The 576,716-nt window shown below is 39.3% G+C and overlaps 1 protein-coding gene and 1 pseudogene across 7 annotated transcripts; both read left to right on the forward strand.

Annotated features, from left to right (window-relative positions):
• Positions 1 to 16,562: 16,562 nt before the first annotated feature.
• Positions 16,563 to 460,582, forward strand: SLC8A1 (solute carrier family 8 member A1). Of its 7 annotated transcripts, none has more exons than XM_043918165.1 (11): positions 16,563 to 16,770; positions 106,162 to 107,996; positions 371,088 to 371,194; positions 374,253 to 374,273; positions 374,717 to 374,734; positions 374,848 to 374,862; positions 378,586 to 378,654; positions 383,505 to 383,635; positions 387,780 to 387,879; positions 415,213 to 415,488; positions 457,162 to 460,582. In XM_043918165.1, exons 2-11 carry the CDS (start codon positions 106,198 to 106,200, stop codon positions 457,536 to 457,538), a joined length of 2,913 nt encoding a protein of 970 aa, XP_043774100.1. In that variant the 5' UTR covers positions 16,563 to 16,770; positions 106,162 to 106,197; the 3' UTR covers positions 457,539 to 460,582. The 7 variants fall into 7 exon arrangements, with proteins under 7 accessions (XP_043774100.1, XP_043774102.1, XP_043774099.1 ...); XM_043918167.1 differs by having other exon boundaries at positions 106,165 to 107,996; XM_043918164.1 differs by lacking the exon at positions 16,563 to 16,770 and adding an exon at positions 83,305 to 83,422 and having other exon boundaries at positions 106,165 to 107,996.
• Positions 460,583 to 522,744: 62,162 nt separating this feature from the next.
• LOC122703134 lies at positions 522,745 to 526,945 on the forward strand (annotated as a pseudogene).
• Positions 526,946 to 576,716: the final 49,771 nt, after the last annotated feature.

Here is a 576,716-nt window from a genome sequence, read left to right on the forward strand (position 1 = left end):
TTGCCTGGGAAATCCCATAGACAGAGGAGCGTGGTGGGCTAAAGTACACGGGGTCACAAAGAGTAGGATGCAACTGACTAGGAAACAACAACAGTTTCTATTTATCTATATCTGTGGATAAGACATTTGTTTTTTGGGCCAAAGATTTTCTCCGTCCACTATGGTTAAAATTTTACATGCAGTATGAAAAGACAAAGAAAAGTAGAGTGATTTACTGAGCTTGTTTCCTTTAGAAAGTGGTCTCATTAAAGTAACTTGCAGATAGTTCTTACATACCTTAACATAAGTGCTGGTTTGGAAAAATATACATCTTCATGTAACCTCTGTGCATTTTTCTAAACACATGTCTGTGACTTTTTCCTGAGTTAACGAATAGCTTAGATGACACATATAATAATCAATGGGATTAGATGGCTCTGATGAGACTCCAGGCAGGATAGATCCTAAGAAAAGTTTTGCAACCTGAAATTTTTGCAAAGTCTCTTCACTTTTTCTTTGGGACCAATGGCCAGGTGTGTTTGAAGAAATGCTTTCCTACCTTTTCAGCCCCATCACCATCACTCACTTACCCCGAGTTAGTATCAGCCTCACTGGATTTAATCTGGTCCCAGCCAACTTGACAGGAGGCCCTCTCATCCATCCCTGCCTGCCTGCCTTTAAATCACCCTCCTTGCAAAAAAAAGGGTGATTTTTTTGTATATATTGTATATATATTATATATATTGTGTGCATGCCAAGTCACTTCAGTTGTGTCCAACTCTGTGACCCTATGGACTGTAGCGCTCTGTCCGTGGGATTCTCCAGACAAGGATACTGGAATGGGTTGCCATGCCCTCCTCCAGGGGATCTTCCTGAACAAGGGATCAAACCTGTGTCTCATATCTCCTGCATTGACAGGCGGGTTCTTTACAAGTGCCTCCTTGGAATGTGTGTGTATACATATATACACACGCATACATATATATATTCCCTGGGGCCCAACTATGCTACTGAAAGAGAATGTAATAAGGCATTCTCTGCTCAGTTGTCCAACAACTCTAGTCAAAATACCTTGAAATTGCTTACCCTAATTTTAGTTCATCTCTTCAAGCTCTGTCTGCTATAACTCAAAAAAACCTATGTCCAAAAAAACCCACATCTTCATGGTACTTTATTTTAGCATTAATATTGCTGCCTGTTCCACAGAGATAAGCCCATAGACATAATCATGCTTAATGAGGCTGTCTATATAGGAATTTAGAATAGACTTTAAATGATACACTATTATAATTAGTAAAGCTTTTTAACCACTGATTTTTAATAGTATCTGGTGAAAAATAATCTTAATAATAGCAAAATCTGAGTGAACTAAGAGAAGTGTACTTAATATTTCTTTACAAAATTATTTATTTCTTTAGGAAGTCATTTATTTAAGAACAGAACACTATGTTAGGTATTATAGATTACAAAGTACATAATGGGCTCAGATTCTGAAGTCAGGAAGATACTAATCCACTTTGAAAAGGAGAATCTACAGTCCCAATAGACAGCAAGAAATAATTGAATACTGTTTTGTTTTCCTTATTTTTTAAATGAAATACAGAACTAAATTGTCTAATAATTATAATGTTCTACCACAGCCACGGGTTTCCCTAGTAGCTCAGACAGTATAGTATCTGCCTGCAATGCAGGAGACCTGGGTTTAAACCCCTGGGTCAGGAAGATCCTCTAGAGAAGGAAATGGCAACTCACTCCAGTATTCTTGCCTAGAGATTCCTCATGCACAGAAGAGCCTGGTGGACTACAGTCCACGGGGTCGCAAAGAGTCGGATACAACTGAGCGATCGACACACACACACCACCACCAAGGAGGGGACGTCCTTGTGTGTCACATGAAGGCAGAGAGTATCATTGGGCATCTGTGGTGGGCTAGACGCCTCGGCACCCCGAAGGAACTTGAGATGACTTCAGGCTTTTTATTCTTTTGTTTGGGGGCTCATAAGTAGAATCTTTGCACTGTTCACTCAAGAAGGCTTTCTTATCTCTCCTTGCTATTCTCTGGAGTTCTGCCTCCAGTTGGGTATATCTTACCCTTTCTCCTTTGCCTTTTGCTTCTCTTCTTTTCTCAGCTTATTTGTAAGCCCTCTTCAGGCAGCCAGTTTGCCTTCTTGCATTTCTTTTTCTTAAGAATGGTTTTGGTCACTACCTCCTCTACAGTGTTATGAACCTCCATCCATAGTTCTTCAGGCACTTTGTCTACCAGATCTCGTCCCTTGAATCTGTTTATCACCTCCACTGTATACTCATAAGGGATTTATTTGATTTAGATCATAACTGAATGCCCTAGTGGTTTTCCCTACTTTCTTCAACTTGAGCCTGAAGTTTGCAATACAAAGCTGATGATCTGAGCCACAGTCAGCTCTAGGTCTTGATTTTGCTGACTGTATAGAGCTTTTGCATCTTTTGCTTCAAAGAATATAATCAACCTGATTATAGTATTGACTACCTGGTGATATCAATGTGTAGAGTCATCTCTTGTGTTATTGGAAGAGGGTATTTGCTATGATCAGTGTGTTCTCCTGGCAAACTCTGTTAGCCTTTGCCCTGCTTTATTTTATGTTCCAGGACCATACTTGCCAGTACTCCAGGTATTTCTTGACTTCCTACTAAAGTGAACAATGCAAAGAAATAGGGAATAGTGATAGAATTAGAAAAACTAGAGATCTCTTTAAAAAAAATTGGAGTTACCAAGGGAATTGTTCATGCAAAGATAGGCGCAATAAAGAACAAAAGTGGCAAGGACCTAACAGAAGTAAAGGAGATTAAGAAAAGGTGGCAAGAACACACAGAACTGTACAAAAAATTTCTTAATGACCCAGATAACCACGATTGTGTGGTCACTCAACTAGAGCCAGACATCTTGCAGTGTGAAGTCAAGTGGGCCAAGGGAAGCACTACTGCAAACAAAGCCAGTGGAGGTGATGGAATTGCAACTGAGCTATTTCAAATCCTAAAAGGTTATGCTGTTAAAGGGCTGGATTCAATATGCCAACACATTTGGAAAACTCAGCAGTGGCCAAAGGACTGAAAAAGGTCAGTTTTCATTCCAATCCCTAAGAAAGGCAATGCCAAAGAATGTTCAAATTATAGTACAATTGCACTCATTTCACATGCTAGTAAAATCGTGCTCAAAATCCTTCAAGTTAGGCTTCAGCAGTACGTGAACTGAGAACTTCCAGATGTACAAGCTGGACTTAGAAAAGGCAGAGGAATCAGAGATTAAATTGCCAACATCTGTTGGATCATAGAAAAAGCAAGGGAATTCCAAAAATCCATCTGCTTCTGCTTCATTAACTACTTTAAAGCCTTTGACTGTGTTGATCACGACAAACTGTAGAATATTCTTAAAGAGATGAGAATACCAGACCACCTCACAAGCCTCCTGAGAAACCTGTATGCAGAACAAGAAGCAACAGTTAGAACTGGACATGGAACAACAAATTGGTTCAAAATTGGGAAAGGAGTATGTCAAGAATGTATATAGTCACCCTGTTTATTTAACTTATATGCAGAGTACATCATATGAAATGATGGACTGGATGATTCACAAGCTAGAATCAAGATTGCTGGGAGAAATATCAACAATCTCAGATATGCAGATGATACCACTTTAATGGCAGAAAGTGAAGAAGAACTAAAAAACCTTTTGATGAAAGAGGAGAGTGAAAAAGCTGGCTAAAATTGACCATTCAAAAAAACAAAGATCATGGCATCTGATCCTATCACTTCATGGCAAATAGATGTGGAAAAAGTGGAAACTGACAGATTTGATTTTCTTGGGCTCCAAAATCAATGGGGACAGTGACTGGAACCACAAAATTAAGAGACGCTTACTCCTTGGGAGAATAGCTATAACAAACCTAGACAGTGTATTAAAAAGAAGAGACATCACTTTGCCAACAACATCCACATAGTCAAAGCTGTGGTTTTTCCAGTAGTCATGAATGGATGTGATAGTTGGACCATAAAGAAGGCTGAGTGCCGAACAATTTATGCTTTCGAACTGTGGTGCTGGAGAAGACTCTAGACAGACCTTGACAGCGAGGAGATTAAACCAGTCAATCCTAAAGGAAATCAACCCTGAATATCTGTTGGAAAAACTGTTGCTGAAGCTCCAATATTTTGGCTACCTGTCAGAAAGTGCCAACTCATTGGAAAAGACCCTGATGCTGGGAAAGATTGAGGCAGGAGAAGGTGGCAGAGGACAAGATGGTTGGATGACATCACTGACTCAATGGACATGAGTTTGAGCAAACTCTGGAAGATAGTGAAGGGACAGGGAAGGCTGGCGTGCTGCAGTTCATGGGGTCACAAAGAGTTGGACATGACTTAGTGACTGACCTAAAACAACAAGTGGAACCTTGAACAATAACCTGGCAGAAAACAACAAAATGTTTCTTTTAAATCATAGGACATGAGTTTGGAAAGAAGAGGAGGCAAGAGTGTCAGTCATTTGCAAATGACACAAAACAGGAAAATCAAGCCCTGCAAAAAGAGCAAAAATGAAATGGATTTACCCAAGATCATCTTCTTGGATACTGCCCGCTCAGTTAGAGTCAAATTCCCAATAACAACTTCAAATCACCAAATCATGTAATCTGAAATACAAGGATGTATAACACAAATAATCAAAGGTTTTAACAATAATACAGCAAGTAAATTTAATATGCCTGTTGTGTAGGGCTATTAGAATTATTTAAGAGACCTCTTAGATGCAATCTATTATGTTAAATACAATGATTCTGCTTTCCAATGCTCTGGGCAGAATTTACAAAGCCAGAAATCATATTAGCATAGCAGATCAATTTTCAAACCAGCTGAAGCCCCAGAACTTCACTTTGATTTACAGTGTTGGGTTAGCTTCAGGTATACTGCAAAGTGATTCAGTTATGCATGTTCTAAGTTGCTTCAGTCATGTCCGACTCTTTGTGACCCCATAGATTGTAGCCCTCTAGTCTCCTCTGACCATGACTTTCCAGGTAAGAAAAACAGGGTGGGTGGTGATGCCCTCCTCCAGGGTATCTTCCTGACCCGGGGATCGAACCCACACTTCTTACCTCTACCTGCACTGGCAGGTGAGTTCTTTACCACTTGTGCCACCTGGGAAGCTTATCCATATGCCTATCCTCATTCTTTTTCAAATTCTTTTCTCATATTGCTTATCACAGACAATTGAATACAGTTCCCTGTGCTATACAATGGGTCCCTGTTGGCTATCTCTTTTAAATACAGTGTGTATATGTTAGCTCCAATCTCAGCAATTTCAACAATGCCATAACTCCTCCATTCAACACATTCAAAATCAAAATGCTGATAAGCTTGCCACTTGAGGGGTTTTGGGTTCCACTATCCCCTACAATCACCCCAAGAATTAGCCAAAGTGGACCCCTCACAACTAGCCAAACATACTCTATACCATGTTGCTTCTCAGCTATTACCCCAACACTTCTGTCTGCCTGATACCCCTGCCTTCTCACCATTATTCACTCAGAGTCTCAGAAAACATGTACTTGGCATGTGATTTATGCTTGTCTCAATCCTATCCCTGCTTCAGAGTGAGGAGTATAGGGCTTCCCTTGTGGCTCAGTAGTAAAAAAAAAATCCACGTGTTCGATCCTTGGTCTGGGAAAATGCCACATACCGTGGAGCAACTAAGCCCATGCACCACATTGAGCCTGTTCTCTAGAGCCTGGATCCACAGCTGCTAAGCCCATGCATTGCAACTACTGAAGCCCATACAGCCTTGAGCCCATGCTCCACAACAAGAGAAGCCACTGCAACGAGAAGCCCTTGCACCATAACTAGAGGGTAGCCCCCACTTGCCACAACTAAAGAAAAGCCAGTTCAGGAAAAAAGACCCAGCACGGCCACAAAGACCCAGCACAGCCAAAAACAAATAAAATTTTAAAAAAGAGAGAGGAGTATAATTCAAAGCCAGGCAATTATTCCATGAAATCTTTCTTTATTCTTTGAATTGAGAATAATTTATTCATCGGTCCACTTAGTCCCTTATTCAGTTATATATTGTATTGAACACCTATTGTATGATAAGTTTTAATGATGCAAGTAAAAATGAAATCCATTTTCTGACTATATGAAACTTAAAGCCTAACTGAAAAGCTAACCAACAAAATAATGATTACACTACGGTGGAAATTGAGTGAAATGTCGAGTGGAATGTCAGGGTTGTACAAAGTATGCCTAATATGCCTCAAAAACCTAAACAGAAGAGGAAGAATCTTCTCCCCAGAGAAGAGAACAGTTGATCTGAGCTTTGAAATTCAAGGAGTTAGCTAAATAAAGAAGAGAATGAATGATAGTTTAGGCAAAAGACATGCAGGAAAATAGCATGTGAGGAAAACCAAGTTATGCAACTGGCCAGGATGCACTTGTACACAAAGTCATTTATAATGAAATGAGAGAAACTTTGATGGTGAGTGACCAGAGAAGTAATTAAGATGTGAACAAGTGACTCTCAGAACATTTTCAAAAACTAAGAAATTTATATTTTATCCTGAAAGTTTAGGATAAGTATTGAAAAATGCTGAACAGGGAATGGCAAGTTAAGAATTTGGCTTTAAGTAGTGCCATCATCCACCCAAAACTTAAGCCAGAAATCTAAGAGGCAAACATGCTACAACACTTCCATTTATAATGAGAAGGAGCCAATTCATCAGAGATATATAATAATTATAAGGATAAATTGGCAAACATTTAGCTAGCTTGACCAAGAAGAAAAGAGACTCAAGACATTAAGAGGGGATATTACTGATCTTCAGTTCAATTCAATTGCTCAGTCATGTCCAACTCTTTGTGACCCCATGAACTGCAGCACGCCAGGCCTTCCTGTCCATCACCAACTTCCAGAGTCCACCCAAACCCATGTCCATTGAGTCGGTGATGCCATCCAACCATCTCATCCTGTCGCCCCCTCCTCCTCCTGCCCTCAACCTTTCCCAGCATCAGGGTCTTTTCAAATGAGTCAGCTCTTCACATCAGGTGGCCAAAGTATTGGAGTTTCAGCTTCAACATCAGTCCTTCCCAGGACTGATCTCCTTTGGGATGGACTGGTTGGAGAGTAGGAGAGTCCAAGGGACTCTCAAGAGTCTTCTCCAACACCACAGTTCAAAAGCATACCATGGCCTTGACTAGATGGACCTTTGTTGGCAAAGTAATGTCTCTGCTGTTTAATATGATGTCTAGGTTGTTCATAACTTTTCTTCCAAGGAACAAGCGTCTTTTAATTTCATGGCTGCAATCACCATCTGCAGTGATTTTGGAGCCCAGAAAAATAAAGTCAGCCACTGTTTCCACTGTTTCCCCATCTATTTCCCATGAAGTGATGGGACCGGATGCCATGATCTTTGTTTTCTGACTGTTGAGCTTTAAGCCAACTTTTTCACTCTCCTCTTTCACTTTCATCAAGAGGCTCTTTAGGTCTTCTTCAATTTCTGCCATTAGGGTGATGCCATCTGCATATCTCAGGTTATTGATATTTCTCCCAGCAATCTTGATTCCAGCTTGTGCTTCATCCAGCCTGGCATTTCACATGATGTACTCTACATATAAGTTAAATAAGCAAGGTGATAATATATAGCCTTGACGTACTCCTTTCCCGATTTGGAACCAGTCTCTTGTTGCGTGTCCAGTTCTAACTGTTGCTTCTTGACCTGCATACAGATTTCTCAGGAAACAGGTCAGGTGGTCTGATATTCCCATCTCTTTTAGAATTTTCCACAGTTTGTTGTGATCCACACAGTCAAAGGCTTTGGTGTAGTCAATAAAGCAGAAGTAGATGTTTTTCTGGAACTCTCTTGCTTTTTTGAGAGCAACGACATTTCGAACGGATGTTGGCAATTTGATCTCTGCTTCCTGTGCCTTTCCTAAATCCAGCCTGAACATCTGAAAGTTCATGGTTCATGTATTGTTGAAGGCTGGCTTGAAGAATTTTAAGTATTACTTTACTAGTGTGTGAGATGAGTGCAATTGTGCGGTAGTTTGAGCATTCTTTGGCATTGCCTTTCTTTGGGATTGGAATGGAAACTGACCTTTTCCATTCCTGTGGCCACTGCTGAGTTTTCCTAATTTGCTGGCATATTGAGTGCAGTACTTTCACCTCATCATCTTCCAGGATTACTGATCTTACAGGTATAAAAATGATTGAAAGGACTATTATAAACTATTGTATGCCAATGAATTGATAACTTAGATAAAATGACTAATTCCTCAAAAGACTAATTTAAGAAACTAAACTAATTTTTAAAAAATAGATAATCTGAGTTAAATTATAACAAGTGTAGAGATCAAATTAGTTCTCAAAAAAAAATTACCTGTAAAGAAAACAAATGTCCAGGTGGCTTCATTTTCAGTTTGAAAATGAAAGAAAGAAGACAATTCCTTTCACAATAGCAGCTATTAGAATAAAATATTAAGAAATAAATTTATCCAAAAAGTGTAAAACATACTCTGAAAACTAAAAAACATTGCTAAAAAATTAACAAAGATCTAAATAAATGAAAGCCTCCCGTGTTTATGGATCAGAAGATTGAATACTATTAAGATGGCAGTACTCTCAAAGCTGACCTACAGATTTAACACAACTCCTATTAGAAATTCAGTTGCCTATATTATAAAAACTGACAGTCTGATTCTGAAATTCATATTGAATTGAAAGAAATCCATAACAGGGCTTCCGGGGTGGCTCATATGGTAAAGAAACATATAACAGTCAAAATAATTATGAAAAAAGGAAGAAAAAAGTAGGAGAACTCACTCATAATTTCAAAACTTACTACAATATAATGTAATGAAAACAGTGTCTTATTGGAACAAAGATAGACATATAGATCAACAGGAAAAAGTTGAGACTCCAGAAATAAATCTAAATACAAATCTAAATAAATACATCTAAGGTCAACTGGATGGCATCATCGACTCAATGGGCATGAGTTTGAGTAAACTCCAGGAGTTTGTGATGGACAGGGAGCCCTGGTGTTCTGCAATTCATGGGGTCACAAAGAGTCGGACACGACTGAGCTACTGAACTGAACTGAACTGAAGGTCAACTGACAACCAACAGGATTCAATGAGAAAAAGTATGCTCAACAAATGGTGCTGGGACAAATGGACATCAATTTACAAAAGAATGAAGTCCATTTCATACAGAAAAGTTAACTCAAAATGGATTAAATACCTAAACATAAGAACTAAAACTATAAAACTCTTGGATGAAAGCATAGGCAGAAAACTTCATGCCTTCAGATTTGGCAAAAGATTCTTAGCTGTGATAACAAAAGTATGAGGAACAAAAGAAAAAATAAATTGGTCTTCATCAATATTTAAAACTTGTTCCCCCTAGAGTGCCCCTTTTACTTACTTTTACAAGAAAGTAAAACAAACAAACAAAAAAATCACCACAAAATGCAAGAAAATATTTGCAAATCATGTAGCTGATAAATTTGTACCTGGAATATATAATGGACATTTACAACTAAATTATAAGAAGACCACCCAATAAAGAAATGGGCAAAAAATCCAAACAGGCACATCTTCAAGGAAGATATGCAAATAATCAGCAAGTACATGAAAAACTGCTAAGCATCATTAGTCATCAGTGAATGCAAATCAAAACCACAGTGAGATACCATTATGCAAACACAAGCATAGCTAGAATAAGAAAGTTAGAGAACAAAAAATATAACAATTTTATGGAGATATTGAACCCTCATACACAGCTAACAAGAATATAAAATGCCACAACTGCTTTAGAAAACAATCTGCTAGTTCCTCAAATGATGAAACATAGAATTACCATGCATGCCTGTTTGCTAAGTTGCTTCAGTTGTGTCCAACTCTTTGAGACCCTATGAACCATAGCCTGCCAGACTCCTCTGTCCATGGGATTCTCCAGGTGAGAATACTGTGGTGGGTTGCCATTCCCTCCTCCAGGGGATCTTCCTGATCCAGGGTTTGAACCTGCATTTCTTACATCTCCTGCATTCGCAGGTGGGTTCTTTACCACTAGCGACACCTTGGAAGAGAATTACCATATAACCCAGCAATTACATTCCTGAGTATACATCCAAGAGAAATTACAACATGTTGATATAAAAAGTTTTACACAAATATTTATAGCAGGATCATTCATAATAGCCAACAGGTATAAAACATTGAGATGTTCATTAACAGATGAATGGATAAGCAATATAGGGTATATCTACACAATGAAATATTACTCAGTCAAAAAGAGAAATAAAGTACTAATTTATGCTACAAATGGACGAATGTTGAAAACATGCTAAATGAAGGAAGCCAGTCACAAAAGACAATGCATTAAAGTCCCGAATAGAGAGTTCCATTGAGACAGAAAGTGGATTACTGGTTCCTTAGAGCTGGGGAGGATGGAAGGACAGGAATGAGATGAAAGTGTTTAAAAATTGATTGTGGTGATAGTTGCGCATATCTGCAAATATAGTAAAAACCATTGGGTTGTACACTGGCTCAGTGAATGATCTGGCATGTGAATTATATCCCAATAAATGTGTGTATAAGAGAAGTTTGGACATTATGCTGAGAAAAAATTTAATCACTGTGTCAGTGGTGATGCTGGAAACAAGTCAGGTAAATCTATTTAGAAGAAGCAATGTTTGAAGTGGTTCTTCAAGGATAAGTAAGAACTGTGTTCAATTGCTTTAACTTATTTCTCATCTTGAAAGATAGACTGGATTTGCTAATAATTTGCCTTGAAACTTTTGAAAACTTGCTAAGTGCCTTAACAAGACTATCATAAAAGATTTCCTCTATGTCCTTAGACAAAAGAAGAAAATATTTTAATCACCAAAAATTGGATATTTCTGCTCTTTTTTAAACATTACAATCCTCATCTCCCTCTTTAATACTACTAATTTGTGTCAGACATCCACTCTATTTTTTTTTCCCAATTATTTTTACTAGTTGAAGGCTAATTACTTTACAATATTGTAGTGGTTTTTGCCATACATTGACATGAATCAGCCATGGATTTACATGTGTTCCCCATCCCGATCCCCCCTCCCACCTCCCTCCCCATCCCATCCCTCTGGGTCTTCCCAGTGCACCAGCCCTGAGCACTTGTCTCATGCATCCAACCTGGGCTGGCGATCTGTTTCACACTTGATAATATACATGTTTTGATGCTGTTCTCTCAGATCATCCCACCCTCACTTTCTCCCATAGAGTCCAAATGTCTGTTTTATACATCTGTGTCTCTTTTTCTGTCTTGCATATAGGGTTATCGTTACCATCTTTCTAAATTCCATATACATGCTTTAGTATATTGTGTTGGTGTTTTTCTTTCTGGCTTATTTCACTCTGTATAATGGGCTCCAGTTTCATCCACCTCATTAGAACTGATTCAAATGAATTCTTTTTAATGGCTGAGTAATATTCCATGGTGTATATGTACCACAGCTTCCTTATCCATTCGTCTGCTGATGGGCATCTAGGTTGCTTCCATGTCCTGGCTATTATAAACAGTGCTGCGATGAACACTGGGGTACACGTGTCTCTTTCAGATCTAGTTTCCTCGGTGTGTATGCCCAGGAGTGGGATTGCTGGGTCATATGGCAGTTCCATTTCCAGTTTTTTAAGGAATTTCCACACTGTTCTCCATAGTGGCTGTACTAGTTTGCATTCCCACCAACAGTGTAAGAGGGTTCCCTTTTCTCCACACCCTCTCCAGCATTTATTGCTTGTAGGCTTTTGGATAGCAGCCATCCTGACTGGTGTGTAATGGTACCTCGTTGTGGTTTTGATTTGCATTTCTCTGATAATGAGTGATGTTGAGCATCTTTTCATGTGCTTGTTAGCCATCTGTATGTCTTCTTTGGAGAAATGTCTGTTTAGTTCTTTGGTCCATTTTTTAATTGGGTCATTTATTTTTCTGGAATTGAGCTGCAGGAGTTGCTTGTATACTTTTTAGATTAATCCTTTGTCTGTTTCTTCATTTGCTATTATTTTCTCCCATTCTGAAGGCTGTCTTTTCACCTTGCTTACAGTTTCCTTTGTTGTGCAAAAGCTTTTAAGTTTAATTAGGTCCCATTTGTGTATTTTTGCTTTTATTCCCAATATTCTGGGAGGTGGGTCATAGAGGATCTTGCTGTGATTTATGTCGGAGAGTGTTTTGCCTATGTTCTCCTCTAGGAGTTTTATAGTTTCTGGTCTTACATTTAGATCTTTAATCCATTTTTAGTTTATTTTTGTGTATGGTGTTAGAAAGTGTTCTAGTTTCATTCTTTTGCAAGTGGTTGACCAGTTTTCCCAGCACCACTTGTTAAAGAGGTCAGACATCCATTCTAAATGATATGTTGTTAACATTGTGGCCTGCTGCTTTAGGTAACTGAAAACATTAGATAATTTGCCCAGATAAACCAAAACAATGTTGATATTTTTTGACACTCTGTTTTTCTGTCTTCTTTGAGTTGGCAGACACTATCCAGATGGTCAGTGAGGGTATTTGAGCTTGTCTCTTTCTTTTTTTTTTTTTTGGCTGTGCAGGGTCTTCACTGTAGCATGTAGGATCTAGTTCCCCGACCAAGGGTTGAACCCTGGACCCCTGCATTGGGAGCATGGAGTCTTAACCACTGGACTAATAGTGAAGTCCCTATTTGAGATTCTTATACCTTAAACAACAGGGAGGGCTGACAGGCTAATAAGCACTGCTGCTGCTGCTGCTGCTGCTAAGTCACTTCAGTCGTGTCCGACTCTGTGCGACCCCATAGACGGCAGCCCACCGGGCTCCACCGTCCCTGGGATTCTCCAGGCAAGAACACTGGAGTGGGTTGCCATTTCCTTCTCCACTAGTTGAGAGTTAATTATCATCTGTCCATTATTCACTCACATATCAATGCATGTAATTATTCAGCAAACTTGTCAAGTTACTGTAGAAGAGACACTGCATTGGATGTTGGGAATACAAGAACGAATAATATGGTGCCCCTGTCTTCCAGGAGCTTACAGTCTAATGGTCAAGGGTGAAGAGATCAGAAGAGGCTAGAGTATGCCATTTGTGCCTTGGAATATCTGGTAGTGAGGTCTGGAAAGACTTCAGAAAGGAAGAGACACTGAGCTGAATCTTAAAAGCCTGAGGATACCTTCATCAGGCAGACAAAGGTAAAGCATATGCATGAATGTGCCTCCTTTGGGGGGAAGGTACAGAACTTTCCATTGAAAGGAACAGGCTGTGCAAACCATCCCATAGTGAAAGAGCATGCCCAGATGCACTTCTCTGTGGAGTTAGACAAATTTTTTGATGTCAATACATTAAATCCTGACTTCCTCATTTGCAAGTGTCATGAAGACCAATTTAACCTCTTTCTCTGAAAGTATAATAAGACTTGAACCTCCTTAACAAGAGAATCTTTCCTTATATACATATCCCAAGACAACTTTCAGCATTGAGGAAAATCTCCCCAGCCAAGAGTACTGATTACCCAAGCTAAGCAGGAAGCTGGCCCACTTCCACAGCAAACTTCATCAAGAACATGCCAACTCAGTTTGGCCAACCCAAAACGGGCAAATGCATTTTGGAATACACAAGCTTCTCATACCTTGGATGTTGCTAAAAATTCCAAGAGGTCTTAAGTTAAGCCTATCAAAGTGTCTGTGAGTTCTTTGAACAGAGAAGTCTCCCAGGCCCTGGTATACATAGTCATTGTGGGTCCTAATGTAGTAACTGCTCTGCATATTAACTAAACAATGTCAAACACATTAATTCATAGGATAATTAATTCATAGGATAATAATTCATAGGATAAAGGTCAAGAGTTTTCTTGAGAAACTAACAGAGGAAGAATCAGAACTTTGTGATATGACCAATGTCACAAAGCTAGTAAGTAACAGAGTCAGGACCAGAGCACTGTCTTTTCATTTGAATCCTGAGTTGATCATCTAGAATCCGTCTTGTATTCATTATGGTTTTCTTTTTTTCCGCTGATAAGAGGTGGACAGCTTGAGATTGCTATAGCGACTCAAGATTGTTGGCCAGAACTGACATTGTTTTGTCTGTCTGCTTCACTTTCCTTGCTTTCCAGGCCTTTGTCCCTCTGCTTGTCCCCTCCTGGTCACCAAATGGCAGCTGCAATTTCAGGCAGGCCTTGAATTTGCTCTCTCAGAAGGAACAAGATGGAAGGAGTAAAAGGACAAGATGGGTAAAAGCTGAACCTGTCCCTTTTTATTTTTTAATTGGAGGGTACAATATAGTGTTGGTTTCTACCACACATCAACATGAATCAGCCATAGGCATACATACGTCCCCTTCCTTCTTGAAGGAAGCTCCATCCCACCACCCACCCAGTCCCACTCCTCTAGATTGTCACAGAGCACCCATTCGAGCTTCCTGTGTCATATAGCAAATTCCCACAGGCTATCTATTTTACATATGGTGATGTATATGTTTCTACATTACACTCTCAGTTCATCCCTCTCTTTCCCCTGCTGTGTCCACAAGTCTGTTCTCTGTGTCTGTGTCCCCACTTCTGCCCTGCAAATAGTGAACCTGTCCCTTTTTAACAGATTAAAAAAAAAAAAAACCTTTTCTGAAGTCTCACCAAAGGACTCCTGTTTACCCCTGCTTGGCCAAAACAATGTTACATGGTCATCCCTAGCAGCAATGGATGAGAAAAGAAGAGCTTTGCTTTTGAATTTCTACAGTAGAAAAAGGCAAGGGAAGAGAGGGTGCTGAATAACTCCTGGGAAAGGTCATCTTCTACCATGCCCATCATTGGTCAGCTTGTTAAATATCAATCTTAAGTTTCATTAGGTATTATTATTATACAGAATATATATTATTATATAGATACTAGGTAATTGATTATTATGCAGATCTATATAATTTGTTATATAAACATATAAAGAAAAACTTGTATATAAATATATGAAATTTATATATGCAGTATTTATATGCATATACTTATTTACATATATGCAATTGCTAGTAGGGTGGGAGAGGGAGATTGGAATTTCAGAATATTTTGAACAAAAAACAACTTTGCCTCTTATTGTTCTGACCTTCATGTTATTATACAGAGATTACTAAAACCTAGGAGTGCTCTAACTTGCCATAAATATATCAGTTAGGTATCCTTCTCTTTTCTTCTTCTATAGAAATATTAAAACCTACACGAGATAGAGAAGGTAATAATGAACTCTAGTCACAGGTTGATAGGTGTACCTATAGGCTATCTGCAAATATGATCATTTTGTTTGTCATGTTTTGTCTTTTTCCTCAGGAATATTTTAAGCAAACTCATTTCAATATACTAAAATGAATTATGCCTGTGTGTCTCAAATTTCTTTTTTCTAACGAGAGACTCTAAGGAGTTTTAACATGATTTTGAAAAAGTTAACCAATGGGAAAATGTTATTTGAAAGGTCTCTTTCTCTCTCCATATTTTGACCTCTTATTACATAAGCAACAACAAATTGAGAAAAGAGAGAGGCAGATAAACACCTTAAAAGCTAGATTTCAAAAGAACTGGGCATCCTAACGGAGTATGCATCACCTCTCTACCACAAAGAGCAGGATTTGTCCCCCTTGTCCCCCCACCACTTAAAATGTAAGTCACAGTTATGTATCATTTAAAGTACCACTGAAGTTAACAAATGTAATAATTAGTATTCTATTCAGGTTTATATTCTTTAACATTAAAGAAAAAAATGTTTCCTGAATCTCAAACCATATGCTAGATAATCACTTCTTTGGAATTGCCTCAATTATCCTAAGTGAGAAACAATTCCAATAAGAACCTGGCCTTTCCTCCTCTTATTAGAGATTTTGATTACTTTGACCTGCTGCTGCTACCTTATCCTTAAAGACAGGGGTCCTCAACCTCTAGGATCTAATGCCTGATGATCTGAGCTGGAGCTGATGTAATAATAATAGAAATAAAGTGCACAATAAATGTAATGCACATGAATCATCCTGAAATCATTCCTCCCCACAACCCCCACCCCCCCAACCCCAGTCCGTGGAAAAATTGTCTTCCATGAAACTGGTCCCTGGTGCCGGAAAGGCTGGGGGCTGCATCTTTAAGACAAACTATACAGAGTATTAAAAACCATCCCTGGTTAAAGAAATACCTTATGTATTTATTCATCCCTGAACAATGTTATCCATTGTTCAGACATCCATTCATTTCCTAACATTTTTTGGGTCTCATATCTGTTTCTTATCACTGAAATCTTTAAGGATGAAAACCCTGGTAAGGAATTGTAATCATATCTCTCTTTTCACAAAGCTCAGGAAACCTACATCCTGAAAACTCTATGTGAGAATCAGGTTAAAAATTGGTTGTTCTCTAACCATCTAGAGAGTAAAAATGTAGAGAGTAAAAATGCCAATCTGAATGTGTGTTTGTGAAAAGGCATAGTGGCAGGATGGCAGGGTGGGAAATGGGCCTGGCTGGAAGGATCTCTATATGTGTATTTTTATCATCCATGTGTTGGATGAAGCGGAGAGCTGCCAGATAGCTTCTTTTCGACAGCTTGGAGTTACTGTTGGGAACAGATCCATGTATGGAAGCGAAAGCCGAAAGGCACAGATAAGCAGAGATCCAGCTATGCAAACCATGTTTAGAGACACTTAAACGACAAGCATCCCAGGTTCTTTCTTTCTGGTAAATTTGGAGAAGCCATCACCCCGGGTCTTTTTTCACATCCAGCCCATGCGGACTGATCGGCCAGGCTCAACCAGAGGTAGGTGCAGGGCTTTTGTGATGAAATGTTTCTAAAGGGTCATTTGTGAATATTCCCTCCCAAGCTCTTGAGGTCCCTTAAGGGAAGCTGCCAAATAATATTTTGAAAAAAAGAAAGATTTGGTTTGGGGCTGGTGACTAAGAGGTATTTAACAGTTCTGCCTTCACAAGACAGGGCAGCTTGGTTACAGAGGGAAAGTGGCAGCAAAGAACTGCTCCCAAATAGAATTCTTTTCTCTGGGGCCACTTACTGTTTGGATTTCTGTGGATATGAATCTCCCTCAATATTGCCAGCACCTTGGAAACGGGCCCCAGCTTCCCGTGGGTTCCGATACTGTGTATTTTAGGGGAGGGAGGTAAGCTTTGCCTTCTTCCTTGCTTGCTCGTCGGAATCCAGCATAAACTCACATGTGTGGCTAGTTCTTCCTTAGACCTAGGAAGAGCTGCTTGTAAATGACATTATTATTTTTGGCAGCTGAAGTCATTTTTGCAGTGTTTCTCAGGAGATGGGAGGTTGATTACATCCCGTTCAGAGATTCTTGGGTTGTTTTCACAAACATGGGGTCTTGCGCAAGTTGAAATTGCTGCAACCAGCTGTAAGCACTAGACTGTTAGTACCTTCAACGTTTCTCTCTTTGTTGATAATGACTGAAAACTAAGGAGCTTGAGGGGAAAGCTATGTGATGAAGATTTTGCCATCAGTGATGTTCAGGGGATGGTACATTGTGGCAGAATCACAAAAGCTAGATGTCTTGGGGTCCAAAGTAAAAGCAAGAATATGAAGACAAGAACAGTGTCAGAATCACTATGACTTTCATTTCCAGGATGCTGGTTAACTGAGCCAAAGCTTATCAGATGCATGTTGAAATGCTACTCCAGCTAATTACCGAATGGTAATCATTAGATCATTAAGCATTTCTTTTAAAAGTGTCAGCAAAATCTATGAACTTCTGCAAAACACAAACGTGGGGGCAGGGGATTGCAGCTCATAACTATAAAATGTCTGTTTGTTTTCAAGATTGAATTAAAAGCATTTTTACACAAGATAATGGAATTTAAATTCAAAATTTCGCTCATTGAGAATATTGTGTCTATATTTCACGGAAGATTTGAACCAACTCTTCATTTAAGTATGTTTTTAATCTTAAGATAGAACATGAGAAGGAAAAAAGAAAAAGAAAAACTAAGTGTGATTTTTCCTTCTCTGATGACATATATGACATAGAAAATAATTAATAAATAAATGTTAAGAAAATAATAAAAACAGCTTGTAATACTGACCAAGGAGATGGTCTTTGGATAAATTACATATCTGGGGAAAGGATATAGGCAAAGTGACTTAAATTGTGTGTTGGGTTTCTTCAAGTTGTGGATGTTCTCTAAGACCAAAAAATGTGGCAGGGAAAGAAAAAACAACGTTTTATTTCCATAAGAATATGTTATCATTACTAAAATAATTATCATTCTAAATTTTCATCAAATTACTCCTTTTTATGTCTAGTCTATTTAAACTGACAGCATGTTATATTAACAACATATTCAAACTAACCCTTTCTATATCCCTAAAATAAGCTATTTTACTTTATCTAAAAATACTAATATTCTATATCTGCAGGCGAGAGAGAGGAGAGAGAATAAACTATGCCTTCTCTTTTTAAACTAACAGAGCTAACTAAACTGTCATAACTTCAGCTAAAGTGGAACAGGCCTTCAAAAGGATGGAGTTAAAATAATTAAACACTTCATACCAGTCGGCTTCCGAAAGAAATAGCAACCAGCAAGAGTTTTGGCAATTTTCAATATATAAAAGCTTAATCTAAATTATGTCACTAGTGTTTGTGATTGGATGCAATGCATATAAGACATATACTGTTTCTCATTTGCTTATTGCCAAGTGCGTTTCAAGTGTGTACCCTTCGTGAGAAATGTCTGTTCCTGTTTTTCTTTAGTAAACAAATTTATGAAGTATAAGTAATAAAGAATTACTTACTGCTGTCTTTATTTATAGTATGTAATCTATGAAAAAAATTGACCATAAACTACTTGCCCTTTTGACTTATGACTTCTTAAGCATTTGGTGATGACTCTACGTGTTAGAAAATCTTGAGCTCATATTTTGAGAAGAAAATTGGAAGTGTTGATGATCTTATGTGAAAAAAATATGACTTGAATGCTCTATGCTATAGTTAGCTGAGGTAGAAGCAAATTCACAGAGGCCAAGAATGATAGAAAAGTTGAATTTTGTCCTGAAAGCATAGAGCACAGATTTGAGGTGTCTGTCTGTGAAGAGCCAGGCCAGATAGCTCTTGAGCCTGGCTGCTGCAAAGAGAGCAGGAGGAACAGATGTTTTTAGGGGCTTTGATGTGAACAATATCCCTGAAAATGTTTGGGGAGAATTTGTATAAAAGTAAGAGTAGAGATTCGCCTTTCCAGAGACATGGAAAATGGTGACCCAGAGGAGAGGCCTTTAATTTTCAAGGAAATGAGAATGACTACTCTAAGGAAAAGAGAATCTATTGGGAACTTCAAATAAAATAAAAATTTCTCTAATGATTAAAACTGGACATTCCATGGCAGATAATTATTAAAGTATCTTTAAGATATAAAAAGTATCAATTTGAAAGTATCAGTTCTTTAGCGCTCAGCCTTCTTTATGGTCCAACTATCACATTCATACATGACTACTGGGAAAACCATAGCTTTGACTGTACAGACCTTTGTCAGCAAAGTGATGTCTTTGCTGTTTAATACACTGTCTTGGTTTTTCATAGCTTTTCTTCCAAGGAGTAAGCACCTTTTAATTTCATGGCTGCTTTTGAACTGTGGTGTTGGAGAAGACTCTTGAGAGTCCCTTGGACAGTAAGGAGACCAAACCAGTCAATCTTAAAGGAAATCAACCCTGAATATTCATTGGAAAGATTGATGCTGAAGTTCCAATGTTTTGGCCACCTGACGTGAAGAGCCGACTCACAGGAAAAGGCCCTGATGCTGGGAAAGATTGAGGGCAGGAGGAGAAGGGAGTGACTGGGGATGAGATGGTTAGAAGGCATCACTGACTCAATGGACATGAGCTTGAGCAAACTCCAGGAGAGAGTGAAGAATGGAGGAGCCTGGCGTGCTGCAGTTCATGGGGTCGCAAAGAGTCGGACACAACTTAGCAACTGAACAACAACAAAGAAATGAAAGGGGACAAATTACCATGGCACTTAGTCGGCTGAGGAGAAAATGACCTTTTCCATTCCATTGACACTTTCCCATGAAATGAGCCATGGTTCTCAACTCATGAAAATCACTGGGTGAGGAGTAGAGGAGGAGATGTCCACTATACCCTTGATGAACTAAATATTCTCATGGGAGTCCAGGCAAAGGTAGCTTGTTTTTTTTAATCTACCCCAGGAAATTCTAATGTGCAACCAACACTGAGAACCAGTTTCTTTTTGCAATAAAAAACTGGTCATCAGTCCAGTTTATCTTGTTGGGGGTAGTTAACAGAACAGCTGAAGATAAAAAAACATGCTGTTTCCCTGAAAGGTGATTTCTTGGAAGTTTGATTGAAGTAATATTTTCTGACAGAAAGCACCTATTGAAAAGTTATATTTAAAAAGCTTTCACTAGATATAGACCTATTTCATATCACTCATATCCCCTGGCCTGAATGCTGGCCACAATTATTGAAAAGTAAAAATATATGTATGTATATGTGACGTTATGGATCTTAACTACAGCTGCCAAGTGAAATTTCATATTGTTTTTAGCTAATTATCAAACAGCCATCTTGAAAGGGCATATTAATTTTGGATAGCAACAGTTTTCTAAGGATTAGGAAAATCATTGCCTTTTTTTGCCTTTCTAAGTGTCAAGAACTTTGGCGAGAGGGTGAATGATTTTATGCAGATGATATATTAATTTATCATGTATCAATACATATGAATAAGAAACTAATGCCAGCCACAATACTAAGAGGCTGTGTAGGGCCACACAAGACTCCTTGCACTTGTCAGTAAGAAACGAAGACTGGGCTCTCTGAGCCCTGCAAAAATGATTCTGGGTTGAATGCAGATAGAGGATAAATTACTCTTTTAGATTTCAGCTCAGATTACAGAGGACTATTTGAGAAAGGGGGTGGAAGCAGTGATTAGAATGATGACTGCTGAGGATAACTTCAGTCTCACAGCCTAGGTTTCAGGTCTGCCTTCAATGTATTAATGGCTATGTGAATTTGGACAGCTAACATCACCTTTGTAAGCCTCTATTTCCCTCTCTGCAAATTGTGGATAGCAATAACCATATCAAAGGGATTAAGTAGCAAAGAGCAAAAAAAGAGTTTAGCTTAATTGCCTGTAAATGGTGGTACCATCTTTGTAATCAATATTAAAATCAGATGTATTGTTCTTACGAGACTCATTTCCCTGTTATTAGAAATACATGACAAAAGAGTGATCACATTTTAAAAAGAGTATATGAATTCTTGAATTCCTTTCAATTCAGCTTCTAAAGTTAACCCACCACTAATACTGCTCATTTGGGAGATACTGATTAAATACTATTTAATCAGTTGATAACAAACATTGACTTTCCCTCTTACTCCAAATCATATCATGGTGAGTCTGGAAGCTATAAGAACAGCATGTATACTATCTATGGTGAAACAGATCACCAGCCCAGGTGGGATGCATGAGTCAAGTGCTCCGGCCTGGTGCACTGGGAAGACCCAGAGGAATCGGGTGGAGAGGGAGGTGGGAGGGGGGATCGGGATTGGGAATACATGTAAATCCATGGCTGATTCATATCAATGTATGACAAAACCCACTGGAAAAAAAAATAAATAAATAAATAAAAATAAAAAATAAAAAAATAAAATTAGTAAAAAATAAATAAATAAATAAATACAGATGTATATTCACTCACAAATATGAAAGACATACAAAAACTATATAAAAAAATGAAGTCATATCATAATAGAAGAGAAGGGTACCACTTAAAAAGACATTTCTTTAATCATTTTCTAAACAAGGTCTGTTTTACATAGAGATAGATGAATCCATTGAATATTTACCCTATTCAGAGCAATGCATTATATTCCAATTAATAATATATTATTATAATAAAGTCTCATCAACAGTTTGCTCTCTCAGAGATAAGATGCAATCATATGTAAAATGGCATATGTATACTATTATGCTGTTATTATGCTATTATCAATTGCAAGCTATTGTTGAATTACATGTAAACAAATAGAATATTAACAAACTATTTCTAAATCTTAACTTTACTGCTGCTTTACCCATATAGATAAAATATTATGAAACAAAATTCTTTTTTTTTTTTTGGTTAAAAGCCTGAGTTCAAGATTCAGACACATCAATAAAATCCCAACTATGCTTCTTATTGTCATTCTAGGCAAGTTACCTAATAACTGTCTTGAGGTGTGTTGAACTCTACTGTTTTCCAAACATACTTCTAAGGAAGTCATATATATTAATTTATAAATTCTAAAAATGACCCTACAAGATTGGCAGTCATTTTGCTAAAGAAGAGTGATTTTAAGTCACATGCCCAAGGTCACACAACAAGTAAACAGAAGAGGAAGAATTTGAAGGCTATTCTTAGCCTCTGTATTTTGCAGTCCCACAACTGTTTCTCTGCCTTTAAAAGATAGAAACAAATATATTAATGCTTAAAAAATTAATGTACGAAAAATATACAATATAGTGTCTGAAAAGAAGTGAGCGCAAACCATGTTATTCTTCTTAGATTCAGTTTAGTCACTCAGCTGTGTCCTACTCTGCGACCCCATGGACTGCTGGACGCCAGGCTTCTCAGTCCATCACTAACTCCCAGAGCTTACTCAAACTCATGTCCATTGAGTCAGTGATGCCATCCAACCATCTCGTCCTCTGTCGTCCCCTTCTCCCACCTTCAGCATCAGGGTCTTTTCCAATGAGTCAGCTCTTTGCATCAGGTGGCCACGTTATTGGAGTTTCAGCTTCAGCATCAGGCCTTCCAATGAACACCCAGGACTGATCTCCTTTAGGATAGACTGGTTGGATCTCCTTGCAGTCCAAGGGACTCTCAAGAGTCTTCTCCAATGCCACAGTTCAAAAGCATCAATTCTTCGGCTTTCTTTTTAGTCCAACTCTGACATCCATACATGACTACTGGAAAAATCATAGCTTTGACTAGATGGATCTTTGTTGGCAAAGTAATGTCTCTGCTTTTTAATATGCTGCCTAGGTTAGTTGTAGCTTTTCTTCCAAGGAGCAAGAGTCTTTTAATTTCATGGCTGCAGTCACCATTTGCAGTGATTTTGGAGCTGAAGAAAACAAAGTCTCTCACTGTTTCCATTGTTTCCCTATCTATTTGCCATGAAGTGACGGGGCTGGATGCCATGATCTTAGTTTTTTGAATGTTGAATTTTAAGCCAACTTCTTTACTCTCCTCTATCGCTTTCATCAAGAGGCTCTTTAGTTCTTCTTCATTTTCTGCCATAAGAGTGGTGTCATCTGCATATCTGAGGTTATTGATATTTCTCCCAGCAATCTTGATTCCAGCTTGTGCTTCATCCAGCCTTGCATTTCACATGATGTACTCTACATATAAGTTAAATAAGCAAGGTGATAATATACAGCCTTGACGTACTCCTTTTCCTATTTGGAACCAGTCTGTTGTTTCATGTCCAGTTCTAACTGTTGCTTCTTGACCTGCATACAGATTTCTCAGGAAGCAGGTCAGGTGGTCTGATATTCCCATCTCTTTTAGAATTTTCCACAGTTTGTTGTGATCCACACAGTCAAAGGCTTTGGTGTAGTCAATAAAGCAGAAGTAGATGTTTTTCTGGAACTCTCTTGCTTTTTCAAGAGCAACATTTCCAATGGATGTTGGCAATTTGATCTCCGCTTCCTGTGCCTTTTCTAAATCCAGCCGGAACATCTGGATGTTCACGGTTCATGTACTATTGAAGCCTGGCTTGGATAATTTTGAGCATTACTTGGCTAGTGTGTGAGGTGAGCGCAATTGTGCAGTAGTTTGGCATTGCCTTTCTTTGGGATTGGAATGAAAACTGAACTTTTCCAGTCCTGTGGCCCCCTTTGTGTTTTCCAAATTTGCTGGCATATTCACTACAGCACTTTCACAGCATCATCTTTTAGGATTTGAAATCGTTCAACTGGAATTCCATCACCTCCACTAGCTTTGTTCGTAGTGATGCTTCCTAAGGCCTGCTTGACTTCGCATCCCAGGATATGTGGTTATTGTCCACTTAATCTGATTAATGAGGAGTCTAATCATTTGAAACAATGTTTCTGAGTACCAACTATATAAGAAATAGTTTGATTGTCCTTTATAAGCTAACATTTATAAATTGTTGGCTAGACACTTTTGAGAAACAGAGGTCAAATGATTATTTTGTGACTGTATTCCATTCTCTTTACATAATCGTCTCTCTGTTTCATAATACCTACTTTTCCAATAAATGTGTCAAAACTTGTATATCCTTACCCCCAAGTCTTCACTGTTATACAGCAGAAATGATTTGTATAAAAATGATAAAGGGAGATAAAAATTCTTTAAATGAAAGTTAGTATTGTATTCAGGGTCCCATCTCACAGACAGATTAAATCACATTTAAATTTCAATTCAAAATTTTAAATGAAGAACAAGAGATATACTCAGCATTCAACCTACATTTTAGATAATGCTTATGAGCATCAGACTTCCAGGAATTCAATATATAATTTTCACCAATATTATAGAGTGATATATTCATTTATGAAAATTATAATTAAAATGTATTTATCTGTGGTAATACAACTTGTACAGAAGTTAGTAGCTTATTTTTTTGCAAATAAAATGGAACGAAATATTACCTTTTTTCCCTCTACTTTTTATCAGGCATGTGCAAAGGATTAGAGTTCAAACCCACCTTCTCTCACTCTATGTTTATGCTATTACACATTCAAGAATATTTATTATACTGTTTCCCCAGAGATAATTTTGCTGCTATTAATTTGAATATTGTTTGCCTTTAAAAGATAAATATCTATTGTGATTCATGTAGGGGATAGGGAAAACAAATAAAAGAATGAGTGATTTAAACAAAAACAAAAAAAAATGAGGTGTAGTTCCCATAAGTCTATAGTCCCTAATAACTTACAATTCTTAAATTATCACCAATCAACAATGCTACCAACAAACAACCATAATAATTAGTTAACTTAAAGCACATAATTTCTTGAGCAATATAAAACATTGAAAAACTAAAACAAAAGCACAGCATGCTAAAAATCAGACACCCACTATTTCATTATAAAGAAACAAAATTGAAGTAACACTTAGATACTGAGTTTTTGTTCAATATGTGTTTACCAAAGCCACAGTTTAGGATCTTTAGGGTAACACAGACTAAATAAATAACTAGTAGAGAAAATATATGTCCCAAAGCTCTTTTTTTCCCTCAATAATCCATTTGGGTTAAGCTAAAACAAAATGTGCCCAATTTACTGGATCATTTTGTGTTTTTCAAAGGGATATCTAATAAATATTCACTGAATAGTTTGAGAACCAGTTCTTCAAAAGTTCACTGAGCTTGTGATCTTCCAAACTACATCTTCCAAAATGCAATCAGAGAAGGAATTATTCTTCAGCATCTTTGGTGCAATAAGCAGTCTTGTTATCTAAAACCAGCGCCTATGATATATTGTATAAAATGAATCACCATCTCAGATAATGAAGACAGGCTTACATGCCACTAGGTCTGAGAAATCTTGCAGATAGATAATATGGGTATGACCTTGTTGTTAAGCTAAATGATGGTTTAGAATCCAGATAAAGTGTAGCCCATCCCTGACCTTGCAGCATCCATGGCAGACATCAGTCATGTCATTGTCATTGACTGAGCCTAGGTTGGTCTCAAAGTCATTCTCACTCAGATTATTGCAGGCAGCCATGGCTAATTGGCCAGAGTTAATACATAGGATGAAATGTGGCTGTCATCCAATCATGCAACCATCTCCTGGAAGTAGTTAACCCTGAAAGAATTGATTAAACCCAGGCCTCTGGTTTTAACACAAAGGACAAGTTATTTAACAGTCTCTATGTGACATAGTAGAAGAGTGCCTAGCTTGTGTGTGTGTGATCAGGGCTTCAGTCATGTCTGACTCTTTGTGACCCCATGAACTGTAGCCCATCAGACTCCCCTGTCCAGGGGATTCTCCAGGCAAGAATATTGGAATGGGTTGCCATGCCCTCCTCCAAGGGGTCTTCCTGACCCAAGTATCAAACCCTCATCTCCTGCATCTCCTGCATTGTATGCAGATTCTTTACCACTGAGCCACCAGGAAGCCCTGTATGCTTAGCTTATGGAATTGCCAGTTCAAGTTCCAACTTTAACAACTTCATCCATATATATGCATAGCTATTCTAAAAGCATAGGAAAGTCTTTTGAATATTGTTTTTGTTGTTTTGGGAGGTGATAAAGGTACAAATCACCTAAGGGGCTTCCCAAGTGGCACTGGTGGTAAAGAACCCCGCTGCCAATGCAGGAGCTGTAAGAGACACATGTGTGATCCCCGAGTCAGGAAGACCCCTAGAGAAGGGAATGGCAACCCACTCCAGTATTATTGCCTGGAGAATCCCACGGACAGAGGAGCCAGTCAGATACGACTGAAGAGACTTAACACACAATATTTCACACCAGTGAAATTATGTGACTCTGCTGTTATACTAAACCTGTTGGGTTCCTGGAGCTACATTAAATACCAGGAGACACAATGCTGAAGACCTTGGTCTTGTGGGGCAAAGAATCACAGAAACAGGCTGTCACAAGGCAGTTTCAGAAGAACTATAGGAAAGGGTTAATAGCACAGGCCAGTGGAGACTCAGGGAGGTGGCATCATTTGCAAAAATCTAGAAGGAAGAGAAAAATATGCCACATTAGGGATAGGAAATGACAAATAGTTCAGCATGGCAAGAGGTGGTTTTTGGTTGTTTTGGTTTTGGCTCTTTATGGAAGTATAATATTCCCACAGAAACATGTGGCAATGCATTTCATAAACAGAATCCACTCATGTGTCCATGTACCCAGCACCTAGATCAAGACACAGAATCAGTATTAGCACCTCAGAAGGTCCCCTGATAACATTTTCCAGACATTTTTCCCCTCAAAGGTAATCACCAGACTGATCTCTAAGCAGTGTTTTGCTATTGCTAAGATTTGAGGTGTGGACTAGCCAGAGATGAGGCTGGAGAGGCAAAGGCAGAAAAAAAAATTCTCTTTTATCTTCTGAAGAAGGTGGAACTTTGCTCTGAAGGCAGTGGGAATGGGAGAGCAGCTGGGAGCACAGAAAGGTTCTAGCCAAGACTGACCAGAAACGTGACACCTCTTAATTTTGTATCTCCACTACCATTTTCTGACACAAAATAAATAATTCATTTTGAATAAATTAATTTAGTCAGATGAATAATTGAGTGGATAAATGGATATTTTTATTATTATTATTGTTACTATTATTATTTTGGCTGTGTTGGGTCTTCTTCATTGCTGCACAGGCTTGCTTTAGTTGCAGCGAGCAGGGGCTACTCTTCGTTGCAGTGTGCAGGCTTCTCATTGCAGTGGCTTCTCTTTTTTGCAGAGCATGGGCTCTAGGGCATGTGGCCTCAGGAGACAAACGGGCTCAGTAGTTGCAGTTCCTGGGCTCTAAAGCACAGGCTCCACCGTTGTGGTACATGAGTTTAGTTGCTCCACAGCATCTGGGATCTTCCCGGATCAGGGGTAGAACCTGTGTCTCCTGCATTGGCAGATGGATTCATTACCACTGAGCCACCAGTGAGGCTCCCGAATAGTCTTTATTTACTCTAAGTAATGTATTTATTATTGAAAGATATGTAAAAGCATACACATATTCTAACAAGTCACACGTAAAAGGGATACAAAAAAAAAAGAATTTTAAAAGGATTACTTCATTCTTCTTATAAGAACCAATGAGATAAAGCATGTAATACGTTTGGTTCCTAGCACATAATAATTGGTCAATAAATGGTAGCCATTATTGTTATTCATTTAGTAAGCATTTATTAAGCATTTTTCTTTTCAAATACTGTGTTTTGTATATAAAATGATGACTAAGACATAGCCCTTTTTCTCAAATAATGTATTAATAAAGATCCAGGATATAAAGATGAAGAAAAGAAAATTTCCAGACAGGCACAGGTGCTCAGGTTCCCACAGACTCCTTTCTCTGGAAAACTGCAGTGGCGCTCTCCCCCAGGAGAGGCCTTGGCAGGATGCTGGAGGGCCCGGTCTGCCCTGTCTGGTCTCTGGGGCCAGGGCTGGGTTTCCCTCATGTGTGGCAAGAGCCCTACGCATGCTGTGCTTCTTCCCCTTGGCATACAGCTCACAGCTCTTTGGCCAATAGCAGCTGTGGAAATTGACACTCGTGTGCTGGAGGCGGCCGATGGGACAGATGTTCGGCTAAACTGCACTTCCTCCTGCTTTGCTCCTTTGGGTAATGCTCTCATGGTGACCTGGAATTTCAGACCTCGATATGGAGGCCCTAAACAGTTTGTTTTCTACTACCACGTGGAACCCTTCAAACCCATGAGTGGGCATTTCAAGGACTGAGTGGTCTGGGATGTGAACCCAGAGCGGTATGATGTCTCCATCCTCCTCTGGAAGCTGCAGTTTGATGACAATGGGACATACACCTGTCAGGTGAAGAACCCACCTGATGTTGATGGGCTGATCAGGGAGATCCAGCTCAACATTGTGCAAACTGAAAAGAAGAAAAACTCAACCAGGAGGGAAAAAAAAGGCTTCTGTTTCTTTAGAATACACAGACAAATATTCTTATATGGAAGCTGAAGATTTCCCAGAGCAAGAACCCTAAGAGTCAATGGAAGCTTTTCTTTGGCTTTTTCAGTTGTGATCTGTCTTCCAACCAGCGCTGCAGTATATAGCCACCTAGATGAGCAACGTTCCTCTGGAGCCAGCATAAGGCTCTTCTTGAGCAGATACCACCAGACTCACAAACAGCTCTGCTACTAAGGTTTTATTTAATTTTAGAGTGCAAATATTTTTCAAATGCTCACTAGCTTTTGTATACTAAGAAGCTATATTTTTGCCCTTAAACACTCCTTGTGGACTATGACTTATATACTCATATACTGGCCTCAAATGAGATAAAAACCAAATTGTCACATTTCCTTTGGTATATTAATTTCTTTAGTGCAGCTTTCTAGCCACTAATGTTGACGTGTTTACTCTTCTCACATTCTCAATTAAAAGGTGAACTAATTCTCTCAACAGTTGTGGATTAATTAACAGAAAATCCTACATTCAAACTGTTAAATAACAGTTTGATTTTTATGACTTTCCTTAAGTATGAGACACATCTTATTTTATTGAATTTCTTTCAATACTATAGATGGCAGGTCTTTGTTTTTGTTTGTTTTTGGTCAGTTGATCCAAGGTTTATGGTAGCACAAGCCAGAACCCCAGAGTAACTAGGGAGGTGACATAAATGCTAATAGATAGACAAATGCCACCTCAAGATGAAATGCTTGTCACCTTTTTTTTGTGCTCTGACAATCAATCAACAGTTCTGATTTTTCACAAGCAGTGAATGACTGTTTAGCTTATATATTCCCCACTTCCAATTCAGTTATTTATAACAACAGAGGAAAATCTGTGTTCATTTGTAGACTGGAATCATTATGCAGTTAAATGGAAGGATTCTGAAATAATATATTTCAATTTAAAATTTAGGGTTAGTGAAAAAAAATCAATCCTAAGTGATGATAATTTTCTCTAGTGTCATACAAAGCTCTCAGAACTGGAAGAGATTATTTAAATTTTTTTCTTTCTTTTATTTATGTTTTGTTTTAATACAACTTGATACTTTCAGTTTTCACCAACTAGGCTGAAGATGTTATTTCTTTTAACAAACTGGAATTTCAAAATAGTTTATTGTATTTAAAGATGATGAACTTTGATATTTTTTTCCCAATACTAAAAAAAACCCCACCCTGGTATAATTTACACATGAACTTGAAATGCTTTCCATACTTGTCTCATTTTGCCTTTTATGCTGTCTAAAAAAGTAGTTTCAGTACTCAGTTTTGAAACTAAAAATCAGATTCAAAATCCATATTACCTTTCATTCACATTTTCTATTTTTCTCTACAATTCAACCTTTGAAAATATAATAACTGGATATATTTTCAAACAGATGGCCTGGATGAAGTGTAAAGATGTAGTTAAAAACTCATGGAAGGTGTTTCCAGCAAAACTTGTAGTTTCTGTGTCTTGGCTAAATACTCAAGGGTTAATACAGCCACATTGTTCAGTGTCTCCTATCAGTAATAACTATCAGTAATAAAGCATTGCAATTATAAAAAAAAAAAAAAGAAAATTTCCAGAGATTGATAACAAGGCAATAGTCCAGGACAAGTCAAAAGGAATGTAAAACTGGGAGGGAAGGTAGAAGCCAAGCAAAAAGTTTTATGCCTTCCTCAGTGGATCAAATTGTGATGTGATAAAAGCGAAGATAAACCACAGAGTGATGAGCAGGAATTGTTCTAAAGAAAATTTTAAGGTGACTACACCTTCAATAATATAGCATTTATTTCTAGAGTTATATCTACCTTGTCTGTTTTTGTCTTTGTATTTATATGCATTAGTCTAGGATGAACTAAATGGAATGGACCAAAATCCTACTAGGGAATGTTTGCTGGGAAAAGAAAGGATTTGAATCCCGAGGAGGCCAGTGTTAGAATGATGTCTAGAGATCATAAACACAATTTTTACTACATCACAGTAAGAGCTTAATATGAGATAGAGAGTAAATCAGAGTGGAGATATAGAAAGAAACCCAGTAGAAAGAAGTTTCTTTGATACTTTAATCTCCTGGTTATAATATTATCTGAAACTCGAGCTATTCACTGCATCCATCGGGGATGATTTATCCTTCTTACTAAGCATTGGGTCAGGTCCGCCCTGTGTAGGAGATGAGATGGGGCCACAGGGAAATTAAAATCCGTGCCAGGTGGGCAATGGGCAATTTCCAAAAGGCTTGATGAGGAACAGATCAAAGGTGACAGATGTCCCTATACCTGTTGAAGGTCTTGAAGGAGCACTTCCCTTCTTTAGTGTGCTTCCCTGCCTTATTTGGAGTCTGTACTGGTATATAGAAAGTCTCTGCTTCCAAGTGACTCTGGCTCAATTACAGATCAATTTGGAAAAACAAGGAAACAAAGAAAGTGTTGATAGATTTAATCCATATGTTTCAAAACACTGCATGCATGTCAAAAGAGAACACTTACCAATCAAAATACCTAGAACTGAGGGAGATTAATGAAATCAGCAAATTATTTTTAAAATGTCAGTGTTCTAAAAAGAGCAAGGGGGGGGAGTAATTTTTAACTGTTTTGCTAATTTATGTTGAAGCATTTAATACTACAAAAATGGTGTGCAAAGAGGACCTGTATAGTCCAGTGGAGGTTTGGAGCACTATTATAACTGCAGTGTTAGAGAGAGAACTCAAACAATAGCAACACAAACAAAAACCACAGCAAGATAAGGAGACAGAGAAAGAGCCTAGAAAGCACTTTTTGATAGGGTGATCAAAGGAAATGAAATGTGAGCAGAAAACTAAAAGCTATGAGGAAACAAGTCAGGTGAATGGGGAGAAGGTTTCCAGACAGAGGGGAAAACCAGCAAGTGAAAAGGCACTGAAGTAGAGCATACTTTATCTGTTCTAGGAATGATTGAGCCCAATGAGACTCGATAAAAAGTAGAAGAGTGACAAAAAATGACATCAGAGATATAACCGGCAGCTAGTTCACTAGGTCTTTGAAGCCCATAGATTTGGAAGACTCAGTTAAGAGACTAATTCCAAGAGGACCAGGAACCCATTGGAATATTATGAGCTGAGACATGAAATGAACTAATTTACATTTTAACACTTAATTCCAGCTACAGTGGGGAGGATAAACTGTAGAAAGGTAATAAATACATAAATAAACCAAGCAAGCAAGCAGGTGGTAATAATAGACACCTTTATAGGTTGATTGTCTACATAACTGGTCATCAGAATCAGAACATTTTTTAATATAAAAAGGGGGAAGATGAGTTATCACACTGGATCAACAGCAGTGAACTGGGAATGTCACAGACAAACTGGGACATATGCTCGCCCTAATTAAAGGGCTGTTTTTGAGAATAAATTAGTACTGAGTAGGTGTTCAAAGAAAAGCAGCCAAAATCAGTAGCTCCCAAACTCTTTCACCAAATACTAGTGAACTGAGTATTAATGGACTATAAACTAAAAATAATTCTATGAGAGAATAAACCAGGGACTACTAGGTTAAACTCAGGTAAACTGGTTCTTTACTAAAGGAATTCTGGAGTTTTTAAGACACTAAATACCTAAGCACTATTGATCGTATACAGTGTTTATCCATGTTTCCATCATTTGTCTATAGATTTTATTTTTTCAAAGAATTAGTACCTTGTGTCCCCAGTCTTCCATGGAACTCAGTATGGTGAGTAATGGTCCAGGAGAAAGGTACAGTTCAGAAAGAGTGGGATGAATGATGGATGGATATGGTTTAGAGATTTGACCCAGGCGTTTTAGTTATATTGGGCTTTCCTGGTGGCTCAGACAGTAAAGTGTCTGTCTGCTATGTAGGAGACCCAGGTTTGATCCCTGGGTCGGGAAGATCCCCTGGAGAAGGAAAGCGCAACCCAATCCAGTATGCTTGCCTGGGAAATCCCATGGACGGAGAAGTCTGGTAAGCTACAGTCCATGGGGTTGCAAACAGTCAGACACTACTGAGCAACTTCACTTTCTTTTTAGTTAGATTAGTGGGTAGATAACTCAGTGGAATGAGGCACTCCAAACTGTAATTTAAAAGCAATGTCAGGCTGATTAAGTAGCTACCAAAATATCCAGGTTGTTCTTATCCTCTGTAGATGCAAAAAAAGCCTGTTTTCATTGTCCATGAAAATCTATTTGCTGTGTACTTGTGGTTCTATGGACCTAATTTTTTTTTAATTTTAATTAATTAGTTTATTGTTTGGGCTGTGCTGGATTTTTGTTTCTGCACAGGGGCTTTCTCTAAGCTGCGGTGAGAGTGCTGCTCTTCTTGTGATGTGTGGCTTCTCATTGCTGGGGCTTCTCTTGTTGAGGAGCACAGGCTCTAGGGCAGGGGCCTTCAGTAGTTGCGGATCCCTCGCTCTAACGCACAGGTTCAGTAGCTGTGGTCCACAGACTTAGCTGCTCCACAGCATGGGGAATCTTATCAGACCAGGGATTGAACCCATGTCTCCTGCATTGGCAGGCATATTCCTTACTACTAAGCCACCAGGGAGTTCCCTCTATGGACTTAATTTTATGCCTGGGAATTTTTTTAAAGTAAAGACTTCTTGGTGCCCTTTCTCGCTCAGTAAGCACTTGGGGTCAGAGTGAAAGGCAGTGGGCCAGAAAAACAGATTTTGAATTGCCACTGATACACACATGCCAGAGACATGCCTGGAAAACCAAATATGTAAAGTATGAAGGCAAGAAGATGAGTTCAGAAATGAAAGAAGTACCTAACCTTGTCAGATACCCAAGCAGATGGTTTTCCTAGGTCCTAGAATGGAGGCTATTGTTTGCAACTGCTTTTCATACTCTCTGATGGGAGTTGTATGGGTGAGTCAGCAATCAGAGTGCTTGGGAGCTGTTACCAGCTTCTAGATATTGGCTCACGCATGATCCATAAATTCTTAAAAGGTGCTCAGAGAATGCCTCTCTAAACCTTTTTTCCTATTTAATTTTTTCTTTGGAGGGGAGAGGTGGAGGATGGGCTACCCTCTATGTTCCCTTAACGACCACTAACAATGGTAGGTAACAGGTGAAACAACTTCTTTCTGTTTTTTGTTTATCTTTCTTTTTAGCTGCATGATATGTGAGATCTTAGTTCCCCAACCAGGGATTGAACCCACACTGCCTGCACTGGAAGCATGAAGTCTTAACCACTGGGCTTCCAGGGATTTCCACATAAAGCAATTTCTAGGTGCCAGGCACTTTCCTCAGTGCTTTTACATACATTAACTCATTAAATCCTGACAGTAACCTTATAAGCTAGATCCTACTATCATCTTCATTTTCAGGTGAGGAAAATGATACAGAAAGACTAAATAAATCTGCCTAAGGTCACACAACCAAAAAATAGTAGAGCTGAACAAATCTGGTTCCAGAGTCAATGCTATGATTCACTCCACTTTGGGCAAATTCTTCACAGAAATTAATGGAGAAAGTTACCTTTTTAATCTAGTTCTAATCCTTATGAGCAAATAGAACATTTCTCCTATTCCACTGATACCATTAAAGTCTCTAAAGACCCACAGTTATTATATTTCTCTCAAAGTTTATAGCTCTAATTTCTTAGATGCTCTTATGACATGTATGTGAACTCCTACTTAATTTAATGGCCGAAAACTCACCTTTGAATGTGCACTAGCTTTTTCTATTTTGTTATTCATTTAGTTAATGTGTTGACAGGGTTGAGAGCTACAACTCAGTCAAGGAGTACTTGCAGATGATCTGAGAGCTCCAGGTTCAGGACATGAAAACCCACCCTTATTAAGTTGCATTTATTAAGATCTCTGTGAATCCAAAATGTCATCCAGCCTGTTTACATTCTTCAACTTTGACATCTATTGCAAATGTTGTGAGAATGGTTTTTTATGTCTTCATCTGATACTCTGACAAAGTATTTGGCCACAGTTAAGGACAGTGTCATGTAGCACATCACTCACTTTCTATCCTGCCTGAGTTAGCAATCTTTGAGCATTGTTATTTAGTCAGGGGGCTTCCATGGTGGCTCAGTGGCAAAGAATCTGCCTGCCAATCAGGAGACGTAGATTTAATCCCTGGGGTGGGAAGATACCCTGGAAAGGGAAATGGCAACCCACTCCAGTATTCTTGCCTGGGAAATCCCATGAACAGAAGAGTCTGGCGGACTACCACAAAAGAGCTGTACATGACTTAGTGACTAAACACCACCAATTTAGTAGAAAGTGAAAGTTTAGTCACTCAGTCGTGTCCAACTCTTTGTGACCTCATAGAACTGTAAACTACCAGGCTCCTCCGTCCACGGGATTTTCCAGGCAAGAGTACTGGGGTGGGTTGCCATTTCATTCTCCAGAGGATCTTCCCAACCCAGGGATCAAACACAGGCTTCCCATATTGTAGGCAGACGCTTTACCATCTGAGCCACCAGGAAGGGACTCCACCTAATTGCATTATCAGGCAGTCCATATTCCTCCATTTGGCCCAAAGTGCTTTCGTGTAGTTATGCAAATCATTCTGATGAAAGTCAGAAATCATGTACCAATAGCATTTTTCTCTTCAGTTACTTTAAGATCCCTCAGTGTCATAAGGTTAGTGTGACTTGACTTTGAACATTGAAACTCTTTGTCTCTTTGCACTTCCACGGCTCTTCCTCCAACCTCCAGAGTTGCTATAGAGTATTGATTGGCTCAATGTTCTCTAATAAAAACGTTTCATACACTGGAGTGTAATTTACTTATGCAAAGTATCTGAACAAATTTCAGCAACCAGGTACTTTCTTACCATCACTTTTACCTTTGCCTCTAGTTTCCCATTACCAATATTTGCTGTCCACCCTCCTGTACATACATTCAATTGTCTATTCCACCCATTTCCACAGATCCTCTGACTCAAACTTTGTTGCTTAGTCGCTCAGTCATGTCTGATTCTTTGTGACCCCATGGGCTAAAGCCTGCCAGGCTCCTCTGTCCATGGGGATTCTCTAGGCAAGAATACTGGAGTGGGTAGCCTATCCCTTCTCCAGGGGATCTTCCCAACCCAGGAATTGAACCAGGGTCCCCTGCATTACAGGTGGATTCTTTACCAGCTGAGCTACCAGGGAAGCCCTAGCCACTCCCAATCCTAGCCACTCCCAACTATCCTCCACTTGGTTACCAATGTGATCTTGCAAAACACAATCTTGATCTGGAATACACATGTAAAATCTTTTAATGAATCCATATAACTTCCAGGATGAAATCTAAATTCATTCATTTAGTACCAAAGGGCTTTGAAATTGGAGCCCTGCCTACGTTCCTAAGCTTGGCCCTTTTCATCTGCTAATAAACATTCTTTGTCCTAGCTTTCTTTACCAGACTATTTATCAGTCGGTTCACTGAAATAGCCGAGTGGTTCAGATCTACTTTTTCTGACGTGTTCATTACCTTCTTTCTTCAGTGTTTTTTTTTTTTTTTCCCTCTTTTCACTTAATAAACCCTGCAGTTCCTTTAAGACTCAATATAAGAACCATTCTCTCTGCGATGCTTCCCTCCCCATTACCTAACTCTGATTTGTATTCTTCCTTTGTGTTCCTGCTGCACTCTGCTCTATCTCTGTGATAATACTTAGTATTGTCAATATCTACTTTCTCGCCTCCTTATTAGACTCTGTGCAACTTGGTGACATATACTTATCTTGCTCTTTATATGTGAAGGACTTCATACATAAAATATCTGACATACTTTAGGTATAATCTATAAATGTTTATTGAATCATGAAATGAGTAGGTCAACATCATTCTCATTGGATGAAGAACTGGAAGAGAATATTCTCTAAGGAGTTACATTTTCCTTTTGTCTTCCACATGCCCCAGCAGGTAGTCTATTCCTTATTTAACTCAAAACTGTTGAGCTAATTTAAAAAATCTTACTTGTCCTTTATGTTCTAAGGTCTACCTGACTAACTTACAAACATATTTTTGTAACATTACTCATTCACGTGATGTGTGGACTTGTGTGGTTGATGAAGTCCAAAATATAGAGTCTGTTTATTGTTACACTACCCAAATTCACCAATCTCAAAAGGAATCAGCCTCAACATGAAAGGATTTACACAGAAGAGAGGGTGATTGAAATCTCTCTCTTTTAGATGACTATTCTTTTAAATTATTTTATCTTCCACTATTCACAGATATTCTGAGAATAGCTTTTCCAAAATAAAGCACTGGTTTATCTAGTTATAAAGGGCAAAAATAACACATGGTGTTAAGGAGAACCTTCCATTAGCATTTGTAGCAACGTTATCCAGATCTTGACCAAACTGTTTGAAGCACTTGTCATGAGCAGTATTTTCTGTCTTCACCAATTCTGAAATTCTTTTGGATAATATTTTGAAAAATGGATTTTAATCAAACAAAACTGGACAAAACTTGGGTAATACCTCGACTTGGATCTGGAAACTTGCCTCGGTTTACCAATGTGCAAATGGGATATACCACGTATTCCTAGTTACATCATCTGTTTATTTAGAGCAATGTGGTGTCCCATGTAGATAACATTTAAAAATAAAGATAGAACCTAAAATTTTACTTTAGGCTTTGTATTTTTCCATTTATTAGAGTTAATGTTGTTTCCTACCAATGAGGGGGGAAAATGATAAAGAGTAAGTGGTGAGTGCCTCGTAATTGCTGGAAGAGTTTTTCCCAGAGCTCTTCATATGTACTCCTGAATGGGTCTGCTTTATTTTGGAGGAAAAACAGAAGATAAAATGATACTGTTTGAGAACCAAATAATTTTTAATATCTAACAACTAAAGAATAACTAATAGTCCTTTATGACAAAGATTAACCCTATCAGCAAAGGAGGTATGTCTTTAAACAGGTACTAGTTTGTTTTTTGGCCCTGTGGCACTTGAAATGTTAGTTCCCCAACTGGGGATCAAACCCACGCCCTCTGCAGTGGCAATGTACAATTCTAATGACTAGACCATCAAGGAAGTCCCAAATAAGCTCCAGTTTCAATACTTGAAGATTAAAAAAGAAATTATTACACTCAAAATTCTATGCCCTGTATCCAAGTTCCAACTCTGTCACAAAGCTTATAATTAGCAAGTCACTGATTTCCAAACCCTATTTCCTCTATGGGATAAGGTAGCTGGACTTTGTAACCCCTGAAATCCCTTCTTGCTGTTACAGTTCTGATCAAAAATTGCATGAGATGATGGAGTCATAATAGACTTATAACAAGGTTCTCATTGTACATGGTGATTTTTTATCTGCTGATACATCTGTGATTTGTTCTGACACCCACTCATTGTTCTTGATGTTGCTTATCATTTTTACATAACTCGTCCTAGTCATTGTCATCTGATGAAATAATAAGGAAGCATAATTGGAAAAGAAATTAAAACATGCTTTAAGAGTTTGTCCTGAACTTGGACCTTTCTCTTTTCTCCTACACATTTAATATAGGATATGGTATTCCTTAGAAGACCATTTACTTTCAGACACAAAGAAAATAATAATAATAATTATTATTATGACTCATTTGTTGAGCCACTAAATTCTAGGCAAAGTCAGAATTTGAACATATATCTTCCTGACACTAAGATTTATGGTTTTTCTACCATGTCTTATGACTCGGATAATCACTGTTCAAAATGGCATTTTTTAATTCCATCAGCAATAAAGAAATTGTGCCTATGAGCCATCATAAAACTGTGTATCACCTGATGTATAGCTTTTCAACTTAATCTTTAGTTTATCTATCATGATGCTTATGTTAAACAGACAAATCTGGTATCAAATTTCATCTCCCAGCAATATGACTTGTTGCTCAAGTTTTAACTTCAGTTCTTCACTTATAGTGAGCTTCCCACATGGTGCTAGTGGTAAAAAAAAAAAAACAAAAAAAAAAACCCTGCCGCCAATGCAGAAGATGGAAGAGACATGAGTCAGTCCTTGGGTTGGGAAGATCCCCTGGAGGAGGAATGGTAACCCACTCCTACTTGCCTGGGAAATCCCATGGACAGAACCTGGCAGGCTATAGTTTGTGGGGTCGCAAAGAGTCAGACACGACTGAACACATAGACTTCATTTGTAAAGGAAAGATAGTAATATAGTCTTCACCGTTTTGGTGGGGGAGGGATGGCCAAATGAGATCATGGGTGAGAAAACCTAAAAGTATGATGACAAATAGTTCTCCTTTACTGTTTCCCCATGTCTTTCCTTCTACATTAAAATCATCAGACAGAAAGGCAGAAATTCTTACCTCTGCTCTCAGCTCTGCCATTGACTGACACAAATTACACTTAAGGATGAATGACATGAGCTTTCTTGAATATCAGCCAAAGGAGAGATGAAATAACCTCTAGGTCCCATTTGGTTTATGTAATTTATTTAATCTCAAATGCAATTTCTCATGCTTGTGTTTCCTCTTTGTAATCTGGGGTTTATCTTTAGTGTAACAAAAAATATTTCCAAAAGAGTATTGGATTAAGGACAGAAAATATCCAGGTACATAGAAGAAATTACAAGGAAAATAGGTGGATCACCAATAGGCAGAGGGACAGCCGGACCTGTTGGGTCTGTTTGTTATTAGAACTTGGGCCAAAAGATTCAAATATTTGATTGTAATGATTGCAGAGGCCTGCAGAAGGAAGGCAAACGCACATTTGGGTAGATCAGGTCTGACCTCATGTTTCTTAAAGTTGCAAAAAGGGAAAAGTATCAATTTAAAAAAAAGAGAGAAAAAGAAAATGAAGAAGTAGAAAAATCCATAACAGATGCAGAATATAGCTCTTGAAGCTTGTCCATTGACATAAACAATGTGATAAAGATCACCAGATGATGATGGTGGGAGAAGAACTGAAGTCTAGGCTAGGTTCTCCAACTTCCCAGTTCTGTCATCTCGGTAAATTTATTTTCATTTTCTAGATCTAAGTTTCTCTGACCATGAAATAAGAGCTTGAGATGGTTGATGACTAAATATGCCTCACAATGACTGAATTTTATGCACAGGAGAAACAGGTATTATGTAATATTATCCTTTTTTTTCAATATGAAGAGAACACTTTTTTGTGTGTTAGCCTTTGGGCCTTACAAATGCAGAGTATAAATTCTATATTTTATCATAGGGCTTTTTATTTTCACATTCTAATACTGCAAAAATATAAATTCGGTAGGAAGTATAGTGAATGGCAGGATTTTCAAGTTCGGAGTTGAGAAAATATTGCTTATTGATTCTTTGTTGTTCTTGGCTTGTAAAGATTCCTATTCTGTCTCTAGTATAAAATGTTTCTCTATGATATATAGAGATATAATATATTATTATTATATATATTATGGAGATATAATATAATTAGCATCTGTGTTCATATGTCCCAATTAGATATCAGTCACGTAAAGTTATGTGTGCTTTATACAGTAGTTTTTGCTTCTTTTCACTGATATTACTGATACTTTGTATTCAACATCTTTGTTAAACATACAAGTCTTTCATCTCAAGTTTTATTCATGGACATCCCTGGTTATATGAATAGATAGTTGTGAATTCATGACTTTGTCCCATTCCCCACAAATCATCTCAGAACATTACCATGTTATGTGCAATTTCACACTTTCAGCATACACACAGAAATTTTCATTTATTGGTTTCATTAAGTACCTAAAAGATACTCATCTTTGTTTCCTCAACACTTAATGGAATGCTAGGCATATAGGAAATTTTAATCAGTCTTGAATAAATTAATAGATTTATATTTATAAAAAGCACAGTTTATGTATTCCATGTATAACTGGAAGATTTAGAAAAACAAACAATCAGAAGATATGAAAGGAGTAAATGAAGATCTGAAAACTATACAATAAAAATTATTCTGTGTTTATTACCTTCTGAGATACCAAAGTTTCTATTTAGAATCAAAACCAATAATCAAAGGTTAAAACAATAGCAAGAAACTAATCTCTCATGCCTTCCAATGAGTCATATATTTCAAAGTCAAGCACACTGGGTCTATCCTCATAAATCAAAAACATTCCAAGTGATTTATAATATTTAAATGATGCATATTTTCCTTGGATATGAGTAAAATATCCACACCCTTTCTCTAGTTTCTTGGTGAAAGAAAAACTGATACATATTTACTGTCATCAAAGCTCTGATGAATGTACCTTGAGAGGCAAAGAATAAGCAGATTTTTGTGTTTGTTTTCAACCTAAGTATAATGGCACAAGTGTAAAATGTCAGAAATTTATCATCATATCCCCTTTCCCCACCCTTGGAAGTCACCATTCTACTTTCTTTTTTTTTTCCCCTTTTTTCCCTTTTTTAGTATCTATTTTTCTCCTTCTATCAGACCTCTGGTAACTCTCAGACCCACATTACTATGAACTCAGTTTCTTCTGCTGTTTTGTTTTTAGTTTTATTGAGAAATAGTTGGCACCCGTGACTATATAAGTTCAAGGCTTACAGCCGGATGGTTTGATTTACACACATAGAGAAATGATTAGCACATGTTCAGCTAACTTCCATCATTTCATATAGATACAACAAAAAGAAAAGAAAGGAGATACATGCAGAATTTTTAGATTCTTAGGATTTATTGTCTTAGTAACTTTCCTACATATCATACATCAGTGTTAGCTATAGCCGACATGTTGTACATTACCTCCCAGGTGCCTATTTACCTTATAGCTGAATGTATGCACCTTTTGACCACCTTCTCCAGTTCTCCCCCCTCCTCCCTCTGCCTCTGGTAACCACCAGTCTGGTCTCTTTTTGTACGAGTCTGGTGTTCTTGTTTTGTTTGGTTTTGGTTGTTTTAGATTCCACATGTAAGTGAGATAATACAGTATTTTTCTGTCCATGTCTGGATTATTTCACTTCGTATGACATCCTCCAGTTTCATCAATGTTGTTGCAAATGAATCTGGAGGTGAATGATGGTGATGTTTGGACAATAATACAAATATCCTTAATACCACTGAACTAACTACACTTCTAAAAACAGTTAAGATAGTTTTATTTTATGTATGTTTTGCCACAATAAGTTAATTTAAAAAATATTTAGAGAAACGGTCATCATGTGAAGGTGAGGGAGTTTTCTCACTTCACATTGGGCTATAAAATCTGAGAACTGCATTTTTCACAAGGTGAGAACTTGGTGATTTAAGGAAAGTGTTTTGTTGGCTAAAGTTTGGAGATTGTTCTTATGGGAGAAACCTGCCAACTGACATTCTGATGCTTTCCTACTCAGAGATTAACCCCCCGGAAGGTTGTCAGGAAGCCATGTAATTGCTCTTGTTGGAGCAGAAGCCTAAGAGTTTTAAGTACTGTGTTTGTCTTAAGGAAGAGAACTGAGTCTGCCTGTTCTTCCACCCTCAAGCTTTGTTCTGTCTCCTCTCCTTCAACCCAAGTGCTCTAACCCCACAGTGAAACAGTCTCCCCGCTACTTCCCCTTCCAACAATACACACAGTCCTCTTCCCACCGGAGTAGAAAAAGCTGCTCTGGTGTCTTAAAGGAGTAACACAATGTCAGAAAAATGAGACAAGATTCTTAGATTCTTGAAAAGACTCAGAACCATGACCTTGGGAAGACAAGCCATCCCTCCTCTACTCTGCCCTGTACCCCACCTTATGAGGACTCCATTTCCCATTCGGCACCTGCTGTATAAGTCATGCTGACCTTAACACAAATGTTTTTTATTTCTTCTTCTTTTTTTTTTTTTTTTTGGCCATGCCTTGTGGCATGTGGTATCTTAGTTCCCTGATCAGGGATGGAACCCATGGTCCTTGCCTTTGAAGCGAGGAATCTTAACCATTGGACCACTGGGGAAATCCCAAAACAAATACTTATGTGTATATATTTCCTTTTGCTTTGCAAGGCTCATGTAGTCCCATTTAAGCACAGCAAAATTTGAGGTACATTTTACTTTTGTTTACAGATGGTAAAACTAAGCAGACAGATTGATTTCTAACTCAGTGTGTGTTCTAAATCGCCAGCAATGTGTCCCCACAGGCCGCTCTCTCTAGTTCACTAAGCCTCAGTATTCTTTTTGTGAAGCAAGGGCTCCTGATCATCTCCTAGACTGACGCAGCAGCTACAGATGTGTGTAAAACACTGGATGCTGTGCCTGACACAGAGTAAGCACCCAATCAATGACAATTATCCTCATTAGAGCCTTATTGTTACTATAATTATGATTATCTCATGGGATGCTAACACAGATCATTTCCAAACCCGAGATTCTTTCCTCTCTCACAGCGCCCTAGGCTTGCACAATCCTGCAATCCACCCCGGTGCAAATGGAAGACTCAGTCTCAGAGCACCATGTCCCCTCTCTCTGCTTTCAGAGAAATAGTACACGTGGAGAGATGCTGTGGAAAGATGCTGTGAAAATATGAAGAATTCTAAGACACGAGTCACAAAGAGTCAGACCCAACTGAGCGACTAAGCATAGCACAGCCAAGACATGAACACAGTCCTAAAAAACTCAGTCAAGTAAAGAAATCCAATGTTATGTAATACTAAGATGACACAAAGAACGAACTCCTGTGAACTTAAGTAACCTTTGTGCTCAGTGCTTAATGCTTAGTTACTCAGTCGTGTCCCACTCTTTGCCACCCCATGGACTGTAAAGACAATTTGGGGTGGGAGGAAGACAAAACATGAATGAGGAAATGAATGGCTTTAGTGCAGAAATCTTTGCTGTGCTTCTCCTCGTCCCCACCCTCTTCACACTCCCCTCCTCCACCCGCCCCAGCCTTCGGTCACTTTACTTTAAACAAACAAACAAACAAACAAAAAAACAGTTGGTTTTGTTTAAAAATACATTGTCAGATGAGACTTTCCTTTTGACAGTTAAAAGGAAACATGCTCATTCTTTCCACGTGCTGAACAAGCTCTCAAGGAAAAAAAAAATACTTGAGAGTGAGCAGTTTGGGAACCCTGTTTCAAGAGGATTTGTCTGCATGTTTGTGAAATGAGATGGCAAGCGTCGATCCTAAGAGAATTTTGATGACCTAAATCTCCTAAATTCTGTCTCATGGCAATTCCCTGTCATTTGCAGTCTTTCACCAGCTTTCTCAGTGTGCCTGGCGGGAGATGAGAGAGGAGAAATATGGATAAAAAGGCTTCACTTTTTTTCAGTCTATTTCTGCCCACAGAAGGTGTCCCCCTTGTGGTAACAGCAAAGGCTAGTCTAGCATTTCATCTAATCTTGTGATATTTCACTCGTGTACAAAGGCCTTTGTGTACTCTGTCTATCCATCCTTTTAATAGCTCTTGCTTCTAAAAGAGCAAAGGTTTACGTAAAGACTCATTCCTACCTGAAAGTTAATGCTAAACTCAAAGCCAGATATGCAGTCAGCTGGCTCTAAACTCCTTAACCCCATTTATTGTTACTGTTATTTTGAACTTCCCCTTCCTTAGGACTGGTTGTATTGTTTTTCCATGAAGTCGTATCAGAGATTAAGATGGTGTTATCTATCCATTAAAAGTTCACTTACTGGAGCATGAAAAAGTGCTTAAGCACCGTGTCTGTTTCAATGTGATAGCCGACCATTAAGCTTTCTCAATTATGAAACCCAGCCCTTGCCTTTTTAGCAGCGATGGGAAAACTGGTCTGAGTCAGCAGGCACTGCAAAGGGCTACTCTCACTCCTTATTACTCCCTCCTTGGACTCAGAGTAAACACTCAAGTGGTAAGAACTGAGAGTTTTGCTTCTTTTTTTAAGGAACTATCTCAATTGAACCACTGGCTCTGTCTTGAGTAGTGATTAAGAATTGACTGTTTTTTCTTCAGCCTACTGTATCAATATATCCTGTTATCTTCTCCCAAACTGCAGGAATAGGGAAGGTTTATATGCTGCTTTATTCAAGCAAAATGAAAGGTTATTAAGAGCTCTGAGACATTAGTTTTATAAAGGAAATTGAAACTAGACTCTATTGTAATTGGAGAATTTAAAAAAGTAGAGAAATGTGAAAAATTCCTCTCAATCAGCCATCTTCTATAACTAAAGTAATCTCTGAGATACTTAGGCAAAATGTACATTATGAATCTAAAGAGTTGGAAATTGTCAGATATTAAGGAGAGAATCTGAGTAGTGCAAATCAGTATTTAGTTGTATGGAGGCCTACATCTTGTGTATTTTGTCTCTAATACTACCTCCTCAAGAAATCCTGATAGCACACGATTTTTCACCATTGACAATTTTGTGAATTTCCTACATGCAATACATGTTATTTATGTTATAGCTGAAAAAGAAACTGAATATTTCAACAGTACTTTTTAAAATGCATACCACCTTCTTCCCCAAAATAACATATGCAACTTCCATTGAAGCTTTTATATACAATAGACTAGGGTAATAACCATAGAAAACCTCATTCATATGGCATCCTTGGGCATAATTCCCATTTTCTGCATATTCTTTAAAACTTTTATTCATCCATATGTTATCTTCTATTCTTTCCAAAAAAATGTGACAATTTTTTTAAAAATCAAACAGAATTTTTTGTTAGAGACAGAGATATATCTCATCATCTAGTGGTAGAATTAGGTTTCATGGGACATGATCTGATTAAAAATCCAAATCCAAGGACATGCTAAAATAAATTCTACCATATTTGATACTCACACTGAAGCAGAAGATATCAGTACTTTCTTTTCCCATCTTTATTATTTCTCTTGTCTCAGGATTGTATTTTTCTGGAAGGTATTATTTGAATAAATTTGTTGACCATTTGTTTGAGAATCCATAGCATAAACTATTGTATTGTTTAGTATCACCAGCTTGTCAAGGTGGAGAAGGTGGAGCAGACATTTATATGACTCCAAAGCAATGGTTGATTGGTTCATTATCATTGACATTTGTGAAGGGAAATGAATTGGTAAAATATAACTGTGCCTCCGCTAATTACTGGGCTATTCATTTTTTTCTGTGGCAATGGTCACAGTCTAATGAAACTAGTGTGTTTATCATTCCTTGTTATCTTAGGACAAACTGCCAATGAGTTAATATTGAATCTTGGTATCTTTATGAAGTTCATATGAGGCAAATTCCCACTGTTCAAAGCACTAAATTGACCATCTGGGGAATACTATGTTACTTTGGCTACCACATTTTAAAGAGTTAAAATATAAGTAAGCAGAAAGGCAAAACATTTGATCAGAACTGTAATGATAAACAGGTGAAAGAGCCATGGATGTTTACATTTATTTGAGAAGGTGTAAGAGCTTCCTGCCAGTAAAGAAAGGTCCATCATACAGAAGTTGAGAGTTTTGTGTAGAGTATGATACCTCCATCCAGGAGAGTCCTGAATAACACAAAGAAGCTTCCAGTAGTTTAACAGGTACAGCCAAGTATTGGGCTTCCTTGAGAAGAAGTGAGTCTCTTTAGGGTGATTACAAGTGTTCAACAAGCATCAGATAACTGATTTTGAGATGTGTTACTGAAGAAAATGATTTATTACCAAAGAATTTGGACTATATAACCTCTAAGGGCACTTCCAAGTCAAATAATTTAGAATTATTTGATTAGAAGGAAGATACCAAGTTAACAAAGAAATGCAAAATTCAGAAGATATGTTAATCTTCACACATAAGTGAAAACAAATACTTATTGAATAAATAAAGGAAAAATATTCTGAAGAACCTTGAAGTATGAAATTGGCACTTTCAAATGAGGTAGAAGACCAAGAAAAATTGGTAAGTCAACCAAGAAAAAAATGACCCCAAATCAAACTATGACTATTTTATCATTTGCAGTTAAGGGGAGCACAAAAGAGGTTCTAAATGATTATTGTTGAATTCATTCATTCATGTAGTCATTTATTGCACCTCAGATAAGCCAGGCAACATGCTAGTGTACCTACTTTGTGTACCTGCTATGCTAGATGCTTAAGAATCTACCTGCAGTACAGAAAGCAAAGAAGAACTAGAGAGCCTCTTGGTGAAAGTGAAAGAGGAGAGTGAAAAAGCTGGCTTAAAACTCAACATTCAGAAAACTAAGATCATGGCATCTGGTCCCATCACTTCATAACAAACAGAAGGGGAAAAAGTGGAAACAGTGGCAGATATTACTGAACTGAATTGAACCTTCAGTGCAGGAGACCCAGGTTTGATCCATGTGTTGGGAAGATCTCCTAGAAAAGGGAATGGCATCTCACTCCAGTATTCTTGCCTGGGAAATCCCATGGACAGAGGAGTCTGGTGGGCTACAGTCCATGGGGTCACAGAGTTGGATACAACTGAGTGACTAAGACTTTACAGTAAGGATACAGGTCCAGTGTGAAAAAATTACATCTTGGAAAATTTGGGTTGATTATTAATAAAACATTCTTAAAGATCCCTTCCACCTCTAAAGCTAGATATCTATGAGACAATCAAAAATGCAACTAGTTAGGATAAATATGGAAAATGTTTAACTGTGAATCATTAACATTAAAATTACAAATAATCAATAGTTATTGTTGCTGTTTAGTTAATAAGTCATTTATGACCCCATGGACTGTAGCCCCAGGTTCCTCTGTCCATGGAATTTTCCAGGCAAGAGTACTGGAGTAAGTTGCCATTTCCTTCTCCAGGGGATCCTCCCTACCCAGGTATTGAACCCACGTCTCCTGCATTGGCAGGAGGATTCCTTACCGCTGAGACACCAGGAAGCCTCAATCAATAGAGTACTGAGAGATTTTTAGATTCTATGTCATTCTCTGTAGTATTGATCCCTTAATGGGCTTTCAATAAATAATTATTGAGCAACTGATTTGTTCCTAATACTTGAATTAATTTATTTAGAAGAAACAGACTTTCTCTTTTGGGAAAGATTGTGCTTTGTTAGTTTATTTAATTATTAATCCCCCCAACGCTGTTGTTTTACAATGTGGCTGACTGATGTTTCTTGAGTAGTATTGGCTCTTCAAGCATGAATTGGTTAACTTTGCTCCTATGATCCATCATCCACTCCTTCCTTCTACACACTACTTCCTCTTATCCTGTAAAAGTGATTCACTTCACACTGTCTACCAGTTTCCTCTGTATCTCAGATGTTTGCATCTGTGTCACATCCACCAACTGTGCCATTTGTAGAAGAGCAATTTATTTACCATTTATTCATTCAGCAAATACTAAATGCCTGATAAACTCAGTTCATATGTGAGATTTTCTACCAAATATGGTGGGAAGTTGCCCTATGTAAAATGCCTTCTCTCTGTCACTAAAAATTTCAGCACTGATGGATTACTTTGTATTAATATTTCCAGGGTAATTATTCTACAGTAGAAAGAGAAACAGTTTTAGCCATCAATAACACAGTTAAAAGTATTAAATTTTAAAAGTTTGTTTACTGTGCATTTAATTTTAGTTTTATGTTAGCAGAGTGTAGTTGATTGAGGGCTACCAAGGTGGTACAGGGTAAATAATCTGCCTGCCAATGCAGAGACCCAAGAGACTTGGGTTCTATCTCTGGGTTGGAAAGATGCCCTGGAGTACAAAATAGCAACCCACTCCAGTATTCCTTCCTGGAGAATTCCATGGACCAAGAAGCCCGGCAAGCTATGGTCCATAGCGTCACAAAGAGTCGCAACTGAGCACACACACATACACACACACACAGTTGATTTATAATAGTTTATAGTTTCAGATGTACAGCAAAGTGATTCAGTTATACATATACATATATCTATTATTAAAAAAATTTTTTTTCCCATTTGTGTTTTCATTTGATGGGAGAAATCAGAGGAAAATAACAATGATCCCTGAGATAAAGAGGAGATGATGACCAAGGTGAAGAAGAACATATCACCAGCTTCATTGCTTGCTTACCATCCCCTTATATTTAAAAGTAACTGACCATTTGAATAAACAGGACTGACAGGGAAGGATCATAAAAGCAGCATTATTTTTCCTGGCTCAGTTCTTTTAAACCTAGATACAAGCCTGGACAGCAAGTGGTAAAAGGCAATTGTTAAGTGCAAGTCCGACAATCACTTCAAGACATTAACATGGTCCCAATTCAGAAAATAGGAAATCTGGTCTCATATAATGATCAGTTTAAGTTGATACATTGATACATTGTTGAGTGCTTTCCCTGGGCTCTGTTGAAAATGGCTGCAGGCTGATGACTTGTAGGATGAGGGCTGGGAAGGAGGGTAGGAAGATGGTTGTTCCCTCCTTGCCTGCTGGCTTCCTTACTCCTCCTCCTTCTAGTTTTGCTAACCTAATCCAAGTTAGAGTTCTTTAATAGGATGACTTCTCATAGTCGGGCAGGTGTCTGACTTTCGGGGATTGTCTTGGATTCTTAAGAGATTCCACCAGGGGATAAATTAAATTATGATTCCCAACGTGCAAGCAGTTGATTGTATTTTCTTGGGCTGGCTCTTCCATCTTCTGCTGTGTCCTTCCCCTCAGGTTCCTTACATACCAGGTGGGGTGACCCTAATGGATAGAAGTTAATGTGACCCAACCCAGCTCTCTTGTCAGTGGCCCATGTCCAGTCCACAAGAAACACTTAACATATCCTTTGAATGCTGCCTGTGGTTGTTCACTTAAGTCCCAAAAGTAGACCTCAGCCCTCTCTCCCCTCACCCTGCTAACTCGGGTGATAGTAACTTCGACCCACCGTTGACTTTTTGAATGTATGTCACACATTCTGGGAGCTTCCCAGGTAGTGCTAGAGGTAAGAGACTTGGCTTCCATCCCTGGGTGGGGAAGATCCCCTGGAGGAGGTCCACTCCAGGATTCTTGCTTGGAGATTCCCATAGACAGAGCAGCCTGGCTGGCTATGGTCCATAGGGTCACAAAGAGTCAGACATGACTGAAGTGACTTAGCACACACACATGCTCACATAGTCTCCAAATTCCAGAAAGACACATTTCAAGCTCCCCAGTCCTTCTCACTAGATTTGGATGATGAGGACAGGAGGTGCTGGGAGTTTCTGTTTTTGTGGAATCATCAGGGAAGGCTTCTATGATACGGCTATGCAAAGATAATTTATTGTAAGGATCCTGGGAAGCTCATAGCATCCTTGAGAAGAGTGGAAAAGGAGGTGGGAAGCATGGGTAGGAACAAGGGAAGAGTGGATAGCCAGACTCGACTCATGCCAATTCATCACAATCGTCCTGGGTGCCAAGCTGGCCTCACCCCTCTTCCTTCCAAAGGGCACTCTTATCACTGCTATACCTGGAAATTGGATATTGCTGCCGCTCCCACCACTCCAGAATGGATGCTCCATTGTTTTTCTCCACTGAGAGGCAGAGCCAGGTGCCTTTGGCTGATGGCAGGTTATGTGCCCATATTCTTGGTGCCTGGTGACTGGAGGCAAGTATCTAGACTCTTCAACATCTATGGTGTAAAGCAAGCTGTGCCTTAACTTTCATTGGCCAAATAATAATTACTGAACACCTATGATCCACCAGGCTCAATTATGCATAAGACTCTGGGGTTGAGCAAGGCAGTAAGATACTGTCCCTCCTCTCATTGAGCTTCCCTTCTAGAGGAAGGCATGGAGTAATGTTAATAAGTGATGCAGGGAGCCCTTTATTCAGGAGAGCTTTCCTTTTGGGGAACCAGAACACTTCCTCATGCCTCCATGTTCAGATCCACACTACAGGAAGACAAAATTCCTTTACTCCATATATCTCTTCATCTGGCTGTTGATTCATATTCTTTAATATCTTTTTACAATAAATAGGTAATCTAGTGAGAAAGAAAGTAATGCAGGGGAAAATAAATCCTGATAGAAGACTGCAGAAGGCAGAAGATGTTACCCAAACATGTAAGGTAGAGAATTTCCAAAAAGCGAAGAGTATCAAATACTGAAAGCAAAAATCACCCAAGAAATATCTACCCTAGGGATCTAATTTAGTAAGGTGTCTAAGAAGTCATTTAAACAAAATTCCAAAGGAAAATCTCTGACACTAATTTGACTAGTAGCAGTCCAATTGGAACAATAATCATATTTTCTCCAAAAGTGACAGTTTGTGAGGACTAATTTTATTTGGATGAATAACAATAATGCATTTTTGAAAAATGTAGTCATATAATGTTAGTTACATTTATGTCTGCTTTATACAATGAAATATTTTTAACAGAACAGTGACTGGAATGAGCAGTCAAAATAGCAGCTTTTATTAGTTAGCGTTAAATTTAGCTGCAAATGACAGAAACCAAAAAATAAATGTTTCTTACAAAAGAGAGTGGTCTGTCTCTCTCTAATGGACATATTCTGGAAATAAACAATTCAGGGCTGATAGAGTGGCTTTGTGATCACTAGGACTCCTTCTAGCTTGATGCTTTGCCCACCCTTAATTGCTGTCACAAGGATCATCACGCTGCTCAAATTCCAGTCCTCTGTCTGCATTCAAACCAGCAGAAAGGAGAAAGAGGAAGAGAAAGAGACAAAGAGAGCATGTTAGCTGACTTTTAAGAGGTTTTCTGGAAGTTGTCACATGACAATTGTTTCCATCTCATCAGGCAGAACTTAATCATGTGGCCACACTTTATTGCAAAGTAGACTTTATTCTAAGCGTTTAAAGTTGAGGGATCTGTTACTAACTGAATATTAGATTAGAAGATAAGCAGTCTCTGTCAGTTTGCTTTTTCTTTGGTTTTTATTTAATGGAGCTATTCTTTTGTGGCAATTAGTTTTCTGTTTTCTCTCTTCTCTGAATACTGAAGCTCCCCACAGAATTTCTCATGTTCCTTATACATTTTAGACTATCATACACCCTCCCATTCTAACCCACCTTTGATTTATGAGATTATAAGATTCTGGGGGTTAGAGATGTAACTTCTCATACTTTTCATCACTCAAAGTCTTCATCAATTATTTATTTCTCAATATATACTTTGTGATGGTATATTTTAAATTTAGATTTTAAAATATGAAGATATTTAAGTCAATAGAATGACCTAATAGTTGTTAAGAATGCATAAATATTTGACTAATTATTGTATATTTTCATTTATTGTCATCGTCACTTTAGCTCATCTAGAGTGTAACTATGATGCCTCTAACTCAAATTAGGAGAAGCATCGTCTCTATGGTTTTCAGAAAACAGGAAGTATCAATAAGAGGCATGATGTTGTCTGTTGTCATAGTAAAGGAACCAAGTCTCTGGAGGCAAGCTGTCTGGATTCAAACCCCAGCTCTGCCACTTACTGTGTGACCACAGCAAGTTACTTAACGTCTCTGTTCCTCAGTTTTTTTGATTGTCTGAAATGGAGACAATAACAAGGATGAATTGTCATGGTAGTACTCAGAAGTGGATGGTGAAGCTGAGGAATCTTCTGCCCAGAGACCCTCATATTCAGGGTTCCCCTCCCAGGTCCTGGGAGAGATCCTGGCAATACGTTCATATGATTATTTGCTTTGGCAAGATTTATAAAAGTAAGATTTTTTTTTTTTTTAAGTAGACTCCCAAACTGTGTAATAGTCAGTCCTTACAAAACTTGAAGTCTCTCCTGGCAGTTTTGCATTGAATTGGGAACCATAAACGACCCTAAGGCTGGGTGAATCCTTGGATTACACAGCCTTCAGGCACTGGTGCTCCAAGCCAACTGAATCAGAGACAAGTGGGACCTTGTTTTAAAAAGTACAGGAACTTGGAAACTACACCTTCAGAAAGAGAACCTTTAGAGATAGGTCTTACAAATCTCCATTTTAATCAAGCTTTTCAAGTGATTCTAATGTGCGTTAAAGTTTGAAACACTAATGTAATACCTCCTCCAACTTTGAAGTTCTTCAACTATGCAACCCTGGTTCTGGAATCTCCAACCTAAAGGCTGTGGAAGAACCAGAAACCTAACCCCCTCAGTCAGAATTTGCCCAAGGCAAGGAATGCTCTGAATTTTTTTTTTTTTTTTTTCAGAGTTTTGCTGTTGTTGTTTGGCCAAGTTAGGTGGCATGTGGGATCTTAGTTCCTGGACCAGAGATCGAACCCATGCCCCCTACATTGGGAGTGTGGAGTCTTAACCACTGGACTGTCAGGGGAGTCCAGGAATGTTCTGAATTATAAGAGAGACAGAAAGAAATAGAGCTGGAGGAGTTGCGGGCCCACATTTCAGATAAAGAAACAACTTGTCTGAAAGGGTTAAGACTTCTGAGCCATTTGTTTTCCATCAGTGTATCTTCAAGAATAAATCAATTATTCCATTTCCTCCCGACCCATGAGTCCAGTGATAAAGATTATGATAGTTCTCTTCAGTATGAGATTTTATTAGCTCAAATTAAGCTATGTTGTTTTTTTATGGACAGACAAGAGGAATCTAAGAGTGATTGGCTGCTACTCTTTTCCAGACAAACTGCTAGATGTTCTACAAATGTTATCTCCTTGAATTGTTATAACAATCCAACAAGAAAGGTGCTATTCCTATTTTATGAATGAGAAAACTAAAATACAAACAGGTTAAATAATCTTGGGTAAAATGACACAGCCAACATGTGGCAGGGATTTAAATCCAGGTATGGCTGAATTCATTGCCTGTTTTGACACTCCACCCCCTCAACAGTGTGGTGTTTACATATAAACATGACACTCATTTGCATGTGAGGTGACATTCAGAGCTTAAACCTTGAAAAGACATGATACAACATGCCACAGAACCAATTACTTGCCCTCTTTTCTATATCCCTTCCCTTGTGGTTCAAACGGTAAAGAATCTGCCTACAATACTGGAGACCTGGGTTCAATCCTTGGGTCGGGAAAATCCCTTGGAGAAGGACATGGCAACCCACTCCAGTATTCTTGTCTGGAGAATCCCATGGACTGAGGAAACTGGCGGGCTACAGCCCATGGGGTTGCAGAGTCGGACACAACCAAGCGACTAACACTTTCTTTCACTATATCCCTTACTCCTCCCCATGTTAACCCATGAGCTTTAAAATACTAAGTGCCTGTGCACATATGCAAATGCAAACACAAGAATATTTGCTTCCTTTTAGAAAATGAATCAATCAGTGAATGATGTCCTGCCTTTTTTTTTTTTTCTTTGCTATAGTTGTATCTAAGGGCAAAAATATGCACTCCTCTTTTCTCTTCCCACACTAAAGGATGTCGCAGTAGTTAAAAGGTTATGGTTGTGATCTTTTGCATTTTTAGGCATTCGTGGTTAAATATCATTGATGAAGTTATAGACAGAGATCTGTTTAAAATATTAAGATTAGATGGTGGATAGGTGGTCTCACAGGTGCCACAAACAGCTGAGTCTTCATCTCTGAGCATGCTCTGAGCTCCTTCATTGTGTGTTAGTCACTCCGTCGTGACTGACTCTTGTGACCCCCTGGACTGTAGCCCACCAGGCTTCTCTGTCCATGGCATTCTCCAGGCAAGAATACTGGAGTGGATGGCCATTCCCTTCTCCAGGGGATCTTCCTGACCCAGGGATCAAACCTGGGTCTCCTGCATTGCAGGCAGATTCTTAACCATCTGAGCCACCAGGGAAGTCCTGAGTTCGTCATTTCCTGATGAGTTATGACGTGGGCAGAGAGGTGTTTTTAGAATAGTTGGTGCACCAGCACAACTTGAATGTTAATGTGCCTGAAACCCTTTCACCCTAACAAGCCTTGTTGGTTAGGGTTCAACTAATACACTCAACCTCTTTCATCTAAGCAAAGTTAGGGCAGCCTAAGCTTTGGAGGCAAAAGGTGGTCGCTTGGGAAAGAAAGCAACTTTTGACTTCCTCTTTCAAGATTTCATGTGGTTTTTGCTGTAAAGGACAATGTTTGTGGCCTATCTCCAGGCACCAGAGAAAATCAGAATTACAATTTGAAAAAAAACAAAAAGACAAGAAAAGGATTCTACTTTTGCATTCTGGCCTTTCCTCGTCCTATTTTCCCCCATTCCTCAGTAAAATCAAGTCTCTCTGGAAACCTTATCTCAGTCCATTTTCATAGCTACATCAACAGATCCTGGCGTCAGGAAGAAATTGCCCGGTGCATTAATTACCGGTACATGGGTGGGGGCCAGAGCTTAGCAGCTGCACAACTACAAAATGGACCACTCTAAGGAGATAAACAATGAAGGGAGGTGTAATAGGCTTGTGTTTCTCTCCCAGTATTAATGATTTTAAAAATGTTTTTCCCCAAACCAGAAGTATTAGGATGTCAAAGCACCTTGCCATCAAAACCAAAATGGAAACTCTCATTTATTGTTAGTATTTTAGCAGTGATTTTCCCCAGATACAAATAAAAAAAACTAGTGTTATAAGAGATAACATGAAAACCCTACTTATTACCCTGAGATATTTTATTTTTTTAACCTAGACAAGAAATGTCTGTGTGTCCTTTTCTGTATCTGTCCTATATGTAGGAAATAGTCGTCACTGTTATCTCTAGATCAGGCTACATTGAGGGAAAAAGTGGTTATTATTCACAAGTAAAAAGAGTAAATTTCACACATTACCAAAAGATGAAGAAATCTGCCACTTTAAGCTCCCAGTTCTCCCAGGGGCAAACACTGCGATCATTGCTTCTATGTCTGTCTAAATAAATTCTTCATGTATATGTGTGTTCTGTATCTTAAAATTCATTTTGTGTATTTGCTGGTCTGCTAATGAAACCGAGCAAGACCCTATGGGGCACCTAGGTACAAATCCTTTCTGTGTCCCTTGTTTCTTGTTTGTAGGAGAAAGGCTTCATTCAGCCAAAAAAAAAAAAAAAAAAGTGGTCAAGTGGAAGATCTTTATGAGTTTAAAGAACATTTATGAATTCCCTAAGCCCAAGAAAATTTGTGATCAGAAGACAAATAGCATATCAAGAATTTGAGGTTCAGGTTCTAGTGGGACAACAAATTCACTGGGACCGTGTGATATAACATAAAATAATTAGACAAAAAAAAGTAATTTTAAATATATGAGTTAAAATTACATACAAAATACCAATTATGGCATCTCCTGAAGGTTTATCTTTGAAAGATGCTGATTTAGATTGAATTTCTACCAAAAAGGAGATGAATTCAGTCAAATGTATTTTAGATGTTTATTCAACAACAATCTGCACATTTGTACTTTCTGAATTACTGGCCTGAATTAATGAAGATTGAAAGTTTTCCTGATGTTTAAAATCAGTTGGTTGATAATAAAATGCAATATCCCTAATATAAATTTCCTTTAAGAAAGTCCATCAAAGAACAGATTTGTGGTTGCCAAGGGGGAGGGCTGGTAGAGGGCTGGGAGCTTGGGATTACCAGGTGTAAGTTATCATATATAGAATGGATAAAAAACAAGGTCTTACTGTATAGCACAGGGAACTATATTCAATATCTTATGATAGGCCATAATGGAAAAGAATATTAAAAAATATATATACATACATATATATAAAAAATGAAATCACTTTGCAGTACAGCTGAAATTACCACAACATTGTAAATCAACTATACTTCAATTTAAAAATGCTTTAAAAGTCCATCAAAGTATAAAATCATATTGAGATTCTATTATTTCTGAGATCCTTTGAAACCCATCCAACTCAGGTCTCCTGCATTGCAGGTGGATACTGTACCATCTGAACCACCAGGGAAGCCTGAAACCCATCAGAGACTCATTTTTTTTTTCAGGAGAGAGAGAAATGCACACTAAATATACAGGGATTAGTCAAGAAAAAGAATAAACTACCTTAGTTTTTCACTACCCAAACAAAACCATAGACTTTTAAATGAGTGATATCAATACATTTGGTTAACTCGTGTTGCTTTAAATAGTACTTCTTTTTTTTTAATGTTTGGATTTGCAGATACAAAGATGACTGGCTATTGCAATTTGTTGGGATGGTTTAGCCTCTGTAAAGGTCATGTTGAGTTTAGTCAGCCTCAGCATTATGTAAACAGAACATGAAAGATACTTGGTTCAGCCAGCACTCTGTTGATGATGCCTCAAATAATGATTGTCCTTACTGTGACAGGTAGAAGTGCCTTAAACAGGTGGCCTATTTTGTTTTTCAGCAAAATGGTACATGTGTGTGCATGCATGTATGGGTAGAAAACAGTGTGTGTGTGTGTGTGTAAACTAATAAAACTGGGAAGGGAAAGTGCTTCTGTAATCCCCAACCAAGACACAGCTAATTGTGAGAAGGCAGAATTAAGAACATACCATTCAAACAAAATTAATAAACAGGAAAAAAAGGTGTAAAACAACTCTCCAGAAATTGTATCACTGGCTTCTCACAATTTGATGCCAAAATACGAGCCAAAGGAGGTAGATTGGAATAATAACAATGCCACGTTATTTATATACCACCTTCTTCTGAGATGTTCTTAATGTATTGATCATCTGGTCTTTACCTGAGCTGCCGTCCAAAGAGCTTCTGAAAAGTTCTGGGTCAAACTATTCTGGAAAGTCATTACACCATGGCAAGTCACTCTAACTCAGGGATAGACATTTACTAAGCTTTTTTGGGGGGGACCCTTGAAATTTTATTAACCAGTGTCTTTGTATACAGTTCCCACTTTGACCATATCTCCCCCTCCACACACACACACATCTTTACTGAAATTCAGTAGTTCAACTCCAGGGCAAATTACTCATGTGGCTTAAGTGTACAGAGCAGAGAAAAATGCCTAAGTTCATCTTCAGTCAGAGGAAGGAAAACTTTCCGAGCCAACTGACCCCTTTTCTTTCTTCAGCAAACGGTCAAAGAGTCCTTTGCATTTGGATGGTGCCTAAAAATTGAGGGATCATTTCTAAAGTACTATTTAAGTGGCAAGAAGTTATCCTCTTTTTAATAATGTGGGACAAAGAAATATTGAGGGGACTGAGGGAAAAGAGAAGGCAGATCATTTTACCAATAAATAACCTGAAGCAAAGTGGATTGGACTGATTTACTTGTGTGCATTCTTTCAGAGGGTTCTAAGAATAGGGAACTACTGATACATAACCTCAGCTTTCAGTCTAGGACTATATCATAGGGTCTTCTGTCTTTTAAGATAATAAAAACCTTACATTTTCTTTAGATTCCATTGCAGTTCAGCCTACAAAAAATAAACTAAAAAAACTAAAAGTAAATAAACAATTGAAGAAAGATCATGTTTCCCAAGAAATTCACATGTTTATTTAATGAGCTCTCTGTTCACATTTTCAGATAATTACATTATGTTTTTTAACATTGAGTGTTTCAAAAAGTGCATGACATCGTTATTGCCAATATTATGTTGGCTAGAGATAAAAATGCACCCACAGATTAATTATAACAATATTTTCCAGACCAAAATGTCAGAGAAATTAGTCTGGTAATTTTTCTTCATTGATTTACTGTTTCACTCACCCCTTCAAAAATTTAACATGTACTTAATATCAGTAGTAAGCTTCCCTTGTGGATCAGCTGGTAAGGAATCTGCCTGCAATGTGGGAGACCCAGGTTCGATCCCTGGGTTGGGAAGATCCCCTGGGAAGGGAAAGGCTACCCACTCTAGTATTCTGGCCTGGAGAATTCCCTGGACTGTATAGTCCATGGGGTTGCAAAGAGTCGGATGTGACTGAGCAACTTGAACTTTCATTTTTGAGCTTCCCTGGTGGCTCAGACAATAAAGTGTCTGCCTACAGTGTGGGAGACCTGGGTTCAATCCCTGGGTCAGGAAGATCTCCTGGAGAAGGAAATGGCAACCCACTCCAGTATTCTTGCCTGGAAAACCCCATGGATGGAGGAACCTGGTAGGCTACAGTCAATGGGGTCGCAAAGAGTCAGATACAACTGAGTGAATTCACTTTCTTTCTTAATATCAGTAGGCGTTAGGTTTGTGCTCCAAAGAAAGGAATGAACCAGACAGGCTGTGGAAAGATGATTATTTAGAAAACCTGAAATGGGTGATCACTATTCTTGGGAGCACAGAAATCAAGGCAACGTTACATCTCCTCTATTCCAGTTACCTTCCCTGAGAAAAAAGAAATGTGTATTTCCCATGAGATACTCTACTCTTCCTAACACTGTCATACCATCAGGACAGAAGTTCTCAGTGGACAGAAATGCATACATTGTCATCCAAGTGTGTGTCCCACCTCGCTTTTTGGAGATTCATTCATAAGTTTAGAAAAATTAAAGTCCTTTGTCTATAGGAGGTAAGCATTAAACTTCATTAAAGGAAGGATTGGATTATCTAGTCTAAGGATGGTTAAGAATTTTCCTTCATTTCACATCTGAACTCCATAATTGGCTATCATAGCTCCTTAGGAGACCTTCAGTTCAGTTCAGTCACTCAGTCGTGTCTGATCTTTGTGACCCCATGGACTGCAGTACGCCAGACTTCCCTGTCCATCACCAACTCTCAGAGCTTCCTCAAACTCATGTCCATCGGGTAGGTGATGCCATCCAATCATCTCATTCTCTGTCATCCCTGTCTCCTCCTGCCTTCAATCTTTCCCAGCATCAGGGTCGTTTCAAATGAGTCAGTTCTTCACATCAGATGGCCAAAGGACTTCAGCATCAGTCCTTCCAATGAATATTCAGGACTTATTTCTTTTAGAAATGACTGGTTTGATCTCCTTGCAGTCCAAGGGACTCTCAAGAGCCTTCTCCAACACTACAGTTCAAAAGCATCAGCTCTTCAGCACTCAGCTTTCTTTATAGTCCAGCTCTCACATCCATATGTGACTACTGGAAAAACCATAATTTTGACTAGATGGACTTTAGTTGGCAAAGTAATGTCTCTGCTTTTTAATATGCTGTCTAGGTTGGTCATAGCTTTCCTTCCAAGGAGCAATCGTCTTTCAATTTCATGGTTGCAATCACCATCTGCAGTGATTTTGGAGCCCAAGAAAATAAAGTCTGTCACGGTTTCATTTCTTTCCCCATCTATTTGCCATGAAGTGATGGGACCAAATGCCATGATCTTAGTTTTTTGAATGCTGAATTTTAAGCCAGATTTTTCACTCTCCTTTTCATCTTCATTAAGAGGCTCTTTAGCTCCTCTTCACTTTCTGCCATAATGGTGGTGTCATCTGTGTATCTGAGGTTATTGATATTTTTCCCGGCAATCTTGATTCCAGCTTGTGCTTCATCCATCCCAGCATTTCGCATGATGTACTCTGCATATAAGTTAAATAAGCAGGGTGACAATATATAGACTTTTGTGTAGATAAAACTCTCCATGAGTTAAGGTCTTATGTTCAAGCCTTAGAATTCATGGCAGAGATCTACAACCTAAAGCCCCACCTAAATTGCCACAGTTTTGACACCTCAATTAAAATGTCAAGGTTGGATTGGGATGGCCTATGCAACCCTTTATTTCTCATCACTTTGCCACATTCATTAAGCATTCTAGACAAACCAAACTTCATTGCACATCACAGGAGGTAAGTTGATGTCTTATGTATTGTGGTTTTGCCTGTCACTGTGTCCCCCCACGAGTCTTCCTAGAAAACCTCTGGTGGTCCTTTAAGACTCAGTGGCACCATCAACTCCTGAAAGCCCTATTTGATATTCTTCTCATCATTTCCTTCCTCTCTGTGCAGAGCAGACACCCTCTTCTCTCTACATGGCATACACTCAGATCATACCTCCATTCTGCATTTGCTTGCTTGCCCATCTGTCTTTCCCCACCCTCCCCCCACACTGCCTCCATGTCAAGCTGGAAGCTTCTGTAAGGCAAAGAATTCTTTTAATAATTTTATTTATTTATTTATGGCTGTCCTGGGTTTCATTGCTGCATGGGCTTTTCTCTAGCTGCAGACAGCGGGAGCTATTCTTTGTTGCAACGGGCAGTCTTCTCATTGTGATGGCGTCTCTTGTTGGAGGGCACCGACTCTCTAGTGGGCGTGGGCTTCAGTAACTGTGGTTGCCAGGCTCGCCAGTTGTGGCACAGGGGCTTAGGTGCTCCACGGCACGTGGGATCTTCCCAGATCGAGGATCCTCAAACTCATGTCTCCTGCATAGACAGGCAGATTCTTTACCACTGAGCCATCAGAGAAGCCCCAAGGCAAAGATTTTTATTTATTCACTTCTGCCTCTTCACAGACCTAGTTAGGAGGACTATAGTAAAAATTCATAGGGTATATGATTGGATTGCAAAACAAAGGAAACCAGCATTCCCATGAAAGCTGAGAACTCACTTTCCCTTACCCTCTACTCTTGCATACTAAGAGCTGGATGTCTGGGTCTCCACTAAATCTGCAGTGTTTCTGGCAATTTCCAGTCCTCAGGAACCTCACCATTTTCCCAGTTTGCCTGGAGGGGGTTCTCTACCCTCAGAGAAAAACATCAGCGGTGGTGTAAAGCATTCTCACGGTGTGACAGCCACTCTTTCTGAGTCTGATAGCAGAACCTCAGAACCATTCCTTATACTGTCATTTTTTCTTTATGTCATTAACTTCCCACCAGGCACTGAGGCCTCAGGGATGACCCATGTGAATTCGTCCTGAACCACAATGTACTCCCTACATCATTTATGCCTCACCTCCTTCTAATGCCTGGTTTTCTTCACTCATCTGACAACTCCTGCCTTAAAACATACATTTCCCAGCCTGACCCTCACTTTACTTCCCTGTGTAGACTATGGTCCAAAGTCCCACCCATGCTCTTTCACTGGCACTGACAATCCACAGTAATGGACAGCCCAGAATACCAGTATCACCTACCTCTCCTTTCCGCTGATCCAGCGCCTAGTACATTCTTTTATCACTGCGCTTAGAAAATATCATTTTTTATTGAATAATTATAGCTAGTAGAGTTTTGCTATATGACCACACATTAATGTCTAATTCTCGAAGAACCAGAATAGGAGGTATTATGCTTAACCCTATAAGATGCTCAGTGTAATTAGTTTTTCCTTAATGATCCACAAGGCTTTGGGGACCACATGTTAATTTAAGGACATCATTATGAACATCAATTATTTTCCCATAAATACGAAAAATATTCAGTGAATACAATGGTCCCAGAAAATAACTACAGTGCAATTATCTTGCTGTTTTTTGTGGGTTTTGGGGTTGAATACAACAAACCAATTTGTTTTGAGTTGATAAATATGGGGCTTGTTCATTAGCAAATTTCTTTGTAAATTGTCAGAAGGGATGAGCTTTGAGCAGTTACAAGGTCACTCCTGGTCTGTGACATCTAAAGCCTGCTATGGCACAGGGTAGGGGCAGTCTAGAAAGTGGGAAAGACCAAAATAAAGGCAGAATAACTCAATGTGATGTCTTAGGTGCAGAATCCAGAAATGGCAAAGCCCCTGTTTTTCTAAATGTTGGTATCTCTTGGCTCCCAGGACATCACAGTTCCTTTGTTGTCCTCCTAAGTCAGTGGCTGTTCTAATTTCCTTCTCTAGGCCCTCCTCTTTTTTTCAATCTTTTAATATAGGAGTGCTCTGGCCTCAGGCCTCAACCCCCTTCTCCTCTTCTTTCTGCTCTCACTTTATTTCACCCAGTGCCATGGATTTAATGAACATACATATGCCAATAATGCTCAAATTTTCAATCTTAGGCCACAATACTGAGTTCCAGACTTACAAACTCAACTGAGAGATTCACATCCCTACTTGAATATCTAGTAGGCATGGCAAACTTAATACATTCCAAACAAAATTTTTCATTTCTAGCCCCTGGATTCCCTACCTTAGTAAACTGCAGCTATGTTTACCCACTTGCTCAATAGAAAAATTTACTCACCCCTGTTTACTTTCTTTCTCCTATAACCCACTTTTGGTCCATCAGCTAACCCTGTTGTCTCCACCATCTAAATAGTTCCATAATTGGACCACTGTCCTCCTCCTCTTAACATCCTAATGAAAACCACCAGCACCCGTCTCCCCACAGTCTCCTTGCTTCCATCATGTCCCCAGGCTGATTCTCTGCCTGTGTTCTTGGAGGGAACCTCTTAAAACAGGATACTCTTCTACCCAAAACCTTCCAGTCACCTCTAGCACTCTTAGAATAAATTGTAACAACTTGTCATGGTCTTCATCTCCTTTCCTCTATATCTAGAACTTGTTCTTTTGGTTCCAGCCACTCTGGCTCCTGCTGTTTTCTCAGATGCAAATAAGCCAAGTTTCTTCTGACCTCAGGCAATCAATATTTTCTTTGACCTCTGCCAAGACTGCTTTTTTTTTCCCCCCTTAGAAATAGCCTTCTCTGTCACCTTATTCAGGCCTCTGGGCAAATGCTACCTCCTGAGGGGTCCTTCCCTGACCACCTTACCTAAACTCCTTCTTTGTCATTCTCTAGCCTGTAACTCAGAGAAGGCAATGGCACCCCACTCCAGTACTCTTGCCTGGAAAATCCCATGGACGGAGGAGCCTGGTAGGCTGCAGTCCATGGGGTCACTAAGAGTCGGACACGACTGAGTGTCTTCACTTTCACTTTTCGCTTTCACGCATTGGAGAAGGAAATGGCAACCCACTCCAGTGTTCTTGCCTGGAGAATCCCAGGGACGGGGGAGCCTTGGTGGGCTGCCGTCTATGGGGTCGCATGGAGTCGGACACGACTGAAGCGACATAGCAGCAGCAGCAGCCCATAACTTGCTTAACTGTTTTCTCAGCCTTATTGCTACCTAATGCTACATTATATCTTTGTTTATTTTCACTCTTCCCTAGCTAAAGGCAAGTTTCATAAGGGTAAGACTTATTTCTCTGTCCCTAAATAAATGAATTGGTTCTTGTAGTTATTGAGAATTCAGTCTTTTGGCAAATGCAATCAGGCAAGAGTTTGGACAACAGGACCAGGTAGTCCTGGGACACTGAAACAGAATTTGGCTTTAGGTCTCAGGTCCAGAGTCTCGCTGTGTGTGTGAGTGCATGTTCAGTCGCTTCATTGTGTCCAGCTCTTTTTGATCCTATGGATGGTAACCTGCCAGGCTCCTCTGCTCATGGAATTCTCCAGGGAAGAATATTGGAATAGGTTGCCATACCCTCCTCCAGGTAATCTTCCCAACCCAGGGTTTGGAAGCTGCTTCTCCTGCATTGCAGGCAGATTCTTCACCACTGAGTCAGTGGGGGAAAGAGTCTCTATAGGGTCCCTGAGGAAGACCAGTGAAGATAGATTGTTATAAATTGAGTGATAAGAGTAGGGAAAAGTCATGATTTCTGATGCAGAACTTTACACTGTCATAAAAAAACTCAAAATGTTCTGAAACTAACCTCAAAATGCTTTAATTAACTTGTAAATAATGTTTTTAATTTCTCATTACTTATTTATTTCCATGCTTTGAAATAGAACAAGAGTCCTTAGAGGTAAAACGAATCTGAGAATATGTTAAAGTTGTTAACTATATTTTGAATAGAAAATTGCTTAGACCAGAGAATTTCCCCCAAGCCCCTTAAAAATTCTGAATGCTATGTTTGGGAGGAAAACAGAACTTTTAGGAGAACCTATGGTTTGTAGAATCATCTCAAGGAAGCCCTAAGGTTTATTTTGGTTTCCTTGTAGTCAGTCATTCTAAGACAACAGTTCTCAAAGAGTAATCTTGGGACCCCTGATCATCTCAGAGACTAGTTCAGGAATCCATTAGGTCAGTGCTATTTTCATAATAATATGAAGATGGTGTTAATATTTGCCTTTTCATTCTCATTTTCTCACAAGTGTACATAGCAGTTTTCTAGAGGCTACAGGGTATGTGATATTGCAACACACTAAATGGAAAAGCAAAGATGAAAATCCAGCTGTCTTTTCTGAAATCAATCTTTAAAAATATTTGCATATATTGGAAACAAGAGCATTCTTCTTGCTGAATATTTTTGTTTTAGAAAATGTATTTAGTTTGTATAAATGTTCATGTTCATGTGTAATGGGTATATTTTATTGAATGAATAAATGCTTAATAAATTATTTTCATGAATGACCAAATGTTTAATAAATTCTTACTTTTAATTTCTAATAAAATAAATATCTATAGATAAAACCCATATAAGCAAAAGCTCTTTTGGATCCTCACTGATTTTTATTTATTTATTTTTTAAAGATTTATTTCTTTAATATATGTATTTACTTAGGCTGTGGTGGGTCTTCATTGCTGTGCATGGCCTTTCTCTAGTTGTGATGAGTGGGGGCTACCATTCATTGCGGTGCACGGGCTTCTCCCTGTTGTAGCTTCTCTTGTTTCAGAGCATGGGTATAGGTTCAGTAGTTGTGGTGCTGGGGTTTAGTTTCTCTGCAGCCTGTGGGATCTTCCCTGAGCAGAAATTGAACCCATGTCCCCTGCATTAGCAGGTGATTCTTAACCACTGGATCACCAGTAGTGGTCCACCACTGGAGACCACCAGAGAAGGCATTAGACTCTTAAAAATTAGTGAGGGTTCCTGGTAGTCCAGGTGATTCTTAACCACTGGACTACCAGAAACCCTCACTAATTTTTAAGAGTCTAATGTTGACCACCAGAGAAGGCAATGGCACCCCACTCCAGTACTCTTGCCTGGAAAATCCCGTGGACGGAGGAGCCTGGTAGGCTGCAGTCCATGGGGTCGCTAAGAGTCGGACACGACTAAGCGACTTCACTCTCACCTTTCACTTTCATGCACTGGAGAAGGAAATGGCAACCCACTCCAGTGTTCTTGCCTGGAGAACCCCAGGGACGGGTGAGCCTGGTGGGCTGCCGTCTATGGGGTCGCACAGAGTTGGGAACGACTGAAGCGACTTAGCAGCAGCAGCAGCAGCAATGTGGACCACAAAGTTAGTGCTGCTCTAAGATATTAAACTATCAACAAATAGATCCTTAAGTAAATATTTTATAAATCAAATCTAAGATGATGAGGATATAGTAAAATAAAAAGCCTTGACCGTTCTAGTTAAATGTATTTCTCAGGTCTCTGAAAATCATTTATATAGGCTTTTTTTTTTTTTTTTTTTTTTATATAGGCTTTGATGGTGGCTCAATAGGTAAAGAATCAGCCTGCAATGCAGGAGACCTGGGTTCAATCCTTGGGTTAGGAAGACCCCCTAGAGAAGGAAATGGCTACCCACTCCAGTATTTTCCCTGGAAAATCTCATGTACAGAGGAGTCTGGCAGGCTATAGTCCATGCAGTCATAAGAACTGGACATGACTTAGTGTTTAAACCAACACATGTATGTATGTATATATGTATGTATTTGACATCCATTATGTCTTCCTGTTTCCAAAATGTTTTTAGTGTACACGTAGACAATTGTTTCAGCTTATTTGCACATTCAGATAGCTAAAGCTTTACAAACATGATTCCAAATGGTAAGCCATGGAAAACTTTAAGGTATAGCATTGTGGCCATTAGCTCAGATTCCCAAACCTAACAACCTAAATTTATTCAACATTTCTATGCTTCTATTTCTTTAAAATATGGATAATATTAGTTCCTAAGCCAAGGGACTGGTAAGCAGATGATAAGTTCATACTCTCACCAACTCCAGGGGCATGGTATGGTAGGATGGAATGCTTCATTTCTATTTTCTAAAAGGAACAATTTTATGAAGATCACAGAGATTAAAGATTATCTGGGGTGATGCATGTTAGAACGTCTTTGTCTTTATTCTACAACATGTAAATTAAAATTCTGCATGTGAAATGGACATATTCTTAACATGTGCCCGTCAGAATGTCACCCTGCACAGCATTTTGCTTTTCATGTCACCTTAATTGCTTTGCTTTCATGCCCACATATATAATCCCCCTGGCTTAGATATAGGTCAGGTCTGTTTATGGTCCATCTCAGGCTACTCCTTTCCCAAGACAGAAGTGTGCACAGTATTATAGACTTGATGCTCTATCATTTTCATTTGTTAGATGATGCATCATAGCTGGGTAAACATCTTCTAAATGTTTCAAGATTTGCCAGCATGGTATATTATATGTGGTATACGATATATTAAAATTTGGTGTTAAGTTTCAGTTAAGAATAAGTCTTACCCTATCTTACTAAAGCTATCTGATATTTGTAATTTAAAAAAAAAACCTGTTTCAACTCACTGCTATTGCAGATCATTTCAGATTTTCTGTCAACTTTATTGCCTTGGGGTAAATGAATATGGTATTTCCATACAGATGCCTGAGTTCAGTAACTATTTATTTTAATGAAGGGTGCATTTCCTCTATATGACTGATGGAGAAACATTATTTTTAGGCAGAAATAGCAATTCAGTGTGCTTAGCTCACAATTCATTACCATCTCAGTACATAGGATGATGGGGGAAGTAGTCTGTCCCTGTCTAACAGGGGCTGATATTGTGCTGGTGCCATGGGTTTAGATGTTGATGCATAAGGTCATCTATTCCAGAGATATGGTGGCAGCGAATTAAGTAAGATATTCTCTGTGTGGTTAAGATTTGTCAGATAAGACCTTCAGGGCAGAGAAGAAGTGAATGAGAGTCATATGGAAACGTAGTGTCAAGAAGGCAAAAAATAGACTTGAGCAGATATTCCTGGGTTCAAGTCCCAGCTTAGGATTTTATTAGCTGTGTAAACATAGGATTTTTTCTCTCATTTGTAAAATAAGGTTATCAATACTTGCATCAGAGGATGGTTCTGAAAATGATACAATGTACAAAGGCTCCATGTACCACAGAACATTAGCACTAGAAAAGGTTTCTGTCTGAGCAACTGAACCTTCAATGTAAAGCTGCCTTCTAGTCTGGTTCAGTAGAAAATCAGCAATTTCACAGGTGATAAGAAGCATCAAATCTAGACATAAGACTTTAAAAGTTGGCTTGTAGAAATCATAGTATATAAAAACCACTTATCTGTTTGTAATCTGCACCATGAGATTTAAGTGTAAGAAGAAACAGTGGTACCTGCTAGTCTTGAAAGAGAAAGTGAAGTAGCTCAGTCATGTCCGACTCTTTGCGACCCCATGGACTATACCCCACCAGGCTCCTCCGTCCATGGGATTCTCCAGGCAAGAATACTGGAGTGGGTTGCCATTTCCTTCTCCAGGGGATCTTCCCGACCCAGGGATCGAACCCAGGTCTCCCGCATTGCAGGCAGACGCTTTAACTTCTGAGCCACCAGGGAAGCCTACCTGCTAGGCTTAAGTGACTAGAAATCTTTATTTACAAATTAAAAATTGATTTATTGTTTTTTTTATTAAATAAGTGTCTATCATTGATTGAAAATGCTTTTTTATTCATAAAAATAAATAAAATTAATATTTATTTTCATGGTTAATTGTGAAACAAATTCATGTATTAATGAAAGTAAGTAGAGAGAGTTACTCAAATGCTACCATCCAGACATTAATAAATATAAGTAACATTCAAAAGGATAGTTTTCAGAATTTTTCTATGCATTTATCAACATATCTGTATCCATTCACATAAAATTATTCATTTTACAAATAAAACATCGAGCTATTTGTAATATGCTTTTAACACAACACATGTGCATGTCAATAAAGATCAATATTCCATACTGATCTATATATGAATCTTTTTATGTCAACACAGAGCTGTAATTCCATCTTTAATGGCTGCCATTATGATTGTCATGTGTTAGACAGTCGATTGTTAGACACTTAGATTGTTTGCAATAAGTTTTTGCTACTATAAACAATGCTGTGTCAAATTTCTGTGCATTTATATTTGTACAGACTTTTCAATGATTGTCTTGAGATAAGTTACTTGAAATAGACTTACTTTGACTAAGGGGCTGCACAATAAAAATAAAAAGGTTGCCAGATTGCCCTCCAGAAAAGCTATTTAGATTTAAACATAAAAGGAAATTTTTAAAGTTTCCATGAAGTATGGAGCTTTAATTAAATTAATGTTATTTAACATTTTTACTTACATCCTGTTTTCCAAAGGAACTACATAGACTTGTATATTATTTCAAATAAAAGAAAATAGGGAAAGAATGTACACAGGGAGAACGTATTGAAAGTATTAAAACACCGCTCAAATTGAACTCCAGGGTAACCAAAGAGATGATGAGAGGGTAGGGGAGGAATAACAACTTTTCCTCTGTACTGTAGGCTCTTGGCTGAGATGCCTGTGATAAGAGACTGATTAAAAGGTGAAAAGCAAACAGAAGTTTAATAACCTGTTTATCCCCTGTATACATGGGAGATACCCAAGAAAACCGAGCAAACCCCTGAAATGGTTTAAGCCACCACCTTAAATGCCTTCTCCAGTGAAAGACAAAAGAGAAATGTGATATCCAGAAGCGGCTTTAAAATAATCAAACCTGGGGCTTCCCTGGTGGCCCCTGCTCAGCCAGTGCAGGAGACATGGGTTCGATCCCTGATCTGGGAAGATCCTACATGCAGCCAGGTCACTAAGCCTGTGACCCACCACTATTGAGCCTGTGCTCCAGAGCCCAGGACGTGCCTCACCTATTGAAGCCTGCATGCCCCAGAGCCTGTGCGCCGGAGAAGCCGCCGCAATGAGAAACCCCAGCACAGCAATTAGAGAGCAGCCCCTGCTCACCACAACTAGAAGAAAACAGGGAAGACCCAGCACAGTCAAAAATAGATAAATAAAAAAAATCCTAAACATATAAAAAAGAAGAAGAAGAAGAATCAAACCTGTAAGGTAGAAGGGAAATCTGTATGCACAAAGCTATTTGTCACTAACCAGTGAGGCTGAAGACAGGTACATGGGAACTGGTTCTATATCTCCCTGTCCTTTTATACATATTAGAGATTTACTACAATAAAACATGAAGAATGTATTTAAATACAGATTATGACATAAAAAAGATTTATGTACACTGTAGAGCTACTTCAGTTAAGAAGAAATTAAAAATAGAAATGACAATCCAAAAGTCCCTTCTGTTTCAGAAGGAGCAGAGATCCATGTGGAAAGACATGAAAAGTCTTCATAATCAAAATAATTGAGTGTTCTTGATTTTAAAAATAACTGTTTAGATGACTAGGAAACTCAATAATAGTAAATAGTAAAAGAGTACATAAATACCACTTATTTTTTAAAAACTAAGTACCACTGAAGTTAGTATTATCTCAAAGTTATCCTTTCAGGGAAAATGAATGACTATAGTTTGAACAAAATTTAGAGAATTCCCAGTCATGAAGGGAAAAGTCAATAATTACATACCACCTCTCTTAGGCACAATGTGGATCAAATAATGTGAAGTAAACTTTGAAACCAGGAGTAAATAGTGAGACTTTATATCATGGAATCTCAATGTTTCAATTGAAGGAAGAGGCAGAGTTCAGTTCCACATTCTCATTTTATAGATAATCAACATGAGATTGAAGAGGCTGAAACAATTTGCTTAACGTTATACCCATACTCGAGTAATTAAATTTATTTTTGCACAATCATAAGGTCATATATGAAAAGTCTTAAATCCAGTTTTGTTATAAACAATTATTTTGTGAAGATTATGAGTGTGAGAGCCACAAAAATTCAATATCATTTAGTGTAATAGATAAAGATGGTGAACACACATGCTAGTGAATCCAAAAGTATTGCAAAAACCACTAATGGGGAAAAATGGTAATTAATCAGGATTTAATTAAAGTGGACAGCATTCTGAAAGGAATAACAAGGACAGAAGTTATTTATGTGAGTGTCATATGCAAAGAGATATGTCTTTTCTTTTAATTAAGGCAGAAATTGCCTCTGAAAAGAGCAGAAAGGTAGCAAATCATCATTCTGCGGGAGAAAATAGGAGACAAAGACAGCAGCCACCAATATTTTTAATTAAGAGGAGAAAGATATTTTAGAAAAGTGTGGGAAACAGTTTAGACATTTGTCTTCTCTCCAGCCATATGTAACAGCACTTAGCAACATCACCCCTTGTTTAGGAGGGCAGTGCTACCGTGCAAACTATAGGATGATGCTCTATAGAGCAAAACCTGTCACATCGAATTGTTCCTTTAGTAGTGAGGCTGAGTCCATCAATCCCCATCACATTCTCAGCTTTGGACAGAAGGAGACTTTTTCAAGGTGGGCAGCTTGGGGTTAACAGTGAATGGAGGTGAAAACTGAAGATGAACAATTGAGAAAGCTAAAAAAGCTAAAAAAATTGAAACTGACCCTCCTGAGGGTCAAATAAGCATCCTAAGGGACAGAATAAACACCATGTTCTAACCAGTTCAGCCTCCAGCCAGCCTTGGGGATCCACTCCACTCCTTTCAGAAGACTTAATTAGCTTCCCTCCTGGTATGCACCAGGTGGGATTTCACTCTCAACTTAATTCACCTTTTAGGACTTGTACCCTGCTTCTTTCTTTCCCTTCATATTCTGTTTTTTGACAACCAAGTCCAATAACGTTTATGATTAATCTCAATACCTAGGCACTATTAGATTTAATGCTCTCTTGGGCCATTTAGAAATAATTTAATTATGTCAAGTAATCATAAATAGGTTTCTTCAGGTACATAATACGTGTGAGTTAACTTTCTTGCTTTGCCAGGCAAAAGGGGCCACAACAAGATACTGCCCTCAAAATTGTGTGTCCCACCCTGCCTGGCAGGGGTAGTAAGGAGTCTTATATCATTCAAGGAGCAGGGTGTGATCAACATGTGGACAGTCTTCTGACTAGTTAGTGGTGAGGTCATTGGAAGTCAGCATCATCACCTTCTGGTTCCAACTGGTCTGGGGTAAATGTGCTTGTGAGCAGCATACAGTTAACTTCTTCCACCTGGTGAGGGCTTCAGTATCTGCAAAACAGCTCAAAGGACAATACTTTGGCCACCTGATGGGAAGAGCTGACTCATTGGAAAAGGCCCTGATGCTGGAGAAGATTGAGGGCAGGAGAAGGGGGCGACAGAGGATGAGTTTGAATAGCATCATCGAGTCAGTAGACATGAGTTTGAGCAAACTCCAGGAGATGGTGAAGGACAGAGAAGCATGGAATGCTGCAGTCCATGGGGTCGAGTTGGACATGACGTGGCGACTGAATAGCAGCAACAGCTAGCCACCCAACTGGATGCAATAACTGTAGAAAAGAGCCTTGAGTCATTTTCCAAGGAAAGCCTCCAGTGGGGCTCTGGGGAAGCTCTTCCTAAAGAGTATATATTAGTCCAGAAAATTTTCAGTCCATTTTAGTTATTGAAAGAGCCTCTTGTAATTGATTCATTCCCTTTACTTTTAAATTTCAATCTGATTATCACAATTGATTTAAATTTCTCTCCCAACTCCTGCCCTTGCTTGCCATAGCAGCCTGCTTTTGTAAGTCCTAGAGAGTTACAAACTTGAAAAGGTTATCATTCCTTCAGACCCATCTTCCCCTTTTGTGAAAATGCATTGTAGCAACTTTTTCAACATTCTGAAGTAAAATTACCTGATACTTTCCTGGTGATCCATGGTTGGGACATGGCACTTCCAATGCAGGGGGCATGGGTTCAATCCTTGGTCAGGGAAGTTCTGCATGCTGCAAGCTGTGGCCAAAAATAATTTAATTAATTGAAAAAAATAAGCAAGTATGAAGCACTTTCCAGTTCATAACAAATGATAATATAACTATTTCCTGAATATAACCTATTTCCTGAATATTTCTTTTTTCAAATTCTACCTCCTAACTCTGATATCTGCCAATGTGTCTGCTTATTCGCCCAGTTGTGTCTGACACTTTGCGACCCCATGGACTATAGCCCATCAGGTTCCTCTGTCCCTGGGGTTCTCTAGGCAAGAATACCAGAATGGGTTGCCATGCCCTCCTCAGTATCTGCCAATATTTTCTAATAAATCAATGTTTTTTTGATTTATGAAACTTGGGTCTCACCCAAGAAGATATGATGGAGCAGCAGGGGCCTGTCCCATGATGTAGCACCACCCCAAGGGCAACAGCTATAAATGCTGATTAACAAGTAACACTGGCATTGGTGAAGTGATTTTCCAAAATGGTGACTAGCTCTTGTTAAATTCCAAATGAAACAAAGTAAAATCTTTTCTCAATATACACAGCAGTTATAGTCCTGGAAAAATCAATGTAAGTTGAAACGTGCAAAAGATACTTGATTCATACGTTAAAAACCAGAGTAAGGTTCTACTCTTTGATAAAAATGCCCCATAGAACATTTGAAAGGTATGTGGAATGAAGGACAAATATTTATCATATGGGGCCATCTTACACATTGCAAGATAATGTTTCATCCTTGGTCCAGCCCCATAAATATCCATGGCAATGTCCGTATTATTTTGACAACAAGACATCCCAATGGATTTCCAAAGTGCCCCTTTGGAGCAGTACCATCTTAGCTGAGAACCACTACTTGAGAGACTTAGAGAGGAAAGGGATACAGGATATGGTCTGCCTTCTCCCCACCCTCCTTCACATTCTTGTGGTAGTTTTGCAGGGAAGAGGGGAGGGAAGACCTCTTGCGGCAAGGTTGTATCTCCTTCATGTTGGTCCCTGCTACTGACCCATCTCATCAGTTACATGTGCAGGATGGTTAGGTAGAGTCTGCCACTGTCCCCCTTGGACAGAACCCTTTACTCAGCATCTCCTCCAGACTCTGGGGAACTTCTGTGTGACTAGAGAACTATTATTTTAGATTGACTCCCCAAGGATGGCTTCACACAAAATCCACCTCATGTCCTGAGTCCTTGGGAGGTCTGCAGACCCTATCTCCTTTCCCCACTAAAGCCCCACTTCAGAGACCACCCCATCCCATTTCTCCCAAGTGGTCTTTCCTCCACTCCAGGAGTACATGATTCAGAAGTAAACTGATACTGGGAAACTTGATACCAGTCTCACCTTTTTACAATTTTTAAAGCAATTTTTTTGGGAGCCTTCTCTCTTGACCTCAAATAGGAGAAACCAGTTGAATACTATCCTTTTACAACCCATCCCTGAATGGCTAGCTTACTGGACATAATCAATAATTTGTTTATATAATACAATGCAGAAATGTTCACAGCAAATAAACAGGTGAAAAGATAGGAGTGTTTGAAAGTCATAAAATGCATTGTCTCCACTCCAGAATTGAGCCAGTGCTTTTTTATTCACTTTGGCTATCAACAGTTCTTCCTATCCATGAGTTCATGAAAGTAATTTAGAAGAGCATGTCTGGAAGATATGTGGGCATATAAAGAATGGGACTCTATCGAATAATCTAAAAAGCAAACTAGTAGAGAATTTGAGTATTGATAATCATACAGGTGACCCCTGATAAGGCACAACAGTGATAAATAAAATCATGTCTAAAACACATAACTTAAGAAATTAAGTCTCTCCCTTAATACCAAACTTGGGAGGATATGTGTGAGTCAGGAGAGTAGGAAAGTGAAGGGAGTTTAGTACTTACAAAGCTAATTGTTTCATAAGAAACTAAAAGAAGTCCTCAGAATGAACAGGTAAATTATCTTGATCTTAAGAATGAGATCAAACACCAAACACTATAGTACTGCATTGCACTTCCTACCCTGTAGCCCTGCTCACATCTCTCTCTCCCTCACTTTTTATGCTTCACCCCCACCTCACATTCCCACCAACCTACTAACAGTACTAGACTGCTCCTTCTCAACACAGGACCTTTGCACCTGAAGTTTCTTCTGCCTAAGACTACACTGAATTCATCCTCCTCTGCCTTTAGCCAGTTCCTAGCCATTTTTAGACCTTAACAGACTCTCCTACGGTCAGCTCCCTCTGTTAGAAAGTTGTGTAATTTTGCTATTTCCTTTTTTTCCCAAGATAAAAGCCCCATTTGTTCACATGTTCACTGATGACCCCTTTATGTCTAATACAGTGCTCTGCTTAATAGTAACTTTGAAATTCTAAAATGAGTGAATGAATAATTATCTATAATTGTATGAAAATGAAAGTTGCTCCATCATGTCCAGCTCTTTGAGACCCCAGGGACTGTACAGTCTGTGGAACTCTCCAGGCCAGAATACTGGAGTGGGTAGCCGTCCTCTTCTCCAGGGGATCTTTCCCAACCCAGGGATAGAACACAGATCTCCTGCATTGCAGGCGGATTCTTTACCAGCTGAGCCACAAGAGAAGCCCAAGAATACTGGAGTGGGTAGCCTATCCCTTCTCCAGTGGATCTTCCTGATCCAGGATTCGAATTGGGGTCTCCTGCATTGCAGGCAGATTCTTTACCAACTGAGGTATCAGGTAAATCCTGGAGTAGGAAATGGCAACGCACTCCAGTATTCTTGCCTGGGAAATCCCATGAGTAGAGGAGCCTGGTAGGCTACAGTCGATGGGGTCACAAAGAGTCAGACATGACCGAGCCACTGAGCAAAGCAGGTAGATACCAAAATTCAAGCCCATGTCTGTAAAATCAAACTGATATCTGCTCTGATCATAAGACACTGTCTCACAGAAAAAGAAGATTCCAAACTTGTCAGAAAATTCATTATGGATTTTTCTAACATTAGTATTTATATATAAATAACTTTTAAAATTTATTCAAATAAATGTATTTAATTCATACTTAAATGTTTTAAAATTTTACACAAATAACATTTTACCTTAATACAAGGAATGAAGATAAAAAAAAAGCCTAGCCTATGCTTTCCATTTAAAAGATAAGTCTTAAATATCAAGTGGTATTAGTGATAAATTGACACTAGATTTCCCATAATGACAAATGTACAATTTTCTAGTTTGTGTTAGAGTGGCTCAAACGGTAAAGAATCTGCCTGCAATGCAGGAGACCTGGGATCAATCCCCGGGTTGGGAGGATCCCTTGGAGGATCGCATGACAACCCACTCCAGTGTTCTTGCCTGGAAAATCCACATGGACAGAGAAGCCTGGCAGGCTACAGTCCGTGGGGTCGCAATGCAAAGACTCAGACACAACTAAGCAACTAAACGCAGCACAAGGGCGTGTCACAAGAGATGTAAGAAACACATACAGAAAATCAAAACAGCTTTATCTTTCTTTTTTTTTAATCCAACAAATAAGATTGCTTTTAGCAAACAATAATCTTTCGAATATATACAAAATCAAAAGATAAAAAGATTTGATTAAATGTAATGATTCCATTCAGAGTCCCTTCACGATTCTGTATATTTCTAAAATAATATTAAAAGAAGCTATAGTTAAGGCAAGCAAGAGGCTCTTTATAAAGTCCATACTTCATCAAAATTGGCTCCATTTGGCTTTCACACACAGCAGATTTAAATGTCTGGAGATTTACTCATGGAGAGGCAGGTAGAAGCGAGTAGGAGACAGAATCTTTTCACCTGTTCCCTGGTTACAATTAAGCTCTAGCTCTCATACAAACACAACCAGATATTCTTTGCTTTCTACAACCAGTTTAAAAGACAGCCGCACATCCAGGGGACTAGGCAGTGGGAAGAGTCAATTTAAGGCACAAAGAATAAGAGGGTGCAAAGTCTGCAGAGAATGTAAACACGATACTAAAACCAACTAGGGGTCCTCTGCTCTTCATCACCCCTGAGCAGCTTCTTGGGGTGAAGTGCTTCCTTGCCTGCTGGAGAAGGTGACCCTGCCTCCCACCGTGTTAGCAGACCACTTTAAGGAGAGTTTCTAGAATACTAACAGCATTATAGAAGTCAGATGTGTTCCAAATGAAATCATCCATGATGATTCCTCTGAAAATGAAAATTCAGTTTTTGTTTTTGTTTCTTTTTAAATACTGGGCTGAGTAGGGGAATGGGCCTCTGCCAAAAATTGAGCCAAGGCGAAAAATAACTATTTCTTGCCTTTCTTCTCCAGTCACTGTTTCACTTGGCCTTCTGTGGGCTGATTGTGACTATCTCCTTGTAGGTCTCTTTATCCTTGACCACACCACTCTTACAGGTCATCCACTTAAGATGCACCTTCTTAAAGCATGTGTCTGGTTTCAGGACTCACAAGCTCAAAAATCTCCAGGGTCTAGTTCTAGCTCTGAGACTAAGTTCCAAGAGGTCATGGGCAGTATGTAATTCAGTTTTTAGTGACCACAGGACTTAGTTCATGCTGCTGAATGGAATAGTTGCTTACTATCTGCTGCCTGAATAATTTAAAAATTCAGTTATCTGTTACTAAATTTTCTTTAAATGACTGCCCTATAATAAGGCATGTCCCATGAATTTGCATCATTTATTTAACACATACTTACTGATCATTTCATATGAGTTAGGTAGGCATTTGCAGTGTTGAATAATTTTTCCATCTAAAATCTGCCTTTTCTTGAGCAATATGTACATTCAGAGACAGCTTTTTTTTGACAAAAGAAACCAGAAAACCAAAAAATATCTTTTAAGATCCATAAAATATGAAATTCAGGTATTCTTTTTAAGATTCAAATCTATTGTTGTCATCTCAAAAGAGAGCAATGAATAGGCCATAAACTGCGTTAGCCTGTGAGCTGTTAAGTAGACTTGAAACCAAGTATAGAAGATCTGGCAAATAAAAGACTATTCATGCTAAATAAAAGTAGAAAAGAGTGACAGGTTGGCTATTCTTTCCATATTTGCAAATGGTGATGCTTCCAATAATTAGATACTTGGCCACAGTTAAGATCCGTGGATATGAGTGACTGTGTTTGTGTGTGAGTGTGTGTGTATATGTGTGCAGGTGGTATCCGGATTGTGTAATGTCAGATAACAATGTAGGAAGAAGGAAAAAGCAGGCATGACAGACTCATGGAAAGAAGCACCGGAACCATCAATTTACACGTAAGGGACTCCCCTCCCTCCGCTCCAGAGGTGTTAATTGTGTGGCAAGCGGATTACCCATGAGAGCTCACTTGTGTAATGTTTGCCATCCAGATGTATTCATTACATGCTATTCTTTAAATGAAACCAAAGGGGAACTTAGAATTCTTGCTGCAATTCTGCCTTGAAAGGAATATAACCATTTTATGGGCAGCTTCTGGCAGCAGCCTTGTCTTTATGGAACAGCTCTTGGGTCTATAACACATACACAAGCTCTTGACTGCAGAGGTACAAGCCATGTGGCTAGGCCTCTGCAGCTAGCCCTGATGAAATTCGGGAGCTCTGAGGTGGGAATTCCTAAAGGAACCTCAACTCAAGGCAGGAACAAATGATCACTCAAAGCATAGTGCTCTATCATTTCTTTGGTCTGGGACTCTCAAAAAAAGGATTCAAGCTGTCAGTGAGCAGTCTTAACTCTGATCTCTGAAAAACGGACCACCTAAACTAGTACTTTCTCCCCAAAGTCTCTTATCTTGTTTTCCCTGCTTCAGTTCTTTCATGGGAGTATCTCCATCTGACACTATGTGTTAATTTGTTTATTTTGCTTTCTGCCTGTTTCTCTAGTGGAATGTAAATCCTAGGAGGGTGGGTACTTTTATTAATGTTTTGACTTTTGTGCCTTGAGCATCTGGGACAGTGCCTGGCCCAGCATAGGTCCTCATAAATATTTTTTGAATGAATCATAAAGAGATGAATGAAAAAATGAATTAATATGACTTCTCAACTGTGTTTTGTTTCTGCTCTCCCCAGTTATGTTGGCTTTTTATTTGAGTTGCTTAATGACTGGTTTTAAACCTCTCAGGAAATCCATTGGTTCCTTGATTTTCAAAAATTAATAAATGAAATTATAAGCACAGTATCCATATAAGACATACCTAAAGAACCCCTCTTAATAGGAAATAAGAGATTCTCTGACATGCTTATAAACTGGGTCAAACAAGAGCTTAAAAGTAATTGCGGAGATAACTGACAAGGGGTCAGCTTACAGGCTCCAGCCTGAGGCTTGGTCAGATTGCCATCTCTGTGTGGTCTCCTCCTGCTCTGTCATCACAGAGCAGGTGGCCAGGCAGCACTGTCAGTGTGGATATGGTGACTATTGTCAGTTGCTAACTAGGGTCTGCACTGTAGCTAGCAGATGACTGCTATTAAGTTGCAGTTTGCACTGGACAGGGGCCAAAGGGTTTATTTTCCCCTATGACCCAAACCCCTATTTGGTCCACATAGGTCAGCCCCCCATAGGTCAGGGGACAGTTTTGTGCTTCATTAATTTATCTACTATGAACCCAGAGCTGCTCTAGGGGTCTGACAGGTAGAGGCCCTGCGGTCGTAGACTTTGCTTTATTGATCATCTCTTCCAACCTGCTCATCTATCTTTGTAAGGTCATTTACAATACCCACTTGAGTCTCTTAGAGACTCAAAAAAGGCCCTAAAACATTTTAAATTTCTCTTAAATTTCCAAGAAGAGTCCACATCTTTGTGTTCTGTTGAATACCAATGTTCAATGTAGGAGCAGGATAGAAACAGAATTATGGCAGATGTAAAGAGAAGTTTTTCACTTGTCTTTATCACTAATTAGCTATTTGAACCTAGGCTAGTGGTTAGCTCCAGCTGAACCTAGAATTAACCAAGAAACTTAAAAAAACTGCCAGTGTCCACACTCCAGACCAGTAGGAACAAAATCTCTAAAAAGTGGATCTGGACTTCAGTATTATTTTGAAACAACTGATACGTATGTGCAGCCAGGGTTGGGCAAATCTCTGTAGTTTCTCAGCTTGTAAAAATGAGGGTAATCATAGTCCCCTCATTAGTGCTTAAGAATTTCTTATCTAAAATTTAGGTTGTAGATGTCAAATAAATTTAATATCTATACAACTAACTGGTCTACACTCTTATTTTGGTCTGCACTCTCAGAAATTCTTAAACAAATCCAAAGATGGCAAAGACTTTTGTGAGACAGAATAATATTTTAAAAGGAAGGGGAAACAATATAGTTTCTGAACTTTCCTTCCTTGTAATTGCTAAGGACACTTTAGGTCATGCTGTGTAAGATTCTGAGTTTTTAAAGAGATAAGAGCATATAATGTCATTATTTCCAGACACTCCAGTGGTAGCAGAATCACCAGCATTAAGACCATGGTTTAAGTCACCCACAAATTCAGTCCATATCTCCCTTAGGTATCTTTGTTATGACCATTTTCAAGGGCTACTGTCTGGGCACTGTGGTCACTACTAAAATATTGTCAGTTCTCAGAAGAGTCTAATCAGTGGTCAGCAATTGAAGATGCAGTGAGGGAGCTATAGATCATAGGCAATGCCAAAGAAAGGAGATTTATTGAAAGAACTAAAGTACAATCTTTCAGGGACATTGCTTCAGAACTGGATTCTGAGGAATAAACTGCCTGGTACAGAGGACTCTGGGGATTTCATCCTGAGTCCCTATTGATGGAGTCCTTGAATCGATGTTGATGAAAGTTTTGTGCAAACTTAGTGAAAAAGTTTATGTTCCCTAGATAAGGTTCTCTGTTAAGAAAATTAATGTGACAAAAAAGCAAAATCTTCTTTGTACTGGAATTTGCTGAAAATGGCTCTGTTGGAAATTAAACCCTGAGATTATATTAGAGAGGGGATCATAGGAAAACAGGAACATATAGGAAAATAAATATTGTAATCCAGAAAGGATGCAGTATCCCTTTTATTGATTATGTAACCACACTCTGCATTTATAAAATTGGAAAGCGCACAGCAGCTTCTTTCATTATAGAGAGGGAAACTACCCTCAACTATAGGGACATCCGTTTTCCTGGATTATTCATTGTGTAGGATTCCATATAACGAAAACCACATCATGAAAATGAAAGTGTTACTCACTCAGTTGTGTCCAGCTCTTTGCGACCCTATGCACTGTAGCCTGCCAGGCTCCTTGTCCACAGAATTCTCCAGGCACAAATGCTGGAGTGGGTAGCCATTCCCTTCTCCAGGGAATTTTCCCAACCCAGGGATGGAAGCCAGGTCTTCTGCACTGCAGGCAGATTCTTGACCATCTGAGCCATCAAGGAAGCCCAAATAACAAAAACCACAGCATAATCATTATCAGTAATGAGATGGCCTGATTATGTTGAACCTAATTATATAGAAACTTATTTTTTGCTTCATGGATATAATTTTTATGGAAATTTACCAATAATAATGATACCATTTATTGAGTAATTTCTGTGATCAGGCAAGCACATATATGTCAAGCACATTATATACATTTATCCTTTCCATAATTCCCTGAAGGAGATTTATGATCTAGGTTTTCCAGAGAAAGATACTGTGGTTAAAAAAAATTCCCAAGGTCACACAGGCAGAGGTGAGATTCAAACCCAGAGAGTCTGACTCCAAAGCCTCTTTCTTAACCAGTCTCTGTTCTTCTCTGACCCACTAGTCGATCTAGATAATGATTCTGCCATTGAGTTACTGACTGGTAACTCACCATTGGTAAAGTTTGGGAAGTACAAACTAGATAATGTCCTCATTGTACCGAGGCAGAAATAAAAAATGAAAGTGTCAGGATTTTGCACAAGGTCAACTGTTGACTGTAAGTTACTCAAATGCAGAAGTGCAGGTCTCTGGTATGCAGAGACTGTGACAAATTCAGAGGAAGTGGTTGACTCTACAGTGACAGAGCACTGAGGAAGAACGGGTTATAACTGAGTCTGCTGGGAAGGCTGCTCCCACCCACCAGCATGGGCCACTGACGAGACGGGGTCCGACTGTTCAAAACAAAATAGAGAAGTAAACATTTAATTGCAGGAACAAGACCCCAGGGAGGAGGAACATAGCACTTAGAAGTCACCAGGAATCCCCACAGTCACCCTTGAAGCAAAAACCGTGGGTCCAACTAGCAGCAAAGAAAACCTGGTCCAGTGTTTCACCTGAGGTCCCTGTGCAGGATAATGGCTAAAGCTAAGCTCCACTCTCTGGCTGGCCAGGCTGGGATGCTAAAATGCTTTTTTCTTATGAGGAAATCAGTATCAAACCAAACCAATGAAGAAGCAGAGAGGTGAATGGTGAACATAGGCAGAGTAGGAAAAGATGTGGGGGATGGTTAGAGCTATATTAATACACTGAAAAAGCTCCAAGTGCTGAAAAACACAAAACCAAAAACAACGATGGTAGATGGTAACCTGACCTAAGTAATTCAAAGTGAAACGAATCACAATGAAGTATTTGTTTTCCTCATGATGAAAAATTGTTGACTGCTTTACTACAATATTAAAATTTGGGATACCCCTGATCACATGTCTAATTTTCTTATAGGCTGGACAAACGAGTAGAGTAGTGTCTAATTCACAACATTTTCATTTGGTTTCAAATGAGCTTGCAAAAAAATCCCCTGAAGGTTTGTAGGCAAATCATTCTTGAAAATCTGAACCACCTTTAGAATATACCAAATCTTAATAATATCCCTATGGAGTCTGCAAAATGGTTATGCCAACTGTTTGGGATAGATAACAGTGAGGGTCCACAACTGTTTCTCAAGTCCAAAGGAAAGAATGGCAATCAATACACAAGAATACAATTAGGAAACAGTATTGCCACTGGAATGTAAATCACTGTCTTCCTCCATACAACATTTTTTCCTTCCAAAGTCACAGCCTGAACAGCTTATTTCCTTACCTAGAGCTTTGTGCCAGTGATGTAGCCTTTGATAATTCTTGTAATAAAAATCCAGTCATGTATGACATTTAGGAGGGAATGAAAGGTTTGATTTGCCTTGGGGCCCAGGAACTCTTATAAAAATGCCTTTAGTGAGAAATGAAAGGAAAAAAAATTAAGGGGTCATAAATTGAGCCAAATCAAAAATGGTGCCAAGTCACTAGGCTACCTTTCAATGGTTCTAGGAAATAGAGAAGACCATTGCATGTAGTTCCCCCCTCAAATATTAAAATTAACCGAAATAGTCTAAATTGGGGGAAAAAACAAGAATAAAAAGAATATGATGTTGTCTTAATGCCTTCTCAACTGCTGACAAGATAGATTTGGGGCCCTACTGGAATAAGGACATTTAAGAACAGGGCTTTTATCACCCCATGTGTCACAAGCATGCTTACACTTTGAAGAAAATCTGAATTTTCACTAAGTGGTCCATAATAGCAATAACAGGCCGCACCCTTTCTACAAAATCCATTCCAATGAAACGTACTCACATTTTCATTTAGCTGTTGCCTTCAGTCAGCTTTGTCCTATTTCCTATGGGTGGAGTCTAGTTATATGCCTTTCCCAATGTCATTTGCAAAGCAGTCACTTTTCTCTTCAAGCCCCTTTCCTTGGGTGTGAGCCAAATGTCTGCCTCTCACACTCTTGAAGTCAGGACCCTAAGTAATTTTTGTCTGAGGACATATGCTAACAGGGAGGTGGCGACCTTCTGTGTCTCCCCACATGTCATTCTATTCATACCCATTAGTCAGTGCAGTCTAAAAACGCATTTGTGTGAAGAGTGGCTTCCAACAAAGTTTAACTCACCGCAGAGGAGAGGAACATGTTCTTGGGGAAGAATTATTCCTGGGAATATACAAGTCAAGAAGCTTGGAGTTGCCTCTAACAGGCTGAGTATCCACAACCACCAGGAGGAGGCTGCATGCCTCTGTTAATTAAAGAGTGGTCCTCATTCAGGCAGCATCACCATCACTTGTGAGTTTGTTAGAAGTGCAGATACCAGGCCTGTTTCAGATTTACAGCATAAGAAACTGCAGTCTCCAGCTGATTCATATGCAGGTTCACGCTTGAGGAGCATTGGCTTAAGAACATGATTCTCAACCTTGGTTACACATGGGCACCAACCAAGGAAACGTAAAACTTAAAAATAATTATTGATGCCTGAGCACCCCCACTCCGCACCCCCCACCCCCACCCCCTGCCCCTTGCAAGAGATTCCAAGATACTCTCTCTGGGGTGTGGCCTAAGCATTGGGATTTTTAAAAGCTCCCCAGGAGATTCTGAGGTGCTGTCAGAATTGTGAACCACTGGCACAAAGGCAAAGGAGGGCTACTTTTCCTACCCCTCACACTCTTTGCCTCACAGTCAGACAGCGGGCTTCCTGGAGTCAGAGTTTCTCTTTTCCTGTGACCTGGCGGCCCAGAGCCCCGCTGTAAGTACAGGGGTGGGGGTGGGGGGAGTCTGCTAAGGAACGTAACTCTGAGTCGGATCCTCCCGTCTCCCTCCCACCCTCACCCCCGACACAGCTGCCATTGATCTTCCACACTTTAGCAAACCACACCAGTGAGTGGCGAACACCAACTCGTGCTTGAAAAATACCAACTTGGAGCCCGGTGTGAGAAGCTACATCAGAGTCTCGAGATGCGACGCTACAATCTGCATTTTTCACTAGCTTCCCAGGTGTGTCTGATATGCAGCCAGGTTTGTGAACTCCACCGCGGGTCTAGCCTTTCATCCTGCCAAATCATTAAGGGTTCTTCAGGATGAATGAGCTGTCAAGAGAGTGAGGGCCTGGTGCAGTACTCCTTTATTAATTATGGCGAAGTGATGTATTGGCAATGATAATGCTTCTCTTGGAAAGGGCAATGAATGGTTCGTCGATTGCTGCATTAGATGTTTCCCAGCTTAACCTTATTGCTCAGCTTTTACTCCTCTCTGTAGTTTTAAAAGCTTCAGGGCTCTCTCATTAAACAGCCTCTTGGTCTTTATTCTCAGGTGAGCTGCAATCTTAGAGGGAAACACCAACAAAGGAGAATCTTTCGGAGTTCTTGGCTGGGGAATTACCTCCCCCCTCTTCCTTATCTGCTTGTGTCAGCAGCTCCTAGCTAGCGTATTTCTGGACAGTTCCGATAAGTAGGAAAAACACCGAGTGAGGATTTCAGAGAAAAATCATTGATACATCCCCGGATCCCCTTGCTAAAAGAAAGCTTTCTTTAGCAGAGGGATAGAAAGTGGAGGAAGAAAGATATATCTGGATGAACAATTTCAGAGGTGAGAAACGGGTAGGCAAGCCGGGGTTGGGGTTCTGCCTGTGGGTGAGGCGAGGAAGGCGGCAAAGAAAAGTTGCAGCGCGGGTCTGCGCGTGTAACCCACGGGCTGGGCGCCGGGGAAAGCGCTAGCGCGCGCGGCCCGAACGCACTGCAGGGCCGAGAGCTGGGAGGACGTCGACAAACCTCCGCGGCAGAGGCTGGGAAGCTGGAATTGTTCCCCTCTGGCCCGGAGCTTCAGAAACGGGCCAGCTCCGCTCGTCCGCGGTGGCCGAGGGCGCCGGCGTGGGGCGCGCGGGGGGCCCGGGCGCCGGCGGCGGCTGGGGGGAGCGCGCGTGAGAGCGAGTGCGAGGCTGCGGGCGGCGGGCGGGCGAGTGTGCGCGGGAGGGAGGGAGGGAAAGAGGGAGGAGAGCGCGCGCGCCGCCCGGGCCCCGGCCCTCCCAGCCTCCCGGCCTCCGCGCTGCCTCCCGCCCGCGCGCACCGGCTGCCCGCCGCCGCCGCTCCTGCTCGCGCCGGCGCTGCACCGGAGCCTCCCCGCCGCCCGCTTTGTGCTTCCCCCCGAAGATGGGAGCGACCTCTCCCAGCTCGGGAGCTATTTAAAAAGGAGGGAGTGCGCCGTCTTTCCTATTAGCGTGGAGGAGCCGGAGAAGGATCCAGTCACACTCCCCCAGACCAGGTAGGATCTTCTGATGGGCAGCTGAAGGGATTTGGTCAGATACCGCCAACTATTTTCCATTTGTTCAGAAGGCTCCACTTCCCTCCGCTTTGGCAAAGGACCGGCTCCTAAATTGTGTGTGTGTGTATGTATCCCTACCCATATCTGGGGTGTACGCGCTGCTCGGAGAGTGAAATTGCTCGGGCTGGTGCGCCCGGTCGTTGAGTGTACCCGCCTGCCGAGGGAAGAAAGGGCTGCTAAGGAGGGGTGCTGCACCCTGCGCCGCCTTGGGCTTGAGGATTCAGGGCGCTGAGAGCGAAGTCCACCCGGAATGCAGCGCTGCTGGGGATCCAGGCGTCCCCACCCACTGGGCTCAGCTCCGTGGTCATCCGTCCCCCTGGTAATCCCTGGGGTCTTCCCCAAACCCACACTCGCGAGTTTCCTCTTTTCCGGCCAGCCCTGGGTGCTCCTTCAGTAAGGACTGCGGAAAGGAGGGAGGTGTGGCCGGGGCGGGGGGGACAGGCGAGGGAGGGATGCAGCGGCGGGTTGGGGTGGAGGGGAGTGGGCTACAGGGTCCCAGGCTTTGGACACTCAGCTAGAGGGTGCGTTGGGGATGCTACGCGCACAGGCATCTTGCCCCCGAGATTCGAGGGGAACTTTGCCGCTGCATTATCTGCCTCTGCCTCTGGAGCTTTGCTGGCTCTTGGGGAAATGGTCTGTGTTCTGAGATGTGAGGATATCCTTCTTGGCTCCTCCTTAATGAAGAAGAGGGAGGTCTTATGGGTGGACAGTCGGCTACGGAAACCAAATCCGCACAGGCGATGCTTTTAAAAATACAGTATGTGTGCATCCTTGGCGTATAAAATCCCCCTTCCCTCGTGGCTTCTGGATGAATGGCTTGGGCTGGCAATTCGTATTTCCCTCTCCAGACAATGTGGCAATGGTTGGGTTGAGAGCAGAGTGATCTAATGTAACAAAGAATTTTGTGAAGAAAGCTTTGTGCATGGTGTCCGCAGTCGATGGAAAGAAAGTCCGGTTTTGCACTAGGTATTTATTTAACCCCCCTATGCCTGGCTCCCTTGTAGGCGCTATCTCTCTACTGCTAGTCAGCCACTAGTGGTTGTGAATATAACAATACAAACTTTGTCCTGCTGGAGGTGTAAAGACTAAAAACACACACAGAAAGAAGGATATCAGTAGGTGTAGTGGAAAGAGCTTTTTAAAAAATGACGGTGGTAAAGACAGTACAGACATCCGTGTCATGGAGGAGCTGGTGGAGTAGGTGGAGAGCCTGATCAGATCTGGTTAAAGGCATAGCTTGAGTTTCTCAAATGAGAGCAATTGAACATCCACCCTGTAGTATCTGTGTGAAGATATCCTGAGGGAAATGGAGAGCAATCAGGAGGGGATTCTGAAAGCACACCTCCCATCCAGAACCCCGTAACATACACACTCACTCCTCACTTGCAGGTTTCTCTTTCTCAGAGCTGCTCCTGCAGCAAGTCAGGCAAAGAGGGAGGAAAATATATTTAGATATTTCATTCATTTCAGAAAAGAAAACAAAGCTTTTAGGTTCCTCTTTGTTACTTGGATTTACCTCTATTGGTTTGCTTAATTTTGAGGTTAGCATGAAAAAAGAGGAAGGAAGAGAACTAGCTCGCTCCATCTTTGGGGCCTCCTGAATGAGAAGGCGGGGACAGATCCGCTTATTTCATCAGAAGCATAATGTATTTTCTTAAATGGTTTTCATTTTAGGGACTATGCCTGCTTGAAGGATTCCATTTGGATCTGAGGGCTAGTTCGTTATTTCTCCCACCTACTAAAGAAGGAGCCTTGATTTTTCTCTCCTAAACTGGCTCTTTGATTAAATATGGCATGACCAATTCCTAGGGAAAAAGTAAAGCCAACAAACAACAAAAACCTGCACAGAGGTAAACTGTTCTTCACTATTGAGCTGTGTAGGGACAGCAGAGGATGTGAGTGTCCGTGACAATCAGACTTCCCTTACTCTGCCTTGAAGCCTTAACAGGGCTAAAAGAGGAGTGTAATGAATTAGAATCTGAAGGCTGTGCTTTACATCTGTGTGTCTACCTATTTAATGGTTTCTACTGTATCTTTTCAGATTAAGTACTGGATAACCCTTATGTTGATCATGAAAGGGAAGAAAAATGCATGGCCCCAGCAGTGGTTTAACTCCAAATACAATGACAAAAAGAAAGTGAAATTACAAAAGGAAGGTGAAGTATAGTCAGTAACACCTACAGGACTATTTGTAGGAATTGTATTCATTGCTCTCTCTAATAACTCACTATGTTTTGAAAATTAAATATTTCAAGAGAGCTTCAGCATTTTGTTAGCAAGCTATATTTAACATGTTTTTTACCAGACAAAAATAGTTTTATTTATCTTGCAAAGTAAACGCACATATCTCCTTCCCTGTAAGTACTTAATCTGTTTCTTTGACAAAATAAATGGTGAAAAAATCTCTGTAGATCCTACCAAGTTGCATTTCCCCTTTAAAGAAAGTATAAAGCATGCATTTAGCTTATGGATGGGTTATTCTCAAAGTAAGTGCATTTGGGGACTGTACCATCTGGTTTTCATGGTGTAGTTCAGTAACAGGCCCTTTCTCTGGGATGCCTTCAGGTAGAGGGAGAAAAGCAAGTAGGTGAGAAGCAAGCAATCTGTCCCGTCATCATGGAAATACACAAGATCTAAGTTGAAATAGAAATTAAATGTGGAAAAAGAAGCATAACTAAAGAGGATGGTAGAGCACATAGCTTGCACATTTGATATTTTTGCAGTGTGTATCTATGTTGCTTTTCTTAAAAATTGTTGCTTGACATTGGGCTGACAAAACTTAGGAATCAACGTGCTGAGATCTCGCTTCTTCTTGAGCCTTCCAACTTCTTTTTTTTTTTTCCTCTAAGGGATAAATGTCTCTTGTCAAAATGTCTTTCAATATCGTAAATACCTCATGGTCAGACCCCTCATCATAACCTGTACCAAGTAGTCTCCCATCTGATCAGATTCTCCTGCTCCCTCTTGTGGCTAATGTTCTCCTGACTTTCTCTGGATTTCAGAATCCATTCCCTCAGCCTATCAGTTTGGTTCTAATTTTCAGTGGTAACTTGGGGCTAACAAAGCTAGTAGATTGCTGAACTAGCTGTTTCCAATTTTCTCTCTTAACAAAGGGAGATCTACCCCCAGAGATGCGGAGACGTCCTTCAGGTTTAGTGGATGCAAATGTCACTTGTTCTCTGACTCTTTAAGATGGACTAGGTTCTGGGAAAGTGAGCTTGCAGAGTCTTGCTCTGAGATTTTATCCTGGACTCAGGGCCTCATTAAGTGCAGTGGGATTATTTTCAGTTTTCTTTTTTTCTCTTCCGAAAGATAGCTCTCCTTGTGTGAAAGTGTCTGCATCTCCTGTCTCTTCCTGCCTCCCTCTGTCCTCAGCCTCCCGTGCATGTGGGCATACACACACACACTCTTCACAAAAGATATTTTATACAACACGTATTTTGAAAACTTCAACTAATAAATGACTTAGATTCTCAGCAGAGTTTGAATATCAAGCTGCTCTTTTTTCCGAACTGGAGACTCCTAGGGTAAACTACTCTTACTGATATGTTTTCATCACCAGCAGTTGAGAATACAGATGAGATCAGGCGTCTTTTACTAGTGTGTTGATTCAATTTGGAAGACAGTTGCTCCCAGCTCTTGTGCTTCAAGTGTTTTCTGTAGGCTCTCTTTGCTGACAACTCTGTATTGAACCCTTAAGTGTTTTATGTCTACATTTGTGATTTCTCCTTTGATGGGTGCAGTCAGGAGACTATAGTAAGTACAAAGTTTCATGAGAATCCCTTTTTCTCTTCATCTGAAACTGTGTAGCCAGTTTTCAGGAGGAAGAGGAGACCATGGGGGAGGGGAAAAGTGCTGAAGTGATGAAAAGCAGCTGAAGTGATGAAAGTGTGTTTGTGAGCAGGGGCAAGTACATTGTAGGCAGCTGCCTAGAAAGTGATTTGGGAAGCCCAAAACATGCCTGAATTCAAAGCATTTATCTGGCGACCAGTGTAGGATCAGGAATTCTTACTATTACAGATATTCATTTGAATAAAGTAATTCTGTCTAATAAATCCCTAATAGAACGCAATGGGATTACCTAGAAAAGAGTTCCCATTCATCCCCCAAACCATTCGCATCTGTTCATTTATTAACTTGGATTGGTTTATCAGATCATCTGGCAGATAGAGAAGTCCTGAGGACCTAGAACACAGGAAGGTGGAGAGGAAGTGAAAGTCCTGTCCAGCTAGTGCCCCTAGAGGGCCCTTCTGGTGGGGAAGTGCCCGGGAACTGGAGCCAGGCTACTGAAGTTGAGGGCTAGAAAGTAGCCATACAGAGGCAAAGATAAACTGGCACCCTGAAATTTTACTTCCAGGGCAGCAAATGTAACAAGTTTCTTGAAAATTTAGCTTAAGTCTTCTGAGAAATGGATGAGATATGTCCCTTAGTGTGAAATGATATCCTTAAAATCTTGAATGGCTTCTGCTGTGTCATTTTGGAGTATTCATACCATTCACCTAGAAAACTAGTGTGATACTCCTTCAGACAAACATTTTTGCATATGTAATAGACATAGAAACAAAATGTAAAGATTGGAATCCATCTTAATTTTTTAGAAAAGACAAAAATTCATCACTTTATAGATGTCATTGTGTGTGAAGTCAGAAAAATAATCTCATGGTTGAACCTAATGTGAGATGAAGTCTAACAGACATGAGGGTGATTCAGCAATTTAACACAACTATGACATTTATTGAGCACTTAGTGTATGCACTGCACTGGGCTTTTCAGAGAATGCAGATGCTAAAGAGGAGTTATTTGACATTTGTTGAACACCCAATATGTTCCAGACATCAGTCTAGGCACTTTACCTATTTTCTCATGTAATACCCATGCAAGGAAACATCCTGATCCTGACTTAAAGATGAAGACTATGGTTCAGTTAAAAAACTTGTCCAAGAGTGAGTAGGTGATGGTACCAGTTTTTGAGGCTTTTCCAAAGTCTTGCTCTTTGTTCTTGTTGATGTACAGTCTAGAACACCTAAATACTGGGTCGAATAAGATAGGTGGCTGTGGCTGTCTAATAAGCCCAGTGCTCTAGAGTTGAGAGGAAGAAGAGAACACTGGAAAAGGTTTCTTGGAGGAGGAGGCATTTTAGTTCATTCTCAAAGAATGAAAAGGCCTTTGAAATAAGCAGAGTCTTGCTATTTTTAAAACATGTAAACAAGCCCCAGCTAATTTATGACAAGGACCACCCCAGAGCAAGGCTAGGGCCATTTCCAAATATCAGACCAGCTGCGTATCCCAGTCAGGACCACGCCATGGGGCCTGTGGATCTGGAACAAGAGATAGCAGAAGCCATTGCACACATGTGTTTTACATGGGAAACCAAAGTGGATGATGAGTTTCCAGCACGCCTTGAAGGAGAGACGCTGTATCGGCCTCAGAGGTGAGGCACGGAACACAGCCCCTGCCCACCTGTCCCTTCCTTATATTTGATGGGTGTGGGTTCTGCACCATCACAAGTGGTTTTCCTTTCCCTCTTGAGCACCAAAAGGCTCTGGTGCTTTCTCCCTGAAGCTTTTTCAGCTGCCCACTTCTGCTTCCCCTTAAGGCACAGGACCCAGGGCCCCCTTTGGCTCTGCTCTGTTCAATGGACAGCGCCCACTTTTAGCAGGTTTAGAGAATCAGGCTGCTTACTCTACACACCAGCCACCACTTCCTCTCTGCTTCATGGTAGAGCCCCCGGAGCGAGTGGCATCAGACAAGGGCAAAAGGGTAAAGTCTGGGGAGGAGCCCAGGGGCTCGGTCATCTGTGTTCCTCAGAAACTGCAGGTCACCACTCTTCCAAATCTGCGAGGAGATCCAACCAGGCCATCCTAAAGGAGATCAGTCCTGGGTGTTCATTGGAAGGACTGATGCTGAAGCTGAAACTCTAATACTTTGGCCACCTGATGCGAAGAGCTGACTCATCTGAAAAGACCCTGGTGCTGGGAAAGATTGGGGGCAGGAGGAGAAGGGGACGACAGAGGATGAGATGGCTGGATGGCATCACCGACTCAAAGGACATGGGTTTGGGTAAACTCTGGGAGTTGGTGATGGACAGGGAGGCCTGGCCTGCTGCGCTTTATGGGGTCTCAAAGAGTTGGACACAACTAAGCTACTGAATTGAACTGAACTCTTCCAAATTCTACTTTTCAAATGTTGGTTGACATGGACCACCTGGAGCTGAAATCTGAGAGTTGATATTGGATGCAGTTGGTAACTCTTCTCTCTTTCTTTCTGTCTGTCTTCTCCTGGCTGTGCAGCTGCCCCTGCCCCTTTTTCTAGAACTTCTCATCACTTCTCACACTGCTTAGAACTCCTGGTAGCTCTGGAAGACGACATCAGAGGTCATCTAGTTTTTGTTTTTTTTTTTTAATATATATATTGACAACTAAGCAAATGGAGACCATATGAAATTAAATGAATTCATAGAATGAATATAGAAGTGGGATATAATTGGATCCAGATGTGTGACTCTAAAATTATTTCACCAAATTTACATCTCTCTTTTTCTTTGATAATATGTTAATAGAAGGCCCTAGACATGTGCCTATGTTTTCTGAGCTCAGGAGTCCCTGGATGTCTAGCAGTGATTTCGTCAGATGGAAAGAGAATGATGACTTTGCTTCTAGATCAAGGATATTGATGAATGCAATGAAGGATGTATGGCCCTCAGACCAAAGTTCTCTGAGGTCAACAGGCATATCATGCATGCATGCTCAGTTATGTCTGACTCTTGGCAACCTGCTATATAGACTGTAACCCGCTAGGCTCCTCTGTGCATGGGGTTCTCCAGGCAAGAATGCAGGAGTGGGTTGCCATGTTGTCCTCCAGGCAACAGACATGTCATATTAGTTTTAATGTTTGTTTGAATTCAACAAATGGCATATTTTATATTGTGCAAGGTCCTTAACTTCTCTGTGCCTCATTTTATTCATCTGTTGAAAGTGAAAGTGAAAAAGTTGCTTGGTCGTGTCCAACTATTTGCAATCCCATGGACTGTAGGCTCCTCCGTCCATGGTGTTTTCCAGGCAAGAGTACTGGAATGGGTTGCCATTTCCTTCTCCAGGGGTCTTCCTGACCCAGGGATCTTCATGTGTTAAATGGGAGTGATAATAGTAGAGAGCCTTATGGGGTTTTTGTGAGGAATAATACATTAATACTTATAAAACATATGGAACTGCCAATAGCACACGAGTGCTCAGTGAGGATTGCTTCTTACTGCTTGAGGGACGACTGTCCCAACTGTGTGCCTTTACGTGGACATTCTGATTGTGGAAGGTTGTCTTGGAGAGCCAGAAGGTAAGGACACACGTAATGGCTGCACCAGGTCACAAAACTGTTGTTTTGTTTTTTAATTAATTAATTTATTTTAATTGGAGGCTAATTACTTTACAATATTGTGGTGGCTTCTGCCATACATCAACATGAATTAGCCATGGGTGTACATGTATAGCCCCATCCTGAACCCCCGCAGACCTGTTTTTGAAAGGGCCACAGAGTAAATAATTTTGGCTTTGTGGACCACAGGGCCTGTCATAGCTACTCAACACTGCTGTGAAAATGTGAAAGCAGCCATTGACAGTGCTTAAATGCATGAACGTGCTGTGTTCCATAAAACAGTTTTTACTTACACTGAAATTTGAGCATTGTGTAATTTTCACATTATGAAACAGTGCTTTTTAAAAGTGTTTCAATCATTTCAAAGTATATTAAAAAAAATAGGCATTATCAAGACAGATGGTAGGCTAAATTTGACCTGTTGGCCATAGTTTCCTATCCCTCGAGACACAGATCTTAAGAGAAACACAGCAGTCACCGTAGGGGCTGCAGGAATCCGAGCAATCAGGGTTGGTGTCATGGGAAGAGAGCTGGCCTAGAAACTCAGAGACCTTGTTTTAGAGCCTCGCTTTGTCACTTCTGAGATGCGTGGCTTTGGGGAAAAAGTCTTTTAAGTTCTCATACCCTGAGTTTTCTTGCAGGGAAAAGGGAGGAAGGGGCAACATTAGAAGACTTTTAGGGGCCTTCCTAGCAATAAAAGCAGTTTTCTGAAGGGGAATTGGATATTCAAAATGGGTCATGGAGGACAGGTAGAAAAATATGAGAAGGGAAAACAGGGTGTATATTTGGGTAATTTTCAGTTTGTAGCTCAGCTGTCTACCAGGAATAGTAAATCTGGCAAGTTAGACAGGTGATGTATAATGGATGATGACCTTGAATGCCAAAGTGAGGATTAGGATATCATAGCTTTGGGCTGTCAGCAAAATTCTTCAATTTTACAGATCAAGCTGAGAAAGGGAAAATGACTTGTCCAAGACCACATGACTGGTTGGTGAGAGCCAAGACCAGCACTCATTTCTTTTGGCCCCAAGACCAATGACCCTTCTGTCTACAGTATTGCCCCCAGCAGTGTGGTAGAATGCAGTTAGTTTTGACTGTGTGACTGTGCCCTCAGAGGGGGAGATTCTCATATACATTTCAGAAGCTGTTTTTAGCATTTTCTAAACATGATCTCATACCCCAGCATATCTAAGAAGGTAGGTCTGTGAGTAATCCCATTATTGAGAAGGGTAATTACAGAAGTGTCAGCCTAAGGCCTTGCACTCCCGCAACCTTTAGCCTGGCTTCTTGCTGAGTGTCTTTTAAAAAATTTTGGCTCAGATGTTATTTCATGAGCAAAGCCTTCCCTAATATCCTAGTAGGTCAGGCCTTCCATTACTTACTCTCCTAGGACTGTGTTTTTCCTTTATAGAATTTATCAATTAATAAATGCTTCTTTCTGTAACAATTTAAATGTTTCTGTTTGCAACAGTTTAAATTAACATCTATCATCTGTCTTCCTAGCTAGATAATAAATTCTGGGAGGAGAGAGATTTTCTGTTTAGTTCATGGTTCTAGCCCCCAGTACTTTGCCAGACACATAATACACATTCAGTGTTTGTCGAATGAATGAATACATGTTCTCTCATTAATCATTGATACTGGTGAAAATAATCCTTGCTTATGCAAAGACTTAATAGGCAGGAGTTAACTATCTTCACTTGTTAATAAAAGATTAAATGATGAGTATTTCCTTCTCCACTGAATTTTTTCTCTTTTTCAAAAGCCCCTGTCTAATCCTCAGCCTATCACAAAAAGACAATAATAGTCATGGCATAGTTACTAAAATTAAAACCATGAGCCAGTATTTAAACAGTTCTTCAAATACAGGTGTATGGGATTGTTTTAAAACAGTGGTCCCCATTCTTTTTGGCACCAGGAACTGACTATATGGAAGACAGTTTTTCCATGGACCAAGGTGGATGGTTTTGAGATGATTAAAGCACACTGCATTTATTATGCACTTTATTTCTATTATTATTACATCAGCTCCATCTCAGATCATCAGGCATTAGATCCCAGGGGTTGAGGACTCCTGGTTTAAAGGACATGTTCACTAGCTGCCTTACTTAGTAAACTGTATGTTTCCTAAACTGTGCTCGGGGATTTGTGTAAAAAGTTCAGATTTTCCCTCCTGAAAAGCTACTTGATTTATTTCTCTAAATTTGGTTAGTTCCTTTCTAAGCTGCTTCCATTTAAAAAAGTGGATGTGTTATATATACACCCAGAGCTGTGTCACTGCATCTATTGTCAGAAACTTCAGAAAATTAGAACATAGAATGTTGATGAAGGGTCACCATTGTGTGAGCACCAATCAACTTGAATTTTTTAAAAAAAAATTTTGTTTATTTGTGGCTGTGCTGAGTCTTTGTTGCTTCAGGGGCTTTTATCTGGTTGTGGTGAGCAGGGGACTACTCTACATGTGGTCTATGGGCTTATCATTGCGGAAGCTTCTCTTGTTGCTGATCGTGGGTTCTAGGGCATGCAGGCCTCAGTAGTTGCCGCACATGGACTCAGTAGCTGTGGCTCCCGCGCTCCAGAGCACATGTTTAGTACTTGTGGTGCAGTGGCTTAGTTGCGCTGGGACATGTGGGATCCTCTCGGCCTAGGGATTGAACCCGTGTCTCCTGCATTGGCAGGCAGATTCTTCATCACTGAACTATACCAGGAAAGCCCCCAACCTAGGTTTTTAAAAAATTATTTCTTTTTACTTTCTATTTCTGTTCTCCTCAAGGGCATCTTATTCTTTAAAGGATTGTGCTTTGTGACTATGTAGGAAAATTGGAAAGACCTACGAACTTTCAGTTGGTAAATTCCCATCCCTGAAAAACAATCTACTTGAAGATGAAGCTAATGACTCAGGGAAAAAAGCTGATGAAATTCACCAGTTTGCTCACATAACCAGCATTTTTGTTGTTAAAAAAGATTTTTTTTAAGGCGTTGTGCATGTTCCTATTGCATGGCTTGAAATTGAATTCTGTATTAAACATCCCCAGTCCCAAGAGACAGACTAGAAAGCTGGAAGAGTGACTGCAGAGATTTACTCTTGAGTTGAAGGGAACAGGGGAACTTGGTAAGGCTCCATACCAGCCTCTCATTTAAAGAGCACAACTTTCCATACCACCTAGGAGGTCCAGTTTGGGTTTTATGTTTCTGTGTATTGTTGACCTCTGTTCAGAGCTTGTGAGTGGAACCTGATTGAGAGGTCTCTGAAGCCTTCCAGAGAAGCAGAAGATATTAAGAAGAGGTGGCAAGAATACACAGAAGAACTGTACAAAGAAGATCTTCACGACCCAGGTAATCACAATGGTGTGATCACTCACCTAGAGCCAGATATACTGGAATGTTAGGTCAAGTGGGCCTTAGGAAGTATCACTATGAACAAAGCTAGTGGAGATGATGGAATTTCAGTTGAGTTATTTCAAATCCTAAAAGATGATGCTGTGAAAGTGCTGCACTCAATATGCCAGCAAATTTGGAAAACTTGGCAGTGGCCACAGGACTGGAAAAGGTCAGTTTTCATCCCAGTCCCTAAGAAAGGCAATGCCAAAGAATGCTTAAACTACCACACAGTTGCGCTCATCTCACACGCTAGTAAAGTAATGCTCAAAATTCTGCAAGCCAGGCTTCAACAACACATGAACTGTGAACTTCCAGATGTTCAAACTGGCTTTAGGAACCAGAGATCAAATTGCCAACATCCGTTGGATCATCAAAAAAACAAGAAAGTTCCAGAAAAACATCTACTTTTGCTTTATTGACTATGCCAAAGCCTTTGACTGTATAGGTCACAACCAACTGTGGAAATTCTGAAAGAGATGGGAATACCAGACCACCTGACCTGGCTCTTGAGAAATCTGTATGCAGTTCAGGAAGCAACAGTTAGAACTGGACATGGAACAACAGACTGGTTCCAAATTGGGAAAGGAGTACGTCAAGGCTATGTATTGTCACCCTGCTTATTTAACTTATATGTAGAGTACATCATGAAAAACGCTGGGCTGGAGGAAGCACAAGCTTGGAATCAAGATTGCTGGGAGAAATATCAATAACCTCAGATGTGCAGATGGCACCACCCTTATGGTGGAAAGTGAAGAACTAAAGAGCCTCTTGATGCAAGTGAAAGAAGAGAGTGAAAAAGTTGGCTTAAAGCTCAACATTCAGAAAATAAAGATCACGGCATCTGGTCCCATCACTTCGTGGCAAATAGGTGGAGAAACACTGGAAACAGTGGCAGACTTTATTTTGGGGGCTCCAAAATCACTGCAGATGGTGATTGCAGCCATGAAATTAAAAGACGCTTGCTCCATGGAAGAAAAGTTATGCAACCTAGACAGCATATTAGAAAGCAGAGACATTACTTTCCCAACAAAGGTCCATCCAGTCAAGGCTATGATTTTTCTAGTATTCATGTTTGGATGGGAGAGTTGGACTGTGAAGAGAGCTTAGCACTGAAGAATTGATGCTTTTGAACTGTGGAGTTGTAGAAGACTCTTGAGAGTCCCTTGGACTGCAAGGAGATCCAACCAGTCCATTCTAAAGGAAATCAGTCCTGAATATGATGCTGAAGCTGAAACTCCAATACTTTGGCCATGTGATGCAAAGAACCAACTCATTGGAAAAGACCCTGATGGTGGGAAAGATTAAAGGCGAGAGGAGAAGGGGACAACCAGGGGATGAGATAATTGGATGGCATCACCAACTCAATGGACATGAGTTTGAGTGGACTTGGGAGTTGGTGATGGACAGGGAGGCCTGGCGTGCTGCAGTCCATGGGGTTGCAAAGAGTTGGACATGACTGAGCTGAACTGAACTGCACTGAAGACTTCCATGGATTTGCTCCTTTGCCCTGTGTCTATGTAGGTTCCTAGCTATCCTTAGCTGTTTCTCTTTGAGGAAAGCAGAGCAAATCCTTGCCAAAATTATGAAGTATGTATATTACTCTCAGTGATTTAATCTCCTCTTTGGAGGACCCTGTTCATCTCTGATTAGGGTCCATTTTTCTCTGCCCTCTTCTCTCTTCCCTTCCGTACACACTCACCATTTTTATTTTTTGGCCATGCTACATGGCATGTGGAATCCTAGTTCCCCAACCAGGGATGGAACCTGTGCCCCCTGCATTGGAAGCATGGAGTCTTATCCACTGGACTGCCAGGGAAGTTCTGAGGGAAATCCTGGGACTTCATATTTTAGTGTTGTCTGGAGTCCCAGTTTGTGATGAGAGCCCATCTGATATATTACTTCACTTCAGCAGCATACTGATATTACAAAAAATGTCTCCTAATATGTAAGCACCACCTTCCATCAAGGACCTTCTTTAAGTCCTTTTGCTGTCTAGTCTGTCTTTGCTAAACATGCTGATGCCCTTCCAGCTAGTTCTGCCTTCCTACCCAGTTCTGCCCTTCATGGATTTCTACCTGTCATGCCAGTCCCAGGACCATCTACATCAGAATCACCTATGATGCTTCTTAAAATTCAAATTTGGGGGTTCCTCTTTAGAGCTACAGGGCTTTCCTCATGGCTCAGCAGGTAAAGAATTTGCCTGTAATACAGGAGACCTGGGTTTAATCCCTGGGTCAGGAAGATCCTCTGGAGAAGGGAATGACTGCCCACCCCAGTATTCTTGCCTGGAGAATTCCGTGGATAGAGGATCCTGGTGGGCTACAGTCCATGGGGTCACAAAGAGTTGAACGCGACTAAGCATTTAACACTTAACACTTTTTTTCTTTAGATCTACTTTGTACCCAATGATAGGGCCCAGTTATCTTCACTTCAATGAATTTTCCAGAAGATCCTTAGGTGAAGTGAAGTTGAAGAAGTGTTGTTCTGTGCCTTTAGGCACATCATTGCTTCCTTCTGCAATGCCCTTACTCTCTCCAGCTTCTGTTGCTTTTTCCAGTCCCTTCCTTTTATGGAATTTTCCATCTTCTTTCTCCTATTCATGGTCATTTGAGTAAATATCACTTGAAGACCGTAAATTTATCAGGAACAGGGACTGGGAATCTGTCCTTTTTGTAATCCCCACAGTGTTTGATCTGGTGCTTTGCACTAGAAGTCGTTCAATAAATTCTTGAGAACAAATGAATGGTCTACTCTCTAGAATTAGGAATACCAGGAGGGTTATACTTCACTCAAACAAATGTCTGAAGGCAAAATGTCAACAAGCTAGTGTGGGAAATATTTTTAAGTAGGAGATCTTTTTTGGTGACCCAGAAATAAATGTGACACACATATGACCTCATTTTTTTTCAGTGTAAGGTCAAACATCAGAAAAGGTTGCTCTTTTCAGGGTGGATGGTGAACAAATCATTACCTGAAATAGTTGCTATTGTCCAACATGAGACCCCTGAAAGTATCATGGAAGAGATGATCTGAGGCCCCCTCTGGGAGTTCACTACATTTGAAATCTTTTGGTTGCAAGACTGTAGATGGAGCAATTGGAGGTTTCTAGAAGCCCACTTGTATGACCCCAAGATCCCAGGTATGTTAACCTGGAAATGAGGTGGTCCACTTTGAGGGCATTCACGTGGTGAATTCATGTGGTCATAGTCTTCCTATCTGAATGCCTGGAAAGTCTCTCCTCTTCCATGATTCCCTAGTCATGGAAGAGTTCTGTCTTCTGGAAAGCAAGACTCACTCCTTGTCTCTCGTAATGACTTACTAGAATGTGAGCTTCTTTGGGGAATATCATCTTATATGTCTTTAAAACACAGTATCTGGCACATCTGAGTGGCTAAGAAAAGCTTGGCAAACTTGTGAATGAATGTGTTGTTTTCCCATTTCTTTGGATTACTTACCAGTTAAAAAATTAAAAGGTAAACATGTCTTGACCCCAAGACGTGGGGTCTGTGGGCTGTGTTGAGACTATTAAAAATTTTTTGATTTATTGTCATTAGAACTGAGTATTAACTTACTTGTTGGGCTAAAATTTGGTGTCATTCTCCCCAGCTTTTCAGATTGCCTTCTTTTATTTTAGTTTTGCTTGTTCACTGCTAGGATTTCATTCACTATTTTCTTTTCTCCTGACTGAATGGAAAAACCTTGAGATTATTACATGCCTTTGGAGGGATTTCCGACCTCAGATTTTAGCTGATGATCCCCTAAATGGATCATCTTTCCTTGTCACGTGATGAAGGGGCGTGCTTACAAAAGCCTTCCTTGGGGGTGGGGCGGCAGGAGATGGGCAAGGGAAAGATGAAAATCTCTAGGTGAGGTGATGTAAACTACACACGTTTATTCAGGTGGAAAGGAGGGGCAGCATGAGAAGGTTATTTTGCATGAAGTAAGGAGCTCTTTGCTAGGAAAGAACAGTCTTGTTAATCTCTGTAATGAAAACAGATAAATGAAAAGGTGTTGCGGTTCTTCATTCTTCTCCTCTACCGCATATTGATTGTGGCTTTTCAGTCTGATACTGGCCTCTGCTCCCTTTAGGGGTATCCATCTTACCTAGGGAACATTTCTAAATGCATATGCCTAGGTCCAACACCTGGATTCTGATTCCACATCAGAGATTTGATGAATCAGCACAAGGCCAACTGAGAAGTATTTTATTCATTTAATAAAAGTAGGTGCTGTGCATCTTCCATGTAGCAGGGTATGCTCAAGGAACTGGGTGAACAAGGGAGACAGAAATCCCTACCCTTACAGAGTTGACATCTATGAGAGAATGAGCAGAACTGTTAAATAAAGTATATATTGTATAAAAAATAGTAAGTTCTAAGACTTAAAAACATAGAGAAACAGACTGTGGTTTCCATGGGGGGAGGAATTGGGGGAGAGAGTGACTGAAAATTTGAAATTAGTAAACACAAACTATTACATATAGAATAGATTAACAGCAAGGTCCTACTGTATAGCATGGGGAACTACATTCAATATTTTGGGATAAACCATAATGGAAAAGAATATAAAGAAGAATGCATATATGTGTATAACCAAATCACTTTGCGGTCCAGCAGAAATAAACACAGCATTGTAAATCAACTATAATTCAATAAAAAGTAATAAGTTCTATATAGAAAAACAAAGTAAGGGGAAAGGGTCTCATGACTTTTCAGTAACATTTTCATTATCCTGAAACCATCTTTCCTTTTTGGCCACGTTACCTGACCATTACCCCAGCTGCTAACTTTGGTGAATGAAGAGGCTGTTTTCTGACATGGGACAGGGCCCTGTCATCTTGTAAGTCTGGGCAGGGGGCTTGAGCCCCTTACGTGATGTCTAACTGCTTGTCTCCCAGAAGACCTGTCCTCATTTTTCAGGCAGAAAAGTGGAAACTCTCTCTTTGGGGAAAAAGTAAAGTAATAGCAGAGCGTTCTATGGGCACTAAAGGGGCTCCTTGGTGAAGTGGGGCCATGGCCTGATGGCCCGAGGGTGGGGGCCAGAATGGTAATTGGCTCCCTCGGTGGACGATCAGATAAAGAAGGGCATCCGCTGGCAACATCTTTTGTCTAGAAGCATTTGGAAGTGCTTGCATTTGTAGTGGATGAGAATTCGTGGTTGCTTTACCGTTGCCTTAGAAACCGAGCCATTGCTTTGTTTTGAGGCTTTCAGTCAGCAAGAATTACAGAGATGGGGATTCCAGGTCTTGATGGAGAGTCAAGGAGTTCCTTGGAAAAACCCAGCTGCCGATCAGCAGAAAGAGACTAGGCCCCCTCAAGCACAGAACTGGTGAAAATGCCAGAGGTGTTCCCTCTCTGAGCTGGTTCTCCTTGCAGTCAGAACCACTGAAGCTCCCACTGCCGTGCTGCCTAACTACTCCTTGAACCTCTGCTGTGGCAGTTTGATGAAGATCTGTCTGGCGAGTACATGCACCCATTTCTGTGACCTCTCCTTTTGCCATAGAGGGGTGGGCTCACTCAGTTTGATACCTGTTCACCATCCTTTGTCAGTGACGGTCAGGTCTGTCATCTATAGGTGTTGGAGCTGTTTGTTTTAAAATAAATAGCAGAAGATAATGTGAGTATTCTTGCTACTGTGCTGAAGGCTCATTTGGATGATGTAATGAACATTCCTAAGTAAGAACTGGCCCTGGATGTAAGGGCTTATCTGAAACCACTGTGAAGATCAGACTACCCCTTGTTCAGAGTTCAGTAGATCAGGGTGAAAGATTAGAAGGTCAGGCAGCAGACTAATGCATCAACAGCTACTATTTGCTGCTTAATTTTCATAGAAATAAATATTTGAGGAGACAGTGGCAAGAGTCAGATCTGTTCGCATCTGATGACTGAGGCATCAGAATGGAGACAAAACATGGAGGAAAAAAATGAAGGACTCATTTTTTGATGACACCTAACCCACATCCTCAGGGCTTCACTGGTGGCTCAGTGGTAAAGAAACCCCATATCCTCACAAGCATTTGGATTTGGTGTTAATTTAATAAAGAAACTGAAGTCCAGAGAGTTCTTTCCAGTTGCTTCACGGCCAATAAGCTATAGCAGTGTTTTTTGGTCAACTGACCTTGCAAATTAGACTACTGTGAAACCACCTTTTGGATATAATTGTGACATTTTTGAGTTAATCTCAGAAGTCCCCTCCTTTTTATATAATAGCGATGATGGATTTTTTTTTTAACTGCTCTGTTCACCCTTAGACATTGATAATTGATACCCTTTGGGCTGGGAGCATATTGGGAGATGTTGGTTGGGGCAGGGCTTCTTCTTGGCAGACTGAAGAGATTGCCCTGAGAGTATCTGCAAAAGTGGTTGCCAGGTAATTGGTAAAAGGTGGGAGAGTGGGAGCCCATTGTCTCCAGGAACATTTCAGCCCACAGGTTACTTCCCAGCTGTGGGTATCTGTCTGTGTCAGTCTGCCATCCGCAAGGTAAAACTAGGCTTGTTGGAAACCTTTCATGGGCCTTTTGCTACCTAACCCCACATAGAAGCCAGGAGGTTTTCCACTGAGCTAGTCCAAGCCCAAATCCAGTCATTCTCAAAAGATCACTGTATACAGTCTCAGGTGTGGTAGCATGGAGCAGGGGATTGCATCAGTCTCAGAGATAGACCGGGCTTTGAATCTTAGTTACTGTCTGACTTTCAGCAAGTATGTAACCTGTCTGGAACCACAGTCTTCCCACCTACAAATAGGCTTATAGTATATTGTTAGGGGTGCTATTCACACAGACTCTAATGGAAATGGCAACATTAGGAGTTGTATAACAGGGCAGTGCTGGTTCCTGGAAGTATTAGATATAATAATTAGATATAGGTAGATGAAAAAATTTAGCATGGTGTCTGGGACAGTGTTTAATAATGGAGCCTGGGATTACCATCTCAGGCAATCAGCTGTGATTTGTGATTTGCTGTGGTATCATTTTGAAACGTGCCTCAAAGAAGGAAAATAGTTCAGGGTACAGAAAGCACAATACGCAAAGACCTGGAGGTAAGAAAGAGCTGTTACGTTCAGGAAATTGAGAGAATTCCCATATTTTAGAACTCAAAGGCCAGATCCGGAAAGGTCTAAATAGCCTATTGAGGGGGTTTGCATTTGTCATCAGGGCAGTAGGCCATGAAGAGTTTTAAGGGGAGTGAGAGTGTGTGATCTGCATTTTGGGAGGTTTGTTTTGGCTGAGATGTGAGGAATGGAATGATGAGCCTTGGCAGCAATTTCAAGGGAGTGGTTCATCCTATCCGCCCTGGAGACAGGCGCAGCTTTGTGTCTGTTCGGGTGGGCTCTGTGTGTTCTGTCCTGTTCCCTCTGAGCAAATTCTTAACCTTTCTGATCCTTCAGTTCAGTTCAGTCACTCAGTCATGTCTGACTCTTTGCGACCCCATGAATCACAGCACGCCAGGCCTCCCTGTCCATCAGCAACTCCTGGAGTTTACTCAAACTCATGCCCATCGAGTCAATGACACCATCCAGCCATCTCATCCTCTGTCGTCCCCTTCTCCTCCTGCCCCCAATCCCTCCCAGCATCAGGGTCTTTTCCAATGAGTCAACTCTTCTGATCCTTACAGGTTACCAAAATGTTTTAAGTTACAGATCTTCCAAAAGGATCACTGCAAATGTTTATTTCGCCCTTTTAAACTTTAGATCTTTACTATATCATTTTATATACCTGCAAGGCATCAGGATCATTGCCTTGATCAGACATTTTTTTTTTAATAAGAGGCAAATGCTGGCTTCCTTTTTTCTTCTCTTGCCCTTATAGTCTGTTCTTCAGTGAACCAGCAGAGAGATCATTTTAAAAGATAAATCAACTCATACCACACTTCTGATTGGGATCTCCCTGTGATTCCCATCTCCTTCACGGTCAATGCCGATGCCTTACAGTGGCCTCAGTGCCCCTCGTGATCCGTCCCCACTGAGTTTCCAGCTCCTGAGCTCTGCTTCTTTCCATCACTGCTCTTTCACCACACAGATTTCTTCCTGGTCCCTAGACTATGTGAAGCACAATTCTCATCAAGGTCTTTGTACCTAACGTGAAATTCTCCTCCTGCAAGTATCCACGAAGCTTGGGCCTTTTCTTCCTTCAGGACTTTGCTCAAATGGCACCTTATCAGTGAGGCATTCTTTAAACTGCCCATTATAAAATCATGCATTTCATGTGTGTGCACTTACTGACACACTCAGCCTGGCACAGACACCATAACATACAGACTTCCCGTCCTATTGAAACTGCTCCCTACCCCCCACCATTACAGTACTTTTAATCACCTGACATTTATATTCATTTGTTTGTTTCCTCCCCATTAGAATATAAGGTCTGCAAAGATAGAGACTTTAAAACAAATTCACTGATGAATTCTCAGGACCTAGAAGAGAGCTCATCATGTCCTAAAATTTGTCTGGGCAGCTCTCATAAATCTGTGGAATAAATTGCTGCAAGGGAGTTAGAACTAAATCTGCCACTGTTATTCCAGGGATGGTTCAGGGTTGCCTTGTTTTAAGAAGAGATCCTATAACCTACTCAAGCCCATTCATGGCTGAACAAGCAGACACACTGACCATGAACTTCTGCATATTTTGAAAATATGTTTCTTCTGTCTTTCGACCTTTTACTTAGAATGGAGTTAGAGCATCACAGCCCTCTGCTGTGTCTTCCTTAGTGTGAGGAAAATGTCAAAGCTTATCTCCCTGTAGTGATGAGATTTAAAAAGGGGGGGGGGTGCTTTAGGGGATGCCAGAATGTGCTGGGCCAGGTAGGGGTTCTCCTGGGTCCTAGTGCAGTTTTCAGTATAAGCCATCAGCAGTAAGCCTAGGGTAGAGAGTGTAGGTAAATGTGGGGGTGACTCAGATACCCTGAAGCCACGAAGGGTTCTAACCCAGCTCTACGTTTAACTTTATGTCAGGCCACAGGACTAAAACCTGACTCAGGACCCTTCTTATCCCTACATCATTGGATGTTATAACTGGCTTTCCAGACCAGAGTCACCCTGACTTGCAGCAGATCCTTCTTTGTTTCATTGTCCCCCACCCCACTCACCATCACCAAAACCTTGGAATCAGAGGTGATACAAGGTCACTGAGAGGCACAAACCTTGATTACCTGAGCAGAGTGATAGTTGGAGCCTTCGTGAACCTGGATTCCCACCAGTGATGCTATTGCCATTTCCCCAGTTGCCTAAGGCCCTTTAATCCCATAGGTACTTTTGGTCACTGTCATTTTGCCACATGAGCTAATTTAGTTGGAATTATTGCCCCTGTATTTTTAGGTCACTTGAGCCCTCTATAGAACTGATGTGTATTTTAGAATGACCATGAGAAGTCTGACATTGACACAGAGAAGGAACATTTTATGGCTGGTAATGCTGATTTCACAGCCTGTCAGGCACAACCTGGGCAAGACACACGCCTAGACCTGGGCCTGCTCATCTCCCTTTCCTGCCATGGGCAGCCTGCAGATTCTAGAATGAGATCTGTACACAGATATGAAGAGCAGTGCTCGAAGAACCGGATGCCCAGCTGCTAATGCATCAGAAGACCTGGTCTTGCTAAAAATTAGGAGGAAATGTGCTCTCATCAAAACATGCTTTTAAAGTCTACACTTAACGTGTGGAAATATTGCCTTACAGCAGAGTTTTTTCCCCCCTCAAGTGCAAATACCGTTGAGCTTTGATTGTAGGCAAGCTGGAGGATTTCTCTGGTTCTAAGATCCATAAGTTTGTTGTTGTTCAGTTGCGAAGTCATGTCCGACTCTTTGCAACCCTGTGGACTGCAGCATGCTAGGCTTCCCTGTCCTTCACTATTTCTTAGTGTTTGCCCAGATTCATGCCCATTGAGTCTATGATGCCGTCCAACCATCTCATCCTCTACTGCACTCTTCTCCTTTTGTCTTCAGTCTTTCCCAGCATCAGGGTCTTTTCCAATGAGTCAGCTCTTCACATCAGGTGACCAAAGTATTGGTGCTTCAGCATCAGTCCTTCCAATGAATATTCAGGGTTGATTTCATTTAGAATTGACTGGTTTGATCTTGCAGTCCAAGTGACCCTCATGAGCCATAGGACACAGTTGCATTAAATACAGTGTAAACTGTGCCCCAGAATTTAAGATCATCACCAAGTCATGCATTTGCAGGATTTTTAGCGTCTAAACTTCATAGCATCGCTCTTAATGTGATTTTGGCAATGAAACCGTTTTTGGAAGGTGACTGTGTTAACCACAGTTTAAAAGAAAATCTGCCTTAGCAACAAGGAGAAAATTATTTAATGCATCAAAACCTTGTGTTTTTTCTCATTGGCTGTCAGTATGCATGCATGTGTGTTCAACAAGGCAAGGATATAATTGAACGTTTTATTCCAGTAAGTCAGCTGTGTACATTGCTCATTGCTCAGTAAATGGGGCTACATGTAGAAAATCCACAAGTGGAGAGATTGGGCTGTAAACATTACCAAGGATTGCTTTATCACAGATGGATTCTTAGAGTCATGATTCACCATAGATGTTGTGATAGTCAGATACAAACAAATCACTGGTAAATGTAATACAAATAATTGGGTCACTTGAGTGCTTTGGATCTGGATCTAATGATGTGATTTTCCCCCACCCTCCCCCTTTCTTTTTCTCCCCAGTAGGTTGGGACAGTTGGAACTCTGCCGTTGTTCAGCATGCTGCAGCTCAGTCTGTCACCCACCTTGTCGATGGGATTTCATGTGTTAGCCGTGGTGGCCCTCGTGTTTTCCCATGTGGACCATATAAGTGCTGAGACAGAAATGGAAGGAGAAGGCAATGAGACTGGCGAGTGTACTGGCTCCTATTACTGTAAGAAGGGGGTGATTTTACCCATTTGGGAGCCCCAGGACCCTTCCTTTGGGGACAAAATTGCTAGAGCGACTGTGTATTTTGTGGCCATGGTCTACATGTTTCTTGGCGTCTCAATCATTGCTGACCGGTTCATGTCCTCTATAGAAGTCATCACGTCTCAAGAGAAAGAAATCACCATAAAGAAACCCAATGGAGAGACCACCAAGACAACTGTGAGGATCTGGAATGAGACAGTGTCCAACCTGACCTTGATGGCCCTGGGATCTTCAGCTCCAGAGATCCTCCTTTCAGTAATTGAGGTGTGCGGCCATAACTTCACTGCAGGAGACCTCGGTCCTAGCACCATTGTGGGGAGTGCTGCATTCAACATGTTCATCATCATTGCACTTTGTGTATACGTCGTCCCAGATGGGGAGACAAGGAAAATCAAGCATTTGCGTGTGTTCTTTGTGACAGCAGCATGGAGCATCTTTGCCTATACCTGGCTTTACATCATTTTGTCTGTCAGCTCTCCTGGGGTTGTGGAGGTCTGGGAAGGTTTGCTTACTTTCTTCTTCTTCCCCATCTGCGTTGTGTTTGCTTGGGTGGCAGACCGGAGGCTCCTGTTTTACAAGTATGTCTACAAGAGGTATCGGGCTGGCAAGCAGAGGGGAATGATTATTGAACACGAAGGAGACAGGCCATCTTCCAAGACAGAAATTGAAATGGATGGGAAAGTGGTCAATTCCCATGTTGACAGTTTCTTAGATGGAGCCCTGGTTCTTGAGGTTGATGAGAGGGACCAAGATGATGAAGAAGCCAGGCGAGAAATGGCGAGGATTCTGAAGGAACTCAAGCAGAAGCACCCAGAGAAGGAAATAGAGCAATTAATAGAATTAGCCAATTACCAAGTCTTAAGTCAGCAGCAAAAAAGTCGAGCATTTTACCGCATTCAAGCTACCCGCCTGATGACTGGAGCAGGCAACATTTTAAAAAGGCATGCAGCAGACCAAGCCAGGAAAGCCGTCAGCATGCACGAGGTCAACACGGAAGTGGCTGAAAATGACCCTGTCAGTAAGATCTTCTTTGAACAAGGGACGTATCAGTGTCTGGAGAACTGTGGCACGGTAGCCCTGACCATTATCCGCAGAGGTGGTGATTTGACCAACACTGTGTGTGTTGACTTCAGAACAGAGGACGGCACAGCCAATGCTGGGTCTGATTACGAATTTACCGAAGGAACTGTGGTCTTCAAGCCTGGTGAGACCCAGAAGGAAATCAGAGTTGGCATCATTGATGATGACATCTTTGAGGAGGATGAGAATTTCCTTGTGCATCTCAGCAACGTCAAAGTATCTTTGGAAGCCTCGGAAGATGGCATCCTGGAAGCCAGTCATGTCTCTACCCTTGCTTGCCTGGGATCTCCCTCCACTGCCACTGTGACTATTTTTGATGATGACCACGCCGGCATCTTTACTTTTGAGGAACCTGTGACTCATGTGAGTGAGAGCATTGGCATCATGGAGGTGAAAGTACTGAGGACATCTGGAGCGCGTGGAAATGTTATCGTTCCCTATAAGACCATTGAGGGGACCGCCAGAGGCGGAGGAGAAGACTTTGAGGACACATGCGGGGAGCTTGAGTTCCAGAATGACGAAATTGTGTAAGTTCTTTTTTTTTATGCCTGTGTGTCTGTGGTTGAGTGCGTTTGTGGTTGTGCGAACATGTGTGTGTTTTTTAAAAACTAAATGGTGAAGAAAGAATGGATTGGTTACTATACAGAACCACTTTCAAACTATCAAAATATCCCAGCTTCTAGCTTATGTGCCACTGATCAATATACTGTATATGTCAAGATCCTAATGTGATGTTCTTTTTACTTTTATGCTTTTGCAGTTTTTAAGTACATTTACAGATCATGATGAAATGAGTCTTCTGACAGAATTTATGCACTTAATGATGGGTTGAAAAACTTGTATTCTATCTTGATCATGTAACAGACACACAGAAAGGGAATATCTAAAAGTCATGTTATGTCCTAACTTCATTACTGAGTACAAATTGGGAAAGCCCAAAAATAATTTCCTGGCTACCAGGGTTGGCTGAAATGATTTTTGCTGCTTTTCTCAGACACTGTTTTTGTGATGGTATAATGTTTCTGCTGAAATGCTAATGCTTAATTATAACTTAATGACCAATCCTGCCTTTTCAGTTTGATGCCAATGGGGAGAAGTCATAAAGTTCTTTTTTATTTCTAGTCTGATTTTACTTTACATCGTTAAACAAACCTTTTTACCCTACTGGCATAGGGATGGTGAGAGAAGTAAGATTCTAAGTGTCTGAAATGACAAGGAGCAGGTCAGAGAAAAGAAGTGGAAAACAATTAAGTTTTCCTATTGACACGTCACAGTGATATTTGCCAACACTGTAACACAGAATGTCTAATTCTGTGATGATTCCTCCACTGGCAGATGATGTTTAGAGAGCTTTTCCTCCTTCCTTGCCTAAGGCCAGGGGCATTGCACCCATCAGAAGCAAACCAGAAAATATGACTCAGTCAGTAATATCCAAACTGCAAGTATGAAAGAAAAGGAACTGTTTATAATATCTGCAGTGAAACATTCATGTTAAGTCATTCATTTGAAAATATTCAAATGAATGATTATGTTGATGGGATCATTGATAACTTAGGAATTTCAGGATAAACAATATAAAATATAGTTTGTTATCAAAATGGTTAACTCTTGTTAATGGCACATGACATCGCAGGTGCATTCTCTTCAAGATGAAATTTCTTATACAATAAGTATAGAGAAAATAAATATAAGGATTGGGGAGGGGCAGAGGAAACAGATTTTCCTAAAAGAGCCTTCTGGAGTCTTTCACCTCTTGACATTGTATTTATAGAGATGGGTAATCAGTGTGCTGTCACAGTGAAATCTAGGAGAGATTGTAATAGCCTTCCTTGGATGTGTGTGTGGGGAGAACTTTTGCTCAATATCTATTTTACATTGGTTCTTATGCTGTTAACATTCCACTTAGTGAGACATGTTTTGTTGGGACAGATACTTTACTGAAAGATGGTAATAGGAAATGAATATCCTGCACACTCAAAGACAGATTTTCCCAAAAGCCTGTATTGATTATGGTCCTGCCCACATTAGTACATAAACTTTATTTCTTTGCTGGGAATTCTTGCTCATTACATTTCATAATCATTTCAATTATTGAACCCTCTTGTATTAGATATACTTTTACATGGATTACAAGTGCTATTGCATATTATTAAAGGAATACTGCATGTTATTAAATGAATTCACAAGGGTAGCTCTTAAATATGACCAAATAGGTATTTTGTTTTGTTTACTCATTTTACTTAGGATGTTTTCTCAAAAAATGCAATATTGTTTTCCCTTGAGAATAATGGCTCTGTACTTGTTTGAGAAGCAGCTTTCCCTGTTTAGTCTGGTGTTCAGGACTTTTACCAAAGCATACATAAATTTCTTTTGGGCAGAGTGTAGTAGAAGAAGGAAAAAAGAGACAGTGGTTTGATGGTAAAATTTAGTCTGTCAAGCTCTATTTCAAACATTCACCCTATGCCATTAAATTGATTTAATTCTTGCTATGAAAGGAATATTGCCAAACTTCAGCTTTAGAAATTTAGATATCTTGTGAAAACTGGTAAGAATCAGTGGAATTATCAGCGTCTCTGTGTATGTGTTCTTAGGAGTATTCGAGATGAATAGCCATTTCTAGTTCTATAAAATTCTTCCTATCTTTTATGTGGTAAGTTGAAATATGAACTTTTAGTAATGACAAAACATGTATAAGTGTAATGAAAGTACATCTTCTTTCTGAAATTTTAAGTAATTTTCATCTTAGTGTTATAGAGTTTTGCTACTGGTAAGGTTTGAAGATAGTTAATACGTCTATTGCTTGAATAAATTTGTTGCAGTGACTTGTACTTAGCCTTAATCTAGGCACCAAAGATTCAAACAAAATGCGTCTGGGAAAACATAATATTATCAAAGATCCCTTATTCTTTTTTTTTTTTTTTTTATGGATTGTTTTTCCTCTGGTAGTTGTTTCCAATGTCAGGTCCATACAGTCAGATCCAAGTTAAAAAGAGTTTGTCATCATGCAAACTAGTCTAGGTGAAGTATGTAGACACACTTAGTTTTTATCTTTTAAAATGAATTTATATTTCATCCAATTACAAAGGTAATCTTGAGAGATGACATTCTCAAAAACCTAAAATACATGGATGGGACTATGGACACTCCTCAGCTTTAAAATTACTGCAGATGGTGACTACAGCCATGAAATTAAAAGACGCTTGCTTCTTGGAAGAAAAGTTATGACCAACCTAGACAGCATATTAAAAAGCAAAGACCTTACTTTGTCAACAAAGGTCTGTCCAGTGATGGAATTCCAGTTGAGCTATTTCAAATCCTAAAAGATGATGCTGTGAAAGTGCTGCACTCAATATGCCAGCAAATCTGGAAAACTCAGCAGTGGCCACAGGACTGGAAAAGATCAGTTTTCATTCAAATCCCAAAGAAAGACAGTGACAAAGAATGCTGAAACTACCGCATAGTTGTACTCATCTCACACACTAGCAAAGTAATGCTCAAAATTCTCCAAGCCAGGCTTCAACAGTATGTAAACCGTGAACTTCCAGATGTTCAAGCTGGATTTAGAAAAGCCAGAGGAATGAGAGATCAAATTGCCAACATCCGTTGGATCATCGAAAAAGCAAGAGAGTTCCAGAAAAACATCTACTTCTGCTTTATTGACTATGCCAAAACCTTTGACTCTGTGGATCACAATAAACTGTGGAAAATTCTGAAAGAGATGGTAATACCAGACCACCTGACCTGCCTCCTGAGAAATCTGTATGCAGGCCAAGAAGCAACAGTTAAAACTGAACATGGAACAGTAGACTGGTTCCAAATCGGGAAAGGAGTACGTCAAGGCTGTATATTGTCACCATGCTTATTTAACTTATATGCAGAGTACATCATGTGAAATGCTGGGATGGATGAAGCACAAGCTTCAAATCAAGATTGCTGGGAGAAATATTAATAACCTCAGATATGCAGATAACAGCACCCTTATGGCAGAAAGTGAAGAAAAACTAAAGAGCCTCTTGATGAAAGTGAAAGAGGAGAGTGAAAAAGTTAGCGTAAAGCTCAACAGTCAGAAAACTAAGATCATGGCATCTGATCCCATCATTTCATGGCAAATAGATGGGGAAACAGTGGAAACAGTGACAGACTTTATTTTTTTGGACTCCAAAATCATTGCAGATGGTGACTGAAGGCTTGAAATTAAAAGACGCTTGTTCCTTGGAAGAAAAGTTATGAACAACGTAGGCAGTATATTAAAAAGCAGAGACATTACTTTGCCAACAAAGTCCCATCTAGTCAAAGCTATGGTTTTTCCAATAGTCATGTATGGATGTGAGAGTTGGACTATAAAGAAAATTGAGTGTCAAAGAATTGATACTTTTGAGCTGTGGTGTTGGAGAAGACTCTTGAGAGTCCCTTGGACTGCAAGGAGATCCAACCAGTCCATCCTAAAAGAAAGAAATCCTGAATATTCATTGGGAGGACTGATGCTACAGCTGAAACTCCAATACTTTGACTACCTGATGTGAAGAACTGACTCATTTGAAAAGACCCTGCTTCTGGGAAAAATTGAAGGTGGGAGGATAAGGGGAGGGCAGAGGATGAGATGGTTGGATGGCATCACCGACTCAGTGGGCATGAGTTTGAGTAAGCTCTGGGAGTTGGTGATGGACAGGGAAGCCTGGTGTGCTGCAGTCCATGGGGTTGGACATGACTGAACAACTGAACTGAACAGCTTTATCAGATAGTTTTTAAAATCTTTTTTTTTTGGTTTGTTTAATGATGTGCATGAAGCCAGAATTTTTGATGCTTTACACAGCATCTTAAAGCGATTCCTGGAAAAGCCTGGATTTAAAATATATCTAATTAAGTCATTAACCAAGGTAGAAATAGAGTTCAATTTGATCAGGGAGGGAGATTAAAATGCAGTCAGATTTATTGATTCACTGTTTTCAAGAATAAGATAGATTCCTAATCTTTGACTTCAGTTTTAGTGTAGAAAAAGTCATTTAAATTTATAAAATAAGCATGTCTGTCTTCATTCATATTTTTATATGAGTTGAATTATTTCAACTTTTAAAGATCAAAATCCATATTTTAGGAAAATATCATTAAGTGGTAAGTGCTGCTTATGGTCTCAAATAAAATTTATTCTCAGCAAAACATTTGAAAATTACAATGCAAACACTCATTAGATAGATATAATTAACAATTAACACATGCTTTTGTATAAACACAATCAATGACAAATACTAAACCCATGCTAGCTAATCTTGACTTTCAACAGGGAATTCTGTCTAATGTTAACAGCTAATAAAATATAAATGAAGAATATGCTAATTTCATTTGTGGTTAGGAAGGAGACATCCAAAAATTTGAAGTGCTACTAATGTTTGTTCTTTAATGATGCTAGTTTTGTGGTATTAATTTGAAAAAATGTTGCTTGGTGTTTCAAGGTCTAACATTAGCTTGACTGTTCTGGAAAATGCTAAGGTTAATTAACTAATGTAGATACAAATCAAATTTAATTACTTAGTTATAGCTCAACAATAATATCATTTTTGGAAGATTACTCAAAACATCATGAGCATTTACTGCTATATATTTAAAATGTAAGTTGGAAAATGAAGTATGTAGGTTGCTTAGCAAATCATTTTACTGGGAGTTTCTAGTCATAATTTGTTAAGCAATGGATCTGTCCAAAATTAATTTAGCTTTAAAGACTGTTAATGTTTACAAGTTTGATTGCAACTTCATTAACTCTAGCAATACAATATTTATTGTATTGCTAATACAATAGCAATAGCTATTAGCAAATAGCAAATACAATATGTAAGACATCTCAACAAATATAGCTCTTGGATGCAAAACATTTACATCACTTTTTTTGGAAAAATATGTAGAAAAGAAATTCCATATAGGCTTTATGGAATCATTATTATATTCCAGGGAAAATAAGTACTTTATTTTTGCTATTTATATTACCAGTAGTCTTTTCTTGCTCTAAAGAATACCAAGGAATAAAGACCTAGCTATATGATAAAACAATCCAGAGAGCAGAACAAATATGTAATATCAGAAGGCAATCAGCTATAAAAAATGAAAAAATATTAAGAAAATTTGAAATGATCAGAAAAAGAATAATAATTGTATTGGGGGGAAATCAGAAATGGTGAAAAATCCTAGAGAAAGTAGTGTTAGACAAAAAAGACTTAGTACATACTACCTTGAATCCAACATATTCTAGATTTACTTTGTGACAAAAGTATTTATCTGTGACATTTAGCCAATTAAAATGATGGAGGCATGGCACTCTACATTGATTAAAAATTTTCTCAAGCAATATAAAAAATTTAGATGGAATAATTTAGGGTTTTAATGGACTTCTACTTTGGATTATCTTTTCAGACTGGAATATTTCTCTCTTTTAGAAGCAAACTATGTGTAATATCACTTGAAAAACTAAATTGTAACTACAAGAAATGTTTTTATAAATGCATATGTTTTCATGAATGCATAACTACTATAAAAAATAAGACAGGGTAAGAGCCAAAAAAAAGAAAAAATTACAAGTTCTAATTCACTGCTGCCGGTAACCTAAATTGATTATGTGCAGAAGGGTTGTTTACCATGTCAACTAGATTGCTGCTTTTGCTACTGTAATCTCATTTTCCCACTGCAGATTAGAGTTTGGGGTTATAATAGAATTTTGTAAGGAAATTTTATCTTAGCAAATGAGATGTCATAGTTTAGACACACTGAAGTGTTTAAATTATAGGACTGCTTTCTGAGTCATCATTCAAGGCCATCACAGGGGGGCTGATTGATTTTCTGGTTCAGGGTTAGAGGAGAATTTATTTATCAATCAGTTTGCACATACTTACTAAGCTACTAATTTGCACTCAGTGCTGGACTAATTGTTTTGAAGGAAACAGAAGAAATATCTCCAAATACTCTCAAATGGGGGATAATGAGATAACATTTTGATCAGTATAAATATCATCCCAAAGATAAGCCATAAGTTGTAGGAAAGCCTTAATTTGGGATAAAATATTTGCAGAAGGCATAATTGTAGAGAAAAGTGATGTTCATTTTAAGATGGAATCATAACTTGGTAAACCTGAGTATGGACATTCTCAATATATAGGATGGTTCTCAATATTAATGAAAGACTCAGTGAACATTAATTTTCTTTAATGGAATTTTATTTTTTTAAATCATGGTTGATTTACAGTATTGTTAGTTTCAGATGTGCAGCAAAGTGAATGTTTATATTCTTTTCCATTATGGTTTATCATAGGATGTTGAATATAGCTCCATATGCTATAGAGTAGGACCTGTCCATTCTGTATATTACCCATTTTGCATCCGCTAACCCCAGACTCTCCCTCCATCTCTCTCCCTGCCCCACTTTGGCAATCACAGGTCCGTTCTCTGTGTCTGTGAATCTGTTTCTGTTTTGTAGATAAGTTTATTTGTGTTATATTTTATATTCCACATATAAGTGATATCATTTGGCATTTGTCTTTCTCTGTAGGACTTCCCTTAAGCATGACAATCTTTAGGTCCATCCATGCTAAATAATGCTGCAAATGGCGTTAGTTCATTTAATGGGATTTTAAATCATTATGAAGGCATTTAAATTAATCTGAGTATATATCCCTTTAAGCCAGTCACAAACTAACCAGTGTTGCATGATTCTAGTTATATGAGATATCTAAAATAGTAGATATCACTCATAGAAGCAAGAGCAGGATGGTGGTTGCTGGGAGAAATGGGAGGGAAAATGGACAGTTGTTAATCAACAGATATAAAGTTTCAGTTAATGCAAAATGAGTAAGTTCTAGAAGTCTGCCATACAACATCATACCTATAGTTAATAATATCGTGCCATGTGCTTAAAAATCTTTAGAGAGTTAGATCTTATCAAGTGCTTTTACTACAATAGCATAAAATTTTAAATTGTTGGAAAAGTACTTCATCTACTTAAAAATCAACTTATGTGCTTGCCCCTCTGCATCTCAATGCCTCTTATTGTTTATAAGCAAACTTTACAAGATTTCTAAAAAAAATATTGACAGTATTTTCTTTTGTACTTGGTGGGATTAGTCCTTGGTCTCTGGAAACAGTTTTGATTTCCTTTAGTCCTGTAGCCCCTGAAACAGTCATGAGCCCATTTTGCCTCCCCTCTGGCCCCATTTTCTCAGAGTTAACAAGTGTACAACTGTCATCTCAGTAGAACCCAAGTGGATTTCACATCATATTGTGAAGTAGGGAGAGATTTTCTTTGGTTTCCTTTACTGAGGACCCTGATAACCCATGAAAAGAGATTTAAGCATACTGAATTCTTTGAAATGGAGCCACCTTGAGGGTATAACACCTATGACAGGATTTTATTAGTTGTTTCACTGCTCTTTGTTAGCCAAGGTATAGAAAATTGCCTGTGGATTATAGTATCTCGAGAACTGTAGAGGTTTTCCTGTAAAGTATCTCCACCATGTTCTGTCATGCTTACTGAAATCCACTCACTGGAGATTCATTCTTTGGGAGGGGAGAGCTGTTAGGTCCCTGTGTGTGTGTGTGTGCTAAGTCACTTCAGTCGTGTCCAACTTTCCGCGACCATATGGACTGTAGCCCACCAGGCTCCTCTGTCCATGGAATTCTCTAGGCAAGAATACTGGAGTGGGTTGCCATGCCCTCCTCCAGGGGATCTTCCCAACCCAGGGATTGAACTCAAGTCTCTTATGTCTCCTGCATTGGCAGGGGGGTTCTTCACCACTAGCACTACCTGTCAGGCTGCTATCATGTTCTAAATGCCATGCAACTCTTAAGGGTTATCCTTACAACAGCCGATGTGGCTCTGTGCCCAGTGGTGGGAAAGGAAGAAAGGACATCCGAATGTAAAGTGGGTCTGTGGCACTAGGGGTGGTCTTTAAAATTGCCTTGGGTGAGCCAGCTGAGGGGAACCTGGGGAAGGTGTTGATGGAGCAGACCAGCAGCTAGTGGGGTTCTGCTGTGGCTACCCACACTGCCTTGCAGCTTCTGTCCTGGGAGTGGGGAAATCCAGAAGGTCCTGGAGGGGAAAACAAGCGGTCAACAGTATGGCCAGAATTAAAGGAAATCTCCTCCTTTGCTTCCTCTCCTGGCTCAACAGACTGCCTACGTAATCCAGATCTGCTTGCCAAAGGTTGAGCCAGCCAGAGCTCTTTCTTTTCACAGGCCTATACAGCTGTCTCTCTGTAGAGCCAGGCGAAATAAACAATGCCTTTTATTTCCTGCCTTTCTCCCCAGGACTCGTGTTCTCCATGACGTTTTCTTTCCCTCTTACAATGTCTCCACAGGGCTCCATAGGGGAATAGGCACTATATGCTTTGTGATCATTGAAGATACAGAAGCAAGGAGCAAGAACAGCCAAAGTAGAAATCGGGTTTCATTATGCCTAGGAATTCAGATGTTACTGATGCAACCTGGAATATTTTATTTCTAGATACAATTTTTAGAGCTTAGGTATGAGAGATCCTGAGTACTTGAAGTATCCTTGAAGCCCTGTGGTGACCCTTGAAACCAAGCCCACTGTACTTTTCCATGTTAGACTTTCTGAGATAAAAGATGGATGTGGGAAGAGCTCTCAACTTGGGTTCTGTGCCCAGGTTGGAGTCTCCCTTTGTCCCCCACTTGCTGTGTACCTCTCAGCAAAGGTACTTAAGCTCTGAGTCAGTTTCTCTACCTGTGAGATGAAGATGACAGTGGTAAATGTTTTGATGGTGTTGGTCATTGTGATGGTGGTGGTGGTAGTAATGCCCGTGATACTGAGGTGATGGTGATGGTGTTGGAGGTGGTGGCTTTGGATGGGGGGGGGGGGGTGTTGATAATGATGATGGTGGTGGTGATGATGATAATAATGGTGGTGGTTTTGGAGGTTGTGGTTTTGGTTATGGTCATGGTATAAGTGGCGGTAATGGTGGTGTAGGTGGTGATGGTGGTCATAGTGGTGGTGTGAGAGGTGGTAGTTTTTTTTCTTTTTCTTTTTTTTCATTTATTTTTATTAGTTGGAGGCTAATTACTTGAGGTGGTAGTTTTGACTGTGATGGAGAGAGGGAGGTGATGGTGCTGGAGAGATGGTTTTAAGAGGTATTGCGAGCTAGGCTTCATGCTATTTTCCCTACAATATTCATTTGATTAAATTGTCACAGCAATTATATTGCAGTGCTTAGTTGCCCAGTCATGTCTGACACTTTGCGACCCCATGGACGGTAGCCCCTCAGGCTCCTCTGTCCATGGGGATTCTCCAGGCAAGAATACTGGAGTGGGTTGCCACATCCTCCTCCAGGGGATCTTCCCAACCCAGGGATTGAACACAGGTCTCCCATATTGCAGGCAGGTTGTTTACCGTCTGAGCCCCGGTAAAGCTATTGGTTAAGTGCTATTGTACTCACTTTATAGCTGGAGAAATTGAGGCTTAGAGAGTAACTAATTTCCTTTGGGTCACACAGCTAATGAGGGAGGACCTCGCATTTAGCAGTAGGACTGCCTGACTGTAAAGGTTACAGTCTCCTCAGGGCTGTCCTCCTTTCCTGTCAAGTGGCTTTCATAGGCAAGGCCGGGACAAACATGAAGGTCGTAGTGCTGTGATCCTGACCACATGTGGCTGTGCAGCTCTGAAGATGCGAAACTAGAAGAGTGATGTATCTTTTCTGGCTTCTTGAACATCCATTCACCATGATGCCCTCCACACTCCATCAGTCTAGAAGAGCCATGATTAACTAAGTTTGAGAAGCAGGAAAATCTCTAAATGCTATAATCCTTCCATCTCTGCGACATGCCCAATTACTGTCTATTCTCTCTCACAGTATATATTTCCTCTTGTTCCTGAATAGTAAAGGAACTCTATTAGTAGCTTTCTGTCACTGCCTGCACTGGCTCTGTGTCTTAACTTCCTTATATGGCTGAACAGTGAATGTAGCTCCTCTTAAAATAGCAGTTTCTTGGTCTGTCTTTCTTCTTTGTGTATCACAAGACAATGTAAATTAATGATGACAGAGGGTACCAGAGGATGCTTGTTACTTTGTGTCAGCACCACTACCAAGCTTGAAAAGTTACATTCTTTGCCCCTGGAGGTCATTAACAGTAGGAATTCTTGGCTAGGAGGTTTTTTTAGAAGGGACCATGACAGTTCAACTGATACAAACCTACCCACAGCAAATGGAATTTTTAGCTGCTTATTTAAAAGTTCAGTTTGAAGTCCCTCTTGCTTTTGAGCTATATTCTCTAGGACACAAGAACAACAACAGCAAAACGCTTTGAACTAAAATCAGATGATTGTCCAAAGACAACTTGCATATACTTTATATCAACTCAGTGTTCAGGTGTGTCTGTATGTCATTTGCTTTCAAGCATAGTTTTATTTTTTGGACTTGTGCAGGTGAATTATTAGTCTGTTTGGAGTAAATTCACTGTCAATGTGTTTATAAATATAACTAATTTTAACATTTACCAGTAGCCCCCAACTGTTCATTTTCAACAGAGAACTTTAATCTTTCATACACATTTATTACTTACCAAGATAAAGGTGGGAAAGCAATATTAAGTCCTATTAACATGTAGTTTAATTTTGTGGGGGTGGTTAAGTTGCTAAGACCTGGCCAACTCTTAGTGACCTCATGGACTGTAGCCCGCCAGGCTCCTCTGTCTTTAGGATTTCCTAAGCAAGCATACTGGAGTGGGTTGCCATTTCCTCTCCAGGGGATCTCCCTGACCAAGGGATCCAATCTGGGTCTTCTGCATTGCAGGCGGATTCTTTACTGACTGAGCCACCAGGAAAGCCTAGTTTAATTTTTAGGGCATGATAAAACAAAGAGAAAAAGAAAACATAATTCCCAAAGGGCACCTCTCATTCTAGCACACTAGGCATTACAATATTAACTTGACACCAAGGTTAAAGTGAGCTATTCAGTTTAATTTGTAGGAAGAGAGAAAAAGGGAGAGAATAGAAAGGAAACGGAGGGAGAGGAGGAGAGAGAAAGAGAAGTTAAGACAGGGAGAGTAAGAAAAGAATGGGAGTAGACAGAGAAAGAAAAAAGAGGGAAGGAGAAAGGCAGGCAGAGAGACAGGAGATGGAGGCTGAGAATATACGGCCCTGATTAGAATTTGGCTATTAATAAAAGGAAGTAAAGCCTGGAATTCATTCAGAATCTTGCTCAGGCGCACATGAGATAGTCTTGGAGTAAGAAAGTAGACCTGGGATTCACTTAACCTGCTGCTTTATTAAAAATGGCCACTTTGTCCTCAGAATGAAATGTACATACAGTTGGCTGAGTGTGTTTGAGGAGCCAGAGGAAGGAGGTGGGATCCAGTCGTGATGGTACCAGCTCCACTGCTGCCTGCTCTCAAGAACCGTTTTATGAATACCTGTCCTGTGCCAAGTCCCTTGTGAGAAGCTGGGACACGAGTGGTGGCTAAGACATGGCCCCTGGCATGGAGCCTCCTGCGGGACATGCGGAGGTAGCTGTCCGCATCTGCGTCCTGCCCTGATGTGGCTGAGGCACCAGCCACACAGCTCCGGGTGCCTGCCTTATCGCCGCTCTCTCGGTGCCTCCTGATGGGCGTTTGGCACTGGTGTTAGGCTGAGGAGGAATGACGCTCGGCTCCCAGTGAGGCTGCTAGCTGTAGCAACTGCACCGCGTGCCTGCTCTTCTCCAGAAGAAAGCCACACTGCTCCCTCTCGCTCCCGGTCCAGCTCCCCCACATGGCTTCCATCACCATTTGGCTGCCCTCTCTAACAAAGACCAGAAGTGTAAAGATTGGGAAGAATTCAGATCTGATTCATTATTCATAGCCTTGGTGAACTCAGGGATATGAAGCAGAGAAAGGTGGTGTGTGTGTGTGTGTGTGTGTGTGTGTGTGTGTGTGTGTGTGTGTGTGTGTGTGTGTGTGTGTGTGTGTGTGTGTGTGTGTGTGTGTGTGTGTGTGTGTGTGTGTGTGTGTGTGTGTGTGTGTGTGTGAGCGAGCGCTCAGTCTCGTCCAACTCTTTGCGACCCCCTGGACCATAGCCCGCTAGGCTGCTCTGTCCATGGAATTTTCCAGGCAAGAATACTGGAGTGGGTTGCCGTTTCCTTCTCCAGGGGATCTTCCTGACCCAGGGTTGGAACCTGTGTCTCTTGGCTGCTCCTGCATTGGCACGTGGATTCTTTACCACTCTGCCTGGCGTAGTCATTTACAAAAAAGAAACACATTAAAGATAACAAATAATATAAAAACCAAATAAGTGAAAGTGAAAGTCGCTTGGGTGTGTCTGACTCTTTGTGGCCCCATAGACTATACAGTCCATGGAATTCTCCAGGCCAGAATACTGGAGTGGGTAGCCTTTCCCTTCTCCAGGGGATCTTCCCAACCCAGGGACTGAACATAGGTCTTCCGCATTGCAGGAAGATTCTTTACCAGCTGAGCTACTAGGGAAACCCAAGAATATTGGAGTGAATAGCCTATCCCTTCTCCAGGAGATCTTCCCAACCCAGGGATCAAACTGGGGTCTCCTGCATTGCAGGCGGATTCTTTATCAACTGAGTTATCAAGAAAGCCTCAAAACCAAATAAGTGAAGCTTAAATCCTTTCTTATGAAATCTTAATAAGTTGTTGAGTTGCAAAATATATACATCCACTGGGTTGATCTGCTAAAATCATCATATCAAATTTGTTACAATGTTTTATTTAAATTGACATTCCTGCCAATGTGTATTAGCGTAGCCTGTGTAATTTATTGTCCAAATAGGAGCACTTTTTCTAGTAAAAGAGAACACCATTAATAATTATGCAGGTGTAATAATTAGGAAGTGTGGGATGATAATCCTAAATTTAAGCACTCTGTGTGTGTTGTTTCAGAAAAGTAGAGATTGTGTTTCTGCTAAAGACACTTGCAATAAGAGAGCGGTGGTCATCAGAAACAAAAGACTTTGTCTTTGATGTTTCTGTTTGCTTCAATTACCCACATTCTATCCATTTTTTTCAATGAAGCTATTAAAAAATCATCTTAATACAACTTGGCTGGTAAACACAGCTGATGGAATGATGACAGATATGAGGAATTAATTAGATTAGAGGCAATGGAAGAGGGAATCCATTATACCCAAACCACAACTCCAATGGTTTGTTAGTCAAACCACATTGGCAGGTTTCCTTTTTATTTTTGCATGGATTAAACAATTGATTTTTCTTCTCCATCTTCAGGGAAATTGTAGAGGCAGATCTGTGGTATTGTAAGTATAACATTGTCAGTGGCACTTGCAAAGTTACCAATTATGTCTTTATTTAAGAAAAAAAGAATCTCAGAAGTCCCTTCCAGCTTTACAATGTAGTTCTTCAGCAGCATTACATCCTCCTGGGACCCAGTGGCCTTGTCTTACCTTTCTCTTCTTAGACTTGGTTGTGGAAGCCTACAGAAACGATTGGGGAGCTTCTAAGCTTCCATGTTTCTCTAGGCTATCCCTGCCATTCATGCATTCCAGGGTCACGCCTCAGGGTCTTGTCCCTACAGATTCTTCCATCCCCTCCTGCCACAACCATCTGAGCCAGATAGTCCTTGCTCTTTGGTATCCACATGATACAAATCCATCTGTCTTTCTTCCCCAGTGTTACCATCTGCAAAGGGCTTTCTCATATTGATTCCTACTCTCTTATTATAAATATACATCACTTTCTTCTTTTTTTAAACCTATAATCTTTTCAGAATGGCTGTATAGGAGTAGGAAAAACAATACATTGACCTTTAAGCATAAGCCAATTCATTCCAATCAAGTTAAATCTCTGTTTTCTATATGACATATTTGGATTCATCATAAAGGTATGAAAAATGAGGCTTATTTATTGATTTATAAAAAAGGGAAAAATATTGCAAAATTACATAAAGAGTGAATAAACTTCTAAGAGACTAAAACAAGTCCTCATTTAAGCGTAAGAGTGGATGGAACAGAAAAATATTTGAAGAATTCAATATTTAAATTAAATAATGGGTAATTATAGCTCAGTCAAAGCAAGAACAGTGGAGAATTTAACACAAGGAAAAATCAATCAGGAAAATACAGAATCAGATATATTAAACTTGGAAATATCCTTTCATAAAAAATAAATCTGAGATTTTTAATTGACCACAGTCGTGTTACTCAGCAGAAGATACAGGTAACAACATGCAATGGCCCTAGTGCGCACACATCAGTCACACCAACACATTGGAACACATCTGGTTGCTCCATCTCATGTGCAGCCCTATTTATAGATGCAGACATGTACAGATATTTAATTCCCCACAGTCTACCTGTCTCTGTGACTAGAACCTCAATAGTTCCCAGAATTTTGGTCTTCATAGAGGATATTTTTTTCCAACAAAATTAACACCTAAAATAAAAGAGAGCAAAGAATGCAATTTCAGTCATTAGTAGCTCTGTAATCACTTCAATTTGTGTTTCATTTTATAAAATACTTGAAGGGCATAAACAGTGTTTTTACATTAGGGAAATCAAAGTTTTAGTTTTCTGCTTCTAAATTGTTCTTGCAATTAGAGTACCATTTAAACATTGAGTTTTTTCTCTTGCATACTTCTTAAACATTTCTTTTTTCAGTTGGTATAAAATATGAGACAAGAAGGGAATTTTCTGAGCAGCTGTTAGTTGGTGTATCGTCTGTATAACTCAGGCAATACTTAGTGAAACGTGTCACCAGGTGCCTACAACAGGTCAGCTAATTGTTTATGAGACCATGTACAGCTGCTTTGATTTACATCTATTACACTTTTGCCTATTTATCCAGGGATTAGTAAATATCTTCCTTAAAAGCAAAATAGGACTAAAACCCCTTGACACACATTATACCTTTGTATACCTTGAATTCCTACTTAAGGATGTTTATTTAGATTTATCATGCTCTGCATTTTATGTAATAAGGCCTCCAAAAGCTGTAAGACATGAGTGTTTTCATGTTATATGAAACTCACATGGTATTTAGAGAGTAAACAAATATAAGGTGTAAAGTAAATCGATGCTAATAAGATCTGAATTCTTCTAGAATTTTTCTTTAATAAAAAAGGGTATCTGATTGTAAAAATTCTTAAAATAGATAATTTTAAAGATCAAAAATGATAGCCAAAAAATTAGACTCTTTTCAGAGTGTACTTAAATGGAGTCAATAACCACAGAGTGTCCATCAACAGTTTTCATCTATAGTAAAATTGTGTTTATGTCTTCCTAGTTGATAATGCCTTGATAATATGAGATAAAAACATATTTTTATTATTGTCACTGACTTACATCTTTGTAAGGTCTTCCCTCATAGCTCAGTTGGTAAAGAATCTGCTTGCAGTGCAGGAGACCTAGGTTCGACCCCTGGGTGGGGAAGATTCCCTGGAGAAGGAAATGGCAACCCACTCCAGTATTTTTGCCTGGAGAAGCCCATAGACAGAGGAGTCTGGTGGGCTTTGGTCCATGGGGTCGCAGAGTCAGGCACAACTGAGCAACTAACATGGACATCTTTGTAATTTTAATAACTTTGCTTTTGTGGACATTATATTTGCCAATGCATTTAGTAGGGATTTTTGAAATCAGTAAGATTAATTGTGCTGTCTTCAATCTATGCAGGTGGAAGTGCCTAAGAAACATAATTTTAGCAAGGAAACAGCCTGAATATCCTTTCTCTTAAAGTTGTGCTCCCTTCCTGTGGTCAAGAAATGGCATCAATTAAGAGTGTATGCCCCAGCAGAGGTACCTATATTATATAGTTGGTTCCCATTTAGCCGTCTATTCCATACATGGTAGTGTACACAAGTCACTCCCAATCTCCCAATTCATCCTACCCTCCTTCCCTCCTTCCCCTAAATGGGAAGGAGATCCAAAATGCTGGGAATATATGTGTACATACGGCTGATTCACTTTGCCATATAGCAAAAGCTAGCACGGCCTTGTGGAGCAGCTATACTCCAATAAAAATAAAAATAAATGTTGGTCAGATAGTTAAAAAAAAAATAGAGCGCATGTCCCCTCCATGTTAAATTATGGCAGTGAGTGGTATAAGTAGATAATTTTTCTCAGACTTTAGCCCAGTGCCTGATAATACTGTAAATGGATCTAACTAGATGACCACAAAATGAATGTAAATAAATGGACTACCCCTCCATGTTAAACAGCCTTTGCGTTGGCAGGAGAAGTGACACATTCATGAAAGCTAGTTATATATAGGGTAAGTTACGTACACTTCATACATTATCAGAATCACAAGCCGTCTCACCCACAGGATTACTCAGCTTCGGAGCCGAGAGTCACAGCTGCAGGAGACGGCTTTCTCCGTGATGTTAATGTAACCTGACACGTGCCTGAGCCACCTGTGTGGCATATGAGTGGTACAGTGTGGTCCTGATGCAGATGAGTCTGGGTCAGATGATTTGGTTCAGAGCCTCGCTTGGATGTTTATTTGAACGGTCATGTTGGTCTGGTTATTTAGTGTCTCTGCTCCAGTTTTCTCACCTATTAAGCAGGATACATAGCTCAACATCAATGCTTTTTATGAGAAGTAAATGAAATTACGTATGTAAAAGGATGAGAACCGTGTCTATCACATGGTTAAAACTCAATCCATGTTGACTGTTACTAAAATACTGACTTTAAAATAGTTTTACGTGTCTGTTAAAAAATCATGTACCGAATATAAATAATATTTTCAAAAGATGAGAAAATTGTAAATGATCTCACAAACCAGAGATGATTAACCTTTTACCTTTTTGTATATATAATCTTTGTTTTGCTCTCTTTTGCTTTGTAGGTATGTGTTTAAAATAGTCCTTATATAAATAGAATTCTTTAAAATCTTAATAGCTGAACAGTATTCTATTAGTTGGTTAGTGTTAGTTGCTCAGTCGTGTCCAACTCTGTGACCCCCATGGACAGTAAGTAGCCTGCCAGGCTCTTTAGTTCATGGAATTCTCCAGGTGAGACCACTGAAGTGGGTTGCCTTTCCTTTCTCCAGGGGATCTTTGTGACCCAGAGATCGAACCTAGATCTCCTGCATTGCAGACAGATTTTTACCGTCTGAGCCAACAGTTTACTTAGTGAGGCCCCTATTATTGGACTTTGATTCGATATTTTGTTTTCTTTCTACAAATGTTTACATATAAACAATGAATGCCACAGTGAACACTTTGGAAAATAAATCTCAATGGACATTTAATTCTTTAAGTTAAATCATTAAATTGGAAGAAATAGACCAAAATATAGAGTCATGTTAAGGCTTTTGGTAACTTTTACCAAGTTATTTTCAGAGAATCTGTACTAATTTATATTCCTAATATCTATGCATAATTTTCTGATGAGTTTGATAATTTATTAGAAAACCTTATCTGTGCTTATACATAGAAATGCTTTCTTTAAAAGTTTTTGCTAATATTGTCTACTATGTGCATAATATCATGCCAGCCAGCCATTTTCATACATTAAATTTGTTGCCTTTGAAGTGTTCCTGGATTCCAATATACCATTATTCTTCAAAGTCCTCCTTGTATTTCTCTTTCGAATTTATCTTCAGAGCAATAGATAACATCTTTAAAAAATTTCATATAGCATTATCTTTCTGAATATTCACATTATTTAGAAGTCTTAGTGACAGATAATTTTAGTCTGGTTCCAAAATCAAATCCAATCTAAAAAAAATAATTATTTTTCAAAATAATTTATTAAACTTGCAGCTGTACTGCAGTATTACAATATGGGGTCAAAAATCTCAGTTTGAAGCACATTTGCTGCCTTTATGGGTGTAGCTAATTTACTTCTATGTTCTTAAGACTCAGTTTCTTTTTCTAAAAACGGTGAAAATACTTCTTAATCATAGTGCTATGATGAGTATCATGAAATATGTAAAAATGCTTTGCTAATACAATGGTACTGAAATTTTCTAATATTAAAGGTAATTTTCAATGATTTCAAAGAGTGAGAAAATGTATAAAAATGCCATGCTAAAATTATGATGATGACTATGTTTATATTGTAGGAAAATTTCACAATTCTTTTTTTTTCCATCACTGTGCAAATAGACATCTGCTAAGTTTTATTCTTTCCTGTAATGCTCATCAATGTTCAGTTATTGATAGGGTATATAAGCCTCTTTTATTAGTCACCATACAGAAAGCTTTTAGAGCAAACCAAGTAAAATTATTTTCAGTGTTATTTCCCTAGTATGCTATGTCGATTTCAACCTTATTTGGCCAGTAGCAAGTCAAATTGAGAGATTTTCCTGGAATTTCTGAAAATCAGGAATTTCTCATTGCATCATTTCAGTGCCCTCAAAGGGGTACTATGATAATCTCACAAATCATCTCTAAGATTTATTGCCTACAGTTTTACTGACAAGAGGAGGCATGTGAAACTCCATAATGTTTTGGAAAGTTAAATCAGAAAGTTTGTATTTGATAGGTTTCCTCTAGTATTTGCTTTTGAAGATTGCCTCCTTTCTTTTTCTTTTCTTTTTGTCAAAAGTGCTCCTTTTGATTCATCTTACTCTTAGTCTCGATTGCTCTGATTCACTGGGGTATTTTTACATAACTCACAGCACCCCATGTTTGGTGGTGAAGAGATGGGAATAGGGACTTAACAGCTAATTAACAAATTAGAAGCTTTATTGGTTGGTTATTAGGCAAGGTAGGAACAAGGGGTTCATATGCATATGACCACAATCACAGGAAACTAACCAAACTGATCACATGGACCACAGCCTTGTCTAGCTCAGTGAAACTATGAGCCATGCCCTGTAGGGCCATCCAGGATGGACGGGTCACGGAGGAGAGTTCTGACAAAATATGGTCCACTGGAACTGCTGCTGCTGCTAAGTCACTTCAGTCGTGTCCAACTCTGTGTGACCCCATAGATGGCAGCCCACCAGGCTCCCCCATCCCTGGGATTCTCCAGGCAAAGACACTGGAGTGGGTTGCCATTTCCTTCTCCAATGTGTGAAAGTGAAAAGTGAAAGTGAAGTTGCTCAGTCCTGTCCGACTCTTAGAGGCCCCATGGACCGCAGCCTACCAGGCTCCTCCATCCATGGGATTTTCCAGGCAAGAGTACTGGAGTGGGGTGCCATTGCCTTCTCTGGGTCCACTGGAGAAGGTAATGGCAAATCTCTTCAGTATTCTTGTTTTGAGAGCCCCATGAACAGTATGAAAAGGCAAAAAGATATAACACTGAAAGATGAACTTCCCAGATCAGTAGGGGCCCAGTATGCTACTGGAGATCAGTGGAGAAATAACTCAAGAAAGAATGAAGAGACAGCCAAAGCAGAAACAACACCCACTTGTGGATGTGACAGGTGGTGGAAGTAAAGTCTGATGCTGTAAAGAGCAGTATTGCATAGGAACCTGGAATGTTAGGTCCATGAATCAAGGTGAATTGGAAGTGATCAAACAGGAGATGGCAAGAGTGAACATTGACATCTTAGGAATCAGTGAACTAAAATGGACTGGAATGGGTGAATTTAACTCAGATGACCATTAGATCTACTACTGTGGGCAGGAATCCCTTAGAGGAAATGGAGTAGCCATCATGGTCAACAAAAGAGTCCAAAATGAAGTACTTGGATGCAGTATCAAAAATGGCAGAATGATCTCTGTTCATTTGCAAGGCAAACCATTCAATATCACAGTAATCCAAGTCTATGCCCAGACCAATAATGCTGAAGAAGCTGAATGGTTCTGTGAAGACCTACAAGACCTTTTATCACTATCACCCAAAAAAGATGTCCTCTTCATCATATAGGACTGGAATGCAAAAGTAGGAAGTCAAGAAACACCTGGAGTAACAGGCAAATTTGGCCTTGGAGTACAAAACGAGGCAGGGCAAAGGCTAACAGTTTTGCCAAGAGAATGCACTGGTCATAGCAAACACCCTCTTCCAATAACACAAGAGAAGACTCTATACATGGACATCACCAGATGGTCAATACTGAAATCAGATTGATTATATTCTTTGTAGCCAAAGATGGAGAAGCTCTATACAGTCAGCAAAAACAAGACTAGGAGCTGAGTATGGCTCAGATCATGAACTCCTTATTGCCAAATTCAAACTTAAATTGAAGAAAGTAGGGAAAACCACTATACCATTCAGGTATGACCTAAATCAAATCCCTTACAATTACACAGTAGAAGTGACAAATAGATTCAAGGGATTAGATCTGATAGAGTGCCTGAAGAACTATGGATGGAGGTTTGTGACATTGTACAGGAGGCAGAGATCAAGACCATCCCCAAGAAAATGAATTGCAAAAATGCAAAATGGTTGCCTGACAAGGACTTTAAATAGCTGAGAAAAGAAGAGAAGCAAAAAGCAAAGGAGAAAAGGAAAGATATACCCATTTGAATGCAGAGTTCCAAAGAATAGTGAGGAGAGATAAGAAAGCCTTCCTTTGTGATCAGTGCAAAGAAATAGAGGAAAACAGTAGAATTGGAAAGACTAGAGATCTCTTCAAGAAAATTAGAGACACAAAGGGAACATTTCATGTAAAGATGGGCTCAATAAGGGACAGAAATGGTATGGACCTAACAGAAGCAGAAGATAATAAGAAGAGGTGGCAATAATACACAGAAAAACTGTACAAAAAAGATCTTCATGACTGACTCAGATAACCTCAGTGCTGTGATCACTCACCTAGAGCCAGACATCCTGGAATGTGAAGTCAAGGGGGCCTTAGGAAGCATCACTACAAACAAAGCTAGTGGAGGTGATGGAATTCCAGTTGAGCTATTTCAAATCCTAAAAGATGATGCTGTGAAAGTGCTGCAGTCAATATGCCAGCAAATCTGGAAAACTCAGCAGTGGTCACAGGACTGGAAGAGGTCAGTTTTCTTTCCAATCCCAAAGAAAGGCAATGCCAGCAAATGTTCAATCTACTGCACAATTGCACTCATCTCACACGCTAGCAGTGTAATGCTCCAAATTCTCTAAGCCAGGCTTCAACAGTTTGAGAACCATGAACTTCCACATGTTCAAGCTGGATTTAGAAAAGCCAGAGGAACTCCAGATCAAATTGCTAACATCTGCTGGATGATAGAAAAAGTAAGAGAGTTCCAGAAAAACATCTACTTCTGCTTTATTGACTATACCAAAGGCTTTGACTGTGTGGATCACAACAAACTGTGGAAAATTCTTAAAGAGAAGGGAATACCAGACCACCTGATCTGCCTCCTGAGAAATCTGTATGCAGGTCAGGAAGCAACAGTTAGAACTGGACATGGAACAACAGACTGGTTCCAACTTGGGAAAGGAGTACGTCAAGGCTGAATATTTTCACCCTGCTTATTTAACTTATATACAGAGTACATCATGAGACATGCTGTGCTGGATGAAGCACAAGCTGGAATCAAGATTGCTGAGAGAAATATCAATAACCTCAGATATGCAGATGGCACCACCCTTATGGCAGAAAGTGAAGAAGAACCTAAGAACGTCTTGATGAAATGGAAAGAGGAGAGTGAAAAAGTTGGCTTAAAACTCAGCATTCAGAAAACTAAAATCATGGCATCTGGTCCCGTCGCTTCATGGCAAATAGATGGGGAAACAATGGAAACACTGAGAGGCTTTATTTTTTGGGGCTCCAAAATCACTGCAGATGGTGACTGCAGCCATGAAATTCAAAGACGCTTGCTTCTTGGAAGAAAAGTTATGAACAATCTAGACAGCATATTAAAGAGCAGAAACATTACTTTGCCAACAAAGTCCTGTCTAGTCAAAGCTATGGTTTTTCAGTAGTCATGTATGGATGTGAGTGTTGGACTATAAAGCATGCTGAGTGCTGAAGAATTGATGCTTTTGAACTGTGGTGTTGGAGAAGACTCTTGAAAATCCCTTGAACTGCAAAGAGATCTAACCTGTCAATCCTAACGGAAATCAGTCCGGAATATTCACTGTAAGGACTGATGCTGAAACTCCATCCAATGCTTTGGCTACCTGATGTGAAGAGCTGACTCATTTGAAAAGACCCTGATGCTGGGAAAGATTGAGGGCAGGAGGAGAAGTGGATGACAGAGGATGAGATGGTTGGATGGCATCACTGATGTGATGGACATGAGTTTGAGTAGGCTCCAGGAGTTGGTGATTTTCAGGGAATCTAGGCGTGCTGCAGCCCATGGGTTGCAAAGAGTCGGACAAGACTGAGTGACCTGAGCTGAACTGTTGCATGTGACTCCATTCTCACCAGCACTCCTGCCCTTCAGGTTGATAATGCTGACCTTTGGACCATACAGCCCCCGGATGCATAATTTCCACTGTTTTCTGAGCAAGATGATTCTGTTATAGTTACTTCGAAAAACCTGGGTATTTTATTTCTTCTATTTCCACTCTCTAGTTTCATCATTTGCCACCACTTCAACCTTTTTTATATTCAGCAAGCCAGATGATGGTTGGAGGTTATCCTGTAAGAATTCACAAATTCTAAATGGATGATCATGTATCCACTCTTGAGAAACTGAAGCTCTGATGTGGCATTTTGTGTGTGTGTGTGTGTTTGAAGGTTTGTGAATCTGAAAGTCTTTGGAGGGTGGTTCACATTCATTTCTGGTCAGCAGCTTGCTTTGGACAATTTTGAAGCAGGAGTTCTTGACAGAGAGCCTAGGACTCCATTATCTTTTGGCTCTAAAGCAGGTCAGAAAGTGATTTGTCTATTGTTTCCAAGTGTCTTTCTGATGCCTGAATCTGCAGAATTATCTTCCCAATGGAAAAATATTCAAATATACCCCTGTTAAATATGAGTGAACTTGTTTAGGTGGTATTTCATTCAACTAATAGGTCATTTTAAATGAGGACCAGAAGCTAAACCACTGTAGCTATTTCAGGAGGGGACCTTGCATTCTTGGCTCATGGTCTCAAAAATAGGAAGAATTTTGCAGGCCTTTCTTGAATTGATATTTTTCAATCGTATCAAAAGTTATATTTAAGTATAATCACTTATTCTGATTTATAGCATGTTATGTAATTATAACATATTTTCATTCCTGCGATTGCAGTTAAGTGACCAAAGAAAATTACTTTCTTTAAGGCTTCTCAAGGCTATAAATTATTTCCTATATTACTGTCCTGTAACTCAATACTGAATTTAAAATTTGCTCCAATGCTGCATCTTTCAGCATAGCAGAATTGGTCAAGCCCAAGGGACAAATAATTTATATTGCTAAACCCTGATCAAACTCATGAATTTTAAAGTCACTCCAAAATATGGGCTTTTGGTGCTGTCTTTCCAGTCTTGTGAGCATGAGGACATGCTTCAGTGCGCAGTGGTCTGTTAATTATCAGCTCCGTCTCTGCTCCTTCTGTTCCCAGTTGGACCACCTACTTCTCACTCCCTTATTTCCCAGTGCTCAGTGCTGTCCCTTTCAGCCCAAATTCAAGCAGTTGAGTTATGTTTTATTTTGTCCTTTGCATGGAGGGAGAGTTCACAATCCCCAGATTTCATGTGTTTTCAGAAGGGCCTTATAGAAAATAAAACAAGAGACAATCTTTCCACTTCATATTTCCAAATGGGCCTTTGTTTGTGTGGCTCTGCAGAGGTGTGCCACAGCAATGAAGATATTCATGGTCTGAAAGGAAATATGGATAAATTAAGGCAGGAAAGGGTATCCAAATACTTGCCTATCTCACAGAAACAATGCAGAATGAACACTTGATGGGTAAGTGTAGACTGGACATGATCTGGTTCAACCCCAAACTTAGACTGGATGTGATCGGCTTCAGCCCCAAACTTTTGGTCGAAATATACTAACATGTTTGATGCCTCCAGCTCTGTCGGGAACTGGATGGTGGGGAGACAAGAGATAAGGAAGTTGAGAGGGACAAAGAAAATATGTCCCTTTCCATGGCCAAACTCACAGTCTAGCACTGATATGATAGAGGATGATTAGACTGTTAGGAGAGAACGTATCTGTGACTTCGTTACTGACGGAATATATTTGTTGGTGCCCGACACAGTTATCTGCTTGTCTGTCTGCCTGTGTTAGTTGCTCAGCCATGTCCGACGCTTTGCAATCCTGTGGACTGTAGCCCGCCAGGCTCCTCTGTCCATGGAATTCTCTGGGCAAGAATACTGGAGTGGGTAGCCATTCCCTTCTCTAGGGGATCTTCCTGATCCAGGGATTGAACCCATGTCTCCTCTTGCATTGCAGGCAGGTTCTTCACCACCTGAGCCACCAGGAAAGCCCCTATCTGCTTGTACTTGTGAGAAAATAAATGCAAATAGTCCAGTGGTTACAGATGCCAGTGAAGACCCACAGCTCAGAAAAGTCAGCTCCAAAGAGAATGAACACCAAACTGGCTCTCCGTGAAGGTAGTGGCCAGAAAAAAACAAAGAGCAACTCCCTCTGACCATTCTCTTTGCCTAAGGGGACTCTCCAGGAAGATTGGCAAAGTCAGTTATTCATAAGATATTTACTGAATGCAGTGCAGTGGTCACAAAGTTGGGAATGTGGGATAAATCAGAGTGAAAAGGTCTTGTTGACAGAGGCTGACGACTTATGCAGGCAGAGTCACTGAGGGCTATGTGCTAAGATCAGAATGAATATTTCTGGGGCAGAGGACCCAGGAGTGTGTGAGGAGAGCTTCACTGAGGTGAAGGATTAAAAACTTGGAAATGGAAATGGAGAAATGGACACAGGCCAAAGGCAGGGAGAAAAAACTATTCACAAAGAAGAAACCGTTGACATTTAGAAACGAAGGAACCCTAGGTAGCATCCAGTTAGACATTTCCTTTTACAGATAAGGAAACAGTCTAAAAGCAATCTCATGAGTGACTTACTGAGCTCAGTCAGTTCAGAGGAGCAGAACTGGGCGTGGAACCCACTGAGCCCCATCCTCAGTCCACGGTTGGCATTGCCAACAGAATGTAGCCTACGGGGACAGAGGGGAGATCACAGCCCAGAGAGGGATGGCTTTGCTCCTGTTCTGTCTTTGTAGTTGGCATGTAACACCCGTATGGGCAACACTTAGCACATGGTAACTTACCTGTTTAAGCCCCACCCGGTGACCGTGGGACATCAGGTCCTTCTCTGGATGTCTCTGAGCATCAGAGGAGTGACCCACAAGATACTCTGGCTTAGAATGAACAGAGGGTTAGCTGAGAACAGTTGGATTGTAGGTGTGATGGATATGCAGAACTGCCTTCGTTTCTGGGCCTTCAGCACTGCACGCGGGGCTGGGCAGTGGGGTCCCTCAGCTTTCCCATGGCGCCACCGTGCGGGTTGCACATCCAGCCTCTTCCCACCCCCTCCACTCTCAGCCCTCATCACAGCTCACAGGTTGCCATCCTTCCCCACCCCACCTCTCTGGTAGTGAAATGCTGTAGACTTCGATAGCCCAACAACACAATTAGAATTTCTAAAATTCTCTATTTGGCATTGATATATTGAATGTTATATTAAAAAAAATTGCTGTGGAACATTCTGGCATCTTGCCAAAATAACTATGCATTCACGAAGAATTGGAAAGTCCAAGAATGCACAAAGCTCCAAGAGCAGGGATATCTTCTATTTTTTTCACCTTGTGTATCAAAGGGATGATGCTCTAAATGTTCTCAGAGATCATATTTAGCATAGTCTTGCTTATTTGTATAAAATGTTTGAAGAAATGAGCTTCTGTGTGTAAGTATATCTGTATATGTGCCTATTTTGTAGAGATGACTGATAACAAATGACTCCAATATTAGTTGCATTTTCCCGTGAGAGGAAAAATGAGAAGCTCTGTGCTATAGAAAGAGGATGATAAACGTGTAACATATGGTGATGTATGACGTACTACATGAAATGATTTTTATCAAGATTGTGATAGTCACTGAGGACTCAGCTAACAGATTTTTCAGACTCACGCTAATCATTTTCAAGGAACAAGGTGAATTTTTAGCAATTTAAATTAGATTTCAGGTCAAAGCTTATTAGTGCAATCAAGATAATTTACAGCTAGTGCATTACATGGGTTGACCAGAGTAGGAAAAAAAAAATAGAATGGACAAGAACAAAATAAAACACCTGTTAGCACAAGTATAAACACTGTAGTTTGTTAAAATTGTTGAAGATTAAGGGTTGAATTATTTCATCCTTCCCATTCTAACATTTCTGAAAATGAAACATGGCCAAACTAACCAGAAACCATCATGCAGACACTGCAGTACAAATGTAAAAATGGTGAAATACCTTCTGTTTGTTGGAAATTGGAAGATGAATTGGGGTATGTCTCCCAAGAATTCTCGTTTGTAGGATGTGCTGGAAAAGGGGCCAAGTATCCCCATCCATTTTATTTTAAAGACAACCTCTTGAAAACTCTCATTTACAAGATATGGAAACATCTATGTGCTTTTCTAAGCAATCTATATTTAAGACATTCCTTGGCTTTAATCCACAATGTTTCCCATATTTATCTTTTTCTTGCAGTAATTGCTTTAGCAAATGTAGGTAGGTATGCAGCCCATCCTAACGCTCAGCCACTAATTCTGTCCTGACATCTTCACTTAGCAACAAAAATTGGATGACTTTATGCTGTGCAGTGTGGCTCTTTTGTCCGATAATTGGTATTTGCTTATTTAAGAAATAAGGGTATTTCTGATGGAAATTGGGAGGCATACTTCCTAGCATTTTTCCTCTGTAATTCGTTATTGAAATAAGTTACACTCAGTGAGATTGGGGTGGGGGAGTAGCCTGGGCTTGGTCACTGGTTCAGTAAATTACAGAATTTTCAAGGGATTATAAATCCACTTCTGGATACAAGTGTTTGACATACAGAGATAATTGCTGTTACCCCTAAGCTTTCATAGGCTTTGAAAAAATAAAGGAAATTATCAGTCTTTGTCAAATGCTTGGATGTAGCTTGTCTATAAAACAAAAAGTCACCATGGCACTCCACTTCTCAGCATTCATTTGAACAGCAGTGAGGTCATTTTTGGACAATCTGTTTAGCTGTACAACAACTAGCTTTCTGGTTAATTACGCATTTCAATCTAGGAAGCAATGTACCCATGCCAGCTTGAACTGCTGAAATGCTTTAATTCTGCTTTCTGATCATGAAAATGCAAATTTGCCCTAAGTCAGACCAATGGTCCTTAGAGCCCATATTCTATCTTTTAATGAATCTAGGGCATTGATGACCAGTTAAGAAATGATGATTCATTAATTTAGTTACATCTTTCTTGGATTTGTTTCCTCAACCCTCACAAACTCCTGGGATATTGAACTTTACAGATTCGATAGCTGTTAAGTAAAATTGTATATTTTAATGTGGCCGTTTCAGATCATTGTATCTGTTGCAAAAAAAAAAAAATGTATTCCTAAAGACATCAGCAAAATCAATACATTACAGATGGAGTGCAGAAGTAATCTCGGTGTTTGCAAAGGACTAATAATAGTGCAAGGTTTGGTGAACATAGGCATATACACCTAAGAACAAAAAACAGGGAAAAAAGATTTTTGTCAGATATGTATAGAGAGAAACATTTTTTCCACTAATGATTGACAGGTGAGAAGCCTGTAGAGAAATATGTGAAAATTCATGGGTTTACTTTATCTTACTTGTCTCTGTTGTGCTCTATTAGATATCAGTGGATCTATAAATCCATAATCACCTTAAATTTATGAAAGTTACATTTTAAAAATAAATGAAATGGTGACACGTAATAGTCAAAAGCAACAAACACTTTCTACTTATTTCCTTTAGCGCACATATGGCCCTGTCAGTAGTTTTTTTGGGGGGAGTTTATTTTTACTTCATCGATGTATTTTCATGCTCTTGCCTTCAGAGACAATGCTATTATTATTCATTATTAATTACACATTTGTTTTGGATGCCAGAGTGCTTTCTATGAATAGGATCTGTACTTTCTGAATCTCGCACAGTAAATGTTCTCCTACTAGTCTGAAGCTAATGTTGAATTGCGAGCTAATTGTGTGAACAGAGGAATGGCAGGAAATTATAACCAAAAGGTTTTCCAGACTGCTGAAAAGATTGCCTAGAAAACCTTGAAGTCAGATAGTCAATGCTTTGACTGTTCAGACCAATAAAAGGGTTCTACTGAATTTCCTCCTGTGGGGAAAGTGAGGACAAAACCCCAAGCACTCCTTTGGTGGACAATGATGTCTTTCTCAGTATGGAAAACTGCAGATAATGGACACAGGTGTTGGCTTCTGTGGCTTGGGAAGAATGAGTCAGCGCAGGGTGCTGAGGCTCTTCGGAAGGGCAGCCATTGATAAGGCTCCCTGGGCTGTTTACACTGCTAAGCCCGGAGCAAATGCATTTCCTACTTGAGTAATTAACAGTCTACTTTCTTCTTCTTAATGCTACAGTTTAATAGGAGAATTTTTTGCTTTGCAAAATGCTTGCTTTTGAATAAAAGGAATTAGAATAAATATACTGAATAATGCTAAATTGCTCGGAGTTTTTCAAGCTTGCCTCATTTTTAATATTTCCTATTCAGTGAGGATTAACTCTAAATACCAATTTAAATCTAACTTTAAGTTCCAAAATGATTTCATGTGGTGTACTTTATGAGTCAGGTGGATAGAGCCTATATCTTGTACACTGGAGAGCCATTTATGAAAGGCACAAATGCCCAATTAGAGGAGAAATTCATGGCTTTAAATTCTGTGAACTGTGACTCAGATCTGAAGCAATAAGTCACAAATAAAAATCAAATGGTGCAATTGTGTCAGTAGCAAATGGCAAAGGCTTTAATCTGAGAGAGGTAATTTACTTAAGCATAAAGTTAAGGAACAAGTAATGATGGTAGAGTCAAGGTGACTAGCTGAACAATGACTCCAGAACAGTAATTGCAAGTTTTTCCCCCCACTTTTCTGTCAAAAAGTGGGGGGAAAAGATGGGATGGAGGTTCTGCAGTGTGATGTGGTTAAGGCACATCTTTTTCTGTAGCACTGGAAAGATGATGGCCGTAACTAAGAGAAAAATGAATACTAATCTGGATTGTGATGAAAGTCAAAGTGAAATTTGAGCTTCTGTTTAGCACCTATGTTTTAATAAAAATTTAGAATGTATACTTAGAAATTCATATATGAGACCATCTGTATAAATATATTTTAGTACTTGACTGCATATAGGTTTTCAATGAGCACTGACTAGTACTTAAAGAAGACTCATAAACTTAACAAAGAAAGATTGAAAAATTTCATTTTAGTGAATTAAACAGCCTCAGAACCACACACACACAGTGTTATATCAATATATAGAAATAGATAAGAACTTGAGCATCAGAGTTTAGGATTAGCAGAGGTAAATTATTATATATAGGATTGATAACCAACAAGGTCACATTGTATAGCACAGGGAACAAGATTCAGTATTCTGTGAAGAACCATAATAGGAAAGAATATGAAAGAAAAAAAAATATATATATATATATATGACACATATGTATGTGTAACTGAGTCACTTTGCTGTATAGAAGAAATTAACACAACATTGTAAATCAACTATGCTTCAATAAAATTAAAAAAGTAAATGGACTTGGGCATCAAAGACAGGCAGAATGGATAGAAAGGATATGCCTGAGAGACTTTGTGAGCTAAAAATCTATAAAACTTGGCAAATGATTGCAAGTCAGTAATAAAGGTAAAGAATGGCCATAAAGGAAAGTGGGGGTTGAAAGGGAGATTTTAGGGTTAAGATCTCGGTTTCACATCAGTTCCTAAAGGTTGTTTATGCTTTTAATAGACTAGACACAGAAGGGCCTTTGGAATGGAGGGCAAGACAGTTCAAAGCCAGGCAATCAGAAGGTTGTCGACTCCACAATTTGAAATGCTCATTTAAAGCCAGAAAATACCAAATTAAACATCTTAATAGCATTTTATGATTATGTTCCAATTTGAAAGAATCTTAACCTGAAATGCTATTATTAATTTCAACTACGCATATTGATTTTTATGTGTAAATTTCTTTAAGACATACAGACTAGGGATAAATATAATTATTAGTAATCAGCTGTATAGTTTAGAGTAGGGTGGTTTTAAGCTGTCGTTTTGGTTTTTGGAGTGATGAGGAATCTGTTGTTACAAGAGTGTGGTTCTTTGGTGGATGGAAGTGGACTCTCCTTGCAGGCTGTAGAGCTATATGTGGAATTGAGCCTTTAGGATCAAGCAGGAGGTTCATGTACCATGTAGGGAAAGAAGCTCCTTAGCAGGTGGGTATGTGTGTAGAACTCTAGTAACACAAGCTTATGTTAAAGGCAACCTTTGAAAGATACCATTTATCGTCTTTGAAGTTTGTAAAGTAAATGAGGAAACAATGCTTTTTTGGTAGCGTGGAGGAAGTTGAAAGTTTTGTAGTGATAGATGCAGTGAAGATGGCTTCCTCATGTGCTGATTTAGTGATCTTGGTAACGTTATCTAACTTTGTTGGGTTTCAGTGTCTCATCTTTCCAAAAATAAAATAAAATAAAAAGATCTACCTTGCCTGTAATTGTGAAGATTAAAGGTACTCTATGTAGTAAAGATTAAAGCATATAAAAGGCATTCAAAAATAGCCTCTATCAGGGTTTTCTAGCACATCCCTAGGAGGTAGAGACTGAATCAGACTTGAGATTTGGGTCTCTGTCCTTGTCTAGCAGCCTGTGGGTAATGCCTTATTGCCTCAGACACTTCAAAGTGGCAAAAGCTGCCTGAACCCAGAAACCCAACCAGCGCCTGATGTGACAACAAACTCAAGAGTAGCCTGGGGAAGGATGCAGTTAAATGAGCACTCTCAAACCAGTGAAATAGTTCTTTATTGAAACAAATATTCCAGCACAGACCAAAATCAATACTGTGTTTGTATTTACCTAAGAAACTCAGATCTGATACTGCATCCCCACTAATTTCCTATTGCTACAGAATTATCATTTATCTATGGCATTCAGAAACAAGGCAAACAATACATGGAAGTCGAATTTGGGGAGAGAGCAAGTCAAGATTTGATGACTTGCTAGCTATGATGACTTAAAAGCTATGATGGGTTAAGATCTAGCTTTTGGGGGGGTCACTGGTTTAGAGGTTAGAGGAAGCTATCCTGGCAGCCAGTGGATGAGTTAGACCTTTGATGTCATAGTATTTGGGAAGGTAACTTCTTTTTCCTCCTAAGCTCAGAATTGTCTTCTTCTGTCCATGGAAAGAAGAGCTGTCTCTAGGTATGAGCTGGCATAGTTAACAAAGCTAATAGTAAATAATAGCACCTTATGAATGCATGACTATTTACAAATTCTTTCTAACTCTAGTCATTCTGCACAGACGTTCCCCAGGAGAAGCTGCTTAGATGTTGTGGAAAGAACATTAGAAAGCTTGCAATCAAGTGTATCACTTATTTCTGGGTGATAATTTCTTCATCTGGAAAAGAGTGATAATTGTGCTTGTCTTGCAGATCACTGTGAGCTTCAGTGTGATGGTGGCTGCATTTTGTAAAGTGTAAAACACCATGTAAATGTGAAATATGGATGTCTCCCTCACAGAGGGGACCATGATGGCCTGTTCTGCCCCTGCTCTCCCCTTTCCCGTGTCATTCAAAGGTGGCTTTTCCCACTGAGTTGAATGTTCCCTGCCTGTTTCCTGCCTTTCTTTCTTACAGAGAATTGGCTCTCTGAACCATGCCCTCTCTGCCAGTTGGCAAAGTCCTTAGAAGGCAGATGCTCTGTTTCTGACATCACCTTCAGAAGCTCTCCCAGTTTTCTCAGAAGAACCCTCCCTTGCCCTCTTCTTGTGAGGGAACCGGCATGTCTCTCTCTTGCAGACCGCCTGCCCGGGCCCTCCCACTTCATTCTCACCTGGAGGAGACAGTTCAGTCCCCCACTGTTTGTCGGCAGGACCCCCGTCTCCTTTCCTCCCTCCCTGCCTGCCTCTCATTTTCCCTCTTCCTCCCCATCTGACCCACGAAAGTTTTCACGAATGACTCTTACTCAGAAGCAAGAGCAAACAGAAGATTGGAAAAGAAGAATCCAGTGAATGTATGGTTTGCTTTTTCAGTGAATTTGCTCTCTTGCCAGGGACATTTTGACTGGTTTCTAGCTTCCTTGGTGAATTCTCAGATAACCCAGGCTGCTAGCATTTCTTTTTCTCAGCTTGATAAATCTGTCCCCTCAATTACCCCCACCCTCATCGTTCAGTTCTAGATTCTGCCTTCAGTCTCTGACTGTGTTCTCTTTCAACTTAAGGTACCTATTTGTTAAATGGGAATGAATGTAGTAACTAGTGAGAAAAGTTGTTAATTGGCTATGGAATTTAGAAAAATGATGACTTTCACTTTGTCACTTTTAGCAAATTAAAACAGCATCCCAGTTCTTCATTGGTGATTTTTTTCTTTCAAATGTCCTTGGTAAAAGAGAGAGGGGCTATTTATTTAATATTAGTGTTTCCCACAGCATAGCATTTTTGGAAACATAGTAATTTAAGGCCCCCAGGGAGCATTTAAATGGTTTTTCATTCTGGTGAGAATCAGACAAAAAAACTGGAGTCTTTCTGGATCTAGACCTCTAGGGACTGGACTGTTGCAGACCTGAGTGAAATTCCTTTGGATGACTTCCCCTCTAAGGGTTCTGCAGAAATCATGCTGGAGGGGCAGGGTCCCAGTGACCACAACCTGCCCGGCAGGTGCTGCTTACGTGGTTCCCTGGTAGCCTTGACCCCAGCATGGTGGGTGTGAGGACCTGGAGGCAGGCAGGGCCTCACCCAAGTCCTGTCAGCTGGCCCATCATTGCTTTCCCCATGGCGTCCTGTTGGCCGCTGCTTGCCTTCCAGTGTTGGGAACTCTAGCTGGCAGGGGACCTTCAACCCTTCTGCAGTTCTGACCTCCCCCAATGAAAGTGACACTTCTGCTGCCTTGCCTTTTTGAAAAATCTTTTGGCCACACCACATGGCATGTGGGATCTTAGTTCCCTGACTAGGGACCAAACCCGTGCTGCCTGCATTGGCAGCATGGAGTCTTAACCACTGGACCACCAGGGAAGTCTTTTTTCCTCTTTTATATGCAATGGGTTTGTTAGCAAATAGAAGGGGGCTTTCTAAATAGTAGCTGACCTCAATGGAGAAATCTCAGAGGTGCGCTGTCCTTGGAACTTTCATACCTCCACATGCCTCATTTCATTTTTAACAGTCAGTTTTTAAAATCTTTTGCCAAAAATATATAGTATTTTTGTATATAGTATATTTAGCCATGTATATGTGTGTATATATGTATATATATACACATATATATGTATGTGTGCTATATATGTATATATGTGTATATTTATAAATAAATGTATTTGCACTTCTAATGAGCTTTAGTGTTGTTCTACCTCAACACCACAGTAAAAAAAAGACCTCAGGCTCCAGGCCTGTACTGTGTCACCACAACTGAAACAGGACTCACTTGAACACATTCCCACTTCATCTCAGACCTGTACCCCGGATAAATATATGTTACAGATTTTTAAAAAAACAAAACAGAGTAAATAGCTTAAGTGATTCGAAGCAGTGATTTGAAAAGTTAGTCAGTTTTAAAGGGTAACAGGTCAAGAACCTGAGACTGGTCTTCTTCTAGCCCATTTTCTCTTCTCTTCCCACCAAATAGTGAACAAATAGGATTTAATATAGGATATATACATATATATAGGATATGTATGTGTATATATGTATATATATGTGTGTGTGTATATATGTATATACACATATGTACATATGTGTGTATATATATGTATATAATATAGGATATATGGATATATATAATATAAACAGAATTATATATGTCATAAAATTTCAGTAAACAGCAATGCTTCTTTCTTTCAAGGCATTTGGATATAACAGTAATACATGTTGGCCTGTTGCTTGATAAGCTGCGGTGACAGTCTTTGTAAACATCAAAAGCCATTGCTTCTTCCTAGGCCTAGGAAGGTGAGTCATCATCAGTCAATCATGAGAGCGTAGTAGCAGCTGAAGAGCTGTGAAGTATCATCATAGTCTAGTTTACAACAGCAGAACATAGAAAACAACTAAATATTATATTTATCAATATGGAGATGGTTACATACATTGCAAGGACATATACTGAGCAGCCATTAAAAATTCTATTCTAGATGAATAAAGTGAGTGAAGTCGCTCAGTCGTGTCCGACTCTTTGCGACCCCATGGACTGTAGCCTACCAGGCTCCTCCCATGGGATTTTCCAGGCAAGAGTACTGGAGTGGGTTGCCATATCTAGATGAATAATTACTGACAAAAAAAGATAGTCATATATTGAATGAAAGAGGAGGATTTGACTGGTGAATATACTGTGATTGCATGTTCATAAAAACAGGAAAGAACTTGTACATAGGAAAAGTGTTTGGAAATTGGATTAACAGTCATTAATCTTTGGTATTATAATGGATATTTTCTTCTTTCTTTTCATTTATATAATTTTTATAATGAACTTGTATTACTATTATAATTTTGTAAGTTATTTACAATTTAACAATGTATAGTAGGAAAACCAATATACCACCAGTCACTGGGAGCCTGACAGTGGTGGGCAGAAGATCTAATAGGGATGCATTTCTTAGCAACATAGCTCAGACAGATTTCTGGGATATCTGAGATAGACTTCTCAGATAGTTCAGCTAGACTGATAGACTTCTCTGGAAAGCTAGCGAGTTATAACCCAGATCCGTCAGAGAGTTGAAAAAAGCAGATCAAGACTGGAAGGAGAGACGCTCTGTGCTTTACTTGAGCCTGGAATCTGGTTTGCATTGAAAATAAGATGATAAAGAAAAAAATGCCTCTGTATTTTAAGAGCTCACAGGCTAAAGGAGTTGCCAGGTTATTTTCTTTCAATGACTGGAGGGAAAAAAATGCCACTTTGCCAAGCTGGCACCCATGGAAGATGAACAGAGGGTCTCCCCATTCTGTTGTTTCCCTGGCAGTGGAAGCATCCGTTGGCTCAGCTGTTTAATGTGTAAGTTCAGTGTCCCACGGGCCATTCTCCATAAGGCAGCAACTACCCAACCATGATAAATTCAGTGTCAGGTCTGGATTCAGAGCACACTGTGTCCCACTTTAAGAAAGTGCTCCGGGTCATGTAGCCAGCCATAGAGATCTATGCAAATACTGGTGATTCCCAGGGGAGAAGGAGAATATTTTCCTTTGACCCTTGATCTGTGTTTCTATGGATTCACAGGGTGGTCATCCTGGTGAGAATCCTTTCCATTTCAGAAAGCTTTGTTTCACTTTTCTCAGGGTAAGGCCTGAGCACTGACATGTTTATGAAGCTGTGTAAGTGATTCTTATGAGCACCCAATGTGGAGAAGACCCATCTGGAATAGCCAGTCTCTGCAAATATATCCAGATAAATAGTCATGACAACGTGGAAACTTTTATGTGCACAGGGAATGCTCATGCCTACAATCTATGGGTGATACTCCTTGCATTGATTTTTCCACCAGTGAGAACAGATTTGTAATTAGTTCTGTTTCCTTGTCTTCACTGAAAGCAATGGAAAGCTTGGTTGAGGTGACCTTTGACTAAGGCAAAGCAGTTAATCATTGTTGTAACTGATCCTGAACTTTATTGTCCATAATACTCATTTGTATCAACTGAGAGAACTGGCCTGATAGTCATAAACTAGATCATCAGATGGACACATTAGTTTATAACCTGCTTGTGCTACTAATACTGAACATGGCAGTATAGCTCTGAAAGAGACCAAGGGAAAAGATCAGTCACATTATTAGATACCTCCTCTGTACCAGGAATTGCTTTAAGCATGTCATACTTATTTTTGTTTAATCCATGAAACAACAGTTCCATTTTCTTCTGTTGAAAAGAATTCACAGACCTGGTCCCTACATGGGAGTCCTAAAAAATGCTCATCATTATGTTTCAGTAAAGGAAGCAACATTAAAACATTACTTTCGCAGGGCCATAGAAATCACAGATTCAAACTCTGGTCTTCCTGGTTAGAACCTGTCAAAACTTGTTCAGACTGAGAAAGTACACCTTTCCAATGCCATCCTGAGAGCTGAGTCTCTCTACTGTAGCTGGAGAACTGACCTAGAAAGTCAGGTCATTGTCACTGGATTAGCTGTCATCAACAAGGCCACCTACAGTTTATCTGACTTGCTTCTTTAATTTTCTTCTTACGCTGTTCCTAGTTTCTAGGGATGATGGAGGCTCAAAGAATACTGCTTAACAGAGATAAAAGCTTTTTACACCAATAACTTTTTTCTCTTTTTAATGAAACATTAAATAGTTCTAGAAAATATTAATGAGTTGATCAGATATTTCTCATCATACTTTTTCACTGTCACCTCTTTTTTCTAGGATGTGTAGGTAATTGCATGGTGTGTTGCGCTTTGATGTGGTCTGTTTTGGAATACTTTGCTTTCAGATTTCTATCATGGTTTTCTCATGATCTTAATTAAGCTTGTATTAGATACTAGAATAAAATGATGATGGTGTTATTACTGGCAACAAAATTGAAATCTTGGCCCTAAGTGGTTTACAGACTATCCATAAATTCATGTAGCCTTCGAGATTCATGACTGAGTGAACAACTGAGATCTGGAGGAAAGGTGATGCCTTTCAAATTTGCCTAGTTAACACACACTTTCTGTGGGTGATCTGAGGGTTTAAAGCAGAAGAATGGTTTTAGTGCAATCAAATGCATGAAAGTGAAAAGTAAAAGTGAAAGTTGCTCAGTCATGTCTGACTCTTTGTGACCTCATAGACTGTAGCCTGTCCGGCTTTTTGCAATCCCTTGGACTGTAGTCCACCAGGCTTTTCTGTCCATGGAATTCTCCAGGCCAGAATACTGGAGTAGGTTGCCATTCCCTTCTCCAGGGGATCTTCCCAACCCAGGGATCAAACCCAGCTCTCCCACATTGCAGGTGCATTCTTTACCATCTGAGCCACCAGGGAAGCCCAACAATACTGGAGTAGATAGCCTATCCCTTCTCCAGGGGATCCTCTGTACCCAGGAATTGAACTGGGGTCTCCTGCATTGTAGGTGGATGGATTCTTTACCAGCTAAACTACCAGGGAAGCCCAATCAAACGCATATTTGCTTCCAGTTCCATATTCCTCACATTTTCCTTTAGACATGAATAGCTTTAAAAACATTTTATCAAATGTTTTTGTTTTCATAACAGATGCATTCCTTTAAGAGCGTTCTTAGCAAAATGTCCAAGGTTTCAGGAAGTAATCTTTCTTCCGTTTAAACCTTTGCCCATTTCCATGATGTTAAAAGGAAATGCATAGCCAGGTGTTTTGTTTTTTTTTTTCCCCCTTTAGTGGAAAATAATAGTAAATATGGTGAGTTTAAATTTTTAAGAATCAGTTTCAAGGACAGAGATTTAAGGGTGCTTTCAAAGGCAGCATGCATTCATTCTTCATAGATGCTGTTGGTGAAAATGAATAGTCCTGTCTTCTCTCTTATAGCAGGCGTTTTGTGTTTTGAGGCTCCTAGGTAGCTGCAATTCAGTTCTATAAAGCTTTGGATAAGGGACAACCTTAATGTCATATCTCTAATCTTTTCTTTCCCATATCTTAATTCTAAATTTCCATCACTCTGATAATGAGCATATATTTCTGAAAATATCCTTCAGCCCCCCTTTTGTTTCTCTTCCCTCCACTGTCTTTCTTCTCTTAGAGCAGTAAATAGGTCAGAAATTTTAGGGAGCCTGAAGTCACCCAAGTATGTGGCATTTCCCATTAGTGGTTGGAGAGATTTATGGAACAGGACAGGACAGCCAGTGGATTTGACTTGAGAAATTGGGAAGAATGTGGTCTTCCCAGCTTGGAATGTCAGTTATAAAAATCCAGGTTAGCACAAACCATTGTCCTAAAACAGGCCTGGACACAGTTCTAGAGAGGTATGTTCATAAGCATTTTGAGGTCTGAATAGCAAGGCTAGATCAGATTTAAGATCTGAGTTACCTAATACTAGAAGGAATTTTGTCAGTCAGGAGACTCAAGCAGGAGTTTTTATTTTATCAAGAATTGAGCAGTTGGTTTTGGTTTCTTCAGGGTTTTCTTCTTAGTTACTTCAAAGGATTTTTTGTTTGTTTTTATTGGTTGTTATTGTTTTGACCTTCCTCAGAGATAAGTAAAGTAAACTTTTGTCTTAAAAAGTGTTGTCTAATTAGTCCCTGTTTTCTGGACATCAGTTCAAAAAAGCTATAAGGCCATATCCAGTGAGAGAGCTACTTAGTTTAAGCAGACATGGTATCTGGGACTTTGAGGTTTCACACCTTGCTGGGAAATTTTGTGGAAAATATGAGAGACCCTACCTCTTTAGCTCCAGAATCTTTTATTTCAGTATCCCATTTCCTGTCTGGGACTGGGGCAGAGTTCTTGGCAAAAAAGACACTAACAGTTGACTTTCTGGGAACTTTTGCGTAAATGACAATTTGTATGGCTTTCAACTTCCCTAAGCTAGCATAATGGGTAGATTAATATGTTCCTTCTTGGCAGGAATGGAAACTAATTTTTTAAAAGAAGGAGGAAAAAACATGTTGTGCTAAATCAGTGATTGCTATGGCAACAGGTACTCTATACATGTTAGAGAAAAGAAAAATGCAATCACAGTTCTCTGGAAAGGAAGAGAATAGAAATCGGTTCACGGGCTTTTTTTTCCCTCACAAATCGATAGATATGTATTTAGACATTCATGAGTTTCTATGTATAATCTTATCAAAGAATGTAATAGAAACTTGATGAAATTAAATCTGTCATTTGCTTTGTTTTAATTATCTCTTTTGCAGAAAATCACAAAAACGTGAAGAGCAAACACTGTATTTTAAATATAATAGTTGAAATTTCATTTCCCTGGTAAATCCACATTAGCAAAGACAAACATCTTATTAGTTTCCTGGGCATAAACACCTAAATTAGAACAAGCTACTCTCCCTAGGATAGCAGTCCTTACCCACCACATTCCCACCCACTCCTTAGAATGTGGGGGTTGGCATGACATTTAAGCTCTATCTAGTCCTGAATGTTTAGGGCAGAGTTTCTCAATTGAGCACTGTTGACATTTTGGTCCAGATAATTCTTTGTACATCCTGGGATATTTAGTAGCTTTCCTGGACCCTTCTCACTAGATGCTGATAACATTTCCCAAATTTTACCACTCAGATTTTCTCTAGACATTGCTGCATGTCACATAGAGGGCAAATGACCACTGGTTTGGAACACTAGTTTAAAGTAGCCTGGTTTCCCCTACGGCCATACCACCCTGAACACGCCTGATCTCCTCTAAGGTAACCAAGTTGTGTTCTCAGAGCGTGTGATAGCTGAGTAACCCACTGCCACGCCAGAGGTGATACATGTAAGGATAAATGCTGAACTTTTCAATTTTTTGGTTGATTGGGTGATTTAGCCCCCTTGGGTTACAGAGCCTCTTATATAGAATCACTTATAAAATCACTGATTCTTCCAACTGTGGTATCTAATTAATGTTACAAGGTGAATTCTGACAAATCAAAGAACACAAGGATTATAGTCCAGATTTTTATCACTTTATGGTTCACAGTTATCCCCTTATTGTGTTTGCTGGGAGCATCTTCATATGACTTTATGTGGAATTAGAAAGAGCTTACATAAATTAGAGTGTGTGTGTGTGTCTAGTTATAATTATAGTTGTTGTTGTGTAGGCACTACTTAGTGACTTAGTGAAGTCGCTCAGTTCTGTCCGACTCTTTGCGACCCCATGGACTGTAGCCTACCAGGCCTCTTCGTCTATGGAATTTTCCAGGCAAGAGTATTGGAGTGGGTTGCCATTTCCTTCTCCAGGGGATCTTGCTGACCCAGGGATTGAACCCGGGTCTCCTGCATTGCAGGCAGATGCTTTACCATCTGAGCCACCAGGGAAGTTGTTGTTGTGTAGGCGCTAAGTTGTGTCCAGTTCTTTTGTGACCCTATGGACTATAGCCTGCCAGGCTTCTTTGACTATGGGATTTCCCAGGCAAGAATACTGGAGTGGGTTGCCACTGCCTTCTCCAAGGGATCTCCCCAACCCTGGGATCGAAGCTGCATCTCCTGCATTGGCAGGCAGATTCTCTACCACTGAAGCTGGGATTCTACCTGAAGCAGGTAGATTCTTTACCACCTGGGAAGCTTATATATATATCCACACACACATATATATGTATATTTTCAGAATTAAGGCTTCACAATAGAGAAAAAAAAATGTAATAATATTTTACAGCAAATGGAAGTGCAAATTATTTTTATGTACTGAAAAACTATTTAGATAGAAGAGGAGAGAGAAACACTTGGAGCATAGAAACCCTTCCTTTGATCCTGTAAACGTCATCTCATAAACTTTGTGAGAATTTTTTATATTATAATGCCAGATAAAGTGACCACAAGCAAAGATTGGCAGGTTTCTTAATGTATGTCCTTTGATAAATGGCCCCAAAGCACAATAGAACACATTTGGATGGTTGTCGAGGTTTTTTTCTCCTTAACTAAATGATATGGGGGTGTGACATGAGAAGTCAGTTCTAATTATCATATTTTTGGAATTTTCAGAAAAACTAGAGGTGTTTTGGATGTTGTGACTTTGTTCTTAAAATTTTATAATTCTGTAAAAGAGTTATAAAATGTAAAAGATTAGATAGTTTACATTTTTTAAAAATCTGAGTGAGTTTATATATCTGGGATAAAGATAAAAGACCAGTAAAATTCAGTCAGTACTAGCACTGATCTGACAATGTTTCTTCCCTACCCTTGTTTTATCTACTGACTCCTGCCACCAAAACTGTATGTGTTTTCTAGTACATGATAGTCATTAGGGTTCTCACAGGCACAAACAGTAAGTATCTAATTCCATGTAGGGTAAAAAAATAAGTGAACCCAGAGATGAATAATGTAGTCTGCCCCAATATTCGGAAACATTAATGCCAGAAGTCATCCTTTGATCTGTTAATCACAGACCATGGTATTTCCCTGTCCTCTTGTTCATTCTCTTATCTTCCCCTCTAATAATTTGATCATCAGCATTTTGTTGCCAACAAACAAGAGGACATGTGAAGAACAATGCAGACAGGCTAGATGGGGGTAGACAAAGTCTTGGAAAGTTTTAAAAATGTGTTTTCAAAAGCACCAAGCAGATCTGGTAACTCTTCAGCAATAAGTGCTCATGTACAATTGATGCCAGATGTTTTTATCAAAATATCCATGATATAGGGCTTCAAAGTTGGTGAAGTGGCAAAAGAATCCACCTGCAGTGAAGGAGACACAGGACACGTAGGTTTGATCCCCGGGTTGGGAAGATCCCCTAGAATAGGAAATGGCAGCCCACTCCAGTATTCTTGCCTGGAAAATTCCATGGTCCCAGAGGAGCCTAATGGGCTCCATGGGATTGCAAAGAGTTGGACGTGACTGAGCGCGCATACACACACACACACACACACACACATGATATAACATAGTGTTACTTCAATGTATAGCGTGACTATATTTTGCCCACTTTTATCAGTATATGAGCCTAAACACTTATGTGTCCTAAATTTACTGAGACCATGCTTTTCCTTTCTTGTAAATCTGTAGTAATAGAGGAGGTTTCTAGCTGTTTTGTCCTCTGTTTAGTTATGTTAAGTTGCAAGGATAGATAAGATGATCTCTTTAGATTTCCTTATCTGAAATTCTATGATAAAAGATCTTTAAGTACATGAAAAGAAAGTGAAAGTTGCTCAGTTGTGTCCGACTCTTTGTGACCGGAATTTTCTGGGCCAGAATACTGGAGTGAGTAGCCTTTCCCTTCTCCAGGGGATCTTCCCAAACCAGGGATCGAACCCAGGTCTCTCGCATTGCAGGCAGATTCTTTACCAGCTGTAATTTTTTTAAGACAGGGCAGACAATATTTTGCTGTCTCCACTTGAGGATCCAATGAGAAGAAACAATGTTGAACTCGATCTTGGATATGTTAGGTTAGCTCTGTGTAAAAACATCCCAGTGGGAAAGGACAGATAGACAATAGAGTGATATTGGTAGTGATAGAGGCTGGTGACATGAGGCTGAGGGCTCTGCCTGAAAAAGTAGATTCCTGGCTCTCTGTCTAGCTGACAAGTGAAGACACTTGGTTTCAATGCCTCCTAAATTTCTATAAGATTCAGTAATTCTAGTCCTGGGACTAAGAATTCTACAGTGTGGAGACTGGATGATTACTAAGGGCTCTTCTAGTCCCAGAAGACTTTGAAGTAAAGGATTTGAGAAAGAAAGAGCATAGAAGACCTAATGCGCTCATAAATCTTGGAGGATTTACAGGAGAAGCTTTTATGGTTAGTGTCAAATTTCTCGTGGCTCTATGACTACCCCACACTGAGCAGGGAATGAGAAATTAGGCTGTGAGCTTCTGGTTTACTATTAGCCAGGACAAATGAATTTTCTTAAACTTGGAGAACAGAGCTTCCAGAAGATATTTCTAGTTCTATACTGTTTTTCCGAAAGGATGCATCTTCAAATTTATTCAAATCCCTTAATGTCATACCAGCATCTCCTTCCTATTCTGAATAATAAGCTACTTTTTTCTCAAAGCAGCCTCTCCCCTAAGATGGAGTTATTTAAATATGATATATATGGATTATTTTTAAAAATATATATTATAATACATGTATAAATTTTTTCAGAGGAGAATAGACATTTGGCAGGAAGGATTAGTAGAGGAGCACTTCCGAGAGTCACAGTTTTCAAGTTGGAAAAAATCGAAAAGAAATAAAAACAGCTTCCATAAAATGGTCTATCTTGTCAATGATTTGTCCAGAACTAGCTCCGCAGCATTCTAGAGCTGCCTCAAGATAAATCCACAGAGAGCCATTCAGTAGTTTCCATATTTACTGTTTGCCCCTTCAGACGGTCCTGCCGGAGAATAGAAATGCTAGGGTAAGATAAAACTCCCACCATTTGATTAGATATCTTTGATGAATTTTACTTCATTCTCTTATGAAGCTCCTTTGGAGTGATCACACCAAAGTGTTCAGATTAAGATAGATGGAGACAAGTGATATTTAAATGTTCCAAAACAGGTGGTATGCATCAGATTGTTAAAAGAATTGGTGGATGCCTAGGTGGGTTTATGTTTATGTACAATGGCTTATTTCAACATCATGGTCTATCTATAGGATCATGATTGATTGGGTATCACCGGAGGCTTATTCCAACACAAATTGCTGAGTCTAATCCCCAGAATTTATGATTTAGTAAATCTGGAATGGTGCCCAAGAATTGGCATTCTAGCAAATTTTCAGGTAACTGAGATTACTGGTTCAGAGACTACACTTGGAGAACCACTGAGATCATAATTATGTTCCTATAACCATTTAGAATAATTAGCAGAAAGTATGTGAGAAATTGCAGTCAGTTTTGGGGCTGAGGTGAATCAGCCCCATTTAAGATAACACCTTGTTCACAACTGAAAACTTTTAAAAAAAAGTGTTGAATAATTATATGATTCTAAACCAAGAGATAGTTGCAAGCTGAATAGAGTCTTTCCTTTAAAAAATGTCAGTGAAGAGGACAAGAAAAGATAGCTGAGTTTGTCACTTAAGTAGCATCTGAAATATTCTACTAATGCTTTAACTTTACTATAGTAACTAGGTTGTGTAATCCAGATACTCTAGTAAGATATTTCTTTCATTCTATTGCTCAACATATAGTAACTAGGTTGTGTAATCCAGATACTCTAGTAAGATATTTCTTTCATTCTATTGCTCAACAGTAAATTATGGTATATTCATATCATGGAATATTATTTGCTGTGAAAAAGCAGGATTTTGAGGAATTTTGAACGATGGAGGAAATTGTTCATGACATATTGTTCAATGATAGAATACTAGATTGTGTGTGTGTATCTATAAATTGGAAGAAATTCAGAGAAGGAATGAAGCCTTGCCTAAAGGGCTCAGAGTAATAGAGCAAATAACATTTATTAGGTTGGACTTTTTATATAGAGAGACTCAAAGAGGTTAACTGGCTCGCAAAGATCACATATCTAGTAAGAGACTGAATGGATTGAATACACGATTTTCTGATTCTAAAATTTATTTTCTATTCATTATACATTACACTACTGTAAAAATATTATTTGGGATTTTCAGGTTCTGTTTGTCTTTATTTAAGATTATAAATTACTGGTGTTTTTAAATCATTCATAATCTCAGTCTTTAGAGATAATCACTTTTTGTGTATATTCTCCAGTAATTTTCTGTGCGTATGTTAAACATAATTGATCATGATATGTGTGTGTATATATGCATATTCATATATACAGTTTTTAAGCTAATTTTATTCATTTTATTTCATATTATAGGCATGTCATGGTATCATTATTATTTTAAAACATTTTTATTTTAATGACAATATTCTGACATATTCCAATATGTATTTAATGGCAATATTCCAACATATGGATGCAACATAAACTTATCTGTTGGTTCCAATTTGTTGCACTTATACATAATGCTGTAATGAAAATCTTGGAGCATAAATCTTTATATGTACTTTTAAGTGCTTGTTGAGGATATAATGACTCAGTCACAAGAGACTCCACCTGCAATGCAGGAGACTTGGGTTCGATTCCTGGGTCAGGAAGATCTCCTGGAGAAGGAAATGGCAACCCACTCCAGTATTTTTGCCTGGAAAATTCCTTGGACAGAGGAGCCTGATGGGCTATAGTCCATGGAGTTGCAAAGAGTTGGATATGACTTACCAACTAAACCACAAGACATAAAGGGGAAAAAATCCTCTCTACACTAGCCAATTATTGATCTCCACAATTGGTCTCCATTGAATATGCCTATCAAAAGGATCACATATGAAATAAGAATATTTTAGGTAAATCTTCTGGCCATCACTGAAAGCATTATTTACACACACACACACACACACACACGCGCGCATATACATCACATACACATGTATTTAGCAAAGTATCTACTGTAATATATATATGTATATATGTTTCCTTTGAGTTTTCGTTTGATTTGACTCTAGCTTCTAAATAAAATAAGAAATTTAAAAGTGGAAAATGTTCAACAAAAACTGTTAGAAAGCAGTAGGTTTAACAAAAAGCATTTGGCAAGGTTATATAAAGTACTGATACTATAGAGTGTTGCGTAGATGTATCGGATGCTTTGTTTTGCCCACTCTCATCAGTGAGTGCAAGTTTTAAATAGACCCTTCTGTGGTCTAGGAACTTGAGGTTATTATTGAAAGAGGCATTTTTCAGTATTTTCTCCTTATTGCCCATCATTTTTTATAATATTGGGGAATGAGAATTAAGATACTAGTGAGGCAAACATCATCTATGATGTGTGCAGCCATAACGCATTATGTAACCAATGTATATTTACTGGGGATGCATGCATATATCTGTATGATCCATGAAACATCTCCAAATGACTTCTGTATTTTTTAGTAATTCAAGTTGAAGTACCTTTATGCATTTAATTACACTCTCAAATGTTGTGGTCTAATCAGTGTCCGTTACAGCAATCCCTAAACAAGTTATGATGATTTCCAAGTGGCTGTACTCATCAGTATCGTAAATGTTTCCTTATCTGGCCTTAAAGGGAACATTTCTCTCTGTAGTTTTCATTGAAAAAGATGTCATGTAGTTTTTCATTCACAATTTAAAGATGTCAATTTGAGATGCTTCCCAGGACTGGGCTTTTATCTGTATGCATCCATCAATGTGGCTGAATTGATTAATTAGTGGGAGAGACTCCCCTAGTTAGTGGGTCCAAAAGTCTCAACTAATTCTTAAGTACCCTAAGCTAATCACCTGCTGGTACAATTGAGTTCAGCATAATCAGCCCAGCCAGCTGTGCTCTGAAAATATAGTTCTACATTCTATGTTGCCCCTTTATGCAGATAGTCGAGAAAGTCAGACAGAACCAAAGAGTCAACCTCTCTTAGGTGGACTGGCTATGTTAGATGTCTGGTTTCAATTAGCTTTGTAAAAATGTGGGGGAAGAAAAGATTTAATTTTGAATACCAGTCAGTGCATAAAAATCTTCTTTCTTCCTACTTTTACTCCTATGCAATATATCAACCCTATTTTTTTCTTCAAGAGGATGTGTCAAAAGAGGAAAAAATAGAGTCAAAATAAGGAATAGCAGGTATCCACTAACTAATTATGCAATCATTGGATACCTCTAAATTGCCATGCACTGTATCCCACACTTATCTGTCAATAAGCTTATAAGCTGTACAAGAGATAAATTGTGCATTAGACAATACAAAAGAAAATATAGTATTCATCAGATATCCAAATGAATAAGTGAATGAATCAATTAAGAAGGACATAAAATAATTACAATAGAATCCCTCTAATTCTCTGCCTGGGTAGTTAATCATGATGTAAATTAAAGCAGGAAATATATGTAAACTCTAAATAAAATATACAAAACGTACAAATGTACTTTTTATTTTTATTTCAACTAAAACATGCATATGTACTTTCACTAATATTTTAACAGAATTAGTAAAGTTTTACTTTAAGTAAAAATCCACTGCTTGTATTTCTGTGTTTTCTTGCTTAATTTTCAGTTTCAGTTAATAGTTACAAGGCAGTCTAATTGCAGAGTTTCTCCAGATTTTCTCCCAGATTTTCTCTCTCTCTTTTACAATTGTCTTGCCCATGTCAAATTAGACAATTAAATACAGCAGTGTCTTAGTTGAATATTTGTGGAGCATTCTATTTAATTTTCATAGGAAAAACTCTCTTTAACAGCCATATTTTATTAGTTTATATAATATTTAATCAGCTTAGCCACTTTTGTTACTGTAATTACCTAAACAGGTTTGGGAATAAACAAACTGACCCTTGGTGACTGCACTTCCATTGTCATAGTATACCTGAGTGTAATTGACTAGGGGCCAGTATTTCATGTGCATGGAGAGCAGTAAGTTTATTGTAAAGTTCATCCTAAGTTCATCATTAGGTAGAGATTGGTTTAGGAGAGCTTCTCTGTCAAGTCTTGTTGGCTACCTAGGATGTGCTAACCTCTGTGAAAGCTCATTGGGGTTAGCTTATCTTGATGAATTCAGTCTAGTGAAGAAGACAGATGCATAAATAAATAATTACGATGTAGTGTTACATAGAGGAATGTGTGACTATCTGAGGAAAGGAAGGTTAATTAACTGTATGGAGACAGGAAGAATGGGGCACAGCAGAGCACATTTGACCTGAATATTGTAAAATGCATTGAAATTTGCTAAACTGAAGAGAGAGAAATCTTTTCTAGAAATATGGGTTGAGGATTCACAGGTTCATGGAGAAATGGGAAGCAGCCATGCCATGATGCCATGTGCCCCACCGGAGCCTCTAAGATACTAGGCCACCTGTTACAATCACTTGAAGAGAAGTATAAGAGTTTAATGGAAGGCCAGAGAAATGGAAAGGAGAGTTCCAGCTCGGTGTGTGTGGCGGGTGGGGGATGTGATGGATTGGGAAGGCTCCCTTGAAGAGGTGACCTTTGAGCATTCATCACACAGCTAGCCATTGCAGGCAGAGCTGGTGTTCCTGTCAGGCACAGCCAGCGCCAGATTCTCATGTCTTGAGCAACTGCAGAGATTGCTTTGCAGGGAGCTGCAACCTAGAGAGCTTGGCTAGCCTGCTTGGTGGAAAACTTCTGTGGTCGCGTCCTCTTATAGGAGGCATAGAGGATAAGGGACCCACAGATTCTGGGTTTCTTCATCCTGGGAAAAGTTTCCAACTTAGCCAGGTTGAAAGGTGTGGAAACTCTGGTGAGTCAAAGCTGAGGGAGGAAGAGAATCTGGATGTCATAGAAAAAGAGCCATTTTTATTGCCCTACTTTGGGTCAGATATGCAGGGTGATTTGTTCAAAAGTAGCACATTCCCTAAAGAAGTAGGACACCTGGTAACCCTTATTTTAGTAGAAAGGCCAAATCTGGCCAAAGCAGAGTAATCAGTAAGTTCTGCTTTCCTGAAGTTGTGAAAAACCCATTCAGGGTTCAGTGCGGACCCTCATTACTCAGGAAATCTCATTAAGCAGCATCATTGAAATCTCAAAAACTGTAGCAATAAAATAACTAAGGCACCCGTCACTTGCCAAGAGTTACTTTCTTTTGCTTTATTAGGACAACGAAGCATGCTTCAAGTGCAGCTGGCAGAACCCGTTTGTGCAGAATTAGTGATTTCAGTCAAACTTCGACCAACAAATCAAACAACTATCTAAACATCTGTCTTATAGCACTTATTTAAAAAAAAAAAAGTGGGATGACACAGATAAGAGTTTTTTTTTTTTCCCTTGTGATATTTCTGTGTGAAGACAATAGAATATCATGAAGAAATTAAATAATGCCTGCACTCAGGGCATGTCATGCCAATGCCTATGATTGATTTATTCTTTTTTTTCTTTTTTAAAAATTAATATTTTTATTTTATTATTTTTATTGAAGTATAGTGGTAAACAGCAAGGTCCTACTATATATAACACAGGGAAATATATTTAAGATCCTGTGATAAACCATAATGGAAATTGCTACTGCAGTGCTGTACTTAGTCATGTCCAACTTTGTAACCCCATATACTGTAGTCCACCTGGCTCCTCTGTCCATGAAGTTTTCCAGGCAGCAATACTGGAGTGGGCTGTCATTTCCTTCTCCAGAGGATCTTCCCTACCTAAGGATCAAAACCACATCTCTTGTGTTTCCTGCATTGGCAGGCAGATTCTTTACCACTGTACCACCTGTGAAACCATAATGCAAAAGAATACTAAAAGAAGAGGATATCTATACGTGAATAACCGAGTCACTTTGCTATACAGCAGACATTGGCACAACATTGTAAATCAACTACACTTCAGTGATTTATCATTTTTTAAAGTTGCTTTGTCTCTAGACTGCGGAGGCAAGAAGCTGGGATCCTGGACATATAACTGAATCTAATCCTACTGTCTCTCAGCATGGCTTAGGGAGCCTTGACCTCTGCAAGTCTCAGCTTTGTTATGGAAAATGAGTACAAGGATCTCTGTCTGGCTTACCTCTTAGTACTGCTATTGGGATGCAATAATAAGTTCAGAGTATTAATATGCAATTTTGCATGACACTATGGATATTATGATGTAATTATATTTTCATGAAGTGCTGGTGTATGGTGTCAAGTCACATAAACTAAATTGGTAATGCTTTATTTTTTGTAAATGCTTTATTAATGTGCCCATCTCCAACAGTATTAGATCTACGAGAGCTCTATCTTAATAGCTCCCTATTGGCAAAATGTTTGAGTGAGCTGTTCCACATTTTTGGTGGTTATGTGTTTTACCTTAAATGTAGCCTGAGAACTCTAATCAACTTTTAAAAATAGAACTCAAGTCATCTCTACAAGCTAAAATTTCTCGCTAGTCACAGGAGTTAACTGGATATAGAGCAGTTGTCTGTTCTGGGACTCAAACCTGAACCAGAAATTCTGGAGTGAGGGTCCAGCCACCCCTGTTTTTACAATTCCGCCCCCTCTCCCCACAATAGAGGAACCACTGACATGGGAGTAAATAACAATGGGGAATTTAAGTTTTTGCATTTCTTCCTTTACTCATTCCAAGAAGTATTAAAATAGCTTCTATTCTGAAGCAGTTACTATTCTAGAAACTAGTAGAGGCAGAAGAGTGAAAAAGATGGGGGAGACCCTATCCTCATGGAGGGTGCATTCTAATCCAGGGGGAGAATGATAAAGTGGAAAGTCTTGGGCAAACTCCAGGAGATGGTTAGGGACAGGGAAGCCTGACGTGCTGCAGTCCATGGGGTCACAAAGATCAGACACGACTTGGCAGCTGAACAACAACAATAATGCAAAGTGGTGATGGGGGCCATGGATAAGGGGGCAGAGCATGGGAGACTGCTGTTTTTGGAAACATGGTCAGGGAAGGCCTTTCCAAGGATGTGACATTTGAGCTCCCCTCAGTGAAGTGCGAGGCAAGGTCATTTATTAAGATTAATTGTTTAGCTGCCTCAGCTCTTAGTTGCGGCATGAGGGATCTTTGTTTTGTCGTGAGCACCATAGCTCCTGGGCCCAGTAGTTGCAGAGTTCAGGCTTAGTTGCTCTGTGTTGTGTGGGATCTTAGTTCCCCAGCCAGGGATGGAACCCACATCCTCTGCATTGCGAGGTAGATTCTTAACCACACGACCCCCAAGGAAGTCCCGAGCCGAGGCCATTTTAAAGAGGGCAGTGAGTAAGCTGAGCCAGGAGAAGATTTTAACAGGAGAAGGAACATGGAAAGGACACCTGGCTGAGTTCTCTCCTACCCTCTGATTTCTGCTTTTGTCCACATAATTTGATTCATTCCTCTATCTCTGGCAACGAGACTCTCCTTCCCCAGGTTGGGTAGAAGCCACTTCCAGATAGATGAACACTCTGATTTGGTTCCGATTTAAAGGTCCCAAGAAAGGAGTCTCCCTGACGGTCTTCTGATTAAAACCCTCCCCTGGCTTCCTTCCTCCTTCAGAGGAAGAGCCCCCCAAAACTCCATCTCTCATCGCCTCTAAGAGCTGTTCTCCCCCTGACTTATCCTGCCTCAGTCGTCCAGGCTTCCTTTAGTTTTTCAAGGTCCTCTCCTTCAAGGTCTCCACTCAAACAGAGCCTTTACAAGTGTGTTTCCTTCTGCCTGGAGCGCTGCTCTTCTAAATATCCTCTTGGCTTGCTTGCTTTTCTCCTTCAGGCCATTACTCAAATGTCAATTTCCCCAAGAGGTCTTCCTTGACTTTATAGAAAATTCCAGCTCCTTTGTCTTGCTCTGGGCTTATCAACATCAAATAATACTATATTATATATTTGATCATTTTATTTTCTGTTGTCATTTCACTAGAATTTAAGCCTGGGAAGACAAGGACGTGTGTCTATTCTGTTCACTCCTTTATCACCAGCTCCTGGAACAATGCCTGGCATAGAGAAAGTGCTTAATAAATGTTTGATGAATGAATAACTGATGCCAAGGTATGCAGGATAATTTTCTACAGAGCCTGTGAATTGAAAGCGAGCTTAGGGTGGGAATTATAAGGCAATGAGCAGGATTATAACTGGGTGGGGGTAAAAAAGGCTTCACTTGGCTGTGAAATGTTCATGTCTTGAAGCTTCAGACTTGGTCTTCAAGCAACCGGCCTTGAGAAGGTGGCTGCAGGCTTCTAGAACTCTACTTGGTTTTCTGTAATAGGGAGAGAACTGTAGAAATAGAGCTGGTTAGAGAGGCAGAGAGAGAACTAGACATGTCTGGGGATGCCTCCAAGTCTTACCCTGCAATACCTTACCTGTAGCCCAAAGACCTAATATGTGGAACCGAGTATTTTATTGTCTATGTGGAAATGTATTCAGCTACACCTGAGGATAAACAGCGTGGTGCTTGTGTGCACTGATTCATTTTGAGCTGTGCTGCAGGGCTGTTAATTCACCTTTGAAGCATCTATTCCTGAAGTGGTGCTTAAAGCACTTCAAATATCGTTGCCATGATCCATATGTATTTGTTTTCTATTATGGCATAGCAAACTACCAGAAATAGAGTTGCTTAAAACAATATGCATTTAATACCTTACAGTTGCCACAGGTTAGAAGTCCATGCAAGGTTTAACTGGGCCTCCTGCTCTGGGTCTCACAAGCATGCAGTCAAGGTGTTGGTCAAGGCTGGGGTCTTATCTGATGTGTGGCTTCCTTGTTGAAGATCACGTGGTTGTTGGCAGAATTTATTTCCTTCTGTCCATAGGCTTCTTGGTGGCTTGCTTGTTGAAACGCAACAGGGGAATCTCTTTGAGTATCTTATTTCTGTGAAGACTGGGACCCTCTTCTAAAAGGCTGACTAATAAGATGAAGCCCACCCAGGAAAAATGCTCTTTTGATGAACTCAAAGTCAAATGATTAGGGACTTCAAATACATTTGCACGTACCTTGCACTTTTGCTATATAATGCAATCTGAATCTTGGGAAGGAGAGATATTTCATCACCTTGGCCATATTCTATTGGTTAGAAGTAAGTTACATTTATTTCTCATGCTCATAAGAAGGGGATTACACATGGTCATGTGTCGTTGGGGGTCATTTTAGAACTCTGCCAGTAATAAGAGAGTTTGGTCATTATGAGATATGTTTCCATTTTGGAAATGAGAGGTGTTTAAACTTTTTGGTTGCCTAGAGAGATTCTTTGGGCCCCACTGCACCTGTAATAAGAATGTATAGAAACTGTCAGCTGAGATGTCCAACACCTTTGAAGCAGTTGGTATTCATGATCAGAGCGTCGGTGGTCTGACGACAGCCCTTTCATGGGGGCTCTCCTGCTAGTTTGACTCCGTGATTGCCCAGACTGCTGCTGGATGGTTTCATCTGCCTCAGCGTGAAGGTTTCTTATAAGACACATGTGAGAGTATTGACAGAGTGGGACTGCCCTGGGTTTATGGTGTCTGTTTTTGTGCTTGTATGTAAATGTGTGAGTTTTAGCAGAGTTTAGCCTAGATTTGCTTCATGGAAAAGACCACTTAATAGTAAAATTGTAGAAGAGACCACAGTTAGTATCTACCTCTGATCCTCTGGCTAGATCTGAGAGTACATGGAAAATGTTTGATCTCTCACCTCACCCTGAACCCACTCAAGTCAGACAATGAAACTAACATCTACATTTGGAGGCAGCATGAGAGCTGACCAGACTTTTTTTTACTTGAATTTGTTCTCACCCTTATGCTCAGAACTTTAGGGACCATAAGCAAGATAATTACCTACTTAGATGCATCAAGCATTGTAGTGTGTGTGTATATATATATATATATATATATATACACACACATATATATATATGGGCTTCGGCTTCCCAGGTGGCACTAGTGGTAAAGAATCTGCCTGCCAATGAAGGAAGTTTCGATTCCTGGGTCAGGAAGATCTCCTGGAGGAGGAAATGGCAGCCCACTCCAGTACTCTTGCCTGGGTAATTCTATGGACAGAGGAACCTGGCAGGCTGCAGTCCTTGGGGCTGCAAAGAGACGAGTACAACTAAAGCGACTGAGCACACTTCTGATCCTAGTGACCATGAATGTTTACTGATGTACTGAGAAATAAACGGGCTCAGTTAGGGTGCCTATGTTGTACATTGTCACACGTCTGAGGTTGCCAGGAAATACCGAAGCCTAGGTTAGCAGTTAAATCACAAATTTGTGTAGTAATTAGTGAAACTTAAAAATAGCATGATAAAGATGTTGGAAAAAATGTACCCTGGGGACACTTTTAAGTTGAAAAGGCTACCTCTTTATTCACAATTCTAAATACCTTGCTGAAGGAGTCAGCCTACAAACCTTAGCGCCTGGCTCCATAGACTTGCTGAATCTTTCAGTTGCTTCAGTTCCTAAACCTCCAATACCTTTTAAGAGAGTATTTGACTAGAGATCTCTTAGCCAATTTTCTATAATTATATCTATGGTAATAATCCTGGAGTCATATGTTATACATGGAAGTTTAAGGGAGACGCTATAGAATTTGATACTGTGTTGAAAATAGAACATATAAAAATTCTTCTAAAACTATCCAATTAAGAGATCTTAAAAAAAAAAAATAAGCTGCACTTTGAAAAATGGATGCATTGAAAAATCTGTTAGAAAAATCCCTACCCCCTCCCGCCCCCCCACCCCGCCCCACCCTAGACTCCATTGTCTTAAAATTCCCTTCTTGAGTTGAGAAAGAAACCTAGCATACCAGCAGGCAGAGAAATACTACCAGTATTTTGAGTCAGTTCTGTCTTGAACTCTGCAAAACCAAAAGGACTGATATCTGGGTAGTAGTTGCTGTTCTGTAACTTCCTTAGCTTTTATTTTCTGTTTGTTTGTTCACTGTGTTTTGTGGTTGCTAATTAACTGTTTGAGCATTCTTTCAATCTCTAAATTTCTTTAAAATATCAAGTGAGTCTTGTGACCACCATCCGCTGCAAACATAGCAACAATTAACTTACCAAAACAGAGTGTTTGGTGATTAATCCGTAATGACAGGGGCTGTTCTCCGGAATGATTAAATTCATTATCAAACAGCCAGAGGTAAAGTGCTTTCCATGGAAGATTTATTGCTCTGGAATTACCTTTCCCCCTTGTACTGATGAAACTTGATCTATATAAGAGAGATGAGAATGCTAGGGGGCTCCATTTTAAAAGATAATGGCTAGTCTATATTTTCTGTGCCTCAGCTCCAAAAAACGAAGTACTACTTTAAGCATATGTCATCATTGGTCCTTCACTTGGTATTGCTCTGTTATCAAAATGTGGAGTAGTGGGTGTCTTCAAGGCCTCCTGTGTGTTAGTTAGGCTGGGAAAAGAATTGTCCTTATTCTTTCTTCTACCTCGTTGATGTACCTTATCACTAGCAAGGCTGGATTGGGATAATAACTCTCTAAATAGTTTCTTTGTCCAGCTCTCCCCTCTCTACAGGCTTCCCTGATGGCTCAGATGGTAAAGAAGTTTCCTACAGTGTAGAAGAACAGGGCTTGATCCCTGGATTAAGAAGATCCCCTGGAGAAGGAAATGGCAACCCATTCTGGAATTTTTGCCTAGAGAATCCCATGGACAGAGGAGCCTGGTGGGCTACAGTCCATGGGGTCATAGAGAGTCGGACATTACTGAGTGACAAACACTAACTTTCCCTCTCTATGCCTTCTGCAAACCTACTCATGGCCAGGATAATTTCCATGACTGTGATCTAGACTCCCTTATTCAAAATTTACAATTATAATTCTAAATTATTCACACACTCACACACGCACACACACACACTACAGAATAGTCTTAAGACTTTTCTATATCTAAATCCTCTTCATTCATTCATTCTGTTCTCTAGAATTTTCTTTTCCACCTGAGTCCAAAGTAACTTCCCTTTCCTCATTGTCTATAGTATCAGGGCATTTAATAGAGCTCTTTTTGTAACTTAAAGTTATTTCTGGATGTTTCTTTGGAATCCTTCATGCAGTTGTGGGTGCCCCGAGGTTAGAGAAGTCCAGACTTTGACTTCATTACACCTTGTGTTTCACACTGGATCAGGCAAGGAACATATCTGTAAACAGACAAATACCTCTCTCTGATATTTCTTGGGAAGATGACATGAATTTACTCATCCTATCCAGTTGCCTTCCTGTTCAGCTGATCCATAGTCACTCGAAGAATACCTAAACCTACTGCTTTTAGGGGTGCTGTTAAAAGAGGTAGAACACAGATAGCAAAGAGTAGGGGAGTGAAGAGTGGGGCTACATACAACAAAATCCAACACCCCATGCCCCTTTCCACTGATCCTTACACTGTTTTGTTTATCTACTGGTTTGTTTGTTGGCAGGCCTGAGAAATAAGAATTCTGGACTTCAGATCTTACTGTGCAATTTTGGTTGTGACTCAGTTTCTCTGAACACTCATTTTCTTATCTGTAAATTAGATATATTAATGCCTTGTGAGTTGTTGGGCAAGCTAAATAGTGTAGCATGTATAAAACAACTTGCAAAATGACCAACTTAAAATAGATACTTAAGAGATCTTAGTCTTTTCCTCAAACTGTAAATCAGTCTTAGGGGTCATTTCAGTGTGAGGAAAGGAGGTTGACTATGATTTTATTATTGTTTGTTTAGGATATTCGCAAATTGACAGTGTAAATTTTGAGCATGGAAGATTTAATCACAATTGTGATGATCTATTTTTGGAGAGTCATGCTTTTGTTGAAGTTGATCCCAAAAGAGGACCTATGGGCTTTTTATATTAGTAAAGGTACATATGCACTTTAATTTCACAATTCACCCCTTTTTAAAGCCATTCTTAATATTGTAACAGCAGAAAATCTAGTAGTGAAAGCTTTTAAAAGAGATACCCTTCAAAGCAAAATAAATAAATAACAATGATGTTGATAATGATAAACATTTTGACATTTCCAGGATCTCTTCTTCAGTTTAAAGTTGAGGACAAAGTTTGATTTTTTTTTTTCTGAGTTGGTTAGACATGTTTCAGTGGAAACCATAAGGCTGATGTTGGTATTTTATAAGAATTCCTTTTTTCCCTTTAGCATCCTTTCTCCTTTGTATTCCCTTGGACACCTCTCCCCTTAAACCACCTGGGATTTCCCTTCCATTCACTAGTAGGTGAGGCAATTTGCTATCCCTTCCTATGTTAAGATCAAAGGCAGAGATAATGAGTTTCCATTGTTACACTGGGAAAATGAATGAAGCAACAAAATATCCTATACACAATGGTTTATTAACTGCCAGGGAGGAAGTGTCTGTAGCAAGAGTCTCTAGAACCCAAACTCTTTGTGGAAGTGTCTTCAAACCAGAAAGAATGTGGGAAAATTTGCCATTTCTTAAGAATATTTAATGCCTTCAAGAAGTATTCTTTCTAACCTAAAGGCAAAATGAGGTAAAGAGAAAGGGGAAAAAAATTAAGTTGACTCCAAGAAAAATTAATATGTCTTGCCCTCTCTGGGGCAGTCAACCACACAGAACAGAACCCAGCTGTCTTTGATGTTTGTCCTAGCAGTTTTATCTGTGAAGAAAATACAGCATGGTAAACAGTGAGATTTCCCAAAGGGAGGGGAGTTTGTGGCTTCTTAAAATGGAAAGTGTTACATGTACTTGAGTAAAGCTGATTAATGAATCTTACTTGTAAATTTTGCCAAGGTTAACAGATCCCAGTGCTAGAACTTATACACAAATTATAAATGACATGGTATCTGCAGTTTTTTTCTTCCTCCTTTTCCTTTTTCTTCCCTTAGGAGTTCTGTGACCATATATAGCCATGGCATCAGCTTACACTCTGTAGGATTCAAGATTTCTGTTTAGATTCATAGGTGAAAGTCCGGAGCGAATGTGATTATTGTAAATATTTCTTGATTGCTGGTAGCAAGCTCTCTAATCCTTTCTGCATTAGGAGGGGCTTATCACAGTTTTCTTCTTAAAAAATTACTTGGCTTTTGCAGCCATCCATGTCTTGGAAAAGCATTGAATTTGTTCTAAAGAGAATAAACAATGCTTATAAATTAAGAAATGTATAAGACATTGCATCCCGATTTCATGTACGGATCTAGCCCTGCCTTTGGTTCTCAGTGCTTGCCTGAGAGACTGACTTTGGACCTCGTTCTGTTGTAAAACTGTGTTGTCTGGCTGCAGGGCTGCTGCCATGGCAACATGGAACCAACGATGTCACATGCTCAGAAACTGCCTGCTAGAGACAGCGTTTCCACAGAACAGGGTCAACTCTGCATGGAGACAATTTTATACCCCCCATCCCAAAGAAATGCAGTTTAACATTTAATTCTTTTGTGTTCCCTCTTGAAATGTATTTGTCTCCATTTGTTCCATCTCCAGAAACAGATAATAATAATAAAAAGAACTAGGATTTATTGAGCATTTACTATGTGCAAGTTCCACACATTATGTTTTACTTTCGTGGAGTGGAGTGAAGTCACTCAGTTGTGTCCAACTCTTTGCAACCCCATGGACTGTAGCCTGCCAGGCGCCTCTGTCCTTGGGATTTTCCAGGCAAGGATACTAGAGTGGGTTGCCATGTCCTTCTCATGTTACTTTCATGATATCCATGAATTCTCCAAAAATTCTAAGAGGTAAAATATATTATTTTCAATAATATATATTATTTTCATGTTTTTCTGTAAAATTTGGCAAACTGAGGCTTGATAAAATTGAAGTCAGTGTTTGCCAGAACATCAAGCCCATGTTCAGAATCCTCGAAAACTATCCAATGCTTTCCCAGTCAGGTCCATGATAGTTGACAGGAGTGCCTTGGGCCTTTGCCCCTTTTTTCCCTTATTTTTCCTCTCCATGTTCCTCCCTATTTCTGGAGTGGTGATGTGGATGAGAAAGACAAAAATGTAGAAATTTATTTTGAAAAATTTTCATGCACTTTAAAAAGCTGATCCCTAGGTTGAAAGAAAAACTCAAGTCTGAGCTTGAAATCCAAGTTTTTGAGTTAAGAACCTGAAGTGGTATAAACTGGAACTTTTCCAGAAGTGGGGCTGGAGGCCACTAGTATCATACATAGAAATCCTTAAACCTCAGGCACAATTTTGCAAAATAGAGATTCTTTCTAGTTGTTGTTGTTCAGTTGCTAAATCATGTCGGACTCTTTGAGACTCCATGGAATGCAGCATGCCAGGCTTCCCTGTCCTTCACTATCTCCCGGAGTTTGCTCAAACTCATGTCCATTGAGTCGGTGATGCCTTCCAACATCTCATTCTCTGTTGTCCCTTCTCCTTTTGCCTTCAGTCTTCCCTAGTCTTTTCTAATGAGTCGGCTGTTTGCATCTGGTGGCCAACATGTTGGAGCTTCAGCATCAGTCCTTCCAATGAATATTCAGGGTTGATTTCCTTTAGGATGGACTGGTTGGATCTCCTTGCTGTCCAAGGGACTCCCAGGTGTTTTCTCTCATGCTACAATTTGAAAGCATCAATTCTTCGGTGCTCAGCCTTCTTTATGGTCCAGTTCTCACATCTGTACATGACTACTGGAAAAACTGTAGCTTTGATTATATGAACCTTTGTTGGGAAAGTGATGTCTCTGCTTTTTAATATGCTCTCTAGGTTTGTCATAAATTTTCATCCAAGGAACAAGAGTCTCTTAATTTATAGCTGCTGTCACTCTCTGCAGTGATTTTGGAGCCCGAGAAAGTAAAGTCTGTCGCTGTTTTCATTTTTTCCCCATCTATTTGCCATGAAGTGTTGGGACTGGATGCCATGATCTTTGTTCTTCTTCTTTTTTTTTTTTCTGAGTGTTGAGGTTCAAGCCAGTTCTTTCACTCTCCTCTTTCACCTCATCAAGAGGCACTTCAGTTCCTCTTTGCTTTCTGCCATTAGGGTGGTTTCATCTGCATATCTGAGGTTATTGATACTTCTCCCAGCAATCTTGATTCCAGCTTGTGATTCATCTAGCCTGGTATTTTGCATGATGTCCTCTGCATAGAAGTTAAATAAGCAGGGTGACAATATACAGTCTTGACATACTCCTTTCCCAGTTTTGAACCACTCAGTTGTTCCATGTCTGGTTTTCTATTTATTACCTCCTTGAAACAAACCTTTGTCAAACTTTGGGAGCAGAGGCAGGACAGAGAGTCTTAGCTCTCCTTAGTCAGAAAATATTTAGTTGATCCTTATTACTATGAAGGTCTAAAGGGTGACTAAGTAAAGCAAAAAGCTAAATGCACTGAATTTAGAATCATGAGCATTGGGGTTACATTCCTCAATCTCCCAAGTCTCTTAACTTCTCAGACCTTTAGTTTCTTTTTTCTGTAAAATGAAGATACTAATAGTAATACAGCCTTAATAATGATGCTGTCATGATAAAAAGACAGGTGTGAAAGTGCTTTGTAAGTTGTAAAACACTACAGTTGGTATTATTTTCTTGAGATACTGACCCAAGAATATAGTAGAAACTTTCTTTGTTCCCATTGTAATATATTTATGGGTTTAGTGTACTTTGTAAATTTAATATGTTTTGTAACTCATTATTAATAACACACTTTTAGCAAGTCAGTCTGATAAGAATACAATCTCTCAGAAGTAAAATTTCCCCAGGAGATTGTGCTCAACTCAGGGATAGGTTAGGCTGTTAATTACAGAGGCAAAGGCAAAATCACTTTAAAAAGCAACAGGGGGCCAGTGAAGACTACACACAAGTTTGAGGTAAAATGAAGGGGAAAAGAGACATTTGAGAAGCTTTTTGATAGAAGAAGCTAGGGGAGTGGTTTGCCGGAGGGAAGGTTGCAAATACAAATTGATTTCCTAGGTATCTGGTGTCCTCTCTCTTGTTAACTCCTGGGAAAATGTCTGAGCCCTAAGAACTCACCAACTTCTGCTATGGTTCTAGAAAAAACTCTGAAAGGTTTATTACTCATGCTCATTCAGTGACTGAGGAACGCACACAGAAAAGAGAAATCTTTTTACCTAATTTTAATACATATTATATTTCTGTTGAATCTGTTGCCCGGGCTTCCCTCATAACTCATTGGTAAAGAATCTGCCTGCAATGTGGGAGACCTGGGTTCAATCCCTGTATTGGAAAGATACCCTGGAGAAGGGAAAGGCTACCCACTCCAGTATTCTGTCCTGGAGAATTCCATGGACTGTATAGTCCATGGGGTTGCAAACAAAGGTCCGTCTAGTCAAAACTATGGTTTTTCCGGTAGTCACGTATAGATGTGAGAGTTGGACCATAAAGAAAGCTGAGTGCCAAAGAATTGATGCTTTTGAACTATGGTATTGGAGAAGACTCTTGAGAGTCCCTTGGACTTCAAGGAGATACAACCAGTCAATCCTAAAGGAAATCAGTCCTGAATGTTCATTGGAAGGACTGATGCTGAAGCTGAAACTCCAATACTTTGGCCACCTGATGTGAAGAATGAGATGACTCATTTGAAAAGACCTTGATGCTGGGAGAGATTGAAGGCAGGAGGAGAAGGGGATGACAGAAGATGAGATGGCTGGAAGGCATCACTGACTCGATGGACATGAGTTTGAGCAGGCTCCAGGAGTTGATGATGGACAGGGAAGCCTGGCATGCTGCAGTCCATGGGGTCGCAAAGAGTCAGACACGATTGAGCAACTGATCTTAACTGAACTGAATCTGTTGCCCAAAATTACATCCAGAATTTATAAATGTGTAGCTATTAGAATGCCATATCTCTCCATGACATGTTTTCGAAGACCACCAAGCATCCCAGAAAGTTTAACAGTTATCTCAACTTCTTTACCTCTCTGTGGTCTTTATGTCATAGATCTTTATCCTGAAAGATGTATCACAAAGATTCAGAGGGGAAATTTTGAATTATTTCTTTGATTTTTCTAACCAGTGTTTTGCCTCATTTCTTTTCCACCCCTGTAGTAAAGTAAAATTCCTTCTTTTGACATTCACTGCCAGGCTTAGCCCACCACTGATTCCTCAAATTGGCTCCAGCCAATGGCTCAACAGTTTAACTGAAAAGACTGCCAAAGACCATCCAGATGGACTTGCCAGAATTTTGTTTCCAGCATATTCTGTGGTATTTGTGTTGACACATATTGAAATGGCTGACAAGTCATAGATGGAAGGACAAGTGTCATGGGCCTGGCTAATCCATGACCCAATAAGCATTGTTTTAACAACTGAGTTTAAACTGGAATAGAATGAAACATCCTAAAGCTCTAAAATGAGCATTGTTAAAACTATCCAGCTTTTTCTTAAAGTGACACTGTTGAAGCTCATGTGCATTAATAATTAAGAGATTATATACAGATGCTTCTGTTCACCACTTGATGCTTTATGTCCTCAGCTAATGGTTGTCATATAGATGCTTTTCCCTGAGCATCATGGAGGTTGCAGACATAACTGTAACAGCTCATCGTAGATGATGATAGCATGAGAGTGGTAAGAACAGCAATAAGTGAAAATGGCTTTCAATTTTAATAAAAAAGGAAGAGGATTATCCTGGAACTAGAAAATCCCACTTTTCCCCAATAAACTTAAATATCAGAACATCAATATTAATTAGCTTATATTCATATAATAATATATTAATAATTATGTAATTAATATTACATTATAGATGGAAATTGGGATGAATATAATGAGCTGAGTTTTGGTTTTGAAAAAGACCCAAGTGCATAAGGAAGTGGAAGACCTAGCCTGGCATCAGTTCCCTTGAACAAGCTATGGAGGCTTTTGTTGCCTCCAAGCTTCATGTGAGTCAGTGGTGTAATGTGTCTGTGAACAGAGCTGGGGTAACCCTAGACTGCATCTTAGCAGAAGCACTGCCTCCAGATCTCTAAATGTCATTGGCTTCCTACCCTTAGTATTGGGTAGATCGAGTATTGGGTAGAGCTCAGGTATTCAATTCCACTTTGGACCTGCATATTTAGATGTTATGTACAGGCTAGAGGCATTCAGATGAGATGGTGAACATTTATGGCAGCTGACAGCACGTGTCAATGCTCCCTACTTAAGACTGGGTGGGCAGTTTTCAACAGGATAAGGAGACATTACACAATTTAGTAAACTGTGTTTCCATTGGAAGAAGCAATTACCAACATTTATCAGAAATCAACAGAGCATGGGCGTAAATGGGGCTGGACTGCTATGGCAAGAAGCCATCATTTGGATGGCTTAAGATGGAGTAAGGGAAAGGGGGACACGTGGGTGTCATGAATGCAGAGGTCAAAGCAAAGATCAGAGTTGGATGTTAGAGTAGTTACAGTGGTAGTATCAGAGAAGGCAAGCCAAGGTCAGTGTCAGGACATTCCAAGTTGTCTGGGAGACACAGATAGAAGGAGATTCTGAACTATAGGCTCAACATTTGATGTCCAGAAAATAAGCGGAGGCAGAGACTAGGATGAGAAACAAGGAGGCCAGAAGTGGCCCCTCAGAGGTCAGCACAGGTAAAGAGAACTGCGACTGCTCATTCCGTGTGATATCACCTGCTTGATTAAGCAAGGGTTGGTATGAGCTTTTACTATGTGAATGCTTGTCTTTGGGGACCACTCACTGGCCAGGGATGGGCTCTCCAGAGAGGGCTTATACAATTCTACCAGTTTGATTTTGTGAAAAATCCTTATAAAGTCGTCTAGAACCACAGTAACTGATCTGTTTTTTTGATTACCTTAAAACCCTTAAAAATCAGATGGCAAGTCTCCAGTGGAATTTTAAGTTTAATCTCAATGTATGTAACCTAAAACTGACAGATGAAGCTCTTTTAAGAGGACTTTAGATTGATTAAACTTGTTAATTACTGCCATTGGATTGCTGCCACACACTTTTTAAAAAGAATTCCTTGGCAATGATGAAATCTCCCTAAAATGTAAACTACAGTTTCATCCACATTGTCAAATGCCATTTATTTAAAAAAAAAAAAAAAAAAAAAAACAATACACAGAAATAATGTTCTAGAGAAATTGTAGTTCTATATGGAACAGTTATGAATATTCAAAAAGATACTATAATTGGAGGTACTAAAAAAGACATAATTTTTTGGTCTGAGTGTTCCTACATGCTATCTAAATGACCTTGAGTGAGTTACATAATCCTCTTTAAGCCTGTTGCCTCATTTATAAAATGAAGATAATCACAGCTGCAGAACATCATCTTGTGAGGATGAAATTAGAGAATAAACACAACAATGAACTTGTATTCCACACTTTATAATTTATAAAGACTTTCTGATGTGTATTATTCCATTTGATCTTCATAACAGCCTTGTGAGGCCATTTTAATTATTGCGAGTTTTATATTCTTATTTTTCTGATGAAGTCACTCCCCTCCTCCCGGGTCTCATATTGGCAAAACTGGGACTCATTTTACATGCACCATGGAAACATTAATTTTGTGACTACTATGCGCCAGAACTATTTTAAAAAGCCCTGACAACTGTAATAATAGTAAAGCTAACATTTATTGAGCACTTACTGTAAGTCGCTCTAAGTATGTATGTGTATTTAGTTTGCTTAACAGTGCCCTTGTGAGGCAAGTACTCTTCCTACCCTCTTTTGACAAATTGAAAACATAGAGATAAAAGAGGCATATCCATTACCAGTTTTTTTAGGGAACTTGTTAACGTACTGGGGAAGAATGAGGCCCTGGTTCTCTGGTTCTAAAATCTATAATTAAAAAATATCATAAAGGGATTTTTGGACTCTCAAACGCAAGGCAAGCGAATGACATGTTTGTATATGTAAATGTAGGTATGGACCGGCCTACATTAGGTAGACATGAAACCTGACTTGTGCTCTCTGCATGAGAAGGAATATTTCTGAAGAGATCTTGCAAAGGGGACTCCGAGTCTCCCCACTGTTGGGATTCTTGAATGATGTGATTAAATCCAAGAGTAGAAAAATATTTCGCCATCTATATCTAGGTGAGAAGTAAAATGGATGGTTAACCTGTTTTGTGTGGATGCCAAATATTTAGATCACTGCAAACACATAAGTTACCAATTTTATTTTCTGCAGGTTATTTAGATGTTTGAATTTCTAACAACATAACCCTGAAGCAAATCATCATTAAGCTACATATCAAGATATGATATATCAAAATATAGACTAAAAGGACCACCAACTTGAATAGTAGAAAGTCTAAATTTTTGTCCCATTTTCATGTTTTTGGTTTAGTCATATGTCAATGTGAGTATAATACCTTCCTTGCCTACCCTATGGATTTCTGAGGTTCAAATAAGGTAAAACAGTTAAATTCACTCAAAAAATGGTAAAATACCATAAATAACTCATTGAGACCATGGCTAGTGTGGATCAGTCCCAGAGTGGTTTCAGGGCTAAAAGAATACATGCCATACAATATGACAAATAACTCAAGACCCTTATTTGATCTCTTTATTAAAGAAACATGTATTCCAGCAATAAACCTAAAATCTCTCTTTTCTTCTCCCATCTGTTATCTGTACAGACCCTGAACCTGCTCTCTTTCTTCTCTCAAAAAAATTGAGGGGAAAAAAAAACAAACCCAAACTTTTAAAGGATAAAAATTTCTCCTATTGCCCCTCCATATCCTTATTTCCTCATTTTTCTCCATTAAAATAAGAGTCAGGCTGGTAAGTAAGTAAGACCTTCCTTGGAGGGCAGTGGTCTCTTTAGTGGCCAGAGACTAGAGATGGATATTTTTAAATTTATTTTTTCTATTATATATGTGTAAATAAATAAGGCAGTAGTAAGGGCAGCTAGTGCATCTGTCATCTGGCAAACAAAAGTAATTTAAGTACCTGAGGATGGAAAGTTAAAGATATATGGTGAATAAAAAATGTTTTTCAGTTTTATTGGATTTTGGCTTTTTGATATGGAAAGTCTCTAATTTTTTTTTAATTTCTGCTCACTATCTACTTACTAAATTCTCCAGTTTATGTTTTTAATGAATCAGTAAAGCATATTACCCTGAAAAAAAACCTTCTTACTAATTGGACAATTTCAGTGAGTTTAAAATTTAAGAATGTTTAAGACCTCATGGTTTTAGAGATGTCTTTTCCTAAATTGTTTTGTTTCTCCATGTTTCCATCATTTAATTCATCTATTGATTATTGAGGAAAATTATATCAATTGATATGTTTTAACTGATTTAGTAACTTAAAAACATCTGAAAAGTATACTAAGAAAAAACTCTATTATCAGAAAGTTGTATTATCAGACATTTTTACTGTCTTATTGAGAGAGAAAGAAAAGATGCTTTTATAAAAAAACTATCTTTAATGCTATGGATACAGAGGTAACAAGGTGAGTAATCCAGGGTAATTTTAGTTATTTTTTAAACCATTTATGTTGTCCTCACATTTCTGCTTCCACCCCCAAACTCACACACGCACACACACACACGTATAAACTCAAAGAAAATCTCCCCGGGAAAATTTCTTGTCCTACTGAACAGGCAAATAATGTGACTGTCCAGAATCAATCAACCTTGAGAAGTAACGCTACAACTCAGGGCCCAAATGCGAGGCTTCATTTGCCTCACTAGGTTGCTGTTGAGTTGCTCAGTCGTGTCTGACTCTGCGACCCCATGAACTGCAATACGCCAAGCTCCCCTGCCTCACTAGGCAGAATCCTCAAACCAACTGTTTGTCGGTAATGGAAGCCAAGCAGAGGTTTTATTACCTGTCAAAGAGGTGCAGATCTGAAGGAGGTCTCTTGATCCGATGGGCTTGTTTCCATGTGTGTTTAAGAAGTGTATTATTCATAGTATAAATGTGTAACTCCTGAACAACTGACATGAGGGTAAGATGTGCTTTTTAGAGTAACTGCCTCAGGGTGGGTTGGGATTTAATGATAATAGCCTTTGTTTTGTAACCATTTACCATGTGCGGCCTGATTGCCAGGTTATTTCTCATGGATCTTTGCTAATCTTTACACGGATCTCAAATAAGAGCTCAGAGGGCTGTTATGTAGTTTATGTGCTTTGAAAGCACTTGGTTTAATGGTGGCACAAAATATTTCAATGTTAGTGATTCTCTTCATCATTATTATTTCAGTGGGTCTAAAAGTTGGGCAGTAAAGGGCAAGGAGACAGCTTTGATTATCAGTTATTATTCTTTTGGCAATAAGCTTCACCTTGAAAATCAGAAAGGAAAGATTGCTGAATGTACGGTTTAGCTCATTGACTGAAAGTAGGGTTTTGTGTCTGAGTTTTATTTAAGTGGAGAATGATTGTAGCACTCATCTAATACCAACCTTCACCAGGAAAATCTCTCTTACTCCCCTAGGTCGGGTGTACAATTTGATACAGAACATTCCTAAGCCAGTAGTCGTGAATGAAAGCTGAATCTTCTGGGGGTAGAGGTTCTGGGGAAGATTTGGGGGTAATTGACAGGGCCTTGTTATTGCTGTGCTGGTGATTTGGAGGCAGCACAGTGAGAACTTAGTGAATAAAGGGGGCTAGGGTGCTGGATAAACCACGTTGCATAGTGTGGTCTCAGATGACAAAAATCTCCCTCCCTTTGATAGTTGGTAATATGTTTTGGACATATTATTCTTACTTTAAGAGTATTTGTACCTTATCCTAATACTGGTTTTTGTTTTCTCTTTTTCTATCACCTAGCTTTAGACGGTATATCTGTTTTTCATTTTCCAGTACACTTTAGGCAGAAGTTGCTTCTAATCTTTTCTTTTACATCTAAACTTATTTATTACTGGAAGGTGTAGCCTGGGGTAGGGCTTCCTACACCCAGTGGTGGCTCAGTGGTAAAGAATCTGTCTGCAGTGTAGGAGATGCAAGTTTGATTCCTGGCTTGGGAAGAGGAACTTCTTCCTCCAGAGAAGGAAATGGAAATCCATTCCAGTATTCTTCCATGGGAAATCCTATGGACAGAGGAGCCTGGCAGTCTCCATGGGGGTCACAAAGGAGTCATGCACACTACTTAGCAACTAAAAAATACCACCAATAAGGCTAGTGTGATTATTATTGAACATACTTAAATTGATATCATTTTATTATAAATTAATATCTTATATTTTAAATTAATATTCTGATAGGTGCATTATATGTGTATATTTGCCTTTAATTTAGGGATCTAAGTAGGTTTAAAAAGAATGGATAATGAAGAAAATTTATAAAATATTGTCATAAAGAAGAATTGGATCTGATAAGATTGATAGCTACCATTCTAAACAAAACTATGGAACTGCTGCTAATTTAGAACCAATCCTTTGATCAGTCAGTCATCATCATTTTTTTTCTCTAGGTAATAATTTTCATGAGGTAGTAATACGTAACTAGTGTTGAATGGGATAAAAAGATTATCAAATTGGATTATAGTCATTTGGAGGAGAGAATAACTTCCCTTTGGGATCTCTAAGACCTGGCTACAAGGAATTTGAAAAATGTTGCCATTCCTTCAGATTAGACAGAAATAGAGCCATTGAAATAGGTTTGGTTCCTGCTGGTGTAGACTTCTTTTTGCTTGCAGAATGATGTGCTCTGGAGAGACACCTGTTCAAGGTAAACTGCAAAGTGGACAGGAGATGTGCCTGGAAAGGTAGGTGGGGCCAGACTAGGGAGAACTTGGGACATTGCTGTTTTATGCACTTGTGACTGACTTCAGCAATGGAGAGCCACACGGATTTTTAAGCAGGAAAATGACATGATCAGGAATTTTATTTTACGGGCATGTATTTATGATATAATGTGGGGGTTTTTTGGAGATGGGAGCCAGCTGGGAGGAAAAAAAAGCAGTCTAGAAAATTATGTCAATTATACAAAGAGTAATAATGGAAATGGAAAGATAGACATAGATTTAAAGGGTATTTGGAAGAGAAAATTGATCAAACCTGGTGTCTGACAAGGTATGGGCAGATGACAGAAAAAAGTGGGAAGAAGACCTGTAAGCTAACTTGATTCCAAAGTGTTCACCTTAAGTCAATATCTGTTCATTCAGATTGAAAATACAGGGTCATGAGGAGGTCTCTGGGGACCTCTTAGGTCAGCTTGGTGTTTAGTTATAGATACCTGTGGGACATTTAGACAGAGGGGTTAACTCCTCCTCTGTTAGATGAGAGGTAGAAAAGTAGATAGTGAATATAACTTATAGTAATGTAAGGTGCATTCCCTGCACTATGAAGTTAATCCAAGTTTCTCTCTTCTATGAGAATGGAACTGTAAGAAACACTAACTACTGGGAGAATTTTTATTTTGAAAGTAATGTAGTTTTCTTCTTTGCTTTGTTAAAAAAAAACCCCAAAACCAAATGAATAGAGTATCAATTCCTAATCTTTTCTCTCCAAAAGAAGTATGTCTGACTACATATTGTTAAATGCCTTTTAATTTATTACATTCTCAAATACCATTATCCAACCCCCCCTTTTTTTTTTTTTTACTAAATCCTCCATCTTTTACCTCAATATTTATTACCAGCCTTCATTTTTGTGTTTGAAGAATTTTTGTCTGAATGTTAGGACACTTATAAATGCCACCAGAGAACCTTGTAAACAATACTGTTTTAGAATACTATTTTCATAATGTCTTCTAAGACTGTAAATTACCAATATTTAATGTGACATATAAAAGTCACATTCTTCTTCCATTCACTATATGTTGAGTGCCTGGCACACTGTAGGCACCAGATGCTACGGATGCAGTAATAAAGAATGCAAATAAAATAACACAAAATGAGGGTATGATTTGCCTTCCTGGAGTTAGAGGTCTACCAGAGGACTCAGTTCAGTTCAGTTCAGTCGCTCAGTCGTGTCCAACTCTTTGTGACCCCATGAATCGCAGCACTCCAGGCCTCCCTGTCCATCACCAACTCCCGGAGTTTACTCAAACTCATGCTCATCGAGTCGGTGATGCCATCCAGCCATCTCATCCTCTGTCGTCCCCTTCTCCTCCTGCCCCCAATCCCTCCCAGCATCAGGGTCTTTTCCAATGAATCAACTCTTCGCATGAGGTGGCCAAAGTACTGGAGTTTCAGCTTCAGTATCAGCCCTTCCAATGAACACCCAGGACTGATCTCCTTTAGGATGGACTGGTTGGATCTCCTTGCAGTCCAAGGGACTCTCAAGAGTCTTCTCCAACACCACAGTTCAAAAGCATCAATTCTTCGGCGCTCAGCTTTCCTCACAGTCCAACTCTCACATCCATACATGACCACTGGAAAAACCATAGCCTTGACCAGATGGACCTTTGTTGGCAAAGTAATGTCTCTGCTTTTTAATATGCTATCTAGGTTGTTCAGAACTTTCCTTCTTTTAATTTCATGGCTGCAATCACCATCTGCAGTGATTTTGGAGCCCCCCAAAATAAAGTCTGACACTGTTTCCACTGTCTCCCCATCTATTTCCCATGAAGTGATGGGACCAGATGCCATGCTCTTAGTTTTCTGAATGTTGAGCTTTAAGCCAACTTTTTCACTCTCGTCTTTCACTTTCATCAAGAGGCTTTTTAGTTCCTCTACACTTTCTGCCATAAGGGTGGTGTCATCTGCATATCTGAGGTTATTGATATTTCTCCCGGCAATCTTGATTCCAACTTGTGCTTCTTCCAGCCCAGTGTTTCTCATGATGTACTCAGACAAGCAGTTATAACTGGGTATGAGTTTTCTGACAGAGCAAGTGCTGGGAATCTGGGCAGGGTTATTTCTCTGGCTGTCAGGTGGGCAGGGGCAGCCCTCCCTACCTATTACATATGGCCACTTAGAGTGCAGGGCACTGGGTTGACTCCTGATTCCCAGTGACTGCACACAACACCATAAAGGAGAGAAGCATCATGCTGCTCCCAGTTTGCAGGCAGTGAAGCACCTCATAGCTTAAATTACCACATAATGAGGTCTTGTCTGTACTTCTGGCCATCTTGACGGATATCAGATGGAATCCCTTTATATCAAACTGCCAGGTAATGAATATTCTAAAATTTTTTACTGTGTTAATAAGAGTATTTCTTTTCTTAAAAACGAGATTCCTTTAGGGATTCTGCTAATGTTTGTGACCATTTTAAAGCCTTGAAAGAAGTAAAATGTTCACGTAAGCTCCGTATTTGCCCAACAGATTTTCCAAATCAGAGCACTAAGCCCTCTTAGACATCACAGTCAATCTGTCATTTGACACTTAAAGTAAACGGCATGCATGAAATGCCTGGATGGCTGGTCATAACCACCCAGTTCATTATCTGAGCTGCTAGCAAGCCCTTCATGCCCAGTGTTCTTAGAGAGTATCTTAAGCTCCATTAGTGAACAAGAGTCTCTTGAATTCACTGTTCACACTAAACGGAGATGTCTCTGCTGTTGGGAAATCTTCAACTTACTCAGCCCCTTGTTTCACCTCTTTTCTCTGCTCTATCCAGTGTCAGAGAAAGATGATGGCTTCCTGCCAGTGAACATTTCTGGGCCCAGGATAAATGTGCTCTTTGCACTAAATGAGTTCCACAGGCTCTTTGGTATTCATGTTGCTATGATTCTCCAGTTGTCTGAACACCATGATTTCCTAGATTTACAAGGGGGTGCTCTGTTGAACCATCACACTGTGTGGCCCTGGGAGAGGGTGCTGGACCAATGGCACCCTAATCTTAGGGGCACCCTAATCTTAGAGGGCTATTTGTAAGAACCAGGGTCCCATGGAGTAGTGGGTTCGGACTCCAGACTGATTCAAAGTGAGTTATGGACTCTTGAGTTAGGTTCCTTGGGATGAATGCCTTTACAACTGTATGATTCGGGGCAAGTGAGTGGACCCTACTGTGCCTCAGTTTCCCAGTCTATACTTTGAGAAAACTAATTGTTCCTACCCCATAGGTATTTATGCTAAGAATGAGACTTCAGTAAGATAATACAAGTAAAATGTTTAGGACAGTATCTGACACACAGTGTTTCCAGAAATTGTTAATTGTTCTTATTCAGTGAAGTGTGGGATGACCATCTATCATAGACAAAGAACTCTTACATAAATACCTATTAACCACATATGAATATACAAGCTATATCTAATTTTATTCTTTTTTAAAAGCCCCCAACTTTGATACTATGCGCTTGAGTCAAGAAACAACAGGGTTGAAACTTAATTCTACTTCTTATGAACTGTATAACCTTTATCCTTTTGTTCTACCATGTTTATTGAGCATTTTGATGTACGCTAGGCAGAAGGTTAGGCTGTAGGGATATTGTGTGGAAAAAAATAAAAATGGCCCCAGTCTTTATGAAATTTCAATCAAAATTTTAACCTCTTTTTACCTCATTTAACTTATCTCTAAATTAGGGAAATAATACAACCTCATAAGATTCTCAAGCTGATTGAATGAGTTACACAGATAAAGCTCTGGGCACATGGTATTGAGCACTAAATAAATATTAGTTCTCTTTCCTTTTCTCCTCAAGAGACAGTCTTTCACAGTCTCTTGCACATGATCAATACTTGTTATGTATCTGTTGATCTAAGTTCAGCTCTGGGTAAAAGATATTTAATGCTTTAACCAGAATGAAATTTCTTGGCATGGTATTGGAACCTGATTTTTTAATGAAACCCGTTGTAAAATGAAAGCAACAGCGGCGTTATATGCTACATCAAGCATGTCTTGTTTTTCACTTTGTGCTGCAGCAACACTAAATTCATACCTCTAGGATGGTATACATATATTTCTTGCATTCCCAGATGGGATTCTGCCCTGTGGAGGGTCTCAATACCATATACAGTTCACTACTCGGGCCTGTTGATGTTTTCCTCCTCAATATCCCTCCATCCTCTCCCCCTCTCATCTCTGTACTTCTTGACCCTAAACCAAGCTGTTATGAAGCATCTTGCCTGGTCTGTTGTGGCCCATAGCTGATTTTCCACATCCCCTCCAGCTGCCTTTTGATCTGTTCTCCACCCAGAATCTGGAATGAGCCTCTCATTCCTCTGCTTAAAGCCTTCCAAGACTTCCTATTGCTCAGGATAAAAACCCTTGTCTGGAGTTAAAAGACTCTGCATGTACAACCAGCAGCTTCTAATAACCGTATAACATGACCTATATATGTAACTTTGACTTTTCTAGTAATCATCTTAAAAAAATTAGGAAAAAAACATAAAAACAGATGAAATTAATAATGTTTTATTTAATCTAGTATATCCAAATATTATCATTTCAATATGCAACCAGTATACATAATTATTGAGATATTTTGCTTTTTTTTTATGCTGAGTCTTCAAAATTCAGTGTGAACTTTACATTTACAACCTGCTTCATTTTAAATGCACCATGTGTGTGCTGGACACCCCCTCCCCATCTTGAGCTGCAACTCTTAGTTCTTTCCTGCCCGTTCCCAGCTTACAGTCACATTCATCTTTTGGGGTTCCTTTTCACCACTGTGCTCTTTGCTGTTGAGGCTCTACACATGCTGTTCTGTCTCATCCATCTCCACCTCGTCACCCAGTACTCTCATTTATCTCTTAATTTCCAAGGATCTCCCTCAATGAATTTTACCTCAGAATCCTCAATGATGGTCTCTTTATCTACTTGTCCCTCTGTTGGAACACACTTTAATTTGTCATTATAAATTCATTAGTCTGTTTATTTTATCAGCCTCTGGCTGCTAGATACACAAAGAAGCCTGTGAGAGTTAGGTGCCTTGTCTGTCTGTCTTACCCTTGTACTCCTGCTGCACATAGGACAGCACTTGGATCAGTGTGGGGAGTGTTGAATGAATGAATGAATGAATATATGAATAAATGTGAGAACCACATAGTGAGTACATGAGTCAGTTTATCTGCTCCTCAGTTCAGCCCATAAAGTGAAGAGAATAGTAGGATAAGACAGGGCTAGTGCCCAAAGTCAGAATTTTCTTACTCCAAATGCCTTGTTCTTACCTTAATGCTGCAATGAAGAAAAAGACAAATTTTTGGAAATTTCTGGTATAGGCATTGTCTTTGATGTTCCCAAGTACCTGAAACTGTACTTCTGTTCTTTAGCTATTGGTATGTCTATAGAAATATGCCTTATGGGAACTACAGGTATTTCTGCAACATTTTTAAGAGCATATTTAAATATAGGCACTGTGTGGTAGGCTTTTTTTTTTTCCCCATGTTCTGCTTAGATTTTAATTTTTAGAAGTATATGCACTTGAAGAATGATGTCAAAACCTTAGCTAGTTACTGAATTTTGCCTGAATGAAAAATGAGTGAATGGGGGCATGAGTGGATGGATGTATGCTTTCCTCAGCCTCCCTCCAGTTTCCTCATTCATAACAGGGATGAAGGCTAGATCATTACCAGAACCGCCCTCCTCAAATTTTTTTTGTTTCAGTTGCATCTATTTTTTGGTGTGCGCTGAGCAGAAATAATTTTCTGATGAATTCCTTTTTATTCTAATTTACATAAACACATCAGGATAAAATATCTGGCAGCACGGAGAAACCATGTGACTCAAAAACAAAGATTTGTCTTCCTAGCAGCTTGAGTCCCCTTAAAGTCAGGGGACAGAGGGGAGAGAGAGAGGGAGAACAAGAAGGCATCCACTGAACCTCTTTGAGAAGAATGATTTGTGTCAAAGGACTGTCACTTAAGCCAGTGGGTTTGAATATATTCAGTGATGTAGGCATTTTATAGACTGGTTATCAATGCTAGCATGTTGCCGCTACACTGAGCACAGAAATATTGCTGTTTACATCCTTTCTTTAAATATCTTTTAGAATGTCATTTCAATGGTAGGTAATTGTCATAAAAATACACTCGCTGGGTTATTTGCTGGGATAAATCAGAAACTGTTTCTCATGTGAGCTGCCTACCCCAGCATACCTGCATCTGTTAAGTTTTTATTACATTGTTCTGCAGATGTAACTGGCAAACTGACTGGTGTATTGTAATTAACTCTGAATACTTATGGAGTGTCCTTGTTTTCAGTAGGACATGATGGTTGATGACAAGAAGCAGAGAAGACATGGCATATGCCTTTTGTCATTTTTTAAAAAAATAATTGAGGCTTAAGGAGATGGAAGGTTTGTGTTTCTGAAATTATGCTAGAAATATGACTGTTGTTGTCTTACACTGTGATTTGTCCTCACATTAACAAGGTATGTAAAAGGCAGAGAACAGGGAGAGTTGACAGCCTGAAAAAGCAGGCAGATGCAAACGGACCAAAGTGGGATGTGTCTATTTCGGCTGTGGTTTAGTCTGGCTTCACCCTTCTGGATACAGGACCATGACTGAACTTGAGACCAACATCAAATTATTCTAATACTCTCCAGATTATCGTTGAAAGGTACACTGGATAGCATTTCATAATTTGTAAATATTTATATAGTTAAGAGTTATTCATACTATTTTTTGTTGTTGTTCAGTCATTGTGTCTGACTCTTTGTGACCCCATGGTCTACAGAATGCCAGGCCTCCCTGTCCTTCACTATCTCCCAGAGTTTGCCCAAATCATGTCCATTGAATTCGTGATGCCATCCAACCATCTCATCTTCTGCTGCCCTCTTCTCCTTCTGCCTTCAGTCTTCCTGGGTATTAGGGTCTTTTCCAAATATTATTAGTATTTAAGATATCATAAATATGTTACTGGGTTTTATCAATAACTTAGGAAAGCTCAACTAGCTTTTATGTCATTTTTGAGAACATTTCTTCATCCCTTGATTCAAGCAGTCAATTAGTAATAAATCTGAGTACTTACTGTGGCAGTCATAGGTGCTGAAAGGACAGAGATCAAGGGTGGAGGCCGGCATGCAGTAGTCTAGGTGTAATGTTGTGTATAACAGTAGAAAAAGTTGTTTGGGAACTGGGGGTTGAGATGGCGGCGACATACGTAATCCAGACTGGGGTGAAGCTCATTAAGGCTTCCCGGAGGAGGAGGCACCTGAGCTGCTTCTGTGCTGAATGTGACCATTCAGAAAAAAACAATGTTGACTTTGACCTTCAGCCCTCACCAGAACACCTGCCATATTGCAGACTCAGGACATGTTTGTGACTGAAGAAGTGAATGGGGCCAGGCAGAGCATCAAGCTTCCCTCAGGAGTTTATGGGACCCATTGAAATTTTATTAATTTAGTGACACTGACAGATCAGAATCTGTTGTGATAAAATGGCAAAAAATACCGGGAAAAGCAAATGTCAAAGAAACAGGATGATTGGAACCAACAGCCACTTTATACTGACATTTAAACACTGAGCTGGATCAGGTGTATTGTGTGTGTGTGTGCGCGTGCGAGCGTGTGTGTGCATGTGTACCACAGTTAAAATGAAGTTCAGTTCTGATGGACTTGGTGATCTGACCTCAGGGTAAACTGTCATCTAGACGCATAAGTCCATGGCACGTGATAAGTCCATGGCAGCTCTGCATCTGAGAAAGAGTGATGATTACTGTCAAGGTCTCTGATAGCATTTAAAGGAAAAGCCCCCATATGTATTAGGCTATTTCTCTTGGCATCATGGAAGTGGTGACTCTCACACCCATCTGATAGTGCCATGAGATGGACCAAGGGAATCACTCCTGCCACCAACATGTCTCCTGTGTTGTGTCCCATCTCATAAGTCGAAGGAGATTAGAAATGAATGTGACCTTGTGGAGTACCCCACATCAGACCTGGGTAACATGGTATTCCTCCCCTCCCATCCTCCCCCATCCCTCCATTCCTTCCTTCCTTCTTTCCCTTCTCTTTCTAAAATTCTTTGTTCATTCTACAGTGAATACTACATTTCAGAAAAAGAGAAGACTAATCATTCAGATAGGGTCCCCAAATAGCACAGAATGTAGATTTATGGAATAAGTAATCCTTCCTTACTATGCTCTGGAGAGTCACCTTCGCAGTCTTCATTCAGCTTCTGCCAAACCAGTAACTAAAGACTATGAGAAGAAGGACGGCGTCTAGATCCTCTGGTTCCTTTGGCAGGTGTCAGGTCCATCCTCACTCAATGTGTAAGATGGGCAAGGAGCCCATGGGCTGTGACTTGGAAGGTGTAGAAACAGTGCTTTAGATGACAAAATGTCTTCTGCCAAGTATGGATAGTTAAGGGAGAATACAGAAGGCGCTTCAACATAGGTAATCTCACTCACTATTAAATGTAAACTCAAACTGCACCAAAAAACTCTTTCTCATTCATAAGACGAGCAAAAATTCAATAGTTTGACATTGGGCTTGGCTGCAAAACTAGGAGAAAATAAGCACTCCCATAGATTCCTAGAGGGAATGCAGAGTGGCATAACCTTATGGAGGGATATCTGGAAATAATTAACAGAATTAGAGATGTATTTGTCCTTTGACCTAGCAGTCCCATTTCTGAGACTCTATCCTATGAAAACATCTGCACAAGAATGACATGACTTATGTACAGAGGTTTTCAATTTGGCCTTGTATTTACTATCTGTGTTCCATGTAAAATGATATGTTTATTAAATGTCTAATTCACTTTCCCATCTCCAAGTCAGAAAGAGGGTCTGAGTCCAGAGTTATGAGGAGTTGCTCTCAGTTTGGTGTCTCCCTCCCTTCGAAGGACTTTCTATATATTAAAGGTTGTTTAAGCAACAAGATGGCAACTCTGATGGGACCATTTACCACAATCAGGGGCTAACTGGGAAATAAGAATGGGACAAAAGTTTCCAAAGCAGAAGGGGACTTTGGGAGAGGAAGTAGAGGGCATGTGGGTAGTTTTAATGGAGAAGGGTACATCTGTGGGTTATTCTCCTTTAGCTGTCTCTTAGTTCTCAGTCCAAGAATGATAACATACCCCAAACTTATGACAGTTGAGGATTCTTCTCACTGTTCTCAGCTGCAGAGAATTTTTAAACATTTATTTTATATATTTATTTACTTGACTGCCCCGGGTCTTAGTTGCAGCATGTGAAATCCTTAGCTGTGGCATGTGAACTGTTAGTTGTGTCTTGTGGGGTCTAGTTCCCTGACCAGGGATTGAACCCAGGCCCCCAAAATTGGGAACACAGAGTCTTCACCACACCACCAGTTTTTTTAATCACAGTATTAGAACACTGGACTCCATGTGTTAGTGATTTAAAACAGGATGTGAAAGGAGGCAGTTTAGGGTGAAAATTGTTTAATAATGGCAGTTTTCCTTACTGAAAAACCCACAGGCCTTAGACAGGCTATGAAGAACAGGGGAGAATCACGGAGGATGTGAAATGTTCATGGATGAGTGACCAGGAGAAGAATAGGGCCACAGGGAAGGGCTCCAGGAAAAGCACTGCTTCCTTTGCTTCATCTCTTTGTAAGCTGTCGAGGGTTGGCCCCTAAAGGAGACACAGAAGCGTATGACAACAAGCATACATTTGAAGAAGGGAGGATTTGAGAAGTTAGGAGAATGTTTTCTTAAAAAAAGTTCAAGGAAAAAAAAAGCAACTTAATCTACTACTGAAAAAGATTTACCCCTCTTTTCTCCCCAATAATTTTTTATTTGATGGCAGAAAGTTATAGCTGAAACCAGGAATAATTTAGAAGGTGAACACAGAAGCATGGCTAAGAGATCTCCACCCATTCAGGAATTCAAAGATAAGAACTTAAAAATAAGAGAAGGTGTGGACCTTTCTGTAAATGAGCTTTATACCAAGCCAGCTTTTAACAGCCTCCCTGGTTTCTCATAGATGTACCAGATAAGCCGCAAAGACTTGGAAGGTTCTTACTTGGTATAGACAGGACTGGAGAATACAGATTAAGAGATTAACTCTTAATCTCTTAATACAGAGAATTCAGAATGCAGATTAACTCAATTGGATCCAATAGACAAACATCATTACCTATTTTAAATAACTTAGAATCCTGGTGTTAATTAAAAGCAACGCTCTACTTCTTAAAGCAGTCAAATTGTATGTAAAAATTTTTTGGACTAAAATGTGGCCACAGCAGTAATGTTTTCAAACGGGCCTGAGTAGATCAAATCTTGAAGAATTAAATCTTATGTACAGATACAAATCACCTTAAATGGCCACTTAAGTCATTCTTTGCCCCAAACAAAATTGTATCCAAATTTTTAGAGAACAGAGTTGTATATTATAGTCTTCATAATCAAATTCTGTGCCCATTTTTTTCATACTCAGTTCTGATGACTAACAAGTTTCTCTGAGTTCCCAAAGATGATAGAACTCGCCAGCCTTTGGATAACAAATAGAAATGTCCATTCCCCAGTGGAAGGAACAGCATGGGAAAGCGTAAGGTAACCATTTGAGACATACACTGAAATGTTACACACCACAGTAAACATAATGGCTTATTTTTAGCTTTGGAGAATATTATTTCAGAAATAATAATCTTAATTTTCTGGGCTAAATTTAACCTCTATTACTTTAATTCCCTAATTGAATGTGTTCTTTAATTGTTCACTGGATATATTGCTCCAACTCCAATGTAAAGTGCAAGTTTCGTCCCTGACTTTTTTGTGAATAAATTTTTAAAAAAAGTAAACTAAGCAAATGCAAACCACTTGTCTATTTATTTCTAAAGGAGTCACTTGTCACAATTATTGGGTATAGTTATTAGTTAGATGGACATAAGCAAAGCTTATTTTAAAAACCTTTTCCATTTTCCTTATGTTGGCTTTTGTTTCCTTTGATTTCTTTATGAACACAGGTATACCTATTTTGCATGTGAGAGGGATGTGCTTTGAAAACCCTTCAATTGTATTTGTTCTGCATCACCCTAGATTCCCAAAAGAGTCCTTGGATTTGTTGATTTGAATCTTTCATTTGGATAATCTCCAAAACATCCAACATGCAGGCAAGCTGATCAGTTAACTGTAGTTTCCATGAAAGCTCCCCCCTCCATCTGCCCCCTCTTGCTTCTAATTAAGAAGAAAGGGGCATTTTTTTCAGTGTATGCAGAGACTTGTTTGGGAGTGCTTGGTCTGTCCTGGGTGGAGAGTGGACTGAAATAAAGGTATTCTGGCTGTTAGCTGAATGCACTGTGTTCAGTAGACAAGTTTACTCAGATCTAATATATTACTGAGAACAGATACTAAATTGGAGTTAAGGACACTGGAGATGTCTCTGAAGATAAGTTGCAGGTACTCCAACTTAAGTTCCAGGAATAACCATGGAAGGGAAGTGCTACGAAGAAGCCTTTGGAACCGGTACATCCTTCTCTCCTTTAGAACTTTTCATTGAAGCCACTGTCTTCATATTCTCCTTCACTTGCACTGCTTCTTAACCAAGGAGATGGGAGCATGGGTGAAAAGTCGGAGAAATGAGAGGGTCATGGGGAATGTCTCATCTCTTTATCATTTCCATGGCATGTTCAAATCTGTAATATGTACTCGTTCACACAGTGACAGTTTGGATACCTCCTCTGTATAGAAATAAAATTCAGACTTAGTCTGCTTTATAAAGTAGGTAAGATATGGTCATTGATATAGACAACTAACATACAAATGTTATAAAATATGATGTGAAGTACAATGGGAGGCCCCATTCTTAGCCAGAATCCAGTTATAATGCTTTACTTCAGATTGTCCAGATTTTCTTAATGTATTAAATATTCCTTCGAGGAATATCCAATCCTTTGCAATAGAGGAGGATTCAGATGGAGCTGTGAGGTTCAGATGAATAGACCTGCAGTTGCCTTTTAGCTCTGTCACCTAACAGTCCAGACCCTCTGACAGGTTGCATGCCCCTTGAAGCCCCAATTTCACCATCTATAGAATGTCAGCCATAATAATATCTTCTTGACAGGAAAGTTTTGAGGATTAGAGATAACTTATACCAAGTTCCTATTGGAGTATCTGGCTCATTTTACAGGTACTCAAAAAATGGTGAGAACCAGCCCAGGTTGGATGCATGAGACAAGTGCTCAGGGCTGGTGCACTGGGAAGACCCAGAGGGATGGGATGGGGAGGGAGGCGGGAGGGGGGATCGGGATGGGGAACACATGTAAAACCATGGTTGATTCATGTCAATGGATGGCAAAAACCACTACAGTATTGTAAAGTAATTAGCCTCCAACTAATAAAAAAAAAAAAAAAAAAAAAATGATGAGAGTGTTAGTCACTCAGTCATGTCCGAGTCTTTGTGACCACATGGACTACAGCCTGCCAGGCTCCTCTGTCCATGGGATTTCCCAGGCAAGAATACTGGAGTGGGTAGCCATTCCCTTCTCTGGGGGATCTTCCCAACCCAGGGATTGAACCCAGGTCTCCCAATTGCAGGCAGATTCCTTACCGTCTCAGTCACCAAGTTTATACTAATCCAAGGGCTTTGCAGGTGGCGCTAGTGGTAGAGAACCCACCTGCTAATACAACAGATATGAGATGTGGGTTCGATACCTGGGTTGGGAAGATCCCTGGAAGAGGGCGTGGTATCTCACTCCAGTATTCTTGCCTGGAGAATTCCATGGACAGAGGAGCCTGGAGACCTATAGTCTACAGGGTCACAAAGAGTCAGACATGACTGAAGTGATTTAGCATGCACGCATACATACTAATCCAAAGATCAGTTTTTGTGCCTTTATAATTTATGACATATTTTGGTTTTATACAATAAGATATATTGTGCTTGGGATTTCCTTGACAGTCCTGTGGATAAGACTCCACCCTTCCAATGCAGGGGGGCATGAGTTCAATCCATGGTCAGGGAACTAATATCCCATATGCCACATGGCATGGCCAAAAAAAAAAAAAGATACACTTAAAATAATATTATCTATGTAAAATGAATAGTATGCCTAATTTAAATTTAGAATAATATGTTCAGCAATACCCAGAAATGCTATTTGTTTGTCTGGGTGGGGAAGTAGTGCTTGGTGGGGGCAATTGTAAACACAGATAGTTATAGAGAATAGATACCTGGCATTATTGATAATACAGCTTTAAATGAATTTTGTCTTACTTGGATAAAGTGGATTTAAAACACTCATACAAATTTGATGCAAGTAATGTATAAGCACAAACATTCTAGTAAGGATAAAACTGTAAAATTAAGCGACTTAAAAAAAATAGATAGCTAAACTATGAATTTAGATAAAAGCATGATATAGAAAAAAAAAAAAGCCCAGACTTTTAGTCTCTGGTATTCAGTGGTCTCTGGAAGCAAGTATTTCTCATTACTTTGGATCTCTGCTTTAATATTAATATTATTAACATTCTTCTCTTTGAGGAAATAGAAACAGCTATATGTTTCTGGGGAAATGTCATGATTCTTTTTCTGCTCTGCTTCAAGCTTTTTTTGACTTGTACATTGATCTCATGTTTTTTTTAATTATCATATATAACTCTAAAAAGATGACACATTTTTCTTTTCTAATTTGGTTTGTTTTCAAAATTACTTTCATAAGCTGCACATTTGCAGAAAAATGCCACCTTGAAATAGGCCATAGATTTTTGTTGTTGATAAACAGCTCACTTAATGATTAATTCTTTGATGCCAGGCCCTGTGCCACTGTGCCGTGTGCTTTTCATCCATTAGCTCCTTAATCTACACAGTGAGTCTGTGAGTGGGACGCTTTTATTATCCCCTTTCATGGAGGAGACAGCTGAGGTTCAGAAACTTAACTGAGGTCAGTTAGCTAGTATGGGGAAGGAATGAGATTCATTTTTGTCTCTCTTTCACTTCATTTGTGAGTGTAAAATCTTTTGTCTTCCTCTTTTTTTCCTAAATAGCATTCTCAACAGAAATGCCCAGATCACTCATTCATATTCACCCCCCAACCCCTGCATCTCCCTGTCTTTCGTCCCTCTTTCCCCCACCCCCTCTCTTGCTTTCTCAGTCTTTCCTTGCCCCCATCAGCTGTCATGATTGAAAGTGTTTACTCCACTCAGTGGATAGGACACGATGCTGAGACTGTAATTATGATGACGACATGGTCTCAGTCTTTCAGACTTGACCTATTTGATAGTGAAACAGGTGTACACTGTGTTTGTATTTTGCCTGAGTTATGTCCACTGTCATAAACACTTAATTCTCCTTCCATTTAATTGATATATTCTTATTCTGATAGTCCATGAACTAGAATAGGCTTGAAAGAGTCTATGAAACCCTTGAAATAATTTGCAGTTTTTTTTTTTTTTTAACTTTTGTGCTTTCTGTGGGGAAACAAGATCTGTAGATTTCATCAGATTCTCAAAAAAAGTCCATGGTCCACAAACTTAAGAAATCACTTGATCAAGGAGTGGGAGGTGGGTTCATTTATTCTGAGTCATTTTGGTCTCCATGAAATCAATGAATAAAAACAACATGAAGGTCTCTTCTTCACAGATAAAAGCATACAGTAGTGAGATCTATTCATTGGTGACTGTTGGGGAGACTACCCCATTCCCTCATATAGACTGGATACCACTTCCCATGTCTTTCTGGTGAAATCATTGGTAGTCACTGCCCTTCATACTGTCTTCCATTCCTTAAAAACTTTTCAGCCCTGTGTGAAAATTGAGAGGAAAAAGTCTTTGCAACTTCTTTGTAATTCCCAAATTACTGATATTCTTCTTTTGGTAAATAAGTAAGCACTGGAACAAATGCAACCAATTTTTTTAAAACCTTAGATTGCATTTTGAAAATTGTAATTCAAATTACTTGTAAATTTGAACATGAATTTCTAGACAAAAAGAAAAAACATGAATTGTGAGCCATTTTTTTCATTTCTATGTCTTTATTATTAGTGATGTGGTTGATTTGAAGTTAGAAATATAGAAAATATGTGGACTTTAGAATTAGCGAAATCTTGGTTTACATTCAGGATTTTTTTTTCCATTTATTTTTATTTGTTGGAGGCTAATTACTTTACAATATTGTAGTGGTTTTTGCCATACATTGACATGATTCAGCCATGGATTTACATGTGTTCCCCATCCCGATCCCCCCTCCCACCTCCCTCTCCATCCATTCAGGATTAAACACTTATATCTGTGTTGGAATTCACACTTGATCATTCTAAACCTGTTTTCAAATCTGTATAGTGGAGATAATATCAAACAGTTGTATTCTGAGGAATAAGGAAGGTAATATATTAAAGAGCCTAGCACTCTGCTTTATAGAAGATACTTAGCAACTGTTAGTTCCCTAAGAATAATGGACAAGAGAGGTTCCAAAATCTCTTTACTAACAAATCCCTCAATGGGATTTTAAAAAGATAGACTTCCTTAATTGTGTAATTTTCCTTCAATATCCTGTACTATTGACTCTTGAATCTTTCCCCGTTTGACTAACACAAAATGTTTTCTTATCTCAGATTTCACTTCACTTTTTCTTTCAACCTAGACGACTGTGCTTGAATAAGATCAAAAGGACACAATAGGCAGTGAATTGTTGCATTTATTGCATTATATCTTCTTAGATAAAGACGGAAATAGCCAAAGGATAAATATAATAAATGGTGACGAAATGAAGATTCCTCTTTTTGATCAATGAAACTTGACCTTTTCCCCCCAAGATTTGTAAGTTAAAGCAATGAACAATATTTGAAAAGTATTTAGTTTTTTTTTTAAATTTAAACATCATTAATAGAGCATTTCTTTAAAGCCAATAGATGTTATGCACAGTTAAAAACAAATCTTGGTATCATTAAAGGAAAATCATTTATTTTCTCAGTGAATCTTCTGAAGAGTTGTTATGTGGATATTATTTCCATTTACAGATAAGGTCAAAGAGGTTTACTATGTAGCTTCTTTTTTAAAATTTTTAATTGAAGAAGAATTGCTTTACAGAATTTTATTGGTTTCTGCCATATATCAATATGATTCAGCCATGGGTATACGTATGTCCCCTCACTCCTGAACTTCCCTTCTGTCTCCCCACACCATCCAACCCCTCTGGTTTCTTTGGGGTCACGTACATAGCAAAAGGTGAAGCTGGGCATTGAACTCAATTTGTCTCGCTCAAAACCCTGTGTTCTCCTCATTGTTCTGTGCTGACTTCTTTGATAGTACATGCAAAGGCCCTGTGGTGAGAAGTGTGTGGCATACGAGAGCCTCAAAAAGCTTCTCATTTTTATGTGGTTAAATTTATAGGTGAGGAGACAGTAGGTGTAGCCTTCTTTGCTCTAAGAAGTGCTGAGGTAGCACTTATTTACTGTTTGCTGCAAACTCGACATCTGGTCACCTCATTCTTAAATCATGTTTGTTCTAGCCTAAGGGGGAATAGCACTCAGTTTCTCCTGAAGGACCGAGCTCTGACTCCATTCCGTTAATTTGCTGTGTGTTTCTTGTATGCCTGACTGTGTGCTAAGTGCTTCACATCCATTTTATCCATTTCATACTGTAGCCACTCTGTGAGGTGTCTGCTACAGATTTAAAGATCAGAAATAGATATCTTAAATTTAGCCCATCCAAAATAACTCTTGGTTTACACTCCTTTCCTCACACAAGTCTATGCCTCCCTCTGGGTTCCTGATTTCAGTTACTATCATTATCATCTACCTAGTTACTCAGAGAAAAAACCTAGCAGTCAGCCTTGCTTCTTTTCATTAGTAACCGATTATCCCCTACTTCTAAGAATTGTCCTATTTATCTGTCTCTCCGCAGCTTGTCCAAGCCACTGCCATCTTTCTTCAGACACCTGATTCCTTTCTTGCTCATGAACCCCGTCCTCTCAAATGCACAGTGAATTCTTACACAGCAGCTGGAATGATCCTTTAAAGTCTGAGTCAGATCCTAGCATTCTCCTGCATAACCACTTCCAATGTGTTCCTATCACACTTAAAAAAAAAAAAAAGTCACACAGGACAATTCCTACATGATATAACATATGCAAGGCATCCAAAATAATTAAACTAATAGAGCCAGAGAGTGAAGTGAAGTGAAAGTTGCTCAGTGGTGCAACCCCATGGGCTGCAGCTCACCAGGCTTCTCTGTCCATAGAATTCTTCAGGCAAGAATACTGGAGTGGGTAGCTTATTCCTTTCTCCAGGGAATCTTCTTGACCCAGGGATGGAACCCAGGTCTCTCGAATTGCAGGCAGATTCTTTACCATCTGAGCCACCAGGGAATCAGAGACTAGAGTAGTGTTTGCCAGGAACTGGGGGGTGGGGAGGAGGAAAGAGGATTTATTAGTAAAAGGTTACTAAGTTTCAGTTTTACAGGATGACTAAGTCCTATTTATCTACTGTGTAGCATGGCACCTATTGTTAATAATTCTTTATTGTGTGCTTAAAGGTTTGCTAAGATGGTGGATCTTATGTTAAGGGTTCTTAGCACACACAAATCCATACCCCTGCATACCCCATACCCCATACCCCTGCATACCCCATACCCCATACCATCTGCAGACCCCATGTGATCCAGCTCTGTCCTTTTCTTCCCTTAGGCCTCTTGGCCATATTGACCTTTTTTGTGTTCCAGCCACTCCACACTCATTTCTGCCTCAGGAGTTTTGCACTTGCTAATCACTCTGGAAAGTTCTTTCCCTAGATAGCCTTAAGTCTTCATCTTACTCAGCTTTCTGCTCAAATATTAAAAAGGCTTTTACTACCTATTATATTTAAAATAATACATTCACAATCAGCCATTTTCTGTTCTTACTCCCATTTTTGGTCACAAGATTAACATTATTTTGTATATATATACTTATTATTTGATTTTTTAAGCTTCCTCTGAAGCTTAAAGTATCATTCTTGTTCACTGGGTAAGCAATATTTGTAACAGATTTTGGTACATAGTAGGCACTTAAAATATAATTGTTGAATGGATAAATCAATGATTGAGAAAGTCCTACAGGGGCTAAGCTAGTTGCCACATTTCAAAGAGCCAGTAATTGGCAGAGCCAGAATTTGAACTCAGGTGCAGAAAACTACCCAGATTCTATCTAAAATTCTGTCTACTGCCTCAATCCTGCAGAACTGTTCATGTCATATGCTGTCCCTTGATATATACACAGGAGACATGGGAAATAGAAAGGGGAATGTGTTTCCCACCCACCCACCCCCCCCCCCCCCGCCCCATCTCTTAACCTGCTTGAATGTGGGCTGATTCCTCAGGGGAATAAAAGCCAGACTGAAACTTAGTGGAACACAGATGCTGGTTGAAAATATGCACAATATTATTGCTTAATTTACAATTACTCCAAACTTGAATGATTATAGAGCCCCAGGATTTTTTTCCCCTCTCTTAGTTTATTCACTGTAAATTTTGGTGCCTTTAGACACAATGCAGACAAAACAACTTAGCCCCACAGGTCATTCTTCTCTCTTTGGCATTCAGACGTTTTTCCCTCTCTGCCTTCCTGTGTCCTGCATTCCATCTGGGGGACTGTACATGAAAGGCCAGACTTATAAATTCCATTTGAGCAAGAGCTCTGGTGGAGGAGAATGAAACGTTGACTCAAGTTTGCTGTTTTTCCAGAAAGGGAAATGATGACAAGAAGTGGCCCTGGGATGTTGAGGCAGGGCCTGTTAAAACACAGAGTGCTGGGCTTCACCCCCAAGTAATTCTAATTCATCTGGGGCAGAACCCTTGAACTTACATTTCTAATAACTTCCTGGCGATGCCCATCCACTTGAACACAGAGTACAGTGATACAGAAAGAAACTACCTGTCAGCAAAACTTCAGTGAAAGGACAGCTTGGGAAAGGGAAGGCTCCACCATTTTGTGTCTCATGCCATCAATTATTTACTGCTGGCAGCACAGGAGAACTAAAAGAGCTCCAAACGTAGAGATGCACAGCCACACTTGCTGAGTCCTAAAGCCAGCGTGTGGTTCTGCAGAGTACAATCAGGAGCATATAGGAAAATCAGAGGTTTTCAAAATGCAGATTTTCTGGTCATTGTAAAGCGTAATGGCTCAAGAGTTGGGGATACTCAGACAGAACTTTGCGTCATTTCTTTCTTCATTGACTGACAACTCTGGGAATAAATCAGTGGCCCCATCCATCTCAGAGCTGAAAGGTATCATCTGTCATGTTCTGGCTTGTGGAGTTCTTTCTCTGACATTCTCCTTGGGCCCACGGGAATCTTTTGGATGCTTTTCTACATAGTTCAGATATAAATGTTTCCTTCCCCATCACACTCCAATTTCCTTTGCAAATCAATGGAAATACAGTCATGAAGCACCTCTAACAGCTTTGAACATGTTGATTTTTAAATATGCATTTGAATTGCTGAGACAGGGTTGTGATGACTCTCTTTAAAGCATGTGATAAGAGATAAGGGATCTGTGAAGAGTAGCAGGACTCAGTGAAAGCTATTTGCGCTGCTTTGATTATGACATAGGAGATGGAGTGTTCAAATGTCTACTTTTCTCTCTCATCACCATGAAACACAAACATCACACAATGAAGAGAATGTCTTGATCCTGGAGGAGCAAATAGGATTAGAAAAGCTTTGCATTCCAATCTTGGACTATTTAAACTGAACCAGTCGCCAAATTTGAAAATCCTGGATTATATCATCTTGCCCCTTTTTGAGAACAGACATACAGACAAAACACTGAAATTGACTCCTGAAGCTTTCAACAGTTTGCTCATCCTAACCAGCACTGATTGGTTCATGAGGTAGGTGTCGGAACAAGACAATTTGGTTGGGGAAGCATGTATATGTGCTCTCAAACCTCATTTTTTTTTTTTATCATGTTCAATGCTCAGTTTTGAGAATCAGGCTCAAAAATTTTGGCATCAGTCTGGCAATCTAGGTCCAGGTAAGCTTCCCCAATGGCTCAGCGGGTTAAGAATCTGTCTGAAATACAGGAGACGTGAGTTCTATTCCTGGGTTGGGAAGATCCCCTGGAGGAATAAAATGGCAACCCACTCCAGTATTTTTGCCTGGAAAATCCCATGGACAGAGGAGCCTGGCTGTCTTCAGTCCACAGGGCTGCAGAATCAGACTGACTTAGTGAGTATGCATCCCCCCAAAAAGACTGCAGAGCATCCTTTTCACTCTGAAGTTTTCTTGCCAATACTGAAGGAAAACAGAGTAGGAATGATAAAATTAACAACCGCGGGAAGGGATGCCTGGGCCTTTCTCTGGAGTTTTATAGTTACAGTCCTTGGCCAGCCAGCAGTAATGTTCCTTTGGCTCTGAAGCCAGTCATCCTCCCCTTTTTTGTTCTAAACTCTAGACAGTTCTGCACAATTGCCTGAACAGTTTTGCTTATGTTGGTATGTAATCATATGGACCCTAATATGTACCAGGTTGACCCTCGTGGTTCAGATGGGTATGAATCTGCCTGCAGTACAGGAGACCCAGGTTCAATCCCCGGGTCAGGAAGATTCCCTGGAGAAGGGAATGGCAATCCACTCTAGTGTGTTTGCCTGGAGTATCCCATGGACAGAGGAGCCTGTCAAGCAATAGTCCATGGGGTCACAAAGAGTTAGACACAATTGAGTGACTTTCACTTTTAACTTTGACAGTCATAGGCATTGGTATTTTTAACTGATTTCTATGGGCTGATATTTCTTGAGAGAATATGATAGCTCCTGAAGAATATTAAGTGCTATATAAATTTTTAGGAAGTTGTTATACTTGTTTGAGTCTCAAGTGACCTCAGATGATTATTCCAGAATTGCCTAAACTGTTACATAAAACAAGTTAAAGTTCATAGGTGCTATTTATAGGAATGTTCATACGTAATGGATGAGAAAAGATGGGGCACTTGAAATGTAATTTTTGAATGGATAAATCAGTGATTGAGAAAGTCCTACAGAGGGCAAGCTAGTTGCCATATTTCAAAGAGGCAGTAGTTGGCAGAGCCAGAATTTGAACTCAGGGACAGAAAACTACCCAGATTCTATCCACAATTCTGTCTACTGCCTTAATCCTGCAGAACAGTTACCTGATCCTGCAGAACTGATCCTGCAGGGGGTTACTCTATGGTCAAATAGAGAAAATGTATAACTGAATAAAATTTAAAAGATTTATTTACACCTGAACTCTTTAGGGGGTCTATTATATGTTTCTCTGACTTTCTTTTTAAGTAGATGTTTCCCAAGTTTTGTGTTGAATTGTATATGTTTTGCCTTCTCTTTTTTGTGTGTTGAATATTTCACAGAGAGGAGTCTTGATTTAGTCCAATATCCTCATGATTAGGTGAGGTCTTGAAGGCTTGAGTTTTGAAAGGCCAGCTTATGCAGAAATTTCAGGATACAGCTAGAATCGGGCTTCCCATCTTTTAATGTAGGTAGTAAGGCCCTCTGTGTGGATATATTTCATTCAGGCATAAATCTTAAAGTGATAAGTAAATTTACCTCAATGTCAAGGATATAGAATATTGTTTATGTTTGCAGTGATTGATCTTTTTTGTTACCCTCTTAATCTTCCCAGGTGATGATAGTGGTAAAGAACCCACCTACAAATGCAGGAGGCGTACGAGATGCGGGTTCAATCCTTGGGTTGGGAAGATACCCTGGAGGAGAGCAGGGAAACCCGCTCCAGTTCTTGCCTGGAGAATCCCATGGACAGAGGAATCTGGGAGGCTGTAGTCCATAGGGTCACGAGTGTCAAATGCAACTGAAGCAACTTAGCACACATAGCACACAAACTCTGTGGGTCTCCATCAGCTCATATGTAAAGTATAAATGGATGGTAATGCACATTGAAGTTTATTCCATGAGAAATTAGAGTCATCAAGTGCAATTCTAATAGTGTACATTCCAGTTATTAGAAGGAGCCACTTTTTCAGTTACCCAACTTACTTGCCACCATAAGCCGTATAATAGAATGCTCACCCCAAGGAGATATTCAGAACAAAAGGAGGTATTAACATTTTTTTAAAAAATTGAAGTGTAGTTGGGCATCAGGCTTCCCTGATGTCTTAGATGGTAAAGAATCTGCCTGCAGTGTGGAAGACCCGGGTTTGATCCCTGGGTCAGGAAGGGAATGGCTACCCACTCCAGTATTCTTGCTGGAGAATTCCATGGACAGAGGACCCTGGTGGGCTACAGTTCATGGGACCGCAAAGAGTTGAACATGGCTGAGTCACACACCCACCCACAGAGGAATCAACTCCTTCAAGGACTGAGCTCTCCCCCAAACGAATTACATGAAACCATCCACAGTAGGGTATAAAATGGCTGATTAGAGCCCAAAAGGTGAACTTCCTCAGAGGAATTTGTATTTGTGTGGGAATCAAAGCGTTAGGCAAAAAGAACAAAAACTCAAGGAAAGCTCTCTGGTGTGTGTTAGGCAGAGAGAGGGCTGTTTGCCCTCTCACTGTATCTGAAATAACTCCTTCAGACTTCCTCCTGCCCTCCAGACCTCCAAACTTATGAGGCTGACTTTTATGGCAGACTTGCATTTTCCTCACTGTCGTGATAAGCTTGCAATTTAGCAATGGATGGAGTAGCCCAGGCAGACTTGGGTATTAAACTCTGATAACCTGGAGCACTGTGGGGGCCCTTCTGTTGGGTAAAGGATTTACATAGCAAATATCCTGACCCTAAACCTGGGGTTCTCAGGGAGGAAATGGGAAACTGTGTTTGATAAATCCAGTCTCTCAATTTGCTTTTTTGCCCCGTTTGCCCAATCAATTCATAGAACAAGGACAGGGCATTTGAAATGGACATAGTCCTCATGACTGTAATAGGAGTATATTGACCAAAATGTACTCCGTTTTGGACCGCCGTTTCTAACGTCCCAAGCATACCTAACATATCTTGGCTTTAAAATGAATTGGCCAAATTTTACCAGGTGTATAGGCTAGAGTGAGCCCTGGGAGCTTCTATTCTATGTATATGCACGTTTTTATTCTGCTTCCTATGACTAGTTATTCTCAATAGCTATCCACTGGGCACATTAAAAGCTCTAAAAAAACATCATGAAGTGATGAACTATATGCCTCTTTATTGGTCTACTATTTTCAACTGGATTTGTGAAGGTATGCAGAATGAGCATACAATAAGTAGATTGTATTTTGATCACTTTTTTGAACGATGATGTAGGTTCATGATTTTTCTAATCACACAATAGCTAGCTAGCTATCCACCTCTCTATTTGGATATACCTTAGAAGTTGAAAATATTCCATAATACAGAACTTAATACTTCCTTGCCCCAGTTCATTGCTAATAATTGAGTACTTTCAAAATTTTCCTATGCCCATGCCAAGCACTTTGGTTCTATACAAAATGGCTAAACAGGATCATAGATTACTTTTTATTCCATAGCCTACATTATTCACTTAAGAGCATATTCTGGGCAGTTTTTCATACCTGTACATAAGTTATTCACCTTGTACTTTGCTTACTTTCTTTTTTGATCTAGTGTTGTGAAAAGAGTAAAGGACATGTTTCTAAACAGATTCCAAACCCCAGTATACATAAAAATGATGGAGTAAGGTTTGGCTCTGACTGACTTCAGAGGACCCTCAGATTCTCTGTAACTGGACGACCACAGCTCTTGAGAGATGCCCAAAGCCCAGCTGCCTCTTCCTATAGATTAAATGTAAGGAGAGAGTACATGTTGCCCTTATCTAATCACTGGCCATCTTTAAAGAGGATACTCTGATCTGTCAGGAGCGTGACAGCCTGCAAGACGGCAGCTGCTACATTTATTTAGTGGCATCTTGGAAATGAGGAACCTATTATTTGCATGCTTGCTAGGAACTAAACAAAGAAACCTGAAAGAAGATGCCGGAGGCAAATAGTGGGCATTTGTTTGCTAATATAAGTCATTTTGATTCTTGGAATTCAGACAGATTCTGTGGTTGTGTGATCTGTGTTGGGGGCATTTAATTTTCTTTGCCTGTGTACAAGAGCAGCCCATTATCTGAGGCCAATAGTCTGTTTTCCAGGAAAGCTTATTGTCCCTGGTTTATGGGTAGTTCTATTAAAAGATCATGTATTAACCAGTAACTTAAATTTTAATTCCTGTTTATCATTTCAGTTATGTTTATATTTAAGTTTCCTTATATTTATAACGCATAGCATATTGTTTTCAAATATTTCAAGTCACATCTATGTGTAGTTGTATAGTAAAATCTAACATTTTATTGGATTCCTGTAGTATGTATAGTACAACTTTCAATACCTATTTGGGAATTTTAAGAAGCAAAAAATCCAGCTACTGAAGGCATTGACCATCTAATTTCAAATGAAGAATCATCACTAGTTTTGGTGATGGAAACTAGTTTTATTGTGACTCATTGCTGGGAACACACCTGCAGTCTTTAGTTACACTTCACAATAATCATTCACATGTATTTATTGGGCACTTTCAATAGGATCTGAGGCCAAATGAGGACATTTACACAGTAAGGATAGAATCGAGGACCATCTTTGATGGTTCAAGAGCCTTGGCTTGTGTCGATCCAATTCCTGGGTAATCTGCCATCAGCAGATTTGGTGTTCTCAGAATAGCTGGTGTTCCTTTCACATCATCCAGTTAGTAGAACACTGGCTTTCACACACACACACACACACACACACACTCTGGTGTTCTCAGAATAGCTGGTGTTCCTTTCACATCATCCAGTTAGTAGAACACTGGCTTACACACACACACACACACACACACACACACACACACACACACACACACACACACACACACACACACACACACACACACACACACACGTGCGCGCGCACTACTGTGTGCTAGTTTTTACGGGTTAGTATGTGCCATAGTTATTTTTAATGTATGTCAAGATTTGTGTTTCAGGCAGGATTGCCGTGGTTCTCTGTTGCAAATCCTCACATCTCTCTCCTCTGGAAAAGTTACCAGATGCTGCCCCAGTAAAATTAGCCACTGGCTGGATTTTAGCATCATTGAAGAATTGGGGGTTTGGAGAGGAGATTGAGACAGAACACAGCTTCTGGACCCCTATATTTCCTAAGTTCATATGAGCTGGGTGATGCTGTTTCCATCTGTTTACTTCTCTGAGCCTTAGGGGCCTTTCCTTTAAAGCTATCACTCATCATAAAATGTGACATTTTGAGCCAAATAGCAGAAAGACAGATCTAATTTAGTTGATGTAGGATTATTAAATAATAGAACTGACAACTAAAAAAGAATCAAGGAATTTAATGTTCATGTAGTACTTTGGGAAACTTAAAATAATTGAAATAGACTTCCTGGAATCATCAGGATGGTATATTTCTCCATACATAGAAAGATTGATTCTATATTTTCCTAGAGGCATAAATAAGAATATAACTAAGAAGAAAAATAAACTGAACAGAAACCAAGGGTAAAAATTCTAGGAGACCATGGGAAAAGTACCTAGGGAAAGAAAAAAGAGATTAATCCATACTGAATATTATCACTGAGTGCCCATTACTTGACTCAAATAACTACTGTTGCATTGTTGAAGAATGGCTGATGGACATAAATAGTTTGTCATACGTGTTGCTTTTTTACCTGACATCTTTGATAGGCTCTCTGTCTTTTGAGTCAGGTACTTAGAGCTTAGAAAATTCAGAAGTCATAAGGCAAGAAAATAGGATGGATCTAGAAATGATCATACTAAGTGAAGTCAGAGAAAGAAAAATATTATGAGCCATCATGTATATGTGGAATCTAAATACAAATGGACTTACTTACGAGACAGAAATGGACTTGGATATGGATAATAAACTTATGGTTACCAAAGAGGAAAGCTAGTGGGAGGGATAAATGAGAAGTTTGGGATGAATAGACATGAAATAGGTTTAAAAGTATCTACTGTATAGTGCAGGAAACTATATTCAACACTTTGTGATAACTTGTAATGGAAAAGGATCTGAAAAAGAATATATATATACAACTGGATCACTTTGCTATAAACCTGAAACATTGTAAATCAACTATACTTTAAAAAGAAACTATTCTGTATAAATCAGCTGACCAGTGCAGCATTAAGATATTTGCAAAACAGTATCATTGTTTATGAGGATACAACCTTTCCTGGGAAATCATTCCTAACAAAATATTGCAGTTCAAATATAAATCTCAAAATGCCATCCTGTCACAGTTAATTTATTTCCTTTTCTCCATATCCTTCAAGTAAAAAGAATTTACATTTTTTAAGATACATGGCAGCTGGAAAATGTGCCCAGTACATTAATTAAAGTAGCTAACAAAACCATCATGTTTGTGTTGAAAGAGGAGTAGTATTTTTCCTTGTTTCCAACCATCTTGAGAAAAAAATGGTTAGCTTTTGTGCATTACAAAAATGTTCTTGTTTTCTTAGATATCTTTAAAGCCACTGTTGACTGAATATGTATTTAGTGCACTGTCTCGGGTACACCACATTTGATGCTCATAGCCTCCTAGGAAGTAAGTGCTATTTTCCTTGTATTTTTCAGGTAAGGAAACTGAGTCTCAGGGAATTAAATTACTCAGGGTCCAAGAGAAAGTGGCAAAGCTGAGATTCAAACTCAGTCTCTGACACCAAAGTCCATGATCTTTCTGTGGATTTCATATTATTTTTGAAAATCGTTTTTATTTACAAAAGCAGCAGGAATAAAAATACTAAGGTACTCAAAAATGGAACAGGCTGACAGGACACAGAAGTTTGTGCTTATTTTGTTGGTGGACCAAAGTGAACCTAACAATCCATATCTATGATGGCATCTCCAGAAGTGGAGCCTAGACCACTAGCTGGAGGAGTCCCGGTGGAAAGGGTTAGTTTAGATAACCTCCCCAAGGCATGTGAAGTTATTTGTCAGGGAAGTTTGGTGAAACAAGATTTATCTGGAATTCTGAGGAGCCCTCGGCCTAGTTGAGAGCCCTTGGGGTACTCAGAACTGACTCTCTGTATCACATGGGCATTTTGAGCTCTCTTAGTGAACACCATCACAAACTACAGAGGGCAAGAGTGGCCCGTGCAAGGCCTTTGTTGTCTTGATGAAATTCTCCTTTGTTCATTGATTTGTTTTAGTCCTTTGAGTGTATGAATTTGTCAGACACTGGTGCAGTGTGATATAAATATATCCCGGTCTTCAAGTAGAGGAGACATGCAAACAAGTAATTACAATGCAGCATGATCATTGCTATAATTGAGATGCTCCTGCATCTTTAAAGTTCTACCTGAAATGGTCCTCAGAAAGGCAGAGTCAGCCTTATCATTGGCGAAATGTAGAATCTTCAGAGACAAGCCATTGGCCTTTACACATAGGTAGAAATCTGGTTTGTAACCATGGCATGTTGTTGGACGGTCTCTAAATTGTGTCCAGTTCTGTGACCCCGTGGACTGTAGCCTGCCAGTCTCCCCTGTCCTTCACTATTTCCTGGAGTCATGAGTCAGTAGCATGACACTGTAGAGAATGCAATGTCCTACCTTCTCTGGCTTGTGAATGCCAGTTTTTTCTAGATGTAGCTCTAACACTATCTTCTCTGTGGAACCTTGCCTTTCTCCCCATTCATTCTCAAGCCCTTAAACGATACACCAGCTAGTTGTGCTTTCCAGACTTCATGCATTTAACTTTTTCTTGACTTTTTTCCATAAGCCTATTCCTCTACACCAATAAGGTCAAATTCCCAAAGTGCCAGATTCATACAGAGTTGGATAATCGTGAAAAAGATAGATCCTTAAAACACATTCATTTCCCGTTGAGAAAGAGGATCACCTTATTTAAGATTCCTTAAAATTCTGTGAGCCATGCAGTTTGTGCTAAAGGGCTATTCCTGGGTTGGCCCTGGGGTCTATGGAAAATAGCCATCCCTGTTCTTCCTTTAGGGCTGTCACAGTTCTAAGTTTGGAGAAAAGTGCTTCTGTATGATTCACATGATTTTAAAAAATACAAAGAAGAGAAAGGGAGCTAAGCTTACCATGTTTCTTAAAAGGATCTAGTTTGGTGTCAGTCATTCCTATCTTATTTTCCTATTCATAGACAGCATTCTTCAAAAATTTAACTTGACAACAGAAGGTGTATTTAATTTCAATTATAGAGCAGTTTACAAGAATTTGAAAGACATCAAATGTGGTAGATGTTAGTTCTTTTGTGGTTATTTATGCTTTGATATTTTAGGATATTAGAAAAAAATACATGAACATGTTGCTAAACTTTCTGGGCATATGTCTATTTATTTTGTCTTTACATTTACATTTCTAGAATAAAAGGAATGGAAGCCACCTATAGAAGGATGAATATATAGATATCATAGATATCTATACTGTATATCTGTCTGTCTATCCACCTACCTAAGCTAGAAACTCATCTGAGATTCAGAATATGACTGTTTACAAGACTGGAGCACTGGTGCCTCTCAAGAGGTTGAGACCTGTGAGTTGATATGAATAGGATTTTTGGCCTTTGGGCTATAGGAGAGATGAGCAATTTTTACTGGACGCCCTGGCAGAGGTCAGGGACAGAAGAGGATAGCGCAGATTGGCATGAAGTGTTTCCCCACCTCCTACCCCATTCCAGCAGTTAAGAGGTTGGTTTAAGGATCAGAATGAAAAAGGTGTAGGGTTGAAAGATGGCTTTGACAGTTTGTTCCCATTATATTTATTTTAAATGTCTCAGACAGAAATTAGATATCTTTCCTCTTTGCTATTATGGTGTTATTTGCCTGAAAATAGGACATCATTTGATCCATGGTTTGAGAATTTTGTCATTATAACCCTCAATTTCACTTATTCTTATTTGTGGCTGACTAAAAGTGTTTTGGGGGACATTTTAAGGGCATCCTTCATTAGAGTGATTCTTCCCCTTTGAGTGTATCACGGAAGTTACCCTTTTTTCTCCATAGTAGAGTCACAGATAATACTTTTGTTATTAGTACCTATAAAACAGCTTTTAAGAATGTCAATGTATATGTATTATTTACTATAACCTAAATTGTATTCATAAATTTTATTTTCTAGTATGATTTCAAAAATTTGCACAATGTACCGAAAATGTTGTCATTGCCCAGATATGTGACCTTAAACTACAGTTAGGATGTCTGTATGTAAAACAGAAATGACTATATGCATAATGTTAAATTGTTGAGTGTGTTTGAGTGGGTTAGAAGACATGAAAGGCTTATACAATATTCAGTACCTGGTAGTTTTACTTTCTTTCACCCACAGTATCATACTGGACTGGAACTCAGGGTTAGGATGGGAAGAATCAGATATAAGCTTTTTGGGGGGAAATAACTAAACTCTCTGAAGCTCATTTTATTAACTTCTGAAATAAGACAGCTGAATAATCTCTAAGGCTCCTTTTAATTAACTCTAACACTGTGTTTCCCTGTATATGTTGACGTTGGCACAACAAAATGGGATATCCTTCATTATGCATATAGTTGTGTTTATAATGGATGCTTATTGGCTCCAACCTAATAGGAGACAACTGATCATATGCTAAAATAATATGAAGCTAAGGAGGCTCTAAAAATCAAAGCTGTTTTATCCATTCTTCTTTATACAATTGAGGAAATAATGATGATGGAAAAATATATGTTTCCCATTGCAAAGCAGAAAAAGCTCAGTGGGAGGCTTCAGTTTTAGATAAATAGGCTTGAGATGCTTCTCCTTAACATTCTGATGAATGTAATTCTGAAATGAAAGAGACTTTTTACTGGGCACAAGAATTTTTGTTCAGAGTTCCCCCCCTCCACCACACACACAATTTATCATCCTACCCAGCCAACCTTTAATCCAATTTGAAGTCCTAAAATTCTAACATGATTTAGAAGCATTAATAAAAGAAGAATTAGGGAAGGAGGCCATACATTTGTTCTGGCTCGCATAGTATCATGTTGAAAAATTACATTCACACGGCCAGTTTGCTTTTCCTCTCTATGAAAAACCTTGGGCAGTCCCAGAGGGCATCTTTTCAGCTTCTTGTACTGTCCTTATGGCATTTGGGTAGAAAGTATTTATGTAAAATATTTTACTTTGCTTATCTGATAACACATAACCCTGGAAAAGCTAATCAATCTATCTTTGCTCACGGAAATATCAGAATGATTCAACCAGATGGTTAATTTTGGAAGTCTGGGACTATAAGCTCACTTCAAAAGACTTTTAAACAGGTTTGACATTCCTTTCCCATAAGAAAGCCTGTATATATTTGACCTTTGGATGTAAGCCAACCCTGTCCTTTTCTGCAGCATGGTAGATAATTACGTTCCTAACCCGTTTTTGACTTGCTGGCTCTTTTCCCCCCTAGTGTCCCAACTCAGCGCTGCAACATCGAGTTAAGGGAAGGATCAGAATAAAGAATTTAGGGAGTAGTGGAATCCGTTCATTAGAATGGATTGACTTGAAAAAGATGCATATGAAGGCCCAGGGGGAAACACGTTCCATATGTCCTGGGGAGAGAAGGTAATCACTTTACTGTTTGAATTGAATTATGTAGTAATGTGAAGGGTACTTCTAGAGTCAGGACTCACAGTGCCAGAGTTCAAAGCCACTTAATGAGAAACAGAGCTCTTCACCATCTCAAAAAGCATTTGCTCAGCAACCAATTGCATGTGGTGCTGCAAAGAGAATTACCTAGACCCAGCCCATGACCTTCAGAAAGGCTAAGAAGATTGAGAAATAAAATGCTTAGAGTATTGCCAAGTCACTACAGAAATCCTTTGGTAAGTCTGCATTTGAAAAACTATCATCAAGGAAAATAATCAATAAGGCTCTATCCAAAGCCTGTTCCATTCAATAGAAATTCCACTAATAGGTAGGACATTTTCTGATTCTCCTGGGAAGTCTTCACCATAGAATGCACATGCATGAGAATGGGCCATGGAAGTGAAACAGAGAAATACCAAGCGCAGTTGGGCACTGGGGAAAGTATTTTCATTTTGTGTGTGTGTGTTTGAACTAGATTGTTCTATGAATTTCCTGTAGAATATGAAATTAGAAGCACTGTCTTGACTGTTCAACTTTTTAGCCTCATGAATAATAATAGAAGGCATGTTTATTGAAAAAGTATCTGCATCAGACACTTAGCATGATACATGGCATCTCCTCAGTTAATGCTTACAGCAACCCGATAACATAAACATCACCACCTCATTTTCTGAGAGAGGAGATGGTTGTGAAGCGATTAAGTAAATGTCCTGAAATCCCAAGGCTGCTGGTGCTTTGGCGGGTCCTGGATTTGAACCCTTGTCATTTGACCTACAAAGTGAGGTGCACATGTACCTGTACTGCTGCACACGACTTCTCCACACTACATAATAAGCACTTTATTACACTTGGAAAAAATTATTTATGATTGTCTTGAGACTGTTTTATTCATTCTATTTTGTATGAGCTCTTATTTGCAGATGAATTTATAGTATTGGATCAGATATTCAACTATAGTTTTAGGCCAGCTCTTGTTGTTTAGTCACTAAGTCATGTCCAACTCTTGTGACCCCAGGGACTGTAGCCCATCAGGGTCCTCTGTATATGGGATTTTCCAGGCAAGAAAACTGGAGTGGGTTGCCATTTCCTTCTCCAGGGAATCTTCTCAACCCAGGGCTTGAACCCATATCTCCTGCATTGGCAGGAGAATTCTTTACCATCTGAGCCACCTGGGAAGACTCATAGTCACTTAGCAAATGTATCCATTAGATTCTAAATTAGTGAATACCACTGTTTATCCAAAAATGCCTTAGTTTACTGAATCTTAATCAGTCAGTTATTTAGCAGTCAATGCAAGAAGAGGGAATATGTTTTTATTTTTATTTTTTCTTTCCTGAGCTAGAAAATTATAATTTCTGCATTCACCTTTGCAAATAGAATAATTAGACTAAGGATATGAATCACTGTGTGTATAGACAATCTTTCTCTTGGGTTGTAAGTGATCAGTGTGCATACACCAGGTTGGAATAACTGGCTGATTTGTTAATGAGGAAAAGCATCAGGTGCCACTCTTTTTTGTTTAGGTGCCACTTTTATGTATTCTAGATTTCTATTTCATTTTAGTTTATCAAATGCAGTCAGACTTACAGATTGTTCACTGGTTGTTTTATTCTTTTCATGCATGTAATCAAATAATGTGTGTAGTTTTTGAAAAAGTATAACAAAGTTCTGTGGGAATTTAGCCTGAAGAATAGTGGAGAACTGGTATTGGTGAGACATAACTATTTATCCTAATCATTTTAATACGTTCCTTTTACCAGCCCCACTTCAGGCAAAAGCAGATACCATCATTAACCTGCCTGTGATACACAAATGAAAAAAATACAGTGCTACCTAAAGTCATGAACCCAGAGAATCAGACACAGGCCCTGAGAATAATCCTGAGTCCTAATAAACAGGGCTATATGGTTCATTCAAAAATATCACTTGAAATTCAGTTTTCTTAAGATACGAAATCTACTTTAAAAAAAGACTTGTGCTCCACACCCTTTTTTATTTAGAAACGTTAGTTTATGTTTCTGATGTTTTAGCTCCCGCTCTTTAAATAACTTGGCTTTCTTTTTGCCTTTTTTGTTAGCTCAGTACTTTCCCAGGGTGAGTGATAAATAAAGCTGGAGTGTTGGTTGCAAATTCTCGTCCTCTCCATCCCCTCTGTCCCCCCCTCAGGTTTATCTGGGGACCAGGGCATCGCACAGTGTGCACGGACACCAGTCAGCATCACGTGAAACCGACGGGGGATGGGGAGCACTTAGAGCCTTCTGAACTCAAAACCCTCACTTTAAATCTAAGCAAGGGCCTTGAATTGGGAGCAAAAGAGCTGAGCACAAGAACTTGAATATGCAATGCCACGTTTTTGCTTAAGAACCCCTCATGACAAGCGATCAGAGTTCATGATATATCATGTATCAGTGAAGATATATCATAGGGTTGATTGGAAAGAAAAGTCTTCGATAACTTCTGAGACCCTTTTCTCCTTTCTTTCCTTCCTCCTCTCCATACCTATTAGATAAGGATTCTATTGAACATCTTCTTGAAGGCTTTTAGGTTTAGCTGGTAATCCTCTAATAGCCATTTATCAAGTAGCAGGAGGAAGCTCAGCCTTTGGCCAGGGAGATTAAAAAATTAAACACACTTGAATTTATGGAATTTCTCAACTTGGCCTTCAGAACAAAACTATTCTATTAATAGTTATGCAGACAGAAATGTAAATGAACTACTCTGTGCTCTAGAATGTAGGAAGTTAGAACATAGAAGTTCAAGTGGAGGAGACAGAAGTCTGGGAAGACTTTTGGGAAGTGATGACATTTAGTTGGACCTCAGTGTTCTATTTCTTCTGGAGAAGGAAATGGCAACCCACTCCAGTATTCTTGCCTGGAAAATCCCATGGACGGAGGAGCCTGGTAGGGCTACAATCTATGGGGTCGCAAAGAGTCGGACACAACTGAGTGACCGAGTGAGTGAAGGGTTCTATTTGGGCTTCCCTGATGGTTCAGATGGCAAAGGATCTGCCTGCAATTCAAGAGACCCAGCTTCGATTCCTGGGTTAGGAAGGTCCCCTGGAGAAGGGCATGGCAACCCACTCCAGTATTCTTGCTTGGAGAATTCCATGGATAGAGGAGCCTGACGGGCTACAGTCCATGGGGTCGCAAAGAATTGGACACAGCTGAGCGACTAATGCTAACTAACTAATAGAACACTTTCTTTCAAAGGTTGTGTTAGATTTCAGTAGACCGGAGTGTGTGCGAGTATTCAATTCAAAGGAAATTACAGAAGAAAAGGTTCAGCTGGGTTAAAGTCAATGTTTATTTTCAGTAAATCTTAAATGGTCCAAGGTGGTGTGTGTGTGTGTGCATGCATGTGTGTGTGTAGAAGGTGTAGTGTGAGGAGATGAATTTAAAGAAGTAAAGTGGGTCTAAGTCATAAATAACTAGTGGAGTATGTTAATGTGTTTGGATTTGACTGCCATCTTGACTAGATCTGTTGGAAGTCCTTGTGTAGACAAGTGATACAATCTACTCTGTGGTTTACAAATGTGCCTGGTAATGGTGTGGAGCCTAGATTGAAGGGAATGAGGCCAGAGGCAAGCAGATCAGATAGGAATCCTCACAGTATTCTAGGTGAAAGGTGTTGGTGGTCTGTAATAGGAGGAAATTGGGATTCACTGTGAAGCTGGGACCAAATTTGGAAACTTGATTGAATGTGAACTGTGAAGATGAAAGACATCAAAGATGATGATGCTTCTGAACTCTGTGAGGGTTTCTGACAAGGAAAGAGAAAGCTTCGAGGAGAAGGGTGAATAGCTATTACTAGTAATGCAGCTACCTTTGGGAAGTTTATAATCTATGTAGATTACGCTAACACATTAAATTTACTCATATCGTGCTTTTGAGTCATAGGGAGTTCCTTGGATTGTTTAATTTCCTTCCTTACCACATTATTTACCGGCTGGATATTCTCCCATCTCAACTCATCCAAATCTAATACTGTCCTAAGGCTCAATTAAAAGTCTAACTCTTCACCCCCTGCTGCTGAAGAGCATCTTGTTCTTCTCTGAATCCTCATAGTTGATACAGTTCTATTTTCTCTTGGTGGATGTCTTATTTCCCTAAATGGACTGTGTGATTTTTCAGGGTAAAGACTGTATTTTAAATGCATTCATTTCTGCTCCAAAATTAGCAGAATGCCTTGCTTGAGGAAGGTACTCAAAACTTTTTTTTTTAAGGAAATCTATGATGTGAAATTTGGTAATATATATAAGGTGTCATAAAATGGTTACCTCCTATGACACGTTAATACCTCTTCTGGGGTGATATTCTATAAAAATAATCTGAAATATGAAAATATCACATGCACAAGCATTCTTGCCAGCGTTTTATTTGAAACAGTTCAAAATTTTAATACTGTACTAGTAGAATGTTTGTGTGAACTGTATAAAAATTTAATGGAATCATACAATCTTTAAAAATTATGAAGACAATTTACCTACTTAGAAATGTGATTATTATTTTTTAAAAAAGCAGAGTGCAAAAGCATGATTTCAAATGTATAAAACATCTGTCTGGAAAATATTAGAAGATAGTAGTTTAAAGTGGTACGTTTTAACACAAAGAGAATTGCTAATGGTTTCTTTACTTTTTAAAGGTTGCCGTAATATGGTATTATTATAAATCATCCTCTTATATAAAAGCAATGTCTTATTTCCTATGAAGGACCAAATACTTTGCAGAGAACTTGGAAGGTGTCCTCTTTAAATATTCAAGTCATTACCGGCCTGGGACGATTAGAATCCATTAGTAGAGCTCCTGGTGTTGACCACCACCGCTGATCAATGCCACCAATTGTTTCAGCTCCTAAGGGGGCCATCTTGTCCTTTAACTGTGGGCAGTGCTAAGGTTAAAAGAGTAAGGAAAAGTGAGAGGAGACTTAAGAGTGAAAATCCAAGGAGAGGGGGAGGAAGCAAATCAGTGAGCTGTGAAAAAAGTAAGAAGAGGAAAGAAAAATACCTAGGGCAGGGAAGAAAGATTTTTAGCTGCGCCTCTGCCTCTCTCTGATGTTCTCTTTCTTCACCTTTTTTTGTCTCTTCTCTGCTGCTCGGTGGAGCCTTTCAGACAGAAGCACTATTTTCAAAGGCCGTGACTATTTTTGATCTTGACTCTAATCAATATTCTGAGGTGGTCTTGGCAAGAAAGAGACCTCTCTGGAATCACAGAGGGTACTATATCAGAAGTGGGAGGTTCAGCAACACAGGCAAAGACAAGTATAAAATAATGGGGTAAATAGAATACTGATAGTACGAGGGAAGGTGAGAGTGCAGACTCATCTCGAAAATATTGGACGCCGTCTCCAGCCACCGTTTAGCTCTGAGTTTGAAAAAGCTGGTGAAGATGAGCTGGTCTATTTCTCTGCTACCGAGACTTGCTTACAAAATCTGGGACAAATGATTCTTTTTCTTTTTTTCAAATGTTCAATAACTATAAGCAGATTTTATTTTTTAAGGGTAGAAAAGACAATATTTGAAACAAAAATTCAGAGCTATAATTCTCGAATTTGTCAGTCATCATCAATACTAGCAGATCTTCCAAGTTTAGGTTAGATAGGAAGATCATATTTATATGTATTTGTAAGGTCAAATTAACTCTTTACATCTGCCCATGATAGTAGTTTCCATCTGTGTGATCATTGAGTAGAGGCATAAAAAGGAAAACTGGATAAATAGGCATTGCAAATTTTTAATATTTATTTTTAAAATTGAAGTATAGTTGCTTTACAATGTTGTATTAATTTCAACTGTACAGCAAAGTGATTCAGTTATATAAATATATTTTTCAGTTATATAAATATATATATTTTATATATGCATATATATTCTCTTATAGATTCTTTTCCCTTATAGATTATTACAAGATAATGGGTATAGTTCCCTGTGTGAAAATTAAAAAAAAAATAAAATAAAACCACAGTGTCTCTGATGAAGCCTGTTAGAAGTTCAAGACTTCTGAGGCTCAGTTTTATCACCTCTAAATTGGGGATAATAATAGTAGGTATTTCAGCAAGTTGTTTGATTAAATGAGACCATGTGTACACAGAGTTTTAAATTTATTTGAAGGATGTGGTTATAGACAAAGATTTGGTAATTTCTGATACTGGGGGGTAAGGCATAGAACACATGATTTTTGATTCCAAAACCACACATACTGTACAGCTGCTTTGGGAGGAATATTACATCTGCTTATAAATCAGTTCTGAATGGTTCAGAGTTGCATATTTTCTCTGTTGGGCTTTTGAAGAATCCAACTCATGTCTCCTGGCATTAGGCAGATCTGGTAGGGTATCCTCACACAGACATTAATGTGCATTTACCTTTTCACTCCTTCTAAGTCATTCATAAAGGACGGTGGAACCTACAGAGGTATCAGTGTGAAAAGGTGCTTATTTTTTATGATAGCAGATCACAAACTTTTTGATTCAGGTTTCAAGACTGAATCTGAATGGCACTAAGCCAAGATTTTTTTTTTTTAATTTTATTGTTATTATTATTCTTTATGTATGTGTTCGTCACTCAGTCGTGTCTGACTCTCATGGATTGTGGCCCGATAGGCTCCTCTGTCCATGGAAGTTTCCAGCCAAGAATACTGGAGTGGATAGCCATTCCCTTCTCCAGGGGATCTTCCCGACCCAGGATTCGAACCTGGGTCTCCCACATTGCAGGCAGACTTTATCGTCTGAGCCACAAGGGAAGACATTTTATTCTTTATGTGTTCAACAAATCTTTATTAAGAACCTGTTAGGTCGGATCATATGAAATTCTCAGTGGCCTAACATGGGTAATTTTATTTTTTAATTTTTTGAACTTTTTATTTTGTACTGGAGTATAGCTGATTATGATGTGATAGTTTCAGGTGGACAACACAGGGACTCAGCCATACACATTTTTACATGTTTTAAAATTGAAGTATAGTTGGTTTACAACGAGGTTTATTCCCTGGTGCCTCAATGGTAAAGAATCTGCCTGCCAATGTAACGGATGTGGGTTCAATCTCAGGTCTAGGAAGATACCCTGGAAAAGGAAATGCATCCCACTCCAGTATTCTTGCCTGTAGAACCCCATGGAGCCTAGCGTGCTGTAATCCATGGGGTCACAAAGAGTAGGACACCACTTAACGATGGAGCAACAGCAGCAGCATGATTTGCAATGTTGTGTTGCCTTCAGGTAGATAGCACAATGGATACACTGGTATCCATTTTTCAGATTCTTAAGTTATTACAAAATATTGAGTATAGTTCCCTGTACTGAGCCAAGAAATTTTTAAAACAGCATTCTTAGAGTATAATATATATTACATTACAATATATAATAATGAAATATTCATTAGGTGCAACCTTCTTATGTGCTTGGGTTGTTCATAAATTGATTAATGGCTTTCTAGGAAAAATGCCTTTTCAGGCCTATCGTTAGCCAAATTATTGATCTGCGTGACTGGTTTGAAAAGGAAAAGCAACATCCCTGGGCTAGACTAGGACTTCTCCCTGGTTACAGGTGCCTGACAGTCCTCTAGAGAAGCATTTTCTCTGACCTGCCTCAAAAGGTCAAGTGTTTTCATTGCCTTTAGCAGAGGGGGCAGAGCTGCATTCTCCTGAAATCTCTGAGCATCCACCTAAAGCCTCACAAGTCAAACTGTCTGGTTTTTTCTGGTCGTAAAACAGAAAATGTAAACTGTTTTCTCTATAAAAGAATTAACTATGGTTATTCTCTGCAGGGTCTGGAGGGAGAAAGCGGTCCTTCAAATAAATAAATTGAGTCATTATTTATTAAGGAAGTGATGTGGTGGGGATTTCCTGGGAATAAATAAGGGGTGTTGCAGGGGAGCAGGAGCATGTGCTGATCTCACTGTCAGGATCTTCCCAGAATCCTAGGAAGGAGACAAACAGGGACTAAAAACCGTGCCACAGACTGTGGCCCGCATCTTCCCTAGGTCATCTGTGTAGACATCCTGTCCTCGCCCAGCAGGAGGTGAGGTGGCATCAGCAATCTGAAAACAGCCCCCTGAAAACAACTGTAGCATCAGAAGACGCTATGTTTGTGTTTCCATAACAAGGCATGGTACTGTGATATTGCCAGTGCAACCAAAAACTTGGCAAGATACTGCCTTTTGAGTTATCCAAGATAATGTGTTTTTGATAAAGTTTAGACTTGAGATGTTTATGTTTCTACTTGAAAGAGAGGGGCAGGGGGCGTGGGTCAGGGAAGGAAGGGAAAATAAGGAAGGAGGGAGGGAGGGAAGGGAGTGAGGGGAACAGAATGGGTATTTTGTGGAAACTAAAACCTTATATTCTTAATAAATGAATGAGTTACCGAACTTTGAATCATATTTAGAACAGGGATTGATGACATTTCCCCTTCCAGTGACAACAAAGAGAAAGAACACTCCTCCAGAGTTAGAAGGAAAAAAAGTATTGACTGATTGATCCTTTTTAAGTGTATATTTTAAACAGGACATTTGAATAATCCTGCTGTATAGATTTGGGAAGAGTCTCTGAAATAGCTTAATCTTAACTTTTGATCCCATTGTATCATTGTCTATTCAAAACTAGATGTAACTCCCATTCGTGGAGTTTTCTGAACTCTTCTCCCTCTTTAAAAATGTAAACCCTTTCTTCCTTCTCCCTTACAGTATTGATTCAGACCACCTTTCCCCTTTTAATCCAGAATCTGTTTAAAAACTAAATGCTCTTTACTAATTCTTTTTATTTTTTTTTAAATTTATTGGAGTATAGTTGATTTATAATGTTGTGTTAGTTTCAAGTGTGTAGCAAAGTAAATCATATATTCACTCTTTAGATTATTTTTCCATATAAGATATTACAGATTATTGAGCAGAGTTTCCTGTGCTATACAGTAGGTCCAAATTAGTTAGCTATTTTATATATAGTAGTGTATGCATCAATCCCAGTTGCCCAGTTTATTCCTCCCCTTTCACCGTGGTAACCATTGCAGCAGATGGATGGACCTAGACATTATCATTCTGAGTGAAGTAAGTCAGATAAAAAAAGACAAATATCATATGATACCGGTAGCTTTTATGTGGCATCTTAAAAAAAAAAAAGTGGTACAGATGAACTAATTTACAAATCAAATAGTCATAGATATAGAATGCTCATTTTTTAAAACATCATATTTCAATCCTGTAAATTTCTATTTAAGTTATCTGTCTCTTCTTTATATGCTTAGTTATAAATAGGGTGACTATATGTCCCAATTTTCATAAGACAATCTTAGCTTACATATAATATAATTATTAATAATGCCCTCTTCTACTCACCAAATGTTGCAGTTTAGAGTATGAATTGTATGGTAACTCTGTTTATAAATTAAGTATGCATGGAAATGAGCAAAATATTTTACAGACTTTTTTTCCTAATCTTTCAAAAAATTAAACTAGACTCACATCTCATAATTTTCTAATACCATTCAAAAACAAAGCAAACACCAAAAAAAGTTAAGAGGCCTAACTTTCTAATATCATTTCAGATCACTTAAACATTTCAGGATATTTCTGAGTCCCCACAGGGCACTTAAAGTTTAGTTTAGCACTCCTGCAAGTTGCTTGAGCAGGGAAATTTTATCTTTGTTGTATTTTCCTCTCCAAAATCTGGGCAGAAAGACAAATGATTATCAAGTTGAAGATGTTTTGATCATATGGTCCCTTATAATGCCACTCTATTAATTTTACATTATGCTGCTTCTTGGTACTTAAATTTTGCCTTATAAATATAGTGGAATGAGTGTTAATAGGATTTTTAAAAGAAGGATTTTAAAAAGAGGATTTTGACAGGCAAGTAAGCCAGAAACCCAGGTTTGTTTTACGTCAGATAGATTAATCACTCAGAATTATTTTTAGTCAAGGAAATTAGTCCTTAAAAAGAAACAGGTAAAGAAAGAATTTGAGACTTATTTAAGAAATAAATGATTATTCTATTTGTAAGACCTTTTGAGGGCAGCGATCGCTTATATGAGTCTATTAAATTCTTATATGAGTCTATTAAAGTCTTAAGTTCCTCCTGTTTGTATTTAAAATTGTGATAAATGAAATATTGATAAAAATCAGAATGATTAATTATCAAGTAGATACGGTGTTATGGATGTCAGTCTTTATAGGTTTTCAGGAAAAATGATCATCAGCTTTGTAATTTGCCTTTGATAAAAACACTAGAAACTCTTGGCAAAGAAAGCATTATAGTGATGTTGCTTTACAACAAGTTAAGATTATTTATGTAAATATTCTTCTCAAGTCAATAACCTTTGAATCTGTCTATAGTTAGTTCATCTTAGCTGTTATTTGATCAAATGAACTTTAAATTATAAAAGCTCTTGAACTAAAATTTTAGTAGTGATGGAATAGGATGTGACTCTTCCTTCTTGAACAGTGCTAAATGTCTTAATTTTTAGTCTTTAAATATGGATTATAGAAACTACTCTTAAGTGTGTAAAGAGTTGTTCTAGGAACTAAATATTTATATTTATACTATGTATATTAATGAGCTGAGCCACAAGGGAAGCCCAGCAATACTGGAGTGGGTAGCCTATCCCTTCTCCTGCAGATCTTTCCAACCCAGGAATTGAACCGGGATCTCCTGCATTACAGGCAGATTCCTTACCAACTGAGCCATCAGGAAAGCCGCGTATATGTATTGCTGACTCAGACAGTAAAGACCCTCCCTGCAATGGGGGAGACCTGGGTTTGATCTCTGGGTCAGGAAGATCCCCTGGAGAAGGAAATGGCAACCCACTCCAGTATTCTTGACTGGGAAATCCCATGGACAGAGGAGCCTGGTGGGTTACAGTCCATGGGGTCACAAAGAGTTGGACATATATACATGACTGAGCAACTCACTCTTTCACTTTCATTGTCATGTATATATTACTTTGTTGTTGTTCAGTCGCTCACATGATAAATGGAATACACTATGTAAGTGGCATTTATACAACAATCATTTTTGTACATTTGATATTAAATTAATTCTGTATTGCTCAAAGTTGGTTTAGTGGCAACTTGTTAAGGCATAATTGTGTGAAAATTATGTCTTCCTTTTCCTTCAACAAACATTTGTGGATTGCTTATACCTACTATGGGATAGTTCCTAAAAAGTTATAAAAAAATAAAATAGTTCTCACTCGAAAGCTTAGCTGATAAACAACGAAATACCTTGAAAACCCTGCTCTCATATTCTACAAAGGCATGGAGCAACCTTCTGAAATCATTACTAATTCAGCCTTTTCTGAGCTCATTCAGTGAAGTGTAACAGGAGAAAGAAGAGTCAAAGAAATTGATTTACTGGTGTTAAGAATATATGAATCTTATGAATAGATGTTATATCAACTCCAGCAGCAAACATCATGCATGAGCCTTTTCATTTTCATAGCAATTCAGCAGCAGATTCTAAAGTGACAAATGAGTGACACTATTACACAGTTATAGACAGCAGAAGCTTAATCAATGCTTGTGAATTGATGAAATGAGTAGGAAATGCTTTATGTACCAGTGTCTTATGTGATTCATAACTTAGAAGGTAATCCATAGACTCCACTCCTTAATGAGAGCCTTCTAGTCTGTTTTCAGACCACTATCTACGTCAAACTTGAGGCTCCCTTTTCTGATGAACAGAATTCCAGTTAGAACTGATGTAAATGGTCATAGTGGTCATGAATGTCTTAAATAATTGACTTGTGCAAACCATATACCAGAAGAGCAGAAGAATCTATTGCATTCTTTAGCAGATGGTTTCTATGCAATATTAAAGTAATTATTTGAAAGACAAAAATCCAGCTGTTGGATTTCTATGACAGAAATAGGTATATACTGGGACTTTGAGGGAAAAACAAGGTTCATATTCCCTTTAATTTGTAGATGAGGAAATTGAGACAGTGGAATCATAAGTAGGTGTATGATCTTGAAAAACAGATAGAAACAAACATAACTTAGGGTATCCAATAGTCAAATTAGGGATTTTACAGCCTTCACCTTTGGTTTGCATGCTGCTTTCTCACTCTTCAATCCCTCTACCTGCATGATAAGAATGGGAAGTCCAGGGGGATGGGCCATTGGGATGAAGGGATAAAAGTTGCCGATGACTAATAGCTAAATTGGCTAATTTTCTTTTGAGCAGTGACTGACAGTATGTTCTGAGGGCAGAGGAAGAGAAGAGGTCAGCCACACTTGATTTTAATGCATTTTCATTTCATCAAATGCTCTTTTGAGGATACTCTTAAAAGATCAAGCTTAAAAAATACTGAAAATGGAGGAAAATATCTCTTTTAAGTATGATCTCCTATGTTACATGATCCATTTAAGATCAAGCCATTCTTCACTCTTCTTAACCATGAGACACACATCAAAATGATTCAGGAAGAAATGTTAAGAGTTTAAAGAGATCTAACATTGCTTAGCTGATAGTGATTTTCTTATTATTTAATACATTTTTGAGCTTGGACAGATCCCAGTCTTCTTCATTTTTAATATCTGATTGTAATGTGATGTGAATTTGTTGAGGGCTATCCGTAGCTTAAAAGATACATGAAGTGACAAAGAAATAGACAATGTGTGAAGAAAGCTATCAGGTAATCCCAGGTAAAGCAGACCAGCAAACTAACTACATAAGTGCTGCGGGATGTAATGGTTTGGGGAATCATGTCATGTTGAGGGATAAAGTTGACCCCTCTTTGTCTGGCCGATACTTGAATCAGTATTTTGATGAAGACATTGCATGTTTATTGAGTTTGAACTGAATAATGGAATAATTTTTCAAAATTTTTTCCGGAGAAAACTGATTGTGTATAAGTATATATCTACAAATACATGATGGGACATTTAAGCTAAAAATAAGAAGACACCTGCAAATGTACAGGCTGTGCCTTAGAGAACGTGAAGATGATGATAGCAAATACTATGTTTATTAGGTCCCAACTCTATGCATGGGTCTCTTCTTGAGAGTTTACCTACATTTTGCCTTTTTGCAACAGTTTTACAAGGGAGATACCATAATCCCCATTTAATATATGGAGAAATCATCCACATATTCAGGAAAACATTGATTAAATACTTCCTATTTGATCTTCCTATTTGAATACAAACTTCAATGTATTGAACATAGATAAGAGTTGTTCCTAGATCTTAAGGCTGCCTTTGTTTGTTCTGTTGCACTGTTTGCCTTCATGGATGTTAAATGCACCTCACATGGCACATTCTGGATTTTCAAATAATAGTATTTGATTTTAATGTTTTTTAAGTATAGCCTATAGAGAAGTAATAAGACATTTTAATTAATTGCAAGTCATTGCTTTCCTGAAATGCCACGTCAACTTTTGAAATCTGTGCTGATAAAACATACAATTTTTGGATGGAACAGGAGTGTGAAGGAGAAGAAAGTTAAAGATTCAGAGGAAACTGCAATGTTGAGCTTGTATCAGGAGTACTGTGGTCAGTTCTTAGTGCCACTTTTTAATAGGGACAAACTCTCCCAAGAAGGATGATCAAAATTGTGAAATATCTAGAAGTCATGTTCTAAAAGAATGAATTGATAAGCATGTAGAAGAATTAGGATTTAGATGTTCATAATCACTTCCTTGAGACATTAAAGACCTAGCCCTTGGGAAGAGTTGTTTATATATCCAGCAAGGCAGAATGATGGCTACTGGAGGGAGATTGAATGAAGGAGATTTCTGCCTAACATGGGGAGATTTATGCCAGGCAAAACTGCTCACACATGAGACTAATGCATGAGCTGCCTAGTGAGGCATGCCTTCTTTCATTCATTTAATTGTTTGCTTAGGAAACATGTATTAAACCTCTCCAATAAAGAACATATGGTGTAGAGAGTAATCGATAGGGCCAAAACTGGCTCAGCCAGGAAACAAAGGAAGTTCCAAGAAGTAATTGAATAGTAACTGGAAAGGTCCATGCTGCAGAGAACTGAAGAAAAGAATAAAAGCCTAATGACATAAAATGAGGATAGTGAGTCCCTGAATCCCACTGCCTCTGAGCAGAGTGAAGCACAGCAAAATTAAATAGAGTTAATGTTGAGCAATTTGTGTCTTATTCCAAATGGTATGACCTGCCGGAGGCTTCATGAACACCTGCTAATTGTTCCACTTAGGAAACAAGAAATTCTCATTGTAATTGCAGGCGTCTCGTAAAATAATTTGTCACTTTTATTTCTCTCTGTTGTGAAATAATACCATCCTCATACCCTCCTATAAACAGGAGCATGCCAGGAATTAAAGGCCTTCTTATTGTGTCTACCTGTATTACCTTTTCAGCTGAGCATTCCTATCTTACCTTTCAAATCCAGTGTCCTGGAAGTTGAAAGCTTTCCAGTAGCTATTTTATAGCAGTCACAAATCTGTCAATTCATTGTTTAAATTCAAGGAACTATAAATTCAAGAATTAACTATAAGTTCTTTACCCTGAGCACCAATGTTTCATTCAAACATCTCAATAAAAGGTCGAGGAGACCTAGAGACTGTCTTACAGAGTAAAGTAAGTCATAAAGAGAAAAGAAAATATCATATAACATCACTTATGTGGAATCTAGAGAAATGATACAGATGAACTTATTTGCAAAGCAAAAATAAGAGACACAAATATAGAGAACCAATATATGGATACCAAGAGGAGGAGGGAAGGTGGTATGAATTGGGAGTTTGGGATTGGCTTATATATACAGGAGCTATGTAAATATAAAATAGGTAACTAAAGAGAACCTGGGGGCATCCCTGGTGGTACGGTGGTAAAGAGTCCACCTGCAGTGCAGGAGACATGAGTTCGATCCCTGGGTTGGGAAGATCCCCTGGAGGAGGGCATGGCAACCCACTCCAGTGTTCTTGCCTGGAGAATCCCAGGGATAGAGGAGCCTGGCGGACTACAGTCCATGGGGTCTCAAAGAGTTGGATACAACTGAAGTGACTGATCACAAGAGAACCTACTGTATAGCACAGGGAAGTCTACTCAATCCTCTGTGTTGACCTCAATGGGAAGAAAATCCAAAAAAGAGGCGAAATGCGTGTATATATAGCTGACTCACTTTGCTGGACTGCAGAAACTAGCACGACATTGTAAAGTAACTGTACTCTAATAAAAGTTAGTTTAAAAAAAAGTTGAGAAAAAAAGAACTTCCAATAAATAACCTTCCCAAGTGCTGAACACAGAATGCACTTGTTAGGACAGTTAGGCTCATTTCTGAATTTTAATATATATCAATATATATATTTTCCTCATTGGTTACACTCAGTAGATAAAAATATTAGTGTTATTTTTGGATAGACTCATAAAGCTATTTATGAGTTTTACTTAGAAATAGTCGACATATATATGGGGCATTATACCCAATATGATTGGAGGCAGTTTGTGAGATTCGGAGCCAGCTAAGTCTTGCTTCTTTACTTATGGGTTATGTGATCTTGGCAAAGTTACTGAGTCTTGGTTTCCTTCTCTGCACAGTGGGGATAATAATAATACTTACCTTGTATAATTGTGTTGAAGATGACTAAATTAACTTAGATAGTACATGGGAATGGTTTAGTAAAGTCCTTGGTGCATAGTTAGCATGTAGTCGAAACCAACCACTCTGAAGTTGTGCTGAGTCGCAGAATCACCTGAATGGGTTTCTAAAAATACAGGTGCCCAGACATCTCCATGGGAGTCTTTGATTTGGTAGTTTGGAGAGATGGAGCTCAGATATTTTGAATCATTGCTGTAGAAAATTCTGACGCATACCAAAAGTTGAAAATCACTTGTTGATTTTGAATTTTTCCTCTTTCCCAACTTAGCTCAGTTCCAACAAGTTTACTTGACCTGCTTAAGGTGTAAAGAAAAGGGGGGGAAAGTTAGGTTGTCCGTGTGATAGCACTTGTTTCCATGGATACATATTTAACCTCTCTTTTTCAACCAAACTCTTTATGTTTCCCTGTTATTATCATGCTTTTTTCAGCCCTGACCTCACCAGGAAATCCGTGCTGTCAGTATGCTGTGAATATACAGAGCAGTGACATTAAAAAACTTAAGATACCATGGTGAGGAGTGAAGCAAATACCACCATCAGTTTTCCAGTGTAATGGAAGTAAAACACAACTATTAAATATTGAGGAAATATTACAACTTAATGTCTACTTTACATGCCACCATGATTTTCAGATTAAAAATTGTTCTGTTTGAAAAAGCCACTTAAGGTAATAGACTTAACAGGGTTTGAGGAATTCTGGATTCAAATTACAAATGGAGCATGATTGATTTTTTCAGTAGACTCTATCTTTTAAAAAATTTCAATGCAGAATAACATTTTTGGTAAGTATTCGTATCTTTCAAATTATTATTTTTAATTGTTGGCATATAGCTGTGTGTGTTTTTGTTTTAAAGGACATTGAGTCAACTCATAATTAACCAATAGCTGTGTAGAGTTGTTGTAGGTTTTCACTAATAAAATTTGCCTTCAGTCTTTTATTTTTATCAGTGTCTAGTTTGTCAGTGATTTGTTGACATGAGTCAGAATTCTACTCTAGCCTAAACCCAAACAGCTATTTTCCCTAACTCAGAAAAATATGAGTCATAAAATCAGTACGATTACATGATGTAGGTAGCTTATTTTATTACCCCTGCCTTCTTGCAATCTGAGAAGTGATGGATACTGTCCATCTCCAGCTTGTAGTAAATATCAGAAAGAAATTGAACAACAGAAGTTAGAAAATGGTATCTCAACTTGAATAAGGGAGCATTAACCTTGTCTCTGCCAAATATGTCTTCAGAGAAGCTGAATTTCTTAATAACTTACAAACTTAATTCTGGGAGAATTCATGTTCAGTGTTATTGATACTACTAAAATAAGTGTTATTAGTTTAAGAAAAATTTTGAACATACACTGCAAACCAGTGAACAAAGTAAACAAGTTCTCTGTCCTCATGGAGATTATATTTGAGTGGAAGGAAGTGTAAATAAATAACTAGAAAGTAACAACATAAGGTAATAGAGCTATAGAGAGTTTTAGGGATAGCAAAGGCCCTGAAACCTGGTTGTTTTTTCTGATCCTAATAAGATAGAAATTAGATGTTGGCCGCTCTGAGATGCTGGACTAGTACTGAGTAATATATGAAAACATAAACTAGGGCTGGGAAGTGCTTTGGATGTAGTTGTGTAGGGGCCCCCTGCATGTGAAACAACATATCTATTTGAAAATATGTTCAGAGCAGATGTGAAAAGAAGCAGAGTGAGGAGGGTTGCATACAAATTCTAGAAGACAAAGTCTGCAGGAAGGAATCGCCATTGGCCTTATGTATTCCTGTGTTCATTTTGTAGTAGTTTTCCTCTTATGAATTATCTTCCAATCAGGTGAACTTGTTAGAAAGGCAAATTCCTGACCCCATTCCAGAGCTATTGAATCAGGAACTGGGACCCTGTAGTCTGTGTCTCATAGGACCACCTGGTCATTCTGAAGCCTTGCTTCTGAAGAGGTTCCAACCCTGTGATGGAACTTGATTCTGTCCCTCTGCATCTTCTTTAGAAACAGTTTCATTTAATAGTGCTGTTGACCATCTACCAAGCACCTCCTGTTAAGGTAAGGGAGCTCTTGAAGTTATCTTAGGATCTCTGATCTGATGGGGCAGAAACATCTCTCTTTAAAAAAAAATTATTTTATTGAAGTATAGTTGCTTTACAATGTTGTATCAGTTTCTGGTGTAAAGCAAAGTGATTCAGTTTTGTAGTGTGTATTTGCTAATGCCAAACTCCCAGCCCATTCCTCCCCCTACTCCTTTCTTCCTTTGGTATCCATAAACTTGTTTTCTATGTCTGTGAGTCTGCTTCTTTTATGTAGAAAAGTTCATTTTTGTTGTATGTTAGATTCCACATATGAGTGATATAATGTGGTGTTTGTCTTTCTCTTTTGGATTGCACTTAGTATAATAATTTCTAGGTCTATCCATGTTACTGCAAATGGCATTGTTTCATTCTTTTTATGGCTAAGTAATATTCCATTGTATACATGTAGCACATCTTTATACATTCATCTACGGATGGAAATTTAGGTTGTTTAGATTCCTGGCTATTGTAAATAGTGCTGCTATGAATATAAGGGTACGTGTATATTTTCCAATTATAGTTTAGTCTGGATATTTGCTCAGCAATGGGGTTGCTGGTTGTTATCATCGTTCAGTGGCTAAGTTGTGTCTGACTCTTTGTAACCCCATAGACTGCAATATGCCAAGCTCCTCTGTCATTTATCTCCCGGAGTTTGCTCAAATTTATGTCCATTAAGTTGGTGATGCTATCTAACCATCTCGTCCTCTGCTGCCCCCTTCTCCTTGTGCCCTCAATCTTTCCCAGCATTTTGGTCTTTTCCGATGAGTTGGCTCTTTGCATCTGCTGGCCAATGTATTGGAACTTCAGCATCAGTTCTTCCCATGAATGTTCAGGGTTGATTTCCTTTGGGATTGACTGGTTTCATCTCCTTGCAGTCCAAGGGACTCTCAAGTGTCTTCTCTAGCATCACAATTTGAAAGCATCAGCATTTCAGTTCTCAGCCTTCTTTATGGTCCAGTCCTCACATTTGTACATGACTATTAGAAAAGCCACAGCTTTGACTATACGGACTTTTATTGGCAAAGTGGTATCTCTGCTTTTTAATATGTTGTCTAGGTTTGTCATAGCTTTCCTTCCAAGGAGCAGACATCTTTTAAATTCATGGCTGCAGTCACTGTCTGCAATGATTTTGGAGCCCAAGAAAAGAAAATCTGTCACTGCTTCCACTTTTTCCACTTCTATTTGCCATACAGTGATGGGACCAGATGCCATGATCATAGTTTTTTGAATGTTGAGTTTTAAAACAGCTTTTCCACTCTCCTCTTTCACCCTCATCAAGAGACTCTTTCATTCCTTTTCACTTTCTGCCATTACAGAGTTATCATCGGCATATCTGAGGTTGTTGATATTTCTCCCGGCAATCTTGATTCCAGTTTGTGATTCATCCAGTCCAGCATTTCATTTGATGTGCTCTGTGTATAAGTTAAATAAGCAGAGTGACAGTATACAACCTTGATGTACTCCTTTCCCAGTTTTGAACCAGTCAGTTGATCCATATCTGGTTATAACTGTTCTAACTTCTTCTTGACTTGCATAACAGGTTTCTCCGGAGCCACGTAGGATGATCTGACACTCCCATCCCTTTAAGAATTTTCCAGTTTGTTGATCCACACAGTCAAAATCTTTAGCATAGTCAGTAAAGCAGAAGTAGGTATTTTTTGGAACTCCCTTGCTTTCTCCATGACCTAGTGACTTTTGGCAATTTGATCTTTGGTTGTTATGCTTCTTCAAAGCCCAGCTTATATATCTGGAAGTTTTTGGTTCACATACTTCTGAAGCCTAGCTTGAAGGATTTTGAGTATAACTTTGCTAGCATGTGAAATGAGCACAACTGTACAGTACTTTGAACATTCTTTGACATTAGTGACCTTTGGGATTGGAATGAAAACTGACACCTTCCAGTCCTATGGCCACTGTTGCCTTTTCCAGATTTACTGACATCTTTAGTACAGCAGTTCAACAGCATCATCCTTCCATCACCTCCACTAGCTGGATCATACGGCAGTTCTATTTTTAGTTTTCTGAGGAACGTGCATACTGTTTTCCATAGTGGCTGTACCAATTTACATTTCTACTAATGGTGTAGGGAGAGTCCCTTTTCTTCACACCCTCACCAGCATTTATTATCTGTAGAGGTTTTTTTTTGTTTTTTGGTGTTTTTTTTTTTTTTTTTAAATAATGGCCATTCAGTATGAGGTGGTACTTCTCTGTAATTTTGATTTGCATAGAGAAGTTTGTCTTCATGGAGCCTGGGGACACCATCTCTTGTTCTCCACCACTTAGTATCACAAAACCTACTCAAATGATAATAAAATGGCATGATTCCATAAAGGAAGCCTGTGCTCTGCTTAGTCACTCAGTCATGTCTGAATCTGTGCCACCCTATGGACTGTAGCCCACCAGGCTCCTCTGTCCATGGGGATTCTCCAGGCAAGAATACTGGAGTGTGTTGTCATGACCTCCTCCACAAGATCTTCCCAACCCAGGGATCAAACTCAGGTCTGCTGCATTGCAGGTGGATTCTTTACCATCTGAGCCCACCAGGGAAGCCCAAAAGGAAGCCTAAAATTTAATAAATAAGGATTTTTTAAAATGACTTATAATCCGGTAATCTAAAATGGAAAGCACTTCTGCAGAGAGACAAAACTGGGTTGACGTTCACGTTGCTCCTTGGCTCTCAGACACATCCCGTCAGGACAGATGTTTACATGATCCAGGAGGTCAGATGTGTTGAGACTGTGTGACTGTCCTGCCCACAGACTCCAACCTCAAATTGCCTGGGTTCAAATTCTAAGTCTACAGCAGCACTTGAAAGTAAATACTTTTATCCACTGTATTTTCCAGGTTAGGAAGTAGGATCAATATGGCTCTATTTTATCATCTGTAAGATGAGGATAATGTTAGTAATAATAATAATAATAGTACTAATAGCATTCATTCAGTTCTTACCAAGTACCAGGTACTATACAAAGCCCTTTAAGTTTATGTGCCATTTCATCCTTCCAACATCACTGTAAATTAGGTACAATTATTCCCATTTGCAGATTAGGGAACTGAGGCCTAAGAACATTCAATAGCATGCCATGAAGCATAGTACTGATTTATTGGAAGAACTGTTGTACAGAACCAGGCAGTCTGGCTTAACTACTATTACAGGTTAATGTTATAGGGTTCAGATTCTAATTTTATATCCACTATTGTTCAAAGGTAATACAAACATATCTTAAAGTCAAATATCAATGACTTCTGATTATCTGCATGGCCTAGCGAAAGCTTTGGTTGCTCATTTGGGTTGGACTCTTTGCAACCCCATAGACTTGTAGCCTGCCAGGCTCCTCTGTCCATGGGATTTCCCAGGCAAGAATACTGGAGTGGCTTGCCATTCCCTTCTCAGGGAACTCCTATTACATGTTAATGTTACAGTATTCAAATTCTAATTTTAGATCCATTATTATTTATAGGTAGTACAAAACATATCTTATTTTTTATCAATGCTATGCTTAGTCAATATTTTATTATTAAAAAATAAAGGTAAGTAAAAAGACTTTACCCTGTAAACTTAGCTTCACAGTATGGATTTCACAGAGCACTAAGTTTTCCTTTCTGTTGCTTTAAATTTTTTAGTAGAAACCACAAAATATAACTTATACTCAAATTATTTTTATCTTATTTATTGTACCCTAGATTATGAAGCTAATATTGAGGACTATATTGCTTCATGTTCCATTTTTTATTTTGTGTTAATTAATTAATTTATTTTAATTAGAGGCTATTACTTTACAATATTGTAGTGGTTTTTGCCATGCGTTGATATGAATCAGCCGTGGGTGTACATGTGTTCCCAATCCTGAACCTCCCTCCCATCTCCCTCCCCATCCCAGGGTCATCCCGGTGCATCAGCCCTGAGCAACCTGTCTCATGCATTGAACTTGGACTGGCGATCTATTTCACATATGATAATATACCTGTTTCAATGCTATTCTCTCAAATCGTCCCACCCTAGCCTTCTCCCACAGAGTCCAAAAGACTGTTATTTACTTCTGTGTCCCTTTTGCTGTCTCGCATATAGGGTCATTGTTGCCATCTTTCTAAATTCCATATATATGTGTTAATATACTGTATTGGTGTTTTTCTTTCTGACTTACTTCACTCTGTATAATAGGCTCCAGTTTCATCCACCTCATTAAAACTGATTCAAATGCATTCTTTCTAATAGCTGAGTAATATTTCGTTGTGTATATGTACCACTGCTTTCTTATCCATTTGTCTGCCAATGGACATCTAGGTTGCTGCCATGTCCTGGCTATTGTAAACAGTACTGCGATGAACATTGGGGTACACATGTCTCTTTCAGTTCTGGTTTCCTCAGTGTGTATGCCCAGCAGTGGGATTTCTGGGTCCTATGGCAGTTCTATTTCCAGTTTTTTAAGGAATTGCCACACTGTTCTCCATAGTGGCTGTACTAGTTTGCATTCCCACCAACAGTGTAAGAGGGTTCCCTTTTCTCCACATCCTCTCCAGCATTTATTGTTTGTAGACATTTTGATAACAGCCATTCTGACCCACGTGAGATGGTACCTCATTGTGGTTTTGATTTGCATTTCTCTGATAATGAGTGATGTTGAGCATCTTTTCCTGTGTTTGTTAGCCATCTATATGTCTTCTTTGGAGAAATGTCTGTTTAGTTCTTTGACCCATTTTTTGATGGGGTCGTTTATTTTTCTGTAATTAATCTGCAGGAGCTGCTTGTATATTTTTGAGATTAATTCTTTGTTAGTTGCTTCATTTGCTATTATTTTCTCCCATTCTGAAGGTTGTCTTTTCACCTTGCTTATAGTTTCCTTTGCTGTGCAACCACTTTTAAGTCTAATTAGGTCCCATTTGTTTATTTTTGTTTTTATTTCCATTACTCTGGGAGGTGGGTCATGGAGGATCCTGCTGTGATTTATGTCAGAGAGTGGTTTGCCTATGTTCTCCTCTAGGAGTTTTATAGTTTATGGTCTTACATTTAGATCTTTAATCCATTTTGAGTTTATTTTTGTGTATGGTGTTAGAAAGTGTTCTAGTTTCATTCTTTTACAAGTGGTTGACCAGTTTTCCCAGCACCACTTGTTATAGAGCTTGTCTTTTCTCCATTGTATATTATTGCCTCCTTTGTCAAAGATAAGGTGTCCATAGGTTCGTGGATTTATCTCTGGGCTTTCTATTCTGTTCCATTGATCTATATTTCTGTCTTTGTGCCAGTACCATACTGTCTTGATGACTGAAGCTTTGTAGTATAGTCTGAGGTCAGGCTAGTTGATTCCTCCAGTTCCATTCTTCTTTCTCAGGATTGCTTTGGCTATTCGAGGTTTTTTTTTTAATTTCCATACAAATTGTGAAATTATTTGTTCTAGTTCTCTGAAAAATACTGTTGGTAGCTTGATAGGGATTGCATTGAATCTGTAGATTGCTTTGGGTAGTATACTCATTTTCACTATATTGATTCTTCCAATCCATGAACATGATATATTTCTCCATCTATCTGTGTCACTTTTGATTTCTTTCATCAGTATTTTATAGTTTTCTATATATAGGTCTTTTGTTTCTTTAGATTTATTCCTAAGTATTTTATTCTTTTCGTTGCAATGATGAATGGAATTGTTTCCTTAATTTCTCTTTCTGTTTCTCATTGTTAGTGTATAGGAATGCAAGGGATTTCTGTGTGTTGATTTTATATCCTGAAACTTTACTATGTTCATTGATTAACTCCAGTAATTTTCTGGTGGAGTTTTTAAGGTTTTCTATGTGGAGGATCGTGTCATCTGCAAATAGTGAGAGTTTTACTTCTTCTTTTCCAATCTGGATTCCTTTGATTTCTTTTTCTTCTCTGATTGCTGTGGCTAAAACTTCCAAAACTATGTTGAATAGTAGTGGTGGTAGTGGGCACCCTTGTCTTGTTCCTGACTTTAGAGGAAATGCTTTCAATTTTTCACCATTGAGGATGATGTTTGCTGTGGGTTTATCATATATGGCTTTTATTATGTTGAGGTATGTTCCTTCTATGCCTGCTTTCTGGAGGGTTTTTATCATAAATAGACGTTGAATTTTGTCAAAGGCTTTCTCTGCATCTATTGAGATATCATATGGTTTTTATTTTTCAATTTGTTAATGTGGTGTATCACATTGATTGATTTGTGGATATCAAAGAATCCTTGTATCCTTGGGATAAACCCACTTGGTAATGATGTATTATCTTTGTAATATGTTGTTGGATTCTGTTTGCTAGAATTTTGTTAAGGATTTTTGCATCTATGTTCATCAGTGATATTGGCCTGTAGTTTTCTTTTTTTGTGGCATCTTTGTCAGGTTTTGGTATTAGGGCGATGGTGGCCTCATAGAATGAGTTTGGAAGTTGACCTTCCTCTGCAATTTTCTGGAAGAGTTTGAGTAGGATAGGTGTTAGCTCTTCTCTAAATTTTTGGTAGTATTCAGCTGTGAAGCCGTCTGGTCCTGGGCTTTTGTTTCTTGGAAGATTCTGATTACAGTTTCCATTTCCATGCCTGTGATGGGTCTGTGAAGATTTTGTATTTCTTCCTGGTTCAGTTTTGGAAAGTTATACTTTTCTAAGAATTTGTCCATTTCTTCCAAGTTGTCTATTTTATTGGCATATAGTTGCTGGTAGTAGTCTCTTATGATCCTTTGTATTTCAGTGTTGTCTGTTGTGATTTCTTCATTTTCATTTCTAATTTTGTTGATCTGACTCTTCTCCCTCTGTTTCTTGATGAGTCTGGCTAATGGTTTGTCTATTTTATTTATCTTCTCAAAGAACCAGCTTTTAGCTTTGTTGATTTTTGCTATGGTCTCTTTAGTTTCTTTTTCATTTATTTCTGCCCCTTCTACTAACCCTGGGGTTCTTCATTTCTTCTTTTTCTAGTTGCTTTATGTGTAGAGTTAGGTTGTTTATTTGATTTTTATCTTGTTTCTTGAGGTAAGCTTGTATTGCTATGAACCTTTCCCTTAGCACTGCTTTTACTGAATCCCATAGGTTTTGGGTTGTTGTGTTTTCATTTTCATTTGTTTCCTTGCATATTTTGATTTCTTTTTTTACTTCTTCTGTGATTTGTTGGTTATTCAGAAGTGTGTTTTTTAGCCTCCATTTGTTTGTATTTTTAATAGTTTTTTCTTTTTTTTTCCTGTAGTTGACATCTAATCTTACCACATTGTGATCAGAAAAGATGCTTGGAATGATTTCAATTTTTTTGAATTTACCAAGGCTAGATTTATGGCCCAGGATGTGATCTATCCTGGAGAAGGTTCCATGTGCACTTGGGAAAAAGGTGAAATTCATTGTTTTGGAGTGAACTGTCCTATAGATTTCAATTAGGTCTAACTGGTCCATTGTATCATTTAAAGTTTGTGTTTCCTTGCTAATTTTCTTAGTTGATCTATCCATAGGTGTGTGTGGGGTATTAAAGTATCCCACTATTATTGTGTTACTGTTAATTTCCCCTTTCATACTTGTTAGCATTTGCCTTACATATTATGGTGCTCCTATGTTGGATGTATATATATTTATAATTGTTATATCTTCTTCTTGGATTGATCCTTTGATCGTTATGTAGTGTCCTTCTTTGTCTCTTTTCATGGCCTTTATTTCAAAGTCTATTTTATCTGATGTGAGTATTACTACTCCTGCTTTCTTGTGGTCTCCATTTGCATGAAATGTCTTTTTCTGGCCCTTCACTTTCAGTCTGTATGTGTCCCTTCTTTCAAAAAGCATATCTTAAAGTCAAATATCAGTGACTTCTGATGATCTGCCTGGCAAGCCCCTTTTCATTTTTCCAGGGACCACTTCAGTGCTACTGTCTGTGAAGCCTTGTCCTGACTTGCCCTTGAGAGTTCCCACTTCATAAACTTGCACCGATACTGTGTCTCTCTGACCAGTCAAATGAGAGATCTTGAAGCATAGGGAGTGCTTTATTTGTGTGTCTATTTCTAGCTCTGGCACATGTTCCCTTTCCTATTGCCACATCTTTGCACTGGTGCACATCACTGAAGGTTTTATTTTAAAGTGCAAACAATCCATTAGAATGTGACTTGACACACAGGCCTTGTGTGTGCAGCATATGGAACCATTTAGCAGAGAATCTCATTGGCACTTTGTGAAAGACTTTCCAAAATGCCAACAAATGGTATCCTGAGAATTTGTTGTCGTCACTGGGATTACAGCATTATTTTTTCACACTCCAATTATGTTACCTTTTTGCACATTTGTTATCTTTATATCCTTTTTTTTTCAGTAAACTATCTTAAACAGGGTTATTCAGATTTTTCATGAAATTGGGATATGAAAACCAGAAAACCCTATTATTATTAAAGAATATCCCAAAACCTCATTCAGATCATGACTGGTGAGGGGACAAGGTGGAATCAGAAGTCAGTAATCTCAAATTTGGGAACTTTTGAAGCCTCAGCTGTTAAATGGAAATCCCTGAGGCCCTCAAGAGTAACTAGCATTGGAATTACAAATACACCTACTCAACCCAGTGCATTTTATTCATAAATATATTTAAAGATGCTGGGAGCAGATTCTGAGAAATTGATAATCCAGTCCTTAGGAGACCATACTGATCTTATTCACCAGGTTTATCCTCTCTAATATTTCTGACAAGGTCGTCTAGTTTTTTGTTTTCTAAATTTATTTTATATTTGTACATAAGAATGTTTATGCAATATCCACTTTTTCCTTGACTCTGCATTTATGTTCAGATTGACTAGACTCACTGACGTTCACAGTGGTTTTGGAATACTGTATGGGAGTATTCATGTTCTAAAGCTTCTGCACCAAACTAAAGGAAAACATACTCCCTCCTACCCCCCCCCCCCAAAAAAAACTGAGTGAAATAAGTTGACTTGATGAGCTGTATCTCCTCTTTCTGTTAATCTGTACTTGTATGTTGATTTCAGAATCATTTTGTTTGGCCCTTGTAATAATTTCATTGTTATCAGTTGTTTTTTGAATAGGAGTATGGTTGCTTTACAACGGTGTGTTAGTTTCTATTATACAACAACATGAATCAGCTATATGTGTGTGTGTGTGTGTGTATACCCCCTCCCTTTTGAGCCTCCATGTCCCCCCCCAATCCCACCAATCTAGGCCATCACAGGGCACTAAACTGAGCTACAGAAGCTTCCCACTAACTATTTTACACATGGTAAGGGTTATGCGTCAGTGCCACTCTCGCAGTATTATTAATAATTTTGATTGCAGTATATTTCACTGACATCCATGGACTCTCTGTCAGCCTGGGTCACTGTATCACCAATAGCCAATATGTTTATGGAATTACCAGTTCAACTGGTAATTTTATCAAATATAACTTTTATGAATTGATCACTCGGGTAAACTGTTGGTCTCTATAATTATATAAAAGTACAATCTGAGATTCATAGATACTTCATTTTTATGTAGTGCCAGAACTTTTAGTTTATATTGCATATTGTGGATATTACTATTATATCATTTGTAATTCCCATATGACTTATACCAGTTTAGACTTTTTGCTATGGACTGACTTAGAAATTCTATTTAGTCTTAAGACATGGTAGAGACATTTTTTTTACAAGATATTCTTGCATTCATGCTTATAACTATTTTAAAAGAGAAACAATCTTTGAGAATGGAATAATTTTGGTGTGAAAGTTCATGATCTCAGCTAAATTTTTATCATGCTTAAAAAAATATGTTCCTAATTTTAATATCTATAATGAATGAAGCAGACTTTTTATATAAGACTTATTTATTAGTATTTAAGCAAAGTCCAAATTCATACAGAGTGCTCAAATTAATAGGAAAAATTCTTCTAATCCCTTAAGCTCTTTGAATGTCTCTTGGTTTTTTCCAAAGAAGTGAATGCATTGCTTTGTGGAGGTATCTAAACTTATTCAAGTGGTGTTTCTTTTAGTAAATTGCTTTCCCCCCTCCCAGTGCTCAAGTGGCAAGTCTACTTGCTTCTCAGTTTCCTTATGCCCTTGAACTGCAGAAGAAAATCCAGTCTAGTTCAGAATCGTGCCAGTCTGAATGGATCCTGGCTCATAGACCAAATATGTTTTTATTGACCATGATCAGCACAAACCAACATGTCTATTTTCATCATGCATACCATGTCAAGGAGTTCTAGATACTCAGAGAGGTTTTCTTTACAATGGAAACTCAGATCCTGTTTAGGGAACAAAAGACTTTCATATGATATTTTTTCCATGACGCTTCTGAATGCAAAACCTATGAACTTTTTCTATATAGGAGGTTTATAATATACAATTTAAATTGGCCTAAGATCACTACAATTACTTGTCTTGGTTGCATCTCCAGGTTCATTTCTTGATAGAAACATTCTCAATTGAAAGAAGCTTTTGAGAATTTTTCACTTTTGTTAATAGAGTATAACCATGTGTTGAAGTGTACATAGAATTAAGGTGAAATTTAGATAAATTCATATCTCTGGGACCCCATTACTGGAAAATAGTTTGTAATATGACTACTCCAACTTCATGAAAAGATAAGTGCTCCAAAAGTTTTATTTTGCATAAAACAGTGCCATTAAAGACACAGGATCCATTTTTATTTGTCTTTATCTATTCAGAGCAATTCTTCAGTTAGAGATCATGATTTAGGGCCACATTTAAAGCTGCATATCAACATTAAAATTCACAGTGCTTTTTCCCTTTCCTAAAGCTAGTTCAGAACCAACACAATTGCATCTTGCAAATGTAGACAGAAAGCCAGTTGAAACAGATTTAGACCATTGAAATTCACAGGAGTGTTCTTAGGAAAGAAGACAGTTATTTATCTATCTCATTCAGTCCAAGTCAGTGGCATCAAGGCAGCAACCTTGACCAACCTTCTGCTTATTCAGAAATTGGTTTGTTTGGAAATTTAAAATAGTAAAAATAATGAAGTGTGAATCATATTATTAAGCTGATGAGCATTATATTAAGAGACTGAAAAAGGAAAAGTCATATGATTATCTCAGTAGGTGTGGAAAAGCAATGACTAAATCCAACATCCGTTCCTAATAAAAACTTTCCAAAAAACTAGAAATAAAAGGAAAGGTCTTCAGCCTAATAAAGGAAATTGATGGGAAACTTAAAACTCACATCCCGCTTAACAGTGAAAGACTGAATGCTTTTTCCCTAATATTTGGAACAAGGCAAGGCTATCTGATTTCACTAATGTTGTTTAATGTTATCCTGGAAATTCTAGCCAAGGAAATAAAGGAAGGAAACGAAAGGCATCCAGATTGGAAAAGCAGAAGGAAAAGCCTGTATTCACAGACAATGTGATTGTCTATGTTGAAAATCCAATGGAATCTACAAAAGTAGAACTCCTAAAACTAGTAAAGGAATTTTGAAAGTTTGCAGAGTACAAGCCCAATATGCAGAAATTAATTGTATTTCTATATACTAGCAGTAAATGCAAATTAACATTAGAAAACCAATACCATCAAAAATATAAAATGCACTTTAAATATATTCAGTTTGTTGTATGTTAATGGTACCTCAAAAACTGGAACAATAGACCTTGAGAATATGGGAATAATTGTGAAAAATTATAAGATAAAAAATTAACCTATACTTGCCACAAATGATAAAGTCTAATACTATATCTAACAAGCCATAATTCCAAACCTAAAGGTAAGAGCTTCAGTTGTGTTTATGGGATCAGCTTGGTATCCAGTACTGTCTTGTATTTTTTAATGAATGTGGTCCACTGGTTTTGGAATTAGGAGTCCATTCTTAAAAATACTTGTGAAATTTGCAGGATACCTAAGGAGAATCTTTCTATGGTAAAAATGGTACCTGTCATTATTATGATGATGACTTTGGGAATTTGATCCCTTGTAAAGTAAATATGATCTATACTTGTAGCTTTCAACCTCATGAATAAGGAAATGGAGTGATTCAAAGTGTCCTATTAATAGGAGATAAAAGTGGGTAGAAACAAACTCCACAAATGTGCCCCTGAAGTGATGCTTCTGTACACTTTGCAACAAGGCAGGGGTTACTTGCATGTTTCAGATACCAAGTAGATGGCAGATGGTCTGAAGGTAAATTCTAAACTATGAATTCTATGCTTAGCCTAGACAGACCATCCTGATTTAAGAAATCAAAAGGAGTGAAAAGGAGCTGTATCTCTTTGAGAGAGAAGGGACTAGAAGCAAAGGAGAAAGAGAAGAGATATGTCATGACCCCATGCATTTGTTCCCTTTCACAGGCTTCCCTTTGTATTGATTGATTCATATTTGATGCAGAAAAATTGAACACTTTTTGAGCTTCTGAAGATGGTAAAGGCACCTTGGTTTTATTTTTGTTATAGATTCTAAAAGATATTTTTGTAGGAAAAAATAATAAGAAACCTGTTTTGCAATCACAGTATTCAAAACAATGTCTATTTTTAACATTTTAATTATATAAGTAATCTGTGTTCATTTTAGAAAAAAATAGAAGATAAAGATAAGAGAACAAAATAAAACAAAAACTTAAATCCTCTTATAATTCTACTATTTGAGGATATAATTCTCATTACTTTATGGGTGTCTTTCCAGATGTCTCCTGTGTGTGTATGTAATATACAGAGATTAAATTTTAAATATTCTTCTATAACCATTTGTTTCTCAACAATAAGTTATCAAGCTGTCTGTGTCAATAAGTATACATCATCTATGGGGTCGCACAGAGTCGGACACGACTGAAGTGACTTAGCAGCAGCATACTACCATCTTAATGCTTTCAATTGTCTCATTCTATAAATGCACAGAATAATTTTAAGCAACCTCAACGCTGTGAAGGTATGTTTATTTTGAATTTCCTTTTTACTTTTCTGAAGGAATGAAGATTTCCTCTGTAGCATGATTTTAGCGGAAATTGATTAAAAATCTACAGTTCTGGATTTTAAATGGCAAAGTGCTTTTGGAATCCTATCTCTTGAACTATGAATTTCATAATATTGCTGAACACTGAGGACTCTATAGTGGTCCTTACATGATATTTATGTGAATATTCTGGGCATCATTGTATTAATCACAGTACAGAATTAGGTCTTTCCCACCAGTTGACTTCTTAGGGAACATCATTCATTTCTTTAAGTTTCTAAACCTACAGACTGATGCTAATTTAGGAAATTTATTTAAAATATAAAGGAACCCTGTATATTTCAAAAATTAGCCTTTAAACTTTAGGTGAAAACATAAATTTTTTTAAGCTAGTGTAAATATATCTTAAGACCTTCAACTTGCTCTTATTTAGCATGATGGTGTGTGAATATATGCCCACTAATCTGATATCAGTGTGTGACTAAATTCCACTATTGGAACTATGGCAGTGAGCTATTGTGGAAAATATATCCTACTGAGAGGAGGCAGACTAAGGAGAGACAGTGTTTATGGTTTGTGAGCTTGAGGAAGTCTCTTACCTCTCCAGGATTCAGGTCATTCATTTTTAAAATGATGGTGCTGGAAAAGACAGCTCTAAGTTTTCCTCCAGTGCTAGTATTCTATAGTTTTGTGACAGAGAACTCTGGAGCCCATGCCCTAAGTCAGGGTGTCTACTACAGACCCAGATCTACATATCCCTGGCTGCTTGGCCCATATCCCTAGCCACTGGCCTCATCTCAGCCACAGCTCCTTCTCCCTCATTTGGCCTCCCACCGTGTACTCAGATCTTAACCACACCCCTTGGCCTCCTTTATATTGTACTGTCTTTCCTCCTCCTCTAGTTATGTCCTATCTCTTGCTTATGTTCTGTGAAATCTGCCCTGCCTCTCTGGCTTAGTTCAACTCTTTATTTTGTCCTGGTAAACCTTGGCCTCTACTATCACCATGCTGCCTGGGACCGTGACATCCAGAGTTAATGAGGTTATGGTTATGAGAGTTAAGCCTGCTCCAGCTCTCTACATCTGAAAGAAGAGGAGAACTTTAATACTTAGCTGCCTTGTCTTTGAAATTGCTTAAAAAATATTAGTGCTGACACATGCTGTGACATGAACTTGAAAACAGTATGCTAAGTGAAAAAAGCCAGCCACAAAAGACCACATCTTGTATGGCTCCATGTATGTGATATATCCAGGATATACGTAGAGAAAAGGTAGATTAGTGACTGGCAGGGGCTGGAGAAGGGGGAAATGGGAGAGACTCGTAACTGGTACAAGGTTTCTTCTTTTTTAAAAAATTTATTTCTTTTTTAAATGAAGGATAATTGCTTTACAGAATTTTGTTGTTTTCTGTCAAACCTCAACATGAGTCATCCATAGTTATACATATACTTTAGGTGACTGAAATATACTGGAATTAGAGAGTGATGATGATTGCACAATGTTGTGAATATACTGGAAGCCATTGAATTAGACACTTCAATAGGATGGATTTTATGGTATGTAAATTACATCCCCAAAACATTTGTTTACTAAGTAAAATGTTCAGATAACCATTTATTTACACAATATGAACTGCTTAGACATTTGAGAATATTTTAATAACCCATTTGAGGGGGATGATTGGGATCATGTAGGTACAGCCAAAGCCACAGGCACTTTTTCATCTGTGTGCCTCCCAGAGCCGGAAGGCCTCCCTAGAGAGGAATTTCCCTTGATCACTGCAGAGAGCAGCAGAAGCTGCGGCAAATATCTGCAAACTTTTTACTCCTGCGTGGAAAATGTAGTTCTTGTCATTAAAACACATTAAAAACACACCTTGACTAAGAAGGTAAATGGGGAAGAAGTGAGATTTTTTTTTTTTTGCCTGAAGCACTGTCACTTTGGTATCTGTTCCCTCAAAAGTTAAATTCAGTTTTTAAATGAAACATCGGCAATAACAAAAACAAGTTGCATTTCACGATCAGAGGTGGTTTTTTTTTTTTCCCTGCAAAATAATTGATTCAACTTGGTATCTCACTGTGTTTAGTAGGAGTTTTAGGTTGCATAAAGAGCATCTCTATGTCTCCAAATAGCTTTGGAGTCCAACTGTCCACAGGACCCAGTGCCCCAAACATTTGGGGGAATATATTTTCCTATTCACTTCCCCCAGGCAAGTTTCTACCCCATCATCTCACCTGCTGAGAGCCTGTCCTATTTTTAAAGGCCTCCAGAGAAGCATTTTCAAAGAGATGGGATGACAAAGCTTTGCCCTGTGCAGCATTCCCTGTGGAGCTAATCAGCCAGGTGTCTGATCTCCATGGCATCTACCTGGCTCTCCTCGCCCCTGCAGGCCTGAACTACTATCGGAAAGAACTGAGAGCCCAGCACACCTTTGGGGGTTTGTTTTTATTCCATTTTGATTTTTTTTTCTAACAGAGAAATTCCTTCTGCATCCTGAGTGAAGTTTATCACTAGGATATTAGCCACAATTCCCAGAAGCCCTAGAGCCTTACACCATCACTTCCCGAGTCCTTCTTCCTATTCTCTGCTCAGCAGAAATGATCCAGGTTCCCTCAAACCAAAGAGTCACTGATTACTTTCCATCACATATGGCATCAAAAGTATCCTGTGACTCTCCCACCAGACCCTCTCTGTCTCTCCATGGCAGATCTGAAAGATGTCTAGTTTAGTCTTGTTGTTCTGCAGAAGTAAAAACCAGATGAGGTCTAGACTTGTCTAGGATGATCCAGGCAAGTATTGATTGATTGACAGTCCAGCTATTGAAGCTTTAGTTGGGTGATTCCATACAATGGCTATGCTGCCATGCTATTAGATTCCTATTGTTCCACTTAATTCTTGCTCCTTTCACCATAGGAAGATTGATTAATAATGAATAATTATTAAAATTTATTGTCACTGCAGCAAATCATGAAGCAGTTTCTACTCAGGAACTAGCAAAAGGCAGATGCCCATAGAAAAACCACTCCATGTTTTATTAGTTCATATATTGGGTCCAAATGGCTTTCTTAGGCAGGAGAAAAGAAACTCTCTTGAATAGTGTTTGTTTTGACTTGTATTATATTATTTCATTTTCTGAAACTTTTTTTTTTTTGGTTTTTCTTTGTTTTGTTCTTAATTACCCAGAAATGACTACTGTCTTTAGAGTTGGGTGCTTAGGACATTACATTATCACAACCAAGACTGCAGTGCAAATTGTCCATTGTCCCTTCTGGATGGTTCCAGAGGCTTTGCTGATATCTCATGCCACTGAAAGGTACAAACTCAATAGAACATGAGACACTCCTGAATTGACATTTGTGGATTTGTTTCCTTTATGTGAACAAAGTGTGTTAATAACTAGACACTTTTGGTAACCAGGAGCCTTGACTTCCTAGGCTAAGAAATCTAACCAGAGATTCTACACTTCTAGGCAATTTCTAATATTAAAACCAAAAGCGGAGTGTTCTTAAAGGGGTTTTGGTTTTCTTTGTTTGAATTATTTGTGTCAGGATTGTTTCAATTTATGGACTAAACAAGCCTTTACTGCAGTCAATGTGGAAACAGTCTTTATTAAAAAGAAAAATCAGAGATTTGTCTTCTGACTCATCACAATATTTCTTCAGTATAGATTGGTGGAAAGTATTAGCTTCCCCATTCTCTGGATAGGAAAATTGGAACCAAAATGCTTCACATAGCCAACCAGCCATGGGGCCTGGCTTCGACTTCACATCTGCTGATTTCCACTTCTGTGCGGGAACAGACATTGAGGCTTAAATTAAGAAACTGTATTCTGAAAGGAAAGGTTTGCCATTATTTGGGCAAAGGCTTACAGACTTTGGCAATGGGACTGAGTGTCACACTTTCCTTTGGCAACTCTGGGTATTCCAGTCCAATCAGTATATATTTCCAAGAACTTCCCCTGTGGGCCTATTTTTGGCTTCCATTTGCACAATGTTAAGGGATAAAACATCTCCCAAGTTCATGTCTGAACGTTTGCATGAAAGAGTTCCATGCTACGTACCCCCTCTCCTCCATTCTTCTTTTTACATGTCCTCAAATGCCCTTGTACCTCTGGAGTCTCCTGCCACAGAGTTATTATTCTACTTCACACTCATACTCTTCTCTATTCCAGCCTCCATATCGGAATGCAATCTAAACTTCTTCAATGGGAACCTCATTGTATGAGCCCAAATGCTGACGATATTTATCTTAGCTCTATCATTGGACACCAGGACTGCGACCCTATAGCTCTCCTCCTCATCTCCTCCATCCCAGAAAGGTGGACTCTCCCTGATATCCCTCTTACTTGGGTTCCCCAAGCTCATCTGCTTGCTGACTTGCCATCCTATTTAAGCATGGTCAGATGTCAGATGCATTTGTGTAGAAGCATAAGCATCTCAGAGTAGACGGGGCCTTAGAAATGCATTCATCCTCACAAAACCTGGAGGGAAAAAAAAACGCAGCTGTCTGAGAGCGTGCATTAAGTTGAGCCAAGCCACAAAAGGAGCCATTCTCCTTGAATTCATTTACAGAGTTATATGTCCACACTCTTTCCTGTTATTTTCTAATATAAGGGTTCATAGAATGCCAACATTACAAGCAGTACAAGCTTCCTAATTAAAAAACTGTAATTTATTACTTTAAGAGCCTCATTTTCTTAGAAATCTATACTCCATCTGAACTGTTCTGAAAGATAAGCTTCCTTTTTCCCCCCATCATGCACCTGGTAAATACGTCCATGGAAATTCATCATGCCAGTGAAGTAAGGAAGTAAGTGTTAGTCGCTCAGTTGTAGTTAGATGTTTATCTTTGGAATGTTCAAGGATCATTTCCCTGGGTGAGGTCAGAAGGGTAAATTGTTTTAGTTGCCAGGGAACGCAAGGACATTAACAGTTCATTTTTTTATCTAACACATTTTCTTGAGCACTTAGTAGGTGCCAAAGGCTCATCACATGCTTCAAAATGTTAGTGATCCATTTTCCTGAGCAGTGTGCACTCAGCTCTGTAATTTGATCTGTATTTCAGTTCTTTATTTGCATATCTGTCTCTCTACTAGACCAGTGATTTCCAATAAGGGTCAGTTTTGCCCCCACCAGGGGACATTTGCCGTGCCTGGAGACATTTTTATTGCCACAGCTGGGGACATGCTACTGATATTTAGTGGGTAGAGACCAGGGATGCTGCTAAACATCTGATAATTCACAGGACAGCCTTATCACAACTATGATCAGCCCAAAATGTGACCAAGAAAGGGTTAAGAAACCCTGCCCCAGTCTATGTGCTTTGAGGTCATGATCATCATTGTTTGTCCACTGCAACATATGTAGAAGGGCCTCTTCAAGGGGTGGCAGTGGTAATAAGGTTGACATTTCAAGAATGCAAAGGTGAATAGGACAGAGTTCCTCTTCGAGAACCTTGCTGCTCCTATGTGGTCCTGGACCAGCGGAATTTCAGTCACCTAGAAAGTTGTTAGAAATGCAGGGTCTCAAGCCCTCCTCCAGATCCACTGAGGCAGAACCTGCATTTTAACAACACCCTCAGGTGATCCATATGCACAAGAAGGTTAAGAAGCACTGACCTCAAGGGTTTTAGAGTTACGTGGGTGGAGTAGATAGGCTGAGGATGCTTCAAAGCAGTGGTCTGAGTATTCCTGGCAGCAGTGAGCAGGACACCACCAGATGGACTCATCTATGGAGCACACAGACTAGGCAGGCATGGCTGTTTACCCCAGAAAACAGCCGTGGTTGGGAAGCCCAGAGCCATAGCTGGTAACCCAGGCGAAATGATGCAGAACGCACGGGATAGAAGGCAGCAGAGGTGATGAACCAGCAGACACTGTAGCGGCAGTGCCAGTGGCTGGGTCAAGAAAAGGGATGGGGCAAGGTTCTGGGCGGTCCACGTGGAAGAGGAAGGCTGCCAGGCAGCGCCAAGGAGGCTTACAGTGGGAAAGGACAGGCCATGTGCCAAACCCTGGAGAGGCCAAGGCTCTGAGTCTGCGGGGGTAAGAGGCAGCAGCCCAGACTGGCTACGGGCTGTTCATTCCATTGTCTGGGTGGCGGGAGTTCATTAGGGGAGTCAAGTTACTCAGAATCCTCCTACAATAGTTCACAGCCCTTCCAGGACTTGATAATGTGGTAATTAACATGGGGATTCCAGGAATGCCTTGGATTTGAGTTCTGTCTGTAGCAGGCTGATATGTCTGGAATCTGAATATTGAAAATTGCTGTTCCAAACATCCTTCTTATTTCCTTCATGAAGGATCAAGTGGACTAAATATCAGAGCACAGGGGCACATAGAACTACAGGAAGGAAAGCTCCAAGGGGTCCATTCCTGATAGCATTTGTCAGGTTTCCCAGCAGTCCTTCTGTGTTTGCCTGTGGTCAGAATGCTACCATGGTGTTATTCATGTGGCATTATTCAAGTTTATGAGAGCTATTAAAGGACTTTGATTCATGTGTTTGTTCAGAAGCTACCAGAGCCTTTTTGTAAGGAGCTGTTGACTTAACCAAACTATTGTATCTTGGTTTAAAAAAAATAACATCTTGTTGTCCAGGGTTCCTGTGGCAAGCCTAACCATGACCTGGGACATTTCCCTTGGCTCTGGAAGACGCGGGAGAGTTGCCCACTGCCCAGACTGTGCTTGGATGAGGAACCTCGCTCCTTAGGAGAACTCGTCTTCCCCTCCCTCCCCCAGATTGGCTTCAGCAATTGTCTGTGTCTCAGTCTTGAACAATCGGAGGTCTGGAAAACCCAGAATCCCCATCTGTTATAAAAAGTACAAGTTGTTTCATCTCCTGGGAACTCAGCAATTATTCCTCTGAGGACGTTTTTATAGCAAATAATACTTCTGAATTGTGTCCCTGACTTGATTTCAGATTATGGCTAGGCCTTGAAGACCAAATCCTTTATGTATGTGTTCTTCTCTTTCTCCAGCACCATCAGAAGCACACAGGATTATGGGCAATCAGATACCTAGAGGTCCCCCAAACTCAAGATGCTCCAAGAAAGGCAAGGGAATTAGTACAGCATTTTGTCCTGGGGATGAGTTACACTTGCTGGAACTTTGTGTGCTCTGCCCATGTAATCCATTTTATAGCAAAGATACCAGGGAATACCTAAACAGTATCTCATCCTTCCATTTTTCCACCCCTCCCTACTTCAGGGTTGGCCCCATGAGAACTCAGGTCACTGATCAGACTCCAAATGTGATGTGTGTGTTTGCAGCTCAGCAGGAAATGATACTTGAAGGAAAATTCCCTCCTCTTTGGGAAAGATTCTTTCCTGCTCTTGAGAGGATGGTGGAACCTGGAGTGATATGAAGTTTTTAAACTGAAGGCACATAGCATCATAGGGTCAGCTGAGAGTTAAGACTGCTAGAAACAGCCACTTGTCCAAAATAAATCAAATTCTGGCAGGGTGTAGTCACAGTATACAGATTCAGTTCATTTTACTAGTGTTTACAGTCCACAAGAGAGGAAGAATTTGAAAATGCGTTGTTGCTTTTGCTTTTTTTAGATTTTGAGATCTCTGTGGACCCCAGAGCTAGGCAGGTAAGAGCTCTTCAAATCCTGTGGCCCATGTCAGAATTTTATGGATAAGAAACAGACTTTGAAGAACAGAGTAGCCTGAATTTAAGTGCTGGATTCGTACCTAGGTTCTACTAGTAGTTGGCCACTAGCTAGCTTTGCAGCCTTGAGTGTGTTACATCAGCTCCTACAGCCTTAGTTTCTTTATCTCTAACAAGGGGCCTTATAACACCTAGTGTAGAGGTTTGTTCTAAATCTTAAAGATTAAATATAAAGCACTTATGAATTCTCAACGTGCAAAATACAATGAACAAAGATTGTTATCACTATTTTTGCTGTTATGTTTAAGGTCATGGAGCTAGCTAGTATAAGAGGCGGGATGCAAAGCCGGATCATCTAACTCCCCACTAGATGAACTTTCTTAACATCCTTCCTCCTCTCTGTTCCTACTAGACTATAGGGCCAAGTCAAATTTGCCTATTTCTCTTTACCTTGGAAAATGCCTATCTTCAAAAAAGAGGATTAAATGTTGGTCCTTCCTGAATAGGAACTGAGTTGCCTTAACCTACCAACATGAGATATGTGTTGGTTACCCCTTTCCAGTTCTTGGGTCTACAGGTTTGGTTCTGAACAAACTCAAAGATCAGGGACCTGCAGCTCAGAGCTTGTATCTGAAGTTTGAACTGCAGAGAATTCCTGGTCTCACTGGGGCACAGTGGGATGCAGAAGGATTCTGGTCTACCTTGCACATCTTATTCCAGCTTTATTCTGAGGACCTGAAGCAACAGGTGATCATGAATCAGCCAAGGAAATAAATAGGAAATGTACAATGTCTTCTCCATGGGATAGAACATTCTAGATTTCACACACCCAACTTTCTAAAACAGGGGGACATAAAGGTTTTGGAATCATCCAGAGTTGGATGGAAATCCTAACTCCATAATTTACCAGTTGTGTTTCCTTCCGTTAGTTGTGTGGCCTCTCCAAGCCTCATGTGTAAAATGATTGCAATACCAATAGTAACTTTATAGGATTTCTCAGAGGATAAAATGAGATATTCTTAATGCATATCTGGTATATACTGGAGGAACTTGTGTTCCGGATCTTATTGAGAAGCTAATTGGTGCATGGGGAATTGAAAACCGCACTTGTTTTTCTTGTTTGTCACCAAAGCAAGTAGTAGGTGTTACAGCTTTCCCTTTTGAAGGTATTGATGCTGCACACTGACTTCTTTCCTGAGGGCCAGGATTGCGATGGAGGTATCTATATGAGCATGTGGTGCAGGCATTCAGGAAGCTCCGGTATGCTCACAGGGAGATTCTTCCTGAGATTTTGCCACTGCTTTCTCACCACTGCTCTAGACTGATTAGAATGAAGAAAGAACTACTGCTAGGCAAGTTACTCATTTAATTTTTCTCCTGAGCATAGACTATGGCCCAGGACTTACTCTTCCACCCAGTTGCATTTCCCCTTGGGAGGATGTTTGGCCACAGGCACATAGGAAGCTCTTGTATGTGCAGTAGAGAGTGATGGAATTGAAGGTGAGGGAGGATTCAGGCAAGAAGCAGGTTCCCCAGTCCCCTGGATCATCACCCTTGAGAGCCGAAATGCTTCCAAACCACGTCTGCCAATGCCCCTTTCTGAGAAGTGAGCCAGCAGTTTATAATTTTCTTGCATCTTCCTTCCTTTCTCTGTGTCCCATCCAGTGTCAGAACAAACCTGACAGATTCCAGGGCTCTTGAAATTGAGATGAAAAATCCAAGCAGGGATTGAGTTTATCTACAGTTTTTATCAGAGAGTGAGGGAAAGAGGGGGGAAGAAAGGTGGAGAGCCTGACTGCTGATGTGCAGTCTTGTGTCTTAAAGTGTCATTAATAGGTTTTCCCCGCACCGTGGAGAGCAGGCAAATCACTTAGGCAGTCAACTCTTCATGGATAGTAAGTATGGACGTCTTTCCCGGGATCCTAATGGCAGAAGATGTAGAAACAAATTGTGACACAGAAAGAGTCACGAAACCTTAGCTGGTAGGGGCAGCTCAATGATCTTACTTCGTTCTGCTGCCCAGAGAGATGAGTCATGCGATGCCCACCAGCCTTGAATCCAGGTCTCTTGATGAGATATGCCTCCAGTAACTGCCTTGTTGGAGAATTAAGAGTCTGAAACTTTATTTCTTCTTACTCTTTGAGTAACTTACACCTCTACCCTGAGTGGATCCATGTATATTGCCTCCCTCCTTATTCCCTATTTGTGGGTAGCAGTGGGAGTGCAGGAGTGATGAAGTCCAGGGCAGAGTATGCACTGTCAGACTCGTTCTTGTAAACATCTACATTGTTTGTTGTGAATGTTCTTGAAAAGCATTTCTAAATAGTGATGTTTTATTTCACCACCAATGATAATACTCACCAATTATATATAAGGTTCATATAAGCTTTTATGGTTTTCAGCATGCTTTCCATACATTACTTTACCCTCTTGTCCCCTGTCTCACATCACCCTTACAATAGTACTTCAGAGTATGTATGTTACTATTATTTTGTGAGCTAAACGTTGACCACAGTGTTAAAACCTTCAGTTCAGTTCAGCTCAATTCAGTCACTCAGTCATGTCCAAATCTTTGTGACCCCATGGACTGCAGCATGCCAGGCCTCCCTGTCCATTACCAACTCCCAGAGTTTACTCAAACTCATGTCCTTTGAGTCAGTGATGCCATCCAACCATCTCATCCCCTGTTGTCCCCTTCTCCTCTCTCCTTCAGTCTTTCCCAGCATCAGGGTCTTTTCAAATGAGTCAGCTCTTTGCATCAGGTGGCCAAAGTACTGGAGTTTCAGCTTCAGCCCTTCCAATGAATATTCAGGACTGATTTCCTTTAGGATGGACTGGTTGGATCTCCTTGCAATCCAAGGGACTCTCAAGAGTCTTCTCCAACACCACAGTTCAAAAGCATCAATTCTTTGGCACTCAGCTTTCTTTATAGTCCAACTCTCACATCCATACATGACTATTGGAAAAACCATAGCTTTGACTAGACGGAGCTTTGTTGGCAAAGTAATGTCTCTGCTTTTTAATATGCTTTCTGGGTTGGTCATAACTTTTCTTCCAAGGATCAAGTGTCTTTTAATTTCATGGCTGCGGTCACCATCTGCAGTGATTTTGGAGCCCCCCAGTATAAAGTCTGCCACTGTTTCCACTGTTTCTCCATCTATTTGCCTTGAAGTGCTGAGACGGGATGCCATGATTTTTGTTTTCTAAATGTTGAGCTTTAAGCCAACTTTTTCACTCTCCTCTTTCACTTTCATCAAGAGGCTCTTTAGTTTTTCTTCACTTTCTACCATAAGGGTGGTGTCATCTGCATATCTGAGGTTATTGATATTTCTCCCAGCAATCTTGATTCCAGCTTGTGCTTCCTCCAGCCCAGCGTTTCTCATGATGTACTCTGCATAGAAGTTAAATAAACATGGTGACAATATACAGCCTTGACATACTCCTTTTCCTATTTGGAACCAGTCTGTTGTTCCATGTCCCATTCTAACTGTTGCTAAAATACAGATTTCTCAGGAGGCAGGTCAGGTGGTCTAGTATTCCCATCTCTTTCAGATTTTTCCACAGTTTATTGTGATCCACACAGTCAAAGGCTTTGGCATAATCAATAAAGCAGAAATAGATGTTTTTCTGGAACTCTCTTACTTTTTCAATAATCCAGTGGATGTTGGCAATTTGATCTTTGGTTCCTCTGCCTTTTCTAAAACCATCTTGAACATCTGGAAGTTCACTTTTTGTGTATTGCTGAAGCCTGGCTTGGAGAATTTTGAGCATTACTTTACTAGTGTGTGAGATGAGTGCAATTGTGTGGTAGTTTGAGAATTCTTTGGCATTACCTTTCTTTGGGATTGGAATGAAAACTGACCTTTTCCAGTCCTGTGGCCACTGCTGAGTTTTTCAAACATAAAACTTTAGGCTTATTTAAAACCTTAGCCCTTTAAATACTTTCAAAACAGAGTCAGTGTGGTAGGATTTATCTGGAACTCATCTAAAGTGATTAAACTAATTCATCACCTTGAGGGACTGAAAATGTTGGTGAATATTATGTGTGTGTATGTGTGTTTTCCCCAGAAATTAGTACCTCCATCCTTTTCCCATATATCTTATCCCCCCAAAAAACACCTTAAAAGATTGTTCTTTTACTAAAAACAACATATTTCATTCATAAATCCCATGAAACTAAAGCTTCTAAAAACAGAGTATACTCTGTTTTCCTATCCTATAACCAAATCCGTTTATGGGAAGAAAATGGCCAAGAATTCAGCGTGACTCCTAGTCGGAGGCAGGTGGAAGCAATTTATGGCTTAAAGTAGCCAATTTGTGTTTAGTATGTGTACCCCATTTCTACCACCCACACACTAATTAGCCAGAACAAATAGAGACATTGGGGTTTTTTAGAATAGGCATTTCATAATTCTCTTTGTATGAAGCTCGCACTTAAGCCAGGAATGTTTCTCTTAATCTATGGACAGAATACTTCAGTTTGCGTTGTTAAAATAGTAGCCCCTCCTCTTGGAAGCACCCATTGAAAATGAGTCACTAAAGTTTCACTCATTCCCTGGAATTGTCCATTTACTAATGCTAAGACCACCCTTCCAATAAAGTGCTTTAGAGTTTCTGAATTCACGTTTATATATGTTAAACAGTCTGTATTATTTTTTCCAAGCTTCCAAATGGTTGGCTCCACTTTGAGTCTTCAGGGTCAACATTAAATTAAATAAGATTATTTTAGTGTTATCATATTTAATTAACTATGATTAGGAGAAGGGGATGACAGAGGATGAGATGGTCAGATGGCATCACCCACTCGATAGACATGAATTTGAGCAAGCTCCGGGAGTTGGTGATGGACACGGAAACCTGGCATGCTGCAGTCCATGGGGTCACAAAGAATTGGACAAAATGAGTGTCAGACTGAGAGACTGAACTGAACTGAAATATTTGCTTTACACAATGTGGAGACAACACACCACTTTTATCTCTGGATGTATTGGCATACTAAAATATGTATTTATTTTAAACTTCTTTCATAAAGCTACACAGAGTTAGGGGAGATGGGTCATCATTCCATTTTGCTGCAAGGTAAGGAATGGTCACTTGAGGTAGAATTTTATACCTGCAAGAGATCTTAGAACATTTTAGCATTCTTTAATTTCAGATTTAGAACCCGGATCCTTAGAGACCACATCACACAATAAGAAAGTAGCATCTCTAGTATCACTAAGCAACTTCTTCAAAAAATCTGAGATTCTCCCAATAAACAATCATCGAGCAAACATCATTTACATGTTATACAGTTACTGTCTGACCTCAAGGAACTCACTTTCTGTCTCTCTGTCTCTTACATAGTTTCTAGTGATAAAACCAGAAAAATACCATGAGTATCATGTATCTTCATTTCAACAAGACCTTGAATAAAAGCTTTCATTGTAATCACGTGACCAAGATAGAGAAATATGAGATCAAAGAAGGCTAGATTATACAACTGTTAAGTAACAACCACCTAAGTGTCATGCTCATTGCCAGTTTGGTCAAAGGAAAATTCCAGTGGAGTAATATAGACTAGTCCCTGAAGTGATCTGACACTTTGTCAACTATTTGGGTGGAAATACAGGATAATAATGAACCTGATAATGACATAAAGGGAGGAGACGAGAGCAAAGACACTGTGTGACAGTTTCAGTATCAGGAAATAATTCCCAGAGGATGTAAAATGAATCAAAATAAAATAAGGAAAATTAATGGGAATAGAATATTCCATGGAACTATCCAGCTTGACAACAAACACCATTAAAGTGACTTAGCTATGTGTGTGTATGTGTATTTGTGTGTGTGTGTTTTCCATTGATTGCTTTTAACAGATTTTTGTCTGCAATTTTGTTTTCTTTGGTAGAAAGAAAACTAAAAAGACATCTACAGTAGGGTTCAGGAAATTGTACTCTGAAGGCATATTAAGGAGTGGGTTCGTTACAAATGAAAAAGTGAAGATTTTGGCTTTAAATGACTTCAGTTTTGTCCAGTTCTCCATGATTTATCTTATTCCTTAGAAGTGTTCTATAGAGAGACAGATTATTACTTTTTTTTCCGCTTGCTTAAAGCAGTAGTTTGAATTTTTGTATGTTAGATAACAAATCTTTTATATTCAGTGTTTTGTTTCAATATACATGCAGAAAAATGATGTATGATTAAGTTTAAAAAGTGGCTTTCCTAGGCGACTCTAGTGGTAAAGAACCTGAGTACCAATGCAAGAGACACAAGAGACATGGGTTCTATCCCTGGGTCAGGAAGATCCCCTGGAGTAGGAAATGGCAACCCACTCCAATATTCTTGCCTGGAAAATTACATGGACAGGGGAAACTGGAGAGCTACTTACTGTCCATGGGACTGCAAAGAGTCTGAGCACTCACACACATGCATGCACACACACTCCTAGAGTGCCCACACATTAGTGTAAATCTGTGTATAGAAAGCATGCAGTTTGGCATCCAGTTGCAATTTTAAATGTCCACTTACCAAAAGTTCCTACTTAATGGAGAGTTTGAAGAGATCACCAGCTAGTTTTTCTCAGCCAGATAATTAATAGCAGAAAATAGGAAAATGTTTCTAAAAGCCATAGAAGGTAGCAAAATCTCATTTTACCTGGAAGTTTAATAGATCTCCTAAATGAAAAATAAATTAGTTTATCACTTAACTGTATCTTTACTTTCTCTCATTAAACAACTAAAACTTCTTCTTAGGAGTTGGGCTACAGCATCTGCATTTTTTAGGTTGCTCTCAACAAGGAGAGGCCATTCCTAGAAATGTGGTTGCCTAGTCTTGCTCTTGGGCCCTCCTAGTTAAGAAAAAATTACCTGAAGCACTTTCTAGCAGAAGAGTCACCTTTAATATTCTTCAGTTGCCACTGAGGGAGTACTCATGTACAGTGCAAATCAGATCTGTCTGAATGCATTAAGGAAAGTGGATTGAAGCCTGTTCCTTATTTCTTTGCAAAACTGAGTAAATTATAAAGCCCAAGCCCAAGCATGGTAACGTGTTTTCTAGCAGTAAGGGCCACTCTCAAATTCTCAATATGGCACTTGGACGCTGTGACTGCCTTTCTGTCTCCACCATCTGCAGGCCCCTTGCCTCAGGCAGACCCTCTCTCCACCTCCTTCCCTCCCTCACCTGGTCTCAAGAGTGAGCTGTTGGAGAAATAGCAGGAAAGAGTAATGTTGTCTTAATGATAGCTGTTGTCTCTAGGTGTAGTATATTCCAGAAGTCTATCGTTTTTGGAAGGATTAAGAGTAATCCCTTGTGTTAATAGGAGTTTATTAAATTGAGTTTAATTTATATGATTAATAATTTTGGATCACATTCTCACTATAAAGGATTTATCCAAATTCAATGTCAATAGTGTCATGATGCACAGGCCTTTCTTAAACCACATTTCCTCCTCGTGATCAAAATTTGATGGATTCTAATCCTGCGTTTTATTATTCATTACATAGAAGAATTTCATAGCCTCACACTAAGTAAAATAATCATCATGACAAAGAATTTACTTCTTTTTATTCATATATAAATAGCTTTTAAAAAAAATACATGAATTCTTCTAGAATGACTACATTATATACTAAACCATCACAACTTCCATTATGATTTTTATGTTCAGGATATTCCTTTTCAGATCATTGCCTGTTATGTAATTTTGTTATCTTTATGAATTCACTGTAGTCATCATTTTCATTTTCTAGTGTCTAAGGAAATCTGGGGAATGTTTGGACTTAACCGTCTGACTTTCCTTCTGTTCTTTTCTCCTCGGTGGGAGTCATCTCTTCAGAATAATACATTTGCTACATACAGAGTGTATGTATGTACATGTGAATTTAGATTATATAAAATTAGAATCTTTAATTGTATCTTCTTATTATTAGGAAACAAAATATGACCATTAAGTGTTATACCTTTTCAAATGTTGCTTTTAGTGCAGGGTTGGAAATGGGAGTTATATTTAATTTTAATAACCCAAGAATGTATCTTTTCTTTGCCATTTAAAAATATCACATTAAAATAATTCAGAAGTTTAAAAGAAGTAAAAGATGAAAGTCTCTTTTAAACCTTTCCTTACTAATAAGGCATAATTGCAGACTGGTTTGGGGAGAAACTTCTAGACCTTTTCTAGGCATTTATATGCATATGTAGGTATACACAAGTAGTGTTGTTTAATTAGAACCATATTTGCTATTATGCATCTTACTTCTTCTCAACCTAAACATATGTCTTGGATATTTTACCAGTAAATGTAGGTCTACCTCATTTTTTAAAATTATCATTTGGACTTAAACCCTTGCTTGGCCACTTAGTATCTCTGTGGCCTCCCACAGGATACTTTACCTCATCTTTAAAGTGGATATAAGATTGCTGTTGTTTAATATTAACTAATTGTGTGAAAATACTTAGAACAATCTCTAGCAGATAGCAAACAATGTATGTCAGGGAAAAAACTCCCATATTGATGAACATTTGTTTCCTTTTTTTCTTTTTAAGTAAAAATGATCCATTAAGAATTTTTATCCACTTGTGAAAAAATCTGTAAAATAATCTCTTTGAAGTAGAATTGTTGGATTAAAGGGAATCATAAGTAATCATGCATAAATAATTTCCTTGTTAATTTTGACCATAAAGATAACCTCATTGCAGTTAGAGGTGTACAAAGCAGATTCTATTTGATTTCCCACTTGCATTCTTCACTCTATTGAAAATATTAAATAGATTATTATGGATTCTATTGATCCCAATACTTCACTTTTATAAAACTTACTAAACCTGCCACATAAACCTTTATATAATAATCAAAATGCCTTGAACCCTGTACAAATCATCACTGTTTCTAAAGTCCTGAATAGCATCTGGATACCTTTTTTACAGCTTGATTAAATAACATCAGGATTTTAATCTTTTTGCTGACAAAAATTATATAAATGAATATACCGTAGATAAGTCTGTAGAACATACTCCATCTATATGCCTCTGGATAGCAGTGGAATAGCCACCAAGAAATTGTTTCCAGTTGAGAACTTTTCAGTTGCCTTAAACCGGAGAAAAATTAGGTCAAAAGCTTAATGGAATTTTCTCTATCTTTCACTTAACATAAATACAGTGATTTTTCTTAAACTTACAAAGCCCTATAATGCTAAATATTAAAAAAGATTCTGATATTATGGGAAGCTAGAAGTATTTAAATTTCACTTGGAGAATATGCTTATTTGGGAAAAATGAAAGTTTAAAGTATGAAAGATTGAAACTCACTGATTTGTAAAACTTAAAATTTGAAGTTTAAAGTTTATTCAGCTGAACACAAAAACATCAGCATAACTTTACATTTGAGTATGGCTGTCAGTTTTTTCTTTCAGATACCCCATTTATTCACCTTAAAAAAATTCCTTGATACAGTAGATATTTAGTTTCTTTTTTTCTTTTTTCTTTTTTTTTGTTTTTTTGTTTTTAAATTTTTTAAAATTTATTTATTTATTTATTTATTTTTGTCATACATTGATATGAATCAGCCATAGATTTAAGCTCCATTTATTCACCTTAAAGAAAATTTCTTGATACAGCAGGTATTTATTTAGTTTCTACTGCATGTTACCTATATGTTGCCTGTCTTTGTGAGATTCTCATGCCAGTAGGAATCACAGAAACAAGAAAGGAGACAAAGGATAAAGGCAGATTGTGAAGAAAATCCATAAAAATGAAAGGGTTCAATTAAAAAATGAAAGGAGGGGGCAACCTAATTTAGATTTGGTGGTCAGGCACTTTGTTAGGCGAGTAGTATTTGTATAGAAACCTGAAGTACAAATAAGATCTTAGAAAAAGATATCCAAGACAGAATAAACAGTGTGTGCGAAGATTTCATGACAGGGAAAAAAACGTAATCTATTCAAAGAATAAAAAGAAGGTACTGGAACGAACTGAGGAAGGAAGTAACCCAGAATGAAGGTGGACAAGTTCACAGGCCCTCCTCTAACATGATTTGTGATCTTTCAAAGTCAGTTGAGGATGGATTTCTAAATACTTATTCCCTCTGCCCTTCCTGAAAGTCCACTGGATGATGGATGAAGGAACAAATGCTCTTATTACTGAGTTTGGTAAGATAATAGTCAGAGTGATAGAACATTCTTTTATTCCCTGCTGTCACTGTTCAAGGTCTACAATCCCCATGTTCAGCCCTTTCCTCAGAATGACTCAACAAAAGACAAATCAGAAAGCGCAGTGGTGTACCAAGAAGGGAATGGTTATTTTCTGAAGTTGGTTTACAGAACGCTTCCAAGAATTTATTGATTTAAAATATCACAATCACTCCTCTGGGTGTACTTCTATCAGGTCTTAAATCCACACTGTATTATATTCTGAAATGAATTTTCCTGGAAACTCACATTGTCCTCACAATGGATAGTCATGTAAATTGTGGCAGGTGACCAGGGACATCTCCAAAGGGCAGGGGTGGAAGTTTGAGGGGTTACTAGAAGCAGCCATTCCACAGCAGCAAGACCCCAAATCCAGCTCAGACACTGGAGAAAAAGATCAAAGCCCAAATTCTCTGGTGGTTTGGCAGTTTTATTGCCAAATCTTGCAAAAACTTATCCCATCATGAAGCAGGAGAAATAAAAATGAGATAAAGGAAAGATCAATAGTCTGACTTAGCAGGGGGCATTTGAAGACTCATTTGGTATGTGTTAACATCATAGGCAGAAAAGTCCTGGCGATGGGCAGTGGGGGGAAGTATCTTCCTCTGTTGTTACCCTGATGAGGATACACATGTCCTAGAAAGAAAAAACCCTGTATGTTGATCTCATGGCTGAGTTTTCTTTCCTTCCTTTTTTGCTTTCTTTCCTCTGTATCACATGTAAATACTCTTTATATAGTTTCTACTTAACTCACTATCTACATAGAGACTGAAAAATAAAATGTATGGCTAAGCATGTGCTGCTATAAGTTAATGTGATATTAGATCACTGTCATGTGTTGGATGTACAGGTGTTTTTAATGATTTGTAATTTACAAGAATTTCAGAGTCAACTAGTGGGTGTTGAAAGAGATAAAGGTATTTTTCCAGTAACTACCATGTCACTGTGATTGAGTATGATGTCAATTTCACAGAAGTTGAGAGTGAATCTATTTTAGCTTGTTTTATAAAATATGATAAAAACTTTACATTAACTGAAAAATCCAATGGATCAGATACATTAATAAAAAGTAACAAAGGGCTTTTTAAGGGATATGAGGACCTTAACTGTAGAAGGCCATGTATTTTTATACAGGCGATTGAGGCAATATAGCTCTGGAGTGATGGGGACAGAGTCACCATGAGGCCTTTTCAACAATGCAACCCTCCATTATGCCTTTGGTAGATGTACACTTCACTTCCCTGCCTCTTTGAGAAAAAAAAATATACCAGGGACTCATCTCCAAATGGGAGTAGGTCATGCCATGGTGGTGGGGCCCTAGATTTTATCAAGAGACTCCCATTTTGGAACCCAGGTAGCTTCTAGAATTTCCACAGCAAAGCTTAGGCCTCCCGTGTATAACACACAGACCTTATTTTCATTTTCTAGATTTTGGTGAACAGAGCAGGATCTCCGATATAAAGCCATGGAATTATAAACTGTTGAAACCACTGATTTAATACTTTGGACATGTCTTCCCTTTGTTTCAGTTGTGGCTTTACATTGTAGGCTAGCAAGCTTGTGAAAACACTTCTAATGATCAAGAACACAGATGGTCAATTTGACATAAACTTTGCCTACTGTGTATTGCATGCATTTTTATGTCTAGAAAATATGGCCAGTGCTTATACATTTTTGTCATGGGCACCGACCATGGAGAAAACACCCAGTCGCTGGAGGAGTCAGTTAAAGTTTAACAAAGTCAAACTTTGAAACCTTTTTGGAACCTTTTTGGTTTTAGTTTTTAACTGTTACATATTAAAGGTGAGGATAGGGAGATACTGATAAGGGTTACTTTTAAGTACCTGTGAAAAGAGAGAAAAGTTACTTCTCATTATTAAACATGGTAGTGGGATCTTTGTGGTCCTTTGAATCCTCATGAGGGATTCTGATGAATGAATCCTGATGATGAATCATAAAATTACCTACAGCAACTATAATATTTGCTTTCTGGTTTCAAAAAGATGCATTGTTGTTTTTTAGAGACACAGTTTCCCTTTACTCTAATTCTTATATTTTTGAGCCTCTGACAAAGACTCACAGGACAGTGAAGCTGGATGAGAAAACAGCAAGTTATCCCAGAAAATACATTACTGTAAATCAGGCTCTGATTCTGTCACAGTCTTTTTCTTTGAAAATTTATCAGCCTGACTTCCTCATCTATGGGAGGTGATAAAGTAATCTTTGTGGAAAGAACATGAGTTTAGTATCCGATGTTATCTCTACACATTGTGAGAATCGATGTTCTATTTGACTTAAATAGACAATAAACTATGCTAGCTCACCTACATTCTAAACTTAGAGAAAAAGGCAGAAAAACTTTGAAAAAAGTATTTTTTTTTTTTTGCCTTTTATACCACATTTCTCACTGTCAACAGATAATTACTGAACTTAAAATAATCCAGGCACCATCAAGACACAGCAGTGAGGAAGATGGAGGCCTTGATTTAGTGGAGTCAACCGTCCAGCTCATGAGCTTGAGACCAAATCATGGGCAAAAATTCGCTATCTCGCAGATTCCCTGCAAGTGCTTTATATTGTCCCAAATTCACCACCCCAGACCTCTTACTCCTCCAACAGAACACTTGGCCGAGACTTCTCCTAGATCCAACCACCTGCCAAAATATGTCTGCCCTCATCCCAGTCCCTCGGACCCTATCTGTTTACTAATCTGATGTATGTATATGTGATATATCTCTGATACAGATAGATAGATAGGTAGCGATATTTCTGAAATATCATACATATATCTGATATCCATCTATCTGTCTATTTAACGATCTTCTACCTCCCAGGAACCAATCTGTGTTTTAACAAGATTGTCTGGAGATAGTGCATGCATGCTAAGTTGCTTCAGTTGAGTCTGACTCTTTGCGATCCTATGGACCATAACCTGCCAGGCTCCTCTGACTATGGGATTTTCCAGGCAAGAATACTGGAGTGGGTAGTCATTTCCTCCTCCAGGGGATCTTCCTGACTCAGGGATTGTACCCGCATCTCTTATGTCTACTGCATTGGCAGGTGGGTTCTTTTCCACTGGGAAGCCCCTGATAGATCTATTTAATAATCTTCCACCTACTGGGAACCTATTTGTATTTTTACAATATTGTCTGCAGATAGTAGCTCAATGCAAAAGATAGACTACAAACTTATTTGTAGCCTTAGACTCTAAAACAAACGGACAAGAAAAGTATTAGAGGCCATTGGGCCTCTCTCACCACCCCCAAATGTGAAATTATGTTTGTAACTTGAAAAGGGAACATCTTGTCCTTTGCACTGTAACATAAACCATATGAATAAGTTTTCCAAGTAGAAACATTTTTACAAATAATTTAACATTTTCATGAGACTCTATCAAAGCAAATTATTCTTTGAAAATAAAGATTTGGTTAATTTATCTGCTTTGTTATTCTTTTTTAGCTTACACCCTTATAGTTTCCCCAAAAGAAAGAATGATATTACTTATGATTTTATAGCATATTTGAGCAGAAAAAAAATTGCATTTTAGCATTGTTTAGCTCTTAAACTGTAGTATTTTCATTAGAATGTTTATTTTCTTAAATTTTTTAATTTAATTTTTATCTTATATTGGAGGACAGTTGATTTAAAATGTGTTAGGTTCAGGTGTACAACAAAGTGAATCAGTTATACATATATACATATATCCACTCTTTTTTAGATTATTTTCCCACATAGGTTATTATAGAATGTGAGTACAGTTTCCTGTGTTATACAATAGGTCCTGGTTTATAACCTATTTTATATATAGTAGTGTATATATGTTAATATTCTTTAGTCATTTGATAGAAACATCTTAAAAGCAAAGTACTTTTTGAGCTTCTCTAAAAAAAAAAAGGACAAACCTGTTTTCTGGTAAATTGCCACTCTTCAAACAAAAGTCCTCATTTGTAGCATTTGCCTATATCCCCACGATGTTAATATTTCTACCATGGATCATTTCAAGTTATTAACATTTCACTGAACATGAAGAGATGTGCACAGTTGATTCTCAAGAGTCGGGATAAGCTGGCTCCAAAACAACACATGGGCTATGCAGGCAGATCTCAGAGATACTGTGGGTTTGGTTCCAGATACAGCAAATAATACAATATAGCTAGTTACACAGATCTTTTAGTTTCCCAGTGTATATAAAAGTTATGTTTACACCATACTGTAGTCTGGTTTGTATGCAATAACATTATATCTTTAAAAATACAATGTACATACCTTAATTAAAAAATACTTTGTTATTAAACAATGCTAACCACTCAGTAAGTCATAATATTTTTTTGTTAATAGAGGGTCTTAACTTGATGTTGTTGTCTGCTGGCTGACCAGGGTGATGGTTGTTGAAGCTTGGGCTGGAAGGAAGGAACCTCAACTTTGAAGTTATCCTTACCTTGAATGTTTCAGCTGAAGTAGAAGTAAAGGTCAGAAGGCAGGAGATGGGGGCAGGGGCAGAAGTTTGGCCAAGTCATAGTCTTCAAGACCAACTCATCCAGTCTATGGAGCCTCACTGAAGCCAGAATTTCCTTGGTGGAACTTCTGCAATTTCTCTTTTTCTTCAGCAGAATGTACCTTCCCTTTGAAACCATTTTTTTTTTTTTTTAAATCCTTATCTTTGTGTCAAACTTTTAAATGACAGGTGGTTAGCTTTCCTAAAATGTGATTCTGTTAAAAACAAAGTAGATGAGAAGTTTATTTCCTGTGTGAAGCCGTCGGAACAATTCTTCATGGGTGTATGTGTTTGTTTTTCAGATGAAAATTCATGAAAACACTGTCATGAATCCAGGCCCCATGGCAGGTTTATTTCCAGATGAGACTGCCTTGCCTTAAGCACCACATATGGTTTACACAGTGTCTGCAGGGAACAATGCGGATGAGGACAGCGGAAGGGGAAAGCAGAAGTGGAAGCCAAAGGACCAGGGACTGCTTTTACACTAAAATCCTCTTCTCTTCCTTGTTGCTTCAGGCCACTGCCCATTAAAATTTCATAACCTCAAGTGAGCTCCTCCCATGAACCCCTGCAGGGACCAGGATCCCATGTGGAGTTTGGCATGCAGAGCAATATCTGTAATGAACAAGGGACTTCTGTCTCCATCCTGCCTTTCTGCTCTCTAGAGGAGTGGTCCTCAACCTTTTTGGCATCAGGGACCAGTTTCCTGGAAGACAATTTTTCCATGGCTGGGATGGATTGAGGGGCAGAGGGGATGATTGAGGCATTAAACCTAGCAATAGTAAGTGGCAGATGACGTTTTACTTGCCCCGCCACTTACCTCCTGCTATGGGGCCTGGTTCCTAACAAGCTGGAAGCCCAGGGATTGGGGACCCTTGCTCTAGAGGGTCCAACTCTTTTGCAACTACACGGACTGTAGCCCACCAGTTTCCTCTGTTTGTGGAATTTCCCAAGCAGGAATACTGAAGTGGGTTGCCATTTTCTTCTCCAGAGGATCTTCTGACCCAGGGATCGAACCCACATCTCCTACATCGGCATGCAGGTTCTTACCACTGAGGCACCAGGGAAGCCCCTTATATGTTATTACAAAATGTTGAGTATAGTTACCTATGCTATACAGTAAGTTATTAGTTATCTATTTTATATATAGTAATGCGTATATGTTAACCCCAACTTCCTAATTTATCCATCCCCTACCACGCTTAGCCCTTTGGAAATAAGTTCATTTGTATCTTTTTTTAGATTCCACATATAAGCAATATTGGGCTTCCCTGGTGGCTCAGATAGTAAAGAATCTGCCTGCAATGCAGGAGACCTGAGTTCAATCCCTGGGTCAGGAAGAACCCCTGGAGAAGGGAATGGCAACCCACTCCAGTATTCTTGCCTGGAAGCTTCCATGGATAGAGCCAGGCAGGCTATAGTCCATGGGGTCACAAAGAGTCAGACATGACTGAGCAACTAACACACACGCATAAGCAATATTTTATGATATTTGTCTTTTTCTGTCTGGCTTACTTCACTTAGTATGATAATCTCTAGGTCCATCCGTGGTGCTGCAGATATCATTATTTCATCCTTTTTTTTGTGTGTGGCTGAGCAATATTTCATTGTGTGTGTGTGTTACACATACACAATGGAATATATATATACACATACACACACATATATACATATATATATACATACATACACACAGTGGAATATATATATTCTGTATATATATACACACATACATACACACATACATACATACATACACAGAATGGAATATATATATTGTATGTGTGTGTGTATACATACACACACCACATCTTTATCCATTCATCTGTTGATGGGTGTTTAGGTTGCTTTTATGTCTTGGCTATTATAAACAGTGCTGTTGTGAACGTTGTGGTGCATGTATCTTTTTGAATTATAGTTTTCTCTGGATATATGCCCAGGAGTGGGATTGCTGGATCATATGGTAGCTCTATTTTTAGTTTTTAAAGGAACCTCCATACACTGTTCTATCTTGATAGAGGAAGAAAGTTCTGGATTAGAGTTCCACAGTGAGTTAATCAAAAGCAGGTCGGAGGAGAAGAGACAAGCTTGCGTCCCCCAACTTGCCAGGATGGCTTGTCTTTATCAGTCCCTGCAGAGCCCCTGTTCTAGTTTTCCATCCTTCAAGTCTCCATCTGTCATCCTTCCCTGTCCTTCCCTCCTGCCTTCATAACCCCATCATTTTGCAATAGTAAGTTGGAGCTAAGAACCCCCTTGTCCTTGCCCATGTGCCCCCACACATGGACAACCTTCTCCTGCCTGGTTGGCTGACACTCAGGAATAGGATTACCCTTTGCTGAGAGCTTCTGACCAGCATCCCAGAAGCATCCTAGTATTCTCAGCATCCAAGATGCCTAGCATCCAAAGTTTTATTCCTCTTGGAACAAAAGAGCATCCTGACTTTATAGCCCTAAGTCTCTGGTTCAGGGGGATTATTTATCAGGTAAGCTTTTGTAAGTGTAAATAACTCCTGTTATTTTTCTGACAACATACATAAACTGCTGCCAACTTACAAATGTGTTTTAGGAATGCAGGTATTTTTATAGACTCTTGATCACTGGTATCTCAATCAACCACTTAATTCTGCACCTATAGAACTGTATTGCTCTGTAATTATTATATTTGTATTTGTCTTTTCTAGTCAACTAGACACTACAATACTGCATATTATCATTTACTTTTGTCTCAAGGTGGTATTATATTTACTAACAGACCAGCTTATTTGAAAGTTTAGTATAACAGCATTTATTGAGCTCCAAATTATTTAAAATGCTTTTCTAGGAAATGGGGTGTGTATGTGTGATGTCTATGTGGTGTGTGTGTGTGGTGTATATGGTGTGTGTGTGTGGTATATATGGGGTGTGTGTGTGTGGTGCATATGATGTGTGTGTTTTGGAAGGAGTGGAGAGTTAATGATCTTTTATTTTTCTGGAAGAGGGTAGATATTACTTAAGGATCCTAGGAGGTCACTTTTTAAAGTCTGACTCCATAATAGCCTGTTAGTATGATTCCATCCTGTCTGCCATCACATCTACCTTTTGCTTCACTGGGTCTAAGTTGAAAGTATAAGGAAGAATGCTTGTACAGAGCTGGTTCAGTCATGATGTTGGTTAGACTAATTAAACACATATGACTCAGAAGAGAACATGAATCTATAGCACGTGGAGTCATCAGTTGCCCCAAGTTCCACATTGATAGGTCCATGGTTGTTTGGTTTCAACTGGAAGTTTTTAGAAAAATTGTTCTGAATGGACGTGATATAAACATAATGGTCCGTCTTAGCTTAGGACTGTACAGAAAGTCATCAGTGGAACTGAGACATCAGTATAAATTGCCTAGTATAAAGCTCATTAGATTGGTACCTTAGCTCAGCTGCATTAGAAAATAAACTTCCTGTCTAATAGACTGCCCTTTAAGGGGTAACCAAGTATTTCCTCTTTTGCCCATCAAGGCTAATCCCCAATGAGTTCATTGGTCACAAAACCCTCTATAATCAATGATTGCATTTTAAAGAAAGCTCATATATTATTTTTACCATAAGCCTGTTTCCAGCATGGTTAGGTCCCCCAAATAAGGACGCAGAAGGTGATGGCAAACTACAGGAGATGTCACCTCTCTTTCCTGTCCTGCTCCGAGTTTGCTTTTTAGATACCATGTAGAAGCATGGGTCAGAAACAGAAAGAAGATATCCTGCTATAAACCTAGGATTATTCTTATATTGAAGTCTCTTCTCTTTGAAGATAAAATGGAGTTTAAAAAATGGAATGAAAGAGTCCTCCTCTAGAAGCTGCAGAAGACATCATTGTAGAGATTCCATTAATTCATTGGCGAGACATCTGTTACCTACCATTTTCTACTATGTGCCAGACACTATTCTAGGCCCTGGGTACTGAGCAGTGAACAGCAAAGAGAACCAGCTCAAGAGTCTAGTCTCTTGCTCTTAGAGAGCACTTTTGGTTCTCACATTATTCTCTTAGGGATTTTCTGCAATATTACTGGTGTCTCAAACATTGTTTTGGCATGTAATCTCCAGTTGGAAGATTATGTAAAAGATTTCAGGCAAAATATTCCATTATTAAAAACCATGAAGAAAAGTCAAATGAAAAGTAAAAAATTCCATCATGTTTTTGGTGCCTGGGGACCAATAGGGCGGATTTTTATTTCTATCTCGATTGGATTAACAAGCTATTTTGTTGTGAAAACTACATAGTGAATATCTAGTGAAGAAAAGTGAACAGAATCAAAAGCACTGCAAGTGCTCTTAACATGTATAAGCAAAATAGTTATACTTTGTTTAATCAAGAGTGATTATTTAAGTTGGCATACAAGGCTCAGAAGAGAAGCCAAATTATCTCATGTGCAATTACTGTGATCACCCTCTTTATGTTTGTAACATTGGACTTCTCTGCTATTTTCATTCCCTGGGTTTAGATGAATCACACCCAACATTTACGGGATGACATAAAACTTAATTCTTAGACAAATTGTTGTTATATTTTATTTGAGATAGAGGATATGAAATATTAAGTGACCTTTAAAACTACAAAAAACTAGAAATTGACTCCTGAACCAAACCTCATAGTTAATGAGGCTATTCTTTTACACAATATTACTGAAAGTATGAATCTGTCATTATATAGAACTTTCCTCCTACAGTTGGGCTTCCCAGGTGGCACAGTCATAAAGAACCTGCCTGCTGATGCAAGAAATGTGGGTTCGATCTCTGGTTTGGGAAGATCCCCAGAGGAGGAAATGACAACCCACTCCATTGTTCTTGCCTGGAAAATTCCATGAACAGTGAAGCCTGGTAGGCTATATACCGTCCATGGGGTCACAAAGAGTTGGGAACAACTGAGGATGCATGCTTGTTAATATGCTTTTCCTCCTACAGTTGTGAAAAAGTCAAAGAGAATGGCCATCAGATGTATATGATAGTGGTTGAAAAATACAGGCCTTGGGGGGAGGAAGGAATTGGGAGATTGAGATGGACATATACACGCTTCTATATATAAAATAGGTAACTAATAAGGACCTACTGTATAGCACAGGGAACTCTACTCAATACTCTGTAGTGACCTGTATGAGAAAAGACACTGAAAAAAGGGTGGATATATGTATATGGATAACTGATTCACTTTGCTATACACCTGAAACTAACACTATGTTTTAAACCAATTACACTCCAATAAAAATTAGTTTAAAAAACACAGGCTTTGGTATCAGACCTAGGCTCAAGATCCCCTTTTCTCTCTTACCAATTGTGAACATCTTGAGTTTCCATTTCCTCTTGTGTAAAATTAAGGTAATAAGACCCAATTCACAGAGTTGTAGATAAGGCCTTAATAAATGTCTCTTGAAGAAAAAATTCTGCCATCTCTCTGTTCCTAGGGTCTGGTTGACCATTTTGCAAAGATGATTTTGTGTGCTGTTGTGCTCTATGGCTTAGAAAGCTTATAATCTTATTTCTACCTCTGACATTCTCTAGTTATAAAACAAGACTATCAAAATGCATGAAAGTAAGATTTGAGGAAGACCCAAAGCCTGCGAATATAACCATGCATGTGAACATGAACCTTGCTCCTCCCCAGGGGTATAGGAATCTGCCCTTTTTAGCTCCTGCAGAATTGCCAGAAGCGGTCCTCTTGTGCTCAGCTGCATAGAGCAGCATGGGTCATTGGTGAGCAGTTATTGGCAGAGCTGCCATGCACTAGCCAAACTTCATGGGAATGGAGATTGAAGGAGCAAACTTCATTAACCATTCAGTGTAATACTAAGCAACAATCCAAGAAAATGTAGAAAAGCGTAATTTTACCCAAAACATGCATGCATAGTTTTTCTTTGATATCTTTTGGGAAAATGGAAATAGGGTTCATGAGCAAACTTTATACGTATGAGAAATTTATTTTTCAACTTCACCTCCCAAGGGTCTGGGCTTTGTATTTGCAGATATTCTACATTAAGGCCAAAATCACTGCTTCTCTTAACCACTGGAATTACACAAATTACAAGGCTGATTTTCCTCGATTCTAGCAAAATCCCTGGCTGAACAGCCATACATCTTTGCTTTTCAGGAGGAAAAAAAAAAAAGTGTGAGGGGTGCAGGAAATAAAAAGGCTTTTGCTATTGTTTTCATTCTGCCTGACCACATAGGTCTCTGTTTTCAAAACCTTCATCCCGTCTTCAGTATCTATTGTTGGGAAGACTGTTAAGGATACTCAGCTCTGCAAGTGTCACAATTTCATTCCTTTTTATGGCTGAGGAATATTCCATTGTATTTATGTACCACATCTTCTTTATCCATTACTCTGTTGATGGCCATTTAGGTTGCTTCTATTTCCTGGCTATTGTAAACAGTGCTGCAGTGAACATTGAGGTGCATATATCTTTCTGAATTATGGTTTGCCAAGTGAAGTAATGCAGAAAGAGAAAATCAAATATCATCTATTAACACATATATGTGGAGTCTAGAAAAATAGTATAGGTGATCTTATTTGTAAAGGAGAAATACAGACACAGACGTAGAGAACAATTGTATGGATACCAAGCAGGAAGGAGAGGTGGGATGAACTGGGAGATTGGAATAAATGTATATACTCTATCGATACTATGTATAAAATAGATAGCACAGGGTTCTCCTCAGTATTCTGTGATGACTTAGATGGGAGGGAAATCCAAAAAAGAGAGGATATATGTAAACATATAGCTGATTCACTTTTCTTTTTTTTTTTTATTATTATTTTTTTTTTCCAGTGGGTTTTGTCATACATTGATATGAATCAGCCATGGATTTACATGTATTCCCAATCCCGATCCCCCCTCCCACCTCCCTCTCCACCCGATTCCTCTGGGTCTTCCCAGTGCACCAGGCCGGAGCACTTGTCTCATGCATCCCACCTGGGTTGGTGATCTGTTTCACCATAGATAGTATACATGCTGTTCTTTTGAAATATCCCACCCTCACATTCTCCCACAAAGTTCAAAAGTCTGTTCTGTATTTCTGTGTCTCTTTTTCTGTTTTGCATATAGGGTTATCGTTATCACCTTTCTAAATTCCATATATATGTGTTAGTATGCTGTAATGTTCTTTATCTTTCTGGCTTACTTCACTCTGTATAATGGGATCCAGTTTCATCCATCTCATTAGGACTGGTTCAAATGAATTCTTTTTAATGGCTGAGTAATATTCCATGGTGTATATGTACCACAGCTTCCTTATCCATTCATCTGCTGATGGGCATCTAGGTTGCTTCCATGTCCTGGCTATTATAAACAGTGCTGCGATGAACATTGGGGTGCACGTGTCTCTTTCAGATCTGGTTTCCTCAGTGTGTATGCCCAGAAGCGGGATTGCTGGGTCATATGGCAGTTCTATTTCCAGTTTTTTAAGAAATCTCCACACTGTTTTCCATAGCGGCTGTACTAGTTTGCATTCCCACCAACAGTGTAAGAGGGTTCCCTTTTCTCCACAGCCTCTCCAGCATTTATTGCTTGTAGACTTTTGGATAGCAGCCATCCTGACTGGCGTGTAATGGTACCTCATTGTGGTTTTGATTTGCATTTCTCTAATAATGAGTGATGTTGAGCATCTTTTCATGTGTTTGTTAGCCATCTGTATGTCTTCTTTGGAGAAATGTCTGTTTAGTTCTTTGGCCCATTTTTTGATTGGGTCATTTATTTTTCTGGAATTGAGCTGCAGGAGTTGCTTGTATATTTTTGAGATTAATCCTTTGTCCGTTTCTTCATTTGCTATTATTTTCTCCCAATCTGAGGGCTGTCTTTTCACCTTACTTATAGTTTCCTTTGTTGTGCAAAAGCTTTTAAGTTTCATTAGGTCCCATTTGTTTAGTTTTGCTTTTATTTCCAATATTCTGGGAGGTGGGTCATAGAGGATCCTGCGGTGATTTATGTAGGAGAGTGTTTTGCCTATGTTCTCCTCTAGGAGTTTTATAGTTTCTGGTCTTACATTTAGATCTTTAATCCATTTTGAGTTTATTTTTGTGTATGGTGTTAGAAAGTGTTCTAGTTTCATTCTTTTACAAGTGGTTGACCAGTTTTCCCAGCACCACTTGTTAAAGAGGTTGTCTTTTTTCCATTGTATATCCTTGCCTCCTTTGTCAAAGATAAGGTGTCCATAGGTTCGTGGATTTATCTCTGGGCTTTCTATTCTGTTCCATTGATCTATATTTCTGTCTTTGTGCCAGTACCATACTGTCTTGATGACTGTGGCTTTGTAGTAGAGTCTGAAGTCAGGCAGGTTGATTCCTCCAGTTCCATTCTTCTTTCTCAAGATTACTTTGGCTATTCGAGGTTTTTTGTATTTCCATACAAATTGTGAAATTCTTTGGTCTAGTTCTGTGAAAAATACCGTTGGTAGCTTGATAGGGATTGCATTGAATCTATAGACTGCTTTGGGTAGAATAGCCATTTTGACAATATTGATTCTTCCAATCCATGAACACGGTATGTTTCTCCATCTGTTTGTGTCCTCTTTGATTTCTTTCATCAGTGTTTTATAGTTTTCTATGTATAGGTCCTTTGACTTTCACTTTTCTATAAGGTAGAAACTAATACAACACTGTAAAACAGCTATACTCCAATAAAAATTAATTAAAAATGAGGAATAGGATATACTTGGTCATCCATCGTCTTCTAGAGATAGGGTTGCTCTGTGTGGGGCAGAAGGGACAACTGAAGTGAAACCCACACAAAGAACTGTGCTCTGATGTGTTCAGGGACTTAGGGCTGAGAGAAAATGAAGCAACATCCAATTCTGCTCTTTGTGCTTTGCCTTTGTGTTTATATTCCTCTGTCATTTTGGAAAGGGCTGTCACAGGGTGAGTGCTGGGAAGACAGAGTCTTTCTCCACATCATTGGCAGGCGATGGCTCTTGTGTAGGTGTCTCTGAAAGGGAGGTTCTGAATAAGCACCTTGAAAATGGTCCCTGATGAACCATATAACACTCTCCAGACAACTTAACACTCTCCAAATAAATGTCTGTTATTCTCTCTTACAAGTTATTGCCTATCAGAGATTCATATGTCTTACCATTTGTTTAACTTGTGTTTCAGGTTTATCAAAAAGTCAAAGATAATAACAGCATCTTACTCTTACTGTAACACTAGTGTAAGTGGATATAAAGTGAAGGTCGCTCAGTCGTGTCCAACTCTTTGCGACCCCATGGGCTATACAGTCCATGGAATTTTCCCGGCCAGAATTCTGGAGTAAGTAGCCTTTCCCTTCTCCAGGGGATCTTCCCAACTCAGGGATCAAACCCAGGCCTCCTGCACTGCAGGCGGATTCTTTACCAGCTCAGCCACAAGGGAAGCCCAACTGCATCAGGAGTTATGAAATCTGTAGACACTAACTTTATTATATATTTACTTTCACATCCTGCTCCTCCCATTGGGAGTAGGGGGGCAGGAAAAAGTGTTTTGGATTTTATTTTATTTTTGTTTTCACTGAATGGGCCAGTAATTCTAACATCATGTTGCAAGCTCACCAGCTCCTAGATTCTCTTGAGATCTGGCAGAAGAGTCAACTTGATAAAGTAAAGCTAGTGACTTGATAAAGAATCAAGGTGTTGTTGAGAATAAGTGAGAATGAGAGAGAAAACTCATGGAATCAGATCCATCCAGGAAAAACATTCAGTGAGGCAGGACCAGTTGGGTATAAACATAGGTCATCACTGTGTTGACAAAATAATAAGGTTAACTGGAGGTTTTTCAAGATTTATGGTGGTGGATGTGGGTGGGGGGTAGCTTAAGGGAGTAGGCGGGCCAATGGGAAGTGTGTCTGCATCCGCTGGGCTTACACTGGATCAGAGGTCAAGTTCCGCTTGCAGCCTGTGTTTGGATATTTTTAATAACCTTTCTCTTTTACTGGGCAAGACTAGACACAGGGACAATGATGATCCTTTTAAAAATTGCTGGCAAAGAACTGCAGTAAGAACATTGTCTCACCCTTCCCTTAAAAGCTATGGCTTATCTTCCTTTTGGTACTAGACCAAATTGAGTGACGAAAAGTGTGAAAATGAGACAGATGCATCTCACCTAGCAATACAGTTGGGCAGAGAAAAGGCTTTGGAGAACAAAGTCATTTAGCTTCCGTTTATAATCTTGGATAATAATAATAAGCCAGCCATATGTATGGGTCTGAGTGCAGTAATGAATATACATATGCAGACTTCTAAACTAGATAGCCTTTGCATTTCAGTAAGCATTGTGCATGCTCTTAGTATGATACTTCATGTTCTGACTACTGTAGAGATACAGAAGTTTTTTCACCTTTTGCCAGGTGTGAAAAGAAACTTAGTCAGATAATGTAGCATTCTGTTTTCGGTTTTCAATTCCATTCTTCTTTCTCCCAAACGTTGGTTAGTCTCATTGTATTTTGGACCTGGGATGAGAAAGCTGATTAGGAGAGCTTATCCCAGGTCAGAAATTATTTCCTATTATGACTCCAGTCTTTAGGATTTCCAGAAAGTTTTCCTTTCAGTTTTAGTTAAGTTTCCTAGCACACCTCTGAATTAGGTGAGAAAAGTAAATGCTATAGAAGGGAAAAGAAAGAAAAATGGGAAAAGGGGCAGTTTCCTGCATTTTATTATTTTGCTATTGGAAGGAGGCAAGAAGGCTACAGATGATGTAGCAGCTTTTGTCAGCAAGCTGGGCTCTTCTGTTGGTGTAGCTGGATGGAGGAGTTTGAAGCCAGGAGCTAATCCACTGTTATCACACTTACTTATAAGAATAAACAGACTCCCATGAATCATCAGTTTTGAATATCCAATCAGGATGAATCCAGAACAGTTTTATTCCACCCAAGATTCAAGTGTAGATAAAACCACAAATGTGCCAGGATGGGGAGTCACTTCCTGGGGAACATGGAACATTTACCTTTAATAACCATCATTAACTGATTACAGCTTTCTCCCCTGAGAACTGCTGGTGAAATAATCGCCACTCTCTGCTCTACTTCTTTAAGGAAGAAGTCCATTTGAGAAGGTGGGCTTTTCCGTTTCTAGAATTTCCCAGCTCCACATACTTAAAACTTGCCTTTGTAAATTGCTGAAAGAGAGCAGAGACCCCTCAGGCTCAGAAATGAACCTCTTTCTGTGTTGGATCTGGTTTCTCTGTTGGACCTGGCCAGGGCCCAGGCTGAGCCAGGGAAGGGGGCTCTGTCTTCAGAGTGACCTTCACTAATGCCGTTTGGGACTCCAGAGACCTGAGACTGCTGCTTATAACTGTTCTCGGCAAGGCCCTGGGTAGAAACCGCTATGGGGCATTTCTGTGTTTATAGCATCTTCCCACTTCGGCACTGGGATTACTGATCAACACGGATGCTTTTTCTGTTCTCACTACCTTTTGCAGAAACTGTGTAGAAGGCAGAACAGTTCCCATTCCTCATTCCAGCCATGCCATCCGAGAGCACATTTCCCAGACCCTTTTCCACATGACCACAAAAATGTCTTGGGGATCAGATTCTTTGAAAAGACGAGAAAATTTTCTCCAGCCCTGTCTCTGGGAATGGGGCCATGTTTGCAAAAAAACAAAGGGCTCCCCTTGTGAGTGAGACGTTCAGTGAGTGTTTTGGTGAAGAATGTATTTCGCAGATGACTCTAGTGAAATCTTACTAATTCATTTATTCTGCTATGTGGCCAAGTTATAAGTGCAAGCAATGAATTGGCCTGCTTCAGGAGGTTACTGTCCACTGAGAGAGCCATGTAGATCCATAAACATGTGCATAATATTCATGCTAACAAAAGTATAGACAACATAAGGTGCTATATATGAGATTAAATCTGTCTGAGAAATTACAGATGCTTTTTTACCTGCTTTTGCATAAATCTTTCCTCCTGTCTAGAGAACTTTCGCTGGCTACCCTTCCAGGGCCTCAAAAATGCCAGTCAGGTGTCACCTCTTCTCAGGAGCCTGTCCTGATACTGCTGATCCGATCTGTTGCCTTGCCTTAACTTGTTCCTGTATTTTTCTCTACTACAGAGCTAATCACATCATATTTTAATGGTTTGGTATTTGACTTCCTGACTAAAGTGTGAACTCCTGTAGGCAGAGATGAAATGTTCTATTTCAGCATTCCCAGTGTCTGGATGTCACTCTGTTTTCAAAAAGAGAGGATGAATAAATGAATGTCAAGTTAATTAAGCATGGTATTGCAGCTTTCATGCTTATCAGAGTTTCAGGATTGAAGCCAAAGTGATATTTATGTTTTTTGACCACTGGCTTTTTTACATCAAGAAAGAGTAGTTATCTAAAAATGGAATCCATATTTCCATCTACTCATGTGAAAAATTCTCTGTGGAGCTTTACAGAAATGGATTTTTGTTGTTTTTCCACTAGAACAGATGTTTTATCCTGTGACTGGGAATGGTGAAACTAAATTTCAGGGCTTTTAAGGAAGAGGAGATAACCTGCTCTTTTCTAATGTTTATTTCCTCAGGTTTTATCATCTTGAGATTCTTTTATAATAGCTGACATTCATATTTTAGAGTCATATTTTAGTTGGGTTTACATTGTCAGAGTTCATGTCTGCTTTTGCAATTTACACGGACCAGAGATAATCCTAAAAAGCTGCAATCAATATCTAAAAGACTGGGATTTTCCATTCTGCATTGTCCTTATCTAACGTTTCAATGTGGCATTAGTGCTTTTCATATCTTGCCATTCCAAAATGCTTTAAAAAAAAAAAAAAGAGTGGGTCCCATGATTTTAAATACCACATGGTCTATTACATGCAGATGTCCTTGTATACTGAGAATTTATCAGAATGGAAAAGAGAGAAGGAACAGTTTTTTTTTTTAAAATCAAACATTTATATAGTGCTTTTTCTTTGCTTTACACAATTGTAACATTTTTCAAATACAAAGGAGCTTAACATTTAAAACAATCCTATGATATTGTTATTACCTGTCTGATAGATAAGGAAGCTAAGGAATAAAATATTAATGTAGGAAGGTTGAAGAATAAGCGATCAAAGACTAAATAAACAATAGGAGGACCACAACTAGAGATTTCTAGTAATGTCTGCACATTAGAGGCAGAGCTGAGAAAAAAAATGTATCCTTTTTTTCACCCTGGTAATAGATTTTATTTTGTGTATCAGGGTGCTTTATCACATTTTCAAAACTGATATATTGACTTCTTCCCTTAAAAGAAGGACCAGAATATGAAGTCCAATCCACACTTGGGAAAAGAGGCATCAGACCCTATCAAACATGGAATCAGAGGTAGCACTTCCAAAATCATGTCCATGTGCATTGAAAGTTGGTATTTTACTCTACCCAGAGATTTGCTTTTTCCCTCACAACATTAGGGTTTATTCCATTGAGTTTCAGATGTCACTGTGCCCCAAACTGGTATTATATCAATCCTTTCTTCTTATATACTAAAGAAATTACCTATCCCTTTGTGTGTGTGTGTGTGTGTGCGTGTATGCACGTGTGCGCGCGTGCACTCAGTCGTGTCCAACTCTTTTACAACCCCATGAACTGTAGCCTGCCAGGCTTCTCTGTGCATGGAATTCTCCAGGCAAGAATACTGGAGTGCGTTGCCATTTCCTTCTCCAGGGGCTCTCCCCAACCCAGGGATCAAACCCGCATTTCCTGCAATAGCAGGTAGTTTATTTACCCCTGTGCCACTTGGAAAACCCATCCCCTATCTTAGTTTAAGTCATTTTTCCTCAGCTTCTGGCAGTTGCCTTTTTGTTTGAGTCATTTTATATTTCCCCAGCTTTCGAAAAAGTCACTTATTTTAATAAAAACCTGTATTATTGCTAAATTGTCCAAATGCCCTGTGAATGCTTGAATGCCGTGAGGCTACAGTGCAGTGTAAGGGAGCCAGAAAATTGCTAGTTGAAGGAAATGCTGTCTAAAATGAGAGTGAAATTAATAGCATTCCCTGGAGGGTCAACTCTTGGACTCTCCGTGATTCTTGGGCACAAAGAGACAACAGCTGTAACCCGCTCGTAAATAGCTCTGGACCACACATTTCAAAATGTCTGCATCAGTGGGAAAAACAGTTTTGATTCTTAAAATTATAGACTTGATTCAGAGTTTGGGCCTTGTAAAATAATCAAGCTGTCACGTCTTAAAAAAGTCTGAGATCAAATATAAAATTCCATGGCTCTGGAGTAACCATTAAGACCCAGAGCAACCAATATTTAAGCATCTGGGCTTTGAAGACAAGTCAAAAAATGTAGAGGAAATCATTGCAAAATGAAAATGGGAAAAAAAACTGTAAAAAGTGAATATTGATTAAATTGTATGAGATTTTTAAGAGCTCAGATGTCATGTAGGGCACTCTATTTTCTTATATATGCATTAGTTACAGAATAAGAGCAAGATATGCAGGAAAAAAAGAGATAAAGGACTGCCTTGTCATTGAGTCCAGACATTCTATCAGTGTGTGCTTCATAAGAAAATAAAGAGAAATCAAAGTGCCCTTAATCTTCAGATCTCACCCTCTAATACTTAAGTATATTGCTTTGTCCACATTTCACATTGGATACTGTTTTTGCATGTATGAATGAATAATACGCAAAGTCCACTCTAACTTCATATCATCACTTTGTGATGCCTTTGTTTTCCGAGATCCAAGTGAATAAATTATAGAGTTAATGGCTGCTATAAAATAACCACTGTGTGTTTTCAAAAGACACACACCAGTGATTCATGGGCAAGAGAATAAAAAACAAGAACTTGTTAAATTACTTCAGGAAACATTGAGGTACCTGCAGATTGCCTCGGTAAATTCTTGCTCCATCATGTAAACAGATAAGTTACTGTGCCTTGGTTTCCCTATCTGTACAATGGGGATCATAAAATAGCTAGCTACCTTATGAGTTGGCATTAGAATTAAATATGTTAATGTATGTAATGTTGATAAGTATTTAGGACAGTGCCCAGCACATAGCAAGCAACTATATGCATATTTATTGTTGTTTTTAATCTTAGTTTTTTAAAATTTATTCTTACAGTCAAACACTAAGTAGTGTTGATTTTATAGCAGCTAATTTTTGCTATGTGTTCACAATATTTCAGACACTGTGCTAAAAACTTATCAGTGATTATTTCATTTAATTTTTGACAACATTATAAGGTAGCTACTATTACTATCCCTCTTTTAAAGATGAGAAAACTGAGGCACAGACAGTGTACCTTGTCAGTGTAACAAAGTTAGTGAGTGATAGAACCAGAATATATGCCAATATATGATATTATTGTCATCAGTGTAAACCAGATATATTTTTATTACATTAACTTCCTCTTCCTATATCCTTGCCCTTATACTGTGATCCTCCAGTTCCCATAGAAGGATTTGGTCATCAGTTTTAAATTTACCTATCACATTATTTTTAGCTGAATAATTCTGCTAGGTAGAATCTCTTTGTCCTATTTTAGAGTTTTCTCACCTAGGTCATTTAACTGAAAGTAACCCTTCTAAGCTGAACCACCACAAAAAGTTAAGTTTTCCCCCTAATTTCCAAGGTAAGCCAATGTCAAGAGTAAATTCTCTGATATGAATCATTTTAACCCTGGGAAATGCCTTGTATAGGTGTCAACAGAGCTGAGGAATAAAGAGATTCTTCCGACCTGGAATGAAGATGTCCAATAAAAACAGTAGCCTCTTTAAAATGCCTTTTGAAACATTAAAGAATTAGTAGTTTCCTAGAATTATCAACACCCTGAATGAGACAAAGGAAGAAGAATGCTGTCCTTCACCACAGCCCTCCCTGAGTATTTTATATCATCCACTTTGCCGGCCTTGGTATGATTAGAAATCACTGGATTGCTTGGATAGCAGAGAGTCTCTGTCCTTGAAAACTGCAGTGTCCATGAGGAAAGACTGAGCAGGGCATCTTTCTTTTGTTGGCTAGAGAATAATGCATTCGAATAGATACTCTCAGAAATGAAGAAAAGGCATCAAATCTGTTTAAGGCTCGCTTGTTTTCTACCATTGTTCTCATTTCAGCTTTAGAGATTCAGATGGAAACAAAATCCCAGGGCTTGTTTCCTTAGTCCTTGCCACATACTGAAACAACTTAACTGACTTTGTTTTTTTATGAAGACATCCATTTAAGGAACATATAGTCATAAAGAGAGGCAATGAGTGCCCTCTGCCCTCTCCTCTGGCTCTGCCTTTCTAACTAACGGAGGACAGGGAGAGACGGTGAGGCAGTTATTTATTAGCTCCCAAACTCACACTTGCCAAACTATTGCCTGACTTGCCAATATAAAGGCATCAAACTGCCAGTACTTAGACCAGAAGATTTCATGTATTGGATTTTTACAACTAGTCATATACATCTGTGAATAAGTTCGCGTATAAACATCTCGGGCTGTCAACTCTCAGAATGGATCACAAGAGCTATGACAAATGAACCTATCAAACAGTCCGCTGGTATTATGGTATGTGTAGAGATCCACCCTGGGGGATTCACCTTCCACACCTTGAGTGAGGTAACCATCCTGAAGAGATATTAGTGAGTCTCCCTCTGTACCTTGCCCCCAATACCTTCCAGGCTCACCTCCTCACAGAGCATCCAGACTCATTGGACAGGCTCAAGGTCCTGCCTTATTAGAGTATTTCAAGCACCTTGCATATCATTATCCCATGTGACTCTCCCAAAGCTCCTTGAGGTAGGCAGGTCTAGGATCCTACCTCTCAGTGTGACTATTATATTCCTTAAGTGGATATCTTTCAAGCCAGGGGAAGTCAGACACCAGAGGACTATGGCTTACTCACGCTTACTAAAGGGCCAAGTAAAAGAGAAAGTCCTCAAACCTGGGCCTTCTGGCTTTTAAGTTCAAATTCTCCTTCCAGGCAACCTGCTTCCATGGATGAAATCAGGCTCTGTCCCAAGCCACAGAGAATATATTGTTTTTGCAGATTAACCTTCATTTTCTCTATAGATAGAGTGGTTCATTTGCAAAAACTATTACACTTATTCAACATTTGAGTGATGTTTATATCCAAGCTAACTCTGTGGATCCTTCGTATAAGACAGTTTCCTCCTTTGTTCACATGATAATGATTTGAGTCTCACAGGCCCTCTGTTCGGTAGGTAGTTCATGGTGAGAACTAGAGACTTAACAACAATGGTATTTACAAGTTTTTTGGTCTTCTCTCTGTACCACTCTTGTTTGTCCCAGGATAACAGAAGCTATAGTACAGTAGTTTTGATTCAATTTCAAAGTGTTTTAATTATAAAGCACAAATATATACTCATTATTCCATACAAATAAAATAAGTGAGAATTGGAAAATTTAACCATTCATCCAGTATTTTGATACTAATTTGATTAATCTTAAAATCTTAGATTAAATAAAAATGTTTCAAATTTGCACTTCTGCAGGAGAAAAAGGAATGAATTCATATATTTATAGCCTACCTACTACTTATGTCAAATAGACACTTGGTGCCATTGTGATTTTATCTCTCTATGGGGCCTCAATTTAATATAAGAGAAGAACCAAGTGGGTGATGCACAGCACAGCTTCAACCACTGTCCATTTATAGAACCTCCTGGGAGCCAGTCTTCATTTGTAACAACCACGTTCTAAGTAGAAGCACTTTGAGTTTTATAAGCATTTGTTCTTTTCTCTGGGGATACATAGTCATTTATAGTCATATAGATTTTAGTCATGTATAATGATTTAGGTGGCTGTATAGCATTTGATCTACTGTCAGTGATGAAATCAGTTTTCCAATGAAAATAGCAAGAATATCTATATCTGGATTTCCTACAACAAAAATAGAACCTGCTGGTATGCTTGTATCATTACCTAATCTTTCCCAAAGCTTATGTTCCTGAGCATTGATGTCAAATGATCAAGAAAGTTTCACATCTCTCGTTCACTTCCACTCACATAGAGTTGAATGATCTCTGCACCAGTCTTATTTTCAGGACCGCCCCACTCCATGGCCTTTGACCTGGCTGTGGTTGGAAAGTCTTGGGACCCAAATTCCATTGCCCTTTGGTATTGGGCTGGACAGCCAAGCTCTGCTGTTACTAGTTTATTTTTAATCCTAGAAAGTATGTGCCTGTTTCCACAGTGAGCAGATGTGGATAAATCAATATGCCGGGATAACAATATGGTAAGATGTGGTGCCCCAGGTTTCCTGGGTTGAAGACAAGTGTGAGAATGTCTTCCTGAGAGGCAAACAGCCGGACAGCTGCAGCACCCAGGGTATTCCATTTGGAAGGGCTGCTCCATATCTTCATGTGGCCCTCTGACCCCTGACTATTCAGTGAAGAAAATGAGCAACTGGGACTGAATGGTCTAGAAGCAATGATGTGATGCCTTCTTTATGCAGGAGCAGAAAGCTGAAGGGTGGGGACATCAGAGAAGGCATGGCCCCATGCCTAAGTACCAACACCCAGCAGTTCCTGGGAGTCCCAAGAAGCAGGACCACCTCTCAGTGGTCTAAGACAGGAGACTGATAGTCCCACTGCTCTAAAATGAAGAGAGGCACATGGTATTAACTATTTCTTTTTCTTCATCCTCATCTTTGCTAGGCAGGCGCCTTTAAGTGAATCACTTATCAGGCATTTCTCCCCGTCCTGAGGCCTTGAACCAGCGAGAGGAAAAGTTCAGAGTAACCTCAAAGCGCCGTGATATCATTTAACAACCTTATTTAGCAAATTGCTGAGTACTGAGCCTCACTTCCAAAGTGTAGGGTTATGCTTTGCCCTTATTAGGGCTAATAAATAGCATCTAATTTTGGACACCCTATAGAGTACTTAGGGACGTTCCATATTGCTTATACTTTAAGTAAAGTTCCTGACACACAGCTTTTCCCTCCCACAAATCAGTGAGCAGGACCAGGATTTGTGCACCTTATGGAGCTGCTTCTTGGCTTATCCGTTCACAGGAAGTATCTCCTGAGACTTCTTAATTGCTAAGAGTGTTTGGAATGTGTGCATCTTCCCACAGGGAGCCCAAACTAACTGCATCACACATCTTGTAGTACATGTAGGGCGTGTGTCAGTGCTCTATCTGATTTGCTATAGGCCGTGATAACAGAGTGAGCTCAAGGGTGAAATTAGCTCAGGCTAATTTAGAAGCATTTATTTAGCATATGTTCGCTAAGTAAAACATAGAATTGCAAGCACAATGGTGAACAAGAAGTGGAAAATATTAAAATGCCACTACCTGGTATACTGCCACCTCGGCTCGGATGGGGATTAGGTTTGCAGGCTTATTCTAATTTGGCTGGGAGGTCGGCTAGTGTGACTTCTATGCCCATTTCTAGAGGTTTGCAGAGGTACGGTGATCTTACCCAGTACATAGGGAACAGTCTCTGCATTGTTGGTACTGGGACCATGTCTCCTGACTCCTCCGTTACTGAAAGCCTTTGAGTATCTAGGGAGCTTCTGTTATTATGTGAAGATGCTTGCATCTTTGCAAATTAACTCAAATGAGAAAAAGAAGGTGTAGGGTTAGAGGTGGGAATCTGTATAGAAACTTCCTACCCCTTATCTGCTTCTCATGGTTGCCACTAGCAAAAGGAACCTCCCAAACTGATGTTCTTATTTCAGGGACAGGGACCTATTATGGATCTAGATTAGGTGTTCAATTAAATATGTGTTGATTGAATCAGAACAGGGGAGAGCCATGAGATGGAAATGGAAATTGAAAAATAAACTTTGGGCATCAGTTAAAGTGGACTCTGGACAGGAAAACCAATCAACCAGTGGGACATTTGAAGGAAAAGGAAAGAGCGTGTCTCTCTTTTTCACTGCTGCATCACAGCGTCTCCTGTAAGTTGGTGGTCGACAAATGTGTGCTGAATTAAATCTTTATTTACCACACAGATATTTAATGGGTAAGGCGCTGTTCTTGGCTTACTGGGAATTCCCTGCTCTCAAGTAATTTCTGCATTCTAACGGGAGAAACAAATAATCAACAAGAAAAGAAACACAACATCAGGTAGTGATTGTTGCTCAGTTGCTAAGTCATGTCTGACTGCGACCCCATGGACTGCAGCACGCCAGGTTTCCCCGTCCTTCACCATCTCCCAGAGTTCGCTCAGACTGATGTCCGTTGAGTCATTTGAGTCGATGATGCCATCCAACCATCTCATCCTCTGTCAGTCCCTTCTCCTCCTGCCTTCAATCAGGTGGTGATAAGGAACTTGAAAAATAAATGTACACATAAGTTACGGGGATGGAGAATGAAAAAGTGCTTGGTATTGCAGAGAGATAGGTCAGAAAAGATCTCTGAGGAGATGATATTTCATTTGGGTCAAGAAAGAGAGGAGGAAAGACATCATACAAAGATCTGGAGTCAGCTTTCCAGGTACAACCAAAGCCAAGGAGAGAGCTGGCCTGGGGAGCTTGAGGAACAGAGAGAGGCAGTGTTTCTGGAGCCCAGTGACCGTGGGGAGGAAGCTGAGAGCAGATTAGAAAGGAGTCCTAGGCCAGGCTAGGCCACGTAGGACTCTGCCGGCTATGGCAAGGGGCTTTGGAAGCTTGTTCTAAGTATGAGAGAAAGACATTAAAGGATTTTGAACATGGGCATGACATGAATGGGAGTGCACATGGGATTAATATGACTGTGTTTTTAAAAATTACTCAGACTGCTCTGTGGCAAGTTAGCCTGAGGCAGGACAGGTTTGGGTGTAGGGCCCTAGGGGACCAGTGAGGAAAGATGAGTGTATAATCCAAGCAAGAGAGGATGTGCCATAATGTTGATGTAGTATACTAATGAAAGTGATAAAGAAAAGGGGCTCTTTAAAAAAGAATGAAGTAATGCCATTTGCAGCAACATAGGTAGATCTAGAGGTGTCATACTGAGTAAAGTAAGTCAGACAGAGAAAGTGAAGTATCGTATGACATCCCTTATATATGGAGTCTAAAAAGAAATTGTACAAATGAACTTGTATATAAAACAGAAACAGACTCAGAGGCTTTGAGAACAAGCTTATGGTTGTCAGTAGGAAAGGGTGGAGGGGGAGGGAATACTTAGGCTGTTTGGGATGGATATGCTCACACTGCTATATTTAAAATGGATAACCAACAGGGACCTTCTGTATAGCACATGGAACTCTGCTCAATGTTGTGTGGGAGCCTGGATAGGAGGGGAGTTTGGGGGAGAACGGATACATGTTTATGTATGGCTGAGTCCTTCCTGTGATAGTTCTGAAACTATCACGACTTTGTTTGTTAATTGGCTACACCCCAATAAAAGATAAAAGTTTAAAAAGGAAAAAAAATAAACTTCCTAGGATAAATGCTTTAAAAAAAAAAAAAAAAAGAAAACCAGCCTGAGGGAATTCCGTAGTAGTCCAGTGGTTAGGACTCTGTGCTGTTACTGCCAAGGGTGTGGGTTCAATCCCTGGTTGGGAGCTAAGATCCTGCAACCTGTGCAACACAGCCAAAAAAGAATAGAATACCAGCCTGAACTATATACTTAAAAGATCCTGGAAAGATAGCCCCAACCCGAAGGCCCATAAAGATAGCCCCCTCCTAAATTCTTATCTAGGCTCCTGTGAACCTCTGGGAACTTACACCTCTTCACCACCTCTTCCCCTGTGTGGTCAGCAGAATAATGCCCCCCCCACTCCCGTGCGCGTGTACACACACACACACACCCCTGTCCAATCACATGGGTCCTTAAAAGCAAAGACACTTTGCTGTCTCGAGTCAGAGGCAGGTGTGACTATGGAAGAATAGAGGGATGCTACATTGCGGTGTTTGAAGACAGAGAAAGCGGCTATGAGCTGAGGAGTATGGGTGGACTCTGGAAGGTGGAAGAGGCAACAGAACAGATTCTCCCTTGGTGCGTTTGGATAGGAGCACAGCCCTGCTGACAGTTTGGTTTTGGTGAGATAGCAGTGTAGGATTTCCAACCTACAGAAATAGGTACCCTCTCACTCTCATGCTCCTTTATAATCAGTAGCTTTATGCTACCGTGCTTGACAGAGCTCAAGCTCATATTCAGACTGAGCTCAGTAAATCCTCTTCTTGCTTTAAAATTTCTCATGTGTTTCTAGAGCATCTCTCATGTTATATTGGATTGGCCAAAATTTCCATTTGGGTTTTTCATAACATCATATAGAAAAACCCGAACAATCTTTTTTGGCTAAGCTGATAGAAACAGTCAGTAATAGAATTGAGTTCTTGAAGGCTTGTGAAGGCTCACCGCTCTTTTTATGTGAAGTGCCCTGATTCTCTTCGTGGTCACAGAGCCATTGTCCTCATGGTTTTCACAGGCACTTGAGTGTCTGTAAGCCTTGTGGACATCCTGAGTTCCCATTTGAAGTTTTTGTGCTCTCCGAATTGTGCTTCTTAATGGCATGCTGCTCCTTAAACAGCAAGTGAGGTTATTTTGGAGTTGAAGTGTGTTATTTGGGGAGGTTAATAGTTTGTAACAACTTTATTCTGTACTTCTATCTTTAAGGGATGATTTGCTCTATGTGTTTCCTTGCTACTGAAACTCCTTTTCCTTAAAGTTTGCACTCTCTCTGACCTCCCTTGGTTCTGGGGCTGTCACTCACCAAGGGAGTGACTCACCAAGGAGAGAGGAGCCCTCTCAGGACTTTGGGGTTTGTTGATACAATGGAATAGTTTCCAGAATGTAGTTTACCAACTGTGACCTATTTTTTGCCCTTATACATGTGCATAGGAATCCAGATGGTTTGATTAAATATAGCCTCTCCTGGTTCTAAAGGGAACACTTTCCAGCTTGGAGTATAGAGAATTAACCACATGATTCCCATTAACATTAATGGGGGGTGCCAAGGCATTCCCCGTACTCTGAGCTGCAAAGACAACCCTAATGTTTGCTAAAGGGACAGTTCTATTTATAGACCATCTAGCTGGTAGTGTTGTGCCAGTGCATGAAAAATGTCTTGCCCTGAGAATGTACATTTAGAGGCAGATGGACGAGTACAGCATTTCTCAAACTTTAGTTTGTGTTAAGGACTATTTATTGAATTGCTAAAAATGGAGATTCCTGGGCTTGTTTTTCAGGCATTCCACCTTAGTGAGTCTGGGGCAGGCCCCAGGAAATTTCATCGTTAGCACCATAGCATACGCACCATGGCCTGGAGTTTGGGATAAGTAATTTCTTCTTTCTTAATTTTTTTTTGAAGTATAGTTATATTAGTTTATGGTGTACAGAAAAGTGATTCAGTTATACAAATATATGTGTATATTCTTTTTCATATTCTTTTTTATACAGGACATTACAAGATATTGAATATAGTTCCTTGTGCTATATGCTATTTTAGGATCTTGTTGTTTATCTTTTTATATGTAGTAGTTTATATCTGATTATCCCAAACTCCTAAGTTATCCCTCCCTGCCCTCTTTCCCCTTTGGTAACTATGTTTGTTTTCTATGTCTGTGAGTCTGTTTCTGTTTTGCAAATAAGTTTATTTGTATCACATTTTAGATTCCACATATAAGAGATATTGTATTTCCTAACTTTTGATTACTCATTTGATTGTAAGTCCAACTCTTTGCGACCCCATGGACTATACACTCCATGGAATTCTCTAGGCCAGAATACTGGAGTGGGTAGCCTTTCCCTCCTCCAGGGGATCTTCCAAACCCAGGGATCGAACCCAAGTCTCCTGCATTGCAGGCAGCTTCTTTACCGGCTGAGCCACAAGGGAAGCCCGATTTTCACTTGATTGTAAGACTGTTAATGTCAGCATGATGAGTTCATTTTCAGGATTCGATGTGATAAAAGATGTGAAGCAACCCACCACAATTCCCTAATTTCGTTTTCCTTCCCCCTCCCATTCTATTGACCAAGAGATAAGTGCTTCGTGGGGAAGGTAAGCTGTTATTCATGAGTCTCCTCGTGTTTTCCTGCTGACTGGTCCCAGGACACTCATAGGACACTGTGTGGGAGCACCCTGATTATCACAGAGGAGGGAATCACTGTAGGAGATGCCCCTGTGTGCTTGACACAAGTCTGAAACTCATTGAAGCCTTTTATTCTCCTATAATATGAGAAAAAGTCTACTTTTAGAGTTGTTAGAATTCAAAATATGATTCCTGAAGTGCCTAGCACAACCTGCCCCATAGTAGGTACTTAATTAATGCATGTCCTATGCATTTCTATCATTTTTTCCTCCATTCATTCATTCAGTAAAAAGCTGCTGAATACCTTCTGCACACCAGCTATTACAATGGCTGCTGCAACATAGCCAAGTACACGTTCCCCACTTTCACAGCACGTACCACTGAGAGGGGCCAATACAGTGTGTTGAGAATTTAGTGTCTTTCTCTGGATTGGTGTTCTTAGAGACAACCACAGGACTTAAGAAGAAAGGCTTCATACACGGAATAGTGGCATGACAGGAAAATGCTAAAGAAAAAAAATGGTCATCTGTCTCTGTGACACGCCCATTGTCAATGGGATTAAGTTTCTGGGATAGCAGTCCATATATTCTTCCTGCCTTCTTCCCTCCACTTCCATCACTTACAAAGGATAAGGATCATGGGTGAAGTTATCTGGAGACATAGGACTCATCTAAGTGACTCAGCAAACATAGTCTTTTACTTGCAAGGGAAGAATCCAGAATCTTTTTAACACATCAGCAAAGCCATTACTCTTTTGTTTTCTTGTTTTACGTTCCAGTTAATAATTGCAAGTGTTCAGTAGTTGATGGTTGTAGAAGAATCCTCTTATTTTTACTCTAAGTAGTTTTACCCACTTTTTACGGAGCAAACCTAATGAAGTGGGCTTCCCAAAGTTTTCTAATAAGTGATGAACTTGATACACAGAAAAGCTACAGAAAGGAAAGCCCTCAGCCTCTGCCCTTTGCTTGTACATTTTTACTTCCAGGAGGGCTTAATAAATAACTTGTATTGACAGGATAGTTCATCCTTAGTCATATCAGTTCAAGTCATTTACTGGTGAGCCAGCGTGCTTTTTAAACCGTCCAAGCTACTGAGAGAGAAGCAGAGTACTAATTTCATTCACAAACCACTGGAGAGACATGCCTGTGCTTAATGATGGAGGAAACAGTGATCCATAGGCCTCCACCTGCAGCTTAACCAATATCATTAGCCCAGCAAAGAGAAAGTGTTCAGTGAACTGAGGAAAAGGATGTGGTACAAAGTATACACAAATCTCTGAATGGCCTCCAGTGTGGTGCTGGTAATTGGCCAAGCCAAGTTCTCCTAGCTCTTCTCTTAAGAAAATTTGTTCTAGAAAATAGTAGAAAATAAAATGGCAGACACCATTCTCCACAGCCTTCTCACTTTCTGGTGTCAAGAAGCAATGGGCAGGCTTCTTTCTACTGTTCTCAGAGTAGTTCCTAATCTCCCTCCATGCTACTCAGAGTTTTTTACCTCAAACCTAAAGCTCACAAGGCTCAAAGGAGACATCAAATAGCCCCTTGTTATCAAATTATTGAGAGTTCTGGGCTAGGAGCTTTAGGACGATATGGTTGATGAGAAAAACGTAAACCTTGTCCTAGGTAGAGATGGTTCTCAGGTGCTGAGTAATGTTAATATTGAATTGAGGCTGGCAAGTTGAAGAGTAGGAAGCCTGGAAATACAGTTCTTCTGCAGTTTTGAAAGAAAGAAATACTTGTATATGGTAACTCAGAGGAGACATCCTTATAGCAGTTTTTTAAAATGAACACTTATCTCAAATGAAGTTAAAATAAGCTACGTGCGCCACAATCTAGAAACTTTATGAATTTAGTCTTCTGGAGAAACAAAAACTATAGTAATTCTAAGTTTTCCTCTCACTATGAAGGTTAGTGGTGATATGATTTGATATAAGAGTGACTTTTTGGGAAGCTGATTTGGCCCATTTATGAAAAATGGGTTAAACTGAATAGATGGAAATAGATAGCCTTAAGAAAAGTTTTCAAATGTTTTTTTCAGTGTATGTTGAGATCTTTGGTTTTTAGTAGATTTTTTTTTCTCTTTGCCTGAGACTTCTCTCAGTAAATAATTTCATGCTGTAGAAATGCCAGGCTCTCAAATCTTGTTTCCAGTAATATATAAGGGGAGGCATGTTGTAAATAAAAATTAATCATTTTTCAACATCTTAGCTGTGGCCTGAGTACCACAGGGGAATGGAGTATTGCCTTTGGTCCTGAAGAACACCACATAAATCATTTAAAAATTGATTTTGTAGCTACAAAATTGCAGGCTTTTGATAAGGGCCTCCCTTCATCCCATGTAATCTTCAGGTCATGAACCTACAGGAAATAAAGAGTTCAGCAAAACGAATATAGCTTTTCAACCAGTTTTATTATCTGTCCACCTCTCTCCAACTTTTTAGTTACCTTCTATTAACCTTTGCTAGGAGAATTTTCTTTCTGTCTCGGTAGGAAAAAAAAAATTAAGTTTTTTCAAAGCCAAGGATAAGACCAACAGGAACGTCAGTTTTCTCCTGAAGAAAATTGGTTGATATGCTAAAACACCCACTGGGTGTTTTATTTCTAAGAAGCAATAATGATATCTGTAAGGTAATACAATAAGGATTGGTCTTAATATCATAAGACTTGAGTTTGACTCCTAGACCTGAATAGTTTTTAATCTTGGCTAAGATAGGATAACCAGATTTTGCTGTAAAAACAAACAACTCCAAAAATGTCAGGGGCTTAAAACAACAGAGATTTCTTTTTTGTACATGCTGTATGTCCAGCATCATTAGCAGAGGGCTCTGCTCGTTCTTGTCCTGACTTCAGGATGCAAGATTTGGACATTCCTTTTCCTGGAACATGACTGTTATGGTACGGGGAAGGGAAAGTGGCTTTTAAAGGCTTCCACCCAAAAGCAACACATGCTTCTCTCTTGTACATTTCATTAGTCACAGCAAGTCACGTGGCCATGTCAGACTTGAACGGGAAGGTGAAATATAAATCCTCCCTGAATCCTAGAAGCAATGAAAGTATTAATGTTCTACCCCTTTAAGCCTCAATTTTCTTACCTACAATTATGTATACAGCTGTTATGAATCACAGTATTGTGATTAATCATTAATGAAATATGTTCTCTCTCTCTCTGTTTAATAATAACAACTAACACTAATTCAGCTGCTATATGTGTCGCTTACCATGCTAACAATGCAGTGTATTATTTGTTGTATTCACAGTGACCCCATAACGTCAGTTTTGTTATTGCCACTCTACAGATAAAACTAATGCTTAGAAAGGTTAAGAAACTTTCTCGTGAATCGGCCAGCAAATAGTAAAGGCATGACTTAAATTATCTTTGTCGACCGAGTCTCCATCCTATGCTTTGAGCCTGCTCTGTAGGTCGTTCAAACCTCAAGTCATTCATTGAAGGGATGTTCAAACTGTAGAACCACTTTGGAGTTGGTGTTGCCTCATGAAGTCATTTCAATGCTTAAATATCTTACCTTCTCTGGAATTACAGGAGGGCCATTTGATGAGAACAGTGTTCCTTCATGATCCTTGGGTACCTCTTTCCCCACTTCATTCTGTGCTTCCAGATTCACCTCTTCCCAGCTTAGTTGGTGAATGCTCTGGCAGGAGAACAAAATATGAACAATATTTTAGCTAATCTCTCTGGTCTCATATCATTTGTGTAGATCAGTTTGGCCTAAAACTGCTATTTTGGCCTTTATGCCCACCAGTTCCAGTGACAGATGCGTTACTACAGTGAAAACTCCATGAGCAACCCATCTGCCAGTTCAGTTCAGTAGAGTCATTCAGTTGTGTCTGACTGTGATCCCATGGACTGCAGCATGCCAGTCTTCCCTGTCCATCACCAACTGCTGGAGTTTACTCAAACTCATGTCCATCGAGTTGGTGATGCCATCCAACCATCTCATCCCCTGTTGTCCCCTTCCCCTCCCACCTTCAATCTTTCCCAGCATCAGCGTCTTTTCCAGTGAGTCAGCTCTTTGCATCAGGTGGTCAAAGTACTGGAGTTTCAGCTTCAACATCAGTCCTTCCAGTGAATATTCAGGGCTGATTTCCTTTAGGATGGTTTGGTTGGATCTCCTTGCAGTCCAAGGGACTCTCAAGAGTATTTCCAACTCCACAGCTCAAAAGCATCAATTCTTCAATGCTCAGCTTTCTTTATAGTCCAACTCACATCCATACATGACTACTGGAAAAACCATAGTTTTGATTAGACGGACCTTTGTTGGCAAAGTAATGTCTCTGATTTTTAATATGCTGTCTAGGTTGGTCATAGTTTTTTTCCCAAGGAGCAAGCTTCTTTTAATTTAATTTCATGGTCATCATCTGCAGTGATTGGAGCCCCACCAAAATAAAATCTGTCACTGTTTCCATTGTTTCTCCATCTATTTGCCTTGAAGTGATGGGACTGGATGCCATGATCCTAGTTTTCTGAATGTTGAATTTCAAACCAACTTTTTCACCCTCCTCTTTCACTTTCATCAGGAGGCTCTTTAGTTTCTTCTTCACTTTCTGCCATAAGGTTGTGTCATCTGCATGTCTGTGGTTATTGATACTTCTCCCAGCAATCTTGATTGCATATTCACCGTAAATCCAGAATAGTTCCTGACACAGTGTAGGAACTCAGAAAATGTTTTTTCAATGAACAAATGGATGCTATTATATTTTTTTCTTTAAAACAAGATTTTTTTAAAAATTTTACAACCTAAAAGAGTTTATTATAAACAATTTTTACCACAGTGGTCTAGGACATAATAGAATATACTCATTTGATATCCAAGTCAGTTATTACCAGAATTCCCAATAGATCAAAGACCACATTTACCAGCTAATCTCCATTCCAATATTGGCTTTGGTCATCATCAAGCCTCAGGAAAATCCCTATCAACTTCTCACTTGGAGAATAATGGTAGCTATTGGTTTAAAGGAGACAGAATATTTATTTGTCCTTTCTTGCTGTGTGCCAAAAACTATAGTAGGTATTGGCAATATAGTAAGGCAGAGCAGCCACATTGCTGGTACTCATGGAGCTTACAATTTACTTATGGAGAAAGCATCAAACATATACTACACAAAAAAAGACAAAGTCATAAACTTTGGTAAAATTGTTTAAGGAATGATCTTTTACCTGTCCCCAAGTCCCTTGATATCTGCCCCATCACATTTTCTCTTTGTCTTAGGAAGGAACCCATGAGACAAAATGTTCGCACTTATTACTGAGCTGCATTACCATGCAGTGTTCACCCCCACCTTTTCCTGTTAAATAATTCATTCACACCTGCTCATAAATGAACCCATAGTATCTTGACATTCAGGATAGCACAGGATCTTCTAATGACTGATGTAAAAACTGCCTCATATTCATGGTCTACCAGACCTCCCGTTGCAAACTAGCATGGCCTACATCTCTAAGAGCAGGAAATCAAGTCAACCGAGTGAGACCTTGGGATTGAAGTCACCCCAGAACACCCTAAAACTTGTGTCACATTTTGTGTGAGCACTTCAACTCCAGTAGAACCCTAGCAAAATACCATTAGGGCAGTTTCCAATATATTCTGTTAGATTGGTGCCCCTGCTTAGTACTGAGGAGAAACCTTTTCTGCCAAAGGGGAAAATAACCAATAGAATCTGAAAGGAGCTGAAAAATGATTGTCTCTGCAAGCACAGGCTGTTAATGTGTGTACAGAATACTGATGGCCTGGCTTTCCCCTGTTTCCTGCAGAAGAGAAACTCCACAGGGGTAATTGATCTTGACGCATCCAGTGAGCACACCCCAGACTGGCCTTCCAGTTAGTGTGATAGAACAGCCCACCTTTTTATGGAAGAAAATCCTCAGAGCCAATAGTTCCCAAAGTACAACAAGAGCCAATTTTACTTGGTTCTGTTGTGATCTTTTTATGCTCAACATATTCACATTGTAAAGAAAAATATATAGGAGTCCTTCATCTCTCTTCTTTCCTATATATTCACCAAACTATATTCCCAGTTGTGGCTATGTTAGGATATCCACCGCCTCCCCTTTTTATTTTCTGGATGGAAACAAGATGGAAAATTCTTGAAGAAACTTTGATTTCTGAAATATTTGCCATGCACTCTCGGGTCTGACTATGAGTGAGAGAAAACTATATGGCTCTCTTTCTTGCCTGAGTGGATCCAGATGTATAAAATGAGCCACTGTGTTTCAGAAATGGTGGTTATATATGGTATAACATCTTTATATATGGTATAAAGCATCGGGATCTGCTTTATTGGAAGTGTAATTTGTATTACCTTTCCTCCAGTGACTCTGGGTACAAGTTATATAAATTTATCTGTCCCTGAATTTATTCAGTCATCAACTTTCACAGGAGGAAATTCTAAAAGAAAGTTATTTAATTTGATCTTTACAGCTAATGCTTTAGTTTTGGACCACCCTAGGTCAGATAGAAATGTTAAAAATTGACTTGATAATGTTGGTCATGAAACCATTCTTTTATCTTCAAAGTTGATACGCATGGATTTGCCTTCCAGGCTGTAGACCTTTGAGTTGTTCTGAGATGAGTTATAGCTGAGATGGGTTTTTAGTGAGCTCTGTACATCCCTTACCTGGTATTCCTTTATGGTTTGCATTTGATAAACAGATTTCAGAGTTAGATATGCAGGTTATAGGGTATAATTCATATTTGTATATAAAGACAAGTATAAAAGAGAGAGAGTCAAACCTCTGTCTACTTTCTTGGGCTAAGGAAATGAATCCCTGTTGATGTGTAAATGTACATTGGGTTGCAGTAAATTAAAGTATTCAGATACAAGCTGTGAATACCCTAGTTTAAATTAGGCCATTCAATTCACTATTAGCTTTCTTAGGCATAAGACATGAGATGTGCATTTTGGTGGGAAATATGGTTGGAAAAGTCCTAAGGGTCATCCAGTTGGGATTAATCTGGTAAGAGGGTTCCTGGGCAGCCAACAGTCAGCACGAGATATTGAATGCTTTGTGAAAAATTATTAGAAGACAATAACATGGTCAAGGGAAAATTAAAGCTCATTTACTCTGTGCACTAACAAACGTACATGATTTGTCATATTTCAAATAAAATGACTATTGTCTGTTTCTGAAAATCAAAGTCTACCAAAATAAAATGAAGATGCTGATGATACTCAATAACTGTCCAAACTCTAGCAAAAGAGGATCACGAGAAGAAAAGGTACTCTTGTAGGTATAAAGACTGGAAAAAAAAAAAAAAAAAGGTGAGAAAAGGAGTGGGAAGGAGTTCTTACCACAGGGTAGAAAGAAATGGCTGTTCAAGCAGGGTACCGTCTAGAGGGTAAGACAATATTTAGACGGTAGGAGCTCTCCATGTTGAGTGGATCTTAATGTTGAGGAAGGAGTGGGAGCGGCTGTGGAAGACAGTGGAGATCCAGGTCCTTGATCTTTTAGCAGCCAAGTGTTTGCAGTGGGAGGGCTTTCATCCCCATGCTTGGAACCATTCCAGCTTAGAATATCCACAAGGAATCTCATAGACAAGCTTGCCCTCATTAGCTGAAAAGGTAGATTAAATGACCACAAGGTCCATTTAAACACTTAGCAATCCAGGTACCTAATTTAGAGACGGCCCATAGACATTTTATAAAATAATATTATTAGCAGCTTACATCTGTATATATACTCCACATCTCTGAAAGAACATCTTGCAGTACTTCTCTCAATGTATAAGAAAGTACCCCTCAAACTATGCCAAACTCTAAAGAAAGTAGATTAGATTAAAACTGTTTTACATTTATTTTTCTTTATGGTTCAATTATAACCAATGGAGATATCATCAGGAAATTTGGTTTTCTATTGAAAATATCAGAACCCTTAAAATGCACTTTGACCAAGTCCAAAACCCCAAATGGGGTCTTGGGTGAAGAAGGACAAAAAGATGATGGGGAGGAGCCTTGGGGCAGAAAACAACATATCACATTTTAGAACCAGTGTGACCCTAAGAATCTAAGAAGGAACTATGAGTGTTGGTTATTTTATTTTGATGTCTGAAGGCAGTTGGCATCCCATGCATTGAGAGGTTCTTTGCTCCTGCTCTTAGCACATCATCTCTTCCTAGCAGTGTCTGGAGCCTACTCCAGAGACCGGCTCAGTTGATGGAAACAAATTGCCGAGCGTTACTTCCGACATTGGAGATGTCAGTCCGCAGGCAGTCAGGGAAGCTGGGTTGTAATTTGAACAAAATGTCACTGTTTCGAGATTTTTTTTTTAATGTGCTTTTTCTGTGATGATAAATCAGAGATTTGTGCAGGGGATAATAACAAAAATGTTTGACAGCTTTTCTTACAATTGTTTGGCATTCTGTTTGCCTAATTATTGTCAGCATCACCCACACAGGAAAATTGTTGTTGAAGAAAACTCTGCAGTGACTGTCAGTGTGTTCACCTGCCCTTCTCCTGCTGTCCTCTGGCATCCTGTCACTGTTGTCATAGGTGGGCATCGCCCATCTTTGCTGTGCAGAAGGCTTAGTTAACCTTGGAGTCCTGTGTCCATGCACGAATGTGGTTCTGCTATCCGACCAGAGAGGAAAACAAAGCAGAAAAATTTGATGGAGAATTTCTGCAAGGTCATATAAAGAACAGGGGTAATTTATATCAGTTAGATTCTTTGGCAAACTGAGCAAAGTGCAGAGAAATCAACATGCCTTATGGGTATGGATTAGAAAATTATCTATTTGTGTAATCATTCTGCTTTGAAAGGGGAGGGAATTAATTGCTTTAATTGACTCCAGTAAAGACTAGATTGTGTCAGAGAGAGTGTTGGCATAATGTGATCTGATTATGCTCTTGAAAATAGTGGCTATCTCAATAATCAGTTTCCTTTCTCTGAGACTTCCGTGATGATTGTCCTGCCATCATTAGGCTGCCTGTGAGGAGGGTCTGAAAAGATGAAAAGTTCACAGAGTAATAAAGAGCTCATTGATACAGCTGTCATTGCTTTTATACAGGAGTTTTGTCTTTCTTAGTTTGCCTCTGATTTTCTAATTTTCTTTCAGTAGCTGATAGTAAGTGAATATCAGGGACATAGTGAGTCAGATGTCATCATCTGTTAAAGAGCTGTGTGTTGAGACCTTGTTTAAAAGATGCTCCCCTATGGTATATCTAAAAAGGTTTTCTGAAATATTTGGAAGTACGCTGGTGTGTTAGGAAGCCTCCAAAGTACACTGGAGTTCTTTAAAATGAGCTAAGATCAGCAAGTAATTTTCCCCAGCTAGAACATAGCTAAAAGGATTGTAGTCAACTGTAAGATTCAGGCTGAAAATTATGAATGAACAGACTGGTTCCAAATTGGAAAAGGAGTATGTCAAGACTGTATATTGTCAGTCTGCTTATTTAACTTATATGCAGAGTACAATGTGCAAAGTGCCAGGCTGGATGAAGCACAAGCTGGAATCAAGATTGCCCAGAGAAATATAAATAACCTCAGGTACTCAGATGACACCACCCTTATGACAGAAAGTTAAGAGGAACTAAAGAGCCCCCTGATGAAAGTGAAAGAGGAGAGTGAAAAAGCTGGCTTAAACCTCAGCATTCAAAAAACTAAGATCATGGCATCCAGTCCCATCACTTCATGGCAAATAGATGGAGAAACAATGGAAACAGTGACAGATTTTATTTTGGGGGGGCTCCAAAATCACTGCAGATGGTGACTGCAGCCATGAAATTAAAAGAAGCTTGCTCCTTGGGAAAAAGCTATGACCAACATAGACAGCATATTAAAAATCAGAAACATTACTTTGCAGAAAAAGGTCAGTCTAGTCAAAACTACGGTTTTTCCAGTAGTCATGTATGGGTGTGAGAGCTGGACTATAAAGAAAGCTGAGCACTGAAGAATTGATGCTTTTGAACTCTGGTATTGGAGAAGACTCTTGAGAGTCCCTTGGACTGAAAGAGATCCAACCAGTCAATCCTAAAGCAAATCAGTCCTGAATATTCATTGGAAGGACTGATGTTGAGGCTGAAACTCCAATAATTTGTCCACCTGATGCGAAGAACTGACTTGTTGGAAAAGAACCTGATGCTGGGAAAGATGGAAGGTGAGAGGAGAAGGGGACAACAGGGGATGAATGGTTGGATGGCATCACGGACTCAGTGGACATGAGTTTGAGTAAGCTCCAGGAGTTGGTAGACAGGAAAGCCTGGCATGCTGCAGTCCATGGGGTCGCAAAGAGTTGGACATGACTGAGCAACTGAACTGAACATGTATTTATATACATGCATATATATATATGTATATGCAATATATATACACATATATAGTTTATATATGCACACATGTAGTATATACAAATAATATAGTTTGTATGTATAGCAACCTATAAGATTCAGGTGGAGAGCTATGAATATATAGATGTATTTGTGTACATATACATGTAATATATATACACATATAAGTTTATATACATATATAATTTTTTTCTGAACTCAGCCCCATATTTTGGCAGGTTGAGCTGTAGAAGTTCTGGGACTGAATGTGGGGTAGGGTCATCTACTGTCCTCAGTTGCAGAAGCGTTCCGTCCCCACCTCCCCAACACTGCTGCCCAATTAGCAGGGAGGGAAAGGCATCAGAGGGTGGTATGACAGGCCCCCACATCCCACGTGGCAGATTGGAGGAATTGAGCCAACATGCCCAACCCTGTGGATACAGGAAGTGTCTTTTTTTTAAACCTTCTTTACTTTTTATTTTTTTAATATAAATTTATTTATTTTAATTGGAGGCTAATTACTTTACAATATTGTATTGGTTTTGCCATACATTGCCATGGATCCACCACGGGTGTCAGGAAACGTCTTTAACCTCACGTATCTGGTAGGCCTGGGGAGTGTTCTGAGAAAACATTCTGGAAGAGCCCAGCTCAGAACTTAGGCTAGGCCTTCAGGCGTCTCTGCAGATGTTTTGCTTTTTCCTGAGTGCCTGGCCTCAGCATCAGAAAGTGTTGAATAATGTCAAAAACAAAACAAACACACAAAAAGCCACCAAGACCATTTATAAAGCAAACATGTGCCCCAAAGGGAACATATAATTTAATAGAAAGGAGAAAAGAATACTAAATATATCCAACAGAACACTTTAGATGGTAGATAACTACTTGCATTATGAAGCCTTTGAAAAATAGGTTTGTCTTTTATGTTGATTTTGGCATTTTTATCATAAATATGTAGAGCTAGGTTATAACTAATATGGGCTTCCCTGGTGGCTCAATAGTAAAGAATCCACCTGCCAATGCGGGAGATGTGAGTTTGACCCGTGGGTCTGGAAGATCCCCTGGAGAAGGAAATGGCAACTGACTCCAGTGTACTTGCATGGGAAATCCCAGGATGGAGGAACGTGATGGGCTATAGTCCATGGGGTTTGCAAAAGAGTTGGACATGACTTAGTGACTAAACAATAGCAACACAACTAATACACACAAATTTATGAAAATATATCTTGGCCTATGAGCCTTGGTTTTCAAGTGTATTAGGATCACCCCATTAGAATCCAAGAAGCCATCCCCCAAAGAGATTATTCCATTGCCTCTCCTGTCTTCTTCCGTAGAATTTTGAAGGTCCCTTAAGACTGTTATAAGAAGACATTTATTAGGAGGAATCAATATCCTTGGATGTTCATGCTAGGAATCGAATAAAAATGTTGTGTATCTCATTTTTTTCGGGGGGCTTCCTAGGTAGTGCTAGTGGTAGAAAACCCAACTGCCAATGCCTGAGACATAAGAGAGAGGTTCGATCCCTCGCTGAGGAAGATCTTCATGGAAGAGGGCACAGCAACCCACTCCAGTATTCTTGTCTGGGGAATCCTGTGGGCAAAAGAGCCTAGGCTCTTCTGGGCTACAGTCCATAGAGTCACTAAGAGTCAGACACAGCTGAAGTAACTTAGCACACACAAGGCCACAAGGCAGCTTTTCATAGACATATTGCCGTGTGGATCCCCATCCTGTGCCTCTGTTGGATTTTAAAGTTGCAGTGTTGTACCAGGAACAGTTCCCACAGACGGTCAGCCCTGTTTCTCCAGTTTGCAAACTGGGATGGCTGTTGTTCAGTCTCTAAGTCGTGTCCAACTCTCTGCAACCCCATGAACTGCAGCATGCCAGGCTCCTCTGTTCTCCACAATCTCCCAGAGTTTGCTCAAATTCATGTCCATTGAGTCAGTGATGCTATGTAACCATGTCATTCTCTGCCTCTCCTTTCTCTTTTTGATGGCCATAATTTCAATTCTGATGTGCACGTGGACACAAGGGTGGTGTCAGTGAGGGTACCAAATAGAATCGTTGCCTCTGTCTTTTTAGCACAAGTCTCTCAGGCTCAGAGTAATCACATTTCCTCGGCTAATTGAAGGGAATAGTCTAGGATAGACATGTTTTGGTAGCGCAGTGATATTTCACTCAACATAGACTGTCAACCAAAGTAAAGGATACATACATCCTCCAACTATTTTCATTCTCTTATTTCTGCACATATTTTCCAACAGAATCATGGAACTTTAAAGCTGAAAGCTCTCACTTCAGAAATGAGAAAATCAAACCCCAGAGAGGGAAAGCAATAGACCCAGTATTTCCTAAGGGCTGAAGTCCTCTGACACTCAGACCAGAACTCTATCCCCTCCTCCATTCATATCAACTTCCTTTTGTAGTAGGAGAACCTCTCTATACAAAACAGCTTGGAGAAATATTTTACATTTTCCCTTTAAATGTACATGGCAAGAGATAGTCCAATAGCTGGGAGGCATCGTGAGCTGCTAGGACCTCCCAGAAGCTGAGGGTCTGGATCTCTGCCATGGGCTGCATCTCCAGCTGGTTTTCTGCCCACTCACAGACTGCAAGGGTACAGATGGTGAGGATATCATCATTTCCACTGTGGAGGGGGGAGAGAAGAGACACTGTTCCATTGCAGTTTATTTCTAATTCCTTGTTGTTTGTCATGTTCAAATTCTCTCACATTTGCAGATGTCAACCAACAGGAGGAAAGAATTCTTGTTTCAAGTGTAGCCATAGAGCGATGGCCTAAAAAAGCGAGAGAAAGATCGGTTTTTTACCAAGAGATCGAGGGAGGAAGGAAAGAGGAGATAAAGGTAGAGAAGGAGGGAAATCTAGGAAGTACAAGTTGGAAGGAGATGAAATGGAAGGAATGGAAGAATCAATGACAAGGCTCAGTCGCCTACTGTTCTTATAATTAAATGGTGCCTTGCACATCAGTCCAAATGTTCACTCTTTGATATAATTGTCTGCTCATTATCATATGCAAATTTACAATTGCACAGTATGAGCTCTCAAGTGGAGATGTCAATATTAACATAATGAGCCTGTCAATCTTGTGAAAATGAACAGAAACAAATATGCTGGCTGGCATTCATGGTCTCCTGGGAATCTGGGAGAATCTGATAAATTTACCCACCCTAGGGACCAGCTGGACCAAGGTAGGGTGGCATTACCTTGAAGCATATATCTTTGTTAAAACTCACAGTTTTCTGGGGGAAAGTATGAAATAAATAAAAAAGTTTTAAACCCATTTCTATAAAGAAGGTGATATTTTTGAGAGTTCAAGATAGTAACTCTCAGCTGCATTTAGTTTCATGTTTTCTCATGAATTTTCTGAAGAGGCTGCTTGATACATCATTATAGCAGCCTGTTTTTTTTTTTTTTTAAAGCACATATTTAACAACTCAAGTTAGGAGGAATTTAATAGAAAAAGAAGTTATTGATTCAATATGTCTACTTTGAGCACTGACTCTTGACTACCTTCTTATGAAGTGGTTTGTTTTAACCCTCACAATGTAAAGAAATGACTTAAGACCCCAGTCTTGTTTCTATTTTTAATCTGTTGATGACTTAGCAGTTGGAAAGAATTTTTTCTTTTAATGTGTAACTATGAATGCTAACAGTTGCCCTCTGATTGAGTGGAAACTTTCCAATAAAATAAGGGCTGGTTGAAATTTTACTTTATCTCCCTTCAAAACAAGCAACTTCTAAGATGACAAGTTTGAAAAGAACAGTAAAAAAGACATTTTCTTTTAAAAAATAATCTTGCCAGCAAACTTACAGCAGTAGAAAGAATTGTTTTATATCTTGGTTTTGTCAAGCTTACCCATGATCATTTCAAACTCTGTAAAAGAATACATTTCAAAGTTCAGCAACTGAAACCAGATTCACGTTCATAAACTATTAAGTTCTTTTTATATGAATAAAGTCACATAGGTACGTAATAGAAAACTTGAAGATGAAAAAAGAAGGAAGAAAACAATAGTCTATAATTTTCACATCCATTATTAATGGACATTAACTACTTATTCATTATTTGCTAAAGAGTTTTGCAGATTGGTAATCATACTTATATATAGTGGTGTAAAAACAAAATTTTTCTCACTAAAACTTTTAATGAGAGCATTTTTCTATACCTTGCACGATAAACATTTTGCCCTGTATATGCTGAGTAAATGAAGCTAATGAAGGGGAAGTAATTATATTTGGATATATGGTTGGATTAGATATACTTCTAAAAGGGTAAAGAGATGTAAGTCATATGAGACCTCTTATGTGGGCATTTCATTTTTGAATGGTGACCTCATCACACACTCAGTTGCTCACTCTCTTCGTGACCTTCCAGGTGTTCCCTCCTGCCTGGGAAGTCCAAAATAAACAGAGGTTGAGTGTCTGAATGAAAAGATCCCCTGAGTCTGCCTCCTCACACAGTTTATCAGAGAACAGGGGGTAACGTATTAAGGGAATCATGAGACAATGCTCAGAGCTTCTAAGCTTTATTTCCAAGTAACTTACTACAATTTGACCTTGGCCAGTCAGGTTCATCCCCCAGGGATGCCGATGGCCCTCTTTGGAAGAAAGACGCTTCAATTCTTGTTTTTCTCCCTCTCTGCCTGCCACCTCTTCCTGCTTTTCTGAAAAGAAGCATGCCACACAACAATGAAGAGGTTTTCCACATTAGCCTTATTGCCAGCCAGCCACTTCTCTTTGTTTTAGTCTGTTTACATAGTCTCCTTGGCAACATGAGGTAGACATAGATATTTTTTGTATCTGTGACTAGCAGGTTTGGTTTTCCCTTTGTCTGAAGTTTATCCACCTCACACACTGAGGTTTTTTTTCTACTGAAGTTTTTTTTTTTTTTTTTTTTTTCAATTTTATAAAGAGAATCATTTTCACACCCTAATGTTTTAAGAATATCTCATTCAGATATGCAACATTTAAAGAGGTTCTTTTTTAAAAACCTTCAAATTGAATACTGACTAAAACTATTTCTTGCTAATATTTAACTCTTCTAGTGATTTCAGTAGGATCTGTGGATCTGGATACACTCTCTTGCCTAATACCTTCATGTGATGATGGCTTAAGAGGCCAAAGACTATGAAGTAGAGAAAACTCGAAAGCCTCAGTGAGCATCAAACTTTTAATCCATTAGTTCTATGATCCAGTTAGTTGAACTACTCACTAAACAGACATCGGCACTATTTTGCATACTAATATACTTAAGTTATTTGAGCTACATCGTGCTGAAATATTCTGGGAAAGCATCCCATTTGTCTTTCCCCAAACCCCAGCTTAAATGTGGGCCTTGGAGAGACTTAAACCACATTGGGACTCTTGGCTAGGAGAAAGTTTCTTAAGTAGCAGATCAATGCAGTGACAACCCAATCACATCCCATAAGTATTGACACATCCAGTGATCCAATGAAAAGATTAAAATTAATTGGAACCAGTCATTCTTAACCAGAGGTGTGCATTAGAATTGTCTGGAGGGCTTTTTCCAAACACACAAATCCCACTTAGATTCTCCTGTCACGGGACCAAGGGCATGTGTACATAGAAATTTTCTCCAGATCATTTTTGTTGCCAAGTGCCAATTAATAATCACTGATTTTGACAACATAGGTTGTGTTAAGCACCAATTATTTGCCAAAGCCTTGGGTTCTTTCCTCCTGTTAGTATTTATAATCTCTTTGTAATGCATATAGACTATTCCCATTTTCTAGATTAAGAAACTGAGCTTCAAAGATGTTAGGTAAATTGTCTAATATTATATATATATACACACACATATATATATACACACATATATATGTATACACACACACACACAGACACGTATACATGTAAAACAAGAATTTTAACTCAGCCTAATTCCAATATCCCAGTCTCCTTATACATCTTTAGAGTTCTTCCCCTTAAATAATAAATAAATACTTAAGAAACAATTCAATGTATTTTCAGGCAATTTTTATCCTGTTGACATTTTTTTAATGTCCACCACAATTTACCTTTAACAACTTTAGTTAAGGAATTTTTCTGTAGGTTGTTAAGTCAGGGTATACAACAATGGTTTGATTTGACTTACTTAAAATATATCCCCCACATACCTACCGACACACAAACACAAGATTTTGAAAATAGATAACTAGATCTATTTATCTAGTAGATTTGGATGTTAATGTCTTAATATAGCCTCCACACCTTTCTTTGAAACAACGATTGCTTATTATCAAAATACATTTTTTTTCAACCAAAACCTACTAATTGAGTATCAATGAATCATCCCCAGTGAAGTTGCCACCCTTCCTTGTCTTCAATAGGTCTGGGTACGTAATCAGACCAGGAAGCATTTTGAGCCACATAATACATTAGGGTTGGTCAATACTCTCACTGTTTAAATGAGTCTGTGGCAATTGTTTTTACCTACTACATGAGGAACACATTGCTAGTATTCAAAACAATGGTAAATTCACACTAAGTAAAAAGCCTTTTTAAAAGCCAAGTTCAAAAAGTTTTAATACTTTTGGAGGAATCATCTAGAGTAGTACTTTTCAATAGAGTAGGAATGGGGGGAAGAGAAACACCTCCTCACTCTGTCACCGCCTTGCTGGAGACTATGGCTGGGTAAGGTCCAGGCATCTCCACCCATTTGAGAAACACAAAGGGTTATGAAAATATTATGGAACATGGTGAATTATGCAAATGAATATATTGAATTTTGAAAGCCACTGATGTAATGGGATACATTGTTTTGTTTTGTTAGCATTTATCCCAAGTAAAGGTAGCCCAAATTTTTACAACCAGTGTACTACTTATTTCAAAGGGTTTTGAGAATCTACTCTCAAAATGTCAAAATGAATGGACATCATTAGATCAATAAGCTTATTTTCCACTTGATATAATGGAGGCATTTCTAATGAACTATTGGCAGCTCTGAGAGGTTCAACAACAAACTAATTGACTTGCTTACATATTTAATGTGGTAGAGCAGCTCTAGCTTGGTCTCCTTCAACTGTCATTTTTAAAAAACTCATCTGCTTATAACATCATGAAGAAAATTGGAAGGAGCCCTAATTCCATTTCCAGAGCCAATGGAGTTTTGTGGAAGCTGTTATTCATCTTGTTCACTTCCTAGAAAGTGTCACAGCAGGACACAAAAAATGCAAGAACACAATACTTAGAAGTTGGCAGGATGATCACACCTTCAGCTCTGCTAGTCAACCCGTTCTCCCTGAAAAGTCCTAGAAATAAAATCTCTTTGCCCCTGGTGATGTGGGATCAAAGTAAAAGGTAACATAAGGTGTAGATTTTTTGTTTGTTTTGAAGTTGCTTATGACCAAAAGGTTACAACGAATAGACTAATAATATTAATACAACCCCTCCAAAACCAGAAATGATCTACTCTAAAGATTAGAACTAATTCTGTCTCAATAGCCAGTAGCCCCATGTTCAGTCTTCTTCTTGGTTGCTATAATCTTAATTTGGCTACAAATGCCAGTCCATGTATGACCACACTGTATATCAAAGGAGATTTATTAAACCGAGGAAAAATTATATATTTTAGTAATTATTACCAATAATACCTCAGTAGAGAAACCTTAAAATAAATTTCAAATGACCATGGACAGGTACACCCTATAGTTGGTACTTTGTTTTTAATCCACAGTCTGGAAGATTCAGTTCTCTTGGTGTGCCTTCATGTCCTCAAAAACTGAAAATTTTATTGATTTACCTCTGGAATGTGATTTTCTAAAAATTCTATAAATATTTTTGGTGTGATAAAGATCTAAGTTTTTGTGCTTTTTTTTTTTAAATCAAGCAATCTGTTTTAATGGACTCAGAATTAGTATCTTGCATCAAGTGTGAGGTCAGAAAACACACACTTATTAAAACACTGTTGCAAAATTGTGTTGAGAATTGAGCATATCTGACATGTTTATTTTTGCTTCTGAATCTGTTACAGGTGATAGAGGAAATGACATTGAACATGGAGTCAGGGAACCCATATTCTAATCACAGTTCTACCATTGATTTCCTATAAGACCTTTAGCAAGTCACTCAACTTTTCTGCATTTTGGTTTAATTCTTGACTTCACCTTTAAAACCAGAGCCGGATGTAATTATCCATAATTTCCATTTCTCTTATAAAATCCAATTATTTATGCATTTTATTAGGATCCTATGTATAAATTTGCATTTTCTGTTAACGTATTAACAAGAAAATTTTAAGCAGAGCTATAAACTGAAGTGATTAAAATGTTTATCATTTGAATGCAGGCCAGTACAGCTAAGGTGACATATATACACCGAGCCTCTTTCCCCTCATTTTTGTAGCACTATCTGGTGCTCTATTATATGGGAGAGTTCATTTAAATAACCACATTAGTAAGATCCATGCCTCAGACCCCTTTCTACACACACACACACACACACACACACACACACACACAAAATAGACACAGCAAAAAATACACATATACACACGCACATACACCTTTGATATATTTTAAAGTTGCTTTGGTCAGGCTCCTTCCATAGTCTGAGACTAAGCACTTCCAATCACTGGGCAAGTGAAGTGAAACTGGGCGTATCTGGATTTGTTCTAACTGGAGTCTGACTGGTTAGGACTGCAATGGGCCCCAGTTAAGCAGGGTACCTTGTGCTCTCTGGGGACAGTGGACCTCTCCATTCCAGACTGCTGAAAGCCAGTTCCCCACGCTTGGAAACTGACCAAGACTCAAAACTTTAACATAGTTAAGAATTGATTCTAAGGTACCAACTTCCACGTCTGCCCAGGAAGATGGCCAGCTTTTTCTCTAGCACTAAAAGCAGAGGCGTTGCTTTGCCAACAAAAGTCCGTCTAGTCAAAGCTATGGTTTTTCCAGTAGTCACGTATGGATGTGAGAGTTAGACAATAAAGAAAGCTGAGCACCGAAGAATTGATACTTTTGAACTGTGGTGTTGGAGAAGACTCTTGAGAGTCCTTCGGACTGCAAGGAGATCCAGCTAGTCCATTCTAAAGGAAATCAGTCCTGAATATGATGCTGAAGCTGCAACTCCAATACTTTGGCCATGTGATACGAAGAACCAACTCATTGGAAAAGACCCTGATGCTGGGAAAGATTGAAGGTGGGAGGAGAAGGGGGTGACAGAGGTTAAGATGGTTGGATGGCATCACTGACTTGATGGACATGAGTTTGAGCAAGCCCCGGGAGTTGGTAATAGACAGAGAAGCCTGGTGTGCTGCATGCAGTCCATGGGGTGGCAAAGAGTCGGACACAACTGAGCAACTGAACTGATTGAGTCTACAGAAAATGTTTGGCCTTTTCATTCCAGCATGTTTTCACACTAAAATGTGAAATGTGTAATTTCATCTCTCAGATATTACATTTCAGGAAATATGGGGAAAATGGAAGAATCTGAGGCAATAATGGGAAAATGTTCATTTTTGTTTGTTTGTTTTAAACAGAAAAACTGTTGCATGGAAGCTTTGCCAGGCACTAGGAGCTGGACCATGTTTGCATGCCCTAGTAGCAGCAACTTTCTTTTTATAAACAATCTATTTGGAAGACAACGTTGGAACATAGCACACTCAACCAGCAGATCTTAAAGGCAGGATGTGCTGAGGGATGGACTCTTGAGCTGATTGACCAGCCCGGTATCTGGGCTACACTGCTGTTATATGAGGTTCTTCTGAGTGAAACTCGTGGACAACTACAGTGAGCAAGTCTGTCTCAGGGACTGGCTGGAAGCATTTATATTGAACCGTACTGAGTAAAATCCAAGTAGAAAAACTGGGTAAATTCACTAAAATCAAGCATTCATTAAGTGAATTCAGGACCACAGACTATGTATTTCAAGTTTCCCCTCTTCAGGATGTATTTCTACAGCTAGGTCTGGGTGGATGTCGTGTCTTTGTAGTGCAGGTGTACCCACCCATAGCGAAGAAGTGCAACTATAAAGTCTCTCTCTGGAGCATCTTTTAGTTTGTTTTTTTTCTTCATTTGAATTTGTATGTATACGGCTTCAAAATTATTAGGTTGGTATGAACGTAACTGCGGTTTTGGACCTTGAATTTTAAATCATTATCAGTTCAGTTGCTCAGTCGTGTCCAACTCTTTGTGTCCCCATGGCCTGCAGCATGCCAGGCCTCCCTGTCCATCACCAACTCCTGAAGTTTACTCAAATTCATGTCCATTGAGTCGGTGATGCATCCAATCATCTCATCCTCTGTTGTCCCCTTCTCCTCTTGCCTTCAATCTTTCCCAGCATCAGGGTCTTTTCCAATGAGTTGGTTCTTCACATCACATGGCCAAAGTATTGGAGTTGCAGCTTCAGCATCATATTCAGGACTGATTTCCTTTAGAATGGACTGGCTGGATCTCCTTGCAGTCCAAAGGGCTCTCAAGAGTCTTCTCCAACACCACAGTTCAAAAGCATCAATTCTTCAGCACTCAGCTTTCTTTATAGTCCAACTCTCACATCCATACATGACTACTGGAAAAACCATAGCCTTGACTTGACAGACCTTTTTTGGCAAAGTAATGTCTCTGCTTTTTTAATAATGTCTCTGCTTTTTAAATCATTATAACTAGGCTCAAACACACCTTTATTAGTCAAAATAGGAACCATTACAATCAACACATTTTTGCCAATGAAAAGTAAGTTTGTTTGTTCCTGTAGAGTAAAAAATCCATGCTTCACAATTCAACAAACTCTTAGAAAGCATTTTCTGCATCCTGCTGGTTGCAGAAGCATTTTCCCTACAAAAAGTTGTTGAGATGCTTGAGGAAATGGTAGTTGGTTGGCAAGAGGTCAGGTGAATTTGGCAGATGAGGTAAAACTTCATAACCCAATTCGTTCAGCTTTTGAAGCATTGGTTATGTGACGTGCACTCAGGCATTATAGTTTTCGGTGCATCTCATCAATTTGCTTAGTATACTTCTCAGATGTAATGATTTTGCCGGGACTCAGAAAGTTATAGTGGATCAGTCTGGCAGCAGGCCATCAAATAGTGACTATGACCTTTTCTTGGTGCAAGTTTAGCTTTGGGAAGTGCTTTGGAGCTTCTTGTCAGTCCAACCATTGCCAGTGGTAATATAAAATCCACTTTTCGTCACATGTCACAATCTGATCAAGAAATGGTTCATTGTTGCATACAGTGAGAGAAGACAGCACTTCAAAACGAGGATTTTTTTGATTTGCAGTCAGTTCATGAGGCACCTACTTACTGAGATTTTTCACCTTTCCAATTTGCTTCATATGCCAAATGACTGTAAAATGGTCCGTGCTGAGTTCTTCAGCGACTTCTCATGTAGTTGTAAGAGGATTAGTTTCAATGATGGCTCTTAATTGGTTGTTGTCAACTTCTGATGGCTGACCACTGTGCTTCTCATCCTCAATATTCTCGTCTCCTTTGCAAAACTTCTTGAACTACCAATGCACTGTACCTTCGTTAGCAGTTCTTGGGCCAAATGTGTTGTTGATGTTGTGAGTTGTCTCCACTGCTTTATGACCCATTTTGAACTCGAATAAGAAAATCACTTGAATTTGCTTTTTGTCTAACATCACTTCCATAGTCTAAAATAAATATAAAATAAACAAGTAATAAGTCATTTAGCAAAAAAACATAAAGCAAGAAATGCACATTAAAATGATGGATAACATAACCACATTTATTTAAGAGTGTATTCCAATATCAGTGCAAAAACTGAAATTATGTTTGCACCAGCCTAAAAAGTTATTGCCAAACTAAGAAAAGAAGTGCTTAAAATCTGAGAAAACTCTTAAGAGAGATTAATTGAATAGCTGTTTGATAAACTGAGTTCAAGATAGGTCATAGAGCATAATGCTTAAAATTATAGGCTGCTGCTGTCTGGTGACAGACCTAGAGACCCTAGCTTAGCAACTTACTAATTGTGTAACCACTTGGGCAAGTTACTTGATCCTGATAAACATCAAATTCCTTATCCATAAAATAGATTTTGTGGATTAAAATAATGTTTTATATATATATATGATGCATTCAGTATGTCTCTGAAACATAATTATGTTACATGTTATATAACAATATGTAAGATATTATTGTAGTTTAGAAACTGGACATAATGTCTAATTGGGGATATTTGGTATGATTTTAAAACCCTTTGCATTTATCACAGAATGCATCTCAAGAGAGCGGCAAATAGTGCAGAGATGGAGTGATGTTTTTAAAATCAATTTTATAACTAAGGGATATTTGGCATGATTTTAATTCCTTTAATTTGCATTTATCATGATATGCATCACAAGAGAGCAGGAGATAGTGCAGGAAAGGAGTGAATTTTTTAAAAAACAAGTTTATAAATAATATGAAACCAAATAAAAATATTAGTACAAGGACATGCCTGGTTTGGTTTGGTTTCTTCTGCTAAATTAAGCTGTTCAAGCAGGTTCTGTACATTAATGTTTCTTCTCCAGACAGAAGCAAGCAGACATGCAGAGCTTAAAATCAGGATGTACAAAACACATACCTTGTCAGTTTCCATGCTTGCTGAATTGTCCTCCTACACTCTGGCCTGAGAAAATTCTGTTAATCCACTGTAGATTTGCACACTGTTTTTCCAGGTGGACATTTGGCCTTTTATTGTAAACATTGTCACAAGGAAAAAATGGTTTAAACATATTTCTTAATTGACACTTAATGTAACTTAAGACACTTACTGTAACTGCCTCATATGTGTTGGGAGTTGGAAAGGGGTAAGAGAGGGATCAGGTATAGACTTGCCAGATAGAGAAGGGTGTCGCATCGGGGAGAGAGATCTTTGCACAGAACCGCACAAAGGGTAGAATTCCGACCCTCTTCTGTGTGTCATTTCCATAAGACTGTGTCGGTCTGAGTAGCAATTATTCTCAATTTATACCCAATTCCTCTTTTGATTTTGTCCCAGCCATATGGTACATATCATAGTCCATTTCAGCCTACTCAATTGTACTGGTTGATTTTTTTTTAGCATGGCCATTTATGGAATTCCTTCAAGAGCCAGGAAGCTACCTTTGAACTCTGGACATTGTCAAATGGTCTTGGATTTACTAGATCCCTTATCACTTGGCAAATATGTATGGCCATTTTCCAGAAGATGACTGCAGAGAGTCTTATCCTCCAGATATTCCTTCCCTTTGTTAATCAAACCCGTAGGCTTTGCTGGGATTCTAGCGACTGACTCTTTCCTTGGTGGTGAGCAACCTCTGTATTCAGGAATGCACCTCTTTGGCTGTTGCACAGTATCACAATACTATACTGATTGTCCACAGGCTGGCTGAGGTGGCACTCCATAAAAAACAAAAGCCCAGCTGAAAATTGAAGTGGAATCTGTTCATTTGGGGCTTCCCTGGTGGCTCAGATGGTAAAGAATCTGCCTGCAATGTGGGAGGCCTGGGTGTGATCCAGGTCAAGAAATCCCTGGGAGAAGAGTATGGCAACCCGCTCCAGTATTCTTTCCTGGAGAATTCCATGGACAGAGGAGCCTGGTGGGCTACAGTCCATGGGGTTGCAAAGAGTCAGACACAACTGAGCGACTAACACCCATACACATTATTCATTTTATAGGAAAAGACCTCAATCATTCATAGATAGACTGAAATTGACTAGTGCTTTGTGTCAGTTTTGGATTTTTGTTTTATTCATTTATTTTGATTTTTCATATCATGCACACTTGCCTACTCTACTCCAAAAACAGCATTCTCTCATAGCAATTGCCAGGGAAAAACATGAGATGGAAAAATCAGAGTAACGTCTTCCTTAGGGTGCGATTATACAGGAAAAATCACTGGACAACTCCCAGCCTGGGCTTCAGTGGTTGGCAGGAAAGGCTGTCATTACCTTAGCGTTGTTATGAAATTTAAAGAGATGATAGATATCAAATGCTCAGAATAAGATTCTCACATAGTAGGTTTTTCAATAAATGACAGCAGTTAGCTGGTGGCCCCTTTCTTTTCCACTGACTCTTTTCTGGTTCACCTCCCATCACTAAATCCAAGAGCCCAGACCTTCTACTTAATTTCTAACCGCCTGGTAAGGAGGTCTGGAAGGCTTCAAAATTTCTACAAAGAAAGCTTAGAGGAAGCAATCTAGTTGGAACGTAATGTTGGCAGCTGCATTTTCACAACTTTTCCATTAAATTACTCAAATATTCATTTTTTTTTTTTTTGTATCAGAGAAGGGGAGCTGCTGATGGAGAGTTGGCCCTCCAACTCTAGAACCCTTTGCACTTAGCCATTACTTGAGAAATGTCGCAGTCTGCCTGCAAGCTATCCTCAGTCTACCTGTGTTCTTCCACTGCTCCTGATTCAAGTGTTCCCCTTGAGGTTTTAGAAGTGAGATTTGTTTATCAACTCTTAGACCCATCAGAGGGATGCACAAGTGCATTCACATGGAATTCTCCTCTCACTTGAATATCTTTTATCTGTAAGGAAAAAAAAATAGGTGCTTCTATAAATGTGCAGCAGAATTGGTGCTTTCCTCTGTGGATGTATTTTCAAGTACATGGCCAATCCATCACAAAGGAGAAATGCAATACCTTTCAAAAATATATGATGCTGTGTATTATTGCGTTCTTTTGTTCATTTTTCCTGGCATGAGATTATGAGCTACAGAACCTTTTTGAATGGATTTCTTAGTCCAAAAACAGTTAAACCAACCCTAAAGCTATGATGTCACTTCTTTTTTAAATGTTGAAGTTAGGCTTGAGAAACTTCCCTACTTTCATTTCATAAGTTGAAAATAATTCCAGTAAGTAATGAATTAGCTTAGTCTAAAGATTCCCAGGTGGCTCAGACAGTAAAGAATCTTCCTGCAGTGTGGAAGACCTGGGTTTGATTAGTATCAACTGCAACCAGCTACTTTCTGTAGAAGTTAAGGGCTATGAAATGAGTCTTTGATGTCAGAAGTCTGGCTCTTAGTGACATTCAGTAGGCACTTGAATCCATGTTTGCTGAAGAAATGAATGAGTGGTTTATCATCATTACAATATTTATTTCCTCCAAGACACCAGGTTTAGATAGATATTTTTATTAGCCTTAGAATAGAGAGCAGAGCCTCTAGATAAATTATAAGGACAGGGAACTATATGCAATATCATGTAACAACTTGTAATGGAAAAGAATGTGAAAAAAATACATATATACACACATAGATATATGTAAAACTGAATCCCTTTGCTATACATCTGAAATCAATACAACATTGTAAATTAACTATACTTCAATTTTTAAAAATGATCTAAAAAAAGAGCAGAGCCTCATTAGCTTTGCTTTTATAAAAATGGAGACAGTATCAGGTATACTCTGCATTTCAAGTTTCTTTTTCCAGTCTGACTAACTTTGCCCAGAGGCACCAATTTAGTCTCTTCTTTCTAAGCAAGCCTAATAAGTTTTCAAACACAAGTTATGGTTGTATCTCTCTGTTTTCTGGTATAATTGAGTGATTAATTGTAGGCACAGTGTCTTAAAATATCTGGTCCTTGGTTAACTCCTGACAAGATGGATAAAGTGATACCATGAGTAAACGTTGAAAGAGGCAGCTGTTTTCCTAATAGTTTTAGGCCTTCCACATTCAAAGTGGTATCTGCACCATTCTGCTCCCTGTTAGAGCTTCACAAAGGGAGAGTTGAATTGCTGGGTGCAGCCATTGTTCTTGTTGGTGGATGGAGATTTATAATTATACCCTTTTCTGCTCAGAGCACATGCCACCAGGGGAAGCTACATAAACAGAGCATCATGTTGGGGTGAGGGGGTGGGGGTTCAGGACTGTAATGAGGTTACAAATTAGGCAAAGCAATTTCACCATTGATGAAATAAGCTTTATTTGCAAATGCAAAGCAAAATGTAGGCTTTTTGCCCTTATGTTTTAGTTTGTTTTCTAAAATTTTATTTACAAAGAACTAGACAGGCCTATTTAAACATCTCTGATATTCTCAGTTCTGGTTTGCAGTGAAATTCTAGTGGATTCATTTCTCCTAAATAATCTCATATACATTCTCTTTCTCTCTCTCTCTCTCTCACACACACACAACCCCCCACATACAACCCCACACACACATCCCCACACACTACACAATATATCTTTTTCACTGCTTAGGGAAGTTATAAGGCATTGCTGCCATATTAACACTGTGTGCAGTCAAAATTGAGACATCATAGTTCCATTATATTCATTTCTTGGGAGTCTGCCCCCAAAGTCAATAGCCATCTGTAGGAAATAGACAATACACTACTGAGTCAATATCACTTGAATATTGGAGAATTATACCTAATTATTCTTTTCCATTTTATTTTTATATATTTTGTTCCAAATATTCAACAACATAAATATAGTAATTTTATAATCAGAAAAAAATACCTGTCTATCTGTCTAGTCTTGTAAGATCTGAATATACTTGCAGATGTTTATGATGAAAAAGCTCCCAGTCCTTACTAGATCTGAAAGATGACAGGTCACTCTCAGCCTAGTGGGCGGGTGGGGTCCTTCTTTAGAAGTAGAGGGTTCAGCATGGGTGTCATGGGCTCTGAATTGGGCCTCAACGGACCACACTTCACACTTCCTCCTCTACCTGTTGGGGTGTTTTGCAGGACAGAAATTTAGAAGGACAAAAAAGTTGTTCATATCTCAAAGCTGAGGAATAGTGAGAAGAGATATAAGGGGAGCTAATGTTTATGGCAGCCCCCTTTACCGCATGTGTTTTTCTCATGCTATGTTCTTTAATACCCGTGAGAAAGGAATTCATCATCTCTATTTTAGAGGTAATGTGTGTATACACATATACGCACTGGAACAGTGTCCCTGGTTCTTATTAAGTGCTCAGTAAATATTTATGGAATGAATTATTCTAGTAATAGAGATTTATACAACTTTGCTCATCTAACATATCTGTATATTTATACAAAAAAAAGTGTTTATATTGCACATTCACATGCAAACACATGAACGACAAAGAGATAGCTCCTCTGGGATTTGTTGAATATGACAGGAATTTTTCCCGTCACTAATACTACAGTGGAGTTCAATTCAAAAATGCCTCTTACCCAATCCAAATAATGTCATTTCCCAGCTGTGGTGTTACATTGGGTCCCATTCAAGTGCCAAAAGCTTAACGCAGAGGAGGCCAAAACAATCACATTTTGAACAGTGAGAGTATTTTCCACCCATCATCACTGTATGACACACGTCTCCGGGGCCTCCTAGAGCCTGGGGAGTCCTCAACCCCGCCAGAGCCTCAATAGCCTGCCACAGCGGCAACCCTTAACGAGAGTTACATAGTAAGTCCTCCTCTGTCTCGGGGAGTGCCCATTTCCCGGTCATAATTTATGACCATGAAGGCTTTCTTTCCCCAAATTTACTGCCTTGACTTTGTGCTCAAAATAATATACTGGAGCCCCAACCATCATTAGATAGCTTTCAGTGAAACCCCATCAATGTGTTTGCCAGGCTCTTGACCTGGAGGTGAGCAGCGGTTTCACAGTTGGCTTTATTATGTGCCTGGGACAACTTCAGAGGACAGAAGAGGTACAGCAATTATTATAAATCAAGAAAACTTTTCCTTCTCTTATTACATGAAGGTATCAAGGTTTTCAAGGTACGGAGTAGTAATTCCCATGCAATCAGTAGATTTGGGGAGGACATACATACTCTAAGGGAGAAGTGAAAAGTTTATTTCACTTAGCAAATTTGACTAACTGGTTTAAAGATATAAGTGGGCAATAAAAATATTCAGATATTTAGATATTCAAATTTAGAACTTGACTTCCTGCCTCTATGAAAGAATGCACCAGTTTTAATCAGTAGTCGGGGGGGCTGTGGACTTCCCTGCTGGCTCAGCGGTAAAGAATCCAACTGCAATGCAGGAGACATAGGAGACACAGGTTCGACCCCTGGGTCAAGAAGATCCCCTGGAGTAAGGCATGGCAACCCACTTCAGTATCTTTGCCTGGAGAACCCCATGGACAGAGGAGCCTGGCGGGCTACAGTCCATAGGGTCACAAAGAGTCAGACCCAGCTGAAGCAAATGAGCAGGCATGCAGGAGGGCTGTAATTCATAAGGTGGCACAGTGACTGTGTGGGGGGAATAAAAGCAGAGGCCTGGGCTATCGTTTCCAACCACGGGAACTGTTAGCATGTTGGATAAGTCACTCGCCTCTTTTAGGCCTCAGTTCCCTCATTTGTAAAGTAAGTGGCTGGGATAGATGTCTTTTAGAGACAGATGTCCAGAGAGACCAGCTCTGAAAACATTGTCACTGGAAATCTTTTTTATCTTGTAAAAGGAAAGATACCCAAATATGAAGGTCCAAAGTTGATAGAAACTAGGAAAAAATCTTCAGGTAACTAAGTAGTTTCAGTAGGTACCTCCCAGATAGCTTATACTCAAATATATTTCAACCAACAATGGGAATAGTTATTGAAAATGGGCAATGTTAAAGGTAAACCTTACAGAGCTACCATTCGGGTGCTTTGCTTATCTTTAAATAAAGCTCATTTATGTTCCTTTTGGGATACTTGACATTTACTGACTATTGTTTCCCTTTCTAATGAAGGTTACCACATGAGGTTTTAGTCAGATTTTAGTTGCAAACTTCACTAAATAATTTAGAAACCTCCACAAAGTTCCTTTTTTCCCCCCTGCCACAATTTCATTAAATTTCATTTGGGAAGCTCAACAAGAGCATCATATCTTATGTTTTAGAACCGTTTCCATGGCAGCAGTGACAGGTGTGTGTTCTGGTGTTTGTATGTGTTCATTTAAAAGGTTACTGCAATTATCACTGTAAAGGTAAATTTCTTTGCAATTAACAGTTAAGCACCTATGTTGTTACTTTTCGAAGAGAATGGCTTCTAGAGCTAATGATACACGTCAGTTTCCTCCTGGAGGAAAAAATGTTCATAAAAGACTTATAAAAGGAGCTCTTTGAACAATCCTTGAGTTATTTTGTATAATATAATCTCATACTTCATAGAATGTATGGACTTAAGAAACTTAGAAGTCACTGCATAGCTCTTACTTGAAGGATATTGCCTCATAAGGAAAAAAAGTTGGACAATAACATAAATTGATTAGGATTGCTTCTACAAGTCCATTCAACGTGAGGATATGGATTACATCTCCTTTTTGAATCCTAACTTTCAATCTCCAATTCCTTTGCAAAGATAGATGCCACCTAATTGGCACATCACCCTGAATATATAACCCTTGTCATTTCTTAAAAATGTGGAGACCCAAAAAACAGTAACCTATGCCATATTTATATGCTCTATCTCTCTGAAAATAGCACATTCTCTCTTTAATCAGAATATCTGTGTGCCGTCCAAAGGAGGACACATCTACTTAGATGGCCCTGGTTTCCTTCTGTTGTATTTCTACAACCTAAGAACCTAGACAGAATTGAGGGCTCAAAAGAAGACAGTGCACATAGTCATTTGGGTCATGACCAAGGTTTCCTCAGGGTTGGTTTCTGCTTCCACAAATCTCTAAGTAGGGTCTACCTAGACCTTTAATGATCTACCACCTCTCTTAAACATTGCTTTTCTCTTTGAACTAGAGTCATTGCTTGCTAACATCATCCTGGCCTGCTGTGTCTTAGGACACAGCCTTATTCTGTGGTAAGTTTTTCATTTCAGGAACTTTTATCTTCCTCCTGTTGTCCACTCCTCCAGCCTATAGTCCAGTGCCCTCAACATTATAAGTATCCCTGGCCAGAGCCCAGGGACAGCCAGGCTAAAAACAGGAGTGCTGAAAAAAGAAAATCATTTCCCAAAGTAAGTTGCTTTCACAGGTGGTGAAGGTGAATGCTAGTGATGTAGGTGTTGCTGGCTCTTGAGGAGAAGTACACACACCCCAGAGCAGCTTAACCTGAGGGCCTTGTCTTCCAAGTGAGATTTATGTGAAAGAGATAAGGGAACATAATTGCCCAAAGTTCAGGAGAAGAGATCAGGGGAAGGAGCTCTGGAGAAGAATTAATGTTACAAGAAAAATGAGAGCCTCAGAGTCGTGATAGATAGGAAAACTCTCAAAGTGTGTCCTGAAAGAATATGTAGTTTGACCTTGAATTGAGGGGAAAAAAGAGAAGAGGGGAAAACAGAGGGCTGATACAGCTATTTTGAAGGGGAAAAAAAAAAAAGCCATCCTTCCAAAGTATCATTATAGAGATAAAATGGGAAGATTTGGAATCCTGAGCAGCTATAAAAATCTACAGATGTGTATCAAGTACATTCCCCCAAGTTAGATGTTAATGACAAAAGGGTAATGGATATTTTCCATTTCTTATATATGTGCATTTATTAGATTCTGCAAAATGTAACTCCGCTTTTGCTTTATATTTTTCATGCCACCGTTTTTCAGTTCAGAAAAAAAACTGTGCCAAGAACCTGCACTTCTCTTGCATAAGTGGCATTTACTGCTCTTTCCTTATATTCTATATCCTAAGACAAAGCAGGCCACAAATTTTAGCAAGCAGCAATGAGTTCACGTCAGAGAAGCAAAGGGTCCAGTTGAGAGAATCAAGCAACTCTTGAAGGAGGTGGTCAAACTTGATTTCCACATACCCCCTTGGCTTGGTGATATAATTTGAGCATTTACTACTTTGCATCAAAACAGATTTGTTTTAAACTGCTTCGAGCTTCACTCCCTGTTTCTGCTTCCCACATAAATGTCAGGAGATACGTGACTGTGGAGAAAGTGAAAGTGAAGTGTTAGTTGCTCAGCTGTGTCCAATGATTTGCAACCCCATGGACTGTAGCCTGCCAGGCTTCTCTGTCCATGGAATTCTCCAAGGCAATAATACTGCAGTGGGTAGCCATTCCCTTCTTCAGGGGATCTTCCCAACCCAGGGATCGAACCTGGGTCTCCTGCATTGTAGGCAGATTCTTGCCATCTGAGCCACCAGGAAAGCTTGTGGAAAATGCCCTCCTATGTGAATTAAGCTTTCAAATAAAGACAAAGGAGTTCTTCTAAATGGAGAGTAAGCAGAATAATGCTTTTAATTTATAAAAATATAGTAAAAAAGATAAAGAGCTGGGCATGATTGACATACAAAATTTGCAGTCAGTTTTATATTAAATATCTGTATGTGATCATTCAGCTAAACCATGTTCAATTATAATTTTAATGGAAAATTGGATAGCACATAAACATTTTCCATTAATGAGCCATTTATAATGCATTCCTATATACCAGACCACCTGACTTGCCTCCTGAGAAATCTGTATGCAGGTCAAGAAGCAGCAGTTAGAACTGGACATGGAACAACAGACTGGTTCCAAATCAGGAAAGAAATACGTCAAGGCTGTATATTTTCACCCTGCTTATTTAACTTATATGCAGAGTACATCACACGAAATATCAGGCTGGATGAAGCACAAGCTGGAATCAAGATTGCCAGGAGAAATATCAATAACCTCAGATATGCAGATGACACCACACTTACGGCAGAAAGCGAAGAACTAAAGAACCTCCTGATGAAAGAGGAGAGTGAAAAAGTTGTCTTAAAACTCAACATTCAGAAAATTAAGATCATGGCATCCAGTGCCATCACTTCATGGCAAATAGATGGGGAAACTATTTTTGGAGGCTCCAAAATCACTGCAGCTGGTGACTGCAGTCATGCTATTAAAAGACGCTTGCTCCTTGGAAACGAAGGTATGACCAACCTAGACAGCATATTAAGAAGTAGAGACATTACTTTGCCAACAAAGATCCATCTAGTCAAAACTATGGTTTTTCCAGTAGTCACGTATGGATGTGAGAGTGGGACTGTAAATAAAGCTGATCGCCAAAGAATTTTGAATTGTGGTGTTGGAGAAGACTCTGGAGAGTCTCTTGGACTGAAAAGAGATCCAACCAGTCAATCCTAAAGGAAATTAGTCTTGAATATTCATTGGAAGGATTGATGCTGAAACTGAAGCTCCAATACTTTGGCGACTTGATGTGAAGAACTGACTTGCTGGAATAGACCCTGATGCTGGGAAAGATCGAAGGCATGAGGAGAAAGGGATGACAGAGGATGAGATAGTTGGATGGCATCACCGCCGCTATGGACATGAGTTTGAGTGAACTCCAGGAGTTGGTGATGGACAGGGAAACCTGGCATGCTGCAGTCCATGGGGTCACAAAGAGTCGGACATGACTAAGCGATTGAACTGAACTGTCTATCATGTTCATCCTCTGAGTGATCAAGTAAAAGTTGAGACATAAAGCTATAAATATCTCACTTGTAGAACAAACATTGTAAAACAAGTAAAGACAAGTGTTTATTTTGTTTTACATTGTGGATCTAAGTAGTGTTTCTAAACTGAACAAAGATGTAATGTGTGAGCTCTAGGATAGAAACCACTTTCTAGAATGTTTGCTAATGGAATTAGAATGAAGTGATGAGGGTTAGAGCATTCTAAAAAGTGGGAAAGGTACAAAGTCAGAACAGCAAGAAAGCAGAAGTGTCTGGGGTTCATTTGGAGTTGAGGACTTATATATAGAAGAACAGGGGGAGACAAAGCCAACCTAGCCAAAGCTGAGGCTTTAGAGGAGCCCACAATGTTTCTAGACTGGCTGGAGCTCATGAGAAGCCAGTACCCTTCACATAATACAATGAGAGGGCTGGCTTTTGAGCCAGGAGTTCAGGGAGAAACCCCAAACTTGAGGGCCACGGCAAAGGTGCCAGCTCTGGAACTTGTAATGAATCAATTCATCTTTCTAGACCTCAGTTCCAAATCTAAATAATAAGAGTTTTGGTATAATGATTCCAGGATCTTTCCCAGATCAACAAGTTCATCACCTAAGACTGGAACTTAGCTAGCTTTCAGGACTGATGTCATGGTCATTAGTAAATAGTCTCTCTTAGATGTACATTATTTATAGCTCCAACCAACATGCGTTTTCTTAATGCACATGAATAACTCCTCCTTAAAAAGCCGAAGGCTTCCCTGGTAGCTCAGCTGGTAAAGAATCCACCTGCAATGCAGGAGACCCTGGTTTGATTCCTGGGTTGGGAAGATCTGCTGGAGAAGGGTAGGCTACCCATTATAGTTTTCTTGGGCTTCCTTGGTGACTCAGCTGGTAAAAAAAAAAATCTACCTGCATTGTGGGAGACCTGGGTTTGATCCCTGGGTTGGGAAGATACCCTGGAGAAGGAAAAGGCGACCCACTCCAGTATTCTGGCCTGGAGAATTCCATGGACGGTATAATCCACGGGGTCACAAAAGTCAGACACAACTGAGTGACTTTCAGTTTCGGTTTAAAAAAACAAACATGTACACATGCACATACTACCAGACAGAATTCAATGGAGCAAAAGATAATGTGTGTGACATACAATGGAAACCTTGCCAGGCTATTTCAGGGCATTTTTAGAAAAGTATAGTCATCAGGTCTGGTGGCTCAGATGGTAAAGAATCTGCCTGTAATGTGAGAGACCTGGGTTTGATTCCTGGGTCAGGAAGATACCCTGGATAAGGCAATGGCAACCCACTCCAGTATTCTTGCCTGGAAAATCCCATGCACAGAGGAGCCTGGCGGGCTACAGTCCATGGGGTTGCAGAGAGTAGGACATGACTGAGCAACTAACACACCTATGTAGTCATCAGGTTATGCTCAGAGGATCATGGGGAACCTTTCCAGGAAAGGACACAGAGATGAAGCACGGTAACAGCAGTGGGCAGTGCTGTGGAAATGGGGAGAGCTCTAAGTATTTTGGGGGGAGATTTATCAGGAAAGAATCTTGCAAATAATCTCAACTTTAATTGACTAAATGAAGTTTTGCTGCTGCATAGAAAAAACAAGAGAGATTATTGCAAGGACACATTCTTTCAGCTTTGAAAGGAATTAAGAGGTTTCTCTCACAGTTGAATTTTTGAAGTGCTTTCTGTTTAATTAGTTTCCAAGTTATATGATTTGTGTCCTTAAATGCAAATTTCTTTATGTATGAGAAAATAAATTTGTTTGATGTAGTAGCATTTTTATTTTTCTATTTTTTATAATTATGAAATGGTATTCATGCAACTTGGTGGGGTCAAAGGCCATTTGCTATCTCTACCTGGCACCTTTTCTGCTCGAGTTTTATCCCTGTTAATTGCATATGGAACAAATCCAGTGTGTTTGTGAACAATAGTCAAGTAAATAGCTTTGGGGGATGCAGTCAAAATGAAAGATAGTAATAAAGTTCAGCTTTATGGTTATGGTTCTTAGGTGATATGTAAAAATAAATGCAATTTTTAGCACATGAGCATTTTAGTGCATAACCATTGTGAGGTTAACCATGACTGGAACATAGTAGCCTTTCAATAAAAGGTGATTTGACTACATGAAGAGAACCATTGATTTCCTTTCTTCCCTTCCTTATAGTTAATAAAAGAGAAGCAATTTAGCAAAATTACATTATTTGCAAGAAGAACTGAAAAGTGAGCACTTTTTACATAATCAAAACATTAATCATATAGTATCTGTAACCATAGGTGTAGTTTGAATCCACCTCCCCTCCCCCAGTGATTTGGAGATAAGGTCTAGGTACTTGACTATTTTGTGCCTCAAAACAGGTTTGTTTGAAACCGCTTGTATCCACCATTTCTACCTTTCACATAGATGAATACAGATATTTGTATCTGAGACGCTCCCTGCCGTGCAAACCTTTAATGAGGACTAGAATATGGCAGGAATGGATCTGACCCAGGAGGAAGACCTAGGGGTCTTTTCATTAAGGGAAGTTCAGTGATGCCAATCCACTGCTGCCTATATCAGGCCTCGCAGCAGGATGTTTGACTCCCTGGAATTTGGGCTGCAGCCCTTTGCTTCTGGTATCTAATTCCTCAGTTTGTTTCTCAGACAGCTGTCGCCGCCTCCCGTTGGCTGTCATTCCAGGGTCGTCCCCATGCAGATGGCGGCATTTTCCACATCATCACATGTGCCTCAAAGCTAAAGCAAACTCCGCTTTTCTGCTTTATGTGTATGAATTCTCATGGAGGCATATTTGGGTCCTGTTAGGTGTAAACGTGGTCTGTCCGTCAACATAGTTAAAGCCACTGCAGGAACAATAAAAGATATTACGTATATGATGCCAATGTTTGAGTATCCTTTACACTAAGAAATGATGTGAAGAAAAACAGTTACTATGTTTTATAGCAGGAAACAGGGCTCTGTCAACTACTTTGTTTACTAAGGACAGTAATTAAGGCAAATTTGGGTTTTTTAGTTTTCTGTTTCCTTTTAAATTGTATAAATTTCAGGTATATAGCATTGTAATTCAACATCTGTATACACTACAAAGTGATCACCAACATCAACCTAGTTTCCACCCATTACTATGTAGTTGGCCCCTTTTACCCATTTTGCCCAACCCTCCACCCCTTCTCCTCTGGTAACAACTAATCTAATCTCTGTATTTATGAGTTTGCTTTTGTTTTCTTTTGTCTGTTTGCTCTATGTTTTTAGATTCCACATATGAGTGAAATCCATCGATTTCACTGAGCATAATACCTTCGAGGCCCATCCATGTTGTCACAAATGGCAGGAATCCATTTCTTTTTTAATGACCAAGTTGTGTTGGACTCTTGGCCACCCCATGGATTGTAGCCTGCCGGGCTCTCAGTCCATGGGGACTTCCCAGGCAAGAATACTGGAGTGGGTGGCCATTTCCTTCTCGAGGGAGTCTTTGTGGACCAGGGATCACACCCACATCCACTGTATTGTCAGGCGCATTCTTTACCACTCAACCACCAGGGAATCCCATTGTGTATAACGCCACATCTTCTGTATCTGTTCATCTCTGATAGACGCTTAGGTTGTTTACATTTCTTGGCTTTTGTACATACTGCTGCAGTGACCATGGTGGTACATATTAAGCTAGTGTTTTTATGTTCTTTGAGTAAAGATTCTGAAGAAGAATAGGTGGGTTATATGTTCTTAATTTTTTGAGTTTTTCAGTTCAGTTATAACTTCTTTTTGCTGCCTTCTTATATTTTCCATTTCTTTGTTGACAGTCTCACTGTGCTCATCCATTCTTCTCTCGAGTTCAGCAAGCATCTTTATTACTTTTACACTGGTGGGTAGGCTGCTTATGTCCATTTTGTTTTGTTCTTTTTCTGAGGTTTTTTTTGTTGTTGTTCTTTTGATTGGGGCATATTCTTTTATCTTCTTGTTCTATCTAGTTCTCTGTTTATTTTATGTATTAGGTAAGTCAGCTATCTCTTCTAGTTTTAAAAAGTGGCCTTATTTGAGAGGGATGTCCTGTGAGGTTCTGTGAGGATGTCTAGGCTTCTCCTGCTTGTCTCAATGACATCCTTTAACCCTTTGATGTGGAGGCTCTCTTCATCTAATTTTCAGGTCTTTTCCCAAGGGAATCATTCCATATGCAGTTGCAAATTTGTTGTGTTTGTGGGAGGAGGTGAATTCAGGATCTTCCTATACCACCATCTTTAATCCTCCCCAGGCAGCACATTGGTTTTATAAATTAATGATTGCACATGGAAAGAGAAAAGTAATTTTAAACACATGCTGATTGCATTTCCTTTTGGGGGTGTTTACTCACCAGCATGACTTGAGTTCTGTGTATGTAAACTGTGAATAATAACTATTTCTACACCCTAAATCCTTTACAGACAGGGAGCAGCTCATTGTCCTCTGAGTTTACTCAAACACAGGAACAAACTGAATCTAAACAGCACAACTGTTTCATTTGCCAAAAATACTCAGCACTGTCCAGGCATTGTGCAGAGCCTGATGCTGGGTTTAGGAAATGAGAGATAAAAGACAGTCACTGATTCCAAAAAAAAAAAACAATTCATCAGAGTTATTATTTGCATATGGTATAATTAGAGTATAAAGTAGATCACAAAACACTCTATGAGGTCACAGAATATGGGACTCACTCAACCTTGAGGTATAGTTGGAGGGAAGGAAGAAAGTTAGGGAAAACATCCTATTATCAATAGGGTCCCTGTTTTCTGTTGCTATAATTTTGCTCTGTAGATTGCATTGATACCCATAAAACAAAGAGCCATACAAAATTGTTGACTTATAAAACATGGGCGCCTTTTTATGTAGTAAGAGTTCAGAGAAACAATCAAAGCTTTCACACTAGTAAAAATAATCAAGAAAGGTCCTATGGAAAACAGAGGTCTTGAAGCACAACTTCCCACCACCCCATTTAAAACAGCGGTGAGTCCCTCCAAGCAGTGTTCCTGTGGCTAAAATGTTTTAATTGTGATCATTTTCTGGCTCTCAACTTTTCAGCAGAGCAACTGTGATGCTGAACAGAATTAGGCTTCTTTTATCCACTTATTTTATTATCCCTCCTGGCCATTACATTAGCAGGGTTACTTCAGTTGCCTTTATTGATACATGCTCGTTCATGGTACTTCCATTTAACTAATTTCAGTATGATACTGAAAGCTACAAGCTATTCTTTTGGATTATTCATAAATAGCTGGACAGCTGCATTTGCCACCCTTATGGACATTCAAATGCAGATGCATCAGTCGAGGGTACTTCAACTCAGAAGGAAATTAAAAGCAAGTTAGTCTCACTAGTTCTCTGTCTCCAGAGTGGAGGCAGGTAAGGTAGGAGAATCCAGGTCCTTTTTAGAATCCTAAATGTCTATAACTGCCTCCTCTCTGGAAGAAGGATCCAGAGACAACAAGGTCTGTATATAGAAACCAGATTATTCTCAAGTTCCTTTGTGTTCTAGAACTTCCCTGTGCCTGAGCAGGTATGTGGTTCCTGTTTGCATTTCCAAATGATTTTCCAAACCTGCATTTCAGTTTCTTATGGACCACAAAACTAACCCTTGAAACCACAGATGTTTGCAGAACAGAGAATCTAGATGGCATATAGTGCTGCCAAACTTCTCTCCTCTCTGGAGCCTGGGAGTGCCATGTAACTACACAAGGGCTGCATAGACCCAGCAAGGCTAAATTTGAGTAATTATGTTAAACCAGCCCTCGCCCTGCCGATCACACAGCAGGCTCCCCTGTGCTTGTAAAGAACTGTCATAGCGAGGCCTGACTTTCGAGGGGAAACTATAAAACCAACTGTCATCTCAGGTATTTTAAAACAGGTTGAGTTGGCCAGAATAATTGGAAGTGAAGTTGGCTTACGAATACATCATAAGCCTCTGTGGAAAAGAAAGTATTGTTTATCATCTTATTTACTTCTTTGCTGAGTGAGTGGAGCTTACCGATTATGTAAAAGCATCAGGATAGCCTGCAGAGCATAGTATAAATAGAGCAATTCTAACACTGAGGCTTACCATTCAAGTGGTAAGCGTACTTGTCTAGGTCTAGCAGCTCATAAGATTACACCAGAAGAATCTGTTCATCCCAATGAGGCTAAGGTAAAGTGTGATGCTTGAGGAGTGGTGTCACCGAGAGGTGTCCTTGGGAGGGGCTGTCACCTCCCCACCCTGTCTCCATCAGCCACCCCACGCCCTGACCAAAATACTGCCTAAAAAAAAATTAAGGGTTTGATGGCTAAAGGCAAATACAGCTTGGAGATAAGTCCCGTATTCCAACCTGACTCTCATGTGGAGCCCTTATATAGAAATCACCATATCTTTCACTGGGTGTAAGAGAGATTCTGCATGATTCTTTACCAGCTTTGACTGTTTCCCATGCCTAGTGCCTTCTACCCCTTTCTTTTTTTTAAATTTTATTTGTTGTATTATTGATTTATTTAGTTTTGGCTGCACTTGGCCTTTGTTGCCTTGCACTGGCTTTCTCTAGTTGTGGTGCGAGGTCTTTCATTGTGGTGGCTTCTCTCGTTGCAGAGCACAGACTCTAGGGCACTCAGGCTTCGGTAGCTGTGGCATAAGTCTTAGTTGCCCCGGGGCATGTGGAGTCTTCCTGGACCAGGCATCAAATCCATGTCCCCTGCATTGGCAGGTGGATTCTTAACCACTGGACCATTAGGGAACTCCTACCCCCTTTTTTTTTGTTTAAAGAAAAATGGAAGAAGAAAAAAAAATGAAGCAAATGCCTAATATAAGATTATTAGGAGCTATCAACTTGGCAAAAAGAGCTACTAGTTGTTGAGGGTTTACTAAGTGCCAGGCACTATTTAAACTCCATTACATATATTTTTTCTCATTTACTATTCAAATACAATTTGAGATATTTATTATTCATGCTATACAAATGAGGATCCTGAGGCTTAGCATGGTGGCTTGCTCAGTCACACAACTAACAACAATTAAAACTACTCTGTGCTCTTTTCTCTAAACCCTGTTGCCAGCAGATATATTCCTTGGTGTCTCTTAGAAAAAGAGATATAGCGGGATACAGTTGCAAGTCCCATGGTTATCTACTCAAAACCTGACTTCAACACCTCAGGGAAGCTGTTGTATTAAATGGGAAAACTGGAAATTATAGACCCGAGTTGTAGTTCCCTGAAATTGGTCAAATATGAACTTCAGTTTCATCTTTGGGAGAAGATGGAGTAATATACTTGCCTTACAGAATTGTAAGAATTAAACAAATAGTTCTTAGCCCTGCAGTGACTCAGAATCATTGCGGGGCTTTAAAAAAACAAAACTACACTTGCCAAATGCTAACCCAAAGCCTAAGCAATTGTATTCTTTTGTGGGTAGTGGTCTGGAAAACTTAGGCAATCTGTATTTTCCACTTCCACGAGTGACTGGGGTGCGTGGCCATGGCTGGTAGTCAGTCATTGGATTGGAAGAGGTATGTGAACTTCCTACTACCCAGCACAGTGTTAAGAAAATACTAAAATATTCTTATTCTCCAGCTATGACTTCTTTGTCACCTTCATGGGATTCTGCTTTCTTTCTCATAAAGCGATGGAGTTTTAGCTCCTGGTATTTTATGATTCTCAACAGTGAAGTTAATAAATTAGGGACTTTTAGGAAGGTCTGATTCCCAGAAAATCCAGGAGAGACAAGATAACCCTTTGGCTTCTCTGACTCTGTTTCTTGAAACTTTTTCATTAATGGATCCTCAGTCCTTTCAAACCCCCTGCAGAACCCCACCCAGCCTCTCGGAGACAGCCTCCTCCCCTTCAAGCTTATACTTTCTCCATTCAGTTAAAAGCGTTAAGGTACTATGTCCTCAGTTAAAATGACTCCATCTCACCAGACAATTAGCTATCATTTCTCTCTCAAATCATATTATGTTTGAGTCCATAACAAAGTGAAAAATTTAGGCACTTTAATATCTTTGTGGTGGATGTATTTGTGGCCAAACTATGATGGGCTCACAACTACTTAGTTGGTTACCTGTGTAATTTCTGGGCAAGACCCACTCTGATTCGTGGAGGCTCATTCATGTTTTGTCTCTGATGGTGACACAGAGGGAGCAAACATCTTGTTCAGCCTTACCCATTCCTCCTATTATAAATTAGGATATGCTCACTTCTAATACACTGACAACCCAACAGATTAGGAAAAAAACTGTTGTTATGATTAAAGTATTTACTTCATTGAAATGAATCAAACAGGTATTTAATTAATTATTTGTATCCATAACCTGCTGTTTGCTGTTTGCTTTCCCAGGGCCAACATATAGAATATTAGACATTGCAATGTAGTGATCAGTAAAGCACCAGAGACTAGATGCACATGGGCTTTTTTTCCTCCAGTAAGTTCCAAAACCTAGGGAGAAAGAGAGAAAAGATAGGGATACAAAGATTATATAGTATATGGGGTTTTAATTCCCCCCCTTTAGAAAATAAAGCATTCAAATAGCAATGACTAGTACTAAAGATCACTCAGGCATTCTCTTTAAAAAAAAATGTTATTTTTTTTAAACTATTAAGAAGAAAGGGAGCTATTCCTGTGCCCTTTCCTTCCTCCATCCAGGCTGAGCCCGTTGGAATCCTGTACCTTTCTGTAACCATCAGGCAGCCTGTCAGGGGAGGATGAACAAAGACAGGGCTGGCTGGGAAGAGTGAGATGAATGCAAAGAGCTCTAAACCAAGCAGAGTTTTCACCGCCCCCACATCCATGCCCTAAAATAGATGCAGAATTGCACATGCTTCTAGTTCATTGGCCAGGTTCAGAGTTAGCAGAAATTAATAGCTGAGTGCCTTTTTCTTAATGGAAGTACTGCTTTGTCAGAGAAAGGAATTGGAAGAGCCCTGAGGTTCAACCAGTCTCCAGATTAGCCGGCTAGTTGGCCAGCACGTGACAAGCCAAAGGCACCAAGACCTGTGTTCAGCTGGCTGCCCGGCTGGGGACCTTCCAACGAGCACCTCAGCAATGATGGCAAAGCATCAAGCATATGCCAGACTCGCTTGAGACCTCCTTTAGAAATGATGCTCTTCCCTCTTTCAGGAGGTGAAGAGCCAAGGTGAAGGAGGTGTTTCGGCTATCAGAGTTGATACTCCCTTGGAAGCTCTGATGACATAAATTCTTTTTTCTTCACAGAACCCCTTCTTTCTTACCTTCCTTTCCCTCTTATCTTCTTCCCTCTGCTGTTTCTCCTCCTCCCTTGTCTTTTCCCCCTCCTTTGTCTGTATTTCTCTTTTTTTTTCTTCAAAGAAAAAAAGTCATAGCCACAGTTATTCTTTCTCAAGACCGTTGCCAGCCAGTTGCAAGGCTACAGATTCAGAGATACAAGAAAGTTGGCCTCATTTGCCTGTGATGAAAAAAAGAAACATAAGGAATCTATGTCTGTCAAACAAAATAAAAACAATCTTATTTGCTAGGTGCAATTTCAGTCAAATTCTGCCTAACCAAACTCTGACAGAAAGACATGTTGATTTTTTAAAAGCTATCCTACTCTAGGCAAGATGTACAGGGGCGAAATCACAATTTTCAAACCACCTCATAGATGGGCAACTAAATTCTAATCACATCTCTGTTATGGACATTATAATGCCAATTAAGATACTGATTTGACTCCTTTAGGACTCTTTCTAAAACTTAAGTATCACTGCTATAAGCTGAAGTGATTTTAGAAGACCGTCACTTGTTAGGTAGGCTAACAGTTTATTAGAATGGAAAGCCAAAGGGAGAAAAATGCCTGGAATTTGAGGTGGTTTTAGGTCTTTTTTAAAATGTTGGTATGTTTTGTTATATCTGAAAGTATCAGTGAGGGAGACTCTAAGAGTGTATTATTTCAACTCCATTTCTGTTTCTTCTGCTTTGGTATATTCTGCCAACACTGAATTGGACAGAGAATTTCTAACGTCTCCTGTGACCTCTTATGGGTTGATGAGAGATTGAAGAGAACACGACCAATATTTTGCAATGTTTGGAAACAATTTCCTGCTAGCCACAGCACACTTTGTCATGTGCTGACAGTACAGGATGAGGCAATGGCCATGATCACTCCTCGGAAGCATCAGCCAGTTTCTGAATTTTAATCCCGTGCAGGAAGCCTGCAAGGTCAATGACAGCTGCCCTTCATTTTCCCTTTCTCATTGTTCTCTGCTGTTACTGCTTTGTGGATACACACATATCAGGATTCACCTTCACTACACAATCCTTCTCCTGCATCCAGGTTGACAAGGCCACATAGATGGAGTTCCCCCAAACTAGGGGAATCCTGCATGCTCTCGTCTCTCCTTAACTTCTCCCACCAAGATTTTTATGAATATTGTGATTATATCAGACCAAGGAGGCCAGTTGAGGGTTGCAAGGAAACATAAGACTTGATTTTGGTAGCTATAAAAGGAAAGGCCAGTTTCCTCTGCTGCTCTAGCAAATCTTGCTTTCGAAGTCACAACTTTAGTGTTAGTTAAAAAAAAAAAAAAGCACCGGGGGTAACTCCCTGCCACAAAAGCTGGGCATGAAGCCAGGATGCTGCACTCTTAGCCAAGATTCCACTGGTCAGCATTTTTCATCCAAAGATGAGGGTGTCCCGCTGAAACCTAAGAGAGAAGAAACAAGGTTACCAATCTCTGCACACAAGGAAGTTAATTGGCTTTTCCTCCCAGAAGAATGTGTTCATCTTTTATAAGGCATTAGAGGCCTTGGATAAATGTAATCATCCGTAAAATCAGAAAAGTACATAGACTAAGGCCTACATGTGCTTCCTCCTTTCCCGCTTCTGCTCCATATACATCAAATTCAGTCAACACGGGGAGGGAGGTGGGAGGGGGGGTTCAGGATGGGGAACACATGTAAATCCATTGCTGATTCATATCAATGTATGGCACAAACCATTACAATATTATAAAGTAATTAGCCTCCAACTAATATAAATAAAAGAAAAAAGAAATTCAGTCAACAAAAATGTATCATGCTAATTATAGCCTACTTGGTCATACCAAATTTGTTTTCAATCTTTCTAGTTGCTAATTCTTTATTCAAAAATGTTTTGTTTAATGTATTGTCATTCCCTTTTTCACAATGCAGAAATTACCCACTGTTTGCCCTGAGTTTATCAAAACAAAACACAGCCAGCAGTGGAAAATAGGGCATTTTTAAAAAATGTAAGCCTAGTAGTCCAGTGTACTAATAGGTAGCAGAGAGAGGAAATATTGATAAAGTGAAATTTAGAACCAAAGTGTTAACTAATTGCAGTTTTCATTAATAACAGCGTCAGAGATAAAAAGATCTTCAAGTTAACTCCAAGTAGTTGAAATAGAATCTCTCATGACATTCTGCAGGCTGTGTCCGTTTGCTGAACCACTGAGATTAGTTCTTTCTTTCCTCTTAATATTGGCCTGTAGGCCTATATGTAAAGACATGCCTTCATGCAACCTGTTCATCACATGTTGACTTATTTCAGAATACAGCATTATTCTATTAGGTCAAGTATAAATTAAATGTATGGTTACTTAATATTTTTCATTTCTTAACCCCATTTATGTCGCTATGCAGGTAAAACTTAGATGGGCTTATTTGTTAAGTTACATAACTGTAGGAAATGAGCATGGGGGGTGTGTGTGTGTGTGTGTGAATTTCATGATTAAAATCATGAAACTTGTCATTTCACAGACCAACAGATGGGATCATGTTAGCTAAACCTTATCTTGTTGCTCTGATGAACTGGTTTCTGTACATAGTCTAGAACAGAGGTTGGGATCACAGTTCACTCTACAATGAGAAGAATCCTCTGAGCTCAGAACACCACCAAGAGCAACATTAAATGACTTCCTGAAAGATGACCTCTAGTTACCTAAACGGAAAGAACTTGAGGGCAGGAAAGAGAAGCATCTGCAGGATCATATAAGACAGAGGAGAAGCCTGATAGAGGCTGAAGCCCAAAGGAGAGGCACAGGTAAGAAATGACGTAGACTAGGAAGGCTTATCTGTCAACCCACAGTCACCCGTTAACACCTAAATGCAGTTTACCTTGTCAGCTGGCATACTAGAGCAGAGCAGTTTGGTAGGATCATGAAAAACAAGAGCGCTCCACTTGGATTTGGAACAGGAAGCTGGGGCATAGGATTGGATTTTGTCTTTTGAAGACAAAAATAAGAACTATTTTTGAGCTAACATCTATTGAGCTCCTTCTGTGTGCCATTTCTTATAAATGCTTTAGCAGGGCAAGAGAGGGCAAGAATTGAAGAAGTCATATGGATTAGCATCCCCCTAAAAAGTAGGAAGATATTTCTAATGCATTATAAAACTCATTAGACCCTATTTTGCCTTACAGTGTCTCTGAATTTGAAGGTAGAGTCTGGTCCATAAGCCTCTGCTCCATAAGAATTGATCCTGTTAACCCATAAACAAATCCATAGAAACAAAAGTCAGGAGAACAAAACTTAAGTAGCAGTCTGCCCTGTGTTTCCTGGAGAGGAAAGTGACCTGAGTGACCTCTGAGTTCTCCTATCCTGCAAAAGTCACATCACTGGAGTGGTCCTGGGTGGGTTTCTGTAATGGTCAGGTTCTTGGGATGTCCTTAGAAGCAGATGGTGTGACCCTAGACCACCAAAGTAGGAGGAGCCTCTGAAGGTGGTGTCCTACTTGGGGTGAGAGTCTGTCCCCACACACCCCTCCTTTTATGCACTAATTGCCCACTCAAATGCAAACCATCTGTTAATCCTCTGAATGCTGGCCTGGAAGTTGCCTATAAGATACTGATATGTGACTTGAGTTAACATAATGTACAAGTAAGTGATTTGCTAAGTAGCTTCTGGACCCCTCACCTTGAAAGCATAAAGGACATCAGATATAGTTAGGAAGAGCTGAGGAGGTGAGGACAAGTGCCAACATGGCTCACTTATCTGGAGGGAGTTGCTTTTGCTTCCTGCTCCTCTGGGCCTTGGATTATCAAGGAAGCACCCTGAGGATACCTGGAAGGTGAGGAAGGAGTTGGGAAAAGCAGACTTCAGGGACAATGAGAAAGACGTTACTGGTTTCATAGTGAATCTGATAGCACCCAACAGTTGTATGTTTTGGTCTTGAACATGTGAGGATTCACATGTGTGTTGGTGTTCAGTTGTTCAGTATCCTGCTCTTTGTGACCCCATGGACTGCAGCACGCCAGGCCTCCCTGTCCATCACCAACTCCTAGAGCTTGCTCAAACTCATGTCCATTGAGTCGGTGATGCATCCAACCGTCTCATGCTCTTTCATCCCCCTTCTCCTCCTTTCTTTGATCTTTCCCAGCATCAGGGTCCTTTCTAATGAGTAGACTGTTCGCATCAGGTGCCCAAAGCTTCAGCTTCATCATCAGTCCTTCTAATGAATATTCAAGATTGATTTCCTTTAGGATTGATTGGTTTGATCTCCTTGCAGTTCAGGGGTCTCTCAAGAGTCTTCTCCAACACCGCAGTTCAAAAGCCATCAATTCTGCAGCGCTCAGCCTTCTTTATGGTCCAGCCCACACATCCATACATGACCACTGGAAAAACCGTAGCTTTGACTAGAAGGACATTTGTTGGCGAAGTAACATCTCTACTTTTTAATATGCTGTCTAGCCCTCTCACATGTGTACGTATGTGCATATTCTTACATAAAAATATACAGAGAGAAACAGATGTAGAAGCAGATGCTTTGCCGATTCCCAAGACCCTCAGTCTAGGCTTCTTCAGCTACACCATTGTTATTCCCACCACCAACAACCAAACACAGGCATTCTGAAGATTTCTGAAGATGCATGATCATCTGTGTCTTCATTTTCCATGGCCCGTTTAATTGAAAGGTGATGCAGTTACTGTTTTTCTTTTAGGAAAGTGGAGTTTATTGCCCTGCCGTCTCTGGAAACTAGCCACAGCTTGCAAATTTGGAACACCCAAAGCAAGCGTGATAAATTATCCCCAGTGAAATATCCCTAGCACTTCTGCCAAAAGAAAGGCTTGGCAGCCTGTGAGATTTGACACAACTCTCTTCTCACAAGGCTGCAAAGTGGACTTTCCCCCATTCCATTCTCCCCCAAAACCACAGAATAAAAGGATCAGTTTTGAAAAACATTTAAGGTGAGGGGGGAAAAAATTGCACTTGGGATTGTCTCCCAGAGACTGGGCTGGTGTTAAGCAAAATTGTGAAGAAATGAGGGGACTGCAAGCACCCCCTTTCCTCTGTGTCCCACTGCTTCCCTACTGCTAATTCTCCTATTCAGTTATTTACTCATGACAATGGCCTCGTCTCTTACAAAGCAAGAGCTGTCCATGTCATTCATTACGTTCACCAGCTGCAATTATACATAAACCTCAATACTGAGTTGCTGGGGATGGCTCTGTCCCTTCTTGAAAGATTGCATCATTAACTAGCAGATATAAGGTTCTGGGAAACACTTACCCCATCTACTGGTCAAACCTGTCTTATCTGGAAAAGGCTGATTTTCTGGACTGTGGACTGTGTGTGTAAGAGGATGGGGTATGAAGCCAGAAATGCAGTTCTAAGTACGTCTCTGACCTTTAATGGTAGGTTTTATTCCTGAGTCACATGGTGATCTTCCCAGCAAATTATCTATGTCTGCTGATATAACCAGAAACTGAAATTTGAGGCTGAATATATAAAATAAAAATGCACCATCCTTTCTGAAGTTCAAGGTGGTGGCCTACAGGAAAGAGTGAACTTGGTCATCTATTTTAGACTATAAAGATTTAGAGTTGGCGCACCACAGTTGAGTTCATAAATTCTGGCCAGTATGGACCTGCAGCTACTGATGATTTTGCTTCCACAAATGAGATCTGAATGTCCTATTTGATAGCCTATAGTCAACTGCTTGGTCCTGACTTAACCTTATACCTCTTGCCCACCCCCAATCCCACCTCCATACATATGCTCTGTGATCCCCAATATATGGATTCCATCCAGAGGACTCTCCAAATGAGTTCTCCATCTAGGTGCTAGAAGCAGGCAGCACTGTGCCATGAAGAAAAGCTCTGAGTCCAAGCCACTATGCCTAAGAATTCGAAAATAATGTTTCCTGGAGGAAAGAAAAAGCCAGGAAGTCTTCACTGTTTAGTACCCCCTCCTTGCTTCTTTGAGGTACTCATGATGCCTTCAAGATATACTGCATTTCTTCTGACTAGCCCTTGGTGACAAGTATTTATGAGATAGTCACCAGAGAAAGGAACCATCCCTTGGTGTCTTACCTTATGTGTGTGCTAAATTGCTTCAATCAAATCTGACTCTTTGTGACCCTATGCACCATAGCCTGCCAGACCTCTGTCCATGGGATTCTCTAAGCAAGAATACTGGAGTGGATTGTCATGCCCTTCTCCAGGGGGTCTTCCCAACCCAGGGATCGAATCTGCGTTTCTTACGTCTCCTGCGTTGGCAGGCAGGTTCTTTACCACTAGCACCACCTGGGACGCCCATGTCTTGCCTTAGGTTGTGTAGTATTTATGTCTTCCTCTCTGGCCTCTTCCTGGGCCATATTGAAATGATCTTTCCTCCCCCTCCTCCTCTTCATTGCTTAAATTATATAAAATACTTGTATATTTCAAAATTAAGAGAAATACAGCATACTGAAGAATGTATTGTACTTTCATTCAAAATTCCTTTTATTTTTGCTTTACACTGTGTTCACCAAATTTTGACTAAGTATAGAATCATGGTTCTATGGCTGAATGGCATCACCGATGCAATGGATATGAACTTATTATTAAGTTCTAGACTGGAAAGACGTAATTATTATTTGTATATTGGAAAGATAAAGGAACAATATGCTTAAAAACAGCCTAATTTTTCCAAAGATGATAGACCACTTGACAAATGATCTTGATAAAAATCTAACAAGGAGTCTTTCACATGTAAGCTCACTCTGGTCATCTGTTTACAATTGTGTATGACCTCATGGTGTTAATGGTCCTTCTAAACTTAAGCATTCTCAGAAACTGTAATTGACATAAAGGACAGAATGATGAGCAGACTTAAGATTGGGTAAGAGAGAGGAATGATGATAAAGGTCAACAAGCCTTCCAAGAAGTAAACTGAGTGGGAAGGAGACTGGAGAAATAACTCATGAAAAGCAATTCAGAAGAGTAGGGTGTTTTAAAGGTCAGAAACCAATTCCCAGTGTGGGTGCAGAAATGACAAGAAATGCTTTGATGACGCAGCATTCATTAGGTAGGACTAAATCGCTGGTGAAACAGGAAAGTCATTTGCATTTCAGATTTACCCCTTCTCCAAATTTCTTTTTATGGTAAGGGCCCTTTTAAGATGATTTAAATGAACCTTTTTCTTTTTTTCCTTTAAATTGCAGAAGCAAGCATGCACACCTCATGCAGTGGTGACTAACATTCTTCATTATCTCCTCAATTTATTGAAATTAGTTGTGATACGGTTGGGTCTAGTTGAAAAGTCATGCCAGTTTTTCAAAACAGAAACCCTGCTGATCTCCCCGGAACCTTTTGAAAATTGAAGCCAGGAGGTGAAAAAGGTATATAACCTTGAGCTGGAATGCAAAAAAACTAAAAGTGAAGTAGAAATTGAGTGAGAAGGTGTCTTCTTCCTGCCGCATTAATGGAGCTCATGTTTCAGACATTCAGCTACAGTTGGTGCCCTTGTCATATGGCATGAATACCCAAGAACCTGAGTCATCATGTTCTCTCGGTACAGGATATTTAGATAGGCATCCTAATTATTTTCCATAGTAGAGCACTAGCCGATCTGTAATTGGCAAACTATACACACAGATGGAAGTTTAAAAGAAATGTTCGAAATCTGTTTACCAAAGGAGTGGGTTAGATTAGTTCAGAACTGGCAAAGACACATTCTCTCATCTACCAATTCTGATCAGTCAGTAGGCCTGCCTGGAGCTCTGGGTAGAGAAAGATTTTGATACCTGTGGGAAAGAAGGCAAAATTGAGTAGAAAGCTCTTGATGATGCCATCAGTCAATCTGTATGTACCTCCCTAGTCATTCCCTCTCCCACTTCCCTAAGCTATTTTAGTCAAGCCTTTTCTCCACTCAGATGTCCAGGATCTCCCATCCTGTGCCCCCTTACTCTCAGATGGTGATCTTGCTTCCCAGCTCCCTGAGAAAAGAGAAGCAATCAGAATAGACTTACCAAAGATTCCCACCATCACATCCACCCATGTGCCAGCATCTGTAGTATACAGTCTGCCTTCCTAAATATTACTGTTCTGTTCTGAGGCACTCTCATCTTTTGCCGGAATTACAGTAGCCTCCTGGCTCCCACCCTTATCTCTACAATCTATGCTCAACAAAGGTGCCAGAGTGATTCTTTAAAGCCTAAGTCAGGTTGTATCCCTTCTGTGCTCAAACCATTTCTGCCCATTTTGCTCTAACCAGAGTCATTTCGAGAGTCTCCATGGCCCACGTGGATGACCCTTCTCCCCACCACTCTGCTTTCACTTCTCATCTTTCCTCCTAGATCACATTTTCTCCAGCCACATAATTGCCTTAAACCATAAACAAGACTGGCAAGCTCCTGCCTTTGTATGTGCACTGCCCGAACCATCTTTACTTCTGTTGTTGTTCACTCAGTCGTGTCCAACTCGTTGTGACCCCATGAACTGCAGCACGCCAGGTTTCCCTACCCGTCACTATTTCCCCATGTTTGCTCAAACTCCTATCTTTATTTCTGCCTCCCCCCAAAATATGATGGCTAAGTCTCTTATTGAAGACTTTTCTTCTTCTTCTTTTTTTTTTTTTTTTTTTTGGTGTTTCAGCTTTTATTGGACAGTTAGGAAAATTGAAACAAAGTATAACTTTGTTTCTCAAAGGTCATACAACTTGTCAGCAGTGACAGACATTATTTCTATAGCTTATCGGATGCCTTTATTTTATCAGAGGCACTTAGCATGTATTACCTATTGTGATACATGTTTTAAACCTTTAAATGTTAACCTTATTCCTCTTTTCCCCATTTTCTTTTATTAAAATATAGTTGACTTACAATATCGTGTTAGTTTGAGGAGTGCAGCATGGTAATTTGGTTATGTATGTAAGAATATATGTATATACCTGTGTGTGTATATATATATCCTTCTCCAGATTCTTTTCCTGTATAGGTTATTACAAAATACTGAGTATAGTTCCCTGTTCTTGAAACCTTTTCTTATGTGCCACATTCTAAATAAAGCCTATCTTGACCATCTTACTTAAAATGACAACTGCCACCCCTCATCCAGCACGCCTCATCTCCAGAAGTCTATTTTTTCCAGAGCATTTATAGCATTACAGACTTTAATTATTTATTTTATATATTGTATACATCTGTCTCACCTCAAGGAGAGGGCAAGGATTTTTTCCCCTCTTTTGTTTCTCTGGTCAAAACCCACCCCAGGAACAGTCTCCAGCATATAATTGGTGTTTATAAAGAATTGGTAAATGAATGAATAAATGAATGGCATCTGGTGTGGGTGTGGGAGGGAACCATGGAACATTCATCTCTGGAAGGAACAATCTCAAAAGCCTTCCAAATTTGACATTCTCTGATTCTTTTCCCCTCAAAAATCAGCGTGCTCAGAGTTCTGTGCTCAGGCTTCTGAATTCTTTGAGGAACATTTAGACTTCAGTGGATATAGGAGAGGAGAAAAGGCCCTTGTTGCCTTCCAGTTTCTTATTTCAACCCTTCTTTGCTTTCCATTGGGGAAGAGGAGGCTGAAGGCCCCAAGGATTCCTCTTGTGCCCAAGTTATTCCACTCTTAACTATTCATAGAACCTTCCAAACAGAGTTGATTGATTGATTGATGTGCCAAAGAGAAAACCATTGCCCTCTGTATAATTTCATTTCCAAGTGTAGTCACCAAAACCCCAGAATGATACCCAGGGAAAAGGGGGTTCTGTTGCATTCCCGGACAAGCTGCCAGTCTCTGATACAAAGGGCCAAGGATCTCTCTCCATTCCCTCCCCTTCCTTCCCAGGTACCAGTGGTACCTGAAAAGTTAACATCCTAGATGCCCATCAGCAGACAAATGGATAAGGAAGCTGTGGTACCTACGCACTATGGAATATTACTGAGCCATTAAAAAGAATACACTTGAATCAGTTCTAATGAGATGGATGAAACTGGAGCCCATTATACAGAGTGAAGTAAGCCAGAAAGATAAACACCAATACAGTATACTAATGCATATATATGGAATTTAAAAAGATGGTAACGATAACCCTATATGCAAAACAGAAAAAGAGACACAGATGTACAGAACAGACTTTTAGACTCTGTGGGAGAAGGCGAGGGTGGGATGTGAACAGCACTGAAACAAGTATACTATCAAGGGTGAAACAGATCACCAGCCCAGGTTGGATGCAAGTGCTTGAGCAAAGTGCTGAAGGAGTATTTTCTTGACTTCAAGTTCACTACCCTTGACATACAAGTGCCTAGTGATTTCGAGGAGAGATTGTAAATGAGATTTAGATTTATTCTTGCCATAAAGATTTGATAAAGAGAAGAGGTGAGACTTTGGAACCCTGACTAGGGGAAGAGACCCATCATGAGAAAGTGAGAGAAACAGAAGAAAAACTTGATGAATCTGCTTTAATACTCACTGTCTTGAGGCCTAAGGGGGCTTTTTCTACAAGCCAGAGACTACCACTCTCCCTTCTTGTTCCTGATTTTCCCTTCTTTCCCCATGCTACCATCTCTTCCCTTGGCTGGAGGTGGATATACGTGTTTATATCAGTTCTCTTGGATAGCTCGGATTATAGGGAGAGGCAGTCCCTCTGGTGATGTGACTATGAAGGAGGTCAGGCTCATAAGCTTCAAGGTTACTTCCACCTGGCCAGTTTCAAAGAGCTGCAGCAGACTTTGAAACGAGACCTAGCACATCTTCTAAGGCCATGTCCCAGGAATCCCTCCAAATAAAATAAATGGCAACTCAGGGGAACTCCAAAGAGCAGCCCCCTAATGATGCTTTAAAAAGGAGGGGAAGAGAGGTTATGTTTTATCAACTTAACACATTTTCTAGGGCTGGCCTAATAGATTATTAAACTGAATATTCCAGATGGCATGTGTTCCCATATTCTGATTTAGAAACTTGGACCTGCATCTCTGATATGGGGACTTCGTGCCTCATATTTTCTCAAGCAATCATTTCATGTCATGTTCATCTTTTTAGTAAAGTGGGTTTGTTCACTGTATACCTTTATTTTGTGTAGCATTTAAAATCATTTCAAGTGATGAAATTAGAAAACCAAGGAAAAGAGATTTTTATCTTACCTTGGATCACTTATTTACTTTGGGAGACTGTAATCATGGTTTCTGTAGAGCTTGTTTAAGTGAAATATTGTCATTTGTAGGAAAATGAGACAGTTGCAGACCTCATCATCCAACATCTTATCATACCAGGAGCCAACATACAGTACCTCTCTCTCCAAGGGCATTCTTCCCATAAAAGGATGAAATCACACACTTCTGAGGAATGATTGGAAAGTGCTGGCCATCTGATGATGGCTCCCTTTGAATGGAACATGTCACTTGGGGGAACAAAAGTCCTAGGAAACTAAAGATATCAACTAAAGGAGTCAATAAGATATTAATTAAAGGAGTCAATATCTTTTTTTATCATTGATTGTACTAGTACTGATTGAAGTACCAGTAACAAAAGATGCTCACAAGTAACTAAAATATAGTGCCTTCCTATCACCTAAATTTTTTATTTTATTCTTATGGAAAGAGAAAATCTTATTAGATTTTTTTCTTATCCTTTTTTAATAGATAATAAGAAAATGCATTTGAAAAACAAATGACTATGTTAAAACATCTTCCCTTCAGAGTTCAGCTCTTCTGCACCACTTTGCAATTCAGAGTAATTCAGGCTCATGTTTTTTCACATGAACTCACATTTATGCCATCAAGATCAGCAGTGATATAGTGTCTCTTAAAGAAATCTATGAAAAAACAAAAAGCCATTGATGCTGGGCTGTTCAGAAGACTGCAATTAGTTAGATGTAGTGCTCATGTCCTTGTGAGTTCTGTTTCCGGAATATACTTGATTCTCCACTTCCTTCAAATTTTCCTCATCTGTTTGGTTTCTAGGAGTGAAAATAATGGTCTACAACTTTTGTCTCTGGCATTTTACTTCAAACCTTAATACTTGTTCCACTGCTTCTAATGCTCATGTGTTCAATGATTGCCATTTAGGATAATCAAAGGAAGTATTTGAGTCATTTGATGACTTTTATTAATTTTTATTATAACCTTTAGGCATTCTCTGAATTTTTAATGCCTAGATATATCATTAAGATGAACTCTTAACATAAGCTTATTCTCACTTTGAGACTGATATTCATGAGATTGGATAGGAAACAATTCCTAAAATTAAAAAGATGTAAGAACCCTTAAGGCTTACCCTTCATTCTGGCTGAGTGAAACTTGCATTTAATAAGCATTGGAGTCAAGGTATGAGTAAGAAGTGAATAATGCAATCTCTGTTTGAGTTAATAGGATTTTGTGACAGTAGCTTGATCGAATAATTACATTCAGGACAGATTAAAATAAATGTCTCAAGGTGATGAAGTGACATCTTTTGATTCTAGAAGTAGATAGATGTTGAGGAAGTGGCAGATACCCTGATTTTAAGATGAAAGTTTAACAATTTTCCATAACGTTGCTATTTGTAATAACACAGGCTTATTTACATGGATGTTCCAAAAATCAGGAGACAACACAATCTTATTGGTTCTTGTTGGTTCTTCTTAGCCCCAATCCTTTGTTGGTCCTGTTATCATTATAAAGTAGAACCTTAGTTATTTATCTCCCCTACATTTGGTGAAGTCTCTGAAAATAACCTGATTTTCTGTAATTTTATATCCTCCATTGAAATCTTTTCATCAAATCTGCTTAATTTTCATGTCTCAATGAAAATGTTTATGTCAACAAATCATACAAATACAATCCATTCCTTTGCCAAATTGTTTTCCTCTTTCTAGTGAGGATAAGATGGTCACCGTACCTGTGAATCAGTTGTACACAGCTCAAATGAAGCAGAAAGCTAAAATTTTGGAGTTTGTCAGACTCAAAACTTGTACATCATGCCTTAAGATGCTTGAAATATTCTGTAATCACTTAACTCAAAATGGGTCAACAGGCTAAACATTTGGACCTTTTTCTGGCTCTAGCACTTTTTAGACCTAAAAGATGTAAATGTTTTTCAAAAGAAATTGTTTTCCTTGATAGGGAGTAGACTGGCTGTTATCACTTTATCTTTAGGTTCATTCACCATTACAAAGGGCTGTGTGTTCAGCTAGTATCCAGGTGTGAAAAGTGAAATACTCAACTCTTGAAAAAGATCGTAAGTGTGAACAATGGGGAAAAAATGAAGTAGAAAACCCTACCATGGAATCCTGCCCTGTCCAATATGCTAGCCACAAGCCATCTGTGGCTAATAGATCACTGAAATGTGGGTAATCTACATTAAGAGATGTCATAACTGTAAAAGACATCCCAGCTTTCAAAGGTTTAGTATGAAAAAAGGAATATAAAAGATTTCATTAACAAATTGTATATTGATTATATGTTAAGATAATATTTTGAATATATTGGATATTTAAAATATATTATAAAAATTCACTTTGTCGTTTCTTTTTACCTTTTAAAAAATGCATATATAGTTTTTATGGCTTACATTCCATTTCTATTGCACGAATCCTCCTAACCTATTCAGAATGAGGCAATTTACCTAGTCTGCTCTGAAACGAGACACCATTAGCTCTGCCAAAGGGATGGAGTCATTAAAATGGGGCTAATCCATGGTCTGTCAATGGTTGGGCTTTACAAATTTAATTAGCTAATGGAGCGCTGGCTAAGAACAAGGTCCATATGGTTGTTTTCTCTTCAGTTAAGGGCAAAAATGTGTAGTCACTTCTGCTGAAAACTGAAGTATGCAGTTGTTATTATGGTTACCCTTAATTGGGATGGAAAAATAATCTGAAAACCTGTAGTTGATTTTCTTAAGAAATCATGAGGGTGAAAATGATCAATTTTAAAAGTCCTTGTAGACTTTTAGGAATTTTCAGACCTTGGAGTTTTCTATAAATATCGCATCTGGAATAATTCCACAATTCTTATTAAGTGAGTAAGTGATCTAAACCAATCATAAAAGAGAACAATGTATCCTGAGTTTAAGATGTTTTCTGACCAGACCTTCAAGCATACTGCCTGAATAGAGACAGCAACAAATGGTGTTTAAAACTATGTAAGCGTGTTTCAAATGTCATCTAAAGAACACACAGATCTTTTTGCATTTTTGTCCTCCCTCTCTTAAACTTGGTTTGTAAAATTGTTTTTAACACTCTCAGTGTTAGAATGTAGGAACTTAGATGAAAGGAAATGCTCCTATTATCAGCACTGAATTTGTTCATCTTCTTCCATTTATTATTCTATTGGTTTTCTCCATATGTTGTTCTTATATATTTTTGGCTAAGTCTCCTCTGAGCAATTTTTGCAGCTCTTTTGGGCAACTAATGGGAGCTTCAGTAGTAGGCTTACTATGGACAGCATTTTTTTAGTCCAGTGACGTGGGAATAACTCATGATGTGGAGCATTTTCTGTTTAGGTTTTGCTGGCCATCACACTGGGCAAATAGAAAGAGCCAAGAGCAGTGCAATATTATGGGGAAACAGAACACCTCATTTCTAAATACATTATAATGAATTTCTTTAGCTATAAACTACCCCAGTCTTTCATTCCCTTTAGTTTATTTGTTTTGGGATATACTTAAAGTCTCTTTCCATTTGCTAATGAAAGTTGTGTCTCCAGGTTTATTACCTCCAGGATCAGGAATGCAGGGTTTCTAAAAAGTGACATTTGGAAGGAATTGCAACTAAACATGGTTAAGGGGTGCTGAGCAAAGCGGCACTAACATCAGCCAACTGGGGAGAATGAGGGAAGGCAACCAAAAGTGATCCCTTTGTTTCATGGAACATTTGTAGTTGGCATAAACACAACAATCCCATGTAATCGTCCGAGAGGGACTCCAAGCTGAGCATGGCTGTAGAGTCACTGAGTTCTTTAACATAGCATGTCATGTCCTCTGGCTCATCACAGGGGCATTTTTTAAAGCATGCCTTTAGTTGCTTACCTAGATGCCATTCTAATTGGCATCAGTTTCCTCCAGGACCAACGGGATATTCTATCTGGGCCCAGAGACCATTTCTTAATCATGAACACATGCTCTCAAACCAAAGGGTAATTCCAGTTCATCACAATGAAGTGACATACTGACTGTCCAGAGCCATGATCTCCTTTGACTCCTTGAGATGAACCTCTGCCTGCTTGTGGGTGTCTAGTTTAGCTCTGACCTACCTCTAAACCTATCGAATGTTCAGTCCCAATGCTTTCTGCAAATGCTTTAATTTTTTTAGAGTGGGGGTAATGATATTGTCCCAGAAGAAAAAAAGATATGTGTGCGTGTGTATGTAGTCATCTCTATATATTCTGATTCAATAAATATTTCCTGATTGCTTTCCCTTCTCTTTAGAAATGCAAAGTTGAAGTAGATAGAGATTTTTTTCTCAAAGCATTTCTAGCCCAGTACTGGTGATTAGGCAAGAACAAAATCACCATGCAAATCAGAAAGTGGTATATGCCATGTGAATTTACAAGAAAAGTGTGATGGTAAATTCAGAAAAGAAAAAAGTAATTCTGAATGATGAATTATAGATAGCTTTGTGGAGGAGGTGACCTTGTAGCTATGTCTTAAAGGGTTGTGTGGGCTTTGGGCATGGAGAGACATGAAGAAGGACATGTGAGGTAGGGAGAATTGTGTCAGAGAGTGAATACAGTCAGATCCCAGTGAGAACTTCAAACACTTTGATCTGTCCACCTGACCTCACTGAGTTGACAGCATGGGATTCATGTCCATCCCTTGTTCTTTGTATGGTGCTGATGTAATCTCTAAAAATCTATCCTCTAAGGATAATAGAGCCAAAAAAAAGAAAAGGTATGGAACATACCTGCATACACACACACACACACACATGAAAATGTTCAGTACTTCTCAGGACCAAAAGAGACTTTCCCTGTTCCAGATTGTAAAACCCTTTGCTTTACATGATCCATATGAGCATAAGTTTCTTCAAACCAGAATATTCAGGAACCTCAAAGCTTAGATTTCCAGAGCCAAAGCTCATGGAAATATCATGCGGTCATTCAGAGAAAGCAGAAACATGCCTGTGCTATCAATCTGGAGTCGTGGTTCTCCACTGGAGATGATTTTGCTGAGGTTGATTGTCTGGATCAAGCTTTATTTCCATTTCTTCTCCCAAATAAATTACCTGCCCTTAAATCTCTGGTTTGGAGGAGTGTTGTTGTTATTTAGTCACTCAGTCCTGTCCAACTCTTTTGTGACCCCATGGACTATAGCCTTCTATAGTCTTCTATCCATGGGATTTTCCAGGCAAGAATATTGAAGTGGGTTGTCATTTCCTTCTCCAGGAAATCGTCCCAACCCAGGATCAAACCCATGCCTCCTGCATCGGTAGGCAGATTCTTTACCACTGAGCCACCAAGGAAGCTTGGAAGAGTAGATAACCTCAAATTTACTACAAAACATAAATTTGTAAATCCAGTTTTGTTTTGGTTATAGAGCCAAAGAGCATTGAATGAGGAGGAAATAGTTACCAGACCTTGACTGAGTCACAAGAAACTGAAAGTCAGACCCATGAGAAACAATAGCAGCGTTTATCTTACTTGTCAGGGTAATCTTGAAGGAGAAGTATATTATTTATGATCTTTTTTTTTTTTTGCTTTCTTTAAGGGAATGGGGTTGCCATTCAAGAATAGAATAGTATTTCTGAGTTTTTGGTTTTATAATTTATACCCTACTTTGAATTTTCTTCTTGCTTAAGAGGCAAAAAAAGAGAATAAAACAATAGAGGGAGCATTGAGAAAAGAAATGCCAGGATTCCATGTAATACTAAACATATTAGCTTGTTTTACTAACATTGTTTGTAATGATTTGTTTTTTCTTTGGTAGATAATCTAAGTGGGTTGACTTCTGACATGAATCTTTCATTAAAAAATTATATTATGGACATTTAGAAGCATGAGATCAATTAAGGGCAGAATCTCTAAAACTAAAGAAAAAAGTTATTTCTTTCTTTAGGCTCACTGCAATAGTTGGAAGAGTTGTAGTGACTTGATCAACAAGTGATTTGCTCATCTGGCAATTTGACCATGAGGTCAGATTTACCTGAAGGTGACTTTTGTCTGTCACCCTGCAGTTCTTGGTCCCCATTCTATCATCAGGGGCACAGAGGTTATTAAAGCAAGTGGGACTCCAGGAGAGATAAGAGAGGAGGGAGGAACTAAGCTTCCAAAATTATCATTTCCATAATGTTCAGAGTCCATATGGATTCTGATCCTGAAATTGGAATTGTTATCTTCCAAGTTTCAAATGGTCTTTAGGAGAGGTAGTTCACATAGTACTCTTAAGCAATGGACCATAAATGAATTCAAGGTCACCAGGCCCTGAGAAGGAAGGGAGAAGAAAACAGACAAGAAAAGAGCTCTGGCCAATGGCCTTCTACCTAACCCAAGAACAGGTATCCATAATTTCCTCCAGGAATCAAGGAAACCACTAGAAAGGGTGTTTTCTATTGCAATGAGTTATGCTGCAGAGAAACATGGAGATTTGTAGGCTGGGAGCCAGCTATGCAATGTTCAGAGAAAATCTTAACTCCTCTTGCAGTGTGTGCTTGGCAAGTCCGCTGGAAAGATCTAGCTCATCCTCTCCTGACAGAATACAGAGGAACATTCGTGTGATCTATTTAAGAGTGATGTAAGCTGACGTTGTTATAAAAACAATGTAATTTTAACATTGGAATGACATCTGGCCTTGCCACAGCTCTATCAGAATGAATAATAATGGGGGGGGGTCATGAGGGTGGAGAGACTTGGCCTTTGCCAAATATGGTCACTAATGAGTGATGCTTTTCAGTCCTCTCCTACTTCCCCTGTGAAGACTGTAACTAAGAACAAGAGCCTCATGGAACTCCTATCCATTTCCAGGTGACTAGTTACCCTGGAGAATCATCAAAGTGTGTCAACACTCACAAACTCTGGGGCTGAATTTTTATTGTTCCATTTTTCTAAATGAGGGGAGGAGTTTTGAAAGTGTAGTTTCCTAGCAAGAGATATATAAGAAAATGTGCTCTGCTTCCTTCAGAATCCTAATTCATAGGGTCTGGGATATACAAAGACAGATTAAAGCGTTCCTTTATTGTCTGATCATGATTCAGGAGTGGTAGCAGTCTCTTAGAAAATAAATCCTGCTGGCTGCAAGCATTGTGATCACCTGTGATACAATACAGAGAGACTATACTTATGACCCCTATGAAGGTCTGTTCTCTGTGTAGTCTGACCATGATGGATTAAGAATATCACATGTTGGGGCAGAGGCACGCTGCTTCAAGAGAATACACAGCCTCCACACTCCATGCTCTCTCCTAAGCAAGCCAGAATCCAGTGGGAATTCAGTAAAAGTTCTCAAAGTGAGTAGTAATTTCCACCACTGCAGTGTATGTGCTAAGTAACTTTAGTCGTGTCTGACTGTGCGTCCCTAGGGACTGTAGCCTGCCAGCTTCCTCTGAATGTGGGATTCTCCAGGCAAGAATACTGGAGTGGGTTGCCATTTCCTTTTCCAGGGAATCTTCCCAACCCAGGGATTGAACCCATGTCTCTTAGGTTTCCTGCATTGGCAGGCGAGTTCTTTACCACTAGCACCACCTGGTATATATTATTTAATTCTTCTGTTTTCTAGGATTCTAAGTAGGCCCAGTCATAGACCCTAAATCTGATAACTAAAAATAGGGAAAAATTTTAGCCCCACTCTAAAATGGGATCATGTTAATTTTTGGAGTTTTAAAGTTGAACAACTTCTCACTATGTAAGCAGCCAATTTCTATATTTATTAACTTCATTACCAAAGAATTGTAAAATATAATGCCTTCTATCAAAAAGCAATTCAGAATCATGTTTATGGGGTCTAGAACAGGTCCTAGTTCAAACTTCTTTGTTTTTTATTTCAATGGACTTTCCATAAAACTGCAATTCCTATGGAAGCTCAAACCTTTGAGCACAGAGAAATCCCTTCAACTTCATCTCCACAGTAAAAAGGACTGACAGCTGAGTTGATGTGAATTTTATCACCATAATAAAGGTCTGGGAACTACATTTCAGAGTCACTCTTGGAATAGTTAGTGCCTCAAAGAGAGGACCTCCAAAATATCCTGTCAGTGTCCTTATTAGCATGCTTCCAAACATGCTTTGGGTCCAACTGGAGAGTAGATCAAATACCAAGATTTCCCACTTTGGGGTTCAGTCTCCTTATTTTTTCATACCACTGTGGAGTTTTGTATTTTTTTTTTCCACTATGGGTTACATTCTGTTTTTATACTCTGAGTCAGATTTACTGAATTCAGTCTTTTTTAAAAAAATCAATAAATAATTTTCTCATAGCAAATGAAATTAATAATACTTGAACTATTTTCTAAAATTTAGATGAGTTAATAAGGTACAACACCACGTGTTTGGGGGCATTTCAGACATCATACTACATAAATATCTCATACTGATATTTATAGATCATCTTTCTTTATGTTTTCATTAAGGAAATGCAAATAAGAACTCTGGTTAGTAGCATTCCCTGAAAGACCATCCAGTCAATTAAACTGTTGTACATGGAACTAGTGCCCTGTTTCAAACATAGTTGTTTCCCAGGTAAAGAGAAAATTTTACTACCATTCTTTTCCCTACCACGAACTCCTCCTTTATTTGTGTTTCCTGTTTTACCCAGGTTTAGACAATTTTTTTGCACTTACATCTTCATTTAAACTCCTGCAAATTCATTTGAGAAGTTAACATATACCCAACTTTCTAAAACTAAGGTAGAAATAAAATTTAGTGATTTTAGAGATAATTTTATCTTATATCTTCACAGAAAATTAGACTTCAGAGGTCTCCAATATTTTCTTCTGCCCAAAGACCTGACTAGAGTTGACAAATCTTTCTAGACGTTTGGAGGAGACCTAATAGCTCAGTTGGTAAAGAATCCGCCTGCAGTGCAGGAGACCCCAGTTTGATTCCTAGGTTGGGAAAATCCGCTGGAGAAGGGATAGCTACCCACTCCAGTATTCTTGGGCTTCCCTTGTGGCTCAGCTGGTAAAGAATCCGCCTGCAATGTGGGAGACGTGAGTTCGATCCCTGGGTTGGGAAGATCCCTTGGAGAAGGGAAAGGCTACCCACTCCTGGGGGTCTCAAAGAGTTGGACATGACTGAGCAACTTCCACTTTCACTAATGCTTCTCTCCATCTAGCCAATTCTGACAGGCATTCAAGGGGGTCCTTCTGACATCCATTCAGTTTGGCACTCAAAGGCAACTGAGGGAACTGAAATGCAGGAGAGAGGCACTGATTTTCCTCCACAGAAGCCATCCCCAAGGAGCATACGTGGGCATTCTTTTTCTCCTGCAACTGTCTTCGTAGATCCCTGAATCTCAGAGGTAACACCACTCGCTCAGTTCCACAGATTTGGAGAGAAAAAAAAAAAAAAGATGTAGCAAGATGAGAAAATTTCCAAACTGGAAAGAGTCTTGGAGACAGTCAGTTTCACTCTGAATACTCTGTTCTCTCTCATCCTAGGAACACTCAATTTTGCTCGACAGACATTGTTTATAAAAGTTTGAAAATGGAAGTGGACCTAAAAACATATTCATCAGAACACATTCCAGAGGAGGGCATGAAAAAGAGGTCTCTTGCTAAGGATGGAAAGTACCTCATTTTATCATAACTGCCTGCTTAATTAAAAAATGCATTTCCTGGCCTGTTTTATTCATAAAAGTCAGTGGGTAGGTAAAGGAATAATTAGTTGCTCAGAAATTGGCAAGTACTTCCTACAGAACAGTTTTCTTTATGATGTCTTTGGCATTTATGGTTTACTAGTTGCATTTCCAGGCTTAGACTCTGCACCATAAAATTATAGCTCCATCCTGAGGCTCCAGCTGTCACTTCTGCGAATAATCTCTGGTCTCAGAGAAAATAGCACAGTTAACCACATGCATGGAAAGTGGATCCCTCAGTAAAGGCTAAATTTATCAGGAAGGATGTCACTATTGGAACACCCTAACAATTATTTTATCTGGCCCCCAAATAGGAACTGGAGCAAATGACTTTGCATGGAGTAGCGCCAGAGAAACCTGGTCCAGTTCCACAGTAATAAATGCCAGACTTCATCTTCTTTGCAGCCCCTGATGCATGTGATTTGTACAAGAGCATTTCCATGAGATATTCTAATGGACAATTATACAGGATGCAGAACAAATCAATCTACCATAAAGAATACCCCCTATGCAGAATGTCACAGATTTAGTCATTCTAAGAGCTAATTTATGAATTTTTACTGCTAATCAATGTACTGAAAATAGACCTGATGGAAAATTTACCTACTATGTTACAGTGGGCAGAATCTGCAAGGGCACCAAAAACTACCTTTTGCTTTTACCCTGACTAATAAACAGTATAAAGCCTGGTCAGTCTGGGAAAGTATTTCATAAACTGTTTCAATATGGGAAGTAGAGATATGGAAGACAGGTTTTTTTTTTTTTAAGGCCCTGTTCATAATGATATCTGCTGTTGAAACTAGTAAAATAACTTCCTAAGGCCTGCTGATGGATCACAGTCTTAGAATTATTAGGGCAGCTTTTTCACACAGTAGATTCCCCTACTGAGCCCTCAGCTATGCATCCAAGGTTCTGACTCTATGGTGAGGACAAGCAATCTGTATGTTTGTTTTGAAAGCTCTCCAGGAAATTCTGGTGGTCCACTGGATTGGAGGAACCACTGGTCTAAAATCATGTTCCTTCCATAAACCTCAGGACTCACAAGTTCAGAATCTGATTTCACATAATGCCATGAATCTTGTTTTCACTCAGAACCCATTTCTTAAATTCTAGTCCATGCTTAATTTTTCTCAGGCCACTTCCTAGGAAAGTCACCATTCATCACTGACTGTTCCTCTCATATTCCTTCTCCTTTGCTTTCTCTTTGAGTGCACCACAAGCAACATTGCTATCTTGAAATCTTGCCTTGTCTCGCTTTAGATTACTATGTAAATCAGTCCTTTGGCTTCATTTCCAATAGTATCCCCTTGGCCCAAAGCATGAGCTTTTTTGTCTATTTGTTTTTGTATAATTGTGGTTCTTCTGATTCTGCATGTTAAAGTCTTCCTCTTTAAGTTAAAGTTTACCCTAAGTTTCAAGGACCTTTCAATTTCTGTCGTTCTATGGTTACTGGTGCCTTGCTATGTCTGACTCTGCCTCTCTCGGTCTCTCTCTCATCTCCCTCCTACCACCCACATGCTTTTTATTATTATTTTTTTTAACAGCATTGCAGTATTGGATTCTACATTCCTTGCCTTGTTCTTCTAAAATCACCCCTTTGGCAAAAGTCTAGCAGCTCATATAAATGGCTTCAATTTCCATTTCAATATACATGACCAATATATAGAGAATTCTCACCTAGACACTTAATCTCCACTGAAGACCCATATTTCATAGATTCTTTAAGACATTTCCCCGTCACAGCTTGGATTAAATATATCTAGACCAAAATTTATTATATTTTCCCCAAAGAATTCCTTAACCTTCCATACCTATGCCTAGATGCTTGGAAACACCATTTATTTAAATAACTAATAGTTACAAATCATCATAAAGAAGTAGATAACCATTAAGAAGCTACTAGGGAAGAAATAGATAGTCTATGGGCTTCCCTGGTGGCTCAGAAGAATCTGCCTGCCAATGCAGGAGATGCAGGTTCAATCCCTGGGTCAGGAGGATTCCCTGGTAGCAGAAAATGGCAACCCACTTCAGTATTTGTGCCTGGGAAATCCTATGGACAAAGGAGCCTGGTGGGCTACAGTTCATGGTGTCCCAGTCAGACATGACTTAGCGACTAAACAACAAGTAGAGTTCCAGGAAAAGACATTATGGTGGCTGCAAATTTTTCTCCAAATATTTTTTAAGTCTTATCCTTTTCCTCCATTTCTCCACAAGCCCAGACTTATCTCAGCCAGTTTTCCCATCCCCACTCCACCTTGATCTGAAGTAGGAAGGATTTCAGAAACACTAGTCTAGTCCTCTGGGCCTCAGCATCACAGGAAGTTTATTTGCCATCAGATTCTGACCTGTCTTCAGGTTCCAATAGTCCAGGCTGTCATTTATCAGCTACTGTGGAATTGCTGTACATCCTATGTAGCCTTTCAGGCACTCAGGACAAAAGCAATAAACTGCTAGATTTCTGGAATTGATCTGAAACTAAGGTTTGGTTTCCTATCTGGTTTCTGCCTTCCTGTCTTGATTTCATGGCTTCAGTTTATCCTAAATGAAGGCATATCCTTTCTATAACCAGTTCGCTTGGAGGACGGGTACCTCTCCCAGATAAGGGCAAGGTTCTGCTACACGATGCTGTGTGCAACCCTTTGAACTCTTTTTTTTTTTTTTTCCAATTTTTATTTATTTATTGGCTGCACTGGGTCTTTGTTGCAACACGCAGCTTTCTCTAGTTGCAGCAAGTGGGGGCTACTCTTCAGTCACAGTACACGGGCTTCCCATTGCGGTGGTTTCTCTTGTTGAGGAGCACAGGCTCTAGGGCACGGAGGCTTCAGTAGTTGTGGCTCGTGGGCTCTCGATGGAGCAGGGATCAAACCAGTGTCCCCTGCGCTGGCAGACGGATTCTTAACCACTTGACCACCAGGGAAGTCCCCTTTGAACTCTTGATGTTGTTTTATCTTCAAGTCCTCAACACTCAGCTCCTTGCCCATCTGACTCAGTGGTGTACCTGGCTTCCATTTGTCATAGATTTCCATACTTCCTGGGTGCTGTGTTTTGCTGCTTTGGAATGAACCTCCTCCACCTTTGGTGGCTTTGTTCAGCCATCCTTATTCCCAACCTCCAGCCCTAGTCCAGTGGGCAGATTGTGTTCTAGTCTCTTCCTCTTCCCAGCCTGGTTCATCCCACTGTGATGAATCAAGCCTGGCCCTCAGTCATAATACCAACTGTCGCAGCTGAACCCTTGTTATCTCCTTTGCTTTCATCCCCTCACGGTTCCTAGCTGCCTAACAGAAAGAACTGTGAGGAACAGATGTAATTTTATTCATGCTTTCAATCTTTTTACATCTCATTTCCTCTGATAGTAAATTACTATTTCTCATCATAGACCTCAAGATGCTTTGTTCTCTCTTTTTCCTCTCTCTCTTTCACTCTTCACACACACACACACACACACACACACACACACACACACACACACACACACACACACACACACACACACACACAGCCTACTAAATTGTCTAAGAATCATTTTTTTCAGTGACCTCTCACTGTATCAGGAGAATGATATTCTTTTTACCCTTTTCCACACCCCAGCCTGTAAATTTCCATTTCATTATATCATTTTGGTTGTATTCGCTCACCAATCCTCCTGCCAATACTATATAAGGTAATGTAATGTGATAGAAATTTTCTATATAATTCATTAACCTGAGACTTCAATTTTTGATGCTTTCATTTAAAAACTTAATGTACACATCTAGATATAATTTTGTCATAAAGTGTGCCAAAACCACTCACAGTTGATAAAAATGAAATATGTGCTAAAGCCTGAATTGATGGTGGATAATTAGATTTTTCTGTTCATGAAAACCAGGTCAGTTTCACAACCTGATGATGTTTTGTTCAGCAGAATTTGCATTTTACTACCTCCATCTTGCTATACGAAATTGATTATTGCAGGCAAAAGGAGGAGCTCAGAGAGACTATTTCGTGGAATTTCAATTTGTTTTCTCTAATCCCTAGAGAAGTTTTCAGGAAGGTGAAGTTGCGGAAGAGAAATTAAAGCAATTTCTCTCTGTTTCTTCAGCTCTGACAGAGCTAGACTGAAAACTGAGAGCCAAATACTTTGGAAACATGCTGCTGGAGGGGTCCCTGGCTATATATTCCATCAGGGGCTTTAGGATCTGGCCGTCCAGGGGAAAGCACTTTCCCCTTGGTGGCCTCCCTGGCCTTCTCTACTTTTTCTATTCTTCTGCAATACAAGCTTTATCCCAGAGTTAAATTGTTTTTTCTAAAGGTCAAAACTGATCATGGCAGTCCAGCCCATAATCCAAAAGGACCATGGGTCTTTATTACCAAATGGTGCCCACATGACAGTATTTCTCCTGATCCCAACACTGCTCATCAACTCTCCTTCATATAACGTGCCTGGGAAACAGGACAGACAGCACCTCACCCTTCTTAAACATGATGTGCCTTTTCATTTCTGTTATTTGCATCATTTTTTTGTTGTTGTTGTTTGTTTTTATCTTTGACCTTTCATTGCATTTCTGCCTGGCAAAACTCTACTGTTTCTTCAAGACCTGGGCCAGTCATCCCAGCCATTTGTGAAGTTGCCCACCATCTGAGTTCTCACAGCATGGAGCCCACACATATTTAGCATTTAGGGAGGTAGGCAGTCTTCGGTTTACATGCCTAATACTCCTCTAAGCAGTGAATTCATATTCTACTTTTTTACCCCGGTCACCTAACATGGGCCTGACACACGGTTAGATACCGGATAAAGGTTTGTGGAATGGCTGGACAAAACAACATGCTGTGGGTATCTGACACGTGCCTGATAATCTCACTTGGCCCTTCCTAGGAAAGTGCAAGTTATGAGGTTGAATCATATACATGATTCTCATTTTGCTCACTGTCACAGCCAAATCTATGCTAAGAAGCCTATCTTTTCATCTAAAAAATATGTGGGCTGATCTTACTGAGAAATCTAATAGACGTTGATGGATCAGCACAAACTCAAGTACAAATATGCACAGTGAGAAAAGCTATGTCGATTATAAATGTCTCTTAAGCAAACAGCTTGTTCTGGCACTATGCTCATCGCCATGGGGAATGTACACGTAGTACCTGGGGCCGTCCTGGCCCTTGGTGACAGGGCTGCTGAGTGTATATGGTTTTGCCAAAAGGTTTTACATTATTGGGGCTCTGAAAACCCAGAATTGTGTTTCTATGGATTCTCTTCAATTCCAACATCAGTCTCACTAATCTTTTAATAGCGGTATCAGGAAGTCTGACTTCATGAAAGACCTTTAGTTAGAACTATAAAGAGAATGTTGAAGACTCCAGAAACTCAAATATAACTTATTATTCAGGACTTAAGAACATTATATAAGGAAAGGAAGTTGACAGAGAAGGGAGAATCCATAGGTAACCTTTAAGGGTTTTCTGACTTAAATAGTAAAAATAGATAGGTAGATAGATAGATAAATAATTTTTACCTCTAGTGAATTAGTAGAATTTATTCAGGATACATAGTCCTGTCTTTGAGATGTACTCTTATTTCTCTTTTATCGCTTTATATTATTAAATGAACCATATACTATGATTAACAGGTTTCAGGTGTCACAGTGGTAAAGAACCTGTCTGCCAAATGCAGGAGATGCAAGATTCCATCCCTGAGTCAGAAGAATTCCTTGGAGTAGGAAATGGCAACCCACTCTAGTATTCTTGCCTGGAAACTTCCATGACCAGAGGAGCCTAGCAGGCTACAGTCTGTGGAGTTGCAAAGAGACGGACACAACTGAGCACAATATGCTATATGCCAGGCACTATATTATGATTAATAGCAGTTAAGTCCAGTTCTACATGATTAAAGTCAATGTAAGTGTTAAAATCCAGTGAGACAGTATCTTAATAAACATTTAATAAAGTATTATATCATGTTCTGGCAATCAACAGTATATGTGGCTATAAATTCTAAGTTTTATATAAATATAAAATATCACTCTGAAATGAGATCCATGGAAAGTTGTCAGATATTATTGCTTTTCTGTTCACACAGTAAACTCCTGTTTTCCAAAAATGAATGTTAATATACTATACATAGTTGGTGATGGACAGGGAGGCCTGGCGTGCTGCGATTCATGGGGTCGCAAAGAGTCGGACACGACTGAGTGAACTGAACTGAACTGAACTGAATACATATTCTATACGTATTTTAGAGGGAAACTGGAGAGGCAAAATATAAAATTATTATAATTAAGTGACCTAAGTTGCAAAACGAGAAGATTAAGTTAGCACCCTACATTTGAAAGTGCTCAAAGTGCAAAATCTTTTTTCATGTGCATTATTTCATATCCTTTTCATATCAACTTCATTTTGCAGTCAATGAGTTTGAAATTGAGAGAGAGAAAGTGATGTGACCAAAGTTATGCTGCTAAAACATATATAAACATATATATATGATATAAATATAAGCACATCTTTATATGTTTCTATAAATGTACTTATATATTTATATTTATAGCCAAAAGCTATAAATCTGTACTGCAAATGCAAATCTAGGTCTCATATGTCACCTCTACCTATAAATTTGCTGAACAAAAGTACAGCCTTTCTAGAGAATTTATAAAATAGCATAAATCCTAAAAACAATAACCTTTCCTTATAAGAAGATTATGTCTACATCAAAAGCTGATATGATGGTGAGGATTTGCTTTCTGAACACTAACTATGAACTTCATGCAATCCATAACAAAATCAAAAATCAAAAAAATTTTGCCAAGCCGACTTAACAGATTTTCCCCTACAGTCACTGTGTACCTTAAATGCAGCTCATCAGGATCCTTGTAATTAATCTCAGAATTGCTCACCAAGTACTTTCTCACAGTGTTTGGTCTAGTGGTTCAGTATTGTTAAACAATGTCATTATTTGCGTTCTGTAAAGCTGCCCTGGTTCTATAAAGTCTAACCAGGGAAAACTTCCATTACAAACAAGAAACATAAAAGGAAAAAAAATTAAAAAGCAAAACACATTTTCAGTTCAAAGCCAATAAACTCTATTCTGGTTCTGGTTAATTTTTATTTTAAGCTTTAAATTGCTGGTATCAATAAGAAGCTTTATTGTCTTCTTGCTGATTTTCTCTGTGATGATTACCTATAAAGTGCCTTGGGTTCCTTCTGTTAGGAATTTGAGCTCCAAACGTAACTGTTTGGGGGTAGGTTTTAACTAAATAGAATACCTAGAAAAGATTTAAACATCCAAATAATTTCTGCCCTGGAAAGTTCAATGTGAGTCCACGGTCAGGGAATTATTGTGTCCTGCACAGTGGAAAGCATCAGCAGAAAGCAGGGGGCCTATTGAAGCCCATGATATTTTGCTGGTAAAAACTTTTGATTCAACATTTATATCAGTTTTAATTTTTACCTGTTTGTGATTAGACACTCAGGAGATATTTCACCACATAGAGGTACATTAGTTGGAGCAATTATAGAATTGCCACATAGCTGCAAAGCTGTTTCCTTTCATAATTACTCCCTTTGAATAAGCAAATAAGGGTCTCTTTAAAATTAGAAGTATATTTTAAATGGAAAAAATAGAATTATCAACCATTCTTATCTCAGTACAAATAGATCATCAGGTTCCTTATCTAGTGGTTGATAGGAATGTACCATGGCTCTGATTGAGGAAGGACGGGAAGGAAAGAAAAAATGCAAAGACAGATAACTGATAAACATAGTGCCGAGAAGACTTGGGATACAGATAAGACTATGGGTTAGTTTTTATTTATTCTTTCCTTAGTGTTTCTGTGTTTATTGTAGATTCTTTTCACCTCAGAGACTCACCAGGTCATGACTCTATTCAGTCATCCTCACTAAAGGCAGTCTGTATTTTCATTACATGAGCCATTTAATTTGTAAAGCATCCGCCAGTAGAATGGACAATGATAGAAAAGCAGTGAGTTAATAAAGAATATCATGCATTTCCTTCTGTTATCAGCATCAGTTTTTACTTCATTAAGAAGAGATGGGAAAGGAAAGGTTTTCTTTGACGAGTGGTGATCTAGATTTCAGCAGTACCCAAGAAGAAAAACACTGGGATAATTGTAGAGGAAAAGAGTACCATATTTGGATTTAGAGTCTGGTGTGTGTGTGTGTGTGTGAGAGAGAGAGAGAGAGTTGCTTAGTCATGTCTGACTCTTTGTGACTCCATGAACTGTAGCTTACCAGGCTCCTCTGTCCATAGGATTCTCAAGACAAGAATACTGGAGTGGGTTGCCATTTCCTTCTCCAGGGGATCTTCCTAGCCCAGAGATGGAACCTGGGTCTCCCGCATTGCAGGCAGATTTTTTTATCATCTGAGCCACCAGGGAAGCTCAGACAGTGGAGTCTGGAGACTCATTTTAATCCTGATTCTGGCATCTACCAGCTTTGAGGTGTTGGCTAATTTCAGTGACTCTCAGCTTGCTCATCTATATAATAATATGAACCAGGAGATTTCTATGACCAAGGTTTGAGGAACCTCTTCAAGACCAGAAAGCAGAGCATTTGGGAAGGCAAGGGCTGAATTCGAGTGAAAAATGACCACTACTGTTTTGATGACAAATTTGGGAATGGGTGATTAATCATTGGTGGTTGTGAACAATTTAGCTCAAGGAACTATTTGTTACAGAAGCGGTGGAAGCTTAGCGAGGTAGCCAGAATGGCCTTTTAGGGAAAAAACACTGGCAGATGATTCTTAAAAACTTTTCATCAAAACTAGCTAAATGATTAGAAATGACAAAGGAGAGAATTTCTCCTTTTAAGAAGGGATGTATAAATTTTCCATAGGACAGAATTCAGACAAGAACTTCAATAAAGACCAAACAACTAGAAGAAGAAGATTACCATCTATGTTAGGAGTCCAGGATAGGGCTCAAACGTATAAAGAGGCATGTAGGGAAAATAAACATTCAGCTCTAAGAGACCTAATCCTATGTAGCTCATCCATAGAAAAATGCAAAAAGTTCATAATATTTTTGGCTTGTTTTAGTTGTCCCCTCCTCTAAAATGCAGATCAGTCTATTTAGATACAGTAGAGAGAGAAAAATGAATGCTCCACCATTCATTATTATTATAATCCATTATCAGATATAACTGTAAAGATATAGTTAATTACATTATTGTGAAGACATTTTGTGAAACATCTTGTACCATTTTAAAGGAGAGTTTTTATATTTTTTATGTCATGGGAAATGTCCAAAATATAACATGAAGCAAAAAATGATGACACCAAATTTTATTTATACACACCCACACATATACACAAAATGTGATCCAAATTATGCAGTTGTGTATTTTAAAAGCTAAAAGCAAACATTTTTAAAAGTCAGATGGTAATATCTAGTGGCAGGCTTTTGGGTGATTTTTCTTTTCCTTCATTTCTACATTTGTCAAATTCTCAAAAATGAATAAGCATGACGTTAACAAGCGGGAAAAACACTTTAAGACAAATAACACACAAATGATCTGAGAGTAGCTTATATTATTTAAATTGTATTTAGTGAAAAAGAGCCTATGAAGTACCAACTTGCTCATTCTGCCAGTTTAAGGTGTCTGACATAAACAAGGTCAGAAGGCTGTTCAGATTCACGTTTTACCTACGTTATCAGGAAAAAGAAATATATTCACTGAAGATTTAATTTAAAAATCTGTATTATTGATTTCTACAAACCTCCCTCTTAATATCAGTAAATTAGCCTTACTGAAATACTTTAGTTCCTAGTCCCTTTCTTCTTTGGACTCTTAATAATAATTATGATAACCACCACTGATTGAGTGCTTTCTCTGTGCCACGCCCTATTCTGTTTTCCCATTTAGTCCCCTGAACAACCTCATGATATAGTTTTAATTATTCCATTATTACTGATGAGGAAACTAAGGCATAGATTAATTCATTTTCATGAGTTATAGGCAATTCAGTGCCAGGAGTCCCAGTTCTTAACACAGTATTGCTCCTGGTCATAGTAGACATAGCTAATATTCATTTAGCGCTTCATATACACCAGTCTCCATGTTAAACATCTTATACATGTTGTCACAATTTGTTTACAGCAATCAAATGAGATAAATACCATTTTTATACCCGCCTTACAGAGCACCCTTAGAGTAGTAACCATAGGTTCAGTAGTAAATGACAGTAAGAATTTTGCAACCTGAGTCTCTTTCTTAAGACAATATTTTAGGAGGCTTTTTTTATCCCACCAGTGTGGTGGAACCACTCAGAGCCATGGTCATGCTTACAGGGACATGATTAGCCTTAATAGTTCTGTTATTTGTGGATATAAATTAACATTGGAATAGTTGATAGACTTCCTGGAGAGCCTTCTTCATGACACCTTCAGGATAAAGAAACCTGGACACAGCCTCTTTCCAGCCTTATACCCACTGGGTAAGTTTTTTATAAACTGTAGGCCTCCATTGTGAGACACAAAACTAAAATCCAAACATATTTATAGGATAGATAGGGAGAAAGAAAACTTTCTTCTGCCTTCTAGGTTCTTCCAACTGGTCTAAGAATTAAGTTGATGTGAGGCAGATTGACAGGAAAAAAGACAGGGACGCCTGGTATGCTGCAGTCAATGAGGTCACAAAGAGTCGGACACGACTGAACGACTGAGCTGAACTGAATTTCATGTATATGAAGTGAGGTGAAGTGAAGTTGCTCAGTCATGTATGACTCTTTGCGTTCCCATGGACTGTAGCCTACCAGGCTCCTCCATCCATGGAATTTTCCAGGCAAGAGTACTGGAGTGGGTTGCCATTTCCTTCTCCAGAGGATCTTCCCAACCCGGGTTTCGAACCCAGGTCTCCTGCATTGCAGGCAGACGCCTTACTGTCTGAGCTACCAGGGAAGCCCTCATATATATGGGGACCCAACATGCATGAGAGGACTAGAGATCCGATATACATGAGAGGGTCAGAGACAGAAAGGTAAAACAAGGTCTGTATGTCATCCTGAGCTAAGGAATGGGATAGGAACCTAGGGCTTCCAAGGTCAGGAGGGTCATTCATAGGACTGAAAGCAGAAGAACAAATGTTGATAGTTAGATACTGACCCTGCCATACAGATAGGGTCACTTAGATAAAATTTATCTCTGTGAATAACTTTTTCTGGGAAAAATCCCCAAATTAAATTCTTCTAGGTAGTTAATGGAAGGACAGTAGTTTCTCTTGAATCCACAGGGTCTTGATTGCCTGTAGCTCAAAATAATCCTCTTGCAGCAGTGGGGAGGCTCATTCTGAATCCCCACAATAGTGTGAAGACATAAGGATCGATTGCTTAATCTAATGTAAAATAGCAATAAAACATTAGTGACGGAATAGAAGTGTGATATATAAAAATTAGCATCAGTTCATTAATTATTGATTTATTTTAGTTATATTCAAGGGAATTCCTGGTATCTTGTCTTTCAGAATATTTTATACAAATGCATGCAGAGATTGATCTGCCATTCCATCTTCTATGACTTTGGAGAAAAAGAGGGGAGGAAGGAAAAGAGAGAGACGATATGAATTAGAGACCTTTGGAAAACTCAGTTTTATTTCTTGGCATTCTGTTTTTTAAAGCTGGCGTCTTTCGAAAAGGGATTCCCTGTTAGCTCAGTTGGTAAAGAATCCACCTGCAATTCAGGAGACCCTGGTTTGATTCCTGGGTTGGGAAGATCCGCTGGAGAAGAGATAGGCTACCCACTCCAGTACTCTTGGGCTTCCCCTGTGGCCCAGATGGTAAAGAATCCGCCTGCAATGTGGGAAACCTGGGTTCAATCCCTGGGTTGGGAAGATCTCCTGGAGAAGGGAAAGGCTACCCACTCCAGTATTCTGGCTTGGAGAATTCCATGGACTGTATTGTCCATGGGGTCACAAAGAGTCAGACATGAATGAGCAACTTTCACTTTTATACTTTCTTTCTATTAGAATGCTTTCAGCATATTCTAGCTGCTTTCCTGTAATGTTCTTAAAGTGAGATCTTTCCACTGCTTTCCAGGGAAACTCTTTAATTTGAGCTAAGAATCTTGACAAAGGAAGAAGGACCAAAGTATAAATAATCTCTGGAAAGAGTCTAATGACAAACCCAGGAATGCTGAAAAGATTCAAGGTGAAGAGAGCTTTGGAGAAGGTTGGGAAACCAACTGTGTCTTTGAGATTCAAATGCCAATTTCATCTAACTTCAAATTCTTATAAAGGGCAGTGGCAAATTGAGGACTTAACAGAAGTTTCTAAAACTGAACTAAAATGTTTATGTGTTCAGTTTGTAGAAAAGATACTCGATGCCCCCAAAGTACTCTTAACATTATCCTCAACTTTGAGGAATTTGTTAAAACAACTTTTTCAAGAGAAGTTGACATTTTTCATTCCTGTTAAGGAATGCAGTCAAGATCTCAGATTACAAACCGGTCCTAACAAGGAATCAGTTTAAAGTTGGTAAGAATCTTCCATCATTTTGTTAAAAGTCCCTCTCTGATGGGACTTGCACAATGTCAATAGTGTTAAACAAACAAACAAACAAAAACAAAACACTAGACTAAGATCCATTTTGGTGTATTTCAACATGGTACCCAATGCTTTTTTTTTTTTCTTTTTTCTTTTTCCATTTATTTTTATTAGTTGGAGGCTAATTACTTTACAATATTGTAGTGGTTTTCGTCATACATTGACATGAATCAGCCATGGATTTACATGTATTCCCCATCCTGATCCCCCCCTCCCACCTCCCTCTCTACCTGATCCCTCTGAGTCTTCCCAGTGCACCAGGCCCAAGCACTTGTCTCATGCATCCAACCCGGGCTGGTGATCTGTTTCGCCCTAGATAATATACATGTTTTGATGCTGTTCTCTCAAAACATCCACCCTCGCCTTCTCTCACACAGTCCAAAAGTCTGTTCTGTACATCTGTGTCTCTTTTTCTGTTTTGCATATAGGGTTATCATTACCATCTTTCTAAATTCCATATATATGTGTTAGTATACTGTAATGGTCTTTATCTTTCTGGCTTACTTCGCTCTGTATAATGGGCTCCAGTTTCATCCATCTCATTAGAACTGATTCAAATGAATTCTTTTTAATGGCTGAGTAATATTCCATGGTGTATATGTACCACAGCTTCCTCATCCATTCATCTGCTGATGGGCATCTAGGTTGCTTCCATGTCCTGGCTATTATAAACAGTGCTGCAATGAACATTGGGGTGCACGTGTCTCTTTCAGATCTGGTTTCCTCGGTGTGTATGCCCAGAAGTGGGATTGCTGGGTCATATGGCAGTTCTATTTCCAGTTTTTTAAAAAATCTCCACACTGTTCTCCGTAGCGGCTGTACTAGTTTGCATTCCCACCAACAGTGTAAGAGGGTTCCCTTTTCTCCACACCCTCTCCAGCATTTATTGCTTGTAGACTTTTGGATAGCAGCCATCGTAGACTTTTGGATAGCAGCCATCCTGACTGGTGTGTAATGGTACCTCATTGTGGTTTTGATTTGCATTGCTCTAATACTGAGTGATGTTGAGCATCTTTTCATGTGTTTGTTAGCCATCTGTATGTCTTCTTTGGAGAAATGTCTGTTTAGTTCTTTGGCCCATTTTTTGATTGGGTACCCAATGCTTTATCCACTTTGTTTTTCACTAAATTGACAAATTGTCTCAATGTCTCCAGTGTACATGGAGGTAACAAACTCAGGATCCTTACTACTTTATCCTTCTTAAGACTGAAGTGTACTAGCTGCAGGGGAATAAAACAATGGGAAAGTATAAATTTTATATATCACAAAATTATGGACATTTTTAATACATCCAGATTTCCACATTAGCCTGTCATCATAGGATAGAAGCTTGTGGGGGAGGGAGTTGGATTCTAGAAGTCCCAGCTTATTATTTATTGAAACAACAATTCTAGGATCCCTGCGGTCTCTCTTTTAAATGGTCAACCAGCATGTCTTCTAGGGACTGGAAGGTAGGCCTGAAGCTAACAATAGATTGCTAAAAAGAGAGATCAAAAAAATATCACACTTGTTCCTATTTTGCATCTGAACAAATGAGTTGGTTGCCATTCAGATTCAAAAGCAAACAGAGGAAAATAGAATAGAGCAAGGTTCTGCTGGAAAAGGCCCTGCTCCAGTGCTCTGTGAAACTGCCCTGGAATCCCCTGAGAACAGCAGGATTTTAGCTATCCCTGCCCCTTGCTCTGCTTGAAGCAATGATTTCAATCACCACTTGATAATGCGAAGAGATCAGTGCAGCGATGACAAGGCCTCCTGGAGAATTACTTTGGTTTAGCTACTCCAGCGCCTCTCTTCTTTGGAGTCTATTTAAATTAAATAATAGCACCCATCCGGGTTTGCCAGGCTCTGCTTCATAGCAGGAGCTCCAGGAAAAGTATAACTTCAGCGCCCTTTGTGTATCTAGCTACCCTGGTGAGGGGACACCTGTTAGGAATGGGGAGCTAACCAGTTACTTCTTTTCTTTTTATTGAACTATAGTTGATTTATGAAGTTGTGTTTATTTCAGGTGTATATCAAAATGAATCAGTTATTTAAACACATACACATTCATATATGGTTTTCCAGGTAGCTCAGTGGTAGAATCTGCCTGAAATGCAGAAGACCCAGGTTCGATCCCTGGTTTGGGAAGATCTCCTGGAGGAGGACATGATAACCTACTCCACTTTTCTTGCCTGGAGAATCCCATGGACAGAGGAGCCTGGCAGGCTACAGTCTATAGGGTCACAAAGAGTTGGACATGACTGAACAACTTAGCATGCACATTTATATGCATATATGCAGATTATTTACCACTGAGCCACCAGGGAAACCCTCCATTGAGAATTTTCTGATACCCACCTCTACCATCTGCCAACTGCCCCTTTGAGTGACTGGTTGAAGGAGAAAGTTAAGAACTATAAAGTAAACCACTCCATTTCAACTAATCATAACTCTTCCTAACATGTTATAGTCCTTTGCAAAATGCTTTTGCATGCATAATATTATTTGATTATTGCAGCCACCTGTGAAGTTTTATTATCCACCATTGATGAGTGATGACACCGTATATGTGATCATCATAACGCTAAATATTACAGTCACTGTGAAGTGAGTTTCCTTATCCCCATTTGATAGATGATAATACTAATGCCTAGAAAGGTGCCAGAACTGGTCCACAGATCTCAGCTAGAAAGTGGCAGAGTCAAGATAAAAATCCAGGGTAATCTGACTCCCAGTTTGGTGCCCTTGACAGTTCAACAAAGGAAACAATAAATTTAAGTCATGATCTAGTCCCTCTTCTGTGACTAGCTTAGAATGGAAACTTTAACAAACTCCCAAGTGAAGTCAGGGCAAAGAGTTCCTCACCAATAATCTGAAAAGTATATAAAAATATTATTAGAAATAATAGGAAAAGCAGTCTGTTCTTATCCTATTTGAAATGTTAGTTGGAGGGAGAATTGATTTGTGTCACTTATGGAAAATGTTGAGAAGATATGTGTGGGTCTTCTCTGACTGCCCCTTTCTTTACTTATTTCCAAATCACTAAGCAACTCACAAAGTCAACTGTTGAAGGGGAAAAAAAAAAAAAAGCTTAAAATGGGCAAGGAATTTAAGCCAAGTGATACAAAGGCAACCCATAGCAAGCATATCTTTCCTTGTTGGTAGAGAGAAATCAATGCCAACAAGAGCACTGGATAAAGCCCTAGGTGATGTGAAGAGAGCTGTTGGCTTTGCAAGGGCAGCAGGCATAATCCTTGATTGAGTTTTTTCCTTTCCTTTTAAATGAATGCTATGACGGAAATGCTGTTTCTGATTTTTTCATAAGACTTTATATTTAGAGGGAAAGAAACCAGCCAAAGAAGTCAGACCCGAGGTAACATCCACCAGAAATGCTGTCAAAGCATGACATCAATAGCCCTTGACCCTGGAGGAGGCAGCGAGCATTCTGCCTAGGGAGAGGGATGGATTGAAGGGTGACCGAGCTGGCAGACACAGTGATAACACAGCTTTGATGCAAATGGTCTTCACTGTCCCATGGCCATGCAGCACCCTAGCTCCCTGTTTGGCAGACTCACAAAATGTGAAACTTCCAACTGAAAATTCACCCCAAGCATTCTCACAGCCTTTTTGTACCCTAAGAAGCAGTCTTTTCTAGATCATGATTTTATCCTGAAGCTTGTTTTTTGTTGTTGTCATGTTTTGTAATAGCAACTTTATTGAGATACAATTCATATACCAGAGAATTTACCGATTTAACATGCAATTCAGAGGGCTTTAATATATTCTCAGAATTGTGCCACCATGACTGTAATCTACTTTAGAATTTTGTCATTACCCCCAAATGAATTCCCATGCTCATTAGCACTCACCTGCCATTTATTCCCCAACCCTCAGCCCTGAGGCAACCTCCAATCTACTTTCTGTCTCTATGGATTTGCCTATTCTACTTTCACATAAATAGAATCATACAATGTCTGAACCTTTGTGTCTGGTTTCTTTCACTTGGCATAATGTTTACAAGCTTTATCCATGTCAAAGTGTATGGGAGGAAAAATAATTTTCCCTCTACCATTTAGAGTTCTTGGCTGAGACCATGTAATAAAAGACAGATTAGCAAGAGAAAAATAAACAATTTTATTAACATATGTACATGGGAGATACCCAGGGAGAAATGAGTCATTCTCTGAAGTGGCTTAAATGCAATCTTAAATACTATCTTGCTAGGGAAATGGGAAGGGGGATTTAAGCTTCTAGGGGAGAGTACATAATTATTAGGAAAACATGAATGGGTCCTTAGAAAAAAAGACGGGAGATAAGTGATGTCCACTACTACTCTCCTTTCTGGTGAAGAGTCAATTTCCCTGGTTGATGAAGTATCTGTCTTTAGGCAGATAGGGTTTCAGAGAAGCGTCTCCCTAGGTATTGGCTATTTTTAGGTGCCCTCAGCTCAAATGGGCTTCCCTGCTACTTCAGCGGTAAAAAATCCACCTGCCGATGCAGGAGGCATGGGTTTGATCCCTGGTTGAGAAGATCCCCTGGAGAAAGAAATAGCAACCCGCTGTACTATCCTTGCCTGGGCAATCCCATGGACAGAGGAACCTAGTGGGCTACAGTCCATGGGTTCTCAAAGAGTCTGAAGCGACTTAAGGACTAAAAACCAATAACAAGCTCAAAATAATCAGTATACCACAGCAGTATGTTTTAGGGTGGTGTATTATGCTACCTGTTAGTAGCATGAATCAGAATTCTGATCCTTTTAATTGCTGAATAATATTCCATTGTGTGGATGTATAACATTTTGTTTATCCAGTCATCAGCTGACATACATTTAAGTTGTTTCCAGCTTTTAGCTATTGTTAATAATTCAGTGAAGATTCATGTACAAGTCTCTGTGTGGACATATGTTTTTCAGTCTCTTGAGTTCCACCTCAAAATAGAATTGCTGGGTCATATAATAACTGTATTTTTAATCTTTTGAGGAACATCCAGACTTTCCCAAAGCTTCTATGCCATTTTACATTCCCACCAGCAGTGTTAGAGAGTTCCAATTCTTGTTCTCCATAACACTTAATCTGTCTTTTTGATTATAGCTATCTTCATGAGAGTGAAGTTGTATCTCATTGTGGTTTGATTTGTATCTTCCTGATGACAAATGGTGTTAAGTATCTTCTCTTGTGCTTACTGGCCAGGGGTTTACCTTCTTTGGAGAACTGTTTGTTCAGATCCTTTGCCCATTTTAAGTTGATTTTTTTTTTTTTTTTTGTCATTTTGAGTAATAGGCATTTACCCTGAAGCTTTTAACATCAGATGGACTGGAGATTCAGTTGCAAATTTGCCTTACATGATGACACCACTCTGTGGTCAGAAAAATGACCAGATTTCTTCCCTTCAGATGAGGTTGGTCCTGGGACTTCTTTCTTGAGTCTGAGTATGGTGGCTTCCAAGTGGGAAGTTTTCAGTTCCATGGATATGGCCTTTCACTGACATAGCTCAAGGCTGAGAGAAGGTGCTGACGAGGCACAGAAGGTGTTTCTATCTTCTGTGTCAGTTGAAACCCTTAGTCTTTCTATTCTCCAAACAAACCTCTGTTGTATTAAAACCCAGCACCTAGAGAGTTCTCTCTCTAGGAAGGAAGTCACTGTGGATGAGTAGAAACTCTGCTGCCCAGAGGCTTAAGGTGTTTTCTCTTCTATAACAATTATGGTGGCTTGTGGAGACCAGTATTTCCTGAGAGGACACACAACTTTACATTCTCTATATAATCCAGAAAAGAACACTGGTGAAGGACACAGTTACATGTTTTTCCCATGCTTCAACCTAGGTTTCTAATTAGATCTAAAATTTACTTTTGACCCTCCCCTCCTCGCAATGCTCCCTGTGTGTGCACGCCAAGTCGCATCAGTCATGCATGACTGTGTGACCCTGTGGACTGTAGCCTGCCAGGCAAAAATACTAGAGTAGGTTGCTATGCCCTCCTCTCCTCCAGGGGATTTTCCCAGCCCAGGGGTTGAACCCCTTCTATCTCCTGTATTGACAGGTTCTTTACCATTAGCGCCACGTGGGAAACCCCACAATGCTACCTTTTCCTTATATATATTCTTTTAAGTATCAGGACACACTTGCTGATTCTTCATTAGTCATCTCCCAGCACCAGTTACATTATTAGAATCCCCTGGAAACTTTTTAAAACTGTATTCATGCTGAGACCCCTCAACTGGAGAGTCTCGTCATCTCACTGATCTGGAATGGGCCCCGCCTAAGCATTTAGAGTTTTCAGTTTGAATACGCAGACAGTTTCAAAACACAAGCCCAACTCTCACTCACCTCTTCATTTATTATGAGACTTAAGAACGCTTTTTCCTGTCTAGATCAATGTTTCTCAAACTTTTACTTGCCTTGATGTCCTCTGGGGGTCTTGATAAAGTGAAGATCTGATTTGGTGGGCCTGGGGCCGGCGCCAGGGCTCTGCATTTCTAACAAGTCCCTTGGTGAAGCCAGGGCTGCTGGCTGGCTGCTCACATTCCTCAGAGCTGGGGAGCTGCTATGTGTTTGTGACATTTTTCAGTTAATTCTGATAGGGTCTTTATCACCTCAAGGATTTAACTTTTTAATACACCATCATCCAATATAATATGTACTGCTTTCTTTTTAAAAATAGAATTAAAAATATCTTGCTGCTCATCTAGGCAGTCTTTGTTAACATAGAGATTAAACAATAAACCTCTGTATTAATTCAAGGTAATGATTTAGATCTTTTAAAGTGGTCATAAAAATACTGCACAGCTCAATGAACAAGGACCTTGTAGGTCATGTACCCGAAAGATACTTGTCTGCGAATCCAGTCACAGGAGCCTCACTTTGTGACCTTGGAAGTTTCTTTACTTCTCAGTCACTGTTTCCTCTCTGAATTGTTAAATGGTGGAAGTTACTTCCAGGCCTGCTCGAAAGATGGGTGAACTAACGAATGCAAAATGCCCATCAGTTCGTTGAACTCTGATTTAAAGAGAGGTTAAATCTTTAAGAAAATCTTTTAAAGAGATATTGCAGTACCTATGTATGTGAAACCCTCAGTAAAATGTTTTTATTTTATGAGGATTTAGAAAGATTCTCTTCTTTTTCATCCTCCATCTCATCTTTTCTTGCTTCTCCCAACTTCAAGAGTAGTCTTAGGGAGAAGAAAGCACAGAAGGACAAATTGAAGCTGGAATTTGAAAAGAGGCTGATTCAAATTTGGCTTAATAATGAGATATTAGTATTTTGAAGAGGTTTTATTTTATGACTCTTGCTAATAGCACCATCTCTTTCTCTTCGTTCTCATAGTTTGCCTGAGTCACCACCTGATATAAGAACTCCTTACTAGGATGCTTGAAGGAATTTGGGTCCTTTGAAACCCATCAGATAAGAGAAAGACTGAGAAATAAAATATAGATGTGACTTTAGTATCATCAAAGGAAAGGCAAAAATCAAAGAAACGACCTGTATTTTTCCACTAAATAATTTGATCTTTCTTAACCAAATGCTTTTTTTTTTTTTTCTAGAAATGGAACCAAAATGTATCTCCATAAATATTTTGGCCATCCTGAGAAATTATTTAATGTTTTAATGATATCATAAGATTTATAACTGTGTTGCTAGTTTCCAAGAACCATAATTTTTATAATATACTCTTCAACTTTAGAGTGATGTAAAAAAATCAAGTGAGAAATTCTCCTTACCTTCTTCTTCATGATTATGGTAGCTGAAAATTGCATGACACAATTTTTCTGTTTGTTCCTTATCAGTGTAAAATTAGTGCAGGCATTGTTGTTGGATGAAAGGCTGGATCTCCCCAACTATTCCAGTTTTGTTTTGGTTAACTTGCTGATTTAAAGAAATAATAACACTAGTATAATGATATATATATATAAGTGAATCACTTTTGTGTACACTTGAAACTAACATAACACTGTAGATTAACTATACTTCAAAAAAAGAAAGAATAACAGCTGTCTGACTGCTTCCCATTAACAAATAGAACCAAAGTATAGCCAACATGAATCTATGTTCTCAGAGAGAGAGAGAGTCTTGTTGCAGTGCAGAAGCCTTATGAATATGGGTTGGTGTAGCAATGGGGGCAAATTGAAGGACCTCTAAGATCATTCAGTCCTTGAGATTTAATTTCCACTGCAGAACTGTGAGGAGCAGAGAGAGGTGTGCTTCTGCTGATTATCAAGCTAAAAGTGGAATTCGGGTTTTCACCAAACCAATCGCATCTTATTTTCTTCGCCCATGATGAAAGAAGTGGCCATAATCTTTCATGCATTAGGTTCTGGAAAGTGAATCAAAGACATGCCAAGGATAGGATCCTTTAAAATTTACATAGGTTAATTGCACCTCTCTAAGGAAATGGCAACCCATTCCAGTATTCTTGCCTGGAAAATCCCATGGACTGAGGATCCTGGTAGGCTACAGTCCATGGGGTCGCAAAGAGTTGGACACAACTGAGTGACTTCACTTTCATCTTTGTTAGGGGGCTTCCCATGTGGCGCTAGTGATAAAGAACCTGCCTGCCAATACAGGAGACACAAGAGATTTAGGTTCGATCCCTGGGTCGGGAAGATTCCCTGGAGGAGGGCACAGCAACCCACTCCAGTATTCTTGCCTGGGGAATCCCATGAACAGAGGAGCCTGGGGAGTTGCAGTCCATAAGGTCACAGAGTCAGAAATGACTGAAGTGACTTAGCACACATGCACCTTTGCTAGGGGGAGAAATGGTTTTGTTCTAAAGCAAAAGATGAACATTACCAATCTCTTCTGGTCTTTGCCTCTCTTGATTCAGAGGACTAATTCATATTGATTTCTTCATCTTGCCTCTTTAAATTGACTGAATTTTCCTTTAATAATCAAGTTTCCTATTAATAGCTGTACTGAGCAAGAGGAGTAAAATCAATATGTGATTTAATGGCTCCTCCTGTCAGGGGCACTATTGATTGTATGACTAATGATTTTGAAATGATATACCATTATGCAAGTCCCATCTATTTTAGGTGCCTTTGCCAGGCACCCACAGAAGTACTGTTTTCTTTTCCTTCATAGATGATCTTCCAGTGTCACAGTTATCAAGTACCGAAACATTTTCTAAGGATTATAATCCCAGTGACTAGTAATACTCTATTGACAAATTTTAAGTGTTTATTATACAAATGAATGGGGTGAGACCTTATGTTTTCCACATTGATCAGCTACTCAGAATGTAGAAAATAAACCTATCACAGCAATGAAAGTGAAAAATGAAAAATAAAAGTGAAGTCGCTCAGTCGTGTCCGACCCTTTGCGACTCCATGGACTGTAGCCTACCAGGATCCTCAGTCCATGGGATTTTCCAGGCAAGAATACTGGAGTGGGTTGCCATTTCCTTCTCCAGGGGATCTTCCCGACCCAGGGATAGTAGATTAAATTCACCAAGGATCAGAAACACTGTTACTTGGGTTTTTCTGTTTATTTGTGAATAAGTGGTCATGTTGCCCTTTGGGAATGAAACTGGGAGCCCCTCCTAAACAAATGCTTACCCTAATAGAAATACCACTCCAAGCATCTCCGCTATGCTTTATTTCTATAATAATGCATGAGATCTGGGATGGGTTGGGAGTACAAATGGAAAAAGACAAGTCAAATGTTTTTATGTAATATAAGCAAGAGCATTGCAACATGCACTCTACCATGAAGTGTCTTGATTAGGGGCCATTAGGTCCAGAAGACAGTAGTAGGACCCTTCTAATGCCCACCAGCATTTTCCCACACACAATCATATGATGCTGATGGCTTTAGCAGTGATGTACAAGTATAGTTTATGATTACAAGGCAGTAAGATGGAAATTAATACCTAAAATGCATAATTTGGATGACAAATAAGGTAGATGTTTGGCATGTTTTTTGAAGAATAAATTTGATCTCACTTACCAGATTTATTTTAAAATTAAAAGCACATGTATCATCAATTCCTATATCTTCTTGTGCTTTCTCTAATATTTTGTATTTTTTTGGATATTGAGGAATGATTAGATACCCTGGTGTAGTCAGAGCAGGCTGGTTATAGATATAAAGTAAATTGGTGAACTCCAGAACATAGTTCTGGAAGTTAGAAATTATTCACTATATATATCCAGCCACGTATATATATATATATATATATACGTGGCTGGATTTTTGTCAGACTGTTGGTAGTTTTACAAATATCTAACTGCTATTTAAAAATGATATTGCTTTAGTCATTGACAGCTGCTCACCCAGCCTTACTATTTCAGTCTTTGCAGACAAAGCTCAGATAGGAAGACACTATCAGGTGTTTCAGTTCCTTAGCAGTGAGCCATTGGGATGTGAGTGTTATGGGGGATGTTTTTTAGGTGAGGAGCAAGGAGGAGGTTATGAGGCTCTTTAGAACAAGAAGCAGTCATTTGTTCTCACTTAGCATTAGAGGCTGGGGAATTCAGAGAAATAAAAGCAAATTCTACCTTTATTCTCCTTCATATGAGAAAAGAAAGCTGGTGATCTTTGGCATGTGTAGGTCTAAATGAAACTTGAGAGCTTTGGTCAATAATCAAAAAAAAAAAAAAAGAGAGAGATCTTTATAGAAAACCTGGAAAATTCTACCAAAACTAAATAATGTGCATGACATTAAAACTGTATGTCTTTGAAAACTCATCATTTTTTTTTTTAATTTTTTTATTAGTTGGAGGCTAATTACTTCACAACATTTCAGTGGGTTTTGTCATACATTGATATGAATCAGCCATAGATTTACACTTATTCCCCATCCCGATCCCCCCTCCCATCTCCCTCTCCACCCGATTCCTCTGGGTCTTCCCAGTGCACCAGGCCCAAGCACTTGTCTGATGCATCCCACCTGGGCTGGTGATCTGTTTCACCATAGATAGTATACATGCTGTTCTTTTGAAACATCCCACCCTCACCTTCTCCCACAGAGTTCAAAAGCCTGTTCTGTATTTCTGTGTCTCTTTTTCTGTTTTGCATATAGGGTTATCGTTACCATCTTTCTAAATTCCATATATATGTGTTAGTATGCTGTAATGTTCTTTATCTTTCTGGCTTACTTCACTCTGTATAAGGGGCTCCAGTTTCATCCATCTCATTAGGACTGGTTCAAATGAATTCTTTTTAACGGCTGAGTAAAATTCCATGGTGTATATGTACCACAGCTTCCTTATCCATTCATCTGCTGATGGGCATCTAGGTTGCTTCCATGTCCTGGCTATTATAAACAGTGCTGCGATGAACATTGGGGTGCACGTGTCTCTTTCAGATCTGGTTTCCTCAGTGTGTATGCCCAGAAGTGGTATTGCTGGGTCATATGGCAGTTCCATTTCCAGTTTTTTAAGGAATCTCCACACTGTTCTCCATAGTGGCTGTACTAGTTTGCATTCCCACCAACAGTGTAAGAGGGTTCCCTTTTCTCCACAGCCTCTCCAGCATTTATTGCTTGTAGACTTTTGGATAGCAGCCATCCTGACTGGTGTGTAATGGTACCTCATTGTGGTTTTGATTTGCATTTCTCTAATAATGAGTGATGTTGAGCACCTTTTCATGTGTTTGTTAGCCATCTGTATGTCTTCTTTGGAGAAATGTCTGTTTAGTTCTCTGGCCCCTTTTTTGATTGGGTCATTTATTTTTCTGGAATTGAGCTGCAGGAGTTGCTTGTATATTTTTGAGATTAATCCTTTGTCTGTTTCTTCATTTGCTATTATTTTCTCCCAATCTGACGGCTGTCTTTTCACCTTACTTATAGTTTCTTTTGTAGTGCAAAAGCTTTTAAGTTTCATTAGATCCCATTTGTTTAGTTTTGCTTTTATTTCCAATATTCTGGGAGGTGGGTCATAGAGGATCTTGCTGTGATTTATGTCGGAGAGTGTTTTGCCTATGTTCTCCTCTAGGAGTTTTATAGTTTCTGGTCTTACATTTAGATCTTTAATCCATTTTGAGTTTATTTTTGTGTATGGTGTTAGAAAGTGTTCTAGTTTCATTCTTTTGCAAGTGGTTGACCAGGAAAACTCATCATTTTTAAACCTTTATTCAGAAATATTCTTGGCCAATGTTACTGAACAAAAGCTATTTTCAAGAACACGTGTTTGTGGGCTCTGAGTAAGTTGTAATACATGAAGTGATTAAACCCTTATTAATTAAAAGGTAACACTAGATTTCTTTTCAGAGTCATCAAGGCTTAGGGGAGGTTTAGATTTGCATAATATTTGCATTTGTCATACCTGCCTGTCAATCACAACCATAAGACAACAAGGTGAAAAGTGCCAAAGGATCAATTACAGGAAGAATTCTTAATGAAATGTCTCAATGTATCCATGGAGTTTGCAAGGAGGTTAAAGAGTGTATTTTGTCTAAGTTGAAACTCAACTGTGGGAGGGAAGAAAATAGAACTTCACTCCCCACCCCACTTTAAGAGGCTTTCATCTTTAGAGAGACAAAACACAACTTCCCTTTGTGATCTAGGTGGAAAATCTGACTCACTTGAAAATGAGTTTGACTGTAGGACATTGGGTGGGGTAAGATATTTTGTGATCCTTTTATATATATATATTATTTTAATAAAATTTTATGATTAAAAATGTTATGTTTGGAAATACAGTAAAGCAAAATGAAAGCCCCACAAAAATGATCCTCATGCCTGTTATGAAGTGAGGTAGCCTCTGTTCATATTTTGATGTGGTTTACTGATTTGTATCACAGGAGTGAATTCCAGAGCATAGCTCAGACAGTCCTATGGTTAAGGTATTTACTTATAAATATATTTTTCTTTTCTTACTGTGATCTGTGTTTTTCTGCTTCCCACATGACGATAAACCTAGTACGAGAGCTGTATTTTGACTAAAATAATTCTGTGGCCCTGGGCAGGGGCGCTGTGCATTGGGTGATCTCTCTGGGCTCTCAGACCCATCCCACACCCGTTCTGGAAGGACAGTCTCACAGTCCAGAAGTTTCTCAGTTGGCGTTTGTCTGGAAGTGCCGCTCGTTAACCTTGCTTTCCTCTTCTCTATGTTCCTTCTCTTCTCTTTCCTCTTCCCCTTGTTCGTCAATTTCTATTCTTCTCTGTTTCAGCAAAACAATATCAGTCAAGGTAATTGATGATGAGGAGTATGAGAAAAACAAGACCTTCTTCCTTGAGATTGGAGAGCCCCGCCTGGTGGAGATGAGTGAGAAGAAAGGTGGGGGAGCTGCTCCAGGGCTGAGCCCAACAGCTTCTGCTGGCCTGTGCCGCCCCTGGATGCCTGCACTCTTCAGAACGTGACTGACAATGCACACATCCCTCCACCTATGTAACAGGGCATAGACCTCCTTGGGGCCACAGGAGGCCTGGCCTGGAGCCCCACCAGCCGGTGTGGGCCACTATGCATATGGCAGTCTGAGCATCAGTGGTGCAGTCAAGCTTCCATTGCTGGGAATGTTGATGCTGATGCTGGCTACACCCCCATAAAGCCAACTGTCTGATTTCTTTTCTTAATTCGGGGTACCTCCTGGCTGCTAAATTGAAGCAGAAGGATTTGTATCAGTGATGGATTGGCAGAGAAGATCAGTGGGGGCCAGCTGAGAGTCCCTGGATGCCCTTTTACATACTCCTGGAGGCCCATGTGTGGCCAGCTCTCCTTCCATAACATCACAGTAACATGCTGCTTGGTGAACGCCTAGCATGAGCGTGTGACTCCAACCATTTGTTTTGCCTTTGTCTTGTGTTCCCACAGGAAGATCATTACCATTAGAATATTTGACCGTGAGGAATATGAGAAAGAGTGCAGTTTCTCCCTTGTGCTTGAGGAACCAAAATGGATAAGAAGAGGAATGAAAGGTGTGAGAGTATACAAAGACATACCAGCGAGAAATTGTACTCTTCTCTCCGTGTCTCCTACTCTCACACTTAACTCTCTCCTCTTCTCGGCTTCCAAGTACTATACTTCCTCTCCTTTGAAGCTTTAGCGATCTCATTTCCCTTCCCTACTTCACAGTGCACCAAGAAATGCCCCTTTTCTTCAGGAAGTGCCAAGTCACCTTAATTGATACCAGATTTCAGAAATAATGGCAGAGAGTTCTGTAATTCAGAAAGGATGACATAAAAGAATAATTTCTGGGTTTAGTTTTTCACTACTCAGGAATCATTCAAAAATGTGGTTCCAGCTATTAAGCATCCCCTAATACGGTAGCAGCGGACACTACTCCATACATATTAGTCATGGTAGTTGTGTCTCGTGGTAAATAATAGGAAATTTCAGAAGAATTCAATAATTAGTCTTTCTTAGAGAAACCAGTTTAAAAAAAAAAACAGTAAGAACAAAGATCTTTAAAGAGTAGCATTCGTTTTTGCACAGTATTATTCATATCATCAGATATGAAATTTAAAAGGTATAAAACCTATAGGCATATGAATTTTCTTTAATAGAAAGGACATGATGATAGTTCATTAAGAACTTAACCCTTAATTAAGGCTGATTCTGCCTTATGCTTCAAACTTTTTCAATTCTTACTGAACTGACACATTTCTAACAAAGAAATTTTTTCTAAAAATAAAAAACAGCACAAAATTTAAAATTTTTTAAATTTTGTTTAAAAACAAAATTTTAAAGCTGAATTTTATATCAGCTTTAAAAATAGTTTTTTTTTAAATTTTGAATTATTCTAAAGGCTTCCCATAATTACCCTCTACTAGTGGACATTTTAAAAGGAATGGTAAATTATATCTATAAAATGAACATAGGACATATTGATTGCATTCAAACAATTGATGAGAACAGTTTAAATGGTTAAATGAACACTTTGCAAGAAATATGTACTTTTACATGTAAAGGAAAAGCCAAATAGAAAAGACTAATTCCTATATAGACCCAACATTTGGGGGAATTTAACTAATCTTGCTTTTATTAGAACATTCTGGCCTCTGAGTCCATCAGAAAAACAAAGTTGTCCTGACTTAATCTAGTTCAAAAAGGTAACAGGAGGCTTTGGAATGATGGAGGAGGAGCACTGGGGACCCATTTTAACGCAGCTTATTTAATACGCTCCATAGACAGCAGGTGGAAGAAAAAGACACTTTAGAAAATTGTGTTGATTTCTTACAAAGATGGGATCAAAAATGCCTCATTAACATACAGGAGAAAGCACTTACTTCTAATTGTATTCCTCCAAAGAATTGCCTTTTATCTCAAGGAAGAGCATCTTGGATACACAGCTCTTTCAATTGTCATTTTAGTAAAATATGCCTTCATATAAAAGCAAATTAAAATTCCTTGATAGTACTATCTGCTTTTGACACCCACCAAGTGGATCTGTGTCATCATAAGTAAAATAACTGACTTGTTTTTGAAAGTTTCCTCTAATGCCACTACCATTAGAAAACTGGTCCTGAAGAAGTAATTGTAACATTCTCATCTGTAACTGTGGCAGTAATTTATTTGATACATTTAGTCAAGTAGATTTCACCAAGATAAAGTGCTACAGTTACAGTCTGAGTTTAAAGCACGTAGCCTGTATGTCCCCTCCCCCCACCACAAGCCTTCCCCCGCTGACTTGTCAGTTTCCGTGAAATTATGTGTCCACAAGAAGCGATGTGGCTGTCCAATTAGAATGTGCAGAAGTCATAGATAAGGACACACAAATAAGCACTAATTCCTGGGACTTAAGTTTTGAGGATTTAAAAGAACCTAAGCATTCCTTGATGATCAAAATATCATGCATATGGAACCTCCAGTGAGAAAACTTCACCTTGGGTCAAAACCTCATTATCAGGAGGGATGGCCAAAATGAAAGGTCCTAAGATGTTTTCTCCATTTTCATTGAAAGGTACATGAAAGGTACAATCCCTGAGATCCTGGATGATTTCAGACTTCTGTCTGTTGAATTCACTAACTCCCAGGCAATAATTTCATGAGGAAGGCTCACTCAAAGATTTAAGATTAACTTCATAAAATATTTCTTCTATATTTGGCAAACTAGATATATACACTGTGTGTAAACATGTAGCGGACATGTTTTCTTAAATGTCAAGAAGTGATATATAAAGTGAATTGTTTATATATACAGTCAGTCACGCCCATTTGCAGAAATTAGGGATTTTTTTTGGAAATACTCCCAATGCCACATTTACTTGGCATTTAGTAGCAGCTCCCTACCACTATAATCAGATCTGCCTGGATTTCTTTCTGCTGATATTCCTCTTACTTTCATTATTCATCTGGTCTCTTATTCTGTGTTTGTCTTTGTCTGTTTCCTTCACAGCCCTGTTATTGAATGAGCTTGGTAAGCATTTCATTTCTTCATTTCCTTTCCATTTTTCTAGGTTATTTTTCTTTTCTATCAGGTGCCACAGTAGCTTTCTGACTTATCTTTTATTTCTATTGATTTATTAACAAGATTGTTGTTTAGAGTGATTGGCCTCATAATTTTGTGGAAGTCAGATAGTTTACATTCCACTTTGAGTTTAGTATTACCTTTTTTAAAAAATCAGTGATTTTTTTAGGCATGCACAAGAATTAAATTTGTGCACTAAACATCATAACCTTAAAAGAATGATTAATGATTAAGTCATGAATTGATGTTTCCATACCTTTCTTAATTATAAATACAATTTGGGCAAGTTTTTGTACCTTGGATGGGTTGTCAGGTGGTCTGATGTCACTGGTATTTGTTATTTAGAATGAAAATGAAATCAATGGTAACATTTATTTTTTTTTCTTTTTTAGGTGGCTTCACAATAACAGGTATGAAATTTTTAAGTCTAATGAACAAAATTTTATTTTTTACTATCTGTTCTCGCCATGTGTTATTTACATTTTAAAAAATTATTTCCCATTTTTATTTCCTTTTAATGAAGGGAAATACCTGTGTGGTAAGACAATTTTTTAAAATGTTCTTCATTTTCTCCCAGTTACCCTTAAATATCAAGTAAGAATCACGTCTTACTTACCCTGAATTAACTTTTAGCTGTGGTACACGGTTTGCTCTTGCTGATTTTACACATTTAATGTTTTACACATTAACAATGTGTGTGTTGTGTTTATTTATGAGCAAATTTGTATGGAGAACCTATAATTGGTCGTGTTTTGACACTGATCAATTTACAGAGGTTCACACAGTGCTGATGTGAGGGAACTCTGCTAGATGCTCCAGAGAGTACCAGAATAAATACAGTGATTGCTAGTTTCAAGGTAGCATAGGAGTTGACATCCAAGCCAACTCCCTGGCCCAAGCTCAGGATTCTAATCATAGATAATGTCCTATTGGGAGAAGACAAAGCATGCTTTCTCTCTGCCCACCACACCCATCTGAGAAGGTTGAGCATTCTTAACATGGTAATGAATAATATATCTGCCACTTGAAGTGAATGACAAATGTTCTGTAAAAACTCAAAATGCTAGTTAAAAAATTTAAAACTCTTAAATTCAGAATGGTACCCAGCCACTGTTGATTGCATTTTTAAGCACAACTTTAAAGCTATTTCCTTATGTATAGAAAGGAGATATTTCCTTACAGCATCCTCTCTTTTGACCTTAAATATTTTTGCACACTTTCAAAATCATCCATGTAGATTTAGAGAGGGAAGTAAATATCCTAGTTTGTCTGAAGCTGCAGGTTGCAGATGTCTCTAAAGTCTGTCCTAATGGTTGTGACATTTTCCAATACAATTATGTAGATATCAATAGTCTAATTATTTTTTTCTGAGACAAGATAGCTGAACAAAAATATTTAGAAAAGAAACATTTCAAAAATTCTATTTGAAAATGTTATGGTGGGGGTTGGGGTTAACTTAAACCACCATCAGTGTAAACTCATGATCAGGAAGTTTCAACATGATTCTGTTAAAGTGGAACTTTCTCGATGCATTCAGTTTCACATGGGCTATTGCTCTCCACTGCTTTCTCTCCAGACATAGTGTTAAATGACAAAATAATTCATAGGCTCTTGGAGACATAGAATTTGAAAAGAATAAAAATGTTCAACAGGGCAAGTGCTCATAGAGAATTTCTTAAACCTGATTCACCTGACTTTCTCCTAGGTCAAGCCTTCCCAGTTCTGCACTGCCAGTGATGCTAGTTTTGAATCTGAAGACAGGAATGTACATTTACTTTTAAAACTTTAATCTTTTCTTTTTCATCTTATCATTTACTGAAGTCTTTTTGGAAATATTCTGATTCAACCACCCAATAAGTAACCGGTCCCTGTGTGCTTTGAGGAAGTAGGAATAGTATAGTATCTACTGCTTGGCCCTATGCAACCTGATGCTGAGACCTTAACAAAGTCTTTAGCAGTAGATAGAATCTCTTGTTGAAATGTATCGATATGTTTGGATATCTTCCTGTTTTATCATTGACTATGTCAGGATTTTGCTTTTAGGGGCTTCCTTCTGTATCACTTGAAGCATCTTTCTTTTTAGTAACTAATTAATGGAATCTAATTTTCTTTTCTCAGAAATTGTTCATATCAAGTTCTAGAATACCTGACTAATAATATCTAACATTTTCTGTCTTGGATGCATTATGCATCCAAGAGGGCAGAATCATGTCTTTCAAAGGTTTGCTACTATTTCATATACTTCATTAAACTATTTCTTATGGTTCAGACTTTAGTCTCCAATAGCAGTTTTTCTGGTGTTACCACCTCTTCCCAAAACTTGCAATGATGCAGTTAAAATGAGAGAATTTGCAGAACCCTCTGAGGATCTCTACATTGATTTGCTCCTCTCATTTTATATGACGCTTCTTCTCTTGAACCAAGAATATCTGGGATCCACTCTCTATAGATACCTCTAGGGAAAGTTCTAAAATGTAGGTCTACACAGTGAAAAGCAGCTGTAAGCCCTGAAGAGCTTTCCTTTGAAGTCAGTTTGAAGCTTTGAAGTCAAGGCTTTAAGACACAGGAGCAGTAGAGAAGAATTAATCTAGCTCTTGGACTTTGCCTGCAGGTTTACGCAGTATTTGCAGCTGAGTGTGAAAACCTAAATTTAAATCAGGATATATGGAAATTGAAAAAGTCATTTGGTCCACAACTTGGTGCCTCTATTTCAGAAATGTCATTAGTAGTGGACCTTAAATGCTGGGGATGCTTTTGGAACTTGCAAATCTTCCCCTGTTGCTGCTTATCTTTACCTCATTGGAAGGCCCTTGTTGGTGCCTATGATGTAATTCCCCGTTGACCCTCCAGGCCCATAATATTATAACCCCTTATACATTATAACTTATTAGAATCTGGAAAGCATCTCTTATTCATTATATCATTTGATCTTCAACCTTACAGGATAAGGTTTTTTCTCACTTATAGGAGAAGAAATGAAGGTTCAAAGAGATTAATCAATCTGCTCCAATCACTCATCCAGGGCTCAGAGCCTGACCCTCTAACTTTACATCCACAGCCATGTGATGACTGTTTCCAGCACTTTTAATTCCTTCCTCACAACTCATACATTCCTACTTGCATCTTAATCTCGTTTCCATCCAGAACCTCCACAGTGTTTCTTAAATCGACCAGTCTGAATTCAAAACAGATAAAAAAATAGGAAGACCCCAAAGCAGGGAAATTAGAGTACATTAATTTGGATATTCTTAATAAAATTAAGTATTCTGGCTTAGTTTGCAGAGAGAGGCATGTTTGATTCCCAAAACAGGCAGCTAAAATTTCACTAATTAATTAAAAATGCATAATAGTCAATATACCTCTTTAAAAGTTACTCTTCCAATCATATTACGCTTATCATATGGTAGTCTTCATAAGGCACATGGCTTTCTAAGGAAGCCAAACTATGAAAATTCTGACAGTTAAACACACGTTAGACACTCCAGTACTTGGGTTAGAAGAACAAATCCCCTTCAAGTTTGACTTCTCTTAACAGTTGAGAAAACTGAATCTGAAAGAAACACCTTGTCCAAGTATAGAAAGCAGGCATACGGCTGAGTTTGCACAGAGTCAGTCATGGGAACTCTTGGTAGAAACCAACAGCAGGTGCATCTGTCAGTCAGATGAACCAGGGGTTTCATGAAAACCCTCAGCTAGGTAATCCAGCCAGTCATGGTGACGATGAAGCACCCTTGCAAAGCCTGCCAGTGTATACGACCTTTCCCCTTCAGACTGCCCAAGAAATAAAGAAGCATTGTTTTTTATATTATGTTACTTGATCCCCAAACAAACCTGTGATATGGACAGAGCAGGTACTACTATCTCCATGTGACATATGGGAAAGCTGGGGAAATGGCCTGCTCAAGGCCGTGTCGTTGGCACCAGTAGGCTCTAAAAGGAGCACCAAGTGCTTCCTGTAGTTTGGTGATGCCTCTGGAAGCAGGAACTTGAAGGACGTGGTTAGTACATCTCAGATGCCTGCGGGATGTGGCTGCGTTCCTGTCTGGCACGTGTGCTTCATAGAAACAGTCTGGCTTGGCTCCTTGCCCCATTGACCTGCTCTCTTCTGCAACCTACAGAACAGTGACCTCTGACCACTCAATCCCCAGACTAACACTGCGTGTGCTGTATGCCTTTGGGTGTGATGCTTACTAATTCCACAGAGCTCTGCTGGCAAACCAGTACCATCCATTCTGCTGACTTTTGCCTGTCCTTTTGCTAGGCCAGCCTGTCTTCAGGAAAGTTCATGCTAGAGAACATCCACTCCCCTCTACTATAATCACCATCGCAGGTACTCGTTTCCTCACGGGCCTTGAAAACCACAGTTAACCGCCTTCAAGTGTTCTTTGGGTCTTTAGATTTTCAGTTCAGTTCAGTTGCTCAGTCGTGTCCAACTCTTTGCGACCCCATGAATCGTGACAGAATTCAGCCCCTGTTCCCACTGAAACATTGCTATACAATGCCATGGCTTCTCTGCAGTGCTGAGTCAGCCACAAGACACCACCACAACAGCCCAGGGTGGGAAGCATGGACCTATAAAGGGGACTCTGTGCAGAGGCCTCCCAAGTTTCAGTATATTCCAGATTTCTTGCAAATCTCGCTTCTCAGGCATGGGTTTTTTATTCCAAGTATTACGAGGGATCTTTAAAAGCAAGCTGACTTTCTTCTCGGAGTCTGCCTTTCCTGCCTCCAGGCAACATGATGTTAGCCAAATACAAACAGATGACAGTGCATCTGTGGGGTTTCTCCAGAGTGGAACATTGACAGGGTGACTGAAGGATGACAGAACTATCCCGTATCGACAGTAGGATTAGAGCCCAGTTTGAGCTCCTTCTCCCTTGTCGCTGCGTCTCTGGATGACATGGATACCTGCTCTTCAGTTGTCACCATCACCCATCGCTGGCCACGGTGACAGGAGCACGCCTCAGTAGGACTTCCCTTGTTTCTCGCATCCCACATACCCACTTAATCATCATGCAGCCCTGACTGCAGAGTTGTTCCAGAATATTCCTCATGAGCATAAATTATGGGCCTCTTGAGGTTCTAATCAGAGGGGCCAGCCAGTTGCTGCAAACTGCCAGGAGATATCTGCTCTCAGATTTCTCCCCTACTGATGATTTTATCCCATTATTAGTTTCTGTCTTGTCAATACTGATTTTAACCATGGCTCTTCATTATGCATTTGATTTTTAAGTGGCATTGTTTTTTTAAGATCATGATGTTACATAATTTATTATCAACTTTTCAGTAAAATAAGGTGAGTTTAAAAATAGGTACAGGCATACATACATATGGGGCTTCCCAGGTGGCGCTAGTGGTAAAAATCTGTCTACTAACGCAGGAGACATAAGACACGTGGGTTCGATCCCTGTGTTGAGAAGATCCCCTGGAGAAGGGCATGGCAACTGACTCCAGTATTCTTGCCTGGAGAATCCCCATGGACAGAGGGGCCTGGTGGGCTGTAGTCCATAGGGTCGCACAGAGTCGGACACAACTGAAGTGACTTAGCACACAAGCATACAAGCTGATGTACATATACAGATAGAGACAGGGGGAGAATTAAATAGAGAATTTCTTCTATCTGAGAAGCCAAACTAAATTACAGCATGTGCATAAAGAAGGAAATGAAACTTACTTGACTATATTAAAATGAGCTGCATTTGATCCAACACTCAAAGTGGAAAGAAACATAATAGTTGATCAAAAAATGTGCTGTTAAACTGTTTCCCTTTTCAATAAAAGCTATCTAAAGAGAGGACACTTAAAAAAATTGCTTAGCTCTCCTCTTTGCCAGTTTCAAAAATGTGGATAATGAATGCTAACTTATCTGTATCATTAGAATAGTAGGGCTCACTCAGTCATGTCTGACTCTTTGCACACCCATGAACTGTAGCTGGCCAGGCTCCTCTGTCCATGGGATTTTCCAGGCAAGAATACTAGAGTGGGTTGCCATTCTCTTCTCCAGGGGATCTTCCCAATCCAGGAATTGAACCAAGGTCTCCTGCATTGCAGGTGGATTCTTTCCCAGCTGAGCTACCAGGGAAGCCCATCTGTATCATTATAGAGCATTAAAAGGATTTATCCAGCTACCATCTGTTACATATAAATATCTCCTAAATATTCATGACATTTATTAAGTGAAAATAGCCTTGACTCTACTATGACACTAAGCCTTTGTGCTTTGACTTCTCTCTGCCTGAAATACCACTCTCTCCTCTATTATAATACCTCCTAGCCAGCCTTCCAGCCATCTTCACCTGCTGAGCTCCTCTATACATGCTTCAAGGCAAATTTCAAGTATCTCCTCTCTCTTAAAGCTTTCCTTGATTCCCTGGGGCAGAGGGAAGCTGCTCCCTCACCCTGACTCTGCAGTCCTTAGCTTGTTGTAGCAGAAGTTGCCCGATCTATATGCCTCACTTCCCACTGGACCATGAGTTCCTAGAAAAGGGAATGGGATTGGAAGGCCTGAGTTTGCTGACATATGGTAAGAGTGTGAAGACATGTGTGAAATGATCGAATAGTTTTTCTATGCATAGAGCAAATAAGAGACTTCTCTAACAGTGAGTTGGACAGTCACATGACAAATACTTAGTAGGCACCTACTACTTTATACTACTACATCATAATAGGCTCTGGGGAATGTGAGGGCAATTCAGAGACCAATGAGACATACTGTTCTGTCTTGTTAAGTTTTTATGCAGGATATTTGCATGTAAGTGTGGTTTTTGGAGAAGGAAATGACAACCCATTCCAGGATTCTTGCCTGGAAAATCCCATGGACAGAGGAACATGTGGTCGCAAAAGAGTCAGAGACTACTTACTGACTAAACAATAACAACAAAAGGTAATTTAAATACAAAAAGTAGTACATTAGAAGTGTCCATGTTTAATATATACACACAACAAATACCAAGAATTAATTTATAGTGGTCATTCCTAAGCAAGTCAGTTGAAGGATATTTCATGCAATAAGAGGTAGAGTTTTGAAAAATAAGTAGGATTCAGCTAGATGAAAATGGGGAAGCTTTTCTAGATGGGTAGACAGTAGGATAAAGTGTGGCATTAAATTCAAGTCAAGTCCGGAAAAAGAGTGTAGAAGAAAGTAATATAAACAGGGTGCCCTGCTTTTCTTTAGTTTGAAATCCATTAAGATATTCCTAGATTTTGGTCATTCTCATACCTCTTCTGCATTCCTTCCTTTGGCTTCATACCAACTATACAGTTATGTACTTCATGTAATTTTTTGCCTCATGTTTTTACTTCACTAAATTTGTTTAAAAAAAAACACACAAAACCAAGTCACTAACACTAATGGAAAGCTAGTATTTGTCATAAATACAAAATAAGGTTAAAAAATTTTAAGATGAAAATAGTTATTAACTTCTAGCTCTATGCAATCCAGTGCTCTATGCCTAAGACATGTTTCTCTTTCCTAAAGGATAGAAACCCTAATGTCAGGAACTAGTTACAGATGTAACAGCCCCCAAACAAGCATGTCTTCATCATCAGAAGGACTCAAAGATGATTAAAAATGGAATAACCTTTTTGCTCACTACATGATTTGATTTCATTGACTACCATGTCCATATATTTAATGGCATGTTCCAAATTATTTCATTTTGTGAAATGCAGTTTAAAGTAATGCCACTGTATCACCTTTCTTTTGTAATTTCTCTATATTTTTCTATCTAAATCAACTTGAGTCCCATTAAAAACAGCTTCCCATTTGTAAATAAACTGTTAAAAGGGAACATAGTAAATATTCTTCCCCTAATGTCTTGTAATTCAAATTAAAATCCAAGTGGCACTTTCACTTTCATATAAAATGCTAGCAGTGCGTCTAGCCCACCTGCTGCACGTTCTAGCAATCAACATCTGGCCTAGGAACTAGTTTCCTGCATCATTTGCTGGCGCATCAGATGGACCCACCATGGCACTGTCCCTCGGCAGAGGGAAGCCACAGGTCTTTGGAGGGGAAGGGAGTTGTGAACTCCTGCAACAGCTGATGCCTTAGTGCAAAAGGTGAGGAGTCTGGGCTACAAGTCCTTCCCACCCTGATCACTCCCCAGTCCACAGACTCCCATTGCAGGCAGTTTGCCTAGAAGGTTCTAGAAATGAAGGCATCAGGGCTGCAGTCTTTCTGTACCACCGATACTAGATCCTTGTCAATGAGGTCCATTCAGCTCAACTGTGAGGGGACGTGGCCTGTCTTGTTCCACATCTGAAGCCTGAAGGACAGGGGGCTGAGTGATTATAGGAAGAGTGTTTGTCCTTCACATGTGCATGGCCTTTTCAGTCTGGGATTTATCCTAATGACCTTCACACAGAGAGGAACCAACTGTGAGCTTCCCCTCATTAATGGACTTTCAAGTCCATTAACATTTTCTTAGTACCCACCTGTTTCTCCTGGAGTGTAAACTGCTTGGTAGTTCTGGAAATAATTATGCCCCCATGGTGAATAGTAGTCACTCCCTGAAGGCCTCACGCTCCCTCTTCCTTGCTTCTTTTAAGATTAATGTGATCAAGGTCCTCCCAACCCATCAGCTTTGCACCAGAGAGAGACAGCCCTGGAGTACAGGCATCTTACTAAATGGAATGCATGGATGCTTAGCTTCTTAACTTGCAGTAGAGACTCTTGGCAAATAAGGGGCTAAGATAAGAATTTCCCATCTATCATCTGTTTGCCCCTGGGGCATTTTCTGTTGCCTCTTGAAAGTAGAGAGGAGGAGACCGGATTCTTTCACCTGGCAGCTTTAACTGTGTTTCCTCTTGGTCATGTGCTAAAAGGATGTGTACAAACGGCCAGGGGAACCGGCATCCTAGGCAACACCTGGGTGATTCCCTCATCAGAGACGCCAAACGGCAGAGTTTTCCCCGGGATATGATCCTATCAGTTGCTTTTCCTGATCAGCTCTTTGGCTGGTGGTTAGTTTGTGGGATGTTACGATCCCTTGCTGTCACAGTGATCACTGACCCCACAGGTCAGGCATCTGTCCCGTTCTCCCCTCCCTGCAACATCACCCCAGGGACTTCTAGTAGGTCATCAGGACTTCCTTCCTTCTTGGTGTCCTTGTTTCAGGATCCAGGGATTTCCAAATAAGATGGAGTCCATCCTCAATCTCTTGCCCTTCCCTTTCACAGATGAATATGATGACAAGCAGCCACTGACCAGCAAAGAGGAGGAAGAGAGGCGCATTGCGGAAATGGGGCGCCCCATTCTGGGAGAGCACACCAGACTGGAGGTGATCATTGAAGAATCCTACGAGTTCAAGGTATGCTCATCAGCACTGCCCACCAGGAAGTTCATAGTGTCGGTCTGTGCTGTGTGATCCGTCCAGAGAGAGGAACTGGCTCACTGATGGACAGACCACCAGAGCAGAAATGGAATTCCAGAGTTGGTAGGGAACTAAGGGATCTTGTAAACTAAATAGCATCAGAACTAGGGTCTGGGGTTCTGGTTCAGACCCTGATCACTAACAGGATCCAAGGTGCCCTAAAGGGAGGTTTTGTCCAAGAGGACAGCAAGGAGAGCCAAAGATGGGCTCTAAGAGACTGTTATCTATGGAAGAAACCATTCTTTGTTTGAAAGAGCTAGTCAATCTAGTAGAAGCAAAGCCTTGGCATTGCTAAAAATGAGGCTTTTGTTTGGAGGGAGGTTGGTAAGCTCTCCCCATGGAACATGCAATTGATAAGCTCTCATGTATATGTAGTCATCTTCTCAAGATCCTAGGACACTTGACTACAACCTGCAAGCTGAAGGTAGAGTGCCTGTAACCAGAGAGTTTGTCATCAGACAAAAAATTAGATTTCTAGTTCTCTAGATGAGAAAAGTCATTTTTCAGAAGTTAAGCAAATGGACCTTAGGGTGAGCTTAGGACTTTGAGGTGAAACTTTCCATCTGTTCTTAGCTGCTTACCGAGCCCTCATCCCATCTCCCATCCCATCTCACTCACATGGTCCTCCCTCCTAGAAATCCCCCAGTAGAGGTGCACCTGCATTCTTCAGTGGGATGTGAAAAGGTTTCCAGAACTACACACCAGAGCTCAGCAGCATTTTCCCCACTTATTTTTGAAAAGCAGATTCTGCTTCTGTTTGGAAGACCAGAATGAAGAATCCAAAAGGGAGAATCAGGCCACCAACCTAGAAACCAGAGTCCTCTGGATTGCATCTGGAGTTTTCACGGTTGTGACTTCTTTGCCTTTTGCTGGGCCTGTTCATTATTTTTTTTAATTTGGTTCACAAAGGAAGGTTCCTGATAGGAGATAGGTGGAAAGAAACATTTCTTTGCAAATTAAAGTGGCATTTGAAAGATAAAGATGCAATTAAACTTTCCCCTTCAGGCCACCATGGATATATCTGTTAACTCATTCTTTCGGCCATTCCCATAGAAAGAAAGAGCAGGATAAACACTGGGACCAGTGCTTTCTAGGCAGACCCCGACCATCAGAACCCACCTGGTATTTGATCTGGAACCTGGCCAGTTGCACACACATGACTGACATGTGCACATGTTCCTTGAGATTCCCACGGCAGAGATATCTCAGCCTGTCCACGTTTGTGGACCACTCTGTTCAGGTGTCCATCTTCACTCTTCTTCATGCATCCCCTTTTCACCTGTCACTCGTGGCAGCAGAGACTCTACAGCTTGGCATTTCTGTAAACACTAGTTCCCCCATCCTCCCAGGACTTGCCTGGGAATTATTTTGTGCCCTCTCTCCTCTGGAACAAGCCTGAGCTTTCCCCTTCCATGCACCCATGACCAGGAAGAGCAATCACAGTCACTTCCTGTAGGAAGAATTGGGTTGGGTATGGCAGGGCACAGTCTTCTAGGCAGCAAAACTTTCTTGGGTTCAAAGCTCTTTCTGGTAACCACACCAATGATCCAAGCATTTGAAAGTCACCCAACACTCTCTCCATAAGTCTAGTTGTTTGCAATACTTATCTTTCTAGAATAGTTTCCAAAGGACATGTCCTCCCATGTCCTCAAGAGTTCATCAGTATGGTTACTATCAACACTGAAGGGCACCTTGGATTATGTTTCTGAAGTGCCTTCAAGTATTAATGTTGGTATCATTTTATTCTCTTAAGAATTTTTTTCTAGACCATAGCTGTGTTAAAGAACTTGTTCAGAGCCCTCAGAACTGCATTAAATACCCAAATCTGGGGTCACATCTAACAATGTTCAAGCCTGCTTTGCCCACTGGGTTCTTATTTACTATCTTCTGACATAGTACTGGATTTTCCTAACACCCGTGACTGAGGGTGAGGTTAAAACAATTGCTCACAGTCTAGTGCAGTGAAGAGCTAACGATGGACATTTAGGAAATCTCCAGGCCATTGTCGATGGGAATGCTCAAGTATAAAATTTCAAATTCACCTTATTCTTTCATCTCCTCCTATAGGTCAAGAGAGGACGTGTATGTAAATTAAGTCCTGGGAAGAACCCAGGCTGTCTCATAGTCCCCTAGGGTTAACCTGAACTAAAGTTTATGATCTACCTGAGGTTTTACATATATATATATATACATTTCAAGTTTAGTTTATCTTAAAACTTAGCTCTTTAGAGACATTCCTGAGGCAATATTGTTTGAGGTATTTAACTGTTAGAGAAGATTCTCTTGTCAGTTACTCATCCCCCAGGTGATGGGATTCTCAGCATTGGTTTTAGAATAAAGAGGGTTCCTTTGGAGAGACCTGTCACAAGTTTCCATCATATTTAGGAAAAGTCAAGGTCATTTCTTGTTACCTTCTACAGAGAACTTTGAATCGGCATCAACCATGACACTTGGAGGACTTAACAAGATTGGCTGAGTCGAGAGAAAAGTCAGAGGCTTGTCATGTGCTTCTAGTTACAGCAGTCCTGATGATGACAGCTATTATCAGGGGCACTAACAATTTTAGATACAAAGCTGGAGGCCGAAAGGTCACCCCCCTAAGGAGAAACAACTTGGCAAAGGATGATGTTGCAAGTACAGAGTGGGCCAGTTGGAGATGGGCCCTTTCAGGTTTATCGTCCTCTGAATAGTTTGCTTCAGTTCCAATGACAGTTGTACTAACATACTTGACATTCTGATGTGGCTTTGGCCTTCCGGATGGACCCTTCAGATCACATTTCCCTTCCTTTTGATTAGCTGATAACATGATCTCTTTCTGTCTCAAACCTTAGTCAATTCAGGGACACTGCCTTAAACATGTACAGGTTTTGACCTAAGACAAATGATATGTGTTTTCTGCCTCTTTGCAATGAGTGGGAATTCGAGGAAGCTCTGACAGTAAGTGTGGGCATGTGGTAGTCTAGTCGGGTGGTAGTCTCTTTGGGAAGAACGGCCTCAAGTCCCAGAAGTGACCCTTCTCCTTGCAGTTGCTGTGATTTGTGGTAGTGCTTTGGGTGCATCTGCTTCCTTAGTTTTCTTGTGACTGCTTGGCTGCTCCTGTTGTTCCATGAACTGACATTTATGTGGAAAGCTAAGAGTGCTAATTGTACAGAACCAAGCTTAAAACAAAAGTCTTAAAAAAAAAGAAGAAAAAGAAGAAGTGACTCAGTATTAGTAGAGCAGTGGAAAATTTAGTGCAAGGTCATTGCAGTTGCCATAAACCACGGGCCCCAACCTCCAGGATCTAATTCCTGATGATCTGAGATGGAGCTGATGTAATAATAATAGAAATAAATGCATGATAAATGCAATGTGCTTGAATCATCCCAAAACCATTCCCACCCCAGTCTATGGAAAAAAATTGTCTTCCACGAAACTGGTGCCAAAAAGGTTAGGGGCTACTGCCTAAACCACACAAATTGTCCTTTTCTTGGCTTTTCTCATTTGCAGCAGAAGTCAGGTGAGATGAATTCTCTAATAGCCACTAGTCTTACATAGCCAGTAGCCAAAGAAAAATCCATTTATTGATGATCATACGGCAGCAGTCTTGAGACTCTGGTGTTTGGCTGCATTTCATTGATCAACAAAAATATAGTAAGAATAGATTTTAATTTTGTAATCTCTCTGCCACTTCTGGATGTTCACTAATAGATAATACTGAGCAGGGCATAGATAAACTCAGTTGCAGACAGCACACTCTAGATGAAGCCAGGAGAGAAGCAAGTTCATGAAGCATCCAAGAGGAAAGGATGGGCTTTGCAACATCCTCTATTCTAACCACTGAGGCTATTCTTCCCTTGCCATTAGGCATTGAAGGAGGCTTGTATTTGCTACAAAGAAGTTTCCATTTCAGGATGTTTCCAAGTCAGGACTGTGCTTGTTTGTATAAACATAACAGTGTTTGATGTCAATACTGTTGTTCTGAGCCTAACATCTGCTACCCTTTATATAACTCTGGGGTTTCAAAATCAAGGAGGTCTGAGATTTCCTGAGGCCTTAACCAACCCAGCCGTTATTATTTGATTCTTTTCAACCTTTCTAGAGTACCGTGGACAAACTGATTAAGAAGACAAACCTAGCCCTCGTGGTTGGGACGAACAGCTGGAGAGAGCAGTTCATCGAGGCGATCACTGTCAGTGCTGGTGAGTGCCTTTCTATGAATATTATGAATGATAATGTCATTCATTACAAGCTTACTTTTCCTGCCATAAACACTTGGTCTATGTCAAAGCACCAAAGATTCTCTGTGATGAAATTAAAAGAGAAATAAATGTATTTGTAGCATATATGCACATTTTGGGGACAAATTTAGAGTTTATAGATGAAGTAAATGTCTTCAGACAGAACTTCCTTCTCTGTCTACATTGCGTCTCTCTCTCTGGAAATAGACAAGATAAATTTAAAGCCTTCACATCTCAAACTCATGGATAGCCATTCACAGGGCTTTGTCTGGAAAATTTCTTGAGAGCAGGAGAAGTGGCCAAGTGTAGGTCAGAAAGGAAGCAGCAATATCATTGTTGAGCCAGGGTGATATGAAGACCCTTTACCGCCACCATCTGCATCATTTTAAACTCTCTTCAACAGTGTCTAACATTAAGTGTTTGCACTGGCTCTGGATATAAAAATAGAATCACATTCTGTTTCTTCCTGTATACGCAAAGTGCAGAGTTTTATTTAGGAAAATCCTGCAAAATGAAGTGTGCTGCAAACACAAGGAGCCAGACACCTGAGGAAATTAAATTCAGAAAGATGTATCTGTTTCATGTATCGCCAAGCCTTGTCCATTCTCTGTGTGATTGTATAAAGGTGGAGGAAAGCCCCTTCCAGAGATTCAGGAAAGTACCACCATCATGGTTTTCAGGTCTTCTGCTGCATTTCCACTGGTTATTTCTCTTTAAAGATCCTTGCAGGTTCATCCTCTACTGTTGCAGTGAATGAACAAAACTAGAATTTTCTAAGTAGTGATTCCCAGACTGTAAAATATGGAAACAGCGTCACTAGCGATTGGGTCATGACTTCTAACACAACCCCCTCTTTCCAATCTGCCAGAGAATAACTTGACAGATCTCCCAAATACTGTGGGAACAGAGGGTGGTAAAGGAATGTTTGTGCCTGTTTATTAATAGTACTGTTTATAATCACACTTTGGTTTCTTGCAATGGAGTCCACAGTGGAAGATTATGAACAGTAAATGATGAGTAATTGCTTAGGGGAGTAAATTTGAAATTTACACCTAAATTCTAATGGAGGTGAGGGACTCCCTGTGTTATTCTTTTCGGACTGCTGTCACAAAATACCAGAGACTGGGTGGACTTGTAAACTGCAGAAACTTAACTTCTGCCAGTTCTAGAGGCTGGAAGTCCCGTGTGAGGGCCTGGTAGATTTGGTGCCTGCTGAGAGCCTGCATCCTGGTTCATGGACAGCTGATTTCTCACTCTGTCCTCACATAGGAGAAGAGATGAGGGAGTGCTTCAGGGTCTCTCTTTTTTAAAAATTTACTGCATTATAGTTGATTTGCAGTGTTGTACTAGTCTCAGATATACAGGAAAATGATTCAGTTATACACATACATATATTCATTCTCTTTAAGATTCTTTTCTCATATAGGTTATCACAGAATTTTGAATAGAGTTCTCTGTGTTCTGCAATAGGTCCTTGTTGGTTATCTTATATATAGTAGTGTATGTATATTCACCTCAAGTTCCAAGGGCATTAATCCTGTTGATGAGGACTTTATCCTGATGATTTTATCATCTTCCAAAGGCTGCACTTTCATATACCATCATATCAGGAATTAGGTTTCCACATACGAATTTGGGAGGGACATAAACATTCACTCTCTAGAACTCCCTCATTATGGCTTGTATTTTTTTCTGTAAATCTAAGATTAATATCTGAGGCATGGGAGTTATACTCCTTCTCAGAGAGAATACAAGCTAAAAGGACAAAGATAACTTGAATAAGACACTATTGACAAGGCCAGTGGTGGAAGATATTTTAAAATAACCAAATTATTTTATGGGCTTTGACATATCAGAATTGAAACATTAAAAGCAGCATAAGCCTTAATGGATCATTTCTAATAGTTTCCACACTTCCTTTGGCTGCAGATGTATGAGCATTTGAATGATGATCATGACCTGGCCTTATTCATTCATTCATTTTTCTATATGTCAATCATCATTCTTGGTGCAAAGGATATGACAGTGAATAAGACAAATATTCCTACCTACATGAAGCTTACCTTCTAATGCAGGAGATAGCAGATAAGTAAAATAAGAAGTCAAAGTGTATGTACAATGATGAGCTTATCATCAGAACAACAAAGCTGTAGAGGGGGATAAGAAGCTTGCCTAAGGGGCTGCATTGGACAGTGGCCAAGAAGATGCAGTCCATAGACTTATCACTGCTGAATTTGCTTTTCTAGCAGTTGGGTGGTTTTGTGTTGATTTATCGGCACATTTTTGTAACTTTCAGGGACCAAGGTAAACATTTTATGGCCGAACTATGGTAATGGAAAAGGGTGGTTTTAAACAGCAAAAATGATTATGCTGCAAAGTTGTATTTTTGCTCCTGATCAGAATAGGTATACAGAGAAACAACTCTAAAGGTGCTAAGACTTTCTTACTTTAAAGGGGGAGATTTTGGTTTGACAGCCCTTTCTTATGTTGAATTAAATCCTCTTGAAATTTCATGAGGTCATGACTATCCTGACCTTTGGGAGGAAACATCTGAGCCTCTGAAAGGCAACTTGGCTTTGGAAAGTAGCCCAGAGCCCGGATCTACCAAATACTAGTCCAGTGTGCTGTCCACAGCTCTTGAGAGAGAAATGTCAGAGCAAGGAAAACTGGTCCTCCCGTCTGGCTCATGACTTCCCTTGGCTTTGTCACCACTGCTGAAACTGTTTTCAGCACTTAGATGATGGGACTAAGTCCCCTCACATCCTTTGAAGAACTGTTGATGAATGAAATGCAAAACCTCTCAAGGATTCTTATTTATCATGTAATGTATTGTGTTTAAGTTTCTAAATGTATGCTTGGGAACAAGACAAAAATTGCTTAGAAATTTGCAGGCTGCTGGGTAAAATTGACCTTCTTTACAATTTTGAGACAAAATATCAGAAAGGCAAACTGATAGTTTATAGGCATTAAATTACATGAAGGGCAGTTTGGAAGCTCAATAGTTGTCATTATGATTAAATTTAGGTCTCTAAAGAATGTTAATATTCTTGGGTTGTTAAATAGACAATAAAATTGGTAAAGCAGCATTTCTTGACAACAGAATTTTGTTGAATTTTAAGATTTCATGGCTAAATAGTTGAGAATCTGAAAGAGTTGCCTTATTAAAAATGTTAAATTGCTTTTAAACGGCTCTACTGAGAGGTTTTTTCCCATGCAATTTTCTGTGCAAAATTGAAACCATCTATCTTCCTAAACAAAAATAATAATTTTATAAATTGAATTTTGCTTGTGTTTCCCACTGATTATATTTAAACTAGTTTCAAGGCAACCCCCAGCAGTCTGTTGGTTCTGGGGGTTGAACCCCTCTACCTTCACTGAATTTCATAGCTCTGTCCCTAGATCTCCTAGGACCATAATGTTTCTGTAAACCAAGTTCTTGTAGTTCAGTATTTGAAGAGTTAAAGGACTCATTTGATTCCAGGGACTAGAAGGGGATTATACAGTCATGTCCCTGAAGTTCTCCTTCTGTCTTTCCCTGGATAGACTACCAGGAGTGGTGGCCCGCAGCACTGAGGTGCCCGTAAAAATTGGCAAGACAAGTCGGGTACCATTAGATGGTATGAGCTGTACTAGCAGATGCATTTCTAAGGGAACCCAGCCTTCACTGTGTGTCCAGTTTAAATTTCCCCCAAGGCCACCTTCTTCCTAATGTCTCTACCAAGACAGGAATGAAGGGTTGGCTTTAAGAAATCATGGATCAGCTGGGCTACGAGGGAGAAATGTGTCAGGAAGAGGGCAAAGGTTATTTGCGTAAAGAGAAGCAGAATGCCAGTGCCAATTCCATAGCCAGCACACTGCTGTTCTTCCCAGCAGCCTTGGGCTATGGTGAGGTGAAGGGCAGAGGGGTGACAAGCCTGGCTTTGGAGTCAGATGCGTGTTTGTGTCCCAGACCTCCAACAACGTCCTGGATGACTCAAAGAGGATCGTTGTTGTTTGGTCACTCAATCAGGTCCGACTCTTGCAACCCCATGGACTGTAGCCTCCCAGGCTCCTCTGTCCATGGGATTACCCAGGTAAGAATGCTGGAGTGGGTTGCCATTTCCTTCTCCAGGAAATCTTCCCAACCCAGGGATCAAACCAGCATCTCCTGCATTGGCAAGTGGATTCTTTAGCACTGAGCCACCTGGGAAACCCTCTAGGCAGATTATTTCCCCTCTAAATTTTAGTCCCCTTATGTAGAAAGTGGAGAAAACAGCTCCTCACTCATGGAGTTGCTATAAGGACTAATCAAGGCAACATGTATTTTCACCAGAACCAACTTTTGCGTCGGGATACCACGGTTGGTTATTTGGGAGGCAAATCATCTTGAATATTCTATGATAAAACTCTTAGAGGAAAAAACATAGGCAGAACATTCGATGACATAAATCAACACAAGATCCTCTATGACCCACCTCCTAGAGTAACAGAAATAAAAACAAAAGTAAACAAGTGGGACCTGATTAAACTTAAAAGCTTTTGCACAGCAAAGGAAACTATAAGCAAGGTGAAAAGACAGCCCTCAGAGTGGGAGAATATAATAGCAAATCAAACAACTGACCAAAGATTAATTTCCAAAATACACAAGCAGCTCATATAACTCAATATCAGAAAAACAAACAACCCAATCAAAAAGTGGGGAAAGGACCTAAACAAACATTTCTCCAAAGAAGACATGCAGATGGCTAGCAAACACATGAAAAAATGCTCAACAACGCTCATTATTAGAGAAATGCAAATCAAAACTACAATGAGATATCACCTCACACCGGTCCGAATGGCCAACATCAAAAAGCCTACAAACAATAAATGCTGGAGAGACTGTGGAGAAAAGGGAATGCTCTTGCACTGCTGGTGGGAATGTAAATTGATACAGTCATTATGGAAGATGGTATGGAGATTCCTTAAAAAACTAGGAATGAAACCACCATATGACCCAGCTATCCCACTCCTAGGCATATACCCTGAGGAAACCAAAACTGAAAAAGACATGTTTCCATTGTTCATTGCAGCACTAGATGCAACAACCTAGATGTCCATCAACAGATGAATGGATAAAGAAGTCGTGGTACATATACACAATGGAATATTACTCAGCCATAAAAAGACAGATGAACCTAGAACCTATTATACAGAGTGAAGTAAGTCAGAAAGAGAAATACAATATCATATTCTAATGCATATATACAGAATCTAGAAAAATGGATCTGAAGAATTTATTTACAGGGCAGCAGGGGAGAAACAGACATAGAGAATAGACTTGTGGACATGGGAAGAGGTGGGGAGAGGGTGAGATGTATGGAAAGAGTAACATGGAAACTTACATTACCATTTGTAAAATAGATAGCTAACGGGAATTTGGTGTATGGCTCAAGAAACTCAAACAGGGTCTCTGTGTCAACCTAGAGGGGTGCAGTGGGGAGGGAGATGGGAGGAAGGGTCAGGAGGGAGGGGATATATATATATACCTATGGCTGTTTCATGTTGAGGTTTGACCGAAAACAACAAAATTCTGTAAAGCAGTTATCCTTCAGTTAAAAAATAAATTTAAAAAAATAACCAAATTTTGTGGAAAGGCAGTCAGTTCAGTTTAATTACTAAAAAGGCTACATGACTAAAAACACTGTTGATCTTTTCATTTTATATTACACATGCCATTTGATAGATAAGAAAACTGAGATTCAGAAAAACAATGTTACTTGCACAAGAACTCAGAACTGGTAAATGTCAGTGCTGGGGTACATGTCAGCCTGAGATTTTCTTCTTTGTGGAAGTGCACACACTCACTATGCCTGAGAACTGAGTACACACTCACCTGTGCACACGCACATAGAACGTCCATATACATACTTACACAGATGCGCACAGACCTGTATGTGTGTGTACAAATACATGAACACAGAGACACACATATATAAACATGTGTATGCATACAGACATGCAAAACACAGGCACACAGAGACTGGCACATTCTTTGGCCTATAACTTTATTCTTTTGGGTAACTGAGGAGCAGATTGAAATATGAAAGTTTTTTTTCTTAATATTTGTTAAATCTCCTTAAGCTCATATTTCTTTAAGGAAAGGCACCTGTCAGTTCCCTCAAGGACAGAGGAAGGTGTTTGTTTCCCTGGGTGCATCTGTAGCCTTCTGCCTACTAACTGGTCACTTTCTTTGAATAAAGTCAACATACTGCCCTCTCTTTTACCTGATCACCTTAAGTATCCAGTACTAAGGCTTCCTAGGTGGCTCAAGATTATAGTGAGAGACGCGATGTCAGTTAAATAAAGAGGTGGAGGGGACGTCGTCTCCTGAGCCTACCAACCAGTATGGAGACTGGCTCAGTTTGGCTGACGCTTATGCCATCAGCCCTTCCCCATGTGTTATATAGAATAATAAGTGCACTCAGATAAGCTGAATTGTTTAATGGCAAAAGCTGTCACCTCAGTGGTGCCCCTGAACAATAATTCACTTGACAATTCTGTCAACCTGAAGACTGATCCACTCTTAAGTCCTAAATAATAAATAATAAAAATGGTACCTCAAATGAGTTTCAAGGGTTGCTGTGCCATCTGGTCTAAGCAAGAATCCTTTAACATCTCCTCTATTATTGAACATCATTACTTAGAGACACTCTCATTACTTAATGTATAACCCGGGGGTCATATGAAAATCCTATTTAAGCAGTTGAAGAAACAAAAAACACTGCTAGCTCAGATTTGACACAGCATTAGTTTGACTGTGAGGCAATCAGAAAAAAAAGGGGAGAGGCTGTTAGGGATTGGGAATTTTCTTTTTGTCCTATTTCTTGTGTGACTATAAAGAGTCTTAGTTATTCTTTATCTAAACATAGAAGCTGACTGAGGTTCATGAAAAAAAGATGAAGTGTCATGAGAAATAGTAGGTACAGCTGCCTTTAAAGAAGTTGGTCAAAAAACTGTATATGAAATTTTGGCTCACTTTCTGCTTGAATAATGCTATCCTATCTATTCTGTCAATGAAAATAATCAAAACAATCTATAATTAGAAAAAGAGTTGGTTTTTTTTTTGGTGCTCAAATGGCATTTACTAATAAAACACCATAAATCATAAAAGTCTTTCCAACTTTTTGTTTAAGATGGGAAAACTTCTTACACAAAAACATAGAGCAAATCTAAAACATGAATATTTTAAGAGTTGCTCTTACTGAAGAGAGACTGTAAGACTTGGAACCCACTTAGTGACCACCTTGCTACATGTCAATCAGGGGACACAGTTGGAAAGATTAATTCTGGTCACTACAGAATCCACCAGCCCTCTAATCTTCAATTTCTAAATAAGGGAGTGAAACTACTCTTGGTAGAAGGCTTCTGCAGATCTGAGAGAAGTTAGATCAGAAATAGCCCAACACTTATAAGAACAATGCTTCCCAAACTTTAATCTGTATGTGAATCTCCCAGGGATCTTTTTAAGGTGTGTATTCTCAAAAGCACTGGGGGAGGTCTGAGATTATGGATTTCTAACAATTGCCAGGTGATGCTGCTCCTGCGGGTGCCTTGATTTACCTCTGTGTTTGTATCAAAAGCTCCTGGTATTTGAAAGAGATGTTTTGTACCTGTGCTTTGAGAGATATGCTGTGGTCAGCTCCCCTTAACAGGCTCTGACCTAACTACAGGAATGTGCCTGCACAGAGGAGACTAGAGTTGTCTGAACGTGACCTTTGCTTTATTACAATGCTAAGACCTCTGCCCAACAAGGGAGTTGTACTCTGTCAGGCACAGTTCTGACCAGGTGCAAAGGAGCATAGAAGATTGCACATGCCGCAGCTTACCCTGGCTGTTCTAGAAACCTCTACCCCTTTCCTAGAGCCCCAGTGATGTACCTGCCTCCTACCCCTAAGGTTGTTACTCCCCTCGCGGAGGTGCTTTTTTAAAAAATGTATTTATTTATTTTAATTGGAGGCTAATTACTTTACAATATTGTGGTGGTTTTTGCCATACATTGACATGAATCAGCCATGGGTGTACATGAGTCTCCCCGTTTTATCTGAACCAAACTGAGAACTATAGACCAGAAGACAGCTTCCCAGGTTACTCTGAAAAAAGAATTAAGAACATTAAACAAGTCAGGGATACATTTCATCAAGGTTTCAAGAAAAAAAAAGAAACAGACCACCTACATAAAGAGTCGGTTTGGCCTTGACACCTGGGAAGTGAGTCTTATCATCAAAGGACCAGCATTGGAATCCCAGGAAGAGGGGCATTTAATCTTTATTTTTAACATGGATGTTCTTTACTCCTGGTCAGTGTGCCCTTTTCTTTAATAATTAAATCAGACATACAGTGTTTGTTTAATAGGCCACAAACAGGTTAAGGCATTCGAATGATAATCTCTATTTTGGGAACATGGCTGTACTGAAAGGTCCTCCGAAGGACCCTTGATTATCAGCAGTAAATGTCAATTTGCTTTTAATGGTACTGCTATTTCAAATTTAGGGCTCTAGCTTTAAGCAAATGAAATATCTGCCTTAGAGTACACATTAGATTAATTGGGTAATTGCACCATATTGGCCAAAGTTCATTAAGACATCTAATGTTTAAGACATGCTGTCTAATGGTCACATTAAATTCAGTAGCTGCTCTTCTTGCTTTGAATTAGATATCAGGAAAGTAAAGCTTATTTAACTTTTTATCAGTTGTTCAGCTGCTAAATTGTGTCCAACTCTTTGTGACTCCATGAACTATAACACGCCAGGTTTCTCTGTCCATCACTATCTTCCTGAGTTTTCTCACACTCGTGTCCATTGAGTTGGTGATGCCATCCAACCATCTCATCCTCTGTCACCTCTTTCTCCTCTTTTCCTCAATCTTTCCCAGCATCAGGGTCTTTTCAAATGAATCAGCCCTTCGCATCAGGTGGCCAAAGTATTGGAGTTTCAGCTTCAACATCAATCCTTCCAATGAACACCCAGGACTGATCTCCTTTAGGATGGACTGGTTGGATCTCCTTGCAGTCCAAGGGACTCTCAATAGTCTTTTATCAGAGCCCCTATCAAAACTACTCTCATGGATTATAAGTTAATCATAATTTTAATTTTTACCTTTAAAGTATAATATTTGAAAAGTATTTTTATCTTTCTTTAGAGTTAGTTATTTTCCATGATGTCACTTCCTATAAAGAAAGCATGATAAATTCCTACTTTAAAGAAATGTTTTGGGGTTTTTTTAGCAAATTAATTTTTAATTCAATGTTTTCTTATTTGCTTTGCTGTCAGAAAACTTAACTTTTTGTCCAAGTATTCAATATTCACTCAAGTCTTGTGTCAGAATGTGTCCTTTATTTCTGCTTTCTTAAGATATTTTGGGCCTATTTTATCTTAAAGTAGTTTAGTTTATTAACAGGTACAGATCTGCCTAAGTCCTCTTAGAAGTAGAAAGAATCTAAATTAAAATATTTTTTTAAACAACAAGTCTGTCATGTTTACTATTTCTCTAGTATCCAGGACAGTGTTTGGTAGTGAAAATATTTATTGAATAAAGAGTGATTGAATTTAGGTGGGAAGCAATGCTTTTCAATCTACATGTAACTGGATTAAAAACCTGTTTTCCCTGGTATCATACTGCCATGTCTGATCTAGAAAAAAAATCTATATAAACACACACCCTCACATGTATCCATATGCCTTGTTTCAAAGTTCCAGACATATTTTTAATTCATATATAATAAATACACATCCACAGAACATGCAGATATACATATGCATGTAATGGTACACGTAAAATACATTTATTTTTGTGTATGCAAATTGGATATGCAAATCCATATTTAAAATTGCATTTTCTGTCTGTTTCCTTAGTGGGATTTTAGTGTTTTTTGGCTCGTTATCAGGGTCTGAATTGAGAAAGAGGAAAAGCAGAGGGCATGAGGGAGAAAGATGACAGTAAGTTCCAGAGAGAAACTTGAATATCTCCCATAAATAGGAGATATTAAGGGAGATATTCTAGGGCCATATTGGTAGGTAGACGAAGCAAATCTCTGATATCAATCAACCTCAAAATGTCAGTGGTAGCAGAATAAAATGTTGAATCAGGTAACTCCAACTGTTAGTTTCAGAAAGAGGCAGGCTGGCTGCACAGGGGTGAGAGAACAAGAAGAAGATGGGAGAAACAAACAATTACTTTTCTGCCCCTAGATATGCTTTAGCTAATATTTCTGAAAAGAATATTGACTTGTTCGGCTGTTTTTCTCTTAAATTGCTTATTTCAAAATCTTGAGGAAAACACTGTATAGAAAGGCTGGGGAGTGATTCAGCGCTCTTATTTGTAAGCCTGGAGTCATATCCCTAATGCAGCTTTTGTCTGGAGAGGCAGCAGCTCGGCTCTGCAAACAATGCGCCATCACTGGGTCCAGAAGCTCTTTTGTTGTATTCACTGCTGCAACATGAATACAATTTTAGTTGTTGCTTCCAAACCAATGCACGTGGGATTGGGGGGAAGGGGGGCAGTGGGTATTCATCTCCAGGCGGGAGCTGTTGTACACTGTTTGCAGTGGGGGAAAACATTTCAGCGTAATCTGAAGAGGTGGAAAAAGAGAAAGCATAACCAATTACCCCCCTCCAACACACACACAGAGGCAGAGGAACCTCATGAGAGTGACTTGCAGCTTTAATTCTTGCTGTTCACAGCCTGCTCTCTTGATAAAGACCTTGTCATTCTGACTCCTGCAATGAAATGCCACTTGCCTGAACCAACAGACTTCAACACAACCCACCAGCTCATGTCTCTTTCCTGCCTTGCCTGTGCACATCTGTCTGGGTGTTGTCCCTCTGTCCTGAGAAAACATCTTAGACCAGAATCCTGGTGTGGATCTGGAAAGGAGCTTACTGATCAGCAAGTCTAACCTCACTTTTTTTAAATTTTTTTTTCCCCAATAGATAAGCAGCTGAGACCAGAGAGGGAAAGAATTTCCTGTAAGGTCACACAGAGCCTATTTTAGAATCCTAGGTACTTGCTACACCCCACAGCACTGTCTCATTGTTCTTTCTAAATTGACATTTATGGAACCAGTGCCTTTGTCCTTAGCCCAAGCCTGTCCCCTGATATATCACCTAAAGTCTTCTGGACTACTTGATGATGAGATGCTTCAGGATTAAGTGAAGTAAAGACCACAACTTTCTTGGGCCAACAATCTGCAGTCTCCAATGAAGTGAAGGGTCCCACTCTTGATGAATAGTCATTTTGTGTTCACGCCAGCCTCATGGCAACCTTGCTCAGTGAATATTCATTAGCCTATTTACAAGATAGGGAAACAGAAGTTAGGATTCACACTTGGGACCTATAGGTTCTGTTTCTAAGGTTGGTCTTCTTTACCTCCTGTCACATATGTGCATTCTGGAATCTATGCCCACTCCATCCATACAGTGTTTTCCTCATACTTTGCTCTTGCCTCAGGGCCTACGCACAAGCTGTCCGACCCTTTGCGACCCCATGGACTGCAGCGCGCCAGGCTTCCCTGTCCATCACCAATTCCCAGAGCTTACTCAAACTCATGTCCATCGAGTCAGTGATGCCATCCAACCATCTTATCCTCTGTTGTCCCCTTCTCCTCCTGCCTTCAATCTTTCCCAGCATCAGGGTCTTTTCCAATGAGTCATCTCTTTACACTAGGTGATCAAAGTATTGAACCTTCAACTTCCACATCAGTCCTTCCAATAAATATTCAGGGTTGATTTCCTTTAGGATTGACTGGTTTGATCTCCTTGGAGTCCAAGGGACTCTCAAGAGTCTTCTCCAGCACCACAATTCGAAACCATCAATTCTTCAGTGCTCAGCCTTCTTTATGGTCCAGCTCTCACCCCCATGCATGACTCCTGGAAAACCATAGCTCTGACTATACATACCTTTGTCAAAACCACCAATGGACAGACAAATCTGATTGTCAGCACTCACCTTAGGCAACCTACCCTTTAAAAGAAGAGTTCACATACAGTCAAAGAATGAGATGCTCATCTGAATTCTGCTAATGAGACAATCCTATTGTCCAAAACTGACTTCACCATCAATAAGCTTCTCACTTCTCTTAAAAAGTCTCGTTTATCTTTTCAAAATCGCCAAAGAGAAAGTTAGTTGAGGCTAGCCTTTGTTTCTAGGAGAAGAATCTTTGAGATGCCCAAGCACATGGAACTCATAGAAGCCTCTTTGCAGTCAGTGTGGGGCCCTGTTTCCTGGGATCTCATTGAAAATCACAAGAGAGAGAGAAGGGACCAGGAAAAAGCAGATGAGGTGCACCTTGAACTAGCTGTCACTTTGTATTGTGCAAACCGAGGCCATGATGAGGTTTCTAGACTCAACTTTCACCACCATTTTGCTGGCAGATCAACTCACAAACCCCACAATCAGAAAAAAGTTCGTTTCCTGAGACCAGGAAAGCAATCACAGAGGAGGGGAATTGTCTTTACTGAAGAGCTGACTAGAGTCCATTCCATTTGCTATGCAGAGAAATTGATGTTTGCCATGGCATAAAGAAAATCCCACTTCCCAACAGGGCTGATATAAACCACTAGGAGAGGATTTTCCCAAAGATTAAAAGAAAACCAGACTCTTCAGGAAGAAGAAAGGAAGTAGGGCCATCCATTCATTCCCTGAAAGAGCATTCAGTATTTTATCCATGGTATCATATATAGGGGGTTATTTTAAGGCAGGAAGTTAACTTCCCAATTACAGTATTCCTCAAGCAATGCCAGATGGGCTTAGATTTTTATCAGAATGGATTTTTGCTGGACAAACTACAGAGATGTTTCTTTCTGAGAACAATGGGTCAAGTAATTACAATAAAGTGATGGAAAGAGTTTAAATCTCATAAGCAAATCTCAAACTCTGAGCCTTGGTTTCTACATCTTTAAAATGGAGAAAATAATACCTACTTTACTAGGTTGCTGGGAGATTAAGTGGGATGTGTACACTGACCCATATACATAAAGATAGGCACTCAGTAAGTGAATCTGAATTTATAGTGTAATCACAACACCATCTTAAGAGAATATAGATTGTCTTTGTACTCCTCTTCACGTGGCAGCCTTTGATACACATCAACCCTTTATATAAATTTTAACATTTTCCTGGGACGTAATATTGATTTTTGTTGTTGTTGATGATTACAGGGTTATTGCTGCCCAAACAGTCCCTCCAAGGCTCAGCTTCCCACACTGCAGGAGGCGAATTCAGACACAGCTGCTGATATTTACACAGTATTATCAGAGCCCTTGGGCCAGTCTTGGATTCCGGTGTGCCCACATCCTACCCAGTTTAGCTAAAGCATTGAAACTAGCAGGAAGCATCTACACTTGCTGAATATCATTTCTGCTTGTTGGAGGTTTACTTCTTAGCTCCTCAAGTCTGCAGGCAGTATGCCTCTCTATTGCAAGAGCCTGGAATTCTGTTAATCCTACAATCAATAAAGGGTAAGAGGACACTCTGAATTTCAAGATTCTTAGTCTGACTTGAAGTGATTTTGCAAAAGTAGAGCTTCCGGCAAAACCACATGTGACTAATTATGTCAGCCCACAATCATTTAGGAGCACTCAGTTCACATAGAAGAATTCTTAAAAGAGAAAGAGGCTAAGCAATCGAGTTTCAGTTTTAAACTGATTCATTTGGCTAATAATCAAACTTGCATGGAGCTGGAACTCCTTAGTGGATCCGTTTTTCATCTTGACAGTGGCCACATTTGAGGAGAAATATTTCTGTCGCATTAGATATTTCTTGTGCTGTGTTAACCATCCTAACAGGATCCATAATGGCCTAAGCTGGTAGGCATTCTGTTCTTTGTGAAAAATATCACCCAGGGCCTCATTTGTTTCAGACAGGGTTGAAATTTATGCACAGAGAGTGAGTTGCCTTCTAGTGTCCCTTTCAGTATTATCACACATCACTGTCCCTAGCCCCCCAAATATGGGCTGAAACTAGTACTGGTCCTGTGAGGGCAGAATGGGCCATAGCTGTCTCAGCTTGAAAGTAGTATTGGGTTGGCCAAAAAGTTCATTTGAGTTTTCACATTAAATCTTATGGAAAAACACGAACGAACTTTTTGGCCAACCCAATAGATAGTGGCGATGTTTAACAGGACTTTTATAGGCATCCTCTCCATCTGAAACAGGCCAGAAGTTCAAGTCACAAAGCTGCAGAAGTCTTGAACTCATATATCTTGCCATATGGTGTTGATATCCAGTGTATCTCTCCAAGGAAATAGACCAAAAACTCCAAGTTCAGTCAAGTTTCTGGAGTAAAGGACACACTCCTACCTATGGGTGTCTTAGGCACAGTTGATTCTAGACATGGGGTCTCCACAGTCAATCTGGTCCCACAAGCTAGTGAAAAAGGGCCTCTCAGTGTATGACTAGGCTTATCCTCAGGCCTTTGGCTGCAAAGATGAGGGCAGTGAGACCGGAGACCACCAGTATGACCCACAGCCTCCTCAAGGACAGACAGCTAGCCACACCAAGGGATTTTGTCATCATTCAAATACATTCAAGAATGACACTTCCTAGTAAGAGCTGGTGTGATGTCAAGGTCCAAGTTTTCTCTTAACAGAGTTTTACATGGACTGAACAGATAGTAAGTAATCACTTCTCTTAAAGAGCCTAATAAGGATAGATAAAAGATTATAAAATTGTGTCCCCCCCACCAATCAATTACACTAGTATGGGAAAAGGAAGACATGAGCTAGAAATGGCATTGGAACAGTGGATCAATGGTATTGGTTTACTCTACATATGAAAATGTGTAATGAAAGTAATGAAAGTTCCCAGATTGAGGATAACAAAAGACCTTCCCCAGTGCAGGCAAATAAACACCTCTTGGAGTTGCATTCAGCTCCATGCACTGCATTCTAAAAGCCAAGGGTATGTACATGTCAATCCCAAACTCCCAGTCTCTCCCGCCCTACCCTAACCCTTCCATGTACACACTGCTATACTTAAAATAGATAATCTTCAAGGACCTACTGTATCACACAGGGAACCCTGCTCAATATTCTTCAATAAACTAAATGGGAAAAGAATTTGAAAAAAGAATAAATACACATATATGTATATTTGAATCACTTTGTTGTACACCTGGGACTAACACAACATTGTTAATGAACTGTGCTTCAATATAGAATACAAACTGAAAAAAGAAAGAAAGCTTTGACTTAAGATAGTGCTCACAGGAGCATGGTCAGACTGAGCCTGGAGAGAGGCCCCAGGGTGAAATGAGAGGAGCCAGGTTCAAGTGCCTGAAGGAATGTCATGAGGAACAGGACTGGACTTATCCCATATGGTTTAAGGAATAGACCTGGACAAATGCATGGCCTACCAGCCCAAGCTGACAGCCATAGCTGTTAAAATGTCCACTGTGTGACCATGAACTACTAATAGCTGGGACTCTCAAGTGTGGCATGGGTGACTTTGGCAAAGAGATTTTAAAGGAATTCACATTATACAGGGAGTTGACCTTGGCAAGCTCTGAAACGCTCCCAATGCTTTAAGTCCAGGAATTTTTCTAATCCCCACATGTTTTGTTTGATAAAAGAAAATGTCTATATTCTTTCCCTGTGCTTTGGCAAATCATAGATCTAGAAATTTGAGTGAATTGTGTTTTGAGATCTTTCTTGATAAGGAATTACCTTGCAGTATACTTGGAAAAAGAGTGCTGACATCTTTTACTTTGCATCAGAGAATATGTAAGTAAGGTATAGCGAGTGTTTATAGCACTCCTCTTAAATCCAAAACAAAGAGATACCTTCTTTTTGGGATTGAATCTTCAGGTTACTGCATTTAGTAGCATATAGAATCCATTAAGTGTAGAAAAGATGGATATATGTTTTCTCACTAGAAATAAGTTGTTGCTGATGTTGTTAAGTCACTAAGTCATGTTCACTCTGCGACCCCGTGGAATGTAGCACTCCAGGCTCCTCTGCCCTCTACTATCTCCCAGAGTTTATTCAAATTCATGTCCGTTGAGTCAGTGATCCTATCTAACCATCTCATTCTCTGTCATTCCCTTCTCTTTGACCTTCAATCTTTCCCAGCATCAGGGTCTTTTCCAGTGAATCAGCTCTTCGCATCAGGTGGCCAAAATATTGGAGTGTCAGTTTCAGCATCAGTCCTTCCAGTGAATATTCAGGGTTGATTTCCTTTAGGATTGACTGATTTGATCTCCTTGCTGCCCAAAGACTCTGAAGAGTCTTCTCCAGCACCACAATTTGAAACTATCAATTCTTCAGTGCTCAACCTTCTTTATGGACCAACTCTGACACCCGTACATGACTATTGGAAAAACCATAGCTTTGACTATATGGACCTTTTTTGGCAAAGTGATGTTTCTGCTTTTTAATACACTGTTTAGGTTTGTAATAGTTTTTCTTCCAAGGAGCAAGCATCTTTTAATTTCAGAGCTGCAGTTACCATCTGCAGTGATTTTGGAGCCCAAGAAAATAAAGTCTGTCGCTGCTTCCACTTTCTCCCCTTCTACTTGCCATGAAGTGATGGGACTAGATGCCATGATCTTAGATTTTGAATGTGGAGTTTCAAGCCAGCTTTTTTACTCTCCTCTTTCACCCTCATCAAGAGCCTCTTTAGTTCCTCTTCACTTTCTGCCACTAGAGTGGCAGCATGTGCATATCTGAGTTTGTTGATATTTCTTCCGATAAATTTGATTCTAGCTTGTGATTCATTCAGTCTGGCATTTCACATGATGTACTCTGCATATAAGTTAAATAAACAGGATGACAAGATACAGCCTTGTATTCATTTCCCAATTTTGAACCACTCAGTTGTTCCGTATCTGGGTCTAACTATTGCTTCTTGACCAACATAAAGGTTTCTCAGGAGGCAAGTAAGGTAGTCTGGTACTTCCATTTCTAAGAATTTTCCACAGTTCGTTGTGACCCACACAATCAAAGGCTTCAGCATAGTCAATGAAACAGAAATAGATGTTTTTCTGGAATTCCTTTGCTTTCTCCATGATCCAATAGCTGGCGACAGTTTGATCTCTGGTTTCTCTGTCTCTTTGAACACAGCTTATACATCTGGAAGTTCTTGGTTCACATATTGCTGAAACCTAGCTTAAAGGATTTTGAGCATAACCTTGCTAGCTTGTAAAATGAGCACAATTATCTGGTAGCTTGAACTTTCTCTGGCATTGCCCTTCTCTGGGATTGGAATGAAAACTACCTTTTCCAGTTCTGTGGCCACTGCTTAGTTTTTCAAATTGCTGGCATATTGAGTGCAGCACTTTCACATCATCAGCTTTTAGGATTGTAAATACCTCAGTTGTAATTCCATCACCTCTACTAGCTTTATTCATAGTGAGGATTCCCAGGTGGCGCTATTGGTAAAGAACCTGCCTGCCGATGTAGGAGACATAAGTGATGCGGGGTTGACCTCTGGGTCAGGAAGATCCCTCAGAGGAGGGAATGGCAACCCACTCCAGTATTCTTCCCTGGATAATTCCATGGACAGAGGAGCTTGGCAGGCTACAGTCCCTAGGGTTGCAGAGAGTCAAACATGACTGAAGCAACCTAGCATGCGCGCGCGCACACACACACACACATATCCTAAGGCCTACTTGACTTCACACTCCAGAATATCTGGGTCTAGGTGAGTGACCACACCATCAGGTTATCTGGGTCATTAAGACCTTTCTTGTATAGTTCTTCTGTGTATTCTTGCCACCTCTTCTTAATCTCTTCTGCTTCTGTTAGGTCCTTACTCTTTCTGTCCTTTATCATGCCCATTATTCCATAAAATATTCCCCTGATATCTCTGGTTTTCTTGAAATGATTTCTGGTCTTTCCCATCCTCTTTCTTTGCGTTCATTTAAGAAGGCCTTCTTGTCTTTCCTTGCCATTTTTCTGGAACTCTACATTCATTTGTGTATATCTTTCCCTTTCTCCCTTGCCTTTCGCTTCTCTTCTTTCCTCAGCTATTTGTAAAGTCTGCCCAGACAACCACTTTGCCTTGTTGCATTTCTTTTTCTTAGGAATGGTTTTTTGGCCCCTGCCTCCTGTACAGTGTTACACACCTCTGTTCATAGTACCTCAGGCATTCTGTCTACCAGATCTAATCCCTTGAATCTATTTATCATCTCCACTCTATAATCATAAGGTATTTGTTTTAGGTTGTACCTGAATGGCCTAATGGTTTTCCCTTCTGTCTCAAATTTAAGTCTGAACTTGGCAATAAGGAGTTCATGATCTGAGCCACAGTCAGCTCCAGGTCTTGTTTTTGCTGACTGTATAGAGCTTCTCCATCTTTGGCTGCAAAGAATATAATCAATCTGATTTCGATATTGACCATTTGGTAATGTCCATGTGTGGAGTCATTTCTTGTGTTTTTGGAAAGGGGTGTTTGCTATAACCAGCTTGTTCTCTTAACACAATTCTGTTAGCCTTTGCCTGTCTCCACTTTGTACTCCAAGACCAAACTTGCTTGTTATTCTGGTTATCTCTTGACTTCTTCAGCTTCCCTAGTGGCTCAGATGGTAAAGAATCTGCCTGCAATACAGGAGACCCAGGTTCAATCCCTGGGTGGGGAGATGCCCTGGAGAAGGAAATGGCAACCCACTCAAGTGTTCTTGCCTGGGAAATCCCATGGACAGAGGAGCCTGGCAGGCTACCATTCATGGGGTCACAAAGAGTCAGACATGACTGAGAAACTAACACACTTGACTTCTTCTGCATTCCAATCCCCTATGATAAAAAGGACATCCTTTTTGGTGTTAGTTCTAGAAGATCTTACAGGTCTTCATAGAACTGTTCAACTTCAGCTTCGTCTGTATCAATAGTAGGGGCATGGACTTGGATTTCTGTGATGTTGAATGGTTTACCTTGGAAACAAACCAAGATCATTCTGTCATTTTTGAGATTGCACCCAAGTACTGTATTTCAGATTCTTTTGTTGACTTTGGGGGCTAGTCCATTTCTTCTAAGGGATTCTTGCCCGCAGTAGTAGGTATAACAGTCATCTGAATTAAATACTTCCATTCCCATCCATGCTAGTTCACTGATTCCTAAGATGTCAGTGTTCACTCTTGCCATCTCAGGCTTGACCATGTGCGATTTACCTTGGTTCATGGACCTAACATTCCAGGTTCCTATGCAATATTATTCATTACAGCATCGGACTTTACTTTCACCACCAGATACATCCATAGCTGAACGTTGTTTCTGCTTTGACTCAACTGCTTCATTCTTACTGAAGCTATTAGTAATTACTCTCTGCTCTTCCTCAGTAGCATATTGGGTACCTTTTGAACTGGGGGAGCTCATCTTCCAGTGTCATGTCTATTTACCTTTTCAAACTGTCCATGGGGTTTTCCAGGCAAGAATACTAGAGTGGGTTGCATTTCCTTCTCCAGTGGACCACATTTTGTCAGAACACTCCACTGGTATGCGTCCATCTTGAGTGACCCTGCATGGCATGGCTCATAGCTTCATTGAGCTACACAAGCCCCTTCCCCGTAACAAAGTTGTAATCCATGAAGGGGAGAAATAATTTACAATCATATAAAATGGGAAAGAGGAAAAAGAAGTTTTTGGATCACTGAATGAGCAAGACAGTAAAAGCCACTGGCTTTCAATCAAGTTCTTACATATAACAGAGAGAGAGAGAGAGAGAGAGAGAGAGAGAGATGAGAAAAGAGAGCAAAAATTCATCAATTGAATCAGTTCTGTTTGTTCTCTTAAAATTAAAAGGGGGTAAATTAGCTGATTGCTAAGGTTTCTTTCATTTTTAATAGTTAATAATTCTGTAAGAAGGTTTGAATAAGAGAAATAGAATTATACACCAGATGAGTAGAACTTGATTTATAATCATTGTATATCAGGTTGCAAAAAAAAAGTAATAGCTATGGAAGAGAAAGTCCATTCAGTAATAAATTAGCTTTTTAATTTGTTTGAAGGCAGCAAATCTTTGTGCTCAGAGACTAAAGAGACATAAAATCAAATCAGCCACACTTGGGAAAAAAGACATAAAATTTCAGAAAGAAATTATGCCCAAACAATGTCTATACAATGAAGAAAACCACTTTAGTGATCTCCATTCCCAGTTATTGATTTGTATATTACATGGGGCTGCTGAGTAACACTTACCAGGCTTACAATATTGCATGGAAGGCAGTGTGATTGGCCACAAATGTCATCCTAAATCAATCATATCATACTCCCGGAAAGCATTCTGATCATTTCCATTATTCTCATATTGGAAGATAGTCTTACAAAATAAAAATGGACTAATGATAAATAAATAATATTTAGAAGGCTCTGAAAGTCAAACATTTTCTCAGGTTAACAACAGTAGAGGTTCTGTAAACTGCTTTCCATTACAAACTTGTGATAATTTAGGCCAATTTCCCAAATTCTAGATGAAGAGCTGGATGCAAACCAGGATGTTTGATACAGATAGTTGACCTTTGACAACTAGAAATGAAAATAACTTGCTGTACTCTAGATATTCAAAATCAGCCATAACCATGATGTTCTCCCTTACTTGATTGTCTTGTCTCCTGGGTTTAGTTAGTCCCCAGGAGTTCAAGAAAGAATATACGGCTGACTTTGCCAAGAGTTATCATATCTAGAAAGTAAATGAGAATACAAACATTACTGATGATGCAACATCATTTTTGCATTCCTACAAAAAGGCAGAATTACATTCTACAGCACAGGGCATTAGAATAATTCTCAGATTTAGACTTTGAATCAGTGTGCAGTGATCAATGCTGTATTCCTCGAGCTGCTTCAGCAAGACATCATGGGAAGTAAAATGTTCCATGGGCTGTGAGATCAAATCCCAACTCAGCCACTTACTGACTGTGTCATTATTTTAGAAAAGTCACTTAAAGTCTCTAAACTTCAGCCTCTTCATCTGTACGATGGGATTAATGATGCCTACCTCGCAGGGTTATTGTAGGGATTAAATAAGATCGGGTTTGTGAAAAAATTTAGCTCAGTGTATGACATTTCGTAGACACCCCATTATGCTCTCTCCCTCTGTTCTGCCTTTTTTTCCTTAAAGCCGCTCAGGGAAGCTGCAGTGATAACAGCTCATTCAAACAGAATATAGATTCTGTGCAATTAGTATCCTCAGATCCTATTGATTTATTGCCTTTCTTTTGACAAGTAACAGTGGTGGAAGATGGCACGCCGGTCTGTAAAGGGGTTTGCAGTTTTACAAAGGACTTGGGCATTTCCTCTCGGTCCTCACAACAGCCCTGTGATGTGGGAATGTAGAAACTTTTCTGACTGAAGAGGAACTGGGGCCTAGGATGGCCAAGCGTCTTGCCCCAAACCAAGCTATCAGAACCAGAAGTTGATTTAAGTCTTCTGAATCTTCTGAACCAAATGTCCACTGCACCTAGCAGCCTCTATTTCTGGTTCTGCAAGTTCTCCCTGAGGCCAAACCTTGAGTGCCTTATAGAAGGATACAAATTAACACCTGGCTTACTTTGTTTTTAAATATTTGTTTATTTATTTGGCTGTGCTGGGTCTAAGTTGCAGCATGAGGGATTTTTAGCCGTGGCATGCAGGATCTTTAAGTTGCAATATATGGGATCTAGTTCCCTGACCAGGGATTGAAGCCAGGTCCCATGCACTGGGAGGGCAGAGTCTTAGCCACTGGACTACCAGGGAAGTCTCTGCCTGGTTTACATTAGATGCTGTAAAATGTGCAGTTGTGTAATGTCCAGGGGTTGCCTTTCATGATCCGTTAATTGAGCTGATGATGTCTTAGTTCTCATGCTGCAGAGCAGGGCCAGGGAAAGTACTATTATATCAATAGTTGAAGTCAGCTCTCTCCACTCTGTGTAGTTTTAATGATTTGGCTACTTTTGTAGTTATATTTAGGAAGTCCAACATGTATCAAGGAAACCACTGAAAGGGCCATGGGAAGGATTATTGAAATACAGCTTGTTTGTTATCTTCCCATTAGTGAAGTCCATAAAGCTGAAAAGAAGGATTCTGAGATAAGAGGACCCTTTGCTTGGAATTCTATAAAAGGAAACCAACCACCCTGCCTGTTCCTTTGCTAATACAGAAGAGAAACTCGAAAAAATTACCTAGCGTCCGGTAATGCTGAGCTGGCAAACATACAGAAACAGCAAATTACTATCATCTTTGCCATCACATAAGAGATGTTCCAGGTGCTTTTTTTTTTTTTTTAATGCTCCACTGCTCTTTGCAAGGTGCACGCTTTTAAGTATAATACAGATGCTGATGAATGAACACAGTATTTCTTTGTCCTTCTCCAAGACAGGGTAATTGTGCATCATACATGGCAATCAGGGGTCATTTTTAATATTTAAATGACATCTGAGTTGGAGATTAAAGTTTATAAAGAGCAGTGAGATCCCAGGAAAAATGATGGGAAGCCACTTCTACTTTCAAATGCAATAAAACAGATGGGCCTCCCAGTCCAGACTTAAGCATTAAAATGTTTAAGACTTCTTATAATGCTAGAAGCCTACAGAGGGAAATTCTCTCTCTCTCTCTCTCTCTCTCTCACACACACACACACACACACATTTTGCATTCCAAACTTATGGGTCATAAAGTTAATTCCAGAGGGCAATATCAGATTTTGTTTTTAAAAGCCTAGAGTGTCACCTTAGGACCCAGCACCTTGACTGAGCAATTAGATAATGATGGGGGAAACACCATAACAATACTAACTGGAGGGAAATAATGATCCCGACCATGATAATCATTACCTTGAAATATCCTCAAACATTTTGCAGAGATGATCTAATTATTCCCTTGCACGTCCCTCCTGGGAATGGTGTTATTATTTCCATCTTGAAGACAAATATAATATCCACTCTTGATTTATAAGTGTCATTTCTTATGAGAAGCTTCATTATTTGTTTTCTTTTCATCTTCATAATATGAGACTTAGACACCCGAAATTAACTTCGTAGAGTTAGAGGCAGAATGATCTGTGTTTCTATGAATGATTGATTAAAATCTAGTGTTTTCTAAACTGTTTTAATCATGCATGCATGATGTGAGCATAATAAGTCACTTCCTTCATGCCCGACTCTTTGCAACACTATGGACTGTGGCCTGCCAAGTTCCTCTCTCCATGGAACTCTCCAGGCAAGAATACTGGGATGGATTGCCATGCCCTTCACCAAGGGGTCTTCCCGACCCAGGAATCGAACCTGTATCTCTTATGTCTTCTGCATTGGCAGGCGGGTTCTTGACCATTCACACCACCTGGGAATCATATCCCCTATAAAATCATAAAATCTTTACAAATATAGAAATTTTGAAGAATCAGATACGAAAATATAATTAAAAGGTCTAGTGCTTTTTCTGAGCTTTCCTAGGGTATATGCAGCACCACCCCACCCACCCCCCACCCCACCCCCGCCTTGGAACTTTAGATTGAGAAATAGGGAGAAGAGGAGGCACAGAAAGAATTAACATGGTCCTCTTTTTCGTGCCTCCACCACCCCCCGCCAAATAAGACCTGACAACTGCAACTCTCGCAGTGAGTTTCACCTGAAACTCAAGTGGAGGGTAAGAGGGAAATGGGAAGAAAGGTGAAATGAAGTGGAACTGAAAGTCAAACCCATTTCACTTGCCTTCACTAATCAAGGTTATTTTACAACTTGAGAGTCCTTCAAATAGCTTAAACAATAGATGCTTGCCTGAGATGTTTTAGGCTGTGTCTAGTTGGAACTGAGCTGATTAAGACTGGATGGGACCACGGACCCTCCAATTGGGCATGCATGAGTGCCCACTCAGTGACCCTTTGAACATTATGCCTGTGCAGAATCAAGATTACTGCATCTTTGTCCAATCACCTTTCCCCGTGCTCCCCATGTTCCAGACTACCTTCTTCTTTATTCGTCATCCCGTAAATATCCAAACCCTCTGCTTAAAAAAGGCAGATTTGAGATTTGTCCTCCTGGCTCCTCACTTGGCTGTCTTGGGAATAAACCTTCCCTTTACTGCAAACCTCAGCCTCTCAGTGGCTTGGCTTGCTATTCTTAGGGCAAAATGAACCTGGTTCAGTAACAATAGGAAAAAAAGAAGAAATGATAAGGAAACAAGAAAGGAGTAGGTAATCAAAACACTGAGTGGCTGTTCCTGCCTGTCAGTGCTATGATACAGGATGCTTCCAAAGGGACTGTATAGTTTGCTAGGACTGCCGTAACAAAACACCCTACACTGTAGCTTACACAACAGAAATGTGTTTTCTCAGTTCTGGAGGATGAAGGTCCAAGGTCATGGTTTTGATAGGTTCAGCTTCTCCCGAAGCTTCTTTCCTTGACTTGGGAGAAGGAAGGGCTTCCTTCTTGCTGTGTCCTCACATGGTTGTTCCTCTATGAGGATGTGCCCTTGCTGTCTCCCTGTGTATCCCAGTTCCCCCTTACAAGGACACCAGTCAGACTGGTTTAGGGGTCACCCTAGCAGTCTATCTCTTTAAGCCCCTCTGTCCAACTACAGTCATATTCTTGGGTACTGGGAGCCAGGCTGAGTCTGGAAGAGACACAGTTCAGCCCATAACATGTGCTTTTACTTAAAAACATCTTTGACTTTCAGGCAAGGGAGATATTAAAAATGCAATAATAACCATACAGCATAAGCACTGTCCAGATGGTTGTTAAAAGATAAACTGAGGCACATTAAAAGCTTTTAAGACTTTATTTGACCAAACATGGAATCACAAGAAGCAAGAAGCAAGAAGATTGTCCGATTGGCTCTAGCTTAAGCAGTTGCCTTACTTGTGAAAGTTGGCTATTTGAGATTGGTGACTCCTCAATTTCATTTTCTCCAATACTAGTGTAGGTATAGGAATTGCCTCTGGCTGAGGTTTTGGCTTGCTTACATCAATTCCTAACTAAGGCATTAGAGTCACCCTAGTGTAATGGCCAAATGGCCTCCTTGGTCACTTACTTTAACATGGTCATCCACACTTTCTCCCTCTAGTGAGTCTCACTTTTTTCCATCTGTTGCCGAGTCAAGTCCTAGTTAGTCTCCAGAGTTGATTCCATCCGTGCTTTGGGGGCTTCTTCCTGAGAGCTTACTCCAGACCTTCCAAAGCCTCAGACAGGGCTACTTTCTCTGTGGATGCCCAAAGTGTGTCTGTGTCTGCATAATAATTTCTGACCTTGTGCTTACTAAAGAGTGACCCAATGCCTCTTTTCTCATCCTGTAAGATGACAGATGACAAAACCAGACACGCCTTGTGTTTTGTGAGAGCCACTTTTCTTTCAAAGCTCCTCTGCTTTGAGCTGCCTCAGATGGCCTCTCCACAGAGAGTCTTGTGAAGGGCACACACATTGGCCCCATGCTGGCAATCTCAGATCTTGCAGTCAGCTGGGAAGTGTGGCCGCCCCACCTGCTGCCAGCTGCATTAGTTGGAAGGACAGTGGATCCCTGATGACAAGATTTTGGGAGGTGGTGGTGGTAAAACAAAGTCTCAAGGAGTTCTTTCCAAAGTGGCCACAAAACACAGAAATATTTATTAGCCCCTACTTCAGGAAGAGTTGATATTCAAGAAGAGTTGAAAATATGTGAATGGGGATTTTATCCCTATGTTGTTGCTGTTCATTTGCTAAGTCATGTCTGACTCCTTGTGACCCCATGGACTGCAGCACAGTAGGCTCTTCTGTCCTCCACTATCTCCTGGAGTTTGCTCAAACTCATGTCCATTGAGTTGGTGATGCTACCGCTATGTCACAATATCACATTGTAAATGAAGTCTCTGTCTTAAAGCACTATTATTGATTTCCTGACTTCTTTAAAGAGTAACCCTGAATTTCTTGGTAGTATTATTTGATATTTGATTATAATGCATTGATAGTATCATGTGACATAATTGGCAAAATTGGTATGGGTGTATCCATTATGTAATTAAGTACTTAAATTGAGTCAGTAGGAATCCAAACACACATTCATTTAACTTAGCTAGCTTATTGCATATGCTGGAGATGAGATCAAACACTAAAGACACAAAAATGAACACATTCCTGCCCTTGACAAGTTCACAGTCACAATGGAGGAGCAAACAGGTACAATCTAGAGACTGGTTCTCAAACTGAGCATGTGTGGGAATCACCTGGATGACTTGTTCAGACACCTCCCCCTTCACCCCCTCCCCCCTAGTTTTTGATTCAGTGGGGCCAGGAATTTGCATTTCTAAAAAAAATTATTGATGCTGCTGCCACTGTTCTGGGACCACACTTTGAGAACCAGTGATCCAGTGTTACCAGTGTTGGGGGGCTATGGAAGCTTTGAGAAGTTCCCAGCATGGCTGGAGGGAGAGGGGGCAGGGTTAGGGAGAGTTTCACAGAGGCAGTGATGTTTTAAAGAATAAAGGAGGGGGGGCGGTTAGGATATGCCAAGCGCTGCTGCTGCTGCTTCTGCTATCGCTTCAGTCATGTCTGACTCTGCAACCCCACAGATGGCAGCCCACCACGCTCCTCTGTCCCTGGGATTCTCCATGCAAGAATACCGGAATGGGTAGCCATTTCCTCTCCAATGCATGCGTGCATTTAAAGAAGCTTCAGTCGTGTCCGACTGGGTGCAACCCTATGGACAGCAGCCCACCAGGCTCCTCTGTCCACGGGATTCTCTAGGCAAGAATACTGGAGTAGGTTGCCATTTCCTTCTCTCATGCCAAGCACATTTGGTTCTAAAGGATAAAACTAGGAGAAAGTACATTACATACAGTTTTTGGTTTTTTTTTTAATGTTAATAATTCCATTTGGCCGGGATGAAGTTTGAGTTTGAAGTAGTTGCAGGAGATGAAGCTGGAGAAATATGCAGGGCTCAGAGGGCTCTATTAGAACATGGTCCTATATGAGATCATGTAGCCATGAATCCCCAAAGCCAGACTCCAAGCTGGAAAGAAAGATTCCTGGTAGAAGAATCGTCAGTTATCTTTCAGTAAAAGAGACTTCTTTCCAAACATGGACATGACTTTCCTGGTTTTGGGGAGAAACCCTGTTCATTTCTATGGAATGACAACTCTCACTGGAGGTGACATGAGAGTAGAAAGTGTGTATTGTTTGCATATCGCTGGAACTGGTTGGGGCTTAAGTTTTTGCTGTTGTTCCCTGAAGTATGTCCGTACCTTAATAATTATTTGGTTGATTATGATTGGCTATTGGGAAACCCAAAGCTTCACCCACCTCTCAGGCAAGGGCTAAAAAGCCTGGGAAGGAGAAAGTGGGAGAGAAGGGAAGCTGAGAGCACAGGTGTTGATGAAATATCCTCCATCCCTTTCTCTCTAGGGGAAGATGACGATGACGACGAATGTGGGGAGGAGAAGCTGCCTTCCTGTTTTGACTACGTGATGCACTTTCTGACTGTGTTCTGGAAGGTCCTCTTCGCCTTTGTCCCCCCGACAGAGTACTGGAACGGCTGGGCATGTTTCATCGTCTCCATTCTCATGATTGGCATACTGACGGCTTTCATTGGAGACCTCGCTTCCCACTTCGGCTGCACCATCGGCCTGAAGGATTCCGTGACTGCGGTGGTGTTTGTCGCGCTTGGAACCTCAGTGCCAGGTAGGGAATACATACCTATGTGGTTGCCTCAGAAATGGAAGCCCTTTCACCTTCTTGACCTTTTTGTTCCTGCGGTTTCAAGGGCTGTGCTAACAAACCCAGCCGATGAAAGACAAAAGCCCAAAGCTATGCATGATGTCACTGCCAGCACATTGTCATGGCATTTCTCAAGGTTAGAAAGCTGGTCAGTGTCATCATGCTGACAGTGTACCATTCCCAGAGGGCCTGCCTGCCTGCCCAGAGAGAGCAGACTGATTTGATGGCTAGATTGATAGGTCAGCTTCCTATTACAATTAGAACTTTGAAAAACACAGCTGCAGAATCATCTTTAAGAAGAAAATTTCTGTCTTCTATGTATTTAGTCAAGTTTGGATGAAGCACTCACTGTATTTTAGGGTGGTTTAGTCACTAAGTCACTTCTGACTCTTCCGAACACATGGACTGTAGGCTGCTAGGCCTCTTTGTCCATGGGATTCTCCAGGCAAGACCCTGGAGTAGGTTGCCATTTCCTTCTCCAGGGGATCTTCCCAACCCAGGAACCAAACCCAGGTCTCCCACGTTGCAGGCAAATTCTTTACCGACTGAGCTATGAAGATAAACATTTAAGACCTGATACGATGTTCTCTTGACCCAAATATTAAAGGGAGTAAATAAAAAATTCACATTAACCAGAACAAGGAAGAAGTCATCCTGACCAAAGTGAGCAGACCAAGTGGACATCCCTTCATGCATTCCTATAAGCTGAATTTTTCTTCCAACCTACAAGCTATAGCTCATTATGTATACTCACTCTTCTGAGTAAGATAGCCTTCTCCTCAACATTACTTTGAGAGCAGTAATTTTCAAACTTTGTTGGGCATCAAAATTACCTCAGAGCTTGTTTAAAAAATGCAAGTGCCTGAGAGCCATGGAATTGAAAGGTCTAAAGAAGGGCCCAAAATGTGTGTTAAGCTCCCAGGTGATTCACAGGTGTATATCAACACATCAGAGTTTATTATAACTCAGGTTCTGGACCCACTCTTCAGCACTGGTTGACATCTTGACAGAGTTACAGCCTCAGCTGAGAATAACAAGACTTGTGTCTCTATCGACAGAAAGTCAGTGACAAGAGTTGCAGTGGACTTGGGAAAAGGCAGGACTTGCGGGGAAATGTAGCTATTCCCTTCCCACCTTCCACATTTTCCAGAGCCTTGATAAAAATGCTGTGACTTCTACTAACACTTGACATAGTTGGCAACCTGACTTTTTGTTTTTGAGACTGAAAACAAGCACGGTTGAACCATGATTTTTTGATCGAGATCATTAGTTGTTCTTCTTGGGTATTTATTATCTCTGTGACTATAGATAGATTACTTCTCTGAGCCTCGGTTTCTTCATTTATGAACTAGGGACAACCATACTTAACTTGCAGAATGAGGGTAAGGATTGGGAAAATGCTTGTAAATTATACAGCTAGTAAAGCATCTGGGACATAGAAGGAATTCTATAAAAAAGCAGCTTTTGTGACTATGGTGTTGAATGGCTAAAGATGATCTGATGAGTATGAATCCAGACCCTTCAGCCTTGAGAAACAAGGGATGGATGAAGCGTCTAGATTTACACTGGTCAGCCACAGCGCTTGGTGTTACACAACTGATTGGCTGTTTGAAAGTCTTGATCATGCGGGGCTCAGCATGGTTTGGGGGTCCAGCTGAGTTCATGAAGGAGCCAAGCGATTACAGGTGCTCTTCCTCCCACCTTAGTGAGCAGGGCTGTGCAAATTCTTCCTGTTGATTGCTGATCCTCAGAAGAGAGTAGATTCCCCCCTTAAAACCAGCTGTATTCCAACAGATCTGTACTTGGTCTTTAATTTTTTTCTAAAAATGACCAGAAATGTAGCAAGCAAGAGGAAAAACTAAAAATATTCTTCAGTTGCTTTGTTTAGAGAACATGTACACAACCACAGGGCCTAAGCATTATGGTCAGCCCTAGCTCTGTCTCAGGTTACTATAGGAAAATGTCAGGGGATCTTCTTTCCTTAAGGCTTAAGTCGCTATACAAAACGGTGCCCAAGTCAGTGCACACTCTTGATCGTGGGTTTAACCCTTGAGGAGAATATGTGCAAATTATGGTAATGAAGGCAAAATTAGATCTCATGACAGTTATTCAAAATTAGCCTGAATTTCTGATAAGTCAGCAATAGGGCCTACCAAATGCATCTCTTACTTTAAAAGGGATTGAAAAAAAATGCTTTTCCTACATGAAATCCTTGGGTCTGAAAATGTTTTGGGGTGTTTTTCTTTTTTTCTTCATTCATATCAGTATCTCAAAGCTGGCTCCTTTTGCTATATATCAGTCTCCCAGCATGGCTCTGTATCTCGTATTTGAATGAACCCTTTTGAACATTATCGAAGCTGTATGATTAAAATTTCTTGTGTGACATGGAATGTGGATTACAGTAAACCCTAGTGCTTGAAGTTATTTGTACTGCCACTTAAAAACCAGTGCAGAACCCAAGTAGGGGTGTCAAGAGGTGAAAAGCCTGTGGGATTATACAGCAGAGTCATTAGTTGTCAAAATGGTTTCCCTGCATTACCATAAATTCTTCCCATTGGGAAGCAGATTTCTTTGTTCTGTTAGTGGGAGAATTCCTATAACTTGCTGTAATATTAACTGTGCAGTGTACTCCCCAAACGATATATTCACAGGTAATCTCAAGTGATCATATCTACATAAACAGACATTCCCTCCCCCCCACCTCAGAAAACTGCAAATTGTTCATTCAGCATCTTGTTCAATATTTCTGACTTCATCCTTCAATCCTGATGATTCGGAGCAGTGCTTCATTATATCTCTTGACTTCTTAAAGGGAAAAAAAATGCTATTCTTCGCAAATGACAAAGCCCAGTTACTATGGTCAGAAGAATAAAGAAAACTGATTCTTTTCACTTAGAGCCTACCATTCGTTAGTCCTAGAGCCCAGCTCTTTCTCTAGGCTGACATCTTACCAGTTTTCCTAGGGTAGAAAGGCTCCTGGCTAGTGTTTGATAAACTGCTGCCTCCTCTGATGTGAGACTGAGATTCTTAGATTGTGATGGCATTTGAGCATTGAAAAGCTTTCCTGCTAGTCCTCCCGACTCAGGGTGGAATTAAATATCTACGTATTTCATTAATGGTATGTTCTTACCATATTCAAAATCTTGGAAAAAAGAGCTTATGACTTTACATATGAGACAGAGCTTCTTCATACCAACTGGTAGTGAGATTTTATTATTAACCTACCAGCAGAGAAGGACTCTTGACAGCCCTCAGGTGTTCCTGTATAAACATAAAGACCCATACCTGATCATAGAGGAAGAGTCTTTTCTCCTGACTCACCCTTCCACAGAGCTGCCTTTCTGGAGAAGAAGGGGGCTTCCAAAACAGTGTGTTCTCACCTCCTTATGTTGGAGTGAACCAGAGACTGGTCTCCAGCCCTCTTCTTGGTTCATGCTCACTCCCTGGGCCATTGTCCCAGTCTCCAAGTCTTAATTACCATTGACACACCAGTGAGTACCAAGTGTACATCCCCAACTTCAACTTATCCCTGAGTTTTGGATTTGAATACCAACTGCTTTCCTGTATCCATACTGGATGTGAAATTCACAGCTGAAAAGCACCATATACCAAATAGAACTGTTGCTTTCTACTGCCCAGGTGCTTTATCTTTCACCCAAACCTGTTCTTTCTAGATCTTGCCTTTCCCTGGGAAATAGTATCATCTGCCCAGGTGTTCCTGACTTCTTTGTCCTCATCCCCAGTGAATTGATTCATAACTCCTGCAGATCTTTCCTCTACCATCTATATTGATCAGACCCACTTAGCTGTCTCTCCCATAGTCATGCTAGTCTAGGCAACTGTTTTTCCTCACTCTAACCCCCAGAGTAGCCTCCTGTCTGTCTCCATGCTTCTCCTAGAGATGGCTTTAAGATGTAAATCAGATCGCATTTCTCCTTAAAATCTCAGTCTTTCTCTTTCACTTAGGATAAACTTCAAAAGCATCACTCTGGCTTACAAAGACCATATGATTTGGTCCCTGCCTGTCTCTCCTGTTTACCTCCTTGCCCACTGTTTTTCAGCATTCCCTGGTGGCTCAGTTGGTAAAGAATCCACCTGCAATACAGGAGACCCAGGTTAGTTCCCTGGGTGGGGAAGAAACCCTGGAGAAGGAAATGGCAACCCACTCCAGTACTCTTGCCTGGAAAATCCCATGGACAGAGGAGCCTCGTAGGCTACAGTCCATGGGGTTGCAAAGAGTTGCACATGACTGAGCATGGTCTTTTTACTGTCTTTCATGCACCAAGTACATTCCTTTCTCATGGTTTCACTAGCTGTCTAAAATGCTCTTCCCCTTCATTTGCACAAGACTGGCTGTCTTCAGTTATATCTCATCCTAAATGTCACCTCTTCAAAGAGACCTTCCCTGACCATACCATATGAAGTAGTCACCCAGTTTTCCTGTGTTATATCACCCTCTTTGATATTGAGTGTTTATAACTGTCTGGACTTTTTTAGTCTGCTTTTGAATATTATCTTTGGCCTACTTTCCCCACTGAAATGTTTCATAGGAGCAGAAACCTTGCTTTTTTCTCTATTACATCCCTGGCTCCTAGAATGATTCCTAGTTAGCATATAAATAATGCAATTAGGTGTGTGTATATGTTTGTGTATGTGTGCTGTATATATAAATTAATGTACTATCATTTACACATGAGTATGAATTGGTCTGTCAGATTGCTTTCTTCATAACACCTTGTAGAGACAGCTAAGAATTAGAGTCAAGGGAGATGAATAGCTGTTTCTATAGTGTACTTATTTTTGAAGAATAGGATATATCTGAGTAGGTTATTGTAATAAGAAGGGGCTAAGGTAAATTTCAAAGCACTAAGCGTATCAGAATGGAAACAATGTTTTCTCATTCATAGTTGTGACTATGGTGGGAACTGTGAGGAGTAAGATATTATCTCTTCATTCTTTTCTCTCCTATAATCTCTGCTTCTAAGACCCAGAACTCAGGCCAGAACTATTAGAAACTTTAGATTTATAAAGTGCCTAAACAGGCAGTTTGCAGTGGATTGACATAAGTTCATAACCATGTTATATCACATTGCTTCTCTGGAAATACAGGTTTGAAATACAAGAGGTTAATGGGTAAGAAGGAACATTTGGAACCTAGCCTTTTTTGTACTTGGAACCATCTTTAATGGGCAATCTTTTAGCACAGTCATTTTACTTGAATAAGACTTGGGTATATTAAGATAAGTTTATACATCAGATTCCAAATATGAACTTTTTTCTTTCATCTCTAGCTCCTTTTGATTCAAACCAAAAAGAAGTAAGCATTCTTCTTTAATTACAGAGAAAACTCTGAGATGTTGATGGGTTGCGAATAGTTTGACCTGAGTCCTGTCTTGGTCTTTCTTCATATATCTTGATTGGTCTTGTGCCCAAAGCTTGCCTACTGCTCACTTCATCTTCTCTTTATTGACTGCTTACTTTTGGGACCAGAGCAGTTTAAAAATTGGGCATTCTAGGATATTCCTGAGCTACTGACATTGTCTGACTTCTGTTTCCTTCCAGTATTATGATTATCCTTTGAGTTCTGTCAAGTAAGAATTATTTTACCCTAGAGATTTTAAGGCATGAAGAAGAAGGAAATAGACAATTTTAGAGGTTTTGCCCTATTTTCTACATGGAATCTTTTTTTAAAATAATCCTTATATCAGATCATCTGTCATTTTCAAGTTACCACTTCCGACTTTTAAATAGCATAGGACGTACATGATATGAAACTAGCTATACTAGCCGTTCACTTTGCTCTCTGATTGCATTGTTAGTGAGTATGAACCACGGGGGTATAGAAACAAGAGCTTTTTCAAAAAAAAGATTTTATTGGAGTATCGTTCCTTTACAGTGTTTTGTTAGCTTCTGCTGTGTAGTAAAGTGAATCAGTTATACACATACATATTCACTCTTTTTTTGACTTCTAGACGTCTATATTTTTTTAATTGAAGGAAAATTGCTTTACAATGCTGTGTTGGTTTCTGAATCAGTCATAATTATATATATACACATATCCCCTCCCTCCTGAACTTCCCCCCTCCCCTCTCCTCCCCCTCCTAGGTTATCACAAAGCAGGGTTCAGCTCCCTGCATCCTACAGCAAATTCCCGCGGGCTATCTGTTTTGTATATGGTAATGTATGTGTTTTAATACTCCTCTCTCAGTTTGCCCCACCCTCTCCCTCCACAGCTGTGTCAACAAATCTCTTCTCTACGTCTTCGTCTCTATTACTGCACTACAAGGTTCATCAGTACCATTTTTCTAGATTCCATGTATATGTGTTAATATATAATATTAATTTTTCTCTTTCTTACTTCACTCTGAATAACAGGCTCTTAAGTTCATCCACCTCCCTACGCTTACTCAAATTTGTTCCTCTGTGTGGCTGAATAATATTCCATTGTATACATGTACCATATCTATATCCACTCATCTGTCAGTGGACATATTGACTCTTTTTAAAATTTCCCCCCCATTTAGGTGACCACAGAGCATTGAATAGAGTTCCTTGTGCTTTATGCAGTAGGTTCTCATTATCTGTTTTTTACATAGTAGTGTATATATATCAACCCTAATCTCCCAATTCATCCCCCACCTTGATAGCCATAAATTTGTTCTCTACATCTGTGACTCTATTTCTGCTTTGCAAATAAGTTCATCTGTACAGTTTTTCTAGATTCAACATATAATTAATACTAAATGATATTTGTTTTTCTCTTTCTGACTTACTTCACTCTGAATGACAATTTCTAAGTCCATCCTCATCCCTGCAAATGGCACTATTTTTTTTTTTTATGGCCAAGTAAGATTCCATTGTATATATGTACCACACCGTCTTTATTTCTCGATAAACATTTAAGTTGCTTCCATGTCCTAGCTATTGTAAATAGTGATGCAGGGAACACTGAGGTGCATGCATCCTTTCAAATTCTGGTTTTTTGATTCAGTTTTGTTTTTTGATATTGAGCTGCATGAGTTGTTTGTATATTTTGGAAATTAGTTCCTTGTCACTTGCTTCATTTACAAATATTTTCTACCATTCCGAGGGTTGCCTTTTCATTTTGTTCATGGCTTCCTTTGCTGTGAAAACAAAAAGGCTTTAAAAAAAAACCAAAACATTTTATTTTGTATTGAGGTATAGATGATTAACAAACAATGTTGTGATGGTTTCAGGTGAATAGCGAAGGGACTCAGCCGTACATAAACATGTATCCATTCTTCCCCAAACTCCCCTCCCATCCAGGCTGCCACATAACGTTGAGCAGTGTTCATGTGCTATACATGCTATACAATAAGTCCTTGTTGGTTATTCATTTTAAATATAGCAGTGTGTACACACATACCAAACTTCCTGACTATCCTTTCCTCCCATCTTTCCTCCCAGGCAACCACAAGTTCATTCTCAAAGTCTCAAAGTCTGTTTCTATTTTGAAAGTAAGTTCATTTAAATCATTTCTTTATAGATTCCACATATTAGGGATGCCATATGATATTTCTCCTTCTCTGTCTGACTTACTTCACTAAATATGACACTCTCAAGGTCCATCCATGTTGCTGTTAATGACATTATTTCATTCTTTTTAGTGACTGGGTAATATTCCATTGTATATATGTACCATATCTTCTTTATCCATTCCTCTGTCAATGGACATTTAGGTTGATTCTATGCCTTGTAATATGCCTTGGCTATTATAAACAGCACTGCAATGAATATTGGGTTGCATGTATCTTTTCAGATCATGTTTTTGCCCAGATATATGCCCAAGAGTGGGACTGCAGGGTCACATTGTAGGTCTATTTTTATTTTTTAAGGAATCTCCATACTGTTCTCTGTAGTGGCTGTACCAATTTACATTACTACCAACAGTGTAGGAAAGTTCCATTCTCTCCACACCCTCTCAAGCATTTATTTGTGGATATTTTTTGGACAGCCATTCTGACTGGTGTGAGTGACATCTCATTGTAGTTTTGATTTCCATTTCTCTAATAATGAGTGATGTTGAACATCTTTTCATGTGCCTATTGGCTATCTGCATGTCTTCTTTGGAGAAATGTCTATTTAAGTCTTCTGCCCACTTTTTGAGTGGGTTGTTTGTTTTGATGCTGTTAAGTTTCATGAGCTGTTATGTAAATTTTGGAGACTAATCTCTTATCAGTCACATCATTTGTAAATATTTTCTCCCAGTCTGTGGGTTGTCTTTTTGTTTATTATTTCTTTTGCTATGTAAAAGCTTTTGAGCTTAAGTAGGTCCCATTGTTTATTTTTCTTATTTCCATTACTAGCCAGTGAATCAAAAGAGAACTTGCTATGATTTATGTCAGAGAGTGTTCTGCCTGTATTTCCCTCTAAGAGTTTTATAGTATCTAGCCTTACATTTAGATCTTTAATTCATTTTGAGTTTATTTTTGTGTACAGAGTTAGGAAGCATTCTACTTTCATTCTTTTATAATACATGTGGCTGTCAAGTTTTCCCAGCACCATTCATTGAAAAGATTGTCTTTTCTCTGTTGTATATTCTTGCCTCCTTTGTCACAGATTAGGGGGTCATAGGTCTATGGGTTTATCTCTGGACGTTCTATCCTGTTTCATTGATTTATATTTCTGTTTTTGTGCCAGTACCATACTATTTTGATAACTGTAGCTTTGTAGTATAGTCTGAAGTCAGGGAGCCTGATTCCTTCAGCTCCGATTTTTCCCTCAAGATTGCTTTGGCTCTTTGGGGTCTTCCATACATATTTTGTTCTAACTCTGTGAAAAATACCATTGGTAATTTGATAGGAATTTCATTAACTCTGTAGATTGCCTTGTGCAATAGAATAATTTTCACAATATTGATTCTTTCAATCCAGTGACATGGTTTATGTTTCCATCTATTTGAGTCATCTTTGTCTTCTTTCATCACTTGCTTAGTTTTCCAAGTACACTTCTTTTACTTCCTTAGGTAGGTTTATTCCTAGGTATGTTATGCTTTTTTGACACATGGAATATGGGATTGTCTCCTTAATTTCTCTTTTGATCTTTCATTGCTAGTGTTCAGGAATGCAAAATGTTTCCGTGCCTTTATTTTGTTTCTTGCAATTTAATCAGATTTGTTGATGAGCTCTAGTAGTTTTCTTGTGGCATCATTATAATTTTTTATGTATAGTATCATGTCATCTGCAAACAGTGACAGTTTTACTTCTTTTCCAGTTTGGATTCCTTTTATTTCTTATCTGATTGCTGTGGCTAGGACTTTCAAAACTATGTTGAATTATAGCGGCAAGAGTGGACATCCTTGTCTTGTTCCTGATCTTAGAGGAAATACTTTTAATTTTTCATCATTGAGAATGATGCTTGCTCTGGGTTTATCTTATATGGCTTTTATTATATTAAGGTAGGTTCCCTCTGTGTCCACTTTCTGGAGAGATTTTATCATAAATGAGTGTTGAATTTTGTCAAAAGCTTTTCATGTCTCTATTGAGATGATCATATGGTTTTTAATCTTTAATTTGTTAATATGGTGTATCACATTGATTGATTGGCATATATTGAAAAATCTTTGCATCCCTGGGATAAATCCCACTCAATCATGGTGTATGATCCTTTTAATATTGTTGGATTCTGTTTGTAGTATTTTGTTAAGGATTTTTGCATCTATGTTCATCAGTGATATGGGCCTATAGTTTTCTTTTTTGTGTGATCTCTTTGTCTGCTCTTGGTATCGGGTTGATTGTAACCTCATAGAATGGCCCTGGGAATGTTCCTTCCTCTGAAATTTGTTAGAAAAGTTTGAAAAGGATGGTTATTAGTTCTTTTATAAATGTTTGATAAAATTCAGCTGTGAAAAGAGCTGGTCCTGCACTTTGTTTTAGATGATTCGATTGTTAGATGAGAAAACTAAGACATAGAAAAATGGTTTTGGCCACATTTGGGTCAAGTTTATATCAATGGTAAATTATGGAATCCATATTATCTCATAATACTTAAATCTGGTATTTAACCACTTTATCATCTCACCTGGGATTTAGTTGCAAAGTAAGTGTGGCAGATATTCTTTCCCATATAGTTTATAATTTGGGGGATATTACACTTTTGCCTTCATTTTAGTATTTTCCATTTTTAAAATATGCAACAGTGGATTATATTCAAGCTCCTAGAGATCTGATACTACATTATTCTCTGGCATCAAACACCTCATAGAGTCCATGCTTCAAAAAACTTCAGAAAGTAGTAAAGACCTAATCCTCTATTCATAGATTCTTAACATTTCCTACATGTAAATTTGAAAACATTAGATGACTGGAAACTCTTAAGCATGTTCAGTTCTGACTCAGCTGGTGAAAAATAGCATGCCAAGATAATCTTCATCAGCACAGCCATGTGCTGCTAATTTAAGTGACCACAAGGGAGGTTGGGTCATTCTGACTCTAGCTACAAGCTGCCTGTGATATGAGGTTGCCCAGGCACTGGGGTCAGTGGAGCCCAGGAAGGACATATTGGGGACACTCTCTCAGCAGTCAGGTTCTGTGAAGACCTACTGGAAACTTTGGAAACCAGCTTTCAATGTTTAGCAGCAGTAGGAGCCCTGGGAGCAGAATTTCTAGAGGTTACCGTCCAAACACCTATCCATGCACATACTCATTCTGTCCCAACCTAAGCAAAGATAGGGGGTCAGAAGACAACACAGTAGCATAGTACCCCACCCAAAAGAAAACTCTTTCTCAGGGGAAATAGTACCCAGTCATTCTGAATTCCCCAGTCATCTGAGCTACCTTGGAGACAGCAGGAATCGGACTGCTTCAGTCTCTTCCTCTTTGTTCTACTTTAAACAGATTTCGTGTTCTTATTGCTGGGCTCACAGATTAACTGGTTCATAGTCTCAGTCCCAGAAAAGTTATGCAAAATCTTCTCTCAGTACCATCTTAGTGAACATGCATGCACCAACAGAGTATAAAAAAACACGAACTTTAGATTCAGGTAGCCCTGAGTTCAAACCCACTTTCCCCCGCCTACTAGAAGCATATTACTTAATTTCTCTCAGCCTTAGTTTCTTAAGCTGCATAAGTGGGGACATGAAAATCTACCTCAGAGTTGAGGACTATATGAGAACACCTTAATAGTGCAGGATATTACGTATAGTTGACCTGATAAGAAAGTTAGATCTCTTTCCCCTTCTACTTCAATGTACTGGTAAATGGGTTTAGGCTTCCCACAGTATTTTTAGCTCTGCTATATTCCAGCCATTGAAAAAAAATAGAAAGCCAAGAAAACTCTTAGCGTATGTTCATTACTATCCTTTGTTAAGAACTCTGATGATGTGGACATCCCCAAGTGTATTCCTGCTCCTGCAGTGTCACTGACTCTCTCTGAGCTTTACCCTCCAAGCACTGGCATTTCAACTCGGCGCAAGTAGGAGAGACAGTGCCACAGCTCCAGTGTGTGTACATATTAAATTGGATGGTTACCATTTCACATCAGCTTACATGGGAATGAAAACAGAGTTACTTTACTCTGAGCCAAGATTTCCCAATGGCTATGGTGACAGTTCTCCCAAGAGGACCCTAAAGGGCAGGTATATTTTGTTTTCAAATGCTCTAATATGCAGTCAGTTTCTTGGCCACCAGCAAAGGTCAGGACTGTTGACAATGGGCCCTCTGATCTGTAGTCAGGCCAAAGATACCCAGGGACACGGCCAGGGGAGCGGCCCTGGTCAGCCCTAGTCACTCAAATGTCTTTCCATGGAACCTTATCTGAACCTCACACCAGTGGGAAGCTGCCTGGGGGTAAAACACTCTGTACTTTCCAGAGAACTTTCCCACGAATGAGTGATGTCATTAGAATTGAAGGGAGCCTACGAAAGCAAAACTTTACAAGGACAGAGCAAGACGGAGGAAGGCCAGACACCAGATTTCACAAGATTTGCTCCATAAATGCCATAAGCACTGTCTATTATCCTAAATAAAAATAAACTGTATGCAACAGGCCCAAAAGCGTTTTGTAAAAGCCAGTCTGGGAAAGACCCATTTCAAAATTTTATTTCCATCCTTTATCCCTTTTGCTCAAAAGAAAAGCTTGTATTCAATCCTCTTAGTTTTTTCATTGGCCGTTATAGTCCTTCTATTTTTCTCAAATGGTAGCACTGCATGGGCACCTGGCCTTGTACACCAGGCTAGGGAGAGACCAGGATGATAAAAAGGATGTCCATCTAGCAGGAGGTGGTCCAGAGAGTAGGGGGTCTCGGCGTGTGTCAGGCTTCACCTGCAGCTTGGCAGTCTTAGGATCAGGGTTCTAACCTCACATGAGCCGCCTTCACTGAGTTCCACAACGGTCACAGTGTAAGAGAAAGGGACTTAAAAATATTTCATCCTACTCTTAACTGGGCCTTTGTATAAACTCTAGGTCAGCCAAATAAGAACACCTGGCAGGAATACCATACTATTGAGGGGCATACGTGTGTGTGTGTGTGTTTGGGTGTGTATGTGTGTGTAGGTGTGTGTGTATGTGTGTGCATGTGTGTGTATGTGTGCATGTGTGTGTATGTGTATCTGTGTGTATGTCTGTGTGTATGTGTATATGTGTGTGTGTTTGTGTCTGTGTATGTGTATATATGTGTGTTTGTGTGCGTGTGTGTGTATGTATGTGTGTTTGTGTGTATGTGTGTGTTTGTGTGTGTATGTGTGTATGTGTGAGCGTGTGTGCATGTGCATGCACATGTGTGTATCTGTGTGCACGTGTGTGCATGTGTGCGTGCATGCGTGTGTGCATGTGTGTGTGTTTGGGTGTGTGTGTGTGTGTATGTGTATGTGTGTGCATGTGTGTATGTGTGCGTGCATGTGTGTGTGTTTGTGTGTCTGTGTGTATGTGTATATGTGTGTGTGTGTATATATGTGTGTGTATCTGTGTGTACGTGTGTATATGTGTGTGTGCTTGTGTGTGCATGTGTGTGCGCGTGCGTGTGTTTGTGTGTGTGCATGTGTGTGCGTGTGCATGTGTGTGTGTTTGTGTGTGCACATGTGTGTGCGCGTGTGTGAGCATGTGTTTGTGTGTGTGTGTTTGTGTGAGCGTGTGTGTGTGCGTGTGTGTGTGTGTGTTCTGTGTCTGAAGACTTGGTGTTGTGGGTATGCGCTGCAGACAAATGTAAACTTTCTTTTTTCTCTCTCAAGTTGCATTCCAAAGAGAGTGAGCATACAGTGCAGGGAAAGCATATTAGGCAGATTCGCTCCATGGGGGTTAGCGGAGGTGGGGGTCTCTACTGAATGACCATAAACAATGTACAGGTGATGACTCTCATTTCTCCCTTCGCACATTTGAAAATAAGATAATGCTGATTCATGTCAATGTATGACAAAAACCACTACAATATTGTAAAGTAATTAGCCTCCAACTAATAAAAATAAATGAAAAAAAAAAAAAAGAAAAGAAGATAATGAAAATGACAGTTTTCAAGGGCCACTGTTTATTTTTTCCTTTCAAATTTAGGCCCCAGACTGAATTTTTAAGCCACTTTATTGAGGTGTTATTCACATACCATAAAATTGGTATGTGAAGTATACAATTCAGTGGTTTTTTTTCCTGTAAATTTACTGTTGTGCAACCATTACCCTGATCCAGTTTTAGAATGTTTCATTACCACAGTAAGATCCCTCATGCCCATATACAGGTAATCTCCATTTCCACCTTCAGCCCCAAATAACTGCTAACATACATTCTGACTGCACAGATTTGTCTTTTCTCAATATTTAACAAGGACCAGTTTTAACATAAAAATGTCATGGATTCTCTATATGATAGTAATTATACTTGTTATACATAATGTTAGGGATACACCATGGAGTCTATAGGATTTATGAGTTTTGTTTTATTCATTACACAATCTCTACAGACATGTACAGTCTATGCATGTGAGATGTTTTTGGTCTTCATTGCTTTGTGCATATATGAATTTGTGTGCCTTTTAAAACAACTCATAACCCTTCTGCCAACAGTAACCCTGACCTATATGTTAGGGATTTCTGGGAGAAAATTTCACACAGTGGTACTCAGAATTAGCACCATGAACCTTGAGATTGTTGTTGTTCAGTCGCTAAGTCGTGTCCAACTCTTTCCAACCCCATGGGCTGCAGCATGCCAGGTTTCCCTGTCCTTCACTCTCTCCTGGAGCTTGCTCAAACTCATGTTCATTGAGTCGGTGATGCCATCCAACATCCCATCTTCTGTCATCCCCTTCTCTTCCAGCCCTCAATCTTTCCCATCATCAGGGTCCTTTCTAATGAGTCAGCTCTTCACATCAGGTGGCCAAAGTGTTGGAGCTTCAGCATCAGTCCTTCCAATGAATACTCAGGGTTGATTTCCTTTAGGATTGACTGGTTTGATCTCCTTGCAATCCAAGGGACTCTCCTGATGCTTCTCCAGCACTGCAGTTCAAAAGGATCAATTCTTCAGCACTCAGCCTTCTTTGTGATCCAACTCTCACATCTGTGCATGACTACTGAAAAAACCGTAGTTTTGACTATGCTGATCTTTGTTGGCAAAGTGATGTCTCTGATTTTTAATATATTGACCAGTTTTGTCATAGCTTTTCTTCCAAGAAGCATGTGTCTTTTAATTTCATGATTGCTGACATCATATGCAGTGATTTTGAAGCCCAAGAAAATAAATTCTGCCACTGTTTCTATTTTTCTCCATTTATTGCCATGGAGTGATGGGACTGGATGTTATGATCTTAGTTTTTTGAATGTTGAGTTTTAAGCCAGCTTTTTCACTCTCCTCTTTTATCAAGAGGCTTTTTGGTTCCTCTTCGCTTTCTGTCACTTAGGGTGGTATCATCTGCATATCTGAGGTTGTTGATGTTTCTCCCAGAAATCTTGATTCCAGCTTGTGAGTCATTCAGTCCAGCATTTCACATGATGCACTCTGCATATAAGTTAAATAAGCAGAGTAAAATATACTGTCTTGACATACTCCTTTCCAAATTTTAAACTAGTCCGTTGTTCATGTCCGGTTCTAACTGTTGCTTCTTGACCTGCATACAGGTCTCTCAGGTGGTCTAGTATCCCCATTGCTTTAAGAATTTTTCACAGTTTGTTGTGATCCACACAGTTAAAGTTTAGCATAGTCAATGAAGCAGAAGTAAATGTTTTTCTGGAATTCTTTTTGCTTTATCTATGATCCAGCAGATGTTGGCAATTTTATAACTGGTTCCTCTGCCTTTTCTAAATCTAGCTTGTACATCTGGAATTTCTTAGTTCATGTACTGTTGAAGCCTAGCTAGAAGGATTCTGAGCATTACCTTGCTAGCATGTGAAATTAGTGTAGTTGTACAATAGTTTGAACATTCTTAGGCATTGCCCTTCTTTGCACTTCATTTAATAATAAAAACTTAAAAAGTCCTTCAGTTAGTTGATCATAACACAGTACTGAGGAGGCAAACTTCAGCTCTTATTCTCATCCATGGTCTCGGTATGTCACCTTGTAGGCCCCTAGAATCAATTCAAATCCATGGAAACCATTAGGAACAGAGACCAAGGTCTGTAGAACAGAGGCATGTGCCCGGACCTCCCTGCCCAAAGAATGACATGTTTTTATTAAAATGTTAAATTTTATTTTATTAAAATGTTGTTACTGAACTTAACTTTACTGTGTGTTATAAAAAAGCATCATTTAATTGCCATGTCATGGGTACCGCATGAGCAGCAAAATGAATTTAAGACCCATTGGTATTTTTAAAAAAGGCAGATGAAATGCTAACTCAATTTACAAGGCAGATCTTTCATGTGACTATAGAAGAATTTTAGTATCTGTTGGGAATAGTGCATATTCTGGCTATGAAATCATGGTGCTCGGCATTTATGCACGATGCCAGCTGGAACACCATCGAGGCTCCTTAGCACACAGACCTCACATCCTGCCTCTTCCCAGGAAGGAAACATAAGCTATGTATGACTGTTTATACTCTGCTTTATTCCAGAAAAGGATTTAAATCTATACAACACTTTATATGGTTCAGCCACATTTTCTGACACATCATCCAGAAATGCTGATCTCATTGGTGACCATATTTGATAACCTTTGTTTAACTCGGTACCTATAAATCCAGTGTTTTGTGCACAGGGAGAAAAGAGCTTATTTTGGTTCAGTTATTTACAAGCAAGAAATTATGTGGTATTTTCTGCCCCCCTCTCCCCTCCTCTGCCCTCTGAAGCCCAGGGGGCTCTTTGGCATGGTCCTCCATAAATTTCAAGCTATTATTAGGTTATCCCTGTTTAAGAAAAAACATGTGAGTTGAGATAACAAGCAGGGCTTGCTGTCATTCCAAACTAAAAGGATCCCCACTGGGGTCCACAAATGGGCCCAGCAGAGGACTAATTATACCTTTTCATTCCTCAGTTACAGTTGCAAAAGAAAAGTCACTGTAAATGTGCACAAAGATTGTGAAAATGCCATTCTCTGAAGGATTCTAGGCATGATGATGCTTCAGAGGGTTGAAATATGGCAAACCAGAGCCCCTAAACTAACCCGCTGTGGTTTGCCCGCCCCTTTGGTGGTGTCGTATGCAGGGGACGGGGGGTATGTATATACCCTGCTTTTGCTCCAGGCTTACCAGAAATAGCATGTGGGCTTTTTTATCTTTTTGTATCTTGTCCATAATTTTCCTTAACAGTGCATGCATATGATTATTTTTGGCCCCTGATAGTTTCTTTGTATCTTGTTACTTGAGGAGATGTTTGTCCAGGTGCAAGCACAGCCGCAAAGGTCTCAGGTCCCAGCCTGTGTTATCATGACTGGAAGTGAAGTGAGAGTCGGTCGGTCATGTCCTACTCTTTGCGACCCATGGACTACACAGACCATGGAATTCTCCAGGCCAGAATACTTGGAGTGGGTGGCCATTCCCTTATCCAGGGGATCTTCCCAACCCAGGGATCGAACTGAGGTCTCTCACATTGCAGGCAGATTCTTTACCAGCTGAGCCACAAGGGAAGCCTTGAATAGTCAAGGGAATACTTGAATATTATGACTGGAATATTCAATAAATGATCCACACCAAGGTATCAATGATTAATGATTTCATGAGGGCAGAGCGTTGCATTGAACACAAAACAGTAATACGTTTGGATAGCTTCATTGTTCAGAAGGTACATTTGTGTAATTATCTCTTTGATATCCCAGCAGCCTTGGGAGTTGGGCAGTCTTGTTATGTGAGGTTCAGAGCATGGGGTAAAATGTCACAAGGAACAGGATTTGATCAAGGATCCTAGGAACAAGACTGCAGCATGAAGACCTGGGCATGGGCATCACAGAATGTGAGTTCTAAGCCTGCCTTCTGCATTCACAGCTCATCTGCCCTAGAGAACTTCAGTTTCCTCCCCTGAAAAAAATAGTAGAGCTGATGGTACTCCTCCAAGCCACTTCCCACCTCTGAATTGTTGGGAAGAACAAGTAGTGTAACATCTGTGGCAGTGCTTTAAAAATTGTAAGATGTTGTACAACTAAGAGCTATTTATCAAAAGACATTTATTAAGTACTAAGCTGTGTTGGTGCCCGAGAGAGACAAGTACAAAACGTGACATAAGAGCTCAGCCTCATCACATATTCCTAGCAGCTTAGAGAGAGCCCTACCCCTTATTCTCTGGTCTTCGCATTACAAATGACATTTCTAGTAAAAAGCCAAGTACAAATGATGATAGACCTGGGCCGACAACTCTTCCTAGACATCTCAAGGGTACAAATCTCTTAACAAGCTTGTAAAAAGTATTTGTCAGGTCCAGTGAATATGCAAAGCAATTCTGTGGGTTGAAGTCAATAAAATCAACTGTTAGTAAATAAAATATGTTGCTGTGACAGAAGATACAAAATTAAAAGAGGATTTTGGCCTTGCTCTACCATCCTTCATTGCTTGACAGGAGGGATTGGAAGGAAACCAATACAAACATTATCTCTTCAGGGCTGGCCCTAGGAATACTTTTATAGTGGGTGAAATTTTATTTTTTTAGAATTCTTATTTCACTATATGGACTGTCCTGAGCACTTTCTTGTCTATGGGCCCTAGGTCAGCCCCTGATAGGCAGGAAATACCCTCTTCCTCTCTTCCATACCCCTTCCTCACCCTTTACATATATCTGATTTGCATATAATATGTGTGATGACTTCCATCTAAGGGTTTGAGTACCATATCCATGACTACTGAAAGATCCAGAAAAAAAATCAACCATCTATCCCTTCCCAGATAGACTCCATTGTTTAGATGAGACTATGTTTTAATGTATATTTAAGAGCCTTTTAATAACACAATTACTAAATACATTCTTTCTAAATATAATCAGTTCAGTTCAGTTGCTCAGTCGTGTCTGACTCTTTGCGACCCCATGAATTGCAGCATGCCAAGTCTCTCTGTCCATCACCAAGTCCTGGAGTCCACCCAAACCCATGTCTATTGAGTCAGTGATGCCATCCAACCATCTCATCCTCTTTCCTCCCCTTCTCCTCTTGCCCTCAATCTTTCCTAGCATCAGGGTCTTTACAAATGAGTCAGCTCTTCGCATCAGGTGACTGAAGTATTGAAGTTTCAGCTTCAACATCAGTCCTACCAATGAACACCCAGGACTGATCTCCTTTAGGATGGACTGATTGGATCTCCTTGCAGTCCAAGGGGCTCTCCAGAGTCTTCTCCAACACCACAGTTCAAAAGCATCAATACTTCGGCGCTTAGCTTTCTGTATAGTCCAACTCTCACATCCATACATGACCACTGGAAAAACCATAGCCTTGACTAGACAGACCTTTGTTGGCGAAGTAATGTCTCTGCTTTTTAATATGCTGTCTAGGTTGGTCATAACTTTCCTTCCAAGGAGTAAGTGTCTTTTAATTTCATGGCTGCAATCATCATCTGAAGTGATTTTGGAGCCCAGAAAAATAAAGTCAGCCACTGTTTCCACTGTTTCCCCATCTATTTGCCATGCAGTGATGGGATCGGATACCATGATCTTAGTTTTCTGATTGTTGAGCTTTAAGCCAACTTTTTCACTCTCCTTTTTCACTTTCATCAAGAGGCTCTTTAGTTCCTCTTCACTTTCTGCCATAAGGGTGGTATCATCTGCATATCTGAGGTTATTGGTATTTCTCCCGGTAATCCTGATTCCAGCTTGTGCTCCCTCCAGCCCAGCATTTCTCATGACGTACTCTGCATATAACTTAAATAAGCAGAATGACAATATACTGCCTTGATATACTCCTTTTCCTATTTGGAACCAGTCTGTTGTTCCATGTCCAGTTCTAACTGTTGCTTCCTGACTTGCATACAGCTTTCTCAAGAGGCAGGTCAGGTGGTCTGGTATTCCCATCTCTTTCAGAACTTTCCACAGTTTATTGTGATCCACACAGTCGAAGGCTTTGGCATAGTCACTAAAGCAGAAATAGATGTTTTTCTGGAACTCTCTTGCTTTTTCGATGATCCAGCGGATGTTGGCAATTTGGTTCCTCTGCCTTTTCTAAAACCAGCTAGAACATCTGGACGTTCACGGTTCATGTATTGCTAAAGCCTGGCTTGGAGAATTTTGAGCATTACTTAACTATCGTGTGAGATGAGTGCAATTGTGCAGTAGTTTGAGCATTTTTTGGCATTGCATTTCTTTGGGATTAGAATGAAAACTGACCTTTCCCTGTCCTGTGGCCACTGCTGAGTTTTCCAAATTTGCTGGTATATTGAGTGCAGCACTTTCACAGCATCATCTTTTAGGATTTGAAATACCTCAACTGGAATTCCATCACTTCCACTAGCTTTGTTTGTAGTGATGCTTCCTAAGGCCCACTTGACTTCACATTCCAGGATGTCTGGCTCTAGGTGAGTGATCACACCATCATGATTATCTGGGTCATGAAGATATTTTTTGTACAGTTCTGTGTATTCTTGCCACCTCTTCTTAATATCTTCTGCTTCTGTTAGGTCCCAACCATTTCTGTCCTTTATTGAGCCCATCTTTGCATGAAATTTTCCCTTGGTATCTCTGATTTTCTTGAAGAGATCTCTAGTCTTTCCCATTCTATAGTTTTCCTCTATTTCTTTGCATTGATAGCTGAGGAAGGCTTTCTTATCTCTCCTTGTTATTCTTTGGAACTCTTCTCATAGCTATTTGTAAAGCCTAATAGGAAATATTAATAAGCAAAGAATGCAAAAGAAGTATAATCCCAACATTCATTTGCATTCTTGTATCTATCTTTCAAGTTTTAGTATGTTACATTTATTTTTCATTTGTCATTTTAGAGTATTAAACCAAAGAATCTGAAGTTAGATTTCTATACACAGGAAGATTATTTCATCTTACATACTGTTCCCCTCTTGAAGGGGTCAAGGATGTATGTGGTAAGAGTGGGACCAAAGACCATGGTGACAGGTTTCTCTATTCCTTCTCAGTTAAATAACTGTACTGAATGAAATTGATCTCACAGTCATCAGAAACTTCCTTTCAGGGCCATGTAGTTTTTCCCTTTATATCACATAATGGGGTATATGTTTACCAAATTTGAAAGGACAGTGAGCAAATGGTAGAAGACATAAATCATTCATAGCCTTACCACCTAGAGATAAATGCTGTTAACACTGAAATGAATATTTATACATACATTAATTGTGCATACTGAACTTTACATTGTTTTGTTTTTTCTCATGACAATCGATTATTTTATGTCATTTATTTTTTATTGAGTACCTCAAAAGCTATATAAGCATAATTGCTATATTTAACTGAAATATTACATGCTAATTGTGATAGAAGGTGTCTAGAGCTGGTTTCAACCTTCATCTTTTGGTCTCCATATGGCCAATGATTAGGACAAACATCTCTTCACAAATATTTGACAGGATGCCATTGACAAAGTATTGTGTTATGAGTTATAGTATCTATTGATTAAATGACCATGCTTCAGGCCATTTTATACAGTAATCCTTCTTTCAATCAGTCATTTGTTTAAAAAAAACATGTGCCAGATATTATACCAAGTACTGGACATATGGAAAGTAAAAGCAGCCTCTACTCCAACAAGCTTACAGTTCTGTGACATAAATAAAGGTGTACCACAAAGTAGGAAATGACACAGAATAGAATGTATGTTTCAGAGGTTCAGAAAAGGGATCTCTTGCTTCCATTGTGTGTCTAGGAAGGTCTGTGGAGAGCTAGACTTTGACTTAGGTCCTAAAGGATGAATAGAACTTGGACATGTGATACTGGGTATGAGAAAGTGAGTAGAATATAAATTATTGAAACAGAGAGAGTGGAATAAAAGGGACAACTGAATGGTTTGGTGTGCTTAGAACAAGAGAGTTCATGGAAGATAATATTAAGAAGACAAATGTGTATATGTTTGTTTCATTTTGGTTTTTTTTTTTGATAATGAATGTTTCATTATTTTTTAGTAATCTTATTTCAGTTTCTTTTAATCTTATTCAATTATGCTACCCTATTATTTTCTCTTTTATTTAAGTATAAATGATTTACAATATTATATTAATTTCAGGTTTACAGCATAGTGATTCAGTATTTTTACAGATTATATTTTATTATTACAAGATATTGGCTGTATTTCTATGCTATATGATATATTGTTGTTGCTCATCTATTTTATACATAGTAGTTTGTATCTTAATACTATATCCCTAATTTGCATTTTCCTCTCCCCAGTGGTAATGACTGGTTTGTTTTCTTTATCTGTGCGTCTGTTTTTGTTTTGCATACATACTTTGTGTTATTTTTTAGATTCCATGTATAAGTGATACCATAAGTATTTCTTTTTCTGACTCACTTCACTAAGTGTAATATTCTCTAGATTTATCCATGTTGCTGCACTTGGCAAAATTTCATTCTTTTTCAGGGCTAATATCCCATTGCATGTGTGTGTACATACATTCCATTTTCTTAATCCAGTCATCTGTTGATGGATACTGGGTTACTTCCATGTCTTAACTACTGTAAATAGTGCTACTATGAACATTGAGATTCATGTATCTTTATCTTTTTTAATTAGTTTGTTTTAATTTCTTCAGATGAACAGTGTTCTGCCTATTTTCTCTTCTAGAAGTTTTATGGTTTCAGGTTCAGAAGAGAAAATAGGCAGAACACTTTTTGATGTAAATCATAACATCTTTTCTTTTTTTTTTTTTTGGATCTGTCTTTGTATATCCATTTAAATTTATTTTTATATATGGCATCTATCTCATTCTTTGACATGTAACTGTCCAGTTATTACAGTGTCACTTGTCGAAGAGACTTTTTCCATAGTATATATTCTTACCTCCTTTTTCATAGATTAATTGACCAGAATTGACCACAGGTGCATGGGTTTATTTCTGTGCTGTCTGTTCTATTGATCCATGTGTATGTTTTGGTGCCTGTACCATGCTGTTTTGATTACTTTGGCTTTGTAATATAGTGTGAGTCCTGAAGCATGATGTCTTCAGCTTTGTTCTTTTTTCTCAAGGTTGTCTTGGCAATTCAGGGTCTTTAGTGGAACCATGTGAATTTTAGGATTATTTGTCCTAGTTCCATGAAAAATGTCATAGATATTTTGATAACAAATTACATTAAATCTGTAGATTGCTTTGAGTATGGCCATTTAAAAAAATATTCTTACAATCCAAGAACACAGGGTATCTTTCCATTTCTTTGTTATCATCTTCAGTTTCCTTCATCAGTGTTTTATAGTTTTCAGAGCATAGGTCTTTCACCTCTTCGTTGAAGTTTATCCTAGGCATTTTACTATTTTTGATGCAATTTTAAACAGGATTTTTTTTTTTACTTTCTCTTTCTGATTGTTCATTATTAGTGTACAGAAAAGCAACAGATTTCTATATGTTAATCTTGAATCCTGCAACTTTGCTGAATTCATTTACTGAACCCAATAGGTTTGGAGTAGAGAGTTTAGCATTTTCTATATAAAAAATCATGTCATTTGCAAATAGTTATAGTTTTATTTCTTTCCTTCCAATTTGGATGCTTCTTATTTCTTTCTGTCTCATTGCTGTGGCTAGGACTTTGCATACTGTGTTAAATAGATGTGATGATAGTGGGCATCCTTGTCTTTTTCCTGAATTTAAGGATAGGCTTTCAGGTTTTCATTGATGAGTATGATGCTAGGTGTGGGTCTGTCATAAATGAGAATGTTGAGAAAGTGAAGTGAAAGCATCAGTCACACCATCATGTCCAACTCTGTAGGACCCCATGGAAATAAGAAAAGTTGCCTTATTGTTCAGGGTGGAAACCATGAAATTCAGGTTGTTGCAGCAGTCTTAGTGGAGAAGAAGTACTATCTGATTACAGGGATGGGGAGGCAGGGCTCTATCCAAAGGCTGCACAGGAAGGGGACACACCACCTCGCCCCTACAAGAAAGTGGAGGAAGTCTTAGTTCACCCCCAGCCCTGCAGGAGAGGGACACACACTTTTGGAGACAGAGATGAAGGACCGAGTTCCTCCTGCAGACCCCCAGCTGCAGTGCCCACTGGGGGACAGCTGGCTGCAGAGGGTTTTCTAGGTGTTTGGTGTCCAACTCTTTTGCAACCCCATGGGCTGCAGCCCACCTGGCTCCTCTGTCTATGGAATTCTCCAGGCAAGAATACTGGGTAGTGATAGTGGGTAGTGATTCCCTTCTCCAGGGAACCTTCCTGACTCAGGGATTGAACCTGGGTCTCCTGCATTGCAGACAGATTCTTTACCATCTGAGTCACCAGGGAAGCCCTATTATGTTGAGAAATATTCTCTATACCAACTTTGATTAGAGTTTTTCATCATAAATGGGTGTTATATTCTGTCAAGTGCGTTTTTGGCATCTATTGAGATAATCATGATTCTTATCCTTTTTGTTAATGTGGTATGTCACATTGATTGATTTGCTAATGATGAACCATCCTTATTTCACTAGAATAAATCCAACTTGATCAGGATGTATCATTCTCTTTATGTATTGTTGCATTCAGGTTACTAAAATTTTCTTGATTTTTGCATATATATTCATCAAAGATATTGGCCTGTAATTTTATTTTTTGTACTGTCTTTGTCTGACATTGACATCAGGGTAGTGGTAGCCTTATAGAATGGATTTAGAAGTGTTTTTTCCTCTTCAATTTTTTGGAATAGTTTGAGAAGAATTATTTCTTTTTTATATGTTTGGTAGAATTCCCCAGTGAAGCCATCTGGTGTTGGATTTTTGTTTCCTAGGAGTTTTGTTAATTAAAAATTCAGTTTGACTACTAGTGATCAGTCTGTTCAAATTGTGTGTTTCTTCTTGATAGAGTCTTGGCAAGTTGTCTGTGTCTAGAAATTTGTCCATTTCTTCTAGGTTGTTCAGTTTATTGGCATATAACTTTTCATACTATTCTCTTATTTTTTGTATCTCTGTGGTATCAGTTTTTTAAAATTTTTTATTGGCATATAGTTGATTTACAATGTTATGTTAGGTTCAAGTGTTCAGCAAAGTGAATCAGCTGAACATATATGCATACCCATATATTAATACATAGAACTTTTTCTGTCCACTCACTTTCAGTCTGTGTGTCTGTAGCCCTGAAGGAAGTCTCTTTTTTATATCTAGTCAGCCACTCTGTGTCTTTTAATTGGAGAATTTATCCATTAACTTTTAAAGTAATCATTTATAATTATGTATTTACTAACATTTTAATAGTTGTTTTCTGGCTGCTTTTATAGTTATTCTCTGTTGTTTTGTTTTCTTCTGGTTGACTTTTTTTTATTGTGTTTGTGTTCCTTTCTTTTTGGTTTTTGGTATATCTATTGTAGGTTTTTGACTTGTGGTTATATGTGGTTCATATATGTTGACCTGTAATTACATTTACTTGTTTTAAACTTATAGTCATTTAAGTCCAAACACATTCCAAGAGATCTACATTTTCTGCTTCCCTCCTCCCACATTTTGTTTTTATTATCATAGTTTACATCTTTATGCTTATCATTTAACTGTTTATTGTAGTCATAGTTGCTTTTACAATTTTTTGACTTTTAATCTAGGTCCTGATTTATTTAAGTGGTTGATCCTCATATCTTACTTATATTTGCCTTTCCTAGTGGGATTTTCGTTTTTGTATAGATTCTTAACTTCTTTTCTATCTAGAGAAGATTCTTCAGCATTTCTTTTATGGTATGTTTAGTGTTGATGAATTATCTTAGTTTTCGCTTGTCTGAGAAGTTTGTTTTTTTTTTTTTAATTTTTTATTAGTTGGAGGCTAATTACTTCACAACATTTCAGTGGGTTTTGTCATACATTGATATGAATCAGCCATAGATTTACACGTATTCCCCATCCCGATTCCCCCTCCCACCTCCCTCTCCACCCGATTCCTCTGGGTCTTCCCAGTGCACCAGGCCCGAGCACTTGTCTCATGCATCCCACCTGGCTGGGGATCTGTTTCACCATAGATAGTATACATGCTGTTCTTTTGAAATATCCCACCCTCACATTCTCCCACAAAGTTCAAAAGTCTGTTCTGTATTTCTGTGTCTCTTTTTCTGTTTTGCATATAGGGTTATCGTTACCATCTTTCTAAATTCCATATGTATGCGTTAGTATGCTGTAATGTTCTTTATCTTTCTGGCTTACTTCACTCTGTATAAGGGGCTCCAGTTTCATCCATCTCATTAGGACTGGTTCAAATGAATTCTTTTTAACGGCTGAGTAATATTCCATGGTGTATATGTACCACAGCTGATGAGAAGTTTTTTTATCTCTCCTTCTAGTCTAAATTATAATCTTCATGGATAGAATATTCTAGGTTGCAGGTTTTTCCCTTTCAGCACTTTGAATATATCATGCCACTCTCTTCTGGCCTGCAAAATTTCTGCAGACCAGTCAGTTGATAGCCTTATGGGGAATTCCCTTGTATATGACTCTTTTGCTATCTTTTGAATTCTCTAATTTTTGCCATGTTACTTACAATATGTCTTAGTGTGAAGCAGTTTGGAATCCTCTGTGCATTCTGTACCTGTATCTAATTTGTTCTTCAGGTTTGGGAGGTTCTCAGCCATAATTTCCTCAAATACATTTTCAATCCCCTTCTCTCTTCTCCTTTTGGAATTCATATAATGAAAATGTCAGAACCCTTACTATTATGCCAGATATCAAATTGCTTTCATTTTTAAAAAATTTTCTTTCTGCTCTCCCGGTTGTGTGATTTCCATAATTCTATCTTTCAGGTCACTTGCGTATTATTCTGTATCACTTAGTATGTTATTCTTTTTTCTGGTTTATTTATTTCAGCTATTATTCATCTCTGAATGGGTCTCATTTATATTTGCTAGTTCCTTGCTAGAAAAGTATTTCGATCAAAGTAATTCAGTTAATAATTTTATCAACAATTTTTGACATAGCTGTGTCTAGTTTAATTTATTACCAGTGTTTTGCATCCTTTAGTTGATAAATTATTTATTTCTGTTTTATTTTTTCAGAGGCATTCTCTTGCTCTTTCAATTTTGAGTAGTTCCACCCTTCACTTTGCTTAACTTTCTCTGCCTCTGTGAATTTAAACAGTTATTGTGGCCTTGAAGTGGTGTTCTTATGTGGGAGGATCCCTATACAGACTGCATGTACCTAATGCCTTTGGTGGGAGGACTGGATTTTATGTATATACTTGTCTCATGTTTCCTCACAGTGTGCGGGCATCACCTTGGTAGGCAGTAAGGCTGGAGATACGGTGGAGGGCTAGAGCTGGTGTCAGATGTGAAGCAGGACTTCCTGTCTGCTCAGTGGCCATCACTGGCTGGTTAGGGTCAATGTCAGGGTCAGGTCTAGCAACCAAGTTGCTAGAGAAGCAGCCCCGGGGGTCAGGCTCAGGCTGACTCCTTTCCCTTTAAGTATCTGTTTCTCCCTCTCTCTGTCCCAGGACCATTGCCCCAGAGGGCTGTGCTGAAGCATGTGGGGCCTGTACGTAGACAGGTCCGATGCACAGCCTGTGTGGACGTCTGCTGCTTCACTCAGATGCAGCCTTGGGTGTGAATTCCCTTGTTTCTCACAGCCGATCACTGCCGCCTGCCCCCGCACCCCCGCCCCTATTGTAGAACTACTCCTGTAGTCTGGCAAGGACCTGCGTGGACTCGGCACGTATCGGTAGGTTAGCTGCGGTAGAGGGGCAGCTCTCAGTGATCTGGGTGGTTCCTGTGTGCCGCTGCCCACCTGGGGCCCCTCCTCAGAATGGGTCACCTCTGTGACCATGGTCTGGTCTTCCCCCCCTTTCCTGGCTGCCCCAGATCCAGTACTGCACTGTGGTGTGAAGTAAGCAGGGCCAGATCATTTGCTCAGTTCAGACTGGGAAGTGGAATGAGGCAGTCATTGGCAACCTAGTAGCCTCCAGGGTAGACCTCTCTCTGCCCTACTTCGAGAGCTAGTCAGCACATGTGCAGTGTCCAGGCTTCTCCAGCCTTTCCATCTGACCCAGTTCCTCCAGCCAGGCAAAGCGGTCTCTCTCCTCCGCATAGATCCCCAGAATCTGGGATGCCCAGTCTGTGTCTTGAACTACTCACTCCACAGGTCCACTCTTGTCATCTCCCTTTTCCTCTGAGTCCCCTTCTAAGGGCCCAGGTCTAGAACCAGTCACTTTTCTTCTCTCCCTACCAGAGTATGTATATGTCTTTCTTACAGCCTTGGTTGTAAAGGGGTTCTTCTGCCAGTTTCCAGTTCATTTTAAGTGAGAATTATTCATTCGGGGAAAGTGAGTTCCGTGTCCTCTTATTCCATCTTGATCTCCTATGTTTCAAAATTTGAAATTATAGGATATGTTAATAAATTCCACAAAAATGTATATACAAAGACAAATATTTACCCACCACTTTTTAATGGACTCATACTAGACATTGTTACATAACCTGCTTTTTCTCTTAGTGGTGCATCATGAAAATTTTTGTTAGTGTATCATTACATCATGATTTTAACAATTACACAATATTATTTTATTGAAACTTCAGGGAATTCAGTTGTTTCTAATTTTTCTCTAACATAAAATCTCTGCTCCAAACATCCCCATAAGTAAACTTTCACATTTGTAAAGTTAATTCCAAACTCCCAGAAGTAGAATCGCTTGACCAAAGATTTTATGGATTTTTAACTTTTGATTGATACATGCCATTTTGTACTATGTGATTCACAGGAATGAGTTACTGAGGGAAATATTACACCAAGTCAAGGCAAGAGGAATCAGAACTGGGACAATTATCAGAACTTTTTAGAACCCGCTTAGGTCTCACCTGCTGCCTCCAGGGCTGGGTTGAAGTTGTGTGCACTGACCTTTATTGCTTATTGAGTTGCCTCCCTTTGCCTGGGTTGGGAAGATCCCCTGGAGAAGGGATCCGCTACCCACTCAACTATTCTGGCCTAGAGAATTCCATGGACTGTGTAGTCCATGGGGTCGCAAAGAGTCAGACACGACTAAGTGACTTTCACTTTCCATTTGCCTACTTTGAACAGTTTTTCGTGTTCTCCTGAGCTTATAATACACAAAGCAGCCTGTTCAAAAAGAGAATTTCTCTGTGGAATAAATAGCTCGGTAGACACCCACAGGGTAAAGACACAGGTTGCTGCCACCAGTGTATTATCTAGAGCCACAGACTTAGAATCACACCAGTAGCCACCTAACAGGGAGTTTCCTTTGTGACTCATTGAGGCTACCTGGAGGTGAGAGCAAGGATTTCTGTTTTCATCTTTTCCAGGTTTTTTTGTTTTTTGTTTTTTTTTTTTAGATACTTCTCAGCTATATCTAGCTCTAGTGATACTTGGGGGACCTTGAGCTTTACCATCTCTAAAGTAGGACTTGAGAAGAGGAGGGAGAGGATTTGAGAAGACTCAATAAGAGATGGATGTTCCCAAAATAGAACAAAGCACAGAAGAAAGAACCAGGTTTCAAATGCAAGGAAGGTTGAGAGGGAGAAGCAAACTGGGAGACACTATTTTGTGCAGGGCAGTTCGGAACTGTTTTTGAGGCAAGAAGGGTGTTTCAGGTATATCTTTCTCTTAACAAACTAACATGGCTTAGGAAAGTGACAGTTTATTCAGCTTTTTGGTTTTAGTCCCAGATCTGCCCTTCTCTTTTTTCTTTAGAAAATGTTACTTCACTAAATCTTACCATTTTTTTTACCCTCTCAAGGACATGGTGTCACTAAAGGCTTATTATATGAGTAAGAGAATTACAGCTCAAAATATCAAAAAATTTAATTATTTAACATAGATTCATACAAACCCATTTTTATGTACTTTTGTAGACAGTGTAAATGTAATGCTGGGAGAAGCCAGGAATATAAGAAGTTAAAAAAAATGTTTTATCAGTCATTGACCTCTCAAAATGATCAGCTGTTTTAACATTATGTAGTTACAATCATAGTTGAACATAATTGTTTCTGTACATTTTCTTTGAACTCTTTGTCCATGTTCAAGTTTAAAGTATGTCAGTTGTCTAGTCCTTATCAACCCGCCCCCTCCCCCCCGGACTTGTGGTTAAGAATATTCACTCCAAAAAAAAAAAAAAAAAAGAATATTCACTCCAGCTAGAGTCACACCTCTTTGGGTCTGAATCCTAGCTTCACCTCTTGTTACTGGCTATGTAACGTTGGTCAAATTTCTTATACTCTGGGCTTCAGTTTTCTCATTTGTTAAATGGGGATAAGGGTTGTCTGTGGATTAAATGAGGATCTATGTATGTGTAGTGCCTCACCTAGGAAGCCCCATAAATGTTAACTGTTGTTGTCCTTATCTCTTCTATCACTTCTGAACATCAAGGACAGAACCACATGTTCCTATAATCCTACATAAGATCTATTAACCATAAATCACCTTGCTGAAGGAAACCATAATAAAAGATTTTAATATCATCAATATATCCTTTGTTATCACCAGAACAAAGATTTCAAAAATATAATAACACTTAGCATTTGTTATACCTACCAATTTCCAGACACCACATTAAGCCTTTTCACATCACTTCTTTTGTTCATCTTATCAGCCATATAAACTGAGGACTTGTATTTTCCCATCTTTACAGGTGAGGTTTCAGAGGCTTAGAGAAGTTGTGCTGAGGTCACATGGCCAGTGCATGGCAAATGAAAGTAGAGTACGTAAAGTAAGCAGGTCTTACTTAAGTTTGGGGTTTTCCTGGTGCTCAAATGGTAAACAATCTGCCTGAAATGGGGGAGACAGGGATTCAATCCCTGGCTCAGGAAGATCTCCTGGAGAAGGGAATGGAAACCCACTCCAGTATTCTTGCCTGGAAAATTCCATGGATGCAAGAGCCTGGTGGGCTACAGTCCACGGGGTCGCAAAGACTCAGACATGACTAACACTTTCACTTATTTAAGTTTAGGCTCCTTACTATCATAATTGGATATATTATGCTGACCAGAGTTACTAGGACTGGTATTCTTCAGTAGCAATAGTCGTTATCCAGAGTAACACAGACTCAGGTGACCAAATTGGCCACTCACAGTGGCCTCAGCTTACTAAATATCTCCATGCTAAGTGGAACCATAATCTCACATGCACCAACTGGAAACTGTCAGATATCATGTTCATCATCCAGCTGCTGGTTGACCAGACCAAGGAGATTTCCTTTAAGTCAACCAGCCTTGTAACCCCTTACTTGATCAGGCACACATTGGAATGTGCACCACTATAATCTGCGTCAGCCTTTTTATCTGGGTAAGCAAACAAGCAGAACTCTCAGGGTACCCAGCATACATAATCTGATCCACTCCAGAACCATATTAATGCAGGTCTCAAGAGACAGCCAGGTTGGAACAGAACTTCTTTGCTCTACAACCAGCTAGTTGGTTCAGGGTTCTTCTCAGGACTGAGAGCAAGAGGGGCAGCAAGTGACTGAGAAATTCAAGAGCCCCATCTCAGGTAAACCAACAGAGTTCTTTGGAAGGTTCAAAATGCTTCTATTAACATCAAGAATTAGAATCAGAGACTTTAGAAAATTTTAGCAAATGCCATGAAGCTAGGTGCTTGAAGAAGGAAGGGCAACCATGAACCCACTCTTGAACATTCATGAACATTGTTCTGAAAAATAATGCTATTATGGAAGTATAATATGTCCCAGTATGTTTGAGTGTGGTGTTTACCATTTCCTTTTGAGAACATGTATCAACTTACAGTTTGGAAAGCAAATCAAATAGTACTGCTGGTTGCTGTTCATTCTCTTCTCTGCCTTGTGTTCCCTGAAGAATAAACACCTTATTTTTCTGTTTTAATTAGAATTAATCTTTCTTTGAACTTGAAATATACCAGGATTTCAGATACATCATAGGAAGACTAAGTTCCAGGGGTAACCCTGCAAAGTGCAAACATTCAAGTTAACAATATCAAAGTGAAAAGTAATTTATTCAATAACAAAATGTTGATTTTTAACATTTTTATTTTATATTGGAGTATAGTTGATTAACAGTGTTTCAGGTGTACAGCAAAGGGATTCACTTATGTATTTACCTATTCTTTTTCAAACTCTTTTCCCATTTAGGTTATTACAGAATATTGAGCTGAGTTCCATATGCTATATAGTAGGTCCTTGTTGGTTATCTAGCATTGTGTATCTGTCGGTCCCAAACTGCCAACGTATCCCTCCCTGCCACCCTTCCCCTTTGGTAACCATAAGTGTCTTTTCTATTTTGTAAATAAGTTCATTTGTATCTTTTTTTTTTTAGATTCTGAAATCAAGCAATATGTATGATATTTGTCTATCTCTGACTGACTTCATTTAATACGATAATCTCCAGGTCCATCCTTGTTGCTGCAAGTGGCATTATGTCATTCTTTTAGTGGCTGAGTAATATTCCATTGTATGTATATGCTACATCTTCTTTATCTGTTCCTCCATCAATGAACATTTAGTTTGCTTCCGTTTCTTGGCTGTTGTAAATAGTGCTGCAATGTACACTGGGGTGCATGTGTCCTTTTGAACCATGGCTTTCTCTGCATATATGCCCAGGGGTGGGATTGCTAGATCATTTGGTAGCTCTATATTTAGTTTTTTAAGGAATCTCCATATGTTTCTCCATAGTGGCTTACCAATTTACATTTCCACCAATAGGGTGGAAGGGTTCCCTTTTCTACAAACTCTCGCCAGCATTTTTTGGTTTGTGGACATTTTGATGATGACCGTTCTGTCTGGTGTAAAGTGATATCTCAGTGTGCTTTTGATTTGCATTTCTCTAATAATTAGCCATGTTGAGGATCTTTTTATGTGCCTCTTAGCCATCTGTATGTCTTCTTTGGATAAATGTCTACTTAGATCTTCTGCCCATTCTTTGATTGGGTTGTTTGGGTTTTTTTTTTTTTTTATATTGAGCTGCATGAGCTATTTATAAATTTTCAATATTAATCCCATGTCAGTTATATCATTTGCAAATATTTTCTTCCATTATGTGGGCTTTTCATTTTGCTTACGGTTATCATGACTGTGCAAAAGCTTTTAAATTTAATTAGGTCCCATTTATTTCTGTTTTTGTTTCCATTACTCCGGGAGATAGTTTGAAGAAATATTGCTGTGATTTATGTCAAAGAGTGTTTCTCTTATGTTTTCGTCTAGAAGTTTTATAGCATCCAATCTTACATTTAGATCTTTAATTCATTTTGAGTTTATTTTTGTATATAGTGGTAAAGAATGATCTAATTTCAGTTTTGTACATGTGGCTGTCCAGTTTTCTCAGCATCATTTATTGAAGAGACTGTCTTTCTACATTGTATAATCTTATCTCCTTTGACATAGATTAATTGACCACAGTTGCATGGGTTTATTTCTGGGCTTTCTATACTTTTTTTTTTTTTTTGTGCTACTACTGTACTGTATTGATTACTGTAGATTTGTAGTATAGTCTGAAGTCAGGGAACTTGATTCCTCCAACTCCATTTTTCTTAAGATTGCTTTGGTTTTAGGGTCTTTTGTGTCCCCATCAGATTTTGAGACTTTTTGTTCTAGTTCCATGAAAATAAATGCTATTGGTAATTTGATAGGGATTTCATTGACTATGTAGATTACCTTGGGTAACATAGTCATTTTCACAATATTCATTCTTCTAGTACAAGAACATGGTATATCTTTCCATCTGTGTCATCTTCAATTTCTTTCATCAGCATGTTATAGTTTTTGGAGTACAAGCATTTTGCATCCTTAGATAGGTTTATTTCTGGACATTTTATTCTTTTTGATGTTATGGTAAATGGGACTGTTTAATTTCCTTTTCCGATCTTTTGTTGTTAGTGTATAGGAATGCTAGAGATTTCTGTACTTTAATAGTGTGTCCTCCAACTTCACCTATTTATTGATGAGCTCCAGTAGTTTTCTGGTGGCATCTTTAGGATTTTCTATGCATAGTATCATTTCATCTGCCAACAGTGAAGGTCTTCCTTCTTTTCTAATTTGGATTCTTTTTATTTTTCTTCTCTGATTGCCATGGCTAGGACTTCCAAAACTATGTTGAATAAAACTGCAAGAGTGTACATCCTGATCTTGTTTCTAATCTTAGAGGAAATGCTTTCAGCTTTTTACCATAATGATATTAGTTGTATGTTTGTCATATATGACCTTTATTATGTTGAAGTACATTCCTTCTGTGCCCAATTTCTGGAAAGTTTTTATCACAAATGAGTGTTGGATTTTGTCAAAAGCTTTTTCTGTATCTATTGATATGACCATACGGTTTTTATATTTCAATTTGTTGATGGGGTAGTTCACACTAGTTAATTTGTGGATATTGAAAAAATCTTTGCATCTCTGGGATAAATCCCATTTGATCATGGTATATGATCCTCTTAATGTTTTGTTGGATTTGATTTGCTAGTATTTTGTTTAGGATTTTTTGTATCTATGTTCATCAGTGATATTGGCCTGAATTTTTTTTGTGTGGTATCTTCATCTGGTTTCAGTATCAGAGTGATGGTGACATCATAGAATGAGTTTGGAAGTGCTCCTTCCTCTGCAATTTTTTGGAAGGGTATCAAAGGTTATGTGTTAACTCTGCTCTAAATATTTGATAGAATTTGCCTGTGAAGACATCTGGTCCTGGACTTTTGTTTGTTGGGAATTTTTTAATTACAGATTCAATTTTAGTGCTTGTAATTAGTCTGTTCATATTGTCTATTTCTTCCTGGCTCAGTCTTGGGAGATTGTACCTAAGAATTTTTTCATTTCTTCTAGTTTGTCCAATTTATTGGTGTATTGTTGCGGCTTCCACTGTAACTTCTTTTTCATTTCTAATTTTATTGACTTGAGCCCTCTCCCTTCTTTCTTGATGATTTTGGCTAAAAGGTTTATCAATTTTGTTCATCTTCTTAGAGGACCAGCTTTTAGTTTCTTTGATCTTTGCTATTGTTTGTCTTTATTTCTGCTCTGATCTTTATGATTTCTTTCCTTCTACTAACTTTGGGTTTTGTTTGTACTTCTTTCTCTAGTTGCTTTAGGTTTAAGGATAGATTTGAGACTCTTCTTTAGAAACAAGAACTTTAGAACTGAATTCAGGAAACAGAACTTCTAATCATTATTCATTTTTGCTGGAATCAACTTCTTGACTTAGCCATGCTTTTCTTGCCTGTAAAATAGGCATAATCATGACAATTTAGGGAGCTGATAAGAAGATTAAGTAATATGGATTTCAGAGCACTTTGTAAACTGAAAGTTGGTATAAGATGCAGGAAATTATTATTTACACTAAAATCAACTCGCAAAATGTCAAAAGGAATAGAAACCATCAGAAAATGAGAATGGAAACTTTTCTGACCAGAAAGGGAATTTTTTTTTTTTTTTTTTTTTTTTTTTAGTTTATCATGTAGTTCCCCTGTGTGCGAGGCATAAATAATATTTCTATATTATATATTATCTTTTATCTCATTTAGGTTATATCATTCAGTGATTTGAAGTGATTTTGCCTCCCCCCAAGCTGGGTATAACTGAGTTTTGTCTGTCTGGTGGCCAGGACCACGTCAGGGGGTGTAGCAGGAAGCTATCTGCTCAGGAAGACTTTAGGCATGCTATCTGCTGCTGAGGAGGAGTGTGTGCCTACCATGTTGGGTATCTGGCCTGAGGTGTCCTAGAATGGGATCCTGTTGAGTGGGGCCAGGTCTTGGTGAGAGATGGTGGTCTGCCCTGAGGGCTCTCACGGTGAGCACTGCCCAGAACTGCTACTGCCAGTGTCTGCTCCCTCGTGAGCCACAGCCGCCTCTGCCTCCACTGAAGGAGACCCTCCATCCTAGGAGGGAGGCCTGGCCCAGGCTCTTATGAAATCACTGCTTTTTTCACTGGTTCCTGGTACACATAGACCTGTGCGCACCCTGCAAGAGTGGAGTTTCTTCTTCCCCCAGTCTTGTGGAAGTCCTGAGATCAAACACTGCTGGCCTTCAAAGCCAGACTTTCTGGAGGCTCCACCCCTGTTGCCAGACCATCAGTCTGGGAGGCCTGATGTGGGACTCTGAACTTTCACTCCTGTGGGAGAACTTCTGTGATATAATTATTTTCCAGTCTTTGGCTCGCACCCCCCACCCCCCGCAGTGGGCGTGGGACTTGATTTTATCACAACTGTGCCCTCCTACCATCATAATAATGGACTTCCTTCTTTGTCTTTGGATGTAGGGTATCTTTCTTGTTAGGGTGCAGCATTTTTTTGTTGATAGTTGTTCAGCAGTTAGTTGTGATTTTGGTGTTTTCCTAAGAAGAGGTGAGCTCACATCCTTCTTCCTCCACCATCTTGTCTCCATCCTGAATCCCCACAATGTCGATTTTGTTGACCTATGTGTCAGAGCTATTCCATGTGTTTTCTCGACTAATACAGGGAAGGTACCACTGTCCTTACACAGAGGGTGAACCGAGGGCTCTGTGTAGTTGGTTAGTGGGTCTCAGTCTGGTTGGAGAGCTTTAAGGAATGTCAGTGCTCGGGCTGCATTCTAGACCAAGGAAATAGAAACCCAGAGTAGAGTTCACAATCTGGTATTTTTCCGAAGCTACCCTGGTGATAAAAATGAGTAGAAGCAGGTGTTCTGACCTCCAGCATGAATCCTCTTGAACTTTTGACTTACCTCTTTTCTTCTCTTCTAAGAGTAGGTCAGTGTCATTGTCTCCATTTCTTTTTCAGGGACAAATTTTTATGGGTAGACATTTTAAGTGTTTTTCCCCTTTTGTAACTCCTCTAACTGGTCATTAATCAATCAAACATCAGTAATTCCCTGATCTCTTAAACTTCACTTGGATGCCAAACAAGGTTTCTTTTCATATGAGCCAGTGAGGTGAGTTTGTGTATGTAAGTAAGAAGTTTGGGTTTCATATTTACTGAGGTAAATAAATATTACAAAGACAAAATCTTGTTAAAGTCCTTAGTGACAGAGGACTTAGTACATAAGTAAAATTTCCATTTGAAATCTCAAAGAGTGAAACAAAAAGTGCATAGAAGAGAGGAAAGAATAGAGAGGAATATATGTGTTGTTTAAGCAAGGATGTCTTTCAGTCATTAGTAAAATTAGGGCCATAAACCAGATCTCTGGTGTCTTTTTATGACTTAGAAAGTGAAAGTCACTCAGTCAAGTCTGATTCTTTGCAATCCTATGGACTAGAGCCCTCCAGGCTTCTCTGTCCATGGAATTCTCCAGGCAAGAATACTGGAGTGGATTGTCATCCCTTTCACCAGGGAATCTTCTTGACCAAGGGATTGAACCTGGGTCTCCTGCATTGCAGGGGGATTCTTTACCACCTGAACCACAAAGGCAGCCCTTTTATGACTTAGGTTATATAGAATTTTCAAATAAAAATCTCTGATTTTAAGAATAATTTTATGTTCTACCACATTTTTAAATACCTAGGACCATAAAGTTAATATGTCTTTAAGGGGAGTTATAACTCCCCAGTAGTTTAGAATCATTACAGTAACTCAGAATTCTGGACCACTTATGGATTCTCTTGGGATCTGGCTCTGTTGTATTATAAAAATAATTACTAATATTGAGCACTCATTAAGTACTAGGTCTTGTTCTTGTTAATTCATTTCCCTCAAAACCATATAAAGTAGGTAAATTTCTTACCTGGCAAGTGAAACAGCCAGAATTCAGCTAATTTTAAGTAAATTTTCCTCATTCCTTGGCCTTTCATAGTTACCATGCTTGAAATGGGTTTTTTAAAAAAGACTGCAGCACAGGTAGAGGGTGGGGGACTTCATGGCCAAGCTGCCCCAGCACCTCTGTCAAACTCGCCCAAGCATTTATAAAAATGCATATTCCTGTGTCTTTTTCTCAGAGAGTCTGATTAATTGAGCGGAGGGTAGAGCCCCAGATCTTTCAAAAACCAAAACAAGGAACTCCCAGTGTTTTCAGTACACACTTGATTGACATTATGCACAGTATCTGAAACAGTCCCCCCGCCACCAGTTATTCCATGGCTGTGCTCATATAAATAGTCACTTACGTGATTTGAAGTCAATAACCGTGCCAATATTTCTTACCTATTTTTAAGAGCTCAATGACTCTGTGCTGTGTGGTTTAACTTCACAAATACTGGCACACTTTCATCACTGGCAAAATCTGAAGGTCTAGACATCACTTTGAATATTTCATCTAGGTCATTTATTCTTTTAAAAGGAGATATTGTCATCATTAGTCAAGTTTAAGGGTAGACATGTATAGACACCTGCAAAAAAGAAAAATCCCACCAAAATCATTTATCTGAATTTAGTATTGTGATATATTCTATGTACCACCCAACAGTAAAGTTAGGAAACCAGAATCTGTGAGTGCACACAGAAGAGCCCAGAATGTCCCCTTGATGAGACTTCTGTCACTACTACGAGGAAGCTCTGAGCCCCTCATGTTGTCAATAATTCACAGGTGCTGGGAGACAGCAACCCTGCCTCCATAAGCAGGCTGGACTTCAGTCAAAATTACTGTCAGCATCAGTTCCTGAGCACAGACCACTTGAGAGTTGAACAGCTGGCCCCCAGCATATGCTAAGAGTCAAGGCAAAGATTAATCATTTCTGGGTGGAGCTATACAAAACACAGAAACCTTTCCTGTGACCTGCAGGGTTCTAAGAACCATCCCTGTTACAGCAGAAATGTTTAAGACTTAGTCATAGGTAGCGATAAAGTTTGAGAACTTCAGTTTAAAAAATCATTTCTGAAAAAAAAAAAAATCATTTCTGGAGGAAAGGGGAATGTGTTGACATAGTCCTGCATATTGACCAAGTGACTTGGCAAAGGCCAGATCCAGAAAACAAGCATGTCCTGACTCTGTAATGTGTGGTTTAATTCCAGCCACACTGCCTCCCAAACATATCTTTCCTGTTAGTGATTCACAGTTACAGGGACCGAGGAGGCAGGATCAAAAGTCTAAAACTCTACAATTAACTTTAAATGTATTAGAATTCAAGGTGAGAATTAGAAATAAAAATCCCTATTATGTAGCTATAGTTATAAACACATATATAATTATCAACAATTACTTAGTTTGTAGCAATCACAATGGATATCTGACTCATATAGGTATGTATTTAGCAGTCTAAGTTCTGAATATGCCTGTACTGTGGCAACAGTTCTTGTTTGGATGTCACCCCGGGGAATGGCATTTGCATGGATTTTGCCTTGTTCAGCCACAAACAGGTCTTGGGCTTGGCATTCAGGGCCAGGCTTGGCAGGACCTCATCTACAGTCTGTCATCTGCCACTCTGTACGCTAAGCAGTGGTCAGAGAAGGTGGTTTGGGGAGATTCCATCACACTTCATTTGGAACAGAGTTGTCTCTGTTTAAGTTCAAGTTAATAGTCTGGATTTACATATGTTTCTACAATTTTCCTATACAGCTTTTGAATTGCAAAACAAAGATCTGATTTAAAAATCAAGTAAGTAAAACCTACCTTGCTTAGAGGCCCAAACATGTTTCATTTATGTGATAAGCTAATCACTTGGGTTGCTAACTTTCAGAGGCATTTATAAATAGGAACCTATTATTATTAGGACTCTCCTGCGCTATTCACATTAATGGGCTATTGGAAAAAAATGACTTGAGCGAGAAGAAATCCCTGCAGACCCAGGAGGGCCCAGTAAAATCTTTGATGTTGCGCCTCATTCACTCCTGGCACAGCAGCAGAGATGCCTCCCAGAAAGGGCAGGGTTTGAGTGGAGATGGGGCACCCAGGCAGCCTGGAGAGCCACATACTATGTGCCAAGGGAGGTAAGCAGGCCTAGGATACCAGATCCCCATCCCTACAGCATGGCGGTGGGGGGAGTGGGAAGGCCCCGCATCACTAGCCGCCGCCAGCAGGCATGTCAGCACAGAATACCGTCTCACGTGTTCCTCAGCAGCAGCTGAGCTATGGCTGTCCCCCACCTTGGACTCTCTTCATTTACATTCCTTGTTCAGCTGTCTGTCCTTGAAAATTAAAAGCCAAGTGACTTTTTTTTTTTTTTTTTGAGGCTGCTGCTGTGGCAGTTCCTAATAACTCTTAATAATGAACTGTAAGAGATGAAGATTTGTCTCACTTGGCTTTTGCTCGCCCGCCTCCATGGTGATCCTGATCAGGCTGCAGTGTGTGATCTCAAGTGTAACATGTAGCACCGGTCCCGCAGGACAGGATCGCCAGCTGCCTGCACCCCCTTCTTAGTTCTCACCAGTACAGGAAGGGGCCCTCTGCAGAAACCTGTCCCAGGTTTTCTGAGTGGAAGGAAAGGGGCAGCCTGAAAGGGACTGAGGAGAGGAAAATGTGAGCCTTCCTGGGGGGGAAGTGAGGTGTAGGCTGAGATTGGGCTCTGAAATCAAACAGATTTGGTTTCAGAATCCTTGCTCTATTGACAGACACCCTGTCCAATAGGCAGACTATCACAACATCACTGTTTCCCAGATTGTAAAAATGGAAGAATAACATCTACTCCACAAAGGGTTAGATTGAGGGTTTGGTGAAAATATCCATGTAACTATGGCTGGTTCACATTGTTATATGGCAGAAACCAGCACAACATTGTAAAGCAATTATCCTCCAGTTAAAAACTAAAAACATATCTATGTAATATGGGTAGCACAGAGTAAGAAGTTTGCCTCTTTATAAAACATAGGTCAGACCCTATCTGTGGGTCCATCCCACAGACCCTCAAGGTTAACCAGTTCCCTTTCAGAAAGAAAGTGACACAGCAGATTCAGTAGCCTCTGAGAAGCCTAAATAACCTGTGTCCCGTGGTAAAGCACAAGAATCTACAGGCTTATGTAAGCAAACGTGCTTTATGTATCATCCCCATTGGAGCTTGGGCTTCCCCGGTGGCACTAGTGATAAAGGACCCACCTGCCATTGCAGGAGATGTAAGAGATGTGGATTTGATCCCTGGGTTGGGAAGATCTGCTGGAGGATGGCCTGGCAGCCCACTCCAGTATTCTTGTCTGGAGAATCCCATGGTCAGAGGAGCCTGGCAGGCTACAGTCCATAGGGTCGCAAAGAATGGGACATGACTGAGTGACGTAGCACACACGCTGTTGGAGGTGGCAACAGAATGGCAACAGAGTGGAGAAAGCCATCCAGATATCACACATCTCTCTACACATATGCTTAGACCATGATACCTTGAAGTAGTAGCATTCCTGCCACTGCTGGCTTTGCAAATGTGAGTGCAATCTGACAGTTATTAATATTTATTCTAAACTGTGCAACATATTTTGCAGAGGCAGCTGAAAGGACTTTGATATCAGTAACTCAGTGATCGTATAAAAAGGAAGTTGAATATCTTACAGGTCCTGTTACATTATTAATAAAGGGAGCTATTTGAGATCCGTCCTCACCTCACCTTTTAATAAACAGACCGGGGCAGCTCCATTCATGTTGTCTTCCCAAAACAACAAAAATAGCTACCCTTGCTTTGTACCAGAAACATAAGCATTTTACATTTAATAGCTCAATTTAACAAAAGCACTCTGAAGTGAGCATTACTATCCTCATTTCACAGATTAGGAAATTGAATCTCTAAAAACTAAGTAACTGCCTGGGGTCACATACTCACTGGCAAAGGAAGAATTTGAAACCCTCTGGCTTAAATGAGCACTAAACCCTTGTGCTCTGTTCACCAAGTCTAAGTCAGTTTTGTCCTACTCCTTGTAGAGAAAGGAAATGTGTGAATTCCCTAGCCTCAGAGAAAAGAGGCACTCAGGATTATTGGTGAACAGAACTTTGAGGCCACCCATTAGGACACCAGGCATAAGGAAAGGTGAAATAATACAGTGAACAAGCATTTGCCTGAAGGCAGAAGGCCCAGGTCAGGCCTTAATGTGGCTTCTCCCTTGCTCTGTGATTTTGCACCCATTTACTTATCCTCTCTGAGCCCAGTATCCTCACCTCTAAAGTTTACTACCCTCATAGAATTGTTACCATCAACAAAGAACTGTGGTATCTGTGGGAAAAAGAGCCTGACCAAAGTCACCTATAACTCACCCACCACCAAGCCCTCGAGTCCTGTTACCTTGGGATCCTCTTGTTCCGACTACACAGGTGGGACTTGAGAGGACAAAGCTCTGTCCAGGTCTCGGGGTTTCCACCGAAGGCTTGATTCCAGAGTACCCTGCTGAAGCTTCCAGCACTCCACAGACCCCTGTAAGTGGCTGATTGTTCATTGTCTTTTTCTTCTTCCTCCTCAGACACGTTTGCAAGCAAAGTGGCAGCCACCCAGGACCAGTATGCGGATGCGTCCATAGGTAACGTCACAGGCAGCAACGCGGTGAACGTCTTCCTGGGCATCGGTGTGGCCTGGTCCATCGCTGCCATCTACCACGCGGCCAACGGGGAACAGTTCAAAGTGTCCCCTGGCACGCTAGCTTTTTCTGTCACTCTCTTCACCATTTTTGCTTTCATCAATGTGGGGGTGCTGCTGTATCGGCGGAGGCCAGAAATTGGAGGTGAGCTGGGTGGGCCCCGGACTGCCAAGCTCCTCACATCCTGCCTCTTTGTGCTCCTGTGGCTCCTGTACATTTTCTTCTCCTCCCTGGAGGCCTACTGCCACATAAAAGGCTTCTAAAGGAACAATCAGATGTAGTAAATTTATATATATATACATATATATATACATAAAATTATGTATAATGAACAGAGGAAACTGGCATTTGTCATATCCACCCACCTGCTGATGGAATCCAGCTTCAAGAGCAGACTCTGTACTAGGGCCGGAGTGAGAAGGCATCACCTCCCGTTCCCAGGGGCATCGTCTTGTTGAACCGGGCATGGAGGCAGGGCCATCTTTGCAGCTCAGTCCCGAAGGGCTGTGTTCTCCCCGGGTTCATAAATCCTTAAGTCTTTGATTTGTTTTCTGTTTTTGCTTGTTTTGGGTCGGGGTTGGGAGGTGGTTGATGTTAGGGTTTGGTTTTGTTTTTGCAGGGGGAGGATCAGGGTTTGTGCTTCTCTTGTGGGAGGTGATGTCCAATCTCAATGGTAAAAATGGAAATCAGGAAGATGACTCTCCCTTTGCCCAAAAACTTTAAAAATTATTTTGGAGTAAGAAAGGAAACGGGCACTGAAGAAGAAAGAAGCATGTCTTCACTATATTACTAAATTTCATGCTTATCTCTGGAGCGGAACAGAGGTGAAGCTCCCTCCAAGAAGAAACTTGGGAGCTGGAATGGAGCCAAGAAGAGTTGTGGTTCTAGATACAGTCTGATATTTAAAGATGCTAGGCTTGGCACCCTTGTTCAACAGGTACAAAAACAACATGCCTAGATTCCCAGGAACATACAAAGTCCTTTCTTATCTCTTTAGCGCTGGACTGTGATTAGCAAGGCCCTGATTCTGATGTTCCACACCCACTGATTCCCCAGCCCTCCCATCCCAAACCCCTTCTCCTCCCCTTTACCCCTCATATAAACAGGAAGAATAACTCCATTCAAAATGCACATCATCCTTTTCCATTTGCATCAGTCTGTGTCCCATGTTGCTATTGCCTGGGATTGTCCATCAGTTCTGTTTTCCAGGGCATCAATGGCCTGCACACTCCTGTTCCAGTCATGACGGAACATTTGCTCCTCTTTCATGTGCCTGTTTGGGAATGTTGTTGTGATACCTGTTACACAGTGCATGGATGAAAAACAAATACAACAAAACAAAGCGTATCTGTATATAGTAGAGCATAGCATATACTGTTCTCCCATTTGGCGACATTGATTGGACATTGAAGACATAAGTGAGTTTTCTTTTCACCTGAGTTGTAACTTTTGTGTTGTTATTGAGTTTGGTTAGGGATAAAAGGAGAAAATGGCTTATTGTTCATGGATCTGCACGTTCATTTCTAAGAAACAATAACTGTTACGTGGGAGTTAAAGCTATTGAGAGGACAGCGGGCACGCAACAAAGTATCTTCAAGGAAAATTAGCCATGTGGTGCACATCAAAGCCTTGAAAACTCACCTGTTGGTTCAGGAAGGCCAAGGAGAAGGGCTGTGTGGAGAAGGGGATACGTTAGATGTGCCTGGGCTCTGAAAGCCTCCGTTCCTGGAACACCCCTGCCCCCAAAGTATTTATTTCACATCTGCTCTGTCTGGCACAGATGGTAGATAGTGCTGGTTTGTTCGTTTTATTTTTTTATGTAAAAGGCTATTCAGAGCCCCATTTTTTTCACCATCCAGACCCCTCTGATAGTATCTGCAGTTCCTGAGGAGAAAAGAAGCCATGGTGAGCAACAGGCCTGTCAAAGCGTGTCTTCTCTACATAGGGCTAAGGAGGACGTAAATCAATGAGATGATTAGTGCCTCTCTGGGAGGTTTTAACCCTGGAAACGGAATGGCTCTATTTCACAATATCAAAGAGTATGATAAACCCAATGTTCCAAAGCCGTGAGTCCACAAATGAGGAAAAATGGAATGACTTAGGTCCCCTCTCAGACATTTCTCTATCCATAAAGAATCCCAGGCCAGAGACACCCCTAAGCCCTCTGTGTTGATTCAGATATACTTAACTGATAATAATTTTCATTTCTTATTTTCTCTTTGTCCACTTAGTAATCACAATCATTCATCATTTAATAAACACTGGGTGAATGAATAAGTAAATGCTGAGTACCCACTCAATCTGCCCAGTACTATGCTAGCACTTGGGGACTAAACATGGACCAGACAGCCCGGATCCCTATCCCGAGGGGGTTCACAGTTAATCCCTGAGTAACAGTTAACAGCCACATGGAAACAATGTGATCTTACAAGAAAAACACAATTGCTGAAATTCTCTTGCCTAGATGTCTAAAGATTTTCTTGAACTGAGAGAGTGTAAGGCGCAGGGTAGGAACAGCCGTCTGTGTATCCTGAGCCAATCTTGCAGATTCAATCTTGAATCTTGTACATTTTTCCATTTTAAACCAAGTAAGGCAATCCTGCTGATGACCCAACTGTCTGAGAAATCCCAATTAATCCCAGTTTTTATCTTCAGCTGATCTTTGTTGGACAGCAGTACTTTTCCATGCCCCCTGCAGCTATAATTTCTCACATCTCCTGGAGCCTCAGCCCTGACCTGTCATGGTCCAACGCACTGGTGGCATAGTCCTAACCCATTTTTTTCTGAAGATTTATTTAATGAAAAGCTAGCCTAGAAACACCAAGTAAATAGTCAAGGGATATGAGTTGTTTAAACATTAGAAAGACTTTGCACTCCTTTCTAGCTATATTTGGAATGTTAATAATCCCATAGCAAATTTTCACGGAGGATGCTAAGAAATCTTGACTGTTGGCCAATTTCAATTTCAAAGTTTTTTGGTTTGTTTGCTTTTTAAATTTTCATGTTATAGGGAAAGTATGATTCTGGTTGTTCAGGGTTGTTTTAGTAATTATAGTCATGTACAATTATTTCATTTTGTTTGATTATTTTGTGAGTATTGTGCACAGCTTAGGGGGGGAGGTGCACTAATTGTGCTGTTCCTTATAGATGGTACACATTATTGACACAGACAAATAAAGTTTCTAATGGTTTCTGATTTAATCACTAGTGATCCAGCATATTCTGTATGGAATGTGTTCTCTCTCCTCATTGTCATCTATTTCATCTTTTGTTTTCATGTTTTGAAGAAATAAAGACCCAAAAGGTATTACTGTGCCATTGGTATCTCATCCAAAAGAAAGAAAATAGATGCCCAGTCATCACTTGACAAATGTCAACCCTTGGTCATGCATTGTCTGCCTTTAATGTCCCAAGGGAACACAGTGTCTGACGGCTGAGATAAATGATACCTTATTCATCTAATTGTCTTTAAACTTTTCTTTAGAATTCCTTGTTATATTCATATATGGTCATGCATGAAACACTCTCCTATGTGAAGGTAATTTTCATGGATCAACAATTAGTATGTCTCCTGGGACCCAATCTTTGGTTTAACACAAAATAAGCAGTCAACATTTACTACTATAACAGTAAAAGGGATAATTCAGTAACGAGACTAGCCTTGACTGTTGAGCAACTATTCAGCAAGATGCTGTGGCCCAATGATTCTAACCTCTTATAAGCTAATTCTATTCTTTCAAAGGTTCAAGCCTTCTACCAGTGGAGAGTTCATAGAACTTTGCTTTTACCGTTCATGGCATAAGCACACTAAGTTTTTCCTTATAATTTTTTCTTGAAAAGCATACTGTCTGTCTTCAGTTCTGAAGCTATTCTGATAGGTGACTGTCATCCTATTAGATTTCCTAATATATACCTTCCCTCCAGTGGTCTCACTGTTAATAAAAAGATCACCATACACAGAGTTTTATCCACAGGGGCTTGATTCATTGTTGATGCCACAGCCCTGCTCCTAACCTGTCAAAGTGAGACTCACCACTTTGTTCTGCATACACCTGAGAATGTTGTGGAAGCAATCAGAAAAGTAACAAATATCCTCTAATAGATGACGAAGTCCTGCATTCTCTAATGGTGACAAAACTTCACTTTCTCAATAATGTAAATCAGCTCCTTTAAGATTTCCTTCAGTGTTTCCTGACTCAAGAAATGAAATCTCTTTTGATTATGGTTTTCTCTGATAGTGGGCAGTTATATCCAGAGCAAGTCTTGGGTATAGTTTCACAACTTCAAGAATATTTGGCCATTTCATAATCAACCATGTACAACACTGGATCTTACCGTAATCTCCAAATGACACTTGGTTTTTGTTGTAGTCATCATTTCACGTGGCCAAGAGTAGTAAAATTGAGCATTTCAACTGATAAACAAGGGTATTACATAGACAAGACCTACAGAATCATATTTATCTTACAAAGAAAGAAAGGTGCTGTTATGAGTGGATTCATTAGCTTTCTTTCAGTTCTACTTACAGTTTTAGTAGTGGATTGCATTTCGGTTCTTCTTTTCAACCATTATGTTCCTGTCACTTCTAATCATATTCATTGTCTTCCATCAATGTGTATCAAGTGTCAGTTGGTCCTGCTAGTATTGCACCTGCAAAGACAGCATAGTAAGGGGAAACAATTGTAAGAGATATTTTTTAGAGCTTAATCAGGCCACAGTTAATCATCTCCCCAAAGAGAGAATGTCTTACTTATAGAAAGAGCAACCACTAAATGGTGGGACTCCCAAAGGAGAGAGTGCTTCAGCTTTCCAGCCAACAAGAAACAGGTGAGTATGAAGCTGTCTGTGAGTTTTTTCTACCTGTCAAGGTATCTGAAAACATGCATTCAGAGGCTCTTCCAATTTCAGTTTTGTCAAAGGTCTTCTGATTGAATCTCCTATGGAACTTTTAAATCAGTGATCATAGTATAAATTATTTTAATTGGTTGACTTGTAGAACAGAACATTATAACTTTAAAAAAGCAAGATAACTTTGTAGTTAGAATTATGACCCATGTCTTTACAGGAAGAATTGCTTGCCCAGAATTGTCTGGTAATCAATGCAGTGTTTTATAGATGCTTGACCTGCTCACATTCTTTAGAATCATGCATCCCTAACCTTTTCCAAAGATCCAGAGAGGTGTCCCCTTGGGAATATGCAGCCTTAACCTTTCTTTTCCTAATTCCCAACCTTTGTAGCTCTTCCCTGGCTACTCCCATTATATTCATTTCCCTTAGTAGTGTTCACTATTACCTTTCAGCAATGTGGAAAAGGCTCATGCTAAAAATTCTCTGGGCATGTTTTTCTGAAAGTGAGTTTGTCATTAGAAAATCAGATACTAATATAATGATGTTTCACCTAGAAAACAATCATCGGATCTTAGTGTAGTATCTCTATAAATGTTTAGGACAGGATTAGACCCTGAAGCTACAGACAGCAGTTGTTCGTTTTGTTCCTCTCTGGATCACATTCTTCGTGTTTTAGTGCCCATCCACCTATCCTTCTATTCTATTGATATATGTAGGTATGGATCAAGGATAAAGACCCTCACATACATCTTCAAACATCAAGTATGTAAATATAGAAAAACATCATATGTAGAAAAACATCAACATTTCATGCCTCCAAGAAATATAAGTGGATCAAGTATTTCTCTGTAGTTATTATACTCATGATTTGCAAATGGCAGGGAAATTCACATTAGTAAGCAAACAGACCAAGAGAAATTGACTAATTTCAATGTTACTGAGTCGATTTTGACAGTTAATGCAGAGCCCAGCACTCCTAATTTGTTGATTGCAAAGACAGATCTACCTAGCCAAATCCAAGAGTATAGAAGGGAATTAATTTACTAGAATGATTATATAGCCCTCTGTACTGGATATTGCTTATTTTCCTATAAAGACCTGGCCCAGAGATTTTCAAAGACATTTCCCCTACATTCCCAAGTTGAAATATGCATGTGTGTGCATGCTCAGTGGGGTCCAAGTCTTTGTGACCCCACGTACTGTAGCCCACGAGGCTCCTCTGTCTATGGCATTTTCCATGTTGAAATAAACCACATTTAATTTATGGAATTTGTTATTAGATTTCTTAACGTCACAAGGTAGAGCAATAAATAAATTCTCCAAGGAGATCCTTCCTAAAAATATGATCCTAGATTTTCAGTGAACCATCCTCCTATATGAAAATCTCATTTCTCCCAAGTAGAAGGAACAGTTTCCCTTTAGATAACAAAATACATAACCACGTTTCACCTAAAAATAGACAATTATATAAATATTTAAGATAAAGCTGATATGGCCCATGGGTCTACTGAGAAAAATAGTTCTCTACCTTCTTATACTCAACACTAAAATTTGTAAAATATTCCAAGGAAGATATCTTAAAAGATTTTCCATTCTCATGATGCTCATATAATTGAAGAATATGGTTAAAATAATGATGTGGGTGAGGATTATCTATGTGCTTGACAAGAACATATTTTAAAAATAATAGAATTAGCCAAAAGAAAATTTGTTAAGATCTCATCCCAGGCTACCCTTGTCTAAGATATTTGAAAGCCGTTATCCTTTGCAGGTGGCTCAGCAGTAAAGAACTCGCCTGCCAGTGCAGAAGGCATAAGAGATGTGAGTTCAGTCCTTGTGTCAGGAAAATCTCCTGGAGGAGGGCATGGCAACCCACTCCAGGATTCTTGCCTGGAAAATCGCATGGACAGGGGAGCCTGGTGGGCTACAGTCCATGGGGTCACACAGGATGGACAGAGTTGGACACAAAGGGTCAGACATGACAAGTTGACTTAGTGTCATTCATGCTTTCTACTACTACTGCTATCCTTGTTGAAGGTGAATTCCCAGTTTTCAGAAACCATAGTACAATTAACACTCTCACTCTCAGTTTTTATATGAAAATCAAAGCTGATAATGCATAACTTTTGGCTTTGGCAACCCCCCAAAAAGCATGCCTTTGGCACACTTTTCTGTATTGCTGAGTTATTTTGTGTAATGCACTGGACTTACACAGTTGTCTCATAAAATTGCCTTCAATAATTTCCATCCTCTTTTTTCTAAAGTAATGAGCAAGATTACAGTCATGTCCGACTATTTGCAACCCCATGGAATAGTCCATGGAATTCTCCAGGCCAGAATACTAGAGTGGGTAAGCCATTCCCTTCTCCAGGGGATCTTCCCAACCCAGGGATCAAACCAGGTCTCCCTCATTGCAGGCAGATTCTTTACTAGCTGAGCACCAGGAAAACTCAAGAATACTAAAGTGGGTAGCCTATCCCTTCTCCAGCAGATCTTCCCAACCCAGGAATGGAATCGGTGTCTCTTGCATTGCAGGTGGATTCTTAACCAGCAGAGCTACCAGGGAAGCCCTGGCAACCCCCCAAAAAGTATGCTTTTGGCACACTTTTCTGTATTGCTGAGTTATTTTGTGTAATGCACTGGACTTACACAGGTGTTAATAAAAATGCCTCCACTAATTTCCTTCTTTTTTCTAAAGCCATGAAGTTTCTAAGTTTCACAACATAGCAACCTGATAATTTCATTTATAAAAAGCTGATTCCATTTTTATGTTATTTACATTTCAGAATTAATTTGAATATTTAAAATAACCAACACATCAGAAGGGATATTGAACTTAAATCTAGCCCGTACAAACAGTAAAGCTCAAACAGACCTATCAGTATTTAAAAGGCTTTTGAAACACTGACATTTTATGCACAGCAAATTAAGTGCTGTTTTCAATCTTCTTTTTACCGAAAGTTGTCATTTCAACCTGTGTAAAAACAAACCAAAAAAAAAATTTTTAAATACTAGTTTGAAGATTATTTCTATGAGAATCAGATATAGTTTCAGCAGTTAATCTCTATCCCATCTCTTCCCAGAGCATAGAGATACATAAATACAAAATGGATGATATAAATCAAAGACCTCAGATTGTATTTTCAGATGTCTAGTTTTGCCCTAAAAGTCCATGTCAGGTTGGCATTCCTTTTTTATCAGATCTCTTTTATAAACAGGAAAAGGGGGCAGAGATGGGAAAGGAAGCATATTCCTGATTTCCTTTTCCTTTTTTGCTAAGGATGTAAATTTAAAGTCATTTGAAAACTGCTTATAACACTATTAATTATATCTTTCCTTCTAAATACATAAGTAGGTTTTTAAAAGAAAGAAATTCATTTTTCCTTCCTCATTTGGCAAGCATTTCTGATAGAAACTTTTTTGATCAATTAGGGCCACTTTCTTATTTTTCCAATTACACTGTCTTTTGGGAAGTCTTGAATACAGCTCTTGAAAAAAACATCCTCTTGTAGGTCAAATCCTGGGGGATTAGAAGGATGCGATTTTATATTTTTCTGGAAACATAGAACTGGGCACACAGGTCCCCATACATTGGTTGATATTTTCTAGAAATGTGTTTTGGCATGTTTGTGTAAAAGGAATGGGACTCCCACCTAATTTTGCCCAAATACCTAATCATCTACTGCCATATAGATTCTCCACTAACTATAGCTTAGCTCAAATGTTCTCAACTAAATCAACCCTCAACTCCCATATACACTAATTGTCTTATCACTAGTGTTTGCTGCTAACATCTTACTAACAGGCAAATGCACCCTTTCAACCAGTTCGTACGTGAAATTTCTCCAGGGGGAAGGATAAGGGGTAGGTACAAAGTGGCATGATGTCAATGCCAAGTCATTGGAGACTGTTTAACAAACTGTTTCATTATGTCTTAGAATGTGTTTGGGACACTTACTACTAGAAATACTGAGATGACTTTATTGATAGTTCATCAACAACTTTTGTGGTATTGGGTCTAAGCAAAGGATGGCATCATGCAAAAATGTAAAGTTATTTTTATTGTCATAATTTGCAAGAAAATGTCTTTGATATTTAAGTCTAAAACTTTAAGCACAAGTTTTTGCTGCCATTAGTAATCCAATAGGAAATTTGACACCCTGAATCTTGGTATATGTATGCACGAGGCTTAAAATATCCTTGATATTTTCAGATTGTTCTCAGAGACTGCATAGATTTACTTTTTTTTTTCTTAAATAAATGACTATCTTTCTCATCAAATGGATTGGGAATTTTCCCAATAAGCACCCGAAGAAACTGTGAGCCTTAGACTGCATCCCTGGCTCTGCTTCAGTATGCCCTTTTCCCACTTCTGACTCTTAATCCCTGTGTACATCTTTCAGAAACAACTGCAGATAGTGAGAGAAAGTTTAAAAAAAAAAAAGAGTTGTCCTCCCTTTCAAAATGGACTAAACCTACTTATCTTTAAAAATGTAACTGTTGCAAATTCTTAGCATTAGACACAAAACCAAGAGAGATGCTTTTAAATCTCAGATAAGAAGGAAAGATTGCATTTATGCAAAACTATCAGGAAATTTGCGTTAATCATTGAGACATGCAGTTTACTAACATTACTAACATCAGTACCCAACCACTGCCCTCCGCATCCTGTTCATACAGTATCTAAAGGCAAACAAGATGTAGAGCCAGGAAATAAAGATCACTATTAATATCATAATCACATCACCATTCAGTTACTAGATGGCGTCGGGAAGTGGGCAAAAGAGATGGAATCAATTCTAGTCCTTGAACCAGATCACCACCTTGCTCACCCCTGTGATGGATACAGTCTGTGAACATTAGAACCGTGCCAGAAGGATGTTTTTCACTTGAGATGAATAATACTTGCAGAGATTCCTTTCTGCTCTGAGCCAGAATATTGTGTTTGACTCAAACCTTTCCAAACAGAATCATGCAGCTCCATCACATACTTGTTGCCTGCTTGGAGAGTGAATCCCTCTTTCCAAACTGGTTGCCATAGAACCAATTTCAGCAACACTTAAGTATTGGACCTAGTGATGAGGAGTCTAAACTTTCATTTTTTTCCTTTCCAGCTAATGCACTGACACTCCAGCTTGAAAAATCACGTTGTCAGTAAAATGAAAATAATAATCGCTTTGTCATTGTTTAGAATTAATTCATGTGTTTTCCGAACTTGAAGCTTCCACTCACTAAAATGAGATCTGTGGGTTTACCCAAAGACTAGGTTTGTTTTGTAAAGATGCCAGAATTGGTTTGGGTCCCTTTAAAGCAACAGACAAGATAATAACATTTGAAAACAATAAAGGTTCAGCACAGACTGCTGGGTTAGAGGAGGGCTGGGCTTCTGACAGGCTTCTCAGCTTTTGCTCTTAATCTGTCATGGTTCCCAGTGGAACATTTCCCCATACTCAGTGGGAGGATATTGACACAGCTCCAGACTCTGCCTTTTATTTCCTAATTCTCCCCGGAGAAACAGACCTTCCAGAGCTTGTAATATAAAAGGAAAAAAAAGGGGGAGGGGGTGACAGGTGCCTCATTGGTTGATCCAGGAGTTTTGTACAAAAACACAGATCATCCGATCATCTCTATATTAAGACTGTACTTACTAAATGGCTTTTGTTAGTGACTGCAACCCACCCAGAAAACAAGATTTGAGGAAATACTTCCAATCCTTCATCAAAAGTCAAAGATCACTTTGTTGAAAGTATCTTAAATGTCACTTTATCTTCCTGCCTAGAACTCATACATCAATAAGGATCGAAAAATGCAGAGAGTATTTGGACAGTACTCATGAGTTAAAATTTTATCTGGATACTGGAGCTTGATAAGGAACTTGATAAATATCAACTGCCAAATTACATAAAGAAAAAGAATCAGAAGTTAAACCAAAGATGGCCGCAATTTAGCAAGTCAGTCCTCCAAGATCATTGACTTACTTTATGTTCAGTTAAAACTTAAAAAATAATTTATATAGCCAAAGCAGTAGAACAATTTTTAAATCAAATATCAGAGGCAGTTACATTTTTTTCAATCATACAATTCCATAGACTTCAAGCATTTCTTTTGTGCAGAGTATTATACTAGGTAATCTAAGATGGTATCAAGAATTTAAGACAATTCCAAGAAAATTAGCACTAGTCCTGAATTTAGTCAGGAAGAGTCCAGTTATGGCACTCTAATTAAATTAATCTTCCATTTTGGTCTAGAGACATTTCATCAATTTGAAACTGCTAAATGGAACTATTCTGAAATCTATCAAGGAACTTTCCTTTAATAGAAATAGAACTGCTAATTTTCTTAACTCCACATTCTGTCTTTTACCAACGAGATAAATGGATTCAGACTCAACATCTTCAGAGTGTACAATGGACCAAAACCGGTGTGAGCATGACATAGAGTCTTTTGTTTCAACATTTCTCTTTTTTTTTCGATTTATTTTTATTAGTTGGAGGCTAATTACTTTACAATATTGTAGTGGTTTTTGCCATACATTGACATGAATCAGCCATGGATATATGTGTTCCCCATCCCGATCCCCCCCTCCCACCTCCATTTCAAGTTGGGATAAATTTGTTCCAAAAATGATTTGCCTCCCCATTACTGAGGATTTTTTCTATTGGGTGTTGATATTAGTTCATCACTGAATTTTCTTAACTCTGCCCATTGCTCTTTTGACTTTGAGGTGTCTGGCTGTATTTGGAGTTACAACCTCAGCTGTCACATTTTAACAGCCAACAAGAGAAGAACTCAGTCCCCATGTCTGAGTACACAATGTTCTCTTTATTTCAACACCAAATAATCACCAAAGAAGTGACCCCAAAGGCTGTCATCTTTTGTAAATTAGAACTTAATTGTTTCAGAGGATTATGAATCTCAAGCTCTTTGGGGACTTATATTTCCTCATCATTAAATGGAAGGGCATCACTTTTAAGTTGGTTTTCCAGAACACATCAAGCACTGGCATGATCCTGGTATCAGTCCAAGGGGTATGGCTTGAAGCTGCTTTTTGCTGGAAACCAGTTGGTCCTCATCACACGCCTCACAATACTTGATTATCAATGTGAGCATCAAGCCAATAAAGCTACATTAAGTCTGGTGGGAATTTAAAGATTTATTTTAAAACAATTCTTTACACACTGCTGAAAAAATTTCCTTCCCTAAGGGGAATGAAAAGTTTCTGCCTTTGTGGGATGCCCAACAACAGAAAATTTAACCAGATGGGAATGCCTTCCTCATCACTGACCTTCCTAAGGTTGAATCTGCTAGTCTTCTAAATGTAATTTCTGAGTTCACACAGTTTCCCACAATAATTCCACTTTTCTTTTTCTTTTTTTTTGTACTTAATCTGTTAGGAGAAAGAGACTGCCAGTAGTGACTTTATACCAAAGTGTGTGAATGCAGACAGGATGTACACTGACCAGGAGAAAGATTATTAAAAGATACAAGTATTCTAAAGGAAGATGAAAAATGAATTGCTTTTGCTGCAAATTCAGCTGTCTTTTAAACACTCCCTTGTTACGGAGAAAATGACTCCTCAAAAAGATTTTACAGAAAAGACTTAAATCCCATCGCTAGCAATCATCTGATTTGCCACAGCCCAAATGTCTCATTAGCAATCTGGAATTGCACACGGTTAGAGAAAATATAGCAAGAGGATGTAGACATTGCCATGGGGAAAAGAAAGAAGAAGAAAAGAAAAGCAATCATGACAAACTCTGCTTATGTAAACAATGTTTTAGTGGAATATATGTAAGCCTTCTTTTGAAGGAATATCAGTTAGAATGTCATCAGAAATGGCAAAACCATTTCAACATCATAGCAGTAGTTTATTCCAGTTTTATTAGCACTGAGGCATAAAGCCAAATTTGTCAGGAGGAGAGGTAAACAAAAACTCCTGGCATTGGAACAGATTAAGTGATCTTGTGAGCCTAGTTGTTGAGAGAGAAAATTAAAAGATAGTATTTTTGTCCTAACTAAGAGCTTCCCTGTTGCCTCAGACAGTAAAGAATCTGCCAGCAGTGCAGGAGACCTGGGTTTGATCCCTGGGTTGGGAAAATCCCCTGGAGAAGGGAATGGCAACCCACTCCAGTTTTCTTGCCTGACAAATCCCATGGACAGAAGAGCCTGGGGTTGCAAAGAGTTGGACACAACTGAGCGACTTAACACACACACAGTTATGTCTGACTTCTACCTAGGGAAAAAATTACTTTTTCTTCTCTCATTATATGTCTTTATATAAAGCTGCTATTCAGTTGCAGTAGCCATCATATTTTTATATTTATTTCAGTTCCCCATGTTGAATTTGACCACTATTTCACATTTGATTAGGAAATCCTAAATTGGAAAGGTAAATGTTTGTGTCTTTTAGATAACAAATCTGCACCATAGGCGTTTTCTAGACATAACTGCCTTAAGCCATCCTGGTAGCTCGGTCAGTTAGCAGTAGGGGCTTGGTAAGGCAGAGAAACCATAAATAGATGGAACTTGCCTTCTACATAGGAAACAACCCCTTCACACAGACTCATGTCTGTTTTTCCTTAACCCCTTGTGCCAGTCCAGCCTCTTGATCGACCCAGGTCCACATGTCTGTCAAAAGAACTGCCATCACTGATTACACGTGTTGACAGCTTGTCAAACAGAATTCTTCATCAATGATACTTCATGGAGTGGCCTTTGGAGTACTTGCTTCTGCTTTACTCTTTTACATAGGTCCCTGCATTTGATAGGCATATTACTAGAAAAAAGTCAACAAACCTTTGTGTTCAGTGAAGGAACTGTGAACAGATTTAGCTGTTTTCATGCTAACCCTCCTGAAGTCTCAGGAAGAATGTCACCTGTGTGGCAAGAGAGAATTTTAATACTGGAGAAGGAAATGGCAATCCACTCCAGTATTCTTGCCTGGAAAATCCCATGGACTGGGGATCCCATAGGCTACAGTCCATGGGGTTGCAAAGAGTCGGACACGACTGAGCGACTTCACTCACTCTCTAAAGTAATACTCCCTGATGAAAGGTTGTAGGGTTTTCTGCATTTGCCTCTTGGGACTCAAATTTAATGAAGTATAAACAGCCTTGATCCCTCAGAGGAAGGTCATAGGTTAGGGCACGAGTTTGAGTCATATTTTACTTATGGGTTTGCTATATATGCTAATATAGGACTTAAACATCTGAACCTCTCATTTCTCAAGACGTAAACTAGTACCAGTTGAATTCATCCTTTGCCGACATGATAAGGATGCCTCGGAAAAAATCCAACTGACCATCCCATTCCAGATGGAACTGGGAGCTCAGTTAAGGGAGTTTGAATAACTAAAGTGTGTTTTAGAATAAGCTACTACAGTGGCTCTTAACATTTGGTCCATGACGAGGCAGTATCTGTAGCAACTTTGAAATTTGTTAGGTATATAAATTCCCTGGTCCCACCTGAGACCCCCAACCCAGACCTATAAATCAGAAAACCTGAGAATGGGCCCAGCAATGTGACTTCTAACAAGCCCTTGGGATAATTCTCATGCATGTTCAAGTTTGAGAACTACAATCTGTGCTCTGAGTGGTCAAGAAAAGTTCATGTCATCCTCTGTTTAACTCTGCTTCCTCACAGGAATAAAACTTAAAAGTTTAAATGATAGAGTACATTCTGATATATTTACAGAAATGTCCACCATTCAGATGTAAAATATTCAGTGTAATCTGAAGGAAAATTAATCCTTACACATATTCTTTACTGGTGTAACTGAGCTTCAGGCAAGATCTCCTATCAGAAAGATTTCTCATTAAATTTTCTAGTTCTTTTTAAAAAAGCCAACAGCTAATCTGCTTTGCCTGACTAACCAGTGTCCAGAGAATGACCTTGGACACCTTTCTCTTAATTGATCAGCTCTGGTCCATTTGCCTTAATACTAAACCATTGTCTAACAGAACTGAGTTATATTAAATGATATGGTCTATTGGTTTGAAGAGTGGGTAGGGACTGAGCTAAAATGACTGTGGTTCTAAGTGAATTGGGGTTTTCAAAAATAGTTTCAAAGGTTCACATAGCTCATAAAACCTGGAAACCACAGACAATGTAGACAACAATCCCAAGACCCCTGGGAGCTTTTTTTTTAGGCTCATTTGAATTGGTGCAGAACCAGAGTGAAAGGACAGCAAGTTGATTTGGCTTATTAAAATGGCTTAGGAAAGGGAGTTTAAGATTGTGGGTTATGTGTGTGTGCATATGTGTGTATGATTCCTTAAATCGAATCTGAAAGTATCACACTGACCGCTACTTAAAACATCCATATGTACATATTTTTGACCGCTTCTTTTGATGCAGAAAAATAAACTCAAAGTAGCCAAAAAGGAACCTAAACTGGAACCTCAACAATGATGTTCTGAAGAAAATGCCAAACTATGTTCCCAAGTCTTCCTTCAAAGAGCCAAACTTGTCAGGTATCTTAGAATGACTTTTTGCTCTTTTTTAGGAATTACTGAAAAAGAATAATTGATTTATCATAATGCTCTACCTGCTTCTCTAGAAATCTGATTGCTGGTCAAAGTTTGAACATTTGGGTGTCCCGTCTTCTGTCTCTGACAGCATTTTCTCATCAGCTCTTTCTCCACTGTGACCTGATCACCACACAGCTCCAGCCAAAGCACCACACCCCTTCCTCTGTCTCCTGTGCTGTCCATCTCCATCTGCATATTTGGCCTTTCACTCGGAGTTAAATGAAAAGACCCTTCTTAGAGTGCCCATCAAATGTCGAGGTGCTTGGTAAGGGGCCTGCCCCTTTGCAGAGGGAGGGGCTCCATCAGACTGGCCAGGGCCCGCTCAGAGCCTTGTCGCCCACCAGGCAAAACCACAGTGGTGGCTTGGCTTTATCCACAATCCTTGGTTTAAGTTGTTGACTCAAGTCTTGAAATCTTGAATCAAACCTGGATTAAAAATTTCCCTCGGAAAGCTCAAGACAAAAAGTTCTATGCCCTAAGGCCCCCTAACTTGTGCAGTACATTAAAAGGTCTTGACATTAGAAGGAAAACTGTTTTAATCTCCAGCAGCTTCTGCCTCTCCATGCCATCCATAGTGATGTTCCCAGGACAGTGGTGCAATTCAATACTATTCTAATAAGCCATAAAAATAACTGTTGGCACAGCTGTTATTCCAAGGGGGACTTCCCTAGATCTCACCTATTAATTTTAGCAGACAGTAGAAAGTTCACACTGAGGACACATTTTGAGCTGCTAGATGAGTGCCAGAAAAGGAACGAGCATCTTGTACCCACTTTATCTATACAAAACACTGCTCTCTGCCACTGGGAGTGTTCCTGGCACGGTAGCCACAGTGGAAGAACTCAGGTAGGAAACAAATTTAGAATGTCTCTCTCACCTTTGGTTAGAGTGGTGATTCATTCCCACTGAATGAGCTTGGTGGATACTTCTGATAGTAAACTGAACTCATAGGCAGTCCGTAAAGAAAAGGGAGGCAGATCACTGTGCCAGAAAACCTCTCATCCTAAGAGGCGATCATAAATTCAATGCACAGGACAGAAAAGGAAAGATCAGCCTGTCCACATCATGTACACACAGTATAAAGGACCCACCACTAATAGCCTCCAAACACAGGCAGGGGGAGAGTGGAAAGAAGAGAGACAAAGTGGAGAAGGAGTTTGTGTCTTGAAAAATGAAGTAAGCAATCATAATGTCCCTCTAGTTGATTCTGAACACAATCGCCTGTCTAAAGCTAATTTTTAAATAACTTCACTGAACTTTGAAATTTCTGAGTAGTGGTATGTCAGTAATACATTTGGCTACTTAACTGAGTCTTTCCGTTTTTATTCTTCCATGTCAATGAATGTAACCTCTGAGACTTACCAATTTAAGTACACACACATGCATACCACACACACACATAAACATTATATATTACTCATTTTGTGGGAAATACAGTGTATTATAATTTAAAAAAGATTGCAGTGGATTCTTTCAGTGTGCTTCAGTGATAATATTTTGTTGGAAATAAAGATATTCATATTCTGTCTTTGCTGACCATATTGTTAAAACTGTGATCTTAAGCAGTGCTGTCAGAAATGCCTGTGTAGAATATCTTCTCTAGTATCAATAAGTCAATACACTTTGAATTTAACTTTCAAAAAATGTATGTGCTAAACTTAACTATTTTTATATCTGTGGTGTTTTCCTATTAACCTATAGTTGTGAACAAGTGAGTTTACAACTGATATCATCAAAAAGGGAAATAGTCTACACAAAATGTTAAAAGTGGAGGAAGTTATTTGTCAAGTCTTCTGCCAAAGACCATTTAATGATCTGTAAAATGTAGATTAACTTATTTCAATACGAATGTAATTGTAATAAATGCTCACCCTCTCATTCTCTATCTTTTGAAAATTAATATTTTGTATTTCTAAGGACCAAGGAAAATATTTTTTAAGCCAATGTAATACACAGACGCCTTGGAAATGAAAGGTACAGTGACTTAGATCAACAGCGTAATGTTAGGTTAGAATTTCAACATCTGATGGTAAATTTATCAGTCTTTCCTATAATTCTTACACTGCACTAAAATACGTTTGGGTAATTCAGCTAAATCTTTTCAAATTAAAGCACCAACATTAATGGCAGATCTCATCTGACATGGAAGGTATTAAAGCACTCGCTTTCAGGCACCTTGAGTGAATGGAAATTACCATCTAATTTTCCCACCTAACCATCACATGTATGTTAACTCAGAGATCTAACAGCTTTGAATAGAAGGTTAACAGACTATGTATACCAAGGATATTAAATTTGTGCAGTTAGTGAGAACTAGCCATTTAAAAATATATTCAAATGTTTTGTAAATAAAATTTTTGATTCCTATAGTTTTGTTCAAACTACTTTTAAAATTATTAGATATTATTTGAATTTTAAAAATGATCTGTTATAAGTTAGATGTTGCTTTATTGACTCTGTGATTCAATGTACACTCAGCCATATTCCTGTGGGGAAACATCAATCTTACTGAGTTTCTTGGCATGAGCCAGATCTTCATAGATTCTTTAAGGACTCTAAATATGAGACAAAAAAAAAGGAAAACAAACAAAAAAAAACCACCAAAATTAAATGCTAGTGAAGAAATTAGAAACCTATTGTATAAAATGTATTTTTAAAATCTTAGGATATATGTGATTTACACTGCCTGTAATCTGGTCTGTTTGTGAAATAACCACAACATAATATTTGTTAAGACCCTGAAACACCAAATATTTGTGATGTTTGTATAGCACCATTGTTATAATATGTGATTTCAAATGGCAAGCATCTTTGTTGTAATCATGTGAGCCCACAGAAGAATAAAGTCTTGCTGTTAATGTACAACCAGCTCTCAGAATTCAAATTTCCTGCAGCTTCTGTATCACCAATAAATGAGAATTAATTGTGAAAACAATTTTTAAAGAATTGAGTTTTGATCACTGTGCATTTTCCTAATAAATTAATTAGGAGAGTTTTTCGACAGAATGCTCTCTCTTTCAGTCAGTTAAATACAACTGCTGATTCTAACCATACCATCATTTCAATGGTTTCTGTATTCTTGATCTAACTACCCAAAACTGAAAGCTTGTTGCAAGGTGTGTCCTAACAAATGTACAATAAATGACTTTTCCTGCATGCTGCCTGAGATATACTGTAATTTGAAATGTCTTACCCAGCAAATTATATATTTCACAACCCCAAACTGAACTGTCAATATTTCTTATGTGTATAATTGAGGGTATATTAATACCAAAATCAGAAGCACTGTCTGTCATACATGTATGTTATATGTGACATTTAACTTGCTAAACTGTAATCCATGAAGTGTTCATTGCCTGAATGAGTCAATTCTGTACAAACCATTGTCTTAACTGTTTTCCTAATCTTACCGTATTTCCTAACACTTAAATATAAATGTTTGTAAATTAGTCATTCATTTTTATTGATTTTTTTAATGTATCTTCAGTGTGACTCCATTAACTAACTCCAACAAAGGAGAATCAAAATGTTTCCCTGTCATAGTTAATTCCAGGCTCAAGAACATTATAGCTATGGCAAAAATTCATTCATCCGACAAATACTTACTATCTATTGTGAATCTGGCTCTATACAAATATTGGGATAATTTTTGAGGACAAAAGTAAGGACTTCTGAACTTTCCCGAAACTATTCTGCAGTGACTTTCATGAAATTAACAAATTACTTTCTTTCTGTTATAGGAATGATAGAAATTAGCCACTGAGGAGTCTTGGATTAAAATAGAGTACATTTGGCTCAGGAAAATGCAACTATCACTTGCAGAAGTATTGTCTTAAAGTCGAATTTAAAATTAAACTAAATCTCAATTTAAGAGATTTGACCCTAATTCTAGAAGAAACATTTAAAAGATACCATCTTAAAATTTGTATGCTTAGTTGCTCAATCGTGTCCAACTCTTTGCAACCCCGTGGACTATAACCAACCAGGCTCCTCTGTCCACGGGAATTCTGCAGGCAAGAATACTGGAGTGGGTTGTCATGCCCTCCTCCAGGGGATCTTCTCAACCCTGGAATCAATCCTGCATCTCCCGCATTGCAGGTGGATTCTTTACCATCTGAGCCAGCAGAAAAGCCCAAGAATTCTGGAGTGGGTAGCCTATCCCTTTCTCCAGGGAATCTTCCTGACCCAGGAATCAAACCAGGGTTCCCTGCATTCCAGAGGGATTCTTTACCAGTTAAACTCCCAGGAAAGCCCCAGAATTGTATACTATGTTTTTAAAAATTACTTAAGTTTCATTGCTACACATAAAATGTAGCATCAGATCACATTTCCTAAAATGATACTTCTGTGGGGGATCAAAGACTTCTATAAAAAAGAACATAATGTCTGCTAAAGGATAAATATTTATCCACAGAGTATCACAAAAGAGAATACACCCAGGATGTTTTCTCAGTGATAGATTTCCTTACGTGTATTGTGTTGATCAAAAAATTCATTCAGCTTTTTCTGTAACAGCTTAATGAACTTTTTGACCAACCCAATACCATTTCTGTTTTTTAAAAATTCTTGTACACACACACTTGCAGCCAGATTCATATCTCTCACCACATTCTCATCGCTTTTATTCAAGGAGATGCCCCCATATAACCCTATGGTTCCTGCCATTGTAGCACTTAAGGTAATAAAGTTGATGAGTATATGCCTTGACTTTGATATCACAAATTAATTTCTGCAGCATTTCTCATTCCTCTGAAGCTGTTGGAAACAACTGCAGTTTGCCATTCACACAGATATTCATTCATTCACTGTAAATATTTGCTAAGTACTGGATTAGATCTTCCCGTGCCCATCTACACATGCCCAACATTGAATAGTGCCCACAAGTGCTGGTTGGTGGGGTCAGAAACTTTGGATTTAGAATGCAGCTTTGTCAGTTTACCTGGTGATTTTGTTAAAATCCCTTCATCATTCTAAACCTCCATTTCTTTCTGTGTAAAAAGAGACTAATAGTATCTATTTTTTAGGGTTGTCATAAAGATTAAATGAAACAATCACCATTTATGGAGTGCGTGATATTCATAAGGCTGTCAACAAATGGCTGTTGGTATTTATGTGCTGGATAGTATTTATGTCCCTGATAACAGTGACAAAACTTTCTCCTGATCAAACTTGAAGAAAGCTCCTTGGAGACCTCTTCTTGACTAGACCTTGAACTTGGGCTCTGTCCCTGGCCCACTCAATTTGGGCCAAAAAAAAAAAAAAAAAAGCCTTCAGGGTCAGTTTAGTGAAAATCCTCCCAACCCTTGATACTTTGCTCAAGTTCCCTATCCCTCACTCTTCACAACTTATCACCCTGGCCTGCCTTCAACAAGATTCCTGTTGAATCAGACTAGCAAAAATTCATCTTGCCTTGATGTTTACTTTCAGTAATTTTCTATCCACTGACTCCCAATCCTGCTCCTTGGTTATAAACCCCCATTTGTCTTCATTCTATTCAGATTTGAGCTCAGTCTCCTTTCCCTTTTTGAAAAAAAGTCTTCCTTACCATATTTAACAAGTGTCTGAATAAATTTTCTTGAACACCAGCAACATCTTCTATACCGAAAGGTGAAAAAACCAAATGAGCTGAATTCTAACTCCCTTTATCATAGTAGCTTTAGCCAACATTTATCGAGTGCTTGCTATTAGCCAGGTAATGTACTAAGCACTTGACTTGGATTATATCCCAAATTCGCACAAAAACTTTCTGAAACAAGTATAATTTCTGTCCCTTTTTATACACGAGAACTTGAATCTTAAAGAAATACTTGCTCCACATCACTCACCTATGAAGTGGCAGAAATTGAATTCAAATCTGTCTGACTCTGAAGCTTAAGTTTATGATCATTGATAGAGATATCTCTATCTTGAAATTATCTGCTAGGATTGAGCAAACTCCCAAGATGACATAAAATAATAACAATGTGTATCAATATATGCAACCCATGCAATCACCATGATTGCTAGGTGAGTCCAAAAATTTCATCAAGATTTGATATATAATTCCATAATAACAGTTCTACAGCATTATTATCATAGATCTTTTCTCTGTGGGACGAGATTATAGAATATCATATCCCTAGAGACTTTAGCTAATATCCCCCAGAGGCACGAAAAGCACACAAAGGAAGTTTCCCATGCCTCATCAAAGTCACCTTGGAAACAGCTCATCCAACACCACCTTCACCTTCAGACAACCACAGAGAACAGGTATATATCTTTCTTGCTATTTTGGCCTGCCTTGTCTGTATACATCTGATCTGGAAACAAAAATCAACCTGATTTCACTCACAAACTTACAACACAACTCTTCCAACAAAGCAAGTTACAGGATGAACTCTTTCAACAACGCAAGTTACAAATGACATGTGTGTGGTAGATACTCCATGACTGGCAACAACTATCAGTCCAAAAATGGGCTTGAGTATACCAGGAATTCTCTTACTGCAAATGATCACTTTGTCTTAAGCTGTCAGTAACAACAGCTATGTTGAAGCTCTATTTTCACCATCTGTGAACAGCTGTGATTCTCCAATTGTGCCTAGTTTCTGGGCTTATTCCAGAAAAACATCTGCTTCTGCTTCATTGACTACGCTAAAGCCTTTGACTGTGTGGATCACAACAGACTGTGAAAAATTCTTAAATACCTGGGAATACCAGTCTACCTTATCAGCCTCCTGAGAAATCTGTATGCAGGTTAAGAAGCAACAGTTAGAACAGAACATGGACTGATTCCAAATTGGGAAAGGAACACGTTAAGGCTACATATTGTCACCCTGCTTATTTCGCTTATATGCAGAATACCTCATGTGAAATCCCAGGCTGGATGAAGCACAAGCTGGAATTAAGATTGCCAGGAGAAATATCAATAGCCTCAGATATGCAGATGACACCACGCTTATGGCAGAAAGTGAAGAGGAACTAAAGAGCCTCTTGATAAAAGAGGAGAGTGAAAAAGCTGGCTTAAAATTCAACATTCAAAAAACAAAGATCATACAAATTGTGAAATTCTTTGGTCTAGTTCTGTGAAAAATACCGTTGGTAGCTTGATAGGGATTGCATTGAATCTATAGACTGCTTTGGGTAGAATAGCCATTTTGACAATATTGATTCTTCCAATCCATGAACATGGTATGTTTCTCCATCTGTTTGTGTCCTCTTTGATTTCTTTCATCAGTGTTTTATAGTTTTCTATGTATAGGTCCTTTGTTTCTTTAGGTAGATATACTCCTAAGTATTTTGTATGGAAATACAAAAAACCTCGAATAGCCAAAATAATCTTGAGAAAGAAGAATGGAACTGGAGGAATCAACCTGCCTGACTTCAGACTCTACTACAAAGCCACAGTCATCAAGACAGTATGGTACTGGCACAAAGACAGAAATATAGATCAATGGAACAGAATAGAAAGCCCAGAGATAAATCCACGAACCTATGGACACCTTATCTTTGACAAAGGAGGCAAGGATATACAATGGAAAAAAGACAACCTCTTTAACAAGTGGTGCTGGGAAAACTGGTCAACCACTTGTAAAAGAATGAAACTAGAACACTTTCTAACACCATACACAAAAATAAACTCAAAATGGATTAAAGATCTAAATGTAAGACCAGAAACTATAAAACTCCTAGAGGAGAACATAGGCAAAACACTCTCCGACATAAATCACAGCAAGATCCTCTATGACCCACCTCCCAGAATATTGGAAATAAAAGCAAAACTAAACAAATGGGACCTAATGAAACTTAAAAGCTTTTGCACTACAAAGGAAACTATAAGTAAGGTGAAAAGACAGCCCTCAGATTGGGAGAAAATAATAGCAAATGAAGAAACAGACAAAGGATTAATCTCAAAAATATACAAGCAACTCCTGCAGCTCAATTCCAGAAAAATAAATGACCCAATCAAAAAATGGGCCAAAGAACTAAACAGACATTTCTCCAAAGAAGACATACAGATGGCTAACAAACACATGAAAAGATGCTCAACATCACTCATTATCAGAGAAATGCAAATCAAAACCACAATGAGGTACCATTACACGCCAGTCAGGATGGCTGCTATCCAAAAGTCTACAAGCAACAAATGCTGGAGAGGGTGTGGAGAAAAGGGAACCCTCTTACACTGTTGGTGGGAATGCAAACTAGTACAGCCGCTATGGAAAACAGTGTGGAGATTTCTTAAAAAACTGGAAATAGAACTGCCATATGACCCAGCAATCCCACTTCTGGGCATACACACTGAGGAAACCAGATCTGAAAGAGACACGTGCACCCCAGTGTTCATCGCAGCACTGTTTATAATAGCCAGGACATGGAAGCAACCTAGATGCCCATCAGCAGATGAATGGATAAGGAAGCTGTGGTACATATACACCATGGAATATTACTCAGCCATTAAAAAGAATTCATTTGAACCAGTCCTAATGAGATGGATGAAGCTGGAGCCCATTATACAGAGTGAAGTAAGCCAGAAAGATAAAGAACATTACAGCATACTAACACATATATATGGAATTTAGAAAGGTGATAACGATAACCCTATATGCAAAACAGAAAAAGAGACACAGAAGTACAGAACAGACTTTTGAACTTTGTGGGAGAATGTGAGGGTGGGATATTTCAAAAGAACAGCATGTATACTATCTATGGTGAAACAGATCACCAGCCCAGGTGGGATGCATGAGACAAGTGCTCCGGCCTGGTGCACTGGGAAGACCCAGAGGAATCGGGTGGAGAGGGATGTGGGAGGGGGGATCGGGATTGGGAATACATGTAGATCCATGGCTGATTCATATCAATGTATGACAAAACCCACTGGAAAAAAATAATAAAAAAAAAAAAACAAAAAACAAAGATCATGGCATCTGGTCCCATCACTTCATGGCAAATAGATGGGGAAACAATGGAAACAGTGACAGACTTTATTTTCTTGGACCAAAATCACTGCATATGGTGACTGCAGCCATGAGATTAAAAAACACTTGCTCCTTGGAAGAAAACCTATGACCAAGCTAGAAAGCATATTAAAAAGCAGAGACATTACTTTGCCAATAAAGTTCTGTATGGTCAAAGCTATGGTTTCTCCAGTAGTTATATATGGGTGTGAGAGCTGAACCATAAAGAAGACTGAGCACCAAAGAGTTGATGCTTTTGAACCGAGGTGTTGGAGAAGACTTTTGAGAGACCCTTGGACTGCAAGGAGATCAAAACAGTCAATCATAAAGGAAATAAGTCCTGAATATTCATTGGAAGGAGTGATGCTGAAGCTGAAGATCTAATACTTTGGCCACCTGATGCAAAGAGCTGACTCTTTAGAAAAGACCCTGATGCTGGGAAAGATTGAAGGCAGGAGGAGAAGGGTACGGCAGAGGATGACATGGTTGGATGGCATCACTGACTCAATGGACATGAGTTTGAGCAAGCTAAGGAAATTGATGATGGACAGGGAAGCCTGGCGTGGTGCAGTCCTAGAGGTGACAAAGAGTCGACATGACTTAGCAACTGAACTGAAATTATGTGCTTATCAGCTACATACCACATAATCACAGACAGGGGAAGACAATATAAACAGATCCAGAGATTTATCACCTAACTCTTGATTTTTCTTTTCATTTAGAACCCAGTCAAAAAACATGTTTAAATGCAGATTCCCAGAATCCTACAATTGACATGCTTATGTAGGCAAAACTATTAGTGGCTCTACCTAGGATCTGTGCTCACCCATTCATTGGCAGATGAAACTTCACTCCATTTCAAGAAATAACACACTGCAAATAAACAGTTAGTAAAAGGTCACATTCAATCTTCAGTTGGCACCTTAGCCAAATCCTTTTTAAGTGACTCTACATCCATATCTCATCCAATGGCTGAAAATGGAATGCCATGATATATTTTCAGAAATTCTGAGATGATAAATCTCTAACATATGAAGGTTATCTATGATGGTCCCAGGCAAATCCCATCTATTGAAAGGAAATCATTTCATGTAAGCCTTTATTACCAAATATTTGATATTTTAATGAATTTTTATAGCAATAACAAATTATTAAATAGACTATGTGCAACAAAAGATTCATCCTGGGTTCTTGTTCTTGCAATATGTCACTAAAACCAAGGTACAAGTATAGTAAGAATCCAGTAACACAAACCAGAATATTTGACAACAGGTCAATCCCTCATCAAACAGCTGTACCTATTCTGAAAGCTCTGCTGATTTTGCTTTGTGAAAAGAAAAAATGTTAACAACCTTATTTGGTTACCATGAGAACTAGAAGACAAACAACCAAGCAAGTTTCCTAAAGGAAAAAAAGCATGTGGCCATCTGTTTCAAAATTCTAGCCAGCAAATTCCAAGCATATATAAGTCCCAGTCCTTAAGAAGCCAGCACCTAAAGCTGCAAATGATAAGATTGTCCTTGAGTAATCTGAGGGCAACTCATGTTTGGCCATAGTGCAATAAAAATGAAACAAAAATCATGGTTCTATTACTGATTACAGAAATCTGTATTTCGTGACTGAAGGTGACATGATGCCTCATCCTTCACACATTCATGAGGATTTCTACTAAGCCACAGTTCCATAAACCCCAAGGGAAAGATTAACTCAAAACTCCTATCTAATCTCCTTCTGTCGATGAATCAGAACATAAGAGTTTTTTTTTTTTCCCCCAAACATCCTTTCCCAAAGTCTTTTCAGTTCAATAGAAACAAATTGCCAAAGTGCCTATGTCTTTCTGAAGATGATGAGAAGCAAAGTCCAGATGTCAAAAAATATACAGTTGTCAAGAAAAGATTAACACACACACACAAAATTGCTACAAGAAGAACAAAGACAATATTAGAGCGTTTTAGAATTGATGAAGGATGAAATTAAAAAAAAAAAAAAACACACATCGTAGGCAAATGGCAGACCCTTTCAGCTCAGCCAACCAGGGCACTTCATTTTTATTTGAATCAGAGAATGCTTAAGATGGAACATCATGTTTTTTAATCAAGGAGGTACTAGTGTTCAACCTGCTGTGACTTTTGAAAAATTGCTGTTCTCACTATAGGGCAAATTCCATGAGTCTAAATGTCACTGTACTTCAATTGCCAAACTTCTAATATTCCTCCAGAAGGGCACTAGAAAGTAAGGGTTAAGAGCATAAATTCTGGACCTTGACTAGTTGGGTTCAAATCCTGACTCTGCTAAGTTAGATATTCATGGTTGTTTTATTTGCTTACTCGTGTCCAACTCTTTGCACTATAGACCACCAGGCTCCTCTGTCTATGGGATTTTCCCAGCAAGAATACTTGAGTGGGTTGCCATTTCCTTCTCCAAGGGATGTTCCCAACCCAGGGATTGAACTCATGTCTCTTGCATTATAGGCAGATTCTTTACCACTGAGCCACCAGGGACAATTTACCTTATCTATGCCTCAGTCTGCTCACGGGGATTCTCAAGTGGTTCAGTGGTAAGGAATCTGCCTGCCAATGCAGGCGAAACAGGAGATGCAAGTTTGATCCCTGGGTCAAGAAGATACCCTGGAGAAGGAAATAGCAACCCACTGTAGTATTCTTGCCCGGGAAATCCCATGAACAGAAGAACCTGGTGGGTTACAGTCCATGGGGTCACAAAGAGTCAGACACATCTGAGCACACATGCACACACATAGTCTCCTCATAATTAAAAAAGGCACGATTATTGCACCTTCCTTGTGGAGTTATTCTAAAGATGGAATGAGTTAAAGTGCTCAGAGGGTGCCTGATACAGAAGGATGTTACATACGCTCATCGTAGCCCACAGATAGCTATGATTGGCTGTTTTCTATCTATCCATAGTGAAATATGACTTAGTTCTACTCTGTGTTTAAGGGAGAGAAACAGAAAAGAACAGAAACAACTGACACAATGGGGAAGAGACAAAAGAAAAGTACAAAAGTGGTGGCAGGAAAATGGACATTGAAAGGAATATAGAATAATAAAAGGAGGGTGGAAGGAGAAAGGAAGATGGATGGGTTCAAGTATTGATATGCTTACTGGTGCCTGCTAAAGTACAGTCAACCCTTGAACAGCACAGGGGCAGAGGTACCCACCCTCCACACAATCAAAAGTCTGAGTATGCGTGCATGTGTGCTAAGTCACTTCAGTTTCTCCGCATTCACTGATTCAATCAACCATGGATCATGTACTACTATAGTGTTTACTACCGGGGGGGAAAAAAAAAAAAGATGTGTAAGTGGACCCGTGCAGTTCAAACCTATGTTGTTCAAGAATTAACTGCACTGTAGAACTTCTGGTATATTTTTATAAAAAATAATAAATCAATAGTTCACCTTTATTAAGCCCCAGCCCTTACTAGGCACTTAGTATATATCATCTCATTCAACCTTCAACAAAAAGAAAAAAAAATAACAGTCAGGTATTATTAGCACCATATTTCAAAGGAAAACTTGAGAATTAAAGAGGTCCCTAATGCATGAGGCGTATATGGCTAGTTAATGCAGAGGCAGCAGGAGGACTAGTCTGCATATTCACTCACTGGGCTGCACTCACTCCCAGACATCAGGAAAGGGTTCAGTTCTGGAAAAATCCAAATGTTGAACTGGATGAAAATGTAACAGCTATAAAGAAACCTACTCCTGAAATTTTATCTTCTGTTCTCCTCCTCGCAAATTTTTTGTTAGATTGATAGTCTTACATAACTTTACCAAAAGCAATAACCTCTTACTCCTTCATAGTCTTAGTGAATCTATGGATTCATTATTGTTGTCATTGTATATGTGCATATTGTAGAACCAGGCTTCTGCTATGGTTAAAGTAAAAGTAATTCTTACATGATGGGTCTATTTAAAAAAAAAAAAATCCCACATTTCAAAATATTAAAAATCAAACCTAACTTTCCCACACGGGAAAAAATGTGAAAAATAGGGAGATTGGGTTTACAACCACAAATACTTATGCTTGATAAACTATTGTATTCCAGAAGACTGAACTGCATCAAGTTTTCTAAGCTGAAATACGTGAAGTTTTCTAAAATGCATACAAATCTTTTTTAGGGAAACCAACTATTTAATTACTGATAATTATGTTGAAGTTGATGTTATATCACAGCATGGTCGAAAAATTTCTTGTGGATTCCTTCATGGTTCCTTCAAAATTTTTATAGCAACAAGTCAGAATGTGAAAGAACTTGTTTGTGAACAGTAGTAATCATAAAGTTTATGAAGTACGTTTTGAGAAGAAATTTTACAGAAATCTTTAAAGAGCTGCTGCGAAAGATGCCAAGTCACTAATCATCCAAGGAAACTTAGACCTTGTCCTCTTCATTCCATTGTAATGAGACTGTAGCACTATATCCATGGGAGGCATGAGACAGCAACTCACTTTTCAATGCTGAGATTAATTTCCTCCCACTGGTAAGATGACAAATGAGCACTTACACACTGTATTTGAGAATCTCTTAGGAATAACATGTGTTTAATTGGCAAAGTGCTTTAAGGGTAATTACTTTGCATTAAAGACTGCCTATGAGAATTTAGGATTAAATCTACTATCACTAGGATAGGGCATTTCCTTGATTACTTACATGTAATAAACTATTGTCTTTATGTAACCTATTAAATAGAATTAAAGATGACTGAGAAGGTTTCAAAATCGATAGAAGACATAATTTACTTTTATTTTCTCGTATGTCAGAATATAGAAATCTTTTTTGACTTCTCCTGGGAGTTAATTTTATTAAGTCGCTATGTTTATTCACACAGAAGAGGTTCAGGAAATTAATTCAAAGCCTCAATAGCCATATGTTTGGCCTAGAGTTGGGACTCATGCATTATATGGATGGATGGATGGGTGACTATATGGGAAGGCCAGAAATAGAATCTAAAGACTGGATGGGACCACTGTGGTAAATCAAGTTACTGAGGAAGATCTCAGCAATTAGAGCAGTGGTTTTAACCCTCGTCAGACATTAACAAGCACCAGGGGAACATTTCAGAGAAACACTTGGCTCAGGACCCCCTCATAGGCCAATTAAATTAAAAATTTTACATGTGGGAGTAAGTGGCAGAGTATAGTATAGGTATTTTTCAAAATTTTACCAAAAAGAGTTGCCAGGTTTTACAAATAAAAGAGTTTTCTCAGTTCAAGTTGAATTTCACATTTAAAAAATAAGTAAAATTTTGTGTAAGTGTGGTCCAGGCAACAGTTGGGATATACTTATACTAGAAAATTATTTATTGTTTTTCTGAAATTCAAATTTAACTAGGAGTCCTTATTAATTTGACAATCTTATCCCCCAAGATATTCTAGTACAGTATTAATAACCATTGTGTTCCATTAAGTGAAGCGGGTAGAGTGTGTCATCAAGAAAATAGAATAGCAACAAACTAGGCTGTCCAGGACATCCAACATCTGGCAGTCAACAGCGGGGACACAGACCCAGAAGCAGTGGTCTATTCTAGAACGACTGATGAAAACCAAAGTCAATCCTCAGTTTCAAAGAAACTGGGGAATCGGATGAGAAGCCAGGGCAGAAATTCAAGTAAGTTTAAATGAACAAGACAAGGATCCAGCTATTTAGTATGATATACCTTGGGGTTTTCAGGATTAGAACACTGTTGTGTAAATAAAGATGAGAAGAGAATTCACAAAAAGCAAGATCCTTCACAGCAGCACCAAATAATGGATTCAGGACACCTCTGCTAAGGAATGAATTCATCTCAGAGTCTGAGGTCTGTAATTCTAAGAGAGTTGTGAAGCGACCGTTTCCGTGATTGGAGGCCTTTGGGGTTGAGGGTTCGACATTTCATTATGGTGGAATCAGCAAATAAGCCAGCACTCACATCAACAACCCTTGGAAGAGTCTCTGTTGACCAGCATTCATGTCAAAGCAATAGCCAGACGAGAACAGTGTTAAGAAGATAAGCCTTGAGTGAGATAAATGTCAGGTACTATATAGAAGAGTTTCCTTTTGTGAGCTGAAGTTGCCAAAATGAAAGTAGATTTGACAGTAATGGGACTATCAAAGAAAAAAAGAGATTTAAGAAGGCTTGCTCCCCATTAGAAAAATCCAAAAGTATTCTGAGGAAAAAAACAAAATACTAAAACAACAACAAGAACAGAAAATGTAAAAAATATATCACTTTTGGAATACCCAGTTTTAAAATACAGATGAGTCTTGAACATAACAGGAATGAATAGCACAGGGCCACTTACATGAGGGTTTTTTAATGGTAAATACCAAAGTACTATATGATTCATGATTGAATGAATCTGTGTATGCAGAAGAACTATGTATGGAAACAAAGGGTTGACTATAAGTTATAAACAGATTTTCAACTATGTGAGGATCAGTGCCCCAGTACCCATGCCGTTCAAAAATCATCTGTATATAAATAATTGTAACAAGAAATATGTGGGGTCATCTGTCTAGAAACAGCTGTAACAGGAAATATGTATAATACCTTTAAAAACTCCAGCAACTTCTATGTATAAATATAAAAAAGGAGACATTAACAGAAAAATGAATGAGTATAAAACAAGCACTTGCAAAACACACTATCCAAGTTGTGAAAAGCAAAACATAAAAGGCAATAACCACTTCAGGAACTAGAAAAATGCATATTAAAATTACATAGTAATGATAATACATAGCCACCAAAATAGTTAAAATTAAAAAGACAGTTAATGTCAAGTGTTGGTAATAACATGAATGATTGAAATTCACACACTATTAGTTCAGTCATGTTGGAAAATCATTCAGTATCACCTATTAAGTGTATAAGTATGCATATCCTATGGTCCAGCAATTTCACTCCCTAATACTCAACAGAAATGTGTGCAACATGTACCCAAACTCATATGCAGGCACATTAATAGCCCAAACTGGAAAAACTCAAATGTTCAACCACAGAATGGTTCCATAGCTTGCACAATATTTATGCAATGAATACAATATAGAAATGAAATTCAAACTACAATTATTCACAATCATTTGATGAATCTCACAAATATAAGGTGAAATTTAGGAAGCCAGACATTTAAAAAAAAATTACATATGATTTCATTTGTGTAAAGGGCTTCCCTAGTGGCTCAGATGGTAAAGAATCTGCCTGTAATGCAAAAGACTAGGGTTCAATCCCTAGGTTAGGAAGATCCCCTGGAGAAGGGAATGGCTATCCACTCCAGTATTCTTGCCTGGAAAATTCCATGGACAGAGGAGCCTAGTGAGCTACAGTCCATGGGGTTGCAAAGAGTCAGCCATGACTGAGCAATTTTCACTCACTGCCTATAATTAGGGAAATCTGACTCCATATTAGATCTGTTCCTTTTTACTTTAACCTTTGTGCATTGTTGCCTGTGCTTAGTGATGGTGCATCTTTTGTAAAGAAAAGAATGTTGCCTGTAGCATGAAATATACAGGATAGCCTATTCTTAGGGCTCTGACCTGTAGGAGTCCATTCATATAGAGGGAAGAAGATGCAATGCAGAGAATAACATCTGTCTTGTTGGAGATTTACAGGAAGAGTGACCGGACCTATGTGGACAGCCAGCGGTAAGAACAAAAGATTCCTACACCAAAAAGTTGCAACAACTAAAAATGCCCTTCTCACCCTGTGTTTGAAAGAGCTTTGCTGAAATCCTTCAGGAGTTTGCAGTTTTGAGGGCATGAGCCACCTGTCTCCTTGCATGGCCTTGCAATAAACCTTTCTCGGCTCCAAACTCACGTGTTTCAGTTTGTTTGGCCTCCCTGTGCCTCAGGCACACAAACTTGCACTCAGTAACATACCTACTTCACAGGTTTGTGTGATGAAATGAAGTGACATTCAGGAAAATGCTTCCTTAATAACTAGTATCATGAATTTTATTCATTTGTCTCTGAAACAGTTTTCAAAACCACAAGCTCACTTGTACAATTAGAATGTTATCTGGCAGAGGTGTCACAGAAGTGCTTTTCTTGCTCGTACAAATAAATCAAGACAAGTACAGCTCATTATTCTCTTACGTTCTGTTAAATCCAATATACAGTATATATAACATTCTTAACTTTCAGACAGAGTAGGGCTTTGAGGATGATGGTCTCACCCTTTACACCCAGTGAGCAATTTCATACAGCCTCTCAGAAAATGAGGTAGATGATCCATCCTATTCCTTATATTCACTATTCATCTACCTCTCAGGTTTTTCCAGTGATAGTTATCAACAGTTTTCAGACTGTTTCAGATTTGAAATGTGACATTTTGTCAGTAGCCAGTGCCCTAGAGGAAGGACTTTTGATGTGTTAATACTGAAGTTAAAAAAAAAAAAAAAGTGAAAGTGAAGCTGCTCCGTTATGTCCGACTCTTTGTGACCCCATGGACTGTAGCCTACCACGCTCCTCCGTCCATAGGATTTTCCAGGCAAGAGTACTGGGTGGGTTGCCATTTCCTTCTCCAGACGATCTTCCCGACCCGGATCGAACCCGGGTCTCCTGCCTTGTAAGCAGATACTTTACTGTCTGAGCCACCGGAGAAGTCCACTGAAGTAAATAGAAGTGCAACAAATGAGTTGTCTTCCTGCTCTCACTTCAGGTAGAAAGATCCTTCTAAAACTTACGGTCTCTTTCTTTTCGCTTGACTCTCACCAAGAACTATCTTTCTGGGTGCCAGTGGTCACTCGTAGGCTTCAGCTGGCTCAGTGCAGCCCATAGCTACCTTTGTACTAACGACAGGCAGGCCTTCCCAGGTTCATTCCCTGCATGACAGACTATATGGCATCATCACGCTCTGTCCTCTACGGTGGGCAGTTTTAAAAACTGACTTTCAATCCCGATCCCCCCTCCCGGGATTGGGAATACATGTAAATCCATGGCTGATTCATATCAATGTATGACAAAACCCACTGGAAAAAAAAAATAATAATAAAAACATAAATAAATAAATAAATAAAATAAAAAATAAAAGCTGACTTTCATCAGCTGTCTTCCTTATCTCTCTTGCCATCACAAATACTACGGTAAGGGTTTCTCCCCCAAATTATCCCTTAGTAAAGAGGGAGTCACATTATCCACATTCTTAAAATTTCTCCAAATAAAAAGTCACAGCTGTGTGACTTTACCCAGAGTAATGAAATATCTTTCAGATGAAACAGGTTCACCTGAAATGCCCACAATCAGTGTTAATTTGATGTGTATCGGGGTCATATGATGGATTGGGTTGGGAACAATAAGGAAATAATAAATGAAATAAAGATGTAGGAATTATTCCTGAGGTATGATCTCATAATTTTGAGTAAACAAGCATTTTAAAGAGCACTTGAAAAATCAACATAATAACATGTTGCAGGCACAATAAATACACACACACACACAAAAGGAACGAAGATCAAGGATACCATCTTTTGAATGAGTATTTGTGACAGGGGATAATAAATGCCAGTGAAAGCATCCTACACAAATTCAAAAAGGACTCTGTCTCAAAAACATAGATATAAATGACGATGGCATACTCTGGAAAACTGTCAGATGATTCAAGAGTGGCTCTATTGAGCATGATGCTTATGCTGAATATTTTATGTGTTTTAAATAAAGTTATTCATAGAACATGAGGGTAGAAAATACTGTATGACTAATTAATATGCTATAAAATATGCTATTTTCATATGTCTTTATAACTAAATTAAAAATAAATATAATTTGACATTCATTTGCATCCTGAAAAGTTTACTCCTCATAACTGAACTTGTTTGGTGTGCCTGCAATACTTTCTGCTGGGAAAATGGTAGGCACTTTATGTGGAGTTTCCCCATACTTATGTTTGTGTGTTAGTCATTTGGATCCCTCACCAACTCAGGTAGTCAGAGAGTTAAGAAAATTGAGGCCCCAGGTATCAATGTTATAGCCAAGACTCACACAGGGTTATCAATGGCATGGATTGGATTAGAACCCAGGTCTCTACATCAGACCTATGTTCATTTCAGTCAGAGAAGAAAATCTCAGCAACATCACAAAGGTAGGAGCAAGTATGGTGGAAGTAGAAAGTACTGGGGACAGTAAATTGAGAAGCTCTACAGGATCACGGGGCTTCCTTGGTAGCTCAGCTGGTAAAGAATCTGCCTGCAATGCAGGAGACCCATATTTGATTCCTGGGTTGGGAAGATCCCCTGGATAAGGGATAGGCTACCTATTCCAGTATGCTGGCCTGGATAATCCAATGGACAGAGGAGCCTGGAGGGCTACAGTCCATGGGGTCACAGAGTTGGACACAACTGAGCAACTAAGTACAGCATGTGTTATATATAGTTATATATGTCATATATTATATACAAATTTGTATATATATATGGCCTCAGTTTTCTTAACTCTTTGAATACCTGAGTTGGTGAGGGAATCCAAATGACTAATGCAAACATGAGGAGATGCCACATAAGGGGTCTACTATTTTCTCAGTGGAAAGTATTGTGGGCACACAAAACAAGTTCAATTTAAGAAGTAAACTTTATATATATATAACTATATATAGTTATTTTAGGAAAAAACATACATATTTAAACTGAAAGAGTAATACATGTTACAGTAAACATGTGATTTTGTTTCCTTTTTCTGCGGACTCATTCTTTCTACTCCATTAAGTACTGTCAGGGACGTCTGTCATAAAATTGTGTTCTCAGTGACAGGAGAGGTACATGACTTGCTTGGATCCATAAGAGAGTCCCCCCTTCTCCTGAAAGTAGTTACCAGTCTACCTGGCTCACATGATCCAAGAGGGACTGTAGCAGGGAACAAGTCTAATTCCACATTAGATCTGTTTCTTTCACTTTAACCTTTGTATTCTATTGCTTTTTCTGCAAGTTAACCTCTAAAGGGATGTTGCCTACAGCTTAAAATACACATAATGCCCCATTTTGGGGAACCCTGCCTCCCATGTGTGAGTGCTAAGCTAGAATACCTTTGTTTAGCCTGCAGGAAACATCTTGACCAGGCCCATCTGTAAATGGCTGCAGGAAAGAAGAAACTAACATATCCCATTCTGGAGTCTTCTGGCTGGAACCAGGAAATATTTGTAACAACTTACTGCCTTTTTTACTCCTTACCTCTCCTTCTTTGTTCTATAAAATAAACTAGCATCCAAACCCTGGCAAGATGGTTCTTTGGGACTCTTCTCACCACCTTCTCAGTCTGCTAACTTTCTGAATAAAATTGCCATTCTTTGCCCCAACAGCTCATCTCTCAATTTGTTGGTCTGTCATGTGGTAAGCAGTACAAGCTTGGACTAGTTAACAAGGTCAATCAGGATCCTGTATAGAAAAATCTCTTTGTCCTGGGGTTACAGAGTGGAAATAACAAAGACTAGTGTTCCCATTGGCCATGTCTCCTGACCACATGGAGAAAGCTCATCTTTAGTAGGTGCGAAGAAGGCCAACACAGAGAGAAACAGGGTCAAAAAATCTAATGAAGGAGAACACCCTGTTTTGAGACCCCTGTTCTGGTTGTTGCTCAGTGTTCCTAGACTTCCCAGTCATATAAGCCACTAAATTTCCCTTTTTAATCAAAATCAACCAACAATGTTAAAAGCATATCAAGGAAAATAAAAGTATATAAAGAAAATAAAACCAGACAATTAACCTTTGACAAAGGAGGCAAGAATATACAATGGGGAAAAGGGGAAAAGACAGTCTCTTCAGCAAGTGGTATTGGGAAAGCTGGAATATATAAAAGCCACATATAAATCAATGAACAAACCACACCCTCCCACTATACACAGAAATAAACTTTAAAAAATGGGTTAAGGACTTATAAATATGAGATAAAATGCTATAATAGCCCTGAAAGAGAACACAGGCAAAACATTCTCTGACCTAAATCATACCAATGTTTCATTACGTCAGTCTCCAAGGGCAATAGAAATAAAAGCAAAAATAAACAAATGAGACCTAAATAAGCTTATAAGCTTTTGCACAGCAAAGGAAACCATAAACAAAATGAAAAGACAAAGTACAGATTAGGAGAAAATATTTGCAAATGTTGAAACTGACAAGGGCTTAATTTCCAAAATGTACAAACAGCTCATACAACTCAATAATGGAAAATCTAACAAATCAATTGAAAACTGAGCAGAAGATCTAAATAGACATTTTTCTAAAGAAGACATATGGATGGTCAATAGGCACATGAAAAGATGCCCATCATCACAAAATTACTAGAGAAATGCAAATCAAACCTACAGTGAAGTACAACTTCACACTGATCAGAATGGCCATCATTAAAAAGTCTACAAATAATAAATGCTGGAGCGGGTGTGGAGAAAAGAGAACCCTCTTGTACTTTGATGGGAATATAAAGTGGTTCAACCATTATGAAAAACAGTATGGAGGTTCTTCAAAAAGCTAAAAATAGAGTTGCCTTATGATCCAGCAATCCCACTCCTGGACATATACCCAGACAAAACTGTAATTCAAAAAGATATATGCACCCTTATGTTCATAGAATCACTGTTCTATGAACAGTGATAGCAGGACATGGAAACAACCTAAATGTCCATAATGGGTAAAAAGTGTGGCATGCACACACACACACTGAAATATTACTCGTCATCACACACACACTGAAATATTACTCATCATTAAAAAACATGGATGGGCCTAGAGATTATCACACTAAGCAAAGTCAGAGACAGAAAGACTAATACTTCATGATATCACTTATATGTGGAACCTAAAATATGACACAAATGAACAGAGCTATGAAAAAGCAGCAGATTCACAGACATAGAGAACAGACTCACGGTTCCCAAGGGAGAGAGGGAGAGTAGGAAAGGGAAGTATTGGGACCCTGGGATTAGCAGATGCAACTATAGGATAAACAACAAGGTCCTGCTATTTATCACAGGGAGCTATATTCAATACTATGTGATAAACCATATGGAAAAGAATATGAGAAACATATATGTGTGTATATATATATAATTGATTCACTGTGCTGTACAGCAGACATTAACACAGCAACATTTTATTGAATTACACTTCAATAAAATTTTTTAAAAAGACAAAAGTAGAAATCAACCACAGTCATTACCCAGGAATGAAAACACTAACAACCTGATTGAAAACTGAGCAGAAGACATACTCACGAGTGGAAGTACACTGTTTAACGAAAGATCTTTTTATGATATATTGCAAATATACTAGCATAGGATGTGTCACTTCTGTAAATTCTAATACTGACCAGCTGCATAATAATAAGCCATCTCTTAAAATCCCTGGTTATCAGTTTTTGCATGTGTCAAAGGAAGAATCTGGAAGCAGATTGTTAAGATCCAGCAAAGCTGGTGAGCTAAAGTGAAACCTTTGAATGAAGTATTTTAATTGCCAGGTACAGCAGTCTGAGCAACAGTGAACTACAGAGGACTGCGAAGCCAGAGTCCTTTTCAACTTCATTATTTTATGGTTATTTTTGGGGGGAGGGGTGTCTGTTTTGGAGGGAGTACTTTTTATTTTTAGCTCTTAGAGCACTGTTTGAAATTGTAAGCTAGTCCCCCAAACATAACTTTTCCCCCTAATTTCCTATCAGGAACTGAAAACAATTCATTTCTGTTTTTCTTATTCCTGAAATGAGCCTTATTAAATACAAGCCATATGTAACAAGTTGTGACCTTGGCTTCTGAAGAAAGGAAGGTTTGAAAACTCACTACTACTCCGCTTTTGTGGACTTTGGGCTCTTCTCTTATTTAAGATCCTCTCCTGGATCCAAGTATAATTGATAGCACCTAACTCCCTGATACAGGGGCCTTCTCTGGTGGTCCAGCAGTAAAGAATCCAGCTGCAATGCAGGAGACATAAGAGATGTGGGTTCGATTCCCGGGTCAGGAATGAGGAAGAAATGGTAACCCGCTCCAGTATTCTTGCTTGGAGAATCCCATGGACAGAGGAGACTAGTGGACTACAGTCCATGGGGTCGCAAAGAGTCAGGCATGACTGGCACACCAGGTGATACACCCTCTGCTTGCCTCCCATCTAATAACAGCCTGGATCTTTTGATTGCTCTTGCTTTCAGCCTCAGAGCAATCCCAGAGTAAAGGCTGAGGAAAGTTACGGGCCTTTGTCACTCCTGGGAATTTTATCAATAGAAACCTGAGAAGGAATTTTCCCCAGAAGGGACTCTTCAGTATAAAAGATCTCCCTGCAGGGAGGTGACTTTAGTGGCTTTTACCATGTATCTGGCATGTGGTATTTGCTCCTTCTTACAGTAAAAATTCCTCTGGGGCATGATTTCTAACAGCCCTTACTGGAATTGGTAGATGCTGTCATGTACAATATCAACCTGAGAAGAGCAATTCTGACACAGAACTGGAGGCCATGAGCAGAGGAGACCCTGTGTCCCTCTGCCATGGTCTCCCTCCCATCCGTGTGTGTGGTTTTACTGTCATAGGCTACGTTTCCTGATATACATGGCTTCATTTGAGTTAACCTCTAATGCCCCCTCCCTTCAGTGATGTTCCATCATTATCCTTAGACTAATGACTTGTAAGGGCTTCCCAGGTGGCACAGTGGTAAAGAATTTGCCTTCCAAGGCAGGAGATGGCAGACACAAGTTTGTTCCCTGGGTCAGGAAGATCCCCTGGAGTAGGAAATGGCAACTCACACCAGTATTTTTGCCTAGACAATTCCAAGGACAGAGGAACCTGGTGGGCTACAGTCCATGAGGTCACAAAGGACAAGACTGATCACACACTAGAAAGGCTTATTAAACATGATTTCTGAGCATTGGTCTCCAGGTCATGACCCAGATGCCAGGTGTTCCTGAACACTCTGTGACTCCCACTTAGGGAAGGTAAGAAGGGAACCAGTATGGTGAGCATACTCTAAGGGCCCAGACACTCTGCTTTGCATGTGTGTTCACCATCTTACATCATCATTATAACCGTATGGTCTGTAAATATTATCACCTTTCTTACAAACAAACTTTGTCTCAGGGGTATCACTTTCCTCTTTCCTGTCATCATGTCACATAGGATGTGAAAGACCTAGTGCTCTGCTGTGATTCTTCCCAGATTAGACCAGAACCTTTCAAAGAAATCCCTTGAGGAAACAGGAAAATAGAGAAAAGAACTATTTGGGCTTCCTCTCCCCACCCCCCTCCAACTCAGATCAGATCTGTCACAGCTGATGATTCAATTTGTTTTTGAGTAATTGTGGATACTCTTTCACTTCAGATCTATTGTGAAGAATGGGACCAGTTGAGATGGAGGGGGAAGAGGGGCAGGGAACTGGGGAGTCCTATTTGAGCTTCTAAGTGCTGGTCGATTCTTCTGACCTGTAACACTATTCTGGGGACCACTATTCAAGTTCCTCTCCTGGGAAATTTAAAGACAAAGCTACTTGTCTGAGCTGAACAACTCTTGGAAGAGAAAGGATGGCTGTAATTTTGTCAGAAGGCCAAATGAATGACCAAGAGGAGAAAGAGAAAAACAGCAGGGCTGGCATACTCGGAGATGACTGGTTAGTCTTAGTCTAATGTAGGCTTGGCTCTATTAGCTGTGAGGTGGAAAGACATATTAAGACACCAGGCAGCAGAGTGGCCCTGTGAAAGTCATTCTTTATGAGTAAAGTAAAACAGAAGGTTGGTTTTGAATTATTTCTATCATTCCTTTACTCCATAGCCCCCACTACATACATATGAACATATCCATGCATGCTCAGTCACTTTAGTGGTGTCTGACTCTTTGCAACCCTATGGAGGACAGCAGCTCAACAGGCTCTTCTGTCTACGGAATTCTCCAGGCAAGAAAACTGGAATGGGTTGCTGTGCCTCCCTCCAGGGGATCTTCCTGACCCAGGGATCAAACCACGTCTCTGTCATCTCCTGCATTGGCAGGCAGATTATTTACCAGCAGGGAAGCCCCATGATTCCATATCAACTCTGCTCTATGTAGCAAAAGACATATCTGCAGAACTAGAAAAAGGGCCTGGTTTTTTAGCTTTCAAGAGGTAATAGGGAGGTTGTCAAGTGCTGTATAATAAATTCAATTTCCCTGCCCTCTAATTCCATGGTTGGCACAGGTGACCTTAATTCCCTACTATCTCCTGGTCCCCCAGTGATGCTCAGTAAGGCTGGGATGGCAGCGGCTGACCCCAGGCTGTCCCTACTGCCTGAAATACAACATACTTCTCTTCTCACTCGCACCAACATCAAGAGGAAGACTGACCCACAAGGTAATCTATGACAGAGAGGAAGAAGATGATAACAAATTTAGCTAGTGCAAACCGAGTTATTTAGTAAAGGCAGGAGAAACTGCACAGCAGACCTTGAGAAGGAAAAAGAAGAGGAAAAAAAGGCAGAATTATAAATGAGTTTCACCACAAGAGTTAGGATAACCAAGAAATCTGAGTAAATCAAACCTTGGAGGGGTAATGGCAAGTTAAGTCTTTCACTGGGCAAACTCTGTCCTGGCCATCACACATTCACCTATGCTGATCGGATTTAATGAGAAAAATTAACATAAAAATGCATAAGAGTCATGAGGAGGCAAAGTGGCATACATTCCATCTAGGAGAGTATTCTGGGGAAGTGCTTCTTGGAGAAGTTTGAAACAAGATTACATCAAGGGGTTACCTTGCTCTCCAGAAGAGAGGCAGAGCTTCAGTTTCAGAGACCTGTTATTTCTACTATTTCTGGTAGAACTCATGGTAATAATCAGTCCTTTCTACATCTTGGTTAGCTTCACGCATACTGCAACAACCTCAGGGCCAGAAATCAGCTGTGTTGTTTAGTCAATAAGTCGTGTCCAGCTCTTATTGTGACCCCAGGGACTATGGCCCACCAGGCTCCTCTGTTCATGGGATTTCCCAGGCAAGAATACTGGAATGGGTTGCCATTTCCTTCTCCAGGGGATCTTCCCAGCCTGGGATCAAACCCACATCTCCTGCACTGGCAGACAGAATTCTTTACCACTGAGCCACCAAGGAAGCCCAGAAATCAGCTCTAGGAGAATGTGTCCTGCCATGGCCTCTTGTCTTTGTCCTAGGGACTGGGCCCTCCTAGAGTAGGGTTGTAAACAAATAGTCAGTGACTAGAATTGGCCAATGATCATGTGGCCCAGGGACAGCCTCTAGGTCTATGGGTTGTTTGAAGACCCTCACAAAGAAAGAGACTGGTTGGAGCTAGGAGGGTTAGTGACTTCTCTCAAGGAAAACAACAGTCTGAGCCTTTGTTTTGATTGGTCCAGGACCATGAAAAAGAGCCTTTTCAGCATCTGAAGTTTTAGACATGGAATTATGATGAGGCCTGTTGTAAATAACAAGGTAAGAACAGACAACTGATATGACTGCACCAGCTGTGGCCAAGGCTGGCTTCCAATAGATATCACCCAGTTAGTATGAAACACCATGTGAGTGGTTCTGAACGTAGATTTTACTTTTACATTCTCTCTCTTAACAGTCACAATAACTCCATGAAGTAGATACTGTTTATTTTATGGATTAGGAATTTCAGATCAGAGAGGTTGAATAAATTGCCCAAAGTCACACAGCTATCAAATATTAGAGTTAAGATTCAAACTCAGGACTCCAAAGTTAATGCTACTCTCTCTGTTGTATTTTCTGTTAACAAAAACAGCTACACCCTCACTCTTGCAATGCAAGACCCCAAGAGTCCATAATCAGTATCAATTCCACCTTATAAGTGGAAGGAAGCTGGTTGAGAGTAAGATGGGAGGGGGGATAGTGCAGGGAGTGGCAGGAAGGAAGAAATAGATACTGCAGGGGACAAGTACTGGCCTCACTGAGCTCTGGTGTGGCCCCGGGACGACTAGCTGACACTGAGAAATGACTGCCTAGGTTAACTGAGCCTACAAGTTGGGGGGCAATGTAGTAACTGGAAGCTACTGAAATCCTATCGAAGATTCTGGAGAAAATTGCTAATTCCCACAAGAAGAAACGCATTGAGGAGGCTTGACCTAGAAAAGAAGAGGCATTTCATCAGGAGAGTTGATTGTCTTTCCATAAGAGACCAAGTGAAATTCAGAGACATTCCTAGAGGAAAAAGGAGAACAGAGAATAGGATTGTTATGTTTCCTGAGTGAGTCTGTCATGATTGATGACTCCCAGTTTGTTCCTGAGCTGAGTGTTGACACTCTTGCTAACATAGAAAGTCTCATCTCCACACCAGTGACAGTCAGGAACACAGGGGCCTACAGGGGTAAGGAAATGTCAGTGATGGAGCAAATGTCAGTCTTCTAGCAATTCACACTACAACTTGGTTAAGGCTCCATGGCCTCTCAAGAATTCTAGAAGCAGCTGGAAAAACTGCAAGCTAAAGCAGGAGACCTGCTCAATGTAGTATGATTGTGTAGAACCTCAGCATCTCTTTAAGATCTCCCGTGGAGTGAGGAGGAGGACTGAGTTATAACGCTCTTATCCATCTCTTAACATTTCATGTGATTGAGTTCCTTACAGAGCTCACCACTGGCAAAAATCACAGTTCAGTAGATCATCTCTACAACATCCCAGGAGGTAGGGTAGGAATTATTTTCTTTGTACAGATGAGAAAACAGACTTAGAAAATTTTCCACTTCATACTCTTTGTGCTCTCTAGGCCACTTACTACCAGTGGTGGGAGGGAGAAATCTGGTACCTTGGAGTGGGGCTGACCTGAAATGGGTAGCATCTAAACTGTGGCATGAAAAAAAAAACCAACACAAAAAAGATCAACTAAGGCCCCAAAGATGCACTCTTTGGGGAGCAACTCACTTTTGTTCTTTCTGCTAGAGCCACAGAAGGACCACACACTACCCTGCCCTTCACCCTCTTTTCCCATCTTGATTCCATTTTCTCCTAGAGGTACTGTTATGGGTTGAACTGTGTTTCCCAAAAAGTTACACTTACGTTCTAACCCCAATACCTCTGCATGTGACCTTGTTGGGAAATGTGCATGTGTTGTGCATGTGCTCAATCACTTCAGTTGTATCTGACTCTTTTGTGACCCTATGGACTGTAGCCCACCAGGCTCCTCTGTCCTCAGGGATTCTTCAGACAAGAATACTGGAATGGGTTGCCATTTCCTACTCCAGGCATCTTCTCGACTGAGGGGTCAAACGTGAGTCTCTTGCATTGCAAGCAGATCCTTTACTGCTGAGCCACCAGGGAAGCCCATTGGGAAATAGGGTCTTTAACGAGGAACTTCAGCTAAAATGAGGTCATTAGAGGGGGCCTTAATCCGATATGACGGATGTCCCTATAAAAAGGGGAAATTGGACACAGAGACATGCCCAGAGGGAAGACAATGTGAAGACACAAAGGGAGACCACCACCCAAGACTGGGGGATTGAAGTGATGCACCTAAAAACCAAGAAACACCCAATGCTACCAGAAGAAAGGCATGGAATCGTTCATGCCACAGAGCCATCAGAAGGAGCATGGCCCTGATGACACCTTGACTCTAGATCTCCAGAACTAAGAGACAATGAGCTCTGTTGTTTAAGAGCCCCGTTTGCCACTTGTTGTTATATAAGCCCAGGTGCCTTCTCCTGCCATAGTCCACCTCCTCTCAGCCTCCCCAGCACCACAACTTTGGATAACTGGGGTCAGATGTCAGACTTCTTATGTTCTATGAGACTCAGCAGAGTTTTCCATCCTTTGTATTTTACTGCTCTTGGAGCTTTTTCAGCTCTTCATTTAGATTTCTCATATTTCCTCCTGAACTCTTAGGTCTGTTGACTTGCATTTCTAAGTATATTTGCTGCCAACATACTTTGAGCCAGACCTGGCTATATCTGGTTGATCCATCCCTCTTAGCAGACTTAGCACAGAGTATTAAGACTCTATATTGCATTTTATTGACCCTTTCACAGAGACAGTGGTTTGAAAACTTGAGCATAGTTCAGAATCACCTGGAGGACTGATTCATTAAAGCATGGACTGTTGGTCCCAACCCCACAGGTCCTGATTCAGCAGGTCTGGAACAAGGTCCCAGAATTTTCCCTTTTAACAAGTTCCTAGGTGGTGTTGTTCTGAAGACCATGCTTTGAGAATCACAACTCTGAGATAATCATGCTTGTGGGAGCTGGAGGGGTTAGTCATGCCCTAGGGAAGCTGGAGCAGAGAAGGCAATGGCAACCCATGTCAGGACTCTTGCCTGGAAAATCCCATGGACGGAGGAGCCTGGTAGGCTGCAGTCCATGGGGTCGTGAAGAGTTGGACACGACTGAGCGACTTCACTTTCACGCATTGGAGAAGGACCTGGCAACCCACTCCAGTGTTCTTGCCTGGAGAATCTCAGGGACGGCGAAGCCTGGTGGGCTGCCGTCTATGGGGTTGCACAGAGTTGGACACGACTGAAGCGACTTAGCAGCAGCAGCAGCAGAAAAGCTGGAGGAAAAGCAATTCAAGCTGCAGAGCCTCAAACTGGTGACGAAATCTAGTGCACATTTCAAATTAATCCATGTTTGTTGTCTACATTAAAAGTACCAGGACAGATTCTTTGAAACAAGCAGATTTACATCTGGACCCTCACAAAGGGAAATATTTTGCATCTTCCAAGTTAAGCTCAGATGACTAATGGAGCAGTAATTCTCCAGAATTACTGTGGAGTAATTCTTTCACCCTCTCACACCCTTTCGTTCCAGAGTCCTAAGAGATTATTTTGTAATTCCCAATACCTGTTTCTTTTCCATCCATCACAATCATTTGAAGAGTTAAAAAGAGCCACTTAATGCAAACATGCTGAGAAAGCAGTAAGTCAGTAAGAAGCAGTGAGCATGGAGGTCAAGAGCGCAAGCCTTGGAGTCAGACCTTCTGAGCTGTGATTTCTACTCTGCAATGTGCAAACAACATGAGCCTGGTCACATCACTCCGCCTCTCCATCTCTCAAATGAGAATAACAGGACCACTTCCTCTCAGGGAGCTTATAAGAGTTATAATAAACTCATTCAATCACTGGCATTAGTCAACTTTCAATAAAGTTTGGGTATTGCTAGTTTCATCTCAATATTTCCCATGAACATCTTATCATGAATTCCTTTAGCAGATAAATCACCTGCCAATGAGTAGAGCAGAGTTACAAAAATACAGAGAATTATGTTAGGAGCTAGTGCGGTTGGACTACTATTGTAGGAGAGCAGAGCATATAAGGAGCACAGAGGAGGAGGACACCAGAGGAAGGTAAATGTGTGGGTGACGCAGGAGACACAGGAAAGGTTAGACTCTGATGTCACAATGTTGCACAATGTGCTTATGACTGGAAGCGATGGATCCTCTTATTTATGAATTAGACTAAACAACCCTGGTACTCATTTGTTTATGATTTTCCTTTCTGGAATTGAAGATCAATCTGCATTAACTAAATCCAAAAGTTTCCAGATTTCTTTCCCTCCAAATAACATTTAGATGAGTTAAGTGTAAATGAATATGAAACAGATGGATTAAATTGCCACTTAAGTACACAGGGGGATTAAGAAGCAAATAGAAAAGGCAATTAGCAAAATACATTCTGAGTTCACTGAACCTGAAATACTTGAAAAGGTATTTGCCAGGTGGAACACACCCAAAATGCAGCTGCAGCTCCCCAGACCCTAGGCCCTCTGTCACTGGTCTCTGAGAGTCCCCACCTGCCACTCATCTCCCTCTGCCTTCACTAAGAGCCATAGCGACAAGCAGTAAACTTTCATTTTCATCATGAGGACATATTCCAATTATTAGTATTCTTTTAATAATGAAACTGCTCTAAAATTTTTCTGCTTTTGAAAAACTTTTCTGCTTTCAAAACTTCCTTATATTTTTTGCTCCTGAAAAGCACAGAAACAGGAGATCAAGGTGAATAGCCATATGGGTTTGAAATCCACTATTACTATATTTATTCATGTAATTGGTGGGTATATCCAGGCAGCTGCAATGTGGAATGAATGAATATGCAAGTACCATGTCCTAACTTAGACAATCAGACACCAAGATGAATGACATCCCCCAAGGACTATACTTTAGACAGGGAACAACACACACACACAAATCTGGGTGAGAAGAATGAGATAGTAGGGGATCACACACAGCTGGACCCAACTGAGCACACACTCATACAGCCAAAAATGTGGGGTTCCAGGAATTTATCAAGGAGAGTCTAGACTGCAGCAAAATAAAGTAGAAATTATGAAAGAGCCCTGAATTTTCATCTTGGCTTTACCACTCACTAGCTATTTCCTTCCAGCAAGATATTCTGGGCCTCAGTCTACCCCCGCCCCACATGGGTGGTTGGAATAGATTAATTTCCCAGCATTAGCACCCATTTCATATTTTGTAAATGAAATCTTAACATAGAATCTCAGTATGTTTAACAGGTCAAAACAGACCTTTTCCAGCTGACATTGGGCTCCACTTACCATGTCATCTAAATCAGACAAAACAAGTAGAAACCTCTGGAACAGATGCTTAAAGGTGATGTCAAGTCTAAAAATCTACAGGCCTGCAAAATCACTCCCAGTTGAGGTGGACAAAGACCATGTCTTCAAAGGAGAAGCAGAAAACTGGATAAATACGAAGGACCTCAGAGAAGGAGCACTTCTTTATGGTGCAGGACCCAACAGTGATGAGCTTGTCCACTTTCATGGAACAGAATGAGTGGGAGGAGCACTGGCTTTGAAGTCAGATGGCTGAGTTTAAGTCATCATTGTGCTATGAACAGAGCTGGATGACTACAGACAAATCACTTAATTTCTCTGAACCTGATTTCCACATCTTGAATGTGGTTTAATAATGTCCACCCTCACAGGGTTACTATAAGTTTCAAGTGAATAATATAAGTATAGATACACACACACACACACACATATATATACACACACACAGACACACACCTACACACACTTCTTTATTGTGGTGAAATAAAATTTACCAACTTAACTGTTTTAAGTGTAAAGTTTAGTAGTATTAAGCATATCCATATTGTAGAACAGACCTCCAGAACTTTATCTTGCAAAACTGAAAGTATGTTCATTAAACAACTCCCATCCGCAATCCCTGGGAACTAACATTCTGTTTTGTGTTTCTATGGATTTCACCAGAGATTTCACATAAGTGGGAACCATATAGAATATAACTTTTAGTAATAGATTTATTTCAGTTAGCCTAATGTTCTCAAGGTCATCTATATTGCAGGGTGCAATATAACTTCCTTTCCTTTTAGGGGTGAATAATATTCTGTTGTAGATATAAAGCACATTTGGCTATCCAACCATCTGCTGATGGACATTTGGCTCATTTCTATCTCTTGGCTACTGTGAATAGTGCTAAGTTAACAGTATACAGTTAGGCCTTGAATGGCACAGGTTTGAACTATGATGGTCCACTTTTATACACATTTTTTCAATAGTAAATACTACAGTACTATTCAATATGTAGTCGATTGAATATGTGGATATGGAACCACAGATACACATGGCTGACTATAAGTTACATATGCATTTTCAACTCTGCAGAGTCATGGTCTCCAACCCCTGCATGTTCAAGAGTCAACTGTGTTTCAACAAACCTGATTCTCTGTAAATATTGGCTTTTTTCTTTTACATTTTTGTTTTTAAGCAAAAATTAGTATGCCTTGTCATTCATATTTCATGAATTTTGCTGTTCTAACCACACACGTTTCCTATTCTTTTTGTAACCAGTAACACTCATTTATTAGCAATAGGTCAGGGTAAAGATATAATGAGTGACTCATAATAAAATAAATGACCTAATTTACCCAGCTGAATTTTGAACCCATAACACTGATATAACTGTACAATGATTCGATTGAGTTTAATAGTCATTGTCTTCTATTTCAAAATTGCCTTCTCCTGAATTAAGGCAGGAGTAAGAATCAGAAAGATCATCTCCAATTTTCATTAAAATACTCTTGGATTCCTTACTTTGTCCACCTGTTTTTCCCCCGCCACCCCGCCATTTTTCCACCAGAGAAAGTCCAAACAAGCTTGTATGCATCTTGGAAGCAGACAGATTACGTCCCTGAATTTTCTGCATTTCTATTTTGTGAGTTGAAGGAAACATTCCAAAAATGAACCTAAAATCACCTTCATGTCCTTGATGTTATTTAAAGCATTCCGGAGTATCTGAAGAACTATGGATGGAAGTTCATGACGTTGCACAGGAGGCAGTGACCAGAACCATCCCAGAGAAAAAGAAATGCAAGAAGACAAAGTGGTTGTCTGAGGAGGCCTTACAAACAGCTGAGAAAAGAAGTAAAGCAAAAGGCGAAGGAGAAAGAGGAAGACATACTCTACTGAACGCAGAGTTCAGAACAGCAAGGAGAGATGAGAAGGACTTCTTAAATGAACAGTGCAAAGAAATAGTGGAAAACAATGGAATAGAAAAGACTGGACATCTCTTCAAGAAATTGGAGAAATCAAGGGAACATTTCATGCAAAGATGAGTACAATAAAGGATGGAAATGGTAAGGATGAAGCAAAAGAGATTAATGAGAGATGGAAAGAAGAACTATACAAAAAAAGGTCTTACTGATCTGGATAACCATGATGGTGTGGTCACTCACCTACAGCCAGACATCTGGAGTGTGAAGTCAAGTGGGCCTTAGGAAACATTACTACGAAAAGCTAGTGAAGGTGGTGGGATTCCAGCCAAGCTATGTAAAATTCTAAAAGATGATGTTAAATAGTTGTATGCAATATCCCAGCAAAATTGGAAAACTCAGCAGTGGCCACAGGACTAGAAAAGTTCAGTTTTCATTTCAATCCCCAAAAAGGGCAATGCCAAGGAATGTTTGAACTACTGTACAATTGCACTCATTTTACATACTCGCAAAGTCATGCTCAAAATCCTTCAAGCTAAGCTTCCGCAGTACACAAATCAAGAACTTTCAGCTGTAAAGCTAGATTTAGAAAAGGGAAAGGAACCAAAGATCAAATTGCCAATAATCACGATCATGGAGAAATCAAGAGAATTTCAAAAAAAAAACATCCACTTCTGCTTCATTGACTAGGCTAAAGCCTCTGACTGTGTGTATCACAACAAACTGGAAAATTCTGAAAGAAATGGGCATAGCAGACCACCTTACCTGCCTCCTGAAAACCCGATACGCAAGTCCAGAAGCAACATTTAGAACCAGACACAGGATGACTGTTCAAAATTGGGAAAGTAGTATGAGAAGGTTGTATATTGTCACCCTGCTTATTTAACTTATATGAAGAGTACATCATGTGAAATGCCAGGCTGGCTGAATCACAATCTGGAATCAAGATTGCCAGGATAACCTCAGATATGCAGATGATGCAACCCTAATGACAGAAAGCAAAGAGGAACTAAAGATTCTCTTGATGAGGGTGAAAGAGGAGAGTGGAAAAGCTGGCTTAAAACTCAATAATCAAAAAACTAAGATCACAGCATCTGGTCCCATCACTTCCTGGCAAATACAAAGGGAAAAAGTGAAAGCAGTGACAGATTTCATTTTCTTGGGCTCCAAAATCTCTGAGTAGGGTGACTGAAGCTATGAAACTAAAAGATACTTGCTCCTTGGAATGAAAGCTATGACCAACCTAGATAGCATATTAATAAGTTTTTCCAGTATTCATGTACAGATGTGAGAGTTGGACCATAAAGAAGGCTGAGTGCCAAAGAATTCATGCTTTTGAACTGTGGTGCTGAATATTACTTTTGAGAGTCCCTTGGACTACAAGGAGATCAAACCAGTAAATCCTAAAGGAAATCAATCCTGAATATTCAGTGGAAGGACTGATGCTGAATTTGAAGCTCCAATACTTTGGCTACCTGATGTGAAGAGTGGACTCACTGGAAAAAGACTTGATGCTGGTGGCAGAGGGTGAGATGGGCAGATAGCATCACCAACTCAATGGACATGAATTTGAGCAAACTCCAGGAGACAGTGGAGGACAGAGGAGCCTGGCATGCTGCAGTCCATGGGGTTGAAAAGAGTCAGACATGACTTTGTGACTGAACAGCAACAGAAGTATTCCAGATGAAATTCTGCCTCCAAAGTAAAAAGTGGTCATCCACTGATGATAATATACTTTCAACAGCAACTGAGACATAATTATTTTAGTGATCACCTGTAAGATTATCTGCCTAGCACTCCTTTTTTGCTCTTTTTATCATAATGCCCTCCTAACCTTGATATGATGAGTTAAAATTTTTCATCACACTTGGAACTTTTCAGCCAATTGCTTCAGATAGTTTGCTGCCCCTCTTCTCCTAAGATTCCAATTTTAAGTGTTTGACCACTAGGAATTATTCCATAATTATTCCAATAATTCCATTATTCCATAGGTCATGGACACTGTGTTCACATTTACAACAGGACATTAAAATCCTTCTTTGCTGATTTTATCACCTCTATATCTGTTTGTTCTCACTGATTTCCCTCTTGATTATGGGTCACATTTTCCTGTGTCTTCACCTAATGATTTATGACTGGATGCTGGACACAGTGAATGTTACATGGTTAGTGCCTAGATTCTGTTTTCTTTTTTTAAAGAGTGCTAGTCTTAGTTTACCTGTGGATCATCAAATCCTTTTGAGGCTTCCTATAAAACTTAGTAAGAATGGGTTTTTAAGTAGGCTCTGGGAATTATTCAGCTTCTAGCTCCCTGGTAATTCATTACTTTCCCAGATGCTCTTTCTTTGCCTGGCCTGTAGGGATTCACTGCAATGTGGACAGGTTAGTAACTATCCAAGGAATTGAAGAAATCCCTATGCAGATGTCTATGCACTTTCTCTGGATATTTTCTTTCCCCTTAGTATTCTGTGCCATAAATTATAGCTACCTTAATCCCTCAAACTCTAATCTCGGAGGCTACAAAGCTCAGCAATTCTACCTGAGTTTTTTCTCCCTGTGCAGAGTCCAGAAATTGCCTACAGGTAGGAAGCTGGGTTAATCATATTGCTCACCTTCATTTTCTCTTCTCCAGATTCACAGTCCTCTGCTGTCTATTGTTAAATTTGGGGGAACAGTTGTTTTCAGAATTTTTTATAGTGAGAAGTCTAATCAGGTACCAGTTATTTTGTCATGGCAAGAAGATAAAAAGTTGATTTTAAAAAGAGATGCAATTTTTGAGATCCTGTTATAAACCATTGGTTTCACACACATAATCTCTATTCTTCACAATCATTTCTGAAAGGTTGGTAGTTTATTTTCATTTTATAGACAAAAGATTAGAGGTTCTAAGAGGTAATGTCATTTGCCTGAGATTGTATAGCCAATAAATGAGCTCTGATTCCAAAGACAATTTGAAGCAATTGGTATACCATTCCATTTTTATTTCTACAGCTACACTAGTTTTATTATTCTATTTTTCCTCCTTCTAGAATCCTTATCCACCAATATTTTAAAATGATGCCTTCTTAAATGGAGAAAAACCACAATCCTGCAGTTATGTCAAAGGACAAATTTGTCAAGAACAAATTTCCTACAGTTTAAATTTTATTCAATAGTGTTTTAAAACATTACTTTTATTTTAAAACCAATATATATTATATGTTTACATGTAACATATATTTATATGCATGTAATGAATATTATGGAATAGAATGAATAGTCAACTTGAGTATTTAAGATAATGTTAAAGACATTAGAGGAATGTTGTTTTCTCCAGGAGGTTGCTTTGGATTACAAACCCAGAATCCCAGAAGTATAGCTTCACTTTTTCCTATTAGGGGCATGCATGAAAATTTTTTGACACACACCAGCCTGAGGATACATGTAGCACATAAAGACTGAAGGGAGGAGAAGAATGCAGGCAAGAAAGTTTCAAAACAAAAGGCTATCCCTCTTCTATCACAGGATGGGGTAGAGTGTTGCCTCTCACAATGCTTTCTGCTCTCTAGTTTTATTTTATACCACAAAATACCCTGACTGCCTTTATGAAGGAACATTTTATCTCCTTTCTTCTCTTCACTGCAGTGGCTTTCAAATTTACAGTCTCTGAGACTCACTCAGGCAACTTTTTGAACATCTAGACTCCCAGTCCCTATTTCTTTTTTTTCTTTGAGTTTTATTTTTTACTTTTTATTATTATTTTTTTTCATTTATCTTTATTAGTTGGAGGCTAATTACTTTACAATATTTTTTTCATTTATTTTTATTAGTTGGAGGCTAATTACAATATTGTAGTGGTTTTTGTCACACATTGACATGAATCAGCCATGGATTTACATGTGTTCCCCATCCCGATCCCCCCTCCCGCCTCCCTCCCCATCCCATCCCTCTGGGTCTTCCCTGAGACAGTCCCTACTTCTTCAAGATCTGATTCTGTGTTCTCAAGAAGAGCTCAGAAATCTGCATGCCCATCAAGCTACAGGTAATTCTGATGGTCCTTGGACTACGCAGAGAACAATAGCTCTGGGATACATCACAGGTGCTGTCCCGGACTCTTCCCCAAACCTGGAGGATATAAAGCCTGTCCATACTTCTTATCGGGTCTCCCCGGTGACTCCCATGGTAAAGAATCTGCCTGCAGTGCAGAACAGAATGCCATCCCTGAGTGGGGAAGATCCCCTGTAGAAAGAAATGGCAACCCACCCCAGTATTGTTGCCTAAACAATCCCATGGACAGAGGAGCCTGGTGGACTACAGTCTTTTCTTATTGGTGAGCAATTAACTATAGGAAAATAATACCAACTGTTGAATAGAAATCTATTTGTTATATTTTCAAAACTCATGATTTTAGTTGACCAGGCAAAAATCAATTCATAAATACTACAAAAATTCACCAAATGGCTCATGAACTGGGATCTTAGACTATAAAATAAGAACAACACATTCCCTAAATTCAAGCAGCTCATGTGCTAGTCTAAAAGACAACAATGTAAATCTGATAAGTACTATTCTCAAGGTAGGAAGTGGGGGAATGGTATATAAAACAACAAAAGGCTGGAGAACACTGTAAAAACTACATTTAGTCCGTGACTTTTGAAGGATAAGAATGCATTTTCAACCACACAAGGGGCAAAGAATGCATACAAAATATCTAATCCGACCCTTTGGTCATGTCCATGGAAGAGCCAGAAGTTCAGCGTGGCAGAGAACGGGGTGATGAGATAACGGGAGAAAAGCACGCCACTTCAAACTATAACAGGTGGGTCTGTCCAAGAGCTAAAGGTGAGGGCATTTGTGGCAAGAAGTGAAAGGTACCAAGGATAAAGTACAAGGGGACTCTTTAAATCCAGTCAAGATGCAGCCCAGGGCATCCTCTATGCCTCTGCGGAGCCAGAGAGTTGTTTAAATGCTCAGAAAATTGTGCCCAGATGTTTTGACATGAGGACCTCATTTCCCAGGAAGTCAATTAGACACATTTGTTGCTTATCCACGGAGTTCTGGTCTCTGCCAGATTATTCTGCACTCCAGGGGAATGTGTTGTTCAAACCTGTCGTGTCTCCCCGGTGTAATTGTCATGTATATGTCTGCAACTAATTGATGCTTGCTTGCTTTTTAATAATTAGTCAGGTGGTGGTAATAAAAACCGAACCAAAAAAAAAAAAAACCTGGGCTGAGTTTCATTTAATGACTGTTTGGGTAATGAAAATTAACAGAAGAATCCAAGCACAGCCTGCTTTGACCTCGTGTACCGAAATGGAGGAGGGCTGGCGGGGGTGGGGTCCACCTGACTTTCCCTCGGCCATGTCTCCTCCTGCCTGCCGAGCGTGAGGGGAGGGGTGAGGAAGGGAGGCCGGCTGTGAGCTGAGCCCATTCCAGTTCCCTGGAGAAAGACAGAGAGTAGTCAGTCATCAGGGGAGCAGACAGATCTGTCTTAAAAGGGTCCCTTCTCATCTGCTTCACCATTTTCGCCCTCCTGGTACTTCCCTCAAAATATTTTCATGTGGCCCCATTTTGCCAAGCTTCCCACTGAAGCCCACAGTCCAAGGCCCATCCAACCAGGAGCATCTCTGGGTACCACTTTGATCTACCATGTCCAACAGGAGATGCTAATATCCTCTAGCAAAATGTACGACAGACAGTTCTAACAATGGCCAGGAAACCTCTGGAATAAAAGCTTAGATCACTTCATTAAACAAAGAAACCAAAACAGCTGAAGTGTGGACAAGAGGAAAAGAGAGTAAAGACTGAGTACTATCAGAGGAAATTCATTAATACCAGTTACACCCTTGTGGGCTTCCCAGGGGGCACCAGTGGTAAAGAACCCACCTGCCAATGCAGAAGACATGAAATTTGAGTTCAATCCCTGGGTCAGGAAGGTCCCCTGGAGGAGGGCATGGCAACCCACTCCAGTATTCTTGCCTGGAGAATCCCCAAGGACAGAGGAGCCTGGCGGGCTACAGTGCATAGGGTCACAAAGAGTCGGACACAACTGAAACAATTTAGCACACATAGCACACACACCCTTGCAAGGAGTTTGGAAATAATTATTCTAGCTTCTCTATGTATTCTTCTTACTGTTTTCTATATACCACTCAAGCCTAGAGCTCTCAACTTAACACCAGTCTCTCTTATTCTGCTGACCTTGAGGTCTGCACTTAGAAGTCTTACGTGTGTGTTGGTCACTCAGTCGTGTCCGACTGTTTGCAAACCCATGGACCGTAGCCCGCCAGGCTCCTCTCTCCATGGAATTCTCCAGGCAAGAATACTGGAGTGGGTTGCCATTTCTTTCTCCAGAGGATCTTCCCAACCCAAGTATTGAACCCAGATCTCCTGCACTGCAGGCAGATGCCTTACCATCTGAGCTATTAGGGAAGCCCAAAAGTCTTATAGGCATCTCTTCAACTTCACATGTCTAAAAACAGATTCTTTTTCTGCCCCAATTCCTCTATCTCAATAAATGGCAACTTAGAATTTTCCATTTGCTCTGCTCCGAAACCATGACATCATTATTTCTCTCCTTCTCTCACAGTTCACATTTAATCCATTAGCAAATACAGTTGGCATCCTTCCTCCTATTGGAGTCCAGAGTTTGATGATTTCTCATCACCTCCATCACTGTCTCCTTGGTTCAAGCTACCATCATCTCTCCAAGAACCAGTCATTCTGTCGACAAGCCCTCTAAGAGTCTCCTGCATTCAGGCTAAGAGATAACATTTATTGAGCTTTCATTAAGTGGCAGCACTGTTCTAAGTATTTCAAAAGTGTGAACTCACTTGACCCTCATAACAACTTCATGAAGTCACACTGGGTTTATCTCCAAGTCTCCAGATGAGGAACCTGAGGCACGAGGTGGTAATTGTCCTAAGTTCTCAGACCTGCCGTGGTTACTCTCTGTCTTAAGACCTGATTGGCTGCCTCCTCCTCTGATGCTGGGCACCAGTGTCCTTCCAGTAAGTTGTTACTAGTAAAGATAACTTTATGTTGCTTGTATCCAAATAACTGTTGTATGCTGGTTTCACCCATCAGAATGTCTTTCCCCATGTTTTATTTTTTACCTTGAGAATGGAATTTTGATAAGTGTTCAGAACCAATAGCGGTCTGTGCCTGAGACCTCAGAGGAAAAAAAATTTCATTTTTTTCCTAGAAGACTCCTAAGTATACAATCTCTTAAGCCTAGGGGAAATAACGTTAATCACAAAATTCCTGGTGCCATCATAGATTCATGAGATGGAGCTTTTTTTTGGGGGGGGGCGGGGTGTCGGGAGGAGGATCTACCCGTAGATGATTCCCTGAAGTCACATCTCGTCACTGACCCCTATCTGTGGCAAAAAAAAAACCTCTCATGTTTAGCCTGAAGCCTCAAGGAAATATTCAGCCCCTCTACTGCTCTGATACTCAATTTTTTCTGAAAACTTATCTGCTGGTAAAGTTCCATGATATTTTTAGAAAGGATTTAGAATGTAAGGTTAAGATATTTGGGAAACTAATGAAAATATAAAGAAAAATAATCCTATCATCCCTCACTATTTTTTCCCTATTTTTCTTTTTCCAGTATCCTTCCCTCCCTGCACCCTAAACCTTGTCATTTCCAAGAAGCTAAAAGAAGTTCTATATATTATACTCAGGAGACTTTTCTGGTTCCTATTCTTTAAAATGCTCCAAAGATAATGGGGAGATGTACATTAAGTAGAGATGTTGATTTGTTAAATGTGGCAAATAATTTCCTCCCATAAGAAAAATATTAAAATTGCATTTAGAGCCAATTTCTCTAGAGCTGTTTTCACATAGTTTAACAAAAGGACAAATTTGCCAACTGCCAATGAAACCAACAGTAAAGATGAAACCCTTGGGAAATGATTTAATCTAAACCACATTCAAAATGGATAGACTTATCAAATACACGTTTCAAAAACAGTTTTCCAACCACATACGAAGGAATGGAAGGTGCTTTATGTTAGGAATCACTGGACAAATGCAAGGTTCTTCCAGATCTGATTATGTCCAAGGTCAGAATAGCCAGTACTAGCAGAGGATGTACAAGGAATCAGTCTTGGTTACTAATAGAAAACAGACATCATGCTCCTAACAACTATGTCCATCTCAGCTTATCTTGCACTCTATAAACTGGCAAAATGAGAATTCAGAAATCAAATACAGAGAAGGAGAAACAACAAGAGGCATACACAGTCCTTATGAAATACATTAATTGGGTGGAGGGTGTCCATTATTCATACTGATGAATACATGCTACATTCATCTTTTCATTCAACATTCTGTTACATGTGCTGGGGAAACCGCAATAAATGAGAGTCTCCACTTTGATGCTAGTGTGGGATACAGGCACTACAGATGTTTTTAAAGGTGTGAAAAGTGCTATGAAAAGTGCAGCAGAGGCAGTTTCAGAAGCACATAATGGGTAAAATTATCTGGAGTTCAGATTAGGCTGGTGTGAAGAAGGGACAATTAGTACTGAACATGAAGAATGAACAAGAATTAAAGTAGAAGAGCACTGTAGGAAAGAACATGTTTACGCTTCTGGAGAGAGAGAAAATAAAAGATGCCCTGTAGGCAGTCAAGAGACCACATGGAAGCAGGTTGCTTGGGGTTGGAGAGGTGAGCAGAGCCAAAAGGTTGCGTAAACAAGGTTTGGATTTAATTTTAGGAGCAAGCATATGTTTTTGAAGGCATTTAAGCTATAACAACAGGAGGAGTAATATAATTAGACTTATAGTTTTCAAAGAATATTCTGTACATAGACTAGAGGCTGGATTTGAGAAAGACAAGAATAACTTCATTCACTAAATATATATTGTACAAACTACTGATGACAATATTTGCCTAGGCACTACAGATATGGCAGTAAATGAAAAACAAAAAAAAGATAAATAGTAGTAACATCAAAAAGGAGATTAACACGATAGTCCAATTGGGAAGTAGGGGTGCATGGACTAGGATGCTGACCATAAGAAGATCTGAGAGGTTTTTGAGACCTTTCACTTGGTTTAGCGATAATGCAGTACTAGAAGTGAACAGTGAGAAAGAGGACTAATGGAGCTCCAAGTCTTTGTCTTGAGTTACTGATAAATATACAATATAAAAAATAAACTTGAGGGGCAAGCAAGTTCATGAAGTGTATCAATAAATTCAGTCTTGAACATCTTTCCAAAAGATTTTAAGGTATATTGAAACATCCAAGTGGAGAAATCAAATAAGCTTTTTACAAATAGGTGGGGCTTGGCTAGGATCAGAGATGGATCTAGGTAGTCAATGAAATCATGGAAGTAGATGAGATGAGCTGGGAAGAGTGTATCAAGTGAAAAATAAAGCACTGTGAAATTCCAACATTTATAGGTTACTTAGAAAAAGAGTTAATAGAGGAATCTGAAAAGGAATAACCAGAGAAACCATGAAAAGTGGAGTTTTGAGAAGGAAGAATGGTGGTCACTGTGACAATTGTTTCTGTGAGGTCAAATAAGGACTGAAAATTGTCCATTGTATTTAACAATATGAAAGTCATTGGCAACCTTGATGAAAGCAGTCATAAAGTAGTGGAGAAGGTAAAACCATATTATAATGGGTAGAGGAGTGATTGTGACATTGGAAAATAGAAATAGGAAGAACAGCTCCTTTGTGAAGTGTCTGGAAAGGGACAAGAAGGAAAGCAGGAAAATAAGATATGATTTGATCCAGGTGGAAAAGACTGGGGACTCTTTTCCCAGAAAGGAATACCCAGTGAAAACTGCAACATGAAGGATGCCCAGGGATGGGTGTGCTCAGACACCCTTCCAAAGCTCATCACACCCCAAAAGATTTGGTAAGTTGTACTAGTTTCTTACTCTCGTCTCTACTACTTACTTTTTGTTTTTTCAAATTGAGAGAAATCTGAGAATGTTTAAAACCTGATTGGAATGAGTCAGTAGATATGGAGAAATTAAAGCTCTTGGAATTAGGAAGGATTTAACAAAAAGGGAAGTTCCTGGAAAAATGAAGAAACTGTAGAATTTAAAACAGTGTAGGAATCTGACTTTTACAATAGGAGCTTAAATTACAAAAGTGGATAAGCAGGAAAAGATGATTGAAATAGCTGGATTTGTGAACTTGGTAGCACTAAGTTGAGTGAGTTCTTGTCTGATTATGTCTAATTTCTTTGTAAAAGAGGACCCAGATCTATCACCTTAACTGAAGGAGGATACCCTGGTTTGGAATTTTAAGGACAGTGGGACAGTTTGAAATGGGAAAGTAAACTGCGAGATTGCTGGGTCGCATCATGTACTCGGATAGAGATGATGACCACGAAGTGAAGACAGTGTCAAGAAATACCCAATAAATCAGATACAGGCATGTGAGAAAGAGGGTGGTTGAATTCATTGAAGATTTAGGGTTTCCCCAGGTGGGTGTAATTGCAGTGGGAAGTTGTTGGGTTATTAGAAGAGAGAAGTTTGAAATGATAGAATACTGCATATAGGCTAGATAAAAGTGAGAGAAAAGCAGAAGGCAGAGGAATCAATGAATTTGAAGTCCCAGTGTGTGTTCTAAGAGGGGGTCGTGAGGACAATTTAGTCAGAGAGCTCCAAGCAATGAGAATAAATTATGGTTTTGGAACAGTTTTGACTGATGACAGGCTCCAGACTGTGGCCAGCCGAGGATAAAACTGAATGAAGGAAGAGATAAAATGGCCTTTTCTTTGCGTGCATCCTGAAGCTCAGGATGCATTCCTCAGAGAGAAAGAAACTGAGAGCCCAAGATATGGGATGGATTGTTTATAGATCACGAAAATCCCCCTGGACGGTGGCTGGACTTTGAAAGCAGAGGCAAAGCACCCTTGGGATTGAACATTCCATGAGGAGGACTCACTGGGTGGTCAGCAGATAGCAGCAAGAAGGAAACCTGAGAGGGTGATGAACCAAAACTCACGAGTCTCCAAGAAGCAAGATCATCGTCTCATAGACTTAGGGAATGAAACTCACACCAGGGATCAGTGGCAGGACATAGAAGAACGAGCCCCTGGGGAAAGAGAATCCTCAGGTGGGACCCAGATTTCTGCTACAACCAGGAGGTACAGGGAAAAGCAAATAAACAGCACAAAGTTATAGGGAAGTTTGTTCATCAGTTAACAGGAATTCTGAGTGCCAGATGGAAGGGAACAAGGAGAGAAACTAGAGTGGAGAGTGACACTGGGTGGGGGGCAGGGGGGCAGGAAGCCCCAAAAATGCTACAGAAAAGGGAAACAAACACAAGGACAAAGAGAGACAAGCAGGATAGAGGAAGAGTAATGATGTGATGTCCTTGAAATCCTGTCTTTAAGTATCTGTTTACAGTTTACTTAAAGAGATTAGGGGGAATCTCATTTCGTAGTGATACAAAGTATCTGGACTTTCTTTTGGCTTTTTAAAATTGAAGTATAGTTATTTTACAATGTTGTATTAGTATCAAGGGACAGCAAAGTGTTTCAGTTATACAGACACACATTTTTTTCAGATCCTTTTCCGTTCAGGTTACTACAACATATTGAGCATAGTTCCCTGTGCTATAGAGTAGGTCCTTGTTTACTATTTTATATATCATAGTACATATATGTTTATAAATTAGGAGTTTGGAATTAAAAAGTATCTGTATTTTTCAGTTCAAAACATGGGTAGTATTACTTGCATTAAGCACACGGAAGGACAATTTCTGAGATATTAAGTGTCTCCTTTTCTTCGCCGAGTGAGCAGGCAGCAGACACCAGCGGAGGGACCTCTGTCCGCCTGACCTTACCATCCGACTGGGGGACTCCCGCTAGATCTCCTGCCCTCCGGCTCCTTTACTGTCTCCCTGCCAAGGGACAGTGACACGGCTCATTGGTGAACTCAGCATGTGCTTGGCTTAGTGGCTTCCAAGTCTCCTCCCCTCGCTTCTTCCTGCCCTCAGGATGTGCACATTATCTGTTTTCTGCCAAGGGCAGTGCTCCTGGGAGAACGAGTTAGCAGAGGTCTGCTAGGGGCTGAATACGTAAGGCTGACTTACCCAGGGGTGAAGCATTAGGAAGCTCAGGATGCACACAAAGAAAAGGCCATTTTATCGAGTCACCTTCCACCGTGGCATAGCTAACATTTTACATCTCCATCTTTTTGCTTCCTGTGTCTCATTTCTCAGCTGGCTCCAAACTCAGGATGAAATCAATAGTGACTTATTGTTGCTATTATAACAAACTACTACAAACTTGGTGACTTAAAACACTGTCAGTTTGTCATTTGATGGTTCTGTAGTTCCCAGGATTCAGGGATGACGGCATGGTCATCCTAAGGGACCACAGATTTAGGCTGCCTGATCCCCCACTTGCAGGTTCAGTGCTTCTGCCTGGAAAGAGAAGGAAGGGCGGGAGGTAGTGTTAGCTATGCCACCCAAGCCTTCCCACACTCATTTCCAAAAACCTACAACCACTGTCCAGATTTTGCTAGGTGACCTGGAAATTTAAAGAGAAATGGAAGGGAAACAGGAGACAGAGGATTCCCTCCAAACTTACAGGAGGTTTGGGGAGTTTGGAAGGTGGAGAGAAAGGTCATGGAGTTATAGCTGGGAATCTTCCACCCACCTGTGACTATGGAGAAAGCAATGACCAAGTGTGTCCCTGGAGGAGCTAGCACTCAGCACCAGGATTCCAAGACCCTGCAAAGGTCTCCCTGCCCCATGGTGATGCAGGGGGCCAGAGAACCATCTGACTCCATGGAATCATCATGCCTTGTACAGTGAGATCAAGGGCCCTTCTCAGATTTTCTGCATCATCTTTAAAGAGACTTGCTCAAGATAAGCACAACTTTTATTCTCCTCCTTTCATCTCAGGAAAGTTTCCAATTTTGTCCACGATTTTTTCTCCCCCTCCCCTTCCTCTTCCTCCTTCTTCGATTTTCCTTTGTGACTTTCTAAACTAGACAATTTCTTGGAGAGCATACTACATTATTTGAATTTTAAGTAATGAATCATTCATATTCAGTACCTGGGACAATGCCACCTATTGTTCAGTTTTTCTAGCCAAATGAGACACAAGTTGCCAACAGGCTGATTCTAAGGTAGATGGATATAATATGTAGACACAAAAATGAGACTGGTAGAAATTTAAAAATATGTGTGTTTTTAATATCTTCAGTAAAGACATTGTTATCTGGGCACCCTAGCTAAACTGGGGTGAGTTTATATTTCCTATAAGGAAATCAAGTTAACTAGCCCCATATTTCCAACACTTCTAAGAATTCTGACCTGCTCCTTCTGACACATGGTAAGTACAGAAGTCCAGAAGGGACTGCCTTCTGGAGGATGCCCAAGATAAGCAGTGACATGAAGCAAGATGGCTGGCAGAGGGGGAACCAGACCTCACAGAATTCACCTGGGACTCACTGCAGAGGACTGGGGGCTTTGAAATAGAGGAAGGGATTCCTTTGCCTCCTGGTTCAATAAAGCCCCAGGGGGGCTTCCCTGTAGCTCAGAGAGTAAAGAATCTGCCTGCAGTGCAGGAGTCCAGGGTTCAGGTCTCCGGGTTGGGAAGATCCCCTGGAGGAGGAAATGGCAACCCACTCCAGTATTACTGCCTGGAGAACTCCATGGACAGAGGAGGAAATGTTCACGCGGTTGCAAAGAGTTGGGCACTTTCATACTTTCAAAAAAGAAACAGCAGGTAGTTGATCCAAAGGCATAAGCAGAAACCTTGATACCTTGCATGTAGGGCAAGTAAGATTCCTCTCTGCTTTCTCTGACCGCAGTTCAGGCTCAGCCCCGGGTTTGGGTCAGTGCTGAAGGTGGGATATCTCTGCTGGCTGGCTGGCTGCAAGGTTCTGAGCGCACTGTTCAGATTTTTTCCTTCAAGTACTATTTGCTAGACTTTTGCTCCGGAAGATAATTCTGTCATTATTCTTAGCTGATTCAGCAGTCATTTAAAGATACTTGTTTACTTACTTGTGGCTGCCTAGCATCCTATTTCTATCCCTTCCAATCAGTGTTCCATCTTTCCTTGGGGAGAATCACCCCATTCCGTGGAGCCTTGTGGAAGGGTGATTTCTAACACCGCCTTCCCCAGCAGGCTCCTCCTTTGCAAGTTCATAGAATCTTGACCAGTCCATCAGATGCTTGCTCCTGGGACTCAGAATTTTGAGGAACTGAAACCTATGCTGGAGGAAACTGAAAGGTCAAATTGATTAGAAGTTGTAGAAGAAAAGTGGCATTTGGACCCAAGTGGCTTTACAGTGTATCCCTGGCTGAATCTGGCTGCTCTGCCTCCAGAACTGCCTTGGATTGGAGGAAAGGAGGACTGCCTTCCTGTCCGATTGCCAGTCTTGGATCTTGAGTCTCCTTTCACTGCAGGGACTCCCTCCCAGTATCCTGCTGGCCAGTGTCCTTCTTGTTAAGAGAGTTTGCTTGCAGTCAGGAACCTGACTATTGTATTTTTATAGAGTTTTGATTCTATAAGTCAAGATAGTCAAGAGACAATATTTAACAATTCCCCTTATGCCATTTGGGCTTTCCCAGTGGCTCAGTGGTAAAGAACCTGCCTGCTAACACAAGAGACATAAGAGACGTGGGTTTGTTTCCTGGCTTGGGAAGATCCTCCTCCAGGGGGGATCTTGGCAACCCACTCCAGTATTCTTGCCTGGAGAATCTCCATGGACAGAGGAGCCTGGCGGGCTATGGTCTATGGGGTTGCAAAGAGTTGGACACAACTGAAATGATTGAGCATGCACGCCACACGCACTTATGACAGTAAAAAGTTGAGTTGGGATGTGGATGGGTACAGAAGGAAATGCAAACAGTACAGATCACTTAGAACTTGTTCTTCACACTATTTCTGTCAAGAGTACAATCGACTTCAAGTACAGATGGGAACAAATGGCTGTATTGAGGAGGAATGATAAGATAGGAAAACCAGGCTGCCTCCTAGCATTCTTCTGTGTTGGTGACATCATTATTTATGAGAAAATACTAAGAATTCCTAGAACTCCAAACACAGAAATCTCTAGACTGAATCACAAAGTTATATTCCAATGCAAGATATATTATTTCTATAATACTGTGTTAGTCGCTCAGTCATGTCTGACTCTGAGACCCTAAGGACTGTATCTTGCCAGGCTCCTCTGTCCATGAAATTCTCCAGGCAAGAATACTGGAGTGGGTTGCCCCCTTCTCCAGGGCATCTTCCCAATGCAGAGATTGAACCCAGGTCTCCAGAATTGCAAGCAGATTCTTCACCTCCTGAGCCACCAAGGAAGCCCAAAATATTGGAGTGGGTTGCCATGCCCTCCTCCAGGTATCTTCCCAACCCAGGGATCGAACCTGAGTCTCACATCTTCTTTGGCAGGTGGGTTCTATGCCACTAGAGCCACCTAGGAAGCCACACTACTAACTATTGGAAAGCTCAGATACTCATACATAATCAACTGTTTAGTATCAGAATTCTGAGGAATTAACAGTGGTACAGAATACTTTAAAAGTGCAATGGAAAGAAAAAAAAATCTGAAAGAGACACCTAAAGGAACTGGTATTGAGGCCTTACTAGGCCCTACACAGTGAGTCCAATCGATCTGTCTTCTCTTCTTTCACACTAGTAAGTAGGGCTGTGTTTACTCATAAAATGTTAAACTTAATTAATACCTTTTATTTAAAGAAAAGTACTCTTAAAGCTTGGGAAAATGCAACTTAAAGTGACAGGTATGATATCAGCCAACAAAAGGTCCACAGAGAAGAAGTCAGGAAACAGATTCAGTTGAAATATTCTAGAGAAGACACACTTCCTGGAAGTGATTAAAGAAAAAGAGCCATTTGCCAAGTTAAATAACATGACGATTATAGGTTTTCAATTAAGCCACCACAACCAACCACATAGATTAAAAGTGAAATGTCATATCCATCAAAGTAATGGCATTGGTTTATTAGTTCCAAAAGTACTATGTGAAAAACTAAACAGCTCTTTACTAAGTGCAAAAAGGTGAAATGACCATGTGAATGACTGCCAATGCTAAGGAATTTTCATATATTAAATAGTAATAGGGGATGCTCAGTTATCCCATTCAAAGCCCCATTCCTACACAGTTCTGGGAACTTAGAGCTCACATCGCTTAATAATGTAACATTCGCTTGTATTTTTGGTTTTAAAAAGGAAATTCTTATCTAGTGTCAAATGTGAATGAAGTTATATGAGTGGTACATCAAGTGTCTGCTATAAAAGAACTCTAAAACACAGGAAGATCCTAAAAAGCAAGGCCTAAGGAATCTAAGTTTATGACATTGGAACAGTTTAGCATGAGCAGTAATTCAAGCAAGTTTCTTTCACTTTGAGTTTTTCCAGTATGTTATCTATTTTTACCCCCACACTTCAAAATGGGTGTGTGTGGGGGGGTGAAATGTAAGTATACATATCTCGAGGCCTGGCAAAAGACTTAATTTTATCCTCTCTCCTGAACCTGCTCATCTATATCCATGTTGCATTAGAATTGACTTATACGTTGAATTAGAAACATTAATCTATTTGAGAGGTTATCTATCAACAATAGATATGTCTAGAAACATAAAATGGAACAGAGAGGCAGTGTCTGCTGTCAAAGGAAAATGCACTGCTTTGTCGGAGCCCTCCAGTCCATCCTGCTGCTCTTTATGTCAGAAGGGAATAGCCATGTCAATGAGAATAGCCTCATGCCTAGAGGTCCTGGGGGTGCAGCTAAGACTCACCAAAATGTCCCATTCCCTCCTCCCCAATCCTGTGCCCACTATCAGCTCACTTTGCTTCTGGATCTTGCTGCCAAATGAGCAGAAAACCTTCAGAGAGAGAAATTGGCCTCTGGCAGCAAAATGCCTGGTGCCCCAAGCTGGAGGTAGATGGTAGTGGTATTCAGCAGTGGACCTGCATGGGCTCCACCCTTTGGCCACATCCCTGCATCCCCACCAGAGCTGCCACTTGTTGGCCCCAGCAGGTGGAAACGGCTGAGCCCACAGCCTTGGCTGGTGGCAAGGTAGGTCCTTGATGTTAAATCAAAGGAAAGGCAGGAGAGTCAGCTTGTTGAGTGAAGAGTTAGGGAAGATTACAGACTGGCAGATGCCAAAACCAAAATCCTAACCTCTTCAATATGTCTCAATAGGAAGGGAAATTGCCAAGGTCTTGATAAGCAACTATGTCTTAATTCCCCTAAAAATGCTCTGTATGGAGATTTATAACTATGTATTTATGTATGTATGTATATATTTATGTAACTATGTATTTATAACAGTCACCAATACTATCACTTGTTAGCCACACTCATCTCAACATGGGTTTAAATACAGACCCTTATGTAACTATATCATATCCCTCACTGGAGTAGAAATTATGTGGAGATATTTTTTTTAATGTAATCTCTTTTATAATGATGACCACTCTCCAGATGCATCTGGGGTTCAGTCCTTAAGATGGCATGCTTATTCACTTTTATAATAATGTTCTTTTGGGTAGAAATCTTCTGGTGAGGTTGAATCATAAATATTTTCTTGATTTGTTTCAAATTATGCTAATTTAGATTGCTTAAGGAAAAAAAATGCTTTTATTTCTAAGTATCTTCCTTTGCTTCAAAATGAATTAAGGCAGCAAGGTAAAATAAATTAGAACAAAATACTGGAAAGACGTCAATCAAAACAAGAAGTAAAATGAAAAATGAATACAAAAGGGTGTAACATAGAGCCAGGAGTGAGACTGATTCGATTGCATTCTCCTTAAATAGCCTGTGCCATTTAGCACAGCTGCATGCCATTCCATCTACTCATTCTAATAATTAATTATTTAGTGTCTATGTACCAGACACTCTCCATGGAACGTTCCATGCTTAGCTTTCAGAGCAATGTCCTCTTACGATAGAACTCCTCTCTGTTCTCTTAATTGGCCCCTAATCCTTCTGCCATTTCTCAAAGGCCACAGGATGTTTTCACCTTAACATCCTGGGGATTCCACAAACTTACAAAACTGCCCCATGTTGACCAGCCTGAAATCCCACCACTCTAGGAGACAATGAGTCTCCTTCACTTTACTAAGGTCCCCACCAAACTGCCAGTCACCTAGATATTAAACTACAGAAGCATTTTGTTTCATCCCTCACCAACCTCTCCCCTCACCTCCCCATCACCCTGACAACAAGCGCAAAGGGAGATGGAGAGAATCAAGGATGCACTGCTGTGTGCACTCACATGGAAGAGGCAAGACAGGCCTCTGTTTAGAGAAAGGTGAGTTGGAGGAAAAACAAATCAGATTTAGGGAGGAAAAAAGGAGGCTATTATGGGGATAATAGAGACATAATCATGTCTGCAAATGATTAAAATATTTATAAAATAGTGCTACCCGCAAATTCATGGCAACAAAGCTGAGAAGCTAGGTTTGTACATTGGTTTACTTCCCTCAGTAAATAAACATATATTGACTCAAGGAATAACTTTCCCAATGCTATTACTTTAGATGAATAATTGATTCTGACTATACAGAAAGAACACAGCATTGAAATTCCTTGGGAGTGCTTATATGCTTATATTAATAATTTTGTTTTGGCTTTTAAACATCTTCAGGCACCATACTTGTCATCAAAAAATGATTGCTTTTTGAAGATTTCTTTTGTGCCAGAGAGTATTCTAAGGTCTTCATATTGGTTGTCACCCTGTACAGTAAGGTGTTATTGTAAATATGAAGAAACTGAAGTTTAATAAGATTAAGTATTTTCTTTAAGGTCAAATAGTTAGAATGTGGTAGGGCATGGAATGGAACCTAGCAAGTCTGATACCAGATTTGGTCACATTAACTAGATCACTGCTTGATCATTAATTTAGGATATGTGATAGTTACAAAACAACCTCCAAATCTTAGTGACCTAAAATAACAATAGTTTCTTTCCAAAATAGACCTGAAAGTCTAAGTCAGTCAAGCCTTCTCCAGGGCAATTGCTCCAGGAGGCGACTCCATGGTCCCGGTTGCTTCCATTTTGCACCTCTGCCATCTGACCACATTGTTGCTGCAGCTGCCGTGACAGAGAGCTGGAGAGCTGCATGCCAGTCTGGACGTCATTCAACCTGGAAGTGACATCTGTCATTTTTGCTCATGGCTCAGAGTCATCACATAGTCACATCCTCACTTCAAGGGGAGCTAGAGAACATCACCCAGAGTTCCTAAGAGGAGAAGAATGAAATGGGATTTGGTGTCTCAACCATAATGCTCTCGACCACTCAGCTTGGAAATTCTTGAAGAGGCTGTTTTATATGCAATATGTAACTTTATTCCATAGAATACCTTTTAGGAAGAGCACTGTCTGTATCTAGAAGAACTATTTCCTCAAAGGAATTTTATAGAATGTACGGTTATAAAATGCTGCAGTCCAGGGGCTCACAAAAGATGCCTCTCAGTGACTGAACAACAACCAGGCTCCAAGAGCGTGATGGAGTTCCACAAGGTCATTAGCAGGTTTAACGAAATGAAGAGCAGGGAAATTTGTTTTTCTTCTTAGAAGAATGATCAAAAAAGAGAGCACACTTAACAAGAAATCAGGGTAAGCTCCAGCCTAAAGAGCCAGTGGAGCCTATTCCTGCTGTAAGAGAAATCTTTTCTTGTTCTACTCTCAATGTCTTTGAGAGACACAGGAAAAGAAAAGATAGCATGAAGCTAAAGGGTAATGTGATCTCTCCCCTGGACCCCAGTCTTTAGTAAAATTGACCAAAGGACATATTCAGAATAAGTCCATTTTTTGTGTGTGGAAAATGGTAAAGGAGCAAAAGGGCATATTTGGGCTGATGTAACCAGCAACAAAGGTCCATCTAGGACCCAAGCGTTCTGCACACCAAGAAAATGTGCTTCCTAAGGGAGTGGGTGGAGAGCATGGTGGGTAAAAAACCACCTGCTGCTCATAAAACTAAATCAGAAGAAAATATCTAGGAAGAAAAAACAGATAGTAAGAAGGCGGAGGAAAACATAAAGACAGATGAACCATTAAGTGAGGAAAGTGATCTAGAAATTGACAATGAAGGTGTGATTGAACCAGACACTGATGCACCTCAAGAAATGGAAGATGAAACTGTAGAGATAACTGAGGAGATGATGGATCAGGCAAATGATAAAAAAGTGGCTGCCAGTGATGCCCTAAATGATGGTGAACTACAGAAAGCCACTGACTTGTTCACAGATGCCATCAAGCTAAATCCTCATTTGGCTATTCTGTATGTCAAGAGAGCCAGTGTCTTCATCAAATTACAGAAGCCAAATGCTGCCATCTGAGACTGCGACAGAGCTATTGAAATAAATCCTGATTCAGCTCAGCCATACAAGTGGTGAGGGAAAGTACACAGACTTCTGGGCCATTGGGAAGAAGCTGCCCATGATCTTGCCCTTGCCTGGAAGCTGGATTATGATGAAGATGCTAATGCAATACTGAAGGAAGTCCAACCAAGGGCCCAGAAAATTGCTGAACATCAGAGAAAGTATGAGCGAAAACATGAAGAGCATGAGATTAAAGAAAGAATAGAAAGGGTTAAGAAGGCTCGGGAGCAACATGAGAGAACCCAGAGGGAGGAAGAAGCCAGAAGACAATCAGGATCTCAGTATGGCTCTTTTCCAGGTGGCTTTCCTGGGGGAATGCCTGGTAATTTTCCTGGAGGTTTGCCTGGAATGGGAAGGGGAATGCCTGGAATGGTGGGAATGCCTGGGCTCAATGAAATTCTTAGTGATCCAGAGGTCCTTGCAGCCATGCAGGATCCAGAAGTTATGGTGGCCTTCCAGGATGTGGCCCAGAACGTGGCAAATATGTCAAAATATCAGAGCAACCCAAAGGTTATGAAAATTGTCAGCCAAATTTGGAGGTCAAGCATAATGCCCTTCTGACATAAAGCCCTGCTGGAGGAAAAGCAACTTAGATCACCTAATGGATGTTGTAATAATACAAACCAGTGTACCTCTGACCTTCTCATGAAGAAAGCTGGGGTACTTTGAAGACAATCCCTACCCCTTTGCCCCAAATGCAGCTGAAAACATTTTACAGTGGTTTGCCGTTAGGGTATTCATTCAGATAAAGTTTTTCTACTAGAAATTAAAAATTTTAAGCAATTTTTAAACCTTAAAAAAAAATCACCTTACTTATAGTTTCCTTTGTAGTGCAAAAGCTTTTAAGTTTCATTAGGTCCCATTTGTTTAGTTTTGCTTTTATTTCCAATATTCTGGGAGGTGGGTCGTAGAGGATCTTGCTGTGATTTATGTCGGAGAGTGTTTTGCCTATGTTCTCCTCTAGGAGTTTTATAGTTTCTGGTCTTACATTTAGATCTTTAATCCATTTTGAGTTTATTTTTGTGTATGGTGTTAGAAAGTGTTCTAGTTTCATTCTTTTACAAGTGGTTGACCAGTTATCCCAGCACCACTTGTTAAAGAGGTTGTCTTTTTTCCATTGTATATCCTTGTCTCCTTTGTCAAAGATAAGGTGTCCATAGGTTCGTGGATTTATCTCTGGGCTTTCTATTCTGTTCCATTGATCTATATTTCTGTCTTTGTGCCAGTACCATACTGTCTTGATAACTGTGGCTTTGTAGTAGAGTCTGAAGTCAGGCAGGTTGATTCCTCCAGTTCCATTCTTCTTTCTCAAGATTACTTTGGCTATTCGAGGTTTTTTGTATTTCCATACAAATTGTGAAATTCTTTGGTCTAGTTCTGTGAAAAATACCGTTGGTAACTTGATAGGAATTGCATTGAATCTATAGACTGCTTTGGGTAGAATAGCCATTTTGACAATATTGATTCTTCCAATCCATGAACACGGTATGTTTCTCCATCTGTTTGTGTCCTCTTTGATTTCTTTCATCAGTGTTTTATAGTTTTCTATGTATAGGTCTTTTGTTTCTTTAGGTAGATATACTCCTAAGTATTTTATTCTTTTTGTTGCAATGGTGAATGGTATTGTTTCTTTAATTTCTCTTTCTGTTTTTTCATTGTTAGTATATAGGAATGCAAGGGATTTCTGTGTGTTAATTTTATATCCTGCAACTTTACTATATTCATTGATTAGCTCTAGTAATTTTCTGGTAGAGTCTTTAGGGTTTTCTATATAGAGGATCATATCATCTGCCAACAGTGAGAGGTAAAAGGTGAAAAGACAGCCCTCAGATTGGGAGAAAATAATAGCAAATGAAGAAACAGACAAAGGATTAATCTCAAAAATATACAAGCAACTCCTGCAGCTCAATTCCAGAAAAATAAATGACCCAATCAAAAAAGGGGCCAAAGAACTAAACAGACATTTCTCCAAAGAAGACATACAGATGGCTAACAAACACATGAAAAGATGCTCAACATCACTCATTATTAGAGCAATGCAAATCAAAACCACAATGAGGTACCATTACTCGCCAGTCAGGATGGCTGCTATCCAAAAGTCTACAAGCAATAAATGCTGGAGAGGGTGTGGAGAAAAGGGAACCCTCTTACACTGTTGGTGGGAATGCAAACTAGTACAGCCGCTATGGAGAACAGTGTGGAGATTTCTTAAAAAACTGGAAATAGAACTGCCATATGACCCAGCAATCCCACTTCTGGGCATACACACTGAGGAAACCAGATCTGAAAGAGACACGTGCACCCCAATGTTCATCGCAGCACTGTTTATAATAGCCAGGACATGGAAGCAACCTAGATGCCCATCAGCAGATGAATGGATAAGGAAGCTGTGGTACATATACACCATGGAATATTACTCAGCCGTTAAAAAGAATTCATTTGAATCAGTCCTAATGAGATGGATGAAACTGGAGCCCCTTATACAGAGTGAAGTAAGCCAGAAAGATAAAGAACATTACAGCATACTAACACATATATATGGAATTTAGAAAGATGGTAATGATAACCCTATATGCAAAATGGAAAAAGAGACACAGAAATACAGAACAGACTTTTGAACTCTGTGGGAGAATGTGAGGGTGGGATATTTCAAAAGAACAGCATGTATACTATTTATGGTGAAACAGATCACCAGCCCAGGTGGGATGCATGAGACAAGTGCTCGGGCCTGGGGCACTGGGAAGACCCAGAGGAATCGGGTGGAGAGGGAGGTGGGAGGGGGGATCTGGATGGGGAATATGTGTAAATCTATGGCTGATTCATATCAATGTATGACCAAAAAAAATAAATAAATAAATAAAAAATTAAAAAAATCAAAATAACCTTTTTACCAAAAAAAAAAAAAAAAATCAAAGCTATGGTTTTTCCAGTAGTCATGTATGGATATGAGAGTTGGACTATAAAGAAAGCTGAGCACTGAAGAATTGATGCTTTTGAACTGTGGTGTTGGAGAAGACTCTTGAGAGTCCCTTGGACTGCAAGGAGATCCAACCAGTCCATTCTAAAGGAGATCAGTCCTGAATATTCATTGTAAGGACTGATGCTAAAGCTGAAACTCCAATACTTTGGCCACCTGATGCGAAGAACTGACTCATTGGAAAAGATCCTGATGCTGGGAAAGATTGAAGGCAGGAGGAAAAGGGGACAACAGAGGATGAGATGGTTGGATGGCATCACTGACTCGATGGACATGAGTTCGAGTAAACTCTGGGAGTTGGCCATAGACAGGGAGGCCTGGCATGCTGCAGTCCATGGGGTCGCAAAGAGTCAGGCACGACTGAGCGACTGAACTGAACTGAACCAGCATCACATACAGTAGATTCAACTCAAGAACCAGAAGTCAAGGAGGCCACAGGAGAGTGATCTCCTGGGAATCAATAGAAATCTGGAATTTAAATCTTTGATTTGTTTTCTTTCTTTCTTAATCAAACTAAAGCTAACTGTGAGCCCACATCCATAGGACTGATGAGATAATTCACATCAGTCATTTCTGCCCACTCGCCCCACCTTATGGTTTTGGAGAAGTCCCAGAATACTATGCAAACCAAACAGCAGGGAGCTCCCTTAGGTTATCTGTAATCATTGTCGGTCTGCATTGGTCGGCAACTCTGTCCCCAGATGTCACTACCACAGCACGCTTGCGGCCCTCCAAAGGGCAAATCTGTTTCTTCTGTGCCTTAGAGTCCCTGAGCCTAAGGTCCTGTCTTTCTAGGAGAGTTGCTTTTCTAGCAACCCTTCAATATTGGGTTGAATCTCTTTCTTCTTTCTTGCTATTGTCAGGGTTCTAAAGACTGGATGTTTTTACTCCCTCAAAATTCACATGTTAAATCCTAACCCCTAATGAGATGGTATTAGGAGGAGGGGGCAATTAGGTCATAAGGATGGAGCCCTCATGAATGGGATTAATGTTTCCTTATGAAAGGCTCTACCCAAAAGAATGCTCTGCTCTCTGTCATTGAGAATACAAGTTGTTAGTCTGCAACCCAGAAAAGGAACCTCACCAGAATCCAACTGTTCTGAAACCTGATCTTGGACCTCAAGGTTTCAGAACTAGTGATAAACAACTTGTTGTTGTTTATAAACCACCCAGTCTATGGTATGCCATTTAGCAGCCCAGACTAAGCTTCTGGGGCTCCCTGATTTCCTCTCTTCCTCCAGAACACCCAGATTAATATCTGCAACTTCCTACAAAGTAAAATTTCGAACAAAACAAAGCAACCCCTCCCATAAACATATATAGAATACACAGACAATGAAAAAAAAAAAAAACAATTTTTGGTAGGAAATACACTAGGATGATGACAGTGGTCATCTCTGAGAAGTGAGATTATGGAATCTTATTTTCTCTATTTTCCAAAACTTCTGTGGAGAATACATGCAACTGTTACAATAAATCAACAACACTTCCCTAGTCTGAGGTGAGCTTCAGGGCAAAATGTTTCCAACCTGCTGACAATTCCCACCTGGAGCTCCTGACTTCCTTTCAGCCTCTCAAGCCTGCTCAGCCTTGTCAGCACTAGAAAATTCTGAGGAATTTATGACCCCAGGGCCAATCCCCAACTGATGGGGGCTGGAAGTCAGTAAATGTCTCAACTCCCCTTCCTCCAGTAGGACATCTGACTCTTGTCCTACAAAGTACCTCAGAGAGCCCCAGTGACCCAGACTGGGATGTGCTTGTCAACACACTTTACACTGGCTTTTCTCGATTCCATCTCACTTTCTCCAGTTCCTCAGCTGTGCTCCCTGGGATCACTTCACAGGTAAACTACTCCTGACTGAGTCTTCCTTGGAAAGGAACGTGAACCAAGACAGAGGGAAAGTCAGTATTTCACAATGTCACCCTTGTTCACATCTGTCTATCATGCAGTGGGCTCTACTGAGAGCTCCAGTGAACCAGGTGAAGAGAAATCCTACAAACAGGACCCTGTGGCTTATGAGGCATCAACATTCATCCTTATCTCTGTTCCTCTACATCACCTAGTATAGAGTTTTACCCACATTACTCTATTAAATGCTTGTGGAATTCTCTAATGGAAACTTGAATTCTTCTTTCAATGAGCCAGCACTAGCATGGGTTCAAAACCAGACTTTTAAATCTCTATTTGCAGCACAACCAAAGGATGCTCCTTAAAGGGCACTGTTTGCTCCTTGAAGGGCTGCTGCTGCTGCTGCTGCTAAGTCGCTTCAGCCGTGTCTGACTCTGTGAGACCCCATGGACAGCAGCCCACCAGGCTCCTCTGTCCACAGGATTCTCCAGGCAAGAATGCTGGAGTAGGTTGCCATTTCCTTCTCGCCCTTAAAGGGCACAGGTCTTTTTTTATATATAATTCATCACAGTGCCCAGAAGCACATGTCTGAAATCAATGATGTGATTTTGTAAATCAATTCAAGTGGGTGCCATTTCAATGATGGTCAATAGTGTACATTAAGAGAAATGTCACTTCCCCTTCCCATTTCCTCTAGAATCATCACATCCTTTGCCACAATGGTTTCCTTTCTCCACGATGGTTAGTTACCCTCAGAGAGTAAATACTGACTGGCTGACATTCTCTTATATCAGCTCTCCATGAGTCACTGCATCCACAATTTGCTGGTATCATGAGAATGTCTATTTAAGGTGATGAGACAGAAGCACTAATTGCATAATCCTTGAAGACTGTCATCAAAGAAAAAAATGAATTGTTTGCTTAATTGTATTACTCTTCAAAAATTGGCAGTCTGTCTGTGGGCAACTAGCATCTCTCAGTTAACCAGTTTATTAATAGTAAGATCTCACATGTGCTGAACAAGCTGAGGTCCACAAGAATTCATCAACTACATCGCCAAAGGCATTGACTGCCGTGCCTGACACTGTTGATAGTCTGTCCCTCTGCCCCATGACTAGTGTATAGCTCAAGTCTTTTACCTTGGCATCCTGAAAGCAAGGATGGAGGCTGAACAGAGGAGAGAGGAGTCCATAATAGCTTGAACTTCAGAATCAGATACAAGCCTGTAATCTTTGTTTATACATTTAAACTACTTCATTATGACCTAGTAGATATCTGACAAATAAGTGTGATTGTCATGACCTTTTTAAATACCCAAAAAAGGGTCTCAAGTACTTGGTAGCATTGAAAACTTCCAGAAAATGCTCCTCATTCCTCACTGCATTTGAAGCCTGGGATTAATTTAGGACTGATCGTGCCCAAGGAAAAGTCAGCAAAGTTACTCTTTTCATCTGGAGTCCTCAGTTTCCCCAGTCAGTCCTCTTCACTCTTCCTCCTGAGCATTCAGACTCCATCAAATGGCAAAGTGTCAATCACAAACATTGGACTTGACACCATAGACCTCTTCTTCATCTGGAATATAGATCAGAATTCAATCTTGCTGTGAGTCATTTTTAGATGAAGACTGAGATTCATGTTCCATTTGTGTTTGTGTCTAGACTGGAGACAATATTGGAGGAGGACTGGAGGTGAAAAAGTGACAAAGAAGATTGTTGGGCTCTTACCTAAAAGGCTCATTTTGGACATACGTTCTCCTAGGTTCTCCTCTCTTTCTTCCTGTTCCTATCATTACCTCCACAGTCTCCTAGTCTTTCTTCCTCTATCTCTACTTCAAATGTGAGCAAAAAGAGATTTAAGGTATTTTCTGTTTTGTATTTACATTTAAGGATGAACCTATTTATTATGTACCATGCACCATTTATGATATCTTCTTATATAATACCTTAGTGCCTCTGTTTACATTCAAACTCAGTTTTCCTTCCTCTAAATTTAGTGTTATTTTCTCTACCCAAAATTGTTCAGAGGAAGGTAGTCAAAGTTAACTAGAAAAAATGCCCTTGTACTTCCTTTGCCCAGTTACCCAGTTTTCGGTCAAACTCAAAGGTGACTATGAACTCAAGTAGCCCAAAATGTATACAAGCATATCATCTTCAATGAGCAAGAAATGGTTGAGGGGAAAGAACAGCTGACCCTTGAGCAGCATGGGTTGGAGCACAGGTCCATTTACATGAAAAATTTTTTCAATAAATACATATGGCACTACACGATCTGAGGTTGGTTAAATCCACAGAGGCAGAACACAGATACAGAAGGCTGACAGATTTTTGTATCCATGATGGGTTCTGGAACCAATCCCTCATGAGTACAGAAGGACAACTCTACTATTATACCTGTGATTGGTACCCACACGCACTGTGCTTAGCCTTTCAGTCGTGTCTGATTCTTTGCAACCCCATGGACTGTAGCCCTCCAGGCTCCTCTGTCCATGGGGATTCTCCAGGCAAGAATACTGGAGTGGGTTGCCATGCCCTTCTTCAGGGGATCTTCCCAACCCAGGGATCTAATCCAGGTCTCCCACATTGCAGGCAGATTCTTTACCATCTGAGCTAACAGGGAAGCCCCAAAAGAATACTAACACTCTTCAAAAACTTATCAATGAAGTAGAAATTGAGGCAGACACCTGCAACCCTTTCTCGACCCTGAGAATGGCTTTAGCAAACATTATGAAATTAGCTTGAGGACATCACGGCATGTTGTTCACGGGCTCATACCTAAAAGGCTCATTTTGGACATATGTTCTCCCACGTTCTCTTCTCTTTCTTCCTATCATTACCTCCATATTCTCCTAGTCTTACTTCCTCTATCTCTATTTCAAATGTAAGAGAAAAGAGATTTAAGGTATTTTCTGTTTTGTATCCACATTTAAGGATGAACCTATTTATTATTTACTATGTATTAGTTAAAAAACAAAGTGATAATAACGTACCCACATAAGGCACCTAGAATGATAGAATGGCTAAATTTGGGGTGGTGGCGGGGGGGGGTTAGTTAGCTTACCTGGTTCCATTGTCCACTAGTTAAACTTTCTAAGTCTCCATTTTCTTACCAATTACACAATAATTCTAGGCCATTGGTAAAGGATTACATGAAATAACGCATATAAAACATTTAGCACAATCCTAAAACATAATAAATTACCCATAAAAGAAGTTTATTCTGGGCACAGTTATTTCTTTTTTTAAAATTAATGTTCTCATCTCAATTTTCACTTTGTATAGTTTCTATTTAAAATGAATAGCCTTCATTCCTTCATAATTTGCTTGTGGTCTCTGTGTGTTATCAATTAGAATCTCAGCTATTCTGGGAAACAAGGTCTAATTCACCATGGGAGTTGCCACTTTCATTGATAGTAATTATGCTAACAGCAGTGGCCACTCTTGAACCTTAACTACAGCTGTCTTCAAAGGCAGTGACTGACTAGTTTCCTGCAGCCAATGGCATATTGATTATACACCTTCCTGCCTCACTCGCCCTTGCTCTCAATGTGGTATTTATGAGCCAATACCCCCTGGCATCCTCACTCAGCTAAGCCAGCCTGAAATGCGCCCAGCTCCAGCTCAATTTGAGAAATCAGAGGGTAATGAGAAAATAGGGAGTGAGTTGATAAAACAAGCTGGGATGATGGAAAGTCTGACATGATTCATGTCTAAAGATCAGTGAAGGTGCGTGAGTAGAATGTAGCGAAGACAGAGAAGGAAAACAATTTTCTGTGTTATATTGTACTTCTAGAACTATCTCCACAATCCCAAAGGAAATAAGCGAAACTTGCCAGTGAGCATTTGATGAAGTCAAATTTGGAGTTTGTTCATCATTCATTTAAATATTTACTGAGTACCAACTGTGGAACAGGCTCTCTGAGATGCTGTGAAATAAGACTTAACAAAAAGCAAAAGTCTATACTAGCAGAGAGTTGAAGTGGGCTGCCTGCTAGCATTTGACCAATTTTGCTTGTCTCTTCCAGTCCTGTGGGTCTGAAATTTTCATGAGTTAAAAAGAAGTCAATAGATTTTCACTTCTCTTATGCTGATTTTTTGAGCAAGAAGCTCTTGAAGGAGCCACACTTGTGAATTAAAAGAAGTTAGAAGAGCTAGGGAGGGAAACACGTATAGAGTTGAGGAAAAGGACTTTCAAAAAACGAGAAGGCACACAGAAGCAAGCCCATTGAAGCTAGAAAGTGTATTGACAATATTAAGTGTAGGAAAGAGAGCGAAGCCCTTTGAAACCATTTCCAATGTTAAACATCCATGCTGGTGTTACTAAAGCTGAAGAAATTAAGGTTAATTTAGCACTTTTCCTAAGCTAACTCATTTAAAAGCCAGTGAGCATCATGATATCATGTGGTACAACTATTAAAACTTCCCTTAATGAAAGCAGCAGCCCTTGGTCCTCAGGTCAGACACTTTATTTTAGAACCTAGAAACAAGAATAATGCAAGTCTGTCCTCTGATTCTCCATAGAATCGAGGAGAAAGATACATGTTGACAGTGGACTAATTGTTAATATCTAGAGGTTTCACACATAAAAGACTACTTAGGAATTTAAAGATCAGATGACCTTATAAGCAGTAGTCAAGAGAATGATATTTAGTGAATATGAGTTACTTTTCCTACTTATTACCATATAAAACAGTAACTGATGTCAGAAATTTTGGTCAAATAATTTGAAAATCCAATAATTTATAACTTCTCCCTTTAACTCCCAGATTCCACCCCCAAATTGTGTTAACTTTCACGGCAACAGATAATTCCCTTTATGTCAATTATTATTTTTAGATTATATTTTTATATTGATTTGGATGATTACTTAATTGGCCTCTTTTCCCTCCACAATGCTATAAGTGGCCAGGAGAGCAGAGACCAAGTCATATTTTTTACTAATTACTGAATCACCAGCACCTAGTACATAGTAGGACCTCAATTAATATTTGCTAATCGAACGAACTTCCAACCTTTAAGATTGCAGACTTGGTTATATTCCAAACACAACAGTGTGATAGACAAAGCTGGTGTGAATGAATTACGAGGAACTGGGGAAAGGGAAACAGAATGAGATTATTTATGATAAGTAGTGAATTGTGCTGTGGGAAAGGTCAATTCAGAATTCCAGGAAAGGGTAGGCACAGGCCCGTGGGAACCAGATGTGATGATGTCAACTTCTTCAGTGGTTTTCGGGCTGATATTATTAACACTCATTGTCATCATTATCATTATTATTATTTGCAGCTATTTCTGTGCTAGGCATGTTACATATATTATTCCTAATCACCGATAAACCTGCTTATGTGTGATTATCCTCATTTTACAACTGAAGAGACAAAGGCTTCCAGAGTTAAGCAGAAAAGCCAGAAATCAAACTCAACTATCATCCAGGTGTACTGCACTTCCTCTCCAAACACTGGCTTAGGAATCACATTTTTTTCCTACTAGATGTCTTCCTCAAAATTCACCATCTTAGATTTCTCAGCAAACAGTTTGCCTCTCCACCTGACTTGGTTTGACACTACTGGTGGCCATTAGATTCAGACTGTTTTTTCAAAGAAAATGTTTTATTTTCTGTGACATAGTAGTTTCTTATGGAGTCCTATCCTGACAACTCTGGCTGCTCTAGCCAAAACGTAAACAAAACAAGCTTGAGAAGAATACCCTGTGGTAGAGGCCTGAAATCATTCCTGTTTTGTCTTGCAGGAGAGTGCCAGCTTGAGGATATCACTCACTTCCCACAGGAAAGCCATACAGTGTGACAGAAGGGGTCCTTTGGTTAAAGTATCCTTTAAAAAGCATGATTATTTTTTTCCTCAATGGTTCAGTAAAGGAAAGTGCCAAGTCAATCACATTTATGTTGTACCTTCCCACCGCTAAGCATCTTTATTTGCATATTAGAAATCTTACAAATATTTAGTGAATCTAACTGGTTTTTAATAGATCATCTATTCTAGGGAGGAAGGAAGATCGAGTCTGAAGATGACAACAAAGACTTAAGGGATAGATCTAATCAGATTTGATGGCAAGTAACCAGCGGAAATTGGAATAGGAAATGGCCACCCAATCCAATATTCTTGCCTGGGAAATTCCATGCACAGAGGCTCCTGTCAGGCTACAGTCCCTGGGGTCACAAAAGAGTTAGACACGAATGAGGACACATGCATCCTGGGTTGAGTTAAACTAGTGGAAATGAGTGGAATTCTAAAAAAGTGTGAGGTTCTAACTAGTGCATGCTGTAGACCTTAGTGAACACTGACCTACAATGCCAAAACCTAAAAGACCATCAGAGCAGGCTTAGAGAGACTAGAATTAAATTTAGTGTGAATTTTCTTTCCTCTCATCTATAGCTAACTGTGGAAAAATGGATGATGTTTTTCAGTGACTCACATATACATGAAATTTCGGGTCCCCTATGGATGGCTAGGACAGAAAATTTTGGAAATTATGCTGGGTTCAATGAGAACAGCATAGGTCAATGAGTTTACTCTCACTGATGGTCAAGAGTAATTTTCTCCTCTCTTTTTTGGATCATGGTATCTGGCATGTTAAAAAAAAAAAAAAAAAAAACTAGCTATACACCTCCCATTTTCCATCCAACTTTGAAGTGTTTGGTCCTTTGCCAAAATACTGATAAATGTAATAAGTTAATGATATGAAGGAGAAAATCATCTTTTGGGCAATGTTTCAAGTTAAAAGTACTCCCCACATTAGGGAAATTCAATTTATGAAATTCTAAGATTTCAACCAAAATCTGTGTATAAATTATGGATCGGAAGAAGGATTCAGGGTTTATTTAAATTACTAGAAGAATCTGTTCCATTTCACAAGATCCTCTGAAGGCTTACTTTAAATGGTGCATTAGTGCATTGAAAATATGGGATAGGATTTAACGGCACAGATGAAATTAATACAGCGTCCCCAGGCTCTCTCCTTTGGATACTCAACCTCTGGATTCCATTCCACAAGTTTACAAGCCGGGCTCAGCTCTGGTAAATACTGGAGGTGTGGGAAGATGGTGCAGGACCTGTGTGTCAGCTCACCTCCCTGGGACACAAAAATACATGATTTTCTTCTGCTTTAAGTGGTCTTGGATCCCAAGGCCAGCAACTGAATTTAAAAGAACCTCTAGATGAACTTCCCTTTTTTTTTTTTTTTTTAAATAAACTAGAAGGAGCATTCACTGATGTGAAAGCAGAACTTAATTAAAACTGAAGAGCAGATGAGCTGGAACTGAAGAGCGAGGAAATGCCATTAAAACCAAAGCTGTCTTCCTCCTCAAACCCTCGACCCCCAGGCACACAGAATGAGCAGCCAAGTACAGAAGGGATATCACTGACCTGTTAGGATAAAAATAATCATGCTAGTACTAATACCCTGAACAATTATTATAATGATTCCAAAGCATTCATTACATTGAACTGTATTGCTGATGACATCACAGTAATGACTACTGAAATAAATCTTAATTATGAACAATGATCATAATATAGTCAAAATTCCTTCCCCCACCCTCCAATAACTAGATGTTCTCTCAAATGGCAAGACCAAGAAGACATGTATTTAGGAGTTTGGAAAGACTTCTGAGGAGAAGATAAGGTGACCCCTTTTGTATCACATGTAGCACTGATTATGGATCCACTTTCTCCTCAGTACCTGGCTCCTGAGATAATTTCCTGTGTTTTCTTCCTTCCTCATCTACCCTCCCAATAAACGCTCATTGCCAAAAAGTGCCCACCTGGTCACTGTTTCCTGTAACCTGAAAAAGCACAGCCAACTCACCTGGCTAGTTCCACATCTGCCTCACCACCCAAGTCTTACCCCTACTGGTTTAAGAGATTTCAAGAACGGAAGAGATAAATCCACTTGCCACCTTCCCTCCATTCTTGCATATCATTCAACAACATAAAGCTTCAGAGAAAATAAAAACATTGTATCTCATCATGAAGAGATTAGGAATCTTTAATCTCTGCTGCTGCTGCTGCTGCTAAGTCACTTCAGTTGTGTCCGACTCTGTGTGACCCCATAGACGGCAGCCCACCAGGCTCCCCCGTCCCTGGGATTCTCCAGGCAAGAACACTGGAGTGGGTTGCCATTTCCTTCTCCGATGTGTGAAAGTGAAAAGTGAAAGTGAAGTCTCTCAGTCGTGTCCGACTCTTAGCGACCCCATGGACCGCAGCCTACCAGGCTCCTCCGTCCATGGGATTTTCCAGGCAAGAGTACTGGAGTGGGGTGCCACTGCCTTCTCCACTTTAATCTCTACTTTCAGCTAAACCCCATAATACATTATAATCTTGGGTAAAAAAGTCAGCAGTTACTCAGTGTTCTAACAAATCACCTTTTAGGTGCAGACCCAGCCCAACAAGACACCTCTGCATGCAGTTAGTTCAGTTTCAAATGTATTTCATTTGAAACCCTGTCTGACTTAGCTCTCTAGTGTCTGAAATTCTGTACCCCTGTGTTTAAGATGTATCTCTCATAAGCATATAGTTGGGGTTTGGTGGTTTTGTTTTTTGTTTTTTTTTTAATCTTGTCTGATGATCTTTATCTCTTTGGAATATTTTACCTTGTTTATTTCAAATAAACTCATGTATTTGAGTTTAAACTACCACATTACCACTTACTTCCTGTTGGTCCCATCTGCTCTGCATTTCTCTCTCTCTACCTTGGTTTTATTCAGATTTACTGAATTTATTCTTCATCATCTATTTTCATCTAGATTATATTGTTTTCTTGGTACCAGTTATGCTTAGGACATACATCTTTGGTCTGAAGGTTTTTTGTCACCTCTGGGAAATTCTGTCCAGTTATATCTTCAAATATCGTTTCTGTTATATTCCCTCTCAGTCTTTTTTTAAAAATATTAAACACAATTATTTTAAAGTTCAGGTCTAATTAATTCCACTATCTGGATCCTCTATGGATCTGGTTCCTTTGCCTCTTGTTTCTTTTGGTCTGTGGTGACAAATTTATTTCCTCATATGAAAAATGCAGGTAAAATTTGAGGCTCTACAATATGATATCTTCCTTCTAAGTGGTTTTAAATTTGCTGCTAAATCTAGACAAAGGACACTCACAATTTTAGATCACCACAACTCGATCAGGGTTTGACATAATACAAAACCTATTTCCAGGAGAGGATGTGGAGAAAAGGGAGCTTTTCTACACTGTTGGTGGAAATGTAAATTGGTATAACCACTTTGGAGACTAGTATGGAGGTTCCTTATAAAATGAAGTATAGAACTAACATATGATTCAGAAATCCCAATCCTGGGCATATATCTGGAGAAAACCATAATTTGAAAAGTTTCATACACCCCAGTGTTCATTGCAGCACCCTATTTACAACAGCCAAGACATAGCAGCAACTTAAATGTCCATCAACAGAGGAATGGATAAAGAAGAGTTGGTACATATATATACTAGAATATTTCTCAGCCATAAAAAAGAACAAAATAATGCCATTTGCAGCAACATGGATGGACAGGGTGATTATCATGCTAAGTGAAGTATCTCAGACAGAGAAAGACAAGTATCATATGATATCACCTACATGTAGGACCTTTAAAAAAATGATACAAATAAATTTATATGTACAAAACAGAAACAAACTCACAAACATAGATAACAATCTTAAGGTTACCAAAGGGATGGGGGAGAGGGATAAATTAGGAATTGGAAGTAACATATACACACTATTATATGTAAAATAGATAACTAACAAGGACCTACTATAGAGCACATGGAACTCTGTTCAATATTTTGTAACAACCTATGGGGGGAAGAATCTGAAAAACAATAGAGACAAATTTATATATGTGTATACACACACACACACACACATATGTATATAACTGATTCACTTTGCAGTATTGGAGAAACTAATACAAAATTATAAATCAACTATATCCAATAAAAATTGACCAAAAAAAAAAATCTATTTCCAGTTTACTCTTAATCCTAGGTAGTGCCTTTGGGATCCCAATACAAAAATCTAAGGGGTTTAGCAGAGCTCCCTCTCTGATGAACCCTTCACTCTGGTGTTTATCTCACCTGTAAGCCTCTAAAAGCTCTGCTTAATATTCTCAGCCTTTGAATCACCTCTTCACTGGAAAACAGCCCCAGAGGCCCAGCTCATCCCTTCAGGTTCTTCTCCCAGATCTTTGATCCATAAGCTGTCACTGTTGCTACTTTGTTAAAGCCTTAGAAGAGATGTTTTTCATATTTGATCCAACTTTTCCATTATTCCCAGTCGGAAGATTGGCCTGAACTATCTAAATTCACCATTTTCAGAAGTAGACATCTCATGACCTAAAATCGAACCATTAGAGAGTTCTCTTTGGCTGAAGATTTTGCTTCTACTTAAAATCTAAACACTGAAGAAGAGTACATCAAGTCTCTTCACTCATTTACACTTTCAAGGAAATAAGTATTTTTATTATTTCCTAGATTGGGGGTGAAAAACACAAAAGGAAATAGTGGGTGCCATAAGTTTAGCTTGTGGGAAGAATTTTCAGAGTCTTGCATATACAGATAACAGGGATAAACTGATAATGTAGTTTATCTACATTAATCTATATTCACATATTTTTGATCCTAGGGTTTTATGGATGCCATTTAGATGGTTCTTAACTGTTCAAGTTCCTCACTGGAAAGATCAGTGTAAGGATATTAATCCATCCATCTGTGGCTGCCAATGGCAAGGTCAATCATCATTGGTACTGTTTGCCCTTAGCACGAAAAATCTGCTCAGCCTTAGCCTGATAAGCAACTCAGATGTCTTCGCTCAGGAAAGCACAGGCTACTAATTATGAAATGATTCTCTTGATATTTCATAAAGTTTATGCTCCCAGCCAATGGCAGAGATGATCATTTATTTATTCTGAACCATTTTTTTACGTGCAAAACACTAAGGTAGTTGATAAAAAAGCTGAATCCAATCCCATCCCTTCATTACATGACTCTAGTTATATAACTGTGATTTTAAGAGTTTTATTGAAGTGACTTACAATAAAGAACCATATATTGAAAGAAGTCAAGGCATAAACAATTAATAAATCTATGAACAAATCTCTACCCCTAGTTCTCAAGGAGTTTATGATCCAGAACTAACTCAGCTTACCGTGGAGTTAATTAGGATGGGATTGCCCTTGAATGGAAGGTCATTCAGTAACTTTGGAGCATAGCAGGATGCTCTCGCAATGTGGACACTGTGAGTTACCTGCCGAACAACCAGTGTTCCTCCTCTTTTTCTTAATAGAGCCTCAGTTTTATATTTATCCTCTCCACCCATAGTCAGGAAAAGGGAAGCCAGCCACCCCTCCCTCCCCAACATCTGCAGGGGTAGGTATGGTTGATCTAAATTAATCCTCTTCCAGGACCGGTAATTAGGGCAACAGTAGGCACATGCCCCAGCTCCCCACCCAGCAGGGTGTGGCGTGACCCAGACAACAGACAGGAGGAGTGAGAGCTGGGAAGATCTTCCTGGGAATCTGCAGGGAAGAAGGTGCTCTCCTCGCCTGATTCCTAGAGGGGCGGCTGCCAAGGCAATCCAGAGTGCGTGGGCAGGACTTAGAAATTTGGTGCAACTTAGACTTCCCTGGTGGTTCAGATGGTAAAGCGTCTGCCTACAAGGCGGGAGACATGGGCTCAATCCCTGAGTCGGGAAGATCTCCTGGAGAAGGAAATGGCAACCTACTCCAGTATTCTTGCCTGGAAAAGCCCATGGGCAGAGGAGCCTGGTAGGCTACAGTCCACGGGATCACAAAGAGTCAGATGCAACTTCACTTTTTTTTTTAATTTTTTATTAGTTGGAGGCTAATTACAAGATCCCCTGGAGGAAGAAATGGCAACCCACTTCAGTATTCTTGCCTGGAAAATTCCATGGACAGAGGAGCCTGGTAGGCTACAGTCCATGGGATCACAAAGAGTTAGACACGACTGAGCATACACAAACACACACACACAAGACAGAGCCATAGAAAGAGACCTGCTGTCTTCTCCCTCCAGATGCTTCTGTGTTTAATGATGACACCCAGAACTGTAACAAGGCTGAGGATGAAGCCAATGTGAAGAATGACAGACTCTAGATATGGCAAGAACATGGCCCTTTGATAACATCATTAAGCCAGTGAGGCTGAAAGTGTAAGAAATTAATTTTAGACATGATTTTCAAGAAGGAGAGAATGTAAGGATATTGCCACATCTTTTGCCTACCTTACTCTGCATGTGTTCGCACAGGCAGGAACCATATGGAAGTCATCGGGGTTGGGAGATAATCTTTAGTCACATAGTCTCCTCTTAGTGACTTTGTCCCCATTTGATAAGACACAGGAATTGGACAAATCACAATACAAATGACAGCATCATTCCTGACAAGGGCAAACTAAAGTGTTGGGCTGGATCTATGGTCAGAGTTGAGCTTCCTAATCTCTCTCTGTTGTATGTGGTACACAACTGAAGCTTTCCTCCTCCCCTGGAGGGCCAGGACCTACCTAGAAAACACATCAGAGTTGTGAGCAAAGAAGTGCTGCTGAAAAAGTTCTTTCCAAGAGACACCTCGGCAAGGTTGAGCCCTCCACGCTCAATTACTTCATCTGTCACACTCCCCACTCTTATCCCCCATCTCCCTCGAGACATACAATAAGGGTTTACAAGAGGCCCTTCCATGTAGTCTTTCCATTCTTCTCCATGTTGCAACAGTAGGGTACTAGTTCTTTCCTCTCCATGAAAACTGAATAAGGGGGACAGCTCCTCCACTGTAACAGGGGCAGAAGATGTGTTCAACAGAAGAGCACTTCTTATTTAATTGGTTTAGATTCCAACCTTAGCAGCATGTAAAACAAGTCAGTTGAGATTTTTAAGGAGATGTAATATATAGAGCTACATACATACATATACATGTATGTGTGTATATATATATATATATATGCTATTTTGTGGTAAGGAATCAAAATTTCTTGGTTAATCTAAAAATTTACTTACTGGAGATTAACATTTTTATTAAAGAAAACTCTGATGGAGTCAGATTACCTGTGTGCCATGTGACAAGTGATGAAATTTGTTTGTTTCATCACACCTTTCCATTCCTAGCTCATCTTTTAAGGGTTTTTCTCTTTGTATATCCAACTATACAATCCACAGACAAAAATTTATTCAATTATTATTTATTGTAATGTAGTAATAGTTTCTTCAAGATTTTACTTGTATCTCAAAATTGTACTTGCATCTCACCACTAGCCGAAACATGAAGAGAATAGGAATGCCTTGAGATGTGCTCAGGCCAAATGGGGGAAAACTCAGATTAAAGCCATCAATTTTAAACACCTTGGTCAGTCTCATTTCCATGAGTAAGAACACTCAGAAACTGCTCAAAATGTGAAGGCTCAGTCAAAAAGATGTCAGCTGCACTCTTCAATTTATGGAGCTTGGAGCCTCCTCACATTCAATCCACTATCAAAGGAATGAGTCGCTGAGCTCAGGGAAGGGTTTAGCAACTCAAAGTTCTATTGGTAAAAAAAAATATTTAAGACCCACTACAGTTTCCCAGCCAAACAAAATAAATCTCCCCTGGGAGGGTAGGTGCAAAATCGATATGAAGGGAGAACAATTGATGTACACAGGGAACTGCTATCTGGAAAATATTCAGAAGTTACATTTGCATGGCTAGCTATCCCTGGCCATCTGAGGCTGACCAGAAGCTAACAGACTGAACTCTACAGAGCTGAGAACTCTCAGTCACACAAGCTATATTTGGTGTTTTCTCACACGAACCTCTAGTAGAGAGGAAGAAAAGAATTAACACTGACCTGAGCTAAGGTTTAATGTATGCATTCAAATAGCACATTCTCCAATTCCCACTCCTCTTTTGAAATGAAACTTTTAAAAATGAAAAATTCACCCCCCCCAAATTAGGAGAATAATACATGGACCATCTGTGCTGTCCCCAACTAACTTGGGAAATAAAATATTATAAACACATTTGAAGCCTTTCTCATTTGCATGACCCTGCATCCCCCAACAGTGAAATATTCTCCTGGATTTTCCACTTATCATTCTCTTGGATGACACTTTCTAGCACATGTCTGTAATCCACAAACAATATACAGTATTTTAATGGTTTTAAAATTATATAAATAGCACCCTAGTGTGAATATCACTTCTGCAACTTGTATTTTTTTTTTCTCTTGACATTATGTTTTCCAAATTGAAGATTTTTGAGCAGAGCCATGACAAGATTTTTCCTCTTGTTTTGACTTAGACCACCACAGTATTGAGAAATCAGGTAGATGAATAATAACTGAAGTACAGTTGGCCCTTCATACCTACAGTTTCTACATCCACAGATTCAACCAACCACAGATTGAAAATAATTGAAAAAATATTCCATAAACATCCAAAAAGCAAAACTTAAAACTTCCACAGTTGTACTGGAAACTGTTTACATAGCACTGACATTGCATTAGGTATTATTGGTACCCTAGAGATAATTTAAAGACTATAGGAGCATGTGCAGAGGATTCATGAAAATTCTACACCATTTTACAACAGGGACTTGAGTATCCAGATTTTGGTATCCACCTGGGGGTTCCAAGAACCAGTGCCCCCATGGATACCAAGGCATGATGGCAAATCACTCTGAGACTCCACCAAATTTGTTACTATATCCACCTATAATAAGCTAGTATCAACAATCATCAATTGGGAAAAATTATTATTTCTCATTCTTTACTGTTCTTTACTTATCTCTCATTTCATAAATACTACCCTACCATCCCACACTCCTCTGTTCTTTCTAAAGCCACTATCCCTCTAAGACAGAGAAGTATGTAGACACCAAAATATGGTATGGCAGGAAGCAATAGATTAGATGAATTCATCATGCTTGATTGTAGAAAAATGGGAGTTAGTTTTGAAGAGTCATGATAGGCTGGGAATGAAAAGAGATTGAGTCCCCAAGCCAATAAAAAACATCTCCAGTATATTCCCAGTCCCAGTTCATAAGTCCCCCTGAAGTGTGAGACCCATGGAGGCATAGAGTATGTTTCTACTTCTCTGTATCGCTGTGTGTGGCATATGCTCTGCATGAAACAAATTCACAATGGATATTTCTTGAGAAATCTGATGATGGTGGTGAAGATGACTGGGATCAAAAAAGGACAACATTAACACAAAGCCAGGCTTTTAAATTATCAAAATTACTGATCTGTTGCATTTTTAGGTAAGCTCTCCTAATCCTTTCTCGTATTTCCAACACAAACAAGCATCCTTTTTCATGTTCTTTCAATCTCATTAGCAAAAAAATAGGAAACCTGCTACCTTTGAATACCAATTATCTTCATATTTTTATACCTGAGGCTAAATATATCATCAATGAGCTTTAACCTTATCAGCTAGAGCCCTGTGCCACTGTGCTGACAGGAGGGCCAGCAGGTTCCCAGGGGGTATTCTGTCAGAACTACAAATCAAGATCTTCTTCAAACAACTATCAAGTCCTGCTTCATCCAGGCCAAGGCAGGGAAAATGAGCTTGTCTGTCAGAAAGTTAATAGATTACTTCACAATAAGAAATATAGCTGCCACGGAGAACAGAATATGCCAGTTTCCAAGACTGGCTTCCTCTTTCTCATGCAGTTCTGAAGGTTTGCTGATGACATTTATTTTCAGAAGGTCACCACTGTGTGTGCCTTTCTGCTGAGTTGCAAGAGGCCCTGTTCCTCTCAGCCAGAGGGAATATCCTGCTTGACCTTGACCAAGCTCAGCTTTCTCAGAGGTCTGTTTTACACTCAGTGGGTTTCTACTAATAAGTGGAAGTGTGAATCTCTGCTTCAGTCCTCTTTAAGTCCTTCTTTGTCTTTCTATCAGTCCTTCTTATTCTTAAAAATACTGATCTGATTAAGCCCTAGTCCCTAAAGCAAACCTCATAAGGGCTCTGAGCAAATGTGTATGTAAGAGTTAAGCTTAGTAGCGTTCTTTCTATGTGCAAAGAGTCCTAACTGGATCTCCTGAATCCAATCTATACCTATATTCATTTAAAGGGAAATTAAAATATTACTATCTCATAAAAGAGGGACATCTCTTCAAGTAAGCTGTTATACAGTAGACCATCAGCAAAGCTCTCAACCCTAAAATTGCATATTAAATCATAAACTGAACTGATGAAGATATAGGTGAGGAAATAAATAATATACATGCTGAAAAAACTCAGATGACATTAGTTCTCTATGACATTTTTGCTAACAGTTTACAATATCAGAATATGTGAGCTGAAAAAAAATTTAATCATTTTTTAATCACAAATTTCACAATGGTGCTTAAATTGACTTTGTCAAAATAACCAAATTACCACTGAAAATTTCATCAGGACATGAGAACATCTGAATCAAGCAATTATTTAGAAACTATTGATATGGTCATAATTTCTATTAATAGCAAAACACTGAAGATATCATATGAAGGTCAAGTATACTCCAACTTCAACTAGTCCCTTTCCAACAACAAGCTTAACAGATTTTTCATAATGCACAGTCCTTAACTATTTATGGATTTTATTTAATCTCAAAACCCAAAAAAGAGAGCTGGGATCTAGTCAGATCATTTTTAGTGGGCCAACGAACTACAGATTTTAAATCTATTTCAATAATTTGAGCAATACCAAAGAAATTCTTAGCAAAGGAGTTAGAGCAATTAAAAGTTTTGGCTGATGTGAAACATCAAACTTTCAATAACTCCCTCATGAATTTAATAAAACCTGGGTAAATATAAACCAAAATTCTTTGATACAACATCCAAAGGTTTAAGATGGACTTGTGTTTCCGGAAAAAGGCATTATTTTTAACTCTGGAGAATCTCCCCTTTCTAACTTCAAGGCCAGAATAAGATCTTGAGCATCGGCCTTAGAGGACATGTGTCCAGTGGCTATTCTCATGCCAAATGCTGAGAGCCAGGCCACTATTAGGGTGAGGTGGGGTGGGAACAGGAGACAAAGCAGATTTAAACATTGTCTGTTCCTTGTGCAGTGCATGTAAAAGAGGGGCTAGGACAGACAATAACTTATATGCAGAGTACATCATGAGAAATGCCAGGCTGGATGAATCACAAGCTGGAATCAAGATTGCAGGGAGAAATAGCAATAACCTTAGATATGCAGATGACACCACCCTTATGGCAGAAAGCAAAGAACTAAAGAGCCTCTTGATGAAAGTGAAAGAGGAGAGTGAAAAAGTTGGCTTAAAACTCAACGTTAAAAAAAGGAAGATCATGGCACCCAGTCCATTCACTTCATGGCAAACAATGGAGAAACAATGGAAACAGTGACAGACTTTACTTTTTTGGGCTCCAAAATCACTGCAGATGGTGAGTGCAGCTATGAAATTTAAAGACGCTTGCTCCTTGGAAGACAAGCTATGACCAACCTAGACAACATATTAAAAAGAAGAGACATTATTTTGCCAACAAAGGCCTGTCTATCATCACTCACCTAGAGCCAGACATCCTGGAATGACCAACCTAGACAGCATATTAAAAAGCAGAAACCTTTACTTAGCCAGCAAATTTCCATCTAGTCAAAGCTATGGTTTCCCCAGTAGTCATGTATGGGTGTAACAGTTGGACTATAAAGAAAGCTGAGCACAGAAGAATTGGTGCTTTTGAACTGTGGTGTTGGAGAAGACTCTTGAGAGTCCCTTGGACTGCAAGGAGATCCAACCAGTCAATCCCAAAGGAAATCAGTCCTGAATATTCATTGGGAGGACTGATGCTGAAGCTGAAACTCCAATACTTTGGCCACCTGATGCAAAGAACTGACTCATTGGAAAAGACCCTGATGCTGAGAAAGATTGAAGGCAGGAGGAGAAGAGGATGGCAGAGGATGAGATGGTTGTATGGCATCACTGACACAATGGGCATGGGTTTGAGCAAGCTCCAGGAGTTGGTGATGGACAGGGAAACCTGGCGTGCTGCTGTCCATGGTGTTGTAAAGACTTGGACAGACTGAGCGACTGAACTGGAACCAGGGGACAGCTAACTTGATGTCCATTGCGTCAAGCCAGCAGGAGAAATACCACATATTATGATACATGAAATATATTTTTAATAATACTTCTGATAACCTTTATCTCTTGTGTTCAGTCACTTCAGTCGTGTCTGACTCTTTGTGACCCAATGGAACATAGCCCACCAGGCTCCTCTGTCCATGGGATTTTCCAGGTAAGAATACTGGAGTGGGTTGCCATTTACTCCTCCAGGGGATCTTCCCCATCCAGGGATCAAACCTGCATATCCTGCTTCTCCTGCATTGCAGACAGATTCTTTACCAATAAGCAACCGGGAATAGTTAGCATCTAATTAGAAGCCAGCAACTGAGTTTTTCCCACCCAGCTTAGTAGCTACACCTAAAGAACACCAAAAACTTTTCCTACATCATGTGGGCAGGATACAGAACACAGATCCAGGTCCATCCTGGATTTTCTGCCACTTACAAGCCTTCTGGTTATGAACCATGCATGAACCTCTCTGAGCCAGTTTCTTCTTAATAGGCTATGGCCAGATTGCAAGAAAAGATGAGACAGAGATGAGCTATAATCATCACTTCATGTAACTCTATGAGACCTTTCTTGTCTTACAGCACAGTACAGTGGAAGGAACACAGGCTTGGAGTTGGAGAGTTAGCGGACTGTCTGCTAACTAGTGCCATGTTATATAGGAATAGTAGCTAGCATCTCTAGGCTTTATTTTCCCCCATCTGTAAAATGGGGATAATGATACCTTCACCTCACTTTTTAAGAGACATCTTCACACAGCTTTTCAAGGGCAGAGACCTACACTTATAGGTGCTCAGTAAGGGAGGTAATAGCAGTGATTGTTGCTGTTGTTATTATTATTATTACTATGCTGGTTGATTGACCTGGAGAGGCTGTGGGACAAAGTAAGAAACAAAGTGAAGAAGAAAGGAAGGCAGAAGTGGAGCTGCCTTGACAGAAAGAGACTGGTGGTGTGTGAGGGGAGAAGAAATAGGTTAAGAAAATTAGGAGAGAAATCTTTAAAAAGCCAGAGTGGAAAGTTCCTTCTGAGAGAAGGTCAGTAACCACATAAAAATAGGTTGAGGGGAGGAGAAACAGAACCCATGGGGGTGGTGATGGTGCAGCCATTCTAATAAAAACTTCAAAAAGACACATGAGAATCAAAACCTTCCCTGGCAAATGGGACCACTGTGATTGGTATGAGTCAAGAGATTCCTTGGAAGAAATGCGCCATCATGACAGCTAATTGAAAGCTGCTATGGTAAGCATCCAAAGAAAATGGCTTTGACTATACTTAAAGAATATAACAAATACATACAAATCCTATCAGGTGTTCACTGTCCTACTATACCCTAGTTTAAAGGAGAAAGGGTAACAATTCCAGCACAGTACTGAATACAAAACCCTGTGGAGAGGGAACACCAAGATTCCACCTGCCTTCAGGACTTTAAGTAAAAAAAATAATAGGCCCTTTTCATTCAGAAGACACCATACTATTTCAGGGGAAATTTCTGAGAGGGAATTTATTACTACACAAATCACTCCTATGTAACTACAACTAACCAATTGGTTTACCCAAAGAAATCAAGGACTTTTTTTTAAAATATAAATATCACACTGGAATCCCCAGTTTCCAGGACACAGTGGAAAGGCCTTCCAGTTCCATCTCATGAAGGAACAGCTGAAGGTGCCTCACAAGAGGCCCTACCCCATCCTCAATGATGTAGATTCTTCACCTCACCTCCGCCTTCACCCAAGGTATGCAGATACCTAGGTACACACTCTCTATCAACCAGGAAACTGAAGCTTATTCACCATAGAAAGCAGGGAAACTTGGTGACCTCAGCTTCTGAGGACTCAGAATACTTGATATTAAAAGGGCTTCCTGCTTCTCCCTCTTTGTTAAGGGGGAAAAAAAAGTGAAGAATTTCTTGAAACACTGGGGAATCTCTTCGGCTATACTAGTATATATATGCCTTGTGCCTTCCTTGCAAAGACATGTCAATCTGGAACAAGATGACCAGGACAAATCCCAAGATAGGTGAGGTGAGCAACACAGCTTAGATGTGGATGGAAACAGTGAGTGAATGAATCTGGAGAGAAGAGCAAAGAGAAGCAACCCAATGGTCATTGTGGAGGACAACCAGGTGGTATAAAGGGGATGGAAGTGTGGTACCCAAGGAGCTCCGGACAGGAGCCAGCTAAGGGTGGAAGTGCCCTCGGGGACATGGAACCAGCAGCAGAGAATGCAGTGGGTGCAAGAGAGACAATAAAACATTGTTTCCATAATCCCAGCTGATACCTTCATTATGCCTGCTTCTGGGAGGAGCCACCACAAAGCTGTTTGCTTTCTTTATTTGACAAGGTGCAGAGAGCTGCTGCTGGCCAGATTTTACACAAAACCATGATTTCTGAGGCCAAAATGCTTGCTGGTGAAAAAATATATTCCTAGGATTTGAGTGGCTTCCTTCAAACAAAGGATAAAAGATGTAGGATTTATTCCTGCACATCAGCTTTCCAACTGTTTTCATCAATGCATATTCCCCCAAAGTATACACAGGACAGAGTTCACTGAGAGAATGATACTCATTTTGTCATTTCCAATAGGTCTCAAAATACTAAATTTACATTAAAGGACAAATCCCTTTCAAGTCTTATGAAAGAAAAAGGCTCACAAGACCAAAAAGATGGAGGTGAACTTAAAAGTCCTCTTATTCTATCTTCAAGCTGCTTGGGTTACTAACAGTTTAAATACTTGACACTGACCCTTTTGCAGACTTGAGCAGTCAAGATCTTTTACTGAATTATCATTCTTTAATAAAATATAATTCTTCAGGCAGATTTACCCATGCCTAAGAAAGTATATTCAGTGTTAAAAATTAAATGAAACAAATGTTTACAGCGCTATATAATTTAGCATTTGAACTGGGGTAAAAAGGGGGGACTAAAGTGGTCATATTCCCCCAACACCATGTCCAGACAAGCCTAAAAGCATCCAACCTGTCTGTTACCAATTCTGATAAACCAGCAGGAAGACCTCTAAGTACTGGCAGCAATGAATGAGCGGAAATAAGTGACACATATTCAGGATTTCTCTCTTTCCCGACTCCACTGAATTCACAACCCAAGATAAAGACAAATGAGAAGAGGGAAAGAATAGAATAGCAGAAAGACTAATCCTAGGAAAACAGAAAGGTGAGGTTTATTCAGTGGTAGACAAAGTCTTCCTTAAATACCTAAATGTCCCACCTATTGCCAGGTATCCATGACATTAGCCAACAGAATTACTGTATAATCTACTGGAGGAGAAAAGGAGAAGCCCCCACATATGGACCAGAAAGCCTCCGTTGCATGATACTGGCTCTCTACTTTCCACTATGGAAAGATAGACCACAGTGTATCTTTGTATACTTTGGTGATACAGGCAATTCATGATAGTCAGAACATCCTGGAATGAGGCCCAGGTGGTGCCAGTAAAGCAGCTATTGAACAAATATTCCTGATGTCTGATTCTCGGAAGGATACTTTAAACAAAACAAAAATTATATTTTGTTGTAAAATAAAACATGGCACATGTAACAAAATGGTTTTGCCCTTCTAATAAAAGTCAGAACCTTACTTTAGATGAAAGGGGTGGCGAATACCCCTCACAACTGGGGTTTATCAGTTTAAAAGATTCAAAGATGTATTTTGCTTTGCTTTGTATAACTTTCCTTCACCAATGTCTGAAATCTGTATGGGACTGTATTCCTCAGGGGGAAGATATGCCAAATATTGTTTGTTTTAAACATGGCTGGTAATCAATAACATAATAGGTCCTTCCACTTATTTCACTTAAAGCTCATATGTCCTCACTCCCTCCTTTCTACACTTTGGGGGTTGAGATAGCCAAGTGTGTAACTTGAAAACCCTACTGACATGGTGATGATATCCACATGGAGGACTTGCATATGTAGGGCCAAGCAGACAGGGTGGCAGTCTATAGTAAGTACTGGTTCCCAAAATTGAGAGACTGAGTCATCCCTGGAGAAGGGAATTGCTAAGATTCAACACATGATTCAGAAGTGGTTTGCAAACACACTGCTGGTGAAGAACTGAGCAACAGTTAAGATCAGAATAGCCTGCCAGTTTGAACAAAGTTTTGAAGGAGTTCTTTGTCCAGTAACCCATCTGAAGAAAGGTGGTGTTAAAGAAGTCAAGTAGTCCACAAAGAGGGTTTTGAATGTATCCGTTTGGAAGACACTTTCCAGTTTAATTCCATGCCTTCTCTGTTGTAGAATGGGCCTGGTTCATCATCCATTCAGTTCAGTTGCTCTAAAATTTAGATATAACATTTCTAAAGGCAATATGCTTATCTTGGTTCTGACTCCATGATTTCCAAGCAATTTATGATCATTTATTTGCTGTGACAAATAGGATGACCTCAAGAAGAAGATGCCCTCGATACTGAACACAGTATTCCAAATCTGGAAAGACATTCACCCCACTGTAAATCACTCTGAAAGCTTCCTGGTTTATCATGTGTTTCTTGGGGGTTTAGGATGTGTCAACACCTAAGGGCCGCAGGCACTCTGGGAAAATCGAACCCAGAAAGTTTTCGATTGCCCTTAAACCATAGAATCTCCACCAAGGAATATCTAGTGAGGCTTTAACTGAGCTAACACCAACTTCATTTAGCAGCAGCTTTTTTTTTTTTTTTCTTTTTAAAGCAGAAAAGACACAATGCTCCCCCTGCCTGAGGGCTGTTTGGTCCCCCTCCAATAGCACTGCATTCTCTCAACAGATCATTCAAACACATCCTCCCTGGACCATCATGAAGATGTTTTGTTCTGGTGAAGAGTGGTTAACGCGGATGTTAGAACAACCCAGAGTCATTTTTATTGTGAAGACTGGATGTGTAATTCAAACTTGCGAATTCAATAACTTCTCATTCTAGCGCCCAAAGGAAATGTGTCTAGTCGAGCTCATTGTAATCATATGCCCTCCAGCACACTGAAAACCCATTTAGAAAAGAACAAGACACTCCAGACGCTTGCTGCACCGCCGGGGATGGGTGCACAAGGGAGACTGCAGGCCCTCGGAAATGGGAAATCACATAATTTCTTTATGAAAAAAAATTCATTATCTTTTTATTTACCTCACTGGGATGCTCTGAAGTATCAGCCATACTAGCCAACTTTTCCCCTTTCCCTGGGAGCCCTAAATCCTTCATAAAATATATCACTTCCCAATGATGTACCTAAAATACATCTTTGAACGAATACATGTCTAGATGGGTAAAGTTGCATTATCTTTTAGGGTAGATGAGGCTTAAAATTTGGCTTGGACTTAAGGCATGGAGGGCAGTAATTTAGGAAATAGGCTTGAAAAGACTGTTGAACTTAAAAAAAAAAAATTATAGCTGGCACTTGTCATGTGTCAGACACTACCTTACTGGGAGCTTCTGACATGTTTGTAATCCTCCCAATAAGCCTGCAAGATAGTTATTATCTGTCTTTTGCTAATGGAGAATCTGAGAGATAGGAAGTAACATTCCCAAGGTTACACAACCAGACAGCCAGAGAGACAAATCTGTCTGATGTCCAAAGACTTTTCCTTGAAATACACTGGAGAAATTCTCAGAATTAGTTCTGGATCAATGATTAAACAGTCAGCCTCTCTCTGCCTTCATTTTTTCCTTCTATAAAATAAAGGTAATATATGAAGTAATTCCAAGTTTCCTTCTTTAAATCTTATGACACTATGTGAATTCTACACTGCCCAATACGCAATGCAGCAGCATTTTCCTAGGATTTGTAGAAGCCTTCAAAGTGCTAAAGCACAAAAATCTTGTTTATAATTTACTGGCTAAACACTATGCTAGCAGTTACCTTCAATAGGCAATTACCAAAATTGAACCTGGAAGACAGCAAATGGTTTTAGTTCTTCCTAAAAGGTTCAGTGTAGTCAACAGAAAACAAACAAACATATTCACCTTAATGGATCTAATTATGAGCTTCCCAGGTGACTCTGGTAAACAATCCACCTGCCAATACAGGAGACAAGGGTTCGATCCCTGGGTTAGGAAGATCCCCTCAAGAAGGAAATGGCAACCCACTCCAGTATTCTTGCCTGGGAAATCCCATGGACAGAGGAGCCTGGCAGGCTATGGTCCATGGGTTCGCAAAGCGTCGGACATGACTTAGTGACTGAACAACAACAACAATTATTACAGGGTGATCTTTGAGGACTGGGCCTGCAGGTGACCTTAGCTGCCACAATTCCAATGGTGTATTTCAGGTGCTTTTGGCTCAGTTTGTCTTTCAATAATACCTGCTGCTTATGTAGATATGAATATCTGAGAGTTGAAATACTGTAGCTGACATTCTTTGCAAAATTCCAGGTTTGAAGAATTCTGTCCATTGTAAGATCCCTTATTAGTATTAGGGGTTTAAAATTAGGTAAAATGGTTTTGTTGTAAGTGGGAACTATTTCTGGGTATGTAGCAAATTAACGTCAAACTCAGGTGTCAGTTCTGTTCTGCCAGGAACAGACTGTGTGACAGAGGGTTAAATAAAGAGCTGACACACCTCCTCTGAACCTCAACTCCTTACTGATAAATGTGTGTAATAATCTTCACCTTACAAGGTTGTTGTGAAACAACAGGAAGTGGGATATAGAAACAACCTCCTAACTGGTGTCTCTGCTTCTATCCCAGCCCCCACAGACTTTTATCAGAACAGCAACTAAAGAGATTCAGATAAAAACAGAAGTGAAAGAACTGCTCTCTCACTCACAGTAAAAGCCAAAGGCCCCTATGTAAGGCCCTCCAGGATCCGTACCTTCTCCCCACCCCTTCACCCCCTAGTTCTCTGCTCTTATCTCTGGTCAGCCTACCTCTTGAATAGTGTGGCTGCCACACTGCCCTCCTCGCAGGTGTTGGAGTGTACCAGGCACGCTGCTGCCTCAGGACCTTTGCACCTGAAGCTCCCTCTGCCTGGAATCCTCCTTCCCCAGATGTGCACAACTTGTTCCCTCACTCCTGCGGGTCTCTGCTCTCAGAGCACCTTCTCAGTACAATCTTCCTTGGCATCCTTTCCAAAATGATCATTCCTCTGCCCCCAAGTCCTCTCTCCCTCCTCTTCTATTTATTTTAACTTTAGTATTTATTACCATATAACAGACTGTAGGTTTTACTTATTTGTCTTGTTTTTTAGCTGTTTTGCCTTCTAGAGTCTGAGCTGCCAAGACACAGATCTTTGATTGGCTTTTCCATTGCTATGACACCAGTTTTCAGAGTTGTGCCTGGCATATTAGTATTCATTAAGCTGTTTGGATAAAGAAAAAGAAAGAAATAAGTCTTTTTAAGGCACTACTGTCCATAGTAGCAAAAAGCTGGAAAAATATGTCAATAGATAAGTAGATAAATAAATTGCGGTATGACACACACACAAATACAATTTAGAAGTGAAAAATGAAGGCAACTGTGAAAAATATACATGATTCTTAGAAATATAACTTGAGTAAATAAAGTAAGCTGCAGAAAACCTTAATACACAGCATAACACCAAAGCCCAATTATAAGGAAAACAAAACAGTACCTTGTTAGGAATACATGCATATATGATAAAAACTATATATATATAAATGGAATTAATTTGCTTGCCAGGAAATCCCTGAACACTACCTTCCTGTAACGGTCACATATATAAATTGGGTAACCACACAAAGCAATAGACTATATAATTTAAATATAATACATAAATATAGTGAAGCAATAAAATAAAATAGAAATGTGATGCACAACTGTTTCAGGTTAACAGTTATCTCAAGAGAGATAATTAAAGTGTTAAGGGGTATCATCAACATTTCTTCTTTCCTTCCTTCTCCTTTCCTTTCACCTTCCTTTCTCTTTGAGAGAGAGAGAGAAAGGAAGAGAGATGCAATAGTGTGAAAGTATTAAGTCTTCCCAAATTAAGCTATAATTTCCATGTAATTAGAAAAAAACTCCAACAGGATTTGAAAGAATCTGAAAAGCATATAATCCTGAAATGCATATGAAAAAGCAAATGGCCAAGAATAGGTATGAACTATAAAGAAGAATAGGAACAAGAACAAGGAAGGCTTGATGCCTGACCAGATACTACAGCAATGCCCCCTTAACCTTGGGGGATTTGACACAAAAACCCCTGGTAGATGCCTGAAACTGCATAGTATAGAACCCTACATACACTATATTTTTCCCATGCATACCTATGATAAAGTTTAATTTATTAATTAGGCAAGAAGCAGATTAACAACAATAATAAAAGAGAATTATAATGTATGGTAATAAAAGTTATGTGAATGTGGTCTCTCTTTCTCCCAAAATATCTTATTGTACTCTACTCACCCTGCTTGTAATGATGTAAATCAGATGATAAAATGCCTAGGTGATAAGATAAAGTGAGGTGAACCAAGTAAGCATTGTGATATAGCATTAGGCTATTATTGACTTGCTGACAATGAGTCAGAAGAAGAATCATGCTGTTACCTATGAACTATTTCTGGAATTTTCCACTTAATATTTTCATACCATGATTGACTGTGGGTAACTAAAACTGCAGAAAGTGAAACTTCAGATAACAGGGGTAGAGGTGGGTAAGAGGATATTTACAGCATAGTGGTTAATTGCACAAACTCTGGAGTCAGACTTCATTAATTTGAATCTCTGTTTTGCAATGTGCCACCTATGGTTGTGTTTTTTCACATGATTCTTGTTTAGATAAAATGACATCATACATAAAGTCCTCCCAATTTGTCTGACAAGTAATAAGTGCTTTGTAAGTGTTAGATATTATTGAAGCAATAAATTGGCAAAAGACATAATTAGACAATTCACTGAAGTAGAAACTTTATAGTGTCCAATAAACATGGAAAATTGTGTCAACCTGTAAGCAGTCTATAATGGACACTCCCACATAAGGACACTATTTCAAGACCACGGTCAGTAATTGTTGTAGGTAAATTCATAGAGGTAAAGTAGTTAAGCAAAATGAAAAGGCAGAGGAACTGCTCTCGATTGAAAGTACAAGAGAAAAGCACTGAAAAAATAGTGAAGTATAAATAATTTACCAGATAAAGAATTCAAAATGTTAGCAAATGAATGTTCATTGAATTAGGGGAAAAAATAGATGAACACAGTGAGAATTTTAACAAGGAACTAGAAAATATGAAAAAATTATAAATGAAGACTTTTATAAGTAAAATAAAAAAAATACACTAGAAGGAATGACTAGCAGACTAAGTGATACAGAAAATATATAAAATAGAGGCCAAAAAAAAATAGAGAAGATCGATGAAACCAAGAGCAGTTGTTTTTTTCAAGATAAATAAAATGGTTGGACCAAGTTCAACAAGAAAAAAGAGAATGAATCCAAATAAACAAAGTAAAATATTAAAGAGGAGAAATAACAGCCAATATCTCAGAGATACAAAAACATCATAAGAGAATACTGCAAGAGTTACACACCAACAAAATACGCAACATAGAAGAAATGGACAAATTTCCAGAAATGAACAAGACTGAATCAGGAAGAAACAGATAATTTGAACAGATTGACTGCTAAAAGTGAAATTGAATTTGTAATAGAAAAAGTCCCAAGAAAGAAAAATACAGAACTGGACGGCCTCACAGGGGAATTTTACCAAACATATAAAGAAGAATACCTAGTCTCCGTTCCAAAACACTGAAATGGGCAGAACATTCTCCAAAATTCATTCAGCAAGATCACTGTTACCCTGATATCAAAACCAGACAAAAACACTATAGAAAATAGACCCAATATTTTTGATGAACACTGATGAAAAGTTCTCAACAAAATATTAGCAAACCAAATCCAACAACACATAAAAAGGATCATACACCATGATCAGGAAGGATTTATTCCATGGTAACAAGGATGGTTCAACATACACAAAAATCAAAGTGACACACCATATTAACAAAAGGAGAGATGAAACCCACATGATCACCTCAACAGATGCAAAAAAAAGCATCTGACAAAATTCATCATCCACTCAGAATAAAAACTCTCAAAGTTACTATATAGTGGGGACATACCTCAACTTACTATTTAGGACAAACTTAGAGTTAACATTACACTCAAACGGTGAATAGCTGAAAGCCTTTCTATTAAATTTAGGAATGAGACAAGGATACCCACTTGCATTGCTTCTATTTAACACAGTATTCAAAATCCTAAGCACGGTACTCAGACAAGAAATAAAAGCTATTCAAATTTTAAGGTAAGAAATAAAACTTTTACTGTTTGCAGATGACATGATACTCTATATCAGTTCAGTTCAGTTCAGTCGCTCAGTCGTGTCTGACTGTTTGTGACCCCATGAATCGCAGCACACCAGGCCTCCCTGTCAATCACCAACTCCCGGAGCCAACCCAAACACATGCCCATTGTGTCAGTGATGTCATCCAGCCATCTCATCCTCTGTCATCCCCTTCTCCTCCTGCCTCCAATCCCTCCCAGCATCAGGGTCTTTTCCAATGAGTCAACTCTTCACTTGAGGTGGCCAAAGTATTGGAGTTTGAGCTTCAACATCAGTCCTCCCAATGAACACCCAGGACTGATCTCCTTTAGGGTGGACTGGTTGGATCTCCTTGTAGTCCAAGGGACTCTCCAGAGTCTTCTCCAACACCACAGTTCAAACGCATAAATTTTTTGGCATTCAGCTTTCTTCACCGTCCAACTCTCACATTCATACATCACTGGATAAAACATAGCCTTGACTAGACGGACCTTTGTTGGCAAAGTAATGTCTCTGCTTTTTAATATGCTATCTAGGTTGGTCAGAACTTTCCTTGCAAGGAGTAAGCGTCTTTTAATCTCATGGCTGCAGTCACCATCTGCAGTGATTTTGGAGCCCAGAAAAATAAAGTCTCACACTGTTTCCACTGTTTCCCCATCTATTTCCCATGAGGTTGATGGGACCAAATGCCATGATCTTAATTTTCTGAATGTTGAGCTTTAAGCCAACTTTTTCACTCTCCTCCTTTACTTTCATCAAGAGGCTTTTTAGTTCCTCTTCACTTTCTGGCATAAAGGTCATGTCATCTGCATATCTGAGGTTATTGATATTTGTCCTGGCAATCTTGATTCCAGCTTGTACTTCTTCCAGCCCAGCGTTTCTCATGATGTACTCTGCATATTAGTTAAATAAGCAGGGCGACAATATATAGCCTTGACGTACTCCTTTTCCTATTTGGAACCAGTCTGTTGTTTCATGTCCAGTTCCAACTGTTGCTTCCTGACCTGCACACAGATTTCTCAAGAGGCAGGTCAGGTGGTCTGGTATTCCCATCTCTTTCAGAACTTTCCACAGTTTATTGTGATCCACACAGTCGAAGGCTTTGGCATAGTCAATAAAGCAGAAATAGATGTTTTTCTGGAAATCTCCTGCGTTGTTGATGACCCAGAGAATATTGGCAATTTGATCTCTGGTTCCTCTGCCTTTTTTAAAACCAGTTTGAACATCTGGAAGTTCCCGGTTCACGTATTGCTGAAGCCTGGCTTGGAAAATTTTGAGCATTACTTTACCAGCGTGTGAGATGAGTGCAATCATGCATTAGTTTGAGCTTTCTTTGGCATTGCCTTTCTTTGGGAGTGGAATGAAAACTGACCTTTTCCAGTCCTGTGGCCACTGCTGAGTTTTCCAAATTGCTGGCATATTGAGTGCAGCACTTTGACAGCATTGTCTTTCAGGATTTGAAATAGCTCAACTGGAATTCCATCACCTCCACTAGCTTTGCTCATGGTGATGCTTTCTAAGGCCCACTTGACTTCACATTCCAGGGTGTCTGGCTCCAGGTGAGTGGTCACACCATCGTGATTATCTGGGTCATGAAGATCTTTTTTGTACAGTACTTCTATGTATTCTTGCCACCTCTTCTTAATATCTTCCACTTCTATTAGGTCCCTACCACTTCAGTCCTTTATTGAGCCCATCTTTGCATGAAGTGTTCCCTTGGTATCTCTAATTTTCTTGAAGAGATCTCTAGTCTTTCCCATTCCGCTGTTTTCCTCATTTCTTTGCAGTGATCACTGAGGAAGGCTTTCTTATCTCTCCTTGCTATTCTTTGGAACTCTGCATTCAAATGGGAATATCTTTCCTTTTTTTCTTTGCTTTTCACTTCTTTTCTCTTCACAGCTATTTGTAAGGCCTCCTCAGATAACCATTTTGCCTTTTTGCATTTCTTTTCCATGGGGATGGTCTTGATCCCTGTCTCCTGTACAATGTCATGAACCTCTGTCCATAGTTCATCAGGCACTCTGTCTATCAGATCTAGATACTCTATATAGAGAACCCTAAAGTCTCCACCCAAACCTATTAGAATAATTTAATTCAGAAAGATTGCAAGATACAAGATGCATATACAGAAATATGTTGCTTTTCTGTTCCCCAACAATATCAGGAAGTAAAAAAAAAAAAAATGTTTAAAATTGCATCAAAGAAACAAAATATCTAGAAATAAACTTAACCAAAGAGATAAAAGACCTATACTCTGAAAACTATAAAACATTGATGAAGGAAATTGAAGATGATTCAAAGATGGTTCAAAAAAATTGCAAGATAACTCATATTCTTGAATTGAAAGTATCAGTATTATTAAAACATTATTAAAATGGCCATACTACCCAAAGCAACCTACAGATTTAATGCAGTCCTTACCAAAATAACCCTTACAGAATTAGAATAATCCTAAAATTTACATGAAACAACAAAAGACCATGAATTACCAAAACAATGCTGAGAAAAAAGAATGAAGCTGGAGTTATAACCCTTCCAGACTTCAGCCTATACTATCAATACAAAGCTTCAGTAATCTAAACAATATGGTATTGGCAAAAAAACAGATATATAGACCAACGAAGCAGAACAGGGAGCCTAGAAATAAAAGCATGCACCTTCAATCAATTAATCTATAACAAAGAAGGCAAGAATATAAAATGGAGAAAGATAATCTTCTCAATAAGTGGTGTTGGGAAATCTTGACAACTACATGTAAAATAATAATTTAGAACATTCCCTCACACCATATACAAAGTAAACTCAAAATGGCTTAAAGACCTAAATGTAAGACTTGGAACAATAAAACTCCTAGAACTTAAGCAAAAAGAAATAATAAGAAATAATATTTCTTAAGGCAATAATAATAATAATATCAAAAGTAAACAAATGGGCCTAACTAAACTTAAAAACTTTTGCACAGCAAAGAAATTGATCAATAAAATAAAAAGACAACCTATAGAACTGGAGAAAATATTTGTAAATGATATGACAGACAAGGGATTAATATACCAAATATATAGATAGCTCATACAAAAAAAATCAAATAAATAGTTAACAGGCACATGAAAAGATGTTCATCATTGCTAATTATTACAGAAATGTAAATAAAAACCACAGTGAGGTATCATCTTACCCTGGTCAAAATGGCTACCATCAGAAAGACACAAATAATAAATGTTGACTAAGATATGGACCAACCTAGACAGTATATTAAAAAGCACAGACACTACTTTACCAACCAAGGTCCGTCTAGTCAAAGCTATGGTTTTCCCTGTAGTCATGTATGGATTTGAGAGTTGAACTATAAAGATAGCTGAGAACCAAAGAATTGATGCTTTTGAACTGTGGTGTTGCAGAAGACTCTTGAGAGTCCCTTGGACTGCAAGAAAAAACAACCAGTCAATCCTAAAGGAAATCAGTCCTGAATATCCATTGGAAGGAGTGATGCTGAAACTGAAATTCCAATACTTTGGCCACCTGATGCAAAGAACCAACTCACTGGAAAAGACCCTGGTGCTGGGAAAGATTGAATGCGGGAGAAGAAGGGGAGACAGAGGATGAGATGGTAGGATGGCATCACTGACGTGATGGACATGAGTTTGAGTAGGCTCCGGGAGTTGGTGATGGGCAGGGAGGCCTGGTGTGCTGCAGTCCATGTGGTGGCAAAGAGTTGGACACGACTGAGCAACTGAATTGAAGATGTGGAGAAAAGGAAACCCTTGTAGATTGCTGTGGGAATAAAAATTGGTGCAGCCCCTAAAGAAAACAGTACAGTAGATTCTTTAAAAGCTAAAAATAGAACTGCCACATGATCCAGAAATTTCACTCCTGTATATATATTTCAAAAGATGAAAACATTAATTCAAAAAGCTACACTCCTCCAATGTTGACAGCAGCACTATTTACGATAGCCAAGACAAGGAAGCAAGTCAAGTGCCCATTAACAGATGACTGGATTAATTACTAAGATGTGGTATATGTGTGTGTGTCGATATATCAATATATATACTACTGAATATTACTCGATCATAAAAATGATGAGATTCTACTGCTTCTAAGAATGTTTTATTATATTTAATGAAATAAGTCAGACAGAGAAAGACAAATACTGTATGATATCACTTATATGTGGAACCTAAAAAATAATACAATTGAATGTATATGTATATAGAAACAGATTCACAGAAAACAATGTTATGGTTGCCAAGGGGGAGACAGAAGTGGGGAGGCACAAATTAACAGATACAAATACTACATGCAAAATTGATAAGCAATAAGGCATACATTGTCACCCTGCTTATTTAACTAATATGCAGAGTACATCATGAGAAATGCTGGGCTGGAAGAAGCACAAGCTGGAATCAAGATTGCTGGGAGAAATATCAATAACCTCAGATATGCAGATGACATGACCTTTATGCCAGAAAGTGAAGAGGAACTAAAAAGCCTCTTGATGAAAGTAAAGGAGGAGAGTGAAAAAGTTGGCTTAAAGCTCAACATTCAGAAAATTAAGATCATGGCATTTGGTCCCATCAACCTCATGGGAAATAGATGGGGAAACAGTGGAAACAGTGTGAGACTTTATTTTTCTGGGCTCCAAAATCACTGCAGATGGTGACTGCAGCCATGAAATTAAAAGACGCTTACCCCTTGCAAGGAAAGTTCTGACCAACCTAGATAGCATATTAAAAAGCAGAGACATTACTTTGCCAACAAAGGTCCATCTAGTCAAGGCTATGGTTTTTCCAGTGGTCATGTATGGATGTGAGAGTTGGATGGTGAAGAAAGCTGAGCACCGAAGAATTGATGCTTCTGAGCTGTGGCGTTGGAGAAGACTCTGGAGAGTCCCTTGGACTCAAGGAGATCCAACCAGTCCACCCTAAAGGAGATCAGTCCTGGGTGTTCACTGGAAGGACTGATGTTGAAGCTCAAACTCCAATACTTTGGCCACCTCAAGTTAAGAGTTCACTCATTGGAAAAGACCCTAATGCTGGGAAGGATCAGGGGCAAGAGGACAAGGGGATGACAGAGGATGAGATGGCTGGATGACATCACTGACACAATGGGCATGTGTTTGGGTTGGCTCCGGGAGTTGGTGATGGACAGGCAGGCCTGGCGTGCTGTGATTCATGGGGTCGCAAAGAGTCGGACATGACTGAACGACTGAACTGAACTGAAGGCATACATTATAGCACAGAAATTTATACCCATTATCTTGTCATAGCATATAATGCACTATAATCTGCAAAAAACACTAAATTACCATGCTGTGCACCTCAAACTAACATAGTATTGTAAATCAACCACTTCAGTTTTTAATAAAAGGTTGAAGAGGATGAAACATTCCAAATTCATTCTATAAGACCACCATTACCCCAACAGAAACCAAGCAAAAACAGAAAACTGCAGGCCAATATCCTTGATCAACATAGGTGCAAAAACTCTTGATAAAATACTAGCAAACCAGCAAAATATTTAACAGACTCACATACCATAATCAATAGGTACTTATTCCAGGATGCAGAGATGGCTCAGTATTCACAAAACAATTAATGCTTTGATTCACCACATTACAAAAGGAAGGATAAAAATCAGATGATTATCTCAACAAGTGCAGGAAAAAGCATCCATTTATAATAAGAAAAAATGCTCAATGATGTAAATACAGAGGAATGTACCTCTACATAATAAAACCATAACAGGCCCACAGCTAACATCTTAATGGTGAGAAATATAAGATTGTCTTCTAATACCAAGACAAGAATGCCCTCTAATCACTTTATTCAACATAGTATTGGAATTCAAAGTCAGAACATTAGATAAGAAAAAGAAATAGAGGCCACCTAAATTGAAAAGGGAGAGGTAAAGCTATCACTATTTGCAGGTGACATGATATATACAGAAAACTCTATAGACTCCATCTAAGAGCTGTTAATAGTAATAAATTTAGCAAAGTGGCAGGATACAAAAGTCAATATACAAAAGTCTATTGCATTTCCAAACACTAATAATGACCTAACATGAAAAGAAATTAAGGAATTCTCATCGACAATTGCATCAAAAGGAACATCCAGTGATAAATTTAACCAAGGAGGTGAAAGGTATATACACTGAAATCTATAAGACATTAATGAAAGAAACTGAAGAAGACACAAATGAATGGAAAGATATTACACATGCATGAATTAGAAGAATATTGTTAAAATGTCCATCTTACCCAAAGCAATCCCTATGAAAATTCCAATGACATTTTTCACAGAAATAAAACAATCTTAAAATTTGTATGGAACCACAAAAGACCCCAAACAACCAAAAGAATCCTTGGAAAAAGGAAAAGGCCAAGGTTATCAAAAGAGTATATAGTTTTGCATAAAAACTAACACATAGGTCAACAGAACAGAATAGAAACCCAGAAATAAATCTGCAGATATATAGTCAATTAATTTATGACAAAAGATAAAAGAATATACAATAGGTTAAGGATGGTCTCTTTAATAAATGATGTTGGGAAAACTGGATAGCAATATGTCCAAGAATGAAACTGGACCTTTACCTTATACTATACAAAAATTAACTCAAAGTAAAGACTTGAGTGTAACCAATAGGTGCAGAGAAAGCCTTTGACAAAACTCAACACCCATTTATGATTAAAACTCTCCAGAAAGCAGGAATAGAAGGAACATATCTCAACATAATAAAAGCTATATATGACAAACCCACAGCAAGCATCACCCTCAATGGTGAAAAATTGAAAGCATTTCCCCTAAAATCAGGAACAAGACAAGGGTGCCCACTCTCACCACTACTATTCAACATAGTTTTGGAAGTTTTGGCCACAGCAATCAGAGCAGAAAAAGAAGTAAAAGGAATCCAGACTGGAAAAGAAGAAGTGAAACTCGCGCTGTTTGCAGACGACATGATCCTCTACATAGAAAACCCTAAAGACTCTACCAGAAAATTACTAGAGCTAATCAACGAATATAGTAAAGTTGCAGGATATAAAATTAACACACAGAAATCCCTTGCATTCCTATACACTAACAATGAAAAAACAGAAAGAGAAATTAAGGAAACAATACCATTCACCATTGCAACAAAAAGAATAAAATACTTAGGAGTATATCTACCTAAAGAAACAAAAGACCTATACATAGAAAACTATAAAACACTGATGAAAGAAATCAAAGAGGAAACAAACAGATGGAGAAATATACCATGTTAATGGATTGGAAGAATCAATATTGTCAAAATGGCTATTCTACCCAAAGCAATCTACAGATTCAATGCAATCCCTATCAAGCTACCAACGGTATTTTTCACAGAACTAGACCAAAGAATTTCTCAATTTGTATGGAAATACAAAAAACCTCGAATAGCCAAAGTAATCTTGAGAAAGAAGAATGGAACTGGAGGAATCAACCTGCCTGACTTCAGGCACTACTACAAAGCCACAGTCATCAAGACAGTATGGTACTGGCACAAAGACAGAAATATAGATCAATGGAACAGAATAGAAAGCCCAGAGATAAATCCACGCACCTATGGACACCTTATCTTTGACAAAGGAGGCAAGAATATACAATGGAAAAAAGACAACCTCTTTAACAAGTGGTGCTGGGAAAACTGGTCAACCACTTGTAAAAGAATGAAACTAGAACACTTTCTAACACCATACACACAAATAAACTCAAAATGGATTAAAGATCTAAATGTAAGACCAGAAACTATAAAACTCCTAGAGGAGAACATAGGCAAGACACTCTCTGACATGAATCACAGCAGGATCCTCTATGACCCACCTCCCAGAATGTTGGAAATAAAAGCAAAAATAAACAAATGGGACCTAATGAAACTTAAAAGCTTTTGCACTACAAAGGAAACTATAAGCAAGGTTAAAAGACAGCCCTCAGATTGGGAGAAAATAATAGCAAACGAAGAAACAGACAAAGGATTAATCTCAAAAATATACAAGCAACTCCTGAAGCTCAATTCCAGAAAAATAAATGACCCAATCAAAAAAGGGGCCAAAGAACTAAACAGACATTTCTCCAAAGAAGACATACAGATGGCTAACACATGAAAAGATGCTCAACATCACTCATTATCAGAGAAATGCAAATCAAAACCACAATGAGGTACCATTACACACCAGTCAGGATGGCTGCTATCCAAAAGTCTACAAGCAACAAATGCTGGAGAGGGTGTGGAGAAAAGGGAACCCTCTTACACTGTTGGTGGGAATGCAAACTAGTACAGCTGCTATGGAAAACAGTGTGGAGATTTTTTAAAAAACTGGAAATAGAACTGCCATATGACCCAGCAATCCCACTTCTGGGCATACACACTGAGGAAACCAGATCTGAAAGAGACACATGCATCCCAATGTTCATCGCAGCACTGTTTATAATAGCCAGGACATGGAAGCAACCTAGATGCCCATTAGCAGATGGATGGATAAGGAAGCTGTGGTACATATACACCATAGAATATTACTCAGCCATTAAAAAAATTCATTTGAATCAGTTCTAATGAGGTGGATGAAACTGGAGCCCATTATACAGAGTGAAGTAAGCCAGAAAGATAAAGAACATTACAGCATACTAACACATATATATGGAATTTAGAAAGATGGTAATGATAACCCTATATGCAAAACAGAAAAAGAGACACAGAAATACAGAACAGACTTTTGGACTCTGTGGGAGAAGGCGAGGGTGGGATGTTTCAAGAGAACAGCATCGAAATATGTATATTATCTATGGTGAAACAGATCACCAGCCCAGGTTGGATGCATGAGACAAGTGCTCGGGCCTGGTGCACTGGGAAGACCCAGAGGAATCGGGTAGAGAGGGAGGTGGGAGGGGGGATCGGGATGGGGAACACATGTAAATCCATGGCTGATTCATGTCAATGTATGACAAAACCCACTACAGTATTGTAATTAACCTCCAACTAATAAAAATAAATGGAAAAAAAAAAAGACTTGAGTGTAAGATTTGCCTGAAAAGATGCTCAACATTGCTCATTACTAGGGAAATGCAAATCAAAGCCACAATGAGATATCACCTCACACTGGTCAGATGGCCATCATTAAAAAGTCTACAAGCAATAAATGCTGGAGAGGGTGTGGGTAAAGGGAATGTTCTTGCACTGTTGGTGGAAATGTAAATGGATATAGCCAGTATGTAAGATGTTATGGCGATTCCTTAAAAAACTAGGAATGAAACCACCATATGACCCAGCAGTCTCACTCCTAGGCATATACCCTGAGGAAACCAGGGTTGAAAAAGACACATGTATCTCATTGTTCATTGCAGCACTATTTACAATAGCTAGAACATGGAAGCAACCTAGATGTCCATTGATTGATGAATGGATAAAGAAGTTGTGGTACATATACACAATGGAATATTACTTAGCCATAAAAATAAATGCCTTTGAGTCAGTTCTGATGAGGTGGATGAACCTAGAACCTATTATACAAAGTGAAGTGAGTCAGAAAGAAATAGATAAATATCATATTCTAATGCACATATACAGAATCTAGAAAAATGGTACTGAATAATTTATTTATAGAGCAGCAATTGAGAAACACACATAGAGAATAGATTTATGGACATGGGGGGAGGGGAGGGGAGGGTGAGATGCATCAAAAGAGTAACATGGAAACTTATGTTACCATATGTAAAATAGATAGCCAATGGGAATTTGCTGTGTGGCTCAGGAACTCAAACAGGGGCTCTGTGTCAGCCTAGAGGGGTGGGTGGGGAGGGAGATGGGAGGGAGGTTCAAAAGGGAGGGGATATATATATACACCTGTGGCTGATTCAGGTTGACGTTTGACAAAAAACAACAAAATTTTGTAAAACAATTATCCTTCAATAAAAAAATAAATTAAAAAAAAAAAGACTTGAATGTAAGATTTGAAAGCACAAAACTCCTAGAAGAAAATACATGTGGTAAGCTCCTTGACATCACTCTTGGTGATGATTTCTTTTCAAAATCTGACACCAAAACCCAAGGCAACAAAAGCATAAATAAACACTTAGGGGTGCATCAGACTAAGAAGCTTCTATACAGCAAAGTAAACCACAAATAAAAAGAAAAGGCAATCTATTGAATGTGATAAAAACATTTGTAATTTATATACTTGATAAAAGACTAATATCCAAAATATATTAAAAGTTCATAGAACTCAATAACAAGAAACATTAACAATGCAATTTTTTAGTTGGCAGTTCTAAATACCTCTTTTGCCAAAGAAGATATACAGATGGCCTTCAGGTACATAAATAGATACTATCACTAATAAGGAAATAAAAGTCAACATCTGTTAGCATGGCTATTATCAAAAAGACAAATAACAAGTGTCCATCAGGATGTGGAGAATAGGAAATCCTTGTGCATTATTGATAAAAATGTATATCAGTGCAGCCACCATAAAAAACAATAGGGAGTTTCCTCACAAATTACAAAGTATACCTATCAAATGATCCAGGAATTTCACTCCTGGACATTTGTCTAAAGAAAACAAAGGACTAGCTCAAAAAAACCTATCCATCACCGTACTGATTTTAGCATACTTATAATAGTCAAGATATAGAAACAACCTAAGTGTCCATCAATGGACAAATGAATAAAAGAAACTAATACACACACACACGCATACACACAAACACTCACACATACACAATGGAGTATTATTATTCAGCCATAATAAAGAATGAAATCTTTCCATTTGGACAGTAGGAATAGATTTTGAGGGTACTGTGCTGTGCTTAGTCACTCATTCACGTCCAACTCTTTTTGACCCATGTACTGTGTAGCCTGCCAGCCTTATCTGTCCATAGGAATTCTCCAGGCAGGAATACTGGAGTGGGTTGCCTTGTCCTCCTCCATTTGAGGGTATTAAGCAACAGGAAATAAGTCAGGCAGAGAAGACAAATGCCATATGATCTCACTAATACATGTAATCTAAAAAAACCTCCAGAACAATAACAAAAACCCCATACAAGCTCACAGATACAAGCTGTATCTTGAGATGGGAGTGGGCAAAATGAGTAAAGGGGATCAAAAGGTACAGACTTCTCATTATTAAAAAGTCAAGGGGATATAATAGGCAACATAATAACTATAGTTAATGATACTATATTGCATATTTAAAAGTTGCTAAGGGTAATCTTTTTTTTTTAGATTGCAGAGCTTGGCATGCAGGATCTTAGATCCCTAGCGAGGGATCAAACCTGTGTTCCCTGCAGTGGAAGCGCAGAGTTTTAATCAGTGGACTGCCAAGGAAGTCCCAAAAAAAGGTTAATCTTAAACATTCTCATCACAAGAAAAAAATTATAACTTAAAGGAATGTAGTGATGGATATTAATTAGACTTATTGTGATGACCATTTTGTAATATATGCAAATACCATTCATTATGTTGTGCTCCTGAAACTAATATTTTATATATCAACTATACCTCAAAAAAATTTAGTAAAAGTATAAAAATATATTAGGGATGAATAAACACCAAATTTAGAATAGAGATTACTTTTGAAGGAAGGAAGCAATAAAGGAAAGATATTGAGGGAGCATCAAGTATTTCTAATGTGTAACTTCACTAAAACGTATGAAGCAAATTAGCAAGATATAACAATTTGCCAAGCTTAGTAAGGGGATATTTTATTATTGTCCAGTCACCCAGTCATGTCTGACTCTTTGTGACCCCATAGACTGCAGCATACCAGACCTCCCTGTCCTTCATTATCTCCCAGAGTTTGCTCAAAGTCCTGTCCACTGAGTCAGTGATGCCATCCAACCATCTCATCCTCTGTCATGCCCTTCTCCTCCTGCCCTCAACCTTTCCCAACATCTGGATCTTTTCCAGCGAATCAGATCTTTATATTAGGTAGCCAAAATATTGGAGCTTCAGCATCAGTCCTTCCAATGAATATTCAGGGTTGATTTCCTTTTCTTTAGGACTGACTATACTTTCTGGTGGCTCAGACAGTAAAGAATCTGCTTGCATTGCAGGAGATACGGGTTTGAACCCTGGGTTGGGAAGATCCCCTGGAGAAGGGAACAGCAACCCACTCCAGTGCTTTTGCTGGAGAATTCCATGGACAAAAGAGCCTGATGGGCTACAGTCCATGGGTTCGCAAAAAGTCGGACATGACTGAGTGACAAACACTTTCGCTTTCCCTCCATACTTTCTATTAATATGTTCCTGAAATATTTCATAATTTAAAAAAATCTGAGTGTTAGAGTATATTGCTGAATATTACATTCAGAATCATTCCTGAAAAAATAAATAAAGCATGTATGTATACATGTCAATGTATTAGTGAAGGAAGATGCAGACAGACTGCTGACTGTGACTAACTCTGGAGTAAGAAATGGAAAGGGGAAGGAAGCAAAGAGAAGTTCCATGTTTTGTTCAGTATGCTTCTGTGGTTTGAATCTTTGAGAATGTTCTACTTGAGTCATAAAAAAGAGAAAACACTGGAATTAAACCCAGAGGAACACTCAAAGGCAAACCCCAAAGAACACAGAGGTTAGACCTCAATTCTGTAGAAAAGCCAGAATCTTTCTTGAAGGAAATGTCTCCCTTCCTTAGTAGCAGTGAATTCGTTTAAGAGTGGCTTAGAAGCACTAAAGCAGATGAGGCATTACTGGGGGAAAATTATTACCAGGGTTGTCCTGAAGCTACATTCACTCAGCAGAAGGAGCCCAAGTTTTTAGGATGGCACAGTGATCATAACCATCCTATTTATTTGTGCAGGACAACTGTTTCTAAGTCAAGGAGTATTCACAAAATAGAACCATCTCGAGTTTTACAGATTAAATGGCAAGACCGTGCTGGGAGGGGAAGGGCTTCAAGAAGTTGGTCTTCGGATCTCCAAAGATGAGGAAGCCCATTCTCATTAATCACGGTGAAACCAGAGCTCAGCAATAGAAGCAGTTGGCTTTAGAAAGAGCTGTTTTCCAGGAGTCATTTATTTATTTGATGTTATGTCAGTGATAAATCATGCCAGCTATGATTAAGCCAAGTTCATTCAGATGCACACTGCTGTGTCCTGGAACAGCTAAGACCAAAGCCCTCCATCTTTGTCAGGAACTCCAAACTATTTGGGCAACTCAACAATGCATCTCTGTGGCAACCAGTGCTTAAAATGTAAATTGTGCTTATCAGGGTACCTAAAAGCAACGTGAAGGAGGTGTGAGGTGGTGTGAAGGAATAATAAGCTTTGCAGAACCATGTCAGAGAATATCAAGGTCAGGAGGCTTGTCCTTCTTTGTTTCTGGAAATTCAAATAGCTGAAACAACACATAATAACAATATCTGACATTTCTTGTGGACTAATCCTGTGGCCAGAAGGAAACTGGGTGCTCTTCATATCCCACTTCTTTAACTATCACAACCTCATGCAGGCTAATGTGTCACCAGGACAAGCCCTCTGAGCCTTCTGCCCACAGCAGACCTGGGTATTAGCAGGCTGGTGCAAGTTGAAATGGAGTCCAGTTGCAGCATATCCTTTGGGAAAATCATTTTATTTATCTGAGTTCCAGATTCCTCTCCTTTATTCTCATTAACGATAAAATGAAATAATGATTATAGCAAGTTTTTGAAAAGTACTCAGCTACTGATTGCTATAAAACCTAAACAGTAATGAGGGGGAAAGTATTCCAACATTCAGCACACATACATACACATACATACATACATACACACACACACACAGAGATGTCTGTCCTCAATTTCCCAGGTACCATATCACCTCTTTTTTAAGAAAACCTTATTTTCGTACTGTTTCCTCAAAGTGAAAAGTGAAAGTGAAGTCGCTCAGTCGTGTCCGACTCTTTGCAACCCCATGGACTGTAGCCTATCAGGCTCCTCCATCCATGGGATTTTTCAGGCAAGAGTGCTGGAGTGAATTGCCATTTCCTTCTCCAGGGTATCTTCCCGACCCAGGGATCAAACCCGGGTCTCCCACATTGCAGGCAGATGCTTTACCATCTGAGCCACTAGGGAAGCGATATCAAAATAATGCACAGACCAAAAAAGAGACTAGTACTCAAGTCTTCAAAATACAGCATTTCCTACCAATGCATACCATTCCTGTATCCCACGGCCCATCTTGCCTCATACTGCCAATGACCACTCCTCTCGTGTGTGTGTGTGTGAGCACTCAGGCACTCAGTCATGTCCAGCTCTCCTACTTCCCTTCCTACCATGCAAACACCAGCCAGATCTCTTCATGTTGGTGACCAATTTCTTTTGGTCCATTCTTGGAGATGTAATAATGTAGCTTCCATCTAAAGATGGCAAATCATTATACTGCCAACAAAAATTAGTGTTTTTCTATTGCTTTGGATTATTCAAATAAAATAATGCCTTGCTCTTGTTTATATATATATATATAAAATATGCCTTAAATTCTCTTTATCCACTAACCTTAATTATTTTTATGTATTTATTGGCACAGACACATACAACATACATAAAATTTTATATGTGTCACATAAATGGTGCTACACTATATAAATTCTGTAACTTGCTTTTCTGCAACAATATGTCTAAACTTCTAGTAATGTTAAAACTGATGTACTATTTACATAGACTTGTTCTATGGAACTTGATGGGATCTAGTGTATCCTATTATTACTTGGAAAAAGTGAGGACATTTTCCATTTCCAGTTGAGAGGAGAGAGGAACAGAAAGACACAACTGCTGGGCTGGTTTCAGGCACATCAGGTGTTCTGGTCCTTGGTTGAATGATTCACACTTGATGTCTTATTTATAAGTGACAGTGTCAGGAAATCAGGCAAATCGGGATAGCAGAGACAGTAATAGCTCCAGAGCGTCAAAAAATAGAAGTAGAATTTTTTTTAACAGGAGGGACCAGAAAAGAATTTTCACTTCAAATCCCTCCATTTCCCAGCAAGAAATCTGAGACTAAGAAATATTATCAATTTATACAAGGTAATAGCCCAAGTTTCCTGGCTTTGCTTCTGTATTGGGTTTTCTTTTTTCCTACTTCTGCAAATCTGTCTCAAAGACCTCAGGAATAATCAATAAACTAGTCCATATTAAAAAAAAACAAAAAACAAAAACCCTTGCAGCTCACCAGCTATAAAAGCTGCCATATTTGATTTGTTTTTTGAGCTGGGAAATGACAGTAAAAATTAATTGATATTTAATCAATCAACAGTGATAATGACAGATTGCTTTCAGACTTTTCTAAAGGCCTAAAAAGTCAATATTTGCTCTAGTAGGGCAACCACAGGACGTCCACAGGCCACAAATAATATCCGTGGTGAGAATTAAATTTAATTAAGTGATGCATTTACTTAGCACAGTGCATGGTACATCAATGCTTCCTACTAGTAAGCATTTTTATCCAAAGGCACCCTCTTTGCTGAAGACTGTCTCATTGCTCTGAAATGGAAGAAACAGGGGACCACTGAGTCCTGCTCACCAGCACCCTAGCCCAAGTCAACTTTCCAATCAATTCTTATTTTATTTTATTCAGAGAGGGGTGGTGATGATGTTTGGGTCAATTCCAAAAGAAAAAAAACAAAAACAAAAACCCTATTTCATTAGGAAAAGTGTCTTCCCATTATGGAAGCCAGCACTTTTCCTACCTGGCATCTCTGCTCAGTTATGAGTGGAAATGGTTTCTAATTATCCTCTCAGGCCCCCTCTTTCTCTAAGTCTTTAGACAGCTACCATGTGCCAGCTGGCAGTGAGCACCGAAGTTAAGAGACTCTTCTCAGGTTTTGCACATTTGCTGTATTAACAAGTTTATCCATTTGATTTTTTCCAAGACCTTCTTTCTAAATGAAAAGTAAACATGCCATTGTCCTTGGATAAGCACGTCTTTGACCTTCTCTCTTAGGCTTATGAGAAGCAGATGCTGTGTGGTTAAAATCTGGACCTGGGGAAACCCATCAGTGTTCTAATCATATGTGTGTAAACCAGATGTCGGCCAAGGAATCCTGGCCTCTTGAATGTAGATAAAATCAGCTCAATCCTTGTTCCATACATAGTGCAAGTCCAAAACATCTGCCCTCCCTCCAAACTTTCTTACACATTCTTGGACAGCCGCATTGCTCATGATCACCTCTGCTCCGGGCTCCTATTTCTCATAGGCTTGTTTTCTCCACTCAGCACTGAACGTCCCCAAATGTCAAACTTAGCTTTGCAAGCAATTTCCAAATCAATCAATCAAACACAACCCCAAAGCAAGAACGGTCACAACTCAGTGAACTTCAAATCTGAGGAGAGACAGAAGAGGCTATGGCATCTCAGTTTTCATGCATTCTTGTTATTACAAGATGCCTTTAGGTCATCTCACCATGGGGAATTTCCACTGGCTGCTCTTGAGACCAGCTTCACCCCATCTTTCCGGCTTCATTTTTCTTGTCCAAACTATTTCACCTCTCTTCTTCACAGAACTCCAAATTCCTCTCCTTCAGCTATGTGAAGCCATTCAACCCTTCCAAGATAAAGACTTTGCTCCCAGACAGCAAAAGTCCGTCTTCGCTTACCTTCACTTACCAAACCCAGCAAGCTCCTCAGCAAGGCCGTACAAGCTCTACTTAGAGAGCAGTTGTCACCACTAATGGAAGTTTTTCATTTGGGGGTGGTTGGGATGATGTTGGGGATGGGACCAGAGGACAGCATTGGTCATACTGGTTTTTGTACCTGCTCGAGTTGTGTGCTCAGATGCACAGCCATTTGCAGTTATCTTGAATGGAACCAAGTTGTAAGGAATTGACATCTTGCATGTGTTCATGCTCAGTCATGTCTGACTCTTTGCGAGCCCATGGACTACAGCCTGCCAGGCTCCTCTGTTCGCTGGATTTTCCAGGCAAGAATATTGGAGTGGGTTGCCATTTCCTTGTTCAGGGGATCTTCCCCACCCAGGGGTTTAACCTGTGTGTTCTGCATTAGCAGGTGGATTCTTTACCTTTGAGTCACCTGGGAAGCCAGAAATTGACACCATGGGGAGAAACATTTAAAGACATAGGAAAAAAAGAGCAACTAAAATTACAGGAAGAGAAAAAAAATGTAAAAAAGGAGTGATGAAATAAAGTGAAAAAAAAAAAGAGAAACAAAAGGGGTAGCTAAAAGAAGAGGAGGAGGCTGATTTTATGACAAATGGAAAGAAGAGGAAGGAAAAATGTGAAAGGGAGAATTGAAGGGGGCAGTAACAAGATGGGGAGGGCAGAGAAGAGATGTCGCTCTGCTCACA

The sequence above is a fragment of the Cervus elaphus genome, chromosome 11, assembly GCF_910594005.1.
Source record: "Cervus elaphus chromosome 11, mCerEla1.1, whole genome shotgun sequence".
In the NCBI taxonomy this organism is placed as follows: Eukaryota; Metazoa; Chordata; class Mammalia; order Artiodactyla; family Cervidae; genus Cervus; species Cervus elaphus.

Bases quoted from the DNA above. Each gene is read 5' to 3' on its own strand.
- SLC8A1 (XM_043918164.1), top strand. From the start codon at position 83,384: ATGCGACGCTACAATCTGCATTTTTCACTAGCTTCCCAG. The intron at 378,655-383,504 runs GTACTCGTTTCC...TCCCTTTCACAG, and splicing joins TACTATAATCACCATCGCAG to ATGAATATGATGACAAGCAG. The intron at 387,880-415,212 runs GTGAGTGCCTTT...CTTTCTCTCTAG, and splicing joins GGCGATCACTGTCAGTGCTG to GGGAAGATGACGATGACGAC.